Source organism: Rhinoderma darwinii, chromosome 8 (genome assembly GCF_050947455.1).
Source record: "Rhinoderma darwinii isolate aRhiDar2 chromosome 8, aRhiDar2.hap1, whole genome shotgun sequence".
NCBI classification, from domain to species: Eukaryota; Metazoa; Chordata; class Amphibia; order Anura; family Rhinodermatidae; genus Rhinoderma; species Rhinoderma darwinii.
Window position 1 is genome coordinate 44,086,570 of NC_134694.1, and position 558,680 is coordinate 44,645,249.

At 43.2% G+C, this 558,680-nt stretch overlaps 3 protein-coding genes across 8 annotated transcripts in view; all 3 read left to right on the plus strand.

Annotated features, from left to right (window-relative positions):
• The first annotated feature begins 30,773 nt into the window (after positions 1-30,773).
• On the plus strand, positions 30,774-484,147 carry PHKA1 (phosphorylase kinase regulatory subunit alpha 1). 2 transcript variants are annotated; one of them, XM_075835632.1, is made up of 33 exons: positions 30,774-30,851; positions 78,061-78,219; positions 133,032-133,079; positions 134,312-134,480; positions 135,281-135,363; positions 135,445-135,525; positions 136,000-136,098; positions 136,174-136,320; positions 144,449-144,502; positions 178,635-178,757; positions 178,846-178,941; positions 179,021-179,128; positions 185,475-185,553; positions 209,803-209,937; positions 211,440-211,549; positions 227,452-227,596; positions 228,055-228,133; positions 228,472-228,650; positions 230,497-230,667; positions 253,049-253,143; positions 253,650-253,789; positions 253,885-254,041; positions 263,102-263,181; positions 308,449-308,527; positions 309,119-309,248; positions 359,312-359,413; positions 363,161-363,276; positions 371,024-371,062; positions 405,095-405,124; positions 447,438-447,611; positions 447,700-447,753; positions 447,875-448,075; positions 483,974-484,147. In XM_075835632.1, the coding sequence occupies exons 1-33, from the start codon at positions 30,774-30,776 to the stop codon at positions 484,145-484,147; spliced, it is 3,714 nt and encodes a 1,237-aa protein (XP_075691747.1). The 2 variants fall into 2 exon arrangements, with proteins under 2 accessions (XP_075691747.1, XP_075691748.1); XM_075835633.1 differs by lacking the exon at positions 371,024-371,062 and having other exon boundaries at positions 228,472-228,551.
• LOC142659469 (peptidyl-prolyl cis-trans isomerase-like) lies at positions 239,661-240,233 on the plus strand. Its single transcript, XM_075835634.1, is given in 2 exon segments — positions 239,661-239,767; positions 239,770-240,233. Coding segments are annotated over 2 exon segments (492 nt in total). The 5' UTR covers positions 239,661-239,739.
• A 53,205-nt stretch (positions 484,148-537,352) lies between the features above and the next one.
• HDAC8 (histone deacetylase 8) overlaps positions 537,353-558,680 on the plus strand; it is a 128,771-nt gene continuing 107,443 nt past the window's right edge. For 4 of the 5 annotated variants that reach the window (XR_012850144.1, XM_075834264.1, XM_075834267.1 and 1 more), the window contains exon 1: positions 537,353-537,500. Coding sequence is in view for 4 of the 5 variants with exons in the window: in XM_075834264.1 (XP_075690379.1) it covers positions 537,414-537,500 (87 nt within the window). In the remaining variant the exon portion in view is untranslated. The remainder of the gene's footprint in view (positions 537,501-558,680) is intronic. The other variant, XM_075834265.1, reaches the window with a different exon arrangement.

Genomic DNA, 558,680 nt, shown 5'->3' on the forward strand with positions numbered 1-558,680 from the left:
GACAGCCGCTGAAGATAAAGCGCGCACATCTCCTGTGCACGCTTTATCTACAGGGCGGTACTGTACGCCCTATTGCGGGAATGCACTTTGAATTTGGACGTACAGTCACGCCCAAAAGCGGGAAGGGGTTAAAAAGGCAGAAAGGCTACAAGAAAGCAGCAAATCTAAATTTTTCTTTTAGACTGAAGAGGAGCATTGTGCCCAGGGTTATTATCCATTTACTCCCCCAGTATAGCTCCCGCTATGACATATGATGCATGCAGATTGTTGGTACCCAGATGCATAACTTTACATTTATCTACATTAAACTTAATTTGCCAAGTGGATGCACAAACACTTAGTGTGTCCAAATCAGCATGCAATTCACGAACATCTTCCATAGACTAAACTATATTACATAGTTTGGTGTCATCTGCAAAAATAGAAATAGTGCTATTGTCACTGCGCGGGGTGTGGACCCACTGGGCCGTACCGCGTAGCAGCTGGCCAACAAGGTACAAAACAATGTCTATAGTTCAGAACGGGTACCTGAGGCAATGTAGACAGTGGCAGGAACACGACTTGGCTTTCACAGCAGGTGACGCCGCGGATGAAGCGGGAAGACACGACTTGGCTTTCACAGCAGGTGACGTCACGGATGCAGCGGAAGACACGACTTGGCTTTCACAGCAGGTGACGCCACGGATGCAGCGGAAGACACGACTTGGCTTTCACAGAAGGTGACGCCGCGGATACAGCGGAAGACACGACTTGGCTTTCACAGCAGGTGACGCCGCGGATGCAGCGGAAGACACGACTTGGCTTTCACAGAAGGTGACGCAGCGGATGCAGCGGAAGACACGACTTGGCTTTCACAGCAGGTAACGATAGTACGGGATGCAGGGTACAGGCAGCAGGAACGGGTAACACTGGGAATTGGAAAACACTGGGAGACCTTTAGCAAGACAGACTAGGGTATACAATAACGCTCAGGCAAGGAACCAGTGGGCAGAGCCCCTTTTTATAGTCCAGCAGCCATTTGGGCTGATAATTGATTTTTGACAGCTGGACGCGTACTGGCCCTTAAAGGCTGTGCACGCGCGCCCTGCGGGAAACAGCACGAGGACCCGGGAGAGAGTGCCGGCATCTGCCAGGAGGAGGAGGACGCCGAGCAGAGAGATGTCCATGGCCAGGATCATCAGGGGGTGAGTTAGAACGGCGACCCCCGGCCATGTACGTAACAATATCCCCCCTCTTACGCCCCCTCTTCTTGGGACAAGAGCGGGAAAGAAATTTCTTCACGAGGACAGGGGCATCGATGTTCTCCTCTGGCTCCCAAGACCTCTCTTCTGGACCAAATCCCATCCAATCCACCAAGTAAAATGTCCTGCTGTAATGACGGGGGTAAGGAAACAGACAAGTGAGCCCTAATCTACCCGACACTCAGTCCCTGCCTACTTGCAACGACCCGCCCTAGGCGACGGGGTACAACTGGGCGACGGTCCCTACGCTCAATAAGTGCACGACAGACAAACAGACAAGGGTACACAGAAGCAAGGGAAAAGGGGCAGTTGCCCACGGCAACACCGTGAGCAACAAGAGTGGTGAACGAGCCGAGTCAAACCAGGAGTGAACGAGGTACCAAACACAGAGCAGGAGAGTAGTGAACAAGCCGAATCAAACCAGGAGTGTATGAGGTACCAAACGCAGAGCAGGAGAGTAGTCAGTAAGCCAGGGTCAATATGAAGCAGGGTCAAATGGTACAAGAAGCTGCAGCAGGGCCAGGAAACAAAACAAGAAGAATCACAAGCAAGGAGGAACACGAAAGGCAGGTATAAATAGACAGAGGGTGGGAGCTAGCTCCGTCTGGCCAGGCTGTGATAGGCTCTCCCACTCCTAAGCCTGCCATCCTGAGTGGTGGAAGATGGAGTCAGTATCACAGACATAGAAGCAGGTGCAGACTGATTACCTATGGGCGTGGATACAGAAGCTGTGCCTGGCAGATCCTTAACACCTGCCTCCTACTTTCTTGGTGGCCAGGATCTCCCTCACTTCAAAAGTTCCAGTTGAACCGCCAGGAGCCACTGCAGAACTAGGAGTCCTGGAGTAGCGGTTCAGAACCACAGGTTTTAGCAAGAAGACGTGGAAGGAGTTAGGGATCTTGATGGTAGGAGGCAGTCGAAGCTTGTACGACACAGGATTTATCTGCAGCAGAATCTCGAAGGGTCCAAGGAACCTGGGGGCAAACTTGCAAGATGGCACCCTCAGCCGGATATTCCTGGAAGACAGCCAGACCTTAGTACTTGGAAGAAACTGGGGAGGTTCTCGTTTTCTAGTGTCTGCCTTTCTCTTCATGCGGTCCACCGCCAGCAGAATAGCAGATCGTGTCTGCTGCCATATTTGCAGAAAGTTCCTGAAGGTAGAATCGGTACAGGCACCTGAGACATAGTAGTGCCGGGCAGGGGTATTCGAGGATGTTGGCCGTAGACTATGAAGAACGGACTGGAGGTGGTGGACTCACTGGTATGGTTATTATAAGAGAACTCCGCCCACGAGAGCAGCTGCACCCAGTCATCATGTCTTCTGGAAACAAAATGCCCCAGGTATTTCTTCATAATTTGATTAATCCTCTCAACTTGCCCATTGGACTGAGGGTGGTAAGCTGAGGAGAAGTCCAACTTTACCCCGAGTAGGCCGCAGAGTGCTCTCCAGAACTTAGAGGTGAACTGGACCCCTCGATCCGAGACAATATGCAGAGGTAATCCATGCAGACGGAAGATGTGTTGCATGAAGAGATCAGCCAGTCGAGCGGCAGAAGGCAGGCCAGTCAGGGGAACAAAATGAGCCATCTTTGAAAAACGATCCACCACCACCCAGATCACACTGCATCCCGCAGAGAGAGGCAGATCTATAACAAAATCCATAGCAATATGCCGCCAGGGGGCCTCGGGCACAGGCAGTGGTTGGAGCAGACCGGCTGGTCTGGAGTGGGGACCCTTGTTGGCTGCACACACCGTACAGGAGGAGACAAAGTCTATGATGTCTTTGGGCAGCGTGGGCCACCAGAACTGACGGGCAATTAGGTCTCGGCTCTTACGGGCACCCGCATGTCCTGCCAGCTTGGAACTGTGACCCCAGCAAAGGATTCTTCCTCTGTCTGCCAGCCGTACGAAAGTTTTTCCTGGAGGAATGCCTTTAACCTGCAGAGGGTTGACAGAGTAGATGTAGGAAGGATCGATAATATTCTGTGGGGACTCCACAGTGTCCTCTGTTTCAAATGACCTGGACAAGGCATCGGCCCTCACATTCTTGTCGGCAGGTCGGTAGTGGAGTTCGAACCGGAACCGAAAAACAATGACCACCTGGCTTGACGAGGGTTCAATCGTTGAGCCGTCTGTAGGTAGGTCAAGTTCTTGTGGTCCGTGAAGACCAGGATAGGAAGAGCTGCGCCTTCCAGCAGGTGTCTCCACTCCTGCAGAGCCAGCTTGATGGCCAGTAACTCCCGGTCCCCAATCGAGTAGTTGCGCTCTGCAGAAGAAAACAGCTTGGAGTAGTAAACACATACCACCGTCTTGCCTTTCGAACCCCTCTGGAACAATAGAGCACCGGCACCAATAGAGGAGGCGTCCACCTCTAATGAAAACTGCAGGGACACATCAGGATGGTGCAGAATGGAGGCAGACGTGAAGGCTTTCTTTAAGGTTTCAAATCCGATCTCCGCCTCTGGAGTCAATACTTTGGCATTTATACACTTCTTAGTGAGGGTGGAGATGGGGGCTGTCAGAGAAGAGAAGTTGGGGATGAATAGTCTGTAGAAGTTGGCGAATCCCAGGAAGCATTGTATGGCCATTAAGCCTTGGGGACGTGGCCACTCCAGGACAGCCTTGACCTTTTCAGGGTCCATCTTGAGACCCTGATCAGAGATAATGTAGCCCAGGAAGGGTAGAGACTTCTCTTGGAACACACACTTCTCCAACTTGGCGTAGGGATGATTCTCTCTTCATCTAAGCAACACCTGGCGGACATGGCCCTGATGAGTCACAAGATCTGGGGAAAAAAATCAAGATATCATCGAGATACACCACAACACAGACATAGAGGAAGTCACGAAATATGTCATTCACAAATTCTTGAAATACTGCGGGAGCGTTACACAGGCCGAAGGGCATGACCAAATATTTATAGTGTCCATCACGTGAGTTAAAGGCAGTCTTCCACTCGTCTGCCTGACGAATCCGGATTAGATTGTAGGCCCCCCGCAGATCAAGCTTGGAAAAAATTTTCGCCCCCGTATACGATCAAAGAGCTCAGAAATCAACGGCAAGGAGTACCTGTTCTTCACCGTGATCTGATTGAGACCCCGGTAGTCAATGCAGGGTCGAAGGGATCCATCCTTCTTTTTGACAAAGAAAAACCCGGCTCTGGCCGGGGATGAAGACTTTCGTATGAAGCCCCTCTCTAGATTCTCTTTACTGTAGGCCGACATAGACTGGGTCTCTGGCAAGGAAAGAGGATATACTCTACCGCGAGGGGGAGAAGAGTCAGGAACCAAGTCGATAGGACAGTCGTATTCTCGATGTGGTGGCAATATCTCTGCCTCCTTTTTGTCGAAGACAACAGCGAACTGAGAGTAACAAGGTAGTAGCCCTGTCAATGACTGAGGTGAAGAAGGCTGGGATGGATGGACATGGCCCAGACAGCGGTCTACACACTTGGGGCCCCACTGAAGAACCTCTCCAGAGTTCCAATTCAGGACTGGGGAGTAAAGACGGAGCCAAGGCAAACCCAGCAGCACGGGGTTGACGGCCTTGGACAGGACATACAGAGAGATCAGCTCGGAAAGAAGAACTCCCACCTGGAGTCTCAACTGCTTGGTCACAGACAATACTGGGTGAGGCAAAGGCAATCCATCTACCGAGGCAACGATCAATGGTCTCTCCAGCAAAACAGTAGGCAAATGAAGAAGATCCACAAGGTCCTGACAGATGAAATTGGCTGCGGAGCCAGAGTCCAGGCAGGCAGAGACTGGGTGAGGTCTCCCGCCAGCGACAATGGTCACAGGAATGAACAGCTTGGACGAGAATTCTCTATCAAGTGCAGTAGCGCCCAGGGTTGTCTCTCCAACCAATCCCAGACATTGGGGTTTCTTAGGCCTCTGGGGACACAAGACGCACGACATGGCCAGCGAGGTCGCAATACAGACAGAGTCCAGAGGTGCGCCTGCGCTTTTTTTCCTGATCAGAGAGTTTAAGCCTATCCACCTGCATCGAAACCTCGGGCGCAGCAGAAGAATAGGGCAAGAGGGGTTGCTGGAAGTTGGGCGCCAGTCTAGGAAGCCGTCTCTCCTGAAGAATCTCTTGGGATCTCTCTCTGAGCCTTATGTCCACGCGGGTAGCCAGTAGAATCAGTTCATCCAGGGCAGCTGGGAGATCTCGAGCAGCCAGTTCGTCTTTGATCTCAGGCGATAGGCCATGCCAGAAGGATGCTACTAAGGCCTCATTGTTCCAAGACAATTCTCCTGCCAGAGTACGGAACTGGATGGTGTATTCGCCCACGGAGGCGTCCTCCTGACGCAGGTTAAAAATAGCAGTGGCTGCCGATGAGGCTCGTCCAGGCTCCTCAAATACGGAACAACCGCACAAACCCCAGGAAGTCTCTGGTCACGGGTCCCTGTCGTTCCCAGATTGGATTCGCCCACGCCAGGGCCTTGCTGGCGAGTAGGGATACAATAAAGGCGATCCTGGCCCGTCCGAAGGAAATGCTTGGGCGTGCAGAGTGAAGTGGATTTGGCATTGGTTCAGGAACCCCCTGCACGAACTTGCGTCTCCATGAAACCGTGGTGGCAATGGCAGCGAGAACCGAGAGTCCGAACTGGAGCTGCCAGGAGGTGTAGCAGGAGTTTGACTAGGAGCGATAACGGGAGAAACTAGCGCACCAAGATGCTGCGCCATGGAGTCTACTGCCACAATGAGTTTATCCTGTCGCGCTTGCAGATCCTGCAGGTCCGCCTGCATGGCTTGGGAGGATGAGAGGCTCTTGACTTGGCCAGCGGGGTCCATGGCCTGAGCGTACTGTCACGGCGCGGGGTGTGGACCCACTGGGCCGTACCCCTAGCGGGGTAGCAGCTGGCCAACAAGGTACAAAACAATGTCTATAGTTCAGAACGGGTACCTGAGGCAATGTAGACAGTGGCAGGAACACGACTTGGCTTTCACAGCAGGTGACGCCGCAGATGCAGCGGGAAGACACGACTTGGCTTTCACAGCAGGTGACGCCACGGATGCAGCGGAAGACGCGACTTGGCTTTCACAGCAGGTGACACCGCGGATTCAGCGGAAGACACGACAGTACGGCATGCAGGGTACAGGCAGCAGGAACGAGTAACACTGGGAACTGGAAAACACTGGGAGACCTTTAGCAAGACAGACTAGGGTATACAATAACGCTCAGGCAAGGAACCAGTGGGCAGAGCCCCTTTTTATAGTCCAGCAGCCATTTGGGCTGATAATTGATTTTTGGACGCGTACTGGCCCTTTAAGGCCGTGCACGCGCGGGCGCCCTGCGGGAAACAGCACGAGGACCCGGGAGTGCCGGCGTCTGCCAGGAGGAGGAGGACGCCGAGCAGAGAGATGTCAATGGCCGGGATCATGGACGTAACAGCTATTAATCCCATCCGCTATATCATTAATAAATAAGTTGAATAATAGTGGTCCCAGCACGGAACCCTGGGATACACCACTTATAACCGGGGACCATTCAGAGTAGAAATCATTTACCACAACTCTCTGGATACGGTCCTTGAGCCAATTCTGATTCCAATTACAAACTATACTAATTTACCCATTAGACATCTATGAGGGACAGTGTCAAATGCCTTTGCAAAGTCCAAAAACACTTTATCCACAGCGGCCCCTCTGTCTATGCTTCTGCTCACCTCTTCATAAAAACAAATCAGGTTGGTTTGACAGCTTCTGTCCTTAGTAAAACCATGCTGGCTGTCACTTATGATAATATTTAATGTCACATAATTCTGTATATAGCCCCTCAAACATTTTCCCCACAATGGATGTTAAGCTTACTGGTCTATAAATACCCGGGGAAGACCTAGAGCTCTTTTTGAAAATAGGCACCACATTTGCCCTGCGCCAGTCCCTTGGCACTATACCAGTCACTAGAGAATCTCTAAATATTATGAAGAGGGGGACAGGAATAACTGAACTAAGCTCCTTAACAACTCTAGGGTGTAACCCATCTGGTCCCGGGGCCTTGTGTATGTTTATTTTATTTAATTTAGCTTGCACCATATCAACATTCATCCAATTCAGTATATCAACTGATATATTAACAGCACTGGCACCAGCTACATCAGCTGCTCTTTCTTCTGTTGTATACACAGAGCTGAAGAACCCATTTAGTAACTCTGCCTTCTCTTGATCCCCGGTGACCAACTCCCCATTACCACTATCTAGAGGTCCTACATGTTCAGACCTTGGCTTTTTTAAGTTATATACTTGAAGAATTTTTGGGGATTTGTTTTATTATCCTTGGCCACCTACCTTTCATTTTGTATTTTTGATGATTTTATGACATTTTTACAGATTTTATTAAGCTCTTTATATTTTACAAAGGCTACAGCTGTACCCTCAGATTTGTATTTTTCAAATTCCCTTTTTTTGTCATGTATTGCCCTTTTTACAGAAGGTGTAAGCCATGCAGGGTTTAATTTTAGTCGTTTATACTTGTTACTTATAGGAATACATTTTGCACTATAATTACCCAAAGTAGATTTGAAAATCTCCCATTTATCATTTGTACCATTATTTGACATTAGTTCTTCCCAGTAAATATCCTGAATTGCAGCCCTCATCCTGGGGAAATTGGCTTTCTTAAAATTAAGTGGTTTTGCCCTCCCAGCCTGTGTTTGTTTTTTACAGTATATGTAAAATATAACTATATTGTGATCACTGTTAGGTTTTCACGAACATTGACGTTCCCAACAAGCTCTGCATTATTAGAAATGACCAGATCCACCAGAGCTTCACCTCTAGTCGGGTCTTCCACAAACTGGCCCATAAAATATTCCTGCAACAGGTTGAGGAAATGTCTCCATTTTGCATTTGAAGTCGAACCATGTCACCAATTAATATCCCGGTTATTAAAATCTCCCATTATCACTACAGCACCCGCCTGTGCAGCCCGCTCCATCTGTTTATATAGCTGACATTCCATCTCCTCAGTTATATTGGGGGGTCTATAGATTACACCAAAAGTAATTTTTTTCAGTGTTTACCACTCTTTGTAATTCCACCCACAAGGTTTCAACCTCCTCACAATCTTCACCCTCTAATGTCTCTTTCACACTCACCTTCATATAGCTTCTCACATAGAGACATACACCACCACCTTTCCTATTCGCCCTGTCTTTCCGAAACAGTGTAAAACCCTGTAGATTTACAGCCCAATCATGTGAAGAGTCCAGCCATGTTTCAGCAACACCAACTATATCTATATTTTCTTCCAGCACCAAGGCCTCCAGCTCCCTCATTTTGCTTGCTAGACTTTTGGCATTTGTGAACATACACTTTAACTTGCCTTTAAATGTTTCACCTTCAGTATCAGAAATGTGATTATTTGGGCATTTTCATATTAATTGCTGTTTTGTAACGAAAGGATCTCCTTATCTTGTTGCCTGGTCCTCTCCGCAGTCTGTTTCTCCCCCCACCAATATAGTCTGACACCTCTCTAACCTAACTACCCCTTTATTCTCTACATTGGCCTCCCTCCTCAGCCCTAGTTTAAATACTCTGCCACCCCAACTAGAATTCTCTCCCCCAGCACAGCGGACCCCCCTCAATTTAGGTACAAATCATCTGCAGAATACAGTTTGTACCCCAATGAAATGTCAGCCCAATGCTCTGGGAACCCAAAGCCTTCTCCTGTACACCAAGACTTAAGCCATGCATTTAACTCCCTGAGCTCCTGCTGTCTTTTCTGTGATGAGCATGGCACAGGCAGTATTCCTGAAAATACTACCTTTCCTTCAGCTTGTAGCCTAGTTCTTTAAAATTATTCTTAAGGCTCCTCCACCTACCATTTATTCTGTCGTTGGTACCGCGACCACGACAGCTGGATCATCACCAGCCTTTCCCAGCAATTTGTCCACCCGTTCCACCTTATGCCGAACTCTGGCACCAGCGAGACAGCAAATCGTTCGAATGAGGCGGTATTGCCGACAAATTCTATCCGACTTCCTGATTATAGAATCCCCTACAACTACCAATTGTCTTGCCTTACCTGCATTACCATCCCGCCGACTACTAGCTGGGCTGTTCTCCCGGCTGTTAGGGAGATCAGTATCCACTAGGGCTGCCATTTCTGAGACCGACACCCTTGCATCATCACCCAACTTGGCAATTTTGCTTGGAATGTCACAAACCGGATTGACCTTCCTTTTCTTTGACCCTTTTCTACTGCCCCTAACTACATTAACCCAGCTACTTGCCTGTACTTGCTGACCCATGTCTTCACCCTCCAGTTCTACCCCACTAACTGCATGCTCCGTGAGCAGCAAGCTCAGCTCAAGATTGTCTATCTTCCTCAGTGTTGCATTCTGCTCCTCCAGATCTCTAATGCGAGCTTCCAGGTGACTAACATGCTCACATCTGCCACAGAGGTAATCACCCTGGTACTCTGGCTCCAGTCGTGCATACATATGGCAAACTGTGCACTCAAGAAAACCTCCAATCTTGCTATCCATTATCCAAGTTACAACAAAACAGTGAACAATTGTCAAAGTAAAAGAAAAGAAGAGAACTTACTGGGGCTTTAACACCTCTTTTCAACTCCAGTTTTATAACACCACTTATATCACAACACATGGAACTTAATTACTAATGAAACACTATCCTAAAACAAACACCTAGGGGAGAAGGACCAGCAAATTCGAGTTTGCTAGCATGACAATTTGCATGACAAATGTATTGCCCAAATTACTATTTGTTTGAATGCTTCCAAAAAGGATATCCCCTGCTACTTCATGAGCCTGCCAGGGTTGTAGTACAATGTAAACAGGGGGGACACCTGGTGTTTCTAATCAAGTCAATGCCTTGTTTCGAGTGAGAATGCCATTTAGGGGGTGGCATGAGCATGTTTGCTATCTCAAATATCACACACACACACACACACGCACACGCACACGCACACGCACACGAACACACACAATCAGGAAGAAAACAGAAAAGGGCAAACAGTTGTGTTAAGGTTGTAAAAATTGACATTCATAAATGGTTTGTGTTTCATAAACCTGACATATATGAGAACAATATATTTTCTTGTAAAGTTATTCCTACAAATGAGCTGCATGACAGCATAACAACAGTTTTTGTTTACAAATTAATGCACAAAAACTTACTGGCGGAGTGCCCTGTTGGGCAGGAGGAACAGCAGCTGCTGATGGTAGGGACACTGTGACCCTTGTGAGGGAGAGGACCCACTCCTCTCAGCCTTTTTCAGGTGGCTCTGGAAGCGGTCCCGGACACTTTTCCATCTATTCTGAAGGTCTTTTTCTGTAAAAGATTAGAAAAATCCACTTTGTACCAAAACATGATACTAACCCTTTCAGGAAGTGTCACTTCATTTTGGGGTTTGGTTTGAAAGTCAAATGTTGCAGAAACAAAACACTGCCAAGATGCGGGTGTATGCATGTCCAATTTGCTTTCTCCTCAGAGGCGTTCCAGACTGTCATGATGATATCATGCAGATACACACCATTTGCCTTTCAAAGCACTAAACATCATCATTATAATAACCTATGTGTACATATTAGGAACACTCACCAATTTCCCCCTGCTCCTTGTTTGTGCGCCTCACCCAGTCCGGGTACAGCGCTACCCAAATTTCCTCCCAGGAGTCCTGTCTTTGACCTTGGTTGCTGTACCCGGCTATCCCTTTGTCCCAAAGATTGGGGCGGGCCTGCACCTTAAAGCCAAAGAAACAAAAAAATTCATCCACAAAATCAATATTCACAAAAAAGCGTAAGCAAAGGGCAGTTTTTTTATCCAAAGGGATTCTTTATTGGACTGGCACTAAACACAAACATGCTAAGCTATTGTTTTGAAATCAGAATCCTAGAAACACTGGAAGACAATTTAAACCTACTAAGGTTAGTTAATGTTGTAAAGTGCATAATGTGGGCTGCTAGGGTTGTACGTTCAAGAAAACGCAACGAAGGATGGATTATGTCGTGCTTACACATTGCTCTTTTAACGGCTGCTGCGCTGTTCCCCGCCGTTCCCACGTCCTCCGCTCCGGTTCCGGCACCCTCCCAGACCAGCTGCTCGTCCCGAGCTCCACTTACCCGGTCTGGATGTCCTGCTGGCCCTGGACGGCGTCAGGTGAGTGCAGCCATCACCTCCTTCCGCGGTCGGCATCCCTGATGTGCGGCTGCTGCCACTAGAGGGCGCGCGCGCTGACTCGTCCTGCCTTAAAGGGCCAGCGCGCGCCTTAATTGCCTGAACTTCCTATTTAATGTTCCTCCTCCCTTCCATCCCTGCTTGTTCAACCAAGTTCCCCGTGAGTTCCCTGTGCCCTAGTTCCCTGTTTCCGTTCCTTCTGTCCTGAGTTCTGCCTATCCATCCGACCGCCTCTACCCGCTGTGCCAAGCGTTGCCTGGGTACCAAGCACCATCTCCCAGACGACAACGAGGATCCACGAACAAACCGGTGAGAACCGTTATAGCTCTGCTCAAAACACACAGCAAACGAACGCAATTAAACAATTAAAATAATCACATACATAGAGTGGAAATTTGGGACAAACCTTAACAGACCATAAGGGTATGTTCACATGGCCTATTTTCAGACGTAATTCAGGCATTTTACGCCTCGAATTACGCCTGAAAAGACGGATCCATTACGCCTGCAAACATCTGCCCATTGCTTGCAATGGGTTTTACGATGTTCTGTTCAGACAAGGTGTAATTTTACGCATTGCTGTCAAAAGACGGTGCGTAAAAAGACGACCCGCGTCAAAGAAGTGCATGTCACTTCTTGGGCCATTTTTGGAGCCGTTTTTCATTGACTCCATTGAAAAACAGCTCCAATTACGTCTGTAAAAGAAGGCACGAAAAACGCGAGTAGTTACAAAAACGTCTGAAATTCAGGAGCTGTTTTCACCTGAAAACAGCTCCGTTATTTCAGACGTAATTTGCTAAAGTGTGTGAACATACCCTTAACGTGTCACAAATATGCTGCGAAAATTCCACACAAAATGTGCCTAGACAGACGAATCCATGAATACATTTTTGAAATATATACAATCACGACATTAAAACACAGAGTTTAACGTTAATAACTGCTACACATATGCCATGAGGTCCGAGTGTGCAAAATGGCATCTGTAGATATTGCTAACAAAATGCATGGTTCCAAAGTGTTGCAAACATTATATACATTGCATTAAGTAAGTTAGATTTGAAGAACCTATAGGAATACAGGCACATTTAAGGAACACATTATATTAAACTAAGAACAGTGGCTAGACACGTTTGTACTTGCATAGTGTCTGCAGGTTTAAAATAACACTTTTAGCCCTAACAACAAAGATACCCAAAAACAAACAACATTATTGCATACCTCCCAACTTTTGAATTCGGAAAAGAGGGACATGTTTAAGCCACGCCCCCTAACCACGCCCAAAATCCCGCATAAACACATCAAATCACAGCCAGATCCTTCTGCAAATAACAAGCACACATTGTCACTGCGGATCTCTAGACTGTCTGGATATCACAGATATTATGTATCCGGTTATATACTTTTCCTATCTTGGGTATTACATTTCCTCATCACGGCAGCAGCAGCTGCAGGACAAAACAAAAGGCTGAGAACAATGAAAGTCAAGAGGGAGACCCTGTGGTGGATGACTTTTCAATTGACAGGTAGCAGAGTTACATGATGGGGATTTTTTTTTCCAGTTGTGTAACTCTGCTACCGGTCAATGGAAAAATCATCCACCAGAGCCCCCCTGTAGATTGGTCAACACACAGCACCCCTGTACATACCGCCAGACACAGACCCCCTGCAGATAGCTCCACACACAGCCCCCCTGTAGATAGCTCCACAAACATCCCCCTGTAGATAGCGCCAGATACAGCCCCCCTGTAGATAGCTCCAGATACAGCCCCCCTGTAGATAGCTCCACACACAGCCCCCCTGTAGGTGCCACATTGCCGCCAGAGGGTAGAGCGGTAGAGGTAGGCTTTATTCACACGACAGGGTCCGAGTGTCGGCCGATAAAAGCGGCTGTTTTGCATCCGTTCCGATTCTGTTCCGGGCCGTGTTGCCGTTTTTAACAGCCGATTTTGACAACAGCTGTTTTTTTCCCTGTCCGTTTTAAAATTGGATGAATTTAATTAAAAATTTTTGCCTCACACAGCCCTCTGTAGATAATGCCACAGCCCCCAGGTAGGTAATGCCACACTGCCCCCTGTAGGTAATGCCACCCAGCCCCCTGTAGGTAATGCCACCCAGCCCCCTGTAGGTAATGCCACCCAGCCCCTTGCAGGTAATGCCACCCAGCCCCCTGTAGGTAATGCCACACAGCCCCCTGTAGGTGCACCCATCCAGGGCCAGCCCTAGGATAGATGGCGCTCTGTCCGAAATGATCTTTCGGCGCCCCACCCCATCATTAAAAAAAAATGACCCAGAAAAAAATTATAATACCCCTTTAGTACCCCCATACAGTATAATAATAATATTTTATAATATATCACAACCCCTTCAAGGACACAGTATTTTGTCCTCTAATTGTGCCCACAGTATTATGCCACCTGTAGTACCCCTACACAGTATAATTTCCGCTTAGTGGCCCCCACACAGTATAGTGCCCCTCTGTAGATTTTGCCATATAGCCTCCCTGTAGACAGTGCCATAATCCCCCACCTCATTTTTGTAGATCGTGCCATACAGCCCCCCACCTCCCCCTTGTAGACAGTGCCATACAGTCCTCCACCTCCCCCTTGTAGACAGTGCCATACAGTCCCTCACCTCCCCCTTGTAGACAGTGCCATACAGTCTCCCACCTACCCCTTGTAGACAGTGCCCCCAAACAAAAACAAAAATTGTACTCACGTAGGCCCCGTTCCCATGACGAACTGAGCTGCTCCATGACGGGATCCTGTAGCCTAGTACAGAGTTTCCCAACCTTTTCAGACTCGAGGCAGCACTGGAAAAATAAAATTTGCTCAGGGCCCCCTTGTAGGTCGCACCAGACAGCCCCATTGTAGGTAGCGCCAGACAGCCCCCTTGTAGATAGCGCCACACAGCCCCCTTGTAGATAGCGCCACACAGCCCCCTGTAAAGAGCGCCACACAGCCCCCTGTAGAGTGCGCCACACAGCCCCGTGTAGGGAGTGCTACACAGCCCCCTGGTAGGAAGTGGCGCACAGCCCCCTGCTATGGAGTGCCGCACAGACCCCTGATAGGGAATGCAGGAAAGACCCCTGGTATGGAGTGCCACACAGCCCAGAGGCCCATGGTAGGGAGTGCCCACAGCCCCCTGGTTGGTAGTGCCCCACAGCGCCCTGGTTGGTAGTGCCACACAGCCCACTGGTTGGTAGTGCCACACAGCCCCCTGGTTGGTAGTGCCACACAGCCCACAGCCCCCTGGTTGGTAGTGCCACACTGCCCACAGCTCCCTGGTTGGTAGTGCCCCACAGCCCCCTGGTTGTTAGTGCCACACAGCCCACAGCCCCCTGGTAGGGAGTGCCCCACAGCCCCCTGGTTGGTAGTGCCCCACAGCCCCCTGGTTGGTAGTGCCCCACAGCCCCCTTGTTGGCAGTGCCACACAGCCAACAGCCCCCTGGTTGATAGTGCCACACTGCCCACAGCCCCCTTGTAGTGCAAGGACTACGAAATGACCCTGATAGCTGGACGGCAATAGACATTCAAAAAAAGACAACTGTGCAAGAGCAGACAAAATACCCAGCTTTCCCAGCTATCAAATAAATGTGTGGAAATAAACTAAGATATAACTTTTATTTAGTCTAGCTAAAGGATTAATCATTTTAGCTAGATTAAATAAAAGCTATATCTTAGTTTATTTCCACACATTTATTTGATAGCTGGGAAAGCTGGGTATTTTGTGTGCTCCTGCACAGCTGTCCTTTTTTTTAGGTAGTGCCACACAGCCCACAGCCCCCTTGTAGATAGAACCCCCCCCCCCCCCAACATAGATAGCGCCACTGTAGCTCCATGAAGGAGAGGAATCCCCATGTGGCCGGGGATTCAGCTCCTGGAGCGCTGCTTGATGTCTCTGTCCATATATGGACAGTGACATCAGGGGAAACTCCTGAATTGGAATCCCTGCCCACGGCGTTGCTGACGCTGTGACCGTCGATTCCACTCCAGGAGAAGCTCCTGTCTGCTGTGTCCATTAGGTCATTGGCTTCTCCTGGTGTGGAATCCCTGGTCATAGCGTTTGCAACGCTGTGACCGGGGATTCCCCTTCAGGAGTTTCCCCTGATGTCACTGTCCATATATGTATAAAGAATAACCCAAAAGCACTCAAAGAATATTCGACTGTATCGATTTCCAAGGAAGAATTATTTATTTTCATTCATTCCAAAATTGGTATTTTGTACAAAACAAGATTTATTCAGTGCAAGCGATAAGCGTTTTAACAACGTTTCGGCCCATCCAAGGCCTTTCTCATAATCGCTAAAAGAAAAACAAACAGTATAATAATGTATATAGTATTTTGTATAGGACAAAAATAAACAAGTACATTTAAAAAAATATGACAATAATATTTCTTGTATCTTGATTTAGAGAACTAATCCCAGTAGGTAGTACCAATGGATATATACGTAAATTTAATAAGTATGTATGAAGAGCAACATATGCTCAAATGACATTTACATATGGCCATTATGATCATAAATTTATCAATTCACAGGTTAATAATGTTTAGGCTTCGTACATCAGGATATGCATTACGCCAGTAAGGAGACACATGAAGAAATATAGATTGCAGTATATCACATCCATATATTCAGGGTATACATGTAAATATTAGTAGGAGAGGTATTGACAAAATACCTCTCAGGACCATACCATAAAGTACCGGCTGAGGAAAATCGTGATAATAGAAAACAGATAAGAGAGTATTGATCTAACTTGTAAATATTGGAGAGATATATATATAAAGGGTGTCAAGACAGAAACTAACCAAGTTATGTATATAGAGGCAATATCATACCTGTATATGTTTTCAAAGAAGTAACATGAACTAATGGCTTCTGCCAGGTACTCCGAAGACAGAAACTGACCAAATTATGTATATAGTGGCAATAACATACCTGCATATGTTTTCAGAGAGGTATCATGAATTAATGGCGTCTGCCAGACGCTCCGAGTTGTCAGCGTGCTCACGAGAGCGCCCGTTTATGAAGTCAGTTTCCCATACCGGATGTCCGGTATGTGGAGCGCAAAACTATTCTGGCGCATGCGCAGTCGAAGGAGCGTTGTTGCTCTGTGGAACGCAAGCCGTCTCCATTGCTATGGAGTCTGGTTCTGTACTTGTAAGTTTTACCCTACTATTTACGGCCACCTTAGGTTGAAGTCACGTAAATGTAATATGTGTAGAATGTTATAGAAGTGATTGAATCCATATGGAACTATCTGAATGATCTTGATCCATATATACTACATATATATAGTGATTATTATGGATAGTATCAGGTCATGTAAATAGCGTTAAATACCTATAATGAACTATTATAGATCTGAACTCAAATGTGTAGAGGGAATCGATGCATATCTAGTTGTAATTTTTATGGTCCATGATTAATATGTATATGTATAAGGAAATATGACCAAAGGAATCAAAATTTGGGGAACGTGTCACTATTTGATAGAAAGGATAGCAGATTATATTGTATAGGGGATCAAAATTAAGGGAATGTATCGCTATTTGATGGAAAGGAAAGCTGACTGTATTATATAAGCAAATTATATTATGTAAGTAGAATATTGAACAAAATGATATTAATATAGCAAGAGCGAAAGTGAGTGAACCGGTTTTATGGTACCTGTATCTGGTCGCACACTGGATCTCGATTATAAATGTTTTTCTATCGTGCCTGAGAAAGAGATAAATGCATAGTATTAGTAACAGAGAATAAGTGAATTAACGATAAATATACTTATTTTCAGCATAGTAGGTCAAAATCCCTGTTTAGGCCTTTTGGCGCCAGGGTCTCCAATGTGTAAATCCAATATGACTCCCTTTGTTTTAATAGGTGTATATGATTGCCTCCCCTCCTAGGCCTAGAAACCTGCTCTATAATTTGAAATCTTAGTTGGGAAATATTATGATTAAATTTAATGAAATGGTCAGGAAGGGGTAGCCATATTTTCTTACACCTTATTGTGGACTTATGACTACATATACGGTCCCTAATGTGTTGGGTGGTTTCTCCCACATAAGTCAAACCGCATGGGCACTTAATTAGATAGACCACGAAATTTGAGTCACAAGTGAAGAAACCTCTAGCTGGAAAGGTCTTATTAGTATGAGGGTGCTGGATTGTGTCACCCTTAATAATACTGGAACAGCACGAGCAATGGAGACACGGGAAAGTCCCGTTGCGTTTTGTCTGTAGGAAAGTTTGTCTAGAAATTGTTGTGAGACTACCGATGTCAGCTCTAATAACACGGTCACGAACATTGGGAGATCTCTTAGAGCACATCATTACTGGGTTTTTAAATTCCTCGATTCCTGGATAAGCGGTATGTAGTACCGACCAGTGCCTGTGGACACTCTGTAGTAATTTTGGTATTATTGGATGATAGGTCAAGATCAAGGGTAATCTGGCCTGTTTGGTTTATTTTACAGTAGTCTCCTGGTTTGTCACCAGTAGTCTATCTAGTTCTTTAGATAGTAATGATTTAGGGTAACCTCTTTGTTGAAATTTATTCAACATATTTTGCAATCTAGTTTTTTTAGTGTCAACATCAGATACGATCCTGGACACTCTCATGAACTGGGATCGAGGTAGAGAACAGAGCGTGTTCCTGGGATGGCTACTATTGAAATGTAGCAGACCATTCCTGTCTGTAGATTTAACGAAGAGGTCTGAACTAAGGAGACCCAACTCATCTAGCTCAATGGTGGTATCTAGGAATGAGATCCTTTCTTGACTAGAGTTAAGAGTGAATTTTAATTCCTCTCTTATCTGGTTGATATAAGCGAAGAAGTTGTCAAGGGATGCTGTCGGGCCATCCCAAATACAGAAGATATCGTCTATATATCTATACCAGCATAAGGCATGTTGTAAAAAAAAGGGGGGTATTATATATATGTTCCTCTTCGAAAAGTGCCATGTATGCATTTGCATATGGTGGGGCTACATTCGAACCCATGGCTGTTCCGCATGTCTGCATATAGAATTAGTCTCCGAACAAAAATAAATTTTCATATAGGATTAATTTAAGTAGCTCGAGACAAAATGATATTGAATCTGATGTCATTGTAGTTGATTCTAAAAGATGAGTAACAGCTTGAATGCCCTTCTGATGTGACATGGGGGTATAGAGGCTGCTGACGTCCAAAGTTACTAGAATACAAGTGTGATTGACCCTTGGTAATGCCCTGATTTTCTTTAGAAAGTGACCTGTGTCTAAGATAAAGGAGGGTGTCGTTTTGATTAAGGGAGTGAAAATTTTCTCCAAGAAAATAGCAAGTGGGGAGAGAAAAGAATCCGTCGAGGCTACTATGGGCCTACCAGGTGGATGTTGTAAGGATTTATGGATCTTGGGAAGAACATAGAAGACAGGAATTATGGGGTGGGGATTTTGTAGATATTTAAACGTTTTATCATCAATCGTTCCCCGGTCTCTATGTTCTTCCAAGATACTAGTGATTCTAGTATGGATCCTCGATGTAGGATCACTGTTAATTTTGTTGTATGTATTAGAATCTGATAGTTGTCTCTCTATCTCCAGAATATAATCTTTCTTATCCCATACCACTATGGCACCTCCCTTACCAGCAGATTTAATAATAATATCCTTATTATTACTCAGGGATTTCAGAGCCTCAGACTCTGTTCTGGTTAAATTGTTTCTATGTGGATAAAAGCCCATCCCGTAATTGAGCAAGAGGGCTTGTGTATCCCTTTTGATCAGTTCGATGACCGCTTCTGTAGCGTGGCATATTTTCGGGGGAGAATAGTTACTGCGATTGTGTAAACCCAATGACTCAATCGATAGTCGTGTCGGGGCTGCAGTTAACGTAGGTGCAACAATATTAGTAGTAGAAACCCCAAAGTGGGTCTTAAGTCTCAGTGATCTATAAAATCTATTGAGTTCTTGTTCTAAAGTAAAAGTGTTGCAGGAGACAGTCGGACAGAAGGACAATCCTTTCTGTAGAACTGACAGTTCGGCTGGATTCAGGGTGTTGGAAGAGATATTCACGACCAGGTCGTTGCTCTTACCTAGGATCGTGTCTGTATTCCCGGCTCTCGACTTCTCCCTTCACCTCCTCGACCTTCAGGTGGGGGCCCCCTGCCCCTTCGATTCCCTAAAAAACGATTGGGACGGTATGATGGTCTTTCTACTGATGTATCGCTCCCAGATGTGGACCTGTTGCCAGGGGCGTATCCTCTGCGTGACCGCCAGGGATTGGAGGAATTCTGCCATCTATATATCTGGTTATTCAGGTAGTCGTTGGCGTCTCTCTGGAACTTCTCTCTTTTCCTGGACTCTAATTCTTTAGTAAACTCCTTAATGCTGTTGTCTGTACGTCATTTCAAAACTTCCCAGTCGCTGGTGGATAGCGAAGATGATAGTTGCTGAGCCTTTATCTTCTCGGCTGATTCTTTAATGGATTTTTGTAAATATTCTCCAGTTAGCACGATTAGATCCAAGGAGCATTTATTTAAAAAATTTTGGAACTGATCACAATATTGTCGATCCTCAGCGAACAGTGTAGGTCTCAGATGGCTGCATAGTCCCCTGGGAATCCTATTCAGGCGGTGATATTCTGCCAGGGTGATACAGTGTAGGTCTTGAGAGGTATATTTGCGCAACTCTTTTTCATAATCCCTCGTGCGTAACTCCTGCGGTGGAATACGAAGAAAATCGCCAGAATTGGTAACCTGTGATAATATAGAAGCCGTGGTCGTCTGATCATAGGCGAATGTTTCCGACGTCATCTGGGTAGGGTGCGCCTTAACAAGACGAGATAATCTTTAAATAGAAATAGTAAGGATGCACTCCAGTGTGCTATTCAGGTTCAGGTTGTACCCCACTTATAGATATAAAGAATAACCCAAAAGCACTCAAAGAATATTCGACTGTATCGATTTCCAAGGAAGAATTATTTATTTTCATTCATTCCAAAATTGGTAATTTGTACAAAACAAGATTTATTCAGTGCAAGCGATAAGCGTTTTAACGACGTTTCGGCCCATCCAAGGCCTTTCTCATAATCGCTAAAAGAAAAACAAACAGTATAATAATGTATATAGTATTTTGTATAGGACAAAAATAAACAAGTACATGAAAAAAAATATGACAATAATATTTCTTGTATCTTGATTTAGAGAACTAATCCCAGTAGGTAGTACCAATGGATATATACGTAAATTTAATAAGTTTGTATGTAGGGCAACATATGCTCAAATGACATATACATATGGCCATTATGATGATAAATTTATCCATTCACAGGTTAATAATGTTTAGGCTTCGTACATCAGGATATGTATTACGCCAGCAAGGAGACACATGAAGAAATATAGATTGCAGTATATCACATCCATATATGCAGGGTATACATGTAAATATTAGTAGGAGAGGTATTGACAAAATACCTCTCAGGACCATACCATAAAGTACCGGCTGAGGAAAATCGTGATAATAGAAAACATTTAGGGCTATGTTCACACAGAGTATTTTGCCGAGTTTTTTGACGTGGAAACCGCGTCGCAAAACTCTGGAAAAACGGCACGAAAATGCCTCCCATTGATTTCAATGAGAGGCGTCGGCGTCTTTTTCCCGCGAGCAGTAAAACTGCCTCGCGGGAAAAAGAAGCGACATGCCCTATCTTCGGGCGCTTCCGCCTCTGACCTCCCATTGACTTCAATGGGAGGCAGAGAAAGCGTATTTCGCGGTGTTTTATGCCCGTGGCGCTCAATGGCCGCGGGCGAAAAACTCAGCGAAAATCGGCGTGCAGGGAGAGGAAAATCTGCCTCAAACTTCCAAACGGAATTGTGAGGCAGATATTCCTCCTGCAAAATACTCTGTGTGAACATAGCCTTAGAGAGTATTGATCTAACTTGTAAATATTGGAAAGATATATATGAAGGGTGTCAAGACATAAACTAACCAAGTTATGTATATAGCGGCAATATCATACCTGTATATTTTTTCAAAGAAGTAACATGAACTAATGGCTTCTGCCAGGTACTCCGAAGACAGAAACTGACCAAATTATGTATATTGTGGCAATAACATACCTGCATATGTTTTCAGAGAGGTATCATGAATTAATGGCGTCTGCCAGACGCTCCGATTTGTCAGCGTGCTCACGAGAGCGCCCGTTTATGAAGTCAGTTTCCCATACCGGATGTCCGGTATGTGGAGCGCAAAACTATTCTGGCGCATGCGCAGGCGAAGGAGCGTTGTTGCTCTGTGGAACGCAAGCCGTCTCCATTGCTATGGAGTCTGGTTCTGTACTTGTACGTTTTACCCTACTATTTACGGCCACCTTAGGTTGAAGTCACGTAAATGTAATATGTGTAGAATGTTATAGAAGTGATTGAATCCATATGGAACGATGTGAATGATCTTGATCCATATATACTACATATATATAGTGATTATTATGGATAGAATCAGGTCATGTAAATAGCGTTAAATACCTATAATGAACTATTATAGATCTGAACTCAAATGTGTAGAGGGAATTGATGCATATCTAGTTGTAATTTTTATGGTCCATGATTAATATGTATATGTATAAGGAAATATGACCAAAGGAATCAAAATTTGGGGAACGTGTCACTATTTGATAGAAAGGATAGCAGATTATATTGTATAGGGGATCAAAATTAAGGGAATGTATCGCTATTTGATGGAAAGGAAAGCTGACTGTATTATATAAGCAGATTATATTATGTAAGTAGAATATGGAACAAAAGGATATTAAAATAGCAAGAGCGAAAGAGGAAGTGAGTGAACCGGTTTTATGGTACCTGTATCTGGTCGCACACTGGATCTCGATTATAAATGTTTTTCTATCGTGCCTGAGAAAGAGATAAATGCATAGTATTAGTAACAGAGAATAAGTGAATTAACGATAAATATACTTATTTTCAGCATAGTAGGTCAAAATCCCCGTTTAGGCCTTTAGGCGCCAGGGTCTCCAATGTGTGAATCCAATATGACTCCCTTTGTTTTAATAGGTGTATATGATTGCCTCCCCTCCTAGGCCTAGAAACCTGCTCTATAATTTGAAATCTTAGTTGGGAAATATTATGATTAAATTTAATGAAATGGTCGGGAAGGGGTAGCCATATTTTCTTACACCTTATTGTGGACTTATGACTACGTATACGGTCCCTAATGTGTTGGGTGGTTTCTCCCACATAAGTCAAACCGCATGGGCACTTAATTAGATAGACCACGAAATTTGAGTCACAAGTGAAGAAACCTCTAGCTGGAAAGGTCTTATTAGTATGAGGGTGCTGGATTGTGTCACCCTTAATAATACTGGAACAGCACGAGCAATGGAGACACGGGAAAGTCCCGTTGCGTTTTGTCTGTAGGAAAGTTTGTCTAGAAATTGAATTGTTGTGAGACTACCGATGTCATCTCTAATAACACGGTAACGAACATTGGGAGATCTCTTAGAGCATATCATTACTGGGTTTTTAAATTCCTCGATTCCTGGCACTGGTCGGTACTACATACCGCTTATCCAGGAATCGAGGAATTTAAAAACCCAGTAATGATATGCTCTAAGAGATCTCCCAATGTTCGTGACCATGTTATTAGAGCTGACATCGGTAGTCTCACAACAATTTCTAGACAAACTTTCCTACAGACAAAACGCAACGGGACTTTCCCGTGTCTCCATTGCTCGTGCTGTTCCAGTATTATTAAGGGTGACACAATCCAGCACCCTCATACTAATAAGACCTTTCCAGCTAGAGGTTTCTTCACTTGTGACTCGAATTTCGTGGTCTATCTAATTAAGTGCCCATGCGGTTTGACTTATGTGGGAGAAACCACCCAACACATTAGGGACCGTATATGTAGTCATAAGTCCGCAATAAGGTGTAAGAAAATATGGCTACCCCTTCCTGACCATTTCATTAAATTTAATCATAATATTTCCCAACTAAGATTTCAAATTATAGAGCAGGTTTCAAGGCCTAGGAGGGGAGGCAATCATATACACCTATTAAAACAAAGGGAGTCATATTGGATTCACACATTGGAGACCCTGGCGCCTAAAGGCCTAAACGGGGATTTTGACCTACTATGCTGAAAATAAGTATATTTATCGTTAATTCACTTATTCTCTGTTACTAATACTATGCATTTATCTCTTTCTCAGGCACGATAGAAAAACATTTATAATCGAGATCCAGTGTGCGACCAGATACAGGTACCATAAAACCGGTTCACTCACTTTCGCTCTTGCTATATTAATATCATTTTGTTCCATATTCTACTTACATAATATAATTTGCTTATATAATACAGTCAGCTTTCCTTTCCATCAAATAGCGATACATTCCCTTAATTTTGATCCCCTATACAATATAATCTGCTATCCTTTCTATCAAATAGTGACACGTTCCCCAAATTTTGATTCCTTTGGTCATATTTCCTTATACATATACATATTAATCATGGACCATAAAAATTACAACTAGATATGCATCGATTCCCTCTACACATTTGAGTTCAGATCTATAATAGTTCATTATAGGTATTTAACGCTATTTACATGACCTGATACTATCCATAATAATCACTATATATATGTAGTATATATGGATCAAGATCATTCAGATCGTTCCATATGGATTCAATCACTTCTATAACATTCTACACATATTACATTTACGTGACTTCAACCTAAGGTGGCTGTAAATAGTAGGGTAAAACTTACAAGTACAGAACCAGACTCCATAGTAATGGAGACAGCTTGCGTTCCACAGAGCGACAACGCTCCTTCGACTGCGCATGCGCCAGAATAGTTTTGCGCTCCACATACCGGACATACGGTATGGGAAACTGACTTCATAAACGGGCGCTCTCGTGAGCACGCTGACAACTCGGAGCTTCTAGCAGACGCCATTAATTCATGATACCTCTCTGAAAACATATGCAGGTATGTTATTGCCACTATATACATAATTTGGTCAGTTTCTGTTTTCGGAGTACCTGGCAGAAGCCATTAGTTCATGTTACTTCTTTGAAAACATATACAGGTATGATATTGCCGCTATATACATAACTTGGTTAGTTTCTGTCTTGACACCCTTTATATATATCTCTCCAATATTTACAAGTTAGATCAATACTCTCTTATCTGTTTTCTATTATCACGATTTTCCTCAGCCGGTACTTTATGGTATGGTCCTGAGAGGTATTTTGTCAATACCTCTCCTACTAATATTTACATGTATACCCTGAATATATGGATGTGATATGCTGCAATCTATATTTCATGTGTCTCCTTACTGGCGTAATGCATATCCTGATGTACGAAGCCTAAACATTATTAACCTGTGTATTGATAAATTTATGATCATAATGTCCATATGTATATGTCATTTGAGCATATGTTGCTCTTCATACATACTTATTAAATTTACGTATATATCCATTGGTACTACCTACTGGGATTAGTTCTCTAAATCAAGATACAAGAAATATTAGTCATATTTTTTTAAATGTACTTGTTTATTTTTGTCCTATACAAAATACTATATACATTATTATACTGTTTGTTTTTCTTTTAGCGATTATGAGAAAGGCCTTGGATGGGCCGAAACGTCGTTAAAACGCTTATCGCTTGCACTGAATAAATCTTATTTTGTACAAATTACCAATTTTGGAATGAATGAAAATAAATAATTCTTCCTTGGAAATCGATACAGTCGAATATTCTTTGAGTGCTTTTGGGTTATTCTTTATATCTATAAGTGGGGTACAACCCGAACCTGAATAGCACCAACACACTGGAGTGCATCCTTACTATTTCTATTTAAAGACTGTCCATATATGGACAGAGACATCAAGCAGTGCTCCAGGAGCGGAATCCCTGGCCACATGGGGATTCCGCTCCTTCAGGGAGCTACAGTGGCGCTAGTAGATAGCAGAGCAGGGAGATACCTCCCTGCTCTGCTATAGTGCCGTCGCTACCGCTATAGCAGCCGCAGCGGCTGCTAGCGGCGCCACCACCCTCATGCCCGGTGTCACCGCTAGCAGCCACTATGGCTGCTACAGCGGTAGCGACGGCTACTAAGTTAAGAAGCTCCCGGGTGGAAAGGCGACTGCAGTTAGTGTGTGTATCCCCGCTGGTAGTAGCAACGGTGCGGGGATACACACACCCACTGGCGCCCCTCTTGCAGTGTGGCGACTGGCGCCTTGTGCAACCGCACTGGTCGAACGTATCCAAGGCCGGCCATGCACCCATCCCCCCCCTTCCAGGACAGTGTATATATATGGACAGTGTAGTCACTGACTTCTCCTGGAGAGGAATCCCCGGCCACAGGGTCGGGGATTCCGCTTCAGAAGTGAGTGACGTCACTGTGTCCATATATGGACAGTGTGGTCACTCACTTCTTCTGTAGCGGAATCCCCGGACATAGGGTCGGGGATTCCGCTTCACAAGTGAGTGACGTCACTGTGTCCATATATGGACAGTGTAGTCACTCACTTCTCCTGTAGCGGAATCCCCAATCCCCAGCTAGAGATTGGGGATTCCGACTCCTACAGGGAGCAAAAAAAGACCCTCCTCCTCCTCACATGCACTCTGCACTGTGAAGAGGAGAGAGAGCGCGAGCGACAGAAGACACGGCCGTCACTCGGGACACATTCCGGTGATGGCCGTGAATTACCCGGCCCCATAGACTTCTATGGAAGCCGGTCGGCCGGGTAGACGGCCGAAAATAGGGCATGTCCCATTTTTTGACGGCCAGAATTCCCGGGCCGTCAAAAAAATCGGTCGTGTGAATAGCCCCATTAGGAGTCTATTGTTCCTACTGCAGCCGTGTGACAGCCGTTTTATGAACGGCTGTCACCCGGCCGGGAAACCCTGTAGTGTGAATAAGGGCTTAGACGGCCCTACTGCTGCCACTCTCCGCTCTGTTTTGATGTCACTCACCGTCAGAAGAAGGCAGGAGTCTTGCAGCGGCGTTCTCACTGGTGTCGATGCCGACCCGGGAGTGAACCAGTCCAGTCACCTGACCGCTGAGGTCAGATGACAGGTCAGGTGACATGTCAGGTGACTGGACTGGTCCACTCACGGGCCGGCATCGATCCCAGTGAGAACACTGCTGCAAGACTCCTGCCTTCTTCTGATCGCTGCTGCTGCTGGGGGAGTGTTGGTCAAATTTCAGGCGTAAATTGAAGCGTTTTTTTGGGCGTAAACACCTCAAATTACGGTCCAAATGTGTGCCAAACGCCTGCAAACTGTTTTGGAAGACTCCCATTGACTTCCAATGGGATTAAGGGCCGTCAAATACGCCCCAAGAAGTGACATGCACACCTCGTAAAATGACACCTCGTGGGAACAGAACATCGTAAAACCCATTGAAAGCAATGGACAGATGTTTGTAGGCCTAATTGAGCCGATTTTTAGGCGTAATTCGAGGCGTAAAATTTCCGAATTACATCTGAAAATAGGCCATGTGAACATACCCTTACACTGGCGGCTGTGTATGGCCTGCGGTCGGCCTGTGTGCTTAAAAATGCCAGGGCTCATTTTAAGTCCCAGCCCGGCATCCGGGAGCCTTATAAAAATGCCTGTCTGTTGTAAATGGACAGGCAGTAATACACTGCAATACAGAAGTTATAAATAAATAACTGGAAAAAAAAGTGAAAAATGCTTTATTATGATAAAAAATTGACACATATTTGGTATCGCCACGTCCGTAACGACCCCAATCTTTAAAGCTATTATGTTATTCAACCCACTCGGCGAATGCTCTAAAAAATAAAATAAAAAAACAATGCCAAAATTGCTGTTTTCTGTTTATCCTGCAATCAAAAAATGTAATAAAAAGTGATCAAAAACTCGCATGTACTCCAAAATGGTACCGAGAGAAACTACAAGACGTCGCTCAAAAAAAAATCCCTCTTACAGCTGTATCGGCGTAAAAATAAAAGAGTTACGGCTCTTCAAATATAGAGACACAAAAACACAATTTTTTTTAAAAAAAAGTGTTTTTACCGTGTAAAAGTAGTAAAACATAAGAAAATCATATACATTTTGTAACGTCGTAATCACCCGCTGAATAAAGTTATTATGTTATTTACACCACACGGTAAATGGCGTAAGTAAAAGCGCAAAAAAAGAGGTGGTGTTGGGGAGGGCCCAAGCTGAATTCCTGCACCAGGGCCCATGAGCTAGCTACTACGCCCCTGGATAGGTATCCACCATAAATGTCATAAGGTGTCATAAATGTCTAAGGTAGGAACACCCCTTGCCAAAGGAAAAAGTGCATAAATACTGCTCCTATAAAGCAATATTGCCCCCCTGTGTGCCTCCTAGAAAGCAATAATGCCCACTGTGTGCCTCCTAGAAAGCAATAATGCCCTCTGTGTGCTCTATAGAAAGTAATAATGCCCCCTGTGTGCTCCATAGAAAGCAATAATGGCCTCTGTGTGCTCCATATAAAGTAATAATACCCTCTGTGTGCTCCATAGAAAGCAATAATGCCCTCTGTGTGCTCCATAGAAAGTAATAATGCCCTCTGTGTGCTCTATAGAAAGCAATAATGCCCTCTGTGTGCTCCATATAAAGTAATAATGCCCTGTGTGCTCCATAGAAAGTAATAATGCCCTCTGTGTGCTCCATAGAAAGCAATAATGGCCTCTGTGTGCTCCATATAAAGTAATAATGCCCTCTGTGTGCTCTATAGAACGCAATAATGCCCTCTGTTTTCTCCATAGAAAGCAATAATGCCCTCTGTGTGCTACATAGAAAGTAATAATGCCTTCTGTGTGCTCCATAGAAAGTAACAATGCCCTCTGTGTGCTCCATAGAAAGCAATAATGCCCTTTGTGCTCCATAGAAAGTAATAATGCCTTCTGTGTGCTCCATAGAAAGTAACAATGCCCTCTGTGTGCTTCATAGAAAGTAATAATGCCCTCTGTGTGCTCCATAGAAAGCAATAATGCCCTCTGTGTGCTCCATAGAAAGCAATAATGCCCTCTGTGTGCTACATAGAAAGTAATAATGCCCTCTGTGTGCTCCATAGAAAGCAATAATGCCCTCTGTGTGCTCCATAGAAAGCAATAATGCCCTCTGTGTGCTCCATAGAAAGTAATACCATCTGTGTGTGGCTCCTACAAAGTAATAATGCCCCCTAGGATTGAAATGTATCAGCGTCCTAAGGCACATGGATACCAGGCATCGGGTCAGGACTCTGATGCTAGCGATGCCACTGATGACCATGGTGAGAATGTGAGTGTTGGAGACAATTAGATTGTGAGCCCTGTTGGGGACAAGGGCTGAGTTACATGATGACAGTACCTAAACAGCGCTGCATTATGTTGGCCCCAGTGGCGTAACTACCGCTGTAGCAGCCGCTATGGCTGCTACAGCGCAACGCCACTGAACACTACAGCAGAGCAGGGAGGTATCTCCCCGCTCTGCCATTAAAGGAGTTGTTCCTACAAAAGACATGTATCCCCTAGCCACAGGATAGGGGATACATGTGAGATCGCTGGGACCCCCAGCGATAAGGAGAACGGGGGACCAAAAGTCCCCCGAAGTTCCCCATGAGAAACCTCGGACTTCCGGGGTCTGTGTCGGCAGCCCTGTAGAAATGAATTGTGCACCAGTGGCGCTTATGCGCATGCGTGACCAGCGCACTTTTGATTTTTATTGAAGTCCGAGGTTTCTCATGAAGAACTTCGGGGGACTTTCGGTCCCCCGTTCTCCTTATTGCTGCACGCGATCACTGTGGATAGGGGATACATGTATTTTGCAGGACAAACTATACGCCGTTCTTTTGGGAGGGGTTTGGCACTGTATGGCACTATCTACAGGGGTGGGTTGTATGGTGTTATCTACAGGGGTGGGTTGTATGGTGTTATCTACAGGGGTGGGTTGTATGGTGTTATCTACAGGTGGGCTGTATGGCGTTATCTACAGGAGGGGCTGTATGGCGTTATCTACAGGAGGGGCTGTATGGCTTTATCTACAGGAGGGGCTGTATGGCGTTACCTACAGGGGGGGTTGTATGGCGTTATCTACAGGCGGGTGTATGGCGTTATCTACAGGGGGGCTGTATGGCGTTATCTACAGGAGGGGCTGTATGGCGTTATCTACAGGAGGGGCTGTATGGCGTTATCTACAGGAGGGGCTGTATGGCGTTATCTACAGGAGGGGCTGTATGGCGTTATCTACAGGAGGGGCTGTATGGCGTTATGTACAGGGGGGCTGTATGGCGTTATCTACAGGGGGCTGTATGGCGTTATCTACAGGAGGGGCTGTATGGCGTTATCTACAGGGGGGGCTGTATGGCGTTATCTACAGGGGGGGCTGTATGGCGTTATCTACAGGAGGGGCTGTATGGCGTTATCTACAGGAGGGGCTGTATGGCGTTATCTACAGGGGGGCTGTATGGCGTCATCTACAGGGGGGCTGTATGGCGTTATCTACAGGGGGCTGTATGGTGCTATCTACAGGGGAATCTATAGGGAGGCACTATCTACAAGTGGGGGTTGTGTGACACACAGGGGAGCCCCAGTCATGTCTTTCATAGTTACACCCCTGGTTGGCCCTATAGATGCAACAGGAAATAAACAATGTCTGAACGACTGCACGTAAGTTTATAACGATACTACTGTACTACTGCTGTAGCCACAGCACCTCCATACAGAGCCGGTCACAAGCACTAGCAGCTCTAACCTCTGCATGAAGCGACACTTTGTAGTTGAGTCACCGTGCAGACGAGAAGGTGATATACACGAGTGCCCATAATGTAAGCAGAGCAGTACGGGGCACTGCCGCTATCCAGTCAGGTGTCTGCAGGCGTGGGCGTGGGCGTGGGCGTGGGCGTGGGCGTGGGCGTGGGCGCTCCCTCGTCACTACTCTCAGGCTGATGAATGCAGCCACTTACAAGTTGAGTTCTGCACTCAAGTCTGGCAGCTGAGCCAATCAGTGAGTGAGGAGGGCTCGCCTCCCGCAATGTGTTACACCCCACAGGGAGGAAGTGCTCAGTCACGGCGTAGACCACGTGCTGTACTCATCCTCTTATGGGAGGGACCAGATCACCCTGAGGTAATGAGGGCTGGGCTATCACACACGAGGAAATATTCGGGTCATGTGTTCATGTGGAGATTACTTGTCCTGACTGTGAGATAAGCTCAGCTGTGAGGACAGCTCCAGATATTCTGTCACAGTTGTATATGTAAGTTATATATGTATAGTGTGGTGAAGGACAACTCCCAGCATCCGCTGACAGCTGCTACAGCGATGAACTGCTGACATGAGGGAGGAATAACGTTTCTGTTTACTTCATAGGTGTTAGCGTCAGATATGAGGAGCCGCAGTAACTCCGGGGTACGCTTGGATAGATATGCCAAACTCATCCAGCAAACCATCCTCTGTCACCAGGTCAGTTACCACCAATAGCATAATCATTGTGATGGTAACAGTGTGTGTATATATATATATATATATATATATATATATTAATTAATGTATATGCGCTGCTGTTGTAGCAATGCAGATGTGCTGAGTACCACCAGTATGTGCCACCTTCTGCCATACAGTCGGTAACAATGCCCATCTACAAGAACATGGAGATCCAGCCTTGTCACCTATAAACAGAATAAATCATGCTGTAAACAAATATTTCTATGCCAGTCTTTAACCCCTTCCCTCTTTAGCCACTTTTGACCTTCCTGACAGAGCCTCATTTTTCAAATCTGACGTGTCACTTTATGTGGTAATAACTCTGGAATGCTTTTATGTATCCAAGCGATTCTGAGACTGTTTTCTCGTGACACATTGGACTTTATGTTACTGGCAAAATTTGCTCGATATGTTCAGTATTTAATTGTGAAAAACACCAAAATTTAGTGAAAAATTGCAAAAATTAGCATTTTTATCAACTTAAATGTATCTGCTTGTAAGACAGGCATTTATAACACACAAAATTGTTGCTAATTAACATCCCCCATATGTCTACTTTAGATTGGCATCGTTTTTTGAACATCCTTTTATTTTTCTAGGATGTTACAAGGCTTCGAACTTTAGCAGCAATTTTTACAGGGGCCAGTTCAGTTCTGAAGTGGCTTTGAGGGCCTCATATATTAGAAACCCCCCAAAAAAGTCACACTATTTTAAAAACTTCACCCCTCAAAGTATTCAAAACAGCATTTTGAAAATTTCTTAACCCTTTAAACTTTTCACGGGAATTAAAGCAAAGTAGAGGTGAAATTTACACATTTTCATATTTTTTTGCAGAAATTAATTTTTAATCCAATTTTCTTTATAGCACAAAGTTTTACCAGATAAATACAACTCCATATTTATTGCCCAGGTTCTGCAGTTTTAGGAAATATCTCACATGTGGCCCTAGCGTGCTACTGGACTGAAGCACCGGCCTCCGAAGCAAAGGAGCACCTAGTGGATTTTGGGGCCTTATTTTTATTAGAATATATTTTAGGCACCATGTCAGGTTTGAAGGGCTCTTGCGGTGCCAAAACAGTGGAAATCCCCCAAAAGTGACCCCATTTGGGAAACTACACCCCTCAAGGAAATTATCTAGGAGTATAGTGAGCATTTTGACCGCACAGGTTTTTTACAGACATCATATAAAATAGGCCGTGAAAATTAAAATCGAAATTTTTTTCAAAGAAAATTTAGGTTTCGTTTTTTTTTTTCTCATTTCCACAAGGACTAAAGGAGAAAAAGCACCGCAAAATTTTTAAAGCCATTTCTCCCAAGTAAAACAATACCCCACATGTAGTAATAAACGGCTGTTTGGATACACGGCAGGGCTTAGAAGGGATGGAGCACCATTTGGCTTTTGGAGTTCACATTTAGCAGGAATGGTTTGCGGAGGCCATGTTACATTTACAAAGGCCATGAGGGGACAAAACAATGAAAACGGCCAAAAAGTGACTCCATTTAGGAAACGACGCACCTTGAGGAATTCATCTAGGGGAGTAGTGAGCGATTTAGATGTTTCATAACATTTATTAGAATTGAGCAGTGAAAATAAAAACAATCCTTTTTCTTCAATAAGACGTAGTTTTAGCGCAAAATTTTTTGTTTTCTCAACAAATAAAGAAAAAATGAACCCAACATTTGTAAAGCAATTTCTCCCGAGTACGGCAATACCCCATATGTGGCCATAAACTGCTGTTTGGGCACACGGCAGGGCTCAGAAGGGAATGAGCGCCATTTGGAGTGCAGATTTTGCTGGATTGGTTTCTGGGCGCCTGTTGGACCAAAACAGTGGAAACCCCCCTAGAAGTGACCCCATTTTGGAAACTACACCCCTCAATGCATTTACCTAGTGGTGTAGTGAGCATGTTAACCCTGCAGGTGTTTTGTAGAATTTAGTGTACACTCGATGTTGCAGAGTGAAAATGGGATTTTTTTCCATAGATATGCCAATATGTGGTGCCCAGCTTGTGCCACCATAACAAGACTGCTCTCTAAATATTACGCTGGGTTTCCTGGTTTTAGAAACACCCTACATGTGGCCCTAATCTTTTGCCTGGACATTCGACCAGGCTCAGGAGTGAAAGCGTACCATGTCAAATTGAGGCCTAATTTGGCGATTTACAAAGTATTGGTCCACAACTGCAGAGGCTCTGATGTGAAATAATAAAAAGAAACCCCTGAGAAGGCACGCCTCAAGGCATTTATTAAGGGGTGTAGTGAGCATTTTCACCCCACAGGTCTTTTCCATAAATGAATGCACTGCGGATGGTGCAAATTAAAAATTTATATTTTTCCCTAGAAATGCCATTTCAGTGGCAAGTATGTCATGCCCAGCTTATGCCACTGGAGACACACACCCCCCAAAAATTGTTAAAAGGGTTCTCCCGGGTATGACGATGCCATATATGTGGAAGGAAACTGCTGTTTGGGCACACTGTAGGGTTCAGAGCGGAGAGAGCGCCATTTGGCTTTTGGAGAGCATGTTTTGCTTGGTAGTAGATTTGTTTGAGTACTACTGGTGTTTCTATTTATAATGTGGGGGTACATGTAAGCTGGGCGGAGTACATCAGGGCAGGGTGCATAGTCAGGTGGTATAATAATGGGGTAAAAAATCAATAAAATAATCCATAGATGTGTGTTGCGCTGTGAAGCAATCCTTTCTGCACAGGCCTGTGTCGCACTGATATATGGCGTCCTTTCTTATGCCCCTTTTGGTCCACACTCCGCACCTTTGCAGTTTGGGGAATTTTGCTGGGAAGTATTGTCCTGGTATAATAGGGGCACCGTCTCTCCAAGCGGATATGTTTGGGCCCTCCCCTTCCTGGTTCCCTAATTTTAGGTCCTTGATAAATCGCCTCTTGAAACAGAAGAAATGTTCCCCTCGGGTCGGCACAACTGCATATTTTTTATGTCCTGACTTATTGGAGCCATAACTAATTTTATTTTTTCATAGACTTAGTGATACGAGGGCTGTTTTTTGTGCGGGACGAGCTCTAGCGATTATGTGTACCATTTTGGGGTACAAGCGACATTTTGATCGCCTTTTATCCTATTTTTTTTTGGGAGGCCAGGTAAACAAAAAACGCAATTCTGGCATAGCTTTTTAAGTTTTTGTTTTTTTTATTAGTTTTTTTTCATACAGCGTTCACCATGCATTATAAATTGTTAACTTTTTTTTTTCTGCGGGTCAGTACGATTCCGGCGATACCTAGTTTATAGAACTTTTTTATGTTTTACAGCTTTTTGAACAATAAAATTACTTTTGTAAAAAGATTGTTTTGTAAAAATAAAAGTTGTGAGAACCATAACTTTTTAAGTTTTTTTGTGAGACAAGCTATAGTTTTTATAGGTACCATTTTTGGATACGTGTGACTTTTTGATCATTTTTTTTTTTTTTATTCCAATATTTGTAGGGCAAAGTGACCAAAAAACAGAAAACCTGGTACATTTTTTTACGTTTTTTTTTTTTTATTTTTTTTTTATTTTTTTTTTACGCTATTCACCACGTGCAATAAATAATATAACTTTTTGATACCTCAGGTTGTTACGATCGCGGTGATACCAAATACGTATGGTTTATTTTTTTTCAATAATAAAGGACTTGATAAGGGAAAAAGGGCGATTGTATTTTACTTTATTACTTTAAACTTTTATTGTTTTCACTTTTTTTTTTTTCCTCAAGTCCCGCTAATGAGTGCAATGTATTAATCTGTCAGTTATTCACTGACAGCAAGCCGATTAGGCTTCGCCTCCCGGCGGGGCCTAATCGGCTTCCGTAATGGCAGAGCAGGAGGCCATTGTGTCTCCTGTTGCCATAGCAGCAGTCGCCAGTCCTGATTGCCTGTCAGGGCTGGTGATCTGCTAGCAACCGCTAAGATGCAGCAATCGCTTTCGATTGCTGCATTGAAGGGGTTAATGGCAGGGATCGGAGGTAGCTCCGGATCCTGCCATTACAGGTGGATGTCAGCTGTAACATACAGCTGACTTCCAATGCTGATGACGCCGGATCAGCTCCTGAGCCGGCGCCATCTTGCCGGTGGCTACGGAAGCTGATCAGGCTAGGCAGACCGGGAGGCCAGTATTAGGCCTCCGGTTGCCATTGCAGCCACCGGAACCCCGGCAATTTCATTGCTGGGGTTCCGATAAGCTACAAGCACCTTAAGTGCAGCACTCACGTTTGAGCGCTGCACTTAAGGGGTTAATGATGGGGATCGAAGCTAATTTCGGTCCCCACCATTACTTTCGGATGTCAGCTGTAAGATACAGCTGAGATCCGGCGATGATGGCACCGGCTCAGCTTCTGATCCGGTGCCAAACATTTGGCGTATGGATACGACAATTTGCGGGAAGTCATAGCTTTCCATGGCGTACCCATACGGCAAATGTCGGGAAGGGGTTAACCCCATAAATCAGGGGTGAGGAACCTTTTTTTTCTGCTGAGGGCCATTTGTATATTTATAAAATCATTTGCGTGCCATAAAAAATTATCCACTTAAAAATTAACCTGCTATAATTGGTCAAACAATTAATTAACTCCCCCCTAATGTGACGGCTGGAACTGCTTCTCTTTGGTGAGGCGTGTGATGTTAGCCGGTATTGATAATGATGCGTCGGTCAGTCTGGAGCGCAGTCGTCTCTTTGGTAAGTTTTGAAAAGAACTGCTCGCAGCAGTAAGGCTACATTCATACGAGCTTATCAGATACACTCGTGTGAAAAACGTGCATAAATCTGGTCCGTGTATGTTCCATTATTCATCAGTGTGCTTTGCATGTGGCATGCGTTTGTCACGCACTTGCAAAGCATGTCTTTTTTTTTTTTTTTTAAACTAATTGATGTGCAAATCACGCACCGCACTGGCTTTTCGCGCACCTATTTAGTTCAATGGGCGTGTAGGTGCGTGAAAACGCACCATTATAGGTGCAGCTGCATGAAAACTCACGCATGTGTGAACGGCCCCATTGAACTGCCCCGTGATTTCCATGTGCAACACGGACGATATTCACGGTAGTGTGAATTGGCCCTAAGTTGTTCTTAAAGGGATTTTCCCTTCAGGGACATTTATGACCTATCCACAGGATATCTCATAAATGTCGTATAGATGCGGGTTCACAGCGATATATAGAATGGGGCCCCCTAAACTCCGTTCTACCTCTGTGTTCCTGCCGATGTCTGACCATGAAGAAGAAAACAGCGTGGCTCGCTGAGCTGTACGGTTTCTGTAACACCCATAGTAGTGAATGGCAGTTATGGAAGCAGCTCAGCATGCGAGTTACGCTGCTTCCGTAACTCTATTCATATCTATGGGACTTACGGAAACAGTGTAGCTCAGTGAGCTATGCTGTTTCCTTCTTTATGGTGGGATATCACAAGCTTCAGCACAACACAAAGAGGTAGAACAGTGTTTAGGGACCCCGTTCTAGAGCTAGATCTGTGACCCAGAGTTAGGACCCGCATCTATTGGACATTTATGACATATCCTGTGGATATATCCTAAATGTCCTTGATGAGGGGGGGACCTTTGTCACGTGGACCTCACTTTGAGTAAGTAGGGGGTGTGGACGGAGCCAAGGAGGGAATAACACGATGGCAGCGGCGGTCAGAGCGAGGTCGGGGCGTGCTGTGAAGGGAGTGGACCAGTCTAGTCACCTGACCTAAAGTCACTGACTCAGGTCAGGTGACCGGACTGGTCCACTTTTGTGCCGGCACGCAGCAACCTCACTCAGACTGCCATGCTTGGAGGAAATGATGTGGCGGTCCGTGAGGTCGGGGCGTGCAGTGACGGGAGTTGACCAGTCCGGTCACGTGACCTGACGTCACTGACTCGGGTCAGATGACTGGACTGATCCACCCAAACCGCCGCTGACAGAGCTAAGTAGCGAATTACGCAGCAGCCGTGTGGTCTATCTGGCGCCTTGCAGGACCAAATGATGCCCCGGGCCTTATACGTTCCCCCCTCAGGACTGAGCCTGTTTTGGCCTTGAGGACGAAGCCGTTTTTTTTTTTTTTTTTTAAATCTGACGGGTCACTTCAGTGGTAATAACTTTGGAATTCTTTTACCTATCCAAGTGATTCTGCTATTGTTTTCTCGTGACTTACTTGTTCACAAACATAAAGTACAATTTGGTCGATAAATGCAATATTTATTTGTGAAAAAACACAAATTCAGAGAATTTGCAAAAATTAGCATTTTTCTAAATTTAAATGTATCTGCTTGTAAAACGGATCGTAATACCACACAAAATAGTTACTATTTCACATATTCCATATGTCTACTTTGTTTGCATAGCTTTTTGAACGTCCTTTTATTTTTCTAGGACGTTACAAGGCTTAGAACTTTCGCAGCAATTTCTCACATTTTCAAGAAAATTTCAAAAGGCTATTTTTTCAAGGTTCAGTTCTGAAGTGGCTTTGATGGCCTTATATATTACAAAATCCCCATTAATCACCCCATTCTGAAAACTGCACCCCTCAAAGTATTAAAAACATCATTCAGAAAGTGTTTTAACCCTTTAGGCATTTCATAGGAATTAACCCCTTCCCGCTCCTAGACGTACTATTAGGTCATGGTAACTATATCGTTTGCGCTCCATGACCTAATAGTACGTCTCGGGAGTAACGGCCGTTTCGGCCGTCCTCCCGACACATACAGGAGCTGTGACAGCTGCTGTCTCGTACAGCAGCTGTCACAGCTCCTACAGCGGGGACCGATCGCTGTGTCCCCGCTGATTAACCCCTTAAAAGCCGCGTTCTATAGAGATCGCGGCTTTTTAGGGGTTAAGCTGCCATCGCCGGCCTGCTACACGATAGCGGCCGGCGATGGTGACTATGGCAACCGGACACCAAACAATGGCGTCCGGCTATGCCATAGACGGAAGCCTAGTGGGTCCTGACAACGTCAGGACCCACTATGCTTGCTGTCAGTGAGTAGCTGACAGTTCTAATACACTGCACTACGCATGTAGTGCAGTGTATTAGAATAGCGATCAGGGCCTCCTGCCCTCATGTACCCTAGTGGGACAAAGTAATAAAGTTAAAAAAAAGTTAAAAAAAGATGTGTAAAAATAAGAAAATAAAAGTTTTAAAAGTAAAAATCCCCCTTTTTACCTTATCAGTCATTTATTATTAATAAAAATATATAAACAAACAAACTATACATAATTGGTATCGCCGCGTCCGTAACGGCCTGAACTACAAAATTATTTCGTAATTTATCCCGCACGGTGAACGCCGTAAAATAATAATAAACCGTACCACAATCACAATTGTTTGGTCACTTCACCACCCAAAAAATGGAATAAAAAGAGATCAAAAAGTCGCATGTACCTAAAAATGCTACTGATCGAAACTACAGTTCGTTACGCAAAAAATAAGTCCTCGCACGGCTTTATTGATTGAAAAATAAAAACGTTCTGGCGCTTAGAATAAGGTAACACAAAAAGTGAATGATTTTTTTACCAAACGTATTTTATTGTGCAAACGCCATAAGACATAAAAAAAAAAAACTATAAACATATGGTATCGCCGTAATCGTATCGCCCCGCAGAATAAAGTGAATGTCATTTATAGCGCACGGTGAACGCTGTAAAAAAAATAGAATAAAAACTGATCAAAAAGCCGCATGCACCCCAAGAAAACTACAATGGATTCCTCAAGGGGTCTAGTTTCCAAATTGGGGTCACTTTTGGGGTGTTTCAAATGTTTTGGCACCACAAGACCTCTTCAAACCGGACATGGTGCCTAATAAAAAAGAGGCCTCAAAATCCACTAGGTGATCCTTTGCTTCGGAGGCCGGCGCTTCAGTCCATTACCGCACTAGGGCCACATGTTGGATATTTCTCAAAACTGCAGAATCTGGGCAATACGTATTAAGTTGCGTTTCTCTGATAAATCCAATTGTGTTGTAAAAAAAATTGAATACAGAGGATTTTCTGACAAAAAAATAAATGTAAACTTCACCTATACTTTGCTCTAAATTTCTGTGAAACACCTAAAGGGTTCATAAACTTTCTCTATGCTGTTGTGAATACTTTGAGGGGTCTAGTTTCTAAAATGGGGTGCTTGATAGGGGTTTCTAATATATGGGCCCCTCAAAGCAACTTCAGAACTGAACTGTAACCTAAAAAAATAAATAAATGAGGCAATACTTCGCTTCTTACATTATACTGATAATGAGCTGTGCCCACCCCGAGATGACCCCAGTTTTGACCGTTTGTATAAACGGAGACCCCTATTAGACAGTTTCAGTGCCCGGTTTTCCAAAGTATTCACCCCCGAGAAGTGTATTTCTATTGATGAGTCCCTGGTACATTTTAAAGGGAGGGTTCAATTCCGCGAGTACCTGCCAGGTAAGAGGGCAAGGTATGGCGTGAAGATGTCTAAACTGTGCGTGAGTGCATCAGGGTATACCTACAGGTTTAGGATATATGAAGGAAAGGCCACCCCCAAACCAGACTGCATCCTGGACTACAAAAGGTACATGGGAGGGATGGACTTGTCAGATCAAATCCTGAAGCCCTACAGCGCCATGCGGTGTGGTATAAGAAGCTGGCCGGGCACATCATACAGATGGCTTTGTACAATGCGTACATGCTACGTCGATGTGCAGGCCAGAGGGGAATTTTCCTGGAATTTCAAGAGGTGATTATCAAGAACCTAATCTTTAGTGACCAAGAAGGGGGGGCACCCAGTCCTTCTGGAAGCGGGACCACACGCATCGTACCAGGGCGGCAACACTTTCCAGGAGAAGTTCCCCAAACTGGCAAGAAGGGAAAAAGTCAAAAGAGGTGCAAAGTCTGCTATAAGAGGGGGATAAGGGAGGACACAATATATCAATGTAACACGTGTCCCGAATAACCAGAGCTCTGTATGAAAGTGTTTTAAAATTTATCATCCATCCCTTGGTTTATAATTTACCCCAATTTTACTTACCCTGATGCACTCCGCACAGCTTATCCCCCCTCGTCTTTCCCCTCTGAGCCCTGCTGTGTGCCCAGGCAGCTGATAACAGCCACATGTAGGGTATTGCAATACCCGGGAGAACCCACATTACAGTTTATGGGGTGTAGGTCTCCGGTCAAAATGCTCACTACACCTCTAGATGAATGCCTTAAGGGTGTAGTTTTTAAAACTGGGTCACTTCTTGCGGGTTTCAACTGTACTGGTACCTCAGGGGCTTCTGCATACATGACTTCGCACTAGAAAATCCCCAGTAGGCCAAATGGTGGTCCTTTCCTTCTGAGCCCCCCCATGGGCCTAAACGGCAGTTTATCACCACAAATGGGGTATTGCGGCACTCTGAAAAAATTGCACAACAGAATGGGGTATTTTGTTTCTTGTGAAAATAAGAAATTTTCAGCCAAAACTACATATTATTTGAAAAAAATAATTTTGTATTCATTCCCAGCCCAATTCAAATAAGTTCTGTGAAAAAACTATGGGGTCAAAATGGTCACAACACCCATAAATGAATTCCTTGAGGGGTGTAGTTTCCAAAATGGGGTCACTTCTGGCGGGTTTCCATTGCTTTGATACCTCTGGGGCTCTGTAAATGCGACATGGCACCCGAAAACCAATCCAGCAAAATCTAGACTCCAAAGAACAAATAGCGCTCCTTTCCTTCTGAGCCCTCCCATGGGCCCAAACGGCAGTTTATCACCACAAATTGGGCAACAAAATGGGGTATTTTGTTCCCTGTGAAAATAAGAAATTTTGATCACAAATGTCATTTTTTTCATTTCACAGCCCAATTCAAATACGTGCTGTGAAAAAACTGTGCGGTCAAAATGGTAACAACAATCATAAATGAATTCCTTGAGGGGTGTAGTTTCCAAAATGGGGTCACTATTGGGGGATTCCTACTGTTTTGGCACCTCAACACCTCTTCAAACCTGGCATGCTGCCTAAAATATATTCTAATAAAAAAGAGGCCTCAAAATGCACTAGGTGCTTCTCTGCTTCTGGGGCTTGTGTTTTATTCCACGAGCGCACTAGAGCCACATGTGGGACATTTCTAAAAACTGCAGAATCTGGACAATACATATTTGGTAGTGTTTCTCTGGTAAAACCTTCTGTGTTACAGAAAAAAAAATGAATAAAATTGAAATTCAGCAAGAAAAATGAAATTTGCTAATTTCACCTCCACTTTGCTTTAATTCCTGTGAAATGCCTGAAGGGTTAAAAAACTTTCTAAATGCTGTTTAGAATAATTTGAGGGGTCTAGTTTTTAAAATGGGGTGTTTTATCAGGTTTTCTAATACATAGGCCCCTCAAAGCCCCTTCAGAACTCAAGAGGTACCTTAAAAAAAAGGCTTTTGAAATTTTCTTAAAAATGTGAGAAATTGCTGTTGCTGGTGTCGGACACATCGGCACCAGAGGCTTCAGTTGATTCTGCAGCAGCATCGGCGTTAGCAGGTAAGTCGATGTAGCTACTTACCTGCAAACGCTGATGCTGCTGCAGAATCAACTGAAGCCTCTGGTGCCGATGTGGCCGACACGATGCAGGACCTGTGAGTGACGTCACAGATCTGCACTGCCAGAAGCTGGGCGTTCTGAAGAGAAGTGGATGATACTTCTCTTCAGAGCGCCCAGCTAGTAAAAGTATTAAAAACGCCCCGATGTACGCACATAATACACACCCACTTGGACTTTTACTTTTAAACACACCCACTTGGACTTTTGCAAGCCTCATTTGCATAACTACAAAAATGGTCATAACTTGGCCAAAAATGCTCGTTTTTTAAAAATAAAAACGTTACTGTAATCTACATTGCAGCGCCTATCTGCTGCAATAGCAGATAGGGGCTGAAAAATCTGGTGACAGTCTCTTTAAGGGGTTAAAGCAACGTAGAGGTGAAATTTCATTATTTTTTTTGCAGAAATTTATTTGAAATAATTTTTTTTTTTCCTGTAACACAGAAGGTTTTACTCGAGAAATGCAACTCAATATTTATTGCCCAGATTCTGCAGTTTTTAGAAATATCCCACATGTGGCCCTAGTGTGCTGAAACACAGGCCTCAGAAGCAAAGGAGCACATAGTGGACTTTTGGGCCTCCTATTTTTTTATAATATATTTAAGGCGCCATGTCCGGTTTGAAGAGGTCTTGTCGTGCCAAAACAGTGGAATCCCCCAAAAGTGACCCCATTTTGGAAACTACACCCCTCAAGAAATTTTTCTAGGGGTAAAGTTAGCATTTTGACCCCACTAGTTTTTTTTTGCTGAATTCATTGGAATTAGTTTGTGAAGATAAAAATCTACTTTTTTTTTTTTTTTCCTAAAAAAAAACAACTTATAGGGTATGTTCACACGGCCTATTTACGGACGTAATTCGGGCGTTTTTGCCCCGAATTACGTCCGAAAATAGCGCCTCAATAGCGCTGACAAACATCTGCCCATTGAAAGCAATGGGCAGACGTTTGTCTGTTCACACGAGGCGTAATTTACGCGCCACTGTCAAATGACGGCGCGTAAATAGACGCCCGCGTCAAAGAAGTGACCTGTCACTTCTTTGGCCGTAATTGGAGCCGTTATTCATTGACTCCAATGAATAGCAGCGCTAATTACGGCCGTAATTGACGCGGCGTTCAAGCGCCTGCACATGCCGGTACGGCTGAAATTACGGGGATGTTTTCAGGCTGAAACATCCCCGTAATTTCAGCCGTAACGGACGCCCTCGTGTGAACATACCCTTACAAGGAATAAAGGAGAAAAAGCACCCCAACATTTGTAAAGCAATTTCTCCTGATTATGGCAATACGGCATATGTGGTAATAACCTGCCGTTATTACCACAGAAGGGAAGGACCCACAGAAGGGAAGGAGCGCTATTTGGCTTTTGGATCTCAAATTTAACTGAAATGGTTTTTGGGTAGAATGTCGCATTTGCAAAGCCCCAGAGAGACCAAAACAGTGGAAACATCCCAAAAGTAACCCCATTTGGGAAACTACACCACTTAAGGAATCTATCTAGGGGAATAGTGAGGATTTAGACCCCACAGGTCTTTTGCAGAATTTATTAGAATTAGGTCGCGAAAATTAATATCTACATTATTTCCACTAAAATGTTGCATTTTTTTCATTTTCACAAGGGATAAAGTTGAAAAAGCACCCCAACATTTATTAAGTAATTTCTCCCGAGTATGGCTATACCCCACATTTTGGTCATAAATGTAGTTTTGTTTTTTACTATAAATTAATGAACCCTTTCCGGGCTGATCCATTTTTTTTTTTTTCGTTTTTTTTCCCTCCCAGCATTCCAAGAGTCTTAACTTTTTTATTTTTCCCATCAATCGAGTGGTGTGGGGGCTTATTTTTTGCAGGAGGAGTTGTAGTTTCTATTGACTTAATTTAACCCCTTCACAACCAGCCCACGTAGATTAACGGGCTGCAGTGCTGGGCTTTTGTCCTGCAGCCCGTTAATCTACGTGGTGTCAGAACAGAGTGCACAGCGCTCTCCCTGTGCTCTGAATCTCTCAGCACACACTGCTACTAGCAGCCTAAGTGCTGAGAGAAAACATCAGGACCGGATTGATGCCGGTCCCGATGACGTGAACACCATGATAAAGCTATCATGGTGAGCACAGCAAAGTTTGTTGCAGCAACAAACTTTCGTGCTGTTTGTTACAAGGTTTCTCCTCCCTCCCTGTCCGATCGTTCTGAGACAGTGGGGGAGAAGAAGCTGTGCGGAGCAGCTGCTGTGTGTCTCGTATAAAGACACAATGAATGTGAAACACACAAAAGACACCTCCACATAGATAGTTTAGTGTAGGCAGCTAGTTATAGCTTAGGTAGATACCGTGTTTCCCCGATAGTAAGACACCCCCGATTGTAAGACGTATCGGGGGTTTCAGGGGGGTCGGCTAATATAAGCCGTACCCCGAAAGTAAGACATATGTCTTACTTTCGGGGAAACACGGGGGTATTGCCGCCTCCTGCCCACTTCCGCGCCGCCCCCCTCTCCATACGTCACCGCGCCGAAATACGGTAATGCAGGATAAAAGTTAAAGAAATTCATACTTACCCGGCCGTTGTCTTGGTGACGCGTCCCTCTCTTCACATCCAGCCCGACATCCCTGGATGACGCGGCAGTCCATGTGACCGCTGCAGCCTGTGATTGACCTGTGATTGGCTGCAGCGGTCACATGGCCTGAAACGTCATCCAGGGATGTCAGGCCGGATGCCGAGAGGGACGCGTCACCAAGGCAACGGCCGGGAGACCGGACTGGAGGAAGCAGGAAGTTCTTGGTAAGTATGAACGTCTTTTCTTTTTTTTCCAATATAAGACATACCCCGAAAGTAAGACATAGTGGGGCTTTTGGGGATAAAAAGAAAGTAAGACACTGTCTTACTTTCAGGGAAACACGGTAGTACTCAGACTAGGACAATTAATTAGTTAATAATAATCAATTAGGGCTTCTAATGTGTGTGTGTGTGTGTATGTGTATATATATATATATCACACACACACACACACACACACACACTAGAAGCCCTAATTGATTATATATATATACTGTGTGTGTGTGTATATGTATATGTATGTATATATACATACATACATGGGCGTAACTAGGAAAGACTGGGCCCCATAGCAAACTAACGCCATACAGCCCCCCCTGTAGGTAACGCCATACAGCCCCCCCCTGTAGGTAACGCCATACAGCCCCCCCCTGTAGGTAACGCCATACAGCCCCCCCCTGTAGGTAACGCCATACAGCCCCCCCCTGTAGGTAACGCCATACAGCCCCCCCCTGTAGGTAACGCCATACAGCCCCCCCCTGTAGGTAACGCCATACAGCCCCCCCCTGTAGGTAACGCCATACAGCCCCCCCCTGTAGGTAACGCCATACAGCCCCCCCTGTAGGTAACGCCATACAGCCCCCCCCCTGTAGGTAACGCCATACAGCCCCCCCTGTAGGTAACGCCATACAGCCCCCCCCTGTAGGTAACGCCATACAGCCCCCCCCCTGTAGGTAACGCCATACAGCCCCCCCCTGTAGGTAACGCCATACAGCCCCCCCCTGTAGGTAACGCCATACAGCCCCCCCCTGTAGGTAACGCCATACAGCCCCCCCCTGTAGGTAACGCCATACAGCCCCCCCTGTAGGTAACGCCATACAGCCCCCCCCTGTAGGTAACGCCATACAGCCCCCCCCTGTAGGTAACGCCATACAGCCCCCCCCCTGTAGGTAACGCCATACAGCCCCCCCCCTGTAGGTAACGCCATACAGCCCCCCCCTGTAGGTAACGCCATACAGCCCCCCCCTGTAGGTAACGCCATACAGCCCCCCCCTGTAGGTAACGCCATACAGCCCCCCCCCTGTAGGTAACGCCATACAGCCCCCCCCCTGTAGGTAACGCCATACAGCCCCCCCCGTAGGTAACGCCATACAGCCCCCCCCCGTAGGTAACGCCATACAGCCCCCCCCCGTAGGTAACGCCATACAGCCCCCCCCTGTAGGTAACGCCATACAGCCCCCCCCTGTAGGTAACGCCATACAGCCCCCCCCCCTGTAGGTAACGCCACACAGCCCCCCCCCCTGTAGGTAACGCCACACAGCCCCCCCCCCTGTAGGTAACGCCACACAGCCCCCCCCCTGTAGGTAACGCCACACAGCCCCCCCCCCCTGTAGGTAACGCCACACAGCCCCCCCCCCTGTAGGTAACGCCACACAGCCCCCCCCCCTGTAGGTAACGCCACACAGCCCCCCCCCCCTGTAGGTAACGCCACACAGCCCCCCCCCCCTGTAGGTAACGCCACACAGCCCCCCCCCCTGTAGGTAACGCCACACAGCCCCCCCCCCTGTAGGTAACGCCACACAGCCCCCCCCCCTGTAGGTAACGCCACACAGCCCCCCCCTGTAGGTAACGCCACACAGCCCCCCCCCCCCCTGTAGGTAACGCCACACAGCCCCCCCCCTGTAGGTAACGCCACACAGCCCCCCCCCTGTAGGTAACGCCACACAGCCCCCCCTGTAGGTAACGCCACACAGCCCCCCCCTGTAGGTAACTCCACACAGCCCCCCCCCCCCTGTAGGTAACTCCACACAGCCCCCCCCCCCTGTAGGTAACGCCATACAGCCCCAACCCCCAAAAAAAAGTCTGACCTATAGTGTGTCCTACAAGAGATATGTATCCCCTCTCCACAGGATAGGGGATACATGTGTGATCGCTGGCAACGATAGAGAGAACGGGGGACCTAAAGTCCCCCGAAGTTCTCCATGACTAACCTCTGACTTCCGGCGTCTGCGCAGCTCGATAAAAATTAAAGGAGCGCTGGTCATGCACGCGCACAAGCGCGACCGGCGCTCCATTCATTTCTACGGCGCTGCCGACACAGACCCCGGAAGTCCGAGGTTTGTGATGGAGAACTTCAGGGGACTTTCAGTCCCCCGTTCTCCCTATCAATGCCAGCGATCACACATGTATCACTTGTCCTGTGGATATCCTATGGAGAGGGTATGCATGTCTTTTGTAGGAACAACCCCTTTAATGGCAGAGCGGGGAGATACATTCCAGCTCTGCCGTAGTGCTCAGTGGCGTCGCTGTAGTAGCCATAGCGGTAGCTAGCGGAGCCTCCAGCCATGGTGGGGGCCCGTGCCGGTGGGCGACACGGGCCCCCTCATGCCGCGGGCCCCGTAGCGGCCGCTACGACTGCTACAGCGGTAGTTACGCCACTGGCCTGGACACCTTCCCATAAATATACAGGAAGGTGTCCGTGGGCAATAAAAATGAATGGGTCCGTATTTTGATCCGCAATTACGGTCTGTAATTGCGGATTAAAATTACGGCCATGTGCATGGGGCCTTAGACACAGTACATTAATTTCAATATATATTAAGAAGCGCACAGACATACAACAAAAAAAAAAAGTCTAATTTCGGTGTTTGCCATACATTACTAAGCTAAAATAATACAACACTACCAAAAATACAAAAAAAAATAATTACCTGTTTGAAATAATGTGGAAAGGAAACAATTAATGATTACTCGTTAATCTAATAAAAAATTTAAAAAATGACTTGTTTAATTTAATTCTACAGTATGTCAACTTATGCTGTGTTTTTGTTGATTTTCTGTTGCGGGTTTTCCCCATTGAATTCAACTCGCAACAGAAGGCCAAGTGTTGCGACCTTTGCGACGTAATCGCAGCAACTAGGCCGCAAAAAAAAATCCCAACTCAGGGGGAAAAAAAAAAACATACTTACCCAGAATGCTCTCCTTCCTGCAGTCCGGCCTCCTGGGATGACGTTTCGTCCCATATGACCGCTGCAGCCTGTCACATTGCCTGTAACATCATTGCAGGAGGCCGGACTACGCGCAGAGAAGTCGAAGGGGTTAAGTATTAGCGTTATTTTTCACAGCGCAAATTACGTTCGGAAAAAAGAGAAAAAAGTGAGATTTTTCGCACGGAATGTACTGCAGGTTCCAGGTCGGATACGCTGCATGATTTTTACGTAACTTATTCGACCCATGGGAGAACGGCCTAATAGGGAAAAATGTGTCAAACAGCAGCTGGTGGGCCGGCGGAGCAGGCTTAAAGAGGCTCTGTCACCAGATTCTCAAATCCCTATCTTCTATTGCATGTGATCGGCGCTGCAATGTAGATAATAGTAACGTTTTTTGTTTTTTTTTTTAAACGTTCATTTTTGGCCACGTTATGAGCGATTTTATATATATGCAAATGAGGTTTTAAATGGACAACTGGGCGTGTTTTTTTTTTTCGTATGTCCAACTGGGCGTGTTTACTTGTTTTACTAACTGGGCGTTGTGAATAGAAGTGTATGATGCTGACGAATCGGTGACCAGTCAGCATCATGCACTCCTCTCCATTCATTTACACAGCACAGAGTGTTCTTACTAGAACTATGTGCAGCCACATACACAAGTGTCCTGATAATGAATACACATGACCTCCAGCCTGGACGTCATGTGTATTCAGAAACCTTACACTTCTGAATCTTTTCTGTGAGATTCCAGCAAGGAAAACGAAATCCGTTTACCTCGTAATCTCGCGAGCGTCTAGGCTGGAGGTCATGTGTGTTCGTTATCAGGACACTTGTGTATGTGGCGGCACATCGTTCTAGTAAGAACGATGCTGCTGTGTAAATCAATGAATGGAGAGGAGTGCATGATGCTGATTGGTCAGTGTCATACACTTCTATTCACAACGCCCAGTTAGTAAAACAAGTAAACATGCCCAGTTAAAAACACAATACACGCCCAGTTGGACATACGAAAAAAAAACATGCCCAGTTGTCCATTTAAAACCTCATTTGCATATATATATAAAATAGCTCATAACTTGGCCAAAAATGAACGTTTAAAAAAAAAAAACGCGTTACTGTTATCTACTTTGCAGCGCCGATCACATGCAATAGGAGATAGGGATTTGAGAATCTGGTGACAGAGCCTCTTTAACATGCACAGCATTTAAATCAAGTGCTACAGCTCTGACCACCATGAGCCTTTAGCTACCCCCCTGGAAATATTAATATAGTTTATCATGTACATTAGGAGACAAGGGAGATTTGAAAATAGTTCTGTAGGGTGCACAAATTTAGGCCTCATGCACACAGCCGTGCCCATAATCGCGGACCACGATTGTGGGCATGGCCGGCCGCCGACACCCGTGGGCCACTTTTTCGGGAGCACGGCCCGCAAAATTAGAAAAGTGGGACGTGGCTTAGCGCGCAGCAGGAGCGGTCGCATGAACTGAGAGCTCCGCCGTGAACCCGCGCCAAAGTTATCCTCCAAGCTATCCTACAGCTTCTAAAAGCTATAAACATACCTTACAAACGATCCAGGCGGTTGAAGGAGACTACCGGAGCAAAAATGAGTCCAACCAGAGGTCAGTCGGCCGTGGAAAAGTTGCGAGGCTTTAAAAGAGGTGAAGGGCAAGATGGCGGCCGCACTCCTCTTCCCCAGCGCTCTAAGGGAGGAGGTGGAGGATCAGCCTCAGGCAGTCAGGACACAACTACAGAGGAAGCCCCGGAGCCCACACTGTCTGAGATGACGACCCAGCTGCTGACAGCTATTGCGGCCTGTAAAACCTCACTCACCGGAAAGCTGGAAGAGGTAAAGATTGACATAGGGCTAATGAGGCAAGACATGCAAGCCATGAGGGAGCGCATAACTCATGCGGAAGAAAGGGTTTCTCGGCTGGAAGATAGAACGGCATCCTTGCCTGGGGCAATCGCTGATTTGGAATCGGCAGCAGAATTGTGGAGACAAAAATCAGATGACATGGAAAACCGGCTAAGGCGCAACAACATCAGGATAATTGGCATGTCTGAACGAATAGAAGGTCAAAACCCGGGTGAATTTGTATTGCAACGGCTTAAAGACCTGCTCCCAGACGCGCCATTTTCGCAGGCCTTGGCGGTTGAAAGAGCCCACAGAATGCCGGGGAGACCACCACCCCCAGGAGCACCCCCTAGACCGCTGCTGGCACGCCTGCTCAATTGTAATGACCGGGACATGATTCTACGCCTGACACGTAGATTACCGGAGATCACCTATAATGGGGCAAAGGTGTCTATATTTCCTGATTTCTCTGCTGACCTGCAAAAGAGGAGGGCGACATTTTTGACCGTCAAGAGGCGCCTGAGAGATCTGGGCATCCCCTACTCCATGTCATATCCAGCCCGACTACGTATTGTGGATGGGGAAAGATCCATATTTTTCAACTCCCCGCAAGAAGCTGACGACTGGGTTAGAAGTAAACGACCGGCACGCCGAAATTAATATTATTGATCAACGCAGTCGACGACTCATACAAGACGGTCTGATGCTATTGACCCAATCTGTATCACCGGAACCGTGGGACAGTTCACAAGGACTTTCGGTATGGCTAATCCTGATGGTGATGCGGATGGGGCCGGATGGAGATCGGTTGGTCAAGGTGCCTTTCTACGTCAGCTAAATATGTGAGACGACACTCCTGAGGAGACTACCGCACGTATCCTTAAAGATAGAACCTTGAACAGTTGTTGTTTGGCGCGGGGATTACCCCCGATTACTTAAATGCCACGTTTATGGGCATGCAACGTCAATGTAATATGCATCTTCATGCATTGTCGGTATTGTTATAATGTTTACAACTGGTTTATCTTGGTTATAAGTTGGAATGTGCCGCGGATACGGATAGATTTAATACTACTAAGGTACAGATGCAACAGTGTAAGAGATGTATTGATTCATTTATACTCGCCTCTGCATCAGATGAGAATGTTACTGTGTATCAGGGAATATGGCTTACTCCTGCAAATGGAGATCGCAATGTATAGATGTCTTCTTTAACTGTCATGTCCTGGAACGTGAGGGGCATGGGTGATCCGCAGAAGCGAGTTATACTGTATAGCCACATCCGTAGAGGTTTCCCTCATATATTGTGCCTCCAGGACACTCACTTAATACCCGCCAAAACGAGAACAGTGACCCGACCTTGGGTTCAGTGGTCTAGCCACTCTTGTCATACTTCATACTCGAGGTGTTTCAATCCTGGTGCACAAATCCGTGAGGTGGGAGGCCATCCATACCAAAGTTGATAGTGAAGGCAGATATGTATTTGTGTATGCCCTCATTGAAAATGTTCCCTATGTAATACTGGGCATGTACATCCCCCCCCCCCCCCCGCATCTATGCAAATTTTACGTATGGCTGCTACCTTTGCCGCAACTTATCCGACCGCTAAAGTACTGGGAATGGGAGATTTCAATATGGTAGTGAACTGCAGCCTTGACAGACTTAACACTTCCTCTGAGGGGGATAGGGCGGCACCCGACACGTCTGTATTGGGCTTATGGTTGGATGAGATGGGGTGGATGGATCTCTACCGATATAAACATCCGACAGCTAAAGTGTATTCATGTCACTCACTAGGCAGACACTCCCTATCACGCATTGATTATATGGTGGGTAATGCTCTTGTTGTGCCCATGGTTGATTCTATCTCCTATAGGTACAGAGCGGCGTCGGATGATTCCCCTATGGTGGCCAGCCTTAGCCTCCCCGGCCCTACTAGGCCTGCGGCGTGGAAAATACACCCCTTTTGGCTGACCCTGATAGGACCTAAAGATAGAATCCCAGATCAATTGGAGGTGTTTAACACGGACCACAGTACATTTGAGAATTCCAGTATTGCATGGGACACCTTGAAAGCCTACCTTAGAGGGTGTCTTAGGTCCACGATTTCATATATTAAAAAAGATTCTGCCAGGATTGAATTAGAACTAGAACAGCAATGCAAAATTTTAGAGTGAAAATTCATAGATGACCCTACAGACACGAACAGGGATCTCTGGCTGCAAACAGGGCGGAAATACCTTATGCTGCTTCAGGAAAAGGCAAACAGGAAAATATTTTTTACCAGGCAATCGTATTTTGAATTGGGCAACCAGTCTAGTAAGCTACTGGCACACTTAATCCACCAGAACTCTAAAAGTCCAGCCATCCTTAAGCTACAGGGGGGATCGGTGGAGAGCTTGACGGACTCCCTAGGTATAGCCGAGACATTTGTACAATTCTACAAAGAGTTATACACCTCCCATTCTAGATACGATGTGTCAGAGTTTAAAACCTATATGGATGGTATAACGTTCCCTACATTGAGCACAGAAGGCAGAATCGCATTAGAGGCCGATGTGACGGAGGAGGAGATACGGGAGACCCTAGGGGACATGTCAAAAGGGAAGGCGTCGGGCCCAGATGGGATTCCTATAGAGGTGTATCACAAATACTCGGACCATCTCATCCCTTCCCTACGTGCTATGTTATCCTATGCACTAGATAGGGGCGGCTGCCTGATAGCATGTATGACGCAACTATAATAGTCCTGTTAAAACCTGACAAGGATCCGATGGATTGTGGCTCCTATCGTCCGATAGCTCTATTAAATAGTGATTACAAGATACTTAGCAAATAGGCTTAATAAAGTCATCTCCCAAGTAATTCACGAGGACCAATCTGGCTTTATGCCAGGGAAATCTACATCCGACAACATCCGTAGGGTACAGATACTTGCACAGATAGGAGAAGCTATGAAGGCAGACTGGGCAATGGCTTCGTTAGATGCCGCTAAAGCCTTTGATTCCATTGATGGGCATACTTGTTGGAGACTCTGGATAGATTTGGATTTGGGCCTCAATTCCTTAGGTGGATCTCTCTTCTATATAAGGAACCACGGGCACAACTTCTGGTGACTGGGGTGTTATGCCCGCAGTTTCGTTTACAGAGGGGCACTAGGCAGGGCTGTCCCCTCTCTCCTTTACTGTTTGCCCTCGCTATTGAACCACTAGCCCTACGAATTCGACAGCACCCTGAGTACAAAGGGATAGGGCTGGGGGGGAAGGAGGAAAGAATTGGCTTGTATGCGGATGATATGGTCGTCCTTATGTCCCAACCCAGGGAGACGCTACCCGTTGCGATCACTACTTTAGAATCATTTGGGAAGTTCTCGGGACTTCACATTAATTGGACCAAGTCGTTTTTTTATGCCCCTGCAGGGAATGGGATGGCCAGACTTCATACAGGGTCTACGAGTAGTCTCTTCATTTAAATACCTTGGTATCATTATAAATCGGGACCATAGAAATGATCATGATACTAATATCTTACCACTGCTGGATTATGTAAGGGGCAAGTTCAGGATCTGGAGTACTCTCCCCCTGGCTGTAACTGGTAGGATTAACTTAATTAAAATGGTCATCCTCCCCAAATGCCTATATATCCTAGAGCACGCAGCGACACCGGTGTATAAAACCTTCTTTAAGCAGATACATGCCTTATTCCCAACATTCATCTGGGGTGCAATAGGTCAAAACTCAGCCTCACTACTTTGCAACGACCCAAAACACAGGGGGGAGCAGCCTTGCCGGATCTCTTTCTGTACTATCTAGCGGGGCAATTACGATATTTAAAGGCATGGGTAAATGACACGACGCTGACAAATAGGGAACAACACCTGGCGGTATACCTGCAGATACCTACCCTTTGGCCAGTATTGGAAGGACCCATGAATGCACTTAAGAATGTACTACCTGTTCATACGGTGGCTTTCCAGGTATGGTCAGCTGCAAAGGGCATTTTACGGGTACACTGACGTGCAGACAGACATGCCATTATGGTCAAACTCACTCCTCCCACAGGTATCAGAGGACCTGGCTCCAATATTCTGGATTCCGCATGGGATACACAATATAGGGGATGTATATGAGGGAAACAGCCTTAAATCCTTTACACAGCTGCAGTCGGAATTTACACTGCCCAGGACTGCCTTCTACAGGTACTTGCAATTGCGCCATGCTCTCAGGGCCCTGTTCCCTGCCCCAGATACGGCATTTTCACAATTTCCATTGATAGGAGTATTTCGATCCCAAGGACCCAGAGGGTTAATATCAGCCATATACACGTCTCTCTTAACGGCCAAAGTTAGCATACCACTACCGGTAAAGGACAAATGGAGAGCACAGATACCCAACCTCACTGAGGAGGAATGGGAGGAGATTCTCTCTTCCCCGCTCTATGTGTCCCCAGCGGCCAATAACAGGATGATACAGCTATCCATGATACATCAGAGCTACCTTACTCCTGTTAGGCTACAAAAAAATCGGTGGATATCCGAGTACGGAATGTTACAGGTGTCGGTTTCCTAGGGCCGACTTCTGGCACATGATATGGGCATGTCCATTTATTTCTTCTTTCTGGGATGAGGTACTTTGGGTAGCAGCTGGAATTCTGCATATTCCTGTCCCGGCAACTCCGCAGATTTGCTTGTTCGGTGTTCTCCAAGACGAATGTTGGCTGCATTACCTGAAAATAATTCTTAGGGAAATACTGTTTATGGCAAGGAAGGCTATTGCTCTTAGGTGGATGGACCCGCGTCCTCCCAAGGTGAATAAGTGGAAATCACTTGTGAATTCGATCATCCCTTATGAACGGATAATGTATAAACAAAGAGGATGCCTTGATAAATTCTATAAAATCTGGGAAGCATGGTGTGAATCAGCAGTGACTCAATATACCCCACACAGATATCATGACATCCGTAGATCGCTGACACTTAGTTAAATTAAAGGGTAATGAATCATCATAGCCTCCGGCACGGTGCTTGGCTCAGTATGAGATACGGGAGATGTATATTGTTTGTATGTTAATATGTATTTTTCTTGAAATGTTAAATTGAGACGCGTTGTAATGTGCACATCTCTGCATTCCTTTTTGCATACAATGTATGGTGTAAATGCATTTGTACAATGTTTTCAATAAAACGAGTTTAAAGAAAAAAAACATTAATAAAAAAAACAAACTCATGTACCCGAAAATTGAACCAATGAAAGCTACAGATTGTCCGGCAACTAATAAGCCCTCACACAGCTCCGGTGGAGAAAAAAGACGTAAGTTCTGGCGCTCAGAATATGGCGATGCAAAACGTGCAAAGCATTCTAAAAAAAAAAAAAAGAAAAGTAGGACGTACTCCAATTCCCAGCACGGTTATACGGCACTGACACGTTTTCGGAGCGCTAGAACCGGGAGGGTTCGTAATTGCGGACTGTATTGCGGTCTGCAATTACGGAGTTTTTTTTTTATAGTCGTGTGCATGGGGCCTAACCAAAATAGCAAACATAGAATTAGATATATTCCCCAACTTGCTAGACACATTTGTCATTCTTACACCACCTCATGGCTGGGGTTCACATACATGTCTATAATACATTTGGCACATTTTGACAACTCAGCCTCACCCCTTTCACATTACACTTTTGCCTACCATCATCGTTGGCGCAAAAAGCATCAAAAACACACATTTTGCTGCTCGACGTCTACTCCATTTTTACGAATTCCCGATTATTCTGGTGCTGACTGGTAGTTACATAGTCATGCATGACTCCTGTAATCATTCCAGTAACAGGTCCAGCAAAAGAACATTCGCACTGGACTTCATGCAGCAGGTGATTATTAACCCTCTATAACCCAGACACAGCGGCATCAACATACACACTGTGGATAAGATAGAATATCCACATAACGCATGTCCTGGCCTGGATAGAAACATCAGGCACTGCAAAGCCTGCACCAACTTCTGGTCTGCCCTGTATAATATCGTCCTCTATGCCAAGCTAAACACAAACACCCCCTGTAAGCGTTACACAGGAAACTACTGCATTTATTACACACAGCAGTAAGCGCACCTATAACATGGCGGCGGCAGGATGCACTGACACAGAGCTGGTTGTGTTGGTACTTTCCCGCCCTCACGGAGCAGCGGGCTCCTCCTCCACCACTGTAGCTGAAGACACAGTCAGTCCGGACACAACCTGGATCCGTGTGACACAGAGGCTGATGGGAGGAGCTTAGTGTCAGCGCTGTGTGTAATGGCTGAGGGAGCTCTTGTCTGTCCCTCATAGAAGACATAGACTAGCGGCAGTCCTGACTGTACTGTCCTCCGCCCGAAGTTTCGCGTCGTTCGTTCCCTTTAGCTCCGCCCCCTGTCCTCTCCCCTGCCTCAGCGCTCCTCCTACCACCTATCGCCGTCCTATTCAGACTATCAGTGTGCAGTGCAGCCGGCGGCTATCACCGGGCCCCCCCTCCCCCGGATGCCTAGTGTAACTTTAGTGATTCTACTACTAGGCATGAGGGGGCACGTGCCCCCAGGCCTGGCACATAATGTAATGTGCCTGTCAGGGCGACACGGGCACCCCATGCTGCGGGCCCCGTAGCAGCTGCTACTGTGGTAGTTACGCCACTGTATGTGTGTGTGTGTGTGTGTGTGTGTGTGTGTATGTATGTGTGTGTGTGTATATATATATATATATATATATATATATATAGTATAAACACATGATGCATGATTTACGGGTCAATAGCTCGCCTGGGAAACATCCAGAGAAGTCAAAGACAGTGCTTCTATACTAATTGCCAGGTGCTGAAACGAATGCAACCAAGATCGAGCGTCTATGACTTACGGTTCAAGAATTAGCCCCAGAAACAGTGGTTCTGAACATGCTGCCAATAGCTCGCCTGGGAAACATCCAGAGAAGTCCAAGATAGTGTTTTTTAGACTGGCTGCCACGAGCTGAAACGAATGCAACCAAGATCGAGCGTCTGTGACTTACGGTTCAAGAGTTATTCACAGAAACATGGTTATGAACTTTGCTGCCAGCCGCGAAAGCGAAAGTAACCAAGATCGAGCGTCTATGATTTACTTGTCAATAGCTCGCCTGGGAAACATCCAGAGAAGTCAAAGACAGTGCTTCTATACTAATTGCCAGGCGCTGAGACGAATGCCGCCAAGATCGAGCGTCTATGACTTACGGTTCAAGAATTAGCCTCCGAAACAGTGGTTCTGAACATGCTGCCAATAGCTCGCCTGGGAAACATCCAGAGAAGTCCAAGACAGACATATATTTGTAATTTGTTAATATTAATAATTAGGGATGTTATCTATATCATCATATAGATATATACGTATACACACATATACTTATATAAATCTCTTCATATATTTTACATGTCTGTAAATGCTAAATACATTGATTCATTGTTAGGCTGTGTTCACACGGAGTTTTTTGCAGGAGGAAAATTCCTCCTGCAAAAACTGCTCCAGACGTTTTTTGCACAGTGGTTTGACAAAAACTTGTCAAAACACTCGTCGGTGTTTTTTTTTTTACCCTTCTGACTGATTGAAATGGGGTTTTGGAGGCGGAAACTGCCTTAAGATAGGTCATGTCGCTTCTTTTTACTGCGATGCGTTTTTTTTTGCTCACGGTAAAAAAGCTCGTCCAACTCCCATTGAAATCAATGGACGACATTTTTTTGATGAGTTTTGTGGAGCCGTTTCCACACCGAAAAACTCGTTAAAAAAACTGTGTGAACAGGGCCTTAGGGTTGTTCATACAGTGAAGGAAATAAGTATTTGATCCCTTGCTGATTTTGTAAGTTTGCCCATTGTCACTCATGAACAGTCTAGAATTTTTAGGCTAGGTTAATTTTACCAGTGAGAGATTATATATAAAAAAAACAAAACAGAAAATCACATTGTCAAAATTTATATATATTTATTTGCATTGTGCACCGAGAAATAAGTATTTGATCCCCTACCAACCATTAAGAGTTCAGCCTCCTCCAGACCAGTTACACGCTCCAAATCAACTTGGTGCCTGCGTTAAAGACAGCTGTCTTAAATGGTCACCTGTATAAAAGACTCCTGTCCACAGACTCAATCAGTCTGACTCTAACCTCTACAACATGGGCAAGACCAAAGAGCTTTCTAAGGATGTCAGGGACAAGATCATAGACCTGCACAAGGCTGGAATTGGCTACAAAACCATAAGTAAGACGCTGGGTGAGAAGGAGACAACTGTTGGTGCAAAATTAAGAAAATGGAAGACATAAAAAATGACTGTCAATCGACATCGATCTGGGGCTCCATGCAAAATCTCACCTCGTGGGGTATCCTTGATCCTCAGGAAGGTGAGCGCTCAGCCGAAAACTACACGGGGGAACTTGTTAATGATCTCAAGGCAGCTGGGACCACAGTCACCAAGAAAACAATTGGTAACACATTACGCCGTAATGGATTAAAATCCTGCAGTGCCCGCAAGGTCCCCCTGCTCAAGAAGGCCCGTCTGAAGTTTGCAAATGAACATCTGGATGATTCTGAGAGTGATTGAGAGAAGGTGCTGTGGTCAGGTGAGACTAAAATTGAGCTCTTTGGCATTAACGCAACTCGCCGTGTTTGGAGGAAGAGAAATGCTGCCTACGACCCAAAGAACACCGTCCCCACTGTCAAGCATGGAGGTGGAAACATTATGTTTTGGGGGTGTTTCTCTGCTAAGGGCACAGGACTACTTCACCGCATCAATGGGAGAATGGATGGAGCCATGTACCGTCAAATCCTGAGTGACAACCTCCTTCCCTCCACCAGGACATTAAAAATGGCTCGTGGCTGGGTCTTCCAGCACGACAATGACCTGAAAGATACAGCCAAGGCAACAAAGGAGTGGCTCAAAAAGAAGCACATTAAGGTCATGGAGTGGCCTAGCCAGTCTCCAGACCTTAATCCCATCAAAAACGTATGGAGGGAGCTGAAGATCCGAGTTGCCAAGCGACACCCTCAAAATCTTAATGATTTACAGATGATCTGCAAAGAGGAGTGGGCCAAAATTCCATCTAACATGTGTGCAAACCTCATCATTAACTACAAAAAACGTCTGACTGCTGTGCTTGCCAACAAGGGTTTTGCCACCAAGTATTAAGTCTTGTTTGCCAAAGGGATCAAATACTTCTTTCTCTGTGCACAGTGCAAATAAATATATATAATTTTGACAATGATTTTCAGTTTTTTTTTATATATATATATATATATATATATATATATATATATATATATATAATCTATCTCTCACTGGTAAAATTAACCTAGCCTAAAAATTCTAGACTGTTCATGTCTTTGACAGTGGGCAAACTTACAAAATCAGCAAGGGATCAAATACTTATTTCCTTCACTGTAAATTTATTGATCAATGGATTAGTGGACTTTTTCTTTGTTGTTTTTATTAAAACTGTTACAAAAAATAAGTAAAAAAAGAAAAATACATAAAAAAATGGCACGCAAGTTATATACCACTGAAGAGGCATTTGCTCTCTTGGATTCTGATAGTGAATGGGGTCACTTTTCGCTGTTTTGGTCCCTCCAGGGCGTTGCAAATGGGACATGGCACCGAAAACCATTATAGCAAAATTTGAGCTCCAAAACCCAAAGGGCGCTCCTTCCCTTCTGAGGGCTGTAATGTGTACAAATATAAGTTTATGACCACATATGGGGTATTGCCGTAATCAGGATAAATTTCTTTACAAATGTTGGGGTGCTTTTTTTTTCCTTTTTATTCCTTGCAAAAATTAAAAATGTCTATGTTTCTTCAGAAGAAATGTAGATTTTCATTTTCACAGACTAACGCCAATAAATTCAGCAAAAAACCTGTGGGGTTAAAATGCTCACTATACAACTGGATAAATTCCTTGAGGGGTGTAGTTTCCAAAATGGGGGTCACTTTTTGGGGGTTTCCACTGTTTAGGTACCACAAGACCTCTTCAAACCAGACAAGGAGCCTAAAATATATTGTAATAAAAAGGAGGCTTCAAAATCCACCAGGTGCTCCTTTGCTTCTGAGGCCGGTGTTCCAGTCCATTAGGACACTAGGGCCACATGTGGGATATTTCTAAATACTGCAGAATCTGGGCAATAAGTATTGAGTTGTGTTTCTCTGGTAAAACCTTCTGTGTTACAGAAATTTTTCTATTACAAATGAATTTCTGCCAAAAAAATTACACCTCTACTTTGCTTTAATTCCTGTGACATGCCTAAAGGGTTAAGAAACTTTCTGAATGCTGTTTTGAATACTTTGAGGGGTGAAGTTTTTAAAATGTGGTGATTTATGGGGAGTTTCTAATATCTAAGGCCCTCAAAGCCACAGAAATGAACTGATCCATGAAAAAATAGGTTTTGGAAATTTCTTGAAAATGTGAGAAATTGCTGCTTAAGATCTAAGGCCTCATGCACACGACCGTAGCCGTGTGCACGGCCGTGAATTTCGGGTCGGCCGGCTGCGGACTGTCAGCCGCGGGCCGCCCGCAAATCGTACGACATGCACATAGCCGCCGTCATTGTTTTCAATGAGCCCAGACCGCAGAAGATGTCCGTAATAGGACATGCCCGTTCTTTCTGCGGTGCGGGTTCCCGGGCCGTGCAAAGACTGCAAAAACTACGGTCGTGTGCATGGCCCCATAGAAAAGAATGGGGCCGCAATTCTCCCGTGGATTTTCGGGGGAATTGCGGCCGCAAAAACACGTTCGTGTGCATGGGGCCTAAGCCTTGTACGTCCTAGAAAAATAATAGGACGTTCAAAAAACTAGTAACTATTGTGTGTGGTATTAATATCTGTTTTGCAAGCAGATACATTCAAATTGAGAAAAATGAAATTTTTTGCAAATTTTCTCAATTTTGGTATTTTTCACAAATACTGAATTTATCGACCATTTTTTCACAGACGTAAAGTACAATATGTCACGAGAAAACAATCTCAGAATCGCTTGGATAGGTAAAAGCATTCCCAAGCTATTACCATATAAAGTGACACGTGTCAGATTTGAAAAAAATCTCCTGTGTCCACAAGGCCAAAACAGGCTGTGTCCTGAAGGGGTTAAAGTACCGTTTAATATACTGGGAAACTGAAAATAATTTTCTTTGCAGGTTGAAATTGGGAAAAAACTGTGATGCCTCCATTGTTTTTCAGGTTTCGTTTTTACAGCTTTCACCATGCAGTGAAAACGCTAACTTAAATTTTAGTTGTCGTCTTTACTGCATGGTGATAGCCGTAAAAATGAAATGATACCAAATTTATTAAGTTTTTTTAAAATTATTTTTTTTTACTACTTTTACAAAGTAAAACCTATTTGTTAAAAAAAATAAAAATTGTTTATGGCCGAGAGGCATCACTTTTTTTTATTTTTTGGTCGATTGAGAGGTGAGGGCTTATTTTTTGCGGGATGAGCTGTAGTTTTTATTGATGGCATTGTTTGGTACACAACTCTAGAGCTAAGGTGCCCAAAAAACCAGCTATTTATTTATTTTTGACGGCGTTCACTTATATAATGGAATATTGTTATAGTTAGGATTTTTATGGACGCAGCGATACCAATTTTGTGTGTTTTTTATTTTTTACTTTAGAAAAAAAAATGGGCAAAGGCTTTTTTTGGGCTTTAAATATTTTTTATTAAATTTTTTTCCACGAATAATAACTTTTTATTTACTTTTTGTTTTTACACGTTTTATTAGTCCCCTTAGGGGATTTGAACCAACGATCATTAGATTGCTGGTACAATGCACTGAAAAACTAATGTATTGCAGCATATTGTAATTTTTACGTGCTCCTGTAACAGCGTGACCACTGTTCCTGTCCGTGTCCGCTGTAATGCACGGCTGACACCCGCAGCATATCCCGTGGGCTCAGCGCGTGAGCGCACTCCATACATCACCCCCCCCCCCCGCACCATGACATGCTATTAAGTCGTGGTGCGCGAAGGTTTTAATGCGCAACGGATTGTGTGAAAATTGAAAATTTTCGACTGATATGCCATTTTAGTGCACAATATGTGCCCAGTTTGTGTCACTGAAGACAAATTCATAAAATATTAACTGGGTTCTACCAGGTATGGCGTTGCCATATCTGTGGATTTAAACTGTTGTGTGGGCACGTTGTAGGGCTCAGAAGAGAGGGAGTGCCATTTAGCTTTTGGAGCGCAGATTTTGCTTGGTAGTTATGGGGTTTTGCTGGTATTTCAGTTTAAAATGTGGGGGCATATGTAATCTGTGAGGAGTACATGAGGTTATAATAATGGGGTAAATAAATAATTCATAGATATCTGGCCAGTGTCTCACTGATAAATGGTGCCCGATCATATCCGCTTTTGGAACACTTTTTGCGTCGCCATATTCTGAGAGCCAGAACTTTTTTTATTTTTTTTTCTCCAGCAAAGCTGTGTGAGGGCTTATTTGTTGTTATCTGTGGTTTTCATTGATACCACGTTTGGGTACATGCTATTTTTTTCAGCACTTTTAATTACATTTTTTGCAAGCAAGGTGACCTAAAACAATCAACTCTGACAAGGTTTTTTTATTCTTTGTTTTGCAGCGTTTGCGCAATAAAATCACTTTTTTTTTTTTTTTTAATAAAATTTATTTTTTGTCAGCATATTCTGAGAGTCATAACCTTTTTTTTTTTCAGTCAGAAAAGCTGTGTAAGGGCTTGTCTTTTGCGGGACGGGTTGTAGTTTTTAATGGTACTATTTTGGCGTGCATGCAACTTTTTGATGACCTTTTACTCCATATATTGGGTGGAGTGGTGACCAAAAAAATAGTGATTCTGGCATTGTTTTTTTACTTTTTTTTTTTTTTGTGATGTTTACTCTGCTGGAAAATTAATATTATCGTTTTATAGTTTGGGTCGTTACAAACGCGGTGATACCAAATATGTGCACTTTTAAAAAAAATTATTATAGGAAAAAAAGCAGTTCTTGTTTATGTAAGTTAAAAGTTTTATTGTCCAAATAGGGGACTTGAAGACTTGCAGCTCTGATCGCTGCTGGAATACATTACACTAGGGATGTCACGATACCAGAATTTGGACTTCGATACCGATACTTTGTTTAGTATTGTGATTTCGATACCAATTCGATACTTTGCCAACAGTAATAATAATTTAAAAAAAGTTCTTCCATTTTCTGTTGTGAGCCGCATGATGTGGTGATGAATTTAACCGCCACGTGCCTCACATTAATAGTAATTAACCCCATCGTGTTTCTCAGTCATAATGGGTTCATATGTGAGGTACATGATGGGGTTAATTACTATTAATGTGCGGCACATGGAGGTTAAATTCATCACACCTTGTGCCCCACAATAAGTGATAGAAAGCAGTTTTTATTTTATTTTTTTACAGCGTACACATCATAAATGATGCAAAAAAAATTGTTGTGCAGGTTATTACGGCCGCACCAATACTGAATGTGTGTATATTTTATGTATTGAGAATTCTTTTAATGTTTATTGTAAAAAAGGTATGTGTATTTTATTTATTTAACATTACTTTGTTTTTACTTTATTTTTTAAACTTTAATGTACTTGCATATATCTATAATACAGTACATTAGCCTGTGTACTGATAGTACACGGGCAGTTGTTAGGACATACCTAAGAAATATGGTAGGACAGCCCTGGTGTCCTTCAATGGACCCTGGGCTGTCTGCCCATATATGGTATGTCCCTCAATCGCGTCACAGGAATTCCCTGTGACGTGATCCAAGGGGCATCCCCCCCCCCTTCTAATTTTCCCCTGAATGCTGCAGTCCGCTATGATCGCGGCATTCACGGGAATAACGGCGGAGATGATCTCCGCTAGCGGCGCTGCGGCTGTGTAATACAGCCATTGCCCCGCTCCTGACAGGAAGTGCGTGCACAGTCAGTATGAGGTGATGCGAGCGGCGGTTCAGGCACCAAAGACAGAACATAAGGGTGTTTTGTAGTGCGTCCGCCATGTTCTGTTTTCAGTGCTGTCGCTCATTAGTGCAGCGCTGGCTGCATCGCATCATCCGGACCCCACGACTTGTTACCAGGACTCAGGAGCGGGGCAATGTCTGTATCACACAGCCGCAGCCCCACTCTCATACATTCATGTGTTACAAAACAGCTGGTTTTTGGATTTTTTAATTTTGTTTGTTTTCTTACGGCGTTCACCGAGCAGGTCAAATAACTTTATATTGTAATAGTTCAGACTAGGGCTGGGCAATTAATCAAATTAATTTGATTAATTTGCCCTCAAGGACACTCAAAGATTCTGGTTTTTAACACAACAGAGATAAAAACATTTTAAAGGTTGTAAAGAGTTTGCAGCATCAGGAGGTGATATTTACAGAAATCAAAAGCTCTTTCAATCAAAAAAAACTCAACATGCCAAGTTACATGTTAACATAGGACCCCTTCTTTGATATCACCTTCACAATTCTTGCATCCATTGAATTTGTGAGTATTTGGACAGTTTCTGCTTGAATATCTTTGCAGGATGTCAGAATAACCTCCCAGAGCTTCTGTTTTGATGTGAACTGCCTCCCACCCTCATAGAAACTAGACCCCTCAAAGTATTCAAAACAGCATTTAGAAAGTTTTTTTAACCCTTCAGGCATTTCACAGGAATTAAAGCAAAGTGGAAGTGAAATTTGCAAATTTCATTTTTCTTGCTGAATTTCAATTTTATTAAAAAAAATTTGTGTAACACAGAAGGTTTTACCTGAGAAATACTACTAAATATGTATTGTCCAGATTCTGCAGTTTTTAGAAATGTCCCACATGTGGCTCTAGTTCGCTCGTGGACTAAAATACAAGCCCCAGAAGCAAAGAAGCACCTAGTGCATTTTGAGGCCTCTTTTTTATTAGAATATATTTTAGGCAGCATGCCAGGTTTAAAAAGGTGTTGAGGTGCCAAAACAGTAGGAATCCCCCAATAGTGACCCCATTTTGGAAACTACACCCCTCAAGGAATTAATTTATGGTTGTTGTTACCATTTTGACCACACATTTATTTCACAGCACGTATTTGAATTGGGCTGTGAAATGAGAAAAATTCCATTTTTTCCAATAAAATGCCATTTGTGATCAATTTCTTATTTTCACAAAATACCCCATTTTGTTGCCCAATTTGTCCTGAGTGCGGCAATACCCCATTTGTTGTGATAAACTGCTGTTTGGGCCCATGGGAGGGCTCAGAAGGAAAGGAGCGCTATGTGTTTGTTGGAGTCCAGATTTTGCTGGATTGGTTTTCGGGTGCCAGGTCGCATTTGCAGAGGCCCAGAGGTATCAAAGCAATAGAAACCAACCACAAATGACCCCATTTTGGAAACTACACCCCTCAAGGAATTCATTTATGGGTGTTGTGATCATTTTGACCCCATAGTTTTTTCACAGAACTTATTTGAATTGGGCTGGGAATGAATTATTTTTTTTTTTTTTCAAATAATATGTCGTTTTGGCTGAAAATTTCTTATTTTCACAAGAAACAAAATACCCCATTCTGTTGTGCAATTTGTTCTGAGTACCGCAATACCCCATTTGTGGTGAAAAACTGCCGTTTGGGCCCATGGGAGGGCTCAGAAGGAAAGGACCACCATTTGGCCTACTGGTGATTTTCTATTGCGAAGTCATGTATGCAGAAGCACCTGAGGTACCAGTACAGTTGAAACCCGCAAGAAGTGACCCCATTTTAAAAACTACACCCTTAAGGCATTCATCTAGAGGTGTAGTGAGCATTTTGACCGGAGACCTACACCCCATAAACTGTAATGTGGGTACTCCTGGGTACGGCAATACCCTACATGTGGCTGTTATCAGCTGCCTGGGCACACAGCAGGGCCCAGAGGGGAAAGACGAGGGGGGATAAGCTGTGCGGAGTGCATCAGGGTAAGTAAAACTGGGGTAGATTAAAAATCAAGGACTGTATGATACATCTTAAAACACTCTTTCATACAGAGCTCTGGTTATTCGGGACACGTGTCACATTGATATATTGTCCCCTCTTATAGCACTCTTATAGCAGACTTTGCACCTCTTTTGACTTTTTCACTTCTTGCCAGTTTGGGGAACTTCTCCTGGAAAGTGTTGCCACCCTGGTGGCCCCGCTTCCAGAAGTACTGGGTGCCCCCCCTTCTTTGTCCCTAAAGATTAGGTTCTTGATAATCACCTCTTGAAATTCCAGGAAAGTTCCCGTCTGGCCTGCACATCGACGTAGCACGTACGCAATGTACAATGCCATCTGTATGATGTGCCCGGCCAGCTTCTTATACCACACCGCATGGCGCTGTAGGGCTTCAGGATTTGATCTGACAAGTCCACCCCTCCCATGTACTTATTGTAGTCCAGGATGCAGTCTGGTTTGGGGGTGGCCTTTCCTTCATATATCCTAAACCTGTAGGTATACCCTGATGCACTCTCGCACAGCTTATACATCTTCACGCCATACCTTGCCCTCTTACCCGGCAGGTACTCGCGGAATTGAACCCTCCCTTTAAAATGTACCAGGGACTCATCAATAGAAATACACTTCTCGGGGGTGTATGCTCGGGAAAACCGGGCACTGAAACTGTCTAATAGGGGTCTCCGTTTATACAAATGGTCAAAACTGTGGTAATCTCGGGGTGGGCACGGCTCATTATCAGTATAATGTAAGAAGCGAAGTATTGCCTCATTTATTTATTTTTTTAGGTTACAGTTCAGTTCTGAAGTTGCTTTGAGGGGCCCATATATTAGAAACCCCTATCAAACACCCCATTTTAGAAACTAGACCCCTCAAAGTATTCACAACAGCATTTAGAAAGTTTATGAACCCTTTAGGTGTTTCACAGAAATTTAGAGCAAAGTAGAGGTAAAATTTACATTTATTTTTTTTTGTCAGAAAATCCTCTTTATACCATTTTTTTTATAACACAAAAGGATTTATCAGAGAAACGCAACTTAATACGTATTGCCCAGATTCTGCGGTTTTGAGAAATATCCCACATGTGGCCCTCGGGTGGTAATGGACTGAAGCATTGGCCTCCAAAGCAAAGGAGCACCTAGTGGATTTTGAGCCCTCCTTTTTATTAGGCACCATGTCTGGTTTGAAGAGGTCTTGTGGTGCCAAAACATTGGAAACCCCCCAAAAGTGACCCCAATTTGGAAACTAGACCCCTTGAGGAATCCATTGTAGTTTTCTTGGGGTGCATGCGGCTTTTTGATCAGTTTGTATTCTATTTTTAGGTGGCGTGGTGACTAAAAAACAGCAATTCTACTATTTGTTTTTTTATGAATTTTTTTTTTTTACAGCGTTCACCGTGCGCTATAAATGACATTCACTTTATTCTGCGGGGCGATACGATTACGGCGATACCAGATGTTTATAGTTTTATTTTATGTCTTATGGCGTTTGCACAATAAAATACGTTTTGTAAAAAATCATTCACTTTTTGTGTTACCTTATTCTAAGAGCCATAACGTTTTTATTTTTCAATCAATAAAGCCGTGCGAGGACTTATTTTTTGCGTAACGAACTGTAGTTTCGATCAGTACCATTTTTAGGTACATGCGACTTTTTGATCTCTTTTTATTCCATTTTTTGGGTGGTGAAGTGACCAAACAATTGTGATTGTGGTACGGTTTATTATCATTATTTTTTTTACGGCGTTCACCGTGCGGGATAAATAACAAAATAATTTTGTAGTTCAGGCCGTTACAGACGCGGCGATACCAATTATGTATAGTTTATTTGTTTTATATATTTTTATTAATAATAAATGACTGATAAGGTAAAAAGTGGGACTTTTACTTTTATTACTTTTAAAACTTTTATTTTCTTATTTTTACACATCTTTTTTTAACTTTTTTTTTACTGTTACTTTGTCCCACTAGGGTACATGAGGGCAGGAGGCCCTGATCGCTATTCTAATACACTGCACTACATGCGTAGTGCAGTGTATTAGAACTGTCAGCTACTCACTGACAGCAAGCATAGTGGGTCCTGACGTTGTCAGGACCCACTAGGCTTCCGTCTATGGCATAGCCGGACGCCATTGTTTGGTGTCCGGTTGCCATAGTCACCATCGCCGGCCACTATCATGTAGCAGGCCGGCGATGGCAGCTTAACCCCTAAAAAGCAGCGATCTCTATAGAACGCGGCTTTTAAGGGGTTAATCAGCGGGGACACAGCGATCGGTCCCCGCTGTAGGAGCTGCGACAGCTGCTGTATGAGACAGCAGCTGTCACAGCTCCTGTATGTGTCGGGAGGACGGCCGAAACGGCCGTTACTCCCGAGACGTACTATTAGGTCATGGAGCGTGAACGATACAGCTGCCATGACCTAATAGTACGTCCAGGAGCGGGAAGGGGTTAAAGGGGTTTTCCGGAAGTAAAAAATTACTTTTAATTAAACTAAACAATAAAAAACATTTAACTTTGTAATGTACTTACGTTTGATTTGCTTAATGTATCGTCGTATCCCCTCTTCCGTCACGTGACCGCTTGTCCATGTAAAATTTGCACTTCCTGTGCATACCCGTCCATTCGCGCCTAACTTCTGGTTTCCGGTTTTCACAGTGTACGGTTACGTCATAAATGACGTAACTGTACCACGTGTTTTCCCCATCTGCTTAGAGCATGCGTGGTTGACACTACCACGCATGCTCTGTTAAATGATATGGCTGCGTCTTCAGCAGCAGTGTTTCATTGCGCATGCGCAAGTTTTAATATGTGGTGTCGGTGTGCACTGTGACGGCCGTGTCTGCCGTAGCTCGCTCTGTCCTTCTCCTCCTTACAGTCCGAAGCGCATGTGAGGAGGAGGAGGAGGGTGTTTATTTGCTCACTGTAGGAGCGGAATCCCCAAGCCCAGGATTGGGGATTCCGCTCCAGGAGAAGTCACAGACTTCACTGTGTCCATATATGGACAGTGACGTCAGGGACTAATGAAACGGAATCCCCGCCGATGTGGCCGGGGATTCCGCTCCAAGAGAAGTCACAGACTTCACTGTGTCCATATATGGACAGTGACGTCAGGGACTAATGAAGCGGAATCCCCGCCGATGTGGCCGGGGATTCTGCTCCAGGAGAAGTCACAGACTTCACTGTGTCCATATATGGACACAGTGACTTCTGAAGCGGAATCACCGGCAAATTGGCCGGGGATTCCGCTCCAGGAAAAGTCACTGACTTCACTGTGTCCATATATGGACAGTGACGTCAGGTACTTCTGAAGCGGAATCCCCGCCGATGTGGCCGGGGATTCCGTTCCAGGAGAAGTACCTCACTTCACTGTTCATATATGGACAGTGAAGTGAGGGATTTCTCCAGAGCCGTCCCCTACAGGAAAGTAGGGGGGGTGGCATTACCTACAGGGGGGGGGCGCTATGTGGCATTACCTACAGGGGGGGGCGCTATGTGGCATTACCTACAGGGGGGGGGCGGCTATGTGGCATTACCTACAGGGGGGGGGGCTGTGTGGCATTACCTACAGGGGGGGCTGTGTGGCATTACCTACAGGAAGGGCTGTGTGGCATTACCTACAGGGGGGCTGTGTGGCATTGCCTACAGGGGGGCTGTGTGGCATTGCCTACAGGGGGGCTGTGTGGCATTGCCTACAGGGGGGCTGTGTGGCATTGCCTACAGGGGGGCTGTGTGGCAATACCTACAGGGGGGCTGTGTGGCATTACTTACAGGGGGCTGTGTGGCACTGCCTACAAGGGGATAGAGTGTGAATATACAAGTGTGATACAAGTGTGAATAGAGCCTAAAGGTAGTTGATGACGCGCCGTGTCTTTACACAGTCGAAAGTGCTGTCTTAGCAAAGACACGGAACGTCATCAATCACAGAACACGCCCCCTCCTCTGACTATCTCGTCGTCCACACCTTCTCATCCTTCTTCACACTTATAGTTCCCGCACTGTATGTATATATGTGTATATATACATATATCTATAATTTGGTGTATGTATATGCGGGCGCATATATATATATATATATATATTACACACAAAATTTTATATATAAAAATATATATAAATAGTGAGACACACTAAGGCCTCATGCACACGACCGTAGCCATGTGCGCGGCCGTGATCTTTGGGTCGGCCTGCCCCGGAGTGTCACCCGCGAGCCACCCGAAAATCGCGGGCCGTGCACATGGCCACGTCCATTATTTTCTATGAGCCTGGGTTCTGGGCCATACACGGACCTTGGAAACCACGGTCTTTTGCATGGGTCCATAGAAGTGAATGGGGCCGCAACTCTCTCGTGGATTTTTGGGGGAATTGCGCCCACAAAAGCACGTTAGTGTGTATGGGGCCTTACATACATTTATAGTAAATTATGTAAAAAACGTTTTATCATTGTTTGGAGTAGTGTTTGGTGTTTGCTTCACTGTAAGGCCCTGTTCACACAGTTATTTGCAGGCAGAAAATTCTGCCTCAAAATTTTGCTTGAATTTTCAGGCAGGTTTTGATCTGCCTACACGCCGTTTGCCACGATTTTCGCCCGCGGGCATTGAGCGCAACTTGCGAAAAACGCTCTCTCTGCCTCCCATAGATGTCAGAGGACTAAACGCCCGAAGATAGGGCATGTCGCTTTTTCCCTCAATGGCTGCGGGCAAAAAACGTGGCAAACGGCGTGCAGGCAGGTCAAAATCTGCCTCCAAATTCAAGACAGAATCTTGATGCAGAATTTTCTGCCAGCAAAAAAACTCAGTGTGAACAGGGCCTAATACAGGATCTATTGGAACAGATCCAGCAGCAGGTGAGGTAAATGTGCTGACTGGATTGTGTGTACCAAGATGTCTGACTTAGGTGGAGTGGGCAGACTTAGGGCATGTTCACACGGCCGTAAACTCCCGAAAAATCCGAAGCAGAACGCCTCCAAACATCTGCCTATTGATTTCAATGGGATAACGGCGTTCTGTTCCGAAGGAGTGTTTTTTGATGTGTTTTTTTACGCATAAAAAAACGACCGCGAAAAAAAGTGCAGGAAACCTCTTGACGTTTTTGGAGCCATTTTCCATAGACTGTAGTGAAAAAAGCTCCAAAAACGCAGCGAAAATCGCGCTTTGCACAAAAAACGTCTGAAAATCAGGAGCTGTTTTCTCTTGAAAACGGCTCCGTATTTTGAGACGTCTTTGCCTGTGAACATACCCTGACATTTATCAGGCTGTGGAAGGGGCGGGGGAGGGAGATGGGTGCCTGGACTTAGATCAGGGATAGATGGAGGCACAAAGGATAATGATGATTATTACTGTGTAAGGGCTTATTTAGACGAACGTGTAATACGCGCGTGATTTTCACGTGCCTCGCACGAACCTATATTAGTCTATGGGGCCGTGCAGATTGTCTGTGAGTTTCACGCAGCGTGTGTCCGCTGCGTAAAAGTCACGACATGTCCGATATTTGTGTGTTGTTCGCGCATCACGCACCCATTGAAGTCAATGGGTGCGTGAAAATCACGCGCAGCACACGGAAGCACTTCCGTGGTACGCGCGTGATTCGCGCAACAGCAGTAAAAAGTATGAATGAAAACAGAAAAGCACCACGTGCTTTTCTGTTTACAAACGGAGTGTCATAATGATGGCGGCTGCGCGAAAATCACGCAGCCATGCATCATACGCTGCTGACACACGGAGCTGTTATGTACCTTTTACGCGCACAAAACTACGCGTTTTTTTGCGCAAGCAAAAGGCACACGCTCGTGTAATCCGGCCTCAGACAGTGTGCAGGGAGGGAGCGTCTGCCTGCAATCTGTAATTAGAGCAGGGAAGCATCATGTGACCATAGAGGGGCGTGGCAGTATGCAAATAGCTGAGGTGCTTTGTAGGAAGGGGGAGGATGCAACTGTCTCCTCAGATGCAGCCGGGGATCATGGGTATAGTGGGTTACAAGACCGGAAACAGCCAGTAAGGGATGTAAACAAACGGCAAGGGATGTAAACAAACGGAAAAAGCAGCAGTGATGATGGAAATCAAACAGAAACTGGTTAGAAGTTTAATAGGGGGTATTAGGGAAGGCAAATCAAGGCTGGGGGACATTTTTTAGAATTTTTTTTTTTTTCCTGGACAACCCCTTTAAGTTTATTTTTCAATTTTAAATTAGCAGAACACCCCTGGATCAAAAGACTTCTAGCGGCCGCCTGCAGACTTAAACCCCAGATAAGGTCCCCAGTTCCTCCCTGGGACTTAAACCTTGTTCTTCAGGCTTTGATAAAACCACCCTTTGAACCCATAGACTCTATTTCCTTGAAGATGCTAACACTCAAAATGACCTTTTTATTAGCTATTACATCAGCCCGTAGAGTGAGCGAGATCCAGGCCCTCTCTGCCTTTCCTCCACATACCCTACTGCTAGATGATAGTCATCTTAAAAACCCTACCAGAATTCCTTCCTAAAGTGGTTTCACCCTTTCACCTAAACCACGGCATTGTCCTTCTCTCCTTTTGTGACTCCCCAAAGAATCAGAGGGAACAACAGTTTAACTGCCTAGATGTAAGAAGATGTCTAGTCCAGTACCTAAAGGTTACCCAAGATCTGAGATCATCACAAAACTTGTTTATCCAGTTTCAGGGTCACAACAAGTGTTCAGCAGCCAGCAAAGCTACCATAGCAAGGTGGATCAAGCAGGTAATACGGCTAGCCTACATAAATTAAAGACTCAAACCCCCAGAATTCTTCGGGGCACACTCCACTAGGGCCGTATCCACTTCATGGGCAGAAAGAGCAGATGCATCCCTAGACCAAATATGTAAGGCTGCCACATGGATTTCTCCTCACACCTTCTTTAAACACTACAGATTACAACTACATACAGCCTCTGACTTGGCCTTTGGTAGAAAGGTGCTACAAGCTGTGGTCCCACCCTAAAAATATTGTTTTCTATTATACATCTCCAGGGGTGCAGTCATAGGTGAATAGGTAAAAGATCGATTACTTACCGGTAATCTGTTTTTCAAGAACCTATGACAGCACCCCGCTGTTACCCTCCCATGTCTGTAGTAGATGACCCTCATAAACTGGATCGCTACCTTTAATTTGAGCATCCCTGTAAATATTGTACATATTAAGGTGTGAGGGACTTTCACAAAAAAAAAAAAGCTCACATATAAACTAAACTACTTCTCATCCTGAGTTCTTCCTAAAGACTGGGTGTGTGGAGAGGTGTGTCCATTTTATATCCTCAGGTTTCCTGTCCAGCGGATGGGACGTCTCTCCAGGGGTGCTGTCATAGGTTCTTGGAAAACAGATTACCGGAAAGTAATCAATCTTTTTTGGTCACCTAGGCTCTACCTAAAAATGTAATAAAAAGTGCTCAAAAAGTTGAATGTACCAAAAAATGGTACCAATAAAAACGACCGCTCGTCCCTCGATAAATAAGCCCTTATACCGCTCTATTGACTGAAAAATAAAAAAGTTGTGGCTCTTGGAACGCGGGGAGGAAAAAATTAAAAAGGAAAAGAAAAAAATGGATCAGTCCGGAAAGGGTTAATTACTTTCTAATGAAAAACCATTTATGACCACACGTGGGGTATTGCTGTACTCGGGAGAAATTGCTTTACAAATGTTGGGCAGCTTTTTTCCCCTTTATCCTTTGTGAAATTAAAAAAATTCAACATTTTAGTGGAAGAAATGTTGATATTAATTTTCACGGCCTAATTCTAATAAATCCTGCAAAAGACTTGTGGGGTCTAAATGCCCACTATATCCCTAGATAGATTCTTTAAGTGGTGTAATTTCCACTTTTGGGGGGTTTCCACTGTTTTGGCCTCTCAGTGACTTTGCAAATGTGACATGGCACCCAAAAAGCATTTCAGCTAAATTTGAGCTCCAAAACCCAAATAGCTTTCCTTCCCTTCTACGTTTTGCTGTGGGTGCAAACAGCAGTTTATTACCACATATGGCATATTTCCGTTATCGAGAGAAATTGTTTTACAAATGTTGGGGTGGTTTTTCTCCTTTATTCCTTGTAAAAATTAAAAATGGCTACCTTTTTTCAGAAAAAAAGTAGATTTTTACCTTTACAGAATAATTCCAATGAATTCAGAAAAACAACTGTGGGGTCAAAATGTTAACTTTACCCCTAGAAAAAATCCTTGAGTGTAGTTTTCAAAATGGGGTCACTTTCCGGGGGTTTCCACTATTTCGTTCCCTCCAGTGCATTTCAAATTCGACACGGCACTGAAAACTATTCCAGCAAAATCAGAATTTCAAAATCCAAATGGTGCTCCTTCCCTTCTGAGTCCTGCTGTGGGTCCAAACAGCAGTTTATTACCACATATGGGGTATTGCTATAATCGGTAGAAATTGCTTTACATGTGTTGGTGTTTTTTCTCATTTTATTCCTTGAAAAAATTAAACATTTCTACGTTTTTTTTCAGAAAAAAAGTAGATTTTCATGTTCACATACTAATTCAAATAAATTTTGCAAAAAAACTGTGGGTTCAAAATGCTAACTATACCCCTAGATAAATTCACTGAGGGGTGTAGTTTCCAAAATGAGGTCACTTTTGGGGGTCTTTATTGTTTTGGCCCCACAAGTCCTCTTCAAACCTGACATGGTACCTAAATGATATGCTAAAAAAAAAAAAAGGAGGCCCCAAAATCCACTAGGTGCTCCTTTGCTTCTGAGGCCTGTGTTTCAGTAAATTAGCACACCAGGGCCACATGTGGGATATTTCTAAAAACTACAGAATCTGGGCAATAAATAATAAGTTACATTTCTCGGGTAAAACCTTTTGTGGTATAGAAAAAAATGTATTACAAATGAATTTTGTAAAAAAAAATAAAAATGAAATTTGGAACTTTCACCTCTACTTTGCTTTCATTGCTGTGAAACGCCTAAAGGGATAAAACACTTTCTGAATGCTGTTTTGAATACTTTGAGGGGTGCAGTTTTCAAAATGGGGTGACTTATGGGTACTTTCTAATATATAAGGCCCTCAAAGCCACTTCAGAACTGAACTGGTCCTTGTAAAAATCGCCTTTTGAAATTTTCTTGAAAATATGAGAAATCGCTGCTAAAGTTCTAAGTCTTGTAACGTCCTAGAAAAATAAAAGAATGTTCAAAAAACGCTGCCAAACTAAAGTAGACATATGGGAAATGTTAACTAGTAACTATTTTGTGTGGTATTACTATCTGTTTTACAAGCAGATACATTTAAATTTAGAAAAATGCAAATTTTTGCAAATTTTCTCCAAATCTTGGTGTTTTTTTACAAATAAATATTTTCACTAACATAAAGTACAACATGTCACGAGAAAACAGTCTCAGAATCGCTTGGATAGGTAAAAGCATTCCGGAGTTATTACCACATAAAGTGACGCATGTCAGATTTGAAAAATTGGCTTCGTCCTGAAGGCCAAAACAGGCTCAGTCCTGAAGGGGTTAAATCCAATGTGCATAATAATTTGGAACACGGTGTAGTATTGAAAATGGGTACAAAGTATGAACACAAAGATTTTTCTAAACATAGTAATATGTAGAAGTTGATAATTACATAGAAAAATGCATAGCAAAGGATAAACATCTACAGTACAATCTAGGGTTGCACGATGCTTTGAAGTATCGATACTATTTAGATACCGTGCACCCTCAAACGGTTCAATTCCATTAATTCATGTATTTCGATACTAAGCGGTGTGGCCGCACAGCTTAGTATTGTAACACATGAATGTAGTCAGAGCGGGGCTGTCGCTGTGTAATACATGTGTAATACAGCCATTGCCTCGCTCATGACCACAAGAGTGTGTGCGGTCAGCATGATGTGATGCGGCCGGTGCTGCACTAATGAGCGCCGGCACTGCCTGCATCGCCGCTCATTAGTGCAGTGCCAGCCGCTTTACCTCATTCTGACCGCGCGCACTCTTGTTTTCCGGAGCAATGGCTGTAATACACAGCCGCAGCCTAGCTCAAACGGCGGAGATCGCTGATCGCCGCTGCTATTCCCTTGAATGGGGTGATCAAAGCTGACTGCAGCATTCAAGGGGAAAATGAGAAGGGGGGGGGGGATGCGCTTTGGATCGTGTCACAGGGAATCCCTGTGATGCGATCGAGGGACATGCCACATATGGGCAGACAGCCCAGTGTGCATTGAAGGACCCCAGGGCTGTCTGACTATATTTCCTGTTGTTAGGACATACCCAAGTATTCCCTAACAACCACCTGTACTATCAGTACTCAGGCTGATGAACTGGTCTAATATATATATATATATATATATATATATCTATCCCAGTAGATTAAAATGTAAAAAAAATACACACATTTTTTACAATAAACATTTCTACACATAAAATATGGACATACGTCGCAACCGTAATAACAAATTTATAGCGTAATAAAATTACGTAATATTTAAAAAAACAAAAACTGCTTTCTTTTATTAATGTGAGGTATTTACGAATTTTGAACCTCCATGTGCCTCACATTATTAGTAATTAACCCTATCGTGTACCTCATACATTAACCCAATGTTGTCCATTATGACTGAGGAACAAGATGGGGTTAATTACTATTAAAATTAGGCACATGGAGGTTCAAAATTCATCACACCACGTGACTCACAAAAGAAATTTTTTTTTTTTTTTTTTTTATCTTTGGCAAAGTATCGTTTTGGTATAGAGTAATCGCAATACTACAATAAAGTCCATATTCTGGTATCGTGACATCCCTAGTACAATCAAGAAATTATCGTAGTTGTTGATACTGACCCGTAGTGCAATATTACAAGGGACATACACGTATTGGCGTCCACCCGATCAATTTTTTTTTTATAACTGGAAAGCCCCTTCAGCTATCATAGAAAAAATAACAACTTCAATTAATACCATGCAGTAATGGTTTCTGAGTAACGGGCAGGGATTCCAATGATGAACTTTACTTCTCAAAGATACATGAGAAGATCATAGTAGTGAAGTCTTGACACTGACTGCCAGAACTTAAGGGCACGATAGAGTTCTGAAACTGAAGGGCCTCAATATGGTGCTTAAACCTCTTTGACCTTGCTCAGAGATTTCTGTTATAGGAAATCTGACACAACTATCTACGTAGGCTGCCACTGACTGGAATAGAACTTTGCTTGGATGTTGATATTCAGTAACAAAAATATCTGAGCAGGGTCAAAAGGTTTTATAAGTGCCTTATTGAATCTGCAATCATTGATATTCACAATGTGATCATGTACCTTTGACATGTCAGGAGATCAGTTTAACTGGAGATTTTGACTGGATTTCTAATATTATTGGAGCTTTGCAGAAAAGGCTACAGGATTTCACGCTCTCTCAGAAGCACTTTTGAGCCAGGATCCCATGCTTAATTGAATGCAGTTTTCAAATTTTTATTTTTTTATTTTTTTTCCGCCAAAGCCGGAAGTGGATCCAAAAGGAAGTAAAAGTAGAAAGAAAAGACTGATGCACCTCCTTATTTTGTGTCTACTTTGGCACCAAAAGTGCATCAAAAACTGCACAAACTCTGTGTGTGTGACCCTGGCCTTAAGAATCTGAGTGAATAAAGCGAAACATTCAATAGGACAAAGACCGTCGTCATAAATAATGGGGCACGTTTATCTCACAAAATGCACCAGAAAGGTGGTGTAATCTCCATTAGAAATATGCCCTAACAGACAGGCACCATAATTATGAAAGATATCTGCAGTTAAGGAAAATATGCCTCAAAATTATATGGCAAAACTTCTTATGGACTAGAAGAAATTTTTTGAACAAAATGCTGTCGTAGATATTCGACAGCCATGAGGTGTCATAAGGAAGGGAAACAAATCTAGTATGCCATGAGTTCTGCCAAGTGCAACATAATAATTGGTGCAGTTTGGGCCAACAAAAAGGAGTCATTGATAAATGTGACACCTGTGCATATGCCATAAATACCTCTTTAAAGCGACCCTTTCATCTACGGACAAAATTATAAATGTGATAGGGTATATGGAGTAATATTACCTGGTGACCTCCAGTTGCCCCCCTATGACGTGGATCTGCCGTTTTAGGTTCCCCGCCGTATTGGCTCAAAATGGCCACAACGCTTCTCAGAGTCGAAGATACTCCCTTTGTTCACGAATTGAACAGAACTCCTCATGTGAGCAGCTCTGGCCAATCCGAGAATAGTGGGAGTGGCTCAGACTCGTAGTCTAAGAAGCGATTCGGCCATTTTGGGACCACACAGAGGGGACCCTAAAACGGAGGATCCACGGCTGAGGGGCACAACTAGAGGGCACCAAGTAATATTATTCCATATGCCCCCATCATATTTAAAATGTTTGTCCCGGGACCGGAGGGTCGCTTTAACTTCAGCACAGATTTTACAAAGTAAAAGCCTTGTTTATCTGTGGACAACATAGGCGGTATAAATGCTTGTTTATTATTCTAATGTACAGTCTGTTTCCTTCATGTTTCTAGGTTTATTTTTTTCTTTGATTGTTCAGTCCGTAAGTCCTTGGATTTATATTCTGTAATATTAGCAGAAGCGGATGAGACAGGCCTGTGACTCATAATATCCACCACAGGCAGTGGTTTAGTGCCTTGGTTGGCACAGTTTGATGTCTACTGGCCAGACGCAGCTTGGCATCCAACACACGGAGGGCTGTTTCTTATTAAAGCTTCTAATGTATTACAAATCACTTGACAAGCAAGATTTCAAGTGATAAACTGCATCTGTGGTGATGGAATTAATGGATGTTTTTAAAACCCTAACCTCTATATGTATTATTACAATGGTGTAAAATGCTTGGAACCTCTGTATGCCCAGTTAGTTACAGTATACCAGGGAAGCGCAACCCCTTTTTTTTTTTTTTAAGATCGGCCCTAAAAAAATAAACTCTTGTTTATTTGAAAGGTCTTCAGGTTGATCAGATCAGAAGGCCCTGTTTGCTACAACTGGAACAATTATTCTTTCTATCCAGGTCCAGTATTGCTGTCCATAAATGACCGACCCATACCAGTGCCCCAATAACTGGCTGTCTGAATAGGACCATAATCCTTTAGTGGAAACCAGCCTAGCTTGCATATAAGCTTACTCTCTTAATAACTTTTTTCAGAATCCAGTGACTGGCCTATTGCCTGCAAGTTGTGAACACAAAGATGCCTGGGTGCGTGACAATGTCTATACAATTCTTGCTGTGTGGGGACTGAGTCTCGCTTACAGGAAAAATGCAGATCGTGATGAAGACAAGGCAAAGGCATATGAATTGGAACAGGTAAGATATAACGTGATCCTTTAAAATGCTTTAGTCCTTTTCTTTATGCCATTAACGACTAGTGGTCTTTTTACGTCGGCCGTTCAAGGTAGTTCTTCTGAAGCGTCGTCGCCTTTTCACATCGGCACTTCAGAAGAACTTTGGCGGGCAATGTTTGCTCTGCCTCTGAAGACAAGGCTGTTAGCAACAGCCTTAGGCTTCAGAGCAATGATCTGAAACCAATAGCAGTGGTCTCCGGTCATGTGATCACTGTGAGAACCGTCACAGTGATCACAAAAGATAAAAAAAAAATTCCTCCCTAATGTATAAACTTCATATGGTTAATATGTTAGAGTTAATATGCGTCTATTCTAGGGTTAGGCAGTTTTTTTGTGTAGTGTACGTGTGAGACGTCTGGTTTGTTTTTTTTGTGTAAAAAAAACAAAACTGTTTTATAGTTGGTCTACGTGTTTGTGCGATGTCCATTGTTTTGTGAAGTGTGATTGTGTGACGCCCATGTATTTTTGTTTGTAAAAAAAATAAAATAATAAATTAGAATATGTCGTACGTTCGTGTGCAACTTTAGAATGGCCTATAGGAGGTTCACGGTGGCAGAGGCATACGCCATGTTACTTTCTTACTCTGCTGAAGGCGATACAGAAACTGCTTCCGAGGTAGAAATGTGAACCAGTGATCTCGACGACAGTAATACGCTTTCTGGAAATGCAAGTGTCGCTGCAGAGTCCACAAGCACAGGGCATGTCGCAGAAGTACCACAAAACACGGCCCACTCTATTCCCCCAGAATATTTGGAGTGGTCATCCACAAAAACATTTTCCCCTAAGATCCCAGAATTTATTGCCACACTAGGGATAAATATTAACCCTTTATGACCAAGTCATTGATACCCCTGTGTCCAGGTCAAATTTTCAATTTTTGATATGCACTTCTTTAAACGATAATACATTTGGAACTGCTTTAACCCCTTAAGGACGCAACCACTTTTGGACCATATGACACAGCCTCATTTTTTAAATCTGACGTGTCACTTTATGTGGTAATAACTCCGTAATGCTTTTACCTATCCAAGTGATTCTGAGCTTGTTTTTTCGTGACATATTGTACTTTTGTTAGTGAAAAAATTTGGTCGATAAATTCAATATTTATTTGTGAAAAACACCAAAATGTAGAGAAAATGTGCAAAAATTTGCATTTTTCTAAATTCAAATGTATCTGCTTGTAAGACAGATAGTAATACCACGCAAAATAGTGACAAGTTAAAGAGGCTCTGTCACCAGATTTTGCAACCCCTATCTCCTATTGCAGCAGATCGGCGCTGCAATGTAGATAAGAGTAACGTTTTTATTTTAAAAAAACGAACATTTTTGGGGAAGTTATGACCATTTTAGTATTTATGCAAATGAGGCTTGCAAAAGTCCAACTGGGCGTGTATTATGTGCGTACATCTGGGCGTTTTTACTTCTTTTACTAGCTAGGCGTTGTGAATGGGAGTGTATGATGCTGACGAATCAGCATCATCCACTTCTGTTCGTTAACACCCAGCTTCTGGCAGTTCAGACAAACAGCGTGTGTAGCTACATCGACTTACCTGCAAACGCCGATGCTGCTGCAGAATCAACTGTAGCCTCTGGTGCCGATGTGTCCTCGCTCGTCCGACACGATGCAGGACCTGGGGCAGGAAGTGAGTGACGTCACAGCGTGATCTCTCGAACACGCTGTGTGTCTGAACTGCCCGAAGCTGGGTGTTAACGAACAGAAGTGGATGATGCTGATTCGTCAGCATCATACACTCCCATTCACAACGCCCAGCTAGTAAAAGAAGTAAAAACGCCCCGATGTACGCATACAATACACGCCCAGTTGTACTTTTACTTTAAACGCGCCCAGTTGTATTTTAGCAAGCCTCATTTGCATAAATACTAAAATGGTCATAACTTCCCCAAAAATGCTCGTTTTAAAAAAATAAAAACGTTACTCTTATCTACATTGCAGCGCCGATCTGCTGCAATAGGAGATAGGGGTTGCAAAATCTGGTGACAGAGCCTCTAACATTTCCCATATGTCTACTTTGTTTGCATCATTTTTTGAACATCCTTTTCTAGGACGTTACAAGGCTTATAAGTTTAGCAGCAATTTCTCATATTTTCAAGAAAACTTGAAAAGGCAATTTTTTTTTAGGGAACAGTTCAGTTCTGAAGTAGCTTTGAGGGCCTTATATATTAGGAACCCCCACAAAACACCCCATTTTAAAAACTGCACCCCTTAAAACCGCATTTAGAAAGTTTCTTAACCCTTTATGTGTGTCACAGGAATTAAAGCAAAGTGGAAGGGAAATTTGCAAATTTAATTTTTTTTTGCAGAAATTCCATTTTAACCCCTTCCCGCTCCTGAACGTACTATTAGGTCATGGTAACCTTAGCGTTCGCGCTCCATGACCTAATAGTACGTCTCGGGAGTAATGGCCATTTCGGCCGTCCTCCCGACACAGGAGCTGTGACAGCTGCTGTCTCGTACAGCAGCTGTCACAGCTGCTACAGCGGGGACCTATCGCTGTGTCCCCGCTGATTGACCCCTAAAAAGCAGTGTTCAATAGCGATCACGGCTTTTTAGGGGTTAAGCTGCCATCGCCGGCCTGCTATACGATAGCGGCCGGCGATGGTTACTATGGCAACCAGACACCAAACAATGGCGTCCGGCTATGCCATAGACGGAAGCCTAGTGGGTCCTGACAACGTCAGGACCCACTATGCTTGCTGTCAGTGAGTAGCTGACAGTTCTAATACACTGCACTACGCATGTAGTGCAGTGTATTAGAATAGCGATCAGGGCCTCCTGCCCTCAAGTCCCCTAGTGGGACAAAGTAATAAAGTAAAAGAAAAGTTAAAAAAAGATGTGTACAAATAAGAAAATAAAAAATGTAAAAGTAATAAAAGTAAAAATCCCCCCTTTTCCCTTATCAGTCCTTTATTATTAATAAAAATATATAAACAAACAAATAAAATATACATAATTGGCATCGCCGCGTCCGTAACAGCCTGGACTACAAAATTATTTCGTTATTTATCCCGCGCGGTGAACGCCGTAAAAGAAAATAATAAACCGTACCAGAATCACAATTGTTTGGTCACTTCACCTCCCAAAAAATGGAATAAAAAGAGATCAAAAAGTCGCATGTACCTAAAAATGGTACTGATCAAAACTACAGTTTGTTACGCAAAAAATAAGTGCTCACACGGCTTTATTGATGGAAAAATAAAAAAGTTCTGGCGCTTAGAATAAGGTAACACAAAAAGTAAATGATTTTTTACAAAACGTATTTTATTGTGCAAACGCCATAAGACATAAAAAAAAACTATAAACATAGGGTATCGACATAATCGTATCGCCCCGCAGAATAAAGTGAATGTCATTTATAGCGCACGGTGAACGCTGTAAAAAAAATAAAATAAACAAATCAATAGTAGAATTGCTGTTTTTTAGTCACCGCGCCACTTAAAAATAGAATAAAACTGATCAAAAAGCCGCATGCACCCCAAGAAAACTACAATGAATTCCTCAAGGGGTCTAGTTTCCAAAATGGGGTCACTTTTGGGGGTTTCCACTGTTTTGGCACCATAAGACCTCTTCAAACCGGACATGGTGCCTAATGAAAAAGAGGCCTCAAAATCCACTAGGTACGAGGTACCAGTACAGAAACCAGACTGCATCCTGGACTACAATAGGTACATGGGAGGGTTGGACTTGTCTGATCAAATCCTGAAGCCCTACAGCGCCATGCGGTGTGGTGTAAGAAGCTGGCCGGGCACCTCATACAGATGGCATTGTACAATGTGTACGTGCTACGTCGATGTGCAGGCCAGAGGGGAACTTTCCTGGAATTTCAAGAGGTGATTATCAGGAACCTAATCTTTAGGGACCAAGAAGGGGCGGCACCCGGTACTTCTGGAAGTGAGGCCACACGCATCGTACCAGGGTGGCAACACTTTCCAGGAGAAGTTCCCCAAACTGGCAAGAAGGGAAAAAGTCAAGAGGTGCAAAGTCTGCTATAAGAGGGGGATAAGGGAGGACACAATATATCAATGTGACACGTGTCCCGAATAACCAGAGCTCTGTATGAAAGTGTTTTAAAATTTATCTTGCATCCCTTGGTTTATAATTTACCCCAATTTTACTTACCCTGATGTACTCCGCACAGCTTATCCCCCCCCCTCGTCTTTCCCCTCTGGGCCCTGCTGCGTGTACAGGCAGCTGATAACAGCCACATTGAGGGTATTGCCGTACCCAGGAGAACCCACATTAGTTTATGGGGTGTATGTGTCCGGTCAAAATGCTCACTACATCTCTAGATGAATGCCTTAAAGGGATCCTGTCATCAACATCTTACCTGTTAAACTCGCCTGACCCCTCAATGGCCGCAGCTGTCCAGAGTGCGTTCCTGTTCTCTTCTTTCCTGAAGTCCTCCTCTGTCTGTAAATATCGTCGTTTAAACTCTTCCCGCCTTTTATGGTAATTATTTTTCCCTCTGGGATGCAGCTTCTTAACCCCGCCCACCGTTGCCACCTGTCTGGCCCTGACTGGCTAAGGAGCTGTCAATCAAAAAGAAGGAGGTGGAGTCCACTCTGAGATGCTGGAGAAATGAAAATCTGACTCTTTTCAGATGAAGATTTGACTCTCTTCTGCTCATTTGCATATGGCTTGGGACCACTGAAAAACGGAATACTAAAGCTACAGAGCTTACTTAGAACATATTTATAGCTTAGATGACAATGATTTTTCACCCACTTTCACCAGGTATTGCTGGCTTTATAGCTAAAATGCTGGTGACAGGTTCCCTTTAAGGGTGTAGTTTTTAAAACGGGGTCACTTCTTGTGGGTTTCAACTGTACTGGTACCTCAGGGGCTTCTGCATTCATGACTTCACACCAGAGAATCCCCAGTAGGTCAAATGGTGGTCCTTTCCTTCTGAGCCCTCCCATGGGCCCAAACCGCAGTTTATCATCACAAATGGGGTATTGCGGCACTCAGAACAAATTGCGCAACAGAATGGGGTATTTTGTTTCTTGTGAAAATAAGAAATTTTCAGTCAAAACGACATATTATTTGAAAAAAAAAAAAATTTATTCATTCCCAGCCCAATTCAAATAAGTTCTGTGAAAAAACTATGGGGTCAAAATGGTCACAACACCCATAAATGAATTCCTTGAGGGGTGTAGTTTCCAAAATGGGGTCACTTCTGGTGGGTTTCTATTGCTTTGATACCTCTGGGGCTCTGCAAATGTGACATGGCACCCGAAAACCAAACCAGCAAAATCTGCACTCCAAAAAACACACAGCGCTCCTTCCCTTCTGAGGCCTCCCATGGGCCCAAATGGCAGTTTATCGCCACAAATAGGATATCGCTGCACTCAGGAGAAATTGGGCAACAAAATTGGGTATTTTGTTCCCTGTGAAAATAAGAAATTTTGATAAAAAATGACATCTTATTGGAAAAAATGACATTTTTTTAATTTCACAGCCCAATTCAAATAGGTGCTGTGAAAAAACTGTGCGGTCAAAATGGTAACAACCATAAATTAATTCCTTGAGGGTGTAGTTTCCAAAATGGGGTCACTATTGGGGGATTCCTACTGTTTTGGCACCTCAACACCTCTTCAAACCTGGCATGCTGCCTAAAATATATTCTAATAAAAAAGAGCCCTCAAAATGCACTAGGTGCTTCCTTGCTTCTAGGGCTTGTGTTTTATTCCACGAGCGCACTAGAGCCACATGTTGGACATTTCTAAAAACTGCTGAATCTGGACAATACATATTTAGTAGTGTTTTTCTCTGGTAAAACCTTCTGTGTTACAGAAAAAAATTTAATATAATTGAAATTCAGCAAGAAAAATTAAATTTGCAAATTTCACCTCCAGTTTGCTTTAATTCCTGTGAAATGCCTGAAGGGTTAAAAAACTTTCTAAATGCTGTTTTGAATACTTTGAGGGGTCTAGTTTTTAAAATGGGGTGTTTTATCAGGGTTTCTAATACATAGGCCCCTCAAAGCCACTTCAGAACTGAAGAGGTACCTTAAAAAAAAGGCTTTTGAAATTTTCTTAAAAATGAGAAATTGCTGTTTATGTTCTAAGCCTTATAACGTCCAAGAAAAATAAAAGAATGTTCAAAAAACGATGCCAATCTAAAGTAGACATATGGGAAATGTGAACTAGTAACTATTTTGGGTGGTATAACCGTCTGTTTTACAAGCAGATGCATTTAAATTCTGAAAAATGCTATTTTTTCAAGATTTTCTCTCAATTTTGCAATTTTTCACCAATAAACACTGAATATATCGACCAAATTTTACCACGAACATGAAGCCCAATGTGTCACGAGAAAACAATCTCAGAGTCGCTTGGATAGGTTTAAGCATTCCGACGTTATTACCACTTAAAGTAAAATATGTAAGATTTTAAAAATGGGCTCTGAGCCTTAAGGTCCAAACTAGGCTGCGTCCTTAAGGGGTTAATCCATTTTTCCTGTAAGACCGAAGGCTTTTACATGAGTAACACAACTGAATATTTATTGCCCTGATTCTTCAGTTTTTAGAAATATCCCACATGTGGCCCTAGTGTGCTATTGGACTGAAACAAAGGCCCCAGAAGCAAAGGAGCACCTAGTGGATTTTTCTGCCTTCCTTTTCTTAGAGTATATTTCAGGCACCATGTCGTGAGCATTTTGACCCCCAGGTGTTTCATAGATTTCATTAGAATTGTGCAGTAAAAATTAAATTTTTTTCCACTAAGCTGTAGCTTTAGGTCAAAATGTTTCATTTTCTCAACAAATAAAAGAAAATGCACCCCAACATTTGTAAAGTAACTTCTCTGGAGTACGGAAATACCCCACATGTAGTTATAAACTGCTATTTGGACACACAGCAAGGCTCTAAAGGGAAGGAGCGCCATTTCGTATTTGGAGTGGAGATTTTACAAGATTCGTTTTTTGACACCATGGTGCATTGAACTAAAGTATCAGGACAGTGGTACTTCTGAAAAATTACCCCATTTTGGAAACTAGATCCCTCAAAGAATTGATCTAGGGGTGTAGTGAGCATTTTGACCGCACAAGTGTTTTGCAAAAAATGAGTATACAATAGATGTTGCAGATTGAAAATGTCTGTTTTCCACAGATATGCCATTTCAGTGCCCAATGTGTTATGCCCAGCTTGTACCACTGTAGACACACATCCCATAAATTAAGCGGGTTCTCCAGAATACAGTAATACCCCATATGTGGTCATAAATTGCAGTTTGGGTACACTGCCAGGCTCGGTTGGACCACCATTTGGCTTTTGAAGCGCAGATTTTGCTTGGTGTTTTACTGGTATTTCAGCTTATAATGTGGGGGTATATGTAAGCTGTGCAGAGTACATCAGGGTATATGTAAGCTGTGCAGAATACATCAGGGTATATGTAAGCTGTGCAGAGTACATCAGGGTATATGTAAGCTGTGCAGAGTACATCAGGGTATATGTAAGCTGTGCAGAGTACATCAGGGTATATGTAAGCTGTGCAGAGTACATCAGGGTATATGTAAGCTGTGCAGAGTACATCAGGGTATATGTAAGCTGGGCGGAGTACATCAGGGTATATGTAAGCTGTGCAGAGTACATCAGGGTATATGTAAGCTGTGCAGAGTACATCAGGGTATATGTAAGCTGTGCAGAGTACATCAGGGTATATGTAAGCTGTGCAGAGTACATCAGGGTATATGTAAGCTGTGCAGAGTACATCAGGGTATATGTAAGCTGGGCGGAGTACATCAGGGTATATGTAAGCTGGGCGGAGTACATCAGGGTATATGTAAGCTGGGCGGAGTACATCAGGGTATATGTAAGCTGGGCGGAGTACATCAGGGTATATGTAAGCTGGGCGGAGTACATCCGGGTATATGTAAACTGGGTGGAGTGCATCAGGTCATAATAGGATGATGTAATGGGAGAATGAATAATCCATGGATTGGTGTGGTACGCTTTGAACCAATCCTTTATGCACAGGCCGGGTTTATTGGGTATTATACAAAATATCTGCGCTCCAGTGTTGCCTTATATTTGACTTCTTCACTAGCCCTATAAGCAGCACAAGGCCCTAAAGTTTCCTCATCTCCGCTGCATTTACAGGGTCCACCTGTGGGGTCCACCAAATGATGATGTGGGGTATTTAGTGAAATTCTACTGGATCTAAAAATGAGTCTGGGCCGTCATTTTGCATCATTGCGTTTTGAGAGCTATAACGTGTTATTTTTCCGGTGACTGAACTGTGTGATGGCTTGTACTTTGTGGCTTGAGCTGTAATTTTTATTGGTTCCTTTTTGGTGTGCATGTGATTATTTTTTTTTTTTTTTTTCATTCATTTTTTTTTTTTTTTTAATCACTATTTATTCCATTTTTTGGGATATGCGGAAACCAAAAAAACAGCCATTCTATCACGTTTTGTTTTTTTTCTTTCTTTCTTTACATTGTTCACCATGCAGTATAAACAACATGTTAACTTTATTCTGCGGGGCGATACGATTACAGCGACACCACATTTATATAGTTTTTTTTACGTTTCAATACGTTCCCACAATAAAAATACTCTTTTCTAAAAAAAAAAATAATGTTTTAGTGTCGCCTTTTCTGACGGCCATAACTTTTTTATTTTTTAGTTGATATTGCTGCGGGACGGCTAGTTTTATGCGTGACGAACTGTAGTTTCTATTGGTACCATTTTACAATACTTGCTACTTTTTGATCACTTTTTATTACATTTTTTTGAGACAAGATGACCAAAAAATAAAATTCTGTCGTTTTTTTTATTAAAATTTTTTTACGGTGTTCACCTTGCGGTAAAAATAATGTGATATTTTTATAGATCAGGCCGTTCTGAACGCGGCGATACCTATTATTATTATGTATAGTGTTTTCCATATTTTCATTTTTTTTTCTAATAATAAAGGAGTTGATCAGGGAAACAGGGCAAGTGTTTTTATTAGTTAAAACTTTTATTTATTTATTTGTCTTTAACATTTTTTATTTTATTTTTTACACTGACCTGGGGACTTGAAGATCTGGTCTTCTGATCCCCGGTACGATACACTCCACTACTGTACTACTACTACTATAGTGCAGTGTACCGTAACTGTCATTCTTCATTTGACAGTTAGCCTATTACGTCCTGCCTCGGGCAGGACCTAATAGGCTACCGTACCTCGGCAACCAGGAAACCTAGTAACGGCTTCCTGGTTGCCATAGCAACAATCGCCACCCGCGATCCATCGCGGGGTGGGGCCCGGGGGGTACAGAGGGAGCTCCCTCCCTCTGTCAACCACTTCAATGCGGTGGACGTCATTGACAGCCGCATTGAAAGGGTTAAATGGCTGCGATCGGCGGTAACAGCCATTGCTGCAGAATGTCAGCTGTGTATGACAGCTGACAGCCGCTGAAGATAAGGCGCGCACAGCTCCTGTGCACGCTTTACAGGGCGTGACCGCACTTTGAATTTGGACGTACAGTCACGCCCAAAAGTGGGAAGGGGTTAAATATCACAACTATTTTTACTTTGTTTTTTATAAGACTTATGAGGCTTTAATTTTCTAGATTAGCTTAATTAATTAGATGTTTTTAATTTTTATTATGAGCAGAAAAATCACTAAAAACTTGAATTTTTTTTTTTTATCTATCCAAAAAATAGGCAGCGCACCATAGATATCAATGAAAAAAGAGGGTACTTTATTGCCCCATGTGCGACGTTTCGGCTCTATCCACTAGAGCAGGGGTCTCAAGCACGCGGCCCGCGGGACACAGAGCCGCTAGTATCTGCTCTGCTCCGAGACTCTGGAATTCCCTGACATCGCTGCCCATATATGGACAGTGTGTCAGGGTCTTGCCCAGAGCGGAGCAGAGCGCTGGTGTCGTCTCTGCTCCTCGACTCTGTGGAATTCCCTGACATCGCTGTCCACATATGAACAGCAATGTCTGGGGCTTCCCCAGAGCCGGAGTCCCGAGCAGAGCGCTGGTGTCGGCTCTGCTCCGGGACTCTGTGGAATTCCCTGACATCGCTGCCCATATATGGACAGTGTGTCAGGGTCTTGGCCAGAGCGGAGCAGAGCGCTGGTGTCGGCTCTGCTCCTGGACTCTGTAGAATTCCCTGAGATCGCTGTCCACATATGAACAGCAATGTCTGGGGCTTCCCCAGAGCCGGAGTCCTGAGCAGAGCGCTGGTGTCGGCTCTGCTCTGGGACTCTGTGGAATTCCCTGACATCGCTGCCCATATATGGACAGTGTGTCAGGGTCTTCCCCAGAGCGGAGTCCCGGGCAGAGCGCTATTATCGGCTCTGCTCCGGGACTTTGGGGAAGCCTCTGACATCGCTGTCCATACATCGACAATGATGTCAGGGGCTTCCCCAGAGCAGGAGTCCCAGTGATGTCAGGAGCACAGCTGGAGGCCCAGGAAGAGCCTACTAGCGCTCTGCCTGGGACTCAAGCTCTGGGCAAGCCCCTGACATCACTGGGGCAGCCTCTACAGAGGGCACTGGGGCAGCCTCTACAGAGGGCACTGGGGCAGCCTCTACAGAGGGCACTGGGGCAGCCTCTACAGAGGGCACTGGGGCAGCCTCTACAGAGGGCACTGGGGCAGCCTCTACAGAGGGCACTGGGGCAGCCTCTACAGAGGGCACTGGGGCAGCCTCTACAGAGGGCACTGGGGCAGCCTCTACAGAGGGCACTGGGGCAGCCTCTACAGAGGGCACTGTGGCAGCCTCTACAGAGGGCACTGTGGCAGCCATCTACAAGTGTGTGTGTGACAGTATCTGAAGAGGACACTGGCATTATCTAGGGGTGTGTTGCATTATCTACAGAGGGCTCTGTGGCCTTATCTACAGAGGGCACTGTGGCCTTATCTACAGAGGGCACTGTGGCCTTATCTACAGAGGGCACTGTGGCCTTATCTACAGAGGGCACTGTGGCCTTATCTACAGAGGGCACTGTGGCCTTATCTACAGAGGGCACTGTGGCCTTATCTACAGAGGGCACTGTGGCCTTCTCTACAGAGGGCACTGTGGCCTTCTCTACAGAGGGCACTGTGGCCTTCTCTACAGAGGGCACTGTGGCCTTCTCTACAGAGGGCACTGTGGCCTTCTCTACAGAGGGCACTGTGGCCTTCTCTACAGAGGGCACTGTGGCCTTCTCTACAGAGGGCACTGTGGCCTTCTCTACAGAGGGCACTGTGGCCTTCTCTACAGAGGGCACTGTGGCCTTCTCTACAGAGGGCACTGTGGCCTTCTCTACAGAGGGCACTGTGGCCTTCTCTACAGAGGGCACTGTGGCCTTCTCTACGGGTGTGTTGCATTATCCACAGAGGGCACTGTGGCACTATCTAAAAAGGGGCTACACAATCTTGACCTGTGTGCTAACTGAGCCGCCGGACTGCATTTAGCGACACTTAAACTGGAAAGCTGGATTGTTGAAATAAGCACGTGGAGAAATATCTCAAATTTTAAACCTAGCGCTATTATTATAGTAATGTAGTATTATTCTAGTAATATAGTGTTATAGTAGTTCAAATAACGAATTGATTAACAATAATTTTGTATTGTATCAAATTTGAAAGTAATGCGGCCCGTCAACTTCCCATTTTTTCTATATGCGGCCCACTTACCCGGCCGAGTTTGAGACCCCTGCACTAGAGCCTTTCTCAAGCAAAAGACATGTGAACACACAGCAGTATAAAACAAGGTGGCAATCAGCAAATACAAAAAACCGTAATCATGTACATACAATGTCAAAAGACAGAGTTAGTGTAAAAAATTACATTTGTGATAAATCAATGTAAGAACAGCATAGACAACAGTGACCAAAAAATATACGGTGTAACTATACACAATAAAATATCAAAATAGTGTAAAGTATCAATCATTATTGATACATTCACCTGTGTAATCATAGTGAAAAAAGGAAAGGGGTATTGAATTAAAACTGATATCACCTGAGGAGACATGATCATACAGCCGCAAAGGCGGCATCCACGAGGCGCTACTACGCATACGCGGAAGTATGGCTAGGAACAGACGTGACCCGGATGTGTGATGTAGTTGGCGCATGCGCACTGCACATCAAGACATACGGACGCCATCTTGGATACTGCCAAAAAGGAGGTAAGGATAATGACCTTGGCGTTGTGCCTATAACAAATTGTTTCAAAGAATGAATATCTCGATAGGGACTGAACGCACACTAGCTGAGGATAGAACAGGGAGGCAGGCACCGGAGCATAAAAATCACCCAGACACCGAGCGGCTACAAGCCAGTGAAGGGAGAATAACACTATCTAGAATACAGGGACGGGAGGAGGTCACTTGTCCGCTATCAGCAGACATATGCCACCAACTGAGGGAAAGCACTGGCACTTATATGCGTGGATACCACACACATGTATCTTAGTGCATTCCCAAACATCCCAAAATCTATCAATAAGCGTGTATGAGGGACACAACTGGAGAGCACTTGTGTCATAATGGGTCCGAGCAATAGGAGACTATGCATGCCTATAGCCATCTCATATCTCACTCAGGTCTAGACAGCATCATCGTAATTTGAGAATTAGTACCATAAAACACAATCGCTGGGTAACCAGCCATACAGAGAATATAGAGCAATGATTCAATGAGTCCACAGGGGTGATATCCAGATAGATGTGACTTCATCTACAATAAAAAAAGAATGATTAGTATCAATTCAATAAAATTCAATTATGTCAAATATACGGAAAAGGATGTCTACATGTACCACCGATGAGAACCAGTGTCCTAGTGGATCTACACGAATCCACTCAATGCGAAATCCACGTTCAAACCCTTTTGTTTTAGAGTATCGAGCCTCTCTATCCATTGTAGCTCCCTTAATTTCAGGAGCTTAGTCCTGTCACCACCCCTTCTAGGTGGCGGGATATGGTCTATAATCCAAAATCTCAGTTGCTGTTCGGTATGCCCTGAGTCGGAAATATGTTTAGATACAGGAAGATCTCACTTCTTCCTAATAGTGTACCTATGCTGATTGAGTCTAGTCTTAAGGTCCAAGGTGGTTTCACCTACATAAAGGAGTTTACAGGGACACTGGAGAACATAGATCACAAAGTCACTATTGCATGTCAGATAGTGTCTGAACTGGAATAGTCTACCTGTAGAGGGGTGCTCTAAGGTGGACCCCTTACGCATTAGGTTGCAGTTGACACAACTTAGGCATGGAAAACAGCCAAACCTGGGTTTGGTCAAATACATCTGTTTCTTTGCTCTAATCGGACCAGTATCTGCTCTGACCAATTTATCCTTGAGACTGGGGAGTCTACGATATGAAAAAAGCGGTTGGTTGGTGAACTCAGTAACTTGAGGGAGACAGTTGCTCAGCATAGGCCAATGTCGTCTGATAACATTAGCAATATTTTTGCTTCGTTCAGTGTATGTTGAGACAAAGGGAATACGACCTGCATCCGTCCATGAGACCCTAGATTCTAGGAGTGACTTCCTATCCAGGTCCCCTACTATTGATCTATGCTTGTTTAATAGTCTCGTCGGGTAACCACGTCTCTTAAAACGATTAGTAATCATGTCAAGTGTTTTCTCAGTGATAACTGTGTCACTAACAACCCTAATCAGCTGACTGATGGGTAAACTTTCTACCATCTTCCGTGGGTGACTATTGGAGAACAAGAGCAGATTGTTAGTCAGTAGGTTTGACAAAGAGTTCAGTTCTAAAACTGTCATCTTTAATCCTAACTAGTACATTGAGAAATTGTATTTCCGTGTCTGAGTAAACCAGTGTAAATGTAACCCCCTCATCAATTGAGTTAAAAAAAGTATGAAACTCCTGCAGCATTGCAAGGTCTCCGGTCCATATAAAAAAAAATATTGTCAATATATCTCCACCATTTGACAACCTGCTCAAAATGGTGGGACATATAGACAAATGATTCTTCCAGGGTACGCATGAAAATGTTGGCATATGTAGGGGCAATGTTAGACCCCATTGCAGTACCCTGTAATTGCAGGAAGAAATCATCCCCAAACAAAAAGTAGTTACGTCTCAGTATAATATTCACTAGCTGTAAAAGAAATATGCGACAATCAGACGAAAAATTGGACAAGTTTAAGAAATTCTCCACAGCTTGAAGCCCCCTAGTGTGATATATGACAGTATACAGGCTAGTGACATCAAAGGATACAAGTAAAATATCTTTACTAGTCGGTACAGAGACACTCAAGCTGTTTCAAAAAATCAGAAGTATCCCTGATATATGAACTAGCCCCTATGGCATAAGGTCTAAGAATCCTGTCAAGGAACATGGCTATGTGGCAAAAAATAGAATCTGTACCAGACACAATGGGGTACATTGGTCAATGTTTTATGAATTTTAGGGCGTGTATAAAGAACCGGGGTCCTAGGATGATCAATAGTAAGATAATCTACCAAGCTGTCATCAATAATACCACCACATTTCGCCTTGTCCAGAATCGCCTTAATCTCCCTGCTGATTTCAAATTTAGGATCCTGCGGGATACGTTTATACACTATGGGGTCGCTCAATTGTCTCCGTATCTCATTCACATACAAGACAGTATCAATAAGTTTCTCAGAAAACCACCATTTTAGTTTAATAGACCTAAAGAAACGAAACAAATCTGTTTAAATCTTGAACCAGTCAGTACATGTTGCTGGACAGAATGAAAGACCCTTGTTCAAAAGTAACGATTGAGCCTCAGTCAGTACCTTAGAGGAGATATTAATAACTATCGTTTCCTCCGCTCCATTGGTTTCCTCCTCATTTGTTGTCTGGACCTGTTCACTCTGTGGTTTAGTCTGCCAGCCGTGCCTACTGCCCCCTCTCCTGGTGCGCTTCCTGCCGGTGTGGAAGTGTCCGGGTGTGGAAGTGGTGGTTTTCTGAGAAACTTATGGATATGCCTGTCAGGAGTTCAGAACTAAATCTTAAGCAAGTTGGTCTGTCTAAAGGTAGCAAGTTTATACCCTCGTCTAGTATGCCTGCTATTGAGGCCTTTATTTCTGCAGTCAAAAAACGATATTGAGGCTATAAAAACGTGCCCTGATTTTTGCAATAAATATGCACATCCTAACCTAACCACAGACCTTGCAATGCTGCAGGAGTTTCATACTTTTTTTTTTTTAACTCAATTGATGAGGAGGTTAAATTTACACTGGTATACAATTTCTCGATGTACTAGTTAGGATTAAAGATGACAGTTTTAGCACTGAACTCTTTGTCAAACCTACTGACTGTAACAATCTGCTCTTGTTCTCCAGTAGTCACCCGCAGAAGATGGTAGAAAGTTTACCCACCAGTCAGCGGATGCGGGTCAAGAGGGTTGTTAGTGACACAGTTATCACTGAGAAAACACTTGACATGATTACTAATCGTTTTAAGAGACGTGGTTACCCGACGAGACTATTAAACAAGCGTAGATCAATAGTAGGGGACCTGGATAGGAAGACACTCCTAGAATCTAGGGTCTCACGGACAGATGCAGGTCGTATTCCCTTTGTCTCAACATACACTGAATGAAGCAAGGATATTGCTAATGTTATCATACGACATTGGCCTATGCTGAGCAATTGTCTCCCTCAAGTTACCGATTTCACCAACCAACCGCTTTTTTCATATCATAGACCCCCCAGTCTCAAGGATAAATTGGTCAGAGCAGATACTGGTCCGATTAGAACAAAGAAACAGATGTGTTTGACCAAACCCAGGTTTGGCTGTTTTCTATGCCTAAGTTGTGTCAACTGCAACCGACTGCGTAAGGGGTCCACCTTAGAGCACCCCTCTACAGGTAGACCATTCCAGATCAGACACTATCTGACATTCAATAGTGACTTCGTGATCTATGTTCTCCAGTGTCCCTGTAAACACCTTTTTATGTCGGTGAAACCACCTTGGACCTGAAGACTAGACTCAATCAGCATAGGTACACTATTAGGAAGAAGTTAGATCTTCCTGTATCTAAACATTTTTCCGACTCGGGGCATACCGAACAGCAACTGGAGATTTTGCGTTATAGACCATATCCCGCCACCTAGAAGGGGTGGTGACAGGACTAAGCTCCTGAAATTAAGGGAGCTACAATACTCTAAAACCAAAGGGTTTGAAAGTGGATTTCGCATTGAGTGTATTCGTGTAGATCCACTAGACACTGGTTCTCATCGGTGGTACATGTAGACATCCTTTTCCGTATATTTGACATAATTGAATTTTATTGAATTGATACTAATCATTCTTTTTTTATTGTAGATGAAGTCACATCTATCTGGATATCACTCCTGTGGACTCATTGAATCATTGCTCTATATTTTCTGTATGGCTGGTTACCCTGCGATTGTGTTTTATGGTACTAATTCTCAAATTACGATGATGCTGTCTAGACCTGAGTGAGATATGAGATGGCTATAGGCATGCATAGTCTCCTATTGCTCGGACCCATTATGACACAAGTGCTCTCCAATTGTGTCCCTCATACACGCTTATTGATCGATTTTGGGAATGCACTAAGATACATGTGTGTGGTATCCACGCATATAAGTGCCAGTGCTTTCCCTCAGTTGGTGGCATATGTCTGCTGATAGCGGACAAGTGACCTCCTCCCGTCCCTGTATTCTAGATAGTGTTATTCTCCCTTCACTGGATTGTAGCCGCTCGGTGTCTGGGTGATTTTTATGCTCCGGTGCCTGCCTCCCTGTTCTATCCTCAGCTAGTGTGCGTTCAGTCCCTATCGAGATATTCGTTCTTTGAAACACAACGCCAATGCCAATGCCATTATCCTTACCTCCTTTTTGGCAGTATCCAAGATGGCGTCCGTATGTCTTGATGCGCAGTGCGCATGCGCCAACTACGTCACACATCCGGGTCACCTCTGTTCCTAGCCATACTTCCGCGTATGCGCAGTAGCGCCTCGTGGACGCCGCCTTTGCGGCTGTATGATCATGTCTCCTCAGGTGATATCAGTTTTAATTCAATGCCCCTTTCCTTTTTTCACTATGATTACACAGGTGCATGTATCAATAATGATTGATACTTTACACTATCTTGATATTTTATTGTGTATAGTTACACCGTATATTTTTTGGTCACTGTCTCTATGCTGTTCTTACATTGATTTATCACAAATGTAATTTTTTACACTAACTCTGTATTTTGACATAGTAATCATGTACATACAGTTTTTGTATTTGCTGATTGGCACTTTGATTTATACTACTGTGTGTACGCATGTCTTTTGCTTGGGAAAGGCTCTAGTGGATAGAGCTGAAACGTCGCACATTGGGCAATAAAGTACCCTCTTTTTTCACTGATATCTATGGTGTGCTGCCTATTTTTTGGATCTCTGTAGTACTGGGAACCTGGTCTGCTCCCTTGGGCTTGCACCCACATCTCTAACCGGTGTGAGGGAAGAGTGAAGAGGGCTATATACACATGACCGTGAAAAAATTGCAGTCAACAACAGATCAACTGTCAGTTTTTCATGGCTGTTTTGCATCGATGTGTCTCAAAATTTGAATCCATTTCTTAGCCGTCTGACGGTTTTTAACCATCATTTGCCATCCCTTTTTCATGGACATTAAAAAAAAAAATGGATGAGTTTTAGTCCCAACCCCCTGAAAACTCCACAGTGCCCATGTAGATAGTGATGGAATACCACTGTAAATAGTGCCACATTGCCCATATAGATAGTGCTGGTGCCCACTTTAAATAGTGCCACAGTTCTCCCTGTAGATAATGCCCACATAGTGCCACACACAGTGCCCATGTAAATAGCGCCACAGTGTCACCTGTAGGAAGTGCCAATATAGTGCCACTGTAGATAGCGCAACATCCCCTCTATATTTAGCAACATCCCCTTGCAGATAGCGCCACCCTGAAGCCGTAAATGGCACCCCCTTCCACTGTAGCTCCCTGTAGGAGCGAAATCCATCTGGCCGAAGACTCCGCTCCTACAGGATTCCCCTGATGTCTCTGTCCATGTATGGACAGTGGCGTCAGGGATTAACTCCAAGAGCGGAATCCCCTGCCAGAGTGGGGATTCCGCTCTAGGATTAGAACCTGACGTCACTGTCCATATATGGATAGTGACACCAGGGGCTTCTCCAGTAGCGGAATCCCCGGCCAGAGTGTCCTTCGGGGGATTCCGTTCATAGAGAGCAACTTACCTGCAAACGCTGATGCTGCTGCAGAATCAACTGTAGCCTCTGGTGCCGATGTGGCCGTCACGATGCAGGACCTGTGAGTGACGTCACAGATCTGCACTGTCAGAAGCTGGGCGTTCTGAAGAGAAGAGGATGTTACTTCTCTTCAGAGCGCCCAGCTAGTGAAAGTATTAAAAACTCCCCGATGTACGCACATAATACACGCCCACTTGGACTTTTACTTTTAAATACACCCACTTGGACTTTTGCAAGCCTCATTTGCATAACTACAAAAATGGTCATAACTTGGCCAAAAATGCTCGTTTTTTAAAAATAAAAACGTTACTGTAATCTACATTGCAGCGCCTATCTGCTGCAATAGCAGATAGGGGTTGCAAAATCTGGTGACAGAGCCTCATTAAGTCCCTTGGAGCCTCGGTTATACCATCCCATCAATTTGAGATTACATAATGAGTTTAAATTGCTATGATGTTGAACAAAATGCTTAATTCGTTTATAACTAAAACTTTCATTACTAGGCAGGGAATATTTAGACATTGGGTAATCAAAGCCCACTAACTGGTTATTTTCAAACAGTAGGGAGAGGTCCATGATACCTTTGTTCCTCCAGGTGTTTAAATTTAGGTCCGGAATAGAAACCTCCAGAAAATCAAGGGGAATAGAAGATTTTACTAAAGGTAGGCGATCAATTGCCTCAGAATGCATGTAAGTGCACTAGTAAGTGGTGATAATCGTTTGGGTTAAGGCAAGTTCCAAAATGATAAAAATATAAGAGTTTTCATACTTATATGTTATATACTTATACATTCCACCATATATTCCACCTGGAAGAGATATGTGCAGCTAAGGTAGCTAGATAATACCCATTTATATCGGGAATACCTAAACCTCCTGACTTCCCTAAGAGGCACCTTAGTCGGCAAGAACCTCTGTTTAGGAAAAAAGGGAGAGCAAACTATAAACCGTCCACAGATTAACATATTGGCACGAAGAATCATTTTCAGCGATGCGGTTGTTAGCGATTCCGAACCATTTGCCAATCCTCTTTCAGCTGGAGCGGAGGGTGATTCAATGGTTTGTCTGGAACCTTAACCTCAATATTCGATTGACGAAGTAAGGCTGTACCATCCGATAAGGAACTGATAGTATGTGGGTGTTATGACGTGTAAGCAGAAGACTAACTGGAAAGCCCCAGTGATATAGGATCTTTTTTTCACGTAAAGCCAGGGTAATAGGAGCCAGTTCTCTTACGCGTTTGTAAAGTTACAGCAGATAGGTCCGTGTAGACAGATATCGTCTTAAATTGGGTGGTTTAACTCTGGTGTGAAAGGATTCCAAAAGCCAAAATGGTCTCCTCCTATGATATGACCTGTGAAAAATGTGAAGGGTTAAAACATTAATTGTACCGCTAGAAATAGACTTTAGAGTGTGTAGTTTTCAGGACACAATGTTGTGTTTTTTTTTATCATTTATTGGCATTCAAGTCCATTATCTATACATCAATACTATGGTGTAAAAAACTAAATTAGACATTTTAATGCGCAATTGAAAAAAAAGGCACTTGTGCTTTATACTATATTTCTGACCCAAAAACCTAAACTACACCTCCTAGTCAGGTGTCCTTATGATCAGGATACATTTAAAAATATATTTTAATACATTTTGTATGTTCCAAATAACTTTTAAAAAAAAACTGCGATTCCTCTGTGGTTTTTTTTGCGGGCCGTTTTTATGGAATTCACTGTGCAATTAAAACATGTTCATTTTATTCTATGGGTCAATACGATTACGGCGATACCAAATATATAGTTTTTTCTATATTTTACTACTTTTACAAGTAAAAACCTAAGTGTAAAAAATAAAATTTTGTCGGCAAATTCCAAGAGTCATAACTTTTTTATTTTTCCGTCGATTAAGTGGTATGAGGGCTTATTTTTCGCGGGATAAGCTGTAGATTTTAATACCATTTTGGTGTTCATGCGAAGGTTTGAACACTTTTTTTATTTCATTTTTTGTGGGAGATTAGGTAACCCAAAAATAGAGATTCTGGCGTTTACAATTTTTTTTATTTTTTATTTTACGGTGTTCACCGACTTTTCTGGCTGCGGCAATACCCATTATGTTTTTTTTTTTGTTTTTTTTTACTATGCTCTAGGGGAAAAATGGGAAAAGGGGGGGTTTTTTGATGTTTATTTAACAAATTTTTACTTTTTTTTTATTAGTCCCCCTAAGGGACTTCAACCAGCAATCATTAGATCGCTTGAACGATATACTGCAATACTAATGTATTGCAGTACATCGTGATTCTGACAGGCATCTATTAAGCCCTTCCGGAGGTGCGCAAAGATGGCAGACCTGGGGGCCTTCATTAGGCCCCCAGGCAACCATCGCCCCCCCACGCAATTGCGTTGCGGGGGGAGCGATGAGCTGTTAGAGGGGGTCACCCCCCTCTTTCTAACTATTTAAATGCTGCGGTCGCAATTGACCGCAGCATTTAACGAGTTAAACGAGCGGGATCGCGCTCGAGTGCGATGCCGCTCGTTACTCTGAAGTGTGGGCTGTAACAAACAGCCGACACCCGCATCGTATGGAGCGGGTTCACTCCGTGAGCCCGCTCCATACTTCCCCCTACCCAACTTTGGCGTATGGATACGATACGTCAAATGTTGGGAAGGGGTTAAATAAAGAGCTTACTTTTGCTAATAGATTCCCAAATATGCCCTTACTTATGATGGGTGATTTTTAATAATATAGTTCATGGGTATTGGGTTAAATGCGGGCTGATCCTACTTCTATGCAAGTTGGGTTGACAAGTTTTGGACGTCTGCTACAGGAAATCTCGCTACTTGACATTTGGAGGCTCATCATCCCCAAACTCTGACTTTTTCACTCCAGTACTTTTAATTCCTTATCTAGGATAGACTATATGTTTATCAATGATCTTCTCCTACCCAGGGTTCGCTTTGTGGGGTATTTGACTAGCGCGCTGTCGGATCACTCGCCCTTATTACGGCAGATTTCTCACGTACGACTAGCCAGGGTATTCAGATGGGGAAGGTGAATACATTTTGGCTCCCATCGTTGGATGGTGCCATAATTTCTCTTTTCTTTTTTTGGCTTCAATGTCAATACAGCCTCTCTTAAAATAGTCTGGGATGCCATGAAGGCATCTACAAGGGGGATCCTTATTAAACTCTTTTAGTCATTGGAAATTGAGAACTAGGAAATTGGGATTGGCGATGAGACAAGGTAGAGGAGATGGAATCCGCTTTTATTCAAAGTCCGATGGAGGAGACAGAAACACAGTGGAGGAAGGCTAGGGAGAATTTACAGACCCATCTTCTGACAGAAGCTGAGAATAAGATCTACTTCTCTAAACAGTTGTATTTTGAGGAAGGAGATAGGGCAGGGCATATGCTAGCCAAAATTGCCAAGTCACAGGAAGGCGCATAATCTGTGTTACCTGTGAGTACACCACAAGGTGAAATCGTGTTGGAAACGGCACAAATACGGTAGGTATTTCAACTTTTCTATAGCGATCTATATAGATCTAGATTGCTCATGTCCTCCGATCAAATACGACAATTTCTATCTAGTATGCACTACCGTTCAAAAGTTTAGGGTCACTTTAGAAATTTCCTTATTTTTGAAAGAAAAGCACAGTTTTTTTTTTTCAATGAAGATAACATTAAATTAATCAGAAATACACACTATACATTGTTAATGTGCTAAATGACTATTCTAGCTGCAAACGTCTGGTTTGTAATGCAATATCTACATGGGTGTATAGAGGCCCATTTCCAGCAACCATCACTCCAGTGTTCTAATGGTACATTGTGTTTGCTAACTGTTAGAAGGCTAATGGATGATTAGAAAACACTTGAAAACCCTTGTGCATTTATGTTAGCACCGCTGTAAACAGTTTTGCGGTTTAGAGGAGCTATAAAACTGACCATCCTTTGAGCTAGTTGAGAATCTGGAGCATTACATTTGTGGGTTCGAATAAACTCTCAAAATGGCTAGAAAAAGAGAGCTTTCATGTGAAACTCGACAGTCTATTCTTCTTAGAAATCAAGGCTATTAAGATCCTTCTCTTCCACAAGTAACTTTAGAAAAGGCTCGGGAATTTTTGTCAGCCCTGAACTTACCAAAACTATCTGATCAGCAATTGAACTGCCTAAACAACCCAATTTCGGAGTAGGAAGTCAGGAAACGTATTAGATCCTCGAAACAAAATAAGACCCCAGGCCCAGATGGTCTTCTCAATGAGTATTATAAAACCTTTATTAACGTTCTGTCCCTGTACTTTATGGGTTTGGTAAATAATATAGCACGTAATGGCTCTCCTCCCGTGGAAATGTTGAAAGCCATAATTGTTACTTTCCTTAAACCTGGTAAACCCCCTGATTCTCCGGCTAATTTTAGGCCGATTTCACTGTTAAATAATGATATAAAACTCTTTGCTAAATTACTGGCTTCGAGACTTAACAGGTGCCTAGCTTCTCTGATTGCTTCAGCCCAGGTGGGCTTTATTACAGGCCGTCAGGCCAGAGACTGAACTAGGAGGAGTCTTGATCTAATTCAAATTGTGCATTCCCTGAGGGTCCCTGCGGTGCTGATTTCATTGGATGCGGAAAAAGCCTTTGACAGGGTTAATTGGCATTTTCTAGAAGCGGTCCTGGACAAATTTTGGTTTTCAAGCCTTTATTAAGGATGCAATCCTTTCTTTATATACCTCCCCATCGGCCCAGATCTTTACGTCTGGTTTCTTTTCAAAACATATTCAAATCAGTAATGGCACTCGTCAAGGGTATCCGTTGTCCCCCTTAATTTTTACCCTATGCATGGAACCATTTGCTGAACTTATACGTAGTTCCCCTGATATCCAGGGCCTTCAGGTCGGCCCTATTGAGCACAACATCGGGTGGTATGCGGATGACGTCCTGTTATTTTGTAAATCGCCTCTAACGATTCCCGCAATTCTTAAAGTTATAAAATCTTATTCAGCAGTCTCCTTTTATAAATTGAATGTTGCTAAATCCTCCATGATGTCTATTCATATTTCCCCACAAATGAGAGCGTCTATCTCTAAATTTACTTGGGCGGAATCAGGTCTGAAATATCTGGGGATTACGCTCACTCCCAACCCTTCTCAGGTAATCCCTACTAATTTTTCATCTCTTATTGGGGCTCTTAAACAGGATTGTATACAATTTGAAAATCGTCATCTTTCATGGTTCGCTAGAATTCAATTAGTTAAGATGTTTTTGCTCCCCAAATTTTTATATCTACGCAGAACTATTCCATATATCCTTCCTGGTTCTATTACAGCACCACTCCAATCCTTATTTTATTAATTTTATTTGAAATAAGAAGAGAGCTAGAGTAGCTAATAATCTCCTTTATCGCAAAATAAAAAATGGAGGGATGGGTGTACCAAATGTTGTAGCCTATAACGTAGCGGCTATTGCAGACCAACTATATCCCTTTTGGAATGATACGACCCCCTTTCTGTGGGCTGTCTTGGAAGAGAATAGTCACCCTAACGTTTCATTTAAATCTACTCTAATAGCGACTTTATTAGGAGCTAAGATACCAAAATTTACTTTGACTTCTATGACCGATTCTTTACAGGTGTGGGTACGATATGTTTGCAAAAATAAGTGGGTTCATGTATCGAAAGATTGTATTCCACTTTCTGTTCTTGAGTTCTTTATTCCTCATATTTCCATGTCTCCTTGGGTTGCCGCAGGTATTAAGGTTATTTCTGATTTTTATGACTGACACTTTTCAGACGTTTGAAGACTTACAGAAGGTTTATCAACTCTCCCATAACCTTTTTTACCAATATCTGCAAATCAGACATTGTATCCAATCCATGAAACTTCCCCAATCGCCTACTAATCTCTTTTCATTCCACAAATTCTTAAATAAAGGGCAGGGATATTCAAAGGGTTTACCACAGTTTTATGATTTGATCCTTGCTTTGGATAATAAGGGTAAAACAAGTAACATGTTAAAATGGGAGAGGGAACTGGGTTCAGTTTTTCCTGAAGATACCTGGATTAAAACTTCAAATTGGGCCGCAAAACACTCTAAATGTGTCAACCATACTGAATTAATGTGGAAAATTCACCTGCGGTGGTATTTAACACCTTCTAGACTAGCGCATATCATCACGGGTTCTTCTAAACTTTGTTGGAGAGGTTGTGGACAAATAGGATCCCCTTTACATATGTGGTGGTCGTGTCCATCAGTGTCTGGCCTTTGGTTTCGAGTATTTGCACTTATTTCTGAATTTGTACAGGTTCCTGTGCCGTTATCCCCTACCATAGCAATTTTGGATATTAATCTGGAGGAAATAGATCCGCTGGATAGATTAATTATTCATCATATTCTTATAGCCACTAGAATGGCTATCTCACAATCTTGGAAATCTCAGATTTCCCCCTCTATTCAGGAGGTCATTAGAAGAGTTAATAGCCAATGTTATCATGAAACTTATTTCGTTTCTGATTTAGTTCTTCATGGTCGGAATGTGAGGAGATGGAATTCTTGGACTCATTCAAAATACTATATTTAATTATGATCTTAAATGGCTAATTTGAGATGTGTTTTACTTGTATGGAGTGTCCTTCTAATACGAACAGTATTGTGTGTCTGTTACTTATGTGTATTTTTGTTTGGTTGTAATGTATAAAAATCTTTCAATAAAAATTTAAGATTTAAAAAAAAAGAAAAGAAATGAAGGCTATTCCATGCGAGAAATTGCCAAGAAACTGAAGATTTCCTACAACGGTGTGTACTACTCCTTTCAGAGGACAGCACACACAGGCTCTAACCAGAGTAGAAAGAGAAGTGGGAGGCCCCGCTGCACAACTGAGCAACAAGACAAGTACATTAGAGTCTCTAGTTTGAGAAATAGACGCCTCACAGGTCCTCAACTGGCAGCTTCATTAAATAGTACCCGCAAAACGCCAGTGTCAACGTCTACAGTGAAGAGGTGACTCCGGGATGCTGGCCTTCAGGGCAGAGAGGCAAAGAAAAAGCCATATTTGAGACAGGCTAATAAAAGGAGAAGATTAATATGGGCAAAAGCACACAGACATTGGACAGAGGAAGATTGGAAAAAAGTGTTATGGACAGACGAATCGAAGTTTGAGATGTTTGGATCACACAGAAGAACATTTGTGAGACGCAGAACAACTGAAAAGATGCTGGAAGAGTGCCTGACGCCATCTGTCAAGCATGGTGGAGGTAATGTGATGGTCTGGGGTTGCTTTGGTGCTGGTAAAGTCGGAGATTTGTACAAGGTAAAAGGGATTTTGAATAAGGAAGGCTATCACTCCATTTTGCAACGCCATGCCATACCCTGTGGAAAGCGCTTGATTGGAGCAAATTTCATCCTACAACACGACAATGACCCAAAGCACACCTCCAAATTATGTAAGAACTATTTAGGGAAAAAGCAGGCAGCTGGTATTCTATCTGTAATGGAGTGGCCAGCGCAATCACCAGATCTCAACCCCATAGAGCTGTTGTGGGAGTAGCTTGACCGTATGGTACGCAAGAAGTGCCCATCAAGCCAATCCAACTTGTGGTAGAGCCTTCTGGAAGCATGGGGTGAAATTTCTCCCGATTACCTCAGCAAATTAACCGCTAGAATGCCAAAGGTCTGCAATGCTGTAATTGCTACAAATGGAGCATTATTTGACGAAAGCAAAGTTTGAAGGAGAAAATTATTATTTAAAATAAAAATCATTATTTCTAACCTTGTCAATGTCTTGACTATATTTTCTAGTCATTTTGCAACTCATTTGATAAATATAAGTGTGAGTTTTCATGGAAAACACAAAATTGTTGGTGACCCCAAACTTTTGAACGGTAGTGTACCTCTGTGGGTACTTTCGGAGACTGATAGGGATTCCTTAGAAGCTCCGCTGACATTGGAAGAGCTACAGGATGCTACTGCGTTCCTAGCTAACAATGTCCCTGGGATAGATGGGCTACCCGGGGAATTGAATAAACAATTAGGGGATGTGCTGCGTCCTGAATTGCTAAAGGCATATGAAGAGACCTTATTATCGGGTTTACGGACGGACTCCATGAAGGAAGCTATTATTGTGGTCCTGGTGAAACCAGGAAAAGATCCCCTCCTGCCAGACACTTATAGACCGATTATCCCTGCTCCCAGTTGATGTGAAAATTATTACAAAGACCTTGGCTGTATGTTTATCTGAAATTATAACTTCATTGATACATCCGGATTTATGCCAGCAAAAATGACTGGTCTTAACCTTTAGGAGATTGTACTTGAATTTACAGATACCGGTTGATAATCCAGGGAAACAGGCTTTGTGCTCCTTGGATGCAGCCAAGGCTTTTGATAGTATAGAATGGGCTTATGGCAGGTAATGAAATGTATGGGATTCGGTGAAAGGTTCATAGTATCTGTCCAACTTCTGTGAGACTCCAGTGGCACATGTGAGGGTTAATGGGGCTTTGACCGAGGTATTCGCATTGGGCAGGGGCACACGGCAGGGATGCCCCTTCTCCTCACGATAGCCATAGAACCTTTAGCAGCGTGGGTTAGTAAACATCTGGGGATAACAGGGTGTCGTCGATGAGTACTGGAGGAAAGGATATTATGTTATATACGCAGACGATATGCCTTTATTTCTGGGAGATACGGGACAAACGCTGGAAACTGATGTCTATTAGAAAATTTGTAACCTGTTTTGGTCTGTCTATTAATTGGACAAAGTCATAACTGTTGCCATTAGATGAACCCCTAATTACTTTAGATTGTGAACGTATACCATTGAAATAAGTCACTGTTATTAAATATCGGAGTGCAGATCTCGACAGTAGTGACAGATTATGAACTTAATTTAGACCCTCTGATTATGAGATTCAGAAACAAGCTGGAGGCCTGGTGTGGGTTACCATTGTCTATAGTGGGTAGTGCGAATGTCATAAAGATGGTGTGGATGCCTCAGTTATACCTCCTTCACAATTCCCAAGTTTGGATACCCCAACGTTTTTTGTTTTTTATTGCGGTCAGTATGTTGTTCAGGGATCTTATATGGAAACGTGGACATGTGCGTATTAATTTAGATACATTGCAAAGGAGTAAGGCAGATGGTGGATTGGCGATCCCTAATTCTGGGATTTAACATTTAGCGTCGCAACTGCAACCTCTTAAAGGATTGGGGTTAGAAGATCAAGAATCCATTCTAGACCTGCTGAAAAGTTTCATGCACTGTGACTATTCCTTTGCAGCTCTTGAGAGTAACAAGTTTAGGACACACTCTAGAATGCTCCCCACTTTATATCAAATTCATAGTGTATTGGATAAGACAAAGACCCTTTTTGGTATAACCGGGTATACCCAGGTCACACCCCTTTGGGACAACCCAGGATTACCGGAAGTTGCTAGTTTGGAGGGAGTTGGTAGATGGAAATAGGGTATTAGATGGTTAACACAACTATATAAAGAAGGGGCTCTGAAATAATTTTCTGATTTTACAATCCGAACTTCCCTTGCCGAATGCTTCCTTTTTTTAAAACATACAGATGAGACATGCCTTAGAGACAAAAGTGCACATAGACACCTTTTTATGTACCAATAACCCTGTTGTTACTATTGTGGGTCCTGCAGAGAAATCTAAAGGACTTTTTTTCTATTGTATAGAAATACCTGTTGGGACAAATGCATTCCACTACCCCTATAGCCATTAAAGAAAACTGGGATAGAGATCATGGTCCCATAGAAGATGGGCAATGGCAAGATATTGTAGCATATACGTTCAGACTATAGCTTAGTGAAGCGCACAGGATGTCACACCTATAGCTGATTCATAGGGTGTATGACACCCGGGTTCCTATTTGACATTGATCTGAGAGACTATCCCACTTGCAATAGATGTAAGATTGATTGTGCTGACCTTATACATATGATGTGGTTGTGCCCAGACCTTGAGCGCTTTTGGATGGAAGTGTTTGATATTATAAAGTTGGTATACACTGTTAATATTATACTGTCACCATATGTTTGTATACTGGAAAATGTAGATGACTTACAGGGATCTGAGGTGTTCAAAACTGCCAAAGCGCGAATATTATATATGGCAAGGAAACTGCTCAAAAGAGGTTACACGAGTTACCCCCCTACACGTCAAAAGTTCATAGATAAAATAAACTGGCTCATTAGTATCCTACCTAAAAAGGGGTTCTAAGAAAAAATTTGAAGAAATGTGGGCCTTGTGGTTGGATGGTTCGGGCCTAACTTCCTCTATTCTAACTCAAGATAGTGCCCTACAAAATGGTGTTGTATAGTTATAGGGGTATGAGCGCTAACTTTCTGTATCTGCTCTCTGGTTTTCTTACGGATTTACATTTCCGTGGAGTGGGACGTTAACTGTTCTAACTAACATGATTATGTAAGATCGTACATGATTTGGAGTTGATGGAACTTGTTTCAGGTGTACCGAGGAGGAATGGGTTGGGTTGGAGTTATGTTGGGAAACGTATAATGTATTTGTACAGTTTTGTACCTTTTTCTGTACATGTGTCTTGTACATTTTAATTTTTTATACATCAAAAAATCTTTAATAAAAACATACTTGATTTAAAAAACATAAAATAAGTTATGGCTTTTGGAAGGTGAAGAGGAAAAAATAAAAACGGAAATCCCAAAAACTGTTGCGGCGGGAAGTGGTTAAAGGCTATGTAAACCTTTTTTGAATGGCTTTTTTGTTTTTTATTAAAAAAAAAGGCATTCCGTGTGATTGGTGCAACTTTATAAATAGTTTTTATTAACCCCTTCCCGACATCTGTCGTAAGTATACCCCATGGAAAGCTACTTCTTTCTGTAATTTGTCGTATACTTCTGACAAATTGGTGGCACAGGCTCAGAAGCTGGGTCCGTGCCATCATCAGCGGGTGTCAACTGTATGTTACAGCTGCCACCCTGCTTTAATGGCAGGGACCGAAGTTTGCGCCGATCCCGGCCATTAACCCCTTAAACGCAGCGGTCAAAAGCAACCGCTACATTTAAGGAGTTTGTAGCCAATCGGCACCCCAGCGACAAGATCACTGCAGTGCTGCAATGGCAACCGGAAGCCTAATACTGGCCTCCGGGTCTGCCGGCTACAGAAGCCTCCTAGGTCTCGCCTGGGACCTAAAAAACTTCCAGTGGCGAAGGGAAGATGGCGTGGGCTGAGAAGCTGAACCTGCGTCATCAGTTGCGGGTGTCAGCTGTATGTTACAGCTGACACTGCTGTAAAGGCAGGTACCGGAGCTACATCTTAGTGGTTTGTAGCAAATTGGCACTCATGCGATCATAGGGGTGCCAACGTCTGCTATGGCAACAGGATGCCTAACGATAGCCTCCTAGTCTGCCACTTACATAAGCCGTTCTGGCCTGCCCGGAGGTGGAGCCTAGTCGGCTTAATGTCAGTGAACAACTGACAGTTCTAATACATTGCACTACCTATGTTGTGCAATGTATTAGATTAGACCTCGTACAGTTGGACCTTCACGTCCCCTAGTGGAACAAAAAAAACGTGAAAATAAAATTGTGAATAATAAGTTTCAGGTAATAAAACAATCACTCTTATCACTTTTCAAGACCTTTATTATAGAAAAAGAGAAATAAACCATACATATTTGGTATTGCCCGTCCATAATGGCTTGAACTATAAAAATATTATGTTATTTATCCCGTGCGGTGAATGCAGTAAGATAACTTAAAAAGCAATCTCAGAATTGCTGTTTTTTTTTGGTCCCCTTGCCTTCCAAAAATTTTAATGAAGTGATCAAAAAGTCGCTTTATCCAAAAAATTGTATAATGCTATAGCTTGTCTTGCAAAAAACATGACCTTACAATTTGGCGACAGAAAAAAATACATTCTTTTTATAAAGGTAATTATATTGTGCAAAAATTTGTGAAACAAAAAAAAAAAAGAATATAAATCTGGTATTGCCAGACACACAGAATAACGTTAACATAATTTTATAACGCATGGTGAACGCTGTATAAAAGAAACCTAAAAAAACGATTCCAGAATTGCTGTTTTCAGGTCACCTTGCCTCCTCAAAAATAGGATAAAAAGTGATCAAAAAGTCTCAAGTACCACAAAATGTTACCAACAAAAATCGGCCCTAATATCACTACATCCATGAAAAAATAAAATAAGTTAAGGCTCCACTAAGTCAGCAAAGAAAAAATATGCTGTAGTGCAGGCCTGAGGGGAACATTTCTTCTGTTTCAAGAGGCGATTTATCAAGACCCTAAATTTATTGAACCAGGAAGGGTAGGGCCCACGCATATCTGGTGAAAGCGAGGGTGCCCATATTATACCAGGACAACACTTTCCCAACAAAATTCCCCAAACTGCAAAGGTGCAGAGTGTGTACCAAAAGGGAATAGGAAACAACACCATTTGTCAGTGCGACACTGGCCTGTGCATCAAGGATTGTGTCACAGCGTAACACACATCTATGGATTATTTTACCAACGGCTTCCTGGTTGCCAGGTACAGGAGCCTATTAGGTCCTGCCCAAGGCATGACGTAATAGCCTCAACAGTTGTAAAATGACCGTTACAATACACTGCACTACACAAATGTAGTGTATTGTACAAGGGTTTAGAATATCAGATCTTCCAGTCCCCTAGTATGTGTAAAATAAAAAGAGAAAAAAGTAAATTAAAAGTTTTTCAATAAGTTTTATGTAATAAAAACAATAATCGCCCTGTTTCCCTGATCAAGTCCTTTTATAATTAGAAAAAAATGAGAAAAAACCCCAAAAAACTAGGCCTAATAGGTATCGCCGCATTTGTATCGGCCTGACCTATAAAAATATCATATTTATCCCGCACGGTGAACACCTTAAGAAAAATACAATAAAAAAACCATGAAAGAATTTCCTTTTTTGGTCATGTTGTTTCCAAAACAATGGAATAAAAAGTGATCAAAATCCCACGTACCCCAACATGGTACCAATAAAAACGACAGTTTGTCACACAAAAAACAAGCCCTCACACGGCTCCATCGACAAAAAAATAAAATTATGGCTCTCCGGATATGGTGACACTAAAACATTATTTTATTTAGAAGAGTGTTTTTATTGTGTAAAAGTAGTAAAACCTATAAAAAACAATATAAATTTGGTATTGCCATAATCGTATCAAACCGCAGAATAAAGTAAACATGTTGTTTATACTGCACAGAAAACGCAGTTTAACCCCTTAGTGTCTTAGCCTGTTTTGGCCTTGTGGACACAGCCGATTTTTGCAGATCTGACGTGTCACTTTATGTGGTAATAACTCCAGAATGCTTTTGCCTATCCAAGCGATTCTGAGATTGTTTTCTCGTCACATGTTGTACTTTATGATACTGAAAAAATGTTGTCGTTAAATTCAATATTTATTTGTCAAAAACACCAAAATTTTGAGAAAATTTGCAAAAATCTGAATTTTTATAAATTGTAATGTATCTGCTTGTAAAACAGATAGTAATACCTCACAAAATATTAACTAGTTAACATTTCCTATATGTCTACTTTGTTAGCATCGTTTTTTGAACGTGCTTTTATTTTTCTAGGACATTACAAGGCTTAGAACTTTAGCTGCAATTTCTTGCATTTTCAAGAAAATTTCAAAAGGCTGTTTTTTCAGGGACCAGTTCAGTTCTGAAGTGGCTTTGAGTTCCCTATATATTAGAAAGTCCCCAGAAGTCACCTCGTTTTGAAAACTGCACCCATCAAAGTATTCAAAACAGCATTCAGAAAGTGTTTTAACCCTTTAGGCGTTTCACAGGAATTAAAGCAAAGTAGAGGTGAAATTTACAAATTTCATTTTTTTTTTTTCTTCGAAAATTCATTTGTAATACATTTTTTTCTGTACCACTGAAGGTTTTACCCAAGAAATGCAACTCGATATTTATTGCCCAGATTCTGCAGTTTTTAGAAATATCCCACATGTGGTCCTAGTGCGGTAATGGACTGAAACACAGGCCTCAGAAGCAAAGAAGCACCTAGTGGATTTTGGGGCCTCCTTTTTTTAGAATATATTTCAGGCACGATGTCTAGTTTGAATAGGTCTTGTGGTACCAAAACAGTAAAGACCCCCCAAAAGTGTCCCCATTTTGGAAACTATACCACTCAAGGAATTTATCTATGGCTATAGTTAACATTTTGAACCCACAGTTTTTTTTGCAAAATTTATTTGAATTAGTATATGAAGATGAAAATCTACTTTTTTTGTGAAAAAACTTTGACATTTTAAATTTTTACAAGCAATAAAGTAGAAAAAACACCCCCAACATATGTAAAGCAATTTCTTCCGATTATAGCAATACCCCATATGTGGTAATAAACTGCTGTTTGGACCCACAGCAGGCCTCCGAAGAGAAGGAGCACCATTTGGATTTTGGATTTCTGATTTTGCTGGAATAGTTTTCAGTGCCGTGTCGCGTTTGCAATGCACTGGAGAGATGAAAACCGTGTAAACCCCCCAATAGACCCCATTTTGGGAACTATACCCCTCAAGGAATTTTTCTAGGGGTAAAGTTAGCATTTTGACCCCACAGTTGTTTTGCTGAATTCATTGGAATTAGTCTGTAAAGGTAAAAATCTACTTTTTTTTCTGTAAGAACTTAGACATTTTTAATTTTTCCAAGGAATAAAGGAGAAAAAGCACCCCAACATTTGTAAAACAAGTTCTCGTGATTACGTAAATACCCCACATGTGCTAATAAACTGCTGTTTGGACCCACACCGGGGCTTAGAAGGGAAGGAGCGCTATTTGGCTTTTGGAGCTCAAATTTAGCTGAAATAGTTTTTGGGTGTCATGTCGAATTTGCAAAGCCACTGAGAGACAAACAGTGGAAGCCCCCCAAAAGTAACCCCATTTGGGAAACTACACCACTTAAGGAATCTATCTAGGTGTATAGTGAGCATTTAGGCACCACACGTCTTTTGCAGAATTTATTAGAATTAGGTCGTGAACATTAATATTAACATTATTTCCACTAAAATGTTGAATTTTTTCAATTTCACAAAGGATAAAGGAGAAAATGCCGCCCAACATTTGTAAAGCTATTTCTCCCGAGTGCGGCTATACCCCACATGTGGTCATAAATGTTTTTTCATTCGAAAGTAATTAACCCTTTCCGAACTGATCCATGTTTTGCTTTTTTCTTTTTCGTTTTTCCTCCCCGCTTTCCGAGAGCCACAACTTTTTTTATTTTTCCGTCAATAGAGTGGTGTGAGGGCTTATTTTTTGTGGGACGAGCTGTTTTCATTGGTACCAATTTTTGGTACATAAGACTTTTTTTTTTTTTTTTTTTTTTTTAATCAAAACTTTGTTTATTGGGTTTTTAAAATTTTCCATCAGACATGTTATACATTACAGTCAGGATGAATCACTTTGTAATAGTTATACAAAAACTTTGCCAGGAAAGAACAAAACATTGCAGTGTGTCAACTCAATAATCAACAGATTTGTGTAAAAGACCCACCCCATTACAACCATCTATGTCTTCCAAATGCTTTCTAGGTTGTCTAAGTACCTGTTAGCACCTAGCAGTGTAAGTGCCTTAAATAGGAGACCTTTCTATCCCTTAGTTTGAAGAGGACCCTAGACGCCAGTTGATTCAGTCATCTAGACAAGCTATATATCCCCTAGGATCATTAAAAAATTTCAGCCAAGGCTGCCAGATTCGATAATATTTGCCTAGGTTTCTTTGAGCTAAATAGCTCAGTTCTTCCAACCTGGACATTTGTGCCACTTTATTCAACCATTGCGCTATAGATGGGGGTGCTGCTTTCCTCCAGCACAGCGGGATCATTTGCTGCTAGCACTAATTGTGGCCACAGTTCCTCCCTAGGGTTTCTTGGGGAGATGCCAGACTGTAAGTTCAGAAATAGATAGGTGAGCGATAAAGTTTGAGCTGTGGGGCAAATAAGTGTCGGGGTACGTTTCACGTCTCTCCAGTAGGGTTGTATAAGTACACACTCCCACCAGATGTGTGTGTGAGTGCCTATCTGTTGGTTGCACCTCCAACATAGGGGAGATATCTTAGGCTCTATGCGGTGAAGTAGTTCCGGAGTTTTGTACCATCTACTTACTAATTTATAGGAGGTCTCTTGTAGGTTTATGCATCTAGAGGGGCCACAGCTAGACTTATAAATATGTTGGATTTCAGATTGTGTAAATTGAACATTTAACGCTTTCTCCCAAGACACAATATGAGGTAAGACAGCCACCATCCATTGAAACAATTTTCTTATATAGCAAGGGGATGGATTTTGGTATTGGTGTTGTCGAGGACAACAAGGACTCAAACCATATTAATGGCCTAGTGATAAAGCCATGCTTAACAAGAAAATTGTAGTACGAGAGCAGTTGCATATATTCTAGGTAATGTAATCGTATGTGCGGATACTGTACTCTTATGGACTCCAATGAAGGAAAATCTCCAGTGTGTACAATATCTCCTAAGGCCACATCCTTTAAGTCTGAACTTGGTGAGGTATGAGCCCCACCGCTCACACCCTTAAGACCTATTAAATCACCTAACGTTGTCAGGAGTGTCGGAGTGGGGCATATGTCCTCCCCCAATGACAGTTTTTTCCAAACAGCCATCGTTGTTTTTGTAAGTGAATTAGCAGGAGCATCTTTCAGGCCAGGTAATACCGATCGTAGCAACATTTGAGTTAGTGGCCTGCCACACATCTCTTCTTCTATAGATACGTACAATTTGGAGCGTGATACCCCGTACCAATCCAATATTCTATTCATCTGAATAGCCTGGTAAAAAACTTATGTCTGTGAAGTTGAGACCCCCCAATATCTTTGGCCTAGTCAAGGTTTTATGTGCCAGCCTATGCCCTCTCTTGTCCCAAACAAACCCCAGTAGTTTAGAGTTGATGCTATGGAAATAATGTTGCGGAAGGAGAATAGGCATGGTCTGTAGCAAGTAGGTTATTTTGGGAATTATCAACATCTTTAGTAGGTTATATCTGCCTAGCCAAGAGATATATGGTATTTTCCAATTTGTCAGTATACTGTCAATTTGCGAGATCAGAGGCTTATAATTAAGCAAAAACCAGGAGTCCGGGGAAGGAGCAATCTGTGTACCTAAGTATTTAATAGAACTGGGTGACCACTTAAATGGAGACGAGAGTTGGGCCTCCGCTACCACCTCCTCAGAACATGTTATGTTGAGTGCTACAGATTTATCGGGGTTGATTTTAAAGTTAGAGAGTCCCTCGAATTTGGCAAACATGTCAGCTAGTATTGGGAACGAAATTTGTGGATTTGAGGTTACTCTCAAGAGGTCGTCAACAAAAGACGCCGTCAAATGTTCCCGATCACCAATCTCCACCCCTCGAATCTGTTTGCATTGACGAATATGTTGAATCAGGGTTTCGATCGTTAAAACGAATAGAAGAGGTGATAGCGGAAATCCCTGTCTCGTGCCATTTGAAATCTGAAATGGGGATAGAGTGCCATTCACTCGGACCTTCGCAGAAGGGCAAGTGTACAGAGCCATAATTTGTGTGATAATGAATTCCGGCAGGCCAAATTTTTGGAGCGTTCTGACCATAAAAGTCCAATCTACCCGATCGAACGCTTTCTCCGCGTCTGTGGATAATAGCGCCAAAGGAAGTTTGTGTTTATGCGCCAGCTGTATCAAATGTAATACTCGTAGAGTGTTGTCTCTGCCCTCCCTCCCCGCCACAAACCCCACTTGTTCCGGGTTGATCAAGTCCGGTAACATCAGCTTCAGTCTATTAGCTAGGATCTTAGCATAAATCTTTGTCTACGTTTAGCAATGATATAGGCCTATAACTGCCACAGAGAGTCGGGTCTTTTTCGGTTTTAGGAATTATAGAGATGTGTGCCTCTAAGGTCTGTCGGGTAAACCCACTGCTCTCAGACATTGAGTTAAATGTCGAAACCATATGTGGTAATGGCAAATCCCGAAAAGTTTTGTAATAGACCGCCGGAAGGCCATCGGGTCCCGGACTCTTTCCTAGAGGCATGCCTTGCAAGGCAGCATCTACTTCGGGCAGAGAGAAGGGCGGAGACAACACTTCCCTCTGATTGTCATCAAGCGTAGGGAGGTACAAGTTCTGCAAGAAAGTATCTATTGCTTTGCTTCGTTTTGCAAACTGTTCCCAGGACTCCTGTGTCCTAATGCCATACAAAGTCTCGTAATATGATTTAAATTGTTTAGCAATGACTCCTGTATCTGGGGATTCAATCCCACTTTTTGTCTTAATTGTTTTAATGGAAGCTTGATCTTGTCGCTTTTTAGCTCTATTGCAATGAATGTACATGGCATGCTTAGAATTTAGGTAAGCTTTAGAGGCTCTAAGGGTATGTGCACACACACTAATTACGTCCGTAGTTGACGGACGTATTTCGGCCGCAAGTCCCGGACCGAACACAGTGCAGGGAGCCGGGCTCCTAGCATCATAGTTATATACGATGCTAGGAGTCCCTGCCTCGCTGCAGGACAACTGTCATGTACTGAAAACATGATTACAGTACGGGACAGTTGTCCTGCAGCGAGGCAGGGACTCCTAGCATCGTATATAACTATGATGCTAGGAGCCCGGCTCCCTGCACTGTGTTCGGTCCGGGACTTGCGGCCGAAATACGTCCGTCAATTACGGACGTAATTAGTGTGTGTGCACATACCCTAAGGTTTAGTATCTGTTTGAGGTGCTCCCGTTGTGTAACCAATTCTAAGGACAGTTTATGTTGGCCCTCCAGTATTAAAATCTTCTTCATAGTCTCATCTACTTCTTTCATGTGGGTCTTTTTAGCATGAGAGCCTATGGAAATGAACTCGCCTCTAACTACTGTTTTGTGAGCCTCCCAAGTGTTGGCCATGGATATATCTTCAGCTATGTTTTCAACAAAGTAGTGTCGGAGACTACCTGAAATTCTCTGTGTATGAACAGAGGATTTCAACAATGTTTTCATTTAACCGCCAAGTGTACGACGATTTGGGCAAAGATGCCACTTTAAAACCCATAACCACCGGGGCATGATCTAAATACAACAATTTGCCTTATAGCTATTGTGAAACCATGGAGAGCTGTGGGGCTTGAACGAACAAATAGTCAAGACGTTGGTAGGATAGGTGAGGAGCTGAAAAGTGTGTAATCTTTAACCGTTGGGCGAAATGATCGCCATACGTCCCGCAACTGTAGATCTGCCAGTGTTTTTTGTAGTAGTCTAAGGCTCCTGTATGATTGTTGGGAGCTGCCTTTGGACGAATCTAACAACGGTTCTAGAGTAACATTTAGATCCCCACCTAGGATACATACCCCAGATTGGAATAGTTTCAATTGTTGTAAAGTGGCTACCAGCCATCTGACTTGCTGATTATTTGGCGCATATATGCTTGCAATCGTGACTGGGGTGTTTGCAATTAAACCCTTAACAAAAAGGAATCTCCCTTCTGGGTCAGAAAGTTGAGAGATATATGTAAAAGGTACAGATTTCTTTATGGCTACGGACACACCACATTTTTTTAGATCAGGGTGTTGCGAGTTAAACCACTTGTTAAAATATGTTGTGGGTAGCTGGGGCATCTTCCCTTTTACTAAATTCGTTTCTTGCAGTATAGCAACATCCGTATTTTGAGATCTCAGGACCTGAAGAAGTCTGGATCTCTTTGTAGGTGAATTCATCCCTTTTACATTCCATGTAGTCACGTGTATGTCAGACATGCTTGGTTTAAGTCAAATAATACTGGGAACAATGATAGTAAGAATATGTGAAATGTCAGTTATGACAACAGACTTATATAAGTACAGTGGGCTACTTATACAGTTACAGCACAGTATACTATAAACTAAGAGAGGAGATCATAAAATAAACTGAGTTTACAGAACTTTCAAAATTGCAGGTAATGAACAAATTTAGTGCAACCTCTTGCATCTTAATAAACATTTCTGAGAAACATCTGGGAACATCTTAGGAACGAGCATCTCAGGTAAGGATGCCAAAACTGCTTCAAGGGGTCGCCTCTGGAGCAGCTTCCGCCTGGGTGGAAAGTCTCTTCCGACTGTTTCCCCGTGTCGATATCCACGGAGCAATTATGGGAGGGTTCGGGGGCCTCGGAAGCGGAGCTACATCTACTATTTGAAGCCAGGACAACGGCCGTCGAGAATCCATTCTAAGATCATCATATAAAGGTGTTAGGTCATCCGGACATCGTATGGTTTTCATAGAACCATTAATTACGAAGGCGATCCCAAAGGGAAACAACCAGTGGTACTGGATACCTTTTGGCTCTTAGAGCTTCTGTCAGCGGTTTTAGTTGTCTTCGCTTGTTCATGGTAACTGGAGAGATATCTTGAAATATTGTGTAGTTATAGCCATTATGCGATAATGTGTGAGACTCTCTCTGGCTGTCCGGAGAATTAAATCTCTGTGTGTTGAGTTTGAGTCGGCAAATCACATCTCTAGGGGGGTCCCCTTCCTTTGGTTTCGGTCTCAACGCCCTGTGCGCTCTTTCTACCACTAGAGTGTCACCTTGGTCGCTTGGCAGCAATGTTTGCAACAATTTTGATACCGTCATTGGTATTTCGGTCGGCAAGATCGACTCCGGGATACCTTTCAGCCTCAGGTTATTTCTCCTTCCCCTGTTATCTTGGTCTTCTACATAGGAGAGAATACTGTTAAAATGAATTTGGCAATTATCCATTGCGGTAGTTGCTGCGCTGTGAGTCAGCAGTTTGGCCTGAGTTTCTTCTAGTACTTCGACTCTTTTATGCATATGCCGCACTTCCTGCTTGAAATCTACAAGCTCCTTTAAAACCGGTTTCAAAGCGTTTTCAATTATTTTTTGCATTGCCGCCTTTGATATATTTATAGAGCCAGCACCGCTGGGTGCTTCGTCCTCAGAGCTTTCATCAGATTCCATCTGGTCTGTTTGTTGGGGAGGAGCCTGCCCATTTTTATGACCATCTTTTTTCGATGTAGGGGATTTTTTATGTAGGAATTTATCCATATCTGTCTGACCTTTTTTCTTCTGTTTGGGGGTGTCCCAGCTTTCAGTTTTATGACCTCTGGCCATGTTTGAACACTGCTTTTGGTAAAACTAGAGGCAAATGTCCTGTATCTTTCAATAAATCTCTCCCCTCCTAATTCATCTGTTCAGATTGGTACCATTATGCATACAGTTCCAAGCAGGTAAAAAATTGGGCCTAAGACCCCAGTTGGTGCAATATGAAGGTGAGCGTATTAGAGGCCTGATGAGACCTCAAGAAAAATTTGCGCTAAGCCCAGTAACACAAGTATGTACACAGTCACTCTAGTATCGGTCGCTGCTTCTATGGAGCCAGCGCTGCTTCCTCGTGTTCACCTTGCGCTGTCTGTGTCCGGGAGACTGAGGGCCTGGTCTCAGATCCCTAACAGGCCCCAGTTGCAGGATCGCAGCCGTGTAATGTAACAAGCCCCACAAAATTTGTGTACTCACGGCTCAGCAGAAAGTCCTTATCGTCCGTCTTCTATCGACTGATAGGGCAGCTAGGAGCGCGGTTATAGTGCAACCGTCTTCCCGCCCTAGTCGCCCGGGAGGGAAATCGAGGCCGCAGGCTGACTTCTCTTGCGGGCCGCCGCAGCAAGGTCGTGGTTATGTGCTGTTTCCAGGTTCCAGTATGCTCCGGTGCCACCAGCTGGTGAAGTTACAGGAGGGGGAGAGTAGTGGAGAGCTCCTCGTGTCGGCGTCTTTCGGTCGTGAGGTTTGGGCCGAACCCGCGTTACACAGCCGTCGCCACCAACGAAATTAATTTCACCTCTGATAGCTCCTGGTGTCTCTGCTTTGGGATACGGCAGGATCAGGATGAGTTTTAGACTTCTAGGTCGGCAGATGATGATGGATATGTTTAATCACCGGGAGAGCTCTCCTTTAACACCTCCATCTTGTTGAGCGCGCTAGCCCCGGTACATAAGACTTTTTTAGCACTTTTTATTAAATTTTTTGGTAGAGCCAAGGTGACCAAAAAATTGCGATTTTTGCCGTTTAAAATTCTTTATTTTTCACGGCGTTCACCGTGTGAGTTAAATAATGGTATATTGTAATAGCTTGGACTTTTACGGATGCAGCGATACCAATTTTGTGTATTTTTTTTTTAATTTTTTTACATTACTTTAGAGAAAAAAATGTGAAAAGGGTTTATTTTTGGACTTTAACCCCTTCCCGCTCCTTGACGTACTATTACGTCATGGCAGCTGTATCGTTCGCGCTCCATGCCGTAATAGTACGTCTCGGGAGTAACGGCCGTTTCGGCCGTCCTCCCGACACATACAGGAGCTGTGACGCTGCTGTCTTGTTCAGCAGCTGTCACAGCTCCTACAGCGGGGACCGATCGCTGTGTCCCCGCTGATTAACCCCTTAAAAGCCGCGTTCTATAGAGATCGCGGCTTTTTAGGGGTTAAGCTGCCATCGCCGGCCTGCTACGCGATAGCGGCCGGCGATGGTGACTATGGCAACCGGACACCAAACAATGGCGTCCGGCTATGCCATAGACGGAAGCCTAGTGGGTCCTGACAACGTCAGGACCCACTATGCTTGCTGTCAGTGAGTAGCTGACAGTTCTAATACACTGCACTACGCATGTAGTGCAGTGTATTAGAATAGCGATCAGAGCCTCCTGCCCTCAAGTCCCCTAGTGGGACAAAGTAATAAAGTGAAAAAAAAGTTAAAAAAAGATGTGTAAAAATTAGAAAATAAAAGATTTAAAAGTAATAAAAGTAAAAATCCCCCCTTTTCCCTTATCAGTCCTTTATTATTAATAAAAATATATAAACAAACAAATAAACTATACATAATTGGTATCGCCGCGTCCGTAACGGCCTGAACTACAAAATTATTTCATTATTTATCCCGCACGGTGAACGCCGTAAAATAAAATAATAATAAACCGAACCACAATCACAATTCTTTGGTCACTTCACCTCCCAAAAAATGGAATAAAAAGAGATCAAAAAGTCGCATGCACCTAAAAATGGTACTGATCAAAACTACAGTTCGTTACGCAAAAAATAAGTCCTCGCACGGCTTTATTGATTGAAAAATAAAAACGTTATGGCTCTTAGAATAAGGTAACACAAAAAGTGAATGATTGTTTACAAAACGTATTTTATTGTGCAAACGCCATAAGACATAAAAAAAAACTATAAACATCTGGTATCGCCGTAATCGTATCGCCCCGCAGAATAAAGTGAATATGTCATTTATAGCGCACGGTGAACGCTGTAAAAAAAAAAGTATACAAAAACAATAGTAGAATTGCTGTTTTTTAGTCACCACGCCACCTAAAAATAGAATAAAAACTGATCAAAAAGCCGCATGCACCCCAAGAAAACTACAATGGATTCCTCAAGGGGTCTAGTTTCCAAATTGGGGTCACTTTTGGGGGGTTCCCAATGTTTTGGCACCACAAGACCTCTTCAAACCGGACATGGCGCCTAATAAAAAAGAGGCCTCAAAATCCACTGGGTGCTCCTTTGCTTCGGAGGCCGGTGCTTCAGTCCATTACCGCCCAAGGGCCACATGTGGGATATTTCTCTAAACTGCAGAATCTGGGCAATACGTATTAAGTTGCGTTTCACTGATAAATCCTTTTGTGTTATAAAAAAAATGGTATAAAGAGGATTTTCTGACAAAAAAAAAATGTAAATTTCACCTCTACTTTGCTCTAAATTTTTGTGAAACACCTAAAGGGTTCATTAACTTTCTACATGCTGTTGTGAATACTTTGAGGGGTCTAGTTTCTAAAATGGGGTATTTGATAGGGGTTTCTAATATATGGGCCCCTCAAAGCAACTTCAGAACTGAACTGGAACCTAAAAAAATTAATAAATGAGGCAATACTTCGCTTCTTACATTATACTGATAATGAGCCGTGCCCACCCCGAGATTACCCCAGTTTTGACCGTTTGTCTAAACGGAGACCCCTATTAGACCGTTCCAGTGCCCGGTTTTCCCAAGCATACACCCCCGAGAAGTGTATTTCTATTGATGAGTCCCTGGTACATTTTAAAGGGAGGGTTCCATTCCGCGAGTACCTGCCGGGTAAGAGGGCAAGGTATGGCGTGAAGATGTATAAGCTGTGAGAGTGCATCAGGGTATACCTACAGGTTTAGGATATATGAAGGAAAGGCCACCCCCAAACCAGACTGCATCCTGGACTACAATAGGTACATGGGAGTGATGGACTTGTAAGATCAAGCCCTGAAGCCCTACAGCGCCATGCGGTGTGGTATAAGAAGCTGGCCGGGCACATCATACAGATGGCATTGTACAATGCGTACGTGCTACGTCGATGTGCAGGCCAGACGGGAACTTTCCTGGAATTTCAAGAGGTGATTATCAAGAACCTAATCTTTAGTGACCAAGAAGGGGGGGCACCCAGTAGTTCTGGAAGCGGGGCCACACGCATCGTACCAGGGCGGCAACACTTTCCAGGGGAAGTTCCCCAAACTGGCAAGAAGGGAAAAAGTCAAAAGAGGTGCAAAGTCTGCTATAAGAGGGCGATAAGGGATGACACAATATATCAATGTGACACGTGTCCCGAATAACCAGAGCTCTGTATGAAAGTGTTTTAAAATTTATCATACATCCCTTGGTTTATAATTTACCCCAATTTTACTTACCCTGATGCACTCCGCACAGCTTATCCCCCCTCGTCTTTCCCCTCTGGGCCCTGCTGTGTGTCCAGGCAGCTGATAACAGCCACATGTAGGGTATTGCCATACCCGGGAGAACCCACATTACAGTTTATGGGGTGTAGGTCTCCGGTCAAAATGCTCACTACACCTCTAAATGAATGCCTTAAGGGTGTAGTTTTTAAAACGGGGTCACTTCTTGCGGGTTTCAACTGTACTGGTACCTCAGGGGCTTCTGCATACATGACTTCGCACTAGAAAATCCCGAGTAGGCCAAATGGTGGTCCTTTCCTTCTGAGCCCTCCCATGGGCCCAAACGGCAGTTTATCACCACAAATGGGGTACTGCCACACTAAGGACAAATTGGGCAACAAAATGGGGTATTTTGTTCCCTGTGAAAGTAAGAAATTTTGATCACAAATGACATTTTATTGGAAAAAATGACATTTTTTTCATTTCAGAGCCCAATTCAAATACGTGCTGTGAAAAAAATGTGCGGTCAAAATGGTAACAACAACCCTAAATGAATTCCTTGAGGGGTGTAGTTTACAAAATGGGGTCACTATTGGGGGATTCCTACTGTTTTGACACCTCAACACCTCTTCAAACCTGGCATGCTGCCTAAAATATATTCTAATAAAAAAGAGGACTCAAAATGCACTAGGTGCTTCTTTGCTTCTAGGGCTTGTCTTTTAGTCCACGAGCGCAGTAGGGCCACATGTGAGACATTTCTAAAAATGGCAGAATCTGGACAATACATATATAGTAGTGTTTCTCTGGTAAAACCTTCTTTGTTACAGAAAAAAAAATGAATAAAATTGAAATTCAGCAAGAAAAATGAAATTTGCAAATTTCACCTCCACTTTGCTTTAATTCCTGTGAAATGCCTGAAGAGTTAAAAAACGTTATAACTGCTGTTTTGAATACTTTGAGGGGTCTAGTTTTTAAAATGGGGTGTTTTATCAGGGTTTCTAATACATAGGCCCCACAAAGCCACTTCAGAACTCAAGAGGTACCTTAAAAAAAAGGCTTTTGAAATTTTCTTAAAAATATGAGAAATTGCTGTTTATGTTCTAAGCCTTGTAACGTCCAAGAAAAATAAAAGAATGTTCAAAAAACGATGCCAATCTAAAGTAGACATATGGGAAATGTGAACTAGTAACTATTTTGGGTGGTATAACCGTCTGTTTTACAAGCAGATGCATTTAAATTCTGAAAAATGCAATTTTTTCAAAATTTTCTCTAAATTTTGCAATTTTTCACCAATAAACACTGAATATATCGACCAAATTTTACCACGAACATGAAGCCCAATGTGTCACGAGAAAACAATCTCAGAATCGCTTGGGTAGGTTTAAGCATTCCGACGTTATTACCACATAAAGTGAAATATGTCAGATTTGAAAAATGGGCTCTGAGCCTTAAGGCCAAAACTAGGCTGCGTCCTTAAGGGGTTAAATATTTATTAATTTTTTTTCCACTAATAACTATTTTTACTTTTGTTTTTACATATTTTAGAAGTCCCCCTAGAAGACTTGAACCAGCAATCGTAAGATCACTGGTAGAATACACTGCAATACTAATGTATTGCAGTATATTGTGATTTTTACAGGCTCCTGTAACAGCGTGATCGCTGTTTCTGTCCGTTAGTCCCGGGTATCAGCTGTAATACACAGCTGACACCCGCAGCGTATGTTGCGGGCTCAGCGCGTGAGACGCTCCATATATCCCACACCACGACATGCTATTAAGTCATGGTGCGCGAAGGGTTTAATGCGCAGCGGATGGTGCAGAGTGAAAATTACAATTTTCCACTGATGTGCCATTTTAGTGCACTATATGTTGTGCCCAGTTTGTGCCACAAATACCACAAATAAAATATTAGCCGGGTTCTCCCGGGTATGGCGATGCCATATCGGTGGACGTAAACGGCTGTTTGGGCACGCTGTAGGGCTCAGAAGGGAGGGACGCCATTTGGCTTTTGGAGCGCAGATTGTGCTTGGTAGTAGCTCTGGCGTTTTGCTGGTATTTCAGTTTATAATGTGGGGGCACATGTAGACTGGGCAGAGTACATCAGGGCATAATAAGAGGGTATAATAATGGGGTAAATAAATAATAATCCACAGATATGTGGCCAGTGTCGCACTTATAAATTGCACCCGATCCTATCCGCTTTTGGAACGCTCTGCACATTTTGCATCGCCATAATCTGGGAGCCGGAACTTTTTTTATTTTTTCACCACCGGAGCTGCGTGAGGGCTTATTTGTTGCGGGACAATCTGTAATTTTCATTGGTACCATTTTGGGGTACATGCGATTTTGTTGATCACTTTTTATGCCATTTTTCGGCAAGCCAGGTGACCAAAAACCATCAATTCTGACAATGATTTTTATTTATTTTTGACGTCTTTTACCCTGGGCTATAAATGACCATTATACTTTATTCTGCGGGTCGGTATGATTACGGCGATACCATATGTATATAGGTTTTTTAATGTTTTGCAGCATTTGCGCAATAAAATAACTTATTTAGAAAATAAATTATTTTTTGTGTCACCATATTCTGAGAGCCATAACTTTTTTATTTTTCAGTCAAAAAAGCTGTGTAAGGGCTTGTTTTTTGCGGGACGGGTTGTAGTTTGTATCAGTACTATTTTGGCGTACATGCAACTCTTTGATCACTTTTTATTGCATATTTTGGGAGGGGTGTAGACCAAAAAATAGTGATTCTGGCATTTGTTTTTCGTTTTATTTTTTTTGCGGGAAAAATAATATTATAGTTTTACAGTTGGGGTCGTTATGAACGCGGTGATACCAAATATGTGTACTTTTTTTTTTAAATGTTCATTTTTTTCCTATAATAAAAGACTTATTATAGGAAAAAAAAGCAGTTCATGTTTATGTACACTTTTTTTAAAACCTTTTTATTCTTTTTTTTTTTTTTTTACTTTTTTTTTACTTTTTTCACTTGTCCCACTAGGGGACACTTAGACTTGCAGCTCTGATCGCTGCTGGAATACATTACACTGCACACGTAGTGTAATGCATTCCAACTGTCAGTGTGACGTCACAGTCACACTGACAGGAAGCCTATGACGACCACCCTCCGGCTGGTCCTCATAGGCTTCTGTAGATGGCAGCCCGGAAGCCATTGTCTGGCGTCCGGTTGCCATGGGTACCATCGCCAGCCCCCGTGATTTTACGTGGGGGCTGCCGATCGGCGCTAAACACCTTAATTGTGGCGTTCAAAATCGAGCGCCGCAATTAAGGGGTTAACTGCCGAAATCAGCGGCGATGGGCCGCTGATTGGCAACGGGGAATGCAGGGCAGACACCGTGCACAGTTAACCGCCGCTGGGCGGCGGTTATCTTTCAACGCACAGACGTAACTGCACGTCAAGGTGCGCGAACTTACTGCTCACCTCGACGTACAGTTACGTCAAGGTGCGGGAAGGGTTTAAAAATGTATTAAAATGTAAGAATTTCTGTTTTTTTGGTGTCCTCCCCTCCCAAAAAATTAAAAAAAACTGAACCAATTATCACATGTACCGCAAAATGATACCAATAAAAACTACAGCTCGTCCCATGAAAATCAATTACTCACACAGCTCGTCAACGGAAAAATTAAAAGTTATGACTCTTGGAACGCAATAATGCAAAACGACAGCCCAGACTAATTGAGAAATGTGCAGCAGTTCTTCACCTATACCTCACGTCATTATTTTCTAGCCCCCACTGGTAGACCCTGTAAGTGTAGTGGAAACTATGACATTTTGGGGTCTGTGCTACATATGGGGCTAGTGAAGAAGTCAAAGGTTAGATAATGCTGAAGTGCGGATATTTTGTACAATACCACGGACACCCTTTAGAAGTGCGACTCCTGCACCCAAAAATCCGGCCTGTTCATAAAGGATTGGTTTAAAGCGTACGTCACTATCCATGGATAATTAATTTTATTATTTATTTACCCCATTATTGCATCATCCTATTATGATCTGATGCAATCCACCCAGCTTACATATGCCCCCACATTCTAAACTGAAACACCAGTAAAACGCTAAACAAGCTACTACCAAGCAAAATCTGGGCCTGGTAGTGTGCCCAAACAGCAGTTTATGACCAGATATGGGGTATTTCTGTACTCTGGAGAACCCGCTTAACAATTTATGGGGTGTGTGTCTCTAGTGGCACAATCTGAGCACAACACATTGGGCACTGAAATGGCATATCTGTGGAAAATGGCAATTTTCAATCTGCAACATCCTCTGTGTACTAATTTCTGCAAAACCTTTGGGGTCAAAATGGTCACTAAACTTCTAGATGAATTCCTTGAGGGGTGTAGTTTCCTAAATGGGGTCACTTCTCAGGGATTTTCACTGTACTGGTACCTCAGCGCAATGCAACATGGTGCCAAAAATTGTGTAAAATCTCCACCCCAAAAACGAAATTGCGCTTTTTCCCTTTTAGACCCTAGCCGTGTGTCCAAATGGCAGTTTACAACCACATGGGGTATTTCCCTACTCAGGAGAAATTGTTTAACACATTTTGGGATGTCTTTTCTCCTATATTCCTTGTGGAAATGAAAAATTATGATCTAAATCTACAGGTTATTGGAAAAAAATATATTTTTCATTTTCACGGCCCAATTCTAATAAAATCTATAAAACACCTGAGGGATCAAAATGCTCACTACACCTCTAACTAATTCTTTCAGGGGTATAGTCTCTAAAATGGGACCACACCTGGGGAATTTCTACTGTACTGGTACTTCAGGGGCTCTGCAAATTCGACATGGCCCCCAGAAACCAATTCAGCAAAATCTGAGCTGCAAAATCCAAATGGTGCTCCATCCCTTCTTAGCCCTGCCATGGGTCCAAACAGGGGTCACTTTTGGGGGGGGGGGGGTTCCACTGTTTAGGTCCCTCCAGGACATTGCAAACGCAACACTGCTCCGAAAACCATTCCAGTAAAATCTCTGCTCCAAAATTCAAATGGCGCTTCTACCCTTCTGAGCACTGCCGTAGGTCCAAACAGCAGTTTATTACCACATATGGGGTATTGCCATAATCAGGAGAAATTGCTTTACAAATCTTGGGGTGCTTTTTCTCCTTTTATTCCTTATAAAAATTAGAAAATTCTATGTTTTTCCAGAAAAAAGTCAATTTTCATTTTCACAGACTAATTCAAATAAATTTAGCAAAAAACCTGTGGGGTCAAAATGCTAACTATACCCCTAGATAAATTCCCTGAAGGGTGTAGTTTTAAAAATGGGGTCACTTTTGGGGGTTTCCACTGTTTTGGCACCACAAGACCTCTTCAAACCTGATATGGTGCCAATATATTCTAATAAAAAGGAGGCCCCAAAATCCTCTAGGTGCTACTTTTCTTCTGAGGCCTGTGTTTCAGTCCATTAGCACACACGGGCCACATGTGGGATATTTCTAAAAACTGCAGAATTTGGGCAATAAGTATTGAGATGCAATTCTCGGGTAAAACCTTCTGTGTTACAGAAAAAAATGTTACAAATGAATTTTGTCAAAATGAAATTTGAAAATTTCACCTCTATCTACTTTCTTTCAATTCCTGTAAAACGCCTACATGGTTGAAACACTTTCTGAATGCTGTTTTGAATACTTTGAGGGGTGCAGTTTTAAAAATGGGGTGTTTATGGGGGTTTCTAATATATAGGGCCCTCCAAAACCATTTCAGAACTGAACTCGTCCCTGAAAATATAGCCTTATGAAATTTTCTTAAAAATGTGAGAAATTGCTGCTAATGTTCTAAGCCTTGTAAAGTCCTGGAAAAATAATAGGATGTTCAAAAAACATAAAGTAGACATAAGGTATATGTTAATTAGTAATTATTTTGTGTGGTATTACGATCTGTTTTACAAGCAAATACATGTAAAATGAGAAAAATCATAATTTCTTTAAATTTTCTCCTGCATTTTTGGGTTTTTCCCAAATAAGCAATGAATTTATCGACCAAATTTTTTCACTAACATAAAGTACAATATGTCACGAGAAAACCAGCTCATAATCGGTTGGCTAGGTAAAAGCATTCCGAAGTTATTACCACATAAAGTGACACATGTCCGATTTGAAAAAAAAGGGTCTGGTCCGGAAGTCCAACATGAGCTTGGTCCTGAAGGGGTTAAGAGGATAAGCAGCAGCCAGGTGCTGCTAATCAATTGTCCTTGATTATTGATCATCAAGAAGTGTGACCACCTCTATAAAAGCAGAAGTTTTGCAGTTTGCTGGTCTGGAGCTTTCAGGCATATGTTTACACAATGCCAAGGAAAAAAGACATCGGCAACTATCTTAGAGAAGCAATTGTTGCTGCCCATCAATCTGGGAAGGCTTATAAGGCCATTTCCAAACCATTTGAAGTCCTCATTCTACAGTTGGAGAGATTATTCACAAGTGGGAAAACATTCAAGACCGTTGACAATTTTCCCAAGAGTAGACGTTCCAGTAAACTCAACCCCAAGGTCAGACCGTGTAATACTCTGAGAATTTGCGGTCAATAGGGACCACGGCATCTAAGGTGTTAGAAAGATGGGGATGATCCTTTCTGACAGCCTATTACCCCCATGTGACGCAATTGCAGGAGACCGACGGTTGGCATAGACTAATGGGGACCTAATAAAGGCCCCCAGGTCTGCCGTATTTGTACCCCTATTCAGCCCTGCATCCAGCAGGGCGTAATAGAAGCCTGTCAGATACACGATATCGTGCAGTCGATCTAACGATCGCTGGTTCAAGTACCCTAGGGGACTAGTAAAAGAGGAAAAAAAAACAACACATATTTAAAGCTGTAAAAAAAAATCTTAAAAGAAAACTTATTTTTCATCGAAAGCATTGTAAAATAATAAACCTAATCGGTATTGCGGCGTCCGTAAAAGTCTGAACTATTAAGATATAGCATATCTGGTACAATAAGTGTTGCCATTAAAAACTACAACTCGTCCCTCAAAAATCTAGCCCTCATTCAGCTATATTGACGGAAAAATAAAGTTGTGGTTTTTGGAAGGTGGGGAGGAAAGGATGAAAATTCGAGAAACTGCAGCGGGACTGGGTTTAAGAGAACTGTGCATAAACGACTGCCCACAAACCTCAATGAACTGAAGCAACGTTGTAAAGAGTGGGCCAAAATTCCTCCTGAACGATGTAAGTTATTGAAAGTCATACAGAAAACAAACTATTGATTCATGGGGTGTACTTAGTTTTTCACAAATGGCTTCTCTATTTTTGCCTATTTTTAGTTAAATAATGACACGGTGTAATTTGTAATGTTTTGTTGTTCATCTGAGGTATTTACACAATTCTAAAACCTTCTAAGGCTATGTTCACACGGAGTATTTTGCAGGAGGAATATCTGCCTCAAAATTCCGTTTGGAAGTTTGAGGCAGATTTTCCTCTCCCTGCACGTCGATTTTCGCTGCGTTTTTCGCTCGCGGCCATTGAGCGCCGCAGGCATAAAACAGCGCGAAATAAGCTTTCTCTGCCTCCCATTGAAGTCAATGGGAGGTCAGAGGTGGAAGCGCCCGAAGATAGGGCATATCGCTTCTTTTTCCCGCGAGGCAGTTTTACTGCTCGCGGGAAAAAGACGCCGACGCCTCCCATTGAAATCAATGGGAGGCATTTTCGGGCCGTTTTTGCCGAGTTTTGCGACGCGGTTTCCGCGTCAAACTCGGCAAAATACTCCGTGTGAACATAGCCTAAGGCTGGGTTCACACTGAGTTTTTTGCAGGCAGAAAATCTGCCTCAAAATTCCGTTTGGAATTTTAAAGCAGATTTTGCTCTGCCTGAACGCCGATTTGCACAACATTTTTCACCCGCGGCCACTGGGCGCTACGGGCAAAAAAAACGCTGCGAAAAACGCTCCCTCTGCCTCCCATTGATGTCAGAGGCGTAAACGCCCAAAGATAGTGCATGTTCCGTCTTTTTCCTGTTAGCGGGTTTTTCCGCTTGCGGGAAAAATCTCCGCCTCCCATTGAAATAAAAGGGAGGCATTTTCGGCCGTTTTCTGGCGCTTTTTCCGACGCGGTTTCCGCAACAAAAAATGTGTGAAAAACTGTGTAAACTGGCCCTAAGGATCATACTTCCTTTATGTCCTGAGACGTTAAGCTATAGAATTCAAAGAGGGGGTACTTTGTTTTTCTCATGACTGTATGTTCACCTTTTGCACTGCTTTTTTTTTTTTTAAATGTTTATTGGCTTCCTAAATGCAAATTTAAGCAACTTTCTAAATCGTCGTCTTTAAAACTTTCCTACCATTTGGTTGCAAATTCTAACTCCAATCCGTCAGTCCACTGCTACTGATGCTGTCCTCCCCTTAGATTCACACGAGCGATGGAAAATTCGGATGTGAAAAAATTATGTTTTTCACGTCAGTCTTGAGCCTATGGGGGGATCCGTGGAAATGGAAGATAATAGGACAGGTTCTCTTTTTCAACGGACCCTTCACACGGACCTTTGAAACAATGGGCGTGTGAACCGCCCCATTGAAATACATGCATCCGTTTGACGGCTGTTGTTTTTAACGGCCATCACGCGGACATTTTCAATGCACGTGTAAATAAAGCCTAAGAGAGAGAGTAGGGCAGATTAGTGTGGAGAGGGGGGGGGGAGCTGCCAAGTCTTCAGGTAGGGCAGATCACATAGGCTGCCCGTATCAGAATGGGGATGAGAACACAGGGGAGGGAGGTTGCTTTTAGTCTTTCTCTCCTCTCCATAACTGACCTGTCGTGTACAACTTCCTTCCCCCTCCCTGCTGCTCAAACGCTGAAAGAATGATGAGGGAGAGCATGACACGGGAAAATGAGCATTCATATGAACGCTGGTTCCTGATAATTTCCCTGTGTAATCAGGGCAAAGATCAGCCGATTAACAAGCATATGCTCGTTCATCGGCTCATCTGCTCTTTTATGCAGAATTTAAATTCCTCGTTATCGTAATCCGGGAGATGCGCTTCCGACATGATGAAAATGTATAGGGACAAGCTATCGAAGCAACGAGCACTTGTCCCTATAATCGATCCAATCATTGCTCTGTGTGACAGGAGCAAACAAGTGCCGATCAATGAGTGGTCTCGTTGATTGGCACTCGTTTACAAATGTAATAGTACCCTTAGCCGTCAGGGGAAGTGGACTGACCGATTTGATTTAGAATTTGAAGGATATTGGCTGTCTAGTGCAGACAAATGGTAGGATTTTTTTTAATGAAAACTATTTCCAAAGTTGTTTAATTTTGCATTTAGGAAACGAACGAACAATGAAAATTCAGTGCGATGCTGCTCATAACCTTTAAGGCTGGGGCTACACTGCAATAAATTAGACTAGTGATCCACCGTAGGAAATCCTGAATTTACATGGTGCTGTGTTTTACAGTAATGTAAATTGTATAAATAAATAAATTGTATGTAATTGCATGTAAATCGCACATGAGTCTTGGCGTGTGACTTAAAGAGGCTCTGTCACTAGATTTTGCAACCCCTATCTGCTATTGCAGCAGATAGGCGCTGCAATGTAGATTACAGTAACGTTTTTATTTTTAAAAAACGAGCATTTTTGGCCAAGTTATGACCATTTTTGTAGTTATGCAAATGAGGCTTGCAAAAGTCCAAGTGGGTGTGTATTATGTGCGTACATCGGGGCGTTTTTAATACTTTCACTAGCTGGGCGCTCTGAAGAGAAGTAACATCCTCTTCTCTTCAGAACACCCAGCTTCTGACAGTGCAGATCTGTGACGTCACTCACAGGTCCTGCATCGTGACGGCCACATCGGCACCAGAGGCTACAGTTGATTCTGCAGCAGCATCAGCGTTTGCAGGTAAGTCGATCTTACCTGCAAACGCTGATGCTGCTGCAGAATCAACTGTAGCCTCTGGTGCCGATGTGGCCGTCACGATGCAGGACCTGTGAGTGACGTCACAGATCTGCACTGTCAGAAGCTGGGCGTTCTGAAGAGAAGAGGATGTTACTTCTCTTCAGAGCGCCCAGCTAGTGAAAGTATTAAAAACGCCCTGATGTACGCACATAATACACGCCCACTTGGACTTTTACTTTTAAACACACCCACTTGGACTTTTGCAAGCCTCATTTGCATAACTACAAAAATGGTCATAACTTGGCCAAAAATGCTCGTTTTTAAAAAATAAAAACGTTACTGTAATCTACATTGCAGCGCCTATCTGCTGCAATAGCAGATAGGGGTTGCAAAATCTGGTGACAGAGCCTCTTTAAGTAGTGCGGCCATGGCTCTGGCTGGAGCACTCATGACTTCCTATGAGAGTCTTACCAACCTCTTATATAGGTTTAAATCTTCGTGTCGGGCGCCATTACCGTTAAAAACTATTGCGAATGCCTGGAAAAAGGCACAGTTCTTACTAAAAGATACTGCGGATTCTTCCGTTTCCCCTAGGACTCCGCTATGGAACAATCCATGGTTGCCTCACCTGATGTCCCTGCCGGGAGCGATGATGTGGGCGGGGGTAGGGGTTCGATTTTTATTTTTATTTTTTTTATTTCTTTAGGCCAAATATACTCTGTGGACAGGTGGGTTTGTTTCCTTCTCTGAGCAAGAGGAGAGGTTTGGGGTCTCGAGGAAGGTGTTTTATCATTATCTCCAGTTGAGACATGCTTGCTCGGTTCAGTTTGGATCTGTCACGCCAGCTTTAGGGTTTTCCGGATTGGAGGACCTGCTCGGCACCCCAGACCTTCCTAAGACCCTTACTCAGACGTATGCCCTGTTGCTGTCCTCTGTAAAACGTCCCTTTGATAAGGCGTATCTGGGGTGGAAGAGAGAGATCCCTGATTTGTCAGAGGAGGAGTGGAGGGAGGTGGAGCTTTCCTTCTTTGATTCAGTAGTTAGTGCTCGAGATTTTTTTTAATACAATCGCGGTTTCTACACAGAATTTACTATACTCCGGTTAGACTCCAGAGAATTGGGGCCTCTCGGTCGGACAACTGTTAGGTGTCCGTCGGATGTTGGCACGTACCTCCACTGTGTATGGTCCTGTCCTAGGATTTCACTATTCTGGTCAAGGGTTGTAGAGTGTCTGCATGATAACTTTGAGTTTCCCCGGGTTATCTCCCCTCAGGTGTGCCTCTTGGGCATTATGAAATGAGTTAGTACAAGGCTATTATGACAAATTCTTTTTACGATTTTGTTTTGTTCTGTGCGCGGAAGGTTATAATTATGGAATGGAAGGCCACGGTATGTCCTAATATAGAACATTGGTTGCAATTGGTAAATAAGTATATACCGTTATATCAGAAGTTATACATTAGCAGAGGGTGTCATGACAAATTTGGGAAGATATGGGCTAGATGGATGGAGATTTCGGACTCTGCTGTTTGATCGACAGGTGTGACTGGTTGTCTGTCTTGTCTGTTTTGGCAATAATGATGGTCAAATGGTGATCCTGTTTTCTTTGCAATACACTTATATGCACCTGTGATCCGTTAAGTTTTCATGCTGGCATTTGCATTGTAACTGTATCTTTCTCTGATTGTTATTGCCGACTAGTTTGGTTGGTCAGTATGCGATGTATGTTTTTGTGCGCAATTTTGCACTTTTGTACATTGTATTTTGAGAAAAAGTTAATAAAGAATACCTTTTAAAAAAAAAAAGAGCTGGTGCTCAGAAAATGCTATAGAATTGCTGTAAGACTTATAATATTTAATGACCCAAATTCCAGAAAGTAAATTGTTGATATGAAGTCATTAATAATGGTACAATCCATTGTAGGATGGGATTCAATTATACAAGAATATAAAAGCTTGTTGGTTTTTATAAAGTCCCTGTGTATCAGTAATATCAGTATTTTAATATTGATGCTTCTTTGTAGGACTAATAATGAATATGTGCTTTAATTATTTTCATAGAATGTGGTCAAACTCATGAGAGGTCTTCTTCAGTGTATGATGAGACAAGTAAGTACCGGCTAGAACAGTAACAGAAGCATGTCGAGCAAAAAATATCTTCATCCAAAATCATAAAAAACAAAATTATGTGCAAGTGGCACACACTTTCTCCTAAGCGTTAAACTGGCTATACACTTAAAGAAGTTTGCCAAACCAGACAATTTAGTTGAGATCAGCTGACAATTCTCTCTGTAAAAGTCTTTCATGGCTTTGCCACAATGTGGAGGGGCAAAAAGGGATTAGGCATGTTGGATTTAAATATGACTGCTCCTTTTTCCCAGGAGAGATTAGTCCCTGCCAGAGAGGTCTGACAGACCTTATAAGAAGTCAATGGGATATCTCAGGATTTGTTGGGATTCGTTTGAAAAATGGCTCCCTTAAAAACAGCTGCTATCGTTTTACAGTTGCAGAATACACTGATATTGAGCATTACTATTTATGGAACCTGCCAAATCAGAATCTGTAAGGCTTCTGTTTCTATTTCCCAGGCTGCATATTCTGATATTCTTATACTGTTCTGAGCTTTTTGCTTCTTCTACTATCCTGGTTAGTCCAGTTTGCTCTTTTCTCTCAAAACAGTGGGGGACATTTTTGTAGAAAATTACATTTGTTTTGGTGATATGACACATGTAATAGCCTTAATTTCATAAAACAAAAGTTGATATATACAGTGGATATATATATATATATATATATATATATATATATATATATATTATATGCTTTTTCTTTTTTTTTTTATTGCTCATTACGTGACCATACACATAGGAAAGCTGTTCTTTCTTCAAACTCCACCATAAATGTACCCTCTGCCAAATGTGCATGTTTGTTTTAATGGGGAGAGTTTCCTGACAGTGGCTAAATTCTTGCAGGGTCAAAGGATCGATCATGTTAAAATTCAACATGCTCGATCCCGCTATCCTCAACATGTTCTGTCGGAGACCGTTAGGAGGCCCCCACACATGAGACGGTTGGACGATATCTCTAGGTTCGGATTACTTTTTTTTTTTTTAAATCTTGTATATGGCCAGCTTTATATCAGACTAATGCCCTGATACTATACATTATATAGGATCAGGGCAGCATAAATCACATGTCTACCCCTAATTCTATTATGATAGCTCAGTATTTTTTCAAAAGAACAAACACACGCACCCTCACTCACTGTATATGTGTGTTTGCGTATTTACATATTGTACATGTAACTCTGACATTTTCAATTGTGTCCTTTTTTTATTTAGGTATCCAAAGTTGAAGAATTTAAATACAGTCAGAGCATGAGGGATTGCCTACATGCCAAGTATAACACATGTACTTGTGCCACTGTAGTAGGAGATGACCAGTGGGGTCACTTGCAGCTTGATGCTACCTCCATTTACTTGCTGTTCCTGGCACAAATGACAACATCTGGTATTCTATTTTTTTTATCTATAATTTCGCTTAATTTACTGAATTGCAGATTTGCTTATTTCCTAGTGAGCTCAAAAGCACAATGCCAAGCTCGGTTATTGTCGCTTAAGGTAGCCATACACATACCGGTCGTCTATCTAATATATATGGCGATGTCCCGACTCCTTCGATGGTAGATTTCAACATGCCCGTTCCTTTTGTTAGTAAGAAGATAAACCCGTGCTTGAGGTGTCTGGCATAGGCTTACTCTCTTCTCCGTAATGAGAACACATGCACACTCGGCCGAGTGTGCATGTGTATAGGGGGAGGAATAGTTGTCCGCTGTAGGAGCATTCGTCCAACATCGATCTAAAGTGTGTGGCCAGTTTTACTTTAGAGTAGCAGATTCTCAGTTTACAGAATGATAGTGGAGTACATCAAGGTCAAATCTGTGTTCATATAAATGCTGCTATGCATGTAGATTTTTCCTAAAATGAAAATTTTTTGCTAAATGAAGTAATTCTATTTCTGATAAAAAAAAAAAAAAAAAAAAGTTTTGTGTCATAACTGCATGTATCCCAAAAATAGTGTGTTAATGAAGAATGCAACAAGATGAAGGATCTTGTAACTCAATAGCCCATCAGAAGTAATTAATTGCCCATTTAGTCTGCCCAGCCATAGCCCTACCAGCTCCTGTATATATCCTGAACGTTGGTATTATTTTTTATGTATTAATATTTTTTAACGGGCATGAATATTTAATTTTAATCCACACAGCTTGCCTCTTAGACCTTATTGCATCACTATGGTTTTTTTTCAAGGTCTCCACATAATCTACACATTGGATGAAGTGAACTTTATACAGAATTTGGTGTTTTACATAGAAGCAGCATATAAAACGGCTGTAAGTTGGAGAGCACAATTTACACAGATTAACTGATTATATACTTAGGATGCTATGTAACGTTGCATGGTTTTTCTGTAGGATTTTGGAATGTGGGAACGTGGTGACAAAACAAACCAGGGCATCGCTGAGCTAAATGCCAGCTCTGTTGGAATGGCCAAGGTAAACCGGTTTGAAAACGTAAATAGTTTGGCTTTATAACTTAGTCTCTCATTCTCTGTCCCTCTCATGGTTCCCCTTCTTACTTTTTAAAGGGTAAATAAACTTTCAAAAAACTTCTGACATGTCATAGTGACATGTCAGATGTTTAGTTCGGTGGGGGTCTGAGACCCCCAGCGATCGCTTAAACAAAGTGGTAGAAGCGCTCGGGTGAGCGTGGAGCCACTTTTGTTTCTCATCGGCTTTTCTTGGAAAGTCAAGCAGTTAGTGTACGGGCTCAAACACAGGGGACCGCTTCTGCCACTTTGTTTTAGCGATCAGTGGAGATTTCAGTGCACAGACCCCCACCGATCAAAGCTTTTGACATGTCAGAAGTTTTTTGAAAGTTTAGTTACTCTTTAAGTGTATAGGTTTCCTAACAGTTTGTGTTATATAATTTTTTTTTATAATTTTCACTTTGATTCGACTTCATTACAGGCTGCCCTTGAGACACTAGATGAATTGAATTTGTTTGGCGCTAAAGGTGGTCCTCAGTCAGTTATACATGTGTTGTCAGATGAGATTCAGCATTGTCAGGTACAATAATTGGTATTGCCCTTGATCCTTGCAGTTTTCTGATTGTATAGTAACTATTTATTTCTTTCCTACTAGTCTATTCTGCAGTCGATGCTTCCAAGAGCCTCTACATCAAAGGAGATCGATGCTGGAGTCCTTTCTGTCATTTCATTTCCAGCCTTTGCAGTGGAGGATCCTCATCTGGTTCAAATTACCAAGCAGGAAATAATCGACAAATTACAGGTGAAGTATAACCTAAGAATAAATGTCTTGCCTAATCAAATTCTTAACTGTACATCGATCAGTCTATAGCCATGATGGATTTGTTATGGATTTTCGGCACTGATTCAAAAGTACAGTACTATACATGTAAATAGGGTTTACAAAAACGCAGTTAGATGTAGCAGATTTTTAAACCCATGTGTCTATTATGTTGTGGTTCTTGACCACAGTTTTTACAATTTGCGATACAGAGAGTGCTATCTGTGGCAAATCTGCAGCAAAAGCCATTCGTTGTGGATTTGCCACTGATTCGTAGAAAAATTCACAGCGGATTTTTCTCGCTCGTGTCATTGGGGGATACATAGGACTGTGGGTAAATGCTACGGCCACTAGGAGGTGGACAATAAGCCAATAGTGTCAGCTTAATGTCTGCAGGAGGGTGTATAGGAGGAGCTAATTAGTTTTAGCTCAGTGTCTGTAGGAGGTATACCTCCCTGCTTTATGCAGGTGCTTTTGCTTTATCTTCATTATTATTCTTACTCTTCCATCATACTGTGACCCCCCCCCCCCCCCCCGTCCTCCCTAAAGACAAAGCGGAAAAGACCAACCTATCTCCTATGTTAATCGCCAGCATTGGGGTCACCCAGTGATTCGGTCTGCTCCCCTAAGGCTTTCTTACGACAGGATGAGACACGATAAAGGGGTGATTTATGCTGGTTCTCCAGGGGAGGTGAAGGGAAGAGGATCAAGACAGGGTAAGAATGCCACACTAAGTGAGTATGTACCAATTTTCAATGCGGTCAGTGTGATTAGCTCTCTCCTACCTGCCTAGCCAGAGACTGCCATACACTGCTTGTCCTCACCCTGAGTTGGTCACCAGCCCAGTCCATGATGAGCATCCTTGGCCATCTGTTTGACCACAACCTTCCTACGAGGTTGTCTACTGTGCTTAGAAGGTTTTAAACCCCTTCACCTATGACAGCACCCCTGGAGAGACATCCCATTCGCTGGACAGGAAGCCTGACAATTTAAAAAAGGACACACCTCTCCACACACCCAGTCATGTTTCCTGTCCTCCGGATGGGATTGTCCTGATAGCAAGACACTCTCCCCAGGATTGCAGACCCTCCAGCAGGTACCTTTTGTGCCTGGAGATGTTCTGAGAGTATAAGTCTCTTAGGGAGCAACCCATAGTCTGGGGCTCGTATCTCACTCCTCTCCCGGTCACCGCTTCCCTCTACGGAGGTGGAAGATTCCCGCCACGGGTGGGGTCTCATCTGGGGGGAGACGCTCTTCTGGGTCAGGCCTGGCTCTGGTTACAGGCAGACAGCCAGGTCTCCTGACCAAGCGTTCGGCCGCTTCTGGCGCACTGCTTTGACCACTTCCGGTCGCGGCGCACGTTACTTTCGGTGGGAAGGACGCGCGAACGTCCCAGGAAGCGGTGCTACGGCGGCCCATGTGGGGAGGAGGGGCTACAGCGCGTCGTGGCCTGGGAGCCTCCCCAGCCAATCCTAGGCCTATTTCTAGGTCTGGACCAGAACGGCTCCTTCAGCAAAGCAACCAGCATGGAATCTCCAGGAGAAGTAGCAGGACGCATAGAATGACCTGAGCGATCAGACCCAGGAAGGTCCTCCAGTCTGGTACTTAGACGGCATGGGATCTTCTAGGAAACATGGTAGGACAGACCTTTTGTTCATATTATTAACTCTGTCCTTCCTTGTATATTGCATCTTTTCCTAGGTCAGAGAGGGTCACAGGAAAAAAGTGGACAAGGCTCGCAACAAAGAATGTGCCGTGTGTAGTAGGAAGCTGGCAGCCTCTTATCAAAAACGGTTATGCCAACCTTGTTTGGATAAGATCCTGGCAGAAGGATCCCCTAGCCTTGCCTCTAGCATAAGGGATATAGTACGTACAGAGGTTAAGAGCTCCCTTAGATCCCTCAGAAGGAATCATGATCATCCTAGCACCTCGTCTGGCAAGTCCTAGACGTTTCTAATTCCTCTAGCGAAGAGGAGTGGTTTGAGGAAGAAGGGGAGCTGGGCTCCTCTGAGTCCTCTAACGAGGATGGGGGAGGGAAGAACTTGTTCCAAGCAGAGGACGTGGACCAACTCCTTAAGGCAATCCGGGCCACGATTAATATCGATGACCCCAAGGAACCCCGGTCGAACAGAACTTTTCCTGTTCACAGGAATATATCCAGCCTCATTAAGAGGGAATGGAAGAACCCTGACAGGAAATTAGGCATTCCCAAGATTTTAAAGAGAAAATATCCCTTTGAGGAGGGCTTAAGTAAGGTCTGGGATAGCTTTCCCAGACTGGATGCCCCAGTACAGGGAGCTGGAGGCGGTACTTCAGTCAATAAGGAGCACAATCCCTATACTTTCTGGAAAGAGAGTAAAGGTTTTTTTAGACAACACGACTGCAGTATCATACATAAACCAACAGGGAGGTACAAGATCAGGGCTTCTGATGAAGTTAGCTACAGAGATCTTTTCCCTAGCCGAACTATATCCATCGTCCCTTTCAGCTGTCCATCTAAGGGGAAGGCAGAAGACAGTTGCTGCAGTCGGAGTGGTCCCTGAATTGGGTCGTCTTCCAGATGACTGTGGCCAGGTGGGGGAATCCTTCCATAGACCTGTTCGCTACCAGGGAGAACAGGAAGGTGCCCAGATTCTTTTCCCTAGATCCCCAGGAAGATCCACTAGCAGTAGATGCTCTCTCTCAGAGTTGGAGCCTGGAACAAGGCTATGCCTTTCCCCCTCTCTGTCTACTTCCGAGGGTTTTAAAAAAGATCAGAGAAGACCGAGCCTCTGTGATTCTGATCGCTCCATTTTGGCCAAAGAGGCCGTGGTTCACCTGGTAGAGGAAGTTGTCCATAACCCAACCATGGATCCTTCCAGACAGACTAGATTTCCTGTCCCAGGGCCCAGTAGTTCATCCAGACATCTCCAGGCTGCATTTTACAGCATGGAGACAGAGTGTAAACCTCAGGAAAAGATATCTCTGAGACGGTCATCTCTACTTTAATGTCAAGTAGGAAGCAGGTTACCTCCAAGATATATTTAAGGGTCTGGAAAGCTTTTCTCTCCTTTTCAGGTATTGATATAGATCCATTAGCAGATCCAGATTTTCCCCTGATTTTAGACTTTCTTCAGGCAGGGCTAGACAAAGGCCTCAAGCCCAGTACTTTAGGGCAGAAATCTGTAATTTTTTTAAACTCCTTTTATGATTCCAGATTAGCAGAACACCCCTGGATTAGAAGGTTCCTGATTGCGGCCTCCAGGATAAGACCCCAAATAAGGTCTTCAGTTCCACCTTGGGACTAAAATTTAGTCCTTACTGCCTTGATGGGCTCATCCTTTGAACTTTTGGACTCCCTGTCCATTACGTTTCGCACTCTAAAAATGACTTTTTTACGTGCAGTTACCACTGCACGAAGGGTAAGTGAGATTCAGGCCCTCTCTGCTTTTCCCCCTTACACTTTATTATTGGACGATAGGGTAATCATAAAAACCTTACCAGGTTTTTTGCCAAAGGTAATTTCCCCTTTTCATCAGGACCAGGAGATTATTCTTCCCTCCTTTTGTGACTCCCTGAAAGATCCGAGGGAACAGGAGTTTAATTGTTTAGATGTAAGGAGATGCGTAGTGCACTACCTGGACGTCACGAAGGACTGGAGGTCTTCAGAGAATCTCCTTATTCAGTTCCAGAGTCCAAATAGGGGTTCGGCAGCTAGCAGACGACAATAGCACGGTGGATTAAACAAGCCATACACTTGGCCTATGTGGGCCAGAACACAAATCCCCCAGAGTTCTTTGGAGCTCATTCCACCAGAGCTGTAGCTACTTCTTGGGCTGAAAGAGCCAACACATCTCTAGACCAGATTTGCAGGGCGGCTACATGGAGTTCACCCCACACCTTTATTAAGCATTCTAAATTACAGTTGCATTCAGTCACTGACTTAGTCTTTGGTAAGAAAGTCCTACAAGCTGTAGTCCCACCCTAAAACTAGGGTCCTATTTTACATCTCCAGGGGTGCTGTCATAGGTGAAGGGGTAAAAGATGGATTACTTACCGGTAATCTGTTTTTCATGAACCTTTGACAGCACCCCCTAGTTCCCCCCCCCTTCAGTAAACTTTTTTGATATCTGTTGTATATAGTATATATATGTCTATAAATATATGGCAAAAAAAAAGAAATATGATTAATAAAAGTGGCTGTGTGTCCATACACACCCAGTGTATATATGAATTAAAGATAACTAATTCTCATCCTGAGTTCTTTCTAAGGACTGGGTGTATGGAGAGGTGTGTCCTTTTTTATATTGTCAGGCTTCCTGTCCAGCGAATGGGATGTCTCTCCTGGGGTGCTGCCATAGATTCATGAAAAACAGATTATCGGTAAGTAATCCATATTTTTCTTTTGGCCTAGGTCAGTAAAGCAAAATAGAATGGGCCCGTCACTTTACCCAAGGTATCGTGTTCAGAGTTGACCTGGCACACCAATTTACCTATGTGGTTAAATATTTATGCAAAGCTTCACTAGACTCAGCACGCTCTACGGCACTTTCCGTGTTGATCTGATGTGCTTTTAGATTTAATCCTTGGGCAGCTGATCCGACCTCCTAGCACTCTCACTGGACTCCTGTTCTCTGGCTCCAGTCTCTCTTGTCCACATTTGAATGGAATGATTTCTTAGGCTATTAACTGCAAGAACTTGCACTTGCCTCAAAAAGAACCTGGCGTTCAGGTCCTCCCAGAAAGTCGGAGCCTCATTTTCAATTCTTTCGTCTCTTCACCATCCCCTATTCAACAGGAAAGCTGGCGCATTGTAAGTAGGAAACCAGGCTTCAAGCCACAACCCTCCTCAAATTTGTTTCCATGCCCCTAGACATTTTCTCCTGTCGGCTCCCCCGAGTAACCCCCTCCAGGGCTTCTTTCACAACTTAGTCTCTTTGCGAACAGGAACAATTACATCTTGAGAGAGAAGCGGTTCCAGGATTTTTACTCTAACCTTTTCCTGGTCCCAAAGAAGGATGGGTTTGTCTGCCCCACCCTGGACCTGAAGCACCCTAATCAGTTTATCTGGTTGCGACACTTTCTGATATAATTCCTGAGGTCCATGATCGAATAGAGTTTCCTCTGTGGATATCAAGGACGCATCTCCACATCCTGATTTGTCTGGCACAGCAGTAATGCCTGAGAATTGCAGTCCAGTCCGAGCATTATTAATTAATGGCTTTTCCCTGCATCCTGGCTATTGCACTTTATATTTTCATGACTCTACTCTCCAGTCCAGGGAACTCCTCTATCTGGATGAAATCAAAAGCCTGGATATCCACCAAATCTCCCTGGGCGCTCTTGCCTGCTTCAGCTGGATGATAAATCACTAGAATCCTGTCTCACACCATCCAGACAGATCACCTTTTCGACCTACGGTTTGGGTTTTGCTTCCCCATGACAAACTATCTTTTCTTCAGAGGAACATCTGGGCTCCTCTAAAAAAGATGCCTTTTCCCCTCTCCTTCTGCATACGGGTACCAGGGTCCATGGTCTCTACCATAAAGGCCATCCATTTTGCTCATTCCAGGTGATTTTAGCCTACTGGGGTTGGTCCACTGCTTTACTGGATCGTTCTATTCTGCTTCACTGGACGCTGTCTCTCCTTCATTGAACATCCCCCCCTTAGAGGGTGTAACGTCCGCATCCTGCCGACGCCTTCCTCTCCGGAGATGCCAGCACGTGCAGCCGTCTTGTCCCGCAGTGACCACTAGGGTGCGCACGCGAGCCCCGTCCCGGAGTTATAGAGCCAGATCGCACACATGTGTAAGATTGAACTGATTGCTCCCAGATAACCCTGGACTATAAGAAGGGCCCTGCCCCTTCCTTCATTGCCTGAGCGTTGTTGTGTTTTCCCGTGTCAGTCTAGCAAATTGTCCCTTAGTGTTTTCCAGTTCCCAGTGTTCCCGTTTCAACTACCTGTATCCCGTGCTACCTTGTTCCTGTGCCTTAAAGAGCTGGAGTCGTGTTGTACCACCGATCTGTCTGCTGTGTTACACCACGTCATTATGGTGATATGGGCATTCACTTACTGTTTATGTCTGTCTCCCTGGTACTTTGGGACGACAGGATCAGGCAGCGTGTTGTTTACATTCTTGGTGAGTGTGATACTCCTGGCAAGTTTGCCCTTTCTTAATATGGCCACGTAGTTCATGTGTTGCGTGTGTGTCGCTCTGGTCTCCTCCCCCTGACACCGCTTGATGACGCAGTGCCTCTCTGCTGGTCCAGGGTGATGTGAACATGGCGGCCATACGCGTGCACATGGGATGTACCAATAGGATTCTCTAGGTATGCGATTATGCTAGTACGGCATTCACAATATAGTCTGGGCAATCTTGCCCTTTTCCAACATGGCAATGATTGCTTCAGTGTCACGTGAGCGCCGCTATGGTCCCCTCCCCTTGGCGCTGCTTGATGATGCAGTGCCTCTCTGCTGTGCACACATGATGAATTAATAAGGTACTCTGGGCTCATATGCTTGAGTGTTCATTTACTTCACCTGTATGTGCAGGAATGTCATCCTTTGATTGGAGTATGTGATAGCGTTCCCTCCTATATATACTCATGACTCCTCACTTACCATTACCCCTTGAAAAGCTGACGGCGAAACGTACGTTGGGGTGTCTTGGTGTGGTCTGTGGTTGACTCGATTAGGGGCAGACATGCAGAATATGGGTTGGTATTTGACATGGATCTGATCCTGAATTTATATATTTTTTTTATATCTTGGATCCGTCTCTCTGACACTCATTTGTATTTTTTTTGTCCAGTGTGTACATATTTAGTATACTGTTAACTGTTGAGGTATTCTTGTACGGTATTGTTAATACCTTGACAATACACTGTTTGATTCCATGGATGTATAATATGATACATTTGTTGCTCCTAGATACCACTACCACATTTTTATTATGTGTTGTTTTATATTGTATGTGATGGTCTATGTATGTTTTTAAATATTTTCCAAATAAAGATATTTTTTTTATATTGGTTAGTGCTTTACTTGTACTATGGTTATTTACACTTCTAGTATTGTTGTCTATATATGTCTTCATAGGTATACTAAGCGAAAAGTGTTCGCTTCTCCTATACAACCTATACCCACTCATGCAGACTGAGCTAACCATATTATACACAAGGAGTAGGAGCAACTTGTAGAAACCAGATTAAAAAAGCAATAAACCTGAGAAGAAACTGCAAAAAAAATTGACCGGTCAGAACTGAGGGCAAGAAGAGCCCATCTGATCGCTCTAGTAGACGCCTAAAAATAGAAATCAGAACAGGATGGCGGCTGTGTCCCCAAATAAAACCTAAAAGAAAAGGATTTTACGGTGACTAACCCCAAAAAAAAAATCTCCTTTTTTTCTCCGACATCTAAACTCAAACTTCATTTCCGGTTTTATGCTAATACATTTATGTCGTGCACTAATGTTTAAAGGGGTTGTCCACTTTCTGAAAACTGATCACCTATCCACCGGATAGGTCCTCAGTTTATGATTAGTGCGTGTCCGACATCCGGACCCCGTACTCCAGCTGCCTCCGTGTACAGGATGTTTGGAACGGTATGCAGTAGTTAGAGCCGGAAGCAGATGGCTCCGACCACTGCATAGCGGCCGTTAAGCGGAACTGCAGCTCTGCTCCTATTCATGTGAATAGAAGCAGAGCTGCAATATTGCAGCTTGGCTGCTATTCTTTGACCGGAGCCATCTGCTTCTGGCAACCGGAGTACCGGATCGGTATGGGGTCCGGGTGTCGGACACGTTCCGATTTATATACTGATTACCTATTTGGTGGATAGGTAATCAGTTTTCAGGAAGTGGGGAAAACCCCTTTAATGACGGAGTTTGAAATTGTGTTAACTCCAAATACAAAACTTGCCTTCTTACATAGTTAAATTAGTTTGTAAAGTCATACTGATAATTTGGTCTATACTACATCGCATTGCAACTACCTCTGCAATTGATCCATTCACAAAATACAGGACTTTATTTTGCTTAAACAAATTGCTGGGGTCTATTGCAAACAATCTCCAATTGCATTACTATCTCTTGCTGTATTTTCAGGTTATCTTTTTGCTTTGTTTCCTTAGGGACGCCATGGTTGTTGCCGGTTTCTCCGTGATGGTTACCGTACACCAAAAGAGGTATTCAAACAAGATCTGCAGATTAAAATGTTTCCATTAATACAGCATTACATTTTTTGTAAAAGCCAAAAACAAACTTATTTTCTTTATTATTTATTTTATCAGAATATTTTTATATAATAACCCAAAAATCCTAACAATGTACTTAAAGAGGCTCTGTCACCACATTATAAGTGCCCTATCGCCTACATAAGGAGATGGGCGCTATAATGTAGGTGACAATAGTGCTTTTTATTTAGAAAAGTTTTCTATGTTTACCATGTTATTAGCGACTTTAGCTTTATGCTAATTACTTTCTTAATGTAACCTGTCATTTACAGCGTGATCTCGTGAGATTACGCTTGCTCTGCTGTAAGTACCACAGAAATGTTACCGAAGTGTCGGGATTGTGAATAGACATCCCGTCCTGGCTGGAAGGAATGTCTATTCACTGTCTAAACACTTCAGTAACGTTGATGTGTCAGTATAAGACATGACATACTGATCTAGCAGGATCCCTATGTGCTGAGTAAATTAATGAAGAGAAGTGTATGACGCTCATTGGTCAGCGTCATACACTCCTCTGTACATCGCCCACTTGGTCTAAAGTAAAAACACGCCTAGTTGGGCATTAAGAAAGTAATTAGCATAAAGCTAAAATCGCTAATAACGTGGTAGAATTTGATTTGTTTTTCTAAATAAAAAGCACTGCTGTCACCTACATTATAGCGCCGATCTCCTTATGTAGGAGATAGGGCACTTATAATGTGGTGACAGAGCCTCTTTAAAATAAAATTACAAAAGTAAAGTTCCTAGGTTCTCTAAAAAAAAAACCTGGGGCATCTTGATTACTTGACGTAGTTTAAAGCTGATTACACTATTAACCCCCCCCCCCCCGACTGTTGTGGGAAGCTTGCCAGCGTTAAAGTTGTACAGTGGGTGCAGTTCGTGTCCAGCAATTCAACTAATTATTACTGTGGGAAAATTTGTGTATTGCTTTTATGTGTGCATGTGATCTCACCAAAACGCTCAATAGGACACATAATCTACTTTCTCGTTCGGTTCATTGTGAGCACAGACTGAGGGTATATGCTATTGCCACTAGGAGGCTTGAAACTAGAAGATGAAAAAGTGGCCCCTCCTACAGGATATACCTTTCCTAAAAACACTGAGTTATTCAGTCTTCGTTTAGTCCCCCTGTTGCCCCCTCCAAGGCAGGTGCACAGTCTCATGTCTCAAATTTGTCATTGTCCACCTGCCTACGAGAACAAGTGGGAAAAGAGCGTCAGTTCCTCTGTCACCCACCAGTTTAAGGAGCACCTTGCACAATTTCTCCCACCAGTGTCTCTCCTTACTAAAGGGTGGACCACTGAGTGGGGAAGGGGGATTCTGCTGAAATGGAGAAGGATGGAAACCTGGAGGGTGAATGTTATAGCCCCCCGGGTCCTCCGTTTGTGTTCAGCTCCAAACGAAGACACTACGCTGGACTGGGCACTTTTTTAGGGCTGGGCCGGTCATTAACGCTTAATATTCGTCATTCCAGCTGGCATGCAGCAGGCGGTGCCATTTTTAACTTTTTACTATAAGCGGCACCATTTTCTGCCATATAGAGCTGGTGGCGCCATCTTGCGGCAGTGTGAGTAACTAAGTGGAGGGACACTCCGCTCATTGAGAATCAGAAACCTCCTCCAAATGGCCAGTCTTCTTCACATGTCTGCTGCCTGCGAATCGCAGCGGTTTGGGGCCGGAGCCTATTTATCCTCTCTTCTGCATTCGGACGGACGCTGCTGGATACATAGGACCTCTTTACCAGTGCTGCTGCATCCTTGCCTCAGGAGGGACATTAGACACTTGGTAAACTGGGCAGGACAGGCTCTTGCCCTTTTTCACCTTCCCCTGCAGGTGCCCTAGCCTCAGTCCCTGAGCAGACCAAGATGAAGGCAGCCATTCGTTCCTAAGGAAGTAGTTATTGCTTCGCAGTGCTGAGTGGGTCTACTGGTTTCTCTACTACCAGGGACGTAACTAGGAAAGACTGGGCCCCATAGCAAATTTTTAACTCTACCCCACTCCCACAAAACTAGCAAATGAGCTTTCTCTTGGGCTTGGTGGACTAAGTGCTTGTGAACAAGTGGAGTAATTAAACTGGAGTTGAAAAGAGGTGTTAACGTCCCTGTAAGTGCCCTTCTTTACTTTTGTGGGGTAACGGATAGCAAGATTGGTGGTTTTCTTCAGTGCAGTTTGCCATATGTATGCACGACTGAAGCAGGAGTTCCAGGGTGAATACCTCTGTGGCAGATGTGAGCATGTTGTTCGCCTAGAAGCAAGCATTAGAGATCTGGGTGAACAAAATGCAACACTGGAGGCCATAGACAATCTTGAGCGGAGCATTCTGCTCACTGAGCAAGCAGTTCGTGAGGTAGACCTGGAGGGTGAAGACAAGGGTCAGCAGGACCAGGCAAGTAGCTGGGTTAATGTAGTTAGGGGCAGTAGAAAAGGGGTTGAAGAAAAGGAAGGCCAATCCTGTTTCTGTTATTCCAAGCAAAATTGCCAAGTTGGGTGATGATGCGAGGGTGTCGGTCTCAGAAATGGCAGCCCTAGTGGATACTGATCTCCCTAACAGCCAGGAGAACAGCCCAGCTAGTAGTTGGCGGGATGGTAATGCAGGTAAGGCAAGACAATTAGTAGTTGTATGGGATTCTATAATCAGGAAGACTGATCGGATAATTTGTTGCCAAGACCGCCTCAACCAAATAGTTCGCTGTCTCCCGGGTGCCAGGGTTCGGCATGTGGTGGAACGGGTGGATAAATTACTGGGAGGTGCTGGTGATGATCCAGCTGTCATGGTCCATGTGGGAACAAACGACCGAATAAATGGTAGGTGTAGGAGCCTTAAGAATAATTTTAAAGAACTAGGCTACAAGCTGAAGGGATGGACCTCCAAGGTTGTATTCTCAGGATACTGCCTGTGCCATGCGCATCATTGGAAAGACAGCGGGAGCTCAAGGAGTTAAATGCATGGCTAATAGAGGCTCTGTCACCAGATTATAAGTCCCAAATGATTGGTCAGCCCAGTTGGTAAAAAGTAAAATCATACCCAGTTGTCTATTAAGAAACTAATTAGCATAAATCTAAAATTGCTCATAACTTGCTCAAAAATGATAGTTTTTCAAAATAATACCACGGTTCTCTACATTACAGCGCCGATCAGATTATGTAGTAGATAGGGCACTTATTATCTGGTGACAGAACCTCTAAGTATTGGTGTAGAGGACAAGGCTTTGGGTTCCTAGAGCACTGGGCTGACTTTTCACTTGGGTACAAACTGTATTCTGCAGATTTGCACCTAAATGGAAGTGGGTCCACTGTGCTGGGGGGTGAGGAAACTAGGGCTGAGAAGGGAGGTCAATGTAGATAAGTGTAGCTGGGTTAGAGAGGGTGTAGACTATATTGGTGGGATAAATAGACTGTGGGGAGAGGACTAGACAACAGGATAGGGAGTTCCTTTTGTTGCAAAACCGCAATAAAAATAAAAATGCCCAAATGTCAAGTAATCACATTTCTGATACTAAACATAGCAATTTGAAATGTAAATTAAAGTGTTTGTTCACAAATGCCAGAAGTCTAGCAAGCAAAATGGTTGAGCTTGAGGCCTTGGTACTGGAGGAATATATTGATATAGTTGGTGTTGCTGAAACATGGCTAGACTCTTCTCATGACTGGGCTGTAAATCTACAGGGTTTTACACTGTTTCAGAAAGACAGGGCAAATAGGAAAGCCGGTGGTTTATGTCTGTATGTGAGAAGTGATATGAAGGCGAGTGTGAAAGAGGCAATAGTGGGTGAAGATTGTGAGGAGGTTGAAAACTTGTGGGTGGAATTACAAAGGGGTGTAAACACTGAAAAAATTAATTTTGGTGTAATCTATAGGCCCCCCAATATAACTGAGGAGATGGAAGGTCAGCTATATAAATAGATGGAGCTCATTGCTATATCTGACCCTGAGACATCTCTATTAGAGGTCACTAAGATATTGGAGGCTTTTAGTGCAATTTCGTATTATAAGCTTAATGTTACCAAGTCTATGGTTTTGAGTATGAATATTTCTCGTCTTCTTTTGGACTCTCTCCGGAAGAAATTTCCGTTTGTTTGGGTTGAGCACTCTTTCTCATACTTAGGAATACAACTTACCTACCCCACCTCTCTTTTATATAAATATAATTATATACCATTGGTATCTGCGATAGAAGCAGACTTATCCAAGTACATGAAGTATGAGGCATCATGGGTAGGGAGAATCTCTGCGGTTAAGATGATGATCCTCCCAAAAATACTATATCTATTTAGAAATTTACCTATTCTGCTATCGGTATCTTCTCTTAAAATACTCCAAGGTATAATTAATAAATATATATGGAAAAACTCCCGTCCTAGAGTAGCTGCGGAGGTATTATACCAGCCAATTATTAAAGGGGGTTTGGGTCTCCCGAAGTTGGCTCATTATTATTATGCAGCAATTTTGGATCAAGCCAGAATGTGGAAGACTAAAGTTCCTATGAAACATTGGATTTCTATGGAAAAGGAATTACTTGATGGATCTTCTTTAGAAGCGCGCATGTGGCTATTGTCCACTGGTGCTAAAATATTGAAATCTTCTTTTTTAACGATTGATGCAGGGCTCCAGGTCTGGAAAAATTTACTGTTATTCACCCTATAATCCCGGTGAGATTTTCTGATCTTCCTCTTCAACCTCTTCCGCTTCTGATACCTGATATTGATATCCAAAATTGGCTGTTGTCCGGCATTGAGTGTATTTCTGACATTCTGGAGCGAACTCATCTAATGGCATTTAATGATATATGTCTGAAGTACAACATACCCCGTAGGGACTTCTATAAATTCTTTAGAATACGTCATTTGTTGAGTACATTGCCTCCTCTGATTGATTCCCCTAAAACGCCTTTTGAATTGTCATTCACTAATCTGGATAAAACATGCAAAGGGATATCAAAAATTTATAAGGTATTGTGTGAGGGTTTGCTTCGGGAGGAATTTCCTTGTCTGGGGCATTGGGAGAGAGATCTGGGAATCCCTATAAATACGCAGGATTGGGAAGCCACTTTCAATCTAGCTTGCTCTCTCTCTAAGTGCGCTACACATTTGGAAGCGTCTAGGAAAATAATGTATAGGTGGTATTACACTCCTAGTCGTTTGTCGCGAATATATCCAACATCATCAGATAGGTGCTGGAGGTGCCTCACTTCTAAGGGTACCATCCTCCATATTTTCTGGGAGTGTACAGTATTGTCCAGCTTTTGGCAACAAGTAGAAGATTTCTTACGATCTCTTTTAGGGGTTGACATTCCGCTCGCCCCTGCTCTAGCTCTACTGCATGTGGGATTGGTGGATTTCTCTCCAGGTGTCAGAAACGTACTTTTTCATGTATTTCTGTCTGCAAAAATATTGATTGCAAAATACTGGAAATCTACAAAAGTGGCTAGTATGAGTGAAGTGATTTTATATGTTAACAATAATTGTGTTATGGAACGCGCTTTAGCCTCTATTCAAGGGTCCTATGCTCGTACTTCCTTATGGGATCAGTGGACTGACTCTACTTACTCCGAGATACTCTTATGATTACCTTAGTCGAATATGTGGTCAATTTGTCGTGTCTGGATCCGGAGTTTTGTTTGTTTGTTTGTTTGTTTGGATGTTTTTTTCTTTTTTTTTTTTCTGTAAAAAATGTGATCCTTATCCCAATGCTTTGTTTGCAATGTTTCATTGCTGTATGTAAAGATTAGATGTATACTGGATCAATAAAAATCTGTTTATTAAAAAAATAAAAATAGATGGCGCAGGCTGCACAGGGGGGTACTGTAGTGATAATGGGAGATTATTTAGCGGGATATAAATTGGTGTCATGGTTCGGCTTCAACTGCGAACGGGAGAAATTTCCTCCACCTGTTGCAGGAAAATTTTATGGGCCAGTTTGTGGAAGACCTGACTAGAGGTGACGCCCTGTTGGATCTGGTCATTTCTTTTTTTTTTTTAATCGGTTCAATTTTATTCAACAAACTTCACATTTTTACAGGTCATTGTACTTTCTCATACAGTGTATAAGCAAATTTCCACAGACCCAATTATTTATATCCAACCAAACATTCCCTTCCCCCCAACTCCCCCTTGTATCCCCCCAGCCGGTCTTCTCGATACCACTTTTCCAATCCTATCTCCTTCTCTTCCCCTTTTCCATTCCCCATCTTACGCCTGCTCTCCGTATGTACCCCACCGTCAGTAGCCCTATACCTGAACTTGTGACCGTAGTGTCATTAGCTCCACAGAAGCATACCCAGATTGATCAATCCACCTAGCCCATTGTTTTTCAAACTTGACCTTGGACCCCCTCTTAGAGTATATCCTATATTCCATCAGAACCTGTGAGTTAATTGCCCCTATGATTTCTTGTTTTGATGGTGGCTCCGCATCCAGCCAGTGCTTTGCTATTCCTTTCCTAACTTGATATAGTATTTTAGCGATTGCCAACCCTGACATCCTATCCCCCTCCAAATCTCCAACATACCCTAGCAGCATTACCACAGGATCCCATGGAATCTGTACCTCAAACACTCTCCCCACTAGTTCCGATATTTCCGTCCACAGAATCCCCAACCTCCCGCATGTCCAGAACATATGGAGGATGTCTGCTTTTTCCTCCGGGCACCTAGGGCACTTGGCATCTGCTCTTAATCCCATTTGTTTCAGCACCCACGGGGTCCTATACACCCTATGTATCAGAAACAACTGCGATCTTCGTTGTGCTACATTAATGGACAAAGTACATGTTGCTGCCAATACCGCCTCCCAGTGGTCTGTCGTAATAGGACCCACATCCCTCTCCCATATAGCTTTCACTGGTGCCATAGGATCCCCCAGATGTTCCACCAATAACCTGCGATAAACCAATGAAATTAATCCTTTTGACGTTACTGCTTTTGCAATATGTTCCAACACCCCCGCGGCATGTATTGTCATGTCTACACTGGCCGCTTGTGTCTGCACAGCGTGCCGAATCTGCAGGTACTGATAGAACATGCGGGAGTCCAGCTGAAACTCCTCCCTTATTTGCTGAAAGGATTTGAGTATGCCTCCCTCGTACAACTGACTCAATCGTATTATGCCTTGCTGCTCCCACCCCTGCATCCCTTCCAATTTACTCAATTCCCCCAAATAAGCATTCCTCCAGAGTGGTGTATATTTAGTGCACTCTCCTATCCCCAGCAATTGCTTGCACTGCCACCACACCTTGTGTATGAGAAGCAGAGTGGGTCTGGTACTCGCCATCCGTTTATAGCTGTGCGCTTCCAGTCCTACCAATGGGTTCTCCCCCCCCCCCCCCAGATATGATAGGATGCGCGCACTGGACCCCCATGTCTCTTCCTGCTCCCACCCCCAGAAATGCTGACATTGGGCAGCTAAATAATACACCCAAGCATTGGGCACAGCCAGGCCCCCCTCCTCTTTAGGCAGTTGTAATTTCTCCAGTTTAATCCTAGGTACCCCCTTCTTCCATACTAGGTCCCTAAAAAGGTTGTGCAACCTCCTGAACCAATATTTAGGGATCCATACCGGGGAGTTATGTAGGACATACAGCACCTGGGACATAAGAATCATTTTAATCAGATTCGTCCTACCCAGAGCCGATAGCGGTAACTTATTTCACGCCTCTACTTTGGCTTTTATCGTTGTTAACAGTGGCATTACATTAAGGGACATATAATCCTGTGCTTTCGCCGTCACCCTAACCCCCAAATACTTAAACTCCGTGACCACCGGTATCTCCACCTCCTCCTCCCCAGTCTGGATAACCCCCGGGTCCATGAGCATTAGAGCCGATTTTGACCAATTAATGAGCAATCCCGAATATTTCCCAAACCGCTTAATTAGGGCCATCACTAACGGTAGTGTGCGCTCGGTATCCACCATGAATAGCAGCATATCGTCTGCGTATAATGCAATTCGTTCCTCCACCCCCCCATATCTCAAACCCTGAATATGTTCATGTTGTCTCACTGCGCACGCCAAGGGTTCCACCGCCAACGCGAACAACAATGGAGATAATGGACATCCCTGACGCGTTCCCCGCTCCAGCGCGAACCGATCCGATAGCACCCCATTCACCCTTATCTTTGCTGTCGGGGCTACGTATAACAACTTTACCCATTTTATGTAATTAGGGCCAAATCCCATTTTCTCCAGAACTAACCACAAGTATTTCCATTCCACGCAATCGAATGCTTTAGCCGCGTCTAAGGACAGAATGGCTCTCCCCCCATGATTATCCGGCAGAACTTGTAAATTCAAGAACAGCCGTCTCAGATTCACCACCGTCGATTTGGATGGCATAAAGCCGGCCTGATCTCCATGTACCACCCCAGCCACTACCTTAGCTAGTCGAAGCGCCAATACTTTTGCTATGATTTTAATATCCGCCGTCAGTAGAGAAACTGGTCTATAGGAGCCTGTCCTGTATCCGTCTCCGACTTCCCCCCCCTCCCCCTTAATAGTGTGTATGTAATTATTCTCCCTCTGAGCCTGCGCCATCCTTGCCAGCAGCCGTCCAGTGGTTTCCCCCTCCTCATAATATTGGCGTTTTAAAAACATCCTTTTGTTATCTGCCCTCTCCAACTGATGCTGTTTTAACAACCGCTGCGCCTCCACCCAATGCTTCAGTGTGTCTGGTGTGTTATCTGCTATATGTAGCCTTTCTGTCTCTGTTACCCTTTCCAACAGCGCTTCCCCTAATTGTCTAGACCGTGTTTTTACTGCCGAAATGTGCTGGATGAACAGCCCTCTCAGCCACGCCTTCATCGCGTCCCACAGTATCTCTTGCGGTACCGTTCCCGAGTTGAATTGAAAGTATTCCTTTATGAGGTCTAAAATTTGTTTATGATCTATCAACTTCAGCCAAAAGGCATTGAGTTTCCAGCACCCTTGCCCCCGCCCTGTCCTCCCCTCCGTCTCTACCTTCATTAACAAAGGAGAATGATCCGATAACGCTCTTTGCAAGTACTCTATCTGGGCTACAAAGGGTACCGCTGCCGGTGAGCACAAGATTAGGTCTATCCTGGATAGAGACTGATACGTGGAAGACGCACAAGAATACTGAAAGCTATTTGGATGTTTATCCCTCCATATGTCCCGCCAACCCATTTCAGCAACAAGATGGCCAAACGCTGTTAAACCTCCCCCTGTCATGCCGAATTTATCCATATTAGTATTCAATACTGCATTAAAATCCCCCATCACTAGCAACGGCACCTCCGGGAATCTAGCCATTTCCTCCACCACTTTCTTGATACATCCGCTAGAAAATGGAGGGGGGACATACAACACCACCAACACACAATTCCAATGATACATCGTACAGTGTACCCCCACATACCGCCCCTCCCCATCCTGGAAGGAGTCGTGACATATAAATGGCACCGCCCTATGTATGAGAAGACTCACCCCCCTTGAATATGTAGTATGGTAAGAATGAAAACTATGGCCTACCCAGGCCCTATGCATCATGGAGACTGAATCCCTAGTCATATGTGTCTCCTGTAGTCCTATCACCCTCGACTCCTGTTTCCTAATAAAATCAAATACCGCCTGTCGTTTTCTGGCTTCCCGCAGGCCCCGTACATTCCAGGACAAACAATTAAGTGATCCCATCATCCCTCAACATATCCCAACACATCCTATCCTGTTCTCGTAATTTTACATACCCGACCGGCTGGGTCCTCTTTCCCTCCCTCCCCTCCCCCCCCTGTAACCTCCCCCGTAAACCTACCCCTTTCCAAGGGTTGGGGCGACAGAACGTATCTGCCATTACCCATAACAAGCGTCGGCAGGTCAACTCCGCCCACCGTACATTCAACAATACCATAACTCGTTATTCACGTTTCCCGCATAACTGACCATCCCTCCCGCTGCCTTTTTCTTGCAAATAAACAACCATCCCTTCAACATATCGGTACCCCTCAATGTCCATAAACACATTCCTCGTCTTCCGGTCTTCCGCGTTCACCGCAACCATGCCCTCCAACTCCAAGTCCAAACATGACCAGGAACCCTCAATGCCATATCTTGCAATTTTCTACGACACCTGGTTCAGTCCCGCATCCCCAGCCTCCTTTTGTCAGCCGGTCTGTTCCGGATCAACGCCGTCCCTCTGCCTCCGCCGGTCTCAGCTGACTTTCATGGCTATCCAACCATCTAACCGCTTCTCTCGGTGTCTCGAAAAAGGAAGTTGTGCCCAGCGCCACCACTCTCAGACGGGCAGGATACATCATTGAATATTGCACTTGTAACGCCCTTAGGCGTCTCTTTATATCCATAAACTGTGATCTTTTCCTTTTGTACTTCCATAGAGAAATCCGGGAAGAAGGACACTTTCACCCCATTAAAGGAGATGTCTTGACGTTCTCTAGCTTTCCTCAGGATCTTGTCTCTGTCTTTGTAATGTCAAATCTTTATCAGCACCGGTCTCGGCGGCCTTCCCGGAGGACCGGGTCTGGTCGGCACCCTGTGCGCTCTCTCCACCGCAAATAAAGGGGTCAATTCCTCTCTGCCAAATGTGTCTATCAGCCACTTTTCAAAGAAATCATCCGGATTCGCTCCCTCCACTCTTTCTGGAACCCCCACTAGGCGAACGTTATTCCGTCTCAGCCGATTTTCCATGTCGTCTGTCTTAGCCAGCAATGTCGCCACTGCCTGCGAGTGTGCTTGTACATCCTGCTTTATGTGAGGAATCGCATCCTCCATGTCTGAGACTCTCCCCTCCACGGCAGTGGTGCGTTCCGCTACTTTTTGCAGATCGTTCCTGAGCAGCAAAATGTCCTCCTTCAATCCACCCATCTGGCTTGCTAAGGTATTAAGGACCATAGAATTTTGCTTCACCGCTGCCAAAATGTCCTTTAAGGAGGGTTCCTCCTTCCTTGCTCCACTTTTCCCTCCAGCACCTGGCTGATCCTGCATGGCGCCACTCATCTCCTCCTCCTCCTCCCTTCTCATGTCTCCCGCCAAAGGAGAGGACCTGGATCCATAAGATGAGCCTCCAGCTGCCTGATCTCCAGCCGACTTTCGCTGCTGTGCAGCCGCCCCCCCCTGCTCTCGGCGTGCGGGCGAACCTCTCCAGCTTCTCCACTACTTCCTGCCGGAGGCCTCTATTGCGGCCCTCCTTCTCCTCGGCGCCATCTTGAGCGCGGGACCCGGGACTCGCTGGCGGCGACTTCTGCTTCTTTGAGCGCGTCATTATGGACGGGCACTCGTGCTCCTCCACCTCTAGACTCTGGTAGGACCCTGGGGAAGCTGTTTTCCCCGAATTTTACGGGATATATGGATACAGCAGGAGCTCCGGTCACACACGTCCTCTCACATTCACCGCTAGGCCACGCCCCATCGGATCTGGTCATTTCTAATGATACAGAGCTTGTTGGGAACGTCATTGTTTGTGAAAACCGCTAACAGTGATCACAATATAGTTACATTTTACATTTACTGTAAAAAACAAACAGGCTGGGAGGGTTAAAAACCTTAATTTTAAGAATGCCAGTTTCCCCAGCATGAGGGCTGCAATTCAGGACATAGACTGGGAACAACTAATGTCAAATAATGGTACAAATGATAAATGGGAGATTTTCAATCTACTTTGTATAATTATAGTGCAAAGTGTATTCCTATAGGTAACCAGTATAAACGACTAAACTTAAACCCAAAAAATTCAGTAAATCCGAAGAAACCAATGTCTGAACGTATAGGACTCCTAAATAGTGGTAATGGGGAGTTGGTGACAGGGGTTCAAGGGAAGGCAGAGTTAGGCCTCATGCACACGACCGTAAAAACGCCCGTTATTACGGGTCGTAATCACGACCCGTAATAACGGGCTCATAGACTTCTATTGGCGACGGGTGCCTTCCCGTTTTCTCAGGGGAAGGTGCCCGTGCCGTTGAAAAAGATAGAACATGTCCTATTTCAGGCCGTAATAACGGCACGGACAGTCCATAGAAGTCTATGGAGCTCTCGTAATAACGGGTGGCTACATGTGTGCACCCGTCATTACGGCAGCGTTGCTAAGCGACGTCAGTAAATAGTCACTGTCCAGGGAGCTGAAAGAGTTAACTGATCGGCAGTAATTCTTTCAGCACCCTGGACAGTGACTACCGATCAGTATAAACCTGTAAAAAATAAAAATAAAAGACGTTCATACTTAACGACAACTTCCTGCTTCCTCCAGTCCGGTCTCCCGCCCGTTGCCTTGGTGACGCGTCCCTCTCGACATCCGGCCCGAAGTCCTGGATGACGTTTCAGGCCATGTGACCGCTGCAGCCAATCACAGGTCAATCACAGGCTGCAGCGGTCACATGGACTGCCGCGTCATCCAGGGATGTCGGGCTGGATGTGAAGAGAGGGACGCGTCACCAAGACAACGGCCGGTAAGTATGAATTTCTTTAACTTTTATTACAGAAAAGGCTGTCCCTTCTCTCTATCCTGCACTGATAGAGAGAAGGGGCTGCCGATTAGTGCAGTGCTATTTTGCCGCCAAAAACGTGCTCGTAAATACGGGTGGAATACGTGTGACACCGGACCCATATTTACGGGCACGGGTTCGTAAATACTGGTGCAAAACGGGTGGAATACGTGTGACACCGGACCCGTATTTACGCCAGTATTTACGGGTGGGAAAAAATACGGTCGTGTGCATGAGGCCTTACTAAATGGGTTCTTTAGCTCTGTATATACAACAGCAGAAAGAGCAGCTGATGTAGCCGGTGCCAGTGCTGTTAATACATTAATATACTGAATTGGTTGAATGTAGATCTGGTCCAAGCGAAGTTAAATAAAACAAATTTGCACAAGGCCCCGGGACCAGATGGGTTACACCCTAGAGTTGTTAACCCGTTAGTGACCGCCAATACGCCTTTTAACGGCGGCCACTAACGTGCTTTATTCTGATGCATAAGCCTTTTTATGGCACTGCATCAGGATAAAGTAAACAGAGCAGGGAGCCGTCAAATCTCCCTGCTCTCAGCTGCCAGAGGCAGCTGAGGGCCGGGGGCGTCCCTGCTCTGCCGTGTGAGATCGATATAAGTATCGATCTCACCCGTTTAACCCCTCAGATGCGGTGCACAATAGCATGCACCGCATCTGAGTGGTTTTGGAGAGAGGGAGAGAGCTCCCTCTCTCTCCCACCGACACCCGGCGATAAGATCGCTGAGTGTCTGTGTCTCCAATGGCAGCCGGGGGCCTAATAAAGGCCCCCAGGTCTGCCTGGAGCGAATGCCTGCTAGATCATGCCGCAGACATGACCTAGCAGATGCCTGTCCGTTTTAAACGGACAGGCAGTAATACACTGCAATACAAAAGTATTGCAGTGTATTATAATAGCGATCAGAGAATCGCATATTAAAGTCCCCTAGTGGGACTAGTAAAAAAGTAAAAAAAAAAAGTTTAATAAGTTAATGAAAAAAAAAATGGGAAAAAGAATGAAAAACCTACCTTTTCCCCTTACAAAATGCTTTACTATTAAAAAAACAAAATAAAGTAAAGAAGTTTACGCATATTTGGTATCACCGCGTCCGTAACGACCCCGACTATAAATCGATTACATTATTTAACCCGCACGGTGAACGCCGTAAAAAATGTAATAAAAAACTATGGAAAAATTGCTGTTTTCTGTGAAACCTGACTTAAAAAAAAGTCGCATCTACTCCAAAATGGTACCAATAAAATCTACAAGTCTTCCCGCAAAAAAAAAAGCCCTCATACAACTGCATCAGCGGAAAAATAAAAAACTTATGGCTCTTCAAATATGGAGACACAAAACCAAAAATTTTTAAAAAAAATGCGTTTTTACTGTGTAAAAGTAGTAAAACATACAAAAACTATACAAATTTGGTATCGTTGCAATCGTAACAACCCGCTGAATAAAGTTATTGTGTTATTTATATCACACGGTAAACGGCGTAGATTTAAGACACAAAAAAGAGTGGCGAAATTTCAGGTTTTTTTCTATTCCCCCCCCCCCCCCAAAAAAAGTTAATTAATAAATAATATGTACCTCAAAATGGTGCTATTAAAAAATACAACTTGTCCCGCATAAAACAAGACCTTATACAGCTATGTCGACGCAAAAATAAAAAAGTTACAGCTCTTGGAATGCGACGATGGAAAAACTTAAAAAATGGCTTGGTCATTAAGGTTTAAAATAGGCTGGTCATTAAGGGGTTAAAGAGCTTAGTTCAGTTATTTCTCTCCCCCTCTTCATAATATTTAGAGATTCTCTAGTGAGTGGTATAGCGCCAAGGGACTGGCGCAGGGTGGTGCCTATTTTCAAAAAGGGCTCTAGCTCTTCCCCAGGTAATTATAGACCAGTTAGCTTAACATCAATAGTGGGGGAAAAAATGTTTGAGGGACTATATACAGGATTATGTGACAAGAAAATAGTATTATAAATGACAGCCAGCACGGTTTTACTAAGGACCGAAGTTGTCAAAACAAAGGTGATTTTGTTTTTATGAAGAGGTGAGTAGAAGCCTAGACAGAGGGGCCGTTGTGGATATAGTGTTTGTGGACTTTGCAAAGGCATTTGACACAGTACCCCTTAACTGTCTAATGGGTAAATTAAGGACTATAGGTTTAGAAAGTATAGTTTGTAATTGGATTGAGAATTGGCTCAAGGACCGTATCCAGAGAGTTGTGGTCAAAGATTCCTACTCTGAATGGTCCCCGGTTATAAGTGGTGTACCCCAGGATTCCGTGTTGGCACCACTATTATTCAACTTATTTATTAATGATATAGGGGTTTGGATTAACAGCACTATTTCTATTTTTTCAGATGACACCAAGCTATGTAGTAATTTTCAGTCTATGGAAGATGTTCGTGAATTGCAAGCGGATTTAAACAAACTGAGTGTTTGTGCGTCCACTTGGCAAATTAAGTTTAATGTAGATAAATGTAAAGTTATTCATCTGGGTACCAACGACCTCCATGCATGATATGACCTAGGGGAGCTACACTTGGAGAGTCACTTGTAGAGAAGGATCTCGGTGTACTTGTAGATCTTAAAACTAAATAACAGCATTCAATGTCAATCAGCGGTTTCAAAGGCCAGCAAGATATTGTCGTGTATTAAGAGGCATGGACTCGCGGGGCGGGGATATAATATTACCACTTTACAAAGCATTAGTGCGGCCTCATCTAGAATATGCAGTTCAGTTCTGGGCTCCAGTTCATAGAAAGGATGCCCAGAAGTTAGAAAAATAAATACAAAGAAGAGCAACAAAATTAATAAGGGGCATGGAGAATCTAAGTTATGAGGAAAGATCAAAAGAAATAAACCTATTTAGCGTCGAAAAAAGTTGACTTAGGGGGGACATGATTAACATACATATATAGAGATCGAGATATATAGATATGTATGAATGGCACATACAAAAAATATGGTGAAATCCTGTTCCATGTAAAACCACCTCAAAAAATAAAAAGGCACTCTGGAGAAAAAAAATTTCATTCTGCAGAAGCGACAAGCCTTCTTTACTGTGAGAACTGTAAATCTGTAGAATAGCCTACCGCAAGAGCTGGTCACAGTAGCTACAGTAGATGGCTTTAAGAAAGGCTCTGATGATTTCCTAGAACGAAAAAACATCAACTCCTATGTCAATGTGTAGAAATTTTTCCCTTCCCTTTTCCCATCCATTGGTTGAACCGTACTAACTTTGTAACTAATGCCCCACCCCCACAACGCCTGCCCTCCCGACAATGAACATTTGTACGGTTTGTGTGCAATGTAAAAATACAGCTGGGCTGTCAAGTGTTATTAACCTTTTAGTTACAGGGTTGCCAAAGGGTTAGGCACTGATATTTTAACATTCTTCAATTTAACTTAATTATGCTGTTTCATAGTCATAATAGTCAAATAGTACCTGAAACTTAAAGCATCGGGACAGAAAGAACTTGTTGCCTTCTGCTCTTGCTAACTTTAAGTGTAAAAGGGAGGGGTGAGTATAGCCTCTTTTATGTTCGTTATCCCCACATTCTTTCCAGCCCCTAGCCCTCCCCTATCTTGTGATCCCATTAATATAGATCTACGGTAGATCTATATTAATGGAGACTCATAAAATGTGGAGGGGGCCAGCTGTGGTAGATAATCCACCCCTCTCCCCATTTAGGGAGTGCCCCCTGAATATCGGGTCACACCCCCCTTTAAATAGTGCCACACACAGTCTCCCTGTAGATAGTGTCACACCCCCCTCCTGTATTGTCTCACTTAGTCCCCCGAAAGGCCTTGCGCCCCCAAACAAATAAACTTATTCTCCCCTAACCCCGTTCCCACGACTAACGGAGCTGCAGAGTCTCTCAGCCTCCTCAGTCCTGCGGCCTATGAGATGCCAAGGTGGGAACCTTGCATATGTTGGCGGAATCCTGTCTTAAAGGATGCTGGCTTAATGTGACCAGTAGCCTAGCTCCACCATAGTATTCAATTGTATCTGCATCCGAACTGACCAACCTACCCCCAGAGCGTCTTTCAGTCCGCTGAAGGCTGTTCCTCAACCCTTCTACTTGGAGGCCGCCCTTTTTCAAACAATCAATTCACAGGGTGAGCATTCCGGTACCCCTGACCCAAAGGTTTCCCGGGTTCTACTCCAACCTTTTTTTCTTACCAAAAAAGCATGGCTGAGTTTGGTCCATCCTGAACCTCAAGCGTCTAAACGCACATATCAGCATCTGTCATTTCCGTATGGAATCTCTTATCGCTTCCATGGAACAGGGGGAGTTTCTTTCCTCAGTCAGACTCACCAGCACTACCTGCGCTTTGCAGTGCTGTCCCATCATTACCAATTTGTACCTCAGCCTGGCCATGGCCCAGAGAATCTTTACAAAAGTTATTTTGATCGTGATGGCGCTCCTTCGGCACCCGGGGGTGTCGGTCACCCCATACCTGGATGACATTTGGATCAAGTCCCCCTCGAGGGAGGATAACGAGACGGCGCTCCAGATCACTCTGGATCCCCTTTATCTGTTCAGTTGGATTATGCAGTTGGGCGTGGCTTTCGAAACTCCGTCTGCGAGATTCTTCCTTCCTCCTCTTATCTGTTCTTCAGCACGGAAATCTAAGGCTGCTTACAGCCGCTTCAACTTTTCTATGCTTCTACATGAGTATTTTTGGAACCACGGTGGCCTTGATCGAGACCATCCCCTTAACACAGTTCCACATATACCCCCTTCAACAGGAGATGCTCTCCTGGTGGAACAATTCCCTGGATGTACGGCTCATCCCTCCCCTCGAGGTACGTCGACCATTTAGGTGGTGGATCTCCTCTCTGGTCGTTCCCCAGAGTTGCTCCTTCCTTCCCCTGAACTGGCTGATTCTCTCCGGGGGTGGGGCGTAACCTTTCGGAACCTCACGGCTCATGGGCTGTTAACCCTATAAACATTTCTCGCAAAAGGGTGAATCCCTGGGACTAGTCCTTTTCACCAGGAGATTTTCGATGAGATGTCTCAGATGGGGCCAGCTGGACATGGACCTGATAGCTGTTCGGTTCCCTGCTTCATCTCCCGAGCCCGGGATCCGGAGGCTTGTAGACCGACTTCATTGTTGTTGTCACTATGCTCAAGGCTAGGAAGCCTTCCTTAGCCCGCAATTACCATCATAACTGGAAGGCCTACTTTCTTTAATGTTAGGATCGCAATCGCTCACCCCCCCCCCCTTGTGTTTTTGGCCTCCAGAGTGGCCTGGATCAAGGTTTGCCCCTTAGATCCCTGAAGGGACAGTTGTCCGCACTTTCCATCTTGTTCTCTCTCTTGTTGAGATTTAAAGGGAACCTGTCACCAGGATTTCACCTATTAAACCAGCAATACCTGGTGGTAGTGGGTGAAATATCATTTCTATATAACCTATATATGTCTTCTTAGTCCGCTCTATAGCTTTAGTATTCAGATTTTTAGTGTTCCCACACCGTATGCTAATGAGCAAAAGTCATATCTTCATTTGAAGAGTCAAATCTTGGTTTGAAAAGAGTCGGGGAAAAAGTAGAGCCAAGATCCAGCGCTGAGTGTAAGTAAAAAGGAACTCCTGTTCCAATTTTATTGGTATAACAAAAATAAAATGAACTATATAAAATTATTTCTGTAGTATAGCAGAGTACAAAGATGAGATGGGTGAAGGATTAGAATAAACCCCGTTGATTTGTGCCTACGCGTTTCTGACACGTCTTGTGTCCTTATTCATGGCACGCTGGATCTTGGCTCTACTTTTTCCCTGTTGTTCGCCGCTGGCCGTGCGGGAATCCGGGCGCTGTCTGTTCTCGGACTCAACTTATGGTGAGCTGGAGGATTACCTCCCCCCCTCTTCCCTATTTGTAATTTTTTGGAAAAGAGTCCTATCTTCTTTCCTCAAGTCTTTCTGAGTTTACCCTACCTCCTTACTTTTGATTGACAGCTCCTCGCCTTCCCCCAGCACACAAAATCCTGCACTCATGCATTGATGTCCTATTCTGGTGTGTGTGCACAAAGGGACACCGGATTATAACGATATAAGGCGCAACATGTTTGCAGACCGTTATTTACAGTCGGAGGAAGAGTTTAGGAGAGGGGATAACGGCAATGAACTTTTGATAGCAGCGGCCAGTGAGGGATAAGTAAAGTTCAATAGGTGAAATGCTGGTGACCGGTTCCCTTTAACCCCTTAGTGACCACCAATACGCCTTTTCACGTTGGTCATTAAGGGGCCTTGAGCTAGGCCGACGCCTTTTCACGTTGGCCCAGTCGAAGTCCTTCATGGGTGTCCCGTGCAGGCTGGAGCCAGGGCTCTGCTGTTTGATGACAGCCGGGCTCCTGCTCCAAAATTAATAATTAATAATAAAAATTACAGTAAAAAAGTAAATGTATTCCATAAAAAGTGGTTTTATTTAGTAAAAGGGTAAAAAATAAATAAAAGTACACATATATGGTATCGCCGCGACCGTAATGACTCAATAAAGTTAATATGTAATTTAAACCGCAAGGTGAACACTGTAAAACAAAAAACGCAAAAAAACATTGGCGAAATTGCAATTTTTTTCCATCGCCCCCCAAAAAAGTCATAATAAAAATGAATCAAGTCCCATGCACCCTAAAACAGTACTAATCAAAACTACGTCTCATCCCGCAAAAAAACAAGCCCAAAAAATCACTACATTGATGGAAAAATAAAAAAGTTACGGCTCTTGGAATGCAACGATTCAAAAACAATTTTTGTTCAAAAGTGTTTTTATTGTGCAAGTGTCGTAAAACATAAAAAACCTGTACATATGTGGTATCGCCGTAATTGTACCGACCCATACAATAAAGGTAACATGTTATTTACGCCGGGGAGTGAACGGCGTCAATTTAAAAACGCATAGAACAATGGTGGAATTTCAATGTGTTTATAAAAGTTAATAAAAACATTATATGTACCAAAAAATGGTGCTATTAAAAAGTACAACTAATCCTGCAAAAAACAAGTCTTCATACAGCTATGTAGACGAAAAAATAAAAAAGTTACAGCTCTTTGAATGCGACTATAGAAAAACGAATAAAATAGCTTGGTCTTTAGGGCCTAAAATGGGCTGGTCACTAAGGGGTTAAAGGGAATGTGTCGCTAGAATTTTTTTTATTTTTTTAGTTAAACAATTAGTGTATAGGTGATTAAACATTGTTCTAATTTTTTACATTTTTTTCACGAGTCTGGAAATATTATAAATTAGATTCTAATTTATAATATTTCCCAGCGCTGGTCACTAGATGGAGCAATTCCCAAAATTGCATCATTGCATGTGGCAAAGCAACCAATTTGAGAAAACTCACTCGCTCTAGTGAGCTCTCAGAATCCCCCCTCCTTTATCCTGGCTAGTGCCAGGAGAAACGAGAGGATTGAACGGTCAAACCTCCTACACTGTGTGTCGCCATTTTTTGTGCTAACACACAGTGTAGTAGGTTTACATACAGTAGTAAACACACACTAAAACACGAACATACATAGAAATAACTTACCTGCTCCGGCCGCCGCCGGTCCGTCCGCTCCGTCTGCTACCTCCGCTCCAAGTGCACAAGTCCGGAAGCCGCGACCGGAAGTAGTAATCTTACTGTCCGGCCGCGACTTCCGGTCCACAGGAAAATGGCGCCGGACGTCGCACAGTTCAATTTGGACTGTGTGGGAGCGGCGCATGCGCCGTTCCCACACAGACGGCGTACAGCATAGTGGATGGAACGGGCCCCGTTCGCATTCACTATGGGACTGTATGTGCCGTATTCCATGTCTGTATGTGTCGTTAATCGACACATACAGAGATGGAAAAACAAATGGCAGCCCCCATAGGGAAGAAAAAGTGAAAAAATAAAAAAAAGTAAAACACAAACACACAAATAAATAAAAAAATGTTTAATAAAACACAAAATAAAATTAAATTGATCTAAAAATTTTTTTTTCGTGACACTGGTCCTTTAAGGCTGACATCAGGACTTTTATAATGGGGGGTTGATCACGTGTTTCCCTCTGATTATCCTCCGATTCCTTTTTTGGAATCTCAATTTGGCTTCGGAGGTCTTGCAGTCGGCTCCCTTTGAACACTGTATGTTCACAGAATCAAACACATATAGCGGCTTTGGCAGGTCTAAAGTATAGTCAGTGATTATGTAGTCAAAAAAGAAATCACAGAAAAATCAGCTGATCAAAAAAATTACATAGTAAAACATAACCTTTAATTGATAAATTGGGATAGAAGAGGGACAAATGATTATTCCTCCAAATAATGCTGCAATTTGACAAACATATCAATGATGTAGACACTGTCTTTATTGTAGATCAATAATTATGTCCCCTGGCCACTTTTGGGCCACACCTTGACCAACCAATATGATTATTCAAACTTATATGCACTAGAAACATTTTCAGTGCATTTTTATCCAGCGGTAAATCATACTTCTTATCATGTCATCATATTCATTTAGTTTTTCTCCCTTCCTGTCTGCGTTCCACATTTTTCATATACTGATAGAAGCTCTATAAACCATGTGAGATATAGGGGATTTGGGTAATCCCCTGTAAATATCAATGTTCCCGATCATTTAGGCCCACTATAAGTATGTTCGATAAAAAGAAACAAAAATATAATATTTTTTTTTTTTATAACCACCTCCTCCTCTTCACACTCCTCCACTTTACATGGCAATACAAGCCCCGCTTTCTTCCTATAATTTAATCCCCTGCCTTTTAGATGTATATCTCTCATGAGCATGATGTCTTTTTCTGGCATTTGAACTGACAGTGCAATGTGTCTGTGGTTACCATGACAACACACAGACGCATGCACAGTTTGAGCCCTATAGCACATGCGTGGGCAGTAAGATCCATCTTGCATGCACTTAAGTGTAATAGTCTCTGACTTTTTGATTAGTGTTGACATTGGGAGTGGGAGGATGGGTTGAGTCAGGGGAGGAAGGAGGAGGGCAGGGGAAGTGGCCTAAATGCAGGCTTTGCCCTTTATAAGGTGCAGCCAGTTATCTTATGGCTGACTACCACATGTACTATCATTATGGTCTGCAATGAGGGATTCCGGGACTGAACTAGCCTGGAGAGCTTCCCTGTGAATTGATAGGGTTATCTTCTCCTTCTCTGTACTACATGTGGTAACCCGGGTTGTGAGCGCACAAACCCACGTGATACATTGGTTTTATTGCTGTTGTACATTGCTGATAATTTTGAACCAGTAGGACTTATCTTACTCTGTTGCATTATTTCTTGCAAGTATTGATCTTGTTTTTTTACTTTTTGACTACTAGTTTTATTCCCTGATTAACCTGACAATTTTCAGGGTAAACGCGTTGGAACACCGTTGATTATGTCTACTATTTTAAGTCCATCAGAGCCACCTCCCTAAACATACTGATTTCTTTTTCATCACTCACAACCTCTGTTTGGTGGTTGTGGTATGTTTTTGTATGAGTATATCTTTTTGCTGCGTATAATTTTTTTTATTTTTTTCTTAATTTGTGCCTACCCATTGTTTTGCACAGTTTGAAGTTTTTGCACATATTTGCTTTTTCTATTTGAGCACTTGCCTCTCTAGGTCCCACCGTACCTAATATCTACTATATAGAATTGGTCAAGACACTAATAGGGTGTCTAGGGTACAGGTTGGAGGTCTGTGTCGTCTCTTGTGTATGGGCGTTACTTCGACCAGGAAGGGTGACCTGATAGGGTATACCAGGGTCAGTTGTTTTTCTTGTTCTCTAATCTCCATGAACAAAATAAAAAAAACCCTCTCCTCTCACCCTTAGGGTATGTTCACACGGACGTAAACGCCCGAAAAATCGGAAGCAGAACACCTCCAAACATCTGCCCATTGATTTCAATGGGAAAAAGGGCTGGTATAATAGTGGGTTTCACCTACTTGTGTCCCCCACTATTACTACCTTCTTTATAAACTCGGTCACTAGGGTTATGCCTAGTTCCCCTACCTTTTCCTTATACTAACGTCTACTTGCTTTGCTTCTACTCAACGGAATAAGACCGTACAATAAATTCAATTGTATAGTAAATAAAGGGTAATATTTATTACTAACAATAATCACACTTACGTATAAAATACACCAACTAAACACAGAACACAGTAACTGATCACTGTATAGCATCAGTATACCCCAATACATATAACACGTTAATATATACGGAGTATACTCACACTATACGTAGTACAGTATAAACACGGTATCCTATGTTATGCCTCCACCCACATACCTAAACATACATATGAATACAGTTACGTTACAATGCAATATACACTCACTATTTCTGTCCCACTTTCCCTATACACTAAGGTTTAATAATCAGGATAAGGAGAAACAAGGGGAATGAGTTTCTGTGTACCTGGGGATGTGCAGGTCAAGGGTAATTGCAGGGTAGTGCAGCAAGGGTAAACAGGGAACAAGAAGGGTGGGGGGACCAGGGGTATGGGAATGTGCAGGTAGGGTGTGATCGCAATTTGAGTCACGTTACGCCTTGATCTCCATGCAGGTTCAAATCAGGTGGGGGGGGGTGCGAGCTCGGAGAAGCAACAGATACACTGAGACGTTTCTCAAAGTAAAAATCCTTCTGACTTTATTTGCAGAGACACAGAGTTTATATAGTAAAAATATCACATGAATACGTGCAGACACACATTAATCATTTACATTCTTGTGGTTTCTTCCCTTGTGATTTATGTCACAATGTACATTGTTCTTATATCTAGTTGTTAATCTGGTGTCTGGTCCTTACCTATCTTGGCTGTATGCCCGAAACTCAAACATCATATAAACAGACTCCTTTGTGTCTGGTAAGTCCTTGTAGGGCCCCAATTTCTACTATCTACAGAATGTCTGCAAATCTATTCCATTACCTTTCTCAGAATATATTGTAATACATGTTTTTCTCTTCAGCATTGCACTCATTGAGGTCCCAGATACATTATACATATATTTATTCCATAACAATCCCTCCTTTTGTGATTTTACCAACACCTAAATTCCAATGCTACTTCTATCTCCGGATAGCAAGGCTTCGATCCATTTCTTCACTTGATTCACACAGGTATGTAGGTGGGGTAATCTCACAACACTCTTTCATCATAATGTATAGGCCTCTGATTGAATGCTTCCCTTATTTTGCAAAATGCATAACAATTGAAACATGTAAACAATACAAATAATATCATTAAGCAAATCAACGGTTGGAAAAGCACATGCAATATCTTAGTGGCAGTGGGGGAAAATCCTGTAAATACGTCATACCAGTGATGGGCACTAGCATCTTTTATTGCTGACGATAAATTTATTACTTCCTTAGCTGCTATTGTAGCCAATACTTTCACTTTACTTAGAGTTACATTATGGGCTGCTATCAATTTCTTTACGTCTTTAGACTTTTGTAACACTTGTTTTAACTCTTCCAGTGGCAAACTAAAATTTCCATAGGGCAAAGGTTCAGGTACCCATACAGTGGACATTATTTCTTCTAAAGTAGGCAGGAACACTATAGTTTGGTTCCCCCAAGTCAAATGCGTCACATTGTATAGACATCCTGAAAATGGTCCTATGAGATTAAACTGGCTAAGGGTCTGCTTGTCGTTAGTTATTAAACATACATGCTGTGGACCTACTTCAATATAAACCTGTAGGTTAGCTTCTGGGATTATAGTGAGTGCGCATACATTATCCTGGTGCTGCATTAGACAGGGTTCATATATCCCTGACTGTTCATTACATAGATATCCTTGCTCTGTTAACTGGCACAAATCTATATTCCTTGTCTTATTTTGAGAATCTATGTGTGTTCCTTTCATTTCTGGCATCCAATATTGTCCTAATAATGTCACCGGATCAATCATTACCATTGGCATAACAATAAATTTGCATAATAGAGTAGGATTTTTCACATGAAATGCTATTAGTCTTCCTGCACACCATTTAGGTGTACACTCAGTATACGCAGGCTGTAACAATAACCACGTATCATTTCTCTTTCCTATGGGCAGAATGTCTGTCCATTGCCTAACATGACTACTAAACAATTTATTCTTAAAATTATTCATCTGTTCTTGTTGCCACATCGTTTTAAGCGTACATACTGTCCAATTTACAAAAGTTGATACATTCTGTAATGTTCTATATTCGGTTAGCATACTTTCTTTAAAAACATCTAGAAATAGTTCATCTATAGCTAACCCTTTTTGCTGTATGGCAAAGGTAGTAGGTAACCATGAGGCACCTATCCTTAATGCAGTACATGTGTCATCTCCACTGAGTTTCATTTGTTCATAACTGTTTCTAACTGTATACCATTCAATACTCCGGATCCCGTTCCTACCCCTTCTAATGGCGGGTCATACCCTTCTCTTCTTTGTCTATGACAGCTGGGGGATTCAGGGAAGGAAATATTGAAGTGTACATTCTTTTTCTGCTGTTGGGTTACAGCGCTCTTACAAGTGTGTGGGATTCTTTCCAGACTTTGTACTATTATATGTGGTTTAAAACTATCTCTTAAAATTGTTATCAAGAATACAAAATATATTCTATTTCTTATTTGACTATTATTCATACATAATATCATCCCATCAGTTTCTTTTATTACAATCGTAGAGTTGAGCCTCTCCTTGTTGCATCTTTCATAAGTCTTATTTATCATTTTGTTTCTATTTTTACTGGTTGTATATTTCTGTAGATACTGTAAATCTGGTTCATAACAACAAAACAACAGCCGTCTCTTCTTGTATGCTAATGTTGGCTGTTTTGTCTATGTGAAGGTACACAGTCCCTCCATGTGGTCCTTTTTTTTTTCCCAAGTCCCTTCGGTTGTAGTCACATTTGTAGTATAACACGGGTCATTGGCCTTACAGGTGTAGTTACCCTGCTTTCTATCCACTGTGGCATTCGCCCACCCTGTCCTGAACTGTTCCAGTGATTCTGTACTGATTACGTGTACAGGAGTAGCAGTTCTGCCTTTTTGTATAAGAGCACACGCAACAACCGCCGCAACAACCGCAAAGATCTTCATTCTTCTGGCTGAAGAACCTTTTTACAATGACTGGCGTGAATCCAGCTTGCCTTTCCTTCGAGCTTCACTGAGGTGCTTCTAACGAGTAAAACTTGAAAAGGACTTGAAACGGTCCGTCAAATCTTGGGTCTAGACTTTTCCTCACGTGTCTTTTGACAACGACCCAATCTCCTGGTTCTAGCTTATGCGTCCCTTCAACTGAATCAGGATCTGGAATGGAAGCAAAGACTTGTGCATGCACCTTAGTCACTTGTTTGTTCAGCGTTTATACATAATCTGTTAGTCTACCATAATGCATTTGGAGCACCTGTGGAAAATAACATCCTAATCTGGGAGCCGACCCAAATAAGATCTCATATGGGCTGAGACCTGTTCTTTTTGTGGGCGTATATCTTACTGAGAACAAGGCTAATGGTAGACACTCGGTCCATGGTTTCCCGGTTTCTACCATTGCTTTTTGGATTTTCAATTTGAGTCTCTCAACCTTCCCACTACTTTGTGGATGGTATGGTGTATGTAGAGCTTGACTTATGCCTAGAGCTGACAACACATGGTTCATGATTTCACCCGTAAAATGAGTTCCTCTGTCGCTCTCGATCACCTCTGGAACTCCATATCTGCACACCACCTCGTTGATCAGTTTCTTTGCTGTGGCTACGGCTGTAGCTTTGGTTACTGGAAAAGCTTCTGGCCATCCTGAAAAAAGATCAATACAAACAAGCACATACTCATAGGTACCGACTTTTGGTAATTGAATATAGTCTATCTGTAGTCTCTGGAATGGGTAAATTGGTCTGGGTTTGTGCTTCTGTGGTACTTTTACAGTTCTTCCAATATTATGTGTTGCACAGATCATGCATCCTTGTGTAAAACTGCTGGCCATCACACTAAACCCTGGAGCATACCAGGTTTTGTTAACCAAGTCTATCATTGCCGTTTTTGACTGGTGTGTCTCTCCATGTGTTATCTGGGCCATCATTGGGAACATTGTCTTAGGCAGGCACAGTTTATTCTGGCATTGCCAGAGGCCATCTTTTCGTAGCGTTGCTCCTTTGGCCGTCCACTTGTCTTTTTCTTCTTCTGTTGCTTGTCCTTGAAGTTTTTGCAGTAGTTCCGGGCTTACAGCTGGTCTTGTTTCCTCTGAATCGTTTATCTGACATACGGGTAGCTTCTGTGCTGCTTGCTTTGCTGCTTCGTCTGCCAGGGCATTTCCCCTTTTGTCTCTGGTGAACTCACCTTAGTGTGAGCTTTAATTTTTACTACTGCTACTTCTGTGGGTAACATCAGGGTCTCCATCAAGTAGTTTACAAAGTCTGCATTCTTTACAGGTGTACCTGCAGAGGTCAAAAATTGTCTTGCCTTCCATGTAGGGCCATAGTCATGTGCAATCCCAAAAGCATATCGAGAGTCAGTGTATATATTTGCTGTCTTTCCTTCTGCATGTTGGCATGCTGCTGCCAGGGCCTTAAGCTCCGCTTCTTGTGCTGAGCGGGACTCTGGTAAGGAGGCTGCTTCTAGGACTACATCTTCGGTGGTTACTGCATATCCTGTAAGAAAAGATCCTTCTACACAATACCTTGAACCATCCACAAAGAGTATTAGGTCTGGGTTTTGGAGTGGGGTATCTTTCACATGTGCAAAGCCCACTGTTTCCTGGGCCATAAGGGCCATACAATCATGTTCATCAGTTTCAGGAAAAAATTGTGACCATACTTTACCTACGTCTTCTCCCCCTTGCTCCAAAGGCAGTAAGGTAGCTGGGTTCAATGTAGTACAGCGGTGTAAAGTAACCTGCTCAGGAAGAAGAAGAGCACAGGTTAATCTCAAATGTCTTGCTGTGGACAAATGCTTAGGTTGTACTTGAGTAAGAATAGCAGTAATATCATGTGGTGCAAAAACTTGGACTTGAAATGCCAGGACCAAATCTGAGGCCTTGTTTAACATTGAATTTACAGCAATAATAGCTTTCACACATGATGGGGAACATCGGGCCACAGGGTCTAGTCTAGCTGAATAATATGCTACCGGGCACTGCTGTGGTCCATGACTTTGTGTGAGAACTGCAGTGGCATGTCCATTTTGTTCAGTACAGTACAAAGTATATGCTTGCGTAGAGGTACTCCATGGATTGGTGTCACAAGCCGCTACCAAACACAACTCCTCCACACTCATCTGATAATCCACAATACTTTGAGAATCTCACTTTTATCAGGTTCTGCAAATACTTGATTAATACAAAAACAAATAAAAATAAAACATTCCTAAAAACTTTACATCAAATTAACAATGTCCAGACAAGTTTTGTTTTGCATTCTCCCTCATCTAAATCCATAAAGACTCGTGTGAGTGATGTCACATCGCCTCCTGTGTAACTTTGCTGGAGGGGGATGGTCTCTTACACATAAACCAAAATTGTACCTGATCAGTTCCTTCACCCTTCCCCCCTTTGTGGACTCTGCGAGAGTGATGTAGCAGAGTTCACAACTACATCTCAACATAACACTAATTTAACCCCCTGTAATATACAACAGCCTGAAACAAAAATGACTTTTTCCTGACAAACATGTTATCTTTATAATGACATAATTTCTATGTGAAATCAAAAATAGAACAATTGTAGTTAGTTATTCAATAAAACAGAAAATATTATCTCTGATCACATTAATTACTGCAAACCAATAAACAGTATATAAAAATAGGGAACGGTGGGGGTCACATACATTTTCAAAACCCCCGTGTCTCACAGTATCTGTAGTTTAATACATCTGAATTATCAAAACACATGAAATCTGATCACATCATAACACATAAATATCGTAACTTTTATAACCAACAGCGCATGCGCAAAAGAGAAGAAATTTATTTAGGTTTGTAGACATTACTGATATATATATATCTCTCAGCAGTGCATATTGAAATCCCTTTGTCTCATCAGCCCTGCAGACTGCACCCAGTCAGCCCCCTCCTCCTCCTCCTCCCAAACACAGCACACTACAGGGGAGAGGGAGGGGGGGGTCACAAACTCACAGCTTCTCACAACTTCTTCTCTCACAATCTTAACACTTTCAATGCCGGCAAAACAACATACCTATCTGCAATCATTCATCACACCATTGTATAGGAATTATATACGTTAATGTTTAACCGTACAATCTGTCGGCCACCATCTCTATATTATGATGACGTGTTGTTTCATCAGTGAACTAGACTGGAACTTCTGTAAATAGAAAAAAACCACTACAAATGACAAAATTAACAAGGTGATTATTTCATACTGATTTGGTTGGGCCGGGTGTGGCCACATCAGGGGCAGGGGGGGGGCAGCCTCTCCCATTGGAAACACAGTGCGCAGGGGGTTTCCCACCAACAATGAGGACACACTCAACATGAGGTACGGACGCCATTACCGGGCGTCGGCTGGTCCTATTTTCTAATACATACAATACATTTCTTATTCCTAACTTCCTCTTCTGCAAATCCCTCTAAAGCACTTTTCATCAACTTTCTACCTTCCAACTTCCCTTTGTTCTCCAGTATACCTTTTGCCCAATCTGCGGCTTGGAGCCGCCCTCCTCTTTTCCCCTCTGCCAGTTTACATGCCTTGATCAGGGCAAGCAACTCTGCACTCTGTGCAGAATGTATGACAGGATCAAGGGTCTCATAATATAAGACAGAGGTGTCTGGTGGTTTGGCTGTGAAGGACTGCTTATACATTATTACATTTATCACTTTTCCTGATTCAATCTACAAAATGATACAAAATATCTATATCAGCATTTAATGTTGTGTCCATTCATTTCAAGAACAAGATTACATTTCTTATCTCACTAGCAGCTGTTCTTCACCTCCCCCTTCTCTTGTCACACTAGTTGATTCTAAATTATACCATATGGGAATTTACTATAAGGTCATTTGCAACATTAAAACAACTACTACTTCTATAACTTCCTTTGCTTTAAACTTTACTTTATAAAATATGAATTTCCTCTGACAACCTCCTGCACTTTTACTTCAGTGTATTAACATTACATACATTTGTAGGCTCTTTGTTGCTTTCTAAAAGATGCTACAATCCATCTACTCCAATCTGCTTTGTCATTTGACTCTGTGTGGTTCTGGATTTACAATCCCCTAGTAAACTTACACCATTTTAACAGGTGCTTGCTCACCCATATGCCATACCTCAAAATCTGGTGATCGGCCAGACTCTCGTTTGCCGTGACTGTTGCCCATAGCCCTGCTATGATGGAGGGGACTCATACCCTTCTCTCTCAGTTTTTATCTTCACTAACAAACACTATGGCTATTGGCTGTTAGGGAAAGTCCCACACTACGTATCTCCTACGTACACTCTGTATACACTATCCAACTGAGCCAAATTACAACCAACTAAACAATAATCCCACAAAGGATCTGCTCATTATATCATCTATATTTTTCCAGATCTAATCTTCCCGCTTTTCCCATTCCACATGCCTTCATTAACTGATTCGTTCCTTGCGTTGCCTTTTTACCTTCTCTTTCTGCTACTGCCTGTTTGGCTGTCAGTCCTTGTGGGTGCTCATCTCGTAATAGGAACACCAAGTTCCCCATTGTTCACTAGTTATAAGTGGTCGCCTATGGGCAGACCCTTAGTTACGTAGGGGGTAATTTTCCTGATAGGTGAATTTCTTTCTCACCTATTTTAGACAGTTACTTATCCCCTCGAAACTTCTTAATAGGAACACCAAGTTCCTCATCTTGTGACTGTAAGTGGTGGCCTTTTGGCACACCCTAAGTAATTCAAGGGGTAGTTTTCCTGATAGACAAATTTCTTTCTTGCCTATTTTCGACAGTTACTTATCCCCTTGATACTTCTTATTTTGTTACAGATTTTAGCTACTGACAGATGAATTTCTTTCTCATCTGTTTTAGACAGTTTCTAGTTTCCGTACTTACTCTACTCTGGCCAGAGAATCTTCCCCTTTCACAGTCCTTTTATAACTAGCTTACTTTCCTCGTCTGAGACACCACTCGAGTACGTGCCCTCCGCACCATAAGAATATTCCTAATCCAAATAACAAGGCAAACGTAAAATCAAGCTGTTCATTTGACATGCCGGATTATCAGATTGCAGAAAATTCTGGAATTTTGAGCTGAAAATCAGTGCATGATAATCTCCGCAAGTACCTCAATGCTGTACACACATTTTCGGTATTTTGCCGGATTATCAGATTGCACAAAATTTTCGATTTCCTGGCTAAAATTTAGCCTATCATAATCCCCATAGTCACCTGAAGCATGTACACATGTTTCTGGTAATTTGCCGGATTATCTGAATTTTTTCCCAAAAAAGAATTTCCTTATTCTAAAATGCATTTGTGACACAAAACTGGGTTTCTACAACATTCATACAAATACTGTCATGGAGATCAGGCACTTTATCCTGAGGGTAGGATTACATATAGACTTGACCAGATTTTTACACTAAAAATACCCTCATGTGGCCCCTCTATTCCTCAGGAGTACTACCGGAAAGGTGACCTACCAGACAGGAAGGTGCAGAGCAGAGTTTGTAAGAATTAAGTCTTCTTACCTTGCTGCAGCAGTGGTCTGCACGTTCCTTCGTCCGGGTGGTCGCCATTCAAGTCCCGGGAGATCCCCTAGGTGGGGTGCCGTCCTTCTGGTCAAGTCCCTGTTTCGGGCGCCATTTTCTGTGATCGCAATTTGAGTCACGTTACGCCTTGATCTCCATGCAGGTTCAAATCAGGTGGGGGGGGGTGCGAGCTCGGAGAAGCAACAGATACACTGAGACGTTTCTCAAAGTAAAAATCCTTCTGACTTTATTTGCAGAGACACAGAGTTTATATAGTAAAAATATCACATGAATACGTGCAGACACACATTAATCATTTACATTCTTGTGGTTTCTTCCCTTGTGATTTATGTCACAATGTACATTGTTCTTATATCTAGTTGTTAATCTGGTGTCTGGTCCTTATCTATCTTGGCTGTATGCCCGAAACGCAAACATCATATAAACAGACTCCTTTGTGTCTGGTAAGTCCTTGTAGGGCCCCAATTTCTACTATCTACAGAATGTCTGCAAATCTATTCCATTACCTTTCTCAGAATATATTGTAATACATGTTTTTCTCTTCAGCATTGCACTCATTGAGGTCCCAGATACATTATACATATATTTATTCCATAACATAGGGGTACAGGTAATGTGGGGGCTGCAGGAAAGGGTTACTGGGGAGTATAGGGGAGAAGATACTTAGCAGTTCATCTGGTCCAAGGTTGGTGTGGGGCCATCAGGGCCATGGGGTAAGAGCAGACCAGGAGGGAAGGGGAGTCCCTTAGTGGAGCCGGGGAGCAGGAACAGGAGACCGTATGAGGCCGTTGACCCTCTTATACCTTGTCCGTGCACATCTGTGTGACATCACAACTCATGCACGTGAAAGGGGCGGGCCTGGGCCTCATGGCTACCTCAACGAATGCCATTATCTAGTAGGGGGAAGGGAGGGCAGTTGGAACGTCCTGCTTCCTGGATGAGTTCACTGTTTATGGCTCCCATCCCCCAGGGTGTCTGATTATATGGTAGGGAGATGAATATACACCTTTCTGGAGGGACAAATCTATATATAGCTACACTCAAATGTACATGGATATAAATATATAAAACACTTCCCTTTACAGCGGCTGTTATGAAAAACGGCTACATAAAAATAATGGTCGCGAAAAAGAAGTGCATGTCAATTCTTGGGACTTTTTGGAGCTGTTTTTCATAGACTCTATTGAAAACCGCTCTACAAAAACGGCCGTGAAAAACGCAGTGAAATTGCGAGTGGCTTAAAAAACTTCTGAAAATCAGGAGCTATTTTCAATTGAATACAACTCTGTATTTTCAGACGTTTTTGAGTTTGTGTGTGAATATACCCTTATTATTTTTTGCATCATTATTTGGAGGGATAATCATTTTCCCTTTTTTATCAATTAAAGGTTATGTTTTACTAAGTAATTTTTTTGATCAGCTGATTATTTCCTTTGAACCCTTGCAAGAAATCTCCCTTCGCCTGCTTTCCTGGAAAGTGGGTTTCCTTGTCACTGTGACTTCCCTCCGGAGGGCCTCTGAATTGGCAGCTCTATCTTGCCAATCTCCATTTCTGACTCTTCATCAGCACAAGGCGGTGTATTCCATAGTTCCTTCTTTTTTGCCTAAGGTTGTTTCAGCTTTTCACATTAATGAGGATGTCATTGTGCCATCCTTTTGTCCATCTTCCAGTGATCCGAGGGAGCGTTTCCTTTACAACCAGAATGTTGTCCATGCCTTGAGAACTTACCTTTGTGTCACTTCTTCCTTCCAGAGTTCAGATTTTTTTATTCAACCTCCCGCAGGGTCCCAGGAATGGCTGTTAGCGAGGCTTAGCAGGTTCAGGGTAAGGATCTCCATTTTCGGATCATGACCCACTCTTCCAGAGCGGTTGGTGCTTCCTCGGCTGTGCACCATCAGGCCTCTGCCCTTTTGGTGTGCAAGGTGGCCACATGGTCTTCCTTGCATACTTTGTAAAGTTCTGTTAGGTGCACACCTTTGCCTCTACAGATGTTCCCAGATGTTTACAAAATATTGCAGGCATCTGTGAAATAGGTGACCTTGTTCTGTACTCTAGTCCCGTCCCTGGTTACTGCTCTAGGATGTCCCCAATGTAACGAACTAGAAAACAGGATTTTTTGAGTAATCACTGTAAGGGTATGTGCACACACACTAATTACGTCCGTAATTGACGGACGTATTTCGGCCGCAAGTACCGGACCGAACACAGTGCAGGGAGCCGGGCTCCTAGTATCATACTTATGTACGATGCTAGGAGTCCCTGCCTCGCTGCAGGACAACTGTCCCGTACTGAAAACATGATTACAGTACGGGACAGTTGTCCTGTAGCGAGGCAGGGACTCCTAGCATCGTACTTAAGTATGATGCTAGGAGCCCGGCTCCCTGCACTGTGTTCGGTCCAGTACTTGCGGCCGAAATACGTCCGTCAATTACGGACGTAATTAGTGTGTGTGCACATACCCTCAATCCTTTTCTTGTCCATTTTCATTTTGGGATCCAGTTCCCGCCTATTGTGTTTTCAAGGTTTTTTTGTTCATCGTGGTCCGTTTAAGGGATTCTTCTCTATTGTTTAAACATGCCTTTTCTTTCCTTTTATCTGCTTATCCTACTGCTTGCAGGCAGACTGAATAGCTCAGTGTCTGTGGGCAGGGTATATCCTGTAGGAGGGGCTGCTTTTTCATTTCTTAGTGTCAAGCCTCCCAGTGGCAAAAGCATATATCCACTGTCTGTGTCCCCCAATGAACAGGATGAGAAATGGATTTTATGGTGAGTACTCAAATCAGGTTTTCCAGTTATAGTGCTCCCAGCATGTCCCCCTACACTTTTGTAGTTTCTCAGCCCTAACTGTACAATCTCATGGTCAGGCAAGAATTGTGCCATGTATGATCTCTGAAAATGTTTATTATCAGACACCAATTTTCTAATAACAATGTTTTAACATTTTATTTTATTTTTTTACCAGGACCCAACTAGGTTATACTATGAACCTGCAGAGCTAAAGCTGTTTGAAAACATTGAGTGTGAGTGGCCTCTTTTCTGGACTTATTTAATCCTCGATGGGATTTTTATTGGTAATTTGGAGCAGGTGAGTCATGGAAGTTGTGAAACCCAAAATACTGTAATGTTTTTCAAATTCACATGTAACGTTACTACTTGTATGTTCTTTGACTCAGGTACAGGAATATAGAGAGGCAATGGAAAGTGTTCTTATCAAGGGAGCACATGGTGTGCGCCTAGTTCCAGAACTATACAGCGTGCCAGGAAACCGTGTAAGGCATCTTCAATTTAAGTTATTGTACTGGTTAAAAGTTTTTGAATTATGAAGTGGATTCATACTTTGCCTTGTAGGTTGAAGAAGAGTATCAAAATCCTCACACAGTGGACCGCATACCCATGGGAAAACTGCCACATATGTGGGGACAGTCACTTTATATTCTAGGCTGTCTAATGTCTGAGGTGAGTAAGTATAGAAGATTTGTGGCCTTCTATTTAAGTTGCAGGAAAGGTCAGTAATAAAAACCTATGACTCAGAAGGGAAGAAGAGGTAATGCAATGCTCTTGGGTATATTAGGAAAGAAAGTGTTGCATGCAAGTTAAAAAAAAAAATTACATATTGCAATACCTCTGTTCTTTGTTACATAATACTTAAAGGGCTCTTGCCCACCATAAACTTTTATAGCAAATCAATAGGATATTCCATGAATGTTTTATTGTTAAGGTCTTCACTTGGTTGTTTCCGTATCTCCCATAGAGTGCTGGTTGGCTTCCAGTGATGATAAAACATTTATGGAATCTCCTACCTAATGTCTTAAATATTTATACCCATTTCTCGTTTGTTAAATTGGGGGACACAGTCTATATATGCGGTTTTCCACTAGGATGCTTGGCACGAAGAATTAAAAACGTGTCCCCTCATACAGTATATACCCTGCCTACAAACACTGAGCTATCTAGTTTTCGCTTAGTGTCCGTAGGAGGCAGGCATTTCTGCTAATACAACGGAGTCTCTACCAATTTATATGTTTTAAAAATTTTCACAAGAAAATGGTACACAGGTTTGACATATTCTCCCTGTTGTCCCCTTCTTGGCGGACACACTGTCATATTGAAAATGCGCTGTTGTCCAATCTGCCCATGAAGACGAGAATGTCAGCCTCTCACACTTCTCCCACCAGGGTCCCTTTACTAAAAGTAGCTCTGAGGGGATTCTCCTGCTGGTTGTTCACCTGGGAGATGGAGGAAAGCGCTGAGATGATGGTGACTGTCAACCCCCCCCCCTCACCGCTTGTATGTAGTTTGTCAGCTGGACCTGTCCATCAGCAGCACGTTTTTTGGGGCTTTGTCATCTTCTTTTTTTTTTTGCTCTGGGCACCATTTTCAACCGATCTACTGCCAGCAGTGCGATTGCGCCAGTGGTGCCGTTTTTTGCTACATAGCACAAACAGGGGGCGAGTCCTCCCACCTTCTCTAGTGCACTCCTTTCACTATCCCTTCATGGATACTCGGCCGCCTCCTCTGATTGGCTGGTCTCCTCACATAAGCGCAAGCGGCCAATCGCTGTGCTCCGGGGCATATGTCCTCTGTCTTTCCTCCATTGGTTGCTAGGTACAAAGGACTTACTTACCAGTGCTGCTGTATTTTTGCCTCAGGTGGGACATCAGGCACTCTAACACCGGGTAGGACCCGCCCTTGGCCTATTGTTACTCCCCGTACAGGTGCCCTAGCCTCAGTCACTGAGTTTACTCCATGTAGGAGTTTGTGCTTATTTTAGCAGAATTAAGTGAAGGCAGCCATTACTCCCTAAAGAGGAGTATCTATTGCTGTGCGGTCCTGAGTGGTTCTGCTGGTTTCTTTACTCCAACTAGTACAGTGTGGTTTAGTAAACCTTTTCTACTGCAATATCTGACTATGGAAAACCCTCATTCCAGACAACCATTACAATTTATTATGCATATTCCAAGTGCAATACTAAATTTCCCTGTGGTCAGTGTACTTTATGTGATGCATGCTGGCCTCCTGGCTAAATTACTTCCGCGCCAGCACCCCTAGTATTGCTCACCCCTGGTATGGTGGGTCTTGGTCCGGAATAGGCCCATTCCCTTTTCGGAACTGATAACTAATCGAACATCAGTCAATCGATATTGGGATGTTTACTTGCCCTTCACTGGAGTCTTGTTCTGCCATCCTCACCTGACTCTTAGTACATGTCTTCCTCTCGTGGCAGACTCTGAAAGCGGACCAGGTCCGCTCGCCTTCCTTCACTTTTACTGTTCTCTTCTGTCTCGCCTCCCCCACTAGCGGTAAGGTCCTGTGCTTCCTCTCCCCCGTATATGTTTTTTTTTGTCAGAGTGCGAACTGTCTGAAAGCAGAGATGGAAATCAGTTGGCAAGGGTTTGAGCCCTCTCCATACTTCGGTGGAAGTACTTATTAGAGCTGTCCGTGACACCTTACAGGTCAATAATTCTGTGTATTTTATTCCTTCAACTGACTCCATTTCTTCAAGCTCAATGTTCCCAAGCAGTCTTTCCAGCCCATTCAGAATTTGAATGTATTGTCTTTAAAGAGGCTCTGTCACCAGTTTATTAATTCCCTATCTCCTAACTAATCTAATAGGCGCTTTGCTGCTGATAACTACAGTGTGAAGTTTATTATGTGCAAAGTTATGAATTGCTAATGTGGCTCTAATAGCCAAATAGGAGGTAACCCTTTCTTTTCACTCTGGGCGGTGTAATATTTTCTGTATGATGCTGTCCAATCGTCATACAGCTTCTCCCCCTTCCCTGCAACACAGTGATTTTATAATAAACCGCTACCATTCCTGACTGTGCATTCAACTGTTGATATCTCCGGTTGTGTCACAGCTAGAACTGCTTGGCCCAAATATGTTCCAGATGGGGCATTCCGAATATGGACCTGATGGCTTTCAAATTAAATCGTCCGGTCCCCTGCTTTTACTCCCGAGCCCGGGACCGGAGGCCTGCGCTGTGGATGCTCTCGTGGCACTTTCATTCGACTACATTCACATGTACATTTTTGCTCCGCTGCCTCTCATGCCTAGGCTCCTTAGACAGCTTAAGGCTGAGGGGATTTCTACCAACTTGATAGCCCTAAATTAGCCGAGCCATTGTTGGTATGTAGACCTCTTGTTCCTGCTGGCCTATGTCCCGTGGCCTTTACCTCTTCGTCTGGACCACTCTTCCATCAGAATTTAAAGTCGCTAAGTTTAACTGCGTGGCTGTTAAGGCCCCTGTTCTGAGGGCTTGTGGTCTCTTAGAGAGTGTCATTCTCACTATGCTCCAGGCTAGGAAGCCTTCTTCAACCCGCATTTACCATCGTACCTGAAAGATCTACCTTCGTTGGTTTGAGGATCACAATCTTCCTCCGTTGCGTTTTTCTCTATCCAGAATGCTTTCTTTCTGCAGGGTGGCCTAGATCAAGGATTGCCACTCTGCTCCTTGAAGGGGCTGGTGTCTGCACTTTTCCCTTCTTGTTTGGTCTGTCGTTGGAGTCTATGGCTGACGTCAAGCTTTTTGCAGGGCGTGGCTCATGTGGTTCCCCCTTATCGCTCTCCGAATCCTTCTTGGGAACTCAATTTTGGTTTTGGAGGTCTTACGGTCAACTCATTTTTGAACACTTGCGAAACATTTCCCTTTGTCTTTTGTCCTGGAAAGTGTTTTTTCTAGTCGTGGTGATCTCTATCCGGAGGTTCTGTGAATTGGTGGCTCTCTTGCAATTCTCCTTTTTAGACAAGGTGGTGCACCGCTTGGTGCCTTCTTTTCTGCCTAAAGGTTGTTTCGCCTTTTCAGTTGAATGAGGACATAGTTCTGCCGTCTTTTTGTCCATCTCCCAGTCATCTGAGGGAGCACTCCCTCCACAACCTGGATGTTCGCACCTTATGGTGGTCAGATTCATTGTTCATCCTCCCAGAGGGTCCCAGGAAGGGTTTGGCGGCCCCTAAAGATTTGATTGATTTTTTCGCGAGGCTTATTTGGTGGGGTGGAGCAAGTCTCCCCCTTTTCAGGTCACGGCCCACTCTACCAGAGCGGTTGGCACTTCCTGGGCTTAGTGCTCTTCAGTTTTGCAAGGCAGCCACATAGTCTTCCTTTCACAATTTTGTCAAGTTCTATTAGGTGTACACCTTTTGCCTTTGCAGATGTTTCCCTGGGTCGCAAGGTTTTCCAGGCATGTGTGAAATAGATGACCACATCCTGTGTTCTTATCCCGCCCCTGGGGACTGTTCTAGGGTGTCCCACAATCTGTGTCCCCCCCAACGTAGCAAATGAGAAATTGTTGTTTTTTTTTTGTTTTTTTTGAGTGCTCACCGTGAAATCCTTTTCTCTTGTTCATTTGGGACAGAGCTACCGCCCATTGTGTTTCTCAAGTTTTTTTGTTCTTGATTGTCAGTTTGAGGGATTCTCCTATTGTTTTGACATGCCTTTTATTTCCTTGTGTATAAACTTCTACTCCGGGGTGGAATTCACATTTTTAACAGGCTCCTTTTTGTGGACAAAAACATACGTGCTGGGGGGGGGGGGGTCGGGGTCATGTGGTTTGCAGTGTATCGCGCCATAGAAAATGATTGTTTTATTTTATTGTTACAATATTACAAATACACCCTGTATTAAAGTGGACTCTAAATAAACTCCCTGTCCAGAATGTTTTAGTGTGGATTTCCACACTATGTATATTATGAGTACATACCTATCGACCCATTATATTACACTCTCCCATTATGTATAGACCTATATGTGCACATTTAATATCCTAAGCGTCCTCAGCCCATTTAGTTACGCTGTGCACTGTGAGAAGGGTGGAGGACAGTTCTGCATGCGCAGTAAGCCACGACAAATCTCCTGGAAAATGCACAGATATGTACCAAGCTCAGTACATAAATACAACGCCAGAACCAAGCTCGGTACATAAATACAATGCCAGAACCAAGCTCGGTACATAAATACAACGCCAGAACCAAGCTCGGTACATAAATACAACGCCAGAACCAAGCTCGGTACATAAATACAACGCCAGAACCAAGCTCGGTACATAAATACAACGCCAGAACCAAGCTCGGTACATAAATACAACGCCAGAACCAAGCTCGGTACATAAATACAACGCCAGAACCAAGCTCGGTACATAAATACAACGCCAGAACCAAGCTCGGTACATAAATACAACGCCAGAACCAAGCTCGGTACATAAATACAACGGCAGAACCAAGCTCGGTACATAAATACAACGCCAGAACATATGTACTGAACTTGGTGCCGATGCTGTTTTTGTATTCTGACACACACACACTCACACACACCTCTATGATGACGCCATGAGCCATTTCTGCAGAGTTTGCCGCTCAGATGTCTCCGGATGCTCACTTTTCCAACATTTCTGCACCTATAAACGAAGAGAAAATGTTCATGGTACCACACTCTATGTACCTCTCTATATATGCTAGTATCATACACGTGTCCCCGAATATAATAGTACCGTACACTATGCCCATGAATAAAATTGTCAAACACTGTAAAGTAATGCAACGTGCACATGCGCGCACACACTCAAACGCACACACAGTGCCCCTTATAGAACCCTCTGTAGATAGTGCTCCACGTAGAGCACTCGGTAGATAGTAGCGTTCCTTGTAAATAGAGCCCACTGTGGCATTCCCTGTAGCGTCCCCTGTAGATAGTGCCCCGTGTAGCGTCCCCTGTAGATAGTGCCCCGTGTAGCGTCCACTGTAGATAGTGCCCTGTGTAGCGTACCCTGTAGATAGTGCCCCGTGCAGCGTACCCTGTAGATAGTGCCCCGTGCAGCATCCCCTGTAGATAGTGCCCCCTGTAGATAGTGCCCCCTGTAGATAGTGCCCCCTGTAGATAGTGCTCCCTGTAGATAGTGCCCCCTGTAGCGTCCCCTGTAGATAGTGTCCCCTGTAGCGTCCCCTGTAGATAGTGCCCCCTGTAACGTTCCCTGTAGATAGTGTCCCCTGTAACATTCCCTGTAGATAGTGCCCCCTGTAACGTTCCCTGTAGATAGTGTCCCCTGTAACATTCCCTGTAGATAGTGCCCCCTGTAACATTCCCTGTAGATGGGGGGCCCCCTGTGACATCCCCTGTAGTTAGTGTTCCCTATATAGTCCCCTATAGATAACGCTGCTCACAGTAGAAAGAAAAAAAAAACATATGCTTACCTATCCCTGTCCAGCGGCACATTGACATCATTGAGCCGACTGCATCATCACTAAAGCGCTGAATGGTGAGGCATCCTGTGCCTCGCCAGGGCAGCGCTAGGCAACTTAATTGTATCCGCGTCCTAAGGACATGGATACAATTGCGTGCAGGGTACCGATACCGGTTTCCCATTTCACCCCGGTTTTGCGTTCCGGCTGTAATAACCGGTTCGGAAGTAACTGGGCGAACCGGCCAGATCCCACTTCTGCTTCTACTGCTTGCGGCTGGACTGAATAGCTCAGTGTCTGTAAGCAGGGTATATCCTGTAGGAGGGGCCACTTTTTCATTTCTTAATGTTACACCTCCTACTGGCAGCAGCATATACCCATGGTTTGTGTTCACTAATGAACTGTACAAGTAAAGGATTTTGATGGGTACTTAAATCTGTTTTTTAGTAATTTCTGTTGTATTATTGCCACTGTCTTGCGTATTTGTCTCATTTCATGTAGAATCTACTTAATATAGCACTAATGTTTCTGTAAGCCGAACATACTTTACTCTAAAATAAACTTTTTACCTGCTAGTGTATAATTCTTACTAGTTAAAGTACTTCACGTCCGTCTCCAAACTCACAGGGTTTCCTGGCTCCTGGAGAGATTGATCCCCTTAACAGAAGGTTTTCTACTGTCCCCAAGCCCGATGTGGTGGTTCAAGGTTGGTTAATAAAAGCCATAGTCTCAGAACTGCACTACATAAATATGTGTACGTGTGTGTGTGTGTGTGTGTGTGTGTGTGTGTGTGTGTGTGTGTGTTTTATATTATGCATTATATTTATTATTGGAAGTTTCCCATAATGATAGTGATAAATTATGTTTACTTCCCCATGAAACCCTAAAATATAGGTTTAATCTTTGATAAAGCCTAATTAAGCAACAATTTTCTTTCTATGGGTGCTGACAAACAACCCTAGACCCGGGTAAAATAGAGAGGATTATTTTTTAACCCTTTCACGACCAATGACGAAAATGAACGTCATGGTCGGCTGCTAGTTCCCGCACCATGACGTTCATTTTCGTCAGTATTTCAAACTGTCACTCTGTGTAAACACAGAGTGACAGGCTCGCGCTGACAGCTGTCCTAGACAGCTGTCACATCAGTCTCGCCGGACAGCGGACCATCGCCGCTGCTTCCGGCAATTAACCCCTTAAGTGCGGCGAGCGATTTCCGTCGCCACATTTAAGTGGTTTGAAGCACATCGGCAGCCCCCATGAAGTGATCGTGGGGGCTACCGATGCTTGTCGTGGCAATCGGAGGACAGACAATGACATCCGGGTTGCCATGTACGGAAGCCTCGGAGGAACAGCCTCCAGCCAGTTGTCCTCGGCTTCCTGTCAGAGTGACAGTTACGTCAAATGACAGAGTACATTACAGCGATCAAAGCTGCAAGTCTAAGTGTCCCCTACTGGGACAAGTAAAAAAAAGTAATAAAAATGTTTGAAAAAATGTGTAAAAATAAAAGTTATTAGTTATATAAACACAAAATGCTTTTTTATCCTACAATAAGACTTTTATTATAGAAAAAAAATTAATACGTTAAAGTACACATATTTGGGATCACCGCGTTCATAACGACCCCAACTATAAAACTGTATTGTTATTTTTCCCGCACGATTAACACCCCAAAAAAAATCATTAAAAACTACGACAGAATCGCAATTTTTTTGGTCACCACCGCTCCCTAGATAAAGAATAAAAAGTGATCAAAAAGTCGCATGTACCCAAAAATAGTACCAATAAAAACTTCAATCCGTCCTGCAAAATACTATCCCTTACACCGCTTTTTTGACTAAAAAATAAAAAAATGATGGCTCTCAGAATATGGCGACACAGAATTTTTTTTATTTTTTATAAATAAGTGATTTTATTGTGCAAACGCTAAAAAAAAGGACCAAACCTATATACATATGGTATCGCCGTAATCGTACCAACCCGCAGAATAAAGTAAAAATGTCATTTATAGCGTACGGTGAGCGCCGCAAAAAGAAAACCTGAAAAACTGTGTCAGAATTCCTGTTTTTTTATCAGGATTGCAAAAAAATTGAATAAAAAGTGATTTTAAAAAAAACGCATGTACCCCAAAATGGTACCAATGACAACTACAGATTGTCCCGCAACAAATAAGCCCTCACACGGCTCCGGTGGTGAAAAAATAAAAAAGTTCTGGCTCTCAGAATATGGCGATGCAAAATGCGCCATTTATCAGTGCGACGCTGGCCACATATCTATGAATTATTATTTATTTACCCCATTATTATACCCTCTTATTATGCCCTGATGTACTCCACACAGATTACACATACCCCCACATTATAAACTGATATACTAGTAAAACCCCAAACAAAACTACTACCAAGCAAAATCTGCGCTCCAAAAGCAAAATGGCGCTCACTCCCTTCTGAGCCCTGCAGCGTGCCCAAGCAGCAGTTTGCGCACACATATATGGCATCGCCATACCCGAGAGAACCCGCTCAACGTTTTATGAGGTATTCGTCTTCTGTGGCACAAACTGGGCACAACATATTATGCACTAAAATGGCATATCAGTGGAAAATTGCAATTTTCACTTTGAACCATCCGCTGTGCATCAACCCCTTGGCGCACTATGACTTAATTGCCCGTCATGGTGTGGCGGTTGATGTATGGAGCCGGCTCACGTGCTGTGCCCGCTCCATACGCTGCGGGTGTCAGCTGTGTATTACAGCTGACACCCGGGACTAACGGACAGGTACAGCGATCACTCTGTTACAGAAGCCTGTAAGAATAACAATATACTGCAATACATTAGTATTGCAGTATATTGTACCAGCGATCCAATGATCGCTGGATCAAGTCCCCTAAGGGGATTGATTAATAAAATGTGTAGAAGAATTATAGTTAATAGTAGTGAGAATTTTTTTTTATTTTTTATAAAGTTAAAAAAAAAAAAACACCTTTTCCCATTTTTCTTCTAAAGTGTTGTAAAAAAAATGAACAAAATTGGTATCGCTACGTCCGTAAATGTCTGAACTATTACAATATACCATTATTTAATTTTCACAGTGAACACCTTAAAAAAATGTAATAATTGAAGCTGCCAAAATCTAAATTTTTTTTTTTTGTCACCTTAGCTCTCAAAAAAAAAATGTAATACAACTTTTTAATCACTTTTTATGTACCAAAAAATGGTACCAATAAAAACCGAAGGCTCCTCCCGCAAGAAATAAGCCCTCACACCACTCTATTGATGGAAATATAAAAAAGTTATGGCTCTTGGAATGCGGGGAGTGAAAATCTAAAATAAGAAAGCAAAAAAATGGATCAGTCCTGAAAGGGTTAATTCATTTCTAATAAAAAAACGTACGACCACATGTGGGGTTTTTCCGTACTCAGGATAAATTGCTTTATAAAAAATGGTTGGTTTTTTTCCTCCTTTATCCCTTGTGAAAATGAGAAAATTCAACATTTTAGTGGAAAAAATGTTGATATTAATTTTCGCGCCCTAATTCTAATAAACTCTGCAAAAGCCCTAGAAAAATTCCTTGAAGGTTTTTCCAAAATGGGGTCACTTTTGGTGGGTTTCCACTGTTTTGGTCCCTCCAGTGCATTGCAAATGCGACATGGCACCGAAAACCATTCCAGCAAAATCATAAAATCCAAATGGCGCTCCTTCCCTTCTGAGCCCTGCTGTGGGTCAAAACATATGGGGTATTGTCATTACAAATGTTGCTTTACAAATGTTGGGGTGCATTTTCTTCGTTATTCCTTGTAAATATTAAAAATTTCTGTGTTTCAGAAAAAAAGTACATTTTAATTTTTACAAACTAATTCCAATATATTTAGCGAAAAATCTGTGTGGTCAAAATGCTAACTATACCCCTAGATAAATACCTTAAGGGGTCTAGTTTTCGAAATGGGGTCGTTTATGGGGAGTTTCTATCGTTCTGGCAGCTCAAAGCCTCTCCAAATGTACAGTGGGGCTTAAAACATTTTCAAGCAAAATATGAGTCCTGAAAGCCTCCGGGTGCTCCCTTCCTTTTGGGCCCTGCCGTGTATCCAGGCAGCACATTAGGGCCACAATGTGGGTATTTTTGAAAACAGGAGAAACAGGGTGATAGATTTTGTTTTGTGTTTCTTCATTCTCATGGTCGCTTTACAAAGAAATCGGTTTTCAAACTGATACTTTAATGAAAAAAAGTGACATTTTTTTTTTTTCACCTGCTATGTATTCAATTTAGCAAAAAACTGTGGGGTCAAAATACTTACTATACCCCTAGATAAAAAATACCTTAAGGGGTCCAGTTTTCTAAATGGGGTCATTTGTGGGGGTTTCCATCACTCTGAGACCTATGAGCCTCTGAAAACCTGGCTTGGTGCAGGAAAACAAAATGTACTTCAAAATTTATAAAATTATTATTGAATTTGTGAGTCCTCTAAATTGCTGAAAATTTACTTTATTTTTTCAAAAGTGCTGCCAAAATAGAGTAAAGAGATGGAAATATATATTTAATTTAAAAAAATTGTACAGTATGTGTGTACATATGTGACATAATGCAGTTAAAAATAGGGAAAATGGTAATTTTTACAAAATTTCTTCCATTTTTTAATTAATTTCCGCAAATCGTATCAGTCTACTTTTATCACTAAAATAAAGTACAACATGTGACGAAAAAACAGTGTCAGAATTACTTGGATATTCAAAACTTTCACAGAGTTATTCTCTGATCAACTCAGACATACCAGATTTGACAAATCTGTCTTGGTCATTAAGGTACAAACAGGCCCGGTCATTAAGGGGTTAAGCCCATAAACTTTTCCCTCAGATTAGCCATTATCTTCCATGCAGGCGGTTGTCATGTATTCTGCTTACAGTACAACATGCATACGAACTGTAAATCTTTGAAATAGTCTAACTCAAATAATAACTGAACTACAGTGCTATTTAAAACATACATTTTAATAATAATCTAATAAAAAAACAAAAGGAATAATTCACAAAAAATAATGAATGAATCCTAAATATCTGAAGGTAACACAATAACCATACATGGGTGAAGAGTGGAGCCAATATGGCTAATAGTAGGTAAGGATATAATAAGGCCTTATTCACACGGCTGTGAAAAATGGCCGTCCTTTTAACGGCCGTTTTCAGAACAGTGATGTTCTATGGGTGTATTCACCATGTGAATTATGGCCGTCATAGAAGTCAATGGATCAGTTTTTAACGGCTGTCAATACATGTAACAACCGTTAAAAACGGATCTGTGACATGGGGATTTGCAGGTTATCGGCTGTGCGACGACACTCACAGATGCAGCGACGACTTCCTCTGGTCTGGTCGCTAGCCTCACGAGTTCTGTGAAGGCGACGCGATGACGTCATCGCGCCGCCTTCGCAGATCCCGTGAGACTAGCGACCAGACCACCGGAGACAGTGCTGCATCTTGAGTATGTCATCGCCGCAGATCCAGTGAGGATGAGGGACCTTACCTGAAGACAGCGCTGCATTGGTGAGTATGTAGGGCATTCACGTCGGGCTGTGTGGCATCATCTACATTGGGGCTGTGGGGAATCATATACAGGGGGTCTGTGTGGCATCATATACAGGGGGTCTGTGTGGCATCATATACAGGGGGTCTGTGTGGCATCATATACAGGGGGTCTGTGTGGCATCATATACAGGGGGTCTGTGTGGCATCATATACAGGGGGTCTGTGTGGCATCATATACAGGGGGGCTGTGTGGCATCATATACAGGGAGGCTGTGTGGCATCATATACAGGGAGGCTGTGTGGCATCATATACAGGAGGTGTCTGGCATATAGAGGGATGTGTCTGGCATATAGAGGGAGGTGTGTGGCATGATATACAGGAGGTGTGTGGCATATAGAGGGAGGTGTGTGGCATGATATACAGGAGGTGTGTGGCATCATATACAGGGAGGTTGTAAACAGTGTCTAGGTGAACATGTGACCTTCCTTTGGGTGTTTTCGGGGGGCTTGGACAAAAAAAGCCTGACCAATGAAATTAATCCGTTTTTTTAACATCCATAAAAAACTGATGCAAACACCCCAAAAGGCTGAGAATGATAAAAGCCCAGAGGGAAGACCCTGTGGTGAATGACTCTTCAGTTGACTGTTCACACGGCGCGTATTTGGCAAAAAATTTTGGGCTTATTTTACCCTGACGAAAAACGCGTCAAAACGCTTGATTTGAACTTGCATTTACATCACTGGCAAAGTGCGCATTTAGTACATAAAACACGTTTTTTTTACGCAAGCTTTAAAAAACTCATTGCGTAAAGAAGAAGCATTAGGTCAATTCTTCGGTGCGTAAAATGCGCCAAATATTCCCATAGTCCATGGAAGACCTAATTCCGCACTAAAAATGTGCAAAAAGCACTCAATATGTGTCAAGACATTCGAAAAACATGTAAGAAACGCCTGTATTTTAAAAGGCGCTTCACAAGTAACGCTAGTGTATTTGACACATTTACACGTCGTTTTTTTTGAGCGCCGTGTGAACGTGCCCTAATTTAATTATTTTTCATTTGCCCCTACTATATATTGCGGCGCAGGGGAGAAGACAGAAGACTGCTGTAGGTGAGTATAAGATTTTGCGAAGGCAATTTCGGGGGTTTATGGCGCGGATTCTGATGCGGTTTCCGCATCAAAGTCCGCGCCACAAAACTGTGTAAATAGGGAGTTAGCCAGTAAAAAGGCTAGCACTAACCCCACATTATTGTCCTGGAACCCACCGCCACCAGGGATATCTGGAAGAGCCGGGTACGATCCAGTACCTGACCATCTGTGGTGATGGTCGGGCAATGGGGTGGCCACAGGCTGGTACTAACAGACCAGCAAGGGTCAAAAACCTTGGCCCTTCGCTCGCTGGTAATGCTAGGCTGCAGCTGCTTTGTTTATCTGCATTGCTATGAAAATGACGTGGACCCCACATCTTTTTCGTACATTTTTTTTTTTTTTAAACTGTGGGAACCCCCCCCCCATTATTATAATCTGTCTTTTCACCGGCTAACACTAAACCCTGCCTTAGTAATGGACGTCGGCAAACTGACAGCTAATAAAGTATTAAACAATATGAGCTAATAAAGTATTAAACACATAGACATAACAAAATACTTTTTTATTAGAATAAAAATTCCCCCACACAACCCTCGGTAATCGCTTTATTTAAAAAAGAACCCAAATAAACCCCGTAGGTTGAAGTAGTCCAACGAATCTACGACGTAGTCCAAACGTTCAAGCGGAACCTGCAAAACAAAAAAATAAGTTCGTAATATGCCGCTACTTCATTCCTTGCTCCTGCTTTGAATCGCCCTCTAGAAGTGGTTCACAGTATTACAGCCTTCCTCCATTCAAGTGAATAAAAGGCTGTAATATTGTGAAGCGCCGCTAGCGGGCGATTCACAGTAGGAGCAGTGGTGCTCGCCGCTGTTCCTTCAATACAGCTTATAGGTGGCTATGAAGGATCAGCGGCGCTCGTGTGCCGCTTCTCCTTCAAAGTCACCCATTATCTGTTTTGAAGGAACACCAGCGAGCGCAGCTGCTCCTACGGTCCTTTCTCCTACGTTCTTTGCTCCTACAGGGAATCACTCTCTAGCGGCTGTAAACAGTATTACAGCCTTCTCCTATTCACTTGAATGGGAGAAGGCTATAATACTGTGAACTGCCACTACACAGCGATTCACAATAGAAGCAGTGACTGAAGGGATCAGCAGTGCTCTCCGCTGTTCCTTCTAAACAAATTAATTGCTGGCCGGTCCTGCATTCACAGCAGACGGGGCCTGGCAATTCATTTGAGTTAGTGGCAGCTCCTGCAATGACTGCAAGGGCAGTGGTTATTCAATAAAATGGCGCCCTTCCCTCTTGAATCGAGGGGCGCTGTGGGGTATGTGGACCCACTAGACCACTTTGCAGTGGCAGAGAAGCAGCTGGCCAAATAATAGTCAAGAACAGTCACAGTGCAGGAGTATCTGGAGGTCTATGCAGGTAGATGCTTTGGAGTAGCAGATGACACCCGCCAAGGAACGTTGGGCACAAGTAGAGGTTGGAGCTGGAATGGGCAACTTTATTAGAAGCACAAACTGTGAAGGAGGACACATAGTCCACAATATCTTTAGGCAGCGTAGGCCACCAAAAATGATGAGCTATCAAGACTCGTGTCTTACGGACACCAGCGTGCCCAGCCAGTTTGGAGCTGTGTCCCCAACGAAGAATTCTCCTCTTGTCTGTCAGATGAACAAAAGACTTTCCAGGAGGAATGTCTCTATCTTGTGGGGGGTTAGCAGCAATAATACAAGATGGATCTATGAAACATTGAGGGGGGTCGTCTTGGTGTCCTCTGTTTCAAATGACGTGGACAGAACATCGGCCCTCACATTCTTGTCAGTAGGACAGAAGTGGAGCACAAACTGGAATTGGCGAAGAACAGCGAACACCTGGCTTGACTGGGGTTTAGGTGTTGAGCCGACTGGAGATAGATGAGATTCTTGTGGTCGGTGTATATCATGATGGGATGTGTTGCATCCTCTAGCAGATGTCTCTATTCCTCTAGTGCCAGTTACTCCCGATCCCCAATGGAGTTACATAGTTCGTATGGTTGAAAAAAGACACATGTCCATCAAGTTCAACCAAGGGATGGAAAAAGGGAAGTAAAAAATTTCTACACATAGGAGCTAATATGTAACCAGCTCCTGCGGTAGACTATTCCATAGATTCACATTTCTCACAGTGAAAGCAGCTTGTCGTCTCTGCAGGTTGAAACTTTTTTTTTTCCAGACGTAGTGAGTGCCCCCTTGTTTTTTGAGGGGGTTTTACATGGAATAGGATTTCACCATATTTTTTGTATGTGCCATTAATATATTTATATAAGTTAATCATGTCCCCCTTAGTTGTCTTTTTTTCAAGGCTAAATAGGTTTGGTTCTTTTAATCTTTCCTCATAACTTAGATTCTCCATGCCCCTTATTAGCTTCATTGCTCTTCTTTGTATTTTTTTCTAACACCAGGGCATCCTTTCTATGAACTGGAGCCCAGAACTGAACTACATATTCTAGATGAGCCTTCACTAATGCTTTGTAAAGTGGTAATATTACATCCCTGTCCCGCAAGTCCATGCCTCTTTTAATACACAGCAATATCTTGCTGGCCCTTGAAGCAGCTGATTGACATTGCATGCTGTTATTTAGTTTGATTTACAAGTACACCCAGATCCTTCCCAACAAGTGACTCCCCCAGTGGAGCTCCCCCTTGGATATATGATGCCTGCAGGTTGTTCGTACCCAGGTGCATAACTTTACCTTTATCTACATTAAACCTAATTTGCCAAGTGGACGCCCAAGCACTTTGTTTAAATCTGCTTGCAATTCATGAACATCTTCCATAGACTGAACATTACTACATAGCTTGGTGTCATCTGCAAAAATAGAAATAGTGCTATTAATCCCATCCTCTATATCATTAATAAATAAGTTGAATAATAGTGGTCCCAGCACGGAACCCTGGGATACACCTCTTATAACCGGGGACCATTCAGAGTAGGAATCATTGACCACAACTCTCTGGATACGGTCCTTGAGCCAATTCTCAATCCAATTACAAACTATACTTTCTAAACCTATAGTCCTTAATTTACCCATTAGACCGTTAAGAGGGACTGTGCCAAATGCCTTTTCAAAGTCCACAAACACTATATCCACAACGGCCCCTCTGTCTATGCTTCTACTCACATTTTCATAAAAACATATCAGGTTGGTTTGACAGCTTCTGTCCTTAGTAAAACCGTGCTGGGCTGTCACTTATAATTAGAGATGAGCAAACTTATGAAAAGTTCTGTTCGTCAGGTTCACCAAATTTCATGAAAAAGTTCGATTCGGACCGAACTAGTTCTGATCGAACCTGTAATACAAGAAAGCCCCTAAAAATCGTGTAGAACACTGTTTAAAAGCCCTAGAAGCCCTGTATAACACTCTTAGGTCACCCATGAGTGTATCCAAGTACTTTTGAGCTGTCTTTAATGCAAAGTTAGTGTCAAAGTTACGCCAACATGTATGGCTATAGGAAAACGGATGGGACACGGTGATAACTAACAGAAACCACTGCACTTGTGCATGTTGTATGCTTAATGCATTGTTAAAAAAGGTACAAAAATTAACCATTTTAGGCGGCTGATGCCTGCCAGGGTTCATACATATAAGGTGGTAAAAGAATAAGCTATGGCTTTTGACAAGCCCTCAAAAAATTTACCCTTTATGGTGGCAGATGCCTGCCGGGGTTCATCCATACATGGATGTAAAAGCAACAAGCAATGACTTTTGACAAGCCCTCCAAAAATGTACTCTTTTTATAGGCAGATGCCTGCCGGGGTTCATCCATACATGGATGTAATGTAAAAGCAACAAGCAATGGCTTTTGACAAGCCCTCCAAAAATGTACCCTTTTTATTGGCAGATGCCTGCCGGGGTTCATCCATACATGGATGTAATGTAAAAGCAACAAGCAATGGCTTTTCACAAGCCCTCCAGAAATTTACCCTTTTTATTGGCAGATGCCTGCCGGGGTTCAAGAGGCTCTGTCACCAGATTTTGCAGCCCCTATCTGCTATTGCAGCAGATAGGCGCTGCAATGTAGATTACAGTAACGTTTTTATTTTTAAAAAACGAGCATTTTTGGCCAAGTTATGACCATTTTCGTATTTATGCAAATGAGGCTTGCAAAAGTACAACTGGGCGTGTTGAAAAGTAAAAGTACAACTGGGCGTGTATTATGTGCGTACATCGGGGCGTGTTTACTACTTTTACTAGCTGGGCGTTGTGCATAGAAGTATCATCCACTTCTCTTCACAACGCCCAGCTTCTGGCAGTGCAGACACAGCCGTGTTCTCCAGAGATCACGCTGTGTCGTCACTCACAGGTCCTGCATCGTGTCAGACGAGCGAGGACACCGACACCAGAGGCTACAGATGATTCTGCAGCAGCATCGACGTTTGCAGGTAAGTCGATGTAGCTACTTACCTGCAAACGCTGATGCTGCTGCAGAATCAACTGTAGCCTCTGGTGCCGACACGATGCAGGACCTGTGAGTGATGTCACAGATCTGCACTGCCAGAAGCTGGGCGTTCTGAAGAGAAGTGGATGATACTTCTCATCAGAAAGCCCAGCTAGTAAAAGTAGTAAACACGCCCCGATGTACGCACATAATACACGCCCAGTTGTACTTTTACTTTTCAATACGCCCAGTTGTACTTTTGCAAGCCTCATTTGCATAAATACGAAAATGGTCATAACTTGGCCAAAAATGCTCGTTTTTTAAAAATAAAAACGTTACTGTAATCTACATTGCAGCGCCTGTCTGCTGCAATAGCAGATAGGGGTTGCAAAATCTGGTGACAGAGCCTCTTTCATCCATACATGGATGTAAAAGCAACAAGCAATGGCTTTTCACAAGCCCTCCAGGCCTGCTTGTAGCAGACGGCAGTGGAGGTGTATTGGTGGTAGTAGAGGTAGCCAACACAGACAGCAAGGGTGGTAGTAGTAGTAGCAGCACATTAAAAGAGACTGGACAGTCACAGGACAAAGCCCTGTGGTGGGGCAGGCCTCAGGCCTGCTTGTAGCAGACGGCAGTGGAGGTGTATTGGTGGTAGTAGAGGTAGCCGACGGACAGCACGGGTGGTAGTAGTAGTAGTAGTAGCAGCACATTAAAAAAAGAGACTGGACGGTCACAGGACAAAGCCCTGTGGTGGGGCAGGCCTGCTTGTAGCAGACGGCAGTGAAGGTGTATTGGTGGTAGTAGAGGTAGCCAACACAGACAGCAAGGGTGGTAGTAGTAGTAGCAATTACTAAGGGGTGGACCTCAGTAGTTGGTGGGCGCAAAGGATTCAAAATATATAGAGTGCCTACCGGCAAACAGAGCCCTTGTTTCCCAACCACCAAAATTAAAATATAAAGTTTTAATGGGTATAGACGACCATCAACAGACTACATAGAAGTTAAAATTCCTGGTCCATTGCTGATAGAGATCAGCATAGTGCAATGTGTGGTTATTCAAAGAAGCAAGGTGCTAACGGCTGCAGACCGCAGCACCACGTTGTAAGTTAAATTACTAAGAGACCAGCAGGACCAGAGTTAAAAATTCAAAAGAGCCCCCCCCCCCCGACATGTTTCGCTACCGACGTAGCGTCTTCAGGGGTATAGGGGCTAGTGACAACGGGCGGCGGAATCCACATACCTATATATGCAGTAAACTATCTGCAGCTGTTGCTGCAATTAGTTGAGAGCCAATCAAAAGAGGAGCGGAGGAACAAGCCTCCGCACGGCTGACTGACAGTCAGCAGCACCAATCGCTGGTGAGACAGAAGCCACCAATAGGTGCAGTGCCGGCGCACATGTGCAGTAACGAAAAAACCGGAGAGTGATCTATATTTCTAAATGCCCCTGTCCTAAACTATATGTCGGCAAGACCATACAGGAATTGAGGAGGAGAATTTCAAAACACCTAAGTACTATCCATCACAAAGAAGATACACCACTCTCTAGGCACGTGCATTCTGTACATAATGGGGATGTCCGTGCCCTACAATTCTGGGGCATTACCCATATTAAACTTGGCCCTAGAGCAGGTAATCTGGATCGCAGGTTACTACAGGAGGAGGCACGTTGGATCCATCGTTTGGGCTCCCTCAGTCCAGGGGGCCTCAACGAGGGTTTTACGTTTGCGGCATTTTTGTGAATCCGCTGGTCTTCCCTCTGTTCGGTTGCATGATGCCCCTTTGGGTATACATATTTTTTGTTATAAATTGCATTATTATATAGCATTATTATACAGCACTGTTATATAACTGACTCTGACTATGATTGTACCTTTCCACACTCCTTACCATTTATTGACATCAATATAATCCTGAATAACCATTCAGACTTTCCTAGTGACTATTGCGATGGTCTCCTTCAATTTCAATTTTAAAATTGGGCTCTCACTACAGACCACAACTGGTGCCATTATCCTGGCCACTTTATGGTTGGCATTATACATATGCCAATCATTTCTGCGATCTACTGTACTATGTACATGGCCATCTGCCTATTCATTGGTGAACTATCGTTCTTGCTGCCGGTCATGCATTAACTTAATAACTATTTCTACCTAACAGCTATATAGCACGTTATATGTATGCAATTCAATATGCATGCGTCGACCAGGAATTTTAACTTCTATGTAGTCTGTTGATGGTCGTCTATACCAATTAAAACTTTATATTTTAATTTTGGTGGTTGGGAAACAAGGGCTCTGTTTGCCGGTAGGCACTCTATATATTTTGTAGTAGTAGTAGCAGCACATTAAAAGAGACTGGACAGTCACAGGACAAAGCCCTGTGGTGGAGCAGGCCTGCTTGTAGCAGACGGCAGTGGAGGTGTATTGGTGGTATATAACCTATAGATTTTCGGGTACAATTAACACAAAAAAGTGTAGCGAAGAAAATATAAATTTTATTGACATATATCACAAACATTTAAAAATGAGTCATACAGAGCATGAAAAATAAAAACGTTCAAAAATCGCAGGGAGTACAGGTACGAGAAAAATGGGGACAAATTCCAGTGAGTGTAGCAACCAGACTGATTACGTTGTTGTGTGGTCTGCACAAAGCTCCAAACTGGTGTTATTTAACAGGCAACAAAGTGCAATGACACTAGTGTAAAGTAATGAACAATATGCAAGTCTGTAGCTAAACTCTGGATAGGACGTCTTTATCGGGGTGGGCGTAGTGCTCCGACGTCAGACGCCGGTGGCTCACTCCCACTCTGATGACGCTCTGTCAGAAGCTCTTGAGCGACCATCTCCACACCTGGCGCATGACGCCGCTAACAAACTATGCATGTATTTCCCTGCAAAACGCACATGATTGGACAGGGGTTCTTTTAAAGGGGTGACCCCAGCTGGAGAGACGCCACCCCCGGACTAAAGGCATCCCGCCGAAACGCGCGTCGGGTTTTGACGGTCTCTCATCGCAGGGATACCATCAACATTATGGGTATGTTATTTAACTCTTTTCTCCCATGCTGCTCGTGTTTACTATAAACATCCACTTCTAAGCAACACTTACCCTTACTCTCGAGCTTTTCAAGCAGCTATATGGGGGACTGGAGTTTAGCTACAGACTTGCATATTGTTCATTACTTTACACTAGTGTCATTGCACTTTGTTGCCTGTTAAATAACACCAGTTTGGAGCTTTGTGCAGACCACACAACAATGTAATCAGTCTGGTTGCTACACTCACTGGAATTTGTCCCCATTTTTCTCGTACCTGTACTCCCTGCGATTTTTGAACGTTTTTATTTTTCATGCTCTGTATGACTCATTTTTAAATGTTTGTGATATATGTCAATAAAATTTATATTTTCTTCGCTACACTTTTTTGTGTTAATTGTACCCGAAAATCTATAGGTTATATACTAGTCATTGAGGGTCAATGCACCAAGTCAACTTGGTTTTACATACAGATCTTGCCTCAAATATAGCATTGTCCGCTACACTGCGTTACATTCTGTAGCAAGATCGTTTCCTGTCTGTACCAATAGGTGTTTTGTGTATTGGTGGTAGTAGAGGTAACCAACGGACAGCAAGGGTGGTGGTGGTAGTAGTAGTAGTAGTAGTAGTAGTAGTAGTAGTAGTAGTAGTAGCAGCACATTAAAAAAAGAGACTGGATAGTCACAGGACAAAGCCCTGTGGTGGGGCAGGCCTGCTTGTAGCAGACGGCACTGGGGGTGGATTGGTGGTAGAAGTAGTAGCAGCACCAACAGCGGCAGTGGCACATTAAAAAGTGGACAGGACAGAATCCCGTAGTAGCAGGCGGCAGTAGCAGGCGGCAGCAGCAGCCATGTCAGGTTTTATAATCCTCACCGATCCACGCTTGATTCATTTTCAGAAACGTGAGATTTTCCAAGCTGTTGGCGGACAATCTTGTTCGCTTAGGGGTGACGAAGCCCTCTGCCGCGCTGAATACCCTCTCTGACGCTACACTGGAGGGTGGACAAGACAGTACACCCATGGCAAACTGGGCCAGTTCTTGCCAATGATCCAATCTGCTGACCCAGAAGTCCATGGGGTCTGGGAGCAGCATTTCTGACGGAGAAAGGGCACAGTCCAGGTACGAGTGAACCTTGTTGTTTAGATGCTGCACCTGGTAATGGTGAACATCCCTTTGGTGACTACGATGTGTGTCAGGTCGGGGTATTGGATGTAAAAATGTTGTCATCATATTTTCCAAACTGAATTGGCTGCTGCTGCCGCCTGTTGCAGAGGTAGCTCTGCCAGAGGCGGTGGAACGATGAGACAGTGGGGAGCGGAGAGTGGCCCCCCGGTCAGACATGCTTGCAGCATGTGTTTGCCGTTTGAAAGCCGTGACAAGCTGGCTATATAGCTTCTCTCGATAATAAGCCAATTTTGCCTCCATCTCGGAAGGCGCAAAAAAACTCCCCCATTCTGGTTTTATACCGAGGGTCTAAAAGTGTGGCTATCCAGTACTCCTCTCTTTGCTTCATGCTAACAATACGACATTCTGCGCGCAAGTAACGAAGCATGCAGCTCGCCATCCTGGCCAGCGTTTCAGAGGGCCCGGTTGGTTCCATCTCCGCCCCATACTGCCATGGTTGTCCATCATCAAGGTCGTCGTCAGACTCGTCATTACCACCATCACTGTCATGTTGTGCGGCTGCCTCGTCCCCTATCCCTTCCTGTGATTCCATCTCCAAATCCAGCTCCTCTTCAGGTCCTGTTTCCTCATCCTCATTCTCCTCCTCCTCCTCAACATCCATAGCCAGATGGGATCCTTCCTCCATCCTTTGCTGAATCATCGCTGTGAGCGTTTGCTCCATAATGAATATCAGCAGCATTACATCGTTCATTCCGCTAGCGTCACGGCTCACAAATCGTGTGGCCTCTTCAAAGGGCCTCAAAACGCGACATGCGTCTCTAACCAGCTGCCAGTGCCTGAGCTCGAAATTACACTGGCTCCAAACGCTGCCCGTCTGCTGCATCAGGAAATCATTCACGGCTTTCCGCTGTTCGTACAGATGGTCCAACATGTGCAGGGTGGAATTCCAGCGTGTTGGAACGTCGCAAATCAGGCTGTGTTCTGGGAGATTGTTTTGACGCTGCAAGTCCAGGAGGGCGTGCTTAAATGCATACGAACGTCTAATGCGACCGTAAACCCTCCTGGACATGGCCAGCACACCCTTCAAACCAACATATGACTTTAAGAAGCGTGTTATGACCAGATTGATCACATGTGCCATGCAAGGAGCATGTGTCAGGTGACCTAGACGCAGTTCAGCCACAACGTTCTTCCCGTTATGGACTGGACAACATTGCCCAGTGTGAGTTTCAGAGGAGACAGCCATCGTGTGATTTCCTCCTTAATGCACAGCAGCAGCTCCTGCCCTGTGTGGCTTTTTTCTCGCCCAGGCTCAGCAGGTGTAAGACAGCGTTGTGGCGCTCCACCTTCCACCTATGAAAAGAGGAGGGAGGAGGAGTGGAAGATACGCTGTGTCCTGTCGGGGGACGGGAAGACCTCCATTGAGGAAGGCGAGGAGGAGGAGGAGTAGGAGGAGGAGGATGGTAGGCGCCTGGTGTCCGGAGTTGAACCAGAAAGATACAAGCGTGGAGGTGGTAATGCCTGGCATTGCTGCGGTGGTGCATCAGACTGCAAAATATTGACCCAGTGGGCCGTGAAAGACATGTACTGTCCCTGCCCATAGTTGCTGCTCCACGTGTCGACGGTGGCATGTACCCTGCTGCACACGGATAATTGCAAGGACTGGCACACCTTTTCCTCCACATGCTTGTGCAAGGCAGGGACAGCTGTTTTGGAGAAGTAATGTCGGCTAGGTATTTGCCACCTAGGCTGAGCGCACGCCATCAATTGCTTGAAGCCAGCGGAGTCGACCAGGTGGTACGGCAGCGACTGCACCACCAACAACTTAGCCAGGTGTGAATTAAGCCGCACGACAAGTGGATCACTGGGTATATATTGTTGCTTATTGGACAACGATTCCGTAATGGATAACTGACGGGACGTAGGAGGAGCACTAGATGACCGTGATGATAACGACATGGTGGATAAGGCCTGGCTACTACTTAGATGACAGGGACTAGGAGCAGCAGCGGCAGAGGGGTCTTCATTAGATGTACATGATGATGGTGGGGCATGTCGATTGTCCCACATGGCCTTGTGATGCCGCTCCATGTGTTTACATAGAGCGGTAATTCCTACATTGCTGCCCTGCCCACGCCTTACTTTCTGCTTGCAGATACGGCACTGTGCCATGTTTTCGTCCTCCGGGAAGGTGCAGAAAAATTGCCACACGGCAGAGTACCGTAAAGAGGTAGTACGACGTCCACCACCACCACCCGAGCTTGCCCCTTGTCTGGCAGGCTTTTTTCGGGAGCCTACACCAGCATCTGTGTCGCAGTCACCGGCTCCTGAGCTGACCCTACCGCTGCAACGTTTTGCAGATTGACTTCTGCCCCTACCTAGGCTTGGCTGTTTATCACTGCCAGTGCCACCACTACTACCCTCCTCTGACGCCGTCATCACCTCGTCACCTGGTTCCCACGTTCTGTCTAAGACAACATCATCATAGCCCTCCGCAGCTATGCGTCTCGGACACCGCTTCCACCTCCACCACCGCCGCAACACACTCCGTTGGCTGACTCGCGGAAAAGAAATCATCATCACTATGTTGTTGTTCAGTATCTTCCTTCGCACCCGAGGAGATGTCTCTTAGGACTCTCAGGAAAGATGGCTTCCCGCTAGGAAGGGGGAGTGAAGACATAGATGATGGAATGGAAATGCTAGAAATACCTATATTACCACTGTCACTGTGCCAAGAAACTGTAGAGGATCTGGAATCCAACGAAACCTGGCTTGAAGCCAGATCGTGAGAGTCTTCCTGCTGAGATGACCGCGAGCCAGCCAACCAGTCCACAATGGCCGTATTGTCTAAAGTAACCCGCCCACCGGAGGAGATGGACAAGTCTGGCTTGCTGATACTGCTACTACTACCAGCAGGCATATGGCTGCTGCTACTAGTGGAACTGGGCACATGTCTTGTGCCACAAATGCTGGTACTGGGTCTGGCACCAACAGATCCAACATTTGGACTGGAAGAGGAGACGGCATGGATGTTTTTTCCTCTACCCCGTCCTTTCACAACCTTTTTTTTACCAGACATTTCACTGCTGGAGTGCAGCAAGTTGAATCAAAACCCGGGGGATGAGCCCCTTCTAAAAGCGTATTCACACTGGCTTGGCAAATGGCAATGAATGAGAATTTCTATCAGCCACGCCGCGGTGCACTCAGGGAATGCTAGGCCTTGTAGTACTACTATTACAAAGGCTGCCTGTATTGCAAGTTGGATTGTTATTTCGTTATGTTAATGGCCAGGGATGAGCCCCTTCTAAAAGCGTATTCACACTGACACTGGCTTGGCAAATGGCAATGAATGAGAATTTCTATCAGGCACGCCGCGGTGCACTCAGGGAATGCTGGGCGTAGTAGTACTACTAGGCTTTCTGTATTGCAAGTTGGATTGTTATTTCGTTATGTTAACGGCCGGGGATGAGCCCCTTCTAAAAGCGTATTCACGCTGACACTGGCTTGGTAAATGGCAATGAATGAGAATTTCTATCCAGCACGCCGCGGTGCACTCAGGGAATGCTGAGCGTTGTAGTACTACTACAAAGGCTGCCTTTATTGCAAGTTCGATGCAACGGGGATGAGATTTATACCCTTCTAAAACCGTATTCACACACTAGCTGAGTAGTGAGTAGTGGATGAGCCCCTTCGATTGCTGGATTCCTGGCTTTTAGATTCCTAAAGCTTTCCCTAACTGCACAGAGATGCTATCCCTACAGCTCCTGTCTGTAAAATGGCCGCTGAGCTCCGTGCATAGACTTTTATTGCAGGCTTGAGCCCGCCCCTATGCTGCCTCCCGATTGGCTGGGAGAGCCGTTTGCAAGGCATTATGGGGTAGCCTGATGTCAGGTGATCTTGTGAAATCCTCCATTTTACATCTAACATGTAGCAGGCGCCAAAATGTAGCCGGGTTCGGTCAAAACGGGTTCGGACGAACCCGGTGAAGTTCGGATTCGCTGCGTACCGAACTTTTCCCGATGTTCGGACCGAAATCGGGTTCGGTTGTCCCGGTTCGCTCATCTCTACTTATAATACTATTTTTTTTTGTCACACAATTCTGTATATAGTCCCTCAATAGCCCCTCAAGTATTTTCCCCACAATGGATGTTAAGCTTACTGGTCTATAATTACCCGGGGAAGACCTAGAGCCCTTTTTGAAAATAGGCACCACATTTGCCCTGCGGCAGTCACTTGGCACTATACCAGTCACTAGAGAATCTCTAAATAGTAATTGTGCTCGGCGGAAGAAAAGAGTCTCGAGTAATAGCCACACACTACTGCCTTTCCCTTGGATCTTCTTTGGAACAGAAGTGAACTTGCACCAACAGAGGAAGCGTCCACCTCCAAAGAGAACTATCGGATCGAGGCTGAAGTGAAGGCACTCTTGAGGCTGTTAAATGCTGACTCTGCCTCTGGAGTCCACACCTTGGCGTCCACACCCTTCTTGGTAAGGGTAGAGATGGGAGCAGTCAGCGGGGAGAAATTTATGATAAACTGCCAGTAGAAGTTAGCGAATGACCGAAATCGCAGTATGGCTCACAGGACCTGAAGACGTGGCGACTCCGAACAGACTTCTCTCAAAAATGCATTTCTCCAGCTTGGCATAGAGGCTATTCTCCCCTACTCGCAACAGGACTTGACGGACATGCCTCCAATGTGTCATCAGGTCTGGGGAGAAGATCAATATATCATCCAGATAAACCACCACGCAGACCTAGAGGAGATCCCGGAAGGTATCGTTCACGAATTTCTGGAAGACCGTGTGGGCGTTACACAGACCGAAGGGCTTCACCAGATATTCATAGTGCCCGTCTCGAGTGTTGAATGACATCTTCCATTTGTCACCCCGATGGATTTGGACCAAGTTGTAAGCCCCACATAAGTCCAGCTAAGAGAAAATATCGGCTCCTCGTATGTGGTCAAATAACTCTGGGAACCACGGCAATGGCTGCTTATTCTTGACCGTGATCAGGTTGAGACTACAGTAGTCCATGCCGGGTCTAAGAGATCTGTCTTTTTTTTTTTTTTACCGAAGAAGAGCCTGGCTCCGGCCGTGGTGGAGGACTTTCGTATGATCCCCCTCTCAAGATTCTCCTTGAGGTAGGCCGACATGGCATGGGTCTCTGACAAGGAGAGAGATTATACCTGTCCGTGAGGAGTCTGGGACAAGTTCATTTGGACAGTCGTAAGACCAGTGAGGAGGAAGCACCTCCGCCTCCTTCTTGCTGAAGACTTCTGCAAACTGTGCAAAGTGAGTGGGTAGTCCCGCTAATGACTGGGCAGAGGAGGCTGGACAGGGCGGATCTGTTACAGGCCGCGGTGTTGACAGTTGGGGCCACGTTGGAGAACTCCGGAAATTCTAGTCAAGGACTGGGGCATGAAACCGGAGCCATGACAGACCCAGCAAAACAGGATTGATGGCTTTAGGCATGACAAGGAATTCAATCTGTTCTGTATAGAGAGCTCCAACTTGGAACCTCAGTGGCTTGGCCTCAGACACGATAGGATCGGGCGGAGGAAGCCCATTCACCGAGGCAAGAGCCAACGGTCTCTCCAAGGGGACCGTGGGCAACTGGAGGCGATCCACTAGTTCCTGTTGGATAAAGTTTGCCGTGGACCCGGAGTCCAGGTAGGCAGAGACACGGTGCGTTCTCTTGCTGGACACTATAGTCACAGGAATGGACCGTTTGGGAGAGGATTTAGTATTCAACGTCGTTCCATCTAGGGTCGTCTCTCCAACCAATCCTAGGTGTGGAAATTTTTCCGGATTCTGGGTGCACAGACGCACAAAATGGCCTTGAAGGCCACATTACAGACAGTCCCGAAGTGCGTCTGCCTTTTCTCCTGGACTAACCACTTCAGTCGGTCCACCTGCATGGGTTCCTCTGGCGGGACAACTGATAAGGGCAGCAGGAGTCACTGGAATGTAGGAGCCAGCCAACGGAATCTTCCGACTGGTTCCTGGATCCTCGTGTCAATCCGGGTGGCCAGAAGAATGAGAGCTTCCAGGGTAGATGGCAGATCACGAGTGGCAAGCTCGTCCTTAATGCAAGAGGACAGTCCCTGCCAGGAGGTAGCCACCAAGGCCTCATTGTTCCAGGCCAGTTCTGCGGCCAGGATACAGAATTGGATTGCATACTCACCCACGGGGCTGTCTCCTTGGCGAAGGGTCAGCAGAGATGCTGCTGCAGAAGGTGCTCTTCCAGGTTCCTCAATTACTATACAGTAAGTCTGTAGGAACATCTGTAGGTTAGAAGTCTCTGTTCCCTCACGTTCCCAAATGGGGTTTTTCCATCAGGGCTTTGCCAGTATGGCGGGAGATTATGAAGTCTACCTTCGCGTCATCTGAAGGAAATGACCTTGCGTGCAGCCGGAAGTGGCAATGATTTAAAAATCCCCTGCAGGTCCTCGCGTCCACATCGTAGCGAGGGGGTAGTGGCAGGGAGAGTCTGGGATCGGTACTGACCGGAGGAGTTGGTCCTGCCGTGACTGAAGGTCTCGCATGTCTGCCTGCATTACTTGCGAAGCCATCATGGTCTTGGATTGACCAGCGGGGTACTTGGCCTGAGAGTACTGTCATGGCTGTGGGGTATGTGGACCCACTAGACCGCTCTACCATAGCAGAGAAGCAGCTGGCCAAATAATAGTCAATAACAATCACATTGCAGGTGTACCTGGAGGACTATGCAGGCAGGTGACCTCGGACGTGGCAGATGACCTCGGACGTGGCAGATGGGGCAACACGACTCAAACGAGTTAAGGCACATGAACAAACATAACAGGATACAGGAAGCAGTATACGGGAACACTGGGAGGCAACTAAGGCACCATTACAACTAAGGCACCATTTGCTTGGCGAACATGGTTAGACACAACAAGGCTCAGGCAAGGAGTGAAAGGGCAGAGCCCTTTTTAAAGTCCAAGGTGTTAACTGGATTGCTGGGACACTTCTACTAGGTGCGCGCGCTGGCCCTTTACGGTCGGGAGTGAGCGCGCGCGGACCCTTCGGGAACGAGCAGCATAGAGTGGCAGTACTTGCCAGTATCTCCGAGGAGGAGAATGCTGACCGAGCAGTGAGTTAAGATGGTGGCCGCCATGGGAAGCCGGGTAGAGGCGAACGGCGGCCGCCATCGCTACACTGTTTACTGCGCATCACAGAACATGCGCAGTTCACCGTTAGAAGGGCACCAGTAGAGGAGATGGGGTCGTCTCCCATCCCTAGTCTCCTATGCTATGGGTGTGCCGTATAGCACCTGTGTATGTGTCGTAAAGAGACACATGCACAGATGCTAATATAGATGGCTGCCCCCACAAAAGTAAAAAAAACACACGTAAATAAAGTTACGTTATTGAACATATTAAAATAATTTTTAAAAAAAAGACCCTTCGCTTAAAATACATCAAATGAAAAAAAAATGAAAAAAAGTTTGACCCCTTTCCTTTACAGAAAGGCTGAGGATCAGGAGGAAAATATTCGATTTTTAGGCCAGATTGACTCATGCCTTTTTTTTTTTTTTTTTTTTCTCGGTCCAGGGTATAAAAAAAAAGTTCTAAAATGTACCCCTTCCCTTCATCCATGCCCTCTCCCTTCTCATAGTCTAACCTCATGGACATGGTCTAGTACATGATTATAAAATGTAAAGTTCTTGCGAAATAAGAAAGCCACAATCTGGTAAAAGAAAAAGCACACACTATATGTACCATAAACCAAGTGACATTTACCCTAATGGTATGTTCACATGGAGGAATTTTGCGGTGGATTCAGCCGCAAAATTCCGCGCCTCATTCATTTTAAATGCAGTTGGACGCTCATTTTTCCTGCTAGCTGATTATTTCAGCTAGTGGGAAAAAGGAGCGTCCTGCTCGATCTTCGGGGCGGATTATGGCCGAACCTCTTATTGATGTCATTGGGAGGGAGGAATCTTCCTGTCGGCAGGAATAGTTCCGCGGCGGGACCCACCACGTAAAATCCACCATGTGAACTACCCCTTTGGCACTCAAATGAAATCTGCCACACTTACAGTGAATCCCTTGCTGATTTTGTAAGTTTGCCCACTGTCAAAGACATGAACAGTCTAGAATTTTTAGGCTAGGTTAATTTTACCAGTGAGATATAGATTATATTTAAAAAAAAAACAGAAAATCACATAGTCAAAATTATATATATTTATTTGCATTGTGCACAGAGAAATAAGTATTTGATCCCCTACCAACCATTAAGAGTTCAGCCTCCTCCAGACCAGTTACACGCTCCAAATCAACTTGGTGCCTGCATTAAAGACAGCTGTCTTAAATGGTCACCTGTATAAAAGACTCCTGTCCACAGACTCAATTAATCAGTCTGACTCTAACCTCTACAACATGGGTTGGAATGGGCTACAAAACCATAAGTAAGACGCTGGGTAAGAAGGAGACAACTGTTGGTGCAATAGTAAGAAAATGGAAGACATAAAAAATGACTGTCAATCGACATCGATCTGGGGCTCCATACAAAATCTCACCTTGTGGGGTATCCTTGATCCTGAGGAAGGTGAGAGCTCAGCCGAAAACTACACGGGGGGAACTTGTTAATGATCTCAAGGCAGCTGGGACCACAGTCATCAAGAAAACCATTGGTAATACATTACGCCGTAATGGATTAAAATCCTGCAGTGCCCGCAAGGTCCCCCTGCTCAAGAAGGCACATGTACAGGCCCGTCTGAAGTTTGCAAATGAACATCTGGATGATTCTGCGAGTGATTGGGAGATGGTGCTGTGGTCAGATGAGACTAAAATTGAGCTCTTTGGCATTAACTCAACTCGCCGTGTTTGGAGGAAGAGAAATGCTGCCTATGACCCAAAGAACACCGTCCCCACTGTCAAGCATGGAGGTGGAAACATTATGTTTTGGGGGTGTTTCTCTGCTAAGGGCACAGGACTACTTCACTGCATCAATGGGAGAATGGATGGAGCCATGTACCGTCAAATCCTGAGTGACAACTTCCTTCCCTCCACCAGGACATTAAAAATGGCTCGTGGCTGGGTCTTCCAGCACAACAATGACCCGAAACATACAGCCAAGGCAACAAAGGAGTGGCTCAAAAAGAAGCACATTAAGATCATGGAGTGTCCTAGCCAGTCTCCAGACCTTAATCCCATCGAAAACTTATGGAGGGAGCTGAAGATCCGAGTTGCCAAGCGACCGCCTCGAAATCTTAATGATTTACAGATGATCTGCAAAGAGGAGTGGGCCAAAATTCCATCTAACATGTGTGCAAGCCTCATCATCAACTACAAAAAACGTCTGACTGCTGTGCTTGCCAATAAGGGTTTTGCGACCAAGTATTAAGTCTTGTTTGCCAAAGGGATCAAATACTTATTTTTCTGTGCACAATGCAAATAAATATATATAATTTTGACAATGTGATTTTCTGTTTTTTGTTTTTTTAACATAATCTATCTCTCACTGGTAAAATTAACCAATCCTAAAAATTCTAGACTGTTCATGTCTTTGACAGTGGGCAAACTTACAAAATCAGCAAGAGATCAAATACTTATTTCCTTTACTGTATATTGTACTGTTTTGGAACATTTTGAGGTTACCTAATTTTGATATATTAATATTTAAAAGCCATAGGTTGGGTTCAGGTTTGACTTCTAGTAACTTAACCTTCTTCAAAGCCATTATTTTGGCTAAAAATGTGCATAACTAATTTGAGCTCAATTTCTTTACAGTTTGCATCCTAGCAGAGACTAAAGAAATCTGTGAAATCCTTCAAAAGCATGGTTTTGAGGTGGAGACATTCGCTGGAGTGAACCCCATCCGGGTACAGCCAGCTAGGATCCTGAGCCACATCTATGCCCGTCTTGGTGAGTCTGTCTATGTATTAGCTTACTGTATACAATTAATGAGAAGAGTTTATTTCACTTTAGTTCAGCCTCAGTATATGTTTAAGATTGTATGGCTCCTGAACAAAATATTTTAAATTGGTCACCAAATTGTAATAGACGAAGCATGCAAAGTTCTTTTTATTCCAGAGCAGACTGTCTTTGTGACTGGTAAATGAGAACAATTGTGGGGGCTGCTTTTTACGTATGTTTCATCATAATCTAAACTACACAGGAAATGTATTTGTTCTACTGTGATTTAGAAGCACTTTGGCCTAGTTGCATTTCCAAATATGTCAAGTATAGTAAAATCAGATTTATTTTTTTCTTTTTTTTTTTTTCTTTTTTTAGCCGAAAAAAAGCTTTGGCTTCTTGCAAGGTTTCTGTCTTTTGGTGCACTGCAGAGATTTGTGTTTCTTTGTTCTCATCTTCATTAGTGTAATTTGTTCTCTCTTTGGCTCTGTTCACATTTGCGTTGCCCCTTCCATTTTTTAATGTATTCAACAAATATAACCGGAACAAATGAAAAAAAAATGTTTCCAAACAGTTTTTTTACGGTTCTTTTAGCCGAACCTGTGAACAAAACTGAAATTCGCAACGTCTGATCTAAGTGTCAAATATGAAAATGTTGCTGCAGATTCGTTGCGTAAGTACCGGAATTTGCAGCAAAATGTCCAGCGGAAAAATTCTGCCACTTTTAGATCCGTTTTTGTCTGCATATATAAAAAAAATATTCCTGTAGAATAAAACTGATCATATAAACCGAATAACTAACAGATACAAATGGAAGACCTTCCATTTGTATGCGTCATCCCTTGAATTCAATGTTAAAAAAAAAAGTTCCTTTCTGTCATATTGGACGGGAAAAAAATAGCGCAGCAGACTATCCTGCAAAAAAAACAAAAACCTGACAGAACCGTGCTGATCTAAGCACGATTGGGGCTAAAAAACGGGTGCTTTGACGGAAACTTTTTTTTTTTCTGTTCCTTTGATGGAACATAATCATGGAAAACACCGCAGATTTGAACTGAGCCTAAGGGCCTGTACACATCACCGTTGCCCTTCCGTTGAGGGGTTCCGACGGAGGTTTCCGTCAGGTTAACTCCTCAACGGAAACCTAATCTTCCGTTTCCCTCACCATTGATATCAATGGTGACGGAAATATTGCTAAAGGTTTCAATTTGTCACCGTTGTGACAGGGTTCCGTTGTTTTAACTGAATCAATAGTAATGTTTAGCAACGTTTCTGTCACCATTGATATCAGTGGTGAGGGAAACGGAAGATTAGGTTTTCGTTTGCCTTTCCGTTGAGGGGTTAACCCGACGGAAACTTCAGACGGAAGGGCAACGGTGATGTGAACACAGCCTTATGTGTATGTTACTTCCCATATATTTACAATTAGCTTCTGCTTTCCTTTTTGTTTACAATATTTGCTCTTTCTCTCTATAATGACAGTTTGCAAGTTTTCTTTATTTTTAATGCAGGACGCAATAAAAAGATGAAACTCACTGGAAGACCCTATAGGAATATGGGTGTCTTGGGTACCTCGAAACTGTACAGCATACGCCAGAACATTTTTGCTTTCACTCCACAGGTATTGTAAGAGACATATATTACAAGCTTATAAATCAGAGCATATAATCTCTATTAATGAAATGTTTCCTCCAGTCCAATACTTATAGCTGTTAGTGTTAAGTGCGCTGACAATTTGAAGTGTAAAAGAATGATTTACATCTAAAGTATTATGAAGATGTATTAGAAAATGCTTGTGCGTATGCATTTTAATATTTAGGAGCCAAAATTCTTCACTATATGTTTCATCAGACATAATCTCCTATTCTGCCTCATCCCAAAGATGCTTTAATGAAAAATATGCAGATAATAATAATAATCTTTATATAGCGCCAACATATTACGCAGCACTTTACAATTTAGAGGGAACATGAAACAAACAATATCAGACATTACATAGTGACAAAGTTCATTTACAATTCAAACCTGGGGAGTGAGGACCCTGCTCGCAAGAGCTTACAATCTATGAGGAAATAAGGGAGATACAAAGGGTAACAGTATTTGTTCTGTACAATGGTCCGGCTATTTTTATACACTAGAGTACACTAAATGTGTAGACCTTCGCCATAAAGGGATTCATCATATGAGCAACAGCACCAAGTGTGGGAGGGGGGGGGGGTCACGGTGTATTGCGCCAAGGAAAAGGATTCGAATAATCAAGTAAAGCAATTACAACGTGTCACTTTATTTGGTAATAACTTTGGAATGCTTTTACCTATCCAGCAATTCTGAAATTGTTTTCTCAAGACACATTGTACATTATGTTAGTGAAAAATTTTGGACAATAAATTTGTTATTGATTTGTGAAGAACATCAAAATGTTTAGAACATTTTTAAAAATTAGTGCTTTTATAAATTTAACTGTATTTGCTTGTAAAACAGATAGTAACTATTTTGTGTGGTATTAGCATTTCACATATCCCATATCTCTACTTTGTTGGCATAGTTTTTTTTGAACGTTCTTGTCTTTTTCTAGGACGTTACAAGGCTTAGAACTTTAGCAGCAATTTCTCACATATTCAAGAAAATTTCAAAAGGCTATTTTTTCAGGGACCAGTTCAGTTGTGAGGGGTCCATACAATACAAACCCCCATAAATCATCCCATTTTAAAAACTGCACCCCTCAAAGTATTCAAAACCGCATTAAGAAAGTGTCTTAACCCTTTAGGCGTTTCACAAGAATTAAAGCAAGGTAGAGGTGAAATTTACACATTTTCATCTTTTTTGCAGAAATTAATATTTAGTCCTTTGTTTTTTCTAGGACACGGAGGATTTTACCAAACGTAACTTAATATTTATTGCCCAGATTCTGCAGTTTTTAGAAATATCCCACATGTGCCCTGGTGTGCTTATAGACTGAAACACAGGCCTCAGAAGCAAAGGTGCACCTAGAGGATTTTGGGGCCTTCTTTGTATTAGAATATATTTTAGGCACCATGTCCGATTTGGAGAGGTGTTGTGGGGCCAAAACAGTGGAAAAACTCCCAAAAAAACACCATTTGGCAAACTACACACCTCAAGGAATTTATCAAGGGTATAGTGAGCATTTTGACCTCACAGCTTTTTGCTGAATATAGTGGAATGAAGCAGTGAAAATGAAAATCAAAATTTGTTTTCCAATAAAACTTAGAAATTTTCAATATTTACAAGACCTAAAGGACAAACACTCCAACATTTGAAAAGCCATTTCTCCCGATAACTGCAATACCCCATATGTGGTAATAAACGGCTGCTTTGACACACGGCAGAGATCAAACAAGAAGGAATACCATTTGGCTATTGGAGCACGAGTTTTGCTGCAATGGTTTTAGGGTGCCATGTGAAATTTGCAAAACCCCTGTGGGACCAAAACCGGGGGAAAACCCCAAAAGTGACCCCATTTGGGAAACTACACCCCTCAAGGAACTTTTCGAGATGTATAGTAAAAATTTTGACCCCATGTTTTTTTGCTGACTTTGGTGGAATTAGGCCATGAAAATGAAAATATGTTTCTCTCTAATAAAATGTAGTTTTAGCTCAGATGTTTCCATTTTCACAAATAAAGGTGAAAAAGCACCCCAAACTTTGTAAAGCAACGTCTTCTGAGCACAGCAATAGCCCGTATGTGGCAATAAACTGCAGTTTGGACCCACGGCAGGGCTTAAACGGGAAGGAGCGCCATTTGGCTATTGGGGCTCAAATTTTTCTGGAATGTTTTGCGGTGCCATGTCACTTTTGCACAGACCCTGCGGGAGCAAATCAGTGGGAACCCCCAAAAGTGACCCCATTTGGGTAACTACACCCTGAAGGAATTTATCTAGGGCTATAGGGAGCATTTTGACCCCTCAGGATTTTTGCAGAATTTAGTGGAATTAGGCCATGAAATTTAAATCTAATCTTTTTTTCCGATAAAACGTGGACATTTTCAATTTTTGCAAGGAATAAAGGCGGTAAAGCCCCCAACATTTGAAAAGCAATTTCTCTCGATTACGGCAATACCCCATAAGTGGTCGTAAACTGCTGTTTCGGCTCACTGCAGTTGATCACAAGGGAAGGCACATCATTTGGAGCTCAAATTTAGCTGGGATGGTTTTGAGGTGCCATGTAGCATTTCAAAAGCCAGTGTGGGGCCAAAACCAAAGGAGCCCCCCAAAAGTGACCCCATTTGTGAAACTACACACCTTAAGGAATCTATCTAGTGGTATAGAGAGCATTTAGATCCCCACAGGTCTTTTGCAGAATTTATTGGAATTAGGTCACAAAAACTTATATCACATTTTTTCCACTAAAAAGTTGACGTTTTTTCATTTTCACAAGGGATAAAGGAGAAAAAGCCGCCCAACATTTGTAAAGCAGTTTCTCCAGAGTACGGCAATACCCCACATGTGGTCATAACCTGCTGTTTGGACACACAGCAAGACTCTAAATGGAAGGAGCGTAATTTGGTTTTTGGAGTGGAGATTATTTCTGGCACCATGTTGATTGAGCTCCGGTACTAGTTCATTGGAAAGTCCCCAAAAAAATACCCCATTTTGGAAAATACTTACCTCCTAGATAATTTCTTAAGGAATTGTGAGCGTTTTGACCCCACAAGTATTTTGCAGAAATTCGTGCACAGTGGATGCAGATTCAAAATTGCCATTTTTCCACTGATATGCCATTTCAGTGCCCAATGTGTTGTGCTCAGATTGTGCCACTAGAGACACATACTTCATATATTGTTAAGCGGGTTCTCCAGAGTACAGTAATACCCCATATGTGGTCATAAACTGCTGTTTGGGCACACTATCAGGCTCAGAAGGACCGCCGTTTAGCTTTTGGAGCGTAGATTTTTGCTTGGTGGTTTTGTTTGGGGTTTTACTGGTATTTCATCTTATAATGTGGGGGCATATGTAAACTGTGCGGAGTACATCAGGGTGTGTGTAATCTGTGCGGAGTGCATCAGGGTATGTGTAATCTGTGCGGAGTGCATCAGGGTATGTGTAATCTGTGCGGAGTGCATCAGGGTATGTGTAATCTGTGCGGAGTGCATCAGGGTATATGTAATCTGTGCGGAGTACATCAGGGTATAATAGGATGATGTAATAATAGGGTGAATTAATAATCCATGGATTGGTGTGGTACGCTTTGAACCAATCCTCTATGCACAGGCTGGGTTTTTTGGATGTTGTACAAAATATATGCACTCCAGTGTTGCCTAATCTTTGACTTCTTCACTAGCCCTATAAGCCGCATAAGGCCCTAAAGTTTCCTAATCTACGCTGCATCTATGGGGTTCACCTGTGGGGTTCTTAGTGAAAAACTACTGGACCTAAAAAATTAGTCTGGGCCGTCATTTAGCATAATTTTGCTTCATTGAGTTTTGAGAGTCATAACGTTTTATTTTTCCGTTGACTGAGCTGTGTGAGGGCTTGTTTTCTGTGTAACGAGCTGTAATATTTATTGGTTCCATTTTGGCGTACATGGGATTTTTTTTATTTTTTTTTATCACTATTTATTCCATTTTTTGGGAGACGGGGAAACCAAAAAACAGCAATTCTAATACGGTTTTGTTTCTTCTTTTTTACAGTGTTCACCGTGCAGTATAAACAACATGTTAACTTCATTTTGTGGGTCGATACAATTATACCAAATTGTATATTGGTTTACTACTTTCCCACAATAAAAATTCTCTTCTAAAAAAATAAATCATGTGTTAGTGTCGCCATTTTCTGACAGCCATAACTTTTTTTTACTTTTCAGTGGATATCGCTGTGGGAGGGCTTGTTTTTTGTATGAGAAACTGTCGTTTTTGTGGGTACCTTTTTGGAGTACTTGCGACTTTTTGATCACTTTTTATTATTTTTTTCGGAGACTAGGTGACCAAAAAAGGAAATTGTGTTTTTGTTTTTTAATAATTTTTTTTACGTTCACCGTGCGGTAAAAACAACGAGATTATTTTATAGTTCAGGCTGTTTGAAATGCGGCAATGCCTATTATATATAGTTTTTTGTTTTTTTTTATTTCGTTTTTTTTATTTATAAGGGACTTGATCAGGGAAGCAGGGCGATTTTATTGTTTTTATTACCTAAAACTTTTTATTTATTTCGTTTTCTTCAACATTTGTGCAGTGTATTGTAACTGTAATTTTTCATCTGACCGTTCAGCCTATTAGGTCCTTCCTTAGGTAGGACCTAATAGATCTCTGTACCTGGCCAACCTGGTTGCCATAGCAACCATCAGCACCTGTGATCTCTCGCAGGGGGGGCAGGAGGTTACAGAGGGAGCCCACTCCCTCTGCCAATCACTTCAATGCGGCGGATGCCATTGACCGCCGCATTGAAGGGGTTAAACGGCGGCGATCTATTTCTTTGGCGGCATGTCCGCGGCTGGAGCCTTCATATTTACTCCACTTACGGCTCCATCCTACTATAGGTCCGACAGTGCAATGTTGTTCGAATTTAATAGTACAAAACTTTTTCTTACCATTTAACTGTGCGCAATATTCTATTTTGAGTAACCCTATTCCTCCAGGAATAGTCTCCTATTCTGCCTCATCCCAAAGATGCTTTATTGAAAAATATGCAGATAATAATAATAATCTTTATATAGCGCCAACATATTACGCAGCACTTTACAATTTAGAGGGAACATGTGCGCAATATTCTATTTTGAGTAACCCTATTCCTCCAGGAACAGATGCCTTTATCTTTCGTTACTGGGTCTCCTCTGGTAAATTTAGAGTCAGTGATTTACATAAAGATAATCACTGGCTAACTCCACATGCTCTGCTGATCTTGCTGGGTCCTAATCGTCTGGGGCCCTGGAGATCTGTGCAATTGAGACATTTTTTAAGATCTCTCCCTCCACCAGAATCGTACACACATAATAAAACTCCATTTCAGACATTGTGTCTAGGGTCGGGTCTAATTAGGCACTCAATGTCTTTTGATTTACGTCCTCCTCCAGAATCCTCCTAGACCACTACCTCCACCTTTCATGTTTAAATGGGAAGTAGACCTTAAAATGTATTTTACTGCCGATCAGAGACAGAAGATTTTTACTTTGACCCATAAATCCTCCGTTAGATCTCGCTTCCAGGAAGCTAGTTATAAACTACTCTCCAGATGGTATAGAGTCCCGTCACGTTTTAAAACTTTTTTACCATCTGCGGACCCAAAATGTTCGAGATGCAAAATCGAAATTGGTACACTCCATGCTTTTTGGTCATTCCACTTGTTGCTTCCCTTCTGGGAAGAAATAAGATAAATTATTAATAAGCTCATCGAAGTGGAATTTATCTTTGATCCCCGCATTGTTCCTCCTCTGTCATGGCGAGACTCCCTTTATTTCTCTCAAGCGATCATTGTTATGCTTCTTAACGCCTTCCTGCTCCTGGACCTACTATTAGGTCATGGTAGCTGTATCGTTCGCGCTCCATGACCTAATAGTACGTCCTGCATTCAGCACAGCGGTGCTCGGCCCCGGCGCTTTCATGAGCTGTGATAGCTGCTGTTTCCGACAGCAGGCTATCACAGCATAATGTGCCGGGACCAGTTACTATGTTCCTGCCTCGGCTATCACTGCTATTGGCTAGTCAGTGACTAACTGACCAATAGTAGCGATCGGTCTCATTCAGCACCGCGCGTTCATGAGCTGTGATGGCTGCTGTTTCCGACAGCAGGCTATCACAGCACAATTTGCCGGGACCAGTTGCTATGGTCCCGCCTCGGCGATCGCCACTATTGGCTAGTCTAACTGACCAATAGTGGTGATCAGTCTCTTCACTTCCTCTCCCTGACATCACATCCTGCTGCAACCGCCCTGAACGCCTCTGTTGGAATTAGCGAGGCGTTCAGAGCATTTGTGAGCAGAGAGTCAAAAGAGAAAAGAAGTGAAAAAGGTAAAAAAAAATAATTTTGCTTCCCACCTCCCCATCCACTACCCACTCCTGTTCCATTCCTCTTTGAGTTCCACCCTTTGAGTTTTTGGTCAGTGATCTCCTATCACTGACCACTTTTCAGTCTTCAGGACCAAATTTCTTGGTCCCTGGGGGTTTTTTTTTTTTCATTTTTATTTCTATATAAAACCCCAAAAAATACATAAAAATTAAAAAAATATATAAAAAAAATAGTTTCGTTTTGCCAATTTTGACAATTTAACTTGTTAGTTTAGTATTGGGGTTAGTTAGTGTCAGGGAACCGTCAAAAAGCGTAGTTAGGTATAGTGTCAGGGAATTTAGCGTCAGGAATCGGTCACTGTAGTTAGGTTTAGCGTCAGGGACCTGTCACAGTAGTTAGGTTTAGTATCAGGGAAGCTCGGAATAATCTAGATAGGTTTAGTGTCAGGGAATCGTCGCCGTAGTTGGGTTTAGTGTTAGGGAATTTCACATAAAATTTAGTTAGGTTTAGTGTTGGGAACCCTCGCCCTAGTTAGTTTTAGTGTCAGGGAAGTCCACTTGCTCTCTAAAAACAAAACACGCATTTGTGCTAGTTGTGCTAGCCTATTGCTCCCAGTTAGGGATTTATTTTTTTGCTGTATATACATTTTATCTTGGGACCTACTGGAGCACGGACATCTTATACCACACCCCGATGTACCATATGGCCATGTCCAGGATGCGTTATGAGGCAATACTTTGCTTCCTACATTATGCCGATAATGAGCAGTGCCCACCCCGAGATGACCCCAGTTTTGACAGTCTATATAAAGTGAGACCCCTATTAGACCATTTCAGTGCTCGGTTTGCCCAAGCATACACCCCCGAGAAGTGTATTCTATTGATGAGTCCCTGGTACATTTTAAAAGGAGGCTTCAATTCCGCCAGTACCTGCCGAGTAAGAGGGCAAGGTATGGCATAAAGATGTATAAGCTGTGCGAGAGTGCATCAGGGTATACTTTCAAATTTAGGATATATGAAGGGAAGGTCAGCAGTATTCAGCCCCCAGAATGCCCCCCCTTACTGGTAGTTAACGTAAAAATTGTGTGTCCAGGCAGCCGATTACAGCCACATGTAGGGTATTGCCGTACCCGGGAGAACCCACATTACAATTTATGGGGTGTATGTCTCCGGTGGCACATGCTAGGCACAATATATCGGACACTGAAATGGCATATACAGTGAAGGAAATAAGTATTTGATCCCTTGATGATTTTGTAAGTTTGCCCACTGTCAAAGACATGAACAGTCTAGAATTTTTAGGCTAGGTTAATTTTACCAGAGAGATAGATTATATATTAAAAAAAAAAAAATCACATAGTCAAAATTATATATATTTATTTGCATTGTGCACAGAGAAATAAGTATTTGATCCCTTTGCCAAACAAGACTTAATACTTGGTGGCAAAACCCTTGTTGGCAAGCACAGCAGTCAGACGTTTTTTGTAGTTGATGATGAGGTTTGCACACATGTTAGATGGAATTTTGGCCCACTCCTCTTTGCAGGTCATCTGTAAATCATTAAGATTTCGAGGCTGTCGCTTGGCAACTCGGATCGTCCGCTCCCTCCATAAGTTTTCGATGGGATTAAGGTCTGGAGACTGGCTAGGCCACTCCATGACCTTAATGTGCTTCTTTTTGAGCCACTCCTTTGTTGCCTTGGCTGTATGTTTCGGGTCATTGTCGTGCTGGAAGACCCAGCCACGAGCCGTTTTTAATGTCCTTGTGGAGGGAAGGAGGTTGTCACTCAGGATTTTACAGTACATGGCTCCATCCATTCTCCCATTGATGCGGTGAAGTAGTCCTGTGCCCTTAGCAGAGAAACACCCCCAAAACATAATGTTTCCACCTCCATGCTTGACAATGGGGACAGTGTTCTTTGGGTCATAGACAGCATTTCTCTTCCTCCAAACACGGCGAGTTGAGTTAATGCCAAAGAGCTCAATTTTAGTCTCCTCTGACCACAGCACCTTCTCCCAATCACTCTCAGAATCATCCAGATGTTCATTTGCAAACTTCAGACGGGCCTGTACATGTGCCTTCTTGAACAGGGGGACCTTGCGGGCACTGCAGGATTTTAATCCATTACGGCGTAATGTGTTACCAATGGTTTTCTTGGTGACTGTGGTCCCAGCTGCCTTGCGATCATTAACAAGTTCCCCCCGTGTAGTTTTCGGCTGAGCTCTCACCTTCCTCAGGAGCAAGGATACCCCACGAGGTGAGATTTTGCATGGAGCCCCAGATCGATGTCGATTGACAGTCATTTTGTATGTCTTCCATTTTCTTACTATTGCACCAACAGTTGTCTCCTTCTCACCCAGCATCTTACTTATGGTTTTGTAGCCCATTCCAGCCTTGTGCAGGTCTATGATCTTGTCCCTGACATCCTTAGAAAGCTCTTTGGTCTTGCCCATGTTGTAGAGGTTAGAGTCAGACTGATTAATTGAGTCTGTGGACAGGAGTCTTTTATACAGGTGACCATTTAAGACAGCTGTCTTTAATGCAGGCGCCAAGTAGATTTGGAGCGTGTAACTGGTCTGGAGGAGGCTGAACTCTTAATGGTTGGTAGGGGATTAAATACTTATTTCTCTGTGCACAAATCAAATAAATATATATAATTTTGACACTGATTTTCTGTTTTTTTTTTTCATATAATCTATCTCTCACTGGTAAAATTTACCTAGCCTAAAAATTCTAGACTGTTCATGACTTTGACAGTGAGCAAACTTACAAAATCAGCAAGGGATCAAATACAAATTTCCTTCACTGTATGTATAGGAAATTGCAAATCTCACTCTGCACCATCTGCTGCGCATTACCTTTTACACAATAACTGTGGGGTCAAAATGCTCACTACACCTCTAGATGAATGCCTTAAGGGGTGTAGTTTTTAAAATGGGGTCATTTCTCCGGGGTTTCAACTGTACTGATACCTCAGGGGTTCTCCATACATGACTTAGCACCAGAAAAGCTCCAGTAGATAAATGGTGGTCCTTCCCTTTTGAGCCCTCCCATGGGCCCAAACGGCAGTTTATCAACACAAATTGGATATTGCCGCACTCGGGAGAAATTGGGCAACAAAATGGGGCATTTTGCTCCCTGTGAAAATAAGAAATTTTGGTCAAAAATGACATTTTATTGAAACAAATGTAATTTTTTTTTATTTCACAGCCCAATTCAAATATGTGCTGTGAAAAAACTGTGGGGTCAAAATGATAACAACAACCTTAAATTAATTCCTTGAGGGGTGTAGTTTTCAAAATGTGGTCACTTTTGGGGGATTCCTACTGTTTTGGCACCACAACACCTCTTCAAACCTGGCATGCTGTCTAAAATATATTCTAATAAAAAAGAGGCCCCAAAATGCACTAGGTGCTTCTGAGGCTTGTATTTTAGTCCACGAGCACACTAGAGCCACATGTGGGACATTTCTAAAAACTGCAGAATCTGGAAAATACATATTTATTACTGTTTATCTGGTAAAACCTTCTGTGTTACAGAAATAAATAAGATAAAATGTAATTTCTGCAAGAAAAATTAAATTTGCAAATTTCACCTCCACATTTCTATAATTCCTGTGAAATGTCTAAAGGGTTAATAAACTTTCTAAATGCTATTTTGAATACTTTGAGGGGTCTAGTTTGCAAAATGTGGTGTTTTATGGGGGTTTCTAATACATAGGCCCCTCAAAGCCACTTCAGAACTGAACAGGTACCTAAAAAAAAAGGCTTTTGAAATTTTCTTAAAAATATGAGAAATTGCTGTTTATGTTCTAATATATGATTGAAGGAACAGGGGGAGTAGGAAAAGTAGTGTTTCATAGATGTAAAAAATAAAAAATACTTTATTATTAAATTGTTATTAAAAACAATGTTGGATGTAATTTACGTTGCGCCAAAGTCCCCTAGATTGGCACAATATGACAAATTATGTCTAAATTAAATTGCTCCAATTCTATAGTAGTATATTGATTTATATAGACGACTGATGGTGAGGAAACAGTCAATTGCAAGCAAAAAATTATTATTAAGGTTCCTCCAACGGGCTGTAGATAAAGTAGAGTCATTGACTGTCTGACAGGGCAGAGTATTTGCTGATACATCATTCACAGGTCACTATCTAGGCAATTCAACAGTGCTGTCACTTGTTGTGGCTTGTTCCTTTCCTAATCCTGTGTAGTTGCTGGCACGCAGCAGTTTCGACTCTGCGGTGTCGTGTCTGCTCACACAGGATATTTGTGCATGCAATCTATGCAGTTATATGCATGTACATGGAACCCATTGCAGCAAGATTGATGTAGGGGTTTCCCCATCGCTGGGCTTTATCTACAGCCCGTTGGAGGAACCTTAATAATAATTTTTTGCTTGCAATTGACTGTTTCCTCACCAACACTGAGAGGTCAGTCGTCTATGTAAATCAATATACTACTATAGAATTGGAGCAATTTAATTTAGACATCATTTGTCATATTGTGCCAATCTAGGGGACTTTGGCGCAACGTAAATTACATCCAACATTGTTTTTAATAACAATTTAATAATAAAGTATTTTTTTTATTTTTTACATCTATGAAACACACTACTTTTCCTACTCCCCCTGTTCCTTCAATCATATATTGACAATCGGTGGTGTACACCTAGTGTGAGTTACTCCGACATATATTATATATAAATTGTACGGGGGTAATACCCATCCAAATATATACTGTTTATGTTCTAAGCCTTGTAACGTCCAAGAAAAATAAAAGAATGTTCAAAAAACTGTCAATCTAAAGTAGACATATAGGAAATGTTAATTAGTAACTATTTTGTGTGGTATAACCATATGCCTTACAAGCAGATGCATTTAAATTCAGAAAAGTGCTATTTTTTTCAAATTCTCAATTTTGCTATTTTTCACAAATAAACCCTAAATAGATCGACGAAATTTTACCACTAACATAAAGCCCAATATCTCACGCGAAAACATTCTCAGAATCACTTGGATAGGTTTAAGCATTTCGAAGTGATTACCACATAAAGTGAAATATGTCAGATTTGAAAAATAGGCTCTGAGCCTTAAGGCCCAAACTAGGCTGCGTCCTTAAGGGGTTAATTATGACTGCGAGAATGTGTATTCCATCAATGTGGAAAAAAACCGAAGCTCCTTCGCTCTCCCTTTGGGTGTCCAAAGTTAATGATATTATTCAAATGGTGAACTTAATCTCTTGTTCGAACGTGACATATGACAGATTTCACAGAACATGGAATCCCTGGATGGAATTTCAGAAACTGGACGATTATTGTAGGCTCTTGCAAATCCTCTAACAGAGCCGGTAGTTCTAATAATGTCAGAAGGGGTGTTTTGTTTTTTTTTCTTTTTCCCTTTCCTTTTAAATTAAATTTAATTTAATTTTTTTAAAATTTTTGTGGGTTTGTTTGACTTCGACCATCACGGTCAGATATATATATATATATATATATATATATATATATATATATATATATTAAGGAATTTTAAAAAAAAAAAACCTGCGGCGATCAGCTGTAACTGCCATCACCGCCGTTGCAGCGGGATGTCAGCTGTATATTACAGCTGACACCCACTGAAGATGAAGCGCGCACAGCTCCTGTGCCCACTTAATAATAATGACGCGTCTGGTACGTCGGATTGCGGTAAGCTACTTGTTCTGCCGATTTACCAGACCCATCATTTTGCGGGAAGGTGTTAAACTCCTCTATTACGTATAAACCTATATGTGCACATTCAATATCCTAAGCCTGCTCTGCACATTTAATTAGGTTGTGCACTGTGAGAAGGGTGGAGGACAATGCGGTGTGCGCAGTAAGCCGTGACAAATCTCCCAGCTAATGCACAGATACAGTGCCAGAAACAAACTCCGTACAAAAATACAACACCGCAACAGAGCTCATTACGTATAAATGGTTCCAGAACCAAGAATAGTACATATATACAGCGCCAAAAGCTCAGTACATATATTGAGCACCAGAACCCAGCTCGATACATATACACTGCACCAAAGAGAAGCTCAGTACGTGTATATATGTACTGAGCTTGGATTTGGTGCTGTATTTATGTACTAAGCGTTGTTGTGGTGCTGTATATATGTACTGAGCTTGGTTCTGGTGCTGTATATATGTATTGATCCTCTCTTTGGTGCTGTATATATGTATTGAGCTTGGTTGTTATGTATATAACTCCAGAACCAAGCTCATTACATATATACAGCACTAGAACCAAGCTCAGTACGTATATACAGCACAAGCACAGATACAGCTCCGTACTGAGATCCTTTACAAATTCAGTTTAACCCTTGCCATATAGGTTTGTACGGCATAAAACTACAGCTCCCAGTATAGCCTGATCACTGGTAAAGATATGCTGGGTGTTGCTGTTGCACAAAAAAGAATGATACACCCATCATCTCGATGCAGATCATACAGTGACAACAGTACTGATCAGTCACAGGGAGAATAAACCTTTACATTTAGTGACTCACAGGTTTTGTCTTCTCAGATTGGTGTCGTTCTTTTTCACTATTCTTTTTCCATCTGATCCAGACCTCTATGATGACGCCTGAAGGCCATGACCCATTTCTGAGTTTTCTGCTCATGTCTTCAAAAGCTCACTTTTCCAACATTTCCACACCTGTAAACGAAGATAAAATTCTCATGGTGCCACGCTCTATGCCCCTGAATATAATAGTATCATACACAGCACCCTTGAATATAGTAGTACCATACACTGTGCCCTTGAATATCCATGCACTGTGCCCCGGAATATATTTACATATTGTAAATTTGTCAAACACTGTAGAGTAATGCAATGCCCACACACACACACACACACACACACACACACACACACACACACACACACACCCACAGTGCCCTTTGTAGATTGCCCCTGTAGATAGTTCTCCCTCATAGAGCTCTCTGTAGATGGTGCTCCCTCATAGAGCCCTCTGTAGGTGGTGCTCCCTCATAGAGCCCTCTGTAGGTGGTGCTCCCTCATAGAGCCCTCTGTAGATGGTGCTCCCTCATAGAGCCCTCTGTAGATGGTGCTCCCTCATAGAGCCCTCTGTAGATAGTTCTCTGTCCATAGAGCCCTCTGTAGATAGTGCTCCCTCCATAGAACCCTCTGTCTGTAGGTAGCGCTCCCTCTATAGAGCCCTCTGTCTGTAGGTAGCGCTCCCTCTATAGAGCCCTCTGTCTGTAGGTAGCGCTCCCTCTATAGAGCCCTCTGTCTGTAGGTAGTGCTCCCTCCATAGAGCCCTCGGTCCGTAGATAGCGCTCCCTTCATAGAGCCCTCGGTCCGTAGATAGCACTCCCTCCATAGAGCCCTCTGTCTGTAAATAGCGCCACCTGTAGATAGGGCCCCGATGGAGACCCCTGTAGCGTCCACCTGTAGATAGAGCCCCCATAAAGTACACCTGTAGATAGGACCCCCTGTAGCATCCACCTGTAGAATGCGTCCCCTGTAGTTAGTGTCTCATTTAGCGTCCACCTGTAGATTGGACCCCCTATAGAATCCACTGTAGATAGGGCTCCCTGTCGCACCCAGCTGTAGATAGGGCTCCCCTATAGAGTGCCCTATAGTGCCCCCTGTAGCGGCCCCTTTAAATAGTGTCCCCTGTTGACATCATCGCGCCGACTGCATCATTGTTAAAGCGCCGAATGGCGAGGCACCCTGTGCCCCGCCAGGGCAGCTCTAGCCAAATCAATTGCATCCACCTCCTAAGGACGCGGATACAGTTGAGTGCAGGGGATGGGTTCCGGGTTCCTGCTTCACCCCGGTTCTCCGACTCAACTGTAATTTTAACAACCGGTTTGGGAGAACCGAGGCGAACCGGCTTGATCACACATCTGAAGCTCGGTATTGAAAGGGTTATATAAGACTAAAAAAATGGAGTCTGTCTTTTCCCCATTAACCCCTTCGCACACCCAGACATGCTATTATGTCCGGGTGCGTGGGGTGAGATTTGGAGCACGCTCACGCGCTGAGTGCGCTCCATATGCTCTGGGTGTCGGCTGTATATTACAGCGGACACCCAGGACTAATAGCCAGGAGCAGCGATCGCGCTGTTCCTGTCTGTTTAACCCCTCAAATGTTGTGGTCAATCGCTGGTTCAAGTCCCCAAGGGGGGGCTAATATAGTGTGTAAAAGAAGAAAAAAGTGAAAACAAGTTTTTAGTAGTGGAAAAAAAATATATTAAAAGTAAAAAAAAAAAACCTTTTTCCAAAAACAAAATTGGTATCGCTGCGCCCGTAAAAGTTTGAACTATTACAATATAGCGTTATTTAATGCGCACGGTGAACGCCGTAAAAAAAATTAATTGTAAAACGCCCAAATCGCTATTTTTTTGGTCAACTTGGCTTTCACAAAAATTTTTGGATTAAAAAGTTCTACTTACCAAAAAATGGTACCAATAAAAACTACAGCTCGTCCCCCAAAAAATAAGACCCGACACTGCTAAAAAAAAAAATGAAAAAGCTATGGCTCTCAGAATGTGGCGACACAAAACATTTTTTTTTTCAACCAAGTTTTTTTTATCAATAAAAGTAGTAAAAATAAAACCCAAAAAAACAATTGAGGAATCGCTGTTTTTTTCTAACTTCAGGCCGAAAAATAATTTTTTTTCAGTTTCCCAGGACATTATATGGAACTATAAATGGTAGCAAAAGAAACTACAACTCTTCCTGCAAAAAATAAAACCTCACACCACCCTATTGAAGGAAAAATAAAGTTATGGCTCAACGAATGCGGGGAGTGAAAAACGAAAATAAAAAATAAAAAAATGGCTCAGAAGGGGTTAACAACGCTACTCATGGGCGGTGTCCAGTATTGCAGATCAGCGTCATTCAAGTGAATCCTATTCTCCACACAATTACACCCCCAGCCTGAACTTGGCAGAATGGATCAATTGTGATTTGTGCCAAAAATGGGCCCTATCACTTACTTGCTGCAGGAGAGACCCAGGGAGGGAACCAGTCGGCAATTCTGCTGAACTGAGAGCTAGCATTATCTGAATAAAGATTTATTTATTTTTTTGCACCATTTTCTCTAAACTATTCAAACTTGTGTGTGTGTGTGCAAATCCAAGAAAACCAGTTAGTTCTGAGATGGTCAGACCACCACACTGAAAGTAATTTCATATTCCGTGACTCAAATGACATTCCTTCCCCATTCTGGTGTTTGTTCCGATCAGAAGTCAGTGAGCTATTTTGTATGGCCCATTCTACGGTCCGGTTTTAGCCTTGAAGTCTGCGTGACACGTATGCTTGATTTTATGCTGTTAGCAATGGCTGAAATGGCCGAACAGACTAGTTATAAGAGTAATTATATGCATACATTTGGCCAAGTATATGAGCTCCTTTATATTCTGGTGCTGCTAATCAGATCCATTTATAAAGTTTTTGTATGTGTATTAGAAGAATTTAGGAATATTGTTACCCATATTGATTTTGTCATGAAATACTTTTTTATTTCTTGTTATGTAAAATTCACATTGTTCTGTTATAATATAGTTCATAGATCAGCAGCAATTTTACCTTGCTCTGGATAACCGGATGATTGTGGAGATGTTGCGCACAGACTTGTCCTACCTGTGTAGTCGCTGGAGAATGACTGGAAGACCAACAATCACCTTTCCAATTTCAAACACCATGCTTGGTAATAGTGCTTATAAGTGGCATTTATTTTCCCCACATTCCTATAAAGGGAATTGCATTACAGACACTAATAAAATTTCTGTCCCTGTACACAAAGCCCAAAAATGTATATGAACAGAACAAAGGAATCTAATCAAAATGATCTTCTGGCTTGTAATACTGTAGATACATGTTAGGAGAATTTGATCCATTTGACAGTTCTCAAAGACTTACTGAGAATTTGACACTTCCTCCTTGATTTGTATGGTAATGTGCCTAGAATCTAGTGTCAAGTTTCAGTAGAAGAAATCTGAGTAGGCCTAAGTAGTTTGAGTGCCCTATCCTTTCATTCTACATGTCACTGGTGGCCTGAGATCACAAACTTCACCAATGTCATTTTCTCACATGTATTTATTAAATATAAGAAAATCATCTTGAATGGATTTCCACTTTATTCACACGTTTCTCTGCTGACCTTAGATGCATCAGGCACGGATCTGGATCCAGCTGTACTGGCTACTCTCAGGAAACTCCAGGATGGATACTTTGGTGGAGCCAGGTATTCTGCACATTCCTGATTTTATTTAGTTTTAATATATCAAACTTTGAGTACTGCAGTGTGCAACAAGTTAGATACAAACCTACTCTAATAGGCTTGAGAAAGGTTCCTGTTGAACCGAAACGTTGCTGTGTTGAGGTGAATAAATCCACCCTGCTTTCATCTACTCTGAAGTCCTGGTGCCGTTACTGTGTTCTATGCTTCTTTTTATATATATATATATATATATATATATATGTGTCCTAAAATGTGGTGTTGTATGTACCATAACTGAATTATTTGTTCTTCTGTGTAAGTTTATTGCTCTTTTAAAAAAAAAATTGTATTGGTAATTACAGAATTCAAACTGGACGCTTGTCAGACTTTCTAACCACATCATGCTGCAAACACCTTAGCTTCATGGACTCTGGTGTGGAAGGTAAGCTGTGCACTGAGGGGAATGGCTGCTTTAGGGACCAGTCGATCATAGTGCAGGAGCCAGAAATTCCCCTTCACGTAGCTCCACCGGCCAGTTATGGTAAGAGAGGTGGAAAGAAGTAAATAGGAGAAAGAGACTGGATAAAATAAAGTTTGATGGAATCATGGAAATGAAAACCCCTTTGATGCAGATGCCGTTTGCCACATATTAAAGAGGCGCTGTCACCAGATTATAAGTGTTCTATCTCCTACATAATCTGATTGGCGCTGTAATGTAGATAACAGCAGTGGTTTTTATTTTGAAAAACGATCATTTTTGAGCAAGTTATGAGCTAGTTTAGATTTATGCTAATGAGTTTCTCAATGGACAACTGGGCGTGTTTTTACTTTTTACCAACTGGGCGTTGTACAGAGGAGTGTATGTGGCTGACTAATCAGTGTCCTACACTTCTCATTGTTCCAGCCCAGCATGATCCACAGCACAGTGTGATTGTGCAGTGAAAGAAGCTGGACTGGAACAATGAGAAGTGTAGGACACTGATTGGGGGTCACTGATTGGTCAGCCTCATACACTCCTCTGTACAACACCCAGTTGGTAAAAAGTAAAAACACGCCCAGTTGTCCATTGAGAAACTCATTAGCATAAATCTAAACTAGCTCATAACCTGCTCAAAAATGATCGTTTTTCAAAATAAAAACCACTGCTGTTATCTACATTACAGCGCCAATCAGATTATATAGGAGATAGGGCATTTATAATCTGGTGACAGAGCCTCTTTAAGGGAAAAAAATTCCTTTTCGAAACAAGATCTGACAATCACAATAAATTCCTTGATCAATGTCCCATCTCCAGAAATTTAGTACCCAAAACTTGCAATATTATTTTTTTCAAGAAGAACAGCCAAGATTTAACAAAATATGTGACATATCCATGTCATCAATCCAATAGGAGATACTGTATATTTTATTAGGCCTGGAACGTAGTAGTAATTTTAGTAATAGAGGAGGATGACCACAAAAGAAAGCTTTAGGACTGATGTAAGTTTATGCAACAGGCCTTATGGTTTAGATTTCCCTATATACTCATGTTAACTTTTGTTCAAATCATGATTCTTTAGTAAGCCTGAAAATGAATCCTACTGCTTCATTGTCCCCATGACTTCCTGGCTACAGCCTCAAAACAACACCCCAAAACTAGTTATGGCAATGCTATATTTACAGTAGTATCATGTGTAACGGTAGTGGAACTTCATTTGTGCAGTCAGCAAAGGACTTAGTTCAATGTGGGAGGAAGGGAGAATGTACAATGTTTCATCTCTTGCAGAGATACTCATTGTGATATTGGATTCCAGATTGCATCCCTATTTAATCAGAAAACTTAAGCCCCTAATCGGCCGGTGCAGCGAACGCAGATCAGCGAGACATCGTTGATTGGCGCTCGTTTGCACCTGACAAAAGAAGCTATGGATGGGGACGAGCCGTCGTTACTCCAATCGCTCGTCCCCATACATTATCATGTCGGCAGCGCCTCTCCCTTTTTACACAGTGAGATGTTCTGCCGACAACGATAATGCTTTTTGAAAACTATACGATCAGCCGATGAACGAGCGTTTGCTCGTTCATCGGCTGATCTCTGCCCTGTTTACACAGGGCAATTATCGTCAATGAGCATTCTATGGACGCTTGTCTGCCCGATAATCGCCTAGTGTAAAACCCCCTTTAGTACATCGTTATGCAAAAACCCGAGGAGATAAAAACCTTTATATTCGAGAAACAAGATAAGAGTGCATTTAGCTCAAACTTTTAAATTGCCGGAGTGCAACTTGGCACCTTGAATATCGTGTCGCCTGCTCTAACTTTGTTGCTGCCATTTATTGAGCTGCTACTCCTTGATAGACTCTGTTTTTAGATATGTTATTTCATACACATTTCAATACTCATTGCAGAAGACTCGGAGGATGAAGTAACTCAGTATCTTAGCCAGCTCTTGGGCAGCAGTGCACCTCGACCAACATCTGTCATACACAGGGGGGGATTGCATCGATTTCGTACTGCAATTCATAGCACTCGAGAAATTATATCCCTTTGCACAAAAGCCAAGAGTCTGAATGTGCAGGGTAAGATATTTTATTTGTCAAGTCCGTTTTTACCGCTTATACGAAAATGTTTTGCTTTTTATATGTGAATTGTCCGCTACATTCCCTTGGAACTAAATGCACATTTATTTTCATCTTATTATTTATTATATATTTTATGTACCATTGTTTGTAGAAGAGTGAACCAAGGCACTTGAATCCAATTCAAGGTACATATGAAAAATTTATTATAACCTATCAAAGGTAAAGGTCTTATATGCATCTTGTAGTGGATTTTAGTACCTTGATTCACTTAGTCCTATGGATTAATCTGAGGGATAGATGGTGCCTCTACCGAGTTGCACAGAGTAAATTATACTGAAGTGGTTCAGAGGATATCTCAGGCCATTCTTCATTCAAACATGTAGCTTGTGCACAACTTGTATCGGCCACTGTTTACACTTTATTTGCCTGAGGATTGATGTGGTGGGATGCTACATTGAAATATGACCGCAGTGATTAATGGCACCAAAATTGTTACATTTAAAGGTCCATAGAAATGTTGTTGGTAGATCCTGACAATTTCTTCGGGATCTTCAGTTAAGGAAAGTTCGGCTGATAGGCAACCTTGTCGTCCTCTTGTAGGGTGATCCTTCTAAAGAAAATTAACTGTCCTAACCTGACAGCCCTTATTTTTTTTAACCAGCTAATGTGATTTGGCTTGTTTCTTTTATTTTCATAGCTGTATCTTCTTCAAATAATCTTTGTGTACGTGTATACAGACTTATCCGGCTTTGCTAATTTATTCTTCTTTAGTTGGAGCATCAGTTTTATTTGTTTTTTTTAATGCTACAAACAAAATCATTTAGTCCTTCTTCCCTTTGATAGGGGTTGTCATGTTTAGAAAATGTATTCTCGATTACCATATTAGGGAATTTATTAGGCATCAGAGAGGGTGGAGCTTCATTCAGGACCCTCATTAATTAGCAAGAGCAGAGAGTGGCTACAAAGTGTCGTATTCTGGATGGTCCAAAATGTCCATGCTTACATGGTCAGCCCATTAATTGCAATGGAAATTAATGCTTCATTTCTCGTTCATCTCATTGGGGGACACAAACCGTAAATATATTCTGTTGTTGCTAGGAGGCATGGTGCAAAGAATAAAGTTTTGGCCCCTCCTACAGACACTGGGCTACTTCAGTCTTAGCTTAGTGTCCATAGGAGTCAGACACCCCTGCTGGTTCAGCAGCTGTCTTAGGGGGAGTTCACACTGAGTTTTTTGGTGAGTTTTTTTACGCGGAAACCGCGCCGCAAAAAATGCCCGAAAATGCCTCCCACGGGGGCGTTTTTTTCCCACGAGTGGAAAAACCGGTTCGCAGGAAAAAGAAGGGACATGCCCTATCTCCGGGTATTTTACGCCTCCGACCTCCCATTGACATCAATGGGAGGCAGAGAAAGCGTATTTCTCCGCGTTTTATGCCCGTGGCACTCAATGGACGCGGGCAAAAAAAACGCAGCGATAATCGGCGTGCAGGCAGATGAAAATCTGCCCTAAAATTCCAAACGGAATTTTGAGTCAGATTTTCCGCCTGCACAAATCTCCGTGTGAACCCAGCCTTATTACTCCTTGTTTAATTTTTTTCTTTTCTTCTCTTCTAGCTGGGAAACGGGCAACACCTTTCTGTCTTTCTCTTTTCTGATGGGCGCTTGGTGTCGACCCCACTGTGTCATTGTCCCCCTGCTAAAATGAAGACGAGGGACAAAAGTGCAAATTTCTTTGTCGCCCACCAGCCTAAGGATCACCCATCCTGCTCCCCACCAGTGTCACAGCTCACATGTAGATGGCACATGGAGGGAGCATCGTGGCTGGTCCTATGGTTTTGAGAGCAAAACCAGCTGGACTAAGGGGGTAAATATACCAGAACCCCCCCCCCTAAAGACGAAACGAGCATGCATGTTATGCGCCTGGAAAATTTTAGGTGCGTCTCGCATGCATGGCGTGGAAGCACTGTACGCTGCTTTTATTATTAGACGCATCCCATGCGGCTCAGAACAAAGGCACCATTAATGTATTCCTTACATCTCTATCTCTCGGCCGCCATTTTCTGCCCTGTTTTTTGGGGGGCATGTTTCCCGACGTCTGGTTCTCACCAGCGATTGGTGCACAGCCACCGCATGACTGCTGACATCCGGTCGTCGCGTAGAAGGCTCAGATCTGCTTTTCCCACACTCTGCTCTCACACAGTGACACTGTCAGCCGTGGACACAGCACACTGGACCTCATGCTGCACACTGCTACTTCTGGTGCTAGGATCGCACCACACTGGTAGGTTCTACCCTTAACATCATTTTTTTTCCTCAGGCCTCTTAACCAGACTTTGAGCCAGCGTAATTGCAGATAGGAAGCCATATACCATTCAGAACCCATGTATCCTCAGTTACACCCTTTTCAGGGAGGTATTCGCTTTGCCTTATTGCAGTATTTGAGTAGAGCATTGTCACCAGTTTTTCCACAGTTGTTACAGTGAGACGTAGTGACCCCCTAATGCCATGTCATTCGTCAGTGGAGAATCATCCCAACAAGCAAGCTTTGTAACTTGCTAGGCTTCCACCACATGCTGCAAAAAATTTTCATGTGGACAACCTAATTCTGTGTGTGAGATGCATGCTGGCCTCCAAACCAAGCATCAGTGTCCCACCACCCTCAGCATTTCCTACACCCAGGGCTAAATGTGCCAAATCAAAATTGAACCATTCCTTTACCCGGGCTGTTGGTGACCTCACTAATGTCACCCAGTCCATGATGAGCATCTTGGTTCGCCTTTCCAACCAAACCTCTTTGGATTCTCCATCAACGTCGTCCTCACATGGCAGGTCCCAAAAACAGATTAGATCTGCTTGTTCTCCCTCGCCATCTGTATCTCCTCAGTCTCATTACCCCACCCCCATCCCCAAGGCGAGGTTTTGTCTAAAGGAGAAATTTTGGATTCCAACTCGAGCCTGGATGAGGAGCAGTCCTCCAAACTGTCCTCTGCAGTGGACAGTATTATCACAGGGATTCACAGAACTGCCTGGCTTAAATGCTGGTCCCCCAATACTTCTTTAATGTGGTTCTTGACGCCTCTTCCTTTCGTAGGTTTCCAGCTTTTTGGTACCTGCCTGAATGAGATCATTTTGGAAGCCACAAGTGGAAATAGCTCACACCTGCCTCAGACCAAAGTTCTGTCGGGCCACGACCTCAAGAAACTGGGACCTTATTTTCTTCCCTTTTTCTGATTTTTCAGTAAATGAGCATCAGGGCAATCTTCCCACAGGACTCCAAAAACAATCTCCCCTACTAAGTCTGTAGCAGGTAAGACCAGCTCAGCCTGAAGGTGCTCCACCAATCGAGTATCAGATGAGGGGCAAGTTTCTGCGCTTTTGATGTCTAGCTCTCTCACATCTCGTATGCCTGTGTGCGGGTAGTGGTATCCTCAGGATACAAGATGGAGTTTGTAAGCTTACTACCCAACTTTTTCAGTCCAAGCCTCCTCCGTCGCCTGCCATGCAATAGACTCACTCTTGAGTCAAGCAGTAATCATCCTGGTCCCTCATGATTAGGAATTTTGAGGGTTTTACTCCAATCTCTTCGTTACCAAAAAGGACATGTCCGTTCGCCCCATACTGGACCTCAAATGTTTGAATGCCTATGTCAAGGACTGTCAATTGTGCATGCAGTCCCTCAGCTTGGTCATCACCTCAATGGATCAGGACCACCTTAACGGCCCCATAGGTTTTCACTAAAATCCTCTGTGTTAATTGTTCTCCTTTACTCTAGAGGGGTTTCATTTTTCCCCTACCTGGTTGACATCTTCATCAAATCCTTTTCGAGAGAAGACAACCTAGCCAGTCTACAGATCACTCTGAATACCCTGACCAGTATTGGTTGGGTTGTGAACCACTGCAAGTCCTGTCTGACTCCTGGTTGGAGTATTTCCTTCAAGAGATCTTGTTCGACACGCACGGCAAAGGGATTTGCTCCTCCAGAGAAGTTGTTTGTCCTCAACAAGGTGTACAGACTCTGCGAAGGGTGGCTTCCGCCTCTCTCTAATTCTGCATGAGGGTTCTGGATACCATGGTGTCTTTGATCGAGGCCATTCTGTTTTCCTAGTTTCACACTTGCCCGCTTCAGAAGGTGATCCTCTCCCGTTGCAACTGCTCTCCAGATTCCTTGGACCGAAAAATCCAAATTCCAAATTCGAAGGTGTTCAACCAGATTTGCTCCAGGTGGGGCCGGACGGACGTGGACCTGATGGAGTCAAGGTTCAACCGAAAGTTTCCCCGATTCATATCTCAAGCCTCAGATCCCGAAGCCTGCACGGTCGAAGCTCTGGTGTAGTCATGTAGTCTTCCCACGCTTCTCCGGAGGATGAATACCATCCCAGTAGTTCTGAAATGGCAGCATGGTTGTTGGTACACCGTGGCTGTGGCTCTGCTAGCTGACATTCCCTGGCCATTGCCTCTCCGGCACGATTTGCTCACTGAGGGACCTCTTTTACACCCATATTTACTGTCGCTACTTTAAATAGTGTTGCTGTTGAATCCACAGTTTGAAAGCATGGAGTCTGACTTCAGCCTGCAGGCCTTCTTCGGCCTGCCTTCTCGACTTGCGTTTACCACTGAACTTGGAAGACATTCTTACACTGGAATCTTCTGAATCTTCCTCCCTTCGTTTTTTTTTCTCTGTCCAAGATTCTGTCGTTCCTCCAGGACGAGTTGGAACGTTATTTTACCCTCCGTTCTCTTAAAGGAAAGGTGTCTTCTTTGTTAATGTATAGATGCAAAAAGAACATATGTCTATCAAGTTTAACCGAGTGATGGGAGAAAGGGAAGGGATAGGAGAAACTATAGATATTTATTTTATTGATTCAGAGGAAGGTTTAAAAATAAATCATTAAAAATTACCCATCAGGTATTAACCAATCTTTTCGAAAAAGGATACATTTTCTCTCCTGATCCCGGGTGGCAATCCAACTGGATCAACATTCAAACAAGAATTATATACTTTGACATAGGCAATTTATATTTTTTGTTCTAAGAAATTATGTAAGCCTTTTTTTTAAGCCATCTACTGTTCCTGCAGTGACCAGCTCTTGAGGTAGGCTATTCCACAGATTCACAGTTCATATGGTAAAGAGGCTTGTTGCCTCTGGAGAGTGAACCTTTTTTTTTCTCCAGAGAGAGGGAGTACCCCCTTTTCTTCTGAGATTTTACATGGAACAGCTTTTCGCCATATTTTTTGTATGGGCCCTTAATATACTTCTACAAGTCAATTTTGTTGTTGTCCCCGTCCCCCCCCATGTCATCTCTTTCCAAGGCTAAATAGGTTTAAGTCCTTTAATCTTTTCTTATAATGAAGACTCTCCATGCTCCATATTAGTTTAGTTGCCCTTCTTTGTATTTTTTCCAGCTCCAGGGCATTCTTTCTATGAACTGGAGCCCAGAACTATTTCAGTTACTTATATAGCGCCAACATATTACGCAGCGCTGAACTGCGTATACTAGGTGAGGCTGTTTTTTGTTTTTTTTCCTCAATGCTCTGTAAAGTGGTAATATTATTTTCCTGTCCCGCGAGTCCATGCCTCTTTAAAAACATGACCGTATCCTTCTGACCTTAGAAGCACCTGATTGACATTGCATACTGTTATTTAGTCTATGGTCTACAAGTACAGCTTTGGACTGGGGTCCCTTGGGCCTTCCAGAGGAAATTAATTTGGGGGCCCACACAAAATCTCGTCAGAATACGTGCACATCCACTTGTTATCATTGTACGATAGGATATATCGTCCATATGGTCTGAAAGGTTATTTCTGAATCACCCATAAGAAATAGACCCTAGTGGCAAGTGCTTGGCCCCAAGTTTTCTCCAGATGGGGTGTTCTTCTGCTAGATCTTTTAGTACCCATTATTGGGTTAGAGTCTGGGCCCATCGGAGGATCCTCTGGTTCTCTGGTGGGCCGGTCCGACCCTGTACAAGTACACCTGGATCGTTCTCAACGAGTGACACTTCCAGTTTAGCTCCCCCTAGAACATACGATGCATTCAGATTATTAGTACCCAGATGCATAACTTAACATTTTATCCACATTAAAACTCATTTGTGAAGTAAATGTCCAAACATTCTGTGTTCAAATCGGCTTGTAATTTATGAACATTTCATAGACTGAACTATGCTACATAGATTGGTGTCATCTGCAAAAATAGAAACTGTGCTATTAATCCCATCCCCTATATCATTCATAAATAAGTTTAATAATTGCGGTAACCGCACTGAACCTTGGAGTACACCACTCATAACTGGGAAACATTCAGAGCAGGAATCATGGAGCCTATTATCAATCCAATTACAAACTATAATTATAACCTTATAAACCTTAATTTACCCATTAGCCACCTATAAGGGACTGTCAATGGCCTTTGCAAATTCCAAAAACACAATATCCACATCTACTCCCCTCTTCATAAAAACAAACCCTGTTTCGTTTGACTGCTTTTGTCTTTGGTAAATCCGTGCTGGATGTCACTTACAATTCTATTTTCTGTCATATACGACTGCATATAGTCCCTTAAGAGCCCCTCAAACATTTTTCCCACAATGGATGTTGAGCTGGTCTGTAATTACTCGGCGATATCTTTAACAGATCTGATGTCTGGACTTTCTTGCAAAGAGTTGCACTATTGGTCCCCGACTCTGGGATCTGACCATGGTTCTAAGCACGCTGCAGCCGACCCTGTTTGAACTTCTGTAAAAGATCTATTTTCGTCTCCTCATCTAAAAGGTGGGGTTTCTCCTGGAATTAACCTCTATCCGGATGGTTTCTGAACTGACATTTCTATCTGGTCATTCACCATATTTGACACTCCATCAAAATAAGCCAGTGCTGCAAAATGTCTTTTTTTTTTTACATTTTTTATTATTATTTTTTTTAATCTCCTCTTTCCACCTTTAACAAAGATATAATTGTGCTGTCTCACGGTCAGTCTGCAGTGTCTTCTAAGGAATGCTCTCTTCACAATCTGGATGTTGTCCCCACCTTGTGGGTCTACCTCTCGCTCACTTCCACTCTCTGCAGATCGGACTCCTTTTTTGTGGTCCTCGAAGACCCGATGAAGGGCTTGGTGACCTCTAAGGCAACTATCGCTCAATGGATTCGGTTGACTATCCACAAGGTATACCGTGTCAAGTGGAGGGAACCCTTGTTCCAGATTACAGTTAATTTCACCAGGGAGATTTGTGCTTTCTGGGCTGTCCGCCATCATCACCTTGGTTATCTCTGTGTACGTTTACGAAGTTCTACAGAGTCCATACTTTTGCATCACTCGATGTTTCCCTAGGTTGCAAAGTCTTGCAGGCATGTGTGAAATAGATGACCATGTCCTTCTATTCTCAAATTCCCATCCCTGGGAACTGATTTGGGACGTCTCACGGTCTATGTCCCCAAATAAGAGGAATGAGAAAAGGGGATTTTTTTGGCTACTCATCGTAAAATCCTTTTCTCGTCCAGTCCATTGGGGGACACCGATACCACCCATTTGTTTCTGCAGTTGATATGGTTGTCCGTTTTTTTTTTTTAGTTTGGTTTTGAGATTGTTTTTTCTTTACTTTGTGTTCTGCTTCTCCTACTGCTTCTGTACAGACTAAATTAGCTCAGTGCCTGTAGGAGGGGTATATCCTGTAACACTTTTTATCCTTCGTTTCACGCCTCCTAGTGGCAACCAAATATACCCATGATTTGTGATGGATTTCACGAGAAAATTATTTTATGGCGAATACTCAAAACATCCTCTATTCATCTGCTGTGGCGCTGCAGGGATATTAAACACTTTTCCACAGATTTCAGCTCCAAGCTGGGGGTGCCAATATAAAGACACCCTGTGATCATCTTATTTTTGTGCACCCATCTAACAACAAAGGATTGTCCAATGCACACACCCCCTTTAATCCTTTTAAATCATGCGTATCATCTGAGCAATGCTATGTAAGTAGGTATAACCTACTTACTATTGTTATATTCTTTTGAATTTTTTGTAAATTTGGTTTGCAGAGGTTACACATTGTACTTTAATCACTTTTCTGTGCCCCACTTTTTGAAGTTCTTCACTGTATTGTAGAAGTTCCTCACTTTTTTTTGTAGCCCTTCTGAATGTTCTCTTCTAAGTTTAAAAAGTTTTTGCATAGAGTGTTGGTGAGAAAAATGCAAGGTTAGTATTAACTGTTAACCCGTTAGTGACCGCCAATACGCCTTTTCACGGCGGCCACTAACGGGCTTTATTCTGATGCATATGCCTTTTTACGGCACTGCATCAGGATAAAGTAAACAGAGCAGGAGACGTCAAATCTCCCTTCTCTCAGCTGCCAGAGGCATCTCAGTGCTGGGAGCGTCCCTGCTCTTCCGTGTGAGATCGATATTAGTATCGATCTCACCCGTTTAACCCCTCAGATGCGGTGCGCAATAGCGTGCACCGCATCTGAGTGGTTTTGGAGAGAGGGAGGGAGCTCCCGCTCTCTCCCACCAACACCCGGCGATACGATCGCCGAGTGTCTGTGTCTCCAATGGCAGCCGGGGGCCTAATAAAGGCCCCCAGGTCTGCCTGGAGCGAATGCCTGCTAGATCATGCCGGAGGCATGACCTAGCAAATGCCTGTCCATTTTTAATCGCGTTCGGAGAATCGCATATTAAAGTCCCCTAGTAAAAAAGTAAAATATAAAGTTGATTAAAAAAAAATTTGAGAAAAAAAAAATGAAAAACCCAGCTTTTCCCCTTACAAAATGCTTTACTATTAAAAAAATAAAATAAAGTAAAAAAGTTACACATATTTGGTATCGCCGCGTCAGTAACGACCCCAACTATAAATCTATTACATTATTTAACCCGCGCGGTGAACGCCGTAAAAAGTGTAATAAAAACTATGGAAAAATTGCTGTTTTCTGTGAATCCTGACTTAAAAAAAATGTGATAAAAAGTGATCAAAAAGTCGCATCTACTTGCTTTTTTACGCTTGGTCTCTCTTACCGAAAGGAGTTGTGACTGCAACATATTTGGCTGCTAACGAGCCGCTCCTTCATTCTGCATCATGGCACTTCCCAGGGTTTTCTTCGATATCCTGTGAGCGATGAGCCTATTGGCCGTGTTACTATAGAGTTGAGAACAGATGTCGTCCCAAAGACAGCAGAAAACTTCATGCAGTTGTGCACTGGGGATAAAGGATATGGCTACAAGGGATCAACTTTCCATAGAATCATCCCATCCTTTATGTGCCAGGGAGGAGATTTCACTCATCACAATGGAACTGGTGGAAAGTCCATTTATGGGGCTAAGTTTGCTGATGAAAACTTCACCCTGAAGCACACTGGAGCCGGTATTATGTCTATGGCTAATGCTGGACCTAACACAAATGGATCCCAGTTCTTTATCTGCACTGCTAAAACTGAGTGGCTGGATGGAAAGCATGTGGTGTTCGGCAAAGTTGTTGACGGCTATGAAATTGTAAAGAAAATGGAGTCATTTGGCTGCAACAGTGGAAAGACATCCAAGAAAGTCACCATTGCCAACTGTGGATGGCTTTAACCCCTTAACCCCTTTTCGCTCCTGGACGTACTATTAGGTCATGGTAACTATAGCGTTCGCGCTCCAAGACCTAATAGTACGTCTCGGGAGTAACGGCCGAGACGTACTATTAGGCCGTCCTCCCGACACATACAGGGGCTGTGACAGCTGCTGTCTTGTTCAGCAGCTGTCACAGCTCCTACAGCGGGGACCGATCGCTGTGTCCCCGCTGATTAACCCCTTAAAAGCCGCGTTCTATAGAGATCGCGGCTTTTTAGGGGTTAAGCTGCCATCGCCGGCCTGCTACACGATAGCGGCCGGCGATGGTGACTGGTAACCGGACACCAAACAATGGCGTCCGGCTATGCCATAGACGGAAGCCTAGTGGGTCCTGACAACGTCAGGACCCACTATGCTTGCTGTCAGTGAGTAGCTGACAGTTCTAATACACTGCACTACGCATGTAGTGCAGTGTATTAGAATAGCGATCAGGGCCTCCTGCCCTCAAGTCCCCTAGTGGGACAAAGTAATAAAGTAAAAATCCCCCTTTTTACCTTATCAGTCATTTATTATTAATAAAAATATATAAACAAACAAACTATACATAATTGGTATCGCCGCGTCCGTAACGGCCTGAACTACAAAGTTATTTTGTTATTTATCCCGCACGGTGAACGCCGTAAAATAAAATAATAGTAAACCGTACCACAATCACAATTGTTTGGTCACTTCACCTCCCAAAAAATGGAATAAAAAGAGATCAAAAAGTCGCATGTACCTAAAAATGGTACTGATCGAAACTACAGTTCGTTACGCAAAAAAGAAGTCCTCGGACGGCTTTATTGATTGAAAAATAAAAACGTTCTGGCTCTTAGAATAAGGTAACACAAAAAGTGAATGATTTTTTACCAAACGTATTTTATTGTGCAAACGCCATAAAACATAAAAAAAAACTATAAACATCTGGTATCGCCGTAATCGTATCGCCCCGCAGAATAAAGTGAATGTCATTTATAGCGCACGGTGCACGCTGTAAAAAAATTGAATAAAAAAACAATAGTAGAATTGCTGTTTTTTTGTCACCACGCCACCTAAAAATAGAATAAAAACTGATCAAAAAGCCGCATGCACCCCAAGAAAACTACAATGGATTCCTCAAGGGGTCTAGTTTCCAAATTGGGGTCACTTTTGGGGGGTTTCCAATGTTTTGGCATCACAAGACCTCTTCAAACCGGACATGGTGCCTAATAAAAAAGAGGCCTCAAAATCCGCTAGGTGTTCCTTTGCTTCGGAGGCCGCTGCTTCAGTCCATTACCGCACTACGGCCACATGTGGGATATTTCTCTAAACTGCAGAATCCGGGCAATACGTATTAAGTTGCGTTTCTCTGATAAATCCAATTGTGTTGTAAAAAAAATGGAATACAGAGGATTTTCTGACAAAAAAATAAAAATAAACTTCACCTCTACTTTGCTCTAAATTTCTGTGAAACACCTAAAGGGTTAATAAACTTTCTATATGCTGTTGTGAATACTTTGAGGGGTCTAGTTTCTAAAATGGGGTGTTTGATAGGGGTTTCTAATATATGGGCCCCTCAAAGCAACTTCAGAACTGAACTGGAACCTAAAAAAATAAATAAATGAGGCAATACTTCGCTTCTTACATTATACTGATAATGAGCCGTGCCCACCCAGAGATGACCCCAGTTTTGACCGTTTGTATAAACGGAGACCCCTATCAGACCGTTTCAGTGCCCGGTTTTCTAAAGCATTCACCCCCAAGAAGTGTATTTCTATTGATGAGTCCCTGGTACATTTTAAAGGGAGGGTTCAATTCCGCGAGTACCTGCCGGGCAAGGTATGGCGTGAAGATGTCTAAGCTGTGCGAGAGTGCATCAGGGTATACCTACAGGTTTAGGATATATGAAGGAAAGGCCACCCCCAAACCAGACTGCATCCTGGACTACAATAGGTACGTGGGAGGGATGGACTTGTCAGATCAAATTCTGACGCCCTACAGCGCCATGCGGTGTGGTATAAGAAGCTGGCCGGGCACATCATACAGATGGCTTTGTACAATGCGTACGTGCTACGTCGATGTGCAGGCCAGACGGGAACTTTCCTGGAATTTCAAGAGGTGATTATCAAGAACCTAATCTTTAGGGACCAAGAAGAGGGGGCACCCAGTACTTCTGGAAGCGGGGCCACACGCATCGTACCAGGGCGGCAACACTTTCCAGGAGAAGTTCCCCAAACTGGCAAGAAGGGAAAAAGTCAAGAGGTGCAAAGTCTGCTATAAGGGATGACACAATATATCAATGTGACACGTGTCCCGAATAACCAGAGCTCTGTATGAAAGAGTGTTTTAAAATTTATCATACATCCCTTGGTTTATAATTTACCCCAATTTTACTTAAGCTGTGCGGAGTGCATCAGGGTATCCCCCCTCGTCTTTCCCCTCTGGGCCCTGCTGTGTGCCCAGGCAGCTGATAACAGCCACATGTAGGGTATTGCCATACCCGGGAGAACCCACATTACAGTTTATGGGTTGTATGTCTCCGGTCAAAATGCTCACTACACCTCTAGATGAATGCCTTGAGTGTGTAGTTTTTAAAACGGGGTCACTTCTTGCGGGTTTCAACTGTACTGGTACCTCAGGGGCTTCTGCATACATGACTTCGCACTAGAAAATCCCCAGTAGGCCAAATGGTGGTCCTTTCCTTCTGAGCCCCCCCATGGGCCTAAACAGGAGTTTATCACCACAAATGGGGTATTGCTGCACTCAGAACAAATTGCGCAACAGAATGGGGTATTTTGTTTCTTGTGAAAATAAGAAATTTTCAGCCAAAACTACATATTATTTTAAAAAAATAATTTTGTTTTCATTCCCAGCCCAATTCAAATAAGTTCTGTGAAAAAACTATGGGGTCAAAATGGTCCAACACCCATAAATGAATTCGTTGAGGGGTGTGGTTTCCAAAATGGGGTCACTTCTGGTGGGTTTCCATTGCTTTGATACCTCTAGGGCTCTGCAAATGCGACATGGCACCCGAAAACCAATCCAGCAAAATCTGGACTCCAAAGAACAAATAGCGCTCCTTTGCTTCTGAGCCCTCCCATGGGCCCAAACAGCAGTTTATCACCAAAATGGGGTATTGCCGCACTCAGGACAAATTGGGCAACAAAATGGAGTATTTTATTTCTTGTGAAAATAAGAATTTTTGCGCTAAAATGACATATTATTGGAAAAAATATATATTTTTTTCATTCCCAGCCCAATTCAAATAAGTTATGTAAAGAAACTATGGGGTCTAAATGGTCACATTACCCATAAATGAATTCCTTGAGGGGTGTAGTTTCCAAAATGGGGTCACTTCTGGTGGGGTTCCATTGCTTTGATACCTCTGGGGTTCTGCAAATGTGACATGGCACCCGAAAACCAAACCAGCAAAATCTGCACTCCAAAGAACACACAGCGCTCCTTCCCTTCTGAGGCCTACCATGAGCCCAAACGGAAGTTTATCACCACAAATGGGGTATTGCTGCACTCAGGAGAAATAGGGCAACAAAATGGTGTATTTTGTTCCCTGTGAAAATAAGAAATTTAAAAAAAAAATTACATCATATTGGAAAAAATGTCATTTTTTTTAATGTCACAGCCCAATTGAAATAGGTGCTGTGAAAAAACTGTGCAGTCAAAATGGTAACAACAACCATAAATGAATTCCTTGAGGGGTGTAGTTTCCAAAATGGGGTCACTATTGGGGGATTCCTACTGTTTTGGCACCTCAACACCTCTTCAAACCTGGCACTCTGCCTAAAATATATTCTAATAAAAAAGAGGACTCAAAATGCACTAGGTGCTTCTTTGCTTCTGGGGCTTGTGTTTTATTCCACGAGCGCAGTAGAGCCACATGTGTGACATTTCTAAAAACTGCAGAATCTGGACAATACATATTTAGTAGTATTTCTCTGGTAAAACCTTCTGTGTTACAGAAAAAAAATGAATAAAATTTAAATTCAGCAAGAAAAATGAAATTTGCAAATTTCACCTCCACTTTGCTTTAATTCCTGTGAAATGCCTGAAGGGTTAAAAAACTTTCTAAATGCTGTTTTGAATACTTTGAGGGGTCTAGTTTTTAAAATGGGGTGTTTTTATCAGGGTTTCTAATAAATAGGCCCCTCAAAGCCACTTCAGAACTGAAGAGGTACCTTAAAAAAAAGGCTTTTGAAATTTTCTTAAAAATATGAGAAATTGCTGTTTATGTTCTAAGTCTTGTAACGTCGAAGAAAAATAAAAGAATGTTGAAAAACGACGCCAATCCAAAGTAGACATATGGGAAATGTGAACTAGTAACTATTTGGGGTGGTATAACCGTCTGTTTTACAAGCAGATGCATTTAAATTCTGAAAAATTCTATTTTTTCAACATTTTTCTCTAAATTTTGCAATTTTTCACCAATAAACACTGAATATATCGATCAAATTTTACCACGAACATGAAGCCCAATGTGTCACGAGAAAACAATCTCAGAATCGCTTGGCTAGGTTTAAGCATTCCGACGTTATTACCACATAAAGTGAAATATGTCAGATTTGAAAAATGGGCTCTGAGCCTTAAGGCCAAAACTAGTACATGGGTACTGATGTGGCCATGTATTGTTGTCAATACAAGGACATCTCTCTTGTCCTTGTACTTGACGCACAATATGTTGCTGCTAGAATGTGCCCTGCTCTCACCCCTTCTGAGTGTTTGCCCAAGCAGTGTTTTAGGGAGGCCTCTATGATTTTTTCTAGCAGTGCCGCATGCCGCAGTCCTTCTGGAAGCGAGGCACTTGAAGAGTGGGACGCTTGTATAAAAGTTATCCAGGTAGAGGTGATAACCCTGGTCCAGCAGTGGGTGCACTAAATCCCACACAATTTTTGCGTTAATTCCCAGTAAGGGGGGGCATTCTGGGGGCTGAATACTGCTGTCCTTCCCTTCATATATCCTGAATTTATATGTATACCCTGATGCACTCTCGCACAGCTTATACAACTTCACACCATACCTTGCCCTCTTACTTGGCAGGTACTGGCGGAATTGAAGCCTCCCTTTAAAATGTACCAGGGACTCATCAATGGAAATACACTTCTCGGGGGTGTATGCTTGGGCAAAACGGGCACTGATATGGTCTAATAAGGGTCTCCGTTTATATAAACGGTCAAAACAGTAGTCATCTCCGGGTGGGCACTGCTCATTATCGGCATAATGTAGGAAGCGAAGTATTGCCTCATAACGCATCCTGGACATGGCCATACGGTACATCGGGGTGTGGTACAAGATGTCCGTGCTCCAGTAGGTCCTAATGGATGGCTTTTTCAGAAGCCCCATGTTCAAGAGCAGTCCCCAGAACTTGCCCAACTCTGCTGCGTCTACAGGAGTTCACCTCTGGGATTGGGCATAAAATTAGTTGGGGTTCTTGGTGATATACTGTTGGGCATATAAATTAGTCTGGGAGACCATTAGCTCTATAAAGTCATCAGTGAAGAAGAACTTGAAAAAGTCCATCTCACTGAACCCTGCCGTGTTAAATTTGATCCTTGGGCTGCCCGTGTACTCAGGGATTTGGGGTTCATAATGGTCTGGTGTGGGCGTCCAAATGGGGTCACTTCGCTCAGGGGTATGACTTGTTGTGGGGTCACTTCTCTCAGGGATTTCTACTATGGTGGTGATCCTGGGGCGTCTCCTAGGGGGTCCCTCCTCTTCATCGCTGGATGAGGAGGTGGACAAATAAAATAGTGTATCACCATCCGACGAGTCTGTTGCATACGCCTCTTCAGCAGTAAATGTCCGTTGGGACATGCTTGTTGTGCTAAGACAAAATTTATATACAGCAAAAAAATAAATCCCTATCTGGGAGCAATAGGATAGCACAACTAGCACAAATGCGTGTTTTGTTTTTAGAGAGCAAGTGGACTTCCCTGACACTAAAGCTAACTAGGGCGAGGGTTCCTAACACTAAACCTAACTAAATTTTATGTGGACTTCCCTAACGCTAAACCTAACTACGGCGACAATTCCCTGACACTAAACCTATCTAGATTATTCCAAGCTTCCCTGACACTAAACCTAACTACGGTTACGGGTCCCTGACGCTAAACCTATCTAGAATATTCCGAGCTTCCCTGACGCTAAACTTAACTACGGTGATGGATCCATAACGCTAAGCCTATCTACGGTGACCGTTTCCTGCCGCTAAATTCCCTGACACTATACCTAACTACGCTTTTTGACGATTCCCTGACACTAACCCGAATACTAAACTAACCAGTTAAATTGTCAAAATTGGCTAAACTAACTATTTTTTTTTGTTTCTTTTTTTCTTTTTATATTTTTTTTTTGTTTTATATGTTTTATATAGAAAAAAAATGAAAAAAAAATCCCCAGGGACCAAGAAATGTGGTCCTGAAGACTGAAAAGTGGTCAGTGATAGATCACTGACCAAAAAACTTGGGTAGAACTCAAAGAGGAAGGGAACAGGAGTGGGTAGTGGATGGGGTGGTGGGAAGCAAAAAAAATGTTGTTTTAGAAACTTTTTCACTTTTTTAACTTCTTTTCTCTTCTGACTCTCTGCTCACAACCGCTCTCAATGCCTCGCTAACTCCAACAGGGCGTTCAGGGCGGTTGCAGCAGGATGTGAGGTCAGAGAGAGGAAGTGAAGAGAATGATAGCTGCTATTGGCTAGTTACTCACTGACTAGCCAATAGCGGCGATTGGCGAGGCGGGACCATAGTAAATGGTCCCTGCCCATTATGCTGTGATAGCCTGCTGTCCGAAACAGCAGCTATCACAGCTCATGAACGCGCCGAGCGCGCGCACCGCTGTGCTCAATGAGACCGATCGCTGACATTGGCTAGTTACTCACTGACTAGCCAATAGCGGCGATCGGCGAGGCGGGACCATAGTAAATGGTCCCGGCACATTATGCTGTGATAGCCTGCTGTCAGAAACAGCAGCTATCACAGCTCTGGAATGCCGGGCTCGAGCACTGCTGTGCTGAATGAGACCGAGCGCTGCTATTGGCTAGTTACTCACTGACTAGCGAATAGCGGCGATCGGAGAGGCGGGACCATAGTAAATGGTCCCGGCCCATTATGCCGTGATAGCCTGCTGTCAGAAACAGCAGCTATCACAGCGCATGAACGCGCCGGGCGCGCGCACCGCTGTTCTAACTGCAGGACGTACTATTAGGTCATGGAGCGCGAACGATACAGCTGCCATGACCTAATAGTACGTCCAGGAGCGGGAAGGGGTTAAGGAACGCCTCCCTGGTCTTAACATTACAAGCATTCCTTATTCCCTTTGACTGCTTCGGATTCATTCTGTTATAAAAATGAGGCTTTGTGGACTGCTGGAACTTAACCCCTTGAGTACCCAGCTCATTTTGGCCTTGAGGACCAGACCCATTTTTTCAAATCTGACATGTATCACTTTATGTGGTAATAACTCTGGAATGCTTTTACCTATCCAATTGATTCTGAGACTGTTTTCTTGTGACATATTGTACTTTAGGTTAGTGCAAAAATTTGGTCGATAAATTCATTGCTTATTTGTGAAAAACACCAACATTTAGAGAAAATATGAAGAAATTTTGATTTTTCCAATTTTAAATGTATCTGCTTGTAAAACAGATAGTAATACCGCACAAAATAGTTACTAATTCACATTTCCCATATGTCTACTTTATGTTTGCATCGTTTTTTGAACATCCTTTTATTTTTCTAGGACATTACAAGGCTTAGAACTTTAGCAGCAATTTCTCATATTTTTAAGAAAATTTCAAAAAGCTATTTTTTCAGGGACGAGTTCAGTTCTGAAGTGGTTTTGAGTGCCCTATATGTTAGAAACCCCCATAAAACACCCCATTTTGAAAACTGCACCCCTCAAAGTATCCAAAACAGCATTCAGAAAGTGTTTCAACCCTTTAGGCGTTTTACAGGAATTGAAGGAAAGTAGAGCTGAAATTTTCAAATTTAATTTTTTTTTTTACAAAATTCATATGTAATACATTTTCTTCTGTACCACAGAAGGTTTTACCTGAGAAACGCAACTCAATATTTATTGCCCAGATTCTGCAGTTTTTAGAAATATCCCACATGTGGCCCTAGTGCGGTGATGGACTGAAACACCGGCCTCAGAAGCAAAGGAGCACCTCTTGGATTTTGGGGCCTCCTTTTTTCAGAATATATTTTAGGCACCATGTCAGGTTTGAAGAGGTCTTGTGGTGCCAAAACAGTGGAAACCCCCAAAAGTGACCCCCATTTTTTAAGCTACACCCCTCAGGGAATTTATCTAGGGGTATAGTTAGCATTTTGACCCCACAGGTATTTTGCTATATTTTCTGGAGTTAGTCTGTGAAAATTAAAATCTACTTTTTTTCTGGAAAAACGTAAAAATTTCAAATTTTTGCAAGAAATAAAGGAAAGAAAGCACCCCAACATTTGTAAAGCAATTTCTCGCGATTACGGAAATACCCCATATGTGGTAATAAACTGCTGTCTGGACCCACAGCAGGGCTCAGAAGGGAAGGACCCCCATTTGGATTTTGGAGCTCTGATTTTACTGGAATGGTTTTCAGTGCCGTGTCACGTTTGCAACGCCCTGGAGGGACCTAAACAGTGGAATCCCCCCAAAAGTGACCCCATTTTGGAAACTATACCCCTCAAGGAGTTTTTCTAGTGGTATAGTTAGCATTTTGACCCCACAGGTTTTTTGCTGAATTTATTGGAATTAGTCTGTGAAGATGAAGAGACTTTTTTTGGGAAAAAACACAGAATTTTCTAATTTTTATAAGGAATAAAGGAGAAAAAGCACCTCAACATTTGTAAAGCAATTTCTCCTAATTACGGTAATACCCCATATGTGGTTGTAAACGGCTATTTGGACATACGGCAAGGGTCTAAACGGAAAAAGTGCAATTTCGTTTTTGGAGTGGAGATTTTACAAAATTTGTTTTTGACGCCATGTTGCATTGCGCTGAGGTACCAGTAGAGTGAAAACTCCCGAGAAGTGACCCCATTTAGGAAACTACACCCCTCAAGGAATTCATCTAGAAGTGTAGTGAGCATTTTGACCCCCAAAGGTTTTGCAGAAATTATTGCACAGTGGATATTGCAGATTGAAAATTGACATTTTCCACATATATGCTATTTCAGTGCCCAATGCGTTTGGCCCAGCTTGTACCACTGGAGACATACGCCCCATAAATTGTTAAGCGGTTCTCCAGAGTACGGTAATACCCCATATGTGGTCATACACTGCTGTTTGGGCACACTGCCAGGCCCAGAAGGAGCGCCATTTGGCTTTCGGAGCGCAGATTTTGCTTGGTAGTAGTTTTGTTTAGTGTTTTACTGGTGTTTCAGTTTATAATGTGGGGGCATATGTAAGCTGGGCGGAGTGTATCAGGGTATATGTAAGCTGGGCGGAGTACATCAGGGTATATGTAAGCTGTGCAGAGTACATCAGGGTATATGTAAGCTGGGCGGAGTACATCAGGGTATATGTAAGCTTGGCGGAGTACATCAGGGATTATATAAGCTGGGCGGAGTACATCAGGATATATGTAAGCTGGGCGGAGTACATCAGTGTATATGTAAGCTGGGCGGAGTTCATCAGGGTATATGTTTGCTGGGCGGAGTGTATCAGGGTATATGTAAACTGTGCGGAGTACATCAGGGTATATGTAAGCTATGTGGAGTACATCAGGGTATATGTAAGCTGGGCGGAGTGCAACAGGTCATAATAGATGATGTAATAATGGGGAGAATGAATAATAAAATTAATTATCCCTGGTAGTGATGTACGCTTTGAACCAATCCTTCATGCACAGGCTGGATTATTGGGTGCAGGAGTCACACTTCTAAAGGGTGTCTGTGGTGTTGTACAAAACACCCGCACTCCAGTATGGCCTAATCTTTGACTTCTTCACTAGCCCCATATGTAGCACAGACCCCAAAATGTCACCGTTTCCGCTGCATTTACAGGGTCTACCAGTGGGGGCTGCAAATGATGACGTGGGGTTTTAGGTGAAGAACTGCTGCACATAAAAATTAGTCTGGGCCGTCGTTTTGCATTATTGCGTTCCAAGAGTCATAACTTTTTATTTTTCCGTGGACGAGCTGTGTGAGTGCTTGATTTTCATGGGACGAGCTGTAGTATTTATTAGTATCATTTTGGGGTACATGCGATAATTTGATCAGTTTTTATTCCATTTTTTCTGAGGTGAGGAGACCAAATACCAGAAATTCTTTCACTATTTTTTTTATAATTTTTTCTCTGTGCAGTATAAACAACATGTTTACTTTATTCTGCGGTTTGATACGATTATGGCAATACCAAATTTATATAGTTTTTATGTTTTACTACTTTTACACAATAAAAACACTTTTTTCTAAATAAAATGTTTGTGTCACCATGTTCTGAGAGCCATAACTTTTTATTTTTTTGTCGACGGAGCTTTGTGAGGGCTTGTTTTTTGCGTGACACACTGTAGTTTTTATTGGTACCATGTTTGGCTACGCGCGACTTTTTGATCACTTTTTATTCAATTTTTTTGGAAACAACGTGACCAAAAAAGGAAATTCTGCCACTGTTTTTTATGGTATTTTTTTTACGGTGTTCACCGTGCGGGATAAATAATATATTTTTTTAGGTCAGGCCAATACGAACGCGGCAATACCTGTTATGTCTAGTTTTTGTCTTTTTTTCATTTTTTTTCTAATTATAAAGGGCTTGATCAGGGAAACAAGGCGATTATTGTTTTTATTACGTAAAACTTTTATTTATTTATTTATCTAAAACTTTTTTTTTACTTTTTTTCACTTTTTATTTTACAAATACTAGGGGACTGGAAGATCTGATCTTCTGATCCCCTGTACAATACACTGCACTACTTCTGTATGTACTTGTGTAGTGCAGTGTATTGTAACTGTCACTTTACAACTGACAGTTGAGCCTATTACGTCCTGCCTTGGGCTGGACCTAATAGGCTCCCGTACCTGGCAACCAGGAAGCCGTTTCTAGGCTACCTGGTTGCCATTGCAACCATCAGAACCCCACGATTTTTCACGGGGGGAGGGCAATGGGGTGCAGAGGGAGCCCCCTCCCTCTGTATCAATCACTTAAATGCCGCTGTCGCTATTGACAGCGGCATTTAAGGGGTTAAACTACTCGCTGTAGTTGCAGTGGGATGTCGGCTCTATATTACAGCCGACATCCGATGAAGATGGAGCGAGCACAGCTCCTGTGCCCGCTTCATCCTCAGGGCGTTACTATACGCCCATTTTTGGGAAGGGGTTAATAAAAATAGTGTTTTGTTTTTTTACACCGCTTTCTCTGATCTCCTCACGGATCTCACAGAAATGAGGAGATCAGAGAAAGTGACAGGAGCTTTCTCCTGCAGACGACGTCACAGACGGCTGTGATTGGTCAGTCTTCAGAGACTGACCAATCACAGCAATCGCCGGCATTGGGGACTGCTAATTGGTCCCCAGGCCGGTAGCAGAGACAGTTAGCTGTCAATGACAGCTGCCGCCGCTGTTATGTCACTATGCGATGTACTATTACGGCGAAGGTACGCAAGGGGTTAACATTACACACTGTAACTGTTTTTGTTTTTTTTGTTATTTTTTGGCTCATTTTCCATAAGTTCTGTGATCTGCAGAACACAATCAAAGATTAAATTAAAAAAAAAAAAATGTAATAAAAAGTCGCATCTACTCCAAAATGGTACCAATAAAAACTACAAGTCTTCCCGCAAAAAAAAAAGCCCTCATACAACCGCATCGGCGAAAAAATAAAAACGTTACGGCTCTTCAAATATCGAGACACAAAAACAAATAATTTTGAAAAAAAAGCGTTTTTACTGTGTAAAAGTAGTAGAACATACAAAAACTATACAAATTTGGTATCGTTGCGATCGTAACAACCCGTTGAATAAAATTATTGTTATTTATCTCACACGGTAAACGGCGTAGATTTAAGACGTGATAAAGATTGGCGAAATTTCAAGGTTTTTTCTATTCCCCCCCCCCCCAAAAAAAAGTTAATAAAAGTTAATCAATAAATATGTCCCCCAAAATGGTGCTATTAAAAAATACAACTTGTCCCGCAAAAAACAAGACCTCATACAGCTATGTCGACGCAAAAATAAAAAGGTTATAGCTCTCGGAATGCGACGATGGAAAAACGTATAAAATGGCTTGGTCATTAAGGTTTAAAATAGGCTGGTCATTAAGGGGTTAATACTGACTATGCCTTTTTCTCACCTTCACTCTATGCAAAAACTTTTTAAACTTAGAAGAGAACATTCAGAAGGGCTACAAATAGCCCCTTCAGAGCATTCTTTACTACAGGAAAATTTAATCACTTTCTGTGCCTCACTTTTTGAAGTTACTCACTGTATTGTAGAAGCTCTGTCCTCCTCTGGTACTTGTGAAAACACTCCTAGCACGCACCTCTGGGTAAAGTTGTGATAGGGGAGATTGATGTGGACCAAAATCAGAATTAACATGGAAAACCCATTGGATGTGAAAATTAATGTTGATTATGATTTTTTGATCAACCTCTGCGTCCACATTGAAAACACTGCCTGAACTTATACTAGATACATGCCTCTAGAGCTCGGTTATTCACGGATTTCTGTGCTACCATAGGGTTCAGTGCAATATAAATAACTTTTTAATTTTGATAGACATGAAGTATTGGTTATATTGTTATTTACACATCTCATTAAAGTGATGCAATAATGTTTTTTGATGACTTTCTTTCACTATTCCGTGTATTATACCTTCTAGATGTACAGATGTACCTGCCTACCAAGTTGTTTCAGGCTACACAGCCCTCCTTTGATCTGTTGAATGCTACACTCCAAAAGCAGCAAACAAGCAAGGTAACAATCACTTAAGATAATGGTAAATGTCCCAAAAAATTTGTTCCTTGCGTTAATTTCCATGTAAAGATTTTCCTTAATTAATACTATATTTAACACGTTGGCCTTTAAAATGTACCTCCAGTAACAAGTCTTTTTAGGTGGGTGCCTATGAGCTGGTGCCTCTATTCATTGCTTGATTGATGGGCTCCTTGCCATTCTAATGTTAACCGTACTCTCGTTTGCTTTAATGGACTGTAGAGCATCTTGCTCTTCAATCTAGTCATCATGGGGGTCTTAAGTCACGGACCTTCACTGATTAAAGCTTTGGACATCTGTCAGATCCAAAAATGGAGGTAGACTTTAAATATATGTGATTAGCAGTTTCTAGCTGTGACTTGCTTTTTATGATCCTTAAAGGTGTTGCCTCAAAAATGTATATCTTTTAACTAGATTTGAATCTCTTATCCCTCTTATGCTGTTTGTTGTGGTGTACATGTTTTTAAAGCGTTTTTTTTTGTTTTAAGATTCCGGCCATGCCTGCAGAGATGCATCTTCCTCAGGATACGTCAGGGCAGACAGATTTTGCTTCACTGGTGGATGTCTTGCGGGATACTAAAAGTGTCCAGGAGCAAGCAAACCTCTTATATATCTTATATGCCATAAAGTGAGTTTATGTATACACTCACAATTTCAATGCCTTAAAGAACACTTTGGATGCTTCTTTAAATTGTCATTTTGGTTTACTTTTAATCTCGACAGAGGATTAGACTGGGACACAAAGATATATGGACAGCCTGGTGTGACTGTAAAGGATCTTCTAATAGAACTGTATGGGAAAGTCGGAGGAACACGGCATTGGGCATTGATACGGTTTATTTCAGGCATTCTGAAGAAGAAAGTAGAAGCTCTGGATGAGGTATGTGTGGAATAACCCTGAAAGCGTTTTTGGCCGCTTTCTTTTTAAATAATAATATATACCATTTATAAACCATGCAGATAACAGGGCGACTGTAGTCAAATGTTTTAACCAACATGCTCTCATACTTCAACTCTCGCTTCTGTTTACATGCTGCATGTCGACTGCCCAGCCTACCCTATGGATGACACGTCGTCGTGCAAGTGTTTAAACCGAGTTAGAAGTAGTAATTCATCATAAAGTTAAATATATTGAAGTTTATTATTTTAACAATTAAGGTAAAACCCTATGTGTCTGCACCAAACAGGTGTACCTGTTAATATAAATTTTTATCCTAAAAATTGTCTAAAACTCTTTATGTAGCACAACTGTGGAACGCTGACTATTTTGTGTTTTTTGTTAGTATACATCTTAATTTTTTCTTCTGGGAAAAAAAAGTAGGTGCCAGCTTACCTAGCAGGTTTTCCTGATATTTAATGTTTCTTGCTTGTTCCTTTCCAATTACCTTTTTTTTTTTCCCACATACTTTTTAGCAATGTTGAGGTCAGTATTGGCTTTTGAGCCGCCTTATCAATTTAACCCTCCTGCCAGCCGAGGTAGCCAGATTGTACAGCAGTAAAGGGAGCTGTCCAACAGCTCTTCTGATCAGCTGATTCATGACTGCACCAGGTGACAGAGAGAGAGCCATTGGGGAGCCAGAAACTGCTCCCCTCTGATCGCCTTGTCAGCCTCATCTACCATTTTTTGTTTATAACACTGGATTATTCCTGGCAATGCTTTTCTTTAGTGAGTAGTTTGTTAGATGCCACATGGTCTTGAATGATGACCTTAAATGCATAATTATTAAAGGGTATGCTGAAGAACGAACACAAAAATGAGTCGCTATTCGGCAGTACATCTCTCTGTGTACTTCTGACATGACGCAAATGCATAGGGACGCACGATTGTAGTAACAATTGTTCGTCCCCGTACTAAACTGTCATTGCAAATGTATTGTCGATCAATGCCCATTTTAAGGTGGTAAACACGGGTGAGTGTCTGCCCGTGTAAAACCACCTTAATACATGACTGCAGGACTAGGCCTGTTAGGGATCTGCCAGGTACTACATCTAGGTATACTCCTGGGATTAATCAATCCACACCTGAGGCCAGACCTGTTCGACTGACACCATCTCCCACCAACCAGGGTGGCAGGCTCAGGAGTGGGAGAGCCTATCGCGGCCTGGTCAGTCGGAGTTAGCTCCGCCCCCTGCCCTTTATTACCTGCCGTGTTCTCCTCCTCAGTGCTTGTAATTCTTCTGGATTCCTGGCCCCACTGCTGCTTGCTCCAGCCTGCTTCTGCCGTGCTTCTGCCTTGCTGCAGTTCTGCTTAACCTGCTTTGCTTTGCCTCTGGCTTGCTTCCTCCTCCGTGCTCACTTGGGTATACTCCACTTCATCCTGGTCCGGACTACTCATTCACCGCTCCGTTTCCTCGCGGCGTTCCGTGGGCGACTGCCCCTTCCCTTGCGTGTTCCCTGTTTGTTCTCCCGTGCACTTAGACAGCGTAGGGACCGCCGCCTAGTTGTACCCTGTCGCCTAGGGCGGGTCGTTGCAAGTAGGCAGGGACAGGGCGGTGGGTAGATTAGGGTTCACTTTCCCTTCACCTCCTTCCTGCCATTACAAGGCCTCTTTCACATCTGCGTTGGGGTGCCGTTCTGACATTCCGTCAGAGCTTTCCATCAGAACGGGACCCTGAACAGACATAAATTGACACAAACTGAAACCAGAGGTAGTTTTTCCGGAAGCAATAGTGTAGTCTACTATGCCATTGCTTCCAGCAAAACGACGGGTACGGTGCACAACAGAGACAAACGGAAACCATGCTCACCGGATCAGTCACCATTGAAATCAATGGTGATGGAAACGGAAACCTCTGGTTTCCGTTGTCTGTTCAGGGTCCCGTTCTGACAGAAAGCTCAGACGGAACGTCAGAACGGGACTCCAACGCAGATGTGAACAAGGCCTTAGTATATAATCACTGAGCAGTATCAGCTACTTAGTGAACATAGGTTCTTAAAAGAGCTGCATATGCTGAACAGTTGGTGATATTTTCTTTCTTTGCACAGTTTCATTTTGGATGCAAAGGAAAAACAAATATTGCACAGGTGCACACACCCTTTAACTCCTTCCTGACAATTTTTCGTAAGTATACGTCAAAGAAAGCCAGTGCTTCCCGCAAAATGTCGTATACTTCTGACAAACTGGAAAACAGTTATAGTGAAAAAATAAGAACGTTTTGAAGTAAAGATGGCAGTTAGTGACGGACAATAAGGATTTTTTTTTTTTTAACTGAAGTGCTTTGACAAAAAAATGTTCATGTTTTTTACAGCTTTAGGGTTAATTTGCTTGTTAGTGTCAGGTAGTCTGGAATTTTTTACAGTTTTGTATTGGACGCTCTAAGTTTATTTCTCCTAAATTTTTATCTTATTCTCCTATTTCTTCTCTTTTTATTTTTTTCCCTATAAATTTCATATACACGTGTAAAAGCACAACACACACAACCACCTCTATAAAAATAAATTGACTATTACACGTGTTGAAGTAGTACATACCCCACTAATAAAAATGTCCCAATCATCCCAAAGGGTCTATTCAGCTGAGGAGGCTTATGCCATCCTGGCTTCTGACACTGAATCGGCCAGCGAGGGAGAAGAGGAAATTGCCCCATTCCTCTTGACCTTCTCCTCCTCATCATCCTCATCCAGTGATGAGGAACCCCCACATAGACAGCTCAGGAATTCGTTTTTTTTCCTGAGGATTTTGTTAATTTAATGGTGGCCCAGACAAATTTATACGCTCAGCAATTTTTAGCTCAAAACACCATGTCATCATTTACTAGGTGAACCCCTATAGAGGCCGTGGAAATGTTTACATTTTGGGGCCATTTGCTACATATGGGCCTATTAAAAAGACAGAGATTAGGCAATACTGGAGTACGGACGTTTTTTACCGCACCCCATTTTACCGCATGCAAATGACCCGGACACATTTTGAAATAATTCTGATATTTTTGCATTCTAATGATAATGCACAGTGCCCACCCCGTAATAACCCCACATATGACCGCCTACTCAAAATCATGCCAGTCATTGATAATTTCTGCACCAAATTTCAAGAAGCTTATGCCCCCGAAAAGAACATTGCAATAGACGAGTCCCTTGTACATTTTAAGGGGAGACTAAAATTCCGCCAATACCTGCTAAGCAAGAGGGCGAGGTATGGAATTAAAATGTTTATGAAGGAAAGCACTCCAGGATAGAACCTCTGCAATGCCCCCTTGTCCTGGGAGTTAGTGGGAAAACAGTGTGGGATTTGTTGCACCCACTGCTGGACCAGGGTTACCACCTTTACGTGGATAACTTCTATACCAGCATCCCACTATTTAACTGCCTCGCCACCAGAAATACTTCAGCATGCGGCACCGTGAGCAAAAAGCAGAAAGGCGTCTCTAAAACTCTGATTGAGCAACCAATAAGAAAGGGAGAAAGCAGGGCACTACACAGCGAGGACATGTTGCTGGTCAAGTATAAGGACAAGAGGGATGTCCTTTTTGTTGACCACAATACACGGTAACGGCAGCAACCCTATCCGAAGTAGCACTACAATGACCCCTAAGCCAGATTGCATCCTGGGCTACAATAAGTACATGGGAGGGGTTGATCTCTCTGATCAAGTACTAAAGCCATACAGTGCCATGCGGAAAACAAAGTTGTGGTGCAAAAAGCTGGCCGTGCACATGGCACAGATGGCATTGTATAACACTTAAGTTCTATACCAATGTGCAGGCCGGAAAGGGACATTCCTTAATTTTCAAGAGGTGTTTATTAAGGCCCTTGTATTTGGGAACCAGGAAAGGGGGGGGGGCAGTACTTCTAGAAGCGAAAGCGATTGTCCATGTATTGTACCAGGACAACACTTTCCCAGTGAAATCCCCTCCACTGGTAAGAAAGGAAGGACTTAAAAAAGGTGCAAAAGTGTTTTACAAAAGGGGGAGAAGAAAAGACCCCATTTATCAGTGCGAAACCTGTCCCGACGAACCTGGCATGTGTATAAAGGAGTGCTACAACGTTTATTACACATCCACGGATTTTTAATTTTGTCATTTATTTAACCCCTAAATTTCCTTGAGCAGCGTAGTTTCCCAAATGGGGTAAATTTTGGGGGGTTTGCAATGTTTTGTCCCCTCAGGGGCTTTGCAAATGTGACATGGCCTCTGCAAACCATTCCTGCTAAATTAGATCTCCAAAAGCCTAATGGCGCTCTTTCCCTTCTCAGCCTTGCCGTGTGTCCAAACAGCTATTTATGGCCACATATGGGGTACTGTTTTACTCCGGAGAAATTGGTTTACAAATGTTGTTGTGCTTTTTTTTTTTTTTTTGTCCTTGTGGAAATGGAAAAAAAAAATAGTTAAACCTACATTTTATTTAAAAATAAATAAATAGATTTTCATTTTCACGGCCTACTTCCAATAATTTCTGAAAAAAACCTGTGGAGTCAAAATGCACACTATACCCCTAAATAAATTCCTTGAGGGATGTAGTTTCCAAAATGGGTTAACTTTTTGGGGATTTCCACTGTTTTGGCACCACAAGACCTATTGGAACCTGACATGGTGCCTAAAATATATTCTAATAATAAAGAGGCCCCAAAATCCACTATGTAGTCCTTTTGCTTCTGAGGCCTGTGCTTCAGTCCATATGCAAACTAGGGCCTCATGTGGGATATTCTCTAAAACTGCAGAATCTGGGCAATACATATTAAGCTGCATTTCTCTGGTAAAACCTTCTGTGGTACAAAAAAAAAAAGGATTAAAAATGAATTTCTGCCCAAAAAAATGACATTTGTAAATCTCACCACTACTTTGCTTTTACATAGTTACATAGTTTGTACGGTTGAAAAAAGACACATGTCCATCAAGTTCAACCAAGGGATGGGAAAGGGGGAAGTAAAAAATTTCTACACATAGGAGCTACTATTTTTTTGTTCTAGGAAATTATCTAACCCTTTTTTAAAGCCATCTACTGTCCCTGCTGTGACCAGCTCCTGCGGTAGGCTATTCCATAGATTCACAGTTCTCACAGTAAAGAAGGCTTGTCCCTTCTGCAGATTGAACCTTTTTTTCTCCAGACGGAGGGAGTGCCCCCTTGTTTTTTGAGGGGGTTTTACATGGAACAGGATTTCACCATATTTTTTGTATGTGCCATTCATATCTTTCTATAAGTTAATCATGTCCCCCCTTAGTCATCTTTTTTCAAGGCTAAATAAGGTTTAGTTCTTTTAATCTTTCCTCATAACTTCGATTCCCCATGGGCCATATTAGCTTCGTTGCTCTTCTTTGTATTTTTTCCAACTCCAGGGCATCCTTTCTATAAACTGGAGCCCAGAACTGAACTGCACATTCTAGATGAGGCCTCACTAATGCTTTGTAAAGTGGTAATGTTATATCGCTGTCCCACGAGTTCTTGCCTCTTTTAATACACGACAATATCTTGCTGGCCCTTGAAGCAGCTGATTGACATTGCATGCTGTTATTTAGTTTATGATTTACAAGTACACCCAGATCCTACTCAACAAGTGACTCCCCCAGTGTAGCGCCCCCTAGGACATATGATGCATGCAGGTTGTTCGTACCCAGGTGCATAACTTCACATTTATCTACATTAAACTTCATTTGCCAAGTGGACGCCCAAAAGCTCAGTTTGTTTAAATCCGCTTGCAATTCACAAACCTCTTCCTTAGACTCAACTATATTACATAGCTAGGTGTCATCTGCAAAAAATAGAAATAGTGCTATTAATCCCATCCTCTATATCATTAATAAATAAGTTGAATAATAGTGGTCCCAGCACTGAACCTTGTGGTACACCACTTTTAACCGGGGACCATTCAGAGTAGGAATCATTGACCACAACTCTGGATACGGTCCTTGAGCCAATTCTCAATCCAATTACAAACGATACTTTCTAAAACTATAGTCCTTAATTTACCCATTAGACGTCTGTGGGACAGTGTCAAATGCCTTTGCAAAGTCCAAAAACACTATATCCACAGTGTCTAGGCTTCTGCTTACCACTTCATAAAAACAAATCAGGTTGGTTTGACAGCTTCTGTCCTTAGTAATTCCTACGAAATATTTAAAGGGTTAAGAAACTTTCTAAATTCTGTTTTGAATATTTTGAGGTTTGGAGTTTTTTTAAATGGGGTGATTTTTTGGATGTTTCTAATATTTAAGGCCCTCAAAGCCACTTCACAACTGCAGGGGCGTAGCTAGGGGGTGCAGGCGGGGCATGTACCCCGGGCGCAGCTTAGAGGGGGGCGCCAGCACCACCTCCTCCTGCACTATAATTGTACCTGTGTCTATAGGACACAGGCACAATTAGAAGCAATGAATGACCGGGCACGTTCCGTGCCCGGCTATTCAGTGCTTTTGCATCAGTGAAGCGACTGGTACCTTTTGTACCAGTGAAGCTTCCGTCGATGAAAGGCGCTGACTGACAGGGAAAGTCATCCTGCCCAGCCAATCATCGCCTTTCATAGATGCTGCGTTCAACCACCAGGAGACCTGCACAGTAGAGAGCAGGTCTCCATGGCTGCCGGACGGCGTGGGAGCGGGATTAAGGTGAGTTTAAATATATTTTATTTTTTTAATTGTAATGAAAGTGTGGCTGTATCTACAAGGGGGACTTTATCTACGGGGGGGCCTTTATCTACACGGGAGTGGCCTTTATCTACACGGGAGGGGCCTTTATCTACACGGGAGGGGCCTTTATCTACACGGGAGGGGCCTTTATCTACACGGGAGGGGCCTTTATCTACACGGGAGGGGCCTTTATCTACACGGGAGGGGCCTTTATCTACACGGGAGGGGCCTTTATCTACACGGGAGGGGCCTTTATCTACACGGGGGTGTCTATCTACAGGGGGGCTATATACTGGGGTGGGCTATCTATGGAGCACCATATACAGGGGTGGGCTATAGCTACAGGGGGGGCTATATAGTATATAGCCCACCCCTGTAGATATAGCCCACCCCTGGATATAGCCCACCCCTGGATATAGCCCACCCCTGGATATAGCCCACCCCTGTAGATATAGCCCACCCCTGTATATAGTATCCCACAAATAGCTCCCCCTATAGTGCTCCACAGAAAGCGCCCCCCTGTACATATAGTCCGCCCCTGTATATAGTGTTCCACAGATAGCCCACCCCTGTATACAGGGGTTGGCTATCTGTGTAGCACTATATACAGGGGTGGACGATCTAGTGGAGCACTATATACAGGGGTGGACTATATGTGCAGGGGGGCTATATACAGGGGTAGGCTATATGTGGAGCACTATATACAGGGGTGGACTGTATGTGGAGCACTATATACAGGGGTGGAGCACTATATACAGGGGGGCTACATACAGGGGTGGGCTATATCTACAGGGGGGCTAATACAGGGGTGGGCTATCTGTAGAGCACTATATACAGGGGTGGGCTATATACAGGGTTGGGCTATACGTGGAGCACTATATACAGGGGTGGGCTATATACAGGGTTGGGCTATACATGGAGCACTATATACAGGGCTGGGCTATATCTACAGGGGGCTATATACAGGGGTGGGGAATCTGTAGAGCACTATAGGGGGAGTTATTTGTGGGACACTATATACAGGGGTGGGCTGTATGGCTACACTATCTACAGGGGGCTCTATGGCAGGCACTATCTACAAAGGGCACAGTGTGTGTGTGTGGGACACGGTTGTATGGTGCTATTATATTTGGGGGCGTAGTGTGTGGTATAATGATAACTTTATATTTATTTATAGGTGCAGAAATGTTGGAAAAGTGAGAAGCTGAAGACATGTGAGTGGCAAACTGCAGAAATGGGCTGTGACCGGGAGAAGTTATCAGAGGTCTGGACCGGATGGAGAAAAAGAACTAGAAACTGAAACGTCACCGATGAGTCACATAATGTAAATGTTTATTCTGCCTCTAATCAGCACTGTAGTTACTGTATAATCTGCAGTGAGATGATGGGTGGTGTGATTATGATATGATTTATTTTTTGTGAAACAGCAACTCCCAGCATATCCTTACCATTGTTCGGGCCATGCTGGGAGCTGTAGTTTTACGCCGTACACACCTATACGGCAAGGGTTGCACTAAATTGAGCTGTATTTGTGCTGGTGCTATATTTATGTACTGAGCTTGGTTCTGGTGTTGTGTATAGAACCCTATTGCTTGTAAAATGTACAAATGTTTTTATGCTCATGTTACATGAAAAGAAATGACACGTCGATTGGTAGAGAAAACAAACACGGTGAGGAGATGTCGGGAAAGAGGTTGGGGGGGCGCTAAACTGAATCTTTGCCCCGGGTGCTGGAGAACCTAGCTACGCTTCTGACAACTGAACTGGCTCCTATAAAAATAGTCTTTTGAAATTTTCTTGAAAATTTGAGAAATTGCTGCTAAAGTCCTAAGCCTTGTAACATCCTAGAAAAATAAAAGAATGTTCAAAAAACGATGCCAATCTAAAGTATACATATGGGGGATGTTAATTAGTGACTATTTTGTGTGGTATAAATGCCTGTCTTACAAGCAGATGCATTTAAATTGAGAAAAATGCTAATTTCTGAAATTTTTTGATAAATTTTGCTGTTTTTCACAAATGAATTCTGAGTGTATTGAGCAAATTTTGCCAGTAACAAAGTCCAACGTGTCACGAGAAAACCATCTCAGAATCACTTGGATAGGTAAAAGCATTCTGAAGTTATTACCACATAAAGTGAAACATGTCAGATTTAAAAATAAGGCTCTGTCAGGAAGGTCAAAAGTGGCTGCAGCAGGAAGGGGTTAATGTACACACTATGTGCCTACCCTTACTAATGAATACAAGCACATTTCATTTAAATTACTATGCCTATCAATTTTTTTGATTCTGTATAATTCCTTGGTTCCAAATTTTAGTTAAATTTGTTAGATCACCCCAGTTTTTCTTATTTCTTTTAATATTGTTTTGTCTTCCGTAGGCCTGCACAGACCTTCTGTCTCATCAGAAACAGCTCACAGTGGGGCTCCCACCTGAACCTCGAGAAAAGACCATTACTGCGTAAGTTTTGTGGGGGGGGGGGGTTTAGCCTGCCATTTTAATTTTTTTATTTGAGATTTTTAAATTATTCCAATGTTCTGAAGAAGTCACCTGATAATATTGAATGGTAGTCACGTGAATTGCCATTATGCAAAAACTTTTGAAACACCTCCTAGCAAGCATGACAAAACTGCAATACTTTACTGTGTGAAAAGACTGGAAGTGTTAATGGTTGAACAGACTAGTCATTGATAGCAAAGGGATATGATTAGTTCAAAAATAAATTTTAGTTTTTGGCAGTATAACCAATATATTTTGTTACCCAGAGTTAAGGGTATGAAGTATGTCATTATCTTTTAACCCCTTACACGTGAAGCGGGGGGATGTGATGTTTGGAGCGGGCTCACGCTGAGCCTGCTCTATACACTGCAGCTGTGTATTACAGCTGATAAGCTGCTCTAACGTCCAGGAAGAGCGATCGCCCTGTTCCTGACCATTTTAATTGTTTAGTTAAATGCCGCGATCAATAGCGACTGCGGCATTTAAACCGTTAAAAGGAGGGGTGTGACTTCCAGTTCTGGCCCCGGCATGTGAGGATACGCAAATGGATCGCTCCTTTCCCCACTCCATATATCTGTCTGACAGACGTTAGAGAGAGCTGCTGAGGTAGTCTTAGGAGTATACTAGCTATTTACGCTTAATTGGGGATGTGTATGTGCAAAACCAGGACTCAAACAAAGCTGGGCCGTGCAATCGAACAGCTTAACATGGCGGATGACTCTTTCCCGCCAGGAGACTCCCCAGAGACTGAGAAGCCTGAACTGACACAAGCTGCTATACCCGGTAAGCCTGACTGCCATATAGACTATAAAAAGATTGCAATTACTGTAGCGGCGCTCATATTGCTAGATTTACAGGAATCGTTATCCAACACTGTTGTTGCTTCACTTTCCAAACTGCATGAAACTTTTGCGCAGCATGAGGAACGGTTGGAAATCATAGACACCTCATTGCAGCATGTGCACACGGATTTGGATGACTTACGTTCCCTAGTCCAGGACACTCAACGTGAAAATAAAAGGCTATGGGATCGCATTGAAGACCTAGAAAATAGGTCGAGACAAAATAATCTGTGCATTATAGGTCTCCCTGAACAAGTACCATCCAAAGATCTAGCCTATCTCTGTGAGATTGATTTACTTGCTGCTCTAGGCATTCAACACTCTTGCAAAGTGGATATATCTCATAGAATTGGACCAGACCTCCACCCAGCTAGAAGCGATCAACGTGGTCGCTCTCTCCCTCAGCAAGATGGACCTCGGCAGGTTATAGTCAAGTACCTTTATTTATTCGGATAAAATGCAAATATTTAAAGCCTTTATGAATAAAAATGGCGGTCTGGACTTCAAAGGCCACTGCATACTGATCTTTGGAGACTTTTCTGCTGAGGTCACCAAGAAACGCTGGGCTTTCTCACAGATTTGCTCAGAATTATACAGGAAGTAAGTGACATTTTCACTGTTATACCCGGCGACATTACAGATCTTCCACAAAGACGGCACTTATGCCTTATATCATTCTCCAGAGGATGCTTCTGCAATTTTCCTGCCTCCAGAAGATAGTGATGCCCCATACTCTAGGGCTGAAAACAACGGGAATTCGCCTTCACCAGCTACAACACTAATTACTGAGCCCTTGGAACAATGCTGCCGAAAATCGCCTAAGTCTTCTACTTGATGGTCTATAGTAAGACTTGATGTTCGCAGATTGCTGTAATCTCCTTGAGGTCCATCATACGTATACATATAGTTCTTCTGATGTGGACTTCTTATGTTTCAGTATCCTTTAAAAGCTGTTTATACATTATTTACTGTGTGTTGCACAGACCGACTATGACTGATGTTTTGAAGCTGCTGTTTCTACACTCCACAAGTATTTTGGATGGTTTGGAATGACACCTGAAAGATTTTGAAGGCTGGCATCTGTTCTACCTTTTTGTTTCAAATTTGTCTAGTTTCAATGAGCGTTGCCGTGCGGTGGCTATGGTATTTAAATCTCGATATCCTTTCCTTTTTGGCAGTAGAAACATGCCATCTGATGTGTGTTTCTTCGGAAATTCTAAATTTACTTGGATCTAGATGTTACAATCACACTGTTATTATTTTATGCTCTGATATTGCTGATTGTACGATTCTTCGTGAGGCTCAGGGGGAGTGGAAGGATGTGGATTGGTAGGATTCAAACTTGCTGTGGGGTTTGCAGGGTTCTCGTATGCCGGAATTAAGAGAAGCCCACTGGCATATTAGCATGATGGCCTGTCGTGAGGAATGTGAATCATCCTGTTCACCTTGTATTTTGTTTGGTTTTGCAGGGTTCAGGAATTGTTTGTTTGGGATTTGGGAAATCCAGATGAGCTTTCAGTTAACTAAAACTCTACATTATTATGATAATCACGTCATGGAATGTTAAGGTTCTTAGATCACCCCATAAACGCATGATGGTACTGCGACATTTAAAATGTCTTAAGACCGACATTGCGCTTTTGCAGGAAACTCACCTAGTGTAAGAAGACTTCATTTGTTTACAAAAAACTATGGGTGAGGCAACTATATGGCTCTGGAGCCAAGGACTTGAAGGCAGGAGTGCTCATCTTGTTGCATAAAAATCTTCCCTATACAGTAACTAAAACAGAAACTGACGCAGAAAGTGGAGGGATTAAGCAGACAACTTAAGCATCATATATATAATCGGGGAGGACTTCACTGTCCATATATGGACATTGAAGTCAGGGACTTCTCCTGGAGCGGTCCCCCACAGGGGGGGTGCCATCTATGTGGGGTGGCTATGTACAAGGGGGCTGTGTGGCATTACCTCCAGGGGGGCTGTGTGGCACTACCTACAGGGGGGTTTGTGTGGCACTACCTACAGCGGGCAGTGTGTGGCATTATCTATAGAGAGTAGTGCGTGGCATTAACTTTTTTTTTAAATCAAATTGTTTTTATTGACAGTTTTCAAAGTATACAAACATTCAGTACATAAGACAACAACCACCACCCCTGCCCCCACCCACATGCAAAGAGTACTATGCACAACAAAAATCCACCTGAGCATAACAGGTCTCCCAACCCTACTCCTCCTGCACACAGACCCCCTGCTAAATCCACAACAAATAATAACGAAATTATTGTAGAAGTCCATGACTTATAGTGTTTATAAGAGCGGTAGATGGCCACCCCGGCGACCAACTAATTGATCCATTGATCTTCACACTTTCTGGGAGTACTGCGCTTGAGCTATATCCCCCTCTCCAGCAGAATAATACCATTCATACGATTAAGCAACTCCCTGTGTGTCGGCGCAAAGGAATCCAACCAACCCATAGCTATCAGCTTATGAGCCTGATACAATATCTTTTGAATTGCCAGTTTTTGTAAAACAGGAACCTCAAGATCAACTACATACCTCAGAACACCCACTAGCGCAGCACGCGGCACCTGGAGAAGTCTGTGGCATTATCTACAGAGGGAAGTGTGTGGCAGAAAATGTACAAATGAAATTAATCAGTTTTTAAAACGGACAGGGGGAAAAATAAATGCAAAAGCGGTCAAAATTGGCCGCTAAAAACAGAAACACGGCCCGGAACGGGAACAAAACGGCCGCGAAAAACGGACCAAAATGGCCAACACTTGGACCCTGTCATGTGAATAGAGCCTTACATGGGACTGCAGGTTACCTCTACATTATCTGTTCTCAGAGTTATCACTGTGTTATCTGTGGTGTTACATAGGACTGCAGGTAACATCTACTACATTATACTTTTACCCTGGGTGAATAATCTATTATTCAGCAAACTCTTCCGCTTTTTTCTTAGGTTTCAAATTTTGGTAGTTAGGTTTTAAATTACACTTATTTTTTTATAATACTTTTTACAAATACTTATCATCATCCCTTTTTCTAGCAAACCTGTGTAATGTGTTTTCCATACTAGTATATAATAATTATGGTCCTAACATAAGTCAACAACCTTTTTATAATGAGGTTCATAAGATTACGGGAGCGGATCAAAATAAAATTGTGGGTGGAGACTTTATTTTTTTTATGTATTACACCCTGGAGAGGATAGAACTCACTACTGTGATTCGAGATTTGCCTCTATCTACAAAAGGTACAGTTTTAAGTAATTTTCTCTTAGATACAGGCCTCTCAGATCCATGGTGGCTTCTCAATCCCGATGGAAGAGAATATTCCCATTATTCTTATGCCCATCAATCTTGCTACAGAACTGATTATACACTGGTCTCAGTCTTTCTTACCACGTGTTCAATATTGTATCATTGAGCCCATGGTTATATCTGATCACATCCATGTGATATTGGAAATCCATTACACTATCCCACAGGGCACGGATTATCTTTGGCACTTCCCTTCTAATCTCACTTCACATGAGGGCTTCCAGAACCTGTTACATGGATGGTGGCAGGACTACGAGATTACTAATGGATGGACATTGATAATCCCCAATTATATTGGGACACTGCTATGGCAGTTTTGAGAGTCAATCTGATGGCGTATGTTTCTAACCTTAGGAAAACTATCCAACAGAAAGTTCAGGGTTCCAGCCAAGATCTTAGACAGTCTTACACACAATTTCAATCTTCCCCCTACATCACTTAATAAAAAACTCTGGCAAAAAGCCAAACCGGATTATGAAGTGTGGATGGACAGAGGCGAAAACACTTCTAATTTGGTAACAAATCCGACAGATTGTTGGCTAGATTAGTAAAAACATGGTCTCATAATTATATAGCTGAGCTGAAAGATTCCAGGGGACAAGTCCACGTTCAGCCACAACACATAAACGCTATACTTCGAGAATTTGATTCCACAATTTATGCCAAACCCCAACCTAACGATTCACAGATGAACTTTTCATTTGATCCTCTACAGCTCCCAACGCTCACAGATGAGGAAAATACCATTTTAAACTCCCCAATATCACTAGATGAAAGTAAACACGTAATACAGCACCTTAAAACCCAGAAGGCCGGATGGATACACGGGAGAATTTTTCAAAATACTTAAAGATCAAGTTTCCTCGTGTTTACTCAACCTTTATAACAGCTACATGACCAGGCAATCCATCCCGGATTCCTCCAACACTACATACATTAAAGTCCTTCCAATACAGTGTAAGGACCCTGAATTAGCTTCATCTTACCGTCCCATCTCCTTAATAAATTGAGATCTGAATATACTGTCTAAGATCATGGCTGACCGATTAGCCTCCATCCTTCCACGATTGATCTCTCCAAGTCAGGTTGGGTTCGTTAAAGGTCGCTCGGCTGTTTCTAACATCCGGAATATCTTAACAGTACTAGATGACATTAAACTTAACCCTTCTCTGCACCCATCCCCAGCATTTTTAATTATCGATGCAGAGAAAGCATTTGATATGGTGACAATATATAAATGATGGGCCCTTTTCGTACCTCTTTACAGGCCCTGTATACCTCCCCTCTGGTCAGGGTTTATACCCCAGGTTTCCTATCCACTCCCAACTGTTTAAAGGAACACGACAAGGATGTCCTATCTCATTTAGCATCGCATTGGAACCCCTCATAAGAGCCATAGACAGGGAACAGCGTATTAAGGTAGGGACAACTGTGGTGAAAGCGACCTACTTTGCAGATGATCTTATTTTTGTCTAAACCAATAAGAGATCTCCCTACTATTTTTGATGTGATAAATTCATTTGGTGCGCAATCAGGCTTCAAGGTCAATGTCAGTAAATGTACATTTTTGGATCTCTCGGGACGCTTGCTTGCAGATAAATGGTCTTTCCTAAAGATTCCTGTAATGATTGCTAAATCATCCATTAGATATCTGGGAATTCAGATCGGACATACCCCTGACTCTCTTTACACATTGAATTACCTGCCACTAATACACAAAATCACCACTGAACTAGTCAGATGGAAACACCTTCCACTATCTTTTATGGGCAAATGTCAATTACAAATTATTATATTCCCCAAGTTATAGTACCCAATGCAGACTGTCACGGTCACTGGGTTTGTGGACCCACTAGGCCGCTCCGCCGTAGCGGGGAGACAGCTGACCAGGTCGCAGTCTGTGAAAGTAAGATAGACAGTAATGCTTAAGGTACCTGAAATAGTCCGGACGGTGACTGTGGCTTCAGCACTGATGGAGGCAGGTGCGGAATGTGGCGCCAGACGTGGCGGGCAGTATCCGATGAGCAGATGGCACTTGACGTGGCAGACGGCACTTGACGTGGCAGACGGCATTTGACGTGGCAGATGACACTTGAACACGGGTAGGCACAGGAACGGTAACAGTGCACGGGTAACAGCTGGAACGGGAGACACTTAAGGGACCATTTGCGAGACAGACAGGGAAAGACTAACAACACTCAGGCAAGGATCAGAAGGGCTGGGGCATTCTTATAGGGCAGGGAATCACGTGGGTTAATGATAATTGTTTTCATGTGCGCGCGCTGGCCCTTTAAGAGCGGGCGCGAGCACCCTACGGGACCCGGCCGGACGGAGCGGAAGTGAGCGCTGGCATCTCCTAGGAGGGAGACGGAGGCCAGCACTCACAGATCCATGGCTGCGGGCTTCGGGAGGTGAGTGAACCTGATGGCCCGCGGCCATGGGCGCAACACAGACCATCCCACTCCTGCTGAAACACAGACATCCTTAAATTGAACTCTGCTTTTTCGGCTTTCGCGTTGTCCCAGAAACGTCCTAGGTTAGTGCTCGAGAAATTGATGCTACCAAAGACATTAGGAGGAATTAACCCCTTCCCGACATTTGACGTATCCATACGCCAAAGTCGGGTAGGGGAAGTATGGAACGGGCTCATGGAGTGAACCCGCTCCATACGATGCCGGTGTCGGCTTTTTGTTACAGCCGACACTTCAGAATAACTAGCGGCATCGCGCTCGAGCGCATCAATAGCGACCGCAGCATTTAAATCGTTAGAGGTGGTTGCCTCCCTCTTTCTAACAGCTCATCGCGCCCCCCGCAACGCGCACTAAAGTGACTACTTCTGGTCGCGGCGCACGTCCCTTCTGGTGGGAAGGTCGCGCGGACATCCCGGGATGTGGTGCTCCGGCGGCCCATGAGGGGAAGAGGAGCAACAGCGCGTCGTGGCCTGGGAGCCTCCCGATCCAATCCTAGGCCTATATCTAGGCCTAAACCAGACAGCTCCTTCTCCAGCAAAGCAGCCAGCATGGAAGCTCCAGGAGAAGCAGATGGACGCGTGCAAGGGTCTGAGCGATCAGACCCAGGAAGGTCCTCCAGTCTGGTACTTAGACGGCATGGGATCTTCTAGGAATCATGGTAGGACAGACTTTTTGTTCATATTATTAACTCCTTGCCTTGTCCTTCCTTGTATATTGCATGTTTTCCTAGATCAGAGAGGGTCCCAGGAAAAGAGCGGACAAGGCTCGCAACAAAGAATGTGCCGTGTCTAGTAGGAAGCTGGCAGCCGCTTATCAAAAACGGTTATGCCAACCTTGTTTGGATAAGATCCTGGCAGAAGAATCCCCTAGCCTTGCCTCTAGCATAAGGGATATAGTACGTACAGAGGTTAAGAGCTCCCTTAGATCCCTCAGAAGGAATCATGATCATCCTAGCACCTCGTCTGGCAAGACTCGTCAGGTTCTAGATGTTTCTAATTCTTCTAACGAGAAGGGATTTGAGGAGGAAGGGGAGCTGGTCTCCTCCGAGTGTTCCTCTGACGAGGATGGGGGAGGGAAGAACTTGTTCCCAGCAGAGGACCTGGGCCAACTCCTTAAGGCAATCTGGGCCACGATGAATATCGATAACCCCAAGGAATCCCGGTATGTTCAGGACATTATGTTTGAGGGCCTTGGTCCCAGGACTTTTCCTGTTCACGGGAATATAGCCAGCCTCATTAACCCCTTCCCTCCGCAGCCTTTTTTCGGATTTTCACACTTGTTTTTTCCTCCCCACCTTCCAAAAGCCATAACTCTTATTTTTCCATCAATATTGCCGAATGAGGGCTTGTTTTTTTGCAGGACGAGTTGTATATTTTCACAGCACCATTTTTTGTACCATATAATGTAGTGGGAAACGAGAAAAAAATATATGTGGGGTGGAATAGTAAAAAAACAGCAATTCCTCAACCTTTTGGGTGGTTTTGTTTTTACGGCGTTCACCGTACGGTAAAAATGCAAGTTAACTTTATTCTGCAGGTCAATACGATTACAGCGATTCCAAATTTATATAGTTTTCTTTGTTTTACTACTTTTACAAGGAAAAAAAACTGATTATTAAAAATAAAATTTTTGTTTTGTCGCCACATTCTGAGAGCAATAACGTTTTTATTTTTCTGTCGATTTAGCCGTGTGAGGGCTTATTTTTTTGCAGGGCGAGCTGCAGTTTATATTGGTACCATTTTGGGGTACGTTAGACTTTTTGATCACTTTTTATTTCATTTTTTGTGGTAGAAGAAGGGACTTAAAAACAGCAGTTCTGATGTTTTTAATTTATTTTTTACGCCGTTCACCGTGCGGACTAAATAATGATATATTGTAATAGCTCAGACTTTTATGGACGCGTCGATACCAGCTATGTTATCTTTTTATTTTTTTACATTGTGCTTGAGGGAAAATGGGAAAAGGGTTGTTTTTGTTTTTTTTGTTTTTTTTTATTTGTTAAAAAAAACTTTATTTTATTGTTTTTTTTACTTTTTTTTTTTATTGTCCCCCTAGGGGACTTTAACCAGCGATCGTTCGATCGCTTGCACGATATACTGCAATACTAATGTATTGCAGTACATCGCGATTCTGACCGTCTCCTATGAAGCCCTGCCGGAGGAGTACAAATATGGCAGACCTGGGGGACTTCGTCAGGCCCCCAGGCAGCCGTGCCAACCAATGGCTCCCCCCGATCTCGCCGCTGGGGGGCCGTTGGGACGTTACAGGTGGTCGCCCCCCTGTTTTTAGTAATTTAAATGCCACGATCACAATTGCAAGCGGCATTTAACGGGTTAAACAAGCGGGATCCCACTTGTTACCCGGAAGTGTCGGCTGTAACACACAGCCGACACACTCGCTCTATGGAGCGGTCTCAGCCCGTGAGCCCGCTCCATATTCCCCCACCCGACATGCGCCGTATATATACGGCGTATGTCAGGAAGGGGTTAAGAGGGAATGGAAGAACCCTGACAGGAAATTAGGCATTCCCAAGATCTTAAAGAGAAAATATCCCTTTGAGGAGGGCTTAAAGAGGCTCTGTCACCAGATTTTGCAACCCCTATCTGCTATTGCAGCAGATAGGCGCTGCAATGTAGATTACAGTAACGTTTTTATTTTTAAAAAACGAGCATTTTTGGCCAAGTTATGACCATTTTTGTAGTTATGCAAATGAGGCTTGCAAAAGTCCAAGTGGGTGTGTTTAAAAGTAAAAGTCCAAGTGGGCGTGTATTATGTGCGTACATCGGGGCGTTTTTAATACTTTTACTAGCTGGGCGCTCTGATGAGAAGTATCATCCACTTCTCTTCAGAACGCCCAGCTTCTGGCAGTGCAGATCTGTGACGTCACTCACAGGTCCTGCATCGTGTCGGACACATCGGCACCAGAGGCTTCAGTTGATTCTGCAGCAGCCTCGGCGTTAGCAGGTAAGTCAATGTAGCTACTTACCTGCAAACGCTGATGCTGCTGCAGAATCAACTGTAGCCTCAGGTGCCGATGTGTCCTTGCTCGTCTAACACGATGCAGGACCTGTGAGTGACGTCACAGCAGTGATCAGGCAGAAGCTGGGCGTTCTGAAGAGAAGTGGATGATACTTCTCATCAGAGCGCCCAGCTAGTAAAAGTATTAAAAACGCCCCGATGTACGCACATAATACACGCCCACTTGGACTTTTACTTTTAAACACACCCACTTGGACTTTTGCAAGCCTCATTTGCATAACTACAAAAATGGTCATAACTTGGCCAAAAATGCTCGTTTTTTAAAAATAAAAACGTTACTGTAATCTACATTGCAGCGCCTATCTGCTGCAATAGCAGATAGGGGTTGCAAAATCTGGTGACAGAGCCTCTTTAAGTAAGGACTGGGATAGTTTTCCCAGACTGGATGCCCCAGTAGCGAAAATATCCAGGAAGAATGCCTTACCGTTTGATGATCTGGGGTCTCTCCCCGATCCTATGGATAGGAAGGCGAGCTATTACCTTAAGAGAACCTGGGAAGCCTCTGCGGGGGCCTTTAAGCCGGGTATTGCGGCTACGTGTGTAGCCAGGTCTTTAATGGTTTGGATTGCCCAGTTGGAGCTTCATCTCAGGGACAAGACTCCTAGGGATCAGATACTGGCTTCCCTTCCGATTTTGTCTAAAGCCACAGATTTTTTGGCTGATGCCTCAGTGGACTCGGTCCGTCTGGCAGCCAGATCCGCAGCCTTATCCAATTCAACCAGAAGGGTACCATGTCCCTGTTTTCATCACTCACCAGAAGTATCTGAGGGTGGCAATAGTTTTAAACGACTCCCTAGTCCACCTCCTATACAGAGCGCTCCCATTTGGCATCGCTCAGGCACCGAGAGGCTTTACCAAACTTTTATCAGAAATGACGTCATACATACGGACAAAGGACGTTCTGATCATTCCCTACCTAGACGACTTTCTGAAAGTGGCACACACTGTTCAGACATTGACACACCATCTACGGTGAGTACAGTCGACTTTCATACATCTGGGTTGGAATATAAGCATGAACAAGTCAGTCTTCACCCCATCAAAAAGATGCTTTTTTTGGGGGGATCCTTCTAGACTCCTCCAAACAGATGTCCTTTCTCCCTCAGGGAAAGATCAAGCCTTTGATAGAAAGTCTCTGTCCTCTTTTTAGATCATTTGACTTCCTTCAGAAGGGCTATGTCGGTCCTGGGCCTTTTGACCTTCTGTATTCCGGCCATAATGTGGGCTCCATTCAGGTCAAGATCTTTGCAGAGGCATATACTAGAAAAGTGGGACAAGAACAAATGCTCTCTAGATCACTCCTTGATCCTTTCCTCAGTAGCCAGACTCTCGCTCAGGTGGTGGATGAAAGTAGGGAACCTCAGGAAGGTGTTTCATGGGAAATGTCCCCAACCCTGAACATCACAACAGATGCCAGCCCCTGGGGATGGGGTGCCCATGGCGAATCATTCTGCCTTCAGGGTCAGTGGGATCCCCAGGCCTCCATAAGGTCTTCCAATTACAGGGAGCTGGAGGAAGTACTTCAGTCAATAAGGAGCACAATCCCTATACTTTCGGGAAAAAGAGTGAAGGTTTTTTCAGGCAACATGACTGCAGTAGCGTACATAAACCATCAGGTAGGTACAAGATCATGGCTTCTGATGAAGTTGGCTACAGAGATCTTTTCCCTAGCCGAGCTGCATCTATCCTACCTTTCAGCTGTCCATCTAAGGGGAAGGGACAATCAGGTAGCAGACTTCTTGAGCAGAAGGCAGTTGCTGCAGTCGGAGTGGTCCCTGAATTGGGAAGTCTTCCAGATGATTGTGGCCAGGTGGGGGAATATTTCCATAGACCTGTTCGCTACCAGGGAGAACAGGAAGGTGCCCAGATTATTTTCCCTAGATCCCTGGGAAGATCCAGTAGCAGTAGATGCTCTCTCTCATAGTTGTAGCCTGGAACTAGGTTATGCCTTTCCCCCTCTCTGATCTTTTTTTAAAACCCTCGCAAGTAGCCAGAGAAGACCGAGCCTTGGTTATTCTGATCGCTCCATTTTGGCCAAAGAGGCCGTGGTTCACCTGGTTGAGGAAGTTGTCCGTAACCCGACCATGGATCCTTCCACACAGACTAGATCTCCTGTCACAGGGTCCAGTAGTTCATACAGACATCTCCAGGCTGCATCTTGCAGCATGGAGACTGGGAGGGTAATGCTCAGGAAAAGAGGTATCTCTGAGACGGTCATCTCTACTTTAATGTCAAGTAGGAAGCAGGTTACCTCTAAGATATATTTAAGGGTCGTAAAAGCCTTTCTCTCCTTTTCAGGTATTGATACAGATCCATTAACAGATCCAGATATTCCCCTGATTTTAGACTTTCTTCAGGCAGGGCTAGACAAAGGCCTCAAGCCCAGTACATTAAAGGTACAGGTTTCTGCCCTAAACTCCTTTTATGATTCCAGATTATCAGAACACCCCTGGATTAGAAGGTTCCTAATTGCGGCCTCCAGGATAAGACCCAAAGTAAGGTCTTTAGTCCCACCTTGGGACTTAAATTTAGTCCTTACTGCTTTGATGGGCTCATCCTTTGAGCCTTTGGACTCCCTGTCCATTAAGTTTCTCACTCTAAAAATGACTTTTTTATTAGCAGTTGCCACCGCACGAAGGGTAAGTGAGATTCAGGCCCTCTCGGCTTTTCCCCCCTTACACCTTAATATTGGACGATAGGGTGATCATGAAAACATTACCAGGTTTTTTACCAAAGGTAATTTCCCCTTTTTATCAGGACCAGGAGATGATTCTTCCCTCCTTTTGTGACTCCCTGAAAAATCCAAGGCAACAGGAGCTTAATTGTTTAGATGTAAGGAGATGATTAGTGCACTACCTGGAGTTCATGAAGGACTGGAGGTCTTCAGAGAATCTCCTTATTCAGTTCCAGGGTCCAAATAGAGGGTCAGCAGCTAGCAGACCAACAATAGCAAGGTGGATTAAACATAAGCTTGGCCTATGTGGGCCAGAACACTAATCCCCCAGAGTTCTTTAAAGCTCATTCCACCAGAGCTGTAGCTACTTCTTGGGCTGAAAGAGCCAACGCATCTCTAGACCAGATTTGCAGGGCGGCTGCATGGAGTTCACCTCACACCTTTATTAAGCATTATAGATTACAGTTGCATTCTGTCACTGACTTAGCCTTTGGTAGGAAAGTTCTACAAGCTGTAGTCCCACCCTAAATCTGGGGTTCTATTTTACATCTCCAGGTGTGCTGTCATAGGTGAAGGGGTAAAAGATGGATTACTTACCGGTAATCTGTTTTTCATGAACTTATGACAGCACCCCCTAGTTCCCCCCCCCCCCCTTCAGTAGACTTTCTTGAGATCTGTTGTATATTGTGTATATATAGGTCTTTTAAAATATATATTTATGGTGTGGGGTGTCTTTTTCACTAAGGTGGCGCAAAGGAAAAAAAAAATATATATATTTTTAATAAAAGCGGCTGTGTCCATACTCACACAGTGGATATATGAATAAAAGATCACTAATTCTCATCCTGAGTTCTTTCTAAAGACTGGGTGTGTGGAGAGGTGTCACGCTTCCTGTCCAGCGAATGGGATGTCTCTCCAGGGGTGCTGTCATAGGTTCATGAAAAACAGATTACCGGTAAGTAATCCATATTTTTTCCTGTTTCCTAGTACATTATATGGCAAAATAAATGCTACGAAAAACTACAACTCGTCCCGCAAAAATCGAGCCCTTCTAGGACTATATCGACGGAAAAATAAAGACGTTATGGCTTTTGGAAGGTGGGGAGGAAAAAACGATATTAAAAATCTGAAAAAGGGCCGTGGCGGGAAGGGGTTAATCTTCCGGACATCCGGAGCTATAATTTGGCTTGTTTGTTTCGCCACTGTATGGGTTGGATACAGCAATCTAGTTTTTATTCCAACTATACATTGGAAGCGGGAATGGTACAAACCTTTCCACTTATCCTTATTAGGGTATGTGCACACACACTAATTACGTCCGTAATTGACGGACGTATTTCGGCCGCAAGTACCGGACCGAACACAGTGCAGGGAGCCGGGCTCCTAGCATCATACTTATGTACGATGCTAGGAGTCCCTGCCTCGCTGCAGGACAACTGTCCCGTACTGTAATCATGTTTTCAGTACGGGACAGTTGTCCTGCAGCGAGGCAGGGACTCCTAGCATCGTACATAAGTATGATGCTAGGAGCCCGGCTCCCTGCACTGTGTTCGGTCCGGTACTTGCGGCCGAAATACGTCCGTCAATTACGGACGTAATTAGTGTGTGTGCACAAACCCTCACACTACCCTGAGTGTATTACCAAAGAATGTTCAACAAAGGGTGTTGTTTAGGGATACTATTATGACGTGGAAAATTGTTAGATCAACACTTAAATTGCCGTATTGCATGTCCAAATATAAGTTTTTATGGGGACATCCAGAATTTCCCCCTGGTAGGACCAATGCACATTTCCATAACTGGTTATCCAAAGGAATCCGCACAGCACATCAGTTGTTTCATAAGTCTGACAGGAGATACCTGTCCTTCGCAGAACTGACATCCGTCTTGAATGTCCCGACGTCCCACTATTTAGTTTGCCAGTTGATGTTCTTCCTGAAGTCTCGAATTTGAGACGTTCAATCAGAATGTGTAGAGAACATTTTAGACAAGTTGTTGGTAAATAACACTAGGAAAGTCTAACTCTCTTATATAGCCAGCTGAGAGAAAACATTGCTAAGCCTACGTCATCTACTATGTAGAGATATTCAAGACGCGGAAATGTGCCTTCGGATATTAGATGAATGGGTAAGGTAAAAAAAGCGGTTATTTGCGAGTGTTGGACAGAAACACATTTTAAATTGATACATAAAACAATCTATGGCTTTGATATTCCACAACATCAAAATGCCCCGAACAGACTGTGAGCGTGCCCGAAATGCAATACTTCTAAATCAGATTTATTTCATTTCATGTGGACGTGCCCACATATAAAACAATACGGGGTCTATATCATTATGTTGATAGAAGATACATGGGGGATAAAAATAGACAATGACCCTATGCCTTTATTGTTTTATTCGATGCCAAACAACTGCTACGCTCCACTGCTAATACACACCTTATTCTTGCTTGCTAAGCGTTTCATACTTAACCATTGGCTTCACTCACAACTACCTTTTCTGACGGAAATCATATCACAGGTGAAAAAATATATCCAGATGGATAGACTTGAAATCGAAATGCTGGTGCCCATGCAATGAAGTTTTTCCAACAATGGGAAATATTTGTTTGCAAGCATTTATCTCAAGAAATTGAAGATTTATATAACGCCCTTCCAATATACTACATGGTATTTATCTGGACGAATTGCAGACTCACTGGGTCGATTGAAACCATAAAATGTCTGAAGGAATCGAGGGTCCTGACTTTCTCTTAAAGCTCGTATTTTGCGTTCTTTCACGGAATTTCACTGGATGTAAATCTGAAACTCCTCTACATAAATGTTTTTTTATATAAGTATAACAACATCCATATGAAATAACTTACTTATTCTTAGATGATATTCGTTTTAAGCGTGTGCTGCACCTCGACGCACGTTTCTGAGAAACGTGCGTCGAGGTGCAGCACACGCTTAAAACTAATATCATCTAAGGATAAGTAAGTTATTTCATATGGATGCTGTTATACGTATATAAAAAACATTTAATCAGCGGACTATGTACAATGTATGATGACATACTATTGTAATAGTGATATATTCATCCCTGAGTGTTTCTTTCTTTATATATGCAGGGACTCTTCTTTTTCATAAGTATATACCAATACAATACCAACGAAAGAAGGGGCACAGACACAGAGTACTGTTCAATATAGAGCAACGTTGCTGAACAATATGAGATCTACTGTGTTTGTGTCCCAGGTAATGACCAAGATAACCTTGGTGCATCGATCAACAATTGATGAACCCAACAAAGAAAATGATCGACTGAAGCACAACACATTAATAGCAAAAAGTACAAAATTTTATTAACATGAAACCATGACAAGGGTTAAAACTGGAACAGGGAATGAGTCACTCAATAAGAAGACATCGAAAACAATAATGCACCGGGTGTCAATGTGACAAAAAACTATACAAAACTGTTGTTTGTTAGTACAGCGAAGAAAACGAGTATATATGTGCCTGTGCAGGCCTGTAGTTAATGGAGCCAAAAATAGTAATCACAGAAAAAGAGATCCACCTAGGATAGGATACCTGTATATACTGCCTAGATCACCACCATGCAGATAAATGCATAGCAATGATTATATGTAAATGTCTGAATGCAGTGATTGTCTGCATATGTGTATTGAACTAATATACGGCATAGTATGTATTGCAGGACCACTTTTTGAAATAACATCCAACAATGTGCATGGGCTCACTAAGAAAACAACAGGTCAATAGCAGGAAACACACTCAATAATGGCTGTGACACATACCGGTGGACATGATGGAGACGTGAAAAAGGATGTCTGGACCCGACGCGCGTTTCGGCAACTGCCTTCGTCCGGGGTTAGGGTCAAACTGCTAAAATCTACCTATATATGGAGTGTAGCTCAGGTGTTTGCGATATGTACAAAAATGAGAAGAGGAGGGGGCAGGATCAAATGACAAACAACGGCGTCTGGTGCGGGGTACCAAGATGGCGCTGCCCCACTTCCGGTCCGCGTCATCAGAGAGGATGTGGGGCGGCGCGGACTAACCACGCCCCCCACACATCTCACTCCGAGTCCAGACAGCGGTCGGAAGAGGCCAGGGCCACTCCCCCCTCGGACACAGACATCTGATCAGGATGTCATGAACACCAGCGCACAGTCCATCATCGATATGTGCCAGAGAGGAACAAGAAGAAGAACTTACGATATAAGTGGTTTGCAAAGTATTATATGTAATTGGAAATGAAAAGTGACATAAAAAGACTTCCTATGGTGTAAATTATGTGATGTGTGACATGGAGAAAGGAAGGGGGGGGAGGGGGTTTATTTTGTGATGTGAAAACATAAGTAAAACACATGGTTGGTTGTTCAGCGTTTAGTAACTCTTAAAAATTTGCTAGCGTTCTGACACAGACCTATACTAGCACTATAAAGCTTGTCACATGCTATATAGACATTATCATACATGATTTTCTTAGTCCAGTATAATATAATAAGCGTTGCCAATTGTTGATATCATTGTTCTTTGATATATTCTGTAGTAAATGTTTATTTTCATATGTAAATTTTTAACATGAGATTTTAACCTTTTAATGACCAGCCTATTTTAAACCTTAATGACCAAGCAATTTTTTAAGTTTTTCCATCGTCTCATTCCAAGAGCTATAACCTTTTTATTTTTGCATCGACATAGCTGTATAAGGTCTTGTTTTTTGCGGGACAAGTTGTATTTTTTAATAGCACCATTTTGGGGGACATATTATTTATTGATTAACTTTTATTAACTATTTTTTGGGGGGAATAGAAAAAAACCTGAAATTTCGCCACTCTTTTTCGCGTCTTAAATCTATGCCATTTACCGTGTGATATAAATAACACAATAACTTTATTCAGTGGGTTGTTATGATTGCAACAATACAGAATTTGTATATATTTAGTATGTTTTACTACTTTTACACAGTAAAAACCCTTTTTTTTTTAAATTATTTGTTTTTGTGTCTCCATATTTGAAGAGGCGTAACGTTTTTATTTTTTTGCCGATGCGGTTGTATGAGGGCTTTTTTTTTGCGGGAAGACTTGTAGTTTTTATTGGTACCATTTTGGAGTAGATGCAACTTTTTGATCACTTTTTATCAAATTTTTTTATAAGTCAGGATTCACAGAAAACGCCAATTTTTCCATAGTTTTTTATTACATTTTTTACGGCGTTCACCGTGCGGGTTAAATAATGTAATAGATTTATAGTCGGGGTCGTTACGGACGCGGTGATACCAAATATGTGTAACTTTTTTACTTTATTTTGTTTTTTTAATAGTAAAGCATTTTGTAAGGGGAAAAGCTGGGTTTTTAATTTTTTTTTTTTCACTTTTTTTTTTTAAATTAACTTTATTAAACTTTTTTTTTACTTTTTTACTAGTCCCACTAGGGGACTCTAATATGCGATTCTCCGATCGCTATTATAATACACTGCAATACTTTTGTATTGCAGTGTATTACTGCCTGTCCGTTTAAAACGGACAGGCATCTGCTAGGTCATGCCAGAGGCATGATCTAGCAGGCATTCATGACGGGCAGTCCTGGGGGCCCCCCGGCTGCCATAGAAGACACTGACACTCGGCGATCGTATCGCCGGGTGTCGGCGGGAGAGAGAGGGAGCTGCCTCCCTCTCTCCAAAACCACTCCGATGCGGTGCTCGCTATTGCGCACCGAATCTGAGGGGTTAAACGGGTGAGATCGATACTTATATCGATCTCACACGGCAGAGCAGGGACGCCCCCAGCTGCCTCTGGCAGCTTAGAGCAGGGAGATTTGACGCTCCCTGCTCTGTTTACTTTATCCTGATGCAGTGCCGTAAAAAGGCATATGCATCAGAATAAAGCCCGTTAGTGGCCGCCGTTAAAAGGCGTATTGGCGGTCACTAACGGGTTAATAAAGTATTTATACAATTTTAAATTATATGGTTATTTCTGGTTTCAAGCTCCTTATGTGTTTGGTTTTTTATTTACTATATCTGAGGAGTATAAACCACCGTAACAAGTGGTATGGACGTCAAATGAGTATGATCAAAGCTGACTGCAGCATTCAGGGTAAAATGAGAGGGGGGATGCCCCTTGGATCGCATCACAGGAATCCCGGTGACGCGATTGAGGGACATACCATATATGGGCAGTCAGCCCAGGGTTAATTGAGGGACCCCAGGGCTGTCTTACCATATTCCTGTTTTTAGGACATGCTTAGTACACAGGCAGTTGTTAGGACATACCTATCAGTTCACAGGCTAATGTACTGGCATATAGATATATACCAGTACAATAAAGTTTAAAAACAAAGTAAATACATACAGTAATAATAACCCCTTCCTGACATTTGTCGTAAGTATACGACATGGAAAGCCAGTTCTTCCCGCAAAATGTCGTATACTTACGACAAATGCATGGCACCGGCTCAGAAGCTGAGTCGGTGCCATCATCCCCAGATGTCAGCTGTATCTGACAGCTGGCATCCTGCTGTAACGGCGGGGACCGAAGTTAGCTTCGATCCCCGTCATTAACCCCTTAAATGCAGCCGTCAAAAGCGATCGCTACATTTAAGGTGTTTGCAGCTCATCGACACCCCAGCAATGAAATCACCGGGGTGTCGGTGGCTGCAATGGCAAACAGAGGCCTAATACTGGCCTCCCGGTGTGCATAGCATGGAAAGCTTCCATAGCCGCCGGCAAGATGGCGCCAGCTCAGGAGAGGAGTATAAAAGCGTATCCGGCGCACCAATTTTGAAACAAAATGTATTTTTATTTTGTTTTTAATGCTAGTGGTAGAGTGAGACGTTTCGGTCAAAGCGACCTTCATCAGGCACTGAGGCGTGCTGGAAAACTACATAGACGAGCGCTTGTGGTGCTAATAGCGGCTGGCCGCTGTGTCATGGCTCTCGTCAGTTGGACCTTCAAGTTCCGTAGTGGGACTAAAGTAAAGTGTAAAAAAAAAGTGAAAAAAAAAGCTGTAATCATATAATAAGTTTTAAGTAATAAAATAAAACACAATCGCCCTTTTTCCCTTATCAAGTCTTTATTATTGAAAAAATAATAATAAACCATACATATTTGGTATCGCCGAGACCGTAACGGCCTAAACTATAAAAATGTTATTTATTCCATGCGGTGAACGGCGTAAAAAAAACGTAAAAAATAACGGCAGAATTTCTGGTTTTTGATCACTTTGCCCTACAAAAATGTAAATAAAAAGTGATCAAAAAGTCGCATGTATCCAAAAATGGTGCCTATAAAAACTATAGCTCGTCGCGCAAAAAACAAGCCCTCATACAGCTCAGTCGACGTAAAAATTAAAAAGTTATGGTTCTCACAACCTGGCGACAGAAAAAATACATTCTTTTTGCAAAAGTAATTTTATTGTGCAAAAAGTAGTAAAACATAAAAAAGTGCTATAAATTAGGTATCGCCGTAATCGTACTAACCCTTAGAATAAAGATAACATGTAATTTATAACGCATGGTGAACGCTGTATAAAAAAAACCCTAAAAAAAACTATGCCAGAATTGCTGTTATTTGGTCACCTTGTCTCTCAAAAAATAGGATAAAAAGTGATCAAAAAGTCGCATGTATCCCAAAATGGTACCAATAATAACTACAGCTCATCCTACCACTGTCTATGAAAAAATAAAATTAGTTAAGGCTTCCATAAGTCAGGAAATAAAAAATATGCGGTTGTGCAGATCAGAGGGGAACATTTCGTCTCTTTCAAGAGGCGATTTATCGGGGCCCTAAAATTAGGGAACCAGGAAAGGGAGTGCGACACCGGCCTGTGCAGAAAGGATTGCTTCACAGCGTAACACACATCTATGGATTATTTTATTGTTTACCTCATTATTATACCACCTGACTATGCCCCTGATATACTATGCCCAGCTTACATGTACCCCCACCTTATAAATTGAAATACCACTAATACTCCAAACAAAACTACTACCAAGCAAAATCTACGCTTCAAAAGCCAAATGGCGCTCCCACCCATCTGAGCCCTACAGTTTGCCCACACAGCAGTTTACTTCCACATATATGGCACCGCCATACCCGGTAGAACCCTTTTAACAATTTTTGCGGGGTGTGTCTACAGTGGCATAAGCTGGGCACCACGTACTTGCCACTGAATTGGCATATCCGGGGAAAAAATGTGCTTTTCACCATACGCAGCACATTTATTTTTGGAAAAGACTTGTGGGGTGAAAATGCTCACTACACTAGTTTCTAAAATGGGGTCCCTTCTAGTGGCTTCTTTTATTATTTCCCATCTGGGCCTCTGCAATTGTGAACCAATTCTGTGTAAATCGCCAAATTAGGCCTCAATTTCGCATGGTATTCTCTCACTTCTGAGGCCTGTCAAATGTCCAGGCAAAAGATTAGGGCCCCATGTAGGGTGATTCTAAAACCAGGAAACCCAGCATAATAATTAGAGAGTTGTCTTGTTATGGTGGCACAAGCTTGGCACCAGATATTGGCATATCTATTGAAAAGTCCCATTTTCACTCTGCAATATCGAGTGCACATTAATTTATGAAAAACACCTGCGGGGTTAACATGCTCACTACACCTCTCAAGCATTGAGAGTGTAGTTTCCAAAATGGGGGTGACTTTTGGTGGGTTTCAACAGTTTTGGTCCCACAGGGGTTTTGCAAATGCTACATAGCGACCAGAAACCAATCCAGCAAAATCTGTACTCCGAAAGCCAAATGGCTCTCCTTCCCTTCTGAGCCCTGCCGTGTGGCCAAAAATGAGTTTACAACCACATATGGGGTATTGCTGTACTCTGGAGAAATTGCTTAACAAGTGTTGGGGTTCTTTTTCTGCTTTATATAATAAATAAAAATAAAGCTACGTCTTATTGGGAAAAAAACTTAATTTTTGTTTTCACTGCCCAATTCAAATAAAATCTATGAAACAGCTGTGTGGTCAAAATGCTCACTACACCCCTAGATTAATTCCTCAAAGAGTGTAGTATCACAAATGGAGTCCCTTTTGAGTCGTTTCCACTGTACTGGTACCTTAGGGGCTTTGCAAAACCGACATGGTGGCAAGAAACCAATCCAGCAAAATCTGTGCTCCAAATGCCACTCCTTCTCTTCTGATCCTTGCCATGTGCCCAAACAGCAGTTTATGACCACATATGGGGTATTTCCGTACTCCAGAGAAGTTGCTTTACAAATTTTGGGGTTCTTTTTTTTCCTTTTATTTGTTAAGAAAATTAAGAATTTTGAGCTAAAGCTAAAGAAAAAGGATTGTTTTTATTTTCACTGGCCAATTCTAATAAATTCTATAAAACACCTGTGGGGTCAAAATTATCACTACACCCCTAGATGAATTCCTCAAGGGGTGTAGTTTCCTAAATGGAGTCACTTTTTTGGCGGTTTCATTGTTTTGTCCCCTCAGGTGCTCTGCAAATCTGACATGGCGTCCACAAACCATTCCTGCTAAATTTGAGCTCCGAAAGCCAAATGGTGCTCTTTCCTTTCTAAGCCCTGCCGTGTGTCCAAACAGCCGTTTATTACCACATCTGGGGTATTGTTTTACTCGGGAGAAATTGCTTTACAAATTTTGCTTTTTTTTCCTTTAGTCCTTGTAGAAATTAGAAAAAATTAGCTAAACCGACATTTTCTTCGAAATACTATAGATTTCCATTTTCACGGCCTACTTCAAATAATTTCTGCAATAAACCTGTAGGGTCAAAATGCTCACTTTACCCCTAGATGATTTCCTTAACCCCTTAAGGACGCAGCCTAGTTTGGGCCTTAAGGCTCAGAGCCCATTTTTGAAATCTGACATATTTCACTTTATGTGGTAATAACGTCGGAATGCTTAAACCTATCCAAGCGATTCTGAGATTGTTTTCTCGTGACACATTGGGCTTCATGTTCGTGGTAAAATTTGGTCGATATATTCAGTGTTTATTGGTGAAAAATTGCAAAATTTAGAGAATTTTTTTAAAAAAATGCATTTTTCAGAATTTAAATATATCTGCTTGTAAAACAGATGGTTATACCACCCAAAATAGTTACTAGTTCACATTTCCCATATGTCTACTTTAGATTGGCATTGTTTTTTGAACATTTATTTTATTTTTCTTGGACGTTACAAGGCTTAGAACATAAACAGCAATTTCTCATATTTTTAAGAAAATGTCAAAAGCCTTTTTTTTAAGGTACCTGTTCAGTTCTGAAGTGGCTTTGAGGGGCCTATGTATTAGAAACCCTGATAAAACACCCCATTTTAAAAACTAGACCCCTCAAAGTATTCAAAACAGCATTTAGAAAGTTTTTTAACCCTTCAGGCATTTCACAAGAATTAAAGCAAAGTGGAGGTGAAATTTGCAAATCTCATTTTTCTTGCTGAATTTCTATTTTATTAAAAAAAAAAATTCTGTAACACAGAAGGTTTTACCAGAGAAATACTACTATATATGTATTGTCCAGATTCTGCAGTTTTTAGAAATGTCCCATGTGTCTCTAGTGCACTCGTGGACTAAAACACAAGCCCCAGAAGCAAAGAAGCACCTAGTGCATTTTGAGGCCTCTTTTTTATTAGAATATATTTTAGGCAGCATGCCAGGTTTGAAGAGGTTGTTAAGGATCATCAATTTAGGCAGGTCATCAACTGGACCTCGATGTCTCTTATCTGGTTTCAAATATGTGGGAGAGCTTGACGATGCATCGGAGAGAAAATACACACTTCACACATATTGTAAGTGCAATCAGATTCTCTAGTTTATTAGCAAATAATACATAAATTATATATCATTAAAAAGGGTGTTGGCCATGTCTCCCTCTCCAATCACATAAGAGGGGCCATTGCCTTCAATCTATCCAATCAATATTGATCAAGTCTCCTCCTCCTTTAAATCACGAGGGAGTTTATCATAAAAGAACACGTATACATTATAGTACATTGTATTAATTTATATCACATGTTTTGTAATATTGGTAATCCGCCTATTTTTTAGCTACATGCTCCGACATTATATATTTTAGCTATGCCAGCAGATTCATAGTCTGTAAGAAAGAGGAAGTATAATTTTAGATCGCGGTGAGACATCTAAAAGGAAGAACAAAGGTTAAAGTATTACTTTACTGTATCAGTAGTTTTAAAACTTGAGAATAATATACAAAATGGAGGATAGAAAGTCCAGGCTTCCATATCAGACCCTCCTTTTTCTCATTCTTAAATCCTAGTCACTGATCCCCAAGCTACTATCCTCACCCGCTCGACCGGATCAGGGGGACTTCATTACTGCTTCTGCCCATCCACCTAGGGCTCAGTGACAGGCTGTGTTCTCAGGATATTGTTCCTGGAAGGGTCTGGGTTTCGGCCTATGATGTCTGACCTTATTAGTTCTCTTACATAAAAATGTCATTAGCCATATTAACAAATGAAAACCTATATAGCCAAGATTAAATAATAATTTGAAACACAGTTTGAAGTTTACCCATCAGCCACCCAGGTATTCCCTTAAACCAATTGTCTGGGTTTAAGAAAGAAAAGGTCTTATCCCACCAGGAGTACTTGTTATCTTCATGTTCTTTCAGACACTTTTCCCTGAAATCAGTATTTTTGTTAGTCTAGCTTTAACGCGGAGGTTGCCCGCAGGATCAATATAATGACAACAGGCAGGCCCACAATCTGGCACTTTCCTCCCTGAGAGGCAGTTTAGTAATCACGTTCTATGGTGTGTTGCTTAGCTACTACAATCAATTGCTTGTGCATTATATTGGTGGCATTGGGTAAACTAAGTATCTCAAATATGTGTTGATCCAAATAGTCTGTAGCCTCAACTAGTTTATCCCACATCTGCATTATCATAGGGTAGATGTATAGAGTACTTATGACTGCGTTACCACTTCTCATATGTACAATATGGGGTCGCCCTTTTTTTTATACAATGTGTCCTGGCACGGCGTTAACATCTACATTCTCATGTGGTATAATAAAAGTTGCAGGTGTTAGGCTAATGTACATGTACCTGTGAAGATACTTGGGAGCCATTTATACACCTGATGTTCACATACAATATAAATTTTTTACGGTACCCATATGACTGACCCCTTAAACAAACTGGTCACCTATTTAGCCATCATATTGCCTTCTAGTGTTATATCTAACATATAATCGCAAGGCCTCCTCAAGTAATCATACAGTGATATTTACGGAGCGGGGCATCTGACCTAAAGTAGCATCAACTCCTACACACTGAGTATCGATGCTGAATGCAGCCGCAGCATGAGAAGCCGGGATAACAGGCAAGGTCCACTCCAGCAGAAGCCCAAGGTGTCTGTGCAAGGGGTGGGCCGCTCCTGTTAAATAACATCCAAGGCTCTTCCATCCATGCAGCTACGGGCAAAGGTAAATTTTTGTTCTTGTTTCTCCCTGTTAGGGTGGTAATTACAGTATTATTATACAATTCCCTTATTTCATCTAAAGTAACATGGATAGCAAGGTAGGGCATGCTTCTGGCATTACAGGGCTGTGTGTGCAAATCCATCAATCAGTCAGGTTGGTTTACTCCCTCAGAGTATGATACAAAACCCGGCGATGTTTGATAAACTTATTGTCCCAATCGTCCTCAAGTACATCATTGAGGGTGCCCGCCAGTGGCAACATCATCAAAAGCGGGAGAAGTAGCGACATCTTTGACTTCCTGGTTTACAATGTTTTTGCAGTGGCTGGCGTGGATCCAGGTGTCTTTGCCTTCGGACTTGACCGAAGTTGCGGTGACCAGTTGCACTTGGTAAAGTTCAGTATATCTGAGCTCCAAAACCTTCCTTATGTGTCTTTTCAAGACTACCCAATCACCAGGCAGCAGTTGATGGGCACCTTCTAAGGAATTGGGTCCTGGAATAGAAGAATACACTTGTTTATGCAATTCAGTTAAATGTCTGTGTAGTTGGATAACATCGGCTGTTAGTCCGTCAAACTGTTGTTGCAACTGTTGTGGGAAGTACAAACCCGTCTTTGGGACTGACCCAAACAGTACTTCATAGGGGCTGAGTTTCAATGGCCCCCTAGGAGTGGTTCTAACAGAGTACAATGCCAAGGGTAGGCATTCAGTCCATGGCAAACCTGAGGAGTCCATGGCTTTCTGTATTTTTAACGTCAGGGTTCCATTTAATCTTTCTACCTTACCACTATTTTGGGGTGATATTGTGTATGGAATGCCTGTGTGATGCCAAAGCAAGTCAGTATTCTCCTGTAAAGTGGGTTCCTCTGTCACCCTCAATTACTTCAGGGACCCCATATTGGCATACTACTTCACTGAGTATATTCCTAGCAGTGTTTTTTAGCTGTGGCTTTGGTTACTGGCCATACCTCAGGCCAGTTTGAAAACAAGTCAATCCATAAAGGACATATTCATATACACGAGGACATATTCATATACACCCACCTTGGGTAGCTGTATGTAGTCCACCTGCAGTCGCTGAAAGGGGTAATCAGGGCGTGGCGTGCGCTTACTGGGTGTTTTGGTCAATTTACCGGGGTTGTGTCAGGCAACCCTCTACATGTCGAGCAGCTGCGTTCTGAAATCCAGGGGCAAACCAGCGTTGTAACACTGTGCTATCATGGATTTGAGTTGTGGACTGGGGAATGCGCTAGGGCGCACATCATTGGGAAAAGACTACGTGGTAAGCACGTTTTACCCTTTACATGCCATGGCTCTCCTTCGCCTCTGACAGCTTCTGCCTCCTGCCACAATTTCCGTTCAGGGGCCAGCGCTTGGGTCTGGAAAGCACACAGCAATTCCTCTGTGACTGGGACTACCAACACGGGGAGGGTTGCAGCTGCTTTTGCTGCTTGGTCAGCCCGTGCATTCCCTTTTGCTTCAGGGGTCTCTAGTCTTGTGTGCGCTTGCACTTTAATTCTGGCTACCTCTGTAGGTAATGCCTCCAATATCAGTTCTACTGCGTCTGCATTTGTAATTGGTTTGCCTGCTGATGTCAGAAAGCCTCTTGCTCGTCATATTGTGCCATAATCGTGTGCGACTCCAAAGGCGTACCTTGAGTCTGTATAGACATTCATCCTTTTACTTGTGCCCATCTTACCTGCTTCTGTGAGTGCCATGAGTTCTACCTCTTGGGCAGAGCTGCTGGAGGGCAGTGACTTTTTCAGTACTGTCTTACCTTCCTGGACTACTGCATACCCTGTGGTGAAATGTCCTGTCTGCTCATTCCAGTATCTGGATCCGTCTACAAAATACTGAACATCATAGTTAGTCAAAGGTACATCAGTGACACCTGGTAACCCTTGGGATTCAAGTTGCATTAAACTGGGACAATCAGACTCATGTTCCATATCAAACAAGACATTGTCATTTGCAAGTTCGTACATTAAGGATCTGACATCCCCCCCCCCCTTCCCCTCCTTTCGCTACAACCATAGGCATCAGAGAAACATGGTTGAGCGTAGTACATATTTTCAGAGTGCAACTGCGTGTAGGACATGAAGCACTAAATCATGTTGTAAAATAATGTCTGCAGTTTTGTCAAGAAGGGCGGCTGCTGCAATAGCCCTGAGGACAAGAGGGGGCACCTTGTGCAATGGGATCCAGGCTAGCGGAGTAATATCTAATGGGCCGCATATGACCACCAAGGTCTTGTGTGAGCACACATGAAGTTTGACCACCTTGTTCGTGACAATACATGTGGAAAGGCTTACGGTAGCTATGGATGCCCATAGCTGGGGCTGAGACTGAAGACAGCTTGAGGGTGTGAAATGCATCTAGAGCATCAGTTTGCAGGCAATCATACAGGGGCTGCATTGATATGGACGCACTTTTAATCCATGGTCTACAATAACCCACTAATCCCAGGAAGGCTCGGAGAGAGCGATGGTTGTGTGGGACTGGGTTATCTTGGATAGCTGTAAGCCTGGAGGGGGTCAGGTGCAATACACCAGCAGACAGGCAATGTCCAAGGAAAATAACAGTGGGCTTACAAAGTTGTAATTTGTTCCTGGACACTTTGCAACCTGTAAGGGACAGATACAAAAATAATGAGACTGTTTCCTGAGCACATATGTCAACAGAGACACAACACAAAAGCAACTCCTGAACATATTGCAATAGGCAAGTGGTAGAGTGTTTGGGGGACTTATCCAGCAACTCTTTCATTGTACGGGTGACGATATTAGGGGCATTTGCTGGACCCTGGGGAAGCACCATCCAGGCATTCTGTGTGTGAAGGCAAAATATTGGTAACAATTATCAGTCTCCTTTCTAATAAATTAGAAGTCATTCATGCAGACCTTGCTTGTAATATTTCACTTAAGGGACAGAGAAAAAGGCAGCAAAATACTTCCCTTTTCTAACATTCTGACACACTGCAACCAGCCGCTGCCCCCCCCCCTCACCCGCCTTTTAGAACTTGTTTTTTTTTAGAACTACAAGCCCCAGCAAGCCAAAATGCTGAAAGGCAACTAAGTCTCTGCTATATTTGTAACTCTAACTTTAATTATTTAAACCTTATACAAAAGGTAAATTAAAACATCAGTCTATTTACAAAACCTTGTATTTAAGTTCAATGTTCTAGGACTTTTTGTTACACAATATTTTTAGATATAATAACAATAATTTAAAGTTCAATAAATTCAGTTCTTAATCTGGATTGAGAAAAACATCTCACATCAAACAGTACACGTTTTCATTTACTCCAGTTGCTCCTAAGACTAGTCCGCAACACACACACTGTATACATGGACAAACACACTGTATACACGGACACACACACTGTATACATTTATATATCATACTTCTCGTCATAATCCACATTACTCACTGCAATGTACCTAGCTGTATTAATCGTTAAATCACTAGTACAGTCACTCTTATCAAAATCTATGCTGGTATACACATACTCATATCATATCTCATATCAACATCATTGACACATTCTTCTATAGTTCTGATTTTCTGATCAGTTAGTCTTACATATTAAACTATGTAAACAAACTACTTTATCTAACGTGCCATTACTACCTATCTTCATTTGTTTAAACATTCTTTTACAGTTTTTGACTGCTTCTTCACCTTTCAACCGTTTAATTATATCAACTGCTGACACCCATGATGCCACACACCCACTGTCGGGTTCAAGATCTCTGAACCCCATGTCGGGAGTTTATAAGGAGGTTCCCAGGTCAGCTGTATCAGACCTCAAAGGACTACTCTCCTTTGTCTGACTGTGTCAAACCTTTCTATATCCAAACAATCAGGATATAGTGATATACCGTCCCCAGGCCTACGGCACTCAAAAGGAATTGGTATATCATCACCCCCTGTTGAAATCGGACTATATCAGATTTAATTATATCCTTACAAATAGTACACAATGATATATTTTCCCCAGGCCTATAGCACTCGAAAGGTATATATCTTTTACTATCTTAATACACTATACTACGTGTGCAGTGGGGTATCCGTTAAGTTGATAATTTTTAACTATCTTAACCATAACTACATAATGAAGATTACATAGAGTAAAACACAAAAAAACAATAGTAGTTGGTATTTCAATCAATATCTGTTCCTGTCATTTCAAGTTACATCTGTCTATAGAGTCTGAGCTCTATTTACATTCAAACATTCATACAAACACAGAGACATTTGTTCGGGATGGAAATGTAAGAGACACTGACTGACCTGAGACAGAATCGGGAGTGGAATGACTGAGGCAATTTTTGAGTAACAGTGTTACTCACCGCGGTTTTATGTCAGCGACTCCTCCCGAATCCGTCCACTGTGTTCAGTCCGTTACTCGTCTTCCATCCCGGGTTTCGGCACCAATTGTTAAGGATCATCAATTTAGGCAGGTCATCAACTGGACCTCGATGTCTCTTATCTGGTTTCAAATATGTGGGAGAGCTTGACGATGCATCGGAGAGAAAATACACACTTCACACATATTGTAAGTGCTATCAGATTCTCTAGTTTATTAGCAAATAATACATAGATTATATATCATTAAAAATGGTGTTGGCCATGTCTCCCTCTCCAATCACATAAGAGGGGCCATTGCCTTCAATCTATCCAATCAATATTGACCAAGTCTCCTCCTCCTCTAAATCACGAGGGAGTTTATCATAAAAGAATTATACAATTTATATCACATGTTTTGTAATATTGGTAATCAGCATATTTTTTAGCTACGTGCTCAGACATTATATATTTTAGCTATGGCAGCAGATTCATAGTCTGTCTAAGAAAGAGGAAGTATCATTTTAAATAGCGGTGAGACATCTAAAAGGAAGAACAAAGGTTAAAGTATTACATTACTGTATCAGTAGTTTTAAAACTTGAGAATGATATACAAAATGGAGGATAGAAAGTCCAGGCTTCCATATCAAGGTGTTGAGGTGCCAAAACAGTAGGAATCCCCGAATAGTGACCCCATTTTGGAAACTACACCCCTCAAATAATTATTTTATGGTTGTTGTTACCATTTTGACCGCACAGTTTTTTCACAGCATTGAATTGGGCTGTGAAATTAATATTTGAATTGGGCTGTGAAATTAAAAAAATGACATTTTTTCCAATAAGATGTCATTTGTGATCAAAATTTCTCCTGAGTTCAGCAATACCCCATTCGTGGCGATAAACTGCTGTTTGGGCCCATGGGAGGCCTCAGAAGTGAAGGAGCGCTGTGGGTTTTTTACAGTGCAGATTTTGCTGGTTTGATTTTCGGGTGCCATGTCGCATTTGCAGAGGCCCACAGGTATCAAAGCAATGGAAACCCACCACAAGTGACCCCATTTTGGAAACTACACCCCTCAAGGAATTTATTTATGGGTGTTGTGACCATTTTGACCCCATAGTTTTTTCACAGAGCTTATTTGAATTGGGCTGGGAATTAAAACAAAATTAATTTTTTCCAATAATATGTAGTTTTAGCTAAAAATTTCTTATTTTCACAAGAAATAAAATACCCCATTCTGTTGCGCAATTTGTCCTGAGTGCAGCAATACCCCATTTGTGGTGATAAACTGCCGTTTGGGCCCATGGGAGGGCTCAGTACGAAAGGACCACCATTTGGCCTACTGGGGATTTTCTGGTGCGAAGTCATGTATGCAGAAGCCCCTGAGGTACCAGTACAGTTGAAACCCGCAAGAAGCGACCCCGTTTTAAAAACTACACCCTTAAGGCATTCATCTAGAGGTGTAGTGAGCATTTTGACCGGAGATATACACCCCATAAACTGTAATGTGGGTTCTCTCGGGTATGGCAATACCCTCAATGTGGCTGTTAACAGCTGCCTGGGCACACAGCAGTGCTCAGAAGTGAAAGATAAGGGGAGATAAGCTGTGCGGAGTACATCAGGGTAAGTAAAATTGGGGTCAATTATAAACCAAGGGATGTATGAAAAATTTTCTTTCATACAGAGCTCTGGTTTTTCGGGACACGTGTCACATTGATATATTGTGTCCTCTCTTATCCCCCTGTCATAGCAGACGTTGCACCTCTTTTGACTTTTTCCCTTCTTGCCAGTTTGGGGAACTTCTCCTGGAAAGTGTTGCCCTGGTACGATGCGTGTGGCCTCTCTTCCAGAAGTACTGGGTGCCCCCCCCCCTTCCTGGTCCCTAAAGATTAGGTTCTTGATAACCACCTCTTGAAATTCCACGAAAGTTCCCCTCTGGCCTGTACATCGACGTAGCACGTACACATTGTACAATGCCATCTGTATGATGTGCATGGCCAGCTTCTTATACCACACCGCATGGCACTGTAGGGCTTCAGGACTTGATCTGACAAGTCCACCCCTCCCATGTACCTATTGTAGTCCAGGCTGCAGTCTGGTTTGGGGGTCTCTGTACTGGTACTTCGTACAGGTACATGGGTACTGGTGTGACATTTCTCTTGTCTTGTACTTGACAAACAATATGTTGCTGCTAGATTGTGCCCTGCTCTCACCCCTTCTTGTTTGCCCTGCAGAGTCTTAGGGAGGCCTCTCAGGTTTCTTCTAGCAGTGCCGCATGCCACAGGACTGTAAGCGAGGCAGTTGAGGAGTGGGACGCTGGTCTAAAAATTATCCAGGTAGAGGTGGTAACCCTTGTCCAGCAGTGGGTGCACCAAATCCCACACAACTTTTGCATTGACTCCCAGTAAAGGGGGGGGGGCATTATGGGGGTTGAATACTGGTGTCCTTCCCTTTTATATATCCTAAATTTGTAGGCATACCCTGATGCACTCTCGCACAGCTTATACATCTTCACACCATACGTTGTCTTCTTACCCGGCAGGTACTGGCGGAATTGAACCCTCCCTTTAAAATCTACCAAGGACTCATCAATAGAAATACACTTCTCGGGGGTGTATGCTTGGGAAAACCGGGCACTGAAACGGTCTAATAGGGGTCTCCGCTTATACAAACGGTCAAAACTGGGGTCATCTCGGGGTGGGCATGGCTCATTATCAGTATAATCTAAGAAGCAACGTATTGCCTAATTTATTTATTTGATTTAGGTTCTAGTATAGTTCTGAAGTTGCTTTGAGGGACCTATATATTAGACACCCCCATCAAACACCCCATTTTAGAAACTAGCGCCCTCAAAGTATTCACAACAGCATTTAGAAAGTTTATGAACCCTTTAGGTGTTTCACAGGAATTTAGAGCAAAGTAGAGGTGAAATTTACTTTTTTTTTTGTCCGAAAATCCTCTTTATACCATTTTTTTTTATAACACAAAAGGTTTTACCAGAGAAACGCAACTTAATACTTATTGCCAAGATTCTGCAGTTTTGAGAAATATCCCACATGTGGCCCTCGTGCGGTAATGGACTGAAGCACTGGCCTCCGAAGCAAAGGAGCACCTAGTGGATTTTGAGGCCTCCTTTCTGATAGGCACCATGTCCGGTTTGAAGAGGTCTTTTGGTGCCAAAACCGTGGAAAACCCCCAAAAGTGACCCCATTTTGGAAACTAGACCCCTTGAGGAATTCATTGTAGTTTTCTTGGGGTGCATGCAGCTTTTTGATCAGTTTTTATTCTATTTTTAAGTGGCGTGGTGACTAAAATACAGCAATTCTACTATTGTTTTTTTATTCTATTTTTTTTTTACAGCGTGCACCGTGCTCTATAAATGACATATTCACTTTATTCTGCGGGGTGATACGATTACGGCGATACCAGATGTTTATAGTTTTTTTTATGTCTTATGGCGTTTGCACAATAAAATACGTTTTGTAAAAAATCATTCACTTTTTGTGTTACCTTATTCTAAGATCCAGAACGTTTTTATTTTTCCATCAAGAAAGCCGTGCGAGGACTTATTTTTTACGTAACGAACTGCAGTTTTGATCAGTACCATTTTTAGGTAGATGCGACTTTTTGATCTCTTTTTATTCCATTTTTTGGGAGGTGAAGTAACCAAACAATTGTGATTCTGGTACGGTTTATTATTATTTTCTTTTACTGCGTTCACCGCGCGGGATAAATAATGAAATAATTTTGTAGATCAGGCCGTTATGGACGCGGCGATACCAATTATGTATAGTTTATTTGTTTGTTTATATATTTTTATTAATAATACTGGACTGATAAGGGAAAAAGGGGGATTTTGACTTTTATTACTTTTAAATCTTTTATTTTCTTATTTTTACACATCTTCTTTTTTTTTTACTTTTTTTTTTTACTTTATTACTTTGTCCCACTAGGGGACATGAGGGCAGGAGGCCCTGATCGCTAATCTAATACACTGCACTACATGCGTAGTGCAGTGTATTAGAGCTGTCAGCTACTCACTGACAGCAAGCATAGTGGGTCCTGACTTCGTCAGGACCCACTAGGCTTCCTTCGATGGCAGAGCCAGACGCCATTGTTTGGTGTCCGGTTGCCATAGTCACCATCGCCAGCCGCTATCGCGTAGCAGGCTGGCGATTGTAGCTTAACCCCTAAAAAGCTGTGATCACTATTGAACACGGCTTTTCAGGGGTTAATCAGCGGGGACACAGCGATCGGTTCCCGCTGTAGGAGCTGCGGCAGCTGCTGTACGGGGCAGCAGCTGTCACAGCTCCTGTATGTCTTGGGAGGACGGCCGAAATGGCCGTTACTCCCGCGACGTACTATTCCGTTGCTGAGCGCGAACGTATTGGTTAGCGCGACGGAATAGTACGTCGCTGAGCGTTAAGGGGTGTAGTTTCCAAAATGCGGTCACTTTTGGGCGATTTCCACGGTTTTGGCATCGCAAGAGCCCTTCAAACCCGACATGGTTTCTAAAATATATTCTAGTAAAAAGGAGACCCCAAAATCCTCTAGGTACTCCTTTGCTTCTGAGGCTGGTGCTTCAGTCCATTAGCACACTAGGGCCACATGTGGGATATATCCTAAAACTGCAGAACCTGGGCAATAAATATGGAGTTGCGTTTCTCTGGTAAAACTTTTGTTACAAAAAAAATGGATTAAAAATGAATTTCTGCAACAACAAAAAATTGAATTTGTAAATTTCACCTCCACTTTGTTTTAATTCCTGTGACATGTCTAAACGGTTAAGAAACTTTCTAAATGCTGTTTTGAATACTTTGAGGGGTGGAGTTTTTTTAAATGGGGTGACTTTTTGGAGGTTTCTAATAGCCACTTCACATCTGAACTGGCCCCTGTAAAAATAGCCTTTTGAAATTATCTTGAAAATGTGAGAAATTGCTGCTAAAGTTCTAAGCCTTGTAACGTCCTAGAAAAATAAAAGGATGTTCAAAATACAATGTCAATCTAATGTAGACATATGGGGGACGTGAATTAGCCAGTTATACCACACTATTTTGTGTGGTATAACTTGCTGTCTTACAAGCAGATACATTTAAATTGAGAAAAATGCTAATTTTTGCAATTTTTCGCAACATTTTGGTGTGTTTCACATTTAAATACTGAACCTATCGATCAAATTTTGCCAGTAACATAAATTCCAATGTGTCACGAGAAAACAATCTCAGAATCGCTTGGATAGGTTAAAGCATTCCAAAGTTATTCCCACATAAAGTGAAACATGTCAGATTTGAAAATTGAGGCTCTGTCAGGAAGGCCAAAAGTGGCTAAAGAGGGAAGGGGTTAAAATAAAAATACACATACAACTTTTTTACAATAAACATGAAAATAAGATTCAATACATAAAATACATCCAAATTCGGTATTGGTGTGGTCGTAATAACCTGCACAACAATTTTTTTGCATTCATTCACTTATTAATGTAAGGCACGAGGTGTGATGAATTTAACCTCCATGTGCCTCACATTAATAGTAATTAACCCCATCATGTACCTTACACATTAACCCCATCCTGTTTCTCAGTTATAATGGGTTCATGTGTAAGGTACATGATGGGGTTAATTACTATTAATGTGAGGCACATGGAGGTTAAATTCATCACACCTCGTGGCTCAGATCAGAAAATGGAGGAACTTTTTTTTTTTATTACTGTTGGTAAAGTATCGTTTTGGTATCAGATACCAATACTTTGTGTAGTATTGTGATTTCAAGTCCAAATTCTGGTATTGTGACATCCCTATGCTGAATCATCACTAACAAAATATCTACCTTCCGAATAGGACCCTAATAAACGAAACAAAGTTTTGCCATATAGTTATCAAGATACAGTGAAGGAAATAAGTATTTGATCCCTTGCTGATTTTGTAAGTTTGCCCACTGTCAAATTCATGAACAGTCTAGAATTTTCCTCCAGACCAGTTACACGCTCCAAATCAACTTGGTGCCTGCATTAAAGACAGCTGTCTTAAATGGTCACCTGTATAAAAGACTCCTGTCCACAGACTCAATTAATCAGTCTGACTCTAACCTCTACAACATGGGCAAGACCAAAGAGCTTTCTAAGGATGTCAGGGACAAGATCATAGACCTGTACAAGGCTGGAATGGGCTACAAAACCATAAGTAAGATGCTGGGTGAGAAGGAGACAACTGTTGGTGCAATAGTAAGAAAATGGAAGACATACAAAATGACTGTCAATCGACATCGATCTGGGGCTCCATGCAAAATCTCACCTCGTGGGGTATCCTTGATCCTGAGGAAGGTGAGAGCTCAGCCGAAAACTACACGGGGGGAACTTGTTAATGATCTCAAGGCAGCTGGGACCACAGTCACCAAGAAAACCATTGGTAACACATTACGCCGTAATGGATTAAAATCCTGCAGTGCCCGCAAGGTCCCCCTGCTCAAGAAGGCACATGTACAGGCCCATCTGAAGTTTGCAAATGAACATCTGGATGATTCTGAGAGTGATTGGGAGAAGGTGCTGTGGTCAGATGAGACTAAAATTTAGCTCTTTGGCATTAACTCAACTCGCCGTGTTTGGAGGAAGAGAAATGCTGCCTATGACCCAAAGAACACCATCCCCACTGTCAAGCATGGAGGTGGAAACATTATGTTTTGGGGGTGTTTCTCTGCTAAGGGAACAGGACTACTTCACCGCATCAATGGGAGAATGGATGGAGCCATGTACCGTCAAATCCTGAGTGACAACCTCCTTCCCTCCACCAGGACATTAAAAATGGCTCGTGGCTGGGTCTTCCAGCACGACAATGACCCGAAACATACAGCCAAGGCAACAAAGGAGTGGCTCAAAAAGAAGCACATTAAGGTCATGGAGTGGCCTAGCCAGTCTCCAGACCTTAATCCCATCGAAAACTTATGGAGGGAGCTGAAGATCCGAGTTGCCAAGCGACAGCCTCGAAATCTTAATGATTTACAGATGATCTGCAAAGAGGAGTGGGCCAAAATTCCATCTAACATGTAGGCAAACCTCATCATGAACTACAAAAAACGTCTGACTGCTGTGCTTGCCAACAAGGGTTTTGCCACCAAGTATTAAGTCTTGTTTGCCAAAGGGATCAAATACTTATTTCTCTGTGCACAATGCAAATAAATATATATAATTTTGACTGTGATTTTCTCTTTTTTTTTTTTTTATATAATCTATGTCTCACTGGTAAAATTAACCTAGCCTAAAAATTCTAGACTGTTCATGTCTTTGATAGTGGGCAAACTTACAAAATCAGCAAGGGATCAAATACTTATTTCCTTCACTGTATATATTACACCCTGTATACAACAAAAATGGATAAGCGAAAATCTTTGTGCTGTAATAAATGCATTTTGATTAACGCAAAATATTTCATAATCTTGTGCTCCAAACGCTACGAATCTCTGCTGTGTTTTAGAGCTAACACTCGGGAGTAACGGCGAGGAACAGCGATCCTGCTGTCCCTGGCCATTTAACCCCTCAGATGCTGCGAGCGCAGCATCTGAGGCGTTATAGAGAGGGGGCGCACCGCTCCGACAGCTCATCGGCTGCCCCGTAGCGCGATCGAGGGTTGCCAATGGTTGTCATGGCAGCCCAGAGGCCTAATGAAGGCCCCCAGGACTACCTTCACTCTGCCTGTGGCAGAGGGCTTAACAGAGACCTGTAAAAATGACTATAATCTATGAACTAATGAAATGTGTAAAAAAAAAAAAAAAAGTCAACGTTTTTAGTAGTGACTTTTTTTTTTTTTTTAAAGTTCAAAAATAACTCAATTTTTCCTCTAAAGTAATGTAAAAAAATAAACAAAATTGGTATCGCTGCATCCATAAATGTCCAAACCATAACAGTATAGCAAAAAATAGAGAATTACAGAATCACAGTTTTTTGGTCAACTTCGCGATAAAAATCAATTTAATAAGTGATCAAAAAGTCGTATGTACCATGAAATTTTACCAAGAAAAAACACAGAATAAGCCCTCATACCGCTTAATCGAGGAAGAAATAAAAAAGTTATGGCTTACAGAATGTGGTGACACAAATCTATTTTTTTTTCTAACAAATAGCTTTTTCTTTGGAAAAGGAGTAAAACATTAAGAAAACTATATAAATTTGGTATCGCCGTAATCGTTTGGACCAGCAGAATTAAGTAAAATTGTTTTTGACGCACAGTGAAAGACGTCAAAACTAAACCCAAAAGAAAATGGAGGAAGCAGTTTTTTTTTTACATTTCCACTCCACAAAGTATTTTTTTTCAGTTTCCCAGTACATTACATGGTACTTTAAACAGTGCTAGTAGAAACTCCATCTCCCCACGAAAAAAAATAAACCCTTACACCACTCCATTGACGGAAAAATAAAAAAGTTATGGCTCATAGAAAGCGAGAAGTGAAAAACAAAAATCAAAAAATGGCTTGGACGCCAGGGGGTTAAATATCCCAACCTGCCACAGAATTCCAAACTAGTGGATATGTGATAGTGGGATACATAGATACATAATAAAGCAACAGTCTAGTGCCAATCTCACCCTGGGAGTTAACTGAAGCCCTTCAACTAAATTGGCTGACGCACTAGAATGATACTTTTTCCCTAATATCAGCTTGTCTAAGTTGTTTGCACAATGTTGCAATAACTTAAGCATTCATTCTCTACGTGTTTCCCCATTTCTATATGTGAGAGGGATCATCAGGAGATTATAATGCACTGATAAGACATTAAAGCAGTTAAAACTGTTCGATAGAGAAGCAGTTAAAACTGCTGTGCAAGAGCCCTGATGGTGGACTATTGCTGCTCGATGTTAAGCCGCACGCGGCGGCCAAAACGCCACGTCATCTGGTCACTGATAGGCCTGACGAATGTGTGGGTGTGCATGTGATGATGTGGCCAGGAGCGTGTGCTCGTTGCTATAGCAGCACAGATGCTGCTCTTCTCAAAACAACGAAACCAAACAAACGGCAGCGATGTTCCAGGCTAAGAATAAATATCAAAAGGATGACTTATACAGTGAGTGATCTGAGGTGGGAATAGCTACAGAGGTATGACATCCTTCCTCTCTCTCTCACATCACCCCACAGACCAACTCTACCCATGATGACCACACAAGTTGTCACAAGGTGACAAATACTGCAGACCCATCTATATGGTCCACCATTATGTATTATGTCTTTTACATTAATAATGCAGAGATTGATAGTTTAGAAATCAGTTTCAAACCCTTTAAAAGAAATACTGCGATCCCAACCCCCACTCACTCTGTGTAAAACAGGGGGGTGGGGACACAGACAGAGGGTGGAGATGTATGTGTATATATATATATATACCAGGTATAGAAAGTATAGTAGGGTCTACCTCCCTACACGGTAAAGGGAGCATATGAAATGGTGTAATTATGTCTCAATGGTTTAATACATATAAGCCCAAATATCCATTGGGCTTCTTTGCCTTCAAAGAAGTGCACATCTTTTCTATGCCTTGAAACAAGGCAGCCAGGATCTACTCCATGGCATTGCAAAACGTGTCTGGCTAAGGCATGATCTTCGTCCCTTAGGATATTCCCTATGTGTTCAAGAATACGCCGCCTAAATTGACGAATGGTCTTGCCCACATAGTTAAGGGGACAGGGGCAAGTAACCAAATACACAACCCCAGTGGTCTTGGAATTTACTATGTCCCAGTTACAATATTAATTTCCTGTGGTGGCACTCTTAAAGGTTTTCCCTGTACAAGTATATTGGCAGGCCTTGCAAGATCCGCACCGAAAGGTGCCCTTCATATTCGTATGACCCAACCACATAGTATTACTGCTCGGGGGGCTAGATGGCTCTTGACAAGGCGGTCCCTTAAATTCCAGCCACTGCAATATGTCACATTTGGCCTAGATGTCACCATTTCATTCATATGAGTCCAATCTCCATGTTCCCCAATATGATTTTAACACATCCAAGACACGTTTAGATTCACAGTCAAAGGTACCTATAATCGGAAGAATACCATAATTACTATCACGTGGACGTGGGACTAATAGGTCCATTCTATTTGAAGCCACTGCATGATCACGTGCCCCATTTAGGATATAACTTGGGTGACCGCGCCACAGAGTTCTGCCTTCCAATTCATCCACCTTTACATTATAGTCGTATAAGGAGGAATAGTTTCTCCTAACACGAAGGAACTGTCCCTTCAAAATGCCCCATTTGTGGGGACCTGGGTAATGGCTTCATCAAGAGAGCAGACTATTAGTGGTTATTGATTTTCTGGACACACTAGAAGATAATTTACCCATCTTGTCTTATGATCATCAATTTCCACCGTGAGTCCAATGTCCTTCACATGGAGAGTTGCAACAAACCCCAGAAATTGCTCCTCATTACCTGTCCAAAAAATAAGAACATCGTCTTATGTATCTCATCCAGAGTGCCACCGATGACGTCCAATTCGCCATCTCGCTGAACACAACTCCCTCTTCCCACCAACCCGGGAGCAAATCGGCATAAGTGGGGGCTGCTAGACTCCCCATAGCCGTGCTCCATATCTGGTGGTAAATGCTTCCCTCAAATAGGAAGAAATTCCTCTGGAGGACAAAATTCAGAAGACTTATGTTAAATTCATTGTGTCGCTGTAGGTGCAACCCCCTGGTCCCTAAAAATTGCTATGCACCCCTTGTCATGGGGGATGGAACTGTACAATGCCTCCACATCGAGGCTAGCCAAGAGAGTACCAGGACTTAGTTGTAAATCCTTGATGCGTCTCAGAACCTCCATGGTATCTCTGACGTTTGAGGGCAATGCCAGGACAAAAGGGCTCAACACCGTATCAACATAAGTGCCACGATCTGTGGGTATGTAAACCCACTGGGCCGTACCGCCGTAGCGGGATAGCAGCTGGCCAGTGTACCAAGTCAATGTCTATATAGTCCAAGCACAAGAGTACCTGTAGCAGTTCAGACAGTAGTAAAGGCTAGGCTCAGATGGGGCCTTAGCAGCAGACACCAGGTGACCGATGGCACAACACGACTCCAACTTTCTAAGGCACAGGAACAACGGTAGCACAGGATACAGGTAGCAGGTACGGGAACACTGGGAACAGGATTACACTAAGGAACCATTTGCAACACTAACACGGGTAAGCACAACAACGCTCAGGCAATGAGTGAAAGGGTAGAGCCCTTCAATAGTCCAGGGTGATCATGGGCCAATTGATTATTTTCATGGGCGTGCGCTCGCCCTTTAAGGCCGAGCATGCGCGTGCACCCTACGGGACACAGCAGAACGGAGTGGAAGTGAGCACTGGCATCTCCTGAGGAGGAGATGCGGGCCAGCGCTCGCAGATCCGTGGCTATGGCCGTCGTGGGTTGAGTAATCCAGACGGGCCATGGACGCTACAATAAATGCTAATCCCATGGGAAATGCTACCGATACTTGAGACAGTAGGTCGTCACCTCCAAGGACTATATCCTTTGTGCACTTTAGGCAAATAATAGAATGTGGCTCTTTGAATACAGGTTGGTTTCAACAAGGCCATTTCCTTTGGTTAATGAAGTTATCTTGAAGTGCTTGATGTAGAATCACTTTGAGTACTTTAGTAAAGATAACTTTTGGATCTGAATCTAAAATTCTGTAGCATTCCCGATTGGATAATATTTCCAAGCACATGTTAATATACTGTGGCCTTTCAAGAATAACAATGTTGCCCTTGTCAGAGGGATTGATTTTTATTTAGTCCTCTTTCTTTAGCTCCAGTACAGATTTCAAATAGATCTTACTCTGGTTTCTATACTGAGGATCAGCATTTGTCATTGCTGACAGCCCCTCCACCACCATTTCCTCAAAGATATCTATGTATTGCGTATCAAAGACAGTCGGTGATTTTGTGCTCTTTTGCTCAAATTAGTAAATGGGCCCGTCCCTATCTCACTTGGTTCAGTCTTCCAGCAAACGCAGATTAGGAAGATCAGCTTAGTCAATTACAAAATCACGACACGATTTTCATGAATTTCACCCATCTTAATTTTCTAGTGAAAGGAGCTACATACTTGACCCATGTAAATAGGTCAAAGCGAGCAGTCGGGACAAATGATAGACCTTTTGATAGCAAATTCGATATCCTACTGAGTAAAATTTTACTTTAAATATTTATAATCTTTAAGTCATCCTGCAGTTTTGGTGATACATAGTTGTGTTCACCGAGAAGGAAGATCTAGAACCCAATGAACTAGATCGCTCCTGTTGTAGTTCTACCTAAGGGTTTATAGGATCCCCGCGATCTCCTAACAGATATTGCATGATTGGGGGCTCTTGTGACCAAAAATTTTGGTGTTCACATGAAGAGCCTAGTGCAGCTCCACCTCTCCCCAAACTACCTCTTGTTCTACCGCTGCCTTTATTCCTGACACCTCTAGATCCCCCTCTCTCATAATTGTACTGACCCATAGAATAATAACGTGTTATTTACGCACAACTGGAATCGTTTATTCTTTTTTTTTTTTTTTACTCCCTCACACAAGTTAATCAATCTATTATAAGCACCCAAAAATGAAAAAATACAACTTTTCCCACAAAAAACGAGCCCTCATACGGCTATGTAGACAAAAAAATAGAAAAGTGTTAACATTTTCAGTTTCACAAAGGATAAAGGGGAAAAAGCACCCCAATGGTTTTTACAGCAATTTCTCCCCATCACGGCAATACTCCACATGTGGTCATAAAAAAAATTTTCATTAGAAATGTAATGAACCATTTCAGGACTGATCCTTTTTTGCTTTTCCATTTTAGTTTTTCACCACCCGCCTCCAAGAGCCATAACTTTTTTATTTTTTTGTCCAATAGGGTGGTTTGAGGGCTTATTTTTTGCGGGAGGAATTGTAGATTCTGTTGACACCATTTAAAGTACTATTTAATGTACTGGGCAACTGAAAATAAAATTCATGAAACTGGAATAAACTGTGACTCCTCCATTTTTGTTTCTTGTTTAGTTTTTACGCCTTTCACCGTGTGGTAAAAACTACAACTTAATTTTATTTTGCCGCTAAATAAGATTACGGCGATACCAAATTTATATAGTTTTTCTATATTTTACTACTTTTACAAAGAAAAAAATGATTTGTTAAAAAAAAATTGTTTTGTTTTAGCACATTCTGAGAGCCATAACTTTTTTTAAATTTTTTGATAGATTGAGCGAGATGAGGGCTTATTTTTGGCGGGACCAGCTGTAGTTTTTATTGGTACCAAGTTTTTGGTCCATACAACTTTTTGATCATTATTGTGTTTTTTTTTTTATCGCTAAGGTGACCAAAAAACATTGATTTTGGCGGTTTTAAATACTTTAGTTTTTTTACAGCGTTCACCGTGCGCTATAAATGACAATTTTACTTTATTCTGCGTGTTGATATGATTACGACGATACCATATGTATATCTTTTATTTGGGGTGGTTTGCAGCGTTTGCACTTTTTTATAAAATTAATTTTTTGTGCCACCATATTCTAAAGGCCGTAAGATTTTTCTTTTTCAGTCAAAAAAGCTGTGTAAGGGCTTGTTTTTTTGCGGCATGGGTTGTAGTTTTGTGTTCTATATTTTGTGAAGGGTGGTGACCAAAAAAATAGCGATTCTCTTATTGTTTTTTTATTTTTTGCAGTGTTCACCGTGCGGGAAATATAACATTATGGTTTTATAGTTTGGGTCTTTACGAATGCGGTGATACCAAATGTGTACTTTTTTAACGTTTTCATTTTTTTCCTATAATAAAAGGCTTATTATAGGTAAAAAGCCAGTGTTTGTTTTTTTTTAACTTATAACTTTTAGTTTGACACTTTTATAAAACATTTTTATTAACTTTTTTTAAAATTCTTTTTTTTTTTCTTTGTCCCACTAGTGGACCTGAAGACTTGCAGCAATGATCGCTGCTATAAGACATTACACTACCTACCCAGTGTAATGTATTATAACTATCAGTGTAACGCGGTTTGTCACTCTGACAGGAAGCCTATCAGGACCAGCCTCCGGCTTGTCCTCATAGGCTTCCATTGTATGGCCTTCGGTTGCCATGACAACCAGCAGCAACTCAGGAAAGTTTGTTGCTACAGTAACTTTCCATTTTGTTGCTACAACAAACTTTCCCTGCAATGTCACATAATCGGGACCTGAACCAATGCGGTCCCGATCATGTCTCCAGGACCAGAGGCAGGTGTTAACAGCGCGATCCGGGTGTCCGCGTCACTCAGACACCCGATCGCTCTAACACCCACCGCAAATTCATGTCGGCGCTGCACAGAGCCCAGCAAGCGCCAACATCAATTTACAGTGATCGGTCAGGAATCAGTTAAGGGACAGTTAGAACGGGGAGGCGTATGGTCATATGTAGTAGTCATTCCTACAAGTTATATGAAGTAAACCCATAAAGGAATATTCATACTTCAAATAACATATATAGGGAAAAGATGTACCGTGAGTACTATATGATAAGTAGTCCCTGTACAAGTATATAAATATTTATAGAGAAATCTAATAATAACATATAGAAATATTATATCTAGTTTATGAACAGCAAGGCACAACATTTGAGAAAAAAATATTATAATAATGATTATTTAGAGAGAGGCCGCAAAAGTGAATCCCTCATTGAAGCCATTTGGACTCAAACAAGAGAGGCGATGAATCCAACATTCCGCCTCCTGTAAGAGTTTACGATCGAGGTCTCCTCCCTCTGGGGCCCAATTTCAATTGGGTAATACCCCAAAATTGGAGAGTTTTGATGTTTCCATCATGTACTACTCTAACATGTCTTGACCAAGAGGTTTCTTCTTTTCAGTTAATAGCGCTAATATGTTTAGAAACACGCCTTCTTAAATGTTGCATTGTTTTTCCCTCATATAGTTTAGGGCAAGGGCATTTGGCGGCACAAAATCTGGATTTATTTTTTTTTACATTATTTTACTTTTGTCATTTCACAGACTAAGTTTTTGTACATGCGCGATACACTTACCCTCTTGCCCATTGTGCTTTCTGTCTATATTTTACTAAGTGTTACGCAGTACACTTACCTTCTGCACTTCTAAGTACTGTGACATGCCTACTGAGACTATTTCCACACTTAGTACGCTAGATACATCTGTCATATAAATGCGCTGGCGCCCGGCCCTGATTGGCGCTTGCGCTGACAGCCTATTGGACATCTAGTCTGTACATTTCAGTTTGTCGCTTTCGTCCATCTTGGATTGGCTAGTCTGGTTGACACACCTTCTCCCATGTCATTGGGAGCTTATAAATTAGGGATGTTTCTCGGAGCGTGCCATCACTAGCTCCTAACCCCTCAAGACGCTACGTTAGTAGCGAAACATGTCGGGGGGGTGCTTTCCTTATTTTAGCTCAATGTTTTCGGCATCTACTATAGATTATCATTTGGCACATGTTGATATTTATAATTCACTGCTTGGTCTGGTCTACATATGTATAGTCGTCACTATACTCAGTAGTGTCAGTCCTTTTTTGTACATTCTGATATCTACAAACTTACCGCTTGGTCTGGTCTATATATAGCCGCAATTATACTCAGTAGTGTCAGTATTTATACTTACTGCCAGGACACATTGTAATTTTAAAAATGTGGTGTGCCCCTTTTTTGGTTACTTAATAAAGATTGTATATATTAGTTTAATTAGCTCAGTGTAGTTGGAAAAAAAACGGGCTTTCCATGCCTTTGGCAATTTCCTCTTAAAAACTGCTCTATATGTAGACGCAAGCTTGGGATGTTTGAGACAAAATGTTAAAAAAGGCAAATATATATATTTAAACTCTTTTATATGAATATTTAAAATCTGTTGCCATTACAACAAATAGGGATATTGGAATATTTCCTACTGGTAATTCTGTTTCTGGCCATTTCACAACAACAGCGCTCAGATTTTTCCATCTTATATGTGTGTTTAAAAATAAGAAAAATCTTGCTTGCTCCTATTGTAGTCATTTGTATATCATTGAATGTGAAGGCTGCTGTTGTCCAGTGTAGAGAAAATCTGAGGTGATTCTGTCATGTTAAGGTAATTTAATTGTGTTTCTGTGTTATATTTAAGGCCACTGCCATACGACAAGCTAATTTGTTTGATTCAAGAGGCTAGTGAACAGAATATGAGTATTTCTATCCTCACACAGGTAAGTAAACCCATGCTTATCAGAAGAACTTTGTATGTTCTAAGGGTACATATATTATATTACTGGCCTGCATGAAGCACTCCTTTCAAATCAATATTTTTGTCTCTGGGGTCAGCGTATATAAATATCAAATAGTTAACTATATTATAATATGTTTAAGGGTGTGTTCACATCAGCGTTGGGTTCCGTTGATGGGTTCCGCTAGATCTTTCCATCGGAGGAACCCATCAACGAAAAGGCAACCGGAAACCATAGCTTCCGTTTGCATTAACATTGGTTTCAGTCGACTACACTATTGTTTCCGTCAAAAAAAACGGAAACCTTACAAAACGTAAACAAACGGAAGCCATTTGCAACGGAAGCATTACCATTAAATCCAATGTTAATGCAAACACAAGCTATGGTTTACGCTTGCCTTTTCGTTAATAGGTTCCTCCGATGGAAAGGTCTAGCGGAACCCATCAACGGAACCCAATGCTCATGTGAACAATAGTTGCTATGATGCAAACTCTTTTTTTTTTTTTTTTCTTGTGTTTTTAAAGTTTTCAAAAAAACAGTAGGTAGACCGAAATTATATGTTCTTTACCACAGGAAATCATGGTATATCTGGCAATGTATATGAGGACACAGCCTTCTTTATTTGCTGAAATGTTCCGCCTGAGAATTGGACTTATCATCCAGGTGATGGCAACTGAACTTTCCCAATCCCTGCAATGTTCAGGTAAAAAAAAAAAACGTACTGTGTGACAACTCCTTTCCACATACCCTATTAGGGCACAATGACTTCAAAGAAAAACGGGAAATTATAAAAAATAGAATAGCTATAAAGCAATCTCCTATCTTTATAGCTCTCCCTTCCTAATTTGTGAAGCCAGTAGTCCGGTCAATCAATATTATACAGCTGATCCTTGTGCCGTCTGTTTTTTATTTTTCCTTTTACGTTTCAGCACACTTGAAAGGTAAATTTGCAAAGTGCAGAATTAAAGTCTACAGACTAAATCAAATAGGAGTTTTTAAAATGTCTCTAATTAGAGTGTAACCGAAATTTTGACTTTTGTGTATATTTTGTTAGTGTTTTTGTGAAGCTTAGCAACAGAATACTGTAGCTTTATTCAAGTGCATGATGCTATGATTGCGCATGCAAACTCTGCAGATCCCCCCAGGATTAATAGTGTTTGCAGGTACAATAATAGCAGTGCACACAAACAGTGTATTCTGTTGCTAAGCTACCACTTGTCAGTAATCACAGGAGCTGTAACTCTCCATAAAGAAAATAAAGGTGGATATGTCCTTTACAGTGAAGCCATTTTAAATGTTCATAGTAAAAAACTCTAAAACTAAAGTCTACATTGTAAAAAAAAAAAATAAGTCTTCGGAAGACTAAGACCAATACTTTTGCAGAAAGGCTGAGGCGTAGAATCAACATTCTTCTGCTCTGGCTGTAAAACTAAGCCTGCCACTATAGTCAAGCTATTCCTATTTCCAATAACTTAACTAAAACAGGAAGGAAACTGATGTGCGAAAAAACCCTGCTTGTCTGGCAGATTCCTTTTTAAGACACTCTTTCCTGTCCATATCATTGATGAACTCCGAGATGACCTTGGTTGCTGCTGCTGCCACTAGGAGGCGAACAATGGGTAAAAACGTATCCGCTCCTCCTACCAGCTATTACCCCTCTTTCATTCCAGTAAATCAGTTTTAGCTTTTAGGAGACAGACCTACCTGCTTAGCAGGTACATATTTTATTCTTTTTTCACCATTAAGCTGGGAAGGCAGGGTTAACTATATCTCCCTCTTACCCCAACAGGAAGAGGGAGAACAGCATGGCATAATCTTGCTATTGAACACTCTACCGCCGCAGAAAAAGTCATTCAATCTTTAACTAGTGTTCCCTCTCTACTGGGAGGCATACTAAAGTGGTGATTGCTAAGCGCATCGGCTGCAGGCCATTGTGGACATTCTAGGATCAGATTCTGCCCTGGACGAGTAAGCAGTTGTCAAAACTCTCCGCTATAATTGACCGTCTTATTATGGCCGTCAAGAATATTCTACATGTTCGGGATCAGTCACTTTTTCTCAGAAAAAAAGTTTTCCTTCTGGCGGCCTCGCCGTTCTCCAAAGTTCTTCCTCTCCCTCACAGAATTTGAAGAAACTCCCTTTAAAGAGTGAAACTACCCAGGTAGGCGCCTTAAAAAGTCCAATCACACGGAGGTCATGTATTCATTCCCAAGTGACTAGGTGATAAAATGGTCTACTTACCTGGTGTTAGGCTCCCACCCAGTTTCCAATCTAGTCAGGCGTACCACGCTTTCCCATTCCAGGATCCACGTGATAGGAAAATGTAATACGTTGCCAAATGCTCCTTCAAGGCCGCCGGAAAGGCCCTGTGGCCGATATTCGCCGCCTCTTTGATAACCAGAGCCACTACCGAATGGGCAAAACAACTCCATCTAGGTGTACCTTCCGGCGACGCCTGAACAACTGCACAGATCGCCCTACAAATATTCCAAGCTGACAAATATATCTGTAAAGCCTCTCTGGATGTGGCCAGATAACTGTCCCATTTCTGGGTGCTCTCTCCCTCTCTATCGCCACTCGGGCGCTCTGGCTAATTAGTCGCAGTCGCTAAATAATCTTGAATGACTCTCCCGTTTTGCAGGTTCTCGCCTTTTTGGCAGACAGTTGGGCGAGATTATTTCCAAAGCCACAGAGGGGAAGGGCCCTTACCTGCCCCAAAACTGGTTTGCTCATTCTGCCTCCCACCTTCCCTCATTCCTTTTGCCGTCTCTCCAGCCCACAACCTTTTTACCGGAAGAAAATCCTCAAGACTGAAAGAAAGAAAGAAGCCTTCCTTGACAACACATCTTTATTATATCCCCCTATGACAGCACCCATGGAGAGACCGCTTCCTCCCTTGGACAGGAAACAGGAGCTAGAATTCATTTAAAATGAGGGATCATCCCCAGTACTGTTTCTTGTCCTTTTGGACAAAGGCAGAGACTATTTAGGATTCAAGCAAAACAGACTGAAGGAGCCCAGCCTGTATCTGAGGGGCTCATGGGTGACACGTCGGCATAAGTCTCTACTAGGAGCCGTCGAGGATAGTCTGGTTCCCCCTCTTCAACTAACCCACATGTCAGAGGACACTCCGTGCCTCCCTCCTGGTGTGTGCCGGGCCATTGGATGCTTCCCTGGGACCGGACTAGTGCGTCTTGGCGCGTGTCTGTATGTTCAGCAGGCTTCCGGCCGGTGTGAGTCACAACAGGAAGGAACACTGGTTACTGGCGGTTTTCTGTGCGGGTGGGGAGATGACTCTTGTCGTGGGGTCGGAAGTGTGTGGAGTCTGTGGCGCCCTTTTTTTTAGTGTCCCAGCCAGCCTTATGAGAGAGCTGTGTCTTGGAAGGATCTATGAAGCTTTCCAGCTTCTAGTGTTTGGATATAGAAGCTTCACAGCGTCCTGATCCCAGTGACACTGGCACGGATGTCGGACCGGTATACACTGGTGCGGTAAGAGGGTATATTACCCCTAGTTGTTTCCTTGACCCTATTTTTTACTGTAGAATATTATTGGTTTTAGGGCTCTAAGGACCTGGGGAAAAGATCCGCTAAACTTAAAAACAGAAAATTTGCAAGAAAAAGCTCCCCACGGCCTATGTAAAATCTCTCTGTAAAACCTCTTTGGAGAAGTTTTCAGAAGAGGAAGGACCATCTCGGTTCAGGAGTATAAAAAGCCTGGTTAAAAATTAAGTTAAAAATTATATTAAGGCTTTAAGTAAGGAACACTCTTGCACTTCATGTGGTAGATCTAGGGCAGTCATCTTCCAGTGAGAGTGATGTACAGTCAGGAGCCAAGGAGGAAGAGGGTATATTGGATTCTGAATATGACTCCTCTTCAGAAGAAGCGCTCTTGGGAAAACCTCTTTTTCCTGCAGAAAATAGATTTATTAGTCAAAACAGTGAGGGCCACCATGGACCTAGAGGATTCTAAAAAGGCTAGGTCGGTCCAGGATATAATGTTTGAAGGTTTAAGGCCAAGAAGGAGAAACGTGTTTCCGATCCATAAAAACATCAGTGCCCTAATCTCCAGGAATGGAAAAACCCGATAGAATTTTTTCGATCAATTAAAAGGAAGTACCCTTTGAGGAAGAAGATTCTTCTGCCTGGGATAGGGCTCCTATAATTGACTCCCCGGTGGCAAAAACTTTAAAAAGGGCTTGTCTGCTCTTTGAGGATGCAGGTTCGCTAAGAGACCCTATGGATAAGAGCGCAGAGACATACCTAAGAAAAAAGGTTACATAGCTAGATCCCTTAAAATCTGGGTTAGACCGTTTACTTCAGGGGGATAGACAACCAGAAGGCAGATTGACTCAGCCATCGTCATATCGATCAGTGGGAGTCTGAATCAGGAAGTTTTCACTCAGATTTCAAATCTATGGGGTGTCCCGGTAATGGATCTGTTTTGCTTCTCGAGAAAATCGAAAGGTGGACGGTTTATTTTCCCTTTCTCCTCAGGATTTTCCGAAGGGGTTGGGTTCTTTCACCCAATTTTGGAAAAAAGGCCTGTTGTATGCCTTTTTCCCCCTTTCAGGTTGATTCCGAGAACACTGAAAAAGATGAGAGGATTCTGCAAAAGTAATTCTGATTGCTTCTTTTTGGCAGAGAAGAGTTTGGTTTTCATTGCCTTGAAAAATTTCAGTAGCAACCCCATGGGTTCCTCTGGAAAATCAGACTCTCCTGTCGCAGGGCCCAGTATTTCACCCAGAGGTAAAAAATCTGCACCCGACTGCATGGCTCTTCAACAGCAGATTCTACGGAAAAAAAGGCCTGTCTGATCCGATTATCGGCACTCTTCTATCCATTAGAATAAAAGTTTTCTCAGGGATTTACCTTAGTACCAGGAGAACCTTCTGTAAATCCGTGGGTAAACATGTAAATATCTATGGAGGTCTGAATATCACTTTAATTTTAGCATTTTTACAGGAGGGCTTAAAGGACGAGTGTCGCGGAAATTTTTATTTTTATATCAATTTGCTTTGTGTTTTATTAAAAAATGTTTTATTTATTTGTGTGTTTGTGTTTTACTTTTTTTTATTTTTTAACTTTTTCTTGTCTATGGGGGCTGCCATTTTTTTTCCATCTCTGTATGTGTCGATTAACGACACATACAGACATGGAATACGGCACATACAGCCCCATAGTGAATGCGAACGGGGCCCGTTCCATCCACTATGCTGTACACCGTCTGTGTGGGAACGGCGCATGCGCCGCTCCCACACAGTCCAAATTGAAGGTCTTCGGCCGAGCGACGTCCGGCGCCATTTTCTTGTGGACCGGAAGCCCGACAGTAAGATTACTACTTCCGGTCGCGGCTTCCGGACTTGTGCACTTGGAGCGGAGGGAGCAGACGGAGCGGACGGACCGGAGGGAGCTGTGGCGGCAGCAGGAGCAGGTAAGTTAGGTCTGTGTATGTACGTGTTTTAGTGTGTGATTACTACTGTATGTAAACCTACTACACTGTGTGTTAGCTCAAAAAATGGCGACACACAGTGTAGGAGGTTTGACCGTTCAATCCCCTCCTTTCTCCTGGCACTAGCCAGGATAAAGGAGGGGGGATTCTGTGCGCTCACTAGAGCGAGTGTGTATTCTCAAATTTTGCAGCATAAAGCAATTTTGGGAATTGCTCCATCTAGTGACCAGCACTGGGAAATGTTATAAATTAGAATCTAATTTATAATATTTCCTGACTCGTGAAAAAATTAAAAAAATTAGAACAATGTTTAATCATTTATACACTGCTTAACTAAAAAAAAATAAAAAAAAAATTTCTAGCGACACATTCCCTTTAAATAAAAAATCTTAGGCCCAGCACATTGAGGGTCCAGGTTTTCCGCTCTTAGCGCCCTATTTGAAGCTAGGATATCCGAGCACCCTAGGGGTTAAAAGGTTTCTGAGCGCAGCCTGTAGACTCAGGCCTTCTTTAAAAGTAAAATCCCATCCTTGGGATCTCGCTACCGGTTTATCTGCATTTTGAGCCCATTAAAGAAATCTTTCTTTCCCTCAGGGCTTATTTAGACTAACGTGATATACGTCCGTGCAATGCGCGTGATTTTCACGCGCCTCGCACGGACCTATGTTAGTCTATGCGGCCGTGCAGACTGTCCGTGAGTTTCATGCAGCGTGTGTCCGCTGCGTAAAACTCACGACCTGTCCGTTATTTGTGCGTTGTTCGCGCATCACGCACCCATTGAAGTCAATGGGTGCGTGAAAATCACGCGCAGCACACGGAAGCACTTCCGTGATTCGCGGAACAGCAGTAAAAAGTAGGAATGGAAACAGAAGCGCCACATGCTTTTCTGTTTACAAACATAGAAACAGAGTGTCATAATGATGGCGGCTGCGCGAAAATCACGCATCATACGCAGCTGAATATAAGCAAAACAGAGTCTGTAGCCAATATATTATCAAAAAGTATCAGAACAGAACTTTATTTAAATATACAAGATAACAAATATTTAAAAAGATATGTATAACAGGAGAAACTCAGTAATAAGTGACATAGAGATACATCAGGAAAGCTAGAGTCATAAATAGTAAACCCTAGTTGTATAGGTTAACAGTAAGAATATAACTGGTATAAGGTATGGAGAATAGAACTCAATGCATATGTTAATGCTTAATAAGGGACATAAATGGTCCAGAAAAAAAGCAGTGTACTGAAAAGTGAGACTAAACCATGCCCTGAAATAACAGGGATAGCCAGGATATTCTTACCCATGAAGTGTCCTAAGCTGTGTCCTGATGGTTACTGTGTGCGCCCCGACGCGCGTTTCGCAGATGTCCGCTTCCTCAAGGGGTGTAGTGTGCCTGTCCAGTGGGCGCCCTATATATACCCTGTCTGTGATGTAACTAAGGTGTATTCTGCATACACTCTGCCCTGTCCAAGGGCGCATGGCGCGCATCCGATGGCGCAACCAGAAGTGTGGCAGGCCTCACTTCCATCCTCCAGTGCTGCGGCGCACATCCGGTCTCTGGACGCGTACCACGAGATCCGGACATGCGCACCGCACTATCGGAGGTTAGGGCGTGGCCAAAACCAGTCCCGGCCGCGTACGGCAAGTGCGCGCTCCCCATTGGACAGCGCAGACCGACATATGTGAGTAAGCATATTGTGATGTCTATTGACCCATTAATGCTTCAATCCTTCACTTTCAACGAATTGGTATTAATATAATACCTCATAATAGCTCAAGTGTTTGCATATGGACAGTTAAAAAAAACAAAAACATTTATTATACACAAACAATGACAAGTCTAGGACAAAATACAGTGTTAAACAAAAAAAGAGAGAAGAAGACATTTGATAATTAGGATGCCGATAACGCCAAGTAACCTAGTGTATTCAGATATATTGCCAAATGTATATGCTATGGTGCAATGATATTATAGAGAATGTGTATTTATGTGGTGCATCATTACGGGCATAACAATACCTCACAATATTAATCTTAAAACCATAAACACAGGAGATACATAGATCTCCAAATAGCACTATATAGGCGTAAACAACATCTTCTAGCAGTGCACAAATTATATATAAATTAAGAGACTGTTACTGATGAGTAACAGTCATATAGGGTCGTCTGTAAAAACAATCAGACAACATTACAGTGCCTATGCAAGCACATATAGGAGCAGAGTCATAAACAAATTACATAAATAGAGTCCCGGGTATGCATACTCCTCATCGAGATCCATAACGTAGAAGATCATCCAATTTTAAGGAGTTTAGGGGTACAAGGGTGCTTCACTGGATATCAACCAATATTTCACATACCAACTAAAAAGATATATATATTAAAAACAGAACACACAAACAATCCACAGTCTAAAATTCATAAAAATATATGATGCTGGTAGTTTGGTGGTTCCGGCTTCCTCATAAGAAGGGTGCAAAACTCAATTGTTCATTAAGTCCAGCCGGTACCATAGATCCTAATTGCACAATCCACCTACATTCCTTCTGTGCCAGGACCTTTTTCACATTACCCCCCTGATGCCACAACGTATACGTTCAATCCCCCGAATTTTGAGGGATCTTGGATTGCACCCATGATACATTTTAAAATGTCTGGGCAGGGTTTTTAGTTCTATAGGGTCATCAATAGCCCTTGCGGCAATAATGTCCCGTACGTGTTCTCTAGTACGTGTACGTAATTCCCTTGATGTCAGGCCTATATAGATCTTTGGACATCCACATAGAGCATAGTAAACTACATGTGTAACTACACGATATGTAGTCTCTGATCTCAAAAGATTTGGTGCCGTCTACTGATTCAAACTTGTTTGTTCTACTAATATTGGGGCACGCAACACAGTTGCCGCATGGGTAACACCCTTTTCTTTGCCCCTGAGATCCGAAAAAATTGACTTTTTTAGGGGTATAGTGGCTTTTGACCAGGATATCACGAAGATTCCTGCTCCGCCTGGCCGTCATTGTCGGTTTATCACTGAGGCAGAGAGCCAAGGTGGGTTCAGACCTTAGAATTGGCCAATGTCGCCCTAAAATAGTCCTCAGTTCATCCCATCTACTATTGTAGGTGGAGATGAATCTGACAGCCGTTTTTCCCACTACAGGGGTTTTACTCCTCAGGAGGTTGACACGAGGGGTCTTTTTTGCTCTCCGATATCCTGCCTTGATGGACCTTTTGCTGTACCCCCTATCTTCGAATCTATATCTGAGGTCCTCAGATTGTTGTTCGAAAAGGTGGTCAGTAGAGCAGATCCGCCTCATCCTGAGGAATTGACCAACTGGGATGGCTTTGACAGTGGAAGGAGTGTGAGAAGAGGAAGCGTGCAGCAATGAGTTGACGGAGGTCGACTTGCGGTAGACGTCTGTCTGAAGAAAACCACTTGCATCGGTAAACATTAGTATGTCCAAGAACTCAATCTTGGAGGGGTGAAATGAGTAAGTCAATTTGACATTCACCTGATAAGTTGCTGCATAAAGTTCCTCAACTCACACTCCGAGCCCTGCCACACAAACAGTATGTCGTCAATGTAGCGGAGCCAGCACTGCACATGGTCCGCGGCGCGAGCGCCATCCCCATGAAAAACCCGCCTCTCCCAGAAACCGAGAAACAGGCTCGCATAGGATGGCGCACACGCCGCACCCATGGCAGTGCCTTGAGTTTGCAGATAGAAGTTATCCTTAAATACAAAGATATTGTGACTCAGAACATACTGTAGTAGTTCCACAATAAGATCATATATTTCGTCATCCCAGTTGCTAGTCCCCAGGAAGAAGCGGACCGCCTCCAGACCATCTCCATGTCTTATGCATGTATATAAGCTTTCAACGTCAGCAGTGACAAGGAACATATCGGGTTCAATCTGAATCCCGTCAATTCTCCCCAGGACATCCGTTGTGTCCTTTACATGTGAGGGCAGTTCTGTTACCAACGGCTTTAAATAATTGTCTATAAATTTACATGTGGCTTCGCATAGGCCTCCCATACCTGACACAATAGGCCGTCCTGGGGGTTCCATCAGATTTTTGTGGATTTTTGGCAAGAAATAGATTGTGGGTATTTTGGGATCCTCTGTCAAAAGTCCCTCAAAAATCTTCTTCGTAATGATCCCTTTGTCCAAGGCCTTATTCAAAATTTCCTTCAATTCCAAAAAGAATTTAGATATAGGGTTAAACTTAAGTTTGGCATAAGTCTGCTTATCTCTTAATTGTCTAAATGCCTCTTTTTCGTACTTTTCTGTCGGCCATACCACAATGTTACCTCCCTTGTCAGCGGCCTTGATGACAACATCCTCATAGGATTGTAATTCTCTCAAGGCTTGTCTTTGGGGGACTGTGAGATTATCCCTATATCCAAACTTGGGTATTTGTTTCAGGTCATCTACTACCAGTTTGGTGAATATTTCCACCTGGGGGCACAGAGACAGGGGGGGGAAACCTTGTGGATTTAGGTAAGGCCGACATGGGGAACTTACTTATTACAGTACTCTGTTCCCATAGCACTTCTTCCAATGCTGATAGGGCCTCCCTTTCCATCTCGCTGTCAATTTTGAGGGTGCCGCATCCCCTATTATGCAATTTTTGGAGAACAAGTTTCCTAGAGAACAGATGTAAATCCTTTAAAACTGTAAAAAAATCAAAAGGGGCAGTGGGTGAGAACGTCAACCCTTTACTCAGGACCTTACGTTGGGCATCAGAGAGGGAGTGTGAAGACAGGTTAATTACCTCCAAATTGTTCCCGGATCTCTTCTCCTGTTGTGGGATCGCAGGTTTTTTGCGCTTAGCGTTCCTATCATATTGTCTTCTTGGCATGTAGGAACCCAGGTTATTACCAATACTGCTGGCAGTCATTGCATCCCTTGTTCTCCCTGGTTCATCGCCAGAGGTACGTGATGACACAGAGGAGGATCTTGAGCGTGATACAGGTCTTAATCTCTATTGACTGGACCGCCATTTATAAACCCTATTGGATTTATAGTCTTGTACGTCTCTCTGAAATTTGCCTGATTTAACTGTACAAATCTCTTTTTCCCATTTGGCATAATCTTTATCCAAATCTTCCTGCCATTTGGCAAGAGTCTCAGTAGAGAACTCCTTTTTGAGATCTAGTTGTATCCCATCTATTTCTCTTTCTATTTCCACCAGAGTGTTACAGTTAGATTGGATTAAGAGACTCATAAACCCCCTGGAACAAGTATCTGCCAGCTTCTCCCATTTCTTTTTAAACATCGTTTTCTATGTCAAAGGAGGGAAAAACCTGAACCCTTAAGCCCCTCGGTATAAGCCCTCTAGATATGTATTTTTCCAGGAAAGCCTTATTCCACCATAACTTGGTTCTTTTGTTAAGGAGTGATTTGAGTTTAACACTGCGTTCCCTAATATTAATGCTACCAGCATCTAAAAGCAAATTAGAGTCCTCCTTAAAAATCATGTCTAGTTGTGCGAGCCATGACTGATCACGTGCTCGAAAATCCATATTAGGCTGGGTGCCAGTCGCTGTGAAAAACACAGAAAAATGATTATAACTAATAGCCTCCAGAAGCAAACAAGTGTATTGGGCTAGGTATTGTCCCAAGGAACATCCTCCCATATGTATTGATAAGGCAACTCTATAATAAGTATATGAATATAAGCAAAACAGAGTCTGTAGCCAATATATTATCAAAAAGTATCAAAACAGAACTTTATTTAAATATACAAGATAACAAACATTTAAAAAGATATGTATAACAGGAGAAACTCAGTAATAAGTGACAGAGATACATCAGGAAAGCTAGAGTCATAAATAGTAAACCCTAGTTGTATAGGTTAACAGTAAGAATATAACTGGTATAAGGTATGGAGAATAGAACTCAATGCATATGTTAATGCTTAATAAGGGACATAAATGGTCCAGAAAAAAAGCAGTGTACTGAAAAGTGAGACTAAACCATGCCCTGAAATAACAGGGATAGCCAGGATATTCTTACCCATGAAGTGTCCTGAGCTGTGTCCTGATGATTACTTTGTGCGCCCCGATGCGCGTTTCGCAGATGTCCGCTTCCTCAAGGGGTGTAGTGTGCCTGTCCAGTGGGCGCCCTATATATACCCAGTCTGTAATGACAAGGAGCTGTTAAGTACCTTTTGCGCGTGCAAAACGCCGCGTTTTTTGCGCACGCAAAAGGCACACGCTCGTGTAAATCCGGCCTTAAGTTGGATTTTCTTCAGCTTGAAGAGTGGGGGAGATCGGGGCTTTTACCATAAATACGCCCTATACTAACATTTTGGAGACTAGTTATTTCTTTGGTTCCGCCCTTTTTCCCTAGAGTTGTCACAGATTTTTTTATCGATCTCAAAATATAGTGTTACCCCCCTTCTGCGCAAATCCCAAAAATAGGAAAGAGGAGATATTTCACAACTTAAACATTAGATGTTGTTTATTGGAGTACCTTCAGGTTACTAGGGAATAGATACAATCTTCCCAGCTACTTCTCCAGTTTCAGGGTCAGAATAAAGTGAAGGCAGCTTCATTAAAATCTATAGCAGTGTAAATTAAGCAGTCCATTTCTTTAGCCTATTCATCTTCGGGTAAAATTCTAACTTCAGGATTTGGTGCACATTCCACTCGCCCACTAGCTACTTCTTGGGCAGAAAGAGCATGTGCTTCTACTGAACAGATTTGTAAAGTGGCTACATGGAGTTCTCCGCTTAATTTCTTTAAGCACTATAGGCTTCAGCTCTCATCAAATGAAGATCTGGCCTTTGGTAGGAAAGTTATGCAGTCCCACCCTAGACTATCTAGTCTGATCTCCATAGGTGTTGTCATAGGGCAATACGGAAAATCAAAATTACTTACCGGTAATTTTTTATTTTTTTTGAAGCCCATGACCGCACCTGCCAATTCCCACCCACGTTTTCACTTATAGTAGATAATTATAGAGGTGTGTAGAAATAGAATATAAGAGTATAAAAATGTACAAAAAAATGTAAAACAAAAAGTAATCCTAAATTTAGTACCCGGTTCTTGCCAACAACTGGGGATAATGGGGGTGTTCCGTCCTTTTAAATTAATCCTACTTCCTGTCGAGAGGAGGAGGTGGTCTCTCTGTCATGGGCTCCAGAAAAAACCATTACCGGTAATAATTTTGATTTCCTGGCCCCATCTTCCACAGGCTCATAGTACCAATAAATCTGGTACTGCTTGAAGGACGATCCACACAGATTCATCCCGGGGAATGGGAGATATTGGGTTGACTCATTCGGTTATGGGACTTTTGGCCCCCACACGTGCATGGGTACGCGAGGCAGTCGCCACAGGATTCAAGATAGAATTTGCTTATATTTCCCCGGATCGATACTTTTGCTCAGTGCCACAGAGCTCCCCTTACAATGCTTCTGTAATTTTTCTGGCCGTCAAGTTTTTTCTCTCCCAAGAGGTTATTGTACCAGTTCCTCGGCAGGAACACTTCCACTTCTTCAAACCTCTTTATAAAGGTCATCTATCTTTGACGTTCCAGTTTAGGCGCTTCAGATCTAAGTCTGGAGCTTCTGGATGGAGTCTGAGGTTGGATGTTGTATCGATGGAACAAGGGGAGTTCCTGTTCTCAGTAGACCTCAAGGACGCATATCTGCATATCCCCCATCTGCGAATTCCCACCAACAGTTGCTTTAATTTGCAATCCAATCGAGCCACTATTAATTTCTGGCTCTCCCCTTTGGGTTGGCAATTGCACCACAGGTTTTCACAAAAGTCCTAGCCTTGTAATTGCCCTTCTTTACTCTCAGGGTGTGCTCCCTACTTGGATGACATCATGATAAAGGCTCTATCCTGGCCATCCAATTTAGGAAGCCTTTATATCACCCTGGATATCTTATACTGCTTTGACTGGATAATCAACTTCCCAAGTCCTAATTCTCCCTGTCTCAGTGCTTAACCTTTCTGGGCATGTATTTCGGCCGGGATCCTTCTCCCATAGCAGAAACTTTAATCATCTAACAGAATGTATGATCTCTTTTAGGGGCACTGTCTGGTCTCAATTTGTCCTTGCATAAGGGCGTTGAGACTAATGTTCATAAGTCCGTACGTCCAGTTCCACGCGCGCTCTCTTCATAGAGCTGTACTGGCCTGCTGGAACAAGTCTACGGGTTCCCTGGATCACATTATTGTCCTGCCTTTGCCAGTCCATCGCTCTTTCTAGTGGTGGCTACTCTCCCCTCCCCCCCAGTTAACCCTGGGCTTCTCTTCCCTACTACTCCAGTGGTTGATCCTGACAACATGTGCCATTCTCCTTGGCTGGGAAAGGGTTCTTCAGAACCAGACGGTTCATGGTGTATGGTCACTTCAGATCCTCACTCCCGATCAATGTCCTGCAACTGCGGGCCATCTTTCTGTCCCTACAACCCTAAACCAATCTCCTGATAGGTCATCCCATATTAGGTCAGACACACAATGCGACAACAGTCGTCTACCTAAACCGTCAAGGCGATACTTGCAGCCGTGTCAGGGACGACCAAAATTCTCAGGTGGGCAGTAGCACGTTCCAGCTGTTTTCACTGTACACATACCAGTATTGGACAATTGGATTGTAGATTATCTCTGCCGGGAACAGATCGACCTCATGGTGAGGAATTCAGGGATATTTCCTTCTGGTTGGGTCTTACAGATGTGGACCTAATCTAACCCAGACTTAATCACCGACTCTGTGTTCATCTCCTGGCTCAAGATCCACTTGCGCTGGTGGTAGACACCCTTGTCATTCAATGAACAAAGTTCAAGTTTACATACATCTTCCATACTCTCCTGCTGCTACTTCTCAAGAAAGTCAAGGTGTAAGGCTTCCCAGTTATTCTCATTTCTCCAAATGGCCTGTTAAAACCACTGTACTTAGAGCTCTTGATTTCTGAAAAGGGTGCCTACATTTTTACGAGTTAAGTAAAATTATGCAGAGATATCATTAGGCGGTCATTCTTTACATGTGTAACTCTTTATGAGCACTCTATCATTGCTTATTCTAGCGCAATTGGCCCTGTTCTGTCTGCACACCAATTTGTGTTCCTCTCTGAGGCTGGGGGTGTGGACCAAACTTACAAGCCTGCCAGTAACGCATTACTACAAACTGATGACTTATTAATCACGGGTGGGTGGGGGCGTCAACTCAAATAGCAACATCTTGGGCTGTGTACCACCTGAGATTACTATCTCTCATATGCCACCAGGATCGCAGTCCTAGCTGTGATAGAACCGGAGGTTCTTCTCAATCTCCAGTAGGAACTCGCGTGGATGCCGGCTTCTTTAGGTTAACCACTTCCCTCTGTGGCCACTTTTGACCTTCCTGACAGAGCCTTATTTTTCAAATCTGACATGTCATTTTATGCGGTAATATCTTTGGAATGCTTTTCCTTATTGAAGCGATTCTGAGATTGTTTTCTTTTGACATATTGGACTTTGTTAGTGAAAAAATTTAGCCGATAAATTCAATATTTATTTGTAAGAAACACATAAAATGGGCAAAAATTAGCATTTTTTTAAATTTAGATGTATCTGCTTGTAAAACCAATAGTAATACTACACAAATTTGTTACTAGTTAACATTTCCCACATGCCTACTTTGTTTTGCATCGTTTTTTTGAACGTCCTTTTATTTTTCAGGGACGTTACAAAGCTTAGAACTTTAGCAGCAATTTCTTATATTTTCAAGAAAATTTCAAAAGGCTATTTTTTCATGGACCAGTTCAGTTCTGAAGTGGTTTTGACGGCCCTATATATTAGAAATCCACGTAAGTCACGCAATTTTAAAAACTGTACCCATCAAAGTATTCAAAACAGCATTTAAAAAGTTTCTTAACCCTTTAGGCATTTCACAAGAATTTAAAGCAAAGTAGAGGGGAATTGACAAATCTATTTTTTTTTTTTTTTGCATAAATTCATTTTTAACACAAAGGGTTTTACCAGATAAACATAACTTAATATTTATTGCCCAGATTCTGCAGTTGTTAGAAATATCCCACATGTGGCCCTAGTGTGCTAATGGGCTGAAGCACAGGCCTCAGAAGCAAAGGAGCACCTAGTGGATTTTGGGACCTTCTTTTTATTGGGTTATATTTTAGACACCATGTCCGGTTTAAAGAAGTCTTGTGATGTCAAAACAAAGGAAAGACCCCATTTTGGAAACTATGCCCCACTAGGAATTAGTCTAGAGGTTAGTGAGCATTTTGAACCCACAGGTCTTTCATAGATTATATTAGAATTTGAACGTGAAAATAATTTTTTTAACATTTTTAGAAAAAGCCTCCCAACATTTGTAGAGCAACGTCTCCAGAATACGAAAATACTCTGTATGTGGTCATAAACTGCTATTTGGGCACACGGCAAGGCTTAGAAGGGAAGAAGCGTAATTTGGCTTTTGTAGCGCAGATTTTGGTGGATTGCTTGCTTGGCACCATGTTGCGTTTGCAAAGCCCCTGTCGGACCAAAACAGTGGAAACTCCCCAAAAGTGACTTCATTTAGGAAACTCCACACCTTAGGGAATTTATCTAGGGGTGTAGGGAGCATTTTTACCCCACGGGTGTTTCTTATATTTTATTAGAATTGGGCAGTGAAAATAAAAAAACATTCTTCTTTCCAATAAGCCGTAGCATTAGCTCAAAACTTTTTGCTTAGTCAACAAATAAAAGAGAAACCTCACCCCAACGTTTGTAAAGCAATTTCTACCGAGTACGGCAATACCCCATATGTGGTCATAAACTGCTGTTTGGGCACACAGTAGGGCTCAGAAGGGAAGGAGCGCCATTTGGCTTTTGGAGTGCATATTTTGCTGGATTGGTTTCTGGGTGCTATGTCGCATTTGCAAAGCCCCTGTGGGACCAAAACAGTGGAAACCCCTAGAAGTAACCACATTTTGGAAACTATACCCCTCAAGGTATTCACCTAAGGATGTAGTGAGCAGGTTAACCCCGCAGGTGTTTTCCAGAAAGTGTTCACTCGATGTTGCAGAGTGAAAATGAGAATTTTCCCATAGATATGCCGATATGTGGTGCCCAGCTTGTGCCTCCATGAATAGTCAGCTCTCTAATTATTATGCTGTGTTTCGATCGACAGGGCTCAGGAGTGAAAGAGCACTATGAGAAATTGAGACAATTTGGCAATTTACATAGTATTGGTTCACAATTGCAGAGGCTCTGATGTGAAGTAATAAAAGAAACCACTGAAAAGTGACCCCATTTTGGAAACTACAACCCTCAAGGCATTTATTAAGGGGTGTAGTGAGCATTTTCATCCCACAGGTCTTTTCCATAAATGCGAAAGAATAGGGGTAGGGGACAAATCCTGGTGTAAAGAGGCACTTGGCTCAATTAGACAGCTAAATACAAATTTATTAATTTGACTAAAATCTATAATCTTGCATAAATGACAAACAAATAAACAAACATCACAAGCCCGGCCGGGTAAATGTAAAATGATTCACCAGGTATGACAAACAAATTTGCTCATAATGCAGAAAAAGTTGTTCGCCTCATACGACTGCATATATATATATCGTAATGAGCATTGTGGTGCAATACAAAAAGGATAGGGATCATTGCATAATATTGTAAATGAAAGTTAGTACCACAGACTGACTACAATGTCATGGACTGGAAATGGAGTACTAGTTTAAATAGTAAGATCATCTTAGACAGCTCCTGCACATAGACATAATAAATGGTGTAAATACATTTAAGCTGCACAGGTAAAGATTGCAAATTAGGACAATCAAGGAAAGAATAACCCATCAGGTAAGCATGTAGTAAGGTATACTTATACAGAGGGTTAGATGTGCAGCAGCCAGGTAGGGAATCCCAGATAGTAGAGACAAATGTATCGTTCCTCTTATAGTTGGAAATTACAGTTTAGGAAAATTTCTTCCTAGTATCAGGGGTAAATGACAGCGGTGCAGCCATACTTCCACTATGTTCATCGATTAGGGGACTCCCGGACTACAGAAAGGTCCCACACTAATGCGGTAGTAATTCCATAAATAATTGCGCTGCAGGTGGTGAAAAGTAAAAATAGCAATTTTTCCCTAGATATGCAATTTCAGTGGCAAATATGTCGTGCCTAGGTTGTGTCACTGGAGACACACAGCCCAAAAATTGTTAAAGGGGTTCTCCCTGGTTTGACGATGCCATATATGTGGAAGTAAACTGCTGTTTGGGCACACTGTAGGGTTCAGGAGCGAGCACCATTTGACTTTTGGAGCGTGGATTTTGCTTGGTAGTTGTTTTGTTTGGAGTTTTACTGGTATTTTAGTTTATAATGTGGGGGTACATGTAAGCTGGGCAGAGTACATCAGGGCCATAGTCATGTGGTATAATAATGGGGTAAAAATAATCCATAGGTGTGTGTTGCGCTGTTAAGCAATCCTTTATGCACAGGCTAGTGTCGCACTGATAAATGGTGTTGTTTCTTATCCCCTTTTGGTACATATTCTGCACCTTTGCAGTTTGGGGAATTTTGCTGGGAAAATGTTGTCCTGGTATAATACGGATGCCCTTTCTTCCAGAAGATATGTTTTGAGTCCTCCACTTCCTGGTTCTCTAATTTTAGTGCCTTGATAAATCGCCTCTTGAAACCGAAGAAATATTCCCCTCGGGCCTGCACAACTGCATTATCTGTAGTTATTATTGGTACCATTTTGGGGTACATGCGACTTTTCGATCACTTTTTATATTTTTTCTTTTTTAGAAGGCACGGTGACCAAAAAACAGCAATTCTAGCATATTTTTTTTACATAGCATTCACCACGCATCATAAATTACATGTTAACTTTATTCTGCGGGTCAGTACGATTCCGGTGATACCAAATTTATAGCACTTTTTTATGTTTTACAACTTTTTGCACCAAAAAAATACTTTTTGTATAAAGAATGTATTTTTTCTGTCACCATATTGTAAGAACCATAACTTTTGAATTTTTAGTAGACGGAACTGTATGAGGGCTTGTTTTTTGCGAGACAAGCTATAGTTTTTATAGGTGTCATTTTTGGATAAATGTGACCTTTTTGATCACTTTCTATTTAAATTTTTGGAAGACAAAGTGACCAAAAAACAGCAGTCCTGGCAATGTTTTTTAGTTTCTTGTTTTTTTTTACGGCGTTTACGGTGTGGGATAAATAACATAACATTTATATCTCAGGTCGTTACGGATGTGGCAATACCAAATATGTCTTTTTTTTTTTATTTGACACTTTTTTTTTTTTAGTCCCACAGGGGACTTGAAGGTCCATTTGTTTGATTGCTGTTCTAATACCTTGCACTACCTATATAGTGCATTGTATTAGAACTGTCAGTTCACTGACAGCAAGCCGATCAGGCTCCGCATCCGGGCGGGGCCTAATCGACTTCTGTAATGGCAGACCAGGAGGCCATTGTTAGGCAGGGCAGGGCTGCCGATTTGCTACAAACGACTAACATGCAGTGATCGCTTTAGTTCGCTGCATCTCAGGCGTTAATGGCAGGGAACGGAGCTAGCTCCAGTTCTTGCTGTTACAGCAGACACCCACTGCTGATGACGCCGGCTCAGCTTCTGAGCCGGAAGCTGAGCTGGCGCCATCTTGCTGTTGGTACCGGAAGCCTTTTAGGTGCTGCCTTCCAGCGGGGAAAAGGAGGCTTCCATTGCTGACAGACTGGGAGGCCAGTATTAGACCTCCAGTTGCCATTGCTTCCACCGGCAACCCAGCGATCATGTTTCTGGGGTGTCGGGAGCTAAAAACCCGTCAGATGCTTCAATCTCTATTAAACGCAGCATGTGAGATCACCGCGACCTAATGGTACTGTGCTTTGCGGATACCCCTGCTCGACATCGCCATATAAACACGCCGGGTGTCGAAGGGGTTAAAGAAGGTTTATTGTGTACACAGAGCTCTGAATTCCTATTCAGAACTGACATTATGAATTACAGAAGCTTATATAGCCAGTATGATGCATGTGTGACGTGTACCAGGAAACCAAAATAATTAGTATACAATAGTACATGTCTACATAACACAATGTGGCAAAGATCAGGTTAATTTATCATATATATAGTGGTCAGTTGAACAGATGGACTTCCTGTCTGTTCAAGACACCATAGAATCAATAATTTTGTTAGTTTCAGTTTTCCTAATGGATATATTGCCCATTCTCCATATTAATACATTAGCAAAAAGTTTAATTTGATACATTTTTCCCTATTATTCCCCTATCTGATAATTACCATTATCACAATACTAATCACACTAGTAGATATATTGGGGGTTAACTTCTGTTGATTTAGAATATTAGCAGTAAAGCTGGTAGTGCTAGAAACATGACACATGTAATCAACTTATATCAAACAAGAAACTGTCCTAATGAGACTTCCTCCCAACACTGTTCTAAGGTTCTTTATCTGGTGTAACGTCTGTGATCGCAGACTCCTATCATCCAGCAGACGTCTTCCTCCCAGAGATGCCAGCACATGCTGCCGTTGTCATGTCCGTGGCTGCGGGCCGTCCGGTTCACTCTCCTCCTCACAGCCGCAGCCATGGGTCCCGGACTTTTATGAGTAATCAGCCCATGAGTGCCCCTGGACTATGAGGGGCCCAGCCCCTAGCTATCGATGCCTGAAAGTTGTTTGTCGTATCCTAGTTTGTCTATGCAATGGTCTCCTAGAGTTTTCCAGTTCCCAGTGTTCCTGTATTCCGTGATATCCTGGTCAACTGCCGTGCTGAGCTATAGTCGTGCTGTATCTACGCCTGTCCTGCTGCTTCACGCCTGACGTCTACTTGCTGCCTAGTCCCTTGCCTTGCTACTGTCCAAGCTGCCATAGGTACACTATACGAACTATAGACTGTGACCTGCGCCCTGTTGGCCAGCTGCCATACCACCAAGGCGGTACGGCCCATTGAGCTCACGAACCCTACGTGATAGCCGTCATGTCCTGCAGTGACCACTAGGGTGCACGCTCGAGTTCATTCCTGGCCTTAATGGGCCAGAGCACACACATGTTTTAGATTGACTGATTGTTCCCATGATCACCCTGGACTATAAGAAGGCCCCTTCCTTCATTGCCTGAGCTTTGTTGTGTTTACCCGTGTCAGTCTTTACAAATGGTCTCTCAGTGTTTTCCAATTCCCAGTGTTCCCTTTCCTGCTACCTGTATCCCGTGCTACCTTGTTCCTGTGCCGTAGAGAGTTGGAGTCGTGTTGTGTCGTATACTACGCCTGCTGTATTTCACCTCGCCTGGTGTCTGCCATCCGAGCCTGCCATCGCTACTGTCTGTATTGCCACAGGTACCCTTATTCAAACTATTGACTTTGCCTTGGTATCCTGTTTGGCCAGCTGCTATATCCCGCTACGGTGGTACGGCCCAGTGGGTCCACACACCAATCGGGACATCTGGCTTTGCTCCAAACATTTTATTGTTGAGTGTCATCTTCACGCGATAGAAGAGCAGTACATTTTGTTACTGCTACAGCTGCGGCTTAGGTTGCGGTCCTGAAGGAGGCTTTATTGTGTCCTCTTACCTCACACCACAGTCCTCTTGAGTGTGTCAGTTGTAGATATGGATGACTGGTGTCAAGGATGTCTGCCAGCTCGTCTTCTTGGTCAGATGGTTCAACAGCAGATTTCACACATTTGCACTGTGACGCATGGATCCACGTACCTCTGCCCTCTACATTAATTGCGGTAGGTGTAGTCAGAAGAAATTGATGTGGACCTTCCCAGCGTTCTGAAAGAGAACCAGACCTTAAAAACTTGCGCATCAGTACAAAGTCTCCAGGCTGAATGTCATGACACAGTCACAGATGTTTCCGGTTGAATCTGTGTAACGTGGTGATGAATCTCCTTCAGTTTCTTCTGTAATCTTAACACATAGTATGTGTTCAGAGTGTTTTGCACAGTCCGCTTTGTGTCTGAGGGTGAAAGTGGAAGATTAAGAAGTTTTCCAAAGAGTATCTCAAAAGGTGACAATTGCATTCAACCACGTGGTGTGGTCCTTAGTTCCTTTAGCACAAGAGGTAAAGCAGCATGCCACTTCATACCAGTCTCTTTGCAGCATTTAGCCAGCTTTTCTTTAATGGTTCGATTATAACGTTCAACCTTACAACTAGCTTGCGGGTGATAATGTGTATGTAATGGTTGTTTTATCCCTAGCATAAAGCAGATTGTTTGAATTACATTACCAGTAAAGATGGACCTTGATCACTGCAATGAACCTGTGGAATATCATATATACAGACAAACTCTCTGCAAATTTTAGCAGCAGTAACAGCAGCATTTTGTGATGCTGTTGGATAGATGTCAACCCATCCTGAGAACTGATCTACACATACCAACACATATTGTAACCTTCCCACCTATTGATAGCTGTATGTAATCAATTTGGAGAATGTGAAAAGGACCAGTTGTTGATGGAATATGTGAAGGAAAGTCTTTCTCTGCCCCTCGTGCATTCTGTTGAAGGCAAGAGATGCAAGACGTACACTTCTTTACCGCAACGGCAGTTAACCCGGAACACAAAATTAAGTGAAAACCAGCTTTCGCGTTGCAGTCTTACCTCTATGGGTTAAACCATGCGATGCCTCCGCTAATGCCGACAGCAATGATTTTTATGCTACTGGCCTATGGCCTACCTTCACTATGACGCCAAAGACCATTGGTGTTCTGAGTGCATCCCTTGTCCTTCCATTTGGCCTTCTCCTGTTGAGAACAACTGTTTTGCATAGTTATAAGTTTATCAAAGTCTGCTAAATTTGTCACAAAATGTATTTTTACTGTCATTAGTTCATGTGTAAAATTTTTACTGGCTGCCTGCTTTGCTGCTACATCAACTCGGTGATTTCCCTTAGTCACTAGGTCGTGCCCTGTTGTGTCAGGTTGGCACTTTATAATTGCTACTTTTTTAGGTAGTTGTGTAGAATTGTAATGTTCCATGCATGACTTACAGGAGACCCATTTTTGTCTGCTAGTTGACAATCTTTTGTCAGAGCTCTACGTTCAGTTCGTTGTGCAGAATGAGGAGCGTTTAGAGTTTCAACATGAATGACAGAATGATCATCAACTACTGCGTACCCAGAGTGTAATGAGCAGGTCTCTGTTTATCTGTGACAACTTCCATCTACATAAAACACCAGATCTGGGTTTTACAGTGGGTTCTCTCTCGTGTCAGCTCGTGGTAGAGGTTGTGTATATTCAAGAGTGTCATGATCCATGTCAGATTAAAAAAAGTATTGCCCTTCATCATCCTCCCCATCCTCTCTCTAAGATAAGGAAGTAAAGTAGCAGGTTTCAAATGTGAACGCCAACGGAGAATGATGTGGCTGCAAAAATATCTACCACTGTGTCATTCGTGCCTGTGTAATGTGCTTTGTCTTGTGACAATTGAGTAATGCATATACTGAGTATGGGACCCGGGCATCCAGTGTCTAAAGTACCCCACCATCCTCAAAAATGTTCTCATAATTATTTTTAAAATATTTTTAAGGGATTTTAAGTTGTTTAGCAAGAACTCTATGTGGGAGTAGATGTCTGTACCCCTGTGTTAGACAATTCCCAATGTACGTCACCTTGGTCTGACAGAACTGCATTTTGGTCTTTGCTGCTTTGTGTCCATTCTCTGCCAAAGAGTGTAAAATAGTTTGTGTCCTGAAGACAAATCTCTTTAGACGGTGAGCAGAACAAAAGGTAATCTACATATTGAATCAATCTAGATCCTGCAGGTAGATGATCAGCAAGATTATTACTGAGGGCTTGACCGAAAATGGTGGGAGAGTTTAGAAAAACCTGAAGTAGATGGGTCCATGTGTACTGCTGACCTCTAAGTGAATGCACATAGATATTGTGAGTCAGGGGTGTATGGGGATGAAGAAAACTGCAGAACACAAATCAACAAATGAAAAATGAGTTCTGTCAGAGGGAATCTGCATCAATATATTTGCTGGATTAGGGACTACTGGGTGCAGTGGAACTACTACTTTAATAGTTCTCAGATCCCTCACCATTCTCCGTGCTTGACTATTGCCATACGTTTTAATTGGGTACATAGGGCTATTACAAGGACTATTGGTTTTCCTAAGAACGCCTTGCTTCAACAATGAGTCTACTGTAGGGCCAAGTCCTATCTCTGCCTCTGATTTCAGAGGATATTGGGGTTTCCTGGGCAAAACACAGTTCAGAGTCAGTGAAATTTGCACTAGCTGAACTTGGCTCATTGTACTACCTACAAACTTCAGTGTAATTGGAATTCCATGAATAGGTAGGTAAGTTTTGTATCATGGCCTCTACTGCAAGATTTGTAATGAGTCAACTACTTGTTTTCTATTAACTGTGGGGTAAGATATAACAGATTAACAGTATCCTCCTAATTTTCTAATGGCACTTGGGGATGTACGCCATCTGGTGCGCAGTAAATGGTACATCCCAACTTACACAGCGAGTCCCGTGCCATTAGGCTTATCGGGGCATCTGCTGCAACAAAAAAGATGTTCAGTAGTTATGGGACCTACAGAAACACTGGTGGGGTCAAATACAGTGAAGGAAATAAGTATTTGATCCCTTGCTGATTTTGTAAGTTTGCCCACTGTCAAAGACATGAACAGTCTAGAATTTTTAGGCTAGGTTAATTTTACCAGTGAGAGATGGATTATATTTTAAAAAAAACAGAAAATCACATTGTCAAAATTATATATATTTATTTGCATTTTGCACAGAGAAATAAGTATTTGATCCCTTTGGCAAACAAGACTTAATACTTGGTGGCAAAACCCTTGTTGGCAAGCACAGCAGTCAAACGTTTTTTTGTAGTTGATGATGAGGTTTGCACACATGTTAGATGGAATTTTGGCCTACTCCTCTTTGCAGATCATCTGTAAATCATTAAGATTTCGAGGCTGTTGCTTGGCAACTCGAATCTTCAGCTCCCTCCAAAGGTTTTCGATGGGATTAATGTCTGGAGACTGGCTAGGCCACTCCATGACCTTAATGTGCTTCTTTTTGAGCCACTCCTTTGTTGCCCTGGCTGTATGTTTCGGGTCATTGTCGTGCTGGAAGTCCCAGCCACGAGCCATTTTTAATGTCCTGGTGTAGGGAAGGAGGTTGTTACTCAGGATTTGACGGTACATGGCTCCATCCATTCTCCCATTGATGCGGTGAAGTAGTCCTTTTCCCTTAGCAGAGAAACACCCCCAAAACATAAGGTTTCCACCTCCATGCTTGACAGTGTGGACGGTGTTCTTTGGGTCATAGGCAGCATTTCTCTTCCTCCAAACACGGTGAGTTGAGTTAATGCCAAAGAGCTCAATTTTAGTCTCATCTGAACACAGCATCTTCTACCAATCACTCTCAGAATCATCCAGATGTTCATTTGCAAACTTCAGACGGGCCTGTACATGTGCCTTCTTGAGCAGGGGGACCTTGCAGGCACTGCAGGATTTTAATCCATTATGGCGTAATGTGTTACCAATGGTTTTCTTGGTGACTGTGGTCCCAGCTGCCTTGAGATCATTAACAAGTTCCCCCCGTGTAGTTTTCGGCTGAGCTCTCACCTTCCTCAGGATCAAGGATACCCCACGAGGTTAGATTTTGCATGGAGCCCCAGATCGATGTCGATTGACAGTCATTTTGTATGTCTTCCATTTTCTTAGTATTGCATCAACAGTTGTCTCCTTCTCACCCAGCGTCTTACTTATGGTTTTGTAGCCCATTCCAGCCTTGTGCAGGTCTATAATCTTGTCCCTGACATCCTTAGAAAGCTCTTTGGTCTTGCCCATTTTGTAGAGGTTAGAGTCAGACTGATTAATTGAGTCTGTGGACAGGAGTCTTTTATACAGGTGACCATTTAAGACAGCTGTCTTTAATGCAGGCACCAAGTTGATTTGGAGCGTGTAACTGGTCTGGAGGAGGCTGAACTCTTAATGGTTGGTAGGGGATCAAATACTTATTTCTCTGTACAAAATGCAAATAAATATATATAATTTTGACTATGTGATTTTCTGTTTTTTTTTTAAATATAATCTATCTCTCACTGGTAAAATTAACCTAGCCTAAAAATTCTAGACTGTTCATGACTTTGACAGTGGGCAAACTTACAAAATCAGCAAGGGATCAAATACTTATTTCCTTCACTGTATATGCAGATATTTTGGATCTCCTATGACTCCCACTGTTTTCACTTTCTGATCAGATAAGGAAATAATTTCATTATTGATGAGTGATACAGAGGCTCCTGTATCAGCATGGAAAGGTATATTATATCCTATGATTATTACAATTCAGTATAGGTTCATGCGGATGAGAAAGATTGTGAAAACATAAAATACTCTTCCTGTCATCACAGACATATTTTCTTTGTTTATTGGGTTTCTTACAGTATCTATAGCCATGTGACCTTACCCATTGCAATTGTCTTTTCTTCTCTGAACCTGGTCACTACTGTTTATTTGATTAACTTTCTGTAAGATTCTCTTTTGCTTACATTTTTAATTGCACAGTGCTTCTATTTTAGATTTTCAAGATTTTTCTCATGTTCATACAGCACCGCCAATATATCTGGCGTCTGTTTAACTGTCATATCAGGCATACCAGTAACAAATCTAATTAAGAGCAGAGCTTAAAACATTTACAAAGGTCTGTACCAATAGAAGAGTAACATCAGGAATCTCATACAAATCTCTAGCTCCACCCTTAACTTTCATGAACTGATGAAACCGGTCTTGGTATTCTCTAACTGTTTTATTCGCCTCTTGATGAATGGTGTATATAGCACTCCAATCTACATTTTCTTTGAACATGTGAACAAAATTTTCATATATTAAATTCCATTCATCCTCTACTGCACCTTTAAAAATTTGGGGCTTACGGTTATATCCCGTTTTCTCCAAAAACCCCTTCACTTCAGCAGGGGTGAAGATAGACTTCAACATCTGCAGAATATCTTGACCAACCAGGTCAAGAGTGGAAAACATTGTATTGAGAAATTTCCATGCCGTACCTGGACGCTTTCTATAATCACCTACTTGTTTCTTCAACTCCAGCAATTCTGTACAGGACCAAGACTTTCTATAATCACCTAGACTTAATCACATTGGTGGCATCTACATTCATGTAACCATCAGTCAACCATCATAGCTTCTTTTACTTCCTGTTACTCACTGCTTGGATATATTTCCCCTGTTCTATGCTTTGACATTCTGCTTATCATGGTTAGTAGATCTTCATCATCATGTTAGGTGACATACAGTACATTAGTCGAGCATGTGGGGTTACAGTTGCTGTAAGAGCATCTCCTCTAATATCGGAGCTCACTAAATCCAACCATAATACATGTTCTTTTCTACATCATTCTTGCAATACAGAGCAAAAGTTTTTAACACTTTAGTTTATAGAGTACCCTCCTCCGATAGAGCTGGAAGCACAGTTCTTCACCTGTTCCAAATGTTACATACATTCTTGCCATGTGCCTTGATCATTATGGTCATATGACTTTCTTCTGGTTATGCCACACACTGTCACCTGGAGTGGGGTTTTAGCAAAAACCCCAAATTGCTCGATCATCTATGGAAGTCACAAACTACAAGAACACAATGTAAATCCCGTCAGACCACCTTCAATAGGCAGGCAATATGTCCGGAATAAGCCTTACTACTACACGTCACATTTTGCTTCATATAGCATAGCAGTCAAAGATTAGTGGCTCAAGGACAGACACTGAAATATACAACACAGAAGCACCCTTACAGATACTAAGGATCAAACTACCATTCAGTACACAAACATTCCCTTCTTCACTCTCTTCTAACTCTTGCTACTGTGTGTAACAGAGCATTAAAACTAGATAGCAGACCTTTTATGGGATTCAGAGACTCTTACCATCCATCATAGCATGCAGACAGTTCAGGAGTTACCCTTCACTTGCCTTGTACATTCACACACCTTTCAAAGTTCCTTCTGTTACCCATTCGCTGTATTGTTAGTGAGAGAGTGATTTCAGCAGAGCAGTCAATCCATCCACATCACAAGAGAATACAGATATAGCCGTCTATATCTTTACTATAAACACATTAAATACACAGTCAAGATAAAGATGGCTATATCCGTACAACACAGAGGTGTAGTCAAAACGCTTATAACCCCAACAGAAAAGATACAGAACTTATGTATACAAAACAAGTCATACATATAATTCTATGGAAGAGTGAACAAAGTATGGGCACCACAAACTATATAGCAGGGGTGCTGCAGAAATTGCAAACCTATTGATACAAATATAAAGGAAAAGAAGCACGATCAAACGAGCGCACACCCAATACACATAGTGAAAAAGCTTTTATTGATTCAAATTGACACACAAGTTAAAAACAATTAATAAAAACATATAGAAAAACACCCATGTCAAAATACATACAGTCAGTACTACAGTCAAATAATTTGTCTAAAATAGGACAATAATATGCAAATATATAAATATAATAATACCGGGTCAATATTCCAAACCACCACTCCAAAGTGCAAATGTCTCATTAGCCAAAAACCTACAGCTACTTAGTTCCAAACATGCCATACAATGAAATATGACTACTTAGAAACAAAGCTATAAGGTTAGCTACAAATAGGCATAGAAAGACCAGCATCAAAGAGAACATGTATGGGGAATAGAAGGAGTAGGAGTCAAAAAAGGAGGCAAAGATACATGACCCAGAAAGGCTGTAGTATACAGGTCTGCCCCACACGTATCGCTGCCACTCCATGCAGCTTCCTCAGGAGAAGTAGAATCCTACATAAACTTCTGTCTTTCTTTGCTCAATTGTTAAAACGCTAACTCACTCCTGACCGCGTGCGCAATAGTAGTAGATGCAACAGTTATCAAACCAACCTGATTTTGTTTTTATGAAGAGGAGAGCAGAAGCTTACACAGAGGGGCTGCTGTAGATATAGTATTTTTGGACTTTGCATAGGCATTTTTACACTGTCCCCCATAGACGTCTAATGGGTAATTTTAAGGACTATAGGTTTAGAAAGTATAGTTTATTGGTTTGAGAATTGGCTCAAGGACCGTATCTAGAGAGTTGTGGTCAAAGATTCCTATTCTGAATGGTCCCCGGTTATAAGTGGTGTACCCCAGGGTTCCGTGCTGGAACCACTATTATTCAACTTCTTTATTAATGATATAGAGGATGGGATTAATAGCACTATTTCTATTTGGACAGATGACCCCAAGCTATGTAGTATTGTTCAGTCTATGGAAGATGTTCGTAAATTGCAAGCTGATTTGAACACACTAAGTGTTTGGACATCCACTTGGCAAATGAAGTTTAATGTAAATAAATGTAAAGTTATCCATCTGGGTACCAACACTCTGCATGTATCATATGTCCTAGGGGGAGCTATACTGGGGGAGTCACTTGTTGAGAAGGATCTGGGTGTACGTGTAAATCATAAACTAAATAACAGCATGCAATGTCAACCAGCTGCTTCAAAGGCCAGCAAGATAGTGTTTTTTTAAAGAGGAATGGACTCACGGGACAGGGATATAATATTACCACTTTACAAAGCATTAGTGAGGCCTCATCTAGAATATGCAGTTCAGTTCTGGGCTCCAGTTCTGGGCTCCAGTTCATAGAAAGGATGCCCTGTAGTTGAAAAAAAATACAAAGAAGAACAACAAAGCTAATAAGGGGCATGGAGAATCGAAGTTATGAGGAAAGATTAAAATAACTAAACCTAATTAGCCTTGAAAAGAGACGACTAAGGGGGGACATGATTAACTTATATAAATATATTAATGGCACATACAAAAAATATGGTGAAATCCTGTTCCATGTAAAAAACAAGGGGGCTCTCCCTCCATCGGGAGAAAAAAAAGCCTTCTTTACTGTGAGAACTGTGAATCTATGGAATGGTCTACCGCAGGAGCTGGTCACAGTAGCTTAAGTAGATGGCTTTAACCCCTTCCCGCATTTTCACGTACATGCACGTCTGGGAATGCAGCCTGTTCACGCATTCCCACGTGCATGTACGTGATGGAGATCGTGTGGGCTCAGGAGCAGTGCCCGCACGATCGCCGCGGGATCCCGGCTGTGACTGACAGCCGGACTCCCGCTGCAACTGCTGAGATTGAAGAAACCTATGTCAGCCGTTTAACCCATTAAAAGACGCAGTCAATAGCGAGCGCAGCATTTAAATCTATTGACAGAGGGAGCTCCCTCTGTCACCCATCGGCGGCCCGCAAATTCGATCTCAGGCCGCCAACGGGTTGCCATGGCAGCTGCGTGTCTAACAAAGACACCCAGGCCTGCCCTGGCTGTATGCCTATTATGCCGTGCCAGAAGCATGGCCTAATAGATTGCCTGTCAGTTTTACACTAACACGCAATGATGCTTTGGTGTACTTAGTATACCAAAGCATTATATCTGCGATAAGAAGATTGCATGGTGATGTCCACTAGTGGGACTTAAATAATTAAAACCGGTAAAAATAAAATGGTTTTATTTAATAAAAGTATAAAAACAAACCTGAAAGTACGCATATAGTATCGCTGCAATCGTAACACAAAGAATAAAGTTAACACATTAATTCAACGGTATACAGGAACACCGTAAAAAAACCGCTAAAAAACATGTTAAACGCTTTTTTTCTGCATTCCCCCACCAAAAAAATATAATAAAAATTAATCAATAAGTCCCATGCACCCCAAAATAGTAACGATGAAAACTACACCTTGTTCCGCAAAAAACAAGCCTTCATATGGCGATATCAACGTAAAAATAATAGTTATGGCTCTTGGAATGCGGTTATGCCAAAATCTATTACTTTTGTTTAAAAGTTTTTTTTATTGTGCAAACGTAGTAAAACATAAAAAACCTAAACATATGTGGTATAGTCGTAATCGTACCAACCCATAGAATAAAGGTTACATGGTATTTATGCCGCATATTGAATGGCGTAAGTTTAAAAAGCGAAAAAACAATGCAGGAATAGCTGGTTTTTTTTCAATTCCCTTCCCCCCAAAAAGTTAATAAAAGTTAATAAATATAATATGTACACCAAAAAATGGTGCCATTGAAAAGCACAACTCGTCCCGCAAAAAATAAGCCCTCATACTCCTATGTTGACGGAAAAATAAAAGAGTTATAACTCTTGGAATGTGAAGATGAGAAAAATAAAAAAGAATGCTTGGTCATGAAGGCCAAAATAGGCCTGGCCGTTAAGGGGTTAAAAAGGGTTAGATAATTTCCTAGAACGAAACAATATTAGCTCCTATGTGTAGAAATTTTTTCCTTCCCTTTTCCCATCCCTTGGTTGAACTTGATGGACGTGTGTCTTTTTTTCAACCATACTAACTATGTAATGTGGAAGTGCAAGAGTGCTATCCAGATTCGCGGACAGCATTGGCTACCCGCCACTTCAGACACAGAGTTTACAATAGAGTGTCTCTAACTTAAACCCACCCTTCGTGGATAAGTCTGTGAAACAAAGAGAGACTATACCATAGAATTCCTTTAATTCAAACAGCAAACAAACAGCATAACAATATTACACATTTTTACAATCTATAATATGAACTAAAATCTTCCTATGGAGATTGGACATCAAATCATTAAATAACTGATATCTTCAGACTACTCAAAGACAGCAACAGTGTATACTAGTTGACTGAGAGTCACAGGTAATAAGTGCTCACCTGCTTGGGCCCAAGAATGAATTCACTGTCAGCACCACTCCTGGCTCCCATCTGGACATCTTGAAGAACCGGGCAGAAACACCGAATGTTAACCCCTATCCGCACTAGGACGTAACTGTCCGTCGTTGCGGGAGGTTACTTCCCGCACGAGGACGTACAGTTACTGAGTTAATCCCGGTGCACACTGTCGGCGACAGTGTGCACCGGGAATCGGGAGGTCAGCTGTCGCCGACAGCTGACACTCCCCTCTTGCCGGCCAGCGGTCCTTTGCCGCTGATTTCGGCGCATTAACCCCTTAAATTCGGCGATCGGGTGCAATCGCCGAATTTTAGGGGTTTCTAACATATCGGCAGACCCCCGTCCGAAATCGCGGGGTCTGCCGATAGTTAGTATGGCAAACGGAAGCCAAACAATGGCTTCCGGGTCTGCCATGGATGGAAGCCCATCAGGACCAACCTTCGGCTGGTCCTCATAGGCTTCCTGTCAGAGTGACAGAAAGTCACTGTGCCGTTACCGATGCACACTGTCGGCGACAGTGTGCATCGGGAACTTGGAGATCAGCTGTCCCCGACAGCTGACACTCTCCAGTGTTGATTTCGGCAATTAACCCGTTACATGCGGGGCTCGATTGCGATCTCCGCATGTACCGGGTTTGTAGCGCATCAGCAGCCCCCATGCAATCGTGGGGGCTTCTGATGCTTGTGATGGCACCCGGGGGCCAGACAACGGCCCCCAAGTCTGCCATGTATGTCAGCCTATGAGGATCAGCTTCTGCTGATCCTCGTAGACCAACTGTCAGAGTGACTGTGACGTCACACTGACAGTTGGAATACATTACACTACCTAGGTAGTGTAATGTATTCTGGCAGCGATCAGAGCTGCAGGTCAAAAAAATAAAGTGTAAAAAGTAAAAAAAAGTTAATAAAAATGTTTTATAAAAGTGTAAAAATAAGAGGTTTTGTTTTCCTATAAGTCATTTATTATAGGGAAAAAATTAAAACGTTAAAAAAAAGTACTCATATTTGGTATCGCCGCATTCGTAACGGCCCACTCTATGAAACTATAATGTTAATTTTTCCGCACGGTGAACGCCGCAAACAAAATAAACGGAAAACTGTCAGCGTCGCTATTTTTTGGTCACCACCCCTCCCAAGATAGAGAATAAAAAGTGATCAAAAAGTCGCATTTACCCCAAAATGGTACGAATAAAAACTACAACCCGTCCCGCAAAAAACAAGACCTCCCACAGCTTTTTTGACGAAAAAATAAAAACGTTACAGCTCAAAATAGCGTGTCCCAGAAAATAAATTATTTTATAGAAACTTAATTTTATTGTGCAAACGCTGCAAAACTTAAAAAAATCTATACACATATGGTATCGGCGTAATCGTACCGACCGGCAGAATAAATTAAAACGTAATTTATTGCGCACGGTGAACGCTGTAATAAATAAAGAATTGAAAGCGCCAAAATCGCTGTTTTTTGGTGACCGTAGCTCTAAAAAAGATCCTGAGGGGCCAAAATGCTCACTATACCCCTAGAAAAATTCCTTGAGGGGTGTAGATTCCAAAATGGGGTCACTTTTGGGGGGTTTCCACTGTTTTGGTCCCTCCGGGGCGTTGCAAACCCGACATGGCACTGAAAACCAATCCAGCAAAATCTGCGCTCCAAAATCCAAAAGGCGCTCCCTCCCTTCTGAGCCTTGCTGTGGGTCCAAACATCAGTTTACGACCACATATGGGGTATTGCCGTAATCTGGAGAAATTGCTTTACAAATTTTGGGGTGCTTTTTCTCCTTTATTCCTTGTAAAAATGAAAAAATTCTATGTTTCCACAGAAAAATAGGTGATTTTCATCTTCACAGACTAATTCAACTAAATTCTGCAAAAAAACTGTGGGGTCAATATGCTAACTATACCCCTAGAAAAATGCCTTGAGGGGTGTAGTTTCCAAAATGGGGTCACTTTGGGGGGGTTTCGACTGTTTAGGTACCACAAGACCTCCTCAAACCTGACATGGTGCCTAAAATATATTCCTAAAAAAAGGAGGCCCCAAAATCCACTAGGTGCTCCTTTGCTTCTGAGGCCGGTATTTCAGTCCATTACCGCACTAGGGCCACATGTTGGATATTTCTAAAATCTGCAGAATCTGGGCAATAAATATTGAGTTGCGTTTCTCTGGTAATACCTTCTGTGTTACAGATTTTTTTTTATTACAAATGAATTTCGGCAAAAAAAATGAAATTCGTAAATTTCACCTCTACTTTGCCTTAATTCCTGTGAAACGCCTAAAGGGTTAAAATATTTTCTGAATGTGGTTTTGAATACCTTGAGGGGTACAGTTTTCAAAATGGGGTGATTTATGGGGACTTTCTAATATATAAGGCCCTCAAAGCCACTTCAGAACTGAACTGGTCCCTGAAAAAATAGCCTTTTGAAATTTTATTGAAAATATGAGAAATTGCTGCTAAAGTTCTAAGCCTCGTAACGTCCTAGAAAAATAAAAGTACGTGAAAAAAAATGATGCAAACATAAAGTAGACATATGGGGGATGTTAATTAGTAACTATTTTATGTGGTATTACTATCTGTTTCACAAGCAAATACATTTAAATTTAGAAAAATGCAAATTTTTGCAAATTTTTGCTAAAATTTGAAGTTTTTCACAAATAAATATTCAATTTATCGACCACATTTTTTCACTAACATAAAGTACAATATGTCACGAGAAAACAATCTCAGAATCGCTTGGATAGGTAAAAGCATTCCGGAGTTATTACCACATAAAGTGACACATGTCAGATTTGAAAAAATCATCTGTGTGCATAAGGCCAAAACAGGCTGTGTCCTAAAGGGGTTAAAGGGAATGCGTTGCTAGAAAAATATATTATTTTTTTTTAGTTAAACTGTTAGAATATAAATGATTACACATTGTTCTAATTTTTTTAATTTTTTCACAAGTCAGGAAATATTATAAATTAGATTCTAATTTATAACCTTTCCATGTGCTGGTCACTAGAGGGAGCAATTCCCAAAATTGCAGGATTGGCATGTGGTAAAGCAACCTCATTGCTTTATGCTGCAAAATTGGAAAAGACACACTCGCTCTAGTGTCCTCAAACAATCCCCCCTCCTTTCTCCTGGCTAGTGCCAGGAGAAAGGAAGGGGTTGAATGTTCAAACCTCCTACACTGTGTGCCGCCATTTTTTGAGCGAATGCACAGTGTAGGAGGATTAGGTACAGTGGTAATCATACAGTGTATAACGAACATACACACGCATCACATACACAAACATAACTTACCTGCTCCTGCCGCCGCCGCTTCCTCCGCTCCTAGTCCTTGCTTCTGACCATATGGACAGCAGCCGCGACCGGAAGTAGTCATCTTACTGTCCGGCCGCGGCTTCCACATGAAAATGGCGCCGGATGTCGCTCTGCCGAAGACCTTCCTTTTGGACTGTGTGGGAGAGGCGCATGCGCCGTTCCCACACAGACGGCATACGCTATAGTGAATGGAACGGCTCCCGTTCGCATTCTCTATGGGGTTGTATGTGCCGTATTCCATCTCTGTATGTGTCGTTAATCGACACATACAGAGAAGAAAAAAAAATGGCAGCCCCCATAGAGAAGTAAAAAGAAAGAAAAAAGTACAACACAAAAACACAAATAAAATGTATTTTATTGACCTACTAAAAGCAGCAACATATAAAAAACTTTTTGTCCGTGACACCTTCCCTTTAAGGCAATGTACAGTAGCAGCTAATCAATCTCCAGTAGGAATTCATATGGATGCTGGCTTCTCTAGGTTAAGGAAGGTTTATTTTGTTCTGATTTACTATTCAGAACTGACATAATTATTAATTAAAGACGTTTTATATAGCCAATATGATGTATGTGTGAAATGTTCACTAAGAAATCAAAATAATTTGTATACAATAGTACATGTCTACATAACACAATGTGGTAAAGATAAGGTTAATTTATAATATATAAAGTGGTCAGTTGAACAGATGGACTTCCTGTCACTTTAACTGTTAACTGACACAATAGAATTAATAAATTGTTAGTTTCTGTTTTCCTAAAAGATTTGTTGACTATTCTTCATATTGATACATTAGCAAAAAGTTCAATTGATTCATTTTTCTCTATCAATATTAGGACTAGCCCGGTGTTTGTTTCTTCTTATTGAACCACATTACCCCCTTTCATAGGTGGGGTAATTGTGTGACACCGTTTATTCTCTCCAACCACTCAGTGTAGCTGACACTGCAACATATTTTTTGCAAGTACCAGACAACCAAATAACTCACTTCCATAGAGAGAGTAATTGTTTTATTGCTATACTTTGTAATTGACGTGACCACGCAAATATTATGAGCACCAGACGGCCTCATTACTCGTTTACATAGTCTAATTGTGCTAATGCTAGATAGTATATCTGACATGGTTATGCTGTTATTGCAAGCACCAGGCGTTCACATTATCACCTTCCATAGGCAGAATATTTGTGCTGCGAGCACCAAACTGCTATATTACTCTCTTCCATAGGCAAAGTAATTGTGCTAACGTTAGACCCTGTAACTGACATGGCTATACATTAGGTAGCCACATTACTCCTTCCATAGGTATAAACTGCTAGGCCTTGTAACTGACATGGCTATGCAGCTATTGCATGCATCAGGGGGTGGAATTACCCTCTTCCATATGCTGAATAGTTATGGCATTGCTGGATCCTGTATCTGACATGGCTATACAGCTATTGCAAGCACAATACATATTTCCACATACCTTGAGATGGAGTAATGTTGCTATCATTAGACTATGTATCATGGACACGCAGGTGTTTCAAGCATGCAGTTGTAGCGAGCTTGATCTACCACTTTTTCCCTCTTATTTGGGTGGTAAACCTGTGTTGATGCAGATTTATCTTTTTGGCTACTTGAGATGTACGAACCCAGCGGCGAGACATCCTGCCTTGATTTAGTACCTCTTTTACCACCGCTGTTTACTTATGTGCTACTCTAAAGCCCAATGCGGTCTTGGCACGATCCTAGTCTTTGGCAGTGGCAGACCTTCTTAGGTTTCTAATCCATCAGGTGCATTGTGGGCCACCAAGTTAATCAGATACTTCAGTGGAGGCTACCTGCTGCACCTAAGCGTAAGGGCCCTCATGGCTGTCCGTACAAAATAGACTCTGTACCTCGGCATTTCAAAGTCATGTTTCCTTGGCTGGGGGTTTGCTGTAAGTCTTCTTCTTGCAACAAGTCCGTTCCCTGTTAACAGAAGGTTCCCCATCCTGAATCGGACTTAGATGCTGAAAAGAGTTACAGAATGGTTGTAATGCTGGACAGTCTTATCTTCTGTAGTCCAGAAGACGCTCCAGGTCGAGCCCCCTGGATTTGCCACTTCAGCCGTGAGAGTTGCTCTTTTTTTTGAGAATTATTGTTCTCCCTAAGTTTTTCCTATCCATTCAGACTTTGACAAAGTCTTCTCATAGAGTGGAAGTACCCAGACATAAGTTTCTCCAACTATGAACGCCAGGATCTGAAGTCCTGAGCAAGCGCCAGCTTCAACTAAGACCTGCTTGTTTCTTGTCTGACCATGCCTACCACTATCCCTAGGGCAGACGCAACCTTCTTAGGAATAGCCAGGGCATCTTGCTAGGGGATTTCGACAAACCTGGCTTATCAGTTTTTCTTCTGCAAAAAAGTTCTCCAGAGACTCTGGCGCACGATCCGCCATGCTCTTTGGCTCAAAGCTGGGGCAGCTGGTCCAACTTCCAATCTCTTGTACTGATTTCCTCTTTGCTGGCTGCTGTAATTTTGGTTCAGGACAGGACTTCTTATCTCTGATTCTCCTGGAGGCAAGGGCTTTCACTCTCGCCAGAGTAATCCCGATGCCCAGTACCTACCAGGATATCTGGCGTTTTTTTTATTTTATTTTTTAAGAAAATTCCATCTCCATTCTACAAAGAGACACCGCTTCTTGCCACATCTTCTAGAAACGGGTTTCTACAGAACCCTACATTGCATGCAGGTTAGACCTCACACGGACTTTGCTTGAGTACTGGGCAGGCTGCCTTATTTTTCGGACTCTTAATTCAGGCACTTGGCGCCATGACTACAGACTGTTTATTTTACTTTGATGCTTTTGGATGAGATCACCTTGGACGGTAATCAAGTTTTATTTCTGTGGAGCATGTTTAGGACAGTCTTTCAGTGCTTCCTCAGGTTTGTGGTTCTATTCCGCCTGTCATTTCGAAGCCCTTTACCGAAGCCTGGAGACTACCTCTCGTGACCCCACAAAGGTGCTCGTCATAACTATGCAGGTGGTTTTTGGTCATACATACCTGGAGGCCCTTCTGGGAGAATTTTCAAACCTCCTGAATACTCTTGCTCTTCTCTCTCCATCCAGGCGGATAATCCTCCCTAGCCAGGGTAATCATTCCAGTGTCATCCTGGGGCCTTTTTCCATCCACTACTGTTTCTTACTCGTCCTCTTCATCGGGCATTTCTAGCCCACTAAGATTGATCTCCAGCTTCTGTATAGGTACCTTCAACTCAGACATGCCGCACAAACCCAGTTCCCGTCTACAGAGACTACCATCTCCAAATACCCCCCAATAGGTATTTTAAAATCACAAGGACCTAAAGGCCTAATTTCAGCGTTATACACCCATCTACTGTCAGCCAAGGTTGCTTCAACTCCACTGCCAGTATTTGATAAATGGCTATCTGAATTGACGATAAATCTGATATGTTAATTTCCCATTTGACTGTATCTCCCTCGATTTAACAATAGACTAATCCAGCTATGTTTTGTGCACCATGTTTATCTTACTCCTATTAGATTATTCCGTATGCGCAAAGTCCCCGCCTCTACGTGTCACAGGTGTTATCGTTTAGAGGCAGATTTCTGTCATTTTAGCATGGGATTGCCCTTCTATTTCTACTTTCTGGGCACAGGTATTCTCCGTCCTGACATCCCTGATATCCCTTCCTATACCGAATAAACCAAAAATAGCACTATTTTGCATTTTAGATGATTAACGTTGTGATTTGTCTTTGAGCAATAAACCTTTTGGTTTGATAAATAAGGTTATTATTGTACTCCTGGTTCTTGATGTGATACGAGTGACATAGACATTTGAGATTATGTTGTTGACAAGCGTTTGTATCTGTGTTTATTTTTGGTCCCCTTTTTTTTTTTTTTTCTCTCCCCTTTTTTTCTTTTCGTTAATTTCGATTTTGTACATTCGCAATGGTAATGCTTACAGTATAAGTAATTACATTTATAGGTGTGAGTACTGACGCCTAATGCTACTTTGTCAAATCTACTATTGATGTTTGTGGTTTTTTTGTGTGTGTATTCTTGTTAGTTCTATTTGCAACATGGTAAATAAAACTAATTTAACCCCTTAGTGACCAGCCCATTTTAGGCCTTAATGACCAAGCTATTTTATTCGTTTTTCTATAGTCGCATTCAAAGAGCTATAACCTTTTTATTTTTTCGTCTACATAGCTGTATGAGGACTTCTTTTTTGCGGGATTAGTTGCGCTTTTTAATAGCACCATTTTTGGGTACATATAATTTTTATATTAACTTATTAACCTTTTTGGGGGGATTATAAAAAAAAACTGAAATTCCGCCATTGTTCTATGCGTTTTTAAATTGACGCCGTTCACTATGCGACGTAAATAACATGTTACCTTTATTCTATGGGTCGGTACGATTACGGCGATACCACATATGTAGAGGTTTTGTTTTTTTTTTACGACTTTTGCACAATAAAAACACTTTTGAACTAAAATTATTTGTTTTTGCATCGTCGCTTTCCAAGAGCCGTAATTTTTTTATTTTTCCATCAATGTAGTGATTTTTTGGGCTTGTTTTCTGCAGGACAAGACGTAGTTTTGAATGGTACTGTTTTGGGGTGCATGGGACTTATTGATTCATTTTTATTATGACTTTTTGGGGGGGCAATGGAAAAAAATTGCAATTTCGCCATGGTTTTTTGCGTTTTTTTTTTACGGTGTTCACTTTGCGGTTTAAATGACATATTAACTTTATTAATGGAGTCATTACGGTCGCGGCGATACCACATATGTGTACTTTTTTTTTTTTTACACTTTTACTAAATAAAACCACTTTTTATGGAAAAAATTGTTTTATTTATTTTTTTACTGTACTTTTTATTATTAATCTTTCACTTTGATGACTTATTTTATTAGTCCCACTAGGGGACTTTACTGTGCGATATTCCGATCGCTGCTATAATGCTCTGGTATACTTCGTATACCAGAGCATTATTGCCTGTCAGTGTAAATCTGACAGGCAATCTGTTATGACGTGCCTCCGGCGCGTCCTAACAGGCTTATGTCCAGGGCAGACCTGGGGGCTTTTATCAGGCCCCCGGCTGCCATGACACCCCATCGGAGACCCGCGATTGCATTCGCGGGCCGACGATGGGTGACAGAGGGAGCGCACTCCCTCTGTAAACAAAGTTAAATGCCGCGGTCGCTATTGGCGGCATTTAATGGGTTAAACGGCCGCGATCGAAGTAAACTTCGATTGCGGGCGTTGGAGCAGGAGCTCAGCTGTCATCAGACAGCAGAGCCCCGGCACCAGCCTGCACGGGAGACCCGTGCAGGACTTAGACTAGGCTGACGTGAAAAGGCGTCAGCCTAGCCTAAAGCCCATTAGTGACCGACGTAAAAAGGCGTATTAGTGGTCACTAAGGGGTTAAAAAAAAAAGATTAATCTGCAGCCTCAATGGATCAGCCTATTGTTCTCTACCTGGAGGTACGTCATGCTCCACAATGGAGGCCCCCCTTTCTAGCCATTTCCTTGGGCAACCACTACCCCCTTCTTTGCTGGTCAGTCCTCCCAATGGGAATCTTACGGTCTTCACAGTTTGGGACACCTGGTTACAGAGGATATCGGTTCTTCTAAACAACTAATGAGGTTTTTGGGGGGGTTTTTTTGTCCATCTTTTTTTCTTTTCTGGACCCCCCCTGAAAGAGAGACAACTAAAATATCCATCTGACAACTCCACTATGGTCGCCTTTTTTAAGCCTCAAGTTTGGTCTCGCAGCTCAGCAGTTTTGCCCGAATCAGCCAGTATCCTATTGTGGCCTATGAGGGCCAGATCACGGCTTTTCTTTGTTCTGCATCCCAGGAGTAGGCTACTGGATAGCAGACTTAACCCAGCATTAATGTTTGACCAGGAGAGTGGTCCTTTAGCCCTCTGGCTTCTGCAGTGGATGCTCTGGTCGTTCCCTGTGATCAGTTCTTTATACTGTACATCTTCCCTCTCTTGCCTCTTCTCTCCAGGTTTTTCAGGCAATTTAAGGCAGAGGACATTCCAGCAATTCTGCGGGTGCCTGTTTGCCTCGTTGTGCGTAGTTCACCCACCTTATCTTTTTTTTCTGGCCAATGCCCCCCTGCATCTGCCTCCCGCATGGGTCAGCTGAGCCTATTTTGAATGGGCTTGCCAACTTCTACATGGTCACCTTTCCTTTTGAAGGGTGCCCTCTGAAGATCTGGTGACTCTCTCTCAACACTACCGGATGGCTCTTTCCTTTGTTGGCTTCCGTCTCTTTGGAGCCCACTCGGATGAAGTAGTTACATAGTACCGCTGAGAAAGACATGTCCATCAATTTCAACCAAGGGATGGAAAAAAAGTAAGAGATGGGAGACTTTTATAGAACTTTGTTTTACCCCTTTTTGTTTTGATCCAGAGGATAAAAAAAAAAATCCTCTCTTCCAGAACTTGTCACTGAATTTCCTAGATCGCTGAATCCTTCTTCCCTTGACCATCCGCGCGTCTCTTCTCTGGTGGTTTTCTTCCCCGGCGATCCCTCAAGGCTGCTCCTTTCTCTCACTTTGTTGAGAGGTCTTCTCCACGGACGCCAGCATTCAGGGTTGGAGGAGATACCTTTGGAAATTTCACGGCCTCAGTGTCTATTCTCCTACCAGTAAACCATTCTCCCAATAACATTTTGGAATTGAGGGCGATTTTCCGCTGTCTCGGTCTTTTGGCCGGAAGTCAGAGTCCAGACAGACAATGTCACAGCAGTTGCCTATATCACTCACCAAGGTGGCATGGACTTTTGGCGGCAATGACGGAAGCATCCAAGAGTCTGAAGTGGGGGACCTTCATGTTATGGTCTCTAGGCAGTCCACATTTCCAGGGTTGACAATTGGGTCATGGATTATCTAATTCTCAAACGGGTCGACTTGGGGGTAGTAGGCCCTGCATCATGCGGTGTTGGAACAAATCTGTTTCAGATGGGGCATGACGAATGCGAACTTGCACATATCTTGACTCTATTTCCAGGTCCACTTCTTCATTTACGGTCAGCGGTCGATGCTCTGACGGCTCCATGGGAGCCTTTCATTCTCATTTACATATTTTCCCTCGTTGCCTTTTTGGTCCCAAGCTCCTCAGAAGGATCAAGGCCGAGGAGATTATGCAAATCCTCATCGCTCCAGACTGGATGTGCCGTTGTTGGCACGCCGACGTGGTGGCCCTACTAGCTGATGTTCCCTGGTGCTTACCTCTTCGGCACAATCTGCTCTTTCGGGCCTCTCTTCGACCCTGGTTTGCAGTGGCTGCATTTAACGGCGTGGCAGCGGGTGATCTAAACTGTTACAGGCCGAAAAGCCCTCTTTGACCCACATTTATCACTGTACTTGGAAGACGTATCTGAAGTGGTGTGAGGATCGACCATATTCCTCCCTTGGTTTTCTCCTTACCCAGATTCTCTGCGTTCCTTAAGGAGGGGTTGTATTGTCGGTTTGCCCTCCACTTTCTAAAGGGGCATGTATTAGCTTTGTCTGTTTTTGTTTTTTTCCAACAGACCTCAGGCATCCAAATCCGATGTCTTGACTTTTTTGAAGTGGTTGCACAATTCTCTTGTGGTATCTGACTAATGTTCCCTCTGCAATGCAGTCAAAATTTTGTTGCATCTGCTAACTTGGAAGGTGGTGTTCTTTCTGGCGGTGACCTCCATCCGGAGGGTGTCCGAGCTGACGACCCTTTTCTTGTTGACCTCTGTAATTGACTCTCCATCAATATAGAGCAATATAGGGCAATGCAATGCTCAGGACAGGGCCCTCTTTTTTTGCCTAAGGTGGTCTTCCTCTACCATAACATGTGTGTATATAGTTTTGCCGTGCCTCTGTCCGTCACCGTTCCGTTTTCAGAAATAATCTCTTCATAATTTGGATGTGGTCTGGGCCTTGCGGGTCTACCTATCGGTCACTGCATCCTTTTACCATTCCGACAGCTTATTTTTTGCCCCGAAGGGTCCAAGGAAGGGCTTGCCGGCTTCAAAGGCTACAATCACTCGATTGCTGTGGTTGACTATTCATGAGGTCTACTGGATCATTCCACAAGGGCGATTGATGCCTCCTTCAGGCTTTGGCTCTTCAGCTACCTGGTCACGTTTGCACACGTTCAAAGGTATATACTATTGGAGGGGTCAACACTTTTTTTTTTTTTTTTATTCTTTGTGTCATGCCTTTAGTGTCACACCTCTTAGTGGCACAAGCATATACCCATGGTCTGTATCCGGCAATGGACTGGACAAGGAAAGGATTTTAGGCAGAGTTCTCAAAAAATCCTATTTTGATAGTTCCAACTTTTACGGACACAGCAATTTCACTTTTGTTTTGTTGTTTTTTTTTAAGCTTCCCCTAGGGGACTTGAACATGTGATTGTTGAATCCTTGAGCATGTGATTGTGGAATCCCAGAGCATGCGATTGTTGAATCGCTGGTATCGTACACTGCAATATATGCAGTATATGGTACTTTTAACGCTCTCCAGATAGGAGAAAAAAACATTGCAGACCTGGAGATATTTTATTAGGCTCTCAGGCTGCCATGACAAACATCGGCACTCTGCGATCGAGGGACACCACCCCATCTGTCTAATGGCTTACATGTCATGGTAGCTATTGACCACGGCATCTAAGTGGTTAAATTGGCAGTATCGGAGTTATCTCTAATATCCGACATTAGACAAGGGTATCAGGTGGAATAAACAACTGACACCCCCGTTGTATGGAATGTCATGGTGGGTTAAGGGGTTCCTGCTCGAACATTTAATGTAAAACCATAATTTGAGTTGTGCGAAAAACTGTGGAAAAAAAACTGTCGGAATTTTGACGAATTCCACTTTAATATGAATTAAAGGTACTAACCACTGCATGCTGGGAACACCCCACAAGACCTGTCATTTTGGAGACGCTCACACACGCCATCACAATGTGGCCCCTCTCAAAATTACTCCGATTGTTACACTTGCCCATTTCTCCTGCTTTCAATGCATCATCCTCAGGAATTTACTGTTTACTTCCTGCCTGATATATCACACACCTGTTGACAGTTGCCTTTAACCCCTTAATGACCAGGCCTATTTTGGCCTTAATGACAAAGCATTCTTTTTTTATTTTTCTCATCTTCACATTCCAAGCGCTATAACTCTTTTATTTTTCCGTCAACATAGAAGTATGAGGGCTTGTTTTTTGCGGGACGAGTTGTTTTTCAATGGCACAATTTTTGGTGCATATATTTTATTGATTAACTTTTATAAACTTTTTGGGGGGAAGGGAATTGAAAAAAACCCGCTATTCTTGCATTGTTCGCTTTTTAAATTTACGCCATTCAATATGCGCCATAATTTTTTTTTGTACGTCGTTCAGTATACCATTGAATTAATGTGTTAACTTTATTCTTTGTGTTACGATCACAGCGATACCATACAAGTGTACTTTCATGTTTGTTTTTACACTTTTATTAAATAAAACCACGTTTTTTTTTTTATATTTTCAAAAACTTTATTTGGCTGTTATTAACCCCTTCCCGACATTTGTCGTAAGTATACGTCATGGAAAGCCAGTGCTTCCCGCAAAATGTCGTATACTTACGACAAATGTTTGGCACCGGCTCAGAAGCTGAGTCGGTGCCATAATCGCCGGATCTCAGCTGTTTCTGACAGCTGACATCCGGCTGTAATGGCGGGGACCGAAATTATCTTCGATCCCCGCCATTAACCCCTTAAGTGCATCGCTCAAACGCGAGTGCTGCACTTAAGGTGTTTGCAGCTCATCGGCAATGGCAATGGCAACCGAAAGGCCTAATACTGGCCTCCTGGTCTGCCTAGCACGGAAACCGGTCAAGATCCGCCCGGCGGCGGAGCCTGATCGGCTTCCGTAGCTGCCGGCAAGATGGCGCCGGGTCAGGAGCTGATCCGGCATCATCAGCGGTGGAAGTCAGCTGTATGTTACAGCTGACATCCACCTGTAACGGCAGGAACTGGAGCCAGCTCCGATCCCTGCCATCAGCAATCGAAAGCGATTGCTGCATCGCAGCAGTTACTAGCAGATCGCCAGCCCTGACAGGCAATCAGGACTGGCGACTGCTGCTATGGCAAAAGGAGACACAATGGTCTCCTGCTCTGCTATTACGGAAGCCAATTTAGGCCCCGCCGGGAGGAGAAGCCTAATCGGCTTGCTGTCAGTGAATGACTGACATATCTAATACATTGCACTACATAGGTAGTGCAATGTATTAGAAAAAAAAAAATCTGACAGTTGGACCTTCAAGTCCCCTAGTGGGACTTGAGAAAAACTGTAAAAAAAAAAGTGAAAACAATAAAAGTTTGAAGTAATAAAATAAAACAAAACACAATCCCCCTTTTACTCTTATCAAGTCCTTTATTATTGAAAAATAATCATAAACCATACGTATTTGGTATCGCCGCGACCGTAACGACCTGAAGTATCAAAATGTTATTTATTGCACGCGGTGAACAGCGTAAGAAAAAAAACCTAAAAAACTTTACCAGAGTTTCTGTTTTTTGGTCACTTTGCCCTACAAATATTGGAATAAAAAGTGATCAAAAAGTCGCACGTATCCAAAAATGATACCTATAAAAACTATAGCTCGTCCCGCAAAAAACAAGCCCTCATACAGCTCCGTCGACAAAAAAATTAAAAAGTTATGGTTCTCACAACTTGGTGACAGAAAAAATACATTATTTTTACAAAAGTAATTTTATTGTGCAAAAAGTTGTAAAACATAAAAAAGTCCTATTAAATAGGTATCGCCAGAATTGTACTGACCCGCAGAATAAAAGTAACATGTAATTTATAACGCGTGGTGAACGCTGTATAAAAAAACTAAAAAAGATGTGCCAGAATTGCGTTTTTTTGTTTACCTGGCATCCCAAAAAATAGGATAAAAGGTGATCAAAAAGTTGCATGTACCCCAAAATGGTACCAATAACTAAAGCTCGTCCCACAACAAAACAGCCCTTCTACCACTATGTTTATGAAAAATAAAATTAGTTAAGGCTCCAATAAGTCAGGAAATAAAAAAATATTCAGTTGTGCAGGTCCGAGGGGAACATTTCTTCTGTTTCAAGAGGCGATTTATCAAGGACCTAAAATTAGGGAACCAGGAAGGGGAAGGCCCATACATATCCGCTGGAAGCGACGGTGCCCGTATTATACCAGGACAATACTTCCCAGCAAAATTCCCCAAACTGCAAAGGTGCGGAGTGTGGACCAAAAGGGGCATAAGAAAGGACGCCATATATAAGTGCGACTCCGGCCTGTGCAGAAAGTATTGCTTCACAGCGTAACACACATCTATGGATCATTTTATTATTTTTTCACCCCATTATTATACCACCTGACTATGCCCCTATTGTACTCTGCCCAGCTTACATGCGCCCGAACATTATAAATGAAAACACCAGTAATACTCAAACAAAACTACTACCAAGCAAAATCCGCTCTCCAAAAGCCAAATGGTGCTCCGTCTGCTCTGAACCCTACAATGTGCCCAAACAGCAGTTTCCGTCTACATATATGGCATAGTCATACCCGGGAGAACCCTTTTAACAATTTTTGGGGTGTGTGTCTCCAGTGGCATAAGCTGGGCATGACATATTTGCCACTGAATGGTATATCTAGGGAAAAATATACATTTTTAATTTGCACCATCCGCAGTGCAATCATTTATGGAAAAGACCTGTGGGGTGAAAATGCTCACTACACCCCTTAATAAATGCCTTGAGGGGTGCAGTTTCCATAATGGGGACACTTCTCAGGGGTTTCTTTTCATTATTTCACATCTGAGCCTCTGCAGTTGTGAATCAACACTTTGTAAATCGCCAAATTAGGCCTCAATTTGACATGGTACGCTTTCACTCCTGAGCCTGGTCGAATGTCCAGGCAAAAAGATTAGTGCCCCATGTAGGGTGATTCTAAAACCAGGAAACCCAGCGTAATATTTAGAGAGCAGTCTTCTTATGGTGGCACAAGCTGGGCACCACATATTGGCATATCTATGGAAAAAAATCCCATTTTCACTCTGCAACATCGAGTGCACACTAATTTCTACAAAACACCTGCAGGGTTAAAATGCTTACTACACCCCTTGGTAAATGCATTGAGGGGTGTAGTTTCCAAAATGGGGTCACTTCTGGGGGGTTTCCACTGATTTGGGACCACAGGCACCCAGAAACCAGTCTAGCAACATCTGCACTCCAAATGGTGGTCCTTCCCTTCTGAGCCCTGCCGTTTGCCCAAACAGCAGTTTATGACCACATATGGGGCATTGCCGTACTCGGGAGAAATTGGTTTACAAATGTTCGGTTCTATTTTTCCTTTGTTGAGAAAATGAGAAAATTTGCGCTAAAGCTACGTCTTATTGAAGAAAAAGGATTGTTTTTATTTTCATTTCCCAAGTCTAATAAATTCTATGAAACTTCTGTGGGGTCAAAATGCTTACTACACCCCTAGATGAATTCCTCAAGAGGTGTAGTTTCCTAAATGGAGTAACTTTTTGGGCGTTTTCATTGTTTGTCCCCTCAGGGGCTTTGCAAATGTGACCTAGCCTCCACAAACCATTCCTGCTAAATGTGATCTCCAAAAGCCAAATAGCGCTCTTTCCCTTCTAAGCACTGCCGCGTGTCCAAACAGCCGGTTATTACCACATGTGGGGTATTGTTTTACTCGGGAGAAATTGCTTTACAAATTTTGTGGTGCTTTTTCTCCTTCAGTCTTTGTGGAAATGAGAAAAAATTTGCTAAACCTACATTTTCTTTGAAAAAATTTAGATTGTCATTTTCAGGGCCTACTTCCAATAATTTCTGAAAAAAAACTGTGGGGTCAAATCGCTCACTATACCCCTAGATAATTTACTCAATGGGTGTAGTCTCCAAAATGGGGTCACTTGTGCCACTGTTTTGTCCCCTCAGGGGCTTTGTAAATGCTACATTGTCTCCGCAAACCATTCCTGCTAAATTTGAGCTCCAAAAGCCAAATGGTGCTCTTTCCTTTCTAAGCCCTGCCGTGTGTCCAAACAGCCATTTATTACCACATGTGGGGTATTGTTTTACTCGGGAGAAATTGCTTTACAGATTTTGCTGTGCATTTTCTCCTTTTAGTCCTTGTGGAAATGAGAAAAAAAATCGCTAGAATTTAGATTTTAATTTTCACGGCCTATTTCCAATAATTTCTGTAAAAAACCTGTGTGGTCAAAATGCTCACTGTACCCCTAGATCATTTCCTTGAGGTGTGTAGTTTCCCAGATGGGGTCACTTTTGGGGGATTTTTACTGTTTTGGCACCGCAAGAGCCCTTCAAACCTGACATGGTGCCTAAAATATATTCTAACAAAAATAAGGCCCCAAAATCCTCTAGGTGCTCCTTTGCTTCTGAGGCCGGTGCGTCAGTCCAGTAGCACGCTACGGCCACGTGGGATATTTCCTAAAACTGTAGAAACTGGGCAACAAATATTGAGTTGCATTTCTCTGGTAAAACCTTCTGTGTTATAAAAAAAATTGTATTAAAAATTGATTTCTGCAAAAAAATATGAAATTTGTACATTTCACCTCTACTTTGCTTTAATTCCTGTGAAATGTGTAAAGGGTTTAAGACATTTTCTAAATGCTGTTTTGAATACTCTGAGGGGTGAGATTTTTTAAATGGGGTGACTTTTTAGGGGTTTCTAATATAGAAGGACACTTGTTCTACCTGTATAAACGTTTAAAATAATTCTTTAATGATAATTTATTAAAATGTAGTAGGGCACAGAGTGCCAAAAGATCCAAATACAGGCGTTGGCAGCCAGATCAAGAGTGCACAGTAAGAGGAATGTGAAGTAGACAATCAACGTGCACTGATTAAACAGTGCCTGACAAGTCTGATGTAATTTTCAACACCTCTTTAGATGTGCTGGCAAATATTGGTAAGATCTGATTGCCACAGATTACAGGCACACTTCCCTACGCGTTTCTGCACCACATTAGGGGAGCGTCCTCAGGGGTATGAATTGCCTGATATTACTCGTATTTGTTCACGAGATGCCGGTCAGCTGATATTCAGCTGTTCAAGTAGTATAACGGCGCATACGAGACACTGATGGGGTCACTTTTGGGGGATTTTTACTGTTTTGGCACCGCAAGAGCCCTTCAAACCTGACATGGTGCCTAAAATATATTCTAACAAAAATAAGGCCCCAAAATCCTCTAGGTGCTCCTTTGCTTCTGAGGCCGGTGCGTCAGTCCAGTAGCACGCTACGGCCACGTGGGATATTTCCTAAAACTGTAGAAACTGGGCAACAAATATTGAGTTGCATTTCTCTGGTAAAACCTTCTGTGTTATAAAAAAAATTGTATTAAAAATTGATTTCTGCAAAAAAATATGAAATTTGTACATTTCACCTCTACTTTGCTTTAATTCCTGTGAAATGTGTAAAGGGTTTAAGACATTTTCTAAATGCTGTTTTGAATACTCTGAGGGGTGAGATTTTTTAAATGGGGTGACTTTTTAGGGGTTTCTAATATAGAAGGCCCTCAAAGCCACTTCACAACTGAACTGACCCCTGTAAAAATAGCATTTTGAAATTTTCTTGAAAATGTGAGAAATTGCTGCTAAAGTTCTAAGCCTTGTAATGTCATAGAAAAATAAAAGGATGTTCAAAAAACGATGCCAATCTAAAGTAGACATATGGGGGATGTTAATTGGCAACAATTTTGTGTGGTAGAACTGCCTGTCTTACAAGCAGATACATTTAAGTTAAGAAAAATGCTAATTTTTGGTGTTTTTCACAATTAAATACTGAACATATCGAGCAAATTTTGCCAGTAACTTAAAGTGCAATGTGTCACGAGAAAACAGTCTCAGAATCGCTTGGATAGGTGAAAGCATTCCGGAGTTATTACCACATAAAGTGACACATGTCAGATTTGAAAAATGAGGCTCTGTTAGGAAGGTCAAAAGTGGCTAAAGAGGGAAGGGGTTAATTATTTATTTAAGTCCCACTAGTGGACATCACCATGCGATCATCTGATCGCAGATATAATGCTTTGGTATGCTTAGTACACCAAAGCATCATTGCCTGTTAGTGTAAAACTGACAGGCAATCTATTAGGCCATGCTTCCGGCACGGCATAATAGGCATACAGCTAGGGCAGGCCTGGGGGGTCATTGTTAGACACGCGGCTGACATGGCAACCCGTTGGCGGCCTGAGATCGCATTCGCGGGCCGCTGATGGGTGACAGAGGGAGCTCCCTCCCTCTGTCAATAGATTTAAATTCCGCGGTCGCTATTGACTGCGGCATTTAATGGGTTAAACTGCTGAGATTGAAGGTTTCTTCAATCTCGGCAGTTGCAACGGGAGCCTGGCTGTCAGTCATAGCCGGGCTCCCGCGGCGATCGTGCAGGCACTGCTGAGCCCGCACGATCTCCATCACGTACATGCACCTGGGAATGCGCGAACAGGCAGCATTCCCCGACGTGCATGTACGTGAGAATGTTGGAAGAGGTTAATAAGATAATCAATAATCATTATTATTCACTTCACCTGTACAGTGGTTTTATCGTTATGGCTCAAGTGTGTGTGTGTGTGTGTGTGTGTGTGTGTGTGTATGTATGTATGTATGTATGTATGTATGTATGTATATATGTGATTTTATATTTATATAAATTGGTTGCTGACTTTACGTGTAATGTAAGGTTTATAACTCCCTGTGATCTTACATTTGTAAATTTGTTTTAAAGGATATATAAACCTTTTGAAAGACAGATTTTTAATGAGTTAGTCAGTGTGTTTAGTGCAACTTTCTAAATAGTTTTTATTAAAAATAATTTTTACTCTTTGAGATACAGTTGCACTGTACAGATCAGCCGTGTATTTTGCTAAATCCTGCTCCCGCCAGGTCTAAATTCATAACTTAGATGTGATAGATTACAGGTGGATCACACGCAGGAACCGCTGAAACTGAACCCATCAGGTACGCAGGACTGACTGATTCAGGTCATAGTGAATGATACAGTTGCTCTTCATAGAGAATACAGAGCATCTGTATCTCAAAAAGTTAAATTATTTTTTAATAAAAACTATTTAGAAAGTTGTACTAATTACACTGACTGACCTTTTTATATATATAAAAAAAAAAATTGTGTTTCAAAAGTGTACATAGCCTTTTAAATACAAGTCTATTGTGGTCCTGAAACCTATATTTTACATCTAGTTATGAAATTGTTAAAAATATTGATTGATGTCTCTAAATTGCACAGCGGAAGAAGCCACGGAAAGCCTTATGAACCTTAGTCCTTCTGACATGAAGAGCCTTTTGCATCATATCCTGAGTGGAAAGGAGTTTGGTGTGGAAAGAAGTGGTAAGTGCCCTGTTTGCTCGCTGTAAACTGGAGTGTGACATTAATGGCATTGCAGAAAAACAGATTTGTCGCCTTAATATGCTTGTCCTATTTAAGGGCAGAATATTACAGGGATAGGTCTGCTCCACTACTAGTCTAAATGGTACAAAAACTTTAACAAAGCATACAGCGGTAGATGTGTACAGTGAGTGTGAATGTTAACGCTCTACAAGCAATGGGAAGTATCAATTTGGTATCACCGTAATAGTATATAGCCACAGAAAAAATTTGTCGTCGTTTTTAACGTACGGTGAAAGCCGTAAAAACCAAAACCAATAAAAACAATGTAGGAATCGCAGTGGTTTCCAATTTCAGCCCGCAAATAATTTTTCTCCAGTTTTCTAGTACATTATATGGTACTTTAAATGGTGCCATTAGGAACTACAACTCCTCCGGCAAACAATAAGCCCTCACATCACTCTATTGACAGAAAAAAATAAAAAAATTATGGCTCTCGGAACGCGGGAACTGAAAAACTAAAACATTCAAAATGGCTCTGTCCTTAAGGGGTTAAATGGTAAAACACTGGGTAAAACTACTATTAACAAAGATTTGGGGATATTAGTGAACATCCCTGGGATGTTGATCCAGGGATTTGTTCTGATTTCCATAATTTGGAGTCGGGGAGGAATTTTTACCCTAATGAGGTAATTGGCATAAATGTCATTGGGGCTTTGCCTTCCTCTGGATTAACACGGTAGTGTCTTTTTTTCAACCTTATCAACTATGTTACTATGACACATTTTTTTAAGAAAAAAAAAAGATAGATTCACCATTTCTATAGAATCCGTTCTGTCAAGATCCATGACAAGTAAGTTATTTTTTTAAATTTATATATATATATATATATATATATATATATATATATATATGTAAGACTGTTCCACTAAAGGCCAATTTATTTCCATTCTGTTTTTAATTATCTGTTACCATTGACTTTAACCCTTTAATACCCAAGCAATTTTTTTAGTTTTTCCATCGTCGCATTCAAAGAGCTATAACTTTTTTTTTTTTGTGTCGACATAGCTATATAAGGAATTTTTTTGCGGGACAAGTTGTATTTTTTTAATAGCACCATTTTAGGGTAATTTATTGATTAACTTTTATTAACTTTATTGGTGGGGTAATAGGAAAAAAAACCCAGAAATTTTGCCACACTTTTTTTAAATTTTTTATTGTGTCTTAAATTTACGTTGTTTACCATGTGGTTTAAATAACATAACTTTATACCAAATTTATCAATTCTTTTTTTTTTTATGTTTTACTACTTTTACACAGTAAGAATCTTTTTTTACTGACTTATTTTTTTTTTTTATCTCCATATTTTAAGAGCCATAACTTTTTTTTTTCTTCCCCTGACAGCAGTACGAGGGCATTTTTTTGCTTTTTTTAGGATATGTCCACACGCCGTGTTTTCAGGTGTATTTCGGGGTGTAAACTCGAAATACGCCTTGAAAACCGTTTGCTAAACGCCTACAAACATCTGACCATTGAATTCAATTTTAAAAACAGAATTTAGTTCAGACGGGGTGTTTTTTTACGCCGACGTTTTAAGAAACAGGGCGTAAACACCGCATAAAAAGGAGCATGTTCCCTTGAAAATAGCTCCATAATTTTCAGCAGTTTTTGAGGTTGCGTGTGATCATTCCCTTATTGGTACCATTTTGGAGTACATGCGACTTCATCACTTTTTATAATAAAAAAATTGAAGGCAGGATGAACAGAAAACAGAACTTCTGGCATTGTTTTATTTTATTTTTTTACGGCGTTCACTGTGCAGGTTAAATAATTTGTCGTTTTATAATTGGTGTCGTTACGGATGTGGCAATACCAAATATGTGTAACTTTTTTTAGTTACTTTTTTTCATAATAAAGTATTTTGTATGGGTAAAAAGTGGGTTTTTAATTATTCTTTTTTCACTTTTTTTTTAGTCCCACTAGGGGACTTTACAATGCAATGTTTTGATCACTTTTATAATACACAGCAATATTTCTGTATTGCAGTGTATTATTGCCTGTTAGTGTAAAAGTGACCGGCATATGTTAGGCCAAGCCCGTGGCATGGCCTAACAGGCATTTACTAAAGTCAAACCTTGGGGGCCTTTTGTAATTATGCCGTTAAATCCATTGTGTGCCGGTGGGCTGAAAGGAGGGAGCCACCTCCCTCTAAAATCACTCAGATGCGGGGGTCGCTATTGAGCGCCACATCTGAGAGAATAAATATGATCGGAGACCACTGCTAGTGGTCTTTGATTGATGCCCCGTAGTCCGAGGCTGCTAGCAACAGTCTGGGCTTCAGAAGCACCCCGTCCGACATGGGAAAACTTCTTTGAAAGTCCACCGTGAAAATGCGTCGCATCAGAAGAACTACCCAGAACGTGTAATGATAGGGGTAAGGAAACGGACAAGTGAGCCCTAATCTACCCGCCACTCTGTCCCTGCCTACTTGCAACGACCCGCCCTAGGCGACAGAGTACAACTGGGCGGCGGTCCCTACGCTCAGTAAGTGCACGAGACAAACAGACAAGGGTACACAAAGCTAAGGGAAATGGGGCAGTTGCCCACGGCAACACCGAGAGCAACAAGAGAGGTGAACGAGCCGAGTCAAACCAGGAGTGTACGAGGTACCAAACGCAGAGCAGGAGAGTAGTCAGTAAGCCAGGGTCTGTATGGAGCAGGATCAAATAGTCAGGAGCTGTAGCTGGGCCAGGAAACCACACGAGAAGAATCACAAGCATGGAGGAACAGGAAAGGCAGGTATAAATAGACAGAGGGCGGGAGCTAGCTGAGTCTGGCCAGGCTGCGATAGGCTCTCCCACTCCTAAGCCTGCCAGCCTGAGTGGTGGAAGCTGGAGTCAGTCTCAGAGACATAGACTCAGGTGCCGACTGATTACCTATGGGCGTTAACCCCGAAGCTGTGCCTGGCAGATCCTTTACAGAACGGCTGACTAAAAAAAGTCTATACGCCGGTCGTTAAGGGGTTAAAGGGGGTCTACCATCTCAATATTATGTTTTATATATCCTGGGAATAGGAAAGCAAGTTGCAGATGAGCCATTGCCCGTAACAACAATCTAACCAGGTTGACTACAAATGACTAGTCATTTATCACTCCACCTTTCAATATCATTAATGCTCTCCGTACACGTTTGTTTTTAGTTCATATCACATTTCTGGAAAATTTTTCTTAGAACTTTGTGTTGTTCAGTTCCTCTGTTATTACTTCTAGAAATGTATGATTAATTTTACAACTGAGTGTTACCAGTTGAGGGTGTGTACCTACAGTCTGACACTGTATAATCCGTGCTGACAGTGCCACATTTTGTAGTTTTGACAAGGGAAATGGTAACACCCAGTGGTGAATTTATTCATAAAATTACCTCAACAGACCTGTCAAGAGAGCTGACCAGTCCTGTTTAACAGAGTCTATTAAGTGCTTTTCACCCATTTAACTCTTTAAGGGGGGCAGGAAACATATTAAGACTTATCTTGATTTACTTGGGGCAGAAAATTGCATGTCTTTTTTTTTGGTTTGTTTTTTTGTAGGGCAGGTGATTTGACGCTGAAGTTTTTTTTCAAATGGGTTGAAAAACATTGTAAAATGTCATTTTGTCATTAGTTGTCCAATCCGTTTTGACAAGTTGCAAAGCAAAAAAAAGCCACAAAAACAGGAAAACCAAAAAGACTACTTTAATTTCTGTTTCTCACAGTGCGATCTATGGACAAAATGGCCAGTCCAGCTATTTCCATTCATGAATTGGGAGCAGTTGGAGCAACGAAGAGTGAGAGAGCTGGAATCACACATCTGAAAAGTGAGATTAAACTGGTAAGCTAAGCTGACCGCTATCTAAATTGTATGGCCAGTCTCAGCTAGCTAGAATTATCAAGTGTGTGTGTGTACATGTATAGAGAGAGAGAGAATGTTGTTAAACGTCAAAACTGAATATTTAAGAAAGTAAAAGTGAGGTTTTGGCTTTCTTAGGAGAATACCTATGTATGCATAATTATTGGGCAACTATTAGTGTGCAGAATTATGTAACTAAATGAAAAAGGAATACTTTCCCATCAAACTTGTTTATTTTCATCTGTTAACTCGTTAGTGACCGCCCCATAGTGTTTCTACGTCGGTCACTAACGGGCCTTATCCCGATGCAATAGACTTTTTACGTCGCTGCATCGGAATAAGTAAACAGAGCAGGGAGCTGTCAAATCTCCTTGCTCTCAGCTGCCAGAGGTAGCTGAGAGCTGGGGGCGTCCCTGCTCGAACGTGTGAGATCGATATTCGTATCGATCTCACCCGTTTAACCCTTCAGATGCGGTGCTCAATAGCGTGCACCGCATCTGAGTGGTTTTGGAGGGAGGGAGCTCCCTCTCATCCCACTGACACCCGGCGATAAGATCGCCGAGTGTCTGTGTCTCCGATGGCAGCCGGGGGCCTAATAAAGGCCCCCAGGTCTGCCTGTAATGAATGCCTGCTAGATCATGCCTCTGGCATGACCTAGAAGATGCCTGTCCGTTTTACACAGACAGGCAGTAATACACTGCAATACAGAAATATTGCAGTGTATTATAAATGCGATCGTATAATCGCATAGTGATGTCCCCTAGTGGGACTAGTAAAAATGTAAAAAAAAAAGTTTGATAAAAAGTGAAAAAAAATGAACCCACTTTTCCCCCTTACAAACTGTTTATTATTATTAACAAACAAAATAAAGTAAAAAAGTTACACATATTTGGTATCGCCGCGTCCATAACGACCCCAACTATAAACTTATTACACCATTTAACCTGCACGGTGAACTTTGTAAAAAATAAAATAAAAAAACCTGCAAAAATTTATTTGGATCCAGCCTTAAAACAAATGTGATAAAAAGTGATCAAAAAGTCGCATCTACTCCAAAATGGTACCGATAAAAACTACAAGTTGTCGCGCAAAAAAAATAGCCCTCCTACAATTGCATCGGCGAAAAAATTAAAACTTTACGGCTCTTCAAATATGGAGACACGAATAAATAATTTTGAAAAAAAAAGTGTTTTCACTGTGTAAAAGTAGTAAAACATACAAAAACGATACAAATTTGGTATCCTTGCAATCGCAACAACCCACTGAATAAAGTTTTTGTTATTTATACCACGCGGTAAACGGCGTAAATTTAGGACACAAGAAAGTGTGGCAAAATTGCTGTTTTTTTTCTATTCCCCCTCTAAAAAAAGTTAATAAAAGTTAATCAATAAATTCTATGTACCCCAAAATGGTGCTATTAAAAATTACAACTTTTCCCACAAAAAAACAATACCTTATACAGCTATGTCGACCCAAAAATAAAAAGTGTATAACTCTTTGAATGAGACGATGGAAAAACATAAAAAATGGCTTGGTCATTAAGGTCTAAAATAGGCTGGTCATTAAGGGGTTAAAGTGAGAATAACAAACAAATTACTTAAAATCTACAAAAAAACATTTCTGACCTTTCCATAACAAAAATAAAGAATCCGTGACCAATATAGCCACCCTTCTTTTCAATTTTAGTCATAAGCCTTTCATCCATGGAGTCGGTCAGTTTCTTAATCTGTTGATGATCAACTTTTTGTGCAGCAGCAACCACAGCCTCCCAGATAGTCTTCAGAGAGGTGTACTGTCTCAATGGAATTGAGGTGAGGAAGGGGGCCATGTCATTATTCGGCCTTTACTGGCTAGCAATGCAGTGGCGTAATTCGATGCACACTATGGAGCATTGTCCTTCATAAAAATCATGTTGTTTTGTTTGTTTTTTTTGTTTTGTTTTTTTGAAAGATGCAGACTTTTTCATCTATCTTCAGATATTTCTTGGCCCAGACTTGACGTTTCAACTTATGTGTTTTGTTCAGTGGTGGTCGGGTTTTAGGCTTCCTTACCTTAGCTATGTCTCTGAGCACGGAACACCTTGTACTTCTGGGCACTCCAGGGAGGTTACTTCTGTAATATGACTGCACTGGAGGATAATGGGTTCCTGGTCGCTTCACGTTTGATTCTTCTCAAATCTTTGGCAGTTAATTTGCGTTTTTTTTTCCTCAACGCTTTTCTTGCGACCCTGTTGAGTATTTGCAACAAAACGTTTGATGGTTCTGTGATCACGCCCCAATATCTTAGCAAGACTTTTAACCATTTTGAGTCAGTTAAATCTCTTTTTCTGGCCCATTTTTGGCAGAGGAAAACAAGCTGTCTAATAATTATGCACACCTTAACCCCTTAAGGACGCAGCAAAGTTTTGGCCTTCAGGCTCAGAGGCACATTTTTCAAATCTGACATATTTCACTTTATGTGGTAATAACGTCGGAATGCTTAAACTTATCCAAGCGTTTCTGAGATTGTTTTCTCGTGACACATTGGGCTTCATGTTCGTGGTAAAATTTGGTCGATATATTCAGTGTTTATTGGTGAAAAATTGCAAAATTTAGAGAACATTTTGAAAAAATAGCATTTTTAAGAATTTAAATGCATCTGCTTGTATAACAGACGGTTATACCACCCAAAATAGTTACTAGTTCACATTTCCCATATATCTACTTTAGATTGGCATCGTTTTTTGAACATTCTTTTATTTTTCTTGGACGTTACAAGGCTTAGAACATAAACAGCAATTTCTCATATTTTTAAGAAAATTTCAAAACCCTTTTTTTAAGGTACCTCTTCAGTTCTGAAGTGGCTTTGAGGGGCCTATGTATTAGAAACCCTGATAAAACACATCATTTTAAAAACTAGACCCCTCATAGTATTCAAAACAGCATTTAGAAAGTTTTTTAACCCTTCAGGCATTTCACAGGAATTAAAGCAAAGTGGAGGTGAAATTTGCAAATTTCATTTTGCTTGCTGAATTTCAATCTTATTCAAATTTTTTTTGTTACACAGAAAGTTTTACCAGAGAAACACTACTAAACATGTATTGTCCAGATTCTTCAGTTTTTAGAAATGTCCCACATGTGGCCCTACTGCGCTCATGGAATAAAACACAAGCCCTAGAAGCAAAGAAGCACCTAGTGCATTTTGAGGCCTCTTTTTTATTAGAATATATTTTAGGCAGCATGCCAGGTTTGAAAAGGTGTTGAGGTGCCAAAACAGTAGGAATCCCCCAATAGTGACCCCATTTTGGAAACTACACCCCTCAAGGAATTCAAATATGGTTGTTGTTACAATTTTGACCACACAGTTTTTTCACAGCACCTATTTGAATTGGGCTGTGAAATGAAATAATGTAATTTGTGATCAAAATTTCTTATTTTCACAGGGAACAAAATACCCCATTTTGTTGCCCAATTTCTCCTGAGTGCAGCAATACCCCATTTGTGGTGATAAACTGCCGTTTGGGCCCATGGGAGGCCTCAGAAGGGAAGGAGCGCTGTGTGTTATTTGGAGTGCAGATTTTGCTGGTTTGGTTTTCGGGTGCCGTGTCACATTTGCAGAGCCCCAGAGGTATCAAAGCAATAGAAACCAACCACAAATGACCCCATTTTGGAAACTACACCCCTCAAGGAATTCATTTATGGGTGTTGTGACCATTTTAACCCCATAGTTTTTTCACAGAACTTATTTGAATTGGGCTGGGAATTAAAACAAAATTATTTTTTTCAAATAATATGTCGTTTTGGCTGAAAATGTCTTATTTTCACAAGAAACAAAATACCCTATTCTGTTGCGCAATTTGTCCTGAGTGCGGCAATACCCCATTTGTGGTGATAAACTGCCGTTTGGGCCCATGGGAGGGCTCAGAAGGAAAGGACCACCATTTGGCCTACTGGGGATTTTCTAGTGCGAAGTCATGTATGCAGAAGCCCCTGAGGTACCAGTACAGTTGAAACCCGCAAGAAGTGACCCCGTTTTAAAAACTACACCCTTAAGGCATTCATCTAGAGGTGTAGTGAGCATTTTGACCGGAGACCTACACCCCATAAACTGTAATGTGGGTTCTCCCGGGTATGGCAATACTCTACGTGTGGCTGTTATCAGCTGCCTGGGCACACCGCAGGGCCCAGAGGGGAAAGACGAAGGGGGGATAAGCTGTGCGGAGTGCATCAGGGTAAGTAAAATTGGGGTAAATTATAAACCAAGGGATGTATGATAAATTTTAAAACACTCTTTCATACAGAGCTCTGGTTATTCGGGACACGTGTCACATTGATATATTGTGTCATCCCTTATCGCCCTCTTATAGCAGACTTTGCACCTCTTTTGACTTTTTCCCTTCTTGCCAGTTTGGGGAACTTCTCCTGGAAAGTGTTGCCCTGGTACGATGCGTGTGGCCCCGCTTCCAGAAGTACTGGGTGCCCCCCCTTCTTGGTCCCTAAAGATTAGGTTCTTGATAACCACCTCTTGAAATTCCAGGAAAGTTCCCCTCTGGCCTGTACATCAACGTAGCACATACGCATTGTACAATGCCATCTGTATGATGTGCACGGCCAGCTTTTTATACCACACCGCATGGCGCTGTAGGGCTTCAGGACTTGATCTGACAAGTCCACCCCTCCCATGTACCTATTGTAGTCCAGGATGCAGTCTGGTTTGGGGGTGGCCTTTCCTTCATATACCCTAAATCTGCAGGTATAACCTGATGCACTCTCGCACAGCTTATACATGTTCACGCCATACCTTCAGGTACTCGCGGAATTGAACACTCCCTTTAAAATGTACCAGGGAATCATCAATAGAAATACACTTCTCGGTGGTGTATGCTGTGGAAAACCGGGCACCGAAACGGTCTAATAGGGGTCTCCGTTTATACAAACGGTCAAAACTGGGGTCATCTAGGGGTGGGCATGGCTCATTATCAGTATAATGTAAGAAGCGAAGTATTGCCTAATTTATTAATTTTTTTAGGTTACAGTTCAGTTCTGAAGTTGCTTTGAGGGGCCCATATATTAGAAACCCCTATCAAACACCCCATTTTAGAAACTAGACCCCTCAAAGTATTCTCAACAGCATTTAGAAAGTTTATGAATCCTTTAGGTGTTTCACAGAAATTTAGAGCAAAGTAGAGGTGAAATTTACATTTTTTTTTCTTTGTCAGAAAATCCTTTTTATACCATTTTTTTTATAACACAAAAGGATTTATCAGAGAAACGCAACTTAATACGTATTGCCCAGATTCTGCAGTTTTGAGAAATATCCCACATGTGGCCCTAGTGTGGTAATGGACTGAAGCACCGGCCTCTGAAGCAAAGCAGCACCTAGTGGATTTTGAGGCCTCTTTTTTTATTAGGCACCATGTCCGGTTTGAAGAGGTCTTGTGGTGCCAAAACATTGGAAACCCCCCAAAAGTGACTCCAATTTCGAAACTAGACCCCTTGAGGAATCCATTGTAGTTTTCTTTGGGGTGCATGCGGCTTTTTGATCAGTTTTTATTCTATTTTTAGGTGGCGTGGTGACTAAAAAACAGCAATTCTACTATTGGTTTTTTTATTCTATTTTTTTACATATTCACTTTATTCTGCGGGGCGATACGATTACGGCGATACCAGATGTTTATAGGTTTTTTTAATGTCTTATGGCGTTTGCACAATAAAATAAGTTTTGTAAAAAATCATTCACTTTTTGTGTTACCTTATTCTAAGCGCCAGAACTTTTTTATTTTTCAATCAATAAAGCCGTGCGAGGACTTATTTTTTGCGTAACGAACTGTAGTTTCGATCAGGACCATTTTTCGGTACATGCGACTTTTTGATCTCTTTTTATTCCATTTTTTGGGATGTGAAGTGACCAAACAATTGTGATTGTGGTACGGTTTATTATTATTTTCTTTTACGGTGTTTACCGTGCGGGATAAATAACTAAATAATTTTGTAGTTCAGGCCCTTATGGACGCGGCGATACCAATTATGTATAGTTTGTTTGTTTATATATTTTTATTAATAATAAAGGACTGATTTTTACTTTTAATACTTTTAAAACTTTTATTTTCTTATTTTTACACATCTTTTTTTAACTATTTTTTTACTTTTTTACTTTGTCCCACTAGGGGACTTGAGGGCAGGAGGCCCTGATCGTATTAGACTCACTGACGTTGTCAGGACCCACTAGGCTTCCGTCTATGGCATAACCGGACGCCATTGTTTGGTGTCCGGTTGCCATAGTCACCATCGCCGGCCGCTATCGTGTAGCAGGCCGGCGATGGCAGCTTAACCCCTGAAAAGCTGCGATCTCTATAGAACGCGGCTTTTAAGGGGTTAATCAGCGGGGACACAGCGATCGGTCCCCACTGTAGGAGCTGTGACAGCTGCTGTACGAGACAGCAGCTGTCACATCTCCTGTATGTGTCGGGAGGACGGCCGAAACGGCCGTTACTCCCGAGACGTACTATTAGGTCATGGAGCGTGAACGATACAGCTGCCATGACCTAATAGTACGTCCAGGAGCGGGAAGGGGTTAATATAGGGTCTTGATCTCCTTAGGCCACACGCTCCCTCATTACGTAATGTATAGGCAATAAAATATATTTTATGCAACATAATTAATTTTTTGGGGACTTATTTTAACATTTTTATGGTCTACTTTTTTTTTGGTTTACTTATGTATTTGCATACTCCTGTATGCTAATACATTACACTGTGTCACTATGACACAGACTGGTTACTGAGCAGGCTTATTGAGCATACAGCCCTGGGGTCCTTTCTATTGGAGTCTCTTTGATCATGCCGCGGTCACAGAACGCGGCGATCAAAGGGTTAAAAAGTTGGGTTCGGATTTTTTCCCTATCCCAGCTGTACTCTGTAGGCGTCTCTTAGTTCAGGAGCTGTTCGTTACAGCTACTGTTTAGAGAATGAGCGCTCCCAGTAGCGCTCATATGCCTCTTCTACAGCATTTCCAAAAGACATCGCTGTAGACTGGGTACCTGAGTTGCCCTCTACCAAAAGATAGTGGGCGGTCATTAAGGGGTTAAAGATATTCTACGTTTTTTGTGTCTACGTGTCTAATGTAGACTTGTGTTTCCATTGTTACGGAACACAAACAAAATCCTGTGTCGTCTGATCCTGAAGTCATACTGCCTTCCATCTATCACCTAGTGGGACAAAGTAATAAAGTAAAAAAAAAGTTAAAAAAAGATGTGTAAAACTAAGAAAATAAAAGTTTTAAAAGTATTAAAAGTAAAAATCCCCCTTTTTACCTCATCAGTCCTTTATTATTAATAAAAATATATAAACAAACAAACTATACATAATTGGTAGGTTAACACAAATTATGTGACGAAAGGGAGTATGACTGCAGGACCAGATTACACAAGGTTTGTTTGTAGCCTGAAATCATGGAGATGCATATCCCTGCATAGGAGCTGTATATGCAAAATGGTAGGAATTTTTGCATTGTAGCTTTAATTTTTGCACATACCCTTAAAAGTTGCGAATGTTTAAAGTAACGTTTGTCTAGTTTTACATTTTTCAGGGTTTGTAAGACCGAAAAAAGATATATGTTCAGTCCATCATTCTGCATTAGTCATAGGTTTCTTCAATGTACAGAATGCCTTTATCTACATTGCTAGTATAGATATGACTGATTATCTCATAGCACGTTCTGACATGACTTGTAAATAAACTTTGTTTTCCAGCTGTATAAACGTAGGCTGTCTCTGGCTGCAGATGGCCAGGTGAATTGATGGGCACTTGTTTTTTTAATCACTGAGTTTACACATGGCTACTCAATTCACTGCATGTTCCCTTCAAATTGTGCTAATTAACTTGTGGGCCACAAATATGGTGCTTAAAGTAACTGCCATTGGTCAGTGTCACATCTGTGTGGGTGATTTGCACATGCACATTTAATAGGAATTTAAAGCAAAAACTCACTTTTTTTGTCATGTGCCTCAGGGTTTTAATGTTTTATCTCCATTTTAGGATGCAGAGAGTAATCGTTCAATACGTTTTTCAATTCTATATATTCTCTATATTCTCTATTTGTCTTTTAGTTTTTTAGAGTCAATAGTGAACTTTACTTACAGCTCAGGGTTTTAGAAAATTATCATATGTCTACTCAGATACCCTAAAATTTAAGATATTTACATGGTTTTTGAAAAGTTTCATACTAACCTACCCTTTCTTCTCCTCCTTCTTGACTCATAGTAAGCAGCATTTGACTTCCTGGGTTAAGGGTAGGCTAACATCTAGCCCTCACGTCACCTCTGGCAGGTCCTGAACAGAATGTAATGTTTTGAAATCTGGGACAGTCTGCAAACAGGTCCCTCACTGCGCTTGCTTGACTATATTATTTAAAGTTTAGATGGTATTTCTAACTTCTGATCTCTCTTATGGTAGGTGCAGAGAGAGACAACAGATAAGGAACCAGAGATATAAGTTTAGCTGATGATTTAAATTTCACTGCAGCAGGATTCTAATGGAAAGCCGTAGGATTAAGGGCCTGTTCAGATCAGCGTTGCCCTTCCGTTGAGGGGTTTCGTCTGAGGTTTCCGTCGGGTTATCCCCTCAACGGAACGGCAAATGGAAAGCTAAGCTTCCGTTTCCCTCACCATTGATATCAATGGTGACAAAAACCTAGCTAATAGTTTACGTCTGTCACCGTTGTGACAGGGTTCCGTCGTTCTTGATGGAACCAATAGCGCAGTCGACCACGCTATTGATGCCATCAAAACGACGGAACCCTGTCACAGTGGAGACAGACGGAAACCATTAGCTAGGTTTCCATCGCCATTTAGTTCAATGGTGAGGGAGACGGAAGCTGAGGTTTCCGTTTGCCTTTCCGCTGAGGGATTAACCCGATGGAAACCTCAGACGAAACCCATCAGCGGAACACAGACGGTGATGTGACCACAGCCTAAGTCAACCTGCAAATAAATCATTCAAACTGCTTTGTCACTGAGCATCACCCCTCTACAAGTCTGTAAGTGCAGGAAAAAGGAGGCCCATGGCATGCAGAGGCCCATATGGTGTGCTCGGCTATTCAGATAGGCCTGTGACAGGACGGCAGGGGGATTAGTGTGAATGCACGTTCTGCATCAATCTGCACTGCAAGTGCACGGATCCAGTAGCAACCAATTCTAACAGTTGACCCCCCATGGACTGTAAGTGCTGCTTTATCTGGAAAAGGGAGCATTTTAAATAATACATGTTATTTAATGAAATTATTTTCTGACATGCATTCATTGTGATGAGACAACCCCTTCCCGCTGCAGCCACTTCTGACCTTCCTGACAGAGCCCCATTTTTCAAATCTGACATTTCTAAATTTACCTTGGCATGCTTTTACCTATCCAAGTAAGATTTATTTTTTTCGCAACACGTTGTACTTTGTTACTGGTAAAAATTGGTCGATACATTCAGTACTTAGTTGTGAAAAATACCCAAATTTTGCGAAAAATTGTAATTTTCATAAATTTAAATGTATCTGTTTAAAGACCAATAGTTATACCACACAAAATAGTTGGTAATTAACATTTCCAATATGTCTACTTTAGATTGGCATAGTTTTTTGAACGTCGTTTTAATTTTTTAGGACGTTACAAGGCTTAGAACTTTAGCAGAAATTTCTCTCATTTTCAATAAAATTTCAAAAGGCTATTTTTACAGGGACCAGTTCAGTTATGAAGTGGCTTTGAGGGACCAATACAATACAAACCCCATAAATCAAACCCATTTTAAAAACTGCACCCTCAAAGTATTCAAAACAGCATTTGTTAACCCTTTAGGCGTTTCATTGGATGAAAAACAGGTGAGATTCATTTTTGATAAATTTGTTTTCTATAACACAGAAGGTTTTATCAGAGATATGCAACTCAATATTTATTGCCCAGATTCTGCAGTTCTTAGAAATATCCCACATGTGGCCCTAGTGTGCTAATGGACTGAAGCACAGGCCTCCGAAGCAAAGGAGCACCAAGTAGATTTTGGTGCCTTTTTTTTTTAGATTATGTATTAGGCACCATGTCCGATTTGAAGAGGTCTTGTGGTGCCAAAACAAAGAAAACGCCCAATAAAATACCCCATTTTGGAAACTACACACTAAATAATTAATCTAGGTGTGTAGTGGGCATTTTGACCCCACAGGTGTTTCATATATTTTTTCCAGAATTTTCACAAGGACTAAAGGAGAATAAGCACTCCGACATTTGTAAAGCAATTTCTTCTGAGTACAACAATTCCCCATATGTAGTCACAAACCTCTGTTTGGACATAAGGCAGGGTTCAGAAGGGAAGGAGCGCCATTTGGCTTTTGGAGCTCAAATTTAGCAGGACTGGTTTGCGGAGGCCATGTTGCATTTGAAAAGCCCCTGTGGGGACAAAACAGTGGAAACCCCCCATTTGGGAAACTACACCCCTCAAGGAAATTATTTAGGAGTATAGTGAGCATTTTGACCCCACAGGTTTTTTTGCAGAAATTATTGGAAGTAGGCAGTGAAAATGAAAATCTAAAGAACTAAAGGAGAAAAAGCACCCCAATATTTGTTGAGCAGTTTCTCCCGAGTATAAAAATACACCATATGTGGTCATAAACAGCTGTTTGGACAGACGGCAGGGGTTAGAAGAGAAGGAGCCCCATTTAGAGCTCAAATTTAGCTGGAATGGTGGCCATGTCGCATGGGCAAATCACAAGAGGGGCAAAAACGGTGGAGACCTCCCACAAGTGACCCCATTTTGGAAACTGCCCCTCAAGGAAATTATCTAGGGGTATAAGGAGCCTTTTGACACCACATATTTTCTTTGCAGAAATTAATGGAAGTAGGCCGTAAAAATGAAAATGTTTTTATTTTAAAAAGGTAATTTGCGCTTAAAAACTATTCACAAGCAATACCCTAAGGAGTAAAGAAGAAAAATCACCCCACATATTTTAAAGCAATTTCTCCCAAGTACGGAAATACCCTACAAGTGGTCATAAACTACTGTTTTGACACACGGCAGGGCTCAGGAGCGTGATTTGGCTTTTGGAGCTAGGTGTAAAGGATCTGCCAGACACAGCTTCTGTGTCGACGCCCATGGGTAATCAGTCTGCACCTGCTCCTATGTCTGTGAGACTGACTCCATCTTCCACCACTCAAGATGGCAGGCTTAGGAGTGGGAGAGCCTATCACAGCCTGGCCAGACGGAGCTAGCTCCCGCCCACTGTCTATTTATACCTGCCTTTCCTGTTCCTCCTTTGCCTGTGATTCTGTTCTGCTTGTTTCCGGGCTCTGCTGCTTCTGCTTGAACTACTGATCCTCTGCTTGTTATTGACCTTGGCTTACTGACCACTCTCCTGCTCAGCGTTTTGTACCTCGTGCTCTCCTGGTTTGACTTTGCTCGTTCACTACTCTCGTTGCTCACGGTGTCTCCGTGCGCAGCAGCCCCATTTCCCTAGCTTCTGTGTACCCTTGTCTGTTTGTCTGTCGTGCACTTACTGAGCGTAGGGACTGTCGCCCAGTTGTAACCCATCGCCTAAGCCGGGTCGTTGCAAGTAGGCAGGGACTGAGTGGCGGGTAGATTAGGGCTCACCTGTCTGTCTCTTTACCCCGTCATTACACTAGAATTTAGCTGGATTTGTGTTTGGACATATAATAAAGGGGTAAATGAAGGATGAATTTATTTATGGATGTATGGTACGCTTTTAAGCAATCCTTGATGCACAGGCCTGGTTTTTTGAGGCAGGTTTCACACTGGTAAATAGTATTCTTTATTATTCCCCTTTTGGAACACATTGCTTCCCTTCTTTCCAGTTTGGGGTAATTCATTGGGGAAATGTTGCCTTGGTACAATATGTTGCCCATTGCTACCAGCAGATGTGCTTGGGCCCTCCACTCTCTTGTTCACAAATAGAAGTGCTTTGATAACCACCTACTGAAAATTAAGGCATGTTCCTGTCCGACCTACACATTAGGATAGCACGTAAGCTAGGGCTGGGTGATTTATGACCTAAATCAAAATCACGATTAATTAAACATGTAACCTCAATTACGATTAATGAATGATTATTTAGGCTACGCATTTTTTGCATGCCACACCCCCTATTTGCATGCTATGCCATTGAATTATTATTTATCCCGAGCCCACTCTATACTACTGTATATACCCCGACACTGCTCCCACAGTCTAGTGCCCCTATAGTGCTCCCCACACAGTAAAATGTCCCTATAATTGCCCCCATATCTGCCCGCTCATAGTATATTGCCCACATAGCTGCCCCCACACAGCCCCAATAGTGCCTAATAAAAAATAACATACATACTCACCTAATTCCATTCCAACACCGAGTGGAGGAGATCCCTTCTCCGGTCTGTGCAGCTCAGGCGTAATGTTGTCACTGCCTTGCGTCCGGCAATACATAGTCAATGGTAGAGCAGGGACCTTATTATTAATTGCGCTGAATTTTGGTTTCAGTTTTTGTTGTTTTTTTTCAATTAAACCCAGCCCTAATGTAAGCGTTATACATTGCTAGCTGTACAATGCGCACGGCCAGCTTTTTGTACCACACCTTTGTTTTCCGCAGGGCACTATACGGCTTCAGAACTTGATCAGAAAGATCAACACCACCCATGTACTTATTATAGCCCAGGATGCAATTTTGGCTTGTGGGGCACTGTGGTGGTACCTGGTTCATGGACAGGGGTGCTGCTGCTGCTGTGAATTGTGGTCAATTTAAGGACATCCCTCTTGTTCTTTATACTTGTCAAATAACATGTTTTCGCTACATAGTTCCCTGCTCTCACCGCTTCTGAGGCTTGGGCTGAGCAGTGTTTTACGGCGGCCTCTCTTGTTTTTACGCACAGTACCGCATGCTGCAGTATTTTCCTGCAGAAAGGCACCTAAATAGTGGGTTGCTGGTGTAGAAGTTATGCACACAAAGGTGATAACTCTTTTCCAGCAATGAGTGTATAAAATCCCACACTATTTTCCCACTAACTCCCAGCACCCTAAAGGCCCTTTTACACTGGCCAATAATCATCTGGTGCAGTCAGCGCCGATCAACGAGACATCGTTAATCGGCGCTGGTTTGCTCCTCTCACACGGAGCTATGGATGGGGACGAGCGGTCATTACTCCGATCGCTCATTACTCCGATCGCTCGTCCCCGTACATTATTATCATGTTGGCTGCACGTCTCCCTGTTTACACAGGCGGATGTCCCTCCGACAATGATATTTAACTTTTTTAAAACCATACGACCAGCAGATTTTTAGAGCGTTTGCTCGTTCATCTGCTGATCGTTGCCCTGTTTACACAGGGCAATTATCGGAAGCGAGCATTCTATGGATGCTCGTCTGCCCGATAATAGCCCAGTGTAAAATCCCCTTAAACCTGTGTGTAAAGCCGGAGGTATTTTCACACATTTTGTACATTCTAATTCCATACCTTGCCCTTACATTAATACCTTCTTATTGGGCAGGTGTTGGCACAATTTAAGCCTCTCTTTAAAATGAACAAGGGACTCGTCTATGGAAATATATTTATCGGGGGTGTACACTTGTGAAAATTTGGTTCTGAAATGTTCAATGACTGGCCTGATTTTAAATAGTCAAATGTGGGGAAGTCATCATTATCAATAATTCACTGTATTCTACGATATATTCACTTGTGCTCCCACAAGATATAGGAAATTGTAATTCACTGAGGTGATGAATGAGTAAAACATATCAATTTTATTTCATAACTCTCTAAAAACAGGGGTACAATCACCACTGTGAAAAAGCCCCACCGTGTGCATTAAAAACGTTTTAAACACTAACTCCAGTTACTGGTTCAGTTGTGAACCCTCTCTAACTGAAAAATACAAATATGGGATCAGCGTTTTAACATTGGTGTAACAGTGGATTAGACCCTAAAACACACCAGAGCCTGCAGTTACCGCTCCTAAATCACCTGATGCTCGGGTGAACAACAGTGCCACTGTAACCTACGCTATGATCCCTCACTAACCTGACCCTACGCGTTTCTATACATATCATCAGGGGTCTGTGACTTGGTCATTCTGGCTAAGGTGCCAGCGATATTCAAACATTAGCAGATATTCTGCTGTACAACACGAAAGGGTGCGCGCATGGATGTCAGCGGCACGCTTCACTCGGGACCCAGAGTTAATATAGCTAACACTCCTCCCCCCGGGCTTCGGCAGTGTACTTCGAAACAGCCAATCACAGTGGCCCACCTCATTCGTGACGCCTGACTATGTGACTCCCGGCCGTCAGCTGACATACCCGGAAGAAACATCGACAACATCAACCGAACGCGCAGGCGCAGTGGGAGCCTGAAAGCGCATCTTTTCACTGCACATAAACCCATACTCATCAGGGATAGAGTATGATAATGACATTAGGGTAAAAATTGCGGATCAGCTCAAAACCGCAACTCGGCTGCCATAGATAAAGCACCTTCCCTGTAAATACACTTTGCATGGATAAATAAGCGATATTCACATTTGCCACACTAAAGGATCTGAATCATTTATTTAGAAAGGAACAACTATACCTGTTAGAAAAAGTAACATTGGGATATCTATTTAAATAAAACAGGTATAGTTTGTTTGCTCATTAAGACCTTCAGGCTGTACACAAGCCAGCCTATAGATCCACTGGGCCTCTTTGCGCAGAATGAGATTGTCCCAGTCCCCTTCCCGTTTTGGAGGACGCACCAGTTCAATCGCCTGGAATTTTAGACATTCTGCTCTGCCCTGATGTTTTGCATGTACATGTTTGGAAATGGGAGTATCTCTTTCATTAATAACATCTCCAACATGTTCTCTAATCGGGCGCCGAAACTGACGCACCGTTTTGCCCACATAATTCAGTGGGCATGGACATGTTATCAAATAAACCACCCCTGCTGTTTTACAGTTAACAAAGTCTCGAATGTCATACTCTACTTTGGTGGTAACACTTTTAAATGTTCTCCCATTCTGGATAAAGTCACAAGCTTTACAACTGCCTGGTATCTGCCTGTTCAACCATGTTCCTTTTTGTGTTATAGGGTCAAAACAGCTATGCATCACCCTATCTCTGATGTTTTTGCCTCTGCGGAACGTAACTGAAGGCCATTGTGTAATCTGATCCGCCAAGTCCACATCTGCACTAAGGATACGCCAGTATCTTTTTAATATTTTCATAATCTCAGATTGTTTGGAGTCAAAAGTACCAATAAGTCTCGTAACTCTTTCTACCTTCCGTTGTCTAGGGACTAAAAAGACTCTGCCTGTCTGAATCCCTCGCTCCTTCATAGGCTTTTTTGATTACCCCCTTGGGGAAGCCTCTCTCTTTAAATCTATTTGTGAGATCTTGTGACTGTAGCTCAAAATCATCCATAGAGCTACGGCGTACTCTCATAAATTGGCCTCTGGGGATACCTCGTTTGAGGGGATAAGGGTGACAACTATCCCATTGTAAAAAGCTGTTAGTGGCTGTCTCCTTACGGTGTACTTTAGTCCGAATTGTGCCTTCCTTAGTTTTCATAATCTTGAGATCTAGAAAAGATAATTCCTGATCACTGATTTCACATGTAAACCTCAGCCCTAAATTGTTTACATTAAGGGCTGCCAGAAAGGTATTGAATTCCTCAACTGTGGAATTCCAAAGCAACAACACGTCCTCAATATATCTAATCCAGATGCCTATTGATGAAGTCCACTTTGCAAATTTTTCCCCAAACACTACTGTCTCTTCCCACCAACCAAGATATAAATTCGCATAGGTGGGAGCAGTAGGACTCCCCATTGCTGTGCCACGTTGCTGATGAAAAATGCGATACTCAAAGATAAATACGTTCCTTTCTAACACAAAATGTAACAGTTGCAACACAAGCTGGTTGTGAGCCACATATTGAGTGCCTCGAGATCTTAAAAAATATTCCACTGGTCAGGCGTCACGAATGAGGTAGGCCACTGTGATTGGCTGTTTCGAAGTGCACTGCCGAAGCCCGGGGGGAGGAGTGTTAGCTATATTAACTCTGGGTCCCAAGTGAAGCGTGCCGCTGACATCCATGCGCGCACGCTTCCGTGTTGTACAGCAGAATATCTGCTAATGTTTGAATATCGCTGGCACCTTAGCCAGAATGACCAAGTCACAGACCCCTGATGATATGTATAGAAACGCGTAGGGTCAGGTTAGTGAGGGATCATAGCATAGGTTACAGTGGCACTGTTGTTCACCCCAGCATCAGGTGATTTAGGAGCGGTAACTGCAGGCTCTGGTGTGTTTTAGGGTCTAAACCACTGTTACACCAATGTTAAAACGCTGATCCCATATTTGTATCTTTCAAGTACATCCAGTTAGAGAGGGTTCACAACCAGTAATTAGAGTTAGCGTTTAATACGTTTTTAATGCACACGGTGGGGCTTTTTCACAGTGGTGATTGTACCCCTGTTTTTAGAGAGTTATGAAATAAAATTGATATGTTTACTCATTCATCACTTCAGTGAATTACAATTTCCTATATCTTGTGGGAGCACAAGTGAATATATCGTAGAATACAGTGAATTATTTACGAATTATTACAGTTCATTATATATTGTTATCTGGCAGCCTTTGCACTCTCTGATCTGAGAACAGAAGGGTGGATGAGTGAGGCAAAAAGCGTCTTTTCAGAGTGTGAACTTGTGTATACGACTCAGGGTGCGTCCCTTAAATCCACTTTTAAGAATCTCGCTAGATTGCACAAGGATTATACAAGGAGCTGGTGGGAAATTCAGAGTCTAGAAAACTATCTCAAGAATAAAATAGTACCTCGAGGCCTGAGTCCCTATTGCCCCAGCCTCTAGATTAAAAACACCTAATATAAGAGAGAGGTGGGAGCAGGAGATTACAGGGAGCTCACTGAGACTAATGCAAATTTTGGTAGAGGAGGAAAAAATCCAGTTTGAGCATATCAATGTTGAATTGAAAAAAGAGTTAAGACTCTGGTAGACACCCCAGGTTTTGATAAGAAAGATAAAACCTTGCAATAATCTTTAGAGAGGTTTACTAATCATCTAAAAGAGCGTAAGCACTTCCAGTTCCAAAGAGATCTGCAGGAGTTTAGGGAGAAAAAAGCTTACGATTTTGTTAATCAACAGCAGCAGCAGCAGCAGCAGCAAAGTAGGGGTTTAAGAGAATCTGACCCCTCCACATCTGAGAGTGAAACTACAGACTCTGAAAGAGTGGGTCCATTTTTTGGGACTAGTGGCGGTAGACAAAAATATAGGGGCGGTGCCAGAGGCAGGAATAGAGGCCGGGCAAGAGCTTCTTCCAACAGTGGCAGTAATTTTTTATCCAACAATCCCCCCATTTCCCGCTACATGCTGAGGGGGCAAAATGATTTATAAAGGGAAGAGGAACTGATAAATTAAAAATTATTAATTTATCAGAATACAGTCTAAGTCCATCTGAGATCATGCTTCTGGAGAAAGGGCTTTCATTTGTCCCCACAGTGAAATTTGATTCATTTACCTGGGTGAAGGATTTGAATTTGTTTGCTCGTAAATTGAAATGGATAAAGTTCTTTAAGCATCACAATAAAAAGAAATGTCTGGAAATGGGTTTAGAAGAATCTGATTTGGAAGGCCCAGAAGCCTTGGAAGGGTTGCTTGAGGAATCAAGTAGAGCTCCAGGACTAGGTCCATTTACCAATTTAAAAACTAAAAGTAGGAGACTACCGCCATTGGGAGACTTTACAAATGTGGATCTGTTTGTTGACTTGGTGGGAGATGAGATTAAGGCTTTGGGTCAGGATGGGAGTGGAATAGACAACAATCTGTCTTGGTCTGAACGTGTAGCTCTTACCACTTTAGAAAAAAGACAAAATATTATTCTTAAAGCATCCGACAAGGGTGGGAATATTGTGGTTATGAGTAGAGAAGACTATAAGAAGATGTGTGAGGACATCTTGCTCAATCCTGACTGTTACACCATTTTAAAGGAGAATCCCACAGCACAATTCAAAAAGGAGCTTCTAGGCATCTTGCGTGATGCAAAGAGTAGTTCCCTGATCAGTGCTAGTGAATTTAACTTTTTAACTGTAACATACAGCTGACATCTACTGCTGATGACGCCGGCTCGGCTCCTGAGCCGCACCATCTTCCCGTCTGCTACGGAGGCCTCCAGGCAGGGTCTGAATGGCTTCCTTGCTAGGCAGACCGGGAGGCCAGTATTAGGCCTCCGGTTGCCATTGCAGCCACCGGAACCCCGACAATTTCATTGCTGGGGTGCCGATGAGCTGCAAACACCTTAAATGCAGCGATCACTTTTGCCCGCTGTATTTAAGGGGTTAATGGCGGTAATCAAAGCTAATTTCGTTCCCCCGCCATTACAGCCGGATATCAGCTGTAAGATACAGCTGACATCCGGGAATGATGGGACCTACTCCGCTTCTGAGCCGGTGCCATCCATTTGTCATATGGATACGGCAAACTGCGGAAAGCACTAGCTTTCCATGACCTATCCGTACGACAAATGACGGGAAGGGGTTAAAATGCCCGTGCGGAAAAGAGCACGTGGGGCAAACCACACAACAGGTGAAGCTACATTTGTATGAACATAAGTCTACATAAAAAAATATAAGGAATTAAAACAAAAATAAATAACAAGGATTAAGAAAAGATGGAGTCAGGAAGGACATAGAAAATTAAGAAATGGAACTGAAATTCCACTAAACAACTGTGATTAGACATTTATGTGAGATGAATCTTCAAGTGTACGATTTTTAAGATGGCAAATTTTAGAGCAGCTGGAAAGGTATGAAAAATAAGGAAGAAAATCGTAAATTATTATTTCAAAGAAAGATTTTTTAGAAAACAAAACTTTAAACCTTGAAACCAAGAGGGTTAAATAAGACCTGTAGTTTTAAAGTTTTTCTAGGGTTTGTAGACATATTTGTTTTTTATACAGTTATAAAATCAAGTAACGAATATATCGGTTGTGACTAACTCATGCTGGATTAATTAATATGTTTTAAAGTTTGTAAATGTTGTTGTTCAACATTGCATGATTTTTCTACTACATAAATACATAAACCACTCAGTCGGTCTCACCTGTACGTATGAGTAAAGGGTCGGTGACTAAGTGAGTATGGCTTGATATTATTTTAGCCTTATAAGAAGGTGATACCCAGTGCATGACTTGTTATATTATATAGTTGCACTGTGTTAAAAATAGCAGGGTGAGGCAACGGTTTGCAGGTGTGCTACACAATTAAGCTCGACCGCTAAAACCACTGAACTATATACTGTCAGAATACGCCTACACAAACAAAATCCTATTTAACAAATACATTTAAAAAAAAAAAAAAAAAGTTGGATAAAAAAACTATATAGGTTTATTGGTTTATTGCTGTAATCATATGGACCCGCAGAACAAAGGTAACATGTCATTTTTATCTTGCAGTGAACGGCATAAAAACAACCCCAAAATAAAACAATTTCTATTCCACTCCACAAAGATTTTTTTTTTTCGATTTTGTTTTTTTTTTCCTATTCATTATATGGTTCATTAAATGGTGCTGTTAAAGGGGGTGTGGCCAGATTCTGACTTGAGTGGACGTGTGGTGAGGAGCTCATAAGAATCCGGTCTTACAATCCTGACTAGAACGCAGCCATCCTCCCTCCCTCCCGTGTCTGATTCACACGGAGGGGGAAGGTCAGCGACACAGAACATATCCCCTTTATTATTTGCCCGCTCCGGTGCTTGAAGGTGCATACTTTTCGTTGGAGTAGCCTGGTGGTAACTCACCTATCACTCCTGCGAGCCGGGCTTCAGCTGTCGTCAGTGTGGTCCGAAGGCATGGTGCATTGCCAGAGCAGGCGATATCCTGCAGTCTTGATTCAGCGGCCGTGTGGTCCTGTGAAACGGAGTGCAGGTACTGGTGCTGTCTCCCTATGCATCAGTAGTGACAGCCTGCAAACAAAATAACTGTCCGGAGCCTTTATTACTGTCACGATCCTGAGGTATGTGGACCCAGCTGGCCAAACAACAAAGTCTTTAGCACAAGAGTACCGGTAAGAGTCTAGAAAGACACAAGGCCTGGTAAAGGCTTTGGCACGGATGGAGCTTGACATGGCAGATGACACCAGACGTGGCAGATGACACACTCGACTCCAACTAAAGGCTTAGGTTCAGGAAACAAACACGGCAACAGGAAGAAGGATGTGGGAACACTGGGAGCAGGAAACCACTAAGGGACCATTTGCAATACGAACATGGGTAGACAACAACAACAACGCTCAGGCAAGGGTTGGAAGGGTGGAGCCCTTTTATAGTCCACGATGATCTAGGGATTGGTTAGGGGACTTTTAGTAGGTGCACGCTGGCCCTTTAAGACCGGAGACTAGCACGCACCTACCTACCTTAAGAAACAGTTCAGAGCAAAACTTCGGTGCAAGCTGGCGTCTCCGAGTAGGGAGATGCTGGCAAGAAGGCGGGGTCTGCTGTCAAGGCCGTCTGTAGGTGAGGAACGGCGACTGCAGCTGTTACAGTACCCCACCCTATGCCTCCTCTTCAGATCCAGAGCGTAAGAGGAATTTTTTTAATGAGGTTAGGGGCATTAGGTTCTCTTCTGGCTCCCAAGACCTCTCCTCCGGATCGAACCCTTTTCCTGTCCACTAAATAGAAAGTCCTTCCTCCTACTCTTTTGTAGTCCAGAATCTTCTTCACCTCGAAGACATCAGAAGAACCGCTGGGAGCAACTGCAGAACTTGGAAATTTACTGTAGCGGTTCAGAACCACAGGCATAAGGAGGGACACGTGGAACAAGTTTGGAATCCTGAGAATAGGAGGCAGCCAAATTTTATAGGACACAGAATTTATTAGTTGCCAAACTTCGGAAGAACCGAGGAATCTGGGAGCGAATTTGTAAGAGGGCATCTTGAGACTAATGTTTCTAGAGGATAGCCCGCTCTTGACTCCGGGAGAGAATTGTGGAGGTACCTTTTATTTTTGTTATCGGCATGCTTTTCCATGTGGTCCACTGCTTGAAGGATCGCAGACTTTGTTTGTTGCCAGATGTGAATGAAGAATTAGCTGTCGGTACTTGAGTCATGGCTGGCACAGGAAGAGGAACTCGTGATGTTGGCTGTACACAATGTAGAAAGGAGAAGTGGCAGTAGACTCACTTTTTTTTTTAAACTCGTTTTCTAAGAACTGTTGCAGTAACAAGTATAAAATCAGTCACACATCTCTGACTGTAAAATACATCACATTGGAACAAATGTACATACAGAAAGTCAAGTAATGAGAACACAAAGTATATTCCATGAATACAAGATGCCATAAACAATGGCGCTTATATTGGTTTACATTGAAGTATGTATGATCATTACAATAAAAAGACAAAAAACAAGAACAGAAATAAAAGAAAACAAAACAGCCTGGGACCTATGTCACCCATGAGCATCTAATATATCAGGCACAACATGTTCAAGGAGATACACAATAAAAATGCGGGTTACCTATGTTACTACATCACAGTATCTGGTGAAACAGCAGAGGGGTTGACTGTCGAAGGGGAGTTGTTCCAAATATCCCAAACTTTAGAAAACTTAGTACTACAGCCACGATTCAGAAATACAACCTTCTCTAAAGGTTTTACAGAATTTACCAATCCCTTTCCAATGACCAATGGATGGAAGTCGATCATTCATCCAATGTTGTGCTATAGTTTTTCGTGCTAGAAGCAGAGATTCTCTCAAAAAAATTCTAGTATGGTGATTCCAGGTCTCCCCATCCAGTATACCAAACAAACATATCTTAGGACATCAAGGGATGCCTACATGTAATAAGGACGATAACAGGGCTAGTATGTCATTCCAAAAGACCCTAATGATGGTACATGACCACATCATATGCCAAAAATCTGCCTCTGGAACATGGCATCTCAAAAGCCTGAAGAAGGCAATCGTCCCATTTTGAATATCCTAACCGGGGTTAAATATGCCTTGTGTATTATACATAACTGGATCATTTTATTATTTGCGGATGGGGAAACCTGAAGATGAGACTCCAAAATATCATTCCAATCATCTGTCTGAATTGTAGGAAACCATTGTTTCCATCTACTTTCTACAGCAAGTGGTGTGGAATTCACCGTGATGGATAACAAATGGGTATAGAGAGCAGATATCAGGCCTTGTGGACCCTGGGAGTTAGGAATCCCTATCAGTGGGAAGGAAGAGATAAAGTTATTTCTCAAGTGATGGAATTGGGTTTGTAAAATATGACGAATCTGTAGATACCTATGAAAATGGATGCGTGGTATGTCATACTTATATGCAACTGAGTGAATGAAAAGAAGACATATTCATATAGGTCTCCTATAGTTCCAATAGCTGCGGATGACCGTGGTGGCATTAAAGGAAAGTAAGAAGCATTGTTCCATAAAGGCATTTCAGATACAATATCATTGTAACCCAGCTGCTTTTTCGCTTGTCTCCAAACCACACGAGCCAGCTTGTGTAGGGGCAAGGGTTTAATATGGGCAGGGAGAGAATTTACTTCAAGGGAATCGAGCAAACATTGTCTCCCAAGTACATGAGCCAAATGGTGCTCTGAGTTGGGAAGATCCTTTTCAGGCATCCAGGAACTTAAGGTTTTCAGCTGGCCTGCTAAATAATATGAAAAGAAATCTGGCAGAGCCGTCCCTGCCAGTGCCTTATGCCTTTGGAGCGTGGACAACCTAAGTTTGTTGAGAATTTCCCCAAATAAACGGTGATAACAAGGAGTTAAACTGTTTAAAAAAAGACTTTGGTACGACAACCGGACTATGCTGAAGGGCATATAAAAATTTAGGCAAAAAATCATTTTAACCAGGTTTATATGGCCAGATACCGATAAAGGCAGTTTATCCCATGTGTGAAATTTAGAACGGGTGAAGCCTAATAGCGGTAACATGTTTAACCCCTTAAGGACGCAGCCTAGTTTTGGCCTTCAGGCTCAGAGCCCATTTTTCAAATCTGACATATTTCACTTTATGTGGTAATAACGTCGGAATGCTTAAACCTATCCAAGCGATTCTGAGATTGTGTTCTCGTGACACATTGGTCGATATATTCAGTGTTTATTGGTGAAAAATTCCAAAATTTAGAGAAAATATTGAAAAAATAGCATTTTTCAGAATTTAAATGCATCTGCTTGTAAAACAGACGGTTATACCACCCAAAATAGTTACTAGTTCACATTTCCCATATGTCTACTTTTAGATTGGCATCGTTTTTTGAACATTCTTTTATTTTTCTTGGACGTTACAAGGCTTAGAACATAAACAGCAATTTCTCATATTTTTAAGAAAATTTCAAAAGCCTTTTTTTTAAGGTACCTCTTGAGTTCTGAAGTGGCTTTGAGGGGCCTATGTATTAGAAACCCTGACAAAACACCCAATTTTAAAAACTAGACCCCTCAAAGTATTCAAAACAGCATTTAGAAAGTTTTTTAACCCTTCAGGCATTTCACAGGAATTAAAGCAAAGTGGAGGTGAAATTAGCAAATTTCATTTTTCTTGCTGAATTTCAATTATATTCTATTTTTTTTCGGTAACACAGAAGGTTTTACCAGAGAAACACTGCTAAATATGTATTGTCCAGATTCTTCAGTTTTTAGAAATGTCCCACATGTGGCTCTACTGCGCTCGTGGAATAAAACACAAGCCCTAGAAGCAAAGAAGCACCTAGTGCATTTTGAGGCCTCTTTTGCGTTAGAATATATTTTAGGCAGCATGCCAGGTTTGAAGAGGTGTTGAGGTGCCAAAACAGTAGGAATCCCCCAATAGTGACCCCATTTTGGAAACTACACCCCTCAAGGAATAAATTTATGGTTGTTGTTACCATTTTGACCGCACAGTTTTTTCACAGCACGTATTTGAATTGGGCTGTGAAATGAAAAAAATTTAATTTTTTTCCAATAAAATGTCATTTGTGATCAAAATTTCTTATTTTCACAGGGAACAAAATACCCCATTTTGTTGCCCAATTTGTCCTTAGTGCGGCAATACCCCATTTGTGGTGATAAACTGCCGTTTGGGCCCATGGGAGGGCTCAGAAGGAAAGGAGCGCTATGTGTTTGTTGGAGTCCAGATTTTGCTGGATTGGTTTTCGGGTGCCATGTCGCATTTGCAGAGCCTCAGAGGTATCAAAGCAATGGAAACCCACCAGAAGTGACCCCATTTTGGAAACTACACCCCGCAAGGAATTAATTTATGGGTAATGTGACGATTTAGACCTTATAGTTTCTTCACAGAACTTATTTGAATTGGGCTGGGAATTAAAACAAAATTATTTTTTTCAAATAATATGTAGTTTTGGCTGAAAATGTCTTATTTTCACAAGAAACAAAATACCCCATTCTGTTGTGCAATTTGTCCTGAGTTACCCAATACCCCATTTGTGGCGATAAACTGCTGTTTGGGCCCATGGGAGGGCTCAGAAGGAAAGGACCACCATTTGGCCTACTGGGGATTTTCTAGTGCGAAGTCATGTATGCAGAAGCCCCTGAGGTACCAGTACAGTTGAACCCCGCAAGAAGTGACCCCGTTTTAAAAACTACACCCTTAAGGCATTCATCTAGAGGTGTAGTGAGGATTTTGACCGGAGACCTACACCCCATAAACTGTAATGTGGGTTCTCCCGGGTACGGCAATACCCTACATGTGGCTGTTATCAGCTGCCTGGGCACACAGCAGGGCCCAGAGGGGAAAGACGAGGGGGATAAGCTGTGCGGAGTGCATCAGGGTAAGTAAAATTGGGGTAAATTATAAACCAAGGGATGTATGATCAATTTTAAAACACTCTTTCATACAGAGCTCTGGTTGTTCGGGACACGTGTCGCATTCATATATTGTCGTTTGTGGATGTCTTGACAATAAAACCACTTTGATGATTTGAAGACGTGTGCTGTTGTCCTACTACTTCCTTGAAATTTACATCGTGCCGGAGTGGGTTTGCTTGGCTTGACAGCGTGCACCGCATCATACTCGGGATTAGTGCTGCTTCAAAAATCCTTTTTTTATTGATATATTGTGTCATCCCTTATCGCCCTCTTGCCAGTTTGGGGAACTTCTCCTGGAAAGTGTTGCCGCCCTGGTACGATGCGTGTGGCCCCGCTTCCAGAAGTACTGGGTGCCCTCCCTTCTTGGTCCCTAAAGATTAGGTTCTTGATAATCACCTCTTGAAATTCCAGGAAAGTTCCCCTCTGGCCTTGCAAAATGTAAATATTTTTTTTTGTCAGAAAATCCTCTTTATGCCATTTTTTTTTATAACACAAAAGGATTTATCAGAGAAACGCAACTTAATACGTATTGCCCAGATTCTGCAGTTTTGAGAAATATCCCACATGTGGCCCTACTGCGGTAATGGACTGAAGCATCGGCCTCCGAAGCAAAGGAGGACCTAGTGGATTTTGAGGCCTCCTTTTTATTAGGCACCATGTCCGGTTTGAAGAGGTCTTGTGGTGCCAAAACATTGGAAACCCCCCAAAAGTGACCCCAATTTGGAAACTAGACCCCTTGAGGAATCCATTGTAGTTTTCTTGGGGTGCATGCGGCTTTTTGATCAGTTTTTATTCTATTTTTAGGTGGCGTGGTGACTAAAAAAACAGCAATTTTTTTTATAGCGTTCACCGTGCGCAATAAATGACATATTCACTTTATTCTGCGGGGCGATACGATTATGGCGATACCCTATGTTTTTACAGTTTTTTTATGTCTTATGGCGTTTGCACAATAAAATACGTTTTGTAAAAAATCATTCACTTTTTGTGTTCCCTTATGCTAAGCGCCAGAACTTTTTTATTTTTCAATCAATAAAGCTGTGCGAGGACTTATTTTTTGCATAACGAACTGTAGTTTCGATCAGTACCATTTTTAGGTACATGCGACTTTTTGATCTCTTTTTATTCCATTTTTTGGGAGGTGAAGTGACCAAACAATTGTGATTGTGGTACGGTTTATTATTATTTTCTTTTATGCCGTTCACCGTGCGGGATAAATAACGAAATAATTTTGTAGTTCAGGCCGTTACGGACACGGCGATACCAATTATGTATAGTTTATTTGTTATATATTTTTATTAATAATAAATGACTGATAAGGTAAAAAGGGGGATTTCTACTTTTAATACTTTTAAAACTTTTATTTTTACACAGCTTTTTTTTACTTTTTTTTTTACTTTATTACTTTGTCCCACTAGGGGACTTGAGGACAGGAGGTCCTGAACGCAATTCTAATACACTGCACTACATGCGTAGTGCAGTGTATTAGAACTGTCAGCTACTCACTGTCAGCAAGCATAGTGGGTCCTGACTTTGTCAGGACCCACTAGGCTTCCGTCTATGGCATAGCCAGACGCCATTGTTTGGTGTCCAGTTGCCATAGTCACCATCTCCGGCCACTATCGTGTAGCAGGCCGGCGATGGCAGCTTAACCCCTAAAAAGCCACGATCTCTATAGAACGCGGCTTTTAAGGGGTTAATCAGCGGGGACACAGCAATCGGTCCCCGCTGTAGGAGCTGTGACAGCTACTGTACGAGACAGCAGCTGTCACAGCTCCTGTATGTGTCGGGAGGACGGCCAAAACGGCCGTTACTCCCGAGACGTACTATTTGGTCATGGAGCGCGAACGATACATCTACCATGACCTAATAGTACGTCCAGGAGCGGGAAGGGGTTAATGAAAGGTCAACATTTGTAAGTTTAGTTATAAATATGCCAAGATATTTGAAATTGTCTAAAAGAGGCAACGGGGACAGCTCAGACAGGCCAGGGGGCTGTACTTTGGACAGGGACATAAGCGATAATTTCCCCCAATTAATAGAAAGACCGGAGTATTGTCCAAAACTTTCAATAATATTAATAACCGAGGGAAGGGTATCCTGCACTCTATCCATGAAAAGCACCATGTCCTCTGCATAGAGACCAATGGTGTCCGTACGATCTGCTATGGTTATACCTGTCATAAGTGGAGAGGAACGTATCTTCAATGCGAATGCCTCAATTGCCAAACTAAATAGAGTAGGCGATAAGGCCATCCCTGACGTGTACCCCTTTGAAGAGCAAATTACGGGGATAGTATATTCTTCACCAAGACAGTAGCCTGGGTTGAAGCATATATTATTCGAATCTATTTACTAAAAACTGGACCGAAACCAAATTTTTCCACGCAAGCAAATAAAAAAGCCATACAATGGAATCAAAAGCCTTTGTTGCGTCCAGAGAGGCCAAAGCCCAAGTGTTGTCCTGCAATGTACTACATTGAACTATCGTCTGAACCCTCCTAATACTTATGGATGTGCTTTTACCCGGCATGAAGCTGGTTTGATTCCGTCTTTGAGCAAGGATTTTAGTTAGGATCTTATAATCAACATTTACCAGCGATACGGGGCGGTAAGAACCACAGTCCAAGAGGTCCTTTCCGGGTTTAAGCAAAACCACTATGGTGGCATCATAAAATGTAGATGGCAATGCCCCAGAAGCAATGGCAGACTGAAAGACATTCTGTAACCGAGGTGTTAAATGGTCACTGTATTTACTATAAATCTCTATAGGGAGGCCATCTGGACCAGGAGGCTCACCCTCCATAGGGGCCTACTTCTACTGGATAGAGTCCGGAGAGTGAGAATAACTGGATTATGATCCGATATTCCCCAAGGACCATGTTTTATAGAGGCCATGTGCAGTACCAAATCAGGCGTCCCAAACATATCCAAGCGTGATAATGTGCGTCTTGTTGAGGAATGACCGGTATATTCTAAGAATTCGGGAAAATTAAAACGCCACAAGTCCAACCATCCAGTGCCACCTATAAATGTAGATAAAGTAGTATTTGTTGTGCTGCCCACACTATACGTCATGGAATCACGAAATCTATCTAAATTGCTGTCCATTAAGAGATTGAAGTCCCCCATGCAAATCACAGTAGCATCTGGATAGTCAAGGGAAAAATTAACTGCCCAATGTAAAATTTATAAATGCATAAAATAATATAGCCTTTAGAGTCAATCTCAGCATAGGTAAAGATCAACCCCTCCTCAGAATTCCTGCGAGTCACCTTAGCCTCTTATCGTAGCGATCTATGAACCAGTAAGGACACCCCCCTAGAATTACCGATATGAAACGAATGTGCAGACCACTGAACCCATGGCTTATTCAGCCATCTAGCCGATTCCAATGTCAAATGTGTTTCCTGGAGACTCAGGATATGAGGCACATATTGTCTGATATGGAAAAATACCTTTACTCGCTTAAAGGCATTGTGTTGGCAGAAAAACATGTTTTGTTTTTTTTTAATTAAACATTTAGTGTGTGGGTGATTAAACATTGTTCAAATTTTTTTTATTTTTTTCACGGGTCAGGAAATATTATAAATTAATTCTAATTTATAATACTACCCATTTTTGGTCACTAGATGGAGCTATTCCCAAAATTGCAGCGTTGCAACATTGAGTTAAAAGCCCTCGCTCTAGTGAGCTCTCAGCGTCCCCCCCTCCTTTATCCTGGCTAGTGCCGGGATAAACGAGGGGTTTGAACGGTGTAATCTCCTACACTGTGTGTCGCCATTTTTTGAGCTAACACACAGTGTAGTAGGTTTACATACAGTAGTAAACACACACAAACACGAACATACATTGAAATCTCTTACCTGCTCCTGCCGCCGCGGCTCCCTCTGGCCCGTCCGCTCCGTTTGCTGCCGCTGGTCCAAGTGCACAAATCCGGAAGCCGCGACTGGAAGTAGTAATATTACTGTCCGGCCGCGACTTCCGGTCCACAGGAAAATGGCGCCGGACGGCGCCAATTTCGAATTGGACTGTGTGGGAGCGGCGCATGCGCAGTTCCCACACAGACGCCGTACACGGAAGTCAATGGGACGGGAGCCGTTCGCAGTCCCTATGGGACTGTGGCTGCCGTATTCCATGTCTGTATGTGTCGTTAATCGACACAGACAGAAATGGAACAAAAAATGGCAGCCCCCATAGGGAAGAAAAAGTGTAAAAATAAGAAAAAGTAAAACACAAACACACAAATGAATATAAACGTTTTTAATAAAGCACTAACCTCTTTAACATATAAAAAAATAATTTGTGATGACACTGTTCCTTTAAGTGGTGTACCTAGCCCCCTAACATTCCAGGACATGCATACAATGTTATCAGTCATTCGAGTAGATATATAATGTGTAGATAACAGCACCACCTTGATATACCTTGCTGAAATAAGATATCAATGGAAGTCCAGTATGCAAATTAGGGAAGGAAATATCTCCCTCAACTAGGTCCTGAATAAAAGGAAAAAAAAAACACAAACAAACATAACTCGCAACATAGCGCAAAGTAACAGTATCCTTTACAGAAAGGACCAACTTAGAAATACAGGGGTTACCACCGCTATACATAACGGTAGGTAAAGATGTACATATGGACGATACCCGGAGCTCCCATCCTTAGGCATATCAAACATATATCTGTGGAGCAATGAAATGAAATCACCATAAACACAGGAGAATCAAAACATTTAGCAATGAAAAGCCAAAAAGGATATGTTGAAGAAGCCGTCTCAAGCAGATATCACCTGCTAGTTAAGTTCTCGGTGGAGGTGGATGAATTGGAGCCAGTCCATGGCTTCCCCAGGAGTAGTGAAAAAGACTGATGATCCACCATGTAGAATGCGTAAACGAGCCGGATACATCATGGAATACACTATTCCACGATCCCTAAATCTTTTCTTGACTTCGGTAAACTGAGCTCTTTGCTTTTGAAGATCCACTGAGAAATCCGGGAAAATACACTGTAGAATTATTGTGCTGTATAGGGCCCTTCTGTCTGGCCAGACGGAGAACCATGTCACGATCCTTGCAGTTAAGTAGACGAGCCAGGAAAGGTCTAGGTGGTGCTCCAGGAGCAGGGGGTTTCGCTGGGACCCTGTGTGCACATTCCACGGCAAACATCAGGGAGAAGTCATCACCCAGGATGTCTTTTAGCCACATCTCCAGGAAACGGTATGGGTACTGACCCTCCGCACGATCCGGTAGACCAATAATACGTATATTTCGGTGTACCCGGTTCTCAAAGTCATCCATTTTTTGTTGCCCTGCATCTGCTTTGTTGGACACAGAAGAAAGTTTAGACGCCATTGGAGAAACTCTATCCTCCAATTGGGAAACACTAAACTCCACCTCCGTTAAGCGGCCACATATAGATTGCAGATCTTGTCGCAGAGGACCAACATTCTTTCTCAATTTTGAGCTCTTCAATTTTACCCGTCCGTGAGGTCTTACAAGCCGTGATAGCCTGGAGTAATTGGTGAGATACTTGACGCAGGGTAGGTTCCTCTTCCTGCTCATTTCCCGAAAGACTAGCACGTGGTGGATCCACAGACGTAAGTGTGTTACATTGTAAGGATCTAGTGCCTTCTGGAGGATCAGTTCTAGCAAAGTCTTTTAATTTCACTGAGGCAGAGGGTCCTTTAGCGCGATTGGTTGTCGTAGTGAGAATAGAAGACAGGTACTGATGTCTAAGGTGAAACGTACAGTATCTTTTAATATAGAGAAATGGGTGTATGTCTCAGGAGATAAATCCCGCAAGTTAAAGTAATAAAAGTCCAGAAAATGTTAGCAAATTTTAGCAAAGAGTCTCCAGCTGTGTATCAGATAGCAATATAAAAGTCAAGAAGATAGGATGCGTCCTCTCAGGCTGCCATCCAAGCTACGCCCCCAGGCAGTAGACTCAGTTGTATGATTATTGTAAGAGAAACGAAATGATGGAGGTATTTCTCTAATATTTGATTGGTCCTCTCCACTTGACCATTAGACTGTGGGTGATAGGCAGAAGAAAAGTCCAGCTTTACATCTAGCAGGTTGCACAGGACTCTCTCCAGAATTTGGACGAAAACTGTACACCCCGATCTGAGACAATATGCAGAGGTAGTCCATGCAGACGGAAGATGTGCAAGATGAATAGATTTGCCAGACGAGGAGCTGATGAAAGACCAATCAAAGGAATAAAATGTGCCATTTTAGAGAAACGGTCCACCACTACCCAGACCGTAGTACATCCAGCTAAAGGAGGAAGTCCATAGTGATATGCTGCCAAGGGGCATCAGGGCAGGCAAGGGTAGGAGCAGACCAGCAGGTTTTTAATGGGTAAACGTGTTCGAGGCACAGTTCCTACATGAGGAAACATAGTACACAACATACCTAGGCAGTGTGGGCCACCAGTAATGAAGAGTTATCAAGTCCTGTGTCTTACGCACACAAGTGCCAAGCCAGTCTGGAGCTGTGTCCCCAGCTGAGAATTTTCCTCCTCTCTGCAGGATGAACAAAAGTCTTTCCGGGAGGAATGTCTCTAATTTGCAGAGGGTTAGAGGTAATAATCCTAGAAGGATCTATGATATATTGAGGAATTTCCTCAGTCATTTTATTCAAATGATCGTGACAGGGCATCAGCCTTCACATTCTTGTCTGCAGGACAGAAGTGAAGCACAAATTGGAATCCAGCGAATTAAAGCGACCATCTGGCTTGGCGAGGATTTAGTCATTGTGCAGACTGCATGTACGTGAGGTTCTGGTGTTCCGTATAAATTATGATAGGATGAATAGCGCCCTCCAGCAAATGTCTCCACTCCTCTAAGGCCAGCAACTCCCGGTCCCCGATGGAATAGTTGCGCTCTGCAGGAGAGAATAATTTTGAAAAGAAGCCACAAGTCACAGTCTTGCCTTTTGGAGTGTCTTAGACACAGCAGTGTTCCTCATCAACAGAAGACGCATCCACCTCCAGATAGAACTGCTGAGATGCGTCAGGATGATTAAGAACTGAGGCTGAGGTGAAATCGCTCGAAGTTGGTAAATGCTGACTCTGCCTAAGGAGGCCAAACCTTGGCGTGCACACCCGTCTTGGTGAGAGCAGAGATTGGAGCAGCCTGGGAAAAATTGCTGGTAGAAGTTGGTGAATCCCATAAATCGTTGTATAGACTGAATACCCTGTGGACGTGGCCACTGTAAAACGGACTTCACCTTTTCTGGATTCAACTTGAGTCCCGGATCAGAGACAATGTAGCCCAGGAAGGGCAGAAAGTTCCTCTCGAACACACATTTTTCGAGATTAGCATATAGGTTATTCCCCCTTAACCGCAAGAGAACTTGGCGAACATTCTTCTGATGCGTCGTCAAATCGGGTGAGTAGATCAGGATGTCGTCCAGATAGACCACCACACAGACATACAGCAGATCCCAGAAGATGTCATTTATGAATCCCTGGAACACTGCTGGAGCATTACACAGTCTAAAGGGCTTCACGAGATATTCGTAGTGACCGTCTCGAGTGTTGAATGTGGTTTTCCACTCGTCCTTGGCCCCATGCCCACGAATTCTGTCTAAGAGCTCTGAGATTAGCAGCAAGGGGTACTTTGTTTATGACCGTGATTTGGTTGAAACCTCGGTAGTCTATACATGGACGAAGGGATCCATCTTAAAGAAGATTCCGACTCCCGCTGAGGAAGAAGACTTCCAGATGAACACTCTAAAGGTTCCCTTTAATGTAAGCAGACCTGTCTTGGGTCTCCGGCAGGGAAAGAGGATAGACTAGTCCACGAGGGGATGAGACTTCAGGGAGCAGTTCAACAGGACAATCATAGTCTCTACCTCCTTCTTGCTAAAGACGTCCGCAAAGCTGGCATAATGTGTGGGTAGATCGGGAGTGACTGAGGCAGTGGAGGCAAAACAGGACAAACCTGTGGCAGACCCCGGTGAAGACACTTGGATCCCCATTGGAGGACTTCTCCAAAACACAAGTCGAGAACCAGAGTGTGCAAACAAAGCCAAGGCAGGCCCAGCAGAATAGGTTTGATAGCTTTAGGCAAGACGAGAAAGGCAATCTGTTCCGAGTGAAGAACTCCGACTTGTAGTGTCAGCGGTTCAGTGACGGGTACAATAGGATCGGGCAATGGTAGTCAGTTCACAGAGAAATAAAATTTGCAGCTGCTTCAGTATCCAGATAGGCAGAGGCGAAGTGTGATATCTCTCTAGAGAAAATGATTACAGGAATAGTTAATTTGGGAGAGGGTTTGTCATTTGGCGTCGTTCCACCTAGGGTTGTCTCTCCAACCAACCCTAGGTGCTGGAGTTTCCCGGCTGTTGTGGACATTTACTCACAAAATGGCCTTTCAGGCCACAATACAGACACAAATCTGAAGAGTGTCTGCACTGTTTCTCCTACTCAGACAGTTTGATTCTGTCTACCTGCATTGGCTCTTCAGGAGGAACAACAGGGGAAGGCAGTAGGAGTCTCTGGAATGAGGGTGCCAGTCTATAGAAACGACTTGAAGCTCCTGAGCACGTTCCTGAATCCTCATGTCGACCCGGGTCACCAACATAAGAGCATTCAAGGTGGAAGGAAGATTGCGAGCTACTAACTCGTCTTTGATGTTCGTGGACAGTCCTTGCCAAAAACTTGCCACCAAGGCCTCATTGTTCCACGCCAGCTCCGCCGCCAGTGTACAGAAGGAGATTGCATACTCTCCTATCGTTGACTCCCCTTGCTTGAGGGCAGCTACAGAGGATGTTCGGCCCGGTTCCTTGAACACTGTACAACAAGTTCCTAAAACAATGATAGATCCGAGAATTCTGGGCACTCCCTTTCCAAGATGGAGTTCGCCCAAGCCAGGGCTTTGCCAGCCAGAAGATAAATAATGAACGGTACCTTTGCCTCATCAGAGGGGAATAGATGAGCACGTAGTCTAAAGTGGATCGTACGTTGATTAATGAAACCTCTACAGGCTCTAAGATCTCCGTCGTAGCGAGGCGGGAGATGTAGCAAAACTGTAGATCCGGAAAAGGCAGGAGGGGTAACGGGTAGTGAAACAGAAGCAGCATCCAGAGGGGGTCCAGGAGGATGATCCAAACGAGTGATGATAGATTTTACTGTCAGTAGGAGCTGATCCTATGTACACGCAGGTCATGCGTGTCCGTTTGCATCACCTAAAATGCCATCTTAGGTTAGCCAGCGGGTTCAATGGCCTGAGCATGCGGTCACGGTCCTGGGGTGTGTGGACCCACTAGGCCGCTCCGCTGTAGCGGAGTGGCAGCTGGCCAAACAACGGTCTATATAAAGTCTTTATCACAAGAATACCTGTAAGAGTCCAGAGAGACACACTAGGTGTAGCAGAGGCTTTGGCACGTATGGTGCTTGACGTGGCGGATGACACCCGACATGGCAGATGGTACCAGACGTGGCAGATGACCTACTCGACTCCAACGAAGTTAGGCTCAGGAAACAAACACGGCAACAGGATACAGGAAGCAGGATATAGGAACACTGGGAGCAGGAGACAACTAAGGGACCGTTTGCAATACGAACATAGGTAGGCAACAACAACACTCAACCAAGGAGTGGAAGAGCGGAGCCCTTTTTATAGTCCTGGATGTTCTGGGGATTGGTTAGGGAACTTTTAGTATGCGTGTGTGCTGACCCTCTAGGGCCAGGACAAGCACGTGCACCTTAGGAAACAGTCCAGAGCAGGACGCTGGCAAGAAGCCAGGGGTCTGCGGTTGCGGCCATCCAAAGGTGAGGAGCGGCGGTGGTCCATGACCACAGCCGTTACAATTACTACTGACTACGACAAGTGATACCTGCCTATCTTTTTCCCCCAGAGTTTCCAAACATTCCTCTGGTGATGAGTCTGTTGTGGAGGATTAAGTTACTCCTTGTCTGCACTGGATGGTACTGCACCTCAACTGACTTATCACAAATACAAACCAGTGCTGCAAAGACATTTTTAAAGGTTCTCTAGACCTGGGCCCAGCTCTCCTGCACCATCCTCATCAATATTGGAAGGATTCATGAGCCCTCTACGGCCGCTCTCACCTCCAGATCCGAATATTGCATCTTTGCGAATGGATACAAAATTAGCGAAACTACTAATGGCTATTAACTCCTGTCAGTCCATTCTGGTCATGAAGGTGGATGAGTTAAGGCAGGACTTTATTTTATGATATGCATAAGATTAAAGAGCCTCTGTCACCAGATTTTCAAACCCCTATCTCCTATTGCAGCTGATCGGCGCTGCAATGTAGATAACAGGAACGTTTTTCTTTTTCAAAAACGAGCATTTTTGGCCAAGTTATGAGCATTTTTATATTTATGCAAATGAGCATTTCTTATGGACAACTGGGCGTTTTTAATCTTATTTCCAACTGGGCGTGTATTGTGTTCATTACATCTGGGTGTGTTTACTTGTTTTACTAGCTGGGCGTTGTGAATGGAAGTGTATGATGCTGACGAATCAGCATCATCCACTTCTCTTCGTTACCACCCAGCTTCTGGCAGTTCACAGACACACAGCGTGTCCTCGCTCGTCCGACACGATGACGTTTCTGTGGGAGGAAGTGAGTGACGTCACAGCATCATACACTTCCATTCACAACGCCCAGCTAGTAAAACAAGTAAACACACCCAGATGTTAAAAACACAATACACGCCCAGTTGGAAATAAGATTAAAAACACCCAGTTGTCCATAAGAAAGGCTCATTTGCATAAATATAAAAATGCTCATAACTTGGCCAAAAATGCTCGTTTTTGAAAAAGAAAAACATTACTGTTATCTACATTGCAGCGCCGATCAGCTGCAATAGGAGATAGGGGTTTGAAAATCTGGTGACAGAGCCTCTTTAAGGAACGTACCACTGAAACGGAGTGTAGTATCTCTGATGTGGAGGACGTATTGTGCCCTATTCCGGAGCAAATCTCTACCCTAGAAAGACAAATCTCTGCTTCCATTGATAGAGCTGATGACTTTGAAAACCGTCCGAGTCTCAAATCTCTTCTAGATGCGGATATTTTTTCCTCATGTTTTACCATCGAAAGGGAGCACTGTGTTCCTGCTCGGCCTGGCCCACCTGGAGCCTCTCTTAGAACACTTCTAGCCCATCTCTTACACTTCTGAAAGAGGGATGTCATTCTTCAAGCTATCAGAAAAAAAGGGGACATCATCTTCAATGGGCAGCGTATGTTTTTATCCAGACTTCTCGGTTAATATACATAAACAACGTACCCAATTTACGGAGACACGTAAGAGATTGAGAGGGGTTACAAATATGCCATGTTGTACCCGGCCAGGTTGAGGATTGTGGACGGTCCTAGTACTATATTCTCAACGAGTCCGAAAGAGGCCCTGGTATGGGCGGAAGCAGCACCCGCCCCCCCCTAATTGGCAAGGAGGACCCTTCCACGTCTTCCACGTGAGCTGTTCCACAGATTCGTCTCAAGCAGCTTCACCTTCCAGATGACTGGTGCAATGTCGCTACACTGCAGAATTGGCAAGAATTCTTATGTTCTACTTGTAACTTTTCCCTTCATGGTCAGGTCTCAGGACTCTGCTTCTAGTTGTTTGTATCTTAGTGACCACTGTTCTCAGGTTAAACAGTTAGGGTATGTGCACACACACTAATTACGTCCGTAATTGACGGACGTATTTCAGCCGCAAGTCCCGGACCAAACACAGTGCAGGGAGCCGGGCTCCTAGCATCATACTTATGTACGATGCTAGGAGTCCCTGCCTCTCCGTGGAACTACTGTCCCGTACTGAAAACATGATTACAGTACGGGACAGTTGTCCTGCAGCGAGGCAGGGACTCCTAGCATCGTACATAAGTATGATGCTAGGAGCCCGGCTCCCTGCACGGTGTTCGGTCCGGGACTTGCGGCCGAAATACGTCCGTCAATTACGGACGTAATTAGTGTGTGTGCACATACCCTTAGTGGGTATAGGTCTACACTTTTGGTTGCAAGTGCTAGACAGGGAATTTGTTTTATATCTTTTTTGTACTATTTAAATTGGGATTGTTTTTATGTATTAATGTAGTCTTTGTACAACTGCGTTTAGTGTGTGTGTGTGTGTGTGTGTGTGTGTGTGTGTGTGTGTGGTTTTGACTCACCCCCGTTTTGTTCCTTGTCGCAGATGGTTGCAGGCACTTGTATTTCCTCTAAAGATATTATGGCACGGATTTAAACTTTTGAGCTGGAATGTGCAGGGGCTAAACTACATATTGAAATGAGAGGTGGCCCTGGATTTTGCTTAAAGGAAACACACTTCACTGGGCAGAAGATCCTCACCCTTAAAGAGCTTGGGTTGCCAGAGGATACCATTCCACTTATTCCACCTACTCACGTGGAGTATCCATTTTGATAGCCAAAAGTCTCCCTATCGAGGTGTTGTAAGTTGCCTGTGAACATTTTGGATGCAATTTCCTGTGTGCCCTCTCCTCTGTGTGTAGGGTATTTTAATGCTGTAATAATATAGAGGGAAATGGGAGGAAACCTCCAGCTCACCAATCTGACACTCCTGTGTTCGTAATCGCCCGGGTCAGCCGCGACGGCACACGGCAGCAATTGTAGAAAAAAAAATAGAGACGATCCAGCGATTGTGATATCCAAAATAGGAAAAACTAGGTTTCCACTTTATTAGATGCAAGCTATCCAAGCTTGAAATTAGAACACCAGGAGGAAAAGACAGAGTGGTGATATGCGGCAATAAATTAGCCTACGCGTTTCAGGCACTAGGCTGTGCCCTTAATCATGCCTGATGCCTCTGTGGATCAAACGGGGGGTCCGAACTCCGCCTCTGCACATCTTAACTCCTGGTCTCTAACTCCCCACCTTGCTGATGTGTGGCATTGGAAATTCCTGCTGCATAGGCAACGTACCTATTATTCCTCATCGCATAAAACGTTCTCTAGAATTGACGTCGCCTGGACTTCCCCAGATTTCCTGCCCACCATTACGTCTATAGCTTTCAATCCTAGGGGTATCTCAGACCACTCTGCCCTTTGCTTAATTTTTTTAGGCAGGCCCTACGATTGACTTGAATGTTTGGAAATTTCATCCTGCCTGGTCAACTTCTCCTGGGGTAAGACTGTGATCTCTAAGGCACGTGACCATTATTGGGAAAGTAATTCCTCACACCCAGACCCCTTAGTTAAATGGGATGCATACAAAACCACAATCAAAGTGGCTTTTATAGCAGACCTGCACATCTCAAAACCATTTTCCCTCGAGCGTGGCACTAGGCAGCGGTGTCCGCTATGACCACTGCTGTTCGCTCTTGCCATTGAACCCCTGGCTGTGGCCATTCGTCAAGCCTCAAGCATAGAGAGCGTTGTTAGAGGCTCCCTTACTGAAAATGTCTCACTATATGCTGATGACACTATAGTCTAGTTAGCGGATGATGGTCCCCTTGCTTCTTTACTGGATCTTATTCAGACCTTTTGTGTTTTTTCTGGGTTATTGGTTAACTAGTCCAAGTCTGTCCTGTTCCCTAGGTATTGCCCTAAACAGACCCTACCAATTCCTCTTGTAATAGCCCCCCAATTTAAAAATCTCGTGATTCTTTTAACTTGCTGGATTTCCCTATACTCAATATAGATCCCTTGGTTGAGGCCACTGAGCGTCATTTATATTTGTGCCGTAATCTAACACTATCGTTATATGGCAGAATTAATATGTTTAAAATTATTTATTTACCCAAGTTCCTTTTTATTTTTTTCACGCGTGTCCGATATTGTTGCCCAAAAAGTTTTTTAACAGTCTGGATGGTATCATACTCTCCTTTTACTGGTGCGGGGGTCCCCCTAGATTCACCCTTAACCTCCTCCAAGCGCCTAAGTCCCTGGGAGGGATGGCAGCTCCCCACTATTACCTTTTACTATCTTGCTTCACAGTTTGTATATGCCCGGGGGTGGATTGACATTGATAGGGACATTGCTGCTACAGCATTGGCGGGGGCACTTATTAGCTCGTATGAAAGCCATACCATCTTACTATATAGATATAGGTTGCCATGTCCGATGGCCCTTCCGCTTCAAACGATTGCCCAAGTTCGGAAGATTGCACATGATTTGCTTGCAGATCCTGAAGCCTCCTCATACTCTCCTACAACTCCCTTATGGGTCAACCCCCATTTATCTCACCTGGAGTTTTTGCCAGGGGCGGTACTTTGGGCGGGGGCCGGAATTACATTTTTGGGTCAGCTGTACTCTGCTGATACCGGATTTGTCTTTTTTACGGAACTTGGGGATAGGCATAATGTATCCAAAAATGCCTTTTTTGACGACCTACAATTGCGACATGCGTGTGTAGCCCAATTTGGCCACTAAACACCGAACCTCACTTACTTCAGGTTGGATGACCTCTTGGGCTCTCCGGACCTCCCTAAACTTCTGACTCAATTATACGCTCTATTGCAAACTGTGGGACCACGTCCGTTTAATAGAGCTTTTTCTGGATGGATTAGTCCAAGAGCTGTTGAGTGAGGAGTGGCGGGAGGTGGATTTATACTCCTTTTGATACTGCTGTGAGTACTAGGGATTAATCTCCTCATTCAATCCAGTTTTCTGCATAGAATCTACTATACTCCAGTACGTCTAAAAAGAATTGTCATCTCCAACTCTGATACATGTTTTAGCTGTAAATCTGATATTGGCACACATTTTCACTGTGTATGGCTGTGCCCTAAAATTTCACCCTTTGGGTTGTTACATTCCTTCATGATCACTTTCAATTTCCTAGGCTTCTTGTCCCCCAAGTTTGTCTATTGGGGATTATAAATGTGGTGGTGCCGGGATACTATGATAAGATATTTTCTTTTGATTTTACTTTGTTCTGTGCCAGAAAAGTAATTATGATGTAGGGGAAGGCAACTGAAGCTCTGAGTATTACAAAAGTATCTTAAAAAAATAAAACCCCTTTCTGACAAGTGACTCAACCATCTTATTTTCCAATAAGTTGTGTCTAGTACAGTGATCCTGTATTATTCAAGTTTCATAGCTGTTTCTATATTTGCCTGTATTAGGCCTCCGTTGAAGGCTGTTAGGGGCCTTCCTTGCAGATCTGGCCGAGATTACTGGAAACCATAGTGCAGCATGCTAACCTATTGTTTCCGGTAAGACCATAGACACCCCAACGGAAATCCGATGAAACCCATTAAAGTCAATGGAATTTGTTGGCCCCTGCTGGTGTCCGTGATGTAATGGACCGTTGTTCCGCATCTCTGACAGAGTAGATCAACGGAAAGCCCCAGGGCAGGTGTGAACATTGCCTTAGGAGAAACGACCAACTAACTAGATGCTTCTTACATCTTGGAATGCCTGTCTGCAGGTGGGAGTCTTAATAGCATTACATAATCTGCCAAAATGTATTCCAAGGGCTGTGATGTTGGACTATGTTTGGCAAGTGTCAATATATCATATAACACAGAATTTATTCATTAATTAAATAATTAATATGTTATACTGTTTAAAATAATTTGGAAAGCTGCATGACTCATTTAATTAGTACATTTATGCTTTGTGAGAAGTTCATTGCCCTGGGTTCTTTTGGATGATGGTAAGATCAGTGCTTTTAGATTAGAGGGCTTCTATACCTTGTGTGTAAATTAGGCTCAACTAATAGAACACATCACGTGCCCTAACTTCCAATGATGTACTGTTAGTATATTCAGATCCTGAGTGTGGATCTTGAGTGACCGTGGGAATTGTTTTTTTGTGTGCACTTTACATACTGGTCGCTCTGAATATGGAACATATCCAGAGAGATCTATATACAAAGAGCTGCGGTCCTGGGTTCAAATCCAACCAAGGACAACATCTGCATGGAGTTTGCGTGGGTTTCCTCCTGGTACTCCGGTTTCCTCCCACACCCCGAAAAACATACCAATAGGGAATTTAGATTGTGAGCCCCAATGGGGACAGTAAAAGAGGACCTCTGTACAGTGCTGCGTAATATGTTGGCGCTATATAAGTAACTAAAATAATACTTGTTCAGCCATGAGTACAGTATACAGTTGAAGTCATACGTTTACATACACCCTCACACGTGCGTGTTCGGTCCGTGATATACGGTCCGTATGTCGACCGCATTTCCCGTACTGAACACACTGCAGGGAGCCAGCCCTGCTTCCACAAGGAACTACTGTGCCGTGCTGAAAACATGATTACAGTATGGGACAGTAGTCCTGCGGGGAGGCAGTGACACCTACCGTCATAGAGAACTATGATGCTAGGAGCCTGGCTCCCTGCGGTGTGTTCGGTCCGGGAAACACAGCTGACGTGCAAACCGTATATCACGGACCGAACACGCTCATGTGAATCCGGCCTTAGGCACATACATTCAAATTTTAGTTTTTCACAATTCCTGACGTTCAATCCTAGTACACATTCTCTCTTTTAGGTCCGTTAAGATCACTACTATGTTTTAAAGGGGTTGTCCAGACTCGGGGCTGTTTTTTATACTAATGACCTATCCACGGGAAAGGTCATCAGTATATGATCGGTGGAGGTCAGACACCTGGACCCCGCGCCGATCAGCCGCTCTGGCTGCTTCCAGGCGCCTATTCAAGTGAATAGGAGCAGAGCTGCAGTAACCCAGCATGACCGCTATACAGTGTACGGAGCCTTCTGCTGCTCTCACCGACCCTGCATAGTTTCCGGCACCCGAAGGTAGCCGGAACTACTGTTGTTTTAATAAATGTAGCTAAATTGTATGTAAACTTATGACTTCAACAGTATATTAGGAATTTAAGGCACATATTCTGCTCAGTTATAGGAGCCATATTTACTATAGGCACTCTGCACTAAGATAGCTGAGGATCAACACCAAATAGTGGAGCTGGCTTTCATAATGCCTAATGCTATGGTCCCACTTTACCAACTAACTGGACATTGATTCTAAAATGTATTTTACATTATGAATAATTTTATTTTATGTTTCCCAATACAGGATATGGATTCATTTTCAGCTGCATCACTGGTAAATATAATTTTACATGTATTATTTTCCATAGGCAATGTGTGTTTTGGCATCTAATTAAGAAAGTGTCTAAGAGACCCAGAATCCGTCAAGAATTATCTATTTCACCTATTTCTTCTTTATACCATTTTTCACATCTTTAGTGTCTCGTATGATGAAATGTCACAGAATTAACTAGGAATCCAGGGGAGATGTCAATACTGAATGAAAAAAATATTGATATTATAATGTTCTTATGCGCACTTTGGATATATCTTTGTATATATATCAGACAATTGTGTTTGCTGTATGTCTGCTTTTGACAATCCGATTTTCTTAGACGTGTCCCTTGACAATAAAATAATGGGACACCTAGCAATGTGCTTCTAGCTGTAGGAAAACATGGCTCTAAGTGTTCACTTCCACTGCATATCGGGTTTGGCATATTGCGGATTGAGTTAACAGATTATTGGGAGGTGCTGGTGTAGACCCAGTGGTCGTGGAGCACATTGGCACAAAGGACAGTTATGGGTAGGGGGAAGGTCCTAAAACAAGATTTCAGGGACTTGGCTAACAAGCTCAGGGCAAGGACCTCAAATGTAGTATTTTCAGAAATACTGCCTGTACTACATGCCACACCAGAGCAACAGTGGGAGATTATAGAGGTGAACAAGTGGCTAAAGAATTGGTGTAGGAAGGAGGGGTGTGGGTTCTTGGAGAACTGGACCGACTTCTCTGTTGGCTACAGACACTACGGTAGGGAGGGGCTGCACCTGAATGGGGAGGGTGTAGCTGTGTTGGGGGGAAAAGATGAAAAGAAGGTTGGAGGAGTGTTTAAACTAGGGAATGGTGGGGCAATTATTGTATATGAATAGAGGAATGGGTAAGAACAGCTAATCGGAATAAGAAGAATAGTGATACGGATGAACATATAAGGTGCATGTATACGAATGCCAGAAGCCTCAATAATAAGATTCAGGAATTAGAGTTGACAAAGCTGGAGGAGAATTGTGACATAGTGGGGATAAGTGAGACATGGCTGGATGATAGATATGACTGGGATGTTAATATGCAGGGTTACAGTCTGTTTAGAAATGATCGGACTAATAAGAAAGGGGGAGGGGTTTGCTTGTATGTAAAATCTTGCCTAAAACCCACCCTGTGTGATGATATATATGATTATGTGTAGAAAAGAGAGGTAGAGCTTCAAACACATGTCGTCAGAAAAGTGGATTTATTCTCCCATCAGTAACGTTAATGTGTGAGTAAGTGACTGCACATAATAGTTACATAGTTTGTACGGTTGAAAAAAGACACATGTCCATCAAGTTCAACCAAGGGATGGGAAAGGGGAAGTAAAAAATTTCTACACATAGGAGCTAATATTTTTTTGTTCTAGGAAATTATCTAAGCCTTTTTTAAAGCCATCTACTGTCCCTGCTGTGACCAGCTCCTGCGGTAGGCTATTCCATAAATTCACCGTTCTCACAGTAAAGAAGGCTTGTCGCCTCTGCAGGTTGAACCTTTTCTTTTTCCAGACGGAGGGAGTGCTCCCTTGTTTTTTGAGGGGGTTTTACATGGAACAGGATTTCACCATATTTTTTGTATGTGCCATTCATATATTTATATAAGTTAATCATGTCCCCCCTTAGTCGTCTTTTCTCAAGGCTAAATAGGTTTAGTTCTTTTAATCTTTCCTCATAACTTAGATTCTCCATGCCCCTTATTAGCTTCGTTGCTCTTCTTTGTATTTTTTCCAACTCCAGGACATCCTTTCTATGAACTGGAGCCCAGAACTGGACTGCATATTCTAGATAAGGCCTCACTAATGCTTTGTAAAGTGGTAATATTACATCCCTGTCCTGCGAGCCCATGCCTCTGTTGATACACGACAATATTTTGCTGGCCTTTGAAGCAACTGATTGACACTGCATGCTGTTATTTAGTTTATGATTTACAAGTACACCCAGATCCTTCTCAACAAGTGACTCCCCCAGTGTAGCTCCCCCTAGGACATATGATGTATGCAGGTTGTTCGTACCAAGGTGTATATCTTTACATTTATCTACATTAAACTTCATTTGCCAAGTGGACGCCCAAACACTTAGTTTGTTTAAATCTGCCTGCAATTCACAAACGTCTTCCATAGTCTGAACTATATTGCATAGCTTGGTGTCATCTGCAAAAATAGAAATAGTGCTATTAATCCCATCCTCTATATCATTAATAAATAAGTTGAATAATAGTGGTCCCAGCACTGAACCCTGGGGTACACCACTTATAACTGGGGACCATTCAGAGTAGGAATCATTGACCACAACTCTCTGGATACGGTCCTTGAGCCAATTCTCAATCCAATTACAAACTGTACTTTCTAAACCTATAGTCCTTAATTTACCCATTAGATGTCTATGAGGGACAGTGTCAAATGCCTTTGCAAAGTCCAAAAATACTATATCCACAGCGGCCCCTCTGTCTAGGCTTCTGCTTACCTCTTCATAAAAACAAATCAGGTTGGTTTGACAGCTTCTGTCCTTTGTAAAACCGTGCTGGCTGTCACTTCTAATACTATTTATTGTCACATAATTCTGTATATAGTCCCTCAATAGCCCCTCAAACATTTTCCCCACAATTGATGTCAAGCTTACTGGTCTATAATTACCCGGCGAAGACCTAGAGCCCTTTTTGAAAATAATGATCTTTCAAGATATCTATGTGCTGAATAAATGAATGGAGAGAAGTGTATGACGCTGATTGGTCAGCGTCATACACTTCTCCCCACAATGCCCACGCCCAGTTGGGCATTAAGAAATGCATTAGCATAAATCTTAAATAGGTCATAACTCCACCAAAATTGATCGTTTATCTAAAAAAAAAAATCTACATTACAGCAGCGATCATATTATGTAGAAGATAGGGCACTTTTTAATGTGGTGACAGAGCTTCTTTAAAACCCTAGCAACGCCCCTGCTATCATGACTGGGTCTGTTACACAGGACTGGCGCATAGCAACTGTGGTGCCAATATTTAAAAAGGGGTCAAAAAGTTACACCAGAAACTATAGACCTGTAAGTTTAACCTCCATTGTGGGTAAAATATTTGAGGGTTTTCTAAATTCTATTCTCGAGTATCTTAATACAAGTAAACTGTTAACGCAGCGCCAACATGAGTTTATAAAGGATCGGTCATGTCAAACCAATCTAATTAGCTTCCATGAGGAAGAAAGTTCAAGGCGGTGGATGTAGTGTATCTAGACTTTTCAAAGGCGTTTGTTACTGTGCCGCATAAAAGGTTGGTATATAAAATGAAAATGCTGGGGCTGGGGGAAAATATGTGTAATTGGGTCAACAACTGGCTCACTAATAGAAAACAGAGGGTGGTGGTTAACCCCTTCCTGTCGCAGCCATTTTTCAGATTTTGATTTTCTCCTCCCTACTTTCCAAAAGCCATAACTTTTTTTAATTTTTCCGTTGATATAGTCCTATGAGGGCTTGGTTTTTGCGGCACGAGTTGTAGTTGTTCGTAGCATCATTTATTGTGCCATACAATGTACTAAAAAACGGGGAAAAAATATTTGTTTTTACGGAATTCACTGTGCAAGTAAAACAACATGTTAACTTTATTCTGTGGGTCAATACGATTACGGCGATACCAAATATATATAGTTTTTTCTATATTTTACTACTTTTACAAGTAAAATAAGTGTAAAAAATAAAATGTATTTTGCGTCGCCAAATTCTGAGAGATATGACTTTTTTTATTTTTCTGTCGATTATGAGGTATGAGGGTTTATTTTTTGCGGGATAAGCTGTAGTTTTTAATTATACCATTTTGGGGTACATGCAACGTTTTGATCACTTTTTATTTCATTTTTTGTGGCAGATGAGGTGACCAAAAAATGGAGATTCTGGTGTTTACAATATTTTTTTTTTTTTTTACGCCGTTCACCATGCGGGTTAAATAATGATATAATATAATAATTCAGATGTTTTCGGAAGCGGCGATACCAGTTATGTTTATTTTTATTTTTTTTACTATGTTCTTGGGGGGAAATGGGAAAAGTTATTTTTTTTAAACTTTTAATTATTTTTTTTTTTTTACATAAATAAACAACTTTTTATTTTATGAACTTTTGCTTTTTTTTATTAGTCCTCCTAGGGGACTCCAACCTAATGTATTGCAGTATATCGTTATTCTGACAGGCTTCTATTAAGCCCGCCCTGCCGGAAGCAGCACTTAATAAGAGCACAAAGATGGCGGACCTGGGGGCCTTCATTAGGCGCCCAGACATCCATAGCAACCATCGCGATGAGCTCTTTCTAATGATTTAAATGCCGTGGTCGCTATTGACCGCGGCATTTAACGAGTTAAATTAGCGATCCCGCTTGTTACTCTGAAGTGTCGGCTGTAACATACAGACGTCACCGGCATCGTATGGAGCGGGTTCACTCCTTCAGCCCGTTCCATACTTCCCCTACCTGACTTTGGCGTATGGATACGTCAAATGACGGGAAGGGGATAATGGTATTCAGGAGGAAAAGATCAGCACTCCTTGTGGAATGTAAAAATAAATCTCCTTTATTTTGAATAGCCAGCGGAAAAACTAAGCAACATAAAGTGGACAGATTGCATAAAGCGTCCGTGCACTCTGACGTGTTTCTAGCTCTCAAGATCCATTACTCATAGATAGGGGAGAAAGTGAGTGTGTGTGGCTGAAACAGTAGCCAGAAAAGAAAACCACCCACTTTAATCAGGTGTATACAATAATCAGAAAGTGGATAACATATAAAACATACAAAAATATAATAATAATATATATATATATATATATATATATATATATATATATATATAAAAGATCTCAGAAATTACAAAAGTTGTATAACGCATTAGTAGTTCATAAGATAATTTCTCACATAAAGACCATTGGGGACTTTAGTATTCAACATGAGAATCCAGTATCCCTCACGATTTAATAGTGCTCTCCTATGATCACCACCTCGCACTGGTTTATTAGCCCTCTCAATTCCTGGAAACTGGAAGCTGCTGCTGATCCCCGTGATGCTTATAACTAAAGTGTTTAGATTAGAAGGATTTCTAACTTCAGGATTAGTGGCTCCATTAAGATGTTCTCTAATTCTGACCTTAAGGGGGCGACTTGTTCACCCAACGTAAGATAAATCATAGAGTGTGCAGTTTATTTGGTATGCTACATGTGTGTTGCAATTGATTGTTTTATCTTATGTAATGTATAGTTCCATAAATGGCCGAACTTACTTGTTTAATTTGATCTACATAGTTGCAACTGTAGCGTCCATGGCCGCGGCCGTCCGGTTTACTCACCTCCCGACGCCCGCAGCCATGAATCTGTGAGCGCTGGTCCCCATCTCCTTCCCAGGAGACGCCAGCGCTCACTTTTGCTCCGGTCCGCTGTGTCCCGTAGGGTGCGCTCGCATGCTCATGCCCTGCTCTCACCCTTTCTAAGTGTTTGCCCAAGCAGAGTCTTAGGGAGGCCTCTCAGATTTCTTCTAGCAGTGCCGCATGCCGCAGTACTTCTGGAAGCGAGGCAGTTAAAGAGTGGGACGCTCGTATAAAAATTATCCAGGTAGAGGTGGTAACCCTGGTCCAGCAGTGGGTGCACCAAATCCCACACAATTTTTGCAACTCTCAGTAAGGGGTGGCATTCTGGGGGCTGAATACTGGTGTCCTTCCCTTCATATATCCTAAATTTGAAAGTATACCCTGATGCACTCTCGCACAGCTTATACATCTTCACACCATACCTTTCCCTTTTACTCGGCAGGTACTGGTGGAATTGAAGCCTCCCTTTAAAATGTACCAAGGACTCATCAATAGAAATACAATTCTCAGGGGTGTATGCTTGGAAAAACCGGGCACTGAAATGGTCTAATAGGGGTCTCCGTTTATACAAGTGCTCAAAGTTGGTGTCATCTCGGCGTGGGCACTGCTCATTATCAGTATAATGTAAGAAGCGAAGTATTGCCTCGTAACTCATCCTGGACACGGCCATACGGTACATCGGGGTGTGGTATAAGATAAAGCCTCTTTTTTTTTTTTTTAAGGTTCCAGTTCAGTTCTGAAGTGGCTTTGAGGGACCTATATATTAGAAACCCCTATCAAACACCCCATTTTAGAAACTAGGCCCCTCAAAGTATTCAAAACAGCATTTAGAAGGTTTATTAACCCTTTAGGTGTTTCACAGGAATTTAAAGCAAAGTAGAGGTGAAATTTATATATTTAATTTTTTTGTCAGAAAATCCTTTTTATTCCTTTTTTTTTTTTTTCTGTAAAACAGAAGGTTTTACCATAGAAACGCAACTCAATACTTATTGCCCAGATTCTCCAGTTTTCAGAAATATCCCACCTGTGGCCCTAGTGCGGTAATGGACTGAAGCACCGGCCTCAGAATCAAAGAAGCACCTAGAGGATTATGAGGGCTCCTTTTTATTAGTCACCATGTCCGGTTTGAAGAGGTCTTGTGGTGCCAAGACAGTGGAAACCCCCAAAAGTGACCCTATTTTGAAAGCTAGACCCCTTGTGGAATTAATTGTAGTTTTCATGGGGGTGCATACGACTTTTAGATCAGTTTTTATTCTATTTTTAAGAGGCGTGGTGACTAAAAAACAGCATTCTACTATTGTTTTTTTATTCTATTTTTTTACAGCGTTCACCGTGCGCTATAAATTACATATTCACTTTATTCTGCGGGGCGATACGATTGCAGCGATACCATATGTTTATAGGTTTTTTTTTATGTCTTATGGCGTTTGCACAATAAAATACTTTTTATAAAAAATCATTTACTTTTTGTGTTGCCATATTCTAAGAGCCAGAACGTTGCCTTTTTCCATCAAGAAAGCCGTGTGAAGACTTGTTTTTTGCGTAACGAACTGTAGTTCCGATCAGGACCATTTTTAGGTACATGCAACTTTTTGATCTCTTTTTATTCCATTTTTTGGGAAGTGAAGTGACCAAAAAATTGTGATTCTGGTATGGTTTATTATTCTTTTCTTTTACGGCGTTCACCGTGTGGGATAAATAATGAAATACTTTTGAAGTTCAGGCCGTTACAGACGCGGCGATACCAATTATGTATAGTTTATTTGTTTATTTTTATTAATAATAAATAACTGATAATGGAAAAAGGTTTTTTTTTTTTATTTTCTTATTTTTACACAACTTTTTTTAAGCTTTTTATAACTTTATTTCTTTGTCCCACTAGGGGATTTGAGGGCAGGAGGCACTGATCGCTATTCTATTACACTGCATTACATGCGTAGCGCAGTGTATTAGAGCTGTCAGCTACTCACTGACAGCAAGCCTAGTGGCTCCTGACTTAGTCAGGACCCACTAGGCTTCCGTAGATTGCATAGCTGGACGCCATTGTTAGGCGTCCAGTTGCCATAGCCACCATCGACGGCCGCTATCGTGTAGCAGGCCGACGATGGTAGCTTAACCCCTAAAAAGCCGCGATCGCTATTGAACGCGGTTTCCAAGGGGTTAATCAGTGGGGACACAGCGATCGGTCCTTGCTGAAGGAGCTGCTGCAACTGCTGTACGAGACATCAGCTGTCACAGCTACTGTATGTGTCGGGAAGACAGACGAAATGGCCGTTCCTCCCGCTACGTACTATTCTGGCGCTGAGCGCGAACGATGCACTTAGCACGACGGAATAGTACGTCGCTGAGCGCGAAGGGGTTAATGGTATGTTCTGGGTGGCAAGACTTGCCGTGCAAAATTGCATTTCCAGCAGTAGGCTTGCGATAAGTGCCAGTCTGAACAGTCTCTAAGTTGGAGGATCAGCTCAAAGTGAGATCCAGGAATGTAATTTGTTGGCAATCATAAGCATAGGTGAAAGTCAAACCGATTGGGTTGTTGTTGATTAAGTCTAGTATGGTCGCCACATCGGAGGACCAGATGATCATATCATCAATGTAACAACCCTATCGGACCATATCAAGAGCAAAAGGATTGCTGTCAGTGAATAGAAAACATTCCTCCCACCATGCTACATATAAGTTGGCGAGCGAAGGGGAAAATTTGGCCCCCCATAGCTACGCCCGTTTTTTGTATATAGTAGCATTCATGAAACATGAAATAGTTGGAGGAGAGAAGATACTCTATTGCCATAATGATAATTTTTTTAAGATCTGTGGAGTATTTAGAATATCTGTCTAGATCAGGGGTCTCAAACTCGGCCAGGTAAGTGGGCCGCATATAGAAAAAATGTGAAGTGGTCGGGCCGCATTACTTTCAAATTTGATACAATATAAAATTATTGTTAATCAATTAGTTATTTGAACTACTATAACACTATATTACTATAATAATAACAACACTACATTACTATAATAATACCGTGAGGTTTAACATTTGACTGTCAAGATTGGGCAGCCCCTTTTTAGTGCCCTCTGCAGGTGCTGCCGCAAGTGCCCTCTGCGGGTGCTGCCGCAAGTGCCCTCTGCGGGTGCTGCCGCAAGTGCCCTCTGCGGGTGCTGCCGCAAGTGCCCTCTGCGGGTGCTGCCCCAGTGCTCTCTGCGGGTGCTGCCCCAGTGCCCTCTGCGGGTGCTGCCCCAGTGCCCTCTGCGGATGCTGCCCCAGTGCCCTCTGCGGATGCTGCCCCAGTGCCCTCTGCGGATGCTGCCCCAGTGCCCTCTGCGGATGCTGCCCCAGTGCCCTCTGCGGATGCTGCCCCAGTGCCCTCTGCGGATGCTGCCCCAGTGCCCTCTGCGGATGCTGCCCCAGTGCCCTCTGCGGATGCTGCCCCAGTGCCCTCTGCGGATGCTGCCCCAGTGCCCTCTGCGGATGCTGCCCCAGTGCCCTCTGGGGATGCTGCCCCAGTGCCCTCTGGGGATGCTGCCCCAGTGCCCTCTGGGGATGCTGCCCCAGTGCCCTCTGGGGATGCTGCCCCAGTGCCCTCTGGGGATGCTGCCCCAGTGCCCTCTGGGGATGCTGCCCCAGTGCCCTCTGGGGATGCTGCCCCAGTGCCCTCTGCGGATGCTGCCCCAGTGCCCTCTGCGGATGCTGCCCCAGTGCTCTCTGCGGATGCTGCCCCAGTGCCGTCCGTAGATGCTGCCACAGTGCCGTCCGTAGATGCTGCCACAGTGCCGTCCGTAGATGCTGCCACAGTGCCGTCCGTAGATGCTGCCACAGTGCCCTCCGTAGATGCTGCCACAGTGCCCTCCGTAGATGCTGCCACAGTGCCCTCCGTAGATGCTGCCACAGTGGCGTCCGTAGATGCTGCCACAGTGGCGTCCGTAGATGCTGCCACAGTGCCGCCCGTAGATGCTGCCACAGTGCCCTCCGCAGATGCTGCCACAGTGCCCTTCGCAGTGATGTCAGGGGCTTGCTCAGAACTGGAGTCCCGGAGCAGAGCTGCTTCTAGCACTCTGCCTTGGATTCCAGCTCTGCTCCTGACATCAATGTCCATATATGGACAGAGATGTCAGGGGCAACCCCAGAGCTGGAGTCCCGGGCAGAGCGCTAGTAGGCTCTTCCTGGGACTCCAGCTGTGCTCCTGATATCACTGGGACTCCTGCTCTGGGGAAGCCCCTGACATCATTGTCTATGTATGGACAGCGATGTCAGGAAATTCCACAGAGTCCCGGAGCAGAGCCTATACTAGCGCTCTGCACGGGACTCCGGCTCTGGGGAAGCCCCAGACATCGTGTGTCCTCTCTGGGGAAGACCCTGACACACTGTCCATATATGGACAGAAATGTCAGGGAATTCCACAGAGTCCCGGAGCAGAGTTTGTGGGCCGCGTGCTTGAGACTCCTGGTCTAGATGATATGAGACTTCCTTTAATGCTAGTTTGTGGGGGATGCATGTGTATAGTGCCTCGATATCGCAAGTTATCCATACAAAATTATTCTGCCATCTAATGTTCTGTACAGACGATAGCGCATGTTTAGTATCCTGGAAAAACCCATAGCAACGTGTAACCAAAGGTTGCAGTAATGAGTCTACCCACTCTCTAAGTTTCTCATTCAAGGAGCCGATGCCCGCAATACGTCTCATAGGGGGCAGGAAGCGACCCTTGTGGATCTTGGGCAGGGAATGAAAGATAGGAATTACCGGTTTCTCAAAGATATAATCGCATTCCCTGTGATCCATAACTCCCAAGTTTAGAGCCTCTTGTAACAATATGTACAGGCGTTCAGAAAAAAACTGTCGGATTGATGCTAGATCTATTACCGTATTTTTCGGACTATAAGATGCACCTGACTGTAAGACGCACCCAGGTTTTAGACAACAGAGAATCTGAAAAAATGTCATATTTTACTTCTTTTACAAAGAAAAAATTATTGGTTAAAAAAAATAATTTGTGGGGGGCGGAGTCTGACCGCTGAGACTAATGGCCGCTTGATCTCTGCTCTTCTGCATCGTAGCGGCTCAAAACAGCTCATAGCGACACTATCTCCTCCATTGTCCGGCTAAGATACCTGCTGGGGTTTGAGGCTGGACCGGAGCATACATTGGGAAGTTTCCCCACAAGTTTACTCGCTGTGCCGGGATCTCAAACTTGACTCTTCTTCCAGCGACGCCATCTTCAAGACGGTCTGCCATGAGGTGAGAGGAAACACTTGCCAGGTCCTGCTCTCTCCTAGGCTGTGCTCGTCTGCCTGTCGCCTGTCAGCTGCTCATAGATCGTAGCCTCTGTGCCGACATCTGCAGAGGGCTCTCCTCGTACTGTAGTGAGGACTGTTATCCAGCTGCACTGTGCACAGACGCTGCCTCTGGCCCATCCCCCCTCTGGCTCAAGTTACATAGAGCAGGGATACCAAGACTGCTGAAGATCTGTCAGGTTCTACTTATCGCACCTCCTGCTGGGTTCTCTACAGCCTGTGAAGGGGTGAGTGACTAATTTTATCTACTGGGGGAAGTTGCCTGGTTTTCTCCAGCTCCAGGAGCTAACATAGCTCAGCACAAGAGGTGTCAAGGTGGGAATACAATCGGAATTAGCAGTATCAACTGACACGATCCCTCCTTCTGGTGAAGTTCTTTCTAGCTTCTTCACAGTCAGCTACCATGGCAAAAAAGAGGGGGAAATCGACTGCTCCCAGAAAAATGACAGAATTTTGCGGCTCTTCAGCCCCTGATTTGGAGGAATCTTCATCTTCGCCGTTACATAATGTGGAGATGCCTTCCCCATTGAGTTTACAATCCCAGTCTTCGGTCGCTCATGCCCTCCCTGGGGCGCCTGATCCGAACCCAGATGGACAAAAACGTAGAGTTGCTGCCTCTTCCCCGGCTTCTCCCAAATCCATGGAACCTGCACAAAAAAGAAGCAGTTCCGAGGGGGACACATCATTGTCCTCGACCCTTTTAAACCCACAATATGATATAGCTCTCTTTCCATCATCTGGAGAACCCATTACGGTGGATACTCTCAAGGATATGCTCGTTCTTCTGCAAAATGGGATTACCACAAGTATGTCTTCCATGATCCGCAAGATGCAATATAATGTGAATATTCTAGGTGAAAGAACGGATCATTTGGAAAGAAAGATGTAAGAATATTCTGCTGCCCATAACGAACTGGTTGATACACACCTTGCTTTGGCTGACGACCAAGACCAAAACTACGGACGCGGAGGACAGATCACGGAGGAACAATTTAAAAATACGGGGCATCTCGGAGGAGGTCCCTCCATCGGATCTCGCAAAATATATCAAATTATTGTTTCTCTCCATAGTGCCAACGCTCTCAGAACTGGACTTGACAATAGATCGTGCTCATAGGCTGTCTAAGTCCAAACAAGCACCGGACTCGGCCCCTAGAGACTCTCTGGTTAGAGTTCACTTTTATCATATTAAGGAACTTATTATGTTCACATCAAGGAAACTCGGACGTTTTTCTACTCCGTATTCCTCCATTTCCATATTTCCGGATTTGTCTGCCGCCACGTTGCAAGCACGCAGGATTCTCCAACCAGTTACCAAGCCTCTACGGGACAACAATATCATGTACCGCTGGGGATTCCCCACCAAACTAATAATTTCTTACAAAGGCTCATCCCATGTCGTCTCCTCGGTGGAGGAGGGCATGTCTTTGCTGCAAAAATGGCATATCCTTCATCCGGGATACGACCCACCACCTGAGGGTCGTTCAACACCTAGAATTTCTCCTGACTGGCTTCCGGCTAAACCTAGAAGATCTCCCACTTGAAGGGTGGTAAGATGCCGATATTGATTTTGCAGTCACCCACACTGTATTCTGATACAAGATAGTGTCCATTATTTTCTTCTTTTTTTTTTTTTGTATTACGCTATTTGGACATCCATGTATTTCCTACCAAAAATTTGGTGTCTTGTCTCCCCCCCGGAGTCCATAGTGCGCATATGCGCTGTATCTACTGTTGCATGTGTTAATGCTGATATGTTATTGTTATGTTGCTTTTGTTCCTGGTTCTATACTGTGACTGCTGCAACTCTCTCACATAGTAAAATGTCTGCAATACTGTTGTTGTAACTCTGATCTGTGTGTCCCTATATGCTCCACCGTGCTGACACTGAGCCATCTTTCATGGCATAGCTTTATTTGGAACACTAATGGTTCTGAAAATATCATCTATTAACGTTTAGGGGCTAAACAGTCCCTTCAAGCGTAGTATGTTTTGGCGGGAGGCTAAAGTGTTGAATTGTGATGTTGTTCTTGCTCAGGAGACACATTTCCATATAGATAAAACTCCCCAATTTACACATAAACGATTTCCACATATTTTCATGGCCTCATGTCCTTCTAAGCGTAAAGGGGTTCTCATTGCTATCAGAGACTCAGTGGTGTTTACCCTTAAGTCTACTCTTCTGGATCCTCAGGGTCGTTTCCTAGGCATAAATTGTGAAATCAACAATATTTTGTACACAATTTTCAATGTTTACCTCCCCAATAAGCGACAGGGCCCCTACTTTAGATCCCTGCTTCCTAAAATTAAGTCATTTGCTCAGGGCCTTCTAATTATAGGGGATGATTTAAATTTAGTGCTTGACTCAGCTTTGGACACTACCTCATGTTTAAGAAGTCCCCCACTAATCGCTCCACTTCTACATGACGAGGGCTTGTATGATGTTTGGAGGTGTCAGCACGGTGGAGAAAGGGATTATACTTTTTTCTCTGCCCCTCATAAATCCTACTCTAGGATTTACCTTTTCTTGGTTTCTAACAGGGCACTTATCCAGTCCCAGTCTTCCGCCATAGGCACCATTACCTGGTCAGACCACGCACCCATATCATTGTCCCTGCAAGAATCTTTCACTTCTCCTCCCCCCTTCTCAATGGAGATTGAACGATTACATCCTCCAACACCCTGATTACAAACAATCCTTGAAAACCGATTTGTCCAATTTTTTTCTAGATAATGTGGGTTCGGTTCAGAACCCTCATACCTTATGGAATGCCCATAAGGCATTCATGCGCGGTATGCTTATTAAAGCAGGTTCAGCTGCAAAAAGGAAAAGGGAAAAAGAGATTTATGACTTGTGCTCCTCAATAACGGACTTGGAATCCAAGAATAAAGCATCTCCTAATCCAATTCTCATTTCGGAAACCCCGTAGATTTAGGTTACAGCTCCAATCGTTACCTCCCAGTATGATAGAACCCTTAAAAAGCTACAACTTCAGTCCTATGTCCATAAAAATAGGGTGGGAGCACTACTTGCTAAAAAAATTAGATATCATCTAGATCCCGTATAGCGTTTTTGAAGGATGCCCAAAATAATAAGATTCTTGACACTAGATTAATCGCTAAACAATTTCACTCATACTATTCCTCCCTTTATAATCTTAATCTCGACGACAACCTGACGCAGCCAACTACTACAGGTATACAATCATTTCTAAATTCCATTTCCCTCCCTACGCTTTCCTCGGAACAGGTGGAGAGCTAATCTTCTCCCTTTACTAGCCAGGAAGTCTCTAAATGTATTTCCTCCCTCAAACCACATAAGGCCCCGGGTCCTGATGGGTACTCCAACTCATACTATAAATACTATTCGTCTATATTAACTCCACATTTAGTTCAGGTGTTTAATAAGGCCAGGATAGATGGAAACTTCCCAAAAGAAATGCTCGCTGCCACCATAGTGACTTTACCGAAACCAGGAAAGGATCCGATAAACCCTGCTAATTTCCGCCCTATTTCCCTCCTAAACTCGGATCTCAATATTTATGGGAAATTATTGGCTGATAGGCTTCTACATGTCATTCCACAACTAATTAATCCTGACCAAGTTGGTTTTGTGTCTGGTAGGCAGGCCCCTGATGGGACCCGAAGATTTTTTAACCTAATTCAAAAGGTGGAGGCCTCTCGGACGCCTTCTCTGCTTCTCGCTTTGGATGCGGAGAAGGCGTTTGACAGGGTCCACTGGGGCTATTTGTCACAAATATTAGATAAATTTGGTTTTAGTGGTGGTATTAAATCGGCTATATTGGCTCTTTACTCCTCACCATCGGCTAGGGTTCTGTCCTCAGGCTTTCTTTCTGATACCATTAACATCACCAACGGGACTCGTCAGGGGTGTCCTTTATCTCCGATAATTTTTGCTATGGAGCCTCTGGCCGAAAAAATTCGTCCAACTGCAAGTATTCATGGTATTCAGGTAAACCAATATACCCACAAAATAGGTTTATATGCTGACGATGTCCTTATATCTTGTGCGCAGCCCCTCTCTTCCTTGCCGTCATTGCAACTAGTTCTCGCAGAATTCGGCAAAATCTCATATTATAAAGTTAATGACACCAAATCTCAAATCCTGAACATTGGTATAGATCAAGTGACCTGTACGTTACTTGCTTCTCAATTACCATATTCATGGCAGGACGGCTCCCTGACATATTTGGGTATATCCTTGACAAGTCCCAGCTCTCAAATGTATGCTAGGAACTATCTTCCCCTTCTTCCCAAGATCTTCTCGGCACCTTTTCTAAACCTATGATCTCCTGGGCTGGTCGTACGGCTATTGTTAAAATGATGATACTTCCTATTATTTTGTATGTTTTCCGGACAGTTGTTATACCTGTTCCTGTCACCTTTTTACAAAAGTTGCAACGTTTACTTACCAATTTTATTTGGACGGGCAGAAAGCCTAGGATTCGCGCCTCCACCATGGTTCGACCTTGTTCTGGTGGGGGGATGGGGGTCCCAGATGTGAGGAAATACTATGTCGCTTCCATTCTCTCCCATCTTCGACATTGGTGGAATAATAACTCAGATCTAAGGTGGGTTGCCATTGAAAGAGATCTAGCCAGGGTACCTCTCATCTCATTGTTACGCTCCAGTGAACAGAACCCAATGAGTTTCTCAACCCGCTTCTCTACATTAGCTGCTTCTATGGCAGCTTGGAAATTTCTGCACAAATGTACACCTACCGAGGATTACAAATTGTTGACATTTTTAGCGCTCAGATACCTATCCATTAAGATTCCGGACATATCCTTCCAAGGATGGGAAGAAGCGGGCATCGTCCAGATAAATCTTCTCCTGGACTCCACAGGTCTCGTTTCTTTCCAACATCTCAGGAATACGTATGGCATCACGAATCGGGACTTTTATAAATTCCTCCAGATCCGACATCTTTTACAGTCCTGGTCTCCTGACTCTCCGACTATTCCCATAGCAGCCTTCAATTACTATAACAGCTCATCCCATCAACTAAAAGGTATTTCCTTTTTTTATACTGCTCTCCATAGACCTCAACTCTCTTTGAAACCTGGTCATTTTTTGGTGTGGGAAGAGGAGCTCAATACTACTGTCTCAATGGAAGACTGGATGCAGACCATCAGAGGCTCAAAACAAGCCTCTCATAGTTCATCACATTGGGAAACTGCTTTAAAAATTATGATGAGATGGTATAAAACGCCTGCACAAATCTCTAGGTTTAATCCATCCTACTCTCCACTATGTTGGCGTAACTGTGGTGAGAGGGGTGATTTCCTTAATGCTTGGTGGAATTGCCCGCGGGTATCTGAATTTTGGAAGGTGTCTTTTTCCTTAATATCTAACGTTACTCGCTGCACAATCCTCCCGTCTCCGGCTCTAGCTCTATGCTTCATAGGCATTATGGACATCCCGCAATCCATGAGGACGATTGTGGGACATATAATAATGGCGACTAGAATTATAATAGCTAGATCCTGGAAGTCCCCGTCACTTCTGGTTCTTCAGGAACTCACTAACCAGGTGCGCTTGGATTGGTTAATGGAAAAAATGTTGGCAATACGAACCTTCCAATATTCTGCCTTTGCCTTACGTTGGTCTCTTTGGTCAGACTTTGTAGACCAACTCCCTGATATACGCTCGCAAGCTCCTGTGGTATCTGTCTGCCTAGATATTTCTATTATATTAGTTTTTCGATTCTGGGAAGTATAGTTTCTGTCTCTCTGCATATAGGATTTAGACCTAATAATGTTTGCACATTCTGTTAGCCTTAATATCTGTTTGACACTCAATAGATAAGTCTAACATTTACACTCCTTTTCTCTTCAGCAGTCACGGTTTCCTTTTTACTGTCTGTTTCTTATTGTTCTTCTGTAATTCTGTACTAATGATGTAGCTCATTATCCTTTGGATTAAGGGTGTGAGGATTGTTGTAAACGCTCATGTTTTTTGTTTTTTTTCAAAAAATAAAAACTTTAATTGGAAAAAAAATATATAATTTGTTCAGTTTCACCACATTCTGAAGCCATAACTTATTTTATTTTTTTTCATCATTTGAGCGGTGTGAGGGCTTATTTTCTGCTGGACGAGCTGTAGGTTTTATTAGCACCATTTTTTTGGTACATACTATTCTTTTATCACTTTTTATTTCATTCTTTTTAGCGCTATGATGACCAAAAGACAACGATTCTGGGGTTTTAAATGTATTTTTTTTTTTACCCCGTTCACTGTGAGAGTCAAATAATGCTATATTGTAGTAATTTTGGACTTTTAAGGATGCAGTAATACCATTTTTTGTATTTTTTTTATTTGTACATTGTGCTTGGGGAGAAATGGGAAAAGGTTTTTCTTTTTCAACTTTTACATAGTTTTTTGACACTCCTGAAAAAATTTTTTTTTTTTTACACATTTTATTAGTTCAAGGGGACTTGAAACAGCGATCATTAGATCGCTGGTACAATACACTGAAATACATGGATGAGTTACGGAAACAACGTAGCTCGCTGAGTGAATGGGAGATACAGAAGTAGCATAGCATGCTACGCTCTTTCCGTAACTGCTATTCAGTTCTATGGGTGTTACGGAACCTGCGTAGCTCATTTAGTTACGCTGTTTCCGTAACTTGACCATGTAATCAGGAAGTGGCCGGAAGACAGCGGAGCCGGGTAAGATAGAACGGGGCCTAGGGGGCTTCGTTCTAGAGATAGATGCGGGTCCCAGAGGTGGGACCCGCGTCTATCTGACATTTATGACATATCCTGTGGATATGTGATAAATGTCCTTCATGGGAAAACCACTATAAATGCCGTGGCCGCTATTGACCGCAGCATTTAACTAGTTAAATGGCTAGGAACAGCGCCATCACTGTTCCTGGCCGTTAGTGCAGTATGTCAGAAGCTGCAGTGTATGGAGTGGGCTCAGTGAGTGAGCCCGCTCCATACATCATCCGCTCCCCGCTCCATGATGTGCTGGCACCACATTATAAGTGCCCTATCTTGTACATAATGTGATCGGCGCTGTAATGTAGATTACAACCGTCATTTTTGATGGATTTATGACCTATTTTTTTCTTTATGCTAATGAGTTTAATGCCCAACTGGGCATGTTTTACTTTTTGACCAAGTGGGCATTGTGGAGAGAAGTGTATGACGCTGACCAATCAGTGACCAATCAGCGTCATACACTTCTCTCCATTCATTTACACAGCAGCATCGTGTTCTTACTAGAACACGATGTGCAGCCACATACACACACATTAACGTTAATCAAGTGTCCTGACAATGAATAGACATTACCCCCAGCCAGGACGTGATGTCTATTCAGAATCCTGATACTTCACTAACGTTTGTGTGAGACTACAGCACAGCACAGCACAGCAAGATCTCACTGTGAATGACAGTTTACAGCGTAATCTCGCGAGACTAAGCCTGCTGTGCCGGATCAATTACAAACATATACTGGATCCAAGCCATTTGAGGAGTTGGATTGTCATTTAAAAACTACTATTTCAGAATTAGAAGCTGCTATCACTAAAAGCAAAAAATTTAAATTTCAAAGAGAACTTTTCGATTACAATAAGGATGCAGTATATGAATGGGGTCATTGGGAGAACTATGCCCCTAAATATATCCTCAAAAAAACAAACACGCAAACAATTGCAATCAATGCATAATGTGAAAAAGTCTGTTAATTTCAGCTCCACGGAAGCAGAAAGCTCAGAGGGTCAATTTGACGACTCCTCTATGTCCACGAATTCCCAGAAACCCCCCTCTTACTACAACAAGTCAAAGAAAGGACAAAAATAAAAACATGACTACGTAGGGCGGGGAGAAAGCATCGCAGGAAGATATCCGCAGAGGAATCTCATTAATTTGTCTTCACAGATCTTGAATATGGATGAAATATCTATTTTGTCCAAAAGACTTTCGTTTGCTCCAACTAATCACTTCAATCTGTACAATATTATTGTGGATATCAACTGATTCATTAGGTTACTTACTGTCAAAAGACACTTCATGGATCAAGGACTATATGCATACGACCCAGAAGCTGTCTCTTACTAATGATATTCCATTTTTTTCACTTCAAGATCACATATGTACTAACGTTTTGTATGAAGAGTAGGCTCTGTGTCCAGGGCCACTGACTCTTCTGTCCATAATTCCTCCTTTTATCCAATTCCTCTTAAATCTCCTTCTTTGGATAGGTTCCAGGAATTGGTCCAAAGAGATCTGGTTGAGCTACATACCACAGTAGATAATAAATCTGTTGATAATTTATCCAAGATGGAACATAAAGCCATTTTTTTCTTTGAAGAATAATGTAGAAATAACCATTAGATCAGCAGGCAAGTGGTGGCTGGCTGTTGTGGTCCCAGACACAGCGCTTTACATTAGGCTAAATGAGGAATTATTGTCGGATGACAAAACATATAATAGATCTAGCATGAATCTGACTGTGATTTTTTTATGAACGCCTGTACATATTGTTACAGGAGGCTCTAAACTTGGGAGTTATGGATCAGAGGGAATGTGATTATATCTTTGAGAATCCGGTAATTCCTATATTTCATTTCCTGCCCAAGATCCACAAGGGTCGCTTCCCACCCCCCTTTGAGACCTATTGTGGCGGGCATCGGCTCCTTGAATGAGAAACTTAGCGAGTGGGTAGACTCATTACTGCAACCCCTGGTTACACGTTGCTATGGCTTTCTCCAGGATATTAAACATGTGCTATCGTCTGTACAGAACATTAAATGGCAGAATAATTTTGTATGGATAACGTGCGATATTGAGGCACTATACACATCAATTCCTCACAAACTAGCATTAAAGGCAGTCTCATATCATCTAGACAGATATTCTAAATACTCCACAGATCTTAAAAACATTATCATTATGGCAATAGAGTATCTTCTCTCCTCCAACTATTTCATGTTTCATGAATGCTACTATATACAAAAAACGGGCGCAGCTATGGGGGCCAAATTTTCCCCTTCGCTGGCCAACTTATAGTCTCATATCCTCTAGACAGTTATTCTAAACTAGTATAGAAAACCCGTTACACGGGTTTGCTAGCAAAAGGAATGCAGTGGTCTGTTAATATATATAAATGCTCCCCATAGCTGCCCCCACACAGTATAATACCCCCCATAGCTGCCCCCACACAGTATAATGCCCCCCATATCCGCTCCTCCCATAATATAATGTCCCTCATAGCTGCCCCACAGTATAATGCACCTCATAGCTGCCCCACACAGTAAAAGGCTCCCTACAGCTGCCCCCACACAGTATAATGCCCCCCATAGCTTCCCCCACACCGTATAATGCCCTCATAGCTGCCCCCACAGTATAATACCCCCATAGCTGCCCCCACATAGTATAATGCCACTAATCACTCACATCTCCTTCAGTTTTCTGGCTGTGGGTGGAGCTAACAGACGGCTGGGCTTTGGGAGGAGCTCTATGTGGGTGGAGATCTATGTGAGCTTCAGACACCATGTCCTTCTCGGTTATATAATAGATACTCCACAGATCTTAAAAACATTATCATTATGGCAATAGAGTATCTTCTCTCCTCCACCTATTTCATGTTTTATGAATGCTACTATATGCAAAAAACGGGCGCAGCCATGGGGGCCAAATTTTCCCCTTCGCTCCCCAACTTATATGTAGCATGGTGGGAGGAATGTTTCTATTCACTGACCGCAATCCTTTTGCTTTTCATCTGGTCTGGTATGGTCGTTACATTGATGATATTATCATCTGGTCCTCCGATGTGGCGACCATACTAGACTTCATCAACAACATCAATAACAACCCTTTCGGTTTGACTTTCACCTATGCCTATGATTGCCATCAAATTACATTCCTGGATCTCACTTTGAGCTGTTCCTCCTGCTTAGAGACTGTTCAGACCGGCACTTATCGCAAGCCTACTGCTGGAAATGCAATTTTGCATGGCAAATCTTGCTACCCAGAACATACCATTAAGGATGTCCCGGTTTGATAAATACTTTGAGCTATAAGAAACTGCTCGTCTGAACAGTCATATAGGGACGAAACAAATAAAATATGCTGTCGTTTAAAGGACCGAGGCTATCCCCAGTGGACCCTAGATAGGGCCATTAATTAAGGTGAGGGCAGAAAACTTTGATCTATTACAAAGAAAACATACATTTAAAAATAATAATTTCCTGCATTTGTTACGACATATAGCAAAGAATATTATACAATAAGATCTAAAGTGTCCAAATACTTACCAGTCCTTTTTCAGGATGAAGGTTTATGCCATATACTAGAGCCGGGTTGTAAAGTTTCTTCTCGCAGAGCGCCTTACTTTGGTTACTATGCTCTCACCTAGTTTAAAGAGAACCTTTCACCTCCCCATACATGTGCAGCTGTGTGCAGCATGTATTGAGGAGGGCTGCACAAACCCTGGGGCACTTTTACATTTTTTTTCTACCTCCCACCGTTATTTAGATATCGGTGCCGTTATATTTTGCGCCTGATATTTAAATAACCCCTTGAACAGTCAATGTGGCGTGTACTGTCAAGGGGGCGTGTTACTATGGCTGTGACACTGTCCACTCAGATATGGACAGTGCCACAGCATGAGAGAGTGTGCGATTGCAGTCTTTTCATCCGAACAGGCAAGGGGGAGTGTCAGTGCTACGTGCAGAGCTGTAGAGAGGAGAGCACGCTCATCACTTCAGCTCTTGAGGGAGATCAGTCTTGTATTGTCTGCCGAACTAGCAAGGGAGGGTGTCTCTGCTACGTACAGTGTAAGCGCTCCCTACACTCTTACACTGTCCGTAGCAGAGACACGCCCCTTGCCAGTCCGTCAGACAATGTACAAGACTGATCTCTCACAAGAGCTGAAGAGATGAGTGCGCGAATGCGCACTCTCCTCTACACAGCTCTGTCCATAGCACTGACACGCCCCCTTACCTGTACACGCCCCGTTGACTGTTCAGAGGGTTATTTAAATATCAGGCGCCTAATACAACGGCACCGATATTGAAAAAAATGTAAAGTGCCCCAGGGTTTGTGCAGCCCTCCCCATTACATGCTGCACTCGCTGCACATGTATGGGGAGGTGAAAGGTTCTCTTTAACACATTTTTCATTCAAACAAAATACCTGGCTGTCGTCCAAAGTTTTTTTTTCCCTTGTGGAGAAAATATATGTATGTGTTGCAACTATGTACATCAAATTAAATAAGTATGTTCGGCCATTGATGGAACTATACATAAGAGAAAATAATTTATCAATTGTAACACACGACATGTAGTATACCAAATAAACGGCACATTCTGTGATCTATCCTACGTTGGGTGCATAAGTCGCCCCCTTAAGGTCAGAATTAGAGAACATCTTAATGGAGCCACCAATCCTGAAGTTAGAAATCCTTCTAATGCATCTAAATACTTTAGTTATATGCATCAAGGGAACATCAGCAGCTTTCAGTTTTCAGGAATTGAGAGGGTTAATAAACCAGTGCGAGATCATAGGAGAGCACTATTAAATAGTGAGTGATACTGGATTCTCCTGCTGAATACTAAATACTATAGTCCCAAATGGTCTTAATGTGAGAAATTATCTTATTGTGAACTACTAATGCTCTATACAACTTTTGTACTTTTTCTGAGATCATATATATATATATATAAATTTTATTTTTTTTGTATGTTTTTATATGTTATCCACTTTCTGATTATTGTATACACCTCATTTAAAGTGGGTGGTTTTCTTTTCTGGCTACTATTTCAGCCACACACTCTCACTTCCCCCCCTATCTGAGTAATGTCTCTTTAGGGCTAGAAACGCGTCAGAGGGGACAGACGCTTTATGTAATCTGTCCACTTTATGTTGCTCCGTTTTTCCAATGGCTATTCAAAATAAAGGAGATTTATTTTTACATTCCACAAGGAGTGCTGATCTTTGCCTCCTGAATGTTGTTCCTGTGGCGTGGAGATCACTGTCTACTTCGTGCACCTGGGAGGATGAGCTAACCTTCCTACTTTTCTTTACTGGTTATTAATGGTACATCCTCAGAGTGGATCGCAGTTACCAGTTGGGTTCCACAGGGTTCTGTATTGGGCCCTCTTTTTGATATGTTTATAAATGACCTTGTATAGGGTTTACGGAGTATAATTTCAGTATTTACAGATGATACTAAGCTCGAGAGAGTAATCAATACAGAGGTGGATAATGTAATACTACAGAGAGATTTGGGGAAGCTGGAGGTTTGGGCAGAGAAATGGCATATTAAGTTTAATGTGGATAGGTGTAAGGTTATGCACTTGGGCCGAGGAAACAGATTTTACAATTATGCATTAAACTGTAAAACACTGGGTAAAACTACTACTGAAAAAGATTTGAGGATTTTGGCGGACAGTACATTTACCTTTAGCAACCAGTGCCAGGCAGCTGCTGCCAAGGCAAATAAATCATGGGATGCATCAAAAGAGGCAAAAATGCTTGTGACAATAACATCGTTTTAACCTCTATACAAATCACTAGTCAGGCCACATATGGAATATCGTGTAAAATTTTAGGCAACTGTGTATAAGAAGGACATGGCTGAATTAGAACGGGTGCAAAGAAGGACAACCAAGGTAATTAAGGGAATGGGCGGATTGCAGTACCAAGAAAAATGATTAAACTTGGGGCAAATGGATATATCTTCATGAGACCGTGCCTTTTTAAGACTGGAGAAGAAAAAAAATCAAGAAGCACGGCGCCACATGGTGCAAAATAAAAGATGATGGAGACGATAATTACAGGGGAGCAAAGCAGTTGCTCACCTTTTTGGGTTTGTGCAAACCTCAGGCACAACACTGGTTGTAAACAGGGCACAGTAGAAATAATCCGCTGCAGCCAGGTCCAATCTGGTAACACGTAGGGGTTACTGCTAATGCATAGAGGTAATAGGACTTGTGCCTAAAGGGATTTGCACATTATGTGTTGTGCATACATAGCACATAGAACCAAGACCTTATACGTCAGTTGTAACTTTAGAATGTTTCAATATCAAAAAGTTTATAAACTATGGAAGCGACTCTGTGATTTATTTACTGCAATGCCCATGCAATCTCCAGTATATTGGAAGAATGACCCAGTTGCTACGCTGTAGAGTCAACAAACATCAGTCAAACGTTATTAACCCCTTAAGGGCACAGCCTGTTTTTACCTAATGGACCAGGCCATTTTTTTCAAATCTGACGTGTCACTTCATACGATAATAACTTTGGAATACTTGGGATTTTTCAAGCGATTCTGAGATTGTTCTCTCGTTACACATTGTACTTTAAGTTAGTGCTAAAATTTTGTTGATACATTTTTTTTATTTGTGAAAAATACCAAAATTTTGAGAATATGTGCAAAAATTAGCATTTTTCTCAATTTAAATGTATCTACAGATAGTAATACCACACAAAATAGTTACTAGTTAACATTTCCCATATGTCTATGTCACGGTCACAGGGTATGTGGACCCACTAGGCCGCTCCGCCGTAGCGAAGAGGCTGCTGACCAGGTCACAGTCTATATGAAAGTCAATAGTAATGCTTGGGTACTAGAACTAGTCCAGACGGTGGCTGTGGCTTCAACACAGATGGAGGCCGGTGCAGCAGGAAGCGCCAGACGTGGCGGGCAGTATCCGACGTGGCAGACGACACTGGACGTGGCAGACGACACTGGACGTGGCAGACGACACTGGACGTGGCAGACGACACTGGACGTGGCAGATGACAGCAGGTTCAGTAGGCACGACTCCAACACTGGTATGCACAGGAACGGGACACAGGAACAGGAAACACTAAGAGACTATTTGCAAGACAGACTGGGATAAACTAACAACGCTCAGGCAAGGATCAGAAGGCCTGAGGCCTTCTTATAGACCAGGAAATCATGGCGGTTGATGATGATGACTATTTCCTTTGTGCGCGCGCACCCTACGGGACACAGCAGAAGGGAGCGGAAGTGAGTGCTGGCGTCTCCTAGGAAGGAGATGTGGACCAGCGCTCACGGATCCATGGCTGCGAGCGTCGGGAGGTGAGTAAACCCGACGGCCCGCGGCCATGGACGCTGCAGTATCCCCCCTCTTACGCCCCCTCTTCTTGGGGCCAGAGCGAGAGAGGAACTTTTTAATAAGAACAGGAGCACTGAGGTTCTCTTCTGGCTTCCAGGACCTCTCCTCGGGACCAAACCCTCTCCAGTCCACCAAATACAAAGTCCTTCCTCCTACCCTTTTGCAGTCCAGGATCTCCTTTACCTCGAATACATCAGAAGGATCGCTGGGAGCAACTGTGGAACTAGAAGTCTTGCTGTAGCGGTTCAAGACCACTGGTTTCAGGAGGGACACATGGAAGGAGTTGGGGATTCTGAGGGACAGGGTTGATTTTGTTGCAGAATCTCGAAAGGACCAAGGAACCTGGGAGCAAACTTGTATGAGGGTACCTTCAAGCGAATATACAGAGAGGACAGCCAGACTTTATTACCTGTAAGATACTGAGGCGGCTCTCTTCTCCTAGTATCTGCCTTCCGCTTCATGCAATCTACTGCCAGCAAAATAGAGGACCGGCTCTGTTGCCAGATTTGCAGGAAGTCCCCATATGCAGAGTCCGTAGCGGGCACTTGAGATGTGGTCGATGCTGGAAGAGGGACTCTAGGATGTTGACCGTATACAATTTGAAATGGAGTGGAAGTGGTGGCCTCACTTGTGTGGTTGTTGTATGAGAACTCGGCCCAGGGAAGAAGCTGTACCCAGTTATCGTGCTGTGAAGAGATGAAGTGGCGGAGATAATTCTCCATGATCTGGTAGATCCTCTCAACTTGCCTATTGGCTTTGGGTGTTATAGGCAGAGGAAAAGTCCAAACTCACATCCAGGAGTTTACAGAGGGCTCTCCAGAACTAAGAGGTAAACTGAACCCCCCGGTCGGACACAATGTGAAGAGGCAAGCCATGCAAGCGAAAGATGTGTTGAATAAAGAGACTCGCCAGTCGGGGAGCAGAAGGTTGGACTGTCAGCGGGATAAAATGTTCCATCTTAGAGAACCGGTCCACCACCACCCAGGCGGTGTTACATCCTGCTGAAGGGGGAAGGTCTGTGACCAAGTCCATCGCAATGTGCTGCCAGGGGACATTGGGTACAGGCAGAGGTTGAAGCAGGCCGGCCGGCTTAGAGTGAGTAAATTTGTTAGAAGCACACACCGTGCAACAAGAGACAAAGTCCAGAACATCTTTAGGTAGCGTGGGCCACCAGAAGTGATGAGCAATCAGGTCTCGGGTTTTACGGACACCAGCGTGCCCAGCTAGTTTAGTACTGTGTCCCCAGCGGAGAATTCTTCTCCTGTCTGCCAACCGAACAAAAGTCCTCCCCGGAGGGATGTCTCTAATCTGCAGAGGATTAGCAGTGACAATGCAGGACAGGTCTATGATAGTCTGAAGGGACTCCACAGTGTCTTCCATCTCAAACGATCTGGACAGGGCATCGGCCCTCACATTCTTGTCAGCGGGACGGTAGTGAAGCAGAAATTGGAAACGGGTGAAAAACAGCGACCACCAGGCTTGACGAGGATTCAGTCTTTGAGCGGAATGAAGGTAGATAAGGTTCTTGTGGTCGGTGTAGATCAAGATGGGGTGAGATGCGCCCTCTAGATGTCTCCACTTCTCCAGAGCCAATTTGATGGCCAGTAGCTCCCGATCTCTAATAGAGTAATTGCGCTCAGCAGAAGAAAAGAGTCTTGAGTAGTAGCCACATAGCACTGCCTTTCCTTTGGAGCTCCTCTGGTACAGAAGTGCACCTGCACCAACAGAGGAAGCGTCCACCTCCAATGAGAACTGTCGAGATACGTCAGGGTGATAGAGGATCGAAGCTGAAGTGAAGGTTTTCTTGAGGCTAATGAATGCGGACTCTGCCTCTGGAGTCCATACCTTGGCGTTCACACCCATCTTTTTTAAGGGTAGAGATGGGAGCCGTCAGAGATGAAAAGTTCGGAATAAACTGCCGGTAGAAAGAAGAAGCCTGCCCCAGCCGGGGAGGAAGATTTTCGAATAAAACCCCTCTCCAAATTCTCCTTGATATAGGCTGACCTAGATAAAGTCTCTGGCAAGGAGAGAGGATATACTCGTCCACGGGGAAGAGAAGCATTAGGAAACCGTTCAATGGGACAGTCATAATTCCGATGTGGAGGCAACGTCTCAGCTTCTCGTTTGCAGAAGACATCCGCAAAACTGGCATACTGAGATGGTAGAGCGGAGAGTGAGTGAGGCACAGGGGGCATAACAAGACAGACTTGTGACAGGCAATGGCTATGGCATCTGGAACCCCATTGAAGAACTACTCCAGAACTCCAGTCAAGAACTAGGGCGTGTAAGCGGAGCCATGGCAGACCCAGCAGGATAGGATTGATAGCGTTAGGTAGTATCAGGAAGGAGATCTGTTCTGAGTGAAGAGCTCCGACCCGTTGTTTCAATGGCTACGTGATGAGCATAATCGGATCGGGCAATGGTAGAACATTTACAGAGGCAACAGCCAGGGGTCTCTCCCGACGGACTGTGGGTAGACGTAAACGATCCACTAGATCCTACTGGATGAAATTAGCAGCCGCTCCAGAGTCAAGATAGGCGGAAGAAGGATGTGACGTCTCCCCGGAGACGATGGCCACAGGTATCGATAATCTGGATGAGGTTATAACGTTTGGAGACGTTCCACCTAGAGTTGCCTCTCCAACCAACCCTAGGTACTGGAGTTTAACGGTTTCTGTGGGCATTGGCGCACAAAATTACTCTTAAGGCCACAATATATACATAGTCCAGAGGAGCGTCTGCACTGTTTCTCCTGTTCAGATAACCAGACTCTGTCTACCTGCATGGGTTCTTCAGGTAGCGCACTAGGGGAAGGCAATAGTGGTCTCTGGACTCAGGGTGCTGGTCTGTGGACCCGGCTCTCCTGTCGAATCTCTTGAGTGCGCTCTCGGATTCTCATATCAACCCGGGTGTCTAACAGGATGAGGGCATCCAAGGTAGCTGGACATGGCAGAAGACGCTGGACGTGGCAAACGACAGCAGGTGCAGTAGGCACAACTCTAACATTGGTATGCACAGGAACAAGAACAGTACGGGACACAGGAACAGGAAACACTAAGGGACCATTTGCAAGACAGACTGGGATAAACTAACAACGCTCAGGCAAGGATCAGAAGGCCTGGGGCCTTCTTATAGACCAGGAAATCATGGCAGCTGATGATGACTATTTCCCTACAGGAAACAGCAGAACGGAGCCATGGCTGCGGGCGTCGGGAGGTGAGTAAACCTGACGGCCCGCTGCCATGGACGCAATTGTCTACTTTTATGTTGGCATCGTTTTTTGAACTTTCTTTTATTTTTATAGGACGTCACAAGGCTTAGAACTTTAGCAGCAATTTCTTACATTTTCAAGAAAATTTCAAAACTATTTTTTCAGGCACCAGTTCAGTTCTGAAGTGGCTTTGAGGCCCTTATATATTAGAAACCCCCTATAAAACAGCCCATTTTAAAAACCACCCTCAAAGTATTCAGAAAAGCATTTAGATAGTTTCTTCACCCTTTTGGTGCTTCGCAGGAATTAAATGCTAGGAGTCTCTGCGGGACAACTGTCCCGTACTGTAATCACGTTTTCAGTACGTGACCGTAGTTCCACGGAGAGGCAGGGACTCCTAGCGTTGTACATAACGATGCTGCTAGGAGCCTGGCTCCCTGCACTGTGTTCGGTCCGGGACTTGCGGCCGAAATACGTTCCGTCCATTACGAACCGAACATGCTCGTGTGAATCCAGCCTAACACAGAAGGTTTTACCAGAGAAACGCAAATTCATGATTATTGCCCAGATTCTGCAGTTTTTAGAAATATCCGACATGTGGCCCTAGTGTGCCACTGGACTGAAGCACCTCAGAAACAAAGGGGCACCTCGTGGATTTTGGGGCTTCCATTTTATTAGAATATATTTTAGGCACCATGTCCGTTTTGAAGAGGTCTTGTGGTGCCCAAACAGTGGCAAGCCCTCCCCCCCCCCCCCCAAAAAAAGACACAATTTGACAATCTAGACCCCTCAAGGAATTTATCAAGGGGTATTGTGAGCATTTTAACCCTGCCGTTTTTTTGGCTGAATTTAGTGGAATTAGGATGTAAAAATGAAAATCTAAATTTTGGCCAGTAAAATGTAGAAATTTTCAATATTTACAAGGCATAAAGTAGAAAAAGCACCCCAATCATTGAAAAGCAATTTCTCACAATTACGTCAATACCCCATATGTGGTAATAAACTGCTGTTTGGACCCATGGCTGGGATCAGAAGGGAAGGAGCAATATTTGGCTTTTGGAGCTCAAGTTTTGCTGGAATGGTTTTCGGTGCCATGTCGCATTGGCAAGGGACCAAATCGGTGGAAACCACCCAAAAGTGACCCCATTTGGGAAACTACACCCCTGAAGGAATTTATCGAGGGGTATAGTGAGCATTTTGACCCCACAGTTTGTTTGTTTTTGCTAAATTTAGTGGAATTAGGCAGTGAAAATGAAAATCCTATGTTTTTTCTAATAAAATGTAGTTTTAGCTCAGATTTTTCCATTTTCACAATATATAAAGGAGAAAAAAGTACCCCAAAATTTGTAAAGCAAACTCTTCTGAGTTCGGCAATACCCCATATGTGGTGATAAACTGCTGTTTGGGCCCACGGCAGGGTTTAGATGGGAAGGAGCACCATTTGGCTTTTGGAGCTCAAATTTAGCTGGAATTATTTTCGGGGGGCCATGTCACATTTGCAAAGGCCCTGACGGGAGAAAACAGTGGAAACCACCCAAAAGTTACCCCATTTGGGAAACTACACCCCTGAAGGAATTTATCGAGTGGTATAGTGAGCATTTTGACCCCACGGTTTTTTTGCTGAATTTAAAAATGACTTTTCTTCTGATAATACGTGGAAATTTTCAATTTTTACAAGAAATAAAGGAGAAAAAGCACCCCAACATTTGAAAAGCAATTTCTCCTGATTAGGGCAATACCCCATATGGGGTCATAAACTCCTGTTTGGACACACTGCAGGGCTCAGAAAGGCAGGAGCACTATTTGGCATGCAGATTTTGCTGGCTTGGTTTTTGGGTGCCATATTGCATTTGCAAAACCGTAAGTTACCAAAGTACAGTGGTAGCCCCCAAGAAGTGACCCGATTTTAGAAACTACACCCCTCAAGGCATTTATCATTTGCCTGCACATATGATGGGGCTATGAAGTGAAGAGCACCATGCGCATTTGAGGTCTATTTCAGTGATTTTCACACCATTGGCCCACAATTGCAGGGCTTTGAGGTCAAATCGTAAAACAAACCCCCAAGTAGTGACCCCTATTTTGGAAACTACACCCCTTAAGGGATTTTAAGGGGTGTAGTGAGCATTTTGACCCCACAGATTTTTTTTTCATGAGAAATTAATGCGCAGCATATGGTCCAAAGTGAAAATTGCAGTTTTCCGCTGATATGCCATTTTAGCGTACAGTATGTTCTGCCCAGTTTGTACCACCGAGGACAAATGCCTCAAAATTTTAAGCGGGTTCTCCCAGGGATGACGATGCCATATATGTGGACGTAAACTGTTGTTTGGGCATGCTGTAGGGTTCAGAAGGTAGAGAGCTTCGGCGTGCAGATTATGCCTGGTAGTAGTTCTGTTTGGGGTATTGCTGATATTTCATTTTGTAATGTGGGGGTACATGTAAACTATGAGGTGTACATCAGAGTATAATAAGAGGGTATAATAATGTGGTAAATAAATAATTCATAGATGTGTGCCCGGTGTCGCACTGATAAATGGTGCCCAATCTTATCCGCTTTTGGAACACTGCACAAAACGCATCGCCATATTCTGAGAGCCAGAACGTCTTTATTTTTTTCTTCACTGTGTGTCCCGCAACAAATAAGCCCTCAATCTGTAGTTTTCATTGGTACCATTTTTCAGTACATGCGATTTTTTTGATCACTTTTTATTCTATTTTTTTGGCCAGCAAGGTTACTAAAAACCAGCAATTCTGTTATGTTTTTTTATTTATTTTTTCCGGTGTTCACCGTGGCTATAAATGACCATTCAACTTTTCTTTTTGTCCCACTAGGGGACTTCAGGGCCTGCACCTCTGATCTTTTTATTCGAATGCATTGCCCTACCCAAGTAGTGCAATGCATTAGAGCTGTCCGTTATTCACGGACAGCAAGCCTATTAGGCCCCATCTGTGGGCCGGTCCTAATAGGCTATCATACGTGGCAAACCAGGAGGCTATTGTTAGGCCTCCGGTTGCTATATTAATGATCGACATCGTCACGATAACATTGTGTCGATGCCGATCGCTACAAACTACTAAGATGTTGCGATCGATTTTGATCACGGCATCTAAGGTATTAATGGCAGGGATCGGAGCTAGCTCCGTTCCCCGCCATTACAGCACGGTGTGAGCTGTAACATAAAGCTGACACCGGCGGCTGATGTCGCAGGCTCAGCTTTTGAGCCTGCGCCATCTTACTTTAGTGACCGGAAGCCTTTTAGGCCCCGCGTCTGAGCCGGTCCAGCAGACTTCCTTACTTGGCAGACCAGAGGCCATTGTTAGGCCTCCGGTCTGCCAGAGCAGCCATCGGAACGCCGCGATTTGCATTGCGGGGTTCCGATCTGCTAGGAAACACCATAGATGCGGCGCTCTCTTTTGAGCGCTGCATCTGAGGGGTTAATCGGCCAGATCAGAGGCTAGCTCTGGTCGTGGCCATTCAGCAGGGTGTCAGTTGTAATATAGACTTGACACCCGCTCGTGATGGTGCGGGCTCAGATTCTACGCTGTGTTGCGTTAAGTCGTTAACGTCAACTACGTACCCATACAGAACCGATAAAAACACAGGGACATATACAAAACCACCGAAAAAGGCCATACTTACAAATGGACGCAGCCAGGTCAGAAATGCTGATGAAAGGGCGAGCAGGTGTTTTAAATAATAATAGCCACTCCCACTGGTCTTGAGGGGAGTGGTGTGTGGTGCATGGGATGTGTAGTAAGAAATAATAAATGAATAGTGTGTGTGCAAGTGTAATACTATAAGTGAAATATAGGGGGCAGTAATAAATGAAGTGCCTCAATAGAAATAAATGGATAATGGGGTGCAAGTGAGTGAAACATGGAGGGATAGTGTGTACGTCATGAGGCACAACGTGTATAGCCAGGTAGAAGCCTATTTGTGACGCCTTGATAATTCATAGAGCGGGCTACCCTGCTTGCTATGCCAAACAACAACACACCATGCTCTCCCAGCATCAAAGACCCGGCTGTGTCCAAGAGAAGCGAATATACATAATAATGAATAATACCTGGGGTATTGGTAATCATTTTGGCCAAAAGGACGCAAGCTCGCAATCCACGACAAGGATCCCCAGACTTGCGAGTCCCTAACTCCTAAACTGGAACAGAACGTTCCTGATACACAAACAGAACCGATAAAAACACAGGGACATATACAAAACCACCGAAAAAGGCCATACTTACAAATGGACGCAGCCAGGTCAGAAATGCTGATGAAAGGGCGAGCAGGTGTTTTAAATAATAATAGCCACTCCCACTGGTCTTGAGGGGAGTGGTGAGTGGTGCATGGGATGTGTAGTAAGAAATAATAAATGAATAATGTGTGTGCAAGTGTAATACTATAAGTGAAATATAGGGGGCAGTAATAAATGAAGTGCCTCAATAGAAATAAATGGATAATGGGGTGCAAGTGAGTGAAACATGGAGGGATAGTGTGTACGTCATGAGGCACAACGTGTATAGCCAGGTAGAAGCCTATTTGTGACGCCTTGATAATTCATAGAGCGGGCTACCCTGCTTGCTATGCCAAACAACAACACACCATGCTCTCCCAGCATCAAAGACCCGGCTGTGTCCAAGAGAAGCGAATATACATAATAATGAATAATACCTGGGGTATTGGTAATCATTTTGGCCAAAAGGACGCAAGCTCGCAATCCACGACAAGGATCCCCAGACTTGCGAGTCCCTAACTCCTAAACTGGAACAGAACGTTCCTGATACACAAACAGAACCGATAAAAACACAGGGACATATACAAAACCACCGAAAAAGGCCATACTTACAAATGGACGCAGCCAGGTCAGAAATGCTGATGAAAGGGCGAGCAGGTGTTTTAAATAATAATAGCCACTCCCACTGGTCTTGAGGGGAGTGGTGTGTGGTGCATGGGATGTGTAGTAAGAAATAATAAATGAATAATGTGTGTGCAAGTGTAATACTATAAGTGAAATATAGGGGGCAGTAATAAATGAAGTGCCTCAATAGAAATAAATGGATAATGGGGTGCAAGTGAGTGAAACATGGAGGGATAGTGTGTACGTCATGAGGCACAACGTGTATAGCCAGGTAGAAGCCTATTTGTGACGCCTTGATAATTCATAGAGCGGGCTACCCTGCTTGCTATGCCAAACAACAACACAGCATGCTCTCCCAGCATCAAAGACCCGGCTGTGTCCAAGAGAAGCGAATATACATAATAATGAATAATACCTGGGGTATTGGTAATCATTTTGGCCAAAAGGACGCAAGCTCGCAATCCACGACAAGGATCCCCAGACTTGCGAGTCCCTAACTCCTAAACTGGAACAGAACGTTCCTGATACACAAACAGAACCGATAAAAACACAGGGACATATACAAAACCACCGAAAAAGGCCATACTTACAAATGGACGCAGCCAGGTCAGAAATGCTGATGAAAGGGCGAGCAGGTGTTTTAAATAATAATAGCCACTCCCACTGGTCTTGAGGGGAGTGGTGTGTGGTGCATGGGATGTGTAGTAAGAAATAATAAATGAATAATGTGTGTGCAAGTGTAATACTATAAGTGAAATATAGGGGGCAGTAATAAATGAAGTGCCTCAATAGAAATAAATGGATAATGGGGTGCAAGTGAGTGAAACATGGAGGGATAGTGTGTACGTCATGAGGCACAACGTGTATAGCCAGGTAGAAGCCTATTTGTGACGCCTTGATAATTCATAGAGCGGGCTACCCTGCTTGCTATGCCAAACAACAACACACCATGCTCTCCCAGCATCAAAGACCCGGCTGTGTCCAAGAGAAGCGAATATACATAATAATGAATAATACCTGGGGTATTGGTAATCATTTTGGCCAAAAGGACGCAAGCTCGCAATCCACGACAAGGATCCCCAGACTTGCGAGTCCCTAACTCCTAAACTGGAACAGAACGTTCCTGATACACAAACAGAACCGATAAAAACACAGGGACATATACAAAACCACCGAAAAAGGCCATACTTACAAATGGACGCAGCCAGGTCAGAAATGCTGATGAAAGGGCGAGCAGGTGTTTTAAATAATAATAGCCACTCCCACTGGTCTTGAGGGGAGTGGTGTGTGGTGCATGGGATGTGTAGTAAGAAATAATAAATGAATAATGTGTGTGCAAGTGTAATACTATAAGTGAAATATAGGGGGCAGTAATAAATGAAGTGCCTCAATAGAAATAAATGGATAATGGGGTGCAAGTGAGTGAAACATGGAGGGATAGTGTGTACGTCATGAGGCACAACGTGTATAGCCAGGTAGAAGCCTATTTGTGACGCCTTGATAATTCATAGAGCGGGCTACCCTGCTTGCTATGCCAAACAACAACACACCATGCTCTCCCAGCATCAAAGACCCGGCTGTGTCCAAGAGAAGCGAATATACATAATAATGAATAATACCTGGGGTATTGGTAATCATTTTGGCCAAAAGGACGCAAGCTCGCAATCCACGACAAGGATCCCCAGACTTGCGAGTCCCTAACTCCTAAACTGGAACAGAACGTTCCTGATACACAAACAGAACCGATAAAAACACAGGGACATATACAAAACCACCGAAAAAGGCCATACTTACAAATGGACGCAGCCAGGTCAGAAATGCTGATGAAAGGGCGAGCAGGTGTTTTAAATAATAATAGCCACTCCCACTGGTCTTGAGGGGAGTGGTGTGTGGTGCATGGGATGTGTAGTAAGAAATAATAAATGAATAATGTGTGTGCAAGTGTAATACTATAAGTGAAATATAGGGGGCAGTAATAAATGAAGTGCCTCAATAGAAATAAATGGATAATGGGGTGCAAGTGAGTGAAACATGGAGGGATAGTGTGTACGTCATGAGGCACAACGTGTATAGCCAGGTAGAAGCCTATTTGTGACGCCTTGATAATTCATAGAGCGGGCTACCCTGCTTGCTATGCCAAACAACAACACACCATGCTCTCCCAGCATCAAAGACCCGGCTGTGTCCAAGAGAAGCGAATATACATAATAATGAATAATACCTGGGGTTGGATGTTGGATGTTGTTAAGGAGTTAATGGTTTTCTTAATCACAGTGTATCACGCCACTTCTCACAGGTACATGATCGTAAATAAAATGGGAATGGTTGGTGATATTAACTTCCTGTTTGTGGCACATTAGTATATGCGAGGGGGGAAACTTTTCAAGCTGGGTGTTGACCATGGTGGCCATTTTGAAGTCGGCCATTTTGTATCCAACTTTATTTTTTTCAATGGGAAGAGAGTCATGTGACACATCAAACTTATCGAGAATTTCACAAGAAAAACAATTGTGTGCTTGGTTTTACCGTTACTTTATTCTTTCATGAGTTATTTACAAGTTTCTGACCACTTATAAAATGTGTTCAAAGTGCTGCCCATTGTGTTGGATTGTCAATGCAACCCTCTTCTCCCACTCTTCACACACTGATAGCAACACCGCAGAAGAAATGCTAGCACAGGCTTCCAGTATCCGTAGTTTCAGTTGCTGCACATCTCGTATCTTCACAGCATAGACAATTGCCTTCAGATGACCCCAAAGATAAAAGTCTAAGGGGGTCAGATCGGGAGACCTAGGGGGCCATTCAACTGGCCCACGACGACCAATCCACTTTCCAGGAAACTGTTCATCTAGAAATGCTCGGTCCTGACACCCATAATGTGGTGGTGCACCATCTTGCTGGAAAAACTCAGGGAACGTGCCAGCTTCAGTGCATAAAGATGGAAACACATCATCATGTAGCAATTTCAGATATCCCGTGGCCTTGAGGTTTCCATTGATGAAGAATGGCCCCACTATCTTTGTACCCCATATACCACACCATACCATCAATTTTTGTGTTCCAACAGTCTTGGAGGGATCTATCCAATGTGGGTTAGTGTCAGAACAATAGCGGTGGTTTTGTTTGTTAACTTCAACATTCACATAAAAGTTTGCCTCTTCACTGAACAAAATGTTCTGTGTAAACTGAGGGTCCTGTTCCAATTTTTGTTTTGCCCATTCTGCAAATTCAGTGCGCCGATCTGGGTCATCCTCGTTGAGATGCTGCAGCAGCTGGAGTTTGTAAGGGTGCCATTTGTGAGTAGCTAATATCCGCCGAAGGGATGTTCGACTGATGCCACTCTCCAGTGACATGCGGCGAGAGCTACGCTGTGGGCGTTAAAATGCTGAATGAAGCTAGGACAGCCACTGATGTTTCTTCATTAGTGACAGTTTTCATGCGACCACATTTGGGCAAATCCAACACTGAACCAGTTTCATGAAACTTGGCAAGCAGTTTGCAAACTGTAGCATAGGAGATGGTTGGTCTCGTAGGGTGTCTTGCATTGAAATCTGCTGCAATGACCCGGGTACTGCGTTCACCAGACATCAACACAATTTCTATCCGCTCCTCACGTGTTAACCTCTGCGACATGTCAATGGCTGTAAACAAAGAGAAGCTTGTAAATAACTCATGAAAGAATAAAGTAACGTTAAAACCAAGCACACCATTGTTTTTCTTGTGAAATTCTCGATAAGTTTGATGTGTCACATGACCCTCTTCCCATTGAAAAAACTAAAGTTGGATACAAAATGGCCGACTTCAAAATGGCTGCCGTGGTCAAAACCCAGCTTGAAAAGTTTCACCCCTCCCATATACTAATGTGCCACAAACAGGAAGTTAATATCACCAACCATTCCCATTTTATTTAGGTGTATCCATATAAATGGCCCACCCTGTACAATATTTTAATTATACCGTCGAACAAATCCCTTTAGGCACAGCCATAGATTCAGTCGTTTAAAGCAGCGAGAGAATTACTGGATCTGCAAATTCGTCTGTCTACACCCAGGCGGCTTAAATTACATTACTGAAACGTCTTTGGACTAACCTCGTTTCGCTTCCCTGATGTATAATATCAATTAATATGCACACACTTATTGAATGCTATACTTAATTATCACCAAAAAGTTCTAAATGCAGTATTTTACTTAATGTGTCCTAAAATTCTTATATCGTATATATCTTATATCTTTTTATTATCAATGCTTTTAATACAAACAGCCTTCCTCTTGGTTTTGCAATGCAATCTGAGGCTGGGTTCACACGAGCACATTAACGTCCGTAATGGACGGACGTACACTACCGTTCAAAAGTTTGGGGTCGCCCAGACAATTTTGTGTTTTCCATGAAAACTCACATTTATATTTATCAAACGAGTTGCAAAATTACTAGAAAATATAGTCAACACATTGACAAGGTTAGAAATAATGATTTTTATTTTAAATAATAATTTTCTCCTTCAAACTTTGCTTTCGTCAAAGAATGCTCCATTTGCAGCAATTCCAGCATTGCAGACCTTTGGCATTCTAGCTGTTAATTTGCTGAGGTAATCGGGAGAAATTTCACCCCATGCTTCCAGAAGCCCCTCCCAACAGTTGGATTGGCTTGATGGGAACTTCTTGCGTACGATACGGTCAAGCTGCTCCCACAACAGCTCTATGGGGTTGAGATCTGGTGACTGCGCTGGCCACTCCATTACAGATAGAATACCAGCTGCCTGCTTCTTCCCTAAATAGTACTTGCATAATTTGGAGGTGTGCTTTGGGTCATTGTCCTGTTGTAGGATGAAATTGGCTCCAATCAAGCGCTGTCCACATGGTATGGCATGGCGTTGCAAAATGGAGTGATAGCCTTCCTTATTCAAAATCCCTTTTACCTTGTACAAATCTCCCACTTCACCAGCACCAAGGCAACCCCAGACCATCACATTACCTCCACCATGCTTGACAGATGGCGTCAGACACTCTTCCAGCATCTTTTCAGTTGTTCTGCGACTCACAAATGTTCTTCCGTGTGATCCAAACACCTCAAACTTCGATTCGTCTGCCCATAACACTTTTTACCAATCTTCCTCTGTCCAATGTCTGTGTGCTTTTGCCCATATTAATCTTTTCCTTTTATTAGCCAGTCTCAGATATGGCTTTTACTTTGCCACTCTGCCCTGAAGGCCAGCATCCCGGAGTCGCCTCTTCACTGTAAACGTTGACACTGGCGTTTTGCGTGTACTATTTAATGAAGCTGCAAGTTGAGGACCTGTGAGGCGTCTATTTCTCAAACTAGAGACTCTAATGTACTTGTCTTGTTGCTCAGTTGTGCAGCGGGGCCTCCCACTTCTCTTTCTACTCTGGTTAGAGCCTGTTTGTGCTGTCCTCTGAAGGGAGTAGTACACACCGTTGTAGGAAATCTTCAGTTTCTTGGTAATTTCTCGCATGGAATAGCCTTCATTTCTAAGAACAAGAATAGACTGTCGCGTTTAAAGGAACAGTGTCATCACAAATTATTTTTTTATATGTTAAAGATGTTAGTGCTTTATTAAAAACGTTTATATTCATTTGTGTGTTTGTGTTTTACTTTTTCTTATTTTTACACTTTTTCTTCCCTATGGGGGCTGCCATTTTTTGTTCCATTTCTGTGTGTGTCGATTAACGACACATACAGACATGGAATACGGCAGCCACAGTCCCATAGGGACTGCGAACGGCTCCCGTCCCATTGACTGCAGTGTACGACGTCTGTGTGGGAACTGCGCATGCGCCGCTCCCACACAGTCCTATTCGAAATTGGCGCCGTCCGGCGCCATTTTCCTGTGGACCGGAAGTCGCGGCCGGACAGTAATATTACTACTTACGGTCGCGGCTTCCGGATTTGTGCACTTGCACCAGCGGCAGCAAACGGAGCGGACGGGCCGGAGGGAGCCGCGGCGGCAGGAGCAGGTAAGAGATTTCAATGTATGTTCGTGTTTGTGTGTGTTTACTACTGTATGTAAACCTACTACACTGTGGGTTAGCTCAAAAAATGGCGACACACAGTGTAGGAGGTTACACCGTTCAAACCCCTCGTTTATCCCGGCACTAGCCAGGATAAAGGAGGGGGGGATGCTGAGAGCTCACTAGAGCGAGGGCTTTTAACCCAATGTTGCAATGCTGCAACATTGGGAACAGCTCCATCTAGTGACCAAAAATGGGTAGTATTATAAATTAGAAATAATTTATAATATTTCCTGTACTCGTGCAAAAAAAAAAAAATAATTTGAACAATGTTTAATCACCCACACACTAAATGTTTAATTTTAAAAAAAACAACATGTTTTTCTGGCAACACATTCCCTTTAACATGAAAACTCTCTCTTTTTATAGCCATTTGGAGAGAATTTTATCGAACCCACAAATGATATGCTCCAGATTCTCAACTAGCTCAAAGGAAGGTCAGTTTTAAAGCTCCTCTAAACAGCAAAACTGTTTACAGCGGTGCTAACATAATTGCACAAGGGTTTTCAAGTGGTTTCTAATCATCCATTAGCCTTCTAACACAGTTAGCAAACACAATGTACCATTAGAACACTGGAGTGATGGTTGCTGGAAATGGGCCTCTATACACCTATGTAGATATTGCATTAAAAACCAGACGTTTGCAGCTAGAATAGTCATTTACCACATTAACAATGTATAGAGTGTATTTCTGATTAATTTAATATTATCTTCATTGAAAAAAACTGTGCTTTTCTTTCAAAAATAAGGAAATTTCTAAGTGACCCTAAACTTTTGAACAGTAGTGTATTTCGGCCAGAAGTCCCGGACCGAACTCGGTGCAGGGAGCCGGGCTCCTAGCATCATAGTTATGTACGATGCTAGGAGTCCCTGTCTCTCTGCAGGACAACAGTCCCGTACTGTAATCATGTTTTCAGTACGGGACAGTAGTTCCACGAAGAGGCAGGGACTCCTAGCATCGTACATAACTATGATGCTAGGAGCCCGGCTCCCTGCACTGAGTTTGGTCCGGGACTTCCGGCCAAAATACGTCCGTCCATTACGGACGTTAATGTGCTCGTGTGAACCCAGCCTAAATGTTTACTCCCCACTCACCTTGGCAAGTATTTTTACTTTTTCACATGCGACTTTTTGATCACTTTTTATTGTATGTTTTGGGAGGGGTGGTGACCAAAAAATAGTGATTCTGGCATAGTTTTTCGTATATTTTACTTGCGGTGTTCACCATGCGGGAAAAATTATATTATAGTTCTATAGTTGGGGTCGTTACAAATGCGGTGATACTAAATATGTGTACTTTTTTTTTTACGTGTTCATTTTTTTTCTGTATTGTAATGTATTCTAACTGTCATTGTGACGTGATAGTCACTCTGACAGGAAGCCTAGGAGGACCAGCAGAGGCTGGTCCTCCTAGGCTTCTGTACATGGCAGCCTGGAAGCCATTGTCTAGCATCTGGTTGCCATGGGTACCATCACCAGCCCTCGTGATTTTACGTGGGGGCAGCCGATCTGCGCTAAACACCTTAAAGGAAGGGTGTCGCGAAAAAAAATTTGTATCAATTTGCTTTTAGTGTTTTAATAAAAAAATGTTTATTTGTGTGTTTGTGTTTTACTTTTATTTTGTAACTTTTTCTTGTCTATGGGGGCTGCCATTTTTTTTTTTCATCTCTGTATGTGTCGATTAACGACACATACAGACATGGAATATGGCACATACAGCCCCATAGAGAATGCGAATGAGACCCGTTCCATTCACTATGCTGTACAACGACTGTGTGGGAACGGCGCATGCGCCGCTCCCACACAGTCCAAATGGAAGGTTTTCGGCCGAGCGACGTCCGGCACCATTTTCTTGTGGACCGGAAGCCGCGGCCGGACAGTAAGATTACTACTTCCGGTCGCGGCTTCTGGACTTGTGTTCTAATGCAAGCACTTGGAGCGGAGGCAGCGGACGGACCAGAGGGAGCGGCGGCGGCAGGAGCAGGTAAGTAATTTCTGTTTATGTACGTGTTTTAGTGTGTGATTACTACTGTATGTAAACCTACTACACTGTGTGTTCGCTCAAAAAATGGCGACACACAGTGTAGGAGGTTTGACCGTTCAATCCCCTCCTTTCTCCTGGCACTAGCCAGGATAAAGGAGGGGGAATTCTGTGAGCTCACTAGAGCGAGTGAGTTTTCTCAAATTTTGCATCATAAAGCAATGTGGTTGCTTTACCACATGCCAATGCTGCAATTTTGGGAATTGCTCCATCTAGTGACCAGCACTGGGAAATGTTATAAATTAGAATCTAATTTATAATATTTCCTGACTTGTGAAAAAATTTAAAAAATTAGAACAATGTTTAATCATTTATACACGAACTGTTTAACTAAAAAAAAAATTACATTTCTAGCGACACATTACCTTTAAATGCGGCGATCGCAATCGAACGTCGCATTTAAGGGGTTAACTGCCAAAATCAGCGGCGATGGGCCGCTGATCAGCAACAGGGACTGCAGGGCAGACACCCTGCACAGTTAACCGCCGCTGCACCACATTTGCCCTGCGCCAGTCCCTTGGCAGTAACTTCTGATGATCAATGTTCAAGCTGTCATTTATCCCTTTAGTTGCCTATTTAAAGGTAATTGCTAAACATACTATTCTTTCCCACCCCGGCCACCGTACTTTAATTCGTAATCACTTATTACCATGACTACGGTGTTGCTGTCGGCCGGCGAAACCACTGACGGCGTTCCTGTGCACCGGATTACGAGGGACCAGGTTCCTCTATATCTTGCTCCTTCACTTCTTTTCTTCTCATCCCATCACCTCCAATGTCACGACTGCTTTTCCGAGTACGTCGATCATCAACCTGAAAGCCGGTACCGAAACATCCCACTAGTTCATTTTTATCTTTTATTTCTACAAGTACTTGTTTAGAAAGATGATTTATAGGCCTCACTCACCTCTGAACCTAGTGTCTTCTATCATAATATTGTTTTTTTTGCAGCATTGTTTTTATTTTTATGTTTTCTCCCACTCTGTGCTTTATATATCGCTCTGACCTCATGTGACATCATGGATAGTGCTACTAGTGGTTTGGGAGGTGAAAATGTGTTGACTGATTCCTGTTAAGTTGTGGTTTAACAGTGGTACCGAAGTACTAGCTGTGTGACTTTCTGCTTGTGGGGGGGGGGGGGGGTGTTGAACAGCAATACCAAACACATGCCAAGAATAAGTGTGGCACTGTAAAAGGCAGATCCGTATTTCTAATCCTGGACAACCCCTTTATAGGAAGCAATGTATATAGTGAGAGAGCTGCAGAAGTGGGAAGTTCCTTGGAATAAATGGAATATACATGATGTGTATTGATGATTTATTTTACAGGTCTTAATCTTTAGTGCAGACTTTTTTTATGTTAGTTTGTTCATATGGTGGCAGGATTTTATTTATATGCTCCTGTTTCATATTCTAAAACAGAAACCTGGAGTCCCTCTGTCCAGCTCTGGAGACCTCTCTACATCCACCATCTCAGATAGTGACAGCGCTTATGACAGCCGGCAAGGCCAATGGCTCAGAAGAAGACGCCTGGATGGGGCTCTGAATAGAGTTCCTGTAGGCTTTTATCAGAAAGTCTGGACAATCTTACAAAAGGTGAAACATTTCAGAAGTTCAATTTTATAAGAAATGTAAATCAATAAATAAATCCTCCTGTTTTTATTGTATTTTTCATTTTGTTTAGTGCCATGGATTGTCTATAGAAGGCTTTGTTCTGCCCTCCTCCAGCACCCGGGAGGTAAAGGATGCTCCTTTTAAATATGTCTCCTAGTCATCACCTTTCGAAGCATGAAACTTTATACAATAAATATATTTGCTTTGCTCATAGAGCATTACAAACTGTTAATTTCTGCTTACAGATGACCCCAGGCGAGCTGAAGTTTTCTGCCCATGTAGAGTCTGTCCTTAATCGTGTGCCACTGCCAGAGTATCGGCAGCTTCTTGTGGAAGCCATATTAGTTTTAACTATTTTTGCTGATGTACAAATCAAGAATGTGGGTGGCATCATCCATGTGGAGAAGATTGTGCACATTGCTAATGACTTGTTTTGTCAAGAGCAGGTATTGAAATTCTTTCTAAGTTTTTGTCATGTATTACTTGTTTCCTCATTCACCAATGACCGTTTCTGTTACATTGCCTTGCTATTACTTATTCTACAGCATAATGAATACTGTTAGTTTGTGATATGGCTGCAGCGTGGACACACTCTCTGTACAGCGTATGGGTGACCTGTACACTACAGGTTCCATTTTGCTTCTGCATCTCCTCCTCAGAGCTAGAAGGTGTGGTGAGTGACATTAGCAGCTGATGACATTGTGGGTATGCCACCAACCAAGAACGGAGAAGAAACCGTGATCCAGCGCCAAGTAATTTAAAAGGAAACAAGGTTCCAATTTTATTTCAAGACTTCTTAAAAAATTCCAAATGCAAGGGTAGTTAGCAATATTAGAATGTGCCTATGTGTTTCAGACAACGCTAGTGTCCTTATTCGTGGCTTATCATAGACAAAGAGATGCCGTTCTGAAGTTTACATCCGGTCGTTGCAGGTGGAACGCAGTGCAACACAGCAGGAATATGCTGAGACGCAAATCAACTCTGTAGCACTGAACCAGTACCCGAAAGCCCAGGGGGGCGTGCATCACAATATCCGGTAAGTGGAATATAAGCAAGAATGTGTTACTATATCGAAATAACCACAACATTTCAACATATGATGTAAATTTAAATATATTTATATGTATTCATACCGACCGGATGTAAACATAGCGGTGAATATATAATCACACAAAGGAAGTGGGGACAATAGCAACAGGCTAAAAATCTATAAGTGAAAAAGAAAAATTACAATAAAATTAAAAACCTTAAACTACTGGCCAGAACAGGCAGCTGTATACATTGTTGCTGTTATCGAAAAAGAGATGGTGACTTGTATCTAGTACCTACATTATTTAACCACTAATCAAACATCAAGAAGAGAAAAATTATCAATGCTGGATGTAAAGCTCGAACCCCTGTGTTATTATCCCTCAAACATTCCAAGGAACAAATGGCACAAAGGTTCCTCCTAATTACGATCAATAGTGGAACATTAGTACTTTCCTAAGATTGAGACCCTATGGATACCTAGTTTTAAGGCCATAGATCCAAAAGGCCTCCCTGTCAAGTAGATGGTGTCTCAAATTTCACCCTCTAACTGGACTGTTAACTCTTTCTATAGCATAGGCTTTAAGTGTTGTAACTGACCTGTTTTGATATGTAATAAAATGTCTAGCTGCATTGGAGATATTGGTGCTTGTGGGGTTCCTCACATAACCGATGTTTTTCAGGATCCTTGTTTTAAGCTTTCTGATGGTACAGCCAACATACATCAAACGGCACTCAGTGCACTCATATATCACCGATTCACTGTTGCAGTTTATGTATGTTTTTATAGAAAAATTCTTTGCACCTTCAGAATCATGGTGTAACATCCGTGGTCGTTGACCACGAACTCCTTCCATCCGGTCGACGCCCTTCTCTCCAGAGATGTCTGCACATGCGGCTGTCCTGTTCCACAGTGACCACCAGGTTGCGCTCCCAGACTTAAGGAGCCAGAGCGCACACAGGTGTGAGATTGAGATGACTGCTCCCAGAGCACCCTGGACTATAAGAAGGGCTCTGCCCTTTACTGTATTGCCTGAGTTTTATTGTCGTTACCCTAGTTTGTCTCTGCAAATGGTCTCCTAGCGTCTTCCAGTTTCCAGTGTTTCCCGTTCCTGCTACCTGTATCCCGTGCTATCCTGGTCAAGTGCCGTATTGAGTTGGAGTCTTGTTGTGCAATATACTTCGCCTGTCCTGTTACACCACGCCTGGTGTCTGCCTGCTGCCAAAGTCCCATCCGAGCCTGCCTTGCTACTTTCCGAAGCTACCTCAGGTACACCTATAAGAACAATAGACTTTGACCTGTGTCCTGTTGGCCAGCTTCCATACCGTTAAGGTGATAAGGTCCAGTGGGTCCACGTACCCAACGTGACAGTAAGCTCAGGCCATGGACCCTGCTGGTCAATCCAAGACCAAGATGACGTCACAAGAGATCCGGGCGGATATGCTAGACCTCCGGTCTCGACAGGACCAACTCCTCCAGGCCTTGAACATTATTGCACATTAGCTGGAGGTGCGAACTGCCGTTCCTCCTACTACACCTTCTGACAGTACAGATCCTCCGGCTACACCTCCTGGCAGTGCTGATCCCTGATTTTTCTTTGCTGCTATCTCACAGTTATGATGGAGAGGCGAAGATCTGCCGTGGATTTTTGAACCAGTGCCAGATCCACTTCAGCCTGTATGCAAGGGCATTTTCGATGGTGCAAGGGTCGCTTTCATCGTCTCTCTACTCACTGGCAGGGCCCTAGCATAGGCGAACCTTATCTGGGAGAGACAAGGACCTGAGACCTGTGACTTCCAGGGGTTCCTACAGACATTTCTCTCTGTGTTTGAGGAGTCTGGACGAATCTCGACGACAGCCAGCTCCTTGCTGAACCTACGCCAGGGAGACACTTCCGTGGGCGAGTATGCCGTCCATTTCTGCACCCTGGTGGGAGAATTGTCATGGAGCAAGAAACTCATCTATCTCCAAACGGCCCAAGGACAGAATCCCAGTCCGGCCAGGTGGTCGCTGTTCTTTTCCCGGTTCCAGTTTGAGCTCCACTACCGTCTGGCCGACAAGAATGTGAGGGCCGATGCCTTGTCCAAGTCGTTTGAGACAGAGGACACCATGGAGTCTCCACAGATCATCATCGATCCATCCTTCATCATCCCAGTCAACCCCCTGCTAGTTAGCGACATTCCCCCGGGGAGGACTTTTGTGTGTCTGGCAGACAGAAGAATCCTCCACTGGGGACACCGTTCCAAATTGGCAGTTCACGCGAGTGCTGTAAGACCCGAGACCTGATTGCCCATCAGTTCTGGTGGCCCACGCTGCCCAAAGACATCACGGACTTTGTCTCCTCCTGCACGGTGTTCAAAGTAAATAAAGTTGCCCACTCCAAACCGGCTGGCCTGCTCCAGCCACTGCCTGTACCCGATGCACCCTGGCAATATATTGCTACAGACTTTGTTACAGACCTGCCTCTCTCTGCAGGATGCCTTGCGGTCTGGGTGGTGGTGGACCGATTTTTCCAAGATGGCTCACTTCGTTCCGCTGACCGGTCTACTTTCTGCTTCTCGACTGGCCGTCCTCTTCATCCAATACATCTTCCGCCTGCACGGCTTACCTAGGCATATTGTGTTTGATCGGGGGGTTCAGTTCACCTCGAAGTTCTGGAGAGCCCTCTGTAAACTCCTCAATGTAAAGTTGGACTTTTCCTCAGCCTACCATCCTCAGTCCAATGGTCAAGTCGAGTTGATCAACCAAATCATGGAGAACTACCTACGACACTTCATCTCCAAGCAGCATGATGACTGGGTGCAGCTTCTTCCTTGGGCCGAGTTCTCGTATAATAATCATACTAGCGAGTCCACAAGAAATACACCGTTCTTTATAGGTTCAGGGAAACACCCACGACTCCCTCTCCTGGTATCCGTTATGTCCGAAGTGCCTGCAGCTGATTCTGCTTTTAGGGACTTCCTGCGGATCTGGCAGCAGACCCGATCCTCTATTCTGCTGGAGGTGGACTGCATGAAACGTAAGGCAGACACTAGAAGGGAACCTCCCCAGTTTTCTCCAGGTACCAAGGTCTGGCTGTCCTCAAGAAATATCCGGCTAAGAGTGCCATTTTACAGGTTTGCTCCCAGGTTACTCGAACCCTTCAAAATCTTGCAACAGATTAACCCGGTCTACAAGCTTCCGCTGCCTCCTACCCTCCGGATCCCCAACTCCTTTCACGTTTCTCTTATGAAAGCTGTGGTCCTGAAACCCTACTCTAAGACTCTAAGCCCTGCAGTTGCCTCCAGCAGTTCTGCCGAGATATTTGAGGTTGGGGAAATCCTGGACAGTAAAAAATAAGAGGAAGAACATTTTATATAGTAGATTGGAAGGGGTTTGGTCCAGAAGAGAGGTCCTGGGAGCCAGAAGAGAAGCCCAATGCTCCCATCATTAAGATGTTTCTCTCTCGTTCTGGTCCCAAGAGGAGGGGGCATAAGAGGGTGGATACTGTAATGTCCGTGGACGCTGACCACGAACTCCTTCCATCCAGTCGACGCCCTTCTCTCCAGAGATGTCTGCACATGCAGCCGTCCTGTTCCACAGTGACCACCAGGGTGCGCTCGCGAGCTCAGTCCAGACTTAAGAAAACAGAGCGCACACAGGTGTGAGATTGAGCTGATTGCCCCCAGAGCACCCTGGACTATAAGGGTGTATTGCCTGAGCTTTGTTGTCATTACCCTAGTTTGTCTCTGCAAATGCTCTCCTAGTGTCTTCCAGTTCCCACTGTTTCCCGTTTATGCTACCTGTAACCTGTGCTATCCTGATCAACTCTATACGACACTTGAAGTCGTGTTATGCCATATACCACGCCTTTCCTGTTACACCACGCCTGGTGTCTGCCTGCTGCCAAAATCCCATTCGAGCCTGCCTTGCTACTGTCCGAAGCTAACTCAGGTACACCTATACGAACTATAGACTTTGACCTGTGTCCTGTTGGCCAGCTGCCATACCGTTAAGGCTGTATGATCCAGTGGGTCCACGTACCCAATGTGACACATAGAAGGTTTTTGTGGGCTGGACAAATGAGCATATCTTGCAAGGGATACTCATATACAGCGATGTAACATCAAGGATAGAATCGATGGACAGGTTCCAATTATGCTATTGAGAAAGATTTGCGACAATTATCTGACATTTCAAGACCGAATCAGAAAGAATGGATATTTTCTGTTAAACACAATGCTGCAGTAAAATCCTTGGGTGATAATTAAGAGATAATAATTAAAATGTCAGACAAGGGGGGGGGGAGCATTATGGTAATGAATAAGGACATGTATAGAACACAGATCCTAGAATTGTCAGACGAGGATACCTATAGACGTCTGGATTGCAATCCGACAAACTTTTTCCATTCTAGCATCAGAGATTTACTGAATGAAGGATTCCTAGGGGGTCTACTGACAAAAAAAAAACAGATTACATTCTGGTAGAATTTCCTGTCACTCTGATTATGCATGCCCTTCCCAAAACTCATAAAGGTATCAATCCCCCACCGATGCGACCTATAGTGTCCGGCATAGGGTCTCTCACGGAGAGGCTGAGTGGTTAGATTCCCTCCTGCAACCCTTGGTACTTAGGCTTCCGGGTCATCTACAAGATGCGCGCGATGTCTTGCGCCTATTTTTTTTAATAAAACTTGGTCTAATAAATACACTTGGCTAAGTTGTGATGTTACATCGCTGTATACGAGTATCCCACATGCTTTGGCACTTAGAGCTCTAGGCCATCATTTATCCCTATACAGCACTTAAAGCCAGGAGCTGCATTCATACATTTTGGAGGTACTTGTGTTTCTCATGACAACTATTTCCAATTTGATGGTCAATTTTTCCTGCAGCTCAAAGGAGTGTCAATGGGGGTGAAGTTGTCGCCCTCATTGACAAACCTCGTCATTGCATGGTGTGAGGAGCATACCATTTTTTTCCCTGGACAATCCTTTTGGTGATAGCATTCACTGGTATGGCAGATACATCGATGACCTCTTATTTATATGGGAGGGCGATGTGTCTGCCATACCGGCATTTATAAACTATCTTAATGACAATGTATGCAACCTTAGATTTACAGATATTTTTAACAAGGATACAATTTGCTTTCTGGATTTGGAACTAATAGGCAGAGAGGGTGAGTTAGTTTGCTCTAAAACATTGCGTAAGTCCATCTCAGGAAATACTATACCTTCATGCCAAGAGCAACCATCCTAGGAAACAATCTCGTCTATTCCAGTAGGTGAAATGTACAGGGCAAGGAAAAACTGCCGTAGCAACGACTGTTTTAGAGTAGAACAGCAACAAATCTGTCGTAAGCTTCAAAAAAGAGGCTATGCCAATTGGACTCTAAATAGAGCAAAGTGCATAGTATCATCAAAATCTCGTAACAAATTATTATTTGATGATAAACCGCCACCCGTTTCCAGCTCAAACAAACCTACATTAATTTTACAATACAGCAACCAGTTTACCCAGATAAGGAATATTGTATTGAAATCTATCCCTATTTTAATGGAAGACGATTAATTAGTAAGTATTTTGAAACATGGGTGCCGCATAGTGTCGCGTAGGGCCCTGACCTTAGGCAACTCACTTTCCCCTTCTATGTTTTCGTCTTGTGAGGCAAAGACCACATGGCTGCATCACAGAGGTTCTTACAGATGTGGTTTGAATCCTTGCAAGATATGCTCATTTGTCCAGCCCACAAAAACCTTCCATGATTCTTCTGAAGGTGCAAAGAATTTTTCCATAAAAACATTCATCAACTACAACAGTGAATCGGTGATATATATCATTGACTGCAGTTTGATGTATGTTGGCTGTACCATCAGAAAGTTTAAAACAAGGATTCTGGAACACCTCAGTTATGTGAGGAACCCCACAATCACCAATATCTCCAATTCAGGCAGACATTTTATTACATATCAAAACAGGTCCATTAAAACACATAAAACCTATGCTGTAGAAAGTGTTAACAGTCCAGTTTGAGGGGGCAATTTGAGACACCATCTACTTGAAAAGGGAGGCCTTTTGGATCTATGGCCTTAAAACTAGGTATCCACAGGGTCTCAATCTTAGGAAAGAATTAATGTTCCACTATTGATCGCAATTAGGAAGAACCTTTGTGCCATTTGTTCCTTGGAATGTTTGAGGGATAATAACACAGGGGTTCGAGCTTTACATCCAGCATTGATAATTTTTCTCTTCTTGATGTTTGATTAGTGGTTAAATAATGTAGGTACTAGATACAAGGTACCGTCTCTTTTTCGATAACCGCAACAATGTATACACTGCCTTTTCCGGCCAGTAGTAGTTTAATGTTTTTAATTTCATTGTAATTTTTATTTTTCACTTATATATTTTTAGCCTGTTGATATTGTCCCCCCGTCTTTTGTGTTATTATATATTCACTGCTATGTTTACCTCCGGTCGGGAGGAATGCATATAAATATATTCAAATTTACGTATCTTCAAATGTTGCGGTTGTTTCGATATAGCAACACATATTCTTGCTTATATTCCAGCACCTTTATATTCCACTTACCTGACATTGTGATGCACACTGGCGTAGCTATAGGGGTCGCAGCAGTCGCAATTGCGACCGGGCCCCGTAGCCAGGGGGCCCACGGCCCCCTGCACCACATCAATAAAAAGTTACTATAGTAACTCGGGCCGCGGGCCCCTGTTACTATAGTAACATACTTTACTTACCTTCCTGGTTCCGGATCGCAGCGGAGGTCCTGACGTCAAGCGCTGTGCGCAGCGCATTATGTCACAGCGCTATGCGCCGCGCACAGCATCGAGACGACAGAACTCCCGCCGCGGCCGAAGAGGAAGGTAAGGTTAGCCCTGACTGGCAGGGTCCGACTCCCGGGACCCGCCAATCAGCTGTTTTGAAGGGGCCGCAGCACTCGTACGAGAGCTGCTCCCCTTCATTCCTGTCACTTCATTCCGGTCATACTGTGAATCGGTGTCGGCGATTCACAGTGTGGGCGAGTAGTGAAATGAAGGGGAAGCAGCTCTCGTACGAGTGCTGCGGCCCATTCAAAACCGCTGATTTGCGGGTCACGAGAGACACATCAGCTATTGATGGCCTATCCTGAGGATAGGCCATCAATGTTTAGGGACTGTACAACCCCTAAGCCTACGATGTAGCAGGCTTAGGGGGCCCATGAGACAGGATCACAGATTGTGTGATCCTGTCTGCTGGGCCCTGTATCTAAGCCAATCACATGGTAGGCTTAGATACATGGCCCATGCGTGATCCTGTCTGCTGGGCCCTGTATCTAAGCCAATCACATGGTAGGCTTAGATACATGGCACATGCGTGATCCTGTCTGCTGGGCCCTGTATCTAAGCCAATCACATGGTAGGCTTAGATACATGGCCCATGTGTGATCCTGTCTGTGGGACCCTGTATCTAAGCCTACCACACTGTCGGTTTAGATACAGGGCCCCAGCACACAGTAATCTTATACTGTATAAAGATTACTGCCTGCTGGACCCTGTATCTAAGCCTACGTTGTGGTAGGCTTAGATACAGGGTCCCACAGACAGTATCACACATGGGCCCTGTATCTAAGCCTAACACACGTGTTACTAATATTTTTTTGTGTGTTTTCTTACAGGTTCGGTCGTTGGACTACGGCGGATTCCAGGACTACTTCGATGACAGCTTTTTTTTTATTATCAATAAAATGGTTAATGAGGGCTGTGTGGGGTTTTTTTTTTATTTCAATAAAATATTTTTTCTATGTCCTTGTGTTTTTTTTTAAACTATATTACTACCGCCTTAGTAATGGCCGCCGGCTGATTGACAGCATCCATTGCTAAGGCGGGGCTTAGTGTTAGCCGATGCAGAGGCTAACACTAACCCCCTTTATTACCCCGGTACCCACCGCCACCAGGGGTGCTGCGAAGAACCGGGTACGATCCAGTACCTGACCATCTGTAGTGATGGTCGGCCACTGGGGTCGCCGCAGGCTGGTATTATCAGGAGGGGAAAGGCCAAAAACAGTGGCCCTTCCTACCCTTGTGATGCTAAGCTGCTGCTGCTTTATTGTATCTGGCTGGTTATGAAAAATGGGAGGGACCCCACGTCATTTAAAAAAAAAAAAAATAACTGGAAAGAACGATGTGGGGTCCCCCCCAATTTTCATAACCAGCCAGATACAACACAGCAGCAGCAGGCAGCATTACCAGGGTAGGGGCCACTGTTTTTGGCCTTCCCCAGCCTAATACTACTAGCCTGCGGCCACCCCGGTGCCTGCCCGTCGCTACAGATGGTCGGGTACTGGTTCGTACCCAGCTCTTCCCAGTACTCCTGGTGGCGGTGGGTACCGGGGTAATAATGGGGGTTAGTGTTAGCCTCCTCACCTGCTAATATTAAGCCCCGCCTTAGTAATGGAGGTTGTCAATCAGCCAGCGGCCATTACTAAGGCGGTGATAATAAAGTTTAAAAAGATACAAGCACATAGAAAAAATATTTTATTGAAATAAAAAAACACAACCCTCATTAACCATTTTATTGGGAATAAAAAAACGCCGTCATTGAAGTCCTGGAATCCGAAGTCCAACAACCGAACCTGTAAAAAAAACACAAACACACAAAAATAATCAGTAACACATAAAGAAGCAAAATTATTATTCTTACCTATCCTGGGTCCAGCGCTGGAGCCGCAATGTCAGCGAGCTGGGCCCTGTATCTAATCGTATCTTGTGTGATACTGTCTGCTGGGCCCTGTATCTAATCCTATCATGTGTGATACTGTCTGCTGAGCCACTGTATCTAATCCTATCATGTGTGATACTGACTTCTGAGCCACTGTATCTAATCCTATCATGTGTGGTACTGTCTGCTGAGCCACTGTATCTAATCCTATCATGTGTGGTACTGCCTTCTGAGCCACTGTATCTAATCCTATCATGTGTGATACTGTCTGCTGAGCCACTGTATCTAATCCTATCATGTGTGATACTGTCTGCTGAGCCACTGTATCTAATCCTATCCATAGTTTATAGGGTCGTAGTGCTATAGATATGCTGTCTCACATACACACTTTTTTTGGAGCGGACACATATGTATTGGGCCTATTTCCCTGACATTTTAAGCCCTGAGGGTATGTTCACACGGCAGCGTCCGTTACGGCTGAAATTACTGAGCTGTTTTCAGGAGAAAACAGCACCGTAATTTCAGCCGTAATGGCATGTGCAGGCGTCTTTTGCTGCGTCCATTACGGACGTAATTGGAGCTGTTTTTCTATGGAGTCCATGGAATACGGCTCCATTTACGTCTGAAGAAGTGACAGGCACTTCTTTGACGCGGGCGTCTTTTTTATGTGCCGACGTTTGACAGCGGTGCGTAAAAAAAAATGACCGTCGGCACAGAACATCGTAAGACCCATTCAAATGAATGGGCAGATGTTTGCCAACGCTTTTGAGCCGCATTTTCGGACGTAATTCAATGCTAAAACGCCCGAATTACGTCCGAAAATAGGGTGTGTGAACCCAGCCTTAGTGACGCCCCCGGCTGCTAGTGCTGCATTGTTGGGTCACTTAGGAGACCCAGCGATGCAGCTGAAAGCTGCGGGCCGTCGGCCATGAGAAGTTTGCGGGGGGGGGGGGGGGCGCAGTAAGAATTTTTGCATTGGGGCCCATGAGCCTTTAGCTACGCCCCTGGTGATGCCTACCCTCCTGGGCTTTCGGGTACTGGTTGAGTGCTACAGAGTTGATTTGGGTCTCGGCATATTCCTGATGTGTTGCACTGCGTTCCACCTGCAACGACCGGATATAAACTTCAGAACAGCATCTCTTTGTCTATGATAAGCCATGAATTATGACACCGCGTTATCCGAAATGAGTAGGCACATTCTAATATTGCTAACCACCCTAGCATTTGCATTTTTTTTTAAGAAGTCTTAAAATAAAATTTTAACATTGTTTCCTTTTAAATTCCTTGGCGCTGGATCACGGTTTCGCCTCCGCTCCTTGATGATTCTACCGTGTGCTGTTACGGTGATCCGGGCACAGTGCGCACTGAAGACCTGCTATTGGTGAGCTGGAGGATTTCTTCCACAGTTTTTTTTTTAATGCTACCACGCACCTGATGTCCCTCCATGCTGCACAAATGGGATCTGGATATAATGCGACGCATGGAGGATCTCCCCCCTTTCCATCTAATCCTCTTATGTATGTCTGGCTGTGCACTAGTCTTGAGTTATCTCTCTGCTCTTACATAACCCTGCTGATTGGTGTAATCCCACAATGGCCCCCTGCAAGCAGTCTAAAATAACGGACAAAATGGATAAATGCACTAGTCCAGCATCTGGGCCCCGTACATCGCGGCCTTATGAGGCGTTTACCCCTCCATCCACACCTGTTGACTCCCCTCCTGAACTATCCATGTTGAATACTGGAGTCTATTACGGAATCCCGTACTGTTCAAACTGAAAAAATTGATGCCCTTCAGCCGGACTTTGGTCTTCCCAGGGCAGATGTACACGCGTTACGTGAAAGAGCTACAGAGTCTGAGAGGCATATTTCTGACTTGGAAGATGTGGTGACGCCCCTGAAATCGCAGGTCGACTCCTTAGAAGCGCAACAGTCCACATGAAGGGCTAAATTTGACGACATGGAGAACTGTCTGCAAAGATCTGAGATTCGTTTCATCGGTCCACCTGAAGGTGAGGAAAGGCCATACCATGCTGCATTCTTTGAGAATTGGCTCAAATCTACATTTGGCGATACTGCCTTTTCTCCTATGTTCTGTGTGAAACATGCACATCCAATCCCGACTAGAGCTCCCCCACCTGGGGCGCTGCCACACACTTTTATTGTCAAGTTTCTGAATTTCAAAGACCGAGTCAAATTACTGGATCTTGCGAGGAAACGGGGCTTTGAAACACGCCAACCAAGATGTGGTCTTTCCCGAGCATTCACCGGAAGTGCAAAAACAGAGGCAACGATTTACGGAGGCCAGGAAATGTTTGAGAGAGAAACTTATTGTATATTCTATGGTTTACCCCTCAAAACTCAGATTGGTGCACAATGGCTCAACAATGTTTCTGGACAAACCGGAAGATGTCTTTGCTTGGCCAGAACGTCATAGACTATGATTCCTCTACTCTTGTGGTATTGTATCTCCCTATGCTGTAAGGAAATCTAATGAAAGGAAATTACTCTTTATTGTGGAAAATGTTCCAGACTTTGCTCTTCTGTGAAGACTTGGATTTCCCTTGATGCTATCTTCAGCTGTGATGGGTGTCGGGACATATACTCCAACTTGGATATGTTGCTGGGATACTTATGTCTTCAAAGTTGTGGCTCTATTGAGCCTATTAGTTCTACTTAAGTATCCTTACTACATTTCATGGGAAGGGGGTTGTCCCCTTTCATTAACCATTTAAACATACCCTGTAGTTATGTTTTTCTGTTCTTTGCTACATGCTGCATTTGGGAATGAAAACTGTCTCGAGTTCGAGGGGATGAGTAGGGTGGGGTTGGGTTTAATCGTTTGTCTTTCATACTTGTCTGCTTGTTTATATATGCCTTGTCTGACCATGTGGACTGGTGAGCTGGTCTCGGGGAGTACTGGAGTTGATAATTCCCAAAGGGTGTGCAACTTATATATTTTAACCCCTGTATATTGATGTCCTCCGGATCTGTACTATATTTAATATTGCTTATGGAGACGTTACGCCATCTTATAATTTATCTCCTGGAATGTGAGAGGACTTAATGACTAATTTAAGAGGTCCTTCGTTTTCAATTCTCTCTCGATGTACAACCCGTAAATTATAATTTTACAAGAGACTCATTTACTCGGTTCCAAACTGCGAGCTCTTGCACGGCCATGGGCCAGGTATGGTTATCGTGCCTCCTATTCCAGTTACTCTTGTGGGGTCTGGTTACTGGTCCACAAATCTTTGCAATGCCAGTTTAGATCTGTTAAGATGGATCCTAGGGGAAGATTCCTTACACTGCCATGCCAGATCCATTTTACATCCTTTATCATTGTTAATGCCTATAATCCTCCTCCGGCCACTGTCCAATTGCTTACTGACAAAATTGTCGCTGGTGGCAAAGTGTGGCCCTTCTCCGCTTCTGCTACTCTGAGATTTCAACCTTTTGTTGTTCTCTGAATTAGATAAACTGGGGGGAATCCCAGGGTGTAGTTCCCCTTCGGCTACTTAAACTGCAACTTTTCATTTACGGAAAAGTTGGCGGACTCCTTACCCTCATTCCTTAGCTTATTCATACCACTCACCCGCTTATAGGTCCTTCTCCAGAATTGACCAACCATTTGGAAATTATTCTTCTATAGTATATGTGGTAGATGCACAGTACCTCCCTCGGGGGATCTCGGACCACTCTCCCCTCCTGATCACTCTAGGGTTCCCTGAAGTTGCAAAACAGAAAATATGGAGATTCAGTTCCCTATGGCTCTCCTGTACAAAGGTTGCAACTTCCTTAGAAAAATAACTTACAGATTTTTGGAATACTAACCTAGGTTCGACTGATCGTAATCTGATGTGGGATGCCGTCAAGGTTTATATCAGAGGGGTGGTTATTTGAGCAATATCCTCACATAGAAAGGGTCTAGCTAAACAACGTATAGGATTGGAGGCTGAACTGGTTGTAGTGGTGGAGGAATATCTCAGGGCTATTGACAGAGGCTATTAGCTCCTTTCCAAACTGGAAAACTCCGGGTCTAGACAGTTTGCCCATAGAATGGTATAAATTGCATATTAACTTGCCCTTTCTCAGTCCTTCAGTGGTGGTGCTACCCTCCCCCTTCTTTATCAACCATACAAAAAAGAACTAGAGCTTATAGCCAAAAGTATATAAAAGTATGACATTTCTTTATTAACCCCTTCAGTACTGAACCTGTTTTGGCCTTCAGGACGAAGCCGATTTTTAAAATCTGACATGTCACTTTATGTGGTAATAACTCCGGAATACTTTTACCTATCCAAGTGATTCTGAGAGAGTTTTCTCGTGACATATTGTACTTTATGTTATGGCAAAAATTTGGTCGATTAAATTCAATATTTATTTGTAAAAAACACCAAGATTTAGAGAAAATTAGCAAAAATTATCATTTTTCTAAATTTAAATGTATTTGCTTGTAAGACAGATAGTAATACCACACAAAATACTTACTAGTTTATATTTTCCATACGTCTACTTTGTTTACATCGTTTTCTGAACATTTTTTTATTTTTCTAGGACGTTACAAGGCTTTGAACTTTAGCAGCAATTTCTCATGTTTTCAAGAAAATTTCAAAAGCCTATTTTTTCAGGGACCAGTTCAGTTCTGAAGTGGCTTTGAGGGCCTTATATATTAGAATGTCCCCATAAATCACCCCATTTTAAAAACTGCACCCCTCAAAGTATTCAAAACAGTATTCAGAAAGTGTTTTAACCCTTTAGACGTTTCACAGGAATTAAAGCAAAGTAGAGGTGAAATTTACAAATTTCATTTTTTTTTTCTCGAAAAATTCATTTGTAATACATTTTTTATGTACTACAGAAGATTTTACCCAACATTTATTGCCCAGCTTCTGCAGTTTTTAGAAATATCCCACATGTGGTCCTAGTGCGGTAATGGATTGAAACACCGGCCTCAGAAGCAAAGGAGCACCTAGTGGATTTTGGGGCCTCCTTTTTTTAGAATATATTTTAGGCACCATGTCAGGTTTGAATAGGCTTTGTGGTACCAAAACAGTAAAGACGCCCCAAAAGTGACCCCATTTTTGAAACTATACCCCTCAAGGAATATATCTATGGGTATAGTTAGCATTTTGTACCCACAGTTTTTTTGCTAAATTTATTTCAATTAGTATGTGAAGATGAAAATCTACTTTTTTTTGTGAAAAAACTTAGAAATTTTACATTTTTACAAGGAATAAAGTAGAAAAAACACCCCAACATATGTAAAGCAATTTCTTCCGATTATAGCAATACCCCATATGTGGTAATAAACTGCTGTTTGGACCCACAGCAGGCCTCAGAAGAGAAGGAGCACCATTTGGATTTTGGATTTCTAATTTTGCTGGAATAGTTTTCAGTGCCGTGTCGCGTTTGCAATGCACTGGAGGGATGAAAACCGTGGAAACCCCCCCAATAGTGACCCCATTTTCGAAACTAGACCCCTCAAGGAATTTTTCTTGGGGTAAAGTTAGCATTTTGACCCCACAGTTGTTTTGCTAAATTCATTGGAATTAGTCTGTAAAGGTAAAAATATACTTTTTTTCTGTAAGAACTTAGATATTTTTAATTTTTACAAGGAATAAAGGAGAAAAAGCACCCCAGCATTTGTAAAACAATTTCCCCTGATTACGTAATTACCCCACATGTGGTAATAAACTGCTGTTTGGACCCACACCGGGGCTTAGAAGGGAAGGAGCGCTATTTGGCTTTTGGAGCTCAAATTTAGCTGAAATAGTTTTTGGGTGTCATGTCGAATTTGCAAAGCCACTGAGAGACAAACAGTGGAAGCCCCCCAAAAGTAACCCCATTTGGGAAACTACACCACTTAAGGAATCTATCTAGGTGTATAGTGAGCATTTAGGCACCACACGTCTTTTGCAGAATTTATTAGAATTAGGTCGTGAACATTAATATTAACATTATTTCCACTAAAATGTTGAATTTTTTCAATTTCACAAAGGATAAAGGAGAAAATGCACCCCAACATTTGTAAAGCAATTTCTTCCGAGTACGGCTATACCCCACATGTGGTCATAAATGTTTTTTCATTAGAAAGTAATTAACCCTTTCCGAACTGATCCATGTTTTGCTTTTTCTGTTTCGTTTTCCCTCCCCGCTTTCCGACAGCCATAACTTTTTTATTTTTCCGTTAATAGAGCGGTGCGAGGGCTTATTTTTTGCGGGACGAGCTGTAGTTTTTATTGGTACCATTTTTTGGTACATAAGACTTTTTGAGCACTTTTTATAAAAATTTTTGGTAGGGCCAATGTGACCAAAAAACTGCGATTTTGCAGTTTAAAATTCTTTATTTTTCACGGTGTTCAACGTGCGAGTTCAATAATGATATATTGTAATAGCTTGGACTTTTACGGACGCAGCGATACCAATTTTGTGCATTTTTTTAAATTTCTTACATTACTTTAGTGAAAAAAATGTGAAAAGGGTTTCTTTTTGGACTTTAAATATTTATTGAATTTTTTCCACTAATAATAACTATTTACTTTTGTTTTTACATATTTTATTAGTCCCCCTAGGAGACTTGAACCAGCAATCGTTTGATCACTGGTAGGATATACTGCAATACTAATGTATTGCAGTATATTGTCATTTTTACAGGCTCCTGTAACAGGGTGATCGCTGTTTCTGTCTGTTAGTCCCGGGTATCAGCTGTAATACACAACTGACACCCGCAGCGTATGGAGCGAGCTCAGAGCGTGAGATGCTCCATATATCACCCCCCACACCACGACATGCTATTAAGTCATGGTGCGCAAAGGGTTTAATGCGCAGCGGATGGTGCAGAGTGAAAGTTTAAATTTTCCACTGATGTGCCATTTTAGTGCACTATATGTTGTGCCCAGTTTGTGCCACAAATACCTCATAAAATATTAATCGGGTTCTCCCAGGGAAGGCGATGCCATATCGGTGGACATAAACGGCTGTTTGGGCACGCTGTAGGGCTCAGAAGGGAGGGAGCGCCATTTAGCTTTTGGAGCGCAGATTTTGCTTGGTAGTAGCTCTGGCGTTTTGCTGGTATTTCAGTTTATAATGTGGGGGCATATGTAGGCTGGGCAGAGTACATCAGTGCATAATGAGAGGGTATAATAATGGGGTAAATAAATAATAATCCGCAGATATGTGGCCAGTGTCGCACTTATAAATGGCACCCGATCCTATCCGCTTTTGGAATGCTCTGCACATTTTGCATCGCCATAATCTGGGAGCCTGAACTTTTTTTATTTTTTCACCACCGGAACTACGTGAGGGCTAATTTGTTGCGGGACAATCTGTAATTTTCATTGGTACCATTTTGGGGTACATGCGATTTTGTTGATCACTTTTTATTCCATTTTTCGGCAAGCCAGGTGACCAAAAACCATCAATTCTGACAATGATTTTTAATTATTTTTTACGCAGTTTACCCTGGGCTATAAATGACCATTATATTTTATTCTGCGGGTCGGTACGATTACGGCGATACCATATGTATATAGCTTTTTTTATGTTTTGCAGCGTTTGCGCAATAAAAGAACTTATTCATAATAAATTTATTTTTTGTGTCACCATATTCTTTTTTTTTTTTTTATAAATTCTTTTATTTTGTTTTTAAAGCATAAAGAAAAACAGACAACATACTCAGTACACACCAAGTCGGTATTGACATCGGCCTCAGGCCAGTAACTTTCATAACAAAAGTGCATAACATTACAATGAAAGGCAATACCGCTCAGAATATTATCGGAAGAAAGGTTGGTATGCACCCTGAACCCGCAGCGATGCATAATACTCCGTAGTCGAGCAGAAATAACTGTAACAGAAAGAAGGAAAAAACGGGGACAGAGGGGGAGAGAGAGAGGGAGAGGAACGCACCTGACATAATTGGGCCTATAGAAGAGGTCAAGAGGCCATGATGGCCTTGTATTCCACAGAGGTTTGAAACCGGATCCATTCACGCCAAGTTCTGAGGAAGGCTGCATGGGACCCTTTCATTGATGCCGTGAGGTCCTCCATTCTCATAATCTCCTGGATCTTGCCACACCACATGCCCACGGATGGGGGACAGGTTTGTCTCCACAACGCGCGAATACATGCTCTAGCCGCATTCACCAGGTGGCGAACAACTGAGCGCCTATACATGGACAACGTCATCTCACACAGATGGAGAAGGAAAAGGTCTGGCGATCTTGGGATGGGGAAATCCGTGAATTTCGAGGAAATGCGCCACACCTCGGACCAGAAATCAGTCAGGAGGGGGCAGTCCCAAAAAATATGCAGGATTGTACCCACTTGGTCTCCACATCTCCAGCACAGAGGTGAAACCGCCGGAATCATTGCATGCAATCTGGAAGGCACCCTATACCAACGAGACAGAATCTTGAACCCTGCCTCCTGATATCTACTGGCCATTGAGGACTTATGTGTCATGGTAAACAAACGCTCTCGTTGTTCGGGGGTGAATGTTAGACCCAAATCCCTTTCCCAACTGAGCAGATAAGATGGGGAGGGCAGATTGGAGGGCGAGATCAGAAGAGCGTAGAGTTTAGACAGTGAATGGTGCACTGTTCCCGTGCCTGTGCATAAAAGTTCAAATGGGGAGCCCTCCCGCGAGTACGCCGCCGGATTAGCTATGGACGCCAGGTAATGTCGTAGCTGGGTGGCCTGCCATGCAGTAAAGGGGACAGGGTCTGACAGAGACTGTAACTGTGAACCTGACATCCATCTCTCCTCCTGCAAAAAGTGTACCGCATGTCCCTTACCTGCCCTCAACCAAAGCAGGAAAGGACCACCTTCCCGCCCTGGTGGAAATGCAGGGTTGCCCAAAATCGGGTACAGAGGGGAGGGGGACGGGGAGATCTCTGTCCTAGGAAAGAGCCGTGCCGCCACTGCCAGGGTGGGCCCGATCGTCGGGTGTGACCACGCAGCCAAGGGAGTATGTCTACCCAACCACGGTAGGGCCTGCAGAGGGACTGCCAGAAAAACCTGTTCCATGGACACCCACTCCTTAATCTCGCTCTGTCTAAACCAGTCTAGAATTTTTGTCAAGTGGGAGACATGGTGGTATGAAAGAAAGTCCGGGAGACCAACACCCCCCTCGCAGTTCGCATGAAAAAGCATGGAACGGGCAATACGCGCTGGTTTCCCCGCCCAGATAAATTTGTGTAGAAGAGACAGCAGAGATTGAAAGAACGGGTGTGGGACATGTACAGGGAGGGCCTGAAAGGGATACAGAATCCGCGGCAGGATATTCATTTTAAATATGGAGCACCTTCCAAAGCAGGTGAAGGTACCGGACGTCCAAGAATCCAAGTCGCTCTTTACACGCTGAAGGGAAGTTCACCGCGTAAAGGTGGGAGAGATTACCGGGAAGCCGCACCCCCAAGTATTTAAGCGAGTCCCTCGCCCATTTAAGAGGAAAGGACTCGAATAGGTCATCGACCAGGGTCTGTGGCAATGAGATGTTAAGTGCCTCAGACTTCTGGTAGTTGATCTTGAAGTTGGATAAATTCGAGTATCTATTCAACTCCGCCATCAGGTTGGGCAAGGAAATACTGGGAGCCGTGAGAAAAAAGAGCAAATCATCCGCATAGGCAGCGACCTTATGGAACCTACCGCCCAGGGCTATGTCCGCAATGTCTGGATTGGAGCGAATGTGGCATAGGAAGGGCTCCAGACACAAAATGAAAATTAATGGGGACAAGGGGCAGCCTTGCCTTGTGCCATTGGTGATTGCAAATGAGGGCGAATAGTGCCCGTTGACCTTAACCTGCACCGATGGAGAGGAGTAGAGACCCGAAATCCAATTCATCATGTGAGCCCCCAAGCCCACGTGCCGCAAGGTTGCCAGCATGAAGTCCCAGTTGACTCTGTCGAAGGCCTTTTCTGCGTCCGTCAACAGAAAGCAAATTGGAGGGGTCGTCATAGCTGCTTGGTACATTAAGTTGATCGCTTGTGTGGTATTGTCACGAGCCTCCCGCGAGGGCATAAAGCCCACCTGGTCGTTGTGTAGAAGTGGAGTCATCCTCTGTGCCAGGATCTTGGCAAATAGCTTTAAATCCACGTTAAGTAGAGAAATGGGACGGTAATTCTGGCACAAGGATGAATCCTTACCCTCCTTGGGTATGACCATGATATGGGCCCTTAAGGTGTCTCGGGGGATGGGGCCCCCCTCAGTAATAGAGTTGAATGCCTGGAGGAAGTGGGGCAAGATCAAGTCCTGATAGGCCTTGTAGTATTGCAGGGGCAGACCATCCGGGCCCGGTGCCTTTCCCGTGGGTGAGTCCTTCAGTGCCCATGACAGTTCTTCTGGAGAAATGGGTGCCTCCAAGGTCGCTATAGCCTCAGGAGGGATACATTTAATCCCTGATGACCGAAGATACTGCTCGATCTTCTCCAGGTGACCCCTGCCTTCCGAAGAAGAATGGGGTGCCCGTGGAAGATTATAGAGAGTGTGGTAATAGGCATGGAAGGCTTCTGAGATGTCTTGTGGAAGTTGGAGGCGGTTGTTGTGTGAACCCAGGACATATGGGACATAGGTACGTGAGCGGGTCTTCCTAAGTGCTCGGGCTAAGGTCCTTCCAGGTTTATTACTAAATTCATAGAAGTGTCGTCTGCATTTAACTAGGGAGGCCCTCGCCTTTGCAAGGCAGAGTGAACGTACCTGTTCTCTCAACTGTCCTTCTCCGCCCCCACTACCCGATCCTGAGATGCCTTATGCAACTGTTCCAGGCGATGTATCCGAGTCAGTAAGTCCTGGAGGTGTGCCGACCGTTCTTTTTTAAGTTTGGTGCCCACACGGATAAAGGCACCGCGCATTTGTGTGCCTCCCAGATACAGAAGGGGTCTACCCCTGGTGTGGCATTTATTGCAAAGTACTCCACCAGATCTCTGCGTATTTCCGAGGCCACCGTCGGATCCTGTAGGAGTGATTCATTCAATCGCCACTGCCAAGAACGAGGGTGGGCTGACGGGCAGGAGAGAGTGAGAGTAATAAGGGCATGATCAGACAGTGTAATGTCGTCAATGGAGGCCGATGTAAGGCTAGGGAGATGTGAATGTCGTAGAAAAAAATAATCGAGTCTGGAGTAGGAATTGTGGGGGGCCGAGTAAAACGTGTAGTCTCTGGTCGAAGGGTGCAGAACCTGCCATGTGTCCACTAGTTGGTGTTCGTGCAACAATCATCGTATACGACGGTGTGCCGCTCTGGGTAGAGAGGAGTGCCCTCTCGAGGAGTCTAACATGGGGTCCAATGTGAGATTCAAATTCCCCCCAGACCTAGAGTTCCTTCCAGAAAGCCATCCAACACCCCAAGAACTTTTTCCAGGAAAGCTACTTGTCCAGTGTTAGGGAGATAGCATGAGGCCAGTGTGTACAGTGTGTTGTCCAGCTTACCCTTCACGAAGAGGTACCGGCCTGCTCCATCTGTGCAAGTCTCCACATGTTCCTAGTGCAAAGAGCGTGAAATCATGATAGAGACCCCCTTAGTTTTGGAGTCAGGGGACGTACTATGATACACGTCCGGGTAGTTGGAGTCTGTGAGCCTCTGTATACAGTCAGCCTGAAAGTGGGTTTCCTGTAGAAATGCCACGTGTGGTTTTCTTTTCCACAGCACACGGAAAATGGAGGACCTCTTCTCGGGGATGTTCAGTCCCTGTTTGTTCAGAGAAATAACAGTTATGTCAGACATGATGGTGGACAGAGGAATGGACAGGGGGGGGGAAGGGAGGGATAAGAGAAAGAGGAAGAAAAAAAGCTCCTACACAGATGCCGCTGAGCAGTGGCGATAGGAAACGCAGTCACTCTAAGGTCGGAGTACCAAATCCCTCCAATACTCCACGAGAGCTATGCCGTACCGGAGGAAAGCCTCCCACCACGACACAGCGCTCGGAACCCTAATGGGGAAAGAGGAAAGACAGCAGGGTGGGAAAACAGTGTCTCACTAGTACAGTAGTTAACACAAAGGTGTCTCAAGAAAGAAAAATTTACATCAAAGCCCCGGACTCACCGGGTCGTATATCAAATGTGCCCAACATCCCCAACCTTTGTAAACCCCCCCCCAACCCGCAGTAAGTACAAACGTCTCTGGAGCAACCCCTTCAACGCCATCTGCCGCCACCCGCAGAGAACCCTGTAGGAGAGAAAGGAGGGGGTAGAGTGCAATTAACTGTCCACATGTGGAAGCTGAAAATCAATCAGTCCCTTCGAAGAGAGCGCCGTCCTGGGGGCCGAGGGTCAACGGGCCCGACTCCGCGGTCTCCGTGCAGGGATCTTCGCCCTGAAGGTCGGGTCACGGGTAGCTCCGGGGCGGGAGATGAGACACGAGCTCCGGAAACGGACCACCTCTGAGAGCAAACGGTGCCGGGGGTTCAGTCCAGTCCGGTAACCTCACTGGTGAGATCTCCAAAAACCGGAACGCCTCCTCCAGATCGTCTGGGGACCGGACCGCAAAGGATTGTCCCAGTCTGCGAAGAATAATGTGAAAGGGATGGCCCCATCTGTAGGTTGCGCCTGCCGCCTTTGTCGCTTCCAGTAAGGGGCGGACAATTCTGCGCATAGAGAGTGTCAGTCTCGAAACATCTCCCAGGCTCTCCGAGCAATCTCTTCTTTCTGTTTGTAGAAATGCACTCTACATATCACGTCTCTGGGTCGGTTGCCATCTCTATTGGGGGGGCCCGCCAATCTGTGAACTCTGTCCATCTCAATGGGCATATCACGCGGTCGGTCCAGGAGCTTATTAAAAATGTGTGTCACAGCCTCATAAAGTCCATCTGGGGGTACGGACTCCGGTAAACCTCTCAGCTTCAGGTTGTTACGTCTCCCCCTGTTTTCAACATCATCCAGGTGTAAGGAGAAGTCCCGTAATTGCGTAGCTTGGGTGGCCAGGGACTGTGAGAGGACCGAGATATCTACTGAGGATATGGAGTGCTGGCGTTCCAGGGTTTCCACCCTCGTGGCTAGCGCACACACCTCCTGTGTGACCGCGCCTATGGCCCTGTCGTGTTTCTCCTCTAGCCGGGCAAGATGGATATCCAAGTCGTTTTTGGTGGGCAATACTTTGACCATCTCCCAGAGTTCTGCCAGGGTCCACTCCATTGATAGTGGGGGGCCCGGGGATGACACTGTCTGTTGTTCCCCTGAGTGCGTCGACGTGGCCATAGAACCCCTGAAGATGGCTGGTGTGTCCTGGCTCAGCACACATGGCTGTAGTGGCAGGCGCTGGCGCACGGCCGGTGAGAATGGTGCTTCTAGTGTCTCATGGCCGGGTGCTACCTGGGGTAGTATAGGGGGGAAGGCCTCAGCCTGGGGCGGGGGGGCCGACCCTGGAAGGCCTGCCACACACTGACCTCCCTCCTGAGATCACATCTCCCCTCCAGGGCCACGAGATCAGCAGCCGAGCAGCGCCTGACTAGCGATAGGGGGAGGCGGCGAGGTCCCACGAGGCGACGGAGGCTGGGTGCGGCAGGAGGTGAGGAGGAAGAGCGCGACGGTGTGCCGTCCAAGGAGGACCGAAGATACCGGCCGATGGATGGAGTGCCCGAGGCGTCCGGAAGGTTCCTGCGGCTTCTCCCCTTAGTCATGCTGCGTCGGGGATCAGTAAGTGAGCCCTTAATGGGCGATTTCTGCGGGGTGAGTCCGGAGCTCCGAGCAAACACGTCCTCACACCGCCATGTCCAAGCCACGCTCCTCATGTCACCATATTCTGAGAGCCATAACTTTTTTATTTTTCAGTCCAAAAAGCTGTGTAAGGGCTTGTTTTTTGCGGGACGGGTTGTAGTTTGTATCGGTACTATTTTGGCGTACATGCGACTTTTTGATCACTTTTTATTGTATATTTTGGGAGGGGTGGTGACCAAAAAATTGTGATTCTGGCATTTTTTTTTTTCGTTTATTTTTTCTGCGGTGTTCACCGTGCGGGAAAAATAATATTATAGTTTTATAGTTGGGGTCGTTACAAACGCGGTGATACCAAATATGTGTACTTTTTTTTCATGTTCATTTTTTTCCTATAATAAAAGACTTATTATAGGAAAAAAAAGCAGTTCTTGTTTGTCACTTATAACTTTTATTTTTACACTTTTTTTAAAACATTTTTATTATTTTTTTAACTTTTTTTCACTTGTCCCACTAGGGGACACTTAGACTTGCAGCTCTGATCGCTGCTGGAATACATTACACTACCTACGTAGTGTAATGCATTCCAACTGTCATTGTGACGTAACAGTCACACTGACAGGAATACTTACGACGACCACCCTCTGACTGGTCATCATAGGCTTCTGTACATGGCAGCCCGGAAGCCATTGTCTGGCATCCGGTTGCCATGAGTACCATCGCCAGCCCCCGTGATTTCACGTGGGGGCTGCCGATCGGCGCTAAACTCAAAATCGAACGCCGCAATTAAGTGGTTAACTGCTGAAATCAGCGGCGATGGGCCGCTGATCGGCAACGGGGAATGCAGGGCAGACATCCTGCACAGTTAACCGCCGCGCGGCGGTTAACTGTCAAAGCACAGACGTAACTGCACGTCGAGGTGCGCAAACTTACTGCACACATCGACGTGCAGTTACGTCAAGGTGCGGGAAGGGGTTAAACAAATATGACAAACAACATATTAATATACATATAAGACCCTAGTATAATTTAATAGAGCGAGACATGAAGCTGGATAACCTGTAAAGATACACTGGCTGTATTGAGTGGTTACAGGATATATTTCAGACCCAAAAGTTTTCCATTCTGATTATCTCCGATCCCTGTAAAAGTAGTCGACTAATAGAAAGGGGAATAGGAGAAAGTATCAGTGCATAAATACATCACTTTAAAAAATAGCCTTAAAAAGAGCAGCAAAGAGATAGTGGTCAATGTTCGCTCTACCACATAGACCCCAACTCGCATTTCGCTGTAGGTGCCTCCTCAGAAGGTGTGTGTTGTGTCCTGACCATATCCAGCCATTATATATAGGGTAGGGAGAGTATACCTGGTGTGTATCATCATTATAACGAGAGCAGCGGCGCATTCTCACTGACACGGCCAGAAACGAGGCAGGCCCCACTTCCGGCTCCACCGGATTCCCAACGCGTAACGGGAGTTCCGGACATGCGCAGTGTGCCCTAGGAGCTGAAGAGGGCAATGCATCGCCACCAGCATCCACAGCGAGCATGCGCATCTCATCGCCAGAGATGATTGTAGGAAATGTAAATCCAAGATACCAAGATTCTTTACTCTATACATCAACACCCCGGATTAACATAACGAGCCCAAGAAAAAGGTACGTTGAAATATGTCCCATATAGAATATTGGGATAGATATATATGATGCAAAATTTATAGAGAGAAACCCTGTACAGTAAAGATTTAGCATAGGATTATAATGAAAAAGAAATGTGTGAGAAGAGGACTACGCTAAAACAATTAAAAATAAAGAATACTAAAGTATATCAGTACAAAAATAATAAAGAATAATAAATAAACGACCACAAATCGCACACATAACTGTGTAGCAATTTAAAATAATCAATACATACTTAAGGGGTTAACATAAACCCCTTCCCGCCGCAGCCCTTTTACAGATTTTCATTTTCTCCTCCCCACTTCCAAAAGCCATAACGTCTATATTTTTCCGTCGATATAGTCCTATGAGGGCTTGATTTTTGCGGGACGAGTTGTAGTTTTTCGTAGCATTTATTTTGCCATATAATGTACTAGGAAACAGGAAAAAAAATATTTGTGGGTAAAAAATGAAAAAAAAAACAGTGATTCCTCCATGGTTTTTTGCCTGCTGTTTTTACAGAATTCACTGTGCAATTAAAACAACATGTAAAGACTTCCAGAGGCGGGGCATCCTGAGTGGCAGCATCTTACCTCGGCACCGTGCAGGGAATCCGGCTGTTACCGCTGCCATCGGTGGATCGCTGTCGTCCTCCTTGTGGTGGGTGCACAGGACACCCTCCCCTGCACCGTCGGAGCCGCTCATTTGCTCCGTGTGTCGTCAGTGTCTCAATTGAGGCACGCCGCCCTAGCGACCGCCGGCCATCTTGTGGCCTACTACTCTGCCACGGGTGGGGACAGCCTGGTAGTAGCGCCGGAGCTGCTGCCTTCTATCTTCCCTTCAGGGAAGGTCTCGACACCCCTATATTGCCTCCCAGGGACATTTACTTGCCGAGGAGTCGGCTATCTTGGGTCTGCCATCGCGGCTCATCCGGAGTCGACTGGTCACTGTTGCTGGCCCTGAGGCTGCTGGAGCGTCTCCCCATTACATCTAGGATCTCCAGTCGCCTCGCGGAGGGGGACTGTGAGGCGGACATCATCCCCATACACAGCGGACGCTGGAGGGAGCTGAAACACCTTTGCCTGTCTCTCTAAGGGGGAAGAACTGAGCGCCCTGTTCGCTGCTGGCTCCTTCCTCATCATCAGGAAGTTCGCGGCCATATTGAGCGCTGCTCGCCTTCATCTCTCAAAGTAAAGCAACCGGACTGGAGATATCGCCTGGTACTGAGTGAGTACAGTGTCTCCCCTGTCAAGGACTGAGTATAATCTTAGGGGCCACATAGAGACCTGTTGCGTGTACACTTTGAACTCTGTTTGCCTCAACCCTCATATGCACGCCTGAAATCTGGCATATATGTCATCTGGGTAACTACATTGCCTGTTGTACCTGCCTGACTGCTTTTGACGTTGCTGCCACCTAGTAGTCGTTCTAGTCTTATTTTTTGCACCATCTTCTGTTCTACAAATTTAAAATGCTGATGTCGTAACCCTGAAATGTAGGACGACCCGTCTGACCTAATCTAGACCTTCCATCTCTCTCGCTGTCTTGACAATGGACAAATTTCTTCATAGACACGCTCAGGCTCTACGTCTTACTAGGCAATCTCAAGGGACCAACCCTAAAACAGAAGCAATGACAAAGGGAAGAGCCGGTAAAGACAAACAGGGGCCTAGAACTCCTCAGACTCCGTCTGCATCACTGTCTTGTCCTCATTCACGAAACTTCTCCAAACTGGAGACATCACTCCACCAAACCTATCTCTGGTTGACAGTCCTATGTCCTCTCTGCTTATGGATCATTATCATGCCACTGTAGTGGCAGAAGAGGTGTCTCGCTTAATGATGCCTTTAAATTGACAAGAGAATGGATCTGATCCATACCTCCATTAACTCCGCACTGGCTCAGATTACCGTGAACGCACAAAAAATAGCAGACCTGGAAAACCGTGTTCTGGCATGCGAAACTACAGTGTCTGATCTGGAGAACTCGGTGGCTCAACACCAAAATGCAGAAATCATTCTGAGAGCTAAGCTGGAGGACCTGGAAAACCGGAACAGGCGGAACAATCTGAGCTTTGTAGGAATTCCTGAAAGCGTTGTGGACGACGATCCCATGCAGCTTCTCACAGCAGACCTCCCATCCGCCCTCCAACTGGATCTTACACCGAACCCATTCAGCATTGAGCGTGCTCACAGAATTGGCGCCCCACGGGGAGAGAGAGAGTAAACCTCGCCCAGTTATAGCAAAATATCTTAACTGGGCAATCAAGGAACGTGTCTTAAGGGCTCATAGACAGGCCAGGAACTTGCAGGTCAGGGGATCTAAACTCCTTGTTTTCCAGGGCTTCTCCTCAGCAGTCTCCTTGAAACGAAAGGCGTTCACGCTAATATGCCGTCATCTATATGAGAAGGGAATATGTTTTCAACTTCTGTACCCAGCTAAGCTCAAGGTGACTGAAAATGCTCGAACCAACATCGACGAGGATGCTGGAGCAGCTCGACGTCAATTCTTCAGAAATGTCCCTGCCTGACCTGTCATCATTTTGTGAAAATATGGGGACTCTTCTAACTCATGTTTTTCAGTGCCTTACCACATGTTGCGTATTTGCACTGTAGCACTACTATTGTTTTCTTTTACTATGCCATGCATTGCTAATTTTTATTATGTGGTGCACATATTGTTCACTTTATTTAACTATGTTTTTTTTCTTAACTCAGGTTTTTTCCTACCCCTTTCTTCCCTGGACACGTGTTATCCTCCTAGGTCACTACATCGTGGGATCTACTGCTTGCTGGGACAGTGGACCCCGATTTTGTAACTCTTCGCACTTCTACTTTGAAATCACCCCTACTGGGATAGGATGAGTAACCTTTATAGCACTATAGACACACCTATCATTTTCTTACAGGAGACACAATGGCGCGAGGGCGATGGGGGTTCACTGAAGGCCCCATGGTCGGATTACTGTTACACAGCCTCCTACACTTTTAAATCTAGGGGGGTGGCAACTCTCTTTCATAAATCTCTGGGCCTGACTGTTCACGATACATACTCCGACCCGGGGGGACATTTCCTGTACATCGAAGCTACTATTAACACGCACAGATATAGCCTTGTTAACATATACGCAACTGTGTACCCTAACGCGGACTTTTACTCCTCTTCACTTTTCTACTTCAGAGACAAACACATACTCTGATCTTGGGATGCGACTTTAATCTCACCTTGAACTCAGACATCGACCGGTCCAAACCGAACACACAGGACCGCGCGGGGGCCTCGGTACTCCTTAGACTCATGGAACACCTTTCCTTGTGTGATCCCTGTCGTGTAACCCACACCTCCTCACGAGAATACACGTATTTTTCGCATGTCCACAACACTCACTCGAGAATTGATTATTTTCTTATACCGGATTCCCTTTTTCCATCACTCACCTCGGTAGACCTGACGCTGCGTCTAAGGCGATTATGAGAGGACACATAATTTCTTATGTTAATTTTAAACGAAGGGAATATCGTAAGCAATTTCATTCCTTGAATACAGACCTTATCAAGGCTCATAAATTACCTGTAGAATCCCGTACTCCTTAAGCTAAAACAGCATATTTGGCAACTAAATCTCTATTGGAGACTTACCTACAGGGTCAGACTAGATGGGGCGTGGATATGACCAGCAACAGATATTTTAGATGGGGTAATCATGTCGGCTCTCTGCTGGCAAAAATTCACAGACCTAAGCGCTTGAATCACAACATTGTGAAATTAGTGGACCCAGAGTCTCGCTCTGAGATTTTGGACTCCGATCTCGTCCGACGGGAGTTTGTGAATTATTTTGCGGACTTTTATCGAACGACCACATATGATCAGCAGAAAACTAAATCATTCCTATTCAAGCTTCATCTGCCCAAACTAACCGAAGACAGTAGAACAGTTTTGAATAATGATATCACGGAGGCGGAGTTTGCTTTAGCAATCTCTAACCTACCCAATAATAAAACGCCAGGTCCTGACGGCCTATAGGCTGAATACTACAAACTTTTGCCAGATATTGTACCGACATTGACGAGGACCTTACAAGCCATATTTATTGGGGAGATTGACCTGCCTAACTTTCATGAGTCCAGGACCATATTGGTTCCCAAACCTGATAGGGATCCAACTCTCCTTTCCTCCTATCGCCCGATTTCCCTTTTAAACCAAGACTATAAGCTCCTAACAAAGATTTTGGCCGACCGTCTCCAAACCATGATTGGACCGATCATTGCCCCAACCCAGCTAGGTTTCTTGAGGAATAGACATTCAACTAAAGGTATTCGCCAGGCTGTAGCAGCCACGGTGTCTGCCCTAGACCCCTCCTCCCCAGTGACCATGCTGCTGGGACTTGACGCGGAAAAGGCGTTTGACTCTGTATCATGGCCATTTCTCATAGCGGTGTTGCAGTCCCGGGACTTCGGGGACCGCTTTCTAACATTCCTTTCACGCTCACAGGCCTGTTCTGCCACATCCCTTACCATCAATGGGCTTAACTCGCCTCCTATCTCCATTTTCGGGGGTACGCGTCAGGGATGCCCTCTCTCAGATCCCCTTCTCCGTCATCTCCAGTCCCTAGCATGTTTTCACGGCATACAAATTGGAGATTCCCAAATTAAACTATCGGCATTTGCAGATGATATTTTGTTGTTCATATCTAACCCTTCCTCTACTTTACAACCAATCCTCCAGGATATCTCAATTTATGGTGCCCTGTCAGGTTTCAAGGTCAATCTACAAAAATCAGAAGCCCCAATTCTTAAGGGTCCCTCCAGGCCACTCTGGCCTTCGAAGCATGCATTTAAATGGAACTCCGATTATATTCCCTATTTGGGGGTACGCATCACGAGACAACCATCACGTTTATATCAATGAAACCTTAATCCCTTTGTTGCATGTTTGGAATCCCAACTCATGGCTTGGAGGCATTTTACTCGATCATTTCTGGGTAGGACTAATCTATTAAAAATGGTTGTCTTCCCTAAATTGTTATACTTACTACAATCCTTGCCTATATACTTGAGACCAGTGGATGTTAGGGGGCTGAATACTCTCTTTTGAGGCTTCATTTGGAACCAAAAGAGACCAAGAGTGAGCCTATGCATATTGCAGCAACACCGTGAACATGGTGGGATTAATTTTCCCCAGATTCACTTATACAATATGGCAGCTCAACTGCGAGCGATTGGAGATTGGATAACTGGTAGCTCCTGCTTTACTGATTCTACATTAGATCAACAATTTTCAAGACCCTTTTCCTTAACTGCCTCTTACATACTCCCTACACAGCTCTATCACCTGATCAATGAGCTAACCCCCTAGTCATGTCCTCCTGGAAGACATGGACCAAGATCAGACAACACTTAGGTTTAAACCCTAGTTTTGCCTACTCCTTCCTTGAATCCATAACTTTGATTTCCAAAACACCAATCCCCATGTGGTCTTTCGTGGATGGGCTCGGAGGGGGTTGACATGTATTAATCAGATAATTAACATGCTCACTTGTCGTCCCTACTCATTTAATGAACTACGTATCCAATACAATTTTTTTGGGGCCAACACCCATTTTATTACATGCAGGCCTGTAGTTATGCTCACAAGGTCATTAGACACTTACAAGATCAAGACTGGTATGACTTCTTCTGTCACTTAACTCCATCTCACCAATGCCGAAAAAGACTAATCACTACCTACTATAATGTTTTAAGACAGCCATTGGACTACGCTAAATCGAGATCGGGTGTATCTTACTGGGTTGACCACTTAGATCAAATAACTCATGACAATATCCTATCATCTGTAACTACGGCTGCCAAATACCTCCCATCAGCCATGTACTGGGAGATGTCTTTTAAAATAGCTCATAGGGCTTATGTGTCCCCTTATAGGGGCTTTCTCATGGGTAATTCCCCTGACCCTTCGTGTTTAAAGTGTGGAGCACGGCATGCAGACTTATTACATTGTCTCTGGTTATGCAATGTTAAATACCTTTGTGTCAAAAAAGACAAAAGTATAGAAGGTATGATACCTTTATTGGCTAACCATAAAAGTTCTATATGCAAGCTTTCAGAGCACAGAGGCTCCTTCAGGCAGTTTACAAATGAATGACTTCGAAAAAAGCACAACATTTAGATGTTACACAAAGGCAATTGGTACATGAGGTGATACATCATTAAGATAAGCCGGGGCAATAAAACCGAGGTTATAGGGGTGATGACTTAGGAGTTAAGGCATCTGGAGTCAGTCTGATGGGGGATGTGACGTGTGTCCATGTAGTGGCTCATAAATCCTCGTGTTAGATTGAGGCCTTGTGTCAATGACTTGGAATTTTATCATCATCTTGAATTCCCAAATTTTTCTCTCTCTGTTGTTTTTAAAATGACCCTTTAGTATTAGGACTTTTAAATCTGCCAAACTGTGATCAGGTCCAGAGAAATTATTTCCCACGGGTATATCCACCTCCTGTTTTATTGTATGTCTGTGAAGATTCATCCTGGTTTGTAGTTTTTGTATGGTTTCTCCAATGTAGATTCCTTTATTGATGCACCTTGTACACAGGATCACGTACACTACATTGGAGGATGTACAGGAGAACGTGCCAGTGATTTTATAGTCATGCTGCGTGTTTGGTATCTGGATGGTGTTTGATGATAAGATGTTGGTACAGGTCTTGCATTTTCTACTGTTGCAAGGAAAGGTGCCAGTCTCTGATGGTGGTGAGAGGGCACTTCTGACCAGGAGATTCCTTAGGTTTGGTGACTGTTTGTATGCAAGGAGAGGTAAATCCGGGAATATTTCCTTCAGTTTATTGTCTTTGTTGAATACAGGTTGGAGATCAGCAGGAGTTCACTTGTCTTTATTGTTCCTTCTTCTTATTTCCGTACATATGATTATCCATAAATATTTTCTTCTTTTTTCCATACACGCTGGTTTCATTTCCTTTATCCCTTCATTTACATCTCTATTTAATTATACGGACCACCACATTTAAATTTATTCACAAGGCATTTGATATATATTATAGATGTTTCCCTCATTTCTCTACTTGTGCTATACTAGGATTATTAGAGCCCTGTATTTTATTCATGATCATATACAATTCCAGTGTACTATACGGACCAACATACCGAACTTTACTTATTACACTAGGATTGCTTGAATCCTTTACAATAGAGACGTTATTCATTATTACAGTAGTGTTACCTCAGCGTTACCTACTTCCAGTGTCCCCCGCTCGTAATTACGTCCATATACATGTCTAACAACCTATCCAGCTTGTGTTCCAAATACACAGCGTCGTAATACATAGTGCGCATGCGCTAAGTGCCGCTTGTGTTCCACGCACCGGATTTCCGGTATTGGCGCGCTATATCAATACCTCCTCAATGAACACAGGAATCAGACAGAATTCTTACCTGGAGCGTCTGGTAGACGCCGCTACATCCCCTCATTAAGACAACATACAGGTATGCTCGCTCATGGACTTTCCAGTACATTATTCTTAGTTGATCTTTCTTTCTATCTGTTCCATCCTGTGCACGTTGTATACCGCTATTTTATGTTATGGTCTAAGGGGACATCGTATTGATACCCCTTCTCCATATAATTTTCCAATTTTCAATCGTCATTGCCACAACTTAGTTGACACAATGTTTGTTCAGAATTAATACTAATTTCTCCATCTTAGATTGAGTTCTCCCTATTATGAAGAAATACCTTGTATAGTAAATACCTTTGTCATATATAATATGGATATTTATTTAATGAAACATTTATCGGCATGTATAATGCTTACCATAAACATATTATGCATATTTATCGTTGACAATGGCCATTTTTTCATCTTATACCATTGCTAGATATGGATTGTTTTTTTCAAACTATTATTTCATTGAATGATTACATTCAGTTGTTTATTTTTGTTGTATTGCCTTATAAGATATATGTATTATATGACTGTTTATTTTTGTATCTATAGCGATTGCGAAAAAGGCCTTGGCTAGGCCAAAACGTTCAGCAAAATAGCTTTTGAATATTATTCACTATATTGAATACAATAAAATTATTTTGAAAATCACCCTCAAGGATTACTAGAGTGCTTTCAGGTTTATTCCTTGGATCTTTAATGTGGGTTTTCCAGCCCAAACCTCTATAGCACCAATACAGAGCGAATTAAAGGAGTGCATCCTTACATATTGAGGTATACACTTCCCGTCCTGGCTGGAGGTAATGTATATTCATTGTCCGGACACTGCAGTAATGTTATAGTGTGTTTATGAGGCTGCACATAGCGATATAGCTATAGTGTAAATGAATGGAGAGAAGTGTATGACGCTGATTGGTCAGCGTCATACACTCCTCTGTACAACGCCCACTTGGCCATAAAGTAAAACACGCCCAGTTGTCCATTGAGAAACTCATTAGCATAAAGCTAATATAGGTCATAACTCCGTCAAAAATGATAGTTTTTCTAAATAAAAAACACTGCTGTAATCTACATTACAGCGCTCATCACATCATGTACAATATAGGCCACTTATAATGCATTTGTGTTCGCCTTACCCAAAACAGGCAAGTCTCCGGATGTCCCTTCTAATTTTCGGCCCATTTCCCTTCTAAATACAGATCTAAAAATGTATGCGAATATTTTGTCAGGCAGGCTAGTGGATATTCTTCCCCAGCTGATCAGTCCTGCTAAGGTGGGGTTTCTTAAGGGGAGACAAACAGTAGATAGTACTCGATGGTTTATAAATATTATCTCAGAAGCAGAGGTTCGTCGGATGCCTTCTATGCACCTTACCCTGGACGTGGAGAAGGCATTCAACTGTGTCCATTGGGGGTTCCTAAGGGAGGTGTTGGAAGTTTGGAATTCAGAGTTCCTTCTTGTCTGCTATTATGGCCCTACATATCTTTCCCTCTGCCTAGGTGTATAGTACAGGTGCGCTGTCAACTCCTTTCTCCATAACGAATAGCACAAGACAGGGTTGCCCTTTATCGCCCATAATATTTTCTTTGGTTATGGAGCCATTTGCTGTGGCAGTCAAAATGGCACCTTATATCAAAGGAGTTTCCCTAGGCCATACTGAACATCGTATAGGTCTTTTTGCGGATGACGTCATATTGTGCTTATCCTCCCCTGGTGATACTTTGCCTCACATACTCCGGCTCATTTAGGAATTCGGTGAGATTACTTACTATAAAGTTAATACATCAAAGTCTTTAATTTTAAATATGGGTATTCCCAAACTTTACACAGTTGCACCTACAAAAGGAATTTCCTTTTAAATGGGCTGAGAGAGTGATTCCTTACTTGGGTGTCTCTTACTTATCCTCGTAGTAAGTTGGTGTATATCAATTATAATACTTTGATGCAGACTTTAAACAAGGATACCGTATCTTACTCCAGGTTTCCTTTGTCATGGATGGGTCGTATATCTGCATCCAAAATGTTATTGCTCCCAAAGGTGTTGTATTATTTTTGAAACCTTCCCATCCTGATTCCCAAATCTATTTTGAGACGTATTCAAACGGTGTTTACAAAGTTTATCTAGAATGGTAAGAGGGCGAGGGTTGCTGCGAAAATATTGCATTTGCCTGTAGCTAAGGGAGGTTTGGGATATCCGAATATTGCGGCTTATCATGGGATTATTTTGGACCAATTAAAGCAATGGTGGATATATCATTCAAATAAGCGTTGTGTGGAGGTTGAAGCGCATATATTACACTGCTCAGACTTGAAAGTAGTGTTGGGCTCTTCTAGGATCGGAGAACGCATAGTTGGTAATTTATCTCCCACAATCAAAGCGTCTATCCTAGTTTGGAGAGGAGTGTCTAATAATGCCTCTATTTTCCCTTTAAGGTGTAGTATGGTTTCCTTAGACATGGTGCAGCATTGTATACCAAATTCAAATTTCTCTGACTGGATTACCAAAGGTATTGTTTCATCGGAAGTATTGTATGAAAATAATCTTCTACTACCCTATTCTACAATGTCTTCCAAATACGGTCCTAGAGACTTTTATAAGTATCACCAGTTACGGCATTTCCTTTCCTCTGTTAAATTTACAGCCACTGGCCCTATTTCCAGTTATAAACCATTATTTTATAACCCTAAACTGGCATCTAAGAGTATATCTAAAGCTTATGAGGCGATCCACCAGCATGAATCTTCTCTGTTTACACTTAATTTCATACAAAAGTGGGAAGCGGATATGGGAAGTTCATTTAGTTCTAGACCGTGGGAGGCGGCATTCCAAATTTGTTCCAAGTCATCTCGTTGTGTAAATCATTTGGAAGCTTCCCGGAAGTTGCTATACAGATGGTACATGACTCCATACCGCTTATCCAAATTATTTCCTAATGTGTCTCATAACTGTTTGCGATGTCAAATCTCTATTGGTTCTCTGTTACATGTCTGGTGGAGGTGTGATCTCATAGTTCCCTTCTGGGCGGGGATGCAACAATCGTTAACTAGTGTTCTTGGCTTCCCTGTTCCTTGGGGACCGGAGGTAGCGCTGCTTTCGCTGAACTTAGAGGATCTTGGTACTGAGAATAGTACGATTGTGGCTCATGTGTTGACTGTAGCAAGAACAAGTATTGCTCAGAGATGAAAAAGTACTTCCATTCCGAATAAGGCAGAAATTATATGTAAGGTTCAGTATAACTGTATTATGGAACATTTAATTTCAACAAGACTGCATAGGCCACAGGTATTCGCTTATAAATGGTCCAAATCGCTTGCTTTTAATGCTCTGCTGCTTCCTTCATAGATTGATCGTGACCTTCTAGAAGCTCTTTAGGTTTCGCTTGTAAACTTCTAAATCCTAGGGCAGGGATTTTATGATTGTTATGTTTTATATGTTAAAACAATGTTCTTGTTTTTGATACATCTTTTTGATTATTGGATGTCTGTAACCCAGCGTAATTAATTCACTGGAGGTTATGCCTTTTTTCCCTGTGATTTCACTATTTTGGTTATATTGCCATTTAATAATGCTATACCTATTTAATTCTGTATCCAGTGTACTTTTCATGCATATGTGTACATTGATTTTTCCCTCCTATGCTTTTGTGATTTCCTGCTTCTGTAAAATTCATTCATCTTGTTTACTTTTGTATGACTTTGAAAACTCTTAATAATAAATTTGTCTTAAAAAAAATATTCACAGACACATACAATTGTATTAGTTTAATGTAAAATTATGCACAATTACAAAATGTTCTATATGTTAAATTTTTCCATCTTGTTTTTTTCTTTTTTTTTTTTCCTGTTGCAGAAAGCTCTTGGTGCAGATGATGCCATGCTGAAAATTGATCCTGAAACTGGAATTTGTGGCTTGCTCTATGACAGTGCTCCCAGTGGACGTTTTGGCACAATGACATACCTCTCCAAATCCGTGGCGATAACACTACAAGATTCCCTCCCACACGGGGGTTGTGCAATGCAGTGATCACATGTCCGAACTTTACAGAGTTGGTGAACCTGTAAATAACTACATGAGTTCCCTGTTTACATTTCGTGATGATTACTTACTGAAGCCTTGCTGCTTAAAGGACTTTTGTGATTTTTTCTCTTTTTTAATTTGCCAAGAAGTCTGTATCTGAACCTCAGCAACTTACTAAATGTTTACATACCATGTAATACAGAGGATAATGTAGATGGCTTTTAAAATTACAGTTTAGGCTCTTCACACTGGCGTCATGGCTTCCATTTTCACAAGAGCCATGACTGATCCATTGTGATTCATTCTGTAACGGATCCCATTAACCTATAATGGGTAGATCAGGTTTTTGTTTTTTACTGGATAGAGTACTGCAGCATGCTACATTTGTATGGCAGTCAAAAAGCAACGGTAGCCTGACAGAAAGCTACCATGAGTGTGACTGGAGCCTGAGTTGATAATGAACAGTCTCACTCGCTTCCATTATTACGTTAGCAGAAATGCTATAATGCTGCTGAAACAGACATTATGTATATACACTGATAAAGGCATGATGTTGCTTCCAGTGTATTTTAACACCGTTTTATGTATTGTTTTCACTGCTTTTTGTAAAAATGTTCCCAAGAAAAAAGTATTGCGTTAATATCAAACTGCATGTAACCTGAATCTATTCCATTGAGTAATGTGAAGAGAAGTCTAACGTAGGGAAAATAGATAAGAAATATCAATTCTTTAAAACACAAACATTTAGTAAGAATCCTATAATCCAGCTCCTATGGTCTCTTAAACAAGTTTTCCACCGGTGTTTGTTTTTTTTGCCTGTATAGTTCAGCATAGGCTATTATTAAAGAGTAATGTAAAGGTTCTTATATATGCCTTTGGTATACCTGTTCAATTGATGGGCCATTTATGGGTTGCCTTCCATCTTGAGTTGTCTTTTCTCTCTAATATGGTTTCCCTAATGCATCCTACATTTTCCATGATGCCTCTGGCTTTATACAGGCGGTGTAGTCTCCTCGCACAGCATCTGCTCTGCTCTGCTATCACTTGCAGCACTTCGATAGGATTCAGAGATCATCGACATAGAACTGCTGTGCCCTAACTGCAGAGACTCAGCATATTCATTCCTATGTGATGCAGCTTCACACAGCTCTACCTGCCTTTTGCTAGTGATAGATTTCTCTGTCAGTTTTTACACCGGAGATAGTGAGCAGCGTTTCGTAGAAATACACTCATGATGTGTAATGCAGCTATACACTGTTCTTGAATGTATTACCTAATTTTAGGTTAAGAAATATGTTATTTTAACATAATTTAAGTGGTTTCCCCAGAACAGACATTAAAGAGGCTCTGTCACCAGATTTTGCAACCCCTATCTGCTATTGCAGCAGATCGGCGCTGCAATGTAGATTACAGTAAAGTTTTTATTTTTAAAAAAACGAGCATTTTTGGCCAAGTTATGACCATTTTTGTAGTTATGCAAATGAGGCTTGCAAAAATCCAAGTGGGTGTGTTTAAAAGTAAAAGTCCAAGTGGGCGAGTATTAGGTGCGTACATCGGGGCGTTTTTAATACTTTTACTAGCTGGGCGCTCTGAAGAGAAGTAACATCCTCTTCTCTTCAGAACGCCCAGCTTCTGACAGTGCAGATCTGTGACGTCACTCACAGGTCCTGCATCGTGACGGCCACATCGGCACCAGAGGCTACAGTTGATTCTGCAGCAGCATCAGCGTTTGCAGGTAAGATCGACTTACCTGCAAACGCTGATGCTGCTGCAGAATCAACTGTAGCCTCTGGTGCCGATGTGGCCGTCACGATGCAGGACCTGTGAGTGACGTCACAGATCTGCACTGTCAGAAGCTGGGCGTTCTGAAGAGAAGAGGATGTTACTTCTCTTCAGAGCGCCCAGCTAGTAAAAGTATTAAAAACGCCCCGATGTACGCACCTAATACACGCCCACTTGGACTTTTACTTTTAAACACACCCACTTGGACTTTTGCAAGCCTCATTTGCATAATTACAAAAATGGTCATAACTTGGCCAAAAATGCTCGTTTTTTAAAAATAAAAACGTTACTGTAATCTACATTGCAGCGCCTATCTGCTGCAATAGCAGATAGGGGTTGCAAAATCTGGTGACAGAGCCTCTTTAATAAGTGATTGACATATAAATATCTGTTCAGGGAGAATCCCTTAAAGAGACTCTGTCACCAGATTACAAGTGACCTCTCTCCTACATAATCTGATCGGCGCTGTAATGAAGGTAACAACAGTGTTTTGTTTTTTTTGAAAAATTATAATTTTTAAGCAAGTTATGAACTATTTTAGATTTATGCCAATTAGTTTCTTCATGCCCAACGGGGCGTTTTCTAACTTTTGACCAAGTGGGCGTTGTAAAGAGAAGTGTATGACGCTGACCAATCAGCATCATACACTTCTCTCCATTCATGTCCATTTGTACTCACAGCACTGCGTGATCTCGTGAGATCACGCTGTGCTGTCACATACACCCACATTAACTTTACTGAAGTGTCTTGAGAGTTAATAGACATTGCCTCCAGCGAGGATGCGATGTCTATTCACACTCCAGAAAACTTCGGTAAAGTTTCTGTGGGACTTACTCATACAGCACAGCGTGATCTCGCGAGATCACTATGTGCTGTCATCCACAGCGTAATCCCACGAGATCACGCTGTGCTGTGATTAAGTTCCACAGGAAATTTACCGAAGTGTCATGAGTGTGAATAGACATCGCATCCTGGCTGGAGGCAATGCCTATTCACTCTCAAGACACTTCAGTAAAGTTAATGTGGGTGTATGTTACAGCACAGCGTAATCTCGCGAGATCACGGAGTGCTGCGAGTACAAATGGACGTGAATAGGGAGAAGTGTATGATTGGTCAGCATCATACACTTCTCTTTACAACGCCCACTTCGTCAAAAGTTAAAAAACGCCCAGTTGTGCATTAAGAAGCTAATTAGCATAAATCTAAAATTGTTCATAACTTGATCAAAAATGATAGTTTTTCAAAATAAAAACCACTGATGTTATCTACATTACAGTGCCGATGAGATTATGTTGGATATAGCATTTATAATCTGGTGACAGAGCCTCTTTAAGTCTTCTTCCTTCATGCTTGTAAATATAGAGGGATTTACATCTAGGTTTGCTTAAAGGGGTTGTTCGAGATTTAATGACTTTGTGTTAATGCTTGTAATTTATACATGTAAATACATTTGTAATATACTTACATTTTCCAAAGTGGCCCCGTTTCCAGATCCTGCCGTGGGGTACTTGACAGGTGATGTCACTCTCTGCACTGGCTCTGGCCGCTTTGTTTATCTTGAATTATTTTCCGGGTATACAACACGTCACTTGTGACGTGCCGTGTATGGGCTGCTCTGCTTCACAGCCCGTTACTCGCAATGCGCGGTCACTGCTGTTCTTGCGGTCCCTGCTGGTCTCGAGATAACAGCAGGGGCCGCGCATGCACGTTACAACAGAACAAGCCGATGTACACCACGTGACAAGTGACGTGTCGAATACCCGGAAAATAATTCAAGATCAACAAAGCGGCCAGGGCCAGTGCAGAGAGTGACGTCATCCGTCAAGTACCCCACGGCAGGATCTGGAAACAGGGCCACTTTGGAAAATGTAAGTATATTACAAATGAATTTACATGTATAAGTTACAAGCATTAAAACAAAGTCATTAAATCTCAGACAACCCCTTTAAGCCTTCAAACTGTTTGTTTTGTTTTCATGGCCTCTTACATAACTTACATGAGGTATGTTGATTTTGGGTTTCTGGAGGACATAGTTTGTCTGGCTTTTGTGTTTGCGCTTTTATGTATTTGTACTACTGTATTATGACTTTTCTGAGTTTTGCTAGTAGCTGAACAATGTTGTTTAACAAAAAATAAATATAACTGCAGTATCGTGTCCTGAGCGGGACGCTGTTTTATCCAATGATATTAACATTTAAATGTGTAAATCAAGTTACCAAAGTTATCTACAGAAAAGCAAATCGCTAACGACATTAAAATGAATCCCAATCTATTAAATGCCAAAAATAAAAAACATTATTGGCACTCTTAAAGATGACCATGGGAATATAATTGTAGAGGACAAAGGGAGGGCTGAGATATTACACACATGAGGAGGTAAGTGCAAATCAGGGTGTTGGTCATGTGGTGGATGTGATTTATTTGGATTTTGCAAAAGCATTTGATACTTTACCACACAACAGTCTTGTTCTGAAGCTCCAGACGCAGGGACTGGGGGACCATGTATGCTCGTGTGTAAAGAATTGGTTAAGGGACAGAAAACAGAGTTGTTATAAATGGTACTTACTCAAAATGGGCTGAAGTCCGCAGCGGGGTACCACAATGATCATTGTTAGGCCCAATTATTTTTAATCTCTTTATAAATGACCTTGTGAATGCAATTGTTCTTGCTGACCATACAAAACTTTATAAGATACTTAAAACTCAGCTTGACTATAAAATATTACAGAAAGACCTAGATAAACTGGCAGCATGGGCAAAAACATGGCAGATTAAATTTTAATATACAATAGTGGCAGGACGTGACCTTTAATCTAAAACTTAACCTTTATTGGATTTGTTTGAAACGATACAAAAAAAATAAACACCCTGGTGTGAAAGTGTTTAAAATACAATTCTAATGAGTTAGGGCTCATTTACACGAACGTGAATCTCGTCCGTGTGACGGCCGTTAAAACAACGGCCGTCACACGGACCCATGTATTTCAATGGGGCCGTTCACATGACCTATTATAACGGAGCGTGGGAATGGTCCGTTGAAAAATAGGACATGTCCTATTATACTGGGTGTCACGCATCCCTCCATAGAATCTAGTCTGTGGGGGACCTGTGACAACGCGTCCCACATGGGTCCACCTCGGACGTAGAAAACTGCAGTTTTTCACGTCCAAGGTGAGCTACGTACGTGTGAATGTAGCCTTACAGTCTCAGGACTGTATCCACTAGTGTCGCTTTCTTTTTGTGTGCACTTGGGACCGACTAACATCTATACAATTCCCACACTAGGCTAGACCCCGATCACAAGTCCTCTTGTTTGTGTGGGAGTTGAAGTCCTTTCCTCTGTATATGTTGGAGGCTGCTGGTTTGCTCTGACAAGAGCGGCCTCCAGACTCACAGATTGTCCCTTTATTAATTTCACTGCTCCAACATGTTTCACGAGCCTTTTTACTGGCTCTTCATGGAGCAAACTGGCAGCATAGCGGGAGAGTTTTGATAATGGCAGTGGCAACCTGATCACAGCATTGCTGCTGCTATATACTCATAGCCATGCCCCTCTTCCCTATTCACACCCTAGTGGATACAGTCCTGAGACTCTAACTCTGGGTGTTTATTTTTTTGTATAGTTTCGAACAAATCCAATAAAGGTTACATTTTAGATTAAGGGTCACGTCCTGCCACTATTGTATATTATTAGCCCAGTAGGGCAATCCATTAAGTGAACACTACTACAATCACTTAAGTACAATTACTTTCATTTTGAATTAGCGAATATGGACAGTTTCCTAACAGGAGTACGAGACCTTGACAAATGGAGCACTGTAGCAAGGAATGTGTTTTCAGAGAAAGAATACACATAATCATTAACAACCGTTAATGTAAAGACTGCATTTAAGGAGTTAACAAAGGTCTATAAGGACTATATTGTCACATGGTCGGAGATTCAGTCACTGGAAAGCTATATAAAAAAAACAATATAGTTGCAAGGGGGCTGCAAATCACTCTGACCCCAGCAGACAGGGTACGTAGTGTTCTCTTATATTCATGCAAATTCTCTTGAAGGAGGAAAGGGGCTCCGGGGAAATCAAATCCAAGAGATTAAATGACCTTAGGGAACAGATTTTAAAGCTAAAAACTGATCCCCAATCTGATAAGAAAGGCCATCCTGCAGGAGGTGATAGAAAGGTTCCAGAATACCATCAGTGACCGAAAACACCAACAATTCATAAGTGATCTACAAGAATTCAAAGAAAATATGGCTTATTCTTTTTTTGGCTAAATCCCATCCCAGAAAAGGAGATCAGGATTTATCTTCAGAAGCTGATTGGCTATCCTTTTCATAGTCTGAACAAAGTGTGAACAGTGGAAAAGGTTCAAGTAGAGGGGGAAGAGGCAGGTCATAGACTGGGAGCTCCACAAAGGGGTAATATGTCCAACAATAGCAAGTCTGAACAACAGGGCAACTCTTTTTTTTTTTTTTTTTTTTAAGCCCATGCCCCGCCTCTAAACCAATACCCCATACAGAACCGAACTTCTGTGAATCAGGATTAGGATCAGTAATTACTGATAACATGTAGATTGTGAATCTGTCCACCCGTGTTTTGACTAAGATAGAACTCCTAGTTCTCAAAAAAGTCCTATCATTTGTACCAACCGAGAAGTATGATCCCTTTGTTTGGACTAAGGACATTTCCCTATTTATTAGAAAGCTCCAGTGGTTTAAAAACTATTCCACACTGGATAGACGCGTTTACCTTGAAAATAATCTGGAGGCAAGTGATCTAGGTCACTGGTGGAACTTATGGAGCATAATGAAAGGGACCGATCCTTGGGACCTTTCACTAATTTAAAACAAAGTGTGTGCATGCCACCACAGGCAGATAATCCTACATTTTTCCAAGAACTGATGAACCAGGATTTGGAGGCATTAAGGGGAAAGACAAGGGTCTCAATCATTTTAAATAGACTGGAGAGGTAGGCTTTGTCTAATTTGGAAAAAGACAGGACCATCACAATTAAACCCTCAGAAAAGGAGGGAAATGTGATGGTCCTGGACTCCTCAAAGTACAAATCCCTATGTCTGGAACTATTGTCAGATACTACATTCTATAGGAAGTTGGACATGAACTCAACCAGTGCTTTCCTAAAAGAACTTGATGGACTCCTTCGAGGAGCCCTATCTTCCAAACTGATCAATAAAGATGAGTATGACTTCTTGTTCCCAAAATTTCCAGTTCTTGCCACATTCTACTCACTTCCCAAAATCCATAAAAGCGAAGACCAATTGTATCGGGGATGGGGAGTATAAACCAGAACATTGGAACGTATATAGATGTCATACTACGCCCCTTCGTCAACTCATTACCCTCGTACATCTGGGATGCGTCCGACCTATTATTAAAACTAGAGGGGATACAGATAGAGGGCTCTATAGATGTAGAGGCTCTCTATAGCTCCATCCACTACCACCTTGGATTGGGAGCGGTAAAATACTATCTGCATACTAGAGAGATACATCTACAGGCACATAACAAATTTGTGATAGTACTACTGAGTACAATTTGACAAGGAATTTCTTTGTGTTTAATGGCCGATACTACCACTAGCTCAGGGGCACTGCGATGGGGAGCCCTTGTGCTCCTACGTACGCAAATTTGCTCCTGTGTTGGTGGGAGGCCAATGTCTTCTTCTCTGAGGACCTCAGCAGGTGGCAGGAACATATCTGCCTCGTGCTGAGATTCATAGATGACATTTTTGTGCTGTGGAATGGCACCAGGGACTCATTCCTGGACTTTGTAGTGCAAATTAACGCCAACGAATTGGGTCTGAAATTTACCACGGAAACCAATAAACATGCACTGCCCTTTCTGGACATTCTCATTGAACGTGATCCTAATGTATTTATAAAAACAGGTGTTTCAGAAAATTACTGCAACTAACAGCCTCCTGAGGTGGGAGTGATCCATATGCTCTTAAAAAGGGTTTACCTAGGGGGCAAAACCTCCGCCTCAGGAGGAACTGTTCTAAAAACTCAACGTTCAAAAGACAGGCTAAGGATCTCCGTAGTTATTTTAAAACTCTGGGATATCCTGATTGCATTTTGTGGGAGGCATTTGAAATGGCTGTGGGCAAGTAACGTAACTCCCTATTGGTCCCGAAACTTAAAACAGAAGAAAAATATAGACAGTTCAGGGTAATTGTGGTCTTTGATGAGGCTTATGGAGAAATTAGAAAGATCCTGGAAAGACGTTGTAGGATTCTGTTGCATGACCAGGACCTGGGTAATATCCTGGGCCCAAGACCTCAAATTACCTTTCGTGGAGGGAGAAGCCTAAGGGATCGCCTAGTCAACAGCCATTATGCCCCACCACAGCCACAGGATAATTGGCTCTCCAGAAAGCCAATGGGGACATTTAGATGTGGAACATGCCTTGCCTGTGACCAGTTATTGCCCTACCAGCTCAGCAACGGGTGAACAGTTTGAAATCAGAGATTTAATTAACTGTAAATCCAGCGTGGTTGTATACCTGGCTTGATTTGAGTGTCCGACGGACTATGTTGATAAAACCAAGCACAAATTTAGACGCAGGATGCGGGATCACTTTAATGATATCCAAAATGAGAAAGATACACCAATCCCACTGTCACGATCACAGGGTATGTGGACCCACTAGGCCGCTCCGCCGTAGTGGAGAGGCAGCTGGCCTAGTCACAGTCTATACAAAAGTCTATAGCAGTTTGTAACACACGGGTACCTGAACTATTCTAGACAGTTGGCTTCAGCACGGATGGAGGTATGTGCAGCAGGTTGTGCCAGACGTGGCGGACAATACTACACGGGGCAGACTACACTGGACATGGCAAAAGACAGCAGGTGCAGTAGGGCACGACTCCAACACTAAGAGGCTCAGAAACGAGAACACCACATTGGATACAGGCTACAGGTAACGGCATTGGTAACAACTGGAATGGGAAAAAACGAAGGGACCATTTGCAAGACAGACTTGGGATACACCAACAACGCTCAGGCAAGGATCAGAAGGGCAGGGCACTTATAGTCCAGGAAATCATGTGCAGTTGATTATGATGATTGTTCTCATGTGCGCGTGCCGGCCCTTTAAGACCAGGTACGAGGGTGTGGATGCACCCTACGGGACACAGTGGACTGGAGCAGAAGTGAGCACTGTCGTCTACTAGGAAGGAGATGCAAGCCAGCGCTCACAGATCCATGGCTGCGGGCGTTGGGAGGTGAGTAAACCCGACGGCCCCCGGCCATGGACGCTACCCCCCCCTCATATAACCCCTCTTCTTGGGACCAGAGCGAGAGAAACATTTCTTAATGAGCGCAGGGGCACTGAGGTTTTCTTCCGGCTCCCAGGACCTCTCCTCAGGACCAAACCCTCTTCAGTCCACCAAATAGAAATTCCATCCTCCTACCCTTTTGCAGTCCAGGATCTGCCTCACCTCAAACCCATCAGAAGAACCGGTGAAAGCAACTGTGGAACTGGAAGTCTTACTGTAGTGGTTCAGGACCACTGGTTTCAGGAGGGACACATGAAAGGAGTTGCGAATTCTAAGGGTAGGAGGCAGCCGCAGCTTATAGAAGACAGTGTTGTTTATCTGTTGCAGAATATCAAAAGGACCAAGGAACCTGGGAGCAAACTTGTATGAAGGCACCTTCAAATGAATGTTCCGTGAGGACAGCCAGACTAAATTGAACCCCCCAATCGGACACAATGTGAAAGGGCAAGCCATGCAAGAAGAAGATGTGCTGAATGAAGAGACTCACCAGTCGGGGAGCAGAAGGTAGGCCGGTCAGTGGGATAAAATGTGCCATCTTCAAGAACCGGTCTACCACCACCCAGACAGTGTTGGATTCTGCTGAGGGAGGAAGGTCTGTAAAGTTCATCGCAATGTGCTGCCAGGGGGCATTGGGTACAGGCAGAGGTCGGAGCAGGCCCGCAGGTCTGGAGTGAGTAAGATTGTTAGAAGCACACACCGTGCAGGAAGAGACAAAGTCCACAACCTCTTTGGGTAGAGTGGGCCACCAGAAGAGACCAGCAATCAGGTCCCTGGTCTTACGAACACCAGAGTGCTCAGCCAGTTTAGAGCTGTGTCCCCAGCGGAGAATTCTCCTGTTTGCCAACCGAATAAAAGTCCTCCCCGGAGGGATGTCTCTAACCTGCAAAGGATTGGCAGTGACAATGCAGGACGGGTCTATGATAGTTTGAAGGGGCTCCACCGTGTCATCCGTCTCAAATGACCTGGACAGGGCATCAGCCCTCATATTCTTGTCAGCGGGACGGTAGTGGAGCACGAATTGGAAGCAAGTGAAGAACAGCGACCATCTGGCTTGGCAGGGTTTTAGTCATTGAGCGGACTGGAGATAGGTGAGATTCTTGTAGTTGGTGTAGATCAAGATGGGGTGAGCTGTGCCCTCTAGAAGATATCTCCACTACTCCAGTCCTCCAGAGCCAATTTTATGGCCAGTAGCTCCTGATCCTCAATAGAGTAATTGCGCTCTGCAGAAGAAAAATGTCTCTAGTAATAGCCACATACTACTGCCTTTCCTTTGGAGTGCCTCTGGAACACCAACAGAAGAAGCGTCCACCTCCAATGAAAACTGGCGAGATACGTCTGGATGATTGGAGGATTGAGGCTAAAGTGAAGGCTTTCTTGAGGCTAATAAATGCAGACTCTGCCTCTGGAGTCGACACCTTGGCGTTCACTCCCTTTTTGGTAAGGGTAGAGATGGGAGCCAACAGAGATGAGAAGTTTGGGATAAACTGCAGGTAGAGATTGGCGAATCCCAGGAAAGGCCTTGAGGATGTGGCCATTCCAGGACAGACTTTAGTTTCTCGAGATCCATCTTGAGACCTTGATCCGAGATAATGTAGCCCAGGATGTGCAAAGACTTCTTTTCAAGGACGCACTTCTCCAACTCGGCATATAAGCGATTTTCCCTTAATCGCAGTAGAACCTGACTGACATGCCTCCGATGGGTCATCAGATATGGGGAGAAAATTAAAATATCATCGAGATAGACTACAATACAGATATAGAGGAGATCTCAGAAAATATAATTGACGAATTCCTGAAAGACTGCGGGAGCGTTACACAGCCCGAAGGGCATCACCGGGTATTCGTAGTGCCCGTCTCGGGTATTGAACGCCGTCTTCCATTCGTCCCCTTGACGGATTAGAATAAAATGATAAGCCCCACGCAAGTCTAATTTTGAAAAAATTGTGGCTCCTCGTATTTGTTCTTGACCGTGATCTGGTTGAGACCACGGTAGTCAATGCAGGGTCGAAGAGATCCATCTCTCTTCTTAACAAAGAAGAACCCGGCCCCGGCCGGGGAGGAGGATTTTCGTATAAAACCCCCCTCCAAATTCTCCTTGATATAGGCTGACCTGGATAAAGTCTCTGGCAAGGAGAGAGGATATACCCGTCCACGGGGAAGAGAAGCATTTGGAACCAGTTCAATGGGGCAGTCATAATTCCGATGTGGAGACGTCTCAGCCTCTTGCTTGCTGAAGACATTCGCAAAACTGGCATACTGAGATGGTAGATCGGAGAGTGACTGAGGCAGAGGGGGCATAACAGGATGAACTTGTGACGGGCAATGGCTATGGCATCTAGGACCCCATTGAAGAATTTCTCCGGAAGTTCAGTCAAGAACCGGGGCGTGTAGGCGAAGCCATGGCAGACCCAGCAGGATAGGATTGATAGCTTTGGGTAGTATAAGGGAGGTGATCTGCTCCGAATGAAGAGCTCCGACCCGTTGTGTCAACGGCTCCGTGATGTAGATCATCGGATCGGGCAATGTTAGACCATTCACAGAGGCAACAGCCAGGGTTCTCTACAGAAGAACTGTGGGTAGATGTAAACGATCCACTAGATCCTGCTGGATAAAATTGGCAACTGCTCTGGAGTCAAGATAGGCGGAAAAGGGATGTTATGTTTCTCTGGAGATGATGGCCACAGGAATCGATAATTTGTAAGAGGTTTTAATGTTTGGAGACGTCCCACCTCTCCAACCAACCCTAGGTGCTGGAGTTTCCTGTTTTCTGTGGGCATTGGCACACAAAATTACCCTTAGGGCCACAATACATACATAGTCCAGAGAAGCGTCTGCACTGCTTCTCCCTTTCGGACAACCGGACTCTGTCTACCTGCATGGGTTCTTCAGGTAGTGCACTAGGGGAAGGCAATAGTGGTCTCTGGACCGAGGGTACTGGTCTGTGACCCCGGTTCTCCTGTCGAACCTCTTGAGTGCACTCCCGGATTCTCATGTCAACCCGAGTGGCTAACAGGATGAGGGCATCCAAGGTAGAAGGAAGGTCGCGGGCCACCAGTTCGTCCTTGATGTGCGAGGACAGTCCCTGCCAGAAGGTCGCCACCAGTGCCTCATTGTTCCATGCCAGCTCTGCTGGCAGGGTACGGAAGGAGATAGCATACTCCTCTACTGTGGAAACTTGTTGCTTGAGGGTCAACAGAATTGCTGTGGCAGAGGATGTTCGGCCCGACTCCTTGAACACGGCACGAAAGGACTGCAGGAACAAGGCTAGGCTCGAGGATACAGGTCCTTGTTGTTCCAAGATTAGGTTCGCCCATGCGAGGGCCTTACCAGCGAGGAGGAAGATAATAAACGCCACTTTGGCCTCCGAGGGCAAGGGTTGAGCCAGTAGCCTAAAATGAACCGTACATTGGTTTTATAAATTCTCTACAGGCTCTGGGATCACTGTCATAGCAAAGAGGAAGAGGCAGAGTAACTGTGGATCCGGAACAAATAGGGGGAGCGACGGGCAGTGGCACAGCTACAGCCTCTGGAGGAAGAACCGGAGGAGGAACAGTGAGTTGATCCAGACGGGCCATGATAGTATTTACCGCCTCAAGATGTTGATCCTGACGTGTGCGTAGGTCATGCATCTCCGTCTGTATCTTCTGGACTGCGAGCTTGGGCTGGCCAGTGGGTTCCATGGCCTGAGCATACGGTCATGATCACAGGGTATGTTTACCCACTAGGGCGCTCCGCCGTATCGGAGAGGCAGCTGGCCTAGTAACTGTCTATACAAAAGTCTATAGCAGTTCGTAACACACGAACTAGTCCAGACAGAGGCTGTGGCTTCAGCACGGATGGAGGTAGGTGCAGCAGGTTCCACCAGACGTGGCGGACAGTACTAGACGTGGCAGATGACACGACGTGGCAAATGACACTGGACGTGGCAAACGACAGCAGGTGCAGTAGGGCACGACTCCAACACTAAGAGGCTCAGAAACGAGAACACTGCATGGGATATGGGTAACAACTGGAACGGAAAAACACTAAGGGACCATTTGCAAGACAGACTTGGGATACACTAACAATGCTCAGGCAATTATCAGAAGGGCAGGGCCATTCTTACAGTCCAGGAAATCATGTGTAGTTGATGATGATTGTTGAGCAATGGGACACAGCGGATCGGAGCGGAAGTGAGCGATGGCATCTCCTAGGAAGGAGCTACGAGCCAGCGCTCACTGATCCATGGCTGCGGGCTTCGGGAGGTGAGTAAACCCGACGGCCTACGGCCATGGACACTAAACTCACGACATGGCCATACAGTACATCGGGGTAATCCTGCTTCTATGAAATTTATGGGAATCCAGGTTGTTCCCAAAAATTTTAGAGGGGGTAACTGGGATAAAAGCATTCTTTAGGTAGATTGCAGATGGATCCACGGGATAAAATCTGTTAGTCCGGCAGGACTTAATGAGAATGTCAGTTTTGGCTGCTTTTTGTGAAGTGTAGAAGTATAATAGGAGTCCAGACCTATGCATCATTCGCATGATGCAGCCACTATATTTTATGTTGATTCACAGATCGGCATTCTATTCTATCTGATAGTGTCACCCACACAAGTGAAGTATCATAGGGTGTCATATATCCATCTAATATGTCCCGATAATGTGTGAGTTTTAGAAGACCGGTTTAATACGATCTAACTTCAGTCCCTATATGATGCAGTGTCCGCTCATGCAGCAGGCACTGGATAAATGGTTTGTGATGTTTCTCTGGAATGCACTCTGCTGCAATGTTTCCTGATCAGGAGATCTGACAGCTCCTTTATGTTTACTGAGCTTTGGGGATGCACTGTTTGGTCCTAAAGGTTACTCTATCTCACATGCCCAGCTCCTGCCCCTCTTACATCAGAGAATAGGTGGCGCTGAGCACTTTAGCTGTGCTCGCCTGGCTCTTGATTGGATACGGGGGTGTGTGAACAGGGAGGGGGGCGTGGCTATGAGTATATAGCAGAAATGCTGTCATCAGGTTGCCACTGCCATTATTAAAACTGTCCCTTTATGCTGCCAGTTTTCTCCCTGAAGAGCCACTAAAAAAAGGCTGGTGAAACATGTTGGAGCAGTGAAATTAATATAGGGACTATCTACCAGAATAGTATAGAAGCTCTGTGAGTCTGGAGGCCGCCCTTCTCAGAGCAAACCAGCAACCTATACAGAGGAAAGGACTTCAACTCCCACACAAACAAGAGGACATGTTTTCCTATGTTGGCCACCAGAGAGAGCACTTCCCAGAATTACAGCAAGGTAAATAAGGCACAGACACCTGACTCACAGCTGCCGTAAATGTGGGAGGGAATCTCACCCCTCTCCCTATTTTTTTGCTACTAGCCAGGAAAAGGTGTCTTCAAATTGCTAAGCAGTGTCCGGCTCTCATTTTGGGAGTGATTGTACAAATGGCAGCTGGTAGAAGCTATAGGACACACCAAAAGGCTAAGGGTATGTTTACTGCCCAAAAACAGCTGAAAATACTACCTGAAAATACTACGTGGAAATATTACGTGTGCACATACCCTAAGGGTATGTTCACATGGCTTATATTTGGCCGTTTTCCAGGCCGCAAACGGACGAAAAATCGGGGGCAGAATGCCTACAAACATCTGCCCATTTATTTCAATGGAAAATTCGGTGTTCTGTTCCGACGTGGACATGAAGTTGCTAGAAAAAAAAAATGTCTGAAAATCAGGAGCAGTTTTCCCTTGAAAACCGCTCCGTATTTTCAGACGTTTTTGATTTTGTTTATGCACATACCCTAAGGATATGTTCACACGAGGTCATTACGTCCGTAATTGACGGACGTATTTTGGCTGCAAGTACCGGACCGAACACAGTGCAGGGAGCCGGACTCCTAGCATCATAGTTATGTACGACGCTAGGAGTCCCTGCCTCGCTGCCGGACAACTGTCCCGTACTGTAATCATGTTTTCAGTACGAGACCGTTGTCCGGCAGCGAGGCAGGGACTCCTAGCGTCGTACATAAGTATGATGCTAGGAGCCCGGCTCCCTGCACTGTGTTCGGTCCGGTACTTGCGGCCTAATTACGTCCGTCAATTACGGACGTAATGACCTCGTGTGAACATACCCTTAGAATGATGAAAGTGAAGTGAATGACTTTTCAATTGACAGGTTCACACGGTGTGTATTTGACGCATTTTTTTTTTGCACATTTTACGCTTGATTACGCTTTTCATTTACATAATTGGTAAAGTGCGTTGTTAGTACATACAACGCGCTTTTTACACACGCGTTTTTAAAAACCGTGTTATGTAAATAAAGAGGTGTCGAGTCAATTCCTTTGCACATAAAACGTGGCAAATGTTCCCATAGTCAATGGGTGTCCTAATTATGCGCCAAGAAGCACACACAAAATGCGTAAAAAAAAAGCATCAAATACTTGATTAAGCTTCCCATTTACATCAATGGGAAGATGGTGATGGAGGGCAGAATGCCGCTGTCATTGGGAGAAGGCATGATCACAATCTTGTATAAGCGGAAGGGGGAAAGATGTGACCTGAAATACTGGCGTCCCATCTCTCCTGAACGTGGACTATAAGATCCTCGCCAAAGTATTGGCCAACAGGCTGAAGGTTGTCATCAGACGGATCATCGGATCGGACCAAACCTGCGGCATCCCTGGCCGTAGGGTGGCCGAAAGTCTTGCCCATGTGAGGGACACGGTGCATTACATTAAAAGCCGCCGTACACATCTGGTCAGTCTTGATCAGGAGAAGTTTTTTGACCGGGTCTCTCACTAATTTATGGGTAAGGCTCTGCGTATGCTGTGGCTTGGCAGGATGTTCTGTTTGTATGTTAACCTAATGTATTCTGACGTTTACAGCACAGTGTTGTGAACGGCTGGAAGACTGACCCCTTTCCTTTTATGTCAGGGGTTAGTCATGGCTGTCCTCTTTCACCTCTCCTTTTTGTCTGTTTTATAGAACTATGCGCAGAGACTATCCAGCAAAATGGAGAGATCAGAGGGATCACCGCATCAGGTCCAGGACACTTCAAGGTCACGTTCGGTGACTGCACTCCTCCAGACCTTCGAGGAGTTCGGACGCGCTTCAGGGGCAAAAGTCAACTGCGGGAAATCAGAAGCTATGCTCTTCGGAAAATGGTACCTGCCTTCTTCTGCCCCCTTCCCATTTACCATCAAGCCAGACGTCATCAAAATTCTGGTTCGGGAAGGAAGGTGCAGCCCTAAAGTCGTGGGAAGAATGCTTGGCCAAAGTCAACCAAAGAATCAGACTGTGGAGCCTCCGACAACTCACTATTGAGGGCAAGGCACTGGTCCTGCGTAATGAAGTCTTGCCTGTGCTACAATACACTGCACAGGCATGACCCCCTCTTGCCACTGTCTCAAGGGCCATTACCAAGACTGTGTTTCGCTTCATCTGGGGTTCAAAAATGGACAAAGGTGGGAAGGGTATACCCGACATCCCCACTCTGCTGCGGATCGCTTTTGTATGTGACTATGTTCGTAGAACTCTAAGAACAGCAAACAGCTCTGCGGGCAAGGCCATGTCCCGTTTCTTCCTCCTTCCCCTCTTGCAAGGTTTTGGCTGGGACAAGTGGGACAGCTCCTTCCCTTACAACTGGCACACTCCCTGGTTCTATGGAGATGTTGTCCGGTTCATGAGGGAGCATCAACGGGAGTTTCTTAAGCCCGGCTTGTGGAAATCTAAGACGATCCACAAGCACATCAGAGCAAAGGACTTGCCGGAGTCTGTTCCAGGGCTTCATGCCAACACGTTGGAGACTGTTTGGACTAACGTGTCATCTGGCAGGTTGACCAATGGGCACAAGGACATTTCATGAATGGACATCCAGGGAGGACTGCCTCTTAGGTCATTCATGCATGCCTGCAACCTGTGCAAGACCCGGTACTGCCTCTGGTGCCTATTCACGGAGGAAACATCTTTGCACATTTTCTGGCAGTGCCCCTTTGCACAGGGTCTGTTGAAAGCCTTGGAACACAACTCATGGACTCAGTTCCCAGGAACAGACTGTCGTAACGCTCGGTACTTTATAGACTATTTCCTGGGATTAACATTGGTGGAGCAATCCAGGAGGCCTGGCGCCTTATAAACTGATTTTCACGCGCCTCGCACGGACTTAAGTTACTCTATGGGCCGTGCGGACTGTCAGTGATTTTCATGCAGCGTGTGTCCATGTGTCCGCTGCGTAAAACTCACGACATGTCCGATATTTGTGCGTGGTTGGCGCATCACGCACCCATTGAAGTCAATGGGTGGGTGAAAATCCCACCCAGCACTTCCGCAGCAGTATAAACTATGAATGAACACAGAAAAGCACCACGTGCTACAAACATACAAACAGAGTGTCATAATGATGGCGGCTGCGCGAAAATCACGCTGCCGCGCATCATACGCTGCTGACACACGGAGCTGTTATGGACCTTTTGCATGCGCAAAATGCCACGTTTTTTGCGCGTGCAAAAAGCACATGCTTGTGTGAATCCGGCCTTAGGGTAGGAACACACTAGGCATGAACGCTGCGTATTTTATGCAACACATTTTATTGTGGAAAATCTGCAGCGTATCACAGTCGCAGCCGAGTGGATGAGATGTGAACAAATCTCATCCACACGCTGCAAAAAAAATGGACCTGCAGTGTGGCTTTTTAAGCCGCAGCACGTCAATGTATTCTGTGGAATCGCTGCTCCTCTGTTGCGGAAATGCTGCGGTTCTGCCGCAAAAATCATAAATGAGAAAAAAAAAAAGGTACTTTTTTAAATTTATAAAAAAGTTTATACTTACCCCGGCCGTAGTTTAGGCGACGCGATCCTCTATTCTTAGCGCAGCCCCACCTCCTGTCATGACGTTTCATCCCATGTGACTGCTGCAGCGGTCACATGGTCTACAGCGTCATCCCAGGAGGCGGGGCTACGTTCAGAAGAGAGAGATGCGTCACCTAAACTACGGCCGGGGTAAGTCTGAACTTTTTTTTCCCTGCAGGATTCCTGCAGCGGACATGCCTCACGAAGCCTGCGCCACTATTTGGTGCGGTTTTGCTGTCGGAATTCCCTGCGGCTACCGGGGCGGATAAGCCGTGTAGTTTTACTCAGCATATTCGCCTAGTGTGTCCCTTATGATGTCGCCGGTCTCTAAATAGGCAGTTGGTCCAGTAGAATTTGGAATTATTTTTTTTGTGAACCAGCTTAAAAAAATACAAAACTTTTGTGTTAGGGCCTGTTCACATCACCGTTCGCTTCCGTTCCGGGGTTCCGTCTGAGGTTTCTGTCGGGTGAACCCCGCAACGGAAAGTGACAGCACAGCTTCCGTTTCAGTCACCATTGATCTCAATGGTGACGGAAACATCGCTAATGGTTTCCGTTCGTCACCATTCCAGCTGGTTTTCGGACAGAATCAATAGCGTAGTCGACTGTGCTAATGGTGACGGAAACGGAAGCTGTGCTGTCACTTTCACTTTCCGTTGCGGGGTTCACCCGACTGAAACCTCAGACGGAACCCCGGAACGGAAGCGAACGGTGATGTGAACAGGCCCTAACACAAAAGTTTTGTATTTTTTTTAACCCCTTCGCGCCATTTCACGTACAGTTACGTGATGGGAGATGGCCTTTTCGCGCATCTCCACGTAACTGTACGTGATGGAGATGAAGCTGGCTCAGGAGCTGAGCCAGCGACATCACCGCCGGGTGACAGCTGTATGTTACAGCTGGCACCCTGAGGTATCGGCCAGGACCGGAGCTAGCCTCCGATCCGACCGATTAACCCCTCACATGCTGCGTTCAATAGAGATTGCAGCATGTGAGGAGTTTATAGCCATCGGCACCCCAGCAACGTGATCGCTGGGTTGCCGGTGGCTGCAAAGGCGATTGGAGGGCTAATGCTTACCTCCCGATCAGCCTGTAACGGAATCCTCCTATGCCCCGTCGTCGGCGGGGCCCAGGAGGCTTCCGGTACCATCGGCAAGATGGCGCCGGCTCAGCATCCTCCAAGCCCCAGGAGGCCTGAACCTTTTCCCATAGGAAGACACATTTCAGATACACAAGTTAATTTGTCTCTACTTCTTTTCTCACTAGAGAATGGAGACTGCAGATAGGTTTAACCCCTTCCCGCCGGATCACGTACAGTAACGTCATTAAAACTGGTGTCTTACCGCATTTTCACGTTCATTTACGTCATGGAGATGAAGCTGGCTCAGGAACTGAGCCAGCGACATGACCGCCGGGTGACAGCTGTATGTTACAGCTGGCACCCTGAGGTATCGGCCAGGACCGGAGCTAGCCTCCGATCCGACCGATTAACCCCTCACATGCTGCGTTCAATAGAGATCGCAGCATGTGAGGAGTTTATAGCCACCGGCACCCCAGCAACGTGATCGCTGGGTTGCCAGTGGCTGCAAAGGCGATCGGAGGGCTAATGCTTACCTCCCGGTCTGCCAGTAACAGAATCCTCCAATGCCTCGGCGGGGCCCAGGAGGCTTCCGGTACCATCGGCAAGATGGCGCCGTCTCAGCTACCGGCTCAGAAGCTGAGTCGGCGTCATCAGCAGTGGGTGTCCGCTGTATGTTACAGCGGACACCCCGATCTATCGGCAGGAACCGGAGCTAGCTCCGATTCCTGCCATTAACCCCTTCAATGCAGTGATTCAATGCAATCGCTGCATCAAAGTGGTTTGTATGCAATCGGCAGCCTTGCCATGCGATGGCAAGGCTGGCGACTGCTACTATGGCAACAGGATGCCTAACAATGGCTTCCTATCTGCCATTACGTTAGCCGATTAGGCCCCGCCCGGAGGCGGAGCCTCAGCGGCTTGCTGTCAGTGAACAACTGACAGTTCTAATACATTGCACTACATAGGTAGTGCAATGTATTAGAACATCAAACAAACAGTTGGACCTTCAAGTCCCCTAGTGGGACTAAAGAAAAGTGTAAAAAAAAGTGTAAAAAAAGTAAAAATAAAAGTTGTAAAACATACAATAAAAGTTTCAAATAATAACACAAAACACAATCGCCCTTTCTCCTTTATCAAGTCATTTATTATTGAAAAAAATAATAAAGCCATACATATTTGGTATCGCAGCGACCGTAACGACCTGAACTATAAAAATATTATGTTCTTTATTCCGCACAGTGAACACCGTAAAAAAAAAAACTAAAAAATACTGACATAATTGCTATTTTTTGGTCACTTTGTCTTCCAAAAATTTTAATAAAAAGTGATCAAAAAGTCGCATGTATCCAAAAATGGTACCTATAAAAACTATAACTCGTCTCGCTAAAAACAAGCCCTCAGACAGCTCCGTCGACGAAAAATGTAAAACCGTTATGGCTCTCACAACTTGGCGACAGAAAAAATCCATTCTCTTTACAAAAGTTATTTTATTGTGCAAAAAGTTGTAAAACATAAAAAGTGCTATAAATTAGGTATCACCGGAATCGGACTGACCCGCAGAATAAAAGTAACATGTAATTTATAATGCGTATAAAAATAAAAATAAAATAAAATGCGTATAAAAAAAGAAAAACTAAAAAAATATGCCAGAATTGCTGTTTTTTGGTCACCATGCCTCCCAAATAAAAAAGGATAACAGGTGATCAAAATGTCGCATGTACCCCAAAATGGTACCAATAAAAACTACAGCCCGTCCCGCAACAAACCAGCCGTCATACCACTACGTCTATGAAAAAATAAAATTAGTCAAGGCACCAATAAATCAGGAAAGAAAAATATATAGTTGTGCCGGCTCGAGGGGAACATTTCTTCTGTTTCAAGTGGCGATTTATCAAGGCCCCTAAAATTAGGGAACCAGGAAGGGGAAGGCCCAAACATATCTGCTGGAAGTGAGGGTGCCCGTATTATACCAGGACAACACTTCCCAGCAAAATTCCCCAAACTACAAAGGTGCGGAGTGTGGACCAAAAGGGGAATAAGTAAAGACCATTTATTAGTGCGACACCGGCCTGTGCAGAAAGGATTGTGTCACAGCGTAACACACATCTATGGATTATTTTATTGTTTTTTTTTACCCCATTATTATACCACCTGACTATGCCCCTTATATACTCCGCCTGCCTTACATGTACCCCGACATTATAAACGGAAACACCAGTAAGACTCAAAACAAAACTACTACAAGCAAAATCCACGCTCCAAAAGCCAAATGGCGCTACCTCCCTTCTGAGCCCTACAGTGTGCCCAAACAGCAGTTTACTTCCACATATATGGCATCGCCATACCCGGGAGAACCCTTTTAACAATTTTTGGGGTGTGTATCTCCAGTGGCACAAGCTGGGCGCCACATATTGGCATATCTATTGAAAAAACATTTTCACTCTGCAATATCGAGTGCACACCAATTTCTGCCAATCACCTGTGGGGTTAATATGCTCACTACACCCCTAGGTGAATACCTTGAGGGGTGTAGTTTCCAAAATGAGGTCACTTCTGGGGGGTTTCCACTGTTTTAGTCCCACAGGGGCTATGCAAATGCGACATAGCACCCAGAAACCAATCCAGCAAAATCTGTACTCCAAAAGCCAAATGGCGCTCCTTCCCTTCTGAGCCCTACTCTGTGCCCAAACAGCAGTTTATGACCACATATGTGGTATTGCCGTACACAGGAGAAGTTGCTTTACAAGTGTTGGGGTGCTTTTTTTCATTTATTTGTTGAGAATATGAAACATTTTCAGCTAAAACTACGTCTTATTGAAGAAAAAGGATTTTTTTTATTTTCACTGCCCAATTCTAATAAAATCTATGAAACACCTGTGGGGTCAAAATGCTCACTACACCCCTAGATGAATTCCTCAAGGGGTGTAGTTTCGTGAATCGAGTCACTTTTGGGGAGTTTCCACTGTACTGACACCTTAGGAGCTTTGCAATAGTGACATGGTGTCAAGAAACCAATCCAGCAAAATCTGTGCTCCAAAAGCCAAATGGCACTCCTTCTCTTCTGATCCTTGCCGTATGCCCAAACAGCCGTTTATGACCACAAATTGGGTATTGCCGCACTCCAGAGAAGTTGCTTTACAAATGTTGGGGTTCTTTTATTCCTTTATTTGTTGAGAAAATGAAAAATTTTGAGCTAAAGCTACGTCTTATTGGAAAAAAATGTTTTTTTTTAATCTTCACTGCCCAATTCTAATAAAATCTATGAAACCCCTGTGGGTTCAAAATGCTCACTACACCTCTAGATGGATTCTTCAAGGGGTGTAGTTTCCTAAATGGAGTCACTTTTTTGGTGTTTTCACTGTTTTGGTCCCTTAGGGGCTTTGCAAATGCGACGTGGTCTCCGCAAACCATTCCTGCTAAATTTGATCTCCAAAAGACAAATGGCGCTCTTTCCCTTCTAAGCTCCGCCGTGTCCAAAAAGCCGTTTATGACCACATGCGGGGTATTGTTTTACTCGGGAGAAATTGCTTTACAAAAGTAGTGGTGCATTTTCTCCTTTTAGTCCTTGTGGAAATTAGAAAAAATTAGCTAAACCTACATTTTCTTTGAAAGAATGTAGATTTTCATTTTCACGGCCTACTTCCAATAATTTCTGCAATAAACCTGCGGGGTCAAAATGCTAACTATACCCCTAGATAATTTCCTCAAGGGGTGTAGTTTCCAAAATGGGGTCACTTTTGGGGGATTTCCACTGTTTTGGCGCCGCAAGAGCCTTTCAAACCCGACATGGAGCCTAAAATATTTTCTAATAAAAAGGAGGCCCCAAAATCCTCTAGGTGCTCCTTTGCTTCTGAGGCCGGTGCTTCAGTCAATAAGCGCACTAGGGCCACATGTGGCGTATTTCTAAAAACTGCAGAATCTGGGCAATAGATATTGAGTTGCATTTCTTGGGTAAAACTTTCTGTGTTACAAAAAAAATAGATGAAAAATGAATTTCTGCAAAAAAAAAAAGAAATTTGAACATTTCACATCTACTTTGCCTTAATTCCTGTGAAACATCTAAAGGGTTAATAAACTTTCTAAATGCTGTTTTGAATACTTTGAGGGGTGACGTTTTTAAAATGGGGTGACTTATCGAGGGTTTCTAATATATAAGGCCCTAAAATCCACTTCACAACTGAACTGGCCCCTGTAAAAATAGCCTTTTGACATTTTCTTGAAAATGTGAGAAATTGCTGCTAAAGTTCTAAGCCTTGTGAGGTCCTAGAAAAATAAAAGGATGTTCAAAAAATGATGCCAATCGAAAGTAGACATATGGGTGATGTTAATTAGCAACAATTTTGTGTGGTATTACCATCTGTATTACAAGCAGATACATATAAATTTAGAAAAATGCTAATTTTTGCAATTTTTCGCTAAATTTTGGTGTTTTTCACAATTAAATACTTAATGTATCGAGCAAATTTTGCCAGTAACATAAAGTCCAATGTGTCACGAGAAAACAATCTCAGAATCGCTTGGATAGGTAAAAGCATTCCGGAGTTATTACCACATAAAGTGACACATGTCAGATTTGAAAAAATAGGCTGCGTCCTTAAGGCCAAAACAGGCTCAGTCCTTAAGGGGTTAAGCTGGTTCACAAAAAAAAATCCAAATTCTACTGGACCAATTGCCTATTTAGAGACCGGCAGCAGCTCCAGGAGCGACATCATAAGGGACACACTAGGCGGATATGCTGAGTAAAACTACACAGCTTATCCGCACCGGTAGCCGCAGGGAATTCTGCCTGCAAAACCGCACCAAATAGTGGCGCAGGTTTGGTGAGGCATGTCCGCTGCGGGAATCCTGCAGGGAAAAAAAAGTTTAGACTTACCCCGGCCGTAGTCCTGGTGACGCATCTCTCTCTTCTGAACGTAGCCCCGCCTCCTGGGATGACGCTGTAGACCATGTGACCGCTGCAGCAGTCACATGGTATGAAACGTCATGACAGGAGGCCGAGCTGCGCTAAGAATAGAGGATCGCGTCACCAGGACTACGGCCAGGGCAAGTCTAAACTTTTTTATAAATTTAAAAAAGTACCTTTTTTTTTTTTCTCGTTTTGTGATTTTTTGCGGCAGAACCGCAGCTTTTCCGCAACTGAGGAGCAGCGATTCCACAGAATACATTGACATGCTGCGGATTAAAAAGCCAAAAGCCACACTGCAGGTCCATTTTTTTTGCAGCGTGTGGATGAGATTTGTTCAAATCTCATCCCCTCTTCTGCGACTGTAATACGCTGCGGATTTTCCACAATAAAATGTGTTGCATAAAATCCGCATTGTTCATGCCTAGTCTGTTCCTACCCTAAGGCCGGATTTACACGAGCGTGTGCTTTTTGCACGCGCAAAAAACGTGGCATTTTGCGCATGCAAAAGGTCCATAACAGCTCCGTGTGTCAGCAGCGTATGATGCGCGGCTGCGTGATTTTCGCGCAGCCGCCATCATTATAACACTCTGTTTGTATGTTTGTAGTACGTGGTGCTTTTCTGTTTTCATTCATAGTTTATACTTCTGCGGAAGTGCTGGGAGGGATTTTCACGCACCTATTGACTTCAATGGGTGCGTGATGCGCGAACAATGCACAAATATCGGACATGTCGTGAGTTTTACGCAGCGGACACACGGACACACGCTGCATGAAAATCACTGACAATCTGCACGGCCCCATAGAGTAACATACGTCCGTGCGAGGCGCGTGAAAATCACGCGCGTTGCACGGACGTATTACACGTTTGTCTGAATAAGCCCTAACAATAAGGCCCAGTTCACAGAGTTTTTGGGCCTTGATATTGACTCGGACACTGCGTCAGAATCCGCACCAAAAAACTTCCAAAACCGCCTCCCATTGATTTAATCTGAAATCAATGGGAGCCAGTCGCAGAAAAAAGAAAAAGCAGCACGCCTCTGACCTCCCATCGAAATCAATGGGAGGCAGAAAATGCATTTTTCGCTGTGTTTTTTGTCTGCTGACCTCAATCGCCGCGGGCAAAAAACGCAGCAAAAAAACGCGGCAAGATAGTTTGGGCAGGTCAAAATCTGCCTCAAAATTCTTTAAGGAATTTTGAGGCAGATTTTTTTTGCCTGCAAAATACTGTGTGAACAGGGCCATACATAAACAGCACTTTGAGATAATTTACTCACTGTGTCAGAAGAGCTGCTCCCACTCCAGTCCTCTTCCGGCGATGTCTTCCAGGCGAGGTCTTCGGTCCAGACGTCCAGTCCTTCACCTCCAGCCAGGCTCCAGGTAAGTTTTGTCCATGTGTGTCCGCGGCTGCGGGCGGTCTCAAGTGCGGGCGTTCGTAGCTGCGCGCTCGCGAGTGCGCACGCGTGGGAGTTTCCTCGGTTTGACAGCCCCCCATGACGAGGGGAGGGGAGGGGGCCTGCAGCAGCAGCAGCTCACGACATTCTTTTTTCCTACCAAAAGAATGTCGCGGCAGTTGCCGGGCCCTCCTTTCAATTAGGTTTGGCCGGGCCCCTCACACCAGTACCCCTAATACCCCCCTGATGGCGGCCCTGTATACAGAGATATTACATGTAACAATATGGAGGTGATTACTGAGTGACGGGAGGATCCTCGTTATATACAGATATATTACATGTAACAATATGGAGGTAATTACTGAGTGACGGGAGGATCCTCGTTATATACAGAGATATTACATGTAACAATATGGAGGTAATTACTGAGTGACGGGAGGATCCTCGTTATATACAGAGATATTACATGTAACAATATGGAGGTAATTACTGAAAGACGGGAGGATCCTCGTTATATACAGAGATCACATGTAACAATATGGAGGTAATTACTGAGTGACGGGAGGATCCTCGTTAGATACAGAGATATCACATGTAACAATATGGAGGTAATTACTGAGTGACGGGAGGATCCTCGTTATATACAGAGATATCCCATGTAACAATATGGAGGTAATTACTGAGTGGCAGGAGGATCCTCGTTATATACAGAGATATTCCATGTAACAATATGGAGGTAATTACTGAGTGACGGGAGGATCCTCGTTATATACAGAGATATTACATGTAACAATATGGAGGTAATTACTGAGTGACGGGAGGATCCTCGTTATATACAGAGATATCACATGTAACAATATGGAGGTAATTACTGAGTGACGGGAGGATCCTCGTTATATACAGAGATATCACATGTAACAATATGGAGGTAATCACTGAGTGACGGGAGGATCCTCGTTATATACAGAGATATCACATGTAACAATATGGAGGTAATCACTGAGTGACGGGAGGATCCTCGTTATATACAGAGATATTACATGTAACAATATGGAGGTAATCACTGAGTGACGGGAGGATCCTCGTTATATACAGAGATATTACATGTAACAATATGGAGGTAATCACTGAGTGACGGGAGGATCCTCGTTATATACAGAGATATTACATGTAACAATATGGAGGTAATTACTGAGTGACGGGAGGATCCTCGTTATATACAGAGATATTACATGTAACAATATGGAGGTAATTACTGAGTGACGGGAGGATCCTCGTTATATACAGAGATATTACATGTAACAATATGGAGGTAATTACTGAAAGACAGGAGGATCCTCGTTATATACAGAGATATCACATGTAACAATATGGAGGTAATTACTGAGTGACGGGAGGATCCTCGTTATATACAGAGATATTACATGTAACAATATGGAGGTAATTACTGAGTGACGGGAGGATCCTCATTATATACAGAGATATCACATGTAACAATATGGTCGGTATACAGTGGTAAAAGGAGCAGTAAGTGCTCATAAATACGATATACAAATAGAAGTTAAATATTCACATGATAATGAACGGAGGAATAAATAAAATGTATAAAAATACTAAATAAATTAGTTAAATAGACGAATTCATGATGAAATAGTAGTGAAATAAAATTAAACATTTTTAGCACTATGTGTCTGTTTTACAACAGGGACACATAGGGTCCGAACGCACTGGAGAGTAACGCCGGTATCAATGCAAAAGACAAAACAAGTTAAAGCGGCACTCGTTGCCAAAACAACCAGCAGACTTCTGAAGACACAAGGAGCCCAGCAATGACTAGAGGCAGCACCAGAATGAACGTGAGGCGCCAATGTAAAAATCAGCTATAATAACTCCATTACTAGACAGCTGTCCATTAGGTACATGGGATAGATGAATGGGTGAATGGAAAAATAGGATCTGTAATGGCGCTGCTGCGTGGTAAGACGAGGATAAATCACGTAGAATCGGTTCTATATCAACGGATTTTATTTGTACAAGGTGGCTACGCGTTTCAACGCCGAACAGGCGTCTTCATCAGGCATAATAAACAGAAAAAAATGAAAATAGATCCGGAGTAATAAAATATAACTTTTACTGAACTTGTTAAAAATAGATAACAAAACTGTGTCAATGAGTAAGGATATCAAATGCCAAAACTGCATGCCAATTCGTATTCAATGATTTATGTCAAAATCAAACAAAATTTCTGAAGACAGCAAAAAAATATCAGTCCGCCTTAAATAAGGTTTCTTCGTATTATAATGTATTATGATCACTTTCATCAGGAGGTTTTATACAATATCTTATCCTCTTGCAAGGACCACATGTATAGATTAGAATAAAAAGACCTGGGGCAGTTGCCCTCCTACCCCTTATTTTCAGTTGGTAGTCCTTTTGGTCAATGTGTCCGAGGATGGTTATATGGCTTCTCCTGAAGTGATAGATGGTAAGTATTTCTCCCAACGCGTTTCCCTGCTGACCAAGCAGTTCCTCAGGGGAGATGGGTCAAAGCAGCAGCTGTATCCAAATTTGAGGTTTAGCTGCCTAGAGATCAGTATTGCTGTCAATTAGTATCAGACGAAAGCTCATAGGTCTGAGCCTGCTTGCAGTCCCCTGAGGAACTGCTTGGTCAGCAGGGAAACGCGTTGGGAGAAATACTTACCATCTATCACTTCAGGAGAAGCCATATAACCATCCTCGGACACATTGACCAAAAGGACTACCAACTGAAAATAAGGGGTAGGAGGGCAACTGCCCCAGGTCTTTTTATTCTAATCTATACATGTGGTCCTTGCAAGAGGATAAGATATTGTATAAAACCTCCTGATGAAAGTGATCATAATACATTATAATACGAAGAAACCTTATTTAAGGCGGACTGATATTTTTTTGCTGTCTTCAGAAATTTTGTTTGATTTTGACATAAATCATTGAATACGAATTGGCATGCAGTTTTGGCATTTGATATCCTTACTCATTGACACAGTTTTGTTGTCTATTTCTAACAAGTTCAGTAAAAGTTATATTTTATTACTCCGGATCTATTTTCATTTCTTTCAATATTACGGAGAACCTATTTATCTTTATCCAGGTGGGGGATATACAATACCACGAATATATTATTTATAATAAACAGAAAAGAAAGCATGTATATATACATAACTGTGATGGTCTTAATTGGGCCAATTCAGACAGGGCAATTGGCCAAAAAAACACCAAAACCAGGCGGGTCGAAGTTCAAGGAAAACATATACATAATAACAACGTGATGCATGTTATGGTACAGTTGTAAAGTAATACAAAGTAGTATGGGAAATTGCCTGGTTGGAACTTAGAAAAATGAAAGAAATTGCGTGATTAGCACGAGAATTCTTGGCACATATAGATGGCAAAAATTCTTAAAAAGTGTGTTATTGCTAAAATTATCGAGGGAATGTTAAATGGACAATATATATATATATATATATATATATATATAAGATACGAATGGTTAATTGGGTTGAAACAATAAAACTAATTCCTGTAGCATAAACAACGGTCGTAGTCAAGGGGATTGTAAACACTACGGTGGCCGATGAGGTCCAAATGACAATGGAACGCATGGTGACCCGCAAAGCGCGAGAAGTCGCGTAGCTTTACACTGGTGAAACACAGAAACAGAAAAGCAGCTGACAGCATGATGGTAAATATTTTTACATATAAATAGATGCAGAAGATATATGCATTGTATAAAAATACATTGATGTACATTATTGGAAGGGATATCTGGAGTTACTGAAGGGAAAAAGGTTCTTCCCGGGGAAATGTTTGGTGAGAGGAAAACAATTGGTGGTAGGCAACGATTAGTACTGCTAAAAAGGAAACAAATTATATGTACAGTCAGTTGGTCATAATCAAGGGAATTACAGTAAATTGCATAAATTAGTAAGATATTAAAAAATATATATATTTCATAAAAGACCGTAAGAAAAAATGGAGAATAAAAACAAAAAAGCATACATGGGGATAATGTGTTCCTAACTGGAGTAGCTTATTCATAGAAGAGTTTTATTTGCTAGAGGCCAGGACAGCTCCGCAACGTAGAGGAACCCAAGAGGACACGAAAACCAGGAGCGTCCAGATCGAAGTCCGAGGGGAAACCGCACCCGTCGATGGGTGAGTTACCAAAATAAACGCTGTGTGTGTATATGGTCGCTGTGAATAAAGTAAATGATTTATAGTAGGGTTAGGAAAAGCATTTACATGTGCTTAGTAGATCATTCATTTACAACCTGCATGAGGGCCAGAGGTATTTATTTGATAGTGTATATATGCATGCAGAAAGAGGTATATAACATGCATGCATATATACACTATCAAATAAATACCTCTGCATCTATTTATATGTAAAAATATTTACCATCATGCTGTCAGCTGCTTTTCCGTTTCTGTGTTTCACCAGTGTAAAGCTACGCGACTTCTCGCGCTTTGCGGGTCACCATGCGTTCCATTGTCATTTGGACCTCATCGGCCACCGTAGTGTTTACAATCCCCTTGACTACGACCGTTGTTTATGCTACAGGGATTAGTTTTATTGTTTCAACCCAATTAACCATTCGTATCTTATATATATATATATATATTGTCCATTTAACATTCCCTCGATAATTTTAGCAATAACACACTTTTTAAGAATTTTTGCCATCTATATGTGCCAAGAATTCTCGTGCTAATCACGCAATTTCTTTCATTTTTCTAAGTTCCAACCAGGCAATTTCCCATACTACTTTGTATTACTTTACAACTGTACCATAACATGCATCACGTTGTTATTATGTATATGTATTCCTTGAACTTCGACTGGCCTGGTTTTGGCGGTTTTTTGGCCAATTGCCCTGTCTGAATTGGCCCAATTAAGACCATCACAGTTGTGTATATATACATGCTTTCTTTTCTGTTTATTATGCCTCATGAAGACGCCAGTTCGGCGTTGAAACACGTAGCCACCTTGTACAAATAAAATCCGTTGATATAGAACCGATTCTTCGTGATTTCTCCTCGTCTTACCACGCAGCAGCGCCATTACAGATCCTATTTTTCCATTCACCCATTCATCGTACCAAGCGGTTACCTGTGTAAACCGGCTCGGACCTGGCAGCAGCACTTGTGGACCTTTAAATGCGAATTACCTTTGGCTATTTGGTGAGCATGGTTTTTATTTCCTTCACCTGCCTATCCTATTGACCTGCACCATGTGGCGCCGTGGTTTTTGCTCTCTTTCTCAGTACATGGGATAGGGAAGAGAAGGTGTCTTCCCTATCAGTGGCGGATTAAGTAGACCATGGGCCCTGGGCTGTTACCCAAACTTGGGCCCCCCTTCCTCACCGCCGCCCTGCCGTAACTATTTTTAACACTACCTTTTTGGGCAAGCATTAACAGTGTTACGATTTCCCTTGTCACAGCGCGGTGTCCCTACATACTGACAGTATCACACTGTGCAGGGACACAACCTCCTGACAAGGGGAATTGTCTATCAGTCCTGGTGTTAGGGATCTGCCAGGTACTACGTCTAGGTATACTCCTGGGATTAATCAATCCACACCTGAGGCCAGACCTGTTCGACTGACACCATCTCCCACCAACCAGGGTGGCAGGCTCAGGAGTGGGAGAGCCTATCGCGGCCTGGTCAGTCGAAGTTAGCTCCGCCCCTGTCCTTTATTACCTGCCGTGTTCTCTTCCTCAGTGCTTGTAATTCTTCTGGATTCCTGGCCTCACTGCTGCTTGCTCCAGCCTGCTTCTGCCGTGCTTCTGCCTTGCTGCAGTTCCGCTTAACTTGCTTTGCTTTGCCCCTGGCTTGCTTCCTTCTCCGTGCTCACTTTGGTATACTCCACTTCATCCTGGTCCTGACTACTCATTCACCGCTCCGTTTCCTCGCGGCGTTCCGTGGCTACTGCCCCTTCCCTTGCGTGTTCCCTGTCTGTTCTCCCGTGCACTTAGACAGCGTAGGGACCGCCGCCCAGTTGTACCCCGTCGCATAGGGCGGGTCGTTGCAAGTAGGCAGGGACAGGGCGGTGGGTAGATTAGGGCTCACTTTCCCTTCACCTCCTTCCTGCCATTACACCTGGACTGCAGAAAGACTTTTTGTGAAATACAAGGATTTCCTATAATAAACATGTCAGGAGAGGTGACAGAGTCTCTATAAATCTAGTGACTCACAGGTGACGACGTCTCAGATTCTAGTAGTTATTTTCCTCTTTTCTTCTCCATCCGGTCAAGCGCTCATGACGACTTCTCCCGGCCATGACTCATTTCTGCAGAATTTGCCACTCAGACGTCTCCTCACTTTTCCAACATTTCCACACCTATAAACGAAAATAAAGTTATCATGGTGCCACATACTGTGCCCCTAAATATAATAGCACCAAACACTGCGCGCCTGAATATAATAATACCACACACTGTAAAACACCACATACACACAGCCCCCTGTACATAGTGCCACACACAGCCCCTGTAGATATTACACACCCCCATAGATATCGCCATACACAGCCCCCTCTATATATCACACATCCCCCCCGTAGAGAGCGTTACACACAGCCCCATATAGATAGTGCCATACAGCCCCCTGTAGAGAGCGCCAGACAGCCCTCCCCCTCTTGTAAATAGCACCAAAAAGCCCCCCCTATAAAGAGTGCCACACACATACCACTGTGGATAGCACTACACAGCCCCCCCTTGTTTAGTGCCACACAGCACTCCCCCTTGTATATAGTGCCACACAGCGCTCCCCCTTGTATATAGTGCCACACAGCACTCCCCTTGTATATAGTGGCACACAGCACTCCCCTTGTATATAGTGGCACACAGCACTCCCCTTGTATATAGTGCCACTAGGTTATGTACACATTTAAAAACTTTATATCATAATTTTATATATATATATATATATATATATATATATATATATATATTAGTATGTGTGTGATTGATTTTATTAAAAAATATTTTCACTTTTTGAGATACAGCTGCTTTGTATCCTGTATTCGTCAGGTCAGCAGGACTGACAGGATCAGTGACACGCAGGATCCACCTCAAATCTATCATATCTAAGATTATAATTTAGCGCAGGGCCCGTTTCACTGATCCCGTCAGTCCTGCTGACCTGACGGATACAGGATACAAAGCAGCTGTATCTCAAAAAGTTAAAATATTTTTTAATAAAACGTAATTACAAAGTTGCACCAAACACACATTTTTATAAAAAAAATGACGTGATTTTTGCGACGTTTTTTCCGTAGACAATGCAGGTTTCGTTTTTTATCGTTTTTATGCACACTTTTTTGCTATTTTAGAATTTTTATTCATAAAGTTTGAAAATAATAGTAAAAAAATAAGCTTTTTTACATTTCAGCTATTTTTTTTGGTATTAACATAGTTTTACCCTAAAATAGACCTTTTATTTGTAATCGTCATTGTTTACCGTAAATTTTAATATATTACATGTCTATATTAGGGTAATTGGGTCAGCGCTAGCGTTACAAACAATGATTGGCGGGGGGGGGGACGTTTTATGTGTATTTATTATTTTATTTTTTTTTGCACTTTACTTTATTATTTTTTTATTACTATGGTCTGTTCCTCAAAGGTCAAAAAAGACCTTTGGGGAACTTTATATATATTTTTTTCTTTCTTTTACACCGTCTTTTCCCCTGTAACTGGAGCTGCACAGCAGCCCCAGTTACAGGGGAAATCAGCCCTCTCATAGCGAAGATTGTCACTAATAGGGCTGTGCTGGGTCTAGTTAGACCCAGCAACAGTCTGTCACTAACGGCACCCGGCGATCATGTGACCAGTCACATGATCACCGGGAGGAATAGAGACAGCGCCGCTGCTGCTGTCTCTATTCCTTTACACAGCGTTCATTGAACGCTGTGTAAGAAGACATCGGAGAAGACAGAAGCAGCGAAAGCTGCTTCTGTCTTCTCCTCAGGGTCCCCGGCAGTCACTGACAGCCGGAGACCCGACATTCAGCTGCCCGATCGCGCGGGCAGCAAGTTAAAACCCGAGCCGTAGAAAGTCTATTGCTCGGGTTTTAAGGACCCGTCCCTGACCGCTGGCCGTAAAAATACAGCCAGCGGTCGGGAACCAGTTGGGCAGGAGGATAAGCCGACTAACCTCAGCGCCGGTGACCGCCCGCCCGGGTCTTCTCTGGCAGCTTTGGAGCAACAGAACAGCCGTCCGTCGCTGTTCTGTTACTCATGGCGGCGCCCGCACTTGTCAGGGAGGCGTGTCCTACCCCTTTCCCGGCCAATTCCCTGCTCCTCCCCTCCTCATCTTCGGAAGTTAGCAGCGCTAGCGCGCTGAATAGGTTTGTAAGATAATGTGCGGTTCGGGCTGCCATGGGCCCCCTGGGAGCCTCGGGCCCCGGGCTGCCGCCCGAATCGCCCATATGATAATCCGTCACTGTTCCCTATCCTATGTACGTAACGCACAGCTTTTTATTCTGATATCCACCCCTCTCTCTGACTGTGCATATCCACATGAGCAGAGTCCCTGACCCTTATAAGCTTCCCTGGCGTCCTTTGTGTCCCAAGACGATCATGAAATTTCCTCTGCTAATAGGTACCTCCAAGGCCGCCATCAGGGGCGTATTAGGGGTACTACTCTAGGGGGCCCGGCCAAACTTAATTGAAAGGGAGGCCTGGCAACTGCCGCGACTTGCCTTTGGTAGAAAAAAACAGGCCCCTGCAATGGGGCCTGTTCTTTTAACCAAAACAATGGTGTGAGCTGCGGGCCCCCTCTCGTCAAACACCGCCAAACAACGCTCGACCGCACAAGCGTGCGCGCACGAAGGACCACACAAGCGCATGCACGAAAGACCGCAGGTGCGCGCCCGCTCGTGAACGACCGGGCGTGCCGGCGCGCAACCAGCTCGTGCTCGCCGGCAAGAGGGAAGTGGTGCGCCCGCACAACAAGAACATCGCCGAACTACTGGCAAGGACAGCCACACAGGGAGAGCGGCGCACAGACTAATTACCTGCTGGCCCGCCTCCTCCACCTCCTCCTCCAGAGCGTAGCTGCGTAAGGAGAGGGGGAGGAGTCCAGTTGTTGCGCGGCAGCAGGAGTTTTACGATTTCCGCCATTTTCTGGAGCCTGGAGGTGAAGGACTGGACATCTGAACTGAAGACATCGCCTGACGAGGACTGGAGTGGGAGCCAGCAGCTCTTCTGACACAGTGAGTAAAGTGTCTCAAAGTGCTGTTTAAGTATGGCCCTGTTCACACAGAGTATTTTGCAGGCCGAAAAAATCTGCCTCAAAATTCCTTAAAGAATTTTGAGGCAGATTTTGACCTGCCGACACTATCTTGCCGCGTTTTTTGCTGCGTTTTTTGCCTGCGGCGATTGAGGACAGCAGACAAAAAACGCACCGAAAAATGCATTTTCTGCCTCCCATTGATTTCGATGGGAGGTCAGAGGCGGAACAACGGCAAGAAAGGACGTGCTGCTTTTTCTTTTTTCCGCGACTGGCTCCCATTGATTTCAGATTAAATCAATAGGAGGCGGTTTTGGAAGTTGTTTGGTGCTGATTCTGACGCAGTTTCCGAGTCAATATCAAGGCCCAAAAACTCTGTGAACTGGGCCTTATTGTTAGGGCTTATTCAGACGAACGTGTAATAACCTTGCACGAACCTATGTTACTCTATGGGGCAGTGCAGACTGTCAGTCATTTTCACATAGCGTGTGTCCGCTGCGTAAAACTCACGACATGTCCGATATTTGTTCATTGTTCGCGCATCACGCACCCATTGAAGTCAATGGGTGCGTGAAAATCACGCCCAGCACTTCCGCAGCAGTATAAACTATGAATGAAAACAGAAAAGCACCATGTGCTACAAACATACAAACAGAGTGTCATAATGGTGGCGGAAAATCACACAGCCACGCATCATACGCTGCCGACACATGGAGCTGTTATGGACCTTTTGCATGCGCAAAACGCCACGTTTTTTGCGCGCGCAAAAAGCACACGCTCGTGTGAATCCGACCTTAGGGTAGGAACACACTAGGCATGAACACTGCAGATTTTATGCAACACATTTTATTGTGGAAAATCCGCAGCGTATTACAGTCGCAGCAGAGTGGATGAGATTTGAACAAATCTCATCCACAAGCTGCAAAAAAAATTGACCTGCAGTGTGGCTTTTTAAGCCGCAGCATGTCAATTTATTCTGTGGAATCGCTGCCGCAAAAATCACAAATGAGACAAAAAAATGTATAAAAAAGTTTAGACTTACCCCGGCCGTAGTTTAGGTGACGCATCTCTCTCTTCTGAACGTAGCCCCGCCTCTAGTCATGACGTTTCATCCCATGTGACTGCTGCAGCGGTCACATGGTCTACAGCGTCATCCCAGGAGGCGGGGCTACGTTCAGAAGAGAGAGATGCGTCACCTAAACTACGGCCTGGGTAAGTCTAAACTTTTTTATAAATTTAAAAAAGTGCCTTTTTTTTTTTCCTCATTTGTGATTTTTGTGGCAGAACTGCAGCATTTCCGCAACAGAGGAGCAGCGATTCCACAGAATAAATTGACATGCTGCGGCTTAAAAAGCCACACTGCAGGTCAATATTTTTTGCAGCGTGTGGATGAGATTTGTTCAAATCTCATCCACTCGGCTGCGACTGTAATACGCTGCGTTTTTTCCGCAATAAAATGTGTTGCATAAAATCTGCAGTGTTCATGCCTAGTGTGTTCCTAACCTAAGGCCGGATTTACACAAGCGTGTGCTTTTTGCGCGCGCAAAAAAGTGGCGTTTTGCGCATGCAAAAGGTCCATAACAACTCCGTGTGGCAGCAGCGTATGATGCGTGGCTGATTTTCGCACAGCTGCCATCATTATGACACTCTGTTTGTAAACAGAAAAGCACGTGGTGCTTTTCTGTTTTCATTCATAGTTTATACTGCTGCGGAAGTGCTGGGCGTGACTTTCACGCACTCATTGACTTCAATGGGTGCGTGATGCGCGAACAATGCACAAATATCGGACATGTCGTGAGTTTTACGCAGCGGACACACGCTGCGTGAAAATCACTGACAGTCTGCACGGCCCCATAGAGTAACATAGGTCCGTGCGAGGCGCGTGAAAATCACGCGCGTTGCACGGACGTATTACACGTTCGTCTGAATAAGCCCTAACAATAAGGCCCAGTTGTTTTTTTTCTACCAAAGGCAAGTCGCGGCAGTTGCCGGGCCCCCCTTTCAATTAGGTTTGGCCGGGCCTCTCACATCAGTACCCCTAATACCCCCCCTGATGGCGGCCCTGGGTAGCATGATATAGTGCTGGACGGAGTACCATTAACAGGCGGTGCCACAGTAGGGGGGCCCAGAAAATTTAGCTGCATGGGGCCCTGAAATTCCTTATAGCGGCCCTGGGTACCTCAGTACTCTGTGGTTCACTCCATGGATTGCAGCCGTAATAATATACATGTTTTCCTATTTACAGCTGTCTGGTAATGGAGTTATTGTGGCTATATTTTACATCGGCGTCTTTCATTCGTTATGGCACTGCCTCTGGTGATTGCTGGCCTCAATGTGTCCTCAGGTGCGTGCTGGTTGTTTTGGCAACGAGTGATGCATTAACTTGTTTTTTCTTTTGCATTGTACACGGCCGTTGCTCTCCAGCACAATCGAACACTATGTATCCCTGTTGTAATACAGACTCCTAGTGATACAAATATTTTTTTTTACATTTTAATATTTGATCATATATTTGTCTATTTAATGTATTTATTTAGTATTTTTAGACATTTTATTTATTTGTCCATTCATTATCATATGTGAATATTCAACTTCTATTTGTATATCGTATTTATGAGCACTTACTACTCCTTTTACCACTGTATAAAACTTAATCCGATCAGATGTTTGTCTCCTCCATTTGCATTGGCTTTCAGTCCTGTCCATCAACTACCACCTTTTGACCTAATGTGAGGTCAAGAGGGTGTATTTGACAGTTTTTTTTTATTGTTATACAAGTCTTGTCACTCCAAGTTTCTGTATCTATGGCCTGAGAAAGACGTTAGGTTAGCGTCGTAACGCGTATCCATAATAAACTTATCTTGATATATCAATATCACCACTGTCTTAATTCATAGTCCGCAGTGCTTTGATAGAGGCTCCAGTTTTGTTCTACTTCTTGATCCAAACTTGAGTGAATGGCTTAGATAAGGCCAGTTGAAAACCAGATAGTAACATGGAGTAAAATAAGATGGGGGGGATTATAAAAATAATGGGAGGAAGTGGGTTGTCTTGTGGGGTGTTAGCTATGGAGGGTCAAATAAGACATAAAATAGGTAGATTATTGTGCCCCATTACATCAAATCTTATCTAACCTTTCAGGTGACTTCAGAATAAGCGTGTGTGCATAAGGAATAGCATTATTTTTGCCCATTATGACTTGTATCCTGCATCTTTTAGCAGTTTTCCGCTCTGCAGGTAATTCTCTATTTTCCCTGAGGCCTAATTCCTTTCATGTCTGCTATACACAGCACGGGAACATCCTGCTCCCCTATATCTGTCTATCACATATACAGAAACCGCAGCAGCATAGAAGACCTCATACAGCAGTAATGAGCAGTAGAGCTGTGAATCCAGCACTGGGGTGAGATATAAAATTACGATAAGCTGCAGCAGCTTATCTGTGTGTCTCTGCCTCTCACGTTTTGCTCCTGCTTCTTCCTCCCTCCTCTCCATTGACTTTTATAGAACAGTTAAGAGAGGGGTGGGGCCTAATAAGCAGAGAAAGAGAACTTGTTCTCCACTAAGTTACATAATTAGTGCGGCTGAAAAAAGACACATGTCCATCAAGTTCAAACAAGGGACGGGAAAAGGGAAGGGAAAAATTTCTACACATAGGAGCTAATACTTTTTTGTTCTAGGAAATTATCTAAGCCTTTTTTAAAGCCATCTACTGTCCCTGCTGTGACCAACTCCTGCAGTAGACTATTCCATAAATTCACCGTTCTCACAGTAAAGAAGGCTTGTCGCCTCTGCAGGTTGAACCTTTCTTTTTCCAGACGGAGGGAGTGCCCCCTTGTTTTTTGAGGGGGTTTTACATGGAACAGGATTTAACCATATTTTTTGTATGTGCCATTCATATATTTATATAAATTAATCATGTCCCCCCTTAGTCATCTTTTTTCAAGGGTAAATAGGTTTAATTCTTTTCATCTTTCCTCATAACTTAGAATCTCCATGCCCCTTATTAGCTTCGTTGCTCTTCTTTGTATTTTTTCCATCTTTATATTATAAAGTTTATTTTATTCAATTGTACAATGGATTTATCCAAAGTTTGTTGGATAGTTAGTGGCCATTTAAGAGTAGTAGCTTTCTGCTGTGTTGAGAAGGAAGGACATAATCTATCCACGTGGTCCAGACTCTTAGGAATTTGGTGTGACGGTCTGCCAGAGTAGAGGTCAGTTTTTCATTTATCATGTACCAATTTAGTCGCCCCTTGACTTCTGAGAAGTCTAGAGTGTTTTTCTTTCATACATTAGCAATTCTTTGTTTGGTAGCAAGAAAAAAAATAGACTAATTTCTGTGAGTCTGAGGGCATGTTCTTAATTTAATTTAATAAAGGTCTTCCCATACTGGCACACCTTGAAGCAGTTAGAAGGGTAACCTAGCACCACATGAGCTATTCTGTTCTCAAATATGATTCTCACTAAGGGATATGGGATAGTTGGGTATGATATGAGGTGTGGACTAGATCAGAATACATTTGGGTGATAAGACCCATGGTGTGTGGGTACAGTAAACAGTAGATCTGCAATAGACTTATTGTGTGAGGGGAAAATAAAAATTTTGAGCACGGTGGAGAAGATGTGCTTGAGCTGAAGGTATTAGAAAATAAGGTAATTTGAATTTCCTCTGAAGTGAGGTGAAAGAAGAGTTGCCCTCAGGGGCATAGCTAAAGGCTCATGGGCCCAGTGCAAAAGTTCCTCATGGGCCCCGCCCAACTTCTCTTCAAAGCACTACGACCCCTATAGCTATGGATAGGATTAAATACAGCGGCTTAGAAGACTGTATCACACATGATAAGCTTAGCTACAGTGCCCAGTATCACACATGATAGGCTTAGATACCGGGCCTGTGTGTGATATGGTCTGCTGGGCCCTGAATCTAAGCCTAGCACATGTTAGGCTTAGATACAGGGCCTAACAGACCGTATCACACACAGGCCCGGTATCTAAGCCTACCATGTGCTAGGCTTAGATACAGGGCTGTCACAAAGAGTCTGTGGACCCACTGGGCCGTACCGCCTTGGCGATAAGGCAGCTGGCCAACAGGGCGCCGGTCAATGTCTATAGTTCGTATAGGTACCTCTGGCAGCTCGGACAGCAGCAGGGCAGGCTCGCCTTGGACTAGGCAGCAGGTAGACGTCAGGCGAGGTGAAGCAGGTCAAATGTGGAATACAGCACGACACGACTTTGGCACAGCACAGTGCTCGACCAGGATAGTAGGGAATGCAGGGAACAGGAATAGGAAAACACTAGGAGGCCATCACATAGACAAACTTATGAAACATCAACAACGCTCAGGCATAGAAGCAGGGTACTGGAGCCCTCTTATAGTCCAGGGTACTCACGGGCTCAAGTTCACCAGAAGTTCGATGTGTGCGCTGCCCCTTTAAGAGCAGGCATGAGCGTGCGCGCGCACCCTACGGGATCCGGCTGATGTGAGTGGACGCGAGCGCTGGCTTCTCCTGAGGAGGAGGCAGGGGCCAGCACTTGCCAACTCGTGGCTGCGGCTGTCAGGAGGAGATAGGAGCTGACGGCCCGCAGCCACGGACATTACAGTATCCCCCCTCTTACGCCCCCTCTTCTTGGGACCATAGCAAGAGAGAAACTTTTTCAGAAGAGATGGGGTTCTCCAGGTTCTCCTCTGGTTTCCAGTACCTTTCTTCAGGACCAAACCCCCTCCAATCCACCAAATAAAAAGTTTTTCCTCTCACTTTCTTGGTGTCCAAGATCTTCTTAACCTCAAAGGTGTCCGAAGGGCCGCTGGAGGCAACCGCAGGGCTAGGAGTCTTGGTATAGCGGTTCAGAACCACCGGTTTCAGGAGGGAGACATGGAAGGAGTTGGGGATCCTGAGGGTAGGAGGCAGCCGAAGCTTGTAGGCGAGAAGGTTGATCTGCTGCAGGATGTCGAATGGTCCGAGGAACCTGGGAGCAAATTTGAGGAGGTTCTCTTCTCCTTGTGTCCGCCTTCCGTTTCATGCGGTCGACTGCCATTAGGATGGAGGATTGAGTCTGCTGCCTGATCTGCAGGAATTCTCTAAAAGCGGAGTCAGCTGCTGGTACCTCGGAAGTATCGGGCCCCGGGAGTGGAATTCGTGGTTGCTGGCCGTAGACAATGAAGAACGGTGTATTCCTTGTAGACTCGCTAGTGTGATTATTGTAGGAGAATTCAGCCCATGGGAGCAACTCCACCCAGTCATCATGCTGCTTGGAGATGAAGTGGCGTAGGTTGTTCTCCAAGATCTGATTGATCCTCTTGACCTGACTATTGGACTGAGGATGGTAGACTGAGGAAAAGTCCAACTTCACACCAAGGAGTCTGCAGAGGGCTCTCCAGAACTTCGAGGTTAACTGAACCCCCCGATCAGACAGGATATACTGCGGCAAGCCGTGCAGGCGCAAGATGTGTTGGATGAACAGCTTGGCAAGATGAGGAGCAGAAGGAAGACCGGTCAGAGGAACGAAGTGGGCCATCTTCAAAAATCGGTTCACCACAACCCAGACAGCACTGCATCCAGCAGAGAAAGGCAGGTCCGTAATAAAGTCCATAGCTATATGCTGCCAGGGAGCATTGAGCACAGGCAATGGCTGGAGCAGCACAGGCAATGGCTGCACATACAGCACAGGAAGAAACTAAGTCTATAATGTCCTTCGGCAGTGTGGGCCACCAGAAATGACGAGCAATCAGATCCCGCGGACCCCCGCGTGACCTTCCAGTCTAGAGGAGTGTCCCCAGCGGAGGATTCTTCCACGATCATCCAGGCGCACAAAACTGGAACCTGGTAAAGAACAGTGACCACTTGGCCTGACTAGGGTTCAGCCATTGGGCCGTCTGGAGGTAGGTCAGATTCTTGTGACAAGGGTACACAGAAGCTAAGGAAAATGGGGCAGTTGCCCACGGCAACACTGTGAGCAACAAGAGTAGTGAACGAGCCGAGTCAAACCAGGAGAGTACGAGGTACCAAACGCAGAGCAGGAGAGTAGTGAAAAAGCCGAGTCAAACCAGGAGTGTACGAGGTACCAAACGCAGAGCAGGAGAGTAGTCAGTAAGCGAGGGTCAATATGAAGCAGGGACAAATAGTTCAAGAAGCTGCAGCAGGGCCAGGAAACCAACAGAGAAGAGTCACAAGCAAGGAGGAACAGGAAAGGCAGGTATAAATAGACAGAGGGCGGGAGCTAGCTCTGTCTGGCCAGGCTGTGATAGGCTCTCCCACTCCTAAGCCTGCCATCCTGAGTGGTGGAAGATGGAGTCAGTCTCACAGACATAGAAGCAGGTGCAGACTGATTACCTATGGGCGTTGACACAGAAGCTGTGCCTGGCAGATCCTTTACACATACCCTTGACTTGTCCTTGGGACCTCTCTGGAACAGGAGTGCACCAGTACTCACAGAGTTTGCGTCCACCTCCGACGAGAACTGCAGAGAGACATCCAGATGAAGGAGGATAGAGGCTGACGGGAAGGCACTCTTCAGGTAACTCAGGAGTCCACACCTTGGCGCTCATACCCTTCTTAGTGAAGTTAGAGATGGTAGAAGTCAGTGAGGAGAAGTTTGGAATAAATTGGCTGTAAAAATTGGCGAATCCCAAAAAGCGCTGTATGGCCCTCAAGCCTTGAAGGCATGGCCATTCCAGGACAGACTTTACCTTCTCAGGATCCATCTCCAGACATCGATTCAAGATGATGTAGCCCAGGATGGAAACCAATAAATACCCACAGAGGATTTTAGTTCAAATAGTGCAAAAATGTAAACATCTAACTATAATACAATGTTACAGATTGTATAGATGGCACTATGCAAGAATCCTTAGTAATGACCAAGTTAACCTTGGTGCGTTGATCAAGAAATGCTATAAGACACTATAATGGAAGAATGATCAACTTAGGCACACAACAATATAGAAATGTGAAAATATATAAATTTTATTACATAAAAACATGAACAAGTTTAAAAGATGGATAAAAAGATGAGTCACACAATGATATAGGCGTCAACCTTTGCTAGACCAAGAATAAATAATTAACATTTGTTATGAGCAGATTACAGACAGGATGTACAGAAAAATCTAGCAGAAACCGTCAAACAGGTTATCAGACAATATTAGCGACTGCTAAGTATGAGCTGGCAATTAGTAAATGTAATGAGGACAAAGTCCAATAGTTATGCCAAATATGTCACAGTAAAGACACTGATAATGAAGTGCTGCAAACAGGCTCAGTAGAGTCAGAAATACCAGAATAAGGTTACTGACCGGTGAAAGATAGATTTACATACCAATGGACATGGTTGCACACAGAGGAGACGCACGCACCCGACGCGCGTTTCGGCAAATGCCTTCGTCTGGGGGTGGCATCATCCTGGCAAGACCCACTCCTATATACTGTCTACCCCATATGTTGTGAATTTTGGAAGCTGAGTGGAACAGCCACGGAAGGAGGAAATCGGCGTCAAATGAGGGGTACAAAGATGGAGTCCACCCCACTTCTGGTGACCGTGTCATCGGAGAGGATGTGGGACGGCAATGACTGACCTGCTAGGGATAGCTAAATAGCAGGTCTTTCAGGGCGTTCGACAGACCCAACCTAAACTGGCACCTTAAGGCAGGGTCATTCCACCGAGAAGCTACGCACCACTTCCTAAAGTCAGAACAATACTCCTCAACAGGTCCCTTACCCTGACGTAAGGTCACCAGCTGACTCTCGGCAAAGGCAGTCCTGTCAGTCTCGTCATAAATGAGTCCGAGAGCAGAAAAGAAACGATCAACGGAGGAAAGTTCAGGGGCGTCAGGAGCCAAGGAGAAGGCCCACTCTTGGGGCCCTTCCTGGAGCCGGGACATAATTATACCCACCCGCTGGCTCTCAGAACCTGAGGAGTGAGGCTTTAAACGAAAGTAGAGCCTACAACTCTCCCGAAAGGAGACAAAAGTCCTCCGGTCCCCTGAGAACCGGTCAGGCAACTTGAGGTGGGGTTCAAGAGGTGAGGTGAGGGGCACTACCATGGTAGCGTCAGGCTGGTTGACCCTCTGAGCCAGGGCCTGGACCTGTAGGGAGAGACCCTGCATTTGCTGGGCCAGGGTCTCAAGGGGGTCCATAGTAGAGACAGGGACCAGGGTAGACTAGGTAATGGGCTTGTGATTATGTAATGATAGGGGTAGGGAAACAGACAAGTGAGCCCTAATCTACCCGCCACTCTGTCCCTGCCTACTTGCAACGACCCGCCCTAGGCGACGGGGTACAACTGGGCGGCGGTCCCTACATTCAGTAAGTGCACGAGACAAACAGACAAGGGTACACAAAGCTAAGGGAAATGGGGCAGTTGCCCACGGCAACACCGTGAGCAACAAGAGAGGTGAACGAGCCGAGTCAAACCAGGAGTGTACGAGGTACCAAGCGCAGAGCAGGAGAGTAGTCAGAAAGCCAGGGTCAGTATGGAGCAGGATCAAATAGTCAGGAGCTGTAGCTGGGCCAGGAAACCACACGAGAAGAATCACAAGCAAAGGAGGAACAGGAAAGGCAGGTATAAATAGACCGAGGGCGGGAGCTAGCTCCGTCTGGCCAGGCTGTGATAGGCTCTCCCACTCCTAAGCCTGCCAGCCTGAGTGGTGGAAGCTGGAGTCAGTCTCAGAGACATAGACTCAGGTGCCGACTGATTACCTATGGGCGTTAACCCCGAAGCTGTGCCTGGCAGATCCTTTACACGTATTTGGCATAGTTATTGGACTTTGTCCACATTACATTTACTAATTGCCATCTCATACTTAGCAGTCGCTAATATTGTCTGATACCCTGTTTGACGGTTTCTACTAGATTTTTCTGTACATCGTGTCTGTAATCTGCTCCTAACAAATGTTAATTATTTATTCTTGGTCTAGCCCAGGTTGACGCCTAAATCATTGTGTGACTCATCTTTTTATACATCTTTTAAACTTGTTCATGTTTTTATGTAATAAAATTTATATATTTTCACATTTCTATATTGTTGTGTGCCTAAGTTTATCATTCTTCCATTATAGTGTCTTGTAGCCCAGGATGGGTAGAGCATCTCTGTCAAACACGCACTTCTCCAACTTGGCGTACAGACGATTCTCCCTTAACCATAGCAGAACTTGACGGACATGTCTCTGATGCATCATAGGATCTGGACAAAAAATCAAGATGTCATCAAGGTAGACTACTACACAAACATAGAGGAGGTCACGGAAAATGTCATTAACAAACTCCTGGAAGACCGCGGGAGCATTACAAAGGCCGAAGGGCATTACTAGATACTCATAGTGTCCATCACGGGTGTTAAATGCAGTCTTCCATTCATCACCCTGGCCAATCCGGACTAGGTTGTTAGCCCCACGCAGGTCTAGTTTAGAAAAAATCTTGGCACCAGATATGCGATCAAACAGTTCAGAGATCAGTAGCAACGGATATTTATTCTTCACCATGATCTGGTTGAGACCTCGGTAGTCGATACAAATTACGAAGAGTGACATCTTTCTTTTTGACAAAGAAGAACCCGGCTCCTACCGGGGAGGAAGACTTTCGTATAAAGCCCCTCTCCAAGTTCTCTTTCACTTAGGCGGACATGGACAGAGTCTCTGGCAAGGAGAGAGGATATACCCTACCATGGGGAATGGATGCACCAGGAATCAGTTCAATAGGGCAGTCATACACCCGATTTGGAGGCAATGTCTCTGCCTCCCTCTTGCTGAAGACGTCCGAAAATGCAGCATAATAACTCGGCAATCCTGCCAATGACCAAGGCAGAGAAGGCTGAACCAAACGAGTCTGCACCAGGCAACGGCTTTTACCCTCAGGGCCCCACTGGAGAACCTCTCCAGAATTCCAGTCCAGGACTGGGGCATGCAGTTGGAGCCAAGGCAGTCCCAGCAGAACGGGGTTAACAGCTTTGGATAGGAAATAGAACGACAGAAGATCGGAGGGAACAGCCCCTACTTGGAGCCTCAGCGGCTTGGTCACAGCTATAACTGGGTATGGCAGAGGTAGTCCATTTACTGAAGCAACTGTCAACGGGCTCTCCAGAGGGGTGGTGGGTAATTGCAGAAGGTCCACCAGGTCACTACTGATGAAATTAGCAGCGGATCCAGAGTCCAGATACGCAGAGACCTGATGCGTTCTCTCACCGGACACTATGGTCACAGGTATGGACAAAGTAGACGGAAGTCCATTCTTACCCAAGGTAGTCACTCCTAGCAACCCTAGGCTTTGGGATCTTTGGGGACACAGGCGCACAAGATGGCCACCGAGGCTGCAATAAAGACAGAAGTGCGTCTGCGTTGCCTCTTCTGGGTGGATAACTTACACTGGTCCATTATCAGACTCCTTAGGAGGATTGACATCTGAGGACAGCAGGGGTTGGTGCAAAGTAGGAGCCAGACTGGGGAGAACTCCGTCCCGTCTAACCTCTTGGAGGCGTTCTTGGATCCATATATAAATCCAGGCGGACAGAAGGATGAGGTCATTCAGGGCAGACGGCAGATCCCGAGCGGCAAGTTCGTCCTTAATTTTAGGAGCCAGTCCATGCCAGAATGCAGCCACCAGGGCCTCATTGTTCCATAACAGCTCTCCCGCCAGGGTGTGGAAGTGGATGGCGTACACACTCACGGAAGTGTCTCCTTGGCGAAGGTTAATCAAAGAAGCCGCTGCAGATGAGACCCGACCAGGCTCCTCAAACACCACATGAAAAGTCCAGAGAAAGGCGTGGAAATCAAGGGTCTCTGGTCCTTGTCTCTCTCATATAGGGTTTGCCCATGCAAGAGCCTTGCTAGTGAGGAGAAAGAGATGGTGAAAGCGACCCTTGCGCCATCAGACGAAAATGTCCTATTATACAGGCTGAAGTGGATCTGGCACCGATTCAGAAATCCATGACTGGTACTTGCTTCTCCATCATATCAGTCAGGAAGTGGCAAAGAAACACGCGGGTCAACACTGCCAAGAGGTGTAGTCTGAGGATCAACACTGCCAGGAGGTGTAGTAGGAGGAACGGCATCTTGTGCCTCCTGCCGACGTGCAAGAATGTTCAATGCCTGGAGGAGTTGGTCCTGTCGAGACCAGAGGTCTAGCATATCCGCCCGCATTTCTTGAGACGTCGTCATAGTCTTGAATCGACCAGCGGGGTCCATGGCCTGAGCGTACTTTCACGAAGGGTCTGTGGACCCACTGGGCCGTACCGCCTTGGCGGTAAGGCAGCTGGCCAACAGGGCGCAGGTCAATGTCTATAGTTCATATAGGTACCTGTGGCAGCTCGGACAGCAGCAGGGCAGGCTCGGCTTGGACTGGGCAGCAGGTAGACGTCCCGCGAGGTGAAGCAGGTCAGACGTGGGATACAGCACGACACGACTTTGGCACAGCACAGTGCTTGACCAGGATAGTACGGAATGCACGGAACAGGAACAGGAAAACACTAGGAGGCCATCACATAGACAAACTTAGGAAACATCAACAATGTTCAGGCATAGAAGCAGGGGACTGGAGCCCTCTTATAGTCCAGGGCACTCACGGGTTCAAGTTCATCAGAAGACCGATGCTCGCGTTGCCCCTGTAAGAGCGGGCACGAACGTGCGCTCGCACCCTACGGGATCTGGCTGAGGTGAGTGGACGCGAGGCTGGGGCCAGCGCTTGCCGACTAGTGGCTGCGGCTGTCAGGAGGAGATTGGAGCTGATGGCCCGCAGCCACGGACATTACAGGGGCCCAACAGACAGTATCACAAACAGGCCTTGTATCTAAGCCTACCACATGGCAGGCTTAGATACAGGGCCCCAGCTAGCAGAAATAGTATAATCTTTTAATCCCTTCACCCCTTCCCCCCCTGCGCTTTCAGGAACTTGCACGGGCTCTCCTGACAGTCAGAAAGTGATGTAGGGGAGCGGAGTCAGTGACGGAGGCGGAGTAGTGACGTTCGCCTGGCCATGACCTGGGTGAGCGTCACTGACTTCATCCCCCCGTCTGCACTTTCTGGGAGACAGGAGAGCCTGCCTACGTTCTGCCCTGCAGTTCTCCACTGTTGAACCCCTCGGCGGATATCATGTCGGCGGGTCCACACAGAGGACAGTGTGGTAAGGGGGTATTGGCCATGACCTGGGCTTAGGGGCCCGCTCATGACTGTGACCCCTATAGCTACGCCACTGGTTGCCCTCTGGGGAGAGAAGGTGATAGACTTTGGCAAGATCTTTATTCATCCATATCCTGAAGGACCAGGGGGTGTCACTACCCGGGGGAAATAAACAGTTCTTTAACAATGGTAATAGACGTCAGTGGGAGGAAATCAAGTGCGCTGAATCTTTTACGGAATCCCATATTGTAAGTGAGTGTTTAGTGATGGGGTTCGTAATGGCCAGTTCACCATTATTCAGTTTACATCTCGTTTCAGTTAAGGCAGAGCAGTAAAGCTGGCCATAGATTTGGATGATTTCAAAGCCCCCCTGTCTCATCCGTTAATTTGCCACATTTTCTAATTCAAATGACTAATCATCTACTGCCAAAAATTTGTTCTGTGTTGTTGATTTTTTTTCAGTAGCTAAATCACCATAATCTGTTATTTATGGTACATTACACCATGTTCCAAATTATTATGCACATTGGGTTTAAGTGTCATAAAAATGTAATTATTAGTTTTTCAATTAAACTCATGGATGGTATTGTGTCTTAGGGCTCTTTGGATCATTGTAATCAATCTCAGATATCTGTGATAATTAGTATGCCAGGTGTGCCCAATCAAAGGAAAACTACTTAAAGGAACAGTGTCATCACAAATATTTTATTAATATGTTAAAGATGTTAGTGCCTTAATATAAACGTTTATTTTCATTTGTGTGTTTGTGTTTTACTGTTTCTTTTTTTCACACTTTTTTTTCCCTATGGGGGCTGCCATTTTTTGTTCCATTTCTGTGTGTGTCGATTAACGACACACACAGACATGGAATACGGCAGCCACAGTCCCATAGGGACTGCGAACGGCTCCCGTCCCATTGACTGCCGTGTACGGCGTCTGTGTGGGAACTGCGCATGCGCCGCTCCCACACAGTCCTATTCGAAATTGGCGCCGTCCGGCGCCATTTTCCTGTGGACCGGAAGTCGCGGCCGGACAGTAATATTACTACTTCCGGTCGCGGCTTCCGGACAAGTGCACATGGAACAGCGGCAGCAAAGGGAGCGGACGGGCCGCGGCGGCAGGAGCAGGTAAGCGATTTCAATGTATGTTAGTGTTTGTGTGTGTTTACTACTGCATGTAAACCTACTACACTGTGGGTTACCTCAAAAAATGGCGACGCACAGTGTAGCAGGTTAAACCTTTCAAACCCCTCGTTTATCCCGGCACTAGCCAGGATAAAGGAGGGGGGGATGCTGAGCGCTCACTAGAGCGATAGCTTTTAACCCAATGTTGCAATGCTGCAATTTTGGGAACTAGCTCCAAACAGCTCCATCTAGTGACCAAAAATGGGTAGTATTATAAATTTGAAAAAATTTATAATATTTCCTGACTCGCGAAAAAAATAAAAAAAATTTGAACAATGTTTTATCACCCACACACTAAATGTTTAAATTTTAAAAAAAAAACATGTTTTTGGGGCGACACCATGCCTTTAAGAAGGACGTTCCACATTATTAAGCAGGCCACAGGTTTCAAGCAATATGGGAAAGAAAAAGGATCTCTCTGCTGCCGAAAAGCGTGAAATATTGCAATACCCTGGACAAGATATGAAAACATTGGATATTTCAAGAAAACTTAAGCGTGATCATCGCACTATGAAAAGATTTGTGGCTGATTCAGAGCACAGACGGGTTTGTTCAGATAAAGGCATAATGAGGAAGGTTTCTGCCAGACAAATTAATAGGATTAGGAGAGCAGCTGCTAAAATGCCATTGCAAAGCAGCAAACAGGTATTTGAAGCCGCTGGTGCCTCTGGAGTCCCGCGAACCTCAAGGTGTAGGATCCTCCAGAGGTTTGCAAGTGTGCATAAAGCTATTATTCTGCCACCCCTAAACAATGCTCACAAGCAGAAACGGTTGCAGTGGGCTCAGAAATGCATGGAGACTAATTTTCAAACCGTGTTGTTTACTGATGAGTGCCGTGCAACCCTGGATGGTCCAGATGGATGGAGTAGTGGATGGTCGGTGAATGGCCACCATGTCCCAACAAGGCTGCGATGTCAGCAAGGAGGTGACGGAGTCATGTTTTGGGCTGGAATCATGGGGAGAGAGCTGGTAGGCCCCTTTAGGGTCCCTGACGATGTGAAAATGACCTCTACAAAGTACGTAGAGTTTATGACTGACCACTTTCTTCCGTTGTACAAAAAGAAGAACCGTGCCTTCCGTAGCAAAATTATCTTCATGCATGACAATGCACCATCTCATGCTGCAAAGAATACCTCTGTGTCATTGGCTGCTATGGGCATAAAAGGAGAGAAACTCATGGTGAGGCCCCCATGTTCCCCTGACCTCAGCCCTATTGAGAACCTTTGGAGCATCCTCAAGCAAAATATCTATGAGGGTGGGAGGCAGTTCACATCAAAACAGAAGCTCTGGGAGGCTATTCTGACATCCTGCAAAGATATTCAAGCAGAAACTGTCCAAATACGCACAAATTCAATGGATGCAAGAATTGTGAAGGTGATATCAAAGAAGGGGTCCTATGATAATATGTAACTTGGCCTGCTCCGTTTTTTTTGATTGAAAGAGCTTTTGATTTCTGTAAATATGTACTCCTGATGCTAAAAATTCAACAAATTACCATTGTAGTTCTCTTTACAACCTTTAAAATGTTTTGATCTCTGTTGTGCATAATAATTTGAAACCGTGCATTTTGAGTATTTTATCATTAGATTTGTTCAATAAAATTCGCATTATACTCCAACAGTTGATGGCTTGAAGATTATACTGACTGTCATTTGGATTGTCTATTTAGAAAATCTGCGAAAAATAACATTTGCATAATAATTTGGAACGCTGTGAGGCCAGTTAAAAAAATAAAAATTAAAAAAATCTCCTGTTTTAGGCCAGCATAAATCTGCCATGTCTTTCAATAAAGTTTAAGTGCTCATGCACACGACCGTAGTAGTGTGCACGGCTCGTGATTTGCGGCTCGGACGGCCGCGAAGTGTCACCCGCGGGCCACCTACAAATCCGGCCGTGCACATGGCCGCGCGCATTCAGTTCTGTGAGCCTGGACCGCATAATACAACTGTAATAAGACATGTCCTATCTTTATGCGGTCCAGGCTCCCGGGCAATGCACGAACCATGGAAACCACGGTCATGTGTATGGGCCCATAAAAATGAATGGGACCACAATTCACCAGGCAGATTTGCGGGTGAATTACGGCCACATAAACACGTTTGTGTGCATGAGGCCTAACTACAGGAGAAAACTGAAAATTCAGCTATTGGCCATATGGATAGTATATGGAGCAGTATAGTCATCAGCCTCTTTGGGCGTTAGGCCCCCTATGTACATAACGGAAATGTGGCAGACATTCCATGCAAAAAATTTGCAGTGGATTATAGTTCCAGCCATGTGAATAAGATATATGAGCAAATCTCATCCACATGATTCTGAACATTTTTCGCACATAAATCGGAGCATGCTGATTATTTTCCGGATGTTTACTGCAGATTTCACCCTTTTGAAATCCAGTGATTCTGCATCAAAATCCGCAGGTAATTCAGAAATTTTGATGCGGAAAAACCTTCAGCAAATCCACCTTGTGTATTGGTACTCTTAGGCCTCTTGCACATGATTTTTGGGTAGGCCGGCATCGGAGTGTTACCCGCGAGCCGCCCGCAAATCGTGGGCCTTGCACATGGCCGCGGCCATTCTTTTCAATGAGCCTGGACCGCAGAACAAGACCGTAATAAGACATGCACGTTCTTTCTGCGGTCCAAGGCTCCTGGGCCATGCACAGACCGTGACCGTGAAAACCACGGTCGTGTGCATGGCCCCACAGAAATTAATAGGGCCGCAATTCTCCCATGGATTTTCAGGGGAATTGCGGCCGCAAAAGCACGTTTGTGTCCATGGGGCCTTAGTATTGGAAATCTTCTCCAACTGTTTTCTGTATCACACAATTACAACATGATAATATGTTCCTTATACGTGTGTAGATCGCGTGGACATAAATAAAATGAATAAGGCCTCATGTACACGACCGTAGTGGTGTGCACTGCCGTGATTTTCGGCTCGGAAGGCCATGGCCTGCCCACAAATCGTGGGCGGTGCACATGCCCGCTTGCATTCATTTCTATGAGCCTGGACCGCAAATGGCCGTAATAAGACATGTCTTATCTTTTTGCGGTCCAGGCTCCTGGGCAATGCACGGACCGCGGAAAACCACTGTTGTGTGCATGGGCCCATAGAAATGAATTGCGGTCGCAAAAACACATTCGTGTGCATGGGGCTGAGACGGAAAAATCAGACATTGTAGAGGTTGCATCTGGTGCTGGGTATTTTATTATTAGCTTACAGAAAACAAGCAGAGATCTTGAAAACTGTGAGGAAGGTATATTGGAAAATGGTATATATTTTAACAATCTCTCTGAGGGGTTAAAAAGACACCTTTTTCATGTCTTGTTAACACACTGCGACTTTGGCCGCGGTACATGTCACAGGGCCAGAGAAGTAAAAAAAAGTGAACGTGGTTGTGTTGGGAGCCACAAGTTTCCACAACTGTGACACAACAGTCGCAAGAAATCCAGACTTGATAGATTTCTTGTGACTAGTATCAGGGTATGTGCATACGTAGTGTTTTCAGACGTATTTGGGGGGGGGGGGGGGGGGGTTACGCTTCGAAAAACGCCTAAGAAACGGAAGCAGAGCGCCTACAAACATCTGCCCATTGATTTCAATGGGAAATACGACGTTCTGTTCCGACGGGGCGTTTTTTAGGCCTCATTTTAAAAAAAACAAAAAACGCGTAAAAAGACGCCTGCGAAAAAAGAGGTCACTTCTTACTCGTTTTTTGAGCCATTTTTCATTGACAAGAAGTGACATGCCCTATCTTCGGGCGTTTACATCTCCGACCTCCCATTGACATCAATGGGAGGGAAAGCGTATTTCGCTGCGTTTTTTGCCTGCGGCGCTTAACGGCTGCGGGTGAAAAACGCCGCAAATGGCGTGCAGAGAGATGAAAATCTGCCTCAAAATTCTAGATGGAATTTCTGCCTGCAAAAAAACTCTGTGTGAACATAGCCTTAGACATATGGACGTTGTATGCGTGGGATCCCCCTCGATTATCTAGAACGGAGAGCTGAGAATTTGCCAGACTGGGTAATGTTTCATACTATGTTGGCACTACATGTGAAGCACGGGCAATGTCTGGTAATATATGCCTCACTTTAGGAATTGCATAGCGCTTATGGGATAGAAGGGCCTTTTCAAACAGTCAGCAAATTTGACTGGTGACATGATTTATGTTGCACTATCTATGAGTCGCTGCTGCTGGTATAGGTGTCAGAGCTGACTTCAGAAAATAAAACCAAAGCCGGACACAGCAGCATTTTCATTACCCCCTGACTAGGCAGGAGCTCTAGCAGCCGCACTGTACTAGCGATAGATACAAGGCGGAACGTTTGTCTTCCCGCGTTGTTTTGCAGGGGAAGTGTTAGAAGGGTGGACATCGCAGGAGCGTCTCCTCAGTTCTTTACGCTGCTGGTCTGGCATGGAGGAGCCGTTCCCCCCTGTTTACATCTACAGCCCTGAATACGTGCAGCTGTGCGACAATGTGCAGAGCAAAGTGCCGCGCCGGGTGAGATAAGCTTCCATGTTGGTTATGGGCAGGGGCTGAAACAGCGGCGGCACAACGTTGGGAGGCAGAAGCCACTAATAGAAAGGAGAGAGGGCAGAGATCATAATAACGTCATGTCTATGATACCAGAAAAGGCGGAGGTCATCAACGGCTGGGAATAATGAACACATAGTAGAACTTTTCATTGATTGTTTCTGTATAGAGTTGCCCTTAACGATAACCAATGACTGGACTGTAAGCAATGGAAACATTCGGTTGCGCCTAGAATGGAGTTGCTCCTGGTAGAACAACTCCAGTCTAGACTAGTCACTTTTAAAATGGCTACAATAGAGTTGCTTGCAGGAGCTCCACATAGAAACTCCATTCTAGTAGACGGCTAGAATGGATTCTCTACAGGGAGGATCCTGTAGCTCAGTCATAACTGGCCACATTATAGATAATTCTACAGAACAGTTCTGAGTAGGAATGGCCTAAAACATGTAACCCATACATTTATATCTGTAGACGATTTCTGCTGCTATTACGTGAATGTTTAGGCTTCATTCACAGCTGCATCTGGGCTCCTTGTTCATGGGTTCCGTCTGAGCTTTCAGTCAAGAGAACCCATGAACGGAACCGAAACGGAAACCATAGCTTTCCGTTTGCATTACTATTGATTTCAATAGTAACGCTTCCGTTGCAAATGGTTTCCGGTGTTTTGACGGAATCCGTATCGTAGATGACTACGCTATTGATTGACTGATTTTAAGTATGGCTCAATTAATAGCGTCAACACCTCAAAACAACATATACGATTATCAAGGTGTGATATCTCCACATCATTGCGAAACAAAAGTTAGGTATTTTTTATAATCAAAAATTGCATGTGTTTTTTTTTTTTTTTTTTTTTTTTATCGCTTAGGCCTTATTCACACGAACGTGTTAAACGGCCGTCACACGGACCTATATAACTCAATGTGGCCGTTCATGCGGCCGTTATTTCAACGGATCGTGTGAAGGGTACGCGAGAAATTAGGACATGTCCTATTTTTTTTCACGCATCCCTCTATAGACTCAAGTCTCACATTATCAAGAAAATTACAAAAGGCTATTTCTACAGGGGCCAGTTCCATCGTGAAATGGCTATTAGGACCTTATATATTAGAAACCACCAATAAGTCACCCCATTTTAAAAACTTCACTATCAAAGTATTCAAAACAGCATTTAGAAAGTTTCTTAACCCTTTAGACGTTTCACAAGAATTAAAGTAAAGTAGAGGTGAAATTGACACATTTTATTTTTTTTGCAGAGATTTATTTTTAATCAATTTTTTTTTCTGTAACACAGGAAGTTTTACCAGATAACCGCAACTCAATATTTATTGCCCAGGTTCTGCAGTATTAGGAAATATCCCACGTGTGGCCCTAACGGACTGAAGCAGCGGCCTCCGAACCAAAGGAGCACCTAGAGGATTTTGGGGCCTCCTTTTTATTATAATATATTTTAGACACCATGCCAGGTTTGAAGGGCTCTTGCGGTGCCCAAACAGTGGAAATCCCCCAAAAGTGACCCCATTTGGAAAACTACACCCCTCAAGGAAATTATCTAGGGGTACAGTGAGCATTTTGGCCCTACAGCTTTATTGCAGAAATTATTGAAATTAGGCAGTGAAAATGAAAATCTACATTCTTTAAAAGAAAATGTAGGTTTAGCTAATTTTTTCTCATTTCCACAAGGACTAAAGGAGAAAAAGCACCTCATTTGTAAAGCAATTTCTCCCGAGTAAAACAGTACCTCATATGTGGTAATAAACGGCTGTTTGGACACACGGCAGGGCTTAGAAGGGAAAGAGCGCCATTTGGCTTTTGGAGCTCAAATTTAGCAGCAATGATTTGCGGAGGCCATGTCGCATTTGCAGAGCCCCTGAGGGGACAAAACAGTGAAAACGCCCAAAAAGTGATGCCTTTTAGGAAACTACACCCCTTGAGGAATTTATCTAGGTGTGTAGTGAGCAGTTTGACCCCACAGGTGTTTCATAGATTTTATTAGAATTTTTCTTCAATAAGACGTAGCTTTAGCGCAACATTTTTTCATTAATAAAGGCGGAAAAGCACCCCAACATTTGTAAAGCAATTTCTCCAGAGTAAGGCAATACCCCACATGTGATCATAAACTGCTGTTTGGGCACACAGCAGGGCTCAGAAGGGAAGGAGCGCTATTTGGAGTGCAGATTTTGCTGGATTGGTTTCTGGTCTATATGTCGCATTTGCAAAGAAGTTACGCCATTTTGGAAACTACACCCCTCAAGGTATTCACCTAGGGGTGTAGTGAGCATGTTGGCCCCTGCAGTTGTTTTGCAGAAATTAGTGTGCACTCGATGTTGCAGAATGGAAATGGGATTATTTCCATAGATATGCCAATATGTGGTGGCCAGCTTGTGCCACCATAACAAGGCAGCTCTCTAATTATTATGCTGCGTTTCCCGGTTTTAGAATCTCCCTATGTGGGGCACTAATCTTTTGCCTGGACATTTGACAGGGCTCAGGAGTGAAAGGGTGCATTCAATGTTGAGGCCTTATTTGGCGACTTACAAAGTATTGGTTCACATTTGCAGGGCTCTGATGTGAAATAATAAAAGAAACCCCTGAGAAGTGACCCCATTTTGGAAACTGCACCCTCAAGGCATTTATTAAGGGGTGTAGTGAGAATATTCACCCCACAGGTCTTTTCCATAAATGATTACACTGCGGATGGTGCAAAGTAAAAACTAAAATTTTTCCCCAGATATGCCATTTCAGTGGCAAATATGTCATACCCAGCTTATGCCACTGGAGACACACACCCCAAAAATTGTTAAAAGGGTTTTCCTGGGTATTGCGATGCCATATATGTGTAAGTAAACTGCTGTTTGGGCACGCTGCGGGGCTCATAAGGGAGGGAGCACAATTTGGCTTTTGAAGCGTAGGTTTTGCTTGGTAGTAGTTTTATTTGGAGTTTTACTGGCATTTCAGTTTATTATTTGGGTGCACATGTAAGCTGGGCAGAGTACATCAGGGGTGTACTCAGGTGGTATAATAATGGGGTAGAAAAAACACAAAATTATCTATTGATATTTGTTACGCTGTTTAGCAATACTTTCTGCACAGGCCAGTGATGCACTGATAAATGCTGTTACTTATCCCCCTTTTGGTCCACACTCCGCACCTTTGCAGTTTAGGGAATTTTTCTGGGGAAGTGTGGTCCTGTTATAATACGGGCACCCTCACTTCCAGCAAATATGTTTGGGCCCTCCCCATCCTGGTTCCCTGATTTTAGGGCCTCGATAAATCGCCTTTTGAAACAGAAGAAATGTTCCCCTCGGGTCCGCACAACTGCATATTTTTATTTCCTGACTTATTGGAGCCTTAACTTGTTTTATTTTTTCATAGAAGTAGCGGTATGAGGGCTGTTTTTTGCGGTACGAGCTGTAGTTGTTATTGGTACCATTTTGGGGTACATGTAACTATTTGATGACTTTTTTTATCCTGTTTTTTTGGGAGGCAAAGTGACCAAAAATCAGCAATTTTTTTTATACAGCGTTCACCATGCGTTTATAAATTACATGTTAACTTTATTATGCGGGTCAGTACGATTCCGGTAATACCTAATTTCTGGCTCTTTTTTTCTGTTTTACAACTTTTTACACAATAAAATTAGTTTTGTAAAAAGAAAGAGCTATAGTTTTAGGGCTACCATTTTTGGATACTTGCGACTTTTTTTGATCACTTTTTATTTACATTTTTGTAGGGCAAAGTGACCAAAAAACAGAAATTCTGGCATTGTTTTTTACGTTGTATTTTTTACGTTCACTGCGTGGAATAAATAACACAATATTTTTATAGTTTAGGCAGTTACGGTTGCGGCAATACCTGTAAAAAAAAACAAAAAAACAGCACGATATGAAAGCATTAAAGAGGCTCTGTCACCACATTATAAGTGGCCTATCTTGTACATGATGTGATCAGCGCTGTAATGTAGATTACAGCAGTGTTCTTTAGCAGTGTACTACGCGCAGAAAAGATGGAGGGGGTAAGTACAGTCATTTTATTTTTTTAACCCAGCGCTGCATTCCGCAGCAGAAATTCTGTTTCGTACGGAAGGCGCGGCGGGATCCAGGTCGGATACACCACGCAGTTTTTAAACAGCGTATCCGACTCATGGCAACTCGTCCTAAGGCGTGCTTCATTTCTTCTCTGCTGCCCAATCTGTCATTAAAGAGGCTCTGTCACCACATTATAAGTGGCCTATCTTGTACATGATGTGATCGGCGCTGTAATGTAGATTACAGCAGTGTTCTTTATTTAAAAAAAACGATCATTTTTGACAGAGTTATGACCTATATTAACTTTATGCTAATGAGTTTCTTAATGGCCAACTGGGCGTGTTTTACTTTTTGACCAAGTGGGCGTTGTGAATAGAAGTGTATGACGCTGACCAGCTCTAAGCTGTTATTGGTTAGTTTACATCACGTGGTCCTATGTTATCCACGGGTCATTGGCCTACTTTTAAAAGTAGCACAATGAACTGACGTAACTGGGCACCACGTGATGTAAACTAACCAATGACAGCTTAGAGCAGTTTACTGATGCTTGTAAGGGGCGCAGAATCACCCAAGATATGCCAGAATTTTGGTGAATCACAGATGCGTGCGCCACTAAAAAAACCTAGTGTGGGGACTTCAGATACAAATGAGTCTCTGTGCTAGGAGTTATTAGTGGTCATTCAAAAGTAGGTGAACGATGGCTGGTAACTAGGTTAGGCCCCATTCACATCACGCTACTGCCCTATGTTTATCGAGTACGTCGGGAAAGCTCCCGACGTACACAATAAACGTATTTATAGGGCTCCATTATCCCAACAGAAACCAAAGAATGTTCTTTTGGAATAGTATATGTCGGTATACCTTGTTTTTGAAGGATAGAATAGTCTACGCTATTCCATTCTGAGGAATCCTTTTAAAAAAAAAACCGAAAAAAACACACTGTATACGTTCACATCTGCATTTCGTGGTTTGGTTCAGTCAGAGGAGCACAACAAGGGAATACCGGTAGCGACGGTTCGGTTGCACGACAGACATCGCCTGCGTCCGAGGGAACCCATTGACTTTAATGGTTTCCGTCAGGTTTTTCGTCTGGGTGTCTGTGATTTTACATCAAACAATAGGGAAGCTTTCTGCGCTATTGTTTTCAGTAATCTCAGCCGGATATGTGACTATGGCCCCTAACGGATTCTCCAACGCAGATGTGAATTAAGCCTTTCATGGGTGCCTATGGGTGATGTATGCCACTGTTTGACATCCGTCACGGGTCTATGTTGAACGTATATCTTGTGGAACTCCCAACATCATTGTCCGTATATAGACCGTGTCGTCAGAAGCAGTGCCGTAGTTCCCAGGCAGAGCGCAAATAGATCCCCCCCCCCCCCCCCGTGAGTGACCTGACTGACGGTCATTGAGGTTACATCTACAGAAGTTGTCCACTACCAGGGAACCGATGACTTATCCACCACATAGGTCATCAGTATATGATCTGTGGGGGTCAGACACCTGGGCCCTGCCCGATCAGCTGCTCCGGTGGCCTACAGGAACCAGATGTCATTGCACAGTATGAAATGTATGGAGCCGCTAGCATTTGGCTCCGTACATTGCATAGCGGCCGTACTGCATAACTTCACCTCTCTTCCTATTCACTTGAATAGGTGCAGAGCTACAGCTTGGCCGCTATTTCATGATCGGAGCAGCTGATTTGTGCATGGTCCGGGTATCTGACCCCCACAGATAATATACTGATGACCTATCCGGGGGATAGGTCATCAGTTGTCCGGTAGTGGACAACTTCTTTAACTGTGGTCATCGTGGGAAAATTTTTTGAGGGGCTGTTGAGGGACTATATTCAGGAGTATTTGACAAAAAATAGTAGCACAAGTGACAGGCAACACGGTTTTACTAAGGACAGAAGTTGTCAAACAAACCTGATATGTTTTTATGAAGGGGTGAGCAGAAGCCTAGACAGAGGGGCCGCTGTGGATATTGTATTTTTGGACTTTGCAAAGGCATTTGAGGTTTTAGAATCACCCTACATGTGGCCCTAATCTTTTGCCTGGACTTTCCACCAGGCTCAGGAGTGAAAGAGTACCATGCGAAATTGAGGCCGATTTACAAAGTATTGGTTCACAATTGCAGAGGCTCTGATGTGAAGTAATAAAAGAAACCCCTGAGAAATGACCCCATTTTGGAAACTACACCCATCACGGCCTTTATTAAGGGGTATAGTGAGCATTCCACCCACAGGTCTTTTCCATAAATAATTGCGCTGTGGATGGTGCAAAGTAAAAATCTAAATTTTTCCCTAGATATGCCATTTCAGTGGCAAATATGTCGCGCCCAGCTTGTGCCACTGGAGAGACACACACCAAAAATTGTTAAAAGGGTTTTCCAGGGTATGGCGATGCCATATATGTGGAAGTAAACTGCTGTTTGGGCACGCTGTAGGGTTCAGAGCGGAGGGATTGGCATTTGGCTTTTGGAACGTGGATTTTGCTTGGTAGTAGTTTTGTTTGGAGTATTAGTGGTATTTCAATTTATAATGTGGGGGCATACAGTGAAGGAAATAAGTATTTGATCCCTTGCTGATTTTGTAAGTTTGCCCACTGTCAAAGACATGAACAGTCTAGAATTTTTAGGATAGGTTAATTTTACCAGTGAGAGATAGTGTAATGGCAGGAAGGAGGTGAAGGGAAAGTGAGCCCTAATCTACCTACCGCCCTGTCCCTGCCTACTTGCAACGACCCGCCCTAGGCGACGGGGTACAACTGGGCGGCGGTCCCTACGCTGTCTAAGTGCACGGGAGAACAAACAGGGAACACGCAAGGGAAGGGGCAGTAGCCCACGGAACGCCGCGAGGAAACTGAGCGGTGAATGAATAGTCAGGACCAGGATGAAGTGGAGTATACCAACGTGAGCACGGAGAAGGAAGCAAGCCAGGGGCAAAGCGAAGCAGGTTAAGCAGAACTGCAGCAAGGCAGAAGCACGGCAAAAGCAGGCTGGAGCAAGCAGCAGTGGGGCCAGGAATCCAGAAGAATTACAAGCACTGAGGAAGAGAACACGGCAGGTAATAAAGGACAGGGGGCGGAGCTAACTCCGACTGACCAGGCTGCGATAGGCTCTCCCACTCCTGAGCCTGCCACCCTGGTTGGTGGGAGATGGTGTCAGTCTAACAGGTCTGGCCTCAGGTGTGGATTGATTAATCCCAGGAGTATACCTAGACGTAGTACCTGGCAGATCCCTAACAGATAGATTATATAAAAAAAAAAAAAAGAAAATCACATTGTCAAAATTATATATATTTATTTGCATTGTGCACAGAGAAATAAGTATTTGATCCCTTTGGCAAGCAAGACTTAATACTTGGTGGTAAAAACCTTGTTGGCAAGCACATCAGTCAGACGTTTTTTGTAGTTGATGATGAGGTTTGCACACATGTTAGATGGAATTTTGGCACACTCCTCTTTGCAGATCATCTGTAAATCATTAAGATTTCGAGGCTGTCGCATGGCAACTCGGATCTTCAGCTCCCTCCATAAGTTTTCGATGGGATTAAGGTCTGGAGACTGGCTAGGCCACTCCATGACATTAATGTGCTTCTTTTTGAGCCACTCCTTTGTTGCCTTGGCTGTATGTTTCTGGTCATTGTCGTGCTGGAAGACCCAGCCACGAGCCATTTTTAATGTCCTGGTGGAGGGAAGGAGGTTGTCACTCAGGATTTGACGGTACATGGCTCCATCCATTCTCCCATTGATGCGGTGAAGTAGTCCTGTGCCCTTAGCAGAGAAACACCCCCAAAACATAATGTTTCCATCTCCATGCTTGACGGTGGGGACAGTGTTCTTTGGGTCATAAGCAGCATTTCTCTTCCTCCAAACACGGCGAGTAGAGTGAATGCCAAAGAGCTAAATTTTAGTCTCATCTGACCACAGCACCTTCTCCCAATCACTCTCAGAATCATCCAGATGTTCATTTGCAAACTTCAGACGGGCCTGTACATGTGCCTTCTTGAGCAGGGGGACCTTGCGGGCACTGCAGGATTTTAATCCATTACTGCGTAATGTGTTACCAATGGTTTTCTTGGTGACTGTGGTCCCAGCTACCTTGAGATCATTAACAAGTTCCCCCCGTGTAGTTTTCGGCTGAGCTCTCACCTTCCTCAGGATCAAGGATACCCCACGAGGTGAGATTTTGCATGGAGCCCCAGATCGATGTTGATTGACAGTCATTTTGTATGTCTTCCATTTTCTTACTATTGCACCAACAGTTGTCTCCTTCTCACCCAGTGTCTTACTTATGGTTTTGTAGCCCATTCCAGCCTTGTGCAGGTCTATGATCTTGTCCCTAACATCCTTAGAAAGCTCTTTGGTCTTGCCCATGTTGTAGAGGTTAGAGTCAGACTGATTAATTGAGTCTGTGGACAGGAGTCTTTTATACGGGTGACCATGTAAGACAGCTGTCTTTAATGCAGGCACCAAGTTGATTTGGAGCGTGTAACTGGTCTGGAGGAGGCTGAACTCTTAATGGTTGGTAGGGGATCAAATACTTATTTCTCTGTGCACAATGCAAATAAATCGATATAATTTTGACAATGTGATTTTCTGTTTTTTTTAAATATATAATCTATCTCTCACTGGTAAAATTAACCTAGCCTAAAAATTCTAGACTGTTCATGTCTTTGACAGTGGGCAAACTTACAAAATCAGCAAGGGATCAAATACTTATTTCCTTCACTGTATGTAAGATGGGCTAAGTATATCAGGGGCATAGTCAGGTGGTCTAATAATGGGGTAAAAAAAAAAACATAAAATAATACATAGATATGCTGTGAAGCATTCCTTTCTGCACAGGCCAGTGTCGCACTGATAAGTGGTGTCGGTTCTTATCCAACTTTTGGTTCACACTCCGCACCTTTGCAGTTTTGTGAATTTTGCTGGGAAAGTGTTTTCCTGGTATAATACGGGCACCCTCGCTTCCAGCAAATATGTTTGGGCCCTACTGTTCCTGGTTCCATAATTTTAGGGCCTTGATAATTCGCCTCTTGAAACAGAAGAAATGTTCCCCTCGGGCCTGCACGGTTGCATATTTTCTCTTTCCTAGTTTATGGAAGCCTTAACTAATTTTATTTTTTGATAGACTTTGAGGACTTTTTTTTTTTTTTTTTTGCGGGACGAGTATTTATTCATATAATTTTGGGGTACATTGGACTTTTTGATCACTTATCCTATTTTTTGGGAGGCCAGATGATCAAAAAACTGCAATTCTGGCATAGTTTTGTTAATTTTTATTTATACAGCGGTCACCATGCGTTGTAAATTACATGTTGCGTTTATTCTGCGGGTAGGTCCGATTCCGCTGATACCAAATTTATAGCACTTTTATATGTTTTACAACTTTTTGCACAATAAAATTACTTTTGAAAAGGAATGTATTTTTTCTGTCGCCAAGTTGTGAGAACCATAACATTTTAATTGTTTGGTCGACCGCTGTATGAGGGCTTGTTTTTTGCAAGACGAGCTATCGGTTTTATTGGTACCATTTTTGGATACTTGTTCACTTTTTATTCCAATATTTGTAGGGCAAAGTGACCAACTAACATAAATCCTGGTTGAGTTTTTTTATGTTTTGTTTCTTTACAGCGTTCACCGCGTATTTTTATAGTTCAGGCTGTTATGGTAACGGCGATACCAAATATGTATGGTTTATTTTCAATGATAAAGGACTTGATAATGGAAAAGGGCAATTGTGGTCTATTTTGTTACTTTTTTATTATATGTTTTACAACGGTTTTTTTTTCACAATTTTTTTTACACTTGTTTTATACTTTTTTTTTTATTTTTAAGTCCCACTAGGGGACTGGAAAGTCCAACTGTCTGTTGTTTTTTTTTTTTCTAATACATTGCACTACTTGTGTAGTGCAATATATTAGATCTGTCAGTCATTCACTGACAGCAAGCCGATTAGGCTTTGCCTCCTGGCGGGGCCTAATCTACTCCTGTAATGGCAAAGCAGGAGGCCATTGTTAGGCGTCCTGCTGCCATAGCATCAGTTGGCAGCCCTGATTGCATGGCAGGGCTGCCGATCTGCTAGCAACCTCTAAGATGCAGCGATCGCTTTCGATTGCGGCTTCTAAGGGGTTAATGACACGGATCGGAGCTAGCTCCGGTTCCTGCCGTTAGAGGTGGATGTCAGATGTAACACAGCTCCTGAGCCGGCGCCATCTTGCTGCCAGCTACGTAAGCCTTTTAGGCCCCACCTCCGGGTGGGCACTGAACTTCCATTCTAGGCAGACCGGGAGGTCCGTATTAGGCCTCTGATTGCCATTGCAGCCACCGGAACCATGGCAATTTCATTTCTGGGGTGCCGATGAACTGCAAACACCTTAAATGCAGTGATCACTGAGACCATTGCATTTAAGGGGTTAATGGCGGCGATCAAAGCTGATTTCGGTCCCCACCATTACAGCCGTATGTCAGCTGTGTTACACCGCTGACATCCAGCGATGATCGCACTGACTCCGCTTCTGAGCCGGTGCCATGCATTTGTCGTATGGATACGGCAAAATGCGGGAAGCACTAGCTTTCCATGTCATCCATACGGCAAATGTCGGGAACAGGTTAAAAATAGAGAGGGTAAAAATGGTTCAGTTAGAGTCCTTCACATTTTACACCATTCACAGAAAAATCTGTTCCCTTTACCCCTCCTCAGCACCAAAACCGAGAAGGCATTTAATAGAACCTGTCTCGTATAACTCCATCTTATTTTATCTGCTTTCCATTTCCCCGACCCCTTAAAGGGAATGTGTCGCAAATTAAACCTTTTTTTTTTTTAAGTGTCGTTACTTATTTCTATTATATTTTTTACGGTTTTTGCTGTATTTTTTATTTTTTTCCGTATGGTGGAAAGTACTAAAAATGAAATTATAATTTGACATGTTTTCCAATGTTGGCCACCAGGGGGAGCAGTTCCCAGAATTACAGCAAGGTGAATAAGGCAAAGCAACTTGACTCACAGCTGCTGTAAATGTGGGAGGGAACCTCACCCTCCCTCTCACAAGCCAGGTAAAGGTGTCTTCAAATTGCTAAGCAGTGTCTGGCAGCCATATTGGTGTGATTCTGCAGCTCGAAGAAGTTCTAGGACACACCAAAAGGCTAAGTGTATGTTCACACGCTTACTAAACAAAGGGAAAACCGATCCTGATTTTCAGCCATTTTTTAATCAAACTCGCGTTTTTTAACGGCCGTTTTTGGAGCTGTTTTTCTATAAAGTCAATGAAAAACGGCTCCAAAAACGTCCCAAGAAGTGATGTGCACTTCATTTTGGTCGGGCGTCTTTTTTACCACGTAAAAAACGCCCTGTCGGAACAGAACGCCATATTTCCCATTGAAACCAATGGGCAGATGCTTGTAGGCGTTCTGCTTCCGATTTTTCAGCTGAAAACATTGTGTGTGAACATACCCTTAGGGTATGTGCACACGCTAACTGCATTTACGTCTGAAATGACGGAGCTGTTTTCAGGAGAAAACAGCTCCTGCATTTCAGACGTAATTGCTCGTACTCGCGTTTTGCGAGGCGTCAATTACGACCGTAATTTGGAGCTGTTCTTCATTGAATTCAATGAAAAACGGCTCAAATTACGTATATAATGTATATAAGTGTCCTGCACTTCTTTGCCGAGGCTGTTATTGTGCGTATCGTCTTTTGACAGCGACGCGTAAAATTACATGTCGTCGGCTCAGTACGTCGGCAAACCCATTCAAATGAATGGCCAGATGTTTGCCGACGTATTGGAGCCGTCTTTTCAGGCGTAAATCGAGGCGTAAAACGCCTCGTTTACGCCTGAAAATAGGTCGTGTGAACCCAGCCTTAGAATGATGAAAGTGAAGTGAATGACTTTTAAGTTGACCGGTTCACACGCCGTGTATTTGACATGTTTTTTTTTTTTTTTTGCACATTTTACGTGCAAAAAAAAACACAGAAAAAAACGCTTGATTACACTTGATTTTGTGTGTGTGTGTTCTCGCCGCTGATTCTTCAAAACAGCTGATATGCGGCTATGAAGTATCAGCGGCGCCCGTGCACACTCCACTCTGCCACACACACGGGAAAAGTCTTAAAGGGGGTCGTCCAGGAAAACATGGCGCCGCACCTGTCCTCAGGTCGTGTGTGGTATTACAGCTCTGTCCTATTCACTTCAATGGAGGTGAACTGCAATACCAGACACAACCTGAGGACAGGTGCGGCGCTGTGTCTCCAATCCGGACACCCCTTCTGTCCTGAGATGACCCGACGGGGGAGGCGGGTGTCACAGCCACCCACCGCCATCACCGCAGACAGAACCACACAACTATGGCATGAGGGCAGGGCTTGTCCTGAGTGCACGGTCTCTTGTTATGGACAGAGTTATAGTCACATGAACCCGGTCTGATGAACCGGTAACCTAGGTCCGATCACATGACAGAGGGGGTCACCAAAAACCCTGTACACCCTCAGCCCGTCCATCCAGCCCTTTCCTGGTTGTATCTGCATCTGGGAAAGCTGGATGACCACCATTACCCCTCATACTGGAGTGTTTAGGGATGTGACTAATGAACCTCTCACACTCCAGTAGTAGGGGTAATGGTGGTCACCCAGCTTTCCCAGACCCCTGAACGGTAAATTTCTCTAGTTGTCCTGAGACTGTTTGGGGATGTGACTAACGAACCTCTCAGTCTCAGCACAACTAGAGAGATTTATCATTCAGGGGTCTGGGAAAGCTGGGTGACCACCATTACCCCTCCTAGTGGAGTGTGTTTGGGGATGTGACTAATGAATATCACACTCCAGTAGGAGCGGTAATGGTGGTCACCCAGCTTTCCCAGACCCCTGAACGGTAAATATCTCTAATTGTGCTGAGACTGAGAGGTTCATTATTCACATCCCCAAACAGTCTCAGGACAACTAGAGAGATTTACCGTTCAGGTCCTTCCCAGTACAGTTTCATTGTGTGTCCTTCACACAAGGGAGGGAGGAGGGGGGGGGCGTCGGGGGAGGGGGGGCGTCAGGTGGCGGGGCCCGTCGGGGGTCACGAGAGCGGGGGTCTGTGAGGTAGAGAGTGGGACATGCAGAGACACACATCTTACCTGCAGTGCAGCTGGTCTTCAAGATGGCGCCTGCTCTCTCCCTGCAAACAGCTGCTCTGCTCTGTCTAACTCTGACCTGCGTCTGCGCAGGACAGAGCCATAGTGCAAAGTCAATGGGACGGGTCCCGTTCATTGACTCCTATGGACTGGAGCTGCCGTATTCCATGTCTGTATGTGTCGTTAATCGACACATACAGAAATGGAAAAAAAAATGGCAGCCCCCATAGGGAAGAAAAAGTGTAAAAATAAAAAAAAGTAACACACAAATTAATACAAACGTTTTTAATAAAACACTAACCTCAAATTGATATTAAAAAAATTTTTTTGGTGACACTGTTCCTTTAATGACCGCCGATAAGCCTTTTCACGGCGGCCATTAGTAAAAAAAAATTTAGTTACAAAAAACTGTTATTAGAGAGGAAACATATTAGAATGGAGTGCAAGCTTAAGCTATTTTGTGCCCTGATTCAGGCAGTGACACAGGAACCGCTTCAGAAGCGGAAATATTCTATGATGAAACTACAAGTACTGCTTCGGACTCTTCTGCAACAACTCCCCCTATGGAAGATGCCACTGTTACCAAAGCCACAGGCGCAACTGCAGGAACTAGTAATCCCATAGTACCGCCAATTTTGTGGGATCCTGCAGCAAACTTTATCCCTCAGGTGCCCCAATTTATGTCAGCTCTGGGCATAAACATTGACACCACACAATTTGTTTCATATTTTTTTTTTACGGATGAGCTTAAAAGCAAAATGAATTGTGGACCAGACGAACCTTTTTGCGAGGCAGTTTTTGACCACGTGCTTTTCTGTTTACAAACATCCAAACGGAGTGTCATAATGATGGCGGCTGCGCGAAAATCACAACTCCGCGCATCATACGCTGATGACACACGGAGCTGTTAAGTCCCTTTTGCGCACGCAAAACGTGGCGTTTTTTGCGTGTGCAAAACGCACACGCTCGTGTAAATGAGGCCTTAGGCCAAAATGGACACCTTTAGTTTGAGACCTTACCAAATGCCCGTGAGATAATACACCAACATATTTGGTATCCAAGCAATCAGAACAAATTCAGAAATAAATCTAGGGGCATGCAAAAGTAAAAACATTATTTAAATACTGTTACACAACAAATTGAAGAAAACTTTTTTTTTTGTACAAATTATTTTGCATTTTTGTAAAATTTTGAGAAATTAAAAAAAGAAAAAAAAAAAAGAAAACCTATAGTATATACCACCAAAAGAAAGCCCTGTTTCTGCTGAAGAAAAACCATACCAAATGTGTAGGGATACATTCGATTCCTACAACGTTATAACCAATTAAATAAAGACCTAGTGAAACTGCTAATTTTGCTTTGGTCATTAAAGCCCGGAATGCATGCAGGGGGAAGGGGTTAAAGCAGTATTCTCTATGAATGACCCCCAGTCTGCCTCAGTAGCGGTTAACGTGAATCTGTCTAGCTCCTTTGAGATACGCAATGGCACACGTCAGGGATGCCCAGTGTCCCCTCTGTTGCTTCTGACTGTAATGGAGACGCTTATGCAAACGATTAGATTGGAAACTAGCATTGTGGGATTAACATTAGGTACTAGAGAACATAAAGTAGCTGCATACGCAGATGATTTGTTAATGGTGGTGACAAACCCAGAGATTGCTTTTCCTAAAATTCAGCAAGTTTTAGACTCCTTCAGCGCTTTTTACAATTCTAACCCTTTCAAGACCGAGCTCATTTTGGCCTTTATGACCAGCCCCATTTTCTCAAATCTGACGTGTCAATTTATGTGTTAATAACTCTGGAATGCTTTTGCCTATCCAAGCGATTCTGAGATTTTCTCGTGACATATTGTACTTTATGTTAGTGGAAAAATTTGGTCAATAAATTCATTGCTTATTTGTGAAAAACACCAACATTTAGAGAAAATTTGCAAAAATTATTATTTTTCTCATTTTAAATGTATCTGCTTGTAAAACCGATAGTAATACCACACAAAATAGTTACTATTTTACATATTCCATATGTCTACTTTATTTTTGCATTGTTTTTTGAACATTATTTTATTTTTGTAGGACGTTACACGGCTTAGAACTTTAGCAGAAATTTCTGACATTTTCAAGAAAATTTCAAAAGGCTATTTTTACAGGGACCAGTTCAGTTCTGAAGTGGCTTTGAGGGCCTTATGTACTAGATAGACCCCATAAATCACCCCATATTAAAAACTGCACCCCTCAAAGTATTCAAAACAGCATTCAGAAAGTTTCTTAACCCTTTAGGCGCTTCACAGGAATTAAAGCAAAGTAGAGGTGAAGTTTACAAATTTTATTTTTTTTGCAGAAATTCATTTGTAATACATTTTTTTCTGTAACACAGAAGGTTTTACCCGAGAAATGCAACTCAATATTTATTGCCCAGATTCTGTAGTTTTTAGAAATATCCCACATGTGGCTGTAGTGTGATAATGGACTGAAGCACCGGCCTCAGAACCAAAGGAGCACCTAGAGGATTTTGGATCTCCTTTTTTTTAGAATCTATTTTAGGCACCATGTCAGGTTTGAAGAGGTCTTGTGGTGCCAAAACAGTGGAAATCCCCCAAAAGTGAGACGGGTTTGGAAACTACACACGTCAAGGAATTTATCTAGGGGTATAGTTAGCATCTTGACCCCACAGGTCTTTTGCTATATTTATTGGAGTTTGTCTGTGAAAGTGGAAATCTACTTTTTTTCTGAAAAAATATTAAAAAAATGATATTTGCAAGGAATAAAGATTAAAAAGCACCCCAAAACTTGTAAAGCTACTTCTCCCGATTACGCCAATACCCCATATGTGGTACTAAGCTGCGGTTTGGACCCACGGCAGAGCTCAGAAGGGAAGGAGCGCCATTTGGATTTTGAAGCGCAGATTTTGCTGGATTGGTTTTCAGTGCCATGTCGCGTTTGCAACGCCCTGGAGGGAGCAAAACAGTGGAATCCCCCAAAAACTGACCCCATTTTGAAGACTACACCCGTCAAGGAGTTTTTCTAGGGGTATAGTTAGCATTTTGACCCCACAGTTTTTTTGCTGAATTTAGTGGAATTAGGCCGTGAAAATGAAAATCTGAAAAAACATAGAAATGTTTAATTTTTACAATGAATAAAGGAGAAAAATCACCCCAAAATTTGTAAAGCAATTTGTCCTGATTACAGCAATACGCCATATGTGGTAATAAACTGCTGTTTGGACCCACGGCAGGACTCCGAAGGGAAGGAACAATATTTGGCTTTTGGAGCTCAAATTTAGCTGGAATGGTTTTCGGGTGTCATGTCGCATTTGCAAAGCCCCTGAGGTATCAAAACAGTGGAAACCTCCCAAAAGTCCCTTTAGCAGACTGGAACGAGCGATCATTAGGTCGCTGGTACAATACACTGCAATACTAATGTATTGCAGTATAATGTCATTTTACAGGCTCCTGTAACAGCGCGATCGCTGTTCCTGTCCATTAGTCCCGGGTGTCAGCTGTAATACACAGCTGACACCTGCAGAATATGGAGCGGGCGCAGCGCGTGAGCCCGCTCCATATATAACCCCTCGCACCACGACATGCTATTAAGTCGGGTTGCGCGAAGGCGTTAATGCGCAGCGGATGGTGCAAATTGAAAATTTAAATTTTCCACTGATATGCCATTTTAATGCACAGTATATTGTGCCCAGTTTGTGCCACTGAAGACAAATACCTCATACAATGTTGAGCGGGTTCTCCCGGATAAAAAATATCATATATGTGGACGTAAGCTGGTGCTTGGGCACGCTGTGGGGTTCAGAAGGGAGGGAACGCCATTTGGCTTTTGGAGCGCAGATTTTGCTTGGTAACTGTTCTGTTTGGGGTTTTGCTGGTATTTCAATTTATAAAGTGGGGGTATGTGTAAACTGGGCAGAGTACATCCAGGCATAATAAGAGGGTATAATAATGGGGTAAATAAATAATAATTCGCAGATATGTGGCCGGTGTCGCACTGATAAATGGCGCCCGATCTTATCCGCTTTTGGAACACACTGCACATTTTGCATCGCCATATTCTGAGAGCCAGAATTTTTTTATTTTTTCTCCAACGGAGCTGTGTGAGGACTTATTTGTGGCGGGAGAATTTGTACTTTTCATTGGTACCATTTTAGGGTACATGTGATTATTTTTTTAATCGCTTTTTATTACATTTTTTTGGCAAGCAAAGTGACAAAGAAACATAAATTCTGACAATGTTTCTTGTATTTTATTTTTTACAGTTTTCATGGTTCGCTATAAATGACATTTTACCTTATTCTGCGGGTCGGTATGATTACGGCGATACCATATGTATATAGGTTTTTTATGTTTTGTGGCGATTGCGCAATAAAATCACTTTTCGATAAAATTATTTATTTTTTGTGTCACCATATTCTGAGAGCCATAACTTTTTTTTATTTTTCAGTCAAAACAGCGGTGTAAGGGCTTGTTTTTTTGTTGGACGGGTTGTCGTTTTTATTGGTACTATTTTAGGGTACATGCGACTTTTTGATTACTTTTCATTCTATATTTTGGGAAGGTTGATGACCAAAAAATAGTGACTCTGACAGTTTCTTTATTATTTTTTTTGCGCTGTTCACCGTGCGGGAAAAATAATTTTATAGTTTTGGTCGTTACGAACGCGGTGATACCAAATATGTGTACCGTATTTTCCGGACTATAAGGCGCACCGGATTATAAGGCGCACTTTCTATGAGCGCCTTGTAAGCAATCATGTTTCATATATAAGGCGCACTGGATTATAAGGCGCAGCACATTACCGTTAAATAAACCATTGCTCAGACTGCAAGTCAAAATTTATTACACTTTTTAACAATAACTTGCAACTGGTTCAGCTGTAATTGCAAATCAAAACGTTAAGGGTATGTGCACACACACTAATTACGTCCGTAATTGACGGACGTATTTCGGCCGCAAGTCCCGGACCGAACAGTGCAAGGAGCCGGGCTCCTAGCATCATACTTATGTACGACGCTAGGAGTCCCTGCCTCGCTGCAGGACAACTGTCCCGTACTGTAAACATGATTATACTACGGGACAGTTGTCCTGCAGCAAGGCAGGGACTCCTAGCGTCGTACATAAGTATGATGCTAGGAGCCCGGCTCCTTGCACTGTGTTCGGTCCGGGACTTGCGGCCGAAATACGTCCGTCAATTACGGACGTAATTAGTGTGTGTGCACATACCCTTACCGTACTTTTTCAGTTCATTCCTCCACCAGAAATCCATCAAATCCGTCATCTTCAGTGTCGGAGTTGAACAGTTGGGCGATTTCGGCATCAAGCATGGGGTCCTCCTCTTCATTATCCGAGTCGGTTTCGTTGCTGCTGCTAGGCTCTTCAGTGGTGATTCCAGCCTTCCTGAAAGCTCGGATGACACTGGAGACTGATACATTCTTCCAGGCATCCACGATCCACTGGCACATAGTGGCATAACTCGCACGGCGTTGCCTCCCTGTTTTGGTGAATGTGTGGTCACCTTCTGTCATCCAATGCTCCCATGCAGCTCGCAATTTAACTTTAAATGACCTGTTGATGCTGATATCTAGCGGCTGGAGCTCTTTGGTTAATCCACCAGGGATGACAGCAAGCTCCGAATTAGTTTTCTTCACTTGGGCTTTGACAGTATCGGTCAAGTGGGCGCGCATCGAGTCACAGACCAATAGGGATGGGGATTTGTGAAAAAAGCCACCCGGTCTCTTGACGTAGACCTCCCTCAGCCACTCACTCATCTTCTCCTCATCCATCCAGCCCTTTGGGTTAGCCTTAATGATGACACCAGCAGGAAAATTTTCTTTAGGCAAAGTCTTCCTCTTGAAAATTACCATGGGTGGTAGTTTCTGGCCATTAGCCTGACAAGCGAGAACTACAGTGAAAGATGACTTCTCATTTCCTGTGGTACGTATAGATATCGTACTGGTCCCTGTTTTCTCAACAGTACGGTTTACGGGGATATCGAAAGTGAGGGGAACCTCATCCATGTTAATAATGTGTTCTGGCTGGATATTCTTTTCATTTATCTTGGTTATGCAGTAGGTGCGGAAAATGGCCAGCTTCTCTTCATAATCCTTTGGTAATTGCTGGCACACAGTAGTTCTGGTGCGAATGGAGAGATGACGCCTTTGCATGAAACGAAAGCACCATGAAGGACCTCCTCGAAAGTCCTTGATCTCCATGTCACGTGCTAAAGCAGTGGCTTTGAGTCTAATAGAGACAGTGGAGACGCTTCTACATGCGTTTCTCTGTTCCATAACCCACTGTTCTATTTTGTCCTCCAACTGTGGCCACCTTGCTTTGTTTCCTCGGAAACTCAGTTTGGTCTTCTTTACTTGGCGGAGGTCATCTTCTTGTTTTCTCCACTTACGCACCATGGATTCATTAATGTTGAATTCTCTTGCAGCTGCCCTATTTCCATGCTCTACTGCATAACTTATAGCTTTAAGCTTGAAACCTGCATCATAAGCATGTCTCTTAACAGGAGGCATTTTTTGGGGTAGTGGGTATAGTTAACGCTAAAGCAAAGATATATTGCAAGGATCCTACAGAGCTGTAAGTATCACTCAGTGTGGCTCCTGATTACGGTGGCCGTAATGCTCAATCCATTTATGGATACTGTAAAAACCCAAGTGAAGAATAAATTCATAGGCGCACGGGGGGGAGGAGCATGGTGTGTGCTGTGGTATGCCGCCGCCGACCCCTGCCGCCCACGATAGAGGTAAAGGATCCTGTATGAACCCCTCTCTTTACTGTCGGGTTCATATATAAGGCGCACCGGATTATAAGGCGCACTTTCTATTTCTGAGAAATTCTCAACATTTTATGTGCGCCTTATAGTCCGGAAAATACGGTACTTTTTTTTTAACATTTTCATTTTTTTCCTATAATAAAAGACTTATAGGAAAAAAGCATTTTTTGTTTTTGTAACTTATAATAACTTGTTTTTACACTTTTATAAAACATTTTTATTACTTTATTTTTTACTTGTTTTACTTGAAGCCTGGCAGCACTGATCGCTGCTATAATACATTACACTACCTAGGTAGTGTAACGAATTATAAACTGTCAGTGTGACGCTGAGAGTCACACTGACAGGAAGCTTATGAGACCAGCATCCGGCTGGTTCTTATAGGCTGTCGTGCATGGCAGACCCGGGGGCTGATATATGGCCCCCGGTTCTTCCTTATAACCGACTGCAGCACCTGCAATCGGTCCCCGGGAAAGTTTGTTGTAGCAACAAACTTTCCAGTTTGTTATAGCAACAAACTTTGCAGTTCGTTGCTACAACACACATTCCCTGCGATCACATGACCGGGACCTGAACTAATCAGGTCCCTATCATATCTCCGGGACCAGAGGCAGGTGATAACAGCGCGATCCGGGTGTCAGCACTACTGAGACACCCGGATCACGCTTTTAACACCCACCATGGATTCACGTTGGCGCTGCACAGAGCCCAGCAAGTGCCGACGTGAATATACAGTGGGCGGTCGGGAAGCGGTTAAAATATATATGACTAAATCCCATGCTTTGGGGTTCTCCTTGACTAACTCTCGCAGGAATATACCAGCAGAAAATTCTGCTTATAATTGGTCTTCTCCTCACAGTACCTTTCTGGGTATCAAGATTAATAACATGAGTCACTTGTTTGCCCTGAACTATGCCTGCTTTTTTGCCTCTCTTCCGGATCTGTTGAGATGCTTTGACATTCCTTACCTTTCTAGGTTTGGATGGAAAAATATAGTAATGTATTTTTTTGCTGCCTAAATTGACCTACCTTATGCGGTCCTTACCCATTCCACTAACTAGAGCTTTACAGCCATTAAGAAGTTATTTTCCAAGTTCATCTGGAGAGGTAAGAAAAGCTGTAATTTCTAGGGATATTTTAGCTCGACACAAGACCAGTGGTGGGATCAGCTTACCAGATCCTGAAAAATATTACACTTCCATAAATTTAACTAGAATT

Bases quoted from the DNA above. Each gene is read 5' to 3' on its own strand.
- PHKA1 (XM_075835632.1), top strand. From the start codon at position 30,774: ATGAGGAGCCGCAGTAACTCCGGGGTACGCTTGGATAGATATGCCAAA. The intron at 136,321-144,448 runs GTGAAGTATAAC...TTGTTTCCTTAG, and splicing joins AAATAATCGACAAATTACAG to GGACGCCATGGTTGTTGCCG. The intron at 308,528-309,118 runs GTAAGTAAACCC...TCTTTACCACAG, and splicing joins GTATTTCTATCCTCACACAG to GAAATCATGGTATATCTGGC.